Source organism: Bos javanicus, chromosome 1 (assembly GCF_032452875.1).
Source record: "Bos javanicus breed banteng chromosome 1, ARS-OSU_banteng_1.0, whole genome shotgun sequence".
NCBI classification, from domain to species: domain Eukaryota; kingdom Metazoa; phylum Chordata; class Mammalia; order Artiodactyla; family Bovidae; genus Bos; species Bos javanicus.
The window spans coordinates 95,560,055-96,136,770 of NC_083868.1; the positions used below are offsets into that span (position 1 = coordinate 95,560,055).

General features: G+C 40.6%; 3 protein-coding genes, 6 long non-coding RNA genes and 1 pseudogene across 28 annotated transcripts in view; 5 read left to right on the top strand and 5 right to left on the bottom strand.

Annotated features, from left to right (window-relative positions):
* Nucleotides 1-6,978: 6,978 nt before the first annotated feature.
* LOC133247255 (uncharacterized) lies at nucleotides 6,979-52,911 on the top strand. Its single transcript, XR_009736344.1, has 2 exons — nucleotides 6,979-7,423; nucleotides 52,029-52,911. It is a non-coding gene; the product is annotated as an uncharacterized LOC133247255 (long non-coding RNA).
* LOC133247242 (uncharacterized) lies at nucleotides 8,276-21,450 on the bottom strand. The gene is made up of 4 exons (XR_009736340.1): nucleotides 19,926-21,450; nucleotides 17,109-17,154; nucleotides 13,802-13,890; nucleotides 8,276-12,367 (listed from the first exon to the last, which is right to left on the bottom strand). It is a non-coding gene; the product is annotated as an uncharacterized LOC133247242 (long non-coding RNA).
* Nucleotides 29,987-52,071, bottom strand: LOC133247249 (uncharacterized). The gene is made up of 3 exons (XR_009736343.1): nucleotides 51,987-52,071; nucleotides 31,116-31,207; nucleotides 29,987-30,653 (listed from the first exon to the last, which is right to left on the bottom strand). It is a non-coding gene; the product is annotated as an uncharacterized LOC133247249 (long non-coding RNA).
* Nucleotides 52,912-84,557: 31,646 nt separating the features above from the next.
* On the bottom strand, nucleotides 84,558-104,081 carry TMEM212 (transmembrane protein 212). Of its 3 annotated transcripts, none has more exons than XM_061415812.1 (4): nucleotides 103,833-104,080; nucleotides 94,756-94,815; nucleotides 93,469-93,792; nucleotides 84,558-89,239 (listed from the first exon to the last, which is right to left on the bottom strand). In XM_061415812.1, the coding sequence occupies exons 1-4, from the start codon at nucleotides 103,989-103,991 to the stop codon at nucleotides 89,207-89,209; spliced, it is 576 nt and encodes a 191-aa protein (XP_061271796.1). In that variant the 5' UTR covers nucleotides 103,992-104,080; the 3' UTR covers nucleotides 84,558-89,206. The 3 variants fall into 3 exon arrangements, with proteins under 3 accessions (XP_061271796.1, XP_061271806.1, XP_061271786.1); XM_061415822.1 differs by having other exon boundaries at nucleotides 84,558-84,844; nucleotides 103,833-104,077; XM_061415802.1 differs by having other exon boundaries at nucleotides 84,558-93,792; nucleotides 103,833-104,081.
* Nucleotides 92,220-95,113, top strand: LOC133247269 (uncharacterized). 2 transcript variants are annotated; one of them, XR_009736348.1, is made up of 5 exons: nucleotides 92,220-92,305; nucleotides 92,691-92,770; nucleotides 93,493-93,660; nucleotides 94,235-94,310; nucleotides 94,759-95,113. It is a non-coding gene; the product is annotated as an uncharacterized LOC133247269 (long non-coding RNA). The 2 variants fall into 2 exon arrangements; XR_009736350.1 differs by lacking the exons at nucleotides 92,220-92,305; nucleotides 94,235-94,310.
* A 36,796-nt stretch (nucleotides 104,082-140,877) lies between the features above and the next one.
* On the top strand, nucleotides 140,878-413,800 carry PLD1 (phospholipase D1). Of its 9 annotated transcripts, none has more exons than XM_061415861.1 (28): nucleotides 140,878-140,962; nucleotides 195,202-195,306; nucleotides 232,913-233,103; nucleotides 233,344-233,471; nucleotides 238,067-238,212; nucleotides 238,429-238,537; nucleotides 239,611-239,676; nucleotides 243,953-244,011; nucleotides 245,106-245,198; nucleotides 253,886-254,038; nucleotides 257,824-257,973; nucleotides 258,681-258,764; nucleotides 267,627-267,708; nucleotides 276,641-276,751; nucleotides 278,822-279,022; nucleotides 280,033-280,243; nucleotides 280,835-280,948; nucleotides 287,189-287,317; nucleotides 288,075-288,193; nucleotides 290,044-290,157; nucleotides 301,153-301,263; nucleotides 306,886-306,974; nucleotides 322,484-322,597; nucleotides 325,736-325,785; nucleotides 336,415-336,549; nucleotides 346,091-346,244; nucleotides 356,269-356,386; nucleotides 358,727-364,392. In XM_061415861.1, exons 3-28 carry the CDS (start codon nucleotides 232,944-232,946, stop codon nucleotides 358,949-358,951), a joined length of 3,225 nt encoding a protein of 1,074 aa, XP_061271845.1. In that variant the 5' UTR covers nucleotides 140,878-140,962; nucleotides 195,202-195,306; nucleotides 232,913-232,943; the 3' UTR covers nucleotides 358,952-364,392. The 9 variants fall into 9 exon arrangements, 8 of the variants coding, with proteins under 8 accessions (XP_061271845.1, XP_061271889.1, XP_061271900.1 ...); XR_009736360.1 differs by lacking the exons at nucleotides 140,878-140,962; nucleotides 195,202-195,306; nucleotides 358,727-364,392 and adding exons at nucleotides 202,744-203,137; nucleotides 407,536-407,797; nucleotides 413,215-413,800; XM_061415905.1 differs by lacking the exon at nucleotides 195,202-195,306 and having other exon boundaries at nucleotides 140,883-140,962.
* LOC133247301 (small ribosomal subunit protein eS6-like) lies at nucleotides 268,858-276,634 on the top strand (annotated as a pseudogene).
* Nucleotides 360,964-402,763, bottom strand: LOC133247308 (uncharacterized). The gene is made up of 2 exons (XR_009736363.1): nucleotides 402,654-402,763; nucleotides 360,964-365,315 (listed from the first exon to the last, which is right to left on the bottom strand). It is a non-coding gene; the product is annotated as an uncharacterized LOC133247308 (long non-coding RNA).
* Nucleotides 413,801-449,977: 36,177 nt separating the features above from the next.
* LOC133247358 (uncharacterized) lies at nucleotides 449,978-471,057 on the bottom strand. The gene is made up of 3 exons (XR_009736368.1): nucleotides 470,231-471,057; nucleotides 464,313-464,427; nucleotides 449,978-451,708 (listed from the first exon to the last, which is right to left on the bottom strand). It is a non-coding gene; the product is annotated as an uncharacterized LOC133247358 (long non-coding RNA).
* TNIK (TRAF2 and NCK interacting kinase) overlaps nucleotides 471,058-576,716 on the top strand; it is a 410,943-nt gene continuing 305,284 nt past the window's right edge. For all 9 annotated transcript variants that reach the window (XM_061415948.1, XM_061415967.1, XM_061415997.1 and 6 more), the window contains exons 1-2: nucleotides 471,058-471,478; nucleotides 556,147-556,212. In XM_061415948.1, coding sequence (XP_061271932.1) covers nucleotides 471,422-471,478; nucleotides 556,147-556,212 — 123 coding nt within the window. In that variant the 5' untranslated portion in view covers nucleotides 471,058-471,421. The remainder of the gene's footprint in view (nucleotides 471,479-556,146; nucleotides 556,213-576,716) is intronic.

Here is a 576,716-nt window from a genome sequence, read left to right on the forward strand (position 1 = left end):
GCACAGTACATCATGAGAAACACTGGACTGGAAGAAACACAAGCTGGAATCAAGATTGCCAGGAGAAATATCAGTAACCTCAGATATGCAGATGACACCACCCTTATGGCAGAAAGTGAAGAGGAACTAAAAAGCCTCTTGATGAAAGTGAAAGAGGAGAGTGAAAAAGCTGGGTTAAAGCTCAACATTCAGAAAACGAAGATCATGGCATCTGGTCCCATCACTTCATGGGAAATAGACGGGGAAACAGTGGAAACAGTGTCAGACTATTTTGGGGGGCTCCAAAATCACTGCAGATGGTGACTGCAGCCATGAAATTAAAAGACGCTTACTCCTGGGAAGGAAAGTTGTGACCAACCTAGATAGCATATTCAAAAGCAGAGACATTACTTTGCCAACAAAGGTCCGTCTAGTCAAGGCTATGGTTTTTCCTGTGGTCATGTATGGATGTGAGAGTTGGACTGTGAAGAAGGCTGAGAGCCAAAGAATTGATGCTTTTGAACTGTGGTGTTGGAGAAGACTCTTGAGAGTCCCTTGGACTGCAAGGAGATCCAACCAGTCCATTCTGAAGGAGATCAGCCCTGGGATTTCTTTGGAAGGAATGATGCTAAAGCTGAAACTCCAGTCCTTTGGCCACCTCATGCGAAGAGTTGACTCATTGGAAAAGATTCTGATGCTGGGAGGGATTGGGGACAGGAGGAGAAGGGGACGACAGAGGATGAGATGGCTGGATGGCATCACTGACTTGATGGACGTGAGTCTGAGTGAACTCCGGGAGTTGGTGATTGACAGGGAGGCCTGGTGTGCTGCAATTCATGGGGTCGCAAAGAGTCAGACACAACCGAGCAACTGAACTGAACTGAAAGTTTACATCATACCCAGTATCTAAAACCATGCAAAATGTCATTTGTTTATCCCCAGTCATCTACCAATCCTATCATACAAATGAAGACATTTGTTGCCATTTGAAGCAACATGGATAGACCTAGAGATTATCGTATCACATATATGTGGAATCCAAAATGTGATACAAACATACTTATTTACTAAACAAAAACAGACTCACAGACATAGAAAACAAACTTATGTTTACCAAAGAAAAGAGGGTGGAAGAGGGATGAATTATGAGTTTGGGATTAGCAAATAAAAACTACTATATAGAAAACAGATAAACAATAAGGTCCTGCTGTATAGTGCAGGGAACTATATTCAGTATCCTATAATAAACCATAATGGAAAAGAATATATGTGTATATACATGTATATTTAAAACTCAATCACTTTGCTGTACTACAGAAATTAACACAACATTGTAAATCAACTATACTTCAATAAAAATGTAAACAAATGAAGACATGTATTGATTTCATCTTTGAGTTTGATCTTGAAGAAGACTAGTAACATGTCTTCACCAGTTGATATATGCCACTAAGATATTCTTTTCTCTCTAGTGATCTCCTCCTTCCCTTTGGAAAATAAGAGGATTTAAGATACCACTTCACTACTAGGAAAACCTTTGTCATCTTTTGCTCTGATACTTTTTCATCACACATAAGCCCTAATTATTATGTTATTGAATGTTTCCTGATGCACGGGCATAGGCTCTACCTCTTACTAGAGGGATGTAAGTGTATGTATGTGTGTGTATCTAATGTCTATAGATCCAGCTGTATTCTGCAGTTATCACAATAATAATTTAAGGTGTGTTTTACTATTACTAATTTATAGAAAAGGCAATGGAGGTATGGAGAAATTCAGAAATTTGCCTAAAATCACAGCTATAATAGTAAACTAAATCTTATAATAAAGGGCTTATTTAACTTATTTGATCATCAAAACCTTCCCTCCCCACATTAAAAAAAATTCTATAAATAATTCAGGAGTCTGTGTAACACAATCTCCCTTCCCCCAACTTTTGTTACCCCCTGTGAAGCCTTCCCAGAAGGAGTTAATCACCTTCTCCTCCTTCCTGCTTGGGTCATAGTGTGTCATAGCATTAAGGATGTTATGTTGTAAGTTTTTTGTTTACATGTCTAACTTTTTCCGAGGGCAAGGGCCATGTCTTATTTTTCTTCGTATCTTCAAAACTAAAAAGTGCCCAATCAATGTTTATTGTTCGAATAAATTTTATTGATACCTGTCACAGTCATATTTGACATGCATAAATTACTCAGAACCCCTGGTGAGGACAGCGACGCACAGTGCTCTGACACAGGGAAGAAGGAAAATAAGCTCAGCACATTTCTGTGCTTCTTGAGATGAAAACCCAACATCCATAAATATCTTTAGTTAAGGAGGCCCTATGGTTACTGTGGGCTCCGGATTGGCATGTATTCTCACCAGACGAATCTGCCAAGATGAAGATTCAACTTATTTGAGTGAGCATATGCCAGTATGACTTCAAAGAATAGGCTATTATGCCATTCTGGTCTGTCCATTTTAAAAAAAATTCTTTTCTTTCCAAAAATGCTTTGTTTTCTTCTCATGCTTTGATCCAGCAACAGAATTGCTGCTGAGTCATTTCAGTCCTGTCTGACTCAGTGTGACCTTATGGACTGCAGCCTGCCAGGCTGTCCATGGGATTCTCTAGGCAAGGGTACTGGAGTGTGTTGCCATGCCCTCCTCCAGGGGATCTTCCCAACCCAGGGATTGAACCCAGGTCTCCGACATTGCAGGCAGATTCTTTACCAGCTGAGCCACAAGGGAAGCCCAAGAATACTGGAGTGGGTAGCCTATCCCTTCTCCAACATATCTTCCCGACCCAGGAATCAAACCGGGGTCTCCTCATTGCAGGCGGATTCTTTACCAGCTGAGCTATGAGGAAGCCCTCATCGTCCACAGTCTTCTTCTGTACTCGGGTCCATGACCTGACTTCCTTCTTCCCCCAACCTCTGACTTTTCCTAAGTCCATTTCTATGTTTGCTCTCCAAACACATTCTAGGTCACCCTTCTGTTTTCATAATGCATATCACCTACACATGTTGCTATGGATTAATACAACATCCTCATGAAGAAGGACATTTCACACAAGTCAACTGATATACCTCAGGTCCCATAGGAAGGTGAAAACTAAACCCAGAATCCAGATTTTCTGACCTATATTTCCCACTAGTTTTCACTCTCACTGTATTTTTTATTGTTGTTATTGTTAAAACTTCATGTGTTAACACCCCACCCACCTCAACAAAACTTTATATGCGAAGAGAAAGACATGAAAAGTTCTCTTTCCACAGACGTTCATGGAATGGAAATTATGAAGAAAACTGTGAAAAGTCTCCAAGTTATACTCATTATTTGTCCAAAGGGCTAGGCTAGGTTAAGTACACAGGAAAGGGTAGGCTTCTTACCTCCTGAGGGTGGACCCAAGTCATCTGAAGAGGCCATTCTCTGGCCATCCCTGAAACTCACGCAGGTGGTGATCTCATCTTTCTCTAAGCAAATGTGGCCTTTACTAAAAGGGCAGACACCCCCCAGGGAGCAGGCAGGCGGGCCAGGATGTGGGGAGGGTGATTCAGCAGGTAACAGCAGTTCCTCTCAAGCCTCCCTGCAGAAACACCCAACAGGCTGACCCTCTCAGACAAGTTTCAGGGAGAGAGCCCAAACTCCTAGCTGCACGTACTATTTCCCTCAAGGTGAATTCTCTGTTTGCCCCTTTCAGAGATAAGTTTCATATCTTGAGTCAGACAAATGTGAAAATTCCTTATGAATTTGATCACTGTAATATGGTTCCTTTTCTTTTATTATGAAAAGGATTGGTAGTAAGCCCCTTCCAACTTTATTCTGGAGTGCGTCCCCAGTTGCTCAGTGGTAAAGAATCTGCCTGCAATGCAGGAGCTGCGGGAGACTCAGGGTCAATCACTGGGTTGGGAAGATACCCTGGAGGAGGGCATGGCAATCCACTCCAGTAATCTTGCCTGGAGAATCCCATGGACAGAGGAACCTAGCGGGCTACAGTCCATGGGGTCTCAAAGAGTCAGATACAACAGAAGCAACTGAGCATGTATGCACACGTAGGTTGGAGAACCCCAATATCCAGCATGGTATGGGGCCCCCATCAAGTGGTTGAGATACATTTGTTGAGGAAGGGAGGAAAGAAGTGGGAAATACTAAAAGGATCTCTTCTTGAATTTCCTTGCTCTATTCTGAGTTTAAGAAGCATATAAATATGATGCTTTACCAAAACTCTAAATGTAGCTATTGATATCCAAAAGCTTGTAATAAATAAAATTAATACGAAATGACTTGATGTTTTTTTCCTTACTGCAAGGCACTTGGATCACAAGAATTGAAATTTTGTTCCCTTGAAGCATATTTTAAAGTATGCTTTTTCCTTTCTCAGAGCATATTTTTAGACCAAGCATTAACATGCAAATTATATGGATAAACCCTCTCCCCCCACAGCCTTCATAATAGCCTGTGAAAAAATCAGACCACAAGGGCACAAAGACAGTCTCATTACTTTTAACCTTTGGGGAAAGCAGCTTCATCTGCTGCTCAGAGTTTGCTTGGGTATCAAACTAAAAACATACCTATGCCTCCAAAGGTGCCTCCAAAGGGCTTGGCTGGATCACACTCCCACACATACCAAGGTGCTCTTTGGACTCTGCTATGGAGACAGCCTGGAAATTAATGACACAGGCTGAGAAGGACAAAGAGAGGGGAAAGGGATTTCTGAAATGTCAGGGACCCCTCCTGCTGACACTTTCCCAATGTCTTGCCAGGGGCTTTTCTCTGTGGTACTGGAGCTGGGCTTTCCCATATGCAAACTGGACATTCAGTGTGCACCAGTGGCTCCTGCTTCTCTTGGAGGCCCTAGAGTGAGAGTGGAACCCAGTTGGAGGTTGGAGGTGGCACCAATGTCAGTGACTTTAGGAGGAAGGTCCTGTGCTGGTGTCAGGCACTGATGAGGGAGGTGAAGTTCAGTGCCTCCAAGGGTTTCTTGGTCCCAGCCTGAGAGAGGAACTGGTTCCTGTCATTTCCCTGCTTTAAAAGCCACTTTGGGCCTTTGCTACCCATAGGCAAAGTCTGAATTACTGCATATAGGATAATCTTAAAAAACTGGCTCTAATTGACCTGTCCTCTCTTCTTTCTTGACACTTGTGACTTGTCTTGCCCAAGGACCATACACTGTCAGCCACTGCAGATCTTTGCTGGTCTCCAGAACTCAGTGCCACTCACTGCACAGGCTCTCTTCCTTGGCCCACCAGCTCCACTGATTATAAACTCATCCTTGGGAACCATTCAGCTGTAGGCATATCGAACTCCCTCCTAGACCTGTCTTAAAATCTCCATTGTGATGCTTATTCTGTTAGGGTGGGATTAATTTCTTAAATTTCTGAATCTTCTACCATACTAGCAACTCCTTGGAGGCAGAGACTGTATCCATTTTTCTTTGAATTCTTATCTTCTACAAAGGTCCTGGTGAGGGCAGTTATTTTAATGCAAGATATACACTATTACCAGAGAAGGCAATGGCACCCCACTCCAGTACTCTTGCCTGGAAAATCCCATGGATAGAGGAGCCTGGAAGGCTGCAGTCCATGGAGTCGCTGAGGGTCGGACACAACTGAGCAACTTCACTTTCACTTTTCACTTTCCTGCATTGGAGAAGGAAATGGCAACCTACTCCAGTGTTCTTGCCTGGAGAATCCCAGGGACGGGGGAGCCTGATAGGCTGCTGTCTATGGGGTCACACTGAGTCGGACATGACTGAAGTGACTTAGCCTAGCCATACACTATTACACTCTGGTCATATTCAATCTGCTCCTGTTCTGAGGGCAAATAACTAGGAAGTAGCAAGACTCCCCACTCCAGTACTCTTGCCTAGAAAATCCAATGGATGGAGGAGCCTGGTGGGCTGCAGTCCATGGGGTCGCTAAGAGTCAGACATGACTGAAGCAACTTAGCAGCAGCAGCAGCATGATTCCTGGGGGAGTTCCAAGCAGGGCCTGACAACCTTCCTATAAACTCTGATTGGGACTTCAAAGGTAGGAGTTAAGGTTAAATATATTTTCCTTTTTGTAAACAATATCAATTCAAATTGGAATGCAACTCTGAAGCAGAGACTGCTGGAATGAGAGTTAATAAAATTGGATTCTAGCCTTAGCTCAAATACTAAATAATTATGCACCATTGGAGAGATTATTTGGCCTCTTTGACCATCAGTTTCTTCATCTATAAAATTCAGAATTTGATCTGGGTGATTTCTAATGAATATCCACAGTCTCCTATGGGGCAAAAATTCTCTGGAGGGGTTTGAAAAAAAGGTAAAGTGAAAAGGAACAGAGCAATCCAGATTTTTAGATGCAAGAGGGTTTGTGAAAGCGCCTAACACAAGCCTGTGCACAGAGAGTCCTCAAGAGATGAAGGGTCTATTTCTCCCTAATGACTTTATTTCTATACCTTGTGGTGCCAGAGAAACCAGACTTACCCTGTTTATCCCACTACCCTGATCTAGAGCTTCATCTCCCTTAAAAAGTTTCATTTACCCCCCTCTACTGTGGTGGGTGACCTTACAGGAGGTGAGCGCAGAGCAGTCAGTGGGAGGTGTTATGGACTGAACTGTGTCACTTAAAAAAGGTATGCTGCAGTCCCAACCCCTGGTACTTCTGAATCTGACTTTATTTGAAAATAGGGCCATTATAGAAGTAATCAAGTTAAAATGAAGTCAATATGACTGGTGTCCTTATAAAATGGGGAAAATTGAACATAAAGCCAGACATACACAGAGAACATGCTGTGAAGACACGCAGGGAGATGGGTGTGTGACGGAAGTGATGCATCTATGGGCCAAAGGACGCCAAGGACTGTTGGCAAACAGCAGATACTGGAGGCAAGAAAAGGTTCTCCCCTAGAGCTGTGAGACAGAGCCTGGCCTTGATTTTGGACTTCAAGTTTCCAGAACTGTAAGACAACAAATTTCTGTTGCTTTAAGCCACCCAATTTCTGATATTTTATAATAGCAGCCCTGTGAAACTAATATAAGATTCAAGTTGAGCTGTGTGGGCAGCTTAGAGAAAGAGTGGTGTGTGTGTGTGTGTGTATGTGTGTGTGTGGTGTAGGTGTTAGAAGGTAATTTACATCATGGGCAGGTAGCATACGAGTCCTAGAAAACTAAGCAGACACTAATTATCAAAAATGACATATCTTTTAGCAGATTCTATCTATCCTTTCTTCTTCCCTTTTCACTCTTCTTTTATTGCCTTGCTGAGGCTTCCTAACTCTCCCTTACTGCCTCTCTACAACCCTGCATTGGCTCCTTTAAAAGAGACATTTTACTCACATGTTTACTTAGAAATGTTAGTACCACACAATCCAGCATGGTTGAAGAGGCCTCAGAGGGAGAGAGACCAAGCCCTTCTGCTTGGAGGAGATTTCAGAAGGCTCAGACTCTGGTGGCACCAGCAAAAGGAAGCCAACTAAGGTAAACTTTTTTTTCCTAGTTCGTAAATCCTCCTTGTGAAACTAGTATAATAGATGCTGTATAAGAACTCTGCTGGATTCTCCCTTTTGGAATCTTTGGGGCGTCTGACATAACCCTCACCCTCCGCACAGTGGAGGACAGAGAGGCCTCCCTCTGTGTGCTCCATCACAACTTTCCACTGAATCTGGGTTTGGGCTGCCTGATTTGAATGGAGGATTGTTCAATGTAGCCAGTGACTGGCAGAGTTGCCAGTTCCAACACTTAGAAAATACAGTGCTGCTTTTAAAGTAGAGTAGAAGGGCGTTGAAGCAAGGATGCAGGGGTTCCTTGTCAAATACACTGCCCATCTGTCCTGGCTCTCCTTGGAGGCAGGGAGTGGGGAGTGGGGAGTGGGGGTGGGGGCGGTGGGGTTGAGGCTTCCCGAAGGCAGAGAAATGGTCTCCCAGCCTCCATGTCCAAACTAGCAAAAATGGGGAAGGAGGCCTACTTCACCTCTGTGCTCTGGAACAGACTATCTATTGGGCAAAGTGGTAGTTCCTGTCCCATTAGCTCACTCCCAAAGTTGGTATTTATAGATTAACAGCAGCCTAGATGGACCAGAAGTATTCGGTATGTACTCTAAGTGCTATGAAAGAGATATCATCTGTGAGATCAAAAAGAAAGTTCCATTCTCTAAGCAGCAGTGAAGAAATTATACACATAATTTCTCTCCTGAGATCTGATGTAATTATATGGTTAAATATTCATATTTTAATTATTGGAAAGAAATATATTAATGAATTATTACTGAAATATTTTCCATATAGAGTCAAGTAGGAAAACCTAAAGATTCAGTTTTTTTCTGTACTCGCGAAGAAACAAATTTCATTGTTTGCTGGGGCAGGAACATTTTTTATACAAGAAATGAAATTTTTCAGCTGCCTGAATGACCTGACTGTTACTGAATAAAACCTTGCTAGGAAGCCCAGTTGCTACTATTAGTCAGCTTCCAACTGCCACAGGAGTGTTGGATGAGGAGAAAAACAAATAGAGATTCCTTAAAAAGGACCACTGTTGTTTTGCTGGTGCTCAGTAGAAGGCAGAATGGGATGGGCTTTGAGTATCCTCTGGGGTTCAGACAATTCATTTAAGAAACAAACAAAACAAACCTAAGCCATTTCTCTTTCCACATCCTCATGAAGTGCTGGGGAAGGGATTCTCACGTACACAGTCTGCTGTTTCTAGCCACTGGTAACATCATTCCTTCATGAAATGGGTTGAATTAAAGTGTTAGAAATATCTATTCTACCAGTCTTTAGGGTGAAAGAAGCAATAATGAAATCATAACCATATTAACTTTCTAGCTGAACCCCAAAAAGGGTAGAAACAATATTATTTTGAGAGAACTCACCATGAATGGGTCTTGTAAAGGCCAACAAATATACCTCATTGAAAAAGAGGTATATTTTTCTATTGTTCTCACTATTTGGTACAGCAGGAAGATGGAGAATAATATTCAAGACATCTGCAAAGGAAACAAGCCCCAAAACTGCCTTATTTGGTGATTTAGTCAAAAAGGACACCTGCCTCATTCACCAAATAAACAGCTTTTTTTTCCAGCCTTTTTACAAGATCAAGCCCTGCTACTCTGAGGAATGAATCAGAGGTCTATTACATTTACCACAAAAATAACTAATTGGAGGAAGTGCTTTAGCTCTTTTTAATTTTATCACATTAGAAAGAGCAAAGATTACAAGATCTAATTCTTATTGCCTTATCGATCAAGTCTGAATGCTATGTTCTTGTTAAAGAAACAATGCTAAGTTCTCAAATTCTCAAAACGAGAAGGCCAGAGTTAATCAAATCTATAGTAGGAAGTGCAGAGCTGAACAATGCACTAGCTGGTGTGTTTTGACTTCACCGTCTCCATGGTAACACACATGAACAATTTTTTGAAACATATGAATGATCTGTCTTTAGGGTAGGAACCTGCCAAACATTAGTCTAATTAGTTTTTAAGTTAATGATATTTTAGATACTTAAAATGTTTTCCCAGGAATTCTCATGCAAAAAACTATTTACTGCCTTTTGTATAATTAAAAGTGCATATTTTTAGAGTAAACCACTTGTGGATTGAGAATTACTAACTTGCATAAATTAAAGTGGTTAGCATTTTAGCAAAGGTTGTATTGGTTAGAAGCCAAAACAACTGTTAAAAAGTGAAAATTTCAGTTTAGCTATTTGATATCATATGAATCGCATTTTTTAAATCTTAAAATACAGAGATATTTTTAAATTAAATATTTATCTGATTTTAGTCCATTCATACTAATCTATGTGGACTGTATACTTAGAGAATTAACTGAAGTGCCATGAGGGACAAAACCCCTGGAATCAAGGGGATGTTAAACGTGGCTCTAAGGACACTGAAGTCTAAGAACTCACTCAAGACATGTTCAATCTGGAATATCTGGAAACTGTCTTCTAGAAAAGGAGAAACTGTCCTATTGGCAAAGGACAACTGTTGTTGTTCACTTGCTGTCGTGTTTGACTCTTTGTGATTCCATGGACAGCAGATGCCAGGCTTCCCTGTCCTTCACTATCTCCTACAGTTTGCTCAAACTCATGTCCATTGAGTCGGTTATGCCATCCAACCATCTTATCCTCTGTCAGCTCCTGTTCCTCCTGCTCTCAATCTTCCCCAGCATCAGGGTATTTTTCAACGAATCGACTTTTCGAATCAGGTAGCCGAAGTGTTAGAGCTTCAGCTTCAGCATCAGTCCTTCCAATGAATATTCAGGACTGATTTCCTTTAGGATTGACTGGTTGGATCTCCTTGTAATCCAAGGGGCTCTCAAGAGTCTTCACCAGCACCGCAGTTCAAAAGCATCAATTCTTTGGCACTCAGCCTTCTGTATGGTCCAACTCTCATATCTATACATGACTACTAGAAAAACCATAGCTTTGACTATACGGACCTTTGTCAGCAAATAATGTCTCTGCTTTTTAATGTGTTGTCAAGGTTTGTTATAGCTTTTCTTCCAAGGAGCAAGTGTCTTTTAATTTCATGGCTGTAGTCACTGTCCTCAGTATGAAGACACAAGAAAAACTGCTTGAGAACCAACTGCAGTCTGGGGGCCAAAATACCAATCGGTGCCAGGAATTGCACAAAGTGTGCTGGAGGCATAGGGAACCTCCTTTTGCTCTGTAAGTTCAATACATGGTTTTCTAGGGTTACGGAAAAGATGTTGGTGAAGAGTCAAAAAAATAAAAGTGAAAAACCTAAGCTGAGTACATGGATGAGACCAGCAGAATCCTCTCTGCAACTGGTGTTAAATGACTAGAGACAAAGAAGCAATTGTCTTCGTGATCCTGAGAAAAGGATCAACAGACAAAGCAGGTCTGGCATGATGGGAAAGAAAAAAAACTGCCTGAGAGAGAATTCCCTTAGATTCTCAAGGGTCTTTCACAGTCAGTCAGTGAGGAAGGCTGGAGACCTCGATGAAGAAACATGCTGTATATTTTACTGTGAACACACTCACACAGACTCATGCATATATGCACTGTTTACTAAACACATTCCATAGTGTAGTGTCATCATTTCCAGTTAAGAAAACTTCCATAAGGTTCTTGGAAATTCTGAACTTTAAGAATATTTTCAAGGATACACAGCTGATCCAGGAATCTTTGAGTGACAGTTTTAGTCACAATTCTGCCTCTCAAAGTAGGCAAACTATTCATAGAGAACTTTTTACAGCACTGTGCCTGAAGCCACCCTATACTTGAGTGTACTGAATGAGTGTCGTGGGGATGGTGGCCAATCCAAAAAGAAGGCTGGCTTCTAGTCAGTTCACAAACCAGAAAACATTGATTCAACAGATTGACAAGACTGCAAAATGGATTTTCTTCTGGCATTGGGAACAAGGATAGAGTAATCCCTTCCCCTCATTTACAACAGTTTGAGTAGCACTTAGAAATGTAAACAAATAGTTCAAGAGAGAAGATTTAAAATTAAGATAATGAAGTTAGCTGCTGGTTCTCATTTGTGTATATTACCAGTGCATATATTAGCAGCGTTTTCTAGGCTTCAGGAAATGCTTCTAAAATTACTGTGCTAAACGTAAAAGTTCAGGTTATGATGCTTCCAGAAGAAAATATAGAATATCATTGTGATCTTGGAGTTGGTAAAAGTTACTTAGACACAATACAAAAAGCATTAACCATAAAAAATAATAAATAGGATTTAATAAAAATAAAAACTCTGCACATCAAAATACACTGTTCAGAAAATAAAAAGTCAAGCCACAGACTGGGAGAAAGTATTTAAATATGTGTGTCTGACAATATGTAAAGAATTCATACAATCCAACAATAAAAGTACTTAATTTTTAAAATGGGCAAAAGACATGAGCAAATATTTCACAAAGGAAGATATATGGATGATCAAAAAGGACATACAAAGATTCTCATTATCATCAATCATTAAGAAAACATACATAAAAACACAAGATACCATTTTGCACCCATTAGAACACCTAAATTTTAAAAAATTGGCTATACCAAGTGTTGGTGAGGATGTCGAACAACTGGAACTCATACATTGCTGGCAGGTATGTAAAATGGAGCAACCACTTTAAATACATTTGGATTTTTCTTTTTAACTAAGCATAAACCTACCTTGGAGAAGGCAATGGCACCCCACTCCAGTACTCTTGCCTGGGAAGTCCCATGGATGGAGGAGCCTGGTAGGCTGTGGTCCATGGGGTCGCTGAGAGTCGGACATGACTGAGTGACTTCACTTTCACTTTTCACCTTCATGCATTGGAGAAGGAAATGGCAACCCACTCCAGTGTTCTTGCCTGGAGAATCCCAGGGACGGGGGAGCCTGGTGGGCTGCCGGCTGTGGGGCTGCACAGAGTGGGACACGACTGAAGTGATTTAGCAGCAAACCTAGCGATTCCGTGCCTAGGTATTTATCCAAGAGAAATGAAAACAAAAAAACTGTATAAGAATTTATAGCAGCTTTGTTGGTAACATTCAAAAACTGAAAACAGCCCAAGTGTTCATGAACAGGAGAATGGCTAAACAACAGTGGTATATCCATTCAATGGAATACATTTAGGAAGAAAAAAAAAAAAGAGTAACAACTACTTATACAAGCAACATAAAAAACATGGCAAGTCAAAGAAGTCTTACATCAAAGAGTATATACTATGTGATTCCATTTATATAAAGTTCTAGAACAGGTAAAACTAATTTGTGATAAAAGTCCATAACGGGTTGCCTATATCTTAGTATGAATTTGGGTAACATTTGCCTGAATTCATGAAAAGTACACTTAAGATTTATACTTGTCATTGTATATAAATTCCGCGCCCCTCCCCCCACCAAAATCCAGAAACAAGTATTAACTCTAGTTAGTGATACACATGCGGAGAAGGCAATGGCACCCCACTCCAGTACTCTTGCCTAGAAAATCCCATGGACAGAGGAGCCTGGTAGGCTGCAGTCCATGGGGTCGATAAGAGTCGGACACAAGTGAGCAACTTCACTTTCACTTTTCACTTTCATGCATTAGAGAAGGAAATGGCAACCCACTCCAGTGTTCTTGCCTGGAGAATCCCAGGGACGGAGGAGCCTGGTGGGCTGCCGTCCCTGGGGTCGCAGAGTCGGACACAACTGAAGCGACTCGACAGCAGCAGCAGCAGTGATACACATGTTGAAGTGTTTAGCAGTAAAGTGTACTGACGTCTGCAACTGACTTTAAAAAGCATCCAAAAATATAATGAATTGATGGATTATGGGAAATAGGTACTTGATAAAACAAATTATCAAAATGTTACTGGCAAATTTAAGTGTCAGGTATTGTGAAATAGCTGTCTATTATATTTATACACTGGAGTGCTACTCAGCAATGAAAAAGAATGAACCACTGATAAATACAACAAGATAGCTAAATCCCCAAAACTGTATGTGGCACCAAAGAAGTCAGAGATAAAATTCAGAATAGGCCATCAGAACAGGTATTGCCTATGAATAGTAGAAATTGATCGAAAGGGGCATGATACAACTCTGTGGGGTGACGGAATGTTTTACACTGTGATTAAAGTGATGGTTACTTAGGTATATACGTAGATCAAAATTCATTGAACTATAGACTTAAGATCTGTGAATTTCTGTACGTAAACCTCACTGGGGGTGGTATAAGGGAAAGGCTGGGAACAAAGATAACAAACTTTAAGTATAATTGTCTTTGTGTGACTACAGATGGCAGTTTAGAGGCAAAAGAGAACCCTGAAGAGGAGGAGGCAAAGGTGAATGTGAAAGTGTTAGTCTCTCAGTCATGTCCTACTCTTTATGATCCCATGGACTGTAGCCTGCCAGGTTCCTCCTCTTTACCGTCTGAGCCACCAGGAAGAGGCAAAGGTAACATTTCATGTCAGAAATCCAACTCTGAATAGTGGGACAGGTGTCTTCTTTGAGATGCCCTAAGATAGAAAAAAAAGGCACTCCATATTTCAAGGTGTTATAAGATGGGAGACAATAGTAATATCTTAGTTTGTGGACAATAGAAATCTCAGCCCCAACTTCAGTTATACAGGATTATGGTCCCACTGGTACCTTTTCCCCTTGTTTTAGGAAATGAACAGATTAAGTTCTGGTAGGGAAACTAGATGTCAAATTGATGGATTGAAATAGTTGCCCTTTAATTCCCCCCAGGCCCTCTCTCTGACTTTATTTTATACAGAAGGCAAAGAAGGTGGGCTAGCTGCTTTGTTTTCTAGCCCTCAGCAGGTTAGAAGAAGCAAATTAGAAATGAGAAGGCAGTGAAATAGCCAGAGGCCGTCACTCAGAGAGCAAGTGACAGCTCACAGCAGGCAGAAAAGGATGAAACGAAGGGAGAAATATAAAAACTCAAACTAAATACTCAAGCACACAACAGTAAGCAGGGGACCCCACAGCTCAATTTATTCAAATAACTCCTCACCATACTGCAGTGCTTTACAGATCAGTCTACAGTCTTTCTTTAGAGAATTGCTGTAGCTTCCCTGAGTTATAATGCAATATGATTAGAATAATATTTAAACATCTTGATTAGAGCAATGAACTTTAGTTAATTTTAAAAAAATTGTTATCTGTAAAATACTTGTTCCCTGACAATAATGAATAGTACTCATTTTACTTCTTAAGATTTCTAGTGAAGGGTCATTCATCAAAATCATATAACATTAGATGATAACATCTTGAGAAAGAAAAATAATAGCATTTATCTCTGCTATCAAGCTGATGTCTTGAAATTCTTATTTTCCAAAAGCTCGTGAAATGTCACCTCTATTATTCTAAAAGGGCTTTATATATTTAGACATGTCTTGGAATTTCTTTCTTCTGAATGTCAATTGTCCTACTAGATCAGACCTGAAGCAATTTTCAAGCAGTTTTGTGAACAGGTGATCATTTTGTGCATTTTATACCAAGTAGTGTGAGGGCTGGAGCCAGATCCTTCAGAGTTTCGAAAGACAATTATGGTATCTTTTTCCCAACTCTGAGTTCAATGACTTCATGTAATTAACTTGAAAACGGCTATGGTGGGAGTTTATACCATGAAATTAGCAAATACTATAAATCAGGACTATTCTCTTTTCTTCTCAGAGAGGTGGTTGTTAAACATTTACCAGCACAACATTGGTTCAATCAGATTCTTTAAATACATTGGATGGCCTTAGATTCAATTGCCACCACCTGTGGCTCTTTCCTTACTAAGAAACGTAAATTATAACACCTGGTCCATCTAGTCAAGGCTATGGTTTTCCCAGGAGTCATGTATGGATATGAGAGTTGGACTATAAAGACAGCGGAGCACTGAATAATTGATGCTTTTGAACTACGGTGTTGGAGAAGACTCTTGAGAGTCCCTTGGACAGCAAGGAGATCAAATTAGTCCATTCTAAAGGAAATCATCCTGAATATTCATTGGAAGGACTGGTGCTGAAGCTGAAACTCCAATACTTTGGCCACCTGATGCAAATAGCTGACTCACTTGAAAAGACCCTGATGCTGGAAAAGATTGAAGGCGGGAGGAGAAGGGGATGACAGAGGATGAGATGGTTGGATGGCATCACCAACTCAATGGACATGAGTTTGAGTAAACTCCGGGAGTTGGTGATGGACAGGGAAGCCTAGTGTGCTGCAGTCCATCGGGTTGCAAAGAGTCAGACACGACCGAACTGACTGACTGAACTGAGTCTTCAACACAAATGGCAAACCAAAAGAACCTGTTTTGTTACTAACATTTTATTTGGAGCCTGATAATCCAGTTTAAATATTAAATTATTTGAGCATTGGTGACAAAATAGATGGGAAATATGCTGAGCAAAAAAAAAGGTTGATTGTACTGATATACAGTATGATCCTAATAATACTTGTTTAAGAAACGATATCCTTTCTTGGGTCCTTATAGGTCTTGGAAGAAATAGAAATATGGGGCTGCTGCCTTCATATTTAGGATAGTAGTGAATCACAAGCTTCCACAGAGACAGTTAGTTGTTTTTATAAGGGAAGTTATACCCTTTGATTTTCTACATAGTTGATGTTCTTGAGATTGGTAAGTTCATTTAAGCACTCACTCCACCAGTGAGTATTATTTGTGATTAAAGAGAATTCCTAAATATTATTGCTTATATAAACCCAACCTAATGACATATAACCTGTTTGGGATATGAGCTTTGGCATGTGCTGGCCTATAGGCACCTACATATTGTTGATCAGGTTTTATTTCTTTGTAACAGCCATGAAATATTGACTAGGGCCAGAGATGACATTATTAGGGGAAAAAAGTCCAAATTTTTTTTCTCTTTAAATCTAGGAGAGAACTAGTTATATGCTTTAAAAGAGATTGATTGGCTATTCATCCCAGGCTCATATTTAATCCTGAAAAACAGCAGAGAACTTTGGATGAAAAATATCTGTTTATCTAATAAATTCTTACTTAATGCAGTCAGTTCATCAAACTCTCTGGACAGTTCCATCCAAAAACTGGAATTCACAAATGTTTATTGAATGCCTTTTCTAAGCAAATCACTCAGCTGGTCATTAAGGAAACATAAAAGGATGGCTGAGATATGCTTCCTGCCTTCAAGGAATTTAATACATATTGAAGGATAGACACCATGGTGCAATCAATCACTAAACTTTTTTTTTTCTTATTATACCACACTTCTGCTCATTCAAACCCTCTCATTTTGGTTTCTTCTTTATATCTTTAGTTGTGGAAAAAATTTTCTGCTAGTTTTCAGGTCATTATCATCAATAGTTTCTCTATAAATAGTAATTTTGATGTGCCCATGAAAGGAAGTGGGCTCATAGTCTTCCTACTCTGAATCTGCTAAAACAATTTTTTAAAAAATACAATAAAATATTTACCCACAAAATACTAAATAAACTATTTCATGGTCAGAAAATATTTGAGAAAGTATAGAAACGTCAGCTTCTTGAAGGGCAAGACCTTCTGTAGCATGTTTTCAACTGTGCCCAGTGAGCGTTTATAAAGACCATTTGGTGAATGAATCTTGTTCCCTGTCATTTTAATAAACATCTATGACCACTGAGTCTAAAAGTAATGATTAAAGATCCCTGGAGAGTAAGATGTTAAATACATAGATTATCTTCTAAAAGCAGATACTATTAAGTTTTCTAAAGTATTGCTTACATTTTCTTCCAATTTAGTTCAACTTTCAACAGGACATGAATACAATCTGGAGGAAAAAAAGAATCACTAAGACTTGTCATAGTGTACAAAATAGCAATTCTACTTAAAATTTAAAGTGCTAATCCCATTACTTAAATGTCCTTCATTAAAATAACCAAGCTTCCAGGTATTAATAAATATTGAAATATATACAGAAAAAAAGGAAATCTGAATTTCATATGTGTTTTAATAATTTGCCAACTCCCTTAAATTGGAATTTTTTTTTTTTTTAATTAAAAACCTTGCGGTGACGCTTTGCGCCACCTTTTCCAAGGCCCTTCCCGCCCTTGCCACGTCCAGACATGGTAAAGCTGCCAAGAGAACTTCCAAAACAGCCTAAATTGGAATTTTTATCAGAAAAAAAAAATAGAGAAAACGGGAAAGAAACGTGAAGTCAAAAAGAAAGCGCACTGAAATCAGGAAAAAACTTGGGTGAATCCCAAAGGCGCAACTTGTGAATTTGCCAAAACATTTAAAAATCTTATGTTTTTAAAATGATTTTGTTCCCTCTTCAGTGTGATTTACTTAACTCTAGCCCAACAAATATCTCTGAGAACACAGGCACTAAATCTTTGAAGCCACAGTCACCCAGAGGCAAAGAAGCACTCCACTCCCAGGACCTCTTTGCTGCCCACTGTCCACCCCCAACACAAACTGCCAGCCTCTCACTCCCACCTCCCTCCCACTCTCACCTCCCATCCTTGGAAAAACAAAACAGATTGCTTGGAGGTAAACCATCTGGGCCAGGGCTTTTTGTTATTTAATTTGCAATATGAGTGTGTCAGTCACTTCACCTCTCTGGGCCTCAATTTCCTCATTTGTGAAATAGAGGTGAAGGTATATGACCTTTCCGACTCTCACAGCTTTTCTGAGGCTTTAAAGAACTTGATAAATGAGTAAAGAAACACTAATTCCCTAAACAAGTACAGTTACTGTTTATTTCAAGATTATCTATTCCTAAGTACATTAAAGAGATTTTGGCTTATAAAATCTCATTATTACAGAGGCTTTTCCCTTAACTATATTGAGTGAGTGAGTGAGTGAAGTAGCTCAGTCTTGTCCGACTCTTTGTGAACCCATGGACTGTAGCCTACCAGGCTCCTCTGTCCATGGAATTTTCCAGGCAAGAGTACTGGAGTGGGTTGCCATTTCCTTCTCCAGGGGATCTTCCCGACCCAGGGATTGAACCCAAGTCTCCCGCATTGCAGGCAGATGCTTTACCATCTGAGCCACCGGGGAAGTACCTTTTACTATATTGGGAAGTTCCAAATTTTCCCATGTCTCACCCATAAATTATGCTACTTCATTAAGGACAAGGTTGAGTGGGTTAGTGGTTAGGTTATGGGACTAAGCATAATACTTCCTGTATTCTTATCTGACTTGGTCATTGTTTTGTTATTGCTTCAGGGAAAATCTTAATGTCTTAATTTGCTGTAAAAACAAATACATATCAGGAATATGTACTTTAAAAAAGGGTCATGAGACTTTGGATGGAATCATATGCGAGGGCTTTTCTAAGTGAATTTTGTTCTTTGTAGCCAAATATTTCTAAGGCAATTGTTTATTGTGTATTCAAAATGTATATGTACAAAAAAAGAACTAATTTAAAATGAGCTTTTGTCTTGAGCAATATGCTTATATTCTCATTCAGTCTGCAAGCTCTACAGTATATAACACTATGGCTGTTTTTTACAAACAAGAAAGACTAGTCTCAGTAATATACTCAAAGATAACCAGCTACAGGAGACAGTGTTGGGATGAAGACTCACTTTTCTTGGATGCAAAATACCTATTCATTTTACTAGACCTATGCTCGTCACAGTGTGGTCTGGGAAAAAACAGCATGGAATCACCTGGATCTAGTTAGAAATGGAATCTCAGGCTCCACCCATCTGCCTATTGAATCACAGTATGTATTCTAGAAGGAATCCCACATTAAAGATTGAGAATCTTTCACTAGACCACCTGGCCTCTCAAACAGACTGCTGACATCATGGTTATCTTCACAGCTGACCTGGTTCCTGGATGAGCCCCCAACACCACATACCCTTATAGCAGCACGAGCTCCAGGCAAAACTGATTACTGCTTCTTTTTACATGTGGCACTGGTTTATGCCACCATTATGACCTTTTTCTGTGCCACACTGTGAGAGAAATGGCAGAAAGCGAAGAGGAACTAAAGAGCCTCTTGATGAAGGCGAAAGAGGAGAGCAAAAAAATTGACTTAAAATGCAACATTCAAAAAACTAAGTTCATGGCATCTCGTCCCATCTCACTTCATGGCAAACAGATAGGGAAAAAATGGAAACAGTGACAGATATAATTTTCTTGGCCTCCAAAATCACTGCAGACGGTGACTACATCCATGAAATTAAAAGATGCTTGCTCCTTGGAAGAAAAGCTATGATAAACCTAGACAGCCCATTAAAAAGCAGAGACATCACTTTGCCAACAAGGTCCATATAGTCAAAGCTATGGTTTTTCCAGTATTCCTGTATGGACATGAGAATTGGATCATAAAGAAGGCTGAGTGCCAAAGAATTGAGGCTTTCAAACTTTGGAGAAGACTCTTGAGAGTCCCTGGACAGCAAGGAGATCAAACCAGAAATCAACCCTGAATATTCATTGGAAGGACTAATGCTGAAGCTGAAACTCTAACACTTTGGCCACCTGATGTGAAGAGCTGATTTATTGGAATAGACCTTGATGCTGGGAAGGATTGAAGGCAGGAGGAGAAGGAGGCAACAGAGGATAAGATAGTTGGATGGCATCACTCACCCAATGGACTTGAGTTTGAGCAAATTCCAGGAGGTAGTGAAGGACAGGGAAGCCTGGCATGCTGCAGTCCATGGGGCTGCAAAGAGATGGACATGACTCAGTGACTGAACAACACTGTGAGGGTAGGATGGATCTTGTCAATTTTTGTATCCTGTGTGCCTGTGACTTAAATAATGGTTGGTTAAATGAACAGACTAAAGAGCACTTTGTTAGTATCTCAAAATTTTCCCTTTGTAATCTCTTCCCCCATAGTATTCACCAGGCCTGACATTCCTCACACTGAGAGACACAACTGCTATCATTTGGAAGAGCTGCTAGTAAGTCATATAGGCCAGAGGGTAATCCATTCCCAGAGAAACGCTACTACAGTGGAGGAAATCTCAGAGCCAGGAGGCCTCCCCTGTCTTTGTCATTAGTAAGCTGCATGACTTTTGGCAAGTCCCTTCAATTCCCTGATTTTCCATTTCCCATCAAAGACAGATGAATTTGAGTTCTAAAGTACAGGAATTTTTCACCCATCATGATCTGATATTTGCATTTCTATCACCTCTAAATGTTCAAACCCCAAACCTGTTCTTTATCCAAAGCCCTAAGCCTAAAGAGAGCAGGGAACAGGGAAGACGATGAGTATGTTCCATAACTGATCTTAATTCAAAAAAAGAAGAGATCCTTGAGGAAAATCATTCACACTGACGATGATCTTTCAGGAACTCTTAAAACCATGAGCATTCCCTGTTCTAACAGCTCTTAGGTCTTATTTCTTGGGTACTTGGATGTCACCTGCAAAAGACACTAAATTGGCCAGTTGTGTGAACAACTGTGCAGTTCTGGAAAAGTTAAGAGAAAGAGAGAGAGATCTGAATATACTCAGCTCTCTACAGCAATGCTCTACTACACTGTTTCAATGACACGGTTTAAGGTACGCCTCAAATGGTTGTTATTAATAAGAGCTATTATATATTAAACTTTGTAAATGATTTGCTCTTTTTTCTTAGAAAGTACTAGATTTTATTCAAGTTTATCCCCACAACCATCATTAGTTTCTATCTCCTTGTGCTTTTTTGAATGAGAGAAAGAGAGATGAAGCTATCAATAGCTCTCAAGGAATCTCCTCTAATCAAGGCCTTATCTCTGCCACAGTCCTGAAATCTAGCTATGGTCAAGGAGTTGTATGGTTCAGATACACGTGAACGTCATTTTTCTCTTGTGTCCTAGGGATAAAAGTGTTGAGATATGCTGCATTTGGGGATGTTGACATCATAGTTTTGCAAGCAGAGTTCTTTTGTGAGACATGGCCTGTTGAAGAAAGCAATGTATTGGGAAGACAATTCAAGGCTGAACAAAGGGGATGGTTGTTTTATATTTAAAATGCTTTATTTCCATTAATAAGAGAAGATTTAACGGCTCTGGTTTCCCCAACTGCCATTAGAGCCGTGACTTTTAAATTATTTTGACTATAACATACAATAAGAAATACATTGTCCAAAGTAACTATGGTGTATGGGTATATACATACATGTTACTGCTGCTGCTAAGTCGCTTCAGTCGTGTCTGACTCTGTGCGACCCCATAGATGGCAGCCCACCAGGCTCTCCCGTCCCTGGGACTCTCCAGGCAAGAACACTGGAGTGGGTTGCCATTTCCTTCTTCAATGCATGAAAATGAAGTCGCTCAGTTGTGTCTGACTCTTAGCAACCCCATGGACTGCAGCCCACCAGGCTCCTCTGTCCATGAGATTTTCCAGGCAAGAGTACTGGAGTGGGGTGCCATTTTGATAAATATATGGGCTTCCCAGGTGATGCTAGTGATAGAGAACCTGCCTGCCAATGCAGGAGATATGAGAGGTTGGTTTGATCCCTGAGTTGGGAAGATTCCCTGGAGGAGGACATGGCAATCCACTCTAGCATGGGGTCGCTAAGAGTCGGACACGACTGAGCGATTTCACTTTTCACTTTCATGCACTGGAGAAGGAAATGGCAACCCACTCCAGTGTTCTTGCCTAGAGAATTCCAGGGATGGGGGAGCCTGGTGGGCTGCTGTCCACGGGGTCACACAGAGTCGAACACAACTGAAGTGACTTCGCAGCAGCAGAAGTGACTTAGCATGCAATAGTTTATATATGATTGGGAAAATATATAAATAAAACTTTAAAATATCATAAAAACATGCTTACTTTTAGTTTTTTTAAGGTATTTTTTGGCTTCTCAGGTGGCTGAGTGGTAAAGAATTCATTTGCTAAGCAGGAGACACAGGTTCAGTCCCTGGTTCAGGAAGATCCCTTAGAGAAGGAATGGCAACCCACACCAATATTCTTCCTTGGAAAAACCCATGGACAAAAGAGTCTGGTGGGCTACAATCCATGGGTTTGCAGAGTCAGACATGACTTAGTGACTAATCAACAACGACATATTATTTTTTATTCTAATGCACTTTTTAAAAAATGTCAGATGCAATACACTAAATTGATTTCATGACCATTAGTGGATTGCAACTTAGAATTTAAAGATATTGCTTCATAAGTATCTACACTTTCCAGCTTTGACCAGTTGCTTACTGCCAATTAGCTGAAAATGACTGAGCTAGTGTCCTCTTTCACAGATAAAGGCTGCAGTTCTGGCCAACAGATGATAACAGCTGTCTTAGAAACACTAGATGACTGGTTTGGCCATGATAAACAAAATAAAAACACTTCTTTCCATTTAGTGGAACTCAATGAATTCTACACAACATTCAGCCAAGCAGCTGTTGTTAAGCCATTCATAAATAAATTGTCCTACATTATCACAAATTTATAAACCACTACACCATTGTGTTGATCAAGTCAGCTGAAAAGAAAGCATCGTCAAGGTGGAATTACACCATTATCTTCACATAAATTTTTATTAATAAGGAAGTAGTTGGAATTTTAGTGTTGTTTTCTTCTAGAAATATGCAAAAATCCAATATAAAAGGATCTGATTGATCCTCTTCAAAGTTTGTCTATTTTTGCCTCAATGGGATTCCAAATTATAAGCTAAAAGTTTCAGTTTTCACGTTTTAGAAGTTTCAAATTCTATACCATCAGAACAATTTTATATGTGTGAAATATTTTTAATTCTATTCTTAAAATGGTTCTGTGTTAAAGAAAACTGTCTGAGATTTTTGTCATTGCTGTTAATTAACTATTTGGCCTCTTTGTGATTTCTTTAAAAACAAACAAACAGCATTTTACCCAAAATGTGTTTATAAATATTTTCTTCCATTCTGAGGGTTGTCTTTTTGTCTTGTTTATGGCTTTATTTGCTATGCAAAAGCTTTTAAATTTAATTAGGTCCCATTTATTTACTTTTGTTTTTATTTTCATTACTTTAGGAGGTGGGTCAAAAAGGATCTTGCTGTGATTTATGTCAAAGAGTGTTCTGCTTATGTTTTCCTGTAAGAGTTTTAATGTGTCCAGCCTTACATTTAGGTCTTTAATCCATTTTGAGTAAAATATATGTGGAATCTAGAAAAATGGTACAGACGAACCTATTTGCAAACCAGTAGAAGGCAATGGCAACCCACTCCAGTACTCTTGCCTGGAAGATCCCATGGACAGAGGAGCCTGGTGGGCTGCAGTCCATGGGGTCTCGAAGAGTCAGACACGACTGAGCGACTTCACTTTCACTTTTCATTTTCATGGAGAAGGAAATGGCAACCCACTCCAGTGTTCTTGCCTGGAGAATCCCGGGGACGGGGGAGCCTGGTGGGCTTCCGTCTATGGGGTCACAGAGTCGGACACGACTGAAGCGACTTAGCAGCAGCAGCGGCAATAGGGACACAGACGTAGAGGACAAACATATGGACACCAGGGGCGGGGGTGGTGGGATGAATTGGGAGATTGGGATGGACATAAACACATACTGTGTATAAAATAACTAGTGAGAACTTCGGGGTGGGGGGCAGCAAAAAGGAAAGGTACAATCTGCTCATAGGATGTAAGTTAACCTTAAAAATGCACTCCAATATATATTGGAATACTGTTTCATTAGTTGTATGAGGTACCTAGAATAGTCAAAATCATAGAGTCAGAAAGTATATTGGTAGATGCCAGGGGCAGAGAGGTGAGGGGGGTGCAGAGGGGGAATGAGGACTTAAAGTTTGATGGGGAAGAAGTTTCAATTTAGGAAGATGGAAAATTCAAGAGATGGATGATGGTAAAAATTGCACAACAGTGTGAATATACTTAGTGCTACTGAACTGTACAGTTAAATATGGTTAAATAGTATGTTTTATACTATATGACTTTTACCACAATTTAAAAAAATTAAAATGTGTTTCTTTCCTGAAAGTACCTTTAAAATCCATTCTGAGATACAGAATCTATGGCCATATACCAGTTCTGACTAGTGAAATTTAAGAAGCAACCACTATAGAATGTTATAGAGAACTGGAGTGACTTCATGTAAGTGCAACAAGGCACTCAGAGAGAACAGTGGACTAACTGAGCTGCTGCTTTGGAGGTGGCATGTGGTTTCTGCATTATTGGGTGGAAACTAGATATTGTGATTGTTTTTACTCAAGCAATTTCTGCTCTTGTGAAAGAACTGAATGCAGGAGATAAACCTTGTACAGTGGTTGAGCGTATATGCGTACTAAGTCGCTTCAGTAGTGTCTGACTCTTTGCAATGCTCTGGACTGTAGCATACCAGTCTCCTCTGTCCATGGGATTCTCCAGGCAAGAATACTAGAGTGGGTTGCCATTTCCTTCTCCAGGGGATCTTCCTGATCCAGGGATCTAACCTGCATCGCTGGCATCTTCTGCATTGGCAGGCAGGTTCTTTACCCTTGGGAAGCCCCAAGCACTTGAGCAGGGTTTATTAAATATTCTGCTCTGGAGTGTAAATTGGATAAAGCTCTACCCTGCATATCTGAGATTTTTTTAAAAACCAATAGCTGAACGTGGACTCTTTTATGTCTGAAAAATAAATGTTTATTCATAAATTATTATTTTCTTATCTGGCAATGACTAGAGATATGCAAGCAAGATTTGACCATGCCAGGAAGGCTAAGCAGACCTAATCTCATGCTGAAGAAAATAAAAATGCGAAAAAGATTTAATATGGACTTGGAGAAATATCCTGGTAACTCTTGTGATTGAGTTACTGGGCCAAGGAGGCAGTCCATACCCAGGAATAGGATGCTGTTATTCTGAAGAGAGTTATCCAACCCACTGCAATGCTTCCTGGACTGAGGTCAGTCCTGAGACAGGATGACAGGCAAGACTTGCAGGGAAGCACCCTCCTCTCATGGGACCGAAGGGCAACTGAGCTCCGATTTCCACTGGTGGAGGTTTAGTTGTTCCAAACCACATGAGAATCTCTGGGAGCTACGGATGCTAAAGTAGGATATGGGTCCCTGAGTTTGAACACTAGCAGAGCTAGCAGTTGTTGTCAAAAACGTACTTATTATTTGTGTTGCATTTCTATGAGCCCCAAACCTTTCCTAGCTCCTCTCTGAGAGCCACGGCTAGTCTCATTTGTGCTGTCACACACTGAAGAGCCAGGATGAGAGCACCTCAGCAATATGAGAGGTACCAGGAAACAGAGACAGAGTGTGTTTGTGCTGTGCATGATACTGAGCAAGGGTTGGTGGTAAGAGGATCACTCTGTGTGGGGTTTCTTCCTCGGGTTGTTAGCCACAGAGGCAGCGGTGTGATGGCAAGATAGGAAGCCTAGACTGGAAGTACCAGTTAGACTTGATCAGGAAAATACATGGGGTAATTCTCTGGGAAACCCTTAGAAATAATGTAGAGACCTTCTCAGAAGGGCTAATTTATGGCTATTTTGAAATAAAAAGATGAAGGTACATAGAGATGAAACAAGCATGAATAAATTCCTTTTGTAATACTGCAAAAAATATTTTCGGAATCTATTAATCACATTGGAATAAGACTGATTCTCTGTCTTTCCTAGCAATAGATGAAAAAATTCATTAGTGAAACGTGAACTCACAAAGAAAGTGAGTTTGGTTTAGCAAAATTAGTTATTCTCTGCTTCCATGTTAGAGTGCTTACTTCTGGCGGTCTTCAGCACAATTATTCCATATCTTCTTAAAGATGGTGGAGAGTGGGATAAATGGACAGAATTTACGAGTGACCTGCTGAAGATTTTTTAAGGTGAAACAAAGGTTTCTACTGTCTGCGTCCTCCTCTGTAAAACTGATCCTAGGAAGTTTGGGAAATTCCGCGCCATTTTTGCCTCTTGAACCCACTGAGCTCTGGTTTAACGTTATCTTGTAGCTGGGCCAGTCGTGGAGACAAACAATAGCAACATGAAAAAGAACAACTGAGAGCTGCAACTTATTGTCAAACAGTTTGACCACAAACATTAAAATAAGCTCAGTGTATATTTAATTGTATATAGATGTGTATGCACAGACAGAAAGAGAGTATAGCAGCATGTTAAAGATTGGTAAATCTAGGTTTAAATTTGTTAGTTATTTTACACTTTCAGTGTTTCTATAGATTTGAAAATTTTCAAAATAAAAAGTGCTGCAAGGGTGGGAAGGAGCAATAGAGAATTCTTTAGTCTTGAAAGAAGTGATAATCAGAGTACAGATGTCAAATTTAATAAGGTCATTATATTTTATATTATGCAGTATTATGCAACTTTATGTTAGATAGTGACTAGCCTAGGGCTTAGAATTTAGAAGGGATTCACTTATTTTTTGAACAGCATAGATTAAATCACTTTTCAATCCACTGTAAAAAACATACCAAGGGAACCTCTGGAGGGAGCAGTCCATTCCCCTGTATTCTTGAGGCTGTATGATACCCGTGTCCACATATGTATTTCACCCATGAGTGGCAGCTTAGGGATAGGAAGATGTACTGTACTCTACGTCCTCTCAGCTCCATGGACCTGCAGTGTCTGCATCTCCTGAGAATTTGTTATTAGAGATGTGGAATATTTCTCTAGCCCCAGACCTCCTGAAGCAGAATCTGATTCCTAGGCACTTTAATTTCATTCCTGTTAGAATAAAAACTGGCTAAAGCCATTTGTTGTTGTGGTTCAGTTGCTAAATCATGTCTGACTCTTCGTGACCCCATGGACTGCAGCATGACAGGCTTCCATGTCCTTCACTATCTCCTGGAGTTTGCTCAAACTCATGTCCATTGAGTCGGTGATGCCATCCAAGCATTTCGTCCTATGTCGTCCCCTTCTCTTGCTGCCCTCAATCTTCCCCAGCACCAGGGTCTTTTCCAATGAGTCAGCTCTTCACATCAGGTGGCCAAAGTACTGGAGCTTCAGCTTCAGCATTGATCCTTCTAATGCATATTCAGGGTTGATTTCCTTTAGGATTGACTGCTTTGATCTCCTTGCTGTCCAAGGGACTCTCAAGCGTCTTCTCCGGCACCAGAGTTTGAAAGCATCAATTTTTTGGTGCTCAGCCTTCTTTAAAGCCATTTAGCTGCATTAAATGTCTCCATGATCGCTTATAAGTAAATGTTAAGACATATAACCAAAATGATTTCTTAGGACTTAGTGCATTCTTTGCCAACACTTAAAAGGAGAGCTGTTTTTCTAATCAAATATAAGTACCTTATTTCTTCAAAAACCTTTTAAAAAACGTGTGGGTGATAATGATTTTCCACATGTGAGTTAAGTATCTCCCACAATTATTCTGATCATGGTAAGAGAAAAATTTTAGATTATAAACTAAAAATAGAAAATGATACCAATTAGAATGCATTAATTAGTTTAAAAAATAAAGAAATATGCTACAGATTGTAAAAGTTTGCTGAAAGGTCTTCTTGACATTTATAATTTTCTTTTCAGTAACCCTCTAAGTAGAGATAATTTAAAATTAGTTTACTGATGGTTCAAGAGTTTAGAAGTGTCCCTCCCACCTTGATTATTCTGTGTTACCAGAGCTCAGGAGACTAAGAGGAAAAAGGGGCCTTCTCCTATCTTCCTCAGTCCCTAGACAGGGTTGAAACTCAAGACATCTGTGGTGACTGCCTTAAGAAAGAGATAAATGGCCTGGAGCCCAAGCAAGGGAGAGGTGGATGTATTTGTAACTTGGAAATTTCAGTGAAGTTGGGAAAACTGTGGGCCTTCTTCTGGATAAATATGTCCAGTGTAATTATTAAGCTTAAAAAATGCCAAAGGAAAAAGTGGGGGGGGGGGGAACCCTCACATTTATTTGGAGTCCTGCATCTGGAAGCTTTTTTCTCCCCTTAGGAAATATTTGTGGCTCTTTGTTCCTGTCAAAGAGGAAAATGTGCTTGTAAATTTCACCCAAGAGAAAGCATATCTTTGCATCCACTGCACCAGGAAGGAATAGACCTAACCCCACAAACATAGGCCAAAATTCCAGAAATTTGACCAAAGGCAACTAGGGGGATGGGGTGAGAGTAAGGGGTGGACTTATGCAAGAAAAGCAACCCAACCTGGCAGAAAATTTCAGTGAGGAAGTTCTCTGGGCCAAACTTGGCCTCAAAGAAAAATACTCCACCCTCTTAAAGCTGCTAAGATGGCAAGGGAGGCAGTGGCTTCACTGGCCGTGCAGACCTCCCTAGACAAATGGATCCCTCTGAGACCAGCCAAAGCAAACTTTCTGTTACACACTAGACATACATCTATATGCACAGAGGTCAGTTTTGAGTGTCAGGGAGTTGCTTGTGGTGTGAGAGGAGCCAGGGAAACCATCCCTAACTTTCTCAGACTGCCCGTCTGAGTGCCTAAGATTAAACCATTGTCGGTTCTTTCCTTTTGTCAGAATTGTAGCTCAGACTGTAAAGAATCTGCCTGCAACACAGGAGACCTGGGTTCGATCCCTGGGTCAGGGGAAGATCCTCTGGAGAAGGAAACAGCAACCCACTCCAGTATTCTTGCCTGGAGAATCCCATGGATAGAGGACTTTGGCAGGCTACAGTCTGTGGGGTCCCAAAGAATTGGACACGACTGAGTGACTCCAGTACTTTTGCCTAGAAAATCCCATGGATGGAGGAGCTTGGTAGGCTGCAGTCCATGGGGTTGCGAACAGTCGGACACGAATGAGCAACTTCACTTTCACTTTTCACTTTCATGCATTGGAGAAAGAAATGGCAACCCACTCCAGTGTTCTTGCCTGGAGAATCCCAGGGATGGGGGAGCCTGGTGGGCTGCCGTCTATGGGGTCGCTCAGAGTCAGACACGACTGAAGCGACTTAGCAGCAGCAGCAGCAGAGTGAGTAACACTACTACTACTATACAAAACAGGATGTTACAAAACACCCTGACTTTCCTTAGAATGTAAACTAACCTGGGAGCAGGGGTGGGAAGTTAGGTACTGTAGGGTTTCACTCAAGACTTTTTTTTTTGGTATTAAAACCTGAGGTTTTGCTCCACACACAGGGACCAAATGACAAAGGGTGATGTTGAAGCAGGAGCACTCTTCACTGCCGCTAACCACTCTTCCTTATTCCCACTTCTTAAGGCGGATGTGAAATATTTTTCCACAACAGAAAGTAAATTGTCCTCCAGGTGTGGCAGGAAAGGAAGGATGGAGATTATATAGTTCTTTCTCTGCCTTGCCTGTTTTCCAACTGTGAGAAGAAGCTCACCTGGAATTCCTTAGTTACACCATCCACAAAGGAATTCAAGACTGTCAAGATGGTGTCCCTCATTCTGGGGGCAAAACCAATTCTCATATGGGGGTTTCCAGATGTCAACTGCTGCCTTGCAGTCAGATGTACCTGGAGTCTGAGAGTGTGGCAATCCCTCTGCCCTCTTTGAAACCAATACAATTAACATACTTTATACTCTTAAAAGGGCTTTCCATGTGGCGCACTCTCTTTCTAGTTTCTTTAGTCCTGTTCAACTCTTTGCAACCCCATGAACTGTAGCCCACCAGGCTCTTCTGTCCGTGTAATTCTCCAGGCAAGAACACTGGAGCGGGTTGCCATTCCCTTCTCCAGAGGATATTCCTGACCCAGGGATTAAACCTGGGTTCCTGCCTTGCAGATTCTTTACCATCTGAGCCACCAAGGAATTCCAGGTGGCGCTAGTGGTGAAGAACCCGCCTGCCAATGCAGGAGACACAAGAGACATGGGTTCAATCCCTGGGTCGGGAAGATCTCCTGGAGGAGGGCACGGCAACCCACTTCAGTATTCTTCCCATGGATACAGGAGCCAGGCAGGCTTCAGTCCATGGGGTCTCAAAGACTCAGACAGGACTGAGTGACTAACACACACACACACACATACTCTTAAATCCTTTCCTGGGTGAGGCCTGGCGCTTCAACCAGAAACCTCAGCAGAAGCGTTTATTGTTTCATCTTAAAGAAACATTCCTATAATGAATGAAACCTGCTACCTTGAATATTTAGTTTCTACCTTACATAATTTTAAAAATTTGTTTTCATTACCAGACTTCATGACCATCTCCTCAGTCATGGGTATCCTGCCAGGTTCACACTGGCCCTTGCAAAAGGAAATTTTTGGTATTTCCCTGGCAGTACAAATAAGAGCTCAGCAATGAAAGGTGACTGCAGAGCCTCGTGTTGTCAGTTTTGTGCAGCTTGGACTTGCGGTTGAAGCCTGCACCTGTGAGACAAGCACACACATACCTACACACACACCCCATGCAATCTCAGGCCCAAAGTATGAGTGGCACTGACTTATGCTTCTGGTTCATATTTCGGCTTACAAGGCTCCTGGCCTCAGCTCTGCCCGGTGTATCAACAAGAACTGCTGCTCAGATCAAGCTGGAGATGCCCATGGACTGTTAATAAGAACATTAGGACTCTTCAGAAAATGTGTCTAGACAGACAGTCTCTTTGACCCCGTTCAACTCTTTCAGACTTCTCTGCCCAGACTTTTTCCTCTTTCCTGAGGTACCTTTCTAAGGCTTGCAACCCCCATAATCTTTAGAGACAACTCTCCTCATCACGTACAAGAGATACCCTTGCCTCCATCTAAACATTTGTTCTAGTTCTTCCTTTCAAGCAATATTGTAACAACTAATATTTTTGACACTTGCAGTTTACAAAACATAGATAACTATGTTGAACCCAAACAACCCTGTCAGGACTGTAAAATTATCCCCATTTTAGCATAAAAACAAATATAAGGCTCAGAGATTCAGTGACTTACTCAAGTTACAGGGTAATTGATGAACTTGTGGCCCTCCTGTTCTGCCTATTGGGGGGGGTCCCACCATCAACCCTGCAGGTTCTGTGACTACCTGGACCATGTTATCCTCTCTGCATCAGTCTACTTATGCTTCCCAAAGGCTCCAACAAGGCAAGAGAAAGCTTCTTTCTTGGAGTTCATTTCCTGAATGAGAAAGAGCAATTCTTCAGCAAGTTTGCAAGTGAGATTTTATGTATATGTATATTTATACATGCTTAGCGTAAACTGGGCTGCCCAGGTAGTGCAGAGGTAAGGAATCTGCCTGTCAATGCAGGAGATATGGGTTCGATTCCTGGGTTGGGAAGATTCCCCTCAAGAACGGAAAGGCTACCCAATCCAGTATTCTTACCTGGAAAAGTCCATGGACAGAGGAGCAGAGCAGGTTACAGGGTTGAATATGACTGAGAGACTGAGCATGCATATTTATACACACACACTGCTACTGCTGCTAAGTCACTTCAGTCGTGTCTGACTCTGTGTGACCCCATAGACAGCAGCCACCAGGCTCCCCTGTCCCTGGGATTCTCCAGGCAAGAACACTGGAGTGGGTTGCCATTTCCTTCTCCAATGCTTGAAAGTGAAAAGTGAAAGTGAAGTCGCTCAGTAATGTCCGACTCTTAGCGACCCCATGGACTGCAGCCCACCAGGCTCCTCCATCCTTGGGCTTTTCCAGGCAAGAGCACCAGAGTGGGGTGCCATTGCCTTCTCCGTACACACTACATACATGTATTTTATTTTCTCATCTCACGATGGCCTTACTCCTACTAGAGATAATTCAGTATCTTCTCAACAATTTCTATATGACCATGTTCATTACAGAAGGTAGCATTTAGCTTGAATAGTGTGAACCAGCCCAAGTGGGAACTTGGGCTAGGTTCCCAATTTGAGTAATGCCCCACTTTGGACTAGTCGGTGAGCATGAGAGCAAAAGTCTCCTCAGTGCAGGTTCCTTGGAGGGAGAGGGGGACAGGGAGAATAGGGGAGGAATCCTAGGATCTCTTTGCAGTCTAAGGTTCATGGAGAAAAGTATTGGGGACAGACGCTGAAAGCATTCTTTTCACAAATGACTTCCTGAAACTCATGCCGCAGCAATGCTCCTTCAGGGCCCAGCTGGAAAGGTGTAAGGGAGAGGTGTGGGAAATATCACTCCTAATTTTGATGGAAAAGAACAGACTTTTTGCAGAAGGAGGCTTAGAGGGAGTCCAGCTCACTTGTGCCTTGGAGGGAAACAGCAATAAGGGGCACGAAAGCAGCTTTCACCCAGGAGAGCAGAAGTAACGGCTCTGAATTCTAGAGGTCTGAGTGGGAAAGGACTTCAGCAAACTATGCAAGACACCCCATATAACTTGGGGCCCACCAGAATAACTTGGGGCCCCCTTTAGGTGAGGAAGAGACCAGATCTCACAGTTATACAGGAGGGAACTGGAGATGTGACTATCAATGGTAATAGGACCTCTATCACCACGATTAACCAGCCTTTGGGATGCTGGGGTACAAATACTGAAGAATCTCAACATAAATTTTGGCCAACCTTCCAGTTTGTCATAAACAATGTAATAATTGCACATGTCTAGTTTTTGAAGAAAAAAAAGGTTTTTAATTTGTCCACACAATAATAGCAGTTACAGGCAAACGTTCATTGAGAATGACTGCCGGTCAAGGGCTGACAGCTTTCTCAGTACTCTGGGCAATGAGGTAGGTGATAGGTGGGGTTAAGTTAGCCCCACCAGCCCTCTTTTAACTGCCTCAGACTTTATAACCTCTGACAGAGTCCCCTGTGGAACAAGGGCATTTAGGCAGGAGGCAAGGCTTGGCTCATCCCTTAGAGAACTGATATGAGAACAAAATGAAGACAGCTTTCTGTTTCTTTTTACCAGTGTATTTTCTCATTCTTTTTCTCAGTAAAGAGTATACATTCAGCCTGAAGATAGGGCTGTGTAAAAGAGAAGAAACACTGGAGCTCAGCCAACTGGGTTGAATTCCCAACCTGTGATGTGGAACAGTGGACAAACCTCTTAAACACCATTCTCATCAGTCGAGAAATGGCCCTAACTTCGGAGGGCAGGGCTACATCCCAATTAGAAACTCTGCACTCAGACCGCCAAGGTGTGACTCCTAGCTCTACTGCTCCCGTGTGACCTGGGGCCAACTATCGATATTGAACCTTTTTGAACCTCAGCTTTTTCATCTGTAAAATAAGGGAAGTATTACTACCTCATAAGTTTGGTATGAGGATGAACTGAGGGGAAAAAATACAAGATCCATAGCTCCTGGCACATTTCATGCACTCAAAGTATCACTTATTAACTATGCATGTTTTTGATGCATTTTTATTTATACCTGAGCTATTATTTTTTAATGGGAATTTATTTTTTGTTAGAGGTTGTTTTTCTTTTTGAGAAACCATTTTTACCTCTAACTGATTTAAGACACCCACTCCTAATTCATCTTTCACTTAAGGGTCTCTGCTTTGTGATTTTTGTGTGAGTACTTCTTTCACAGTACTTACCACAGTGTACTTCGATTTGTGTGTGTGTGTGGGGGGGGGGTTGGTTTGTTTGTATCTTTCACTAAATTAGATTAATTGAGGGCAGAGAATTTGTTCCCAGAGCATAGCACACTGTTCAGTTCAGTTCAGTCTCTCAGTCGTGTCCGACTCTTTACAAGCCCATGGACTGCAGCATGCCAGGCCCCCCTGTCCATCACCAACTCCTGGAACTTACTTAAACTGATATCCATTGAGTCGGTGATGCTATCCAACCATCTCATCTTCTGTCCTCCCCTTCCCCTCCTGCCTTCAATCTTTCCCAGCATCAGGGTCTTTTCCAATGAGTCAGTTCTTCGCATCAGGTGGCCAAAGTATTGGATCTTCAGCTTCAGCATCAGTCCCTCCAATGAATATTCAGGACTGATTTCCTTTAGGATTGACTGGTTTCATCTCCTTGCCATCCAGGGGACTCTCAAGAGTCTTCTCCAACACTACAGTTCAAAAGCATCAATTCTTCAGTGCTCAACTTTCTTTATGGTCCAATTCTTACATCCATACATGACTACTGGAAAAACCATAGCTTTGACTAGACATACCTTTGTTGGTAAAGTAATATCTCTGGTTTTTAATATGCTGTAGGCCTTCACCAAATATTTCTAGGAAAAGTGCAGAAGTGAATAGATATCTAAAAGGAATTTTGATTAACAAGGAGATAGATGCTTTTGATTGGAAGGAAATAGAAATCCTTACCTGCAATGTATATTAGAATATAAGTGGCCTGGGCTAAAGTTAACTGCAGGCCAAAACAAAGAGACCTGGTCCATGTTTTTTAGCTCCTGCAGTAATGGTAGACCCCTAAGGCTCTCCCAGACCACATGGCTGTAAGTTTGATCTGGAAGATGTGTCCCTAGCCTTAGCATAGCCTCCAAAGAATGTGGCTGCAGTCCTTGGGACTGTTTTCTAGAAAATGGAGAACTCAGCTGAGGAAGTATAGCTACCTGAGGAATTGAACTTGACTCCTCCCTCTGCTGTTGTTTTACCTCCTAATGGTCTCCCTGGACCAGATCTTTCCCTCTGCTCTGTTTCCATAACCCTGGTTTTAGTTCAGCTCCTCATGATTTCTTGCCTGAATTACTGCATCACCTGGCTTCCTGGTTCGTTCCATCCCATTCTCCACAGTGCTTCAGGTTGAACATTCTACAAGGAAGACCTTTCCCTACCACCTGCCATTGTTCAGGGTCTATCTGCTTCCTACCTCCCTCAGGACAAAGGCTGAATGGGGCTCACTAGTTCTTTAAGGGTAGATATCTGCATTCTGCCCATTTCTCCTTCTTCATCTTTTCCTCCCACTCTTCACTTCCTTTTATATTTAGACATCTAATCTACATGATGTTGCAGATCAGACCCCTCTCTCAAATCCATGTTTCCATGTGCTCTAGGAAGTAATCCCTGTCTCTTCCAAAGATGGTTTATCCCCTCATTTGTTAGATGCAAGCAGGTACCCAGATCTTTCCTTCACCATAGTAATCATCATATTGAATTGTTGTTGTTGTTCAGTCTCTCAGTTGTGTCCAACTCTTTGAGACCCCATAAAAGGCAGCACAACAGGCTTCCCTGTCCTTAACTATCTGCTTGAATTTGCTTAGACTCATGTCCATTAAGTCGATAATGCGATCTAAACGTCTCATCCTCTGTCACCCCTCTTCTCCTGCCCTCAATCTTTCCCAGGAGCAAGATATTTTCCAATGAGTTGGCTCTGTATCAGGTGGCTGAAGTATTAGAGCTCCAGATTCAGCAGCAGTCCTTCCAACGAATATTCAGAGTTGATTTCCTTTAGGATTGTCTGATTGATCTCCTTGCTGTCTAAGGGACTCTCAAGGAGTCTTCTCCAGCACCACAGTTCAAAAGTATTAATTCTTTGGAACTCAGCCTTCTTTATGGTACAACTCTCACATCCATACATGACTACTGGAAAAACCATAGCTTTGACTATACACACCTTTGTTGGCAAAGTGATCTCTGCTTTTTAATATGTTATCTAAGTTGGTCATAGCTTTTCTTCCAAGGAGCAAGCGTCTTTTAATTTCATGGTTGCAGTCACTGTCCACAGTGATTTTGCAGCCCAAGAAAATAAAGTCTGTCACTGTTTCCATTGTTTAGCCATCTATTTCCCATGAAGTTATGGACCTGGATGTCATGATCCTAGTTTTCTGAATGTTGAACTTTAAACCAGTTTTTTTCACTCTCCTCTTTCACCTTCATCAAGATGCTCTTTAGTTCTTCCCTTTCTGGCATAAGGGTGGTGTCATCTGCATGTCTGAGGTTATTTGATATTTCTCCTGGCACTCTTGATTCCAGCTTTTGCTTTATCCAGCCTGACATTTCGCATGATATACTCTGCATATAAGTTAAATAAGCAGGGTGACGGTACACACCCTGGACATACTTATTTCACAATTTGGAACCAGTCCATTGTTCCATGTCCGGTTCTAACTGTTGCTTCTTGACCTGCATACAGATTTCTCAGGAGGCAAGTAAGATGGTCTGGTATTCCCAACTCTTAAAGAATTTTCCACAGTTTGTTGTGATCCACACAGTCAAAGGTTTTAGCATAGTCAATGAAGCAAAAGTAGATGTTTTCCTGTAATTCACTTGCTTTTTCTATGATCCAACAGATGTTGGCAATTTGATCTCTGATTCCTCTGCCTTTTCTAAATCCAGCTTGTACATCTGGAAGTTCTTGGTTTACATACTATTGAAGCCTAGCTTGAAGTACTTGGAGCATTACCTTGCTAGAATGTAAAATGAGTACAACTGTGCAGTAGTTTGAGCATTCTTTGGCATTGCCCTTCTTTGGAATTGGAATGAAAACTGACCTCTTCCAGTCCTGTGGCCACTGCTGAGTTTTCCAAATTTGTTGGTATGTTTTGTGTGCAGCACTTTAATAGCATCATCTTTTAGGATTTGAAATAGCTCAGCTAGAATTCCATCACCTTCACTAGCTTTTCTGGTAGTATTGCTTCCTAAGGCCCACTTGACTTCACACTCCAGGACTGACATAAGCTAACTACTGAGTTCATTCATCTAGCTTCCATTCATTCATTCTCTTATCCAGTGCTGTGCCCTTACCAGACAGTCTTCTTGATGCTAGACAGACATGTACATATAACAAAGCCAAGAAATAATCCTACTCTCATAGAGCTTACATTCTAGTAGAAGAAGAAAAATAATAAATACGTGAACAATTTTTGAAGGGAATAAATAGGGTGAAATATTGATTATATAATGTTCTGGTATGTGAGCAGGTGAGTATCAGGGAAGACCCCTCTGAGGGAGGTAATATTTGAATGAAGTCCAGAAGCATGATGAGAGGAAAACTATGCACAGTACTGGGGATGCATGAAGTCCAAGGAAGTCCAAGGAAACACTGAGCCTGGAGTGCTGGAGGAAGGAAAGAAACCACTATTCCTGGATTACATCCTAAGTCCCCAGTTGACTATAACCTCTCTGAGACCCTGGGCAGTATCTCATACCTTACTATATTCACCAGGTCTAGACTTGTGCCCAGAAACTAACAGGTGTTAGTAAGTATTTGAATGAGTAAATATGATTTTAAAATTAGATGTTCTTTGGTATTTCACTTGAAAAACTGAAAAGGTCTTATCTTTTTATTATAAGAACTTTTATCCTAGGAACTATAATAAAATATTCTTCACCTACCCCCATCAACTTTATTGAGATATAACTGACATACAACACGGTATAAATTTAAAGTGGACAAAGTGATGATTTGATGCACTGTGAAATGATTACCACAATAAAATTAGTTCACTTATCCATCACTTTATGTAGTTACCTTGTGTGTGTGTGGTGAGAACATTTAAGATCCACCCTCTTAGCAACTTTCAAGCAAACAACACATTAGTGTTAACTGTAATCCCCATGCTGTACATTAGAACCTCGAACTTTTTCATCTTCTAATTGCATGTTTGTACACTTTGGCCAATATCTCCCCATTTCCCCCAGCTGCCATCCCCTAACAAACCATTCTTCGCTCTGTTTGCATTTGGCTTTTTTAGATTCCACACATATGAGATCATAGAGTATTTGTCTTTCTCTGTCTGACATTTTACTTAGCCTCAAATGCCCTCAAATTTCATTCAGTTGTTACAAATGGCAGGATTTCCTTCTTTTTTTAATGACTGAATAATATTTATTGTATATTTTCTTTAACACAATACTATTCGAAGCAAATAAATAGGGTGAAATATATACAATATTATTCTATACAGATACAATAATATTTATTGTATATATTCTTTTTCACACCACATTTTCTTTATCCATTCATCCATTGATGAACAAGGCTATTTCCATGCCTTAGCTATTTAAATAACGTGGCAATGAACACAGTGGGGAGGAGGTGCAGATACCTTTTTGAGATAATGATTTTGTATCTTTTGGATATGTACCCAGGAGTGGGATTGCTGCATCATTTGGAAGTTCTATTTTTAATTTTTTGAGAAATGTCCATACTGTTCTCCACTGTGGCTGGACTAACTTACATTCCCAGCAACCATGTGTCATATTTCCTTTTTCTCCATATCCTCACCAACATTTGTTATCTCTAATCTTTTTGATAATAGCCATTCTAATAGGTCTGAGGTGATATCTCATTGCAGCTACATAAAATATTCTTGTCACCATTCTTGGGAGTTGTTTGAGGTTTCCTTCCTGGAATCTATTCCCTTGTTGGTTGCCATTTTGGAGAAAATTGCTCCCTGGTGCCATATTGCAAGACTAGCACAGCAGGGGATGAAGTCATACTAGGGTTAACATGCATTTAGTAACCTGGCTAGTTAGGTAGTTCTTCTTATCAATATAAATAAATGCAGTACCAACGCAGAAAAACAAACAAAAACTCCCTGGAAAGGATGAGGGAAGCCCTTGGCTTCCAAACAGCTTAAACAAAGAAGGCACTGTGAAATATGTGTATTTTTAAAAATTACTAGGGATTTCCCTGGCAGACCAATGGTTAAGACTCTCTGTTCCAAAAGCGGGGGGAAACAGGTCTGGTCTCTGGTCGGGGAACTAAGATCCCATATGAAGCATGGCATGGTCAAAAAAAGTGTCTCTTCTCTCTTAACCACATCTTTTTCCAACTGTCTTCTAATTAGCCAAAATCCTGTGATCTTTCCATATTAACGTGTTAATATTGCTTCATCACTCACTACTATATACAGATGCACAGGATCTCCCTATTCCCATCCTTCAGCCTCACAAAATCTTGAATATTTGTGGCTTGCTTATTCCTTAAGTTCCTTGATAGTAAATGCTTTTATTTCCTGGTGGAATCCTCCTTCTGATGCAAAACTTTTCTAGAAGAAATCTACTTATCCTTTATTCTGTTATTTTTATTTAAAAAAATTTTCTCCCACTGAGCACATTTCTGGAACAGTTTTCAAACTTGTTCTTCAATAATAACTTTTTCTCCTTGTTTCTTAACAGGAATTTCTCCTGAATTACTCTAGTGTAAAACAGATCTATGATATCAACCACCTTAGCCTATTCCACTTAATCTCTTATGACTGATAATGACTGAATCAGTGTTTTAATAATGTGCTCTTTTAAAAAGACCAGTTCATAGCAAATTGATTAGAACAAACTTCAAGCAACACCATTTTTTTGTATAGAGTATTTGGCCTCTTCAGAGTATGAGTGCAGTGCAAGTCCCATCTTGAGTCTTCATGGACACGTCTGACCAACTTATGGAAAGAACCCACCAGAAACCTACTTGAATGTGGATTAAGAAACATCCTGTGGAGAGACCTAACCATAAGAGAAGAAGAAACTAGGCAAAGGAGGGGAGGGATGATTTTGAGTAGCAAAGCAGTTGTCACTTAGATTTAAGCCCTGCTGGGCTGAGTCCCATAGAGAAAAAGTAGGGCTATCAGAAATAAAAACCAAGAACAGCTTTACTTACAAACACAGTGCTGAGGCAAGAGCCAAGCTAGCTGGCTGCACAGTGGTAAGAGCGATGAAACTTTCTTGTCTGCTTCTCGACACAACGCTCTGAAGCTTTAAACCTTTGACTCAAAGATCTTTATTGCCTTCACTATTGCAAAATACAGTAGGACTTCAGATATGGTGGCTTGCAATGGTTGTCTAGCAGGCGGTGGCACAGTAGGAAATGCAACTAGCAGAGGCAGACCACACAGAACACACCCAGGGACGTTTGTAAGTGCTTGAGAAGTGCAGGAAGCTGACGTCCTGCAGAAATATCCCCTGGAAGGTAAGGTAGGAGCCCATGGAATTTAGATTTGATCTTTAATGTGACTCTATTACTGTCCTCAAGCTGTGGAAGCCTGGGGAAACATGAATTAAATAAAATCCTGAGATCTCTGCTGGGGCAGAAGTAAGGAATGCCTGAATTGGAATTAAAGAACAACATGACTATATAGTTTTCTTTCTATCAAAACTGGACATTTGGTTGGAAAATATATTTAGACTACAATCTGGCCACAAGTAATATATTCTTTTACATGTTCTGACTGAATAAAAAGCAAATCCAAGATGTCAACTGGTGACCTAGCATCTCCAAAAAACTTGTAAAGCAAATTAATTACAGAATTTATAGTTACAAGCACATTTTCCCAGGTTCTTCTGGTTTCATGTTTTTTGCTTTTAAATCTTGTTAACTTCTAATATACTTATGACGTGGATTTGTTCCTAATGCAGAACACATTTTAATATTCTTGTTTTTGGCAAGATTTTACACAAACATGTTACTTCCAGAAAGTGACTTAATAAGAAATGTTAATAGAAGCACCTTTATAGTGTTCATAGGCATTTAGTCTTTAATAATATGTGGAAATCAGATTTTTTAAATCCTATAATTGTTAAACTTAACACATTAAGAAACTTAACTTTAATTCTTTATAGTAAATAAGCATTATATAAGGGCATAGGCAATAAAAAAGTGGATATTTAAAGTTTTTTTAATTACATAAAAAGTGTTCTAATTATAAAATATTTAGAAGAGTTGAGACACTTTACTAAGAAAACAAACCACGAGCCCCATCACCTCAATCTGCTGAAGATGACCACTGTTACAATTTTTTGTATTTTCCTATACATGTTATATATAATATAGTAAAAAGGGGTTAATATGGCACGGTAGTTTTTATATCCTTTTATATTTTTCACCAACTATGTTTTCTTAGCTCATTTCTCTATCGTTTGGAAAGTTCAATTATATTTTTTTCCATTAGTGATTACCTTTTTGTTATTAAAATTTTAAATATTTTTATCTCTGTTTATCAAGGTTAAGAATATAGCTATTAATTACCATCTGTGTTAAATGAAAAACCTGTTAGGCTTTTACTTTCCTTATTCTCTCCCCACTTCACAATTTTGATTGATGTAATCTGGAATTTAGATCTAAATTATTGTTGCTATTTCACATTATCAACTTTGAAGACTTTTGAAATTTGTCTTGTACAATAAATATATTGATGACAGTTTTTAAGATGTTAATCTAGGTTTAAAGAGTTTGCTTTCTATCATCTTTTTTTATTGTGGCGCTTTCATTCTGTTTATCTTTCTCTATTCTTAGGTTGATTGGTTTGTATCTCTAAACTGTGAGTATAGTACCTTCAGAAAACTGGCTTGTAGGAGAGTATTAGTCTTTCCTACAAATGACCTCTTGACCAAGTACAACATTCTTTTCCTTCCAACCTTGGGAGCCAGTCTTCATTTACTGATGGTCTTTGGTTCTCCAGGGGAAAAGTCAATGATTTCCCTTCCCTTGGGGCAGTGGTTCTCAACCCTAGCTGCACATTCAAATCACTGGGTGAGATTTTTAAAATATCAATGCCAAAGCTCCTTCCAGAATAATTAAATCAGACTGCTTAAAGATGAAGCCCAAACACTGGTATTTTTTAAAGGCTCACCCATGACTTTAATACATAGCTGTTGTTGAGAACCACTGCTTAAGAAATAAGCTATTTTTTTCTTGCCTGGATGCTTGTACAGGTTCTCTCCTCCTTAAATCTTGTAACATTCAACATGATATATCAAGGTGACTATGCCTCTTCTTTACTGCCTCATAAACTTCAGTTCTACAAACTCAGCAATTTCCCCCTATTATTCCTTTGATTATTGCTTCCAACACATTCATTCTATTTTCTCCTTTTTGTATTCTTAGGACATGTTGACTAGATTTCCTGCATCTCTCCCTTATATTTTCCTTATTTTCTCTCATTTTATCGCTGGGTCCTTATGATGTCAGTACATATTTCATATTTCTCTTTGGTATTTGACTTGCCATCTATTGCCTTTAACAATATTTGTAATTCTGTGGTTTTATTTTTCTTTTTTTTTTGATTTTTTTTAAATTTTATTTTATTTTTAAACTTTACATAATTGTATTAGTTTTGCCAAATATCAAAATGAATCCACCACAGGTATACATGTGTTCCCCATCCTGAACCCTCCTCCCTCCTCCCTCCCCATACCATCCCTCTGGGTCGTCCCAGTGCACTAGCCCAAGCATCCAATATCGTGTATTGAACCTGGACTGGCAACTCGTTTCTTACATGATATTTTACATGTTTCAATGTCATTCTCCCAAATCTTCCCACCCTCTCCCTCTCCCACAGAGTCCATAAGACTGTTCTATACATCAGTGTCTCTTTTGCTGTCTCGTACACTGGGTTATTGTTACCATCTTTCTAAATTTCATACATATGCGTTAGTATACTGTATTTATGTTTTTCCTTCTGGCTTACTTCACTCTGTATAATAGGCTCCAGTTTCATCCACCTCATCAAACACATGAAAAGATGCTCAACATCACTCATTATCAGAGAAATGCAAATCAAAACCACTATGAGGCACCATTTCACACCAATCAGAATGGCTGCGATCCAAAAGTCTACAAATAATAAATGCTGGAGAGGGTGTGGAGAAAAGGGAACCCTCTTACACTGTTGGTGGGAATGCAAACTAGTACAGCCACTATGGAGAACAGTGTGGAGAGTCCTTAAAAAACTGGAAACAGAACTGCCTTATGATCCAGCTATCCCACTGCTGGGCATACACACTGAGGAAACCAGAAGGGAAAGAGACACGTGTACCCCAATGTTCATTGCAGCACTGTTTATAATAGCCAGGACATGGAAGCAACCTAGATGTCCATCAGCAGATGAATGGATAAGAAAGCTATGGTACATATACACAATGGAGTATTTTTCATTTCTATACAATCTGCCTGAACCACTGTTAGCAAAAACCTGGCTAAGTCAGTTTGGCAAGAACTCTCCCCGCCCCTTCCACATCTAATCCTGCTCCATATCTGACAGGGCTCCTCGTTCTCCATCACCTCCCTGGTGGTAACGGATGATCCTGACCGGTGCTCAGCGACTCCTGTTAGGTCCATGCAGCCAGAATACCCCTTTACCCCTGATGTTCCTTCTTAGTTGTTTTAGTCCATCCACTGACCTCCATCCTGCTCTTTTGACCATAAATCCCCACTTTTACTTATTGTATTCAGACTTCAACCCTATCTCTTTCCTCCACCTCAAAACCCCATTGAAGTAGTCTCCCTGAATAAAGTCTACAGTTGGTACTGGTTCTGGGTCTTTTGGGGAGTCACAGACTCTTTTAAGAACTTGTGCAAGTTGACTCCTAGTCCCAGAAAAATGGCCACATCATAAAATTTGCATGCTACTTCACAGACCAACTCTTCCAGTCTCTGTGATCCCTGCATGAAGGCTCATGAACACTATGATAGACTCCTGGTCTAAATGAAGTTCTATCTTGTTCAGTACTTTATAATTAAACAAAAGGTGAGAGAGATTGGCTCAGAAATTAGTGTGTATTCCTGTACACCTGTGGCATCCATATGAAAAGATGGTGCTTTCACTGTTCTGACTTGGTTTGATGAAACCTCTTTAAGTTAAACGGTTTTAGTGGTGTCAGTCCACTCTAAAGGAGATCAGTCCTGGGTGTTCTTTGGAAGGATTGATGCTAAAGCTGAAACTCCAATACTTTGGCCACCTCATGCGAAGAATTGACTCATTGGAAAAGACTCTGATGCTGGGAGGGATTGGGGGGCAGGAGGAGAAGGGGACAACAGAGGATGAGATGGCTGGATGGCATCACCAGCCCGATGGACGTGAGTCTGGGTGAATTCCGGGAGTTGGCGATGGACAAGGGAGGCCTGGCGTGCTGCGATTCATGTAAAGAGTCAGACACGACTGAGCGACTGAACTGAACTGAAGAGGGTCACTTATTATCCAGTCTTTCATTCTTGCCTTTTAGGTGTAATCAGCTGTATAATAGGTCGCAGAAAGCATGTGGATTTTCTAGCAAGTGCTCACATATCCCCATCTTCTAAGTTTTACTTAGAAATTTAAAATACAATGATTCTATCAAGAAAGGGAGTGTCATTCTTTTTAATACAAGTATAGAACCTCCACATCTCAATCCTGATAAATTACCAAGGTTATTTGTTCTTTCTGCCCTCTTACCCTTTTCACTCCAAAGATAATATTTAGCTTTCGAATATATATCAGAGAAATAATTATTTTCCTTCCTTTGTGGGAAAATATTTTTTCTGCCTGGATTTCACCTCTATTTTACTTTGAAATTCAGACTTTGATCAGGTTATGTCTAGATGTAGATTTCTATTCATTTTATTTATTTTCCTGGTACTTAAGAAATTATGCTGATCTGCAGGTTAAAATTTACCTTCAGCTTATAAACGTTTCCTTTGTTGTGGTCTTAAATGTTGTTCCTCTTCTATTTGTTCAGAAAAGCTCCGTGATCCACACAATGACTCTTCACTGTTCATGTATCACATCTCTTATCTCTCCAAATGCCCACCTTCCTTATCTGTTTTCCCTATCTTATTCACTAGGGGAAAATTCATCAAGTTTATCAACTGTATTAATGATTCATTTTCTACATTATCAGTTCTGCTCCCCACTGTTTCTAATCAAGTACAAAATCTCACAGTAGAGTAATTACCTTTAAAATGCTCTATCTGTCAACTAACTCCCTCCTCAACTCTGTTCAGTTTATATTTTATTTCCAAATATATGTATATTTTTTAAATTAGCATCATTGTACAGATGCATCTAAAAATTTCTATTCCTAAACTATAAATTTATATATATATATGTATATATATAAAACTATGTCTGCCTTTTCTCTACCTTTTGCATGCAGTGTTTTCTTTCCTTTATACTACAAATTCTTTGTGGGGTTACAGTACAATAGGCTAGTTGTTCCCCAATATCTATTTTCCCTTTGTCCCTAGTATGATAGTAGAACTCTTGTTTTTTGGCTGGTTTCCTGGCACCTGAAATAAAACCTACACATCCCAGACTCCTTTGTAGCTGGGTGTGCTCATAAAACTAAGTTCTGTGTGGGGGTTAGGTGGAAGTGCTCTGTGTAACTTCTGGGAAGTGTCTCTAAATGCAAGGGAGAGTGTCCTTCGTCATCTTTTCCTGTGGCTGGAATACAGATAAAATGACTACAGCTCTTGGACAGGAGGTAAAAACCATCAGCCAAGAACGGCAGAACAGCAAGATAAAAGGCACCCATTGAGTAGCACCAAATCAGGCCTGGACTGTCTACCTCTGGACTTTTTTTTGGGTAATAGTGAAACAAATTTTATCTTATTTAAGTTACTATTATTTTGTAACCATCACAGCCAAACTTAGTCCTACCTGATATGGGAGTTTTCTGATATTTAAACAATGAGTTTTCTTTAGTTATCTCCTCCAGAAATCAGGTGAGGAGGTTTTTTGTTTTTTTCTTAAGTCTTAACTCTTTCTTAAAAACACTTTTAGGAACCTCTTACATCTTAAAAGAAGGCATGTGACTAGTTCTTTAATCAAACAACTTCAGCGATTAGGGCCATGTGTAATCTTGGAAGGATTCCCTTCCTTGTTTAACAGAAATATAACTTACATATCATACACTTATGTAAATATATATGTAAAAATGTACATACTTACAGAACACTGTGCAGATCTAAAACTAGAGTACTTTCTACTAGCCATCAGGCTTCTTCCCGCCCTCTCTGAGTCACAACCCCCTGCTCTTCTGACTATACCTGCAGTCTAGATTTGATGACTTTGGACTCCACACAAGAGCGGCTGTCCCTCTGACAGCCATGGAGGTATGTTACTCAGATCTCCCGTCAAGAGAGCACCTGTCACAAGGAGTACAATTAGTTGACAGTCTCCAGATGTGAGTGCCTCAGCTTCTGAGTCAAGATCATGCTCTTTCTGGATAGTGAGAGTTGATGACTGAACATGGTGGTACAAGGGTATAACATTTCTGGCTGTGAGGCAACCTTCTATGGGTAATCTTTGTGTTGAAGCTCCTCTTTGAGCTGGCCAAGATTTCCCCAGAACTACACTACTGCCTCAGGCTCTTTCTACCCTTTCTTCCCTTCCTTCATTATATGTCAGGGGTGAAGGCTTTCTCCATCCACTCCTATTCCCAGCAAATCTGCACTTCTAATTCAATCTTGGCATCTGCTCCTCAATGAACCCAGCCATCATTCTACTCTTTTAAGTCTGTTTTCTTTTGCTTAACATTATGTTCAGACCAATCCATTTTTTTTGCATATTGCAGTAGTTTTTCTTTTCATTTTTTGCATGGATGTGAATATTCTAAAATATATACACTTTTGACTTCATAAATAAACTGCTTGCTGTGACCACCCTTGCACATGTATTTTGATAGATACAAGTACTTATTTATGTAAGGTATACATCTAAAATTGGAATTCTGGGCCATAGGGTATATATATGTTTTTAGTAGACATTGTTAAACATTTTTCTAAATTAATTTTTTTTAATCAGTTTATATTCCTACTAACAATTTATATTCCTACTAACAATTTATGAGAGTTCCAGTTGCTCTACATCTTTGCCAACACTTTATTGTTAGCTACTTGCTTTGTCCTCTAATTAATAATGTTTACACTTATTGTTTATTGATCTATCAACTTATCTAAAGTGATTGTTAAAGTATTTTATCCATTTTTAGTTTGTTTTTCAGTTTTACTCTTTTATTTGATCTTATTCTTTGTATAGTCTGAATATGAGTTTTTTGTCAGTTAACATCTATTGCACATATCTTCTACCAGTCTGAAGTTTGCCTTGTTTCTCTCTTAATGTCATCTTTTAATAAATATAAATTATTTGTTTTAATAAAGTTCAAATTTTCAATCTTTTATTTTCAGGTTAGAGTTTTGGTATCCTATTTAAGAAACTTCCTCAAACAAAAGTCATGAAGATGTCGTGTTTTCCTCGAGAAGCTTTATGGGTTCACTTTTCATGTTTAAGTCAATGCTCTGTCTCACATTAATCCTTATGTGTTGCGTGAAAAGAAAGTGAAAGTTGCTCAGTCGTGTCTGACTCTTTGCGACCCCATGGATTATACAGTTCATGGAATTCTCCAGGCCAGAATACTGAAGTGGGTAGCCTTTCCTTTCTCCAGGGGATCTTTCCAACCCAGGGATCAAACCCAGGTCTCCCACACTGCAGGCGGATTCTTTACCAACTGAGCCACAAGGGAATCCCAGGAATACTGGAGTGGGTAGCCTATCCCTTCTCCAGGGGATCTTCCCAACCCAGGAATCGAATTGGGGTCTCCTGAGTTGCAGGTGGATTCTTTACCAACTGAGCTATCAGGGAAGCCCTGATATGTGTTGTGTGAAGGTGAGGTCAAAATTTGGGGGGAAAAGCCATCTAAACTTCAATTTATAAAGCTTTTTTTTTTAATTTTGTGAAAGAGCTGTGCTATTTGACAGACTTGGTGGTGTAATTCGTATCTAGGGTTTCTGTGGACACCACCCCCTTCTCCAAGCTCACTGCTTGTGTGTGATACAGTTGTCCAGGCCAAGACCTCTAGCCAGGTACATCAGCAAAGAACACTACAGCTAGTGACAGACTGCTGCTTGAGGGAGCCACTTAGGCCTCTCCTTCACACCCAGTTCCACAGAGGCAGTGAAGATCTCCAGAGCTTGGGGAAACTATCCAACAATATAATTATTGCCACTGTGCATGGGCTCTCTGCTTGAAACATTTACCATTATTTGCTACCCTGCTACCTTCAAACTCATTCAATTTTTAAGAGCCAAAAGAATCACTGATGGGTCCTGCAGTCAGCCTCCAGGGCCTCATCTCCCCAGGTCAAGCTGCTCATTGGTGACTGGCAGATAGGCCCTGGATGGCCTTTAATCTAGTCCCAACTGCACAGGATTTAGAAGAAATTCTTTGAAGTTTCTGGCATTTGTCTGGTTTCCTTCCCTAGCTTCCAGTACTGATTTAGGGTTTTACATATTTTAAAAATTTCTAGGTCATTTTGGATGGGACTGGGAGGCAGGTGGTTCAAATATGTGCTCTCAGCCTCCCCTATTTCCTCTGAAATATAGTAATATGTCTTTCACTTTTAGCCTTGTGGGGATTGTGGAAAAAATTCTGTATGTCATGCCGCAGTCCATGGGGTCTCAAAGAATCAGAAACAACTGAGTGACTGAACTGAACTGAGGAGAAAATAACATGTATTATTAATAGTAAAGTATTTAATAGGGGCTTCCCAGGTGGCACTAGTGGTAAAGAACCTGTCTGCCAACGAGGAGATTAAGAGACATGGGTTCGATCCCTGGGTTGAGAATGTCCCCTAGAGGAGGGGATGGCAACTCACTCTAGTATTCTTGCCTGGAGAATCCCATGGACAGAGGAGCCTGGCCAACTATACTTCCATAGGGTCTCACAGAGTCGGACACAACTGAAGTGACTTACCCCACATTTATTAATATTGGCAATATGTATTCATTTATTCACATCTGTTTATTATATATTTCACTCCAGTCTTTTCTTTTTGCTGGGCATTTTCTGAAATATAATTGGGATCTTGTTGTATATCAAATTTTATATTATCTATAAGACTTTTTATTGTACTATGGGTATTTCTCCATGTTATTGATAATTTTTATTTTATATATGTGTTATAATCCAATATTTATTTGTTATATGTGTGTGCATATCTGTATTTGTTTACATAGACAAAGGAAAGAAGGCAATGGCACCCCACTCCAGTACTCTTGCCTGGAAAATCCCATGGATGGAGGAGCTTGGTAGGCTGCAGTCCATGGGGTCGCTAAGAGTCGGACACAACTAAGCGACTTCACTTTCACTTTTCACTTTCATGCATTGGAGAAGGAAATGGCAACCCACTCCAGTATTCTTGCCTGGAGAATTCCAGGGATGGGGGAGCCTGGTGGGCTGCCATCTATGGGGTCGCAGAGTCGGACACGACTGAAGCGACTTAGCAGCAGCAGCAGCAGACAAAGGAAAAACTGGAAAGACAAACACTAGACTAAATGGTTAAGGGTGTGGATCTTATGTAGAAGAGGAAGAATATAACTCTACTTCATAAACTTCAATATTGTTTAAATTGTTACCACAAAATACTTTTTAAAATAAAAGTTATTTTTTTCTCAAATTTCTTAATTCAATGAATATATCATATTTTATTACCCATTTTATTATGTTGCTATTTAGGTGGTTTCTATTCTTCTTATAATGTAAATGGCTTTGTTCCTAAAGCTTCATACATACATACATACATAACCCTTAGGATTTATTCCTAGAAGTAGAATTACTCCATAAGAACACTTTACAAGCCTAATACTTAATAATTTACCAAAATATTGTTTCACTTTCTACTTAACAAGTAGAACATAAAATTACTCTGTTTAGGTTATAATTAGGTTTGGCAGTTTAAAAAACTAACAATGGCGTTAAAAAAAAAAGTCACTGTAACAGTCACTTCAAAATATTAAAACTTAAAATATGCCCCCAAATTAAATTTGCCCTAATAGCAGCTGAAATACCTAAGGTTAACAAAATATTTCATATGTAAGACCCAGAAAACCCTTTATTTTGTTAAGCCCAGAGGTAGGAATATAGGATGATATGGTGAATCATGAAATCATTAGGCATTCAGTTGCTCTGTATGTTTCACTGGGGCTTCACATGGGGGTCATAATAATTGCTGGAGCTCTAGCCGCATGCATCCCCATTCCAGACAGCATGAAAGACAAAGGGAGACACTGAAAGAGGGATAATTACTATTTTCCAAAGGGACCCTATTTAGAAGTCCAGCAATGATTTCAATGGCTTTATCTTAGCCATACGATAGATAGACATTAAACAAATAATAGAGCTGTGCTCAGTTGTGTCTGACTCTTGCAACTCCATGGACTGTAGCCTACCAGGCTCTTCTGTCCATGGAATTTTCCAGGCAAGAATACTGGAGTGGGTTGCCATTTCCTACTCCAGGGGAATCTTTCTGACCCAGAGATCCACCCGTGTCTCTTATGGCTCCTGCATTGTCAGGCGGATACTTTACCGGGGCACCACCTGGGAAGCCCGTCTTAGCCATAAGGCCACAGTTAACTACAACCCAAAAATATATCCTTCTGTTAGAGCACATTACTGCCTCGAAATCAGGATTATGCTACTGAGTAAAAAGTGGAGATGGACAATGTATAGAAAATTGGCAGGCTCTACTGTACCACTATATCTTGTCCCTTCAGTCAAAAAGAGACATTTGCTCTGATCAACCTGAAACCTTGAATAGAGCATGTTATACCCCATAGCCCTGTTCAGTATTACTATGAGGAACTGAGTGTTGAGACAGTAAAGGAAAACATGGCCTTCCAGTCCACCCCCTCCTCTAAAGCCAGCAAGGCAGTGGCAGCATGCATGATTTAGTGTGGGCTGGGGGAGATAGTTGTCCAGGAGCTTGAGACAGTGCCAAGCACCAGAGAGCAGCGAGAGCACCACAGCATGGTTTGGAGGAGTACTGAAGAGCATGGTGAAGAGGCAGGCTGCAGTGTGCACTGACACTAATCTGATTTGAGGTTCAAACTCTGTGTCACCAAACGTACAACTGAAACTGTCCCTGAAGGAAAAGAAGACCTCATCCTGTTCTTACAAGAATGGAGGAGAGCCAATAGGCATATGTGTGGATCAAATCAGGAACTCCTCCCCCATCCCACTCCCCACCCCAAACACATATACAAACAAGCATTTTTAAGCCATCAGGGTACCAAATTATTGTTTTCCCTACAATCTGTGACTTTTGTTGGGTCTCTCTGTGCTCTTCCACTCTCCTTTCACCTTGTTCTCCCTGCTATTTTGCCCCTTACCCCCTTATTAGGCCAACTTGTGTACTCTCTTTATTACAGTATCATTTATTTTTACCCTAAGAAGAATGTAATTTTGATAGGAAAGAGAGTTCTCATTTGACAGTCAAATGATATAATTTTGTGACTATTTAAAGCAAGTCATTTAACCTCTCTGAACCTTAATTCCCACATCTGTGAAACTGATGACTACTTACATATTTCCCAGGCTTGCTGAGTAAAGCAATTATAAAGCACTCAGCAATGTAAAAAAAAAAAAAAAAAACATATATATATACACACACACACACACACACACACACAAAGCTTCATTCGTTAGTCTGTTTTCCACACTTCAGAACTTTGCTGTAAAGAAAACTACCGATTCTTGCTTTGAGCACTATGGGAACTGCAGACTGGGGGATCCTAGGAAAGATCCCAACACAGAACTAGCCCTGGAGAGGACACAGTTTTGGAGACTTTGCTGGTCTCACAAGAAGGGTGGAAGTCTACAAAAACTTGTTTCTTCTAAGAAAGGAAGACAAGAAAATGAGGGAATAAGAGCCGTGGCTTGGAGGATCGGACCACTGGGAGGACAGGGTGGCAGATGATCTATCTGGAAACATATTTGAGCTGGCCTCAGCGTAGGGAAGGAGAGCCTGTGATGTTGTGCTGAGACAAGAGCCTAAACAGGATCAAATGACTTGCAATAACCTTAGAACCCATTTCCTGTATGAGGAATAACCATGTAAGGCCAAACCCTTATAACCGGTTAAGCCACCTAACCTTACAAGGCTAAATGAAAAAAGTTGAAATCAAATCTGTACATCTATGATCACAGTTTCATGTACTGGGGATTTTTATCATTTTTATTATTTTTTTTCTATATTCCTAGTTTTCTATAATTAGTATATTTTTATATAATCAGAAAAAATGAATTAAAAACCATTTTATATTGGAAGCAATAATAACCTCAATATAGAATTGGTAATTATGGTAATTTAAGAATTATTTAAAAAGATAAAGTACATAAAAAACAATATAAAATTTGACAATGCTATACTAAACATAACAAAAAAAGCAAATGCAGTATAATTAAAACTAAAGCAAAATAGAAGGGACTATACAAAAACATGAAAATTTTTTGTCACCAGCAAAGACCATTAATAATTCCGAGGGAATCATAACAGAATCCGCATAATAAAATAAAGCCTAACCTTCTTGTCCTTTGTGATTAATCTAGTTTCGCTTGCTCAAAGGGTGTTCCATGCAGTGGCCTCAAACAGGCACTTCAGACCAGAGCTCCTCCTGAAAAATGGCTGCGCCTGACGCAGCTCGCGCAGTGTGCAGAGACGCTGCGAACGACAGCTTAATCCAAGATGGCGGCAGCTGGCCATGCGCAGAGAGGCTGCAACCCGCACTGCGATCTGAGCGAAATCCAGGAGCAGCAGAGCTGCGCCCCTCCCCAAGAACTCTCCCGAGAACATCCCTGCAAGAAGATCTCTGTAAAGCAGCCACACCCACTAGGGTGAGCGCTCCTATCTCTCTACGCTGTAATCAAAGTGAGAAACTTCTCTTTGCATCTGAGCCAAACTCAGTCCCATTCTATTGGCTCAAACAACACTGGAGAGAAGAGTCCTTGTTGGGGACCCATGTGGAAAGGTTTGGTAATATTTTCTGAAGGTCTTTTAAAAGTAAGAGCAATTTTAATTTTTTTTTTCTAAATTTAAGCATTCGTCAGGATTGTTTTATTACTTTAAAACTTAAGTATGGTACAAATGATACAACCTTTTTTTTTTTTTTTTGGTCAGGATTCCTGGGGACTGAGGGCAGCTAGCTATGAACAAAACTATAATAAACTATAACAAAACTATAAATCCAGAATAATATCACTCACCCAGCATGCTGTGACACTGGAGACGTGGGAGTTAGAAATAGCGTCTACCAAGAGGAAGGAGTTTGAGATCAAGGATGGAGGTGCAGGGGGTTCCCACTTTTTTTTTTTTTTAATTCATAAGGATGAGATGGGCTTGTGTGATCTAGGAATGTGGGCTGTGTCTTATGAGGTTGGGAGTTTCATGTTCTCCCATGTATTTTCTTTTTGTAATCCCCAAGACTTTAATAAAATCGAGTTCAAACAAACTAGCCTCTTTTCTGCTTAAGTAAAAAAGATCTCTGTGGCCATTCTTGGGGACAGCCATGATCCATGACTAGAGTATAACAGAAAGAGAAACTGCAAGATGACTCTCCTGGAAGTGGAGGCAGGCACTCTTGATTCAGCTTTTCCTGGGAGTATCCCCCTAAGTGAGGATCTGGAAGCTTCAGTGCTTTATTTTTGCTCTGGTTGCAGGCATTTGCCATCAGCTGTCAGGCAGCTTTGGAGAACACAAAGCCAAGAGCCTCTGAACAGCATACCTGTGACTGTGGTCTGAAGTTGCTAACTGCAGCCACTAATTGACTAGCATTGCTTAGTGGTCTCCAGTTCTGTTCACTCTCAAAATGACACCCAAGCTGTTCAACCTCCTTTTCAAACCCCACTCCTGCATGATAAGGTGGAAGATTCTGTATCTCAATGTCATTCTCAGAGATGATTTTTTTCAACCCCAGAACCAATTGTTCTCTAAATTGCCACCTCCTAATTAGCTCTTTCATTCACCCCAAACTCCATTCCTCATCCCATTGCCTGACTTGCTTCATGATCTTTTCCAGATTGGGCTTCCCAGGTGGCGCTAGTGGTAAAGAATCCACCTGCCAATGCAGGAGACACAGGAGACTCAGGTTTGATCCCTGGGTCAGGAAGATCCCTTGGAGGAGGAAATGGCAACACACTCCAGTATTCTTGCCTGGAGAATCCCATGGACAGAGGAGCTTGATGGGCTACAGCTCATGGGGTCTCAAAGAGTTGGACACGACTGAGCACAATGCTCTTTTGATGCTTTACCTAGATTGTTGCAATAGCCTGGGAATTGGTTCCTCTGCTTCTGTTCCTAACAACCCCATCCCAAAACTACCAAGGTATTGTTTTTAAACAGATTTAGACATGTTATTACTCCCGTTACTCCCACTATTTCTCCATTAAAAACTCCCGTTATTTAAAAGAGACTTCTGTGTTTCTTCATTGATTACCAGATACAATCTAAATGTCTTGGTCTGAGATTTAAGATCTACATTTCCCATCTCATCGTTTACCACTAGCCCTGTGTTCTAGCTACACAGTATTTCTTAAAGGTCCTTCTTTCCTTAGCTTTTTTTTTTTTTTTTCCTTTCCTTACTTTTCTCTCTCTCTCCTTTTTCTCTTATTTTTCTTAATTGAATTACAATTGATTCATAATGTTATTAGTTTCAGGTGTACAGCATAGTGATTCAGTATTTTATAGATTATATTCCACTAAAAGTTATTGCAAGATAATGGCTATAATTCTCTGTAGTATACAATATGTCCTTGTTGCTTATTTATTTTATGTGTGTGTTAGTTAGTCGTGTCTGACTCTTTGTGAACCCATGGACTGTAGCCCGCCAGGCTCCTCTGTCCATGGGGTTTTCCAGGCAAGAATACTGGAGTGGGTTGCCATTCCCTTCTCCAGGGGATCTTCCTGACCTAGGGATCTCCTACATTTCAGGCAGATTCTTTACCTTCTGAGCTACCAGGGAAGCCCTTTATTTTATACATACCCCTGATTTGCCCCTCTCCCCTTCAGTAACCACTGGTTTGTTTTCTATATTTGTGAGTTTGTTTCTGTTTTGGAAAAGCCACGCTGCCTGCCTTCCAGACGATTCGCTGCGGAGCATAAGCTCCCCAGCCAGGCCCCCTCACCCTTCCCCAAAATGCCGGTCTTCTGGCCACCTTGGGCCTGGGAAGGAAGACTGTGTTCCTGAATAGTCACAGCCCACACACACTTCAGGAAGTAAGAGCCCTGGGACTTCAGAAACTCAAGGGCAGGGCCCCCAGCCCAGCCTGCCCTGTTGTCACAGGGGTGTGAGAACCCAGAGCCTCCTGTCTCACTCATCTATACCTGTTTAGCATTCGCTCCAGAGAGGGTCCTCCTGCCCCCAACCTAGGTAAATGCAAGATCCACCTTTCCCACCAGGGCTGCCAAAACTGGTCTGCTTTCCCCACCAAAATGATGTTGTTATTGCGAACCAGGGAAACAGGGGAAAAGGTACAGTCTCTATCCTCATGGAGAAGGCGATGGCACCCCACTCCAGTACTCTTTCCTGGAAATCCCATGGATGGAGGAGCCTGGTAGGCTGCAGTCCATGGAGTCGCGAAGAGTCGGACACAACTGAGCGACTTCACTTTCTGTTTTGTATATGCATTCATTTATACTATTTCTCTTTTTTTATATTTATTTCTTAAAACAGCAAAAACAACAAACCTCAAAAACATAGGATATAAAAATGAAAGAAAAATTTGCAATTTCACAACACTAATACATAATTAGTCGTGTCATTTGATAGTATCTTATTATTTCTGTATGTGCATAATTTCAAGTTATAAATGTTTTTATTACCCCCCATTTGAAGATGAAAAAGCAAAGATTCAGAAAAATCATGACAAGCTTTCTCATTGTTTCTTCACAGATCTAATTTGCAATTTTAATCACAAGTTAGAAGCTATGAAATTTAGTCCTGAAATGCAGAAGATAACTTTCTTCACTTTTCTCTGACTTAATATATCAATTTTGGTTTCTAATCCCATTCTTTGAGTGCAATGGAAACATAACTTCAGTCAATTTACCACACCTCTTTCCTTTTCCCTAGGCGGGGGGGGGTGGTTGCTGCAAATCCTTAATGTCACCTAGCTACCTAGCATCTGCTTAGGTGATCATCACCTCGACTGTTCCTTGAGCACCCATTGAATGCCAGCCACTGAAGAGCCCTCCGTTGTAACAACACAGTGGGACTCATCTGATTCCAGGGCTCCCTCCTTACCATTTCTGAGCGTGGGGGGTTCATTGTTCAACCCTCACACCATGGCAGGGCTAGGGAACTCTGCAGGGCTCTCAACCATTTACCATGGCACCATTTCTTCCCTGGGGTCTTGCCTCCCCTCTGGAGCTCAGCCTGTAGAGCAAAGCCACTCCACAGCAGTGAATGCTTCTCCCCCAATTTCCTTTCCTAATTTTCTTCTTTTCTGCGCTCAAAAGGAACTAGACTCAGAAATCGGAAAAGATTCCTTTTCTCTGCCTGATGTTATCTCGACCTTTTCCTGAGATGAAGAAGGTCTAATCTGGTGTTAAATAGAGGGAAGGCAGAAAAGGAAATACTGGAGAAAACTGTTAATATTTTAAAAATACTTTTCTGACAAAATAGCATAGATAAAATTTTGTTTTCTCTTCTTTAAACTGACCACAAGCATACTGAATATTATCACATAGTTTTTAAAATTATAATTTTAATACTTGGATACTAATATATTGCTTAAATTCCATGAGGATGTGGCATCTGCTATGTTCTTTTGGTGATGAGGGACAGTTAAATTAGCTATAATGGGGCTGGCTTCACAGAAAGTGTGACAGGAGAGCGACTTTATATCAGAGATGATTTCAGGGTCCTTAGCAGATTCTTACTGTTGCTAGTACTAAGATATTAAAGATATGAACTTAAATTTCACACATTATATTTCGATTTCTATCCCTTTTTATATTGAACAAAGAGATTCTATAGTTGCAGGCTTCCCAAGAGCCTGATGCTTTGTAAAAGATTAACTTTGTACCCCATGTCCTAATGCAGTTTACAATTGTCTGACTCTTTGTGACCCCATGGACTATATCCTGACAGAATCCTCTGTCCATGGAATTCTCCAGGCAAGAATACTGGAGTGGGTAGCCATTCCCGTCTTCAGGGGATCTTTCCAACCCAGGGATGGAACCCCAGTCTCCAGAGTTGCAGACAGATTCTTTACTGTCTGAGCCACCAGGGAAGTCCCCCTTATGACTGCATACATAGCATCGAATAAAAGCCTTTTGGATACACAGAGAGCTAGAATAAATAAGTAAAAATCTCTGCTGTTTAAAACAATATAGTTTTCTGGCTGCGATGCAATATCTAGTACACTAGATTTCAAATCCAGTGGTTCACATTCAAATTTCCATGGCACTTTTATTTTGTTTGCTTTTTATAGGATACAGTGCAAAGCAACGTCATTTCTAGAATTCCTGTGTAGAATGACTTCAGATATAGCAACCTGGTTAAAAAGAGGGTGAAGGGATTAAGCAAATTATCCTAAAGCAGGGCCTACATAGCAAACACAAGATTTTTCTTTTTTTTTTTTAATCTGTGTATTTGGGCTGATGAAGATTGGATCTATGGGCCAGGACTAAAAATCCTACCCCCAGCCACTCAAGGGCACTGCCACTGATATTAGGTACAGCATGGGATATCTGACAGACCTTACTTGCTATATGATCTTGAGCAATATACTTAACTTCTCTAAGTGTTAATTTTCTCATTTAAAATATTGATAACCATTCCTAACTACTATGGTTGTTGTAAGGGCTTCCTTGGTGGCTCAGACAGTAAAGAATCTGCCTGCAATGCAGGATACCCAGGTTCAATCCCTGGGTTGGGAAGATCCCCTGGAGAAGGGCATGGCTACCCACTCCAGTATTCTTGCCTGGAGGACTCCATGGACAGAGGAACTTGGCAGGATATAGTCCAAGGGGTCACAAGACTCAGATGACTGAGTGACTAACGCTTTTATTTTCAAGAGTTACAGATAAAGTACCTGACACATAGTAGGCACCTCAGTAAAGGGTAGCTACTATTAGTATTATTATTTCCCATGAAAGGGTCTGTGAGCATAAACAGGATGACTATGGAGGAAAGATGAGGTTCAAGAAAATGAACACTAGTAACAAATCACTTAGCCTGTGATGTCTGACCTTTGGGGAAATTTAAAAGCTGATCATTGCTTGATTTCATGGTATTACCCTTCCCCAGGACCCCAAAGTATTATGTGACATGTTTATTTGTCTAAGTGATTTAGCTTCTTGAGACCTTAGATTTTGTAACACCCTCTGTGCTACTGAAGGTTGTATGGAGAGTTTCAAAATCAGGGTTTGAGATTTCCTTTAAAATATTAACAGAAAAGTAAACAAAGTGTCTTCTTCTTCCTCATATAACAGGATCTTCCCTTCCTAATATAAGATGTCATCTAATCGATGGCTGGCTTCATACCTAGGCTGACATTAGGATGTTATTTAACCGCCCTACCCCTGCCTTCCACCATGCTTCCTCCCCTCTCCACCACAAATAAGCACTGGAAGTTAAAAGCTGCAATTCCACTTCAAAGCAATGGTCCGGGTCCATAGATAGGACATTCCAAAGGGCTAAGCAGAGCCTGTGCTTGAAATAAGAAAAGAAGGAAAACTGAACGTGGGGGCTGGTAACCATAGCATTTGAGGAGTGGCTCTGGGAGAAGAGATCTTAGGGAAACTCTGAAGTGGGTATAGGAAGTGGTTGGACACAACCAAGGAGAAAAGGTACCTGAATATATTATTACCCAGCTCACCCTCTGGACACCCTTGGGGCAGCTGGCTTCACTTAGTATCCTCCTTCTCTCGGATGATCTCTCCAGAAACATTAACATCAACCCCTGTATAAATGTCAATGATAAGTCAAGAATATTCTGGCTACCCTAGGAAATCAGGATTTCTCAGGAAATCTGAGTGCTTGGGCCAGGTCGGCTGTTAGTGTTTTGGGAGAGCTCCAGGAAATGATCTGTCTTGACTTCACTACCTTCATTTGCATTCTTTTGTTTAACAAATTTTTGTGTAGCATCAACCAGCCAGGTATAGTGAAAAATCCCAGTGATAAAACAGAAATATGGTCTTTGATTTTATGATGTTTATTACATAGTGTATGTAGAGCAAAACCAAACAACTAAATGAAATAATATAAACGATGGTGGTCCATCAAAGTGGTAAGGAAGAAACATTCAGGTCAAAGCAGCATGATGAACAGAGCCCCTGAGGCTGGTGAGATAGGTGCCCATGAGTACTGGTGGCAGAGGGAGGTATGGGGAGAGCCAGAGAGATGAGGTTGAGGGGGGCGATGTTGCAGGGACACCTAGGAGTGGGAAGGCCAGAATAGGAGTTTCACTTGAAGAACAGTGAGAAGCCCCTGGAGGATTTCAAGTAGAGATGAGATGATCCATGTATAATTTATGAATATTTCTGCATTCCTTACTGCCTATCCCCTCCAAGTAGTTATGGCCCAAGGTGGCCCAGCAGTAAAGTATCCACCTGCAGCACAGGAGGCACAGGACATAGGGGTTCAAACCCTGGATTAGGAAGATCCTCTGAAGGAGAAAATTGCAACCCATTCCAGTATTCATGCCTGGAAAATTCCACAGGCAGCAGAGCCCGATGGGCTACAGTCCATAGGGTTGCAAAAAACTTGGACACGACTGAGTGAACACACACACACAATCTCTTTCATATGAGAAAATACTCCAACCTAAAGAATAGCCCTTAGATTAGAAAATCACTTTCTAGGAAACTGCTGTCCCACTTCTCTCCCGTCTGCCTGGAATTTTACCCTCCCCATTGTAACAGATCCCCTCATCTGAAATTTCTTGGCATCTTCTGCAAGTCCCATGTCAAGGAATATCACCTGTATCTTATTAACGTTGGATGAGCCACGTTCTAACTTGCTTTCAATTCCCTGTAAACCTAGAGTCACCTGACCAAAGCCTCTTGCCTTAGAATTCTAAACCATAATACTGCTTCTCTATGAAATCATTTACTTTCCCATACAATTTGCTTGAGAACTATTTGATAAGTTTGTTGTCAAGAAAAAGAGAAGGAACCCAACAAACATTTGTGTTGTGTCCTGCATCTCCCACAAAGATAAAGCTATTCTTTCCAAATTATGGTCTCCAAAGACATCCTAAATCCTCCAGGCTTAAGTGTTTTAGGATATCCAGTGAGAACTCAGCAAACACCACATGGCAAAGAACCATAACCACAACGTCTGCTTCTAAGCAATATAACTCATGGGATCTGAGCAGAGAACTGGTCTTTCAAGACTCCATTTCTCACAGAAGTACATGTAATTTCTTCCTCATGCCTTAATTTAGCTTGGCAATATTTTGCAGTTCTTGTGCAGCTTTTGTGTTTTCCAGCTTGACATGGGTAAAGGAGAAGAGACGGCTCTAATACCTTTGGATTTTGTACGGATTGTTGGTGCCCAAAGCCAAACTTTTCCAGCAGCTGGTAAACAGCTTTAAAATTCAGGATCTCTTCTTTTGGCTCTCATTTGCCTGAAGAGCCATAAATGTCAGTCTTGTAACTTCCTCACAAACAAAGCCCATTGGTAAGTCATTAAAAGCAGGCGGGATGTATGCTCATGACGAGCATGTTAAGACATTTCATTACCTTCTTTTCCTGATGGCTGTGCAAGATCAGAGCCGAGAAAAGAGCCTGCACAGCTTACTGATGAACTGAGTTTTTAAAGCTTAGTTGAAAGATATACTTAGCATTCAACTGAAACATGCAAGTCAAATGAAAGGGCTATTTTCATCAGGTTTCCCTATAGTTTGAACAATTTGGAATAATTAGATTGGACCATTAGGCCAGAAATGAGTGCAATTACAATACATAGGCTGTCTTCTAAGGATGGTTATATTTATTGAGTAGGGACTGAAAAGCAGAATGTCTTTTCTTGCCTTTTACATTTATTCTCATCTTTTCTAAAAACTCCCACTCTGCCTTTTCCTGTCAATTATGTCTAAGTTGAGGTTATTTTAAAATTTTAGTCTCTTCAGAATTATCTGTTTGTTTGTTTTTTTTTTTCCTCCTAGAATGTTAAGTCTTCCTGGCAAAGTCTTACAATCTCTTTTCCTTGAACCTATAAGAACCTTGTTAACTACATGATACGGAGTAAACCAAACATTTGTGCAGTGTCTGTCTGCCTAGGAGATAAAGCTGTTCATGCAATGAAGTTCTGGAAGACATCAATAACCCCCTTTAGCTCTAGGCATTTTAGGAGTGTTGTCTTAAGAAAAAAAAGACTGTTTTACAAACTCTGGGTGTGCAGTGAGCCTTAATCTCTTGCAGTAAGATAATGAGTGTACTCTTGGGTAAATAAGTAAAGAAAAGATTGACAAAGAAATGAACATGTTGACTACATTTATTCTTCAGCAGTAATGTAACAGTCAAAACTTTTCAAAATAAGTTATTTTTGACCAGATTTTTAAAATAAAATGTATTACTTGATCCTATTTGATCTAATGCAGCAAACTCCTGGTTTTTCTATTTTAGTTTCATGTGTTGAGTTTTTTTTAAAGAATAAAAACTAACTCATTCCAGTAAAATAATAGAAAGAAATGTTAATTTATAATAGTGTCCTTAGTTTTTGCCCAAAATTGTGTAAATGACCATACTTACTTGTAGATTTTAATAGGCCATTCTTCCAAATGTCACAGATCCAAATGACTAAAATTCTATTATAAAGGCTTCTATACATCATTGAGTTTTGTTCAGAACTTTTCTCAAGGGTTATGCCCATTAGTAAATTGTTCTCAAAACCAATGACTTACTCTGAGGATTGCAATGCTTTGCTTAAGGAGCAAAGGATATATTTTGTGAAAAAAAACTCTTCAAGAATACAATTTGATACCAGAATGATTATAAAAAGTGATATGTATTGTTTGGTGAATTCTAGTTTTCTGTTATTCTACAAATGAGTCACAATTTCTTCGTTTTCTAAATTACAAACTCCCATACATATAATGTGTGGCGGTGGTGGTGTGTTTGTGTGTGTGTATGTATGTGTTCGTGCAGGGAGATTGTTAGAATGTGATATGATCACTCAAGTTTAAGTAATTTGTTTTATGTGAAATGAAAAGAGCACATTACAGCTCATGAGAAAGTCAAGACTGGAAAAGCCAAACTAAGTCCTCCTCTTTTTTAAATGTCTAGAAAGTTGCTTTGGCTGTTAACAGGCATACCTCAGAGATATTAGGGATTCAGTTCCAGACCACGTCAATAAATCAGATGCTATAATAAAGTGAGTCACAGAATATTTTAGTTTCCCAGTGCATATAAAAGTTATGCTTATACTATACTGTAGTCTATTAACTGTGCAATAGAATTATGTCTAAAAAAGTACACAACTTAATTTAAAAATTCTTTATTGTTAAAAATGCTAACCATCATCTGAACCTTCAGCTTTGCTGGTAGCGTGTCTTGCCTCTATGCTGATTGAACAGGGTAAAAGTATTAATTGGCCTAATTTAGATATTGTTGCATCTCCAGGGTGTAGGGAAGGCTTTCCTGGTGGCTCAGATGGTAAAGAATCCGCCTGCAACGTGGAAGACCGAGGTTCAATCCCTGGGTCAGGAAGATTCCCTGGAGAGGGAAGTGGCAACCCACTCCAGTATTCCTACCTGGAAAATTTCTTGGACAGAGGGAGCCTGGTAGGCTATAGTCCATGGGGTCACAAAGACTCAGATATGACTGAGTGACTAACACTTTTTCAGGGTATAGGGAGGCCCAGGGAGAGGGAAAGAGACTGAACTTTGGTTGGTGGAGTACTCAGAACACACTCCCGCCTGCCCCAATACACTAAGATCCAGTGTTTATCCTGCTTGTCCTCAGAAACCTCCCCTGACTACGCCGGCCCAGGGAAGTTTGCCCTCTTGGTCTCTCACTTACTATTTGAACTAACCATTTGACCCGTATCAATGACAGGCTGGTGGTGCCATTTATCTCATCCCATGTTTATATCTTATCTGTCCAATTAAATTCAGGGTTCTTAAGAGTTACTACCTTACTATCTTTTTTTTTTTAATTGTATCATGTAAGAGCTCAGCATGGTGCTTTACACAGTGGAGTAGGTGGTCAACAAATTTGGTTGAATGATTAGACAGTAGAGAAAATAATGAATGTATTTTTCAAGACCACCTTGTTGACCTAAAGAAAAGAAAAAGTTTAACAATCCTCAGAAGTAAGAAAGTTTTATTTATGGAGAATCGAGCTTCAGGGTCCAAATTTGAATGACTTCAGGTTGAAGATAATTCCATTTCTGCTGTTGTAGCAAGCCCTCTCATTTAACAGACAAAACATCCACCCAGCTATAATATTCATTTCAATTTACAAATTTTAACAAAAGAGAAATTTTGAGGAGATCTGTGTTGAATTGGTTAGGAGAAAAGAAAGGAGTCAGTTGCTGAAGGAGCATTATTTGCACTTTCACATCCCCCTCTTAATATATTAAATTTTCTTTCTTCATATTTCTCTCCAGAAGCACCATTTTTCACAGTGGGCAAAGAGCTACTTAGGACTAGTTTTCCTTCCTGCTGTATTTTTGTCTGCATCAAACTGCTCAGCTTAGATTAGAAGTCAGGGGGTTATTTTGTTTTTTGTATCCTGGACAGGCCTGAAAATAGACTTTGTCACAACAAGCAGCAATTACAGAGCACTTAATATTTGTAAAGTGCTTTCCAATCTTTTACCAGTTTGCCTTTGAAATGCTATTGTTGATGTGAGCTACTTATCTTCCGAATTTCCAGATGGAGAAAGGGCAGAGAGGTTAAGTGGTTTGCCTGAAATTTAATAGTATGTTACTACTAGTGCTCCAGTATTAATGCTCCACAATTCCTGAGTGAAAAATGTTATCCACATTTCCTTTCTAATTTTGAAGGAAAATAGAATCCTAGAGCTATCTATTAGACACTTATTGGTAGAATGGTAGAAGTATTTGATTCCTGGTTTTTATTTGTGAAGAGATTAGAAGGAGCTTTAACAAAATAAGACCAATTAGAGAACTTTTAGAGGAGGAAATGGCAACCCACTTCAGTATTCTTGCCTGGAGAATACAATGGACAAAGGAGCCTGGAATCACAAAGAGTCGGACATGACTGAAGCAACTTAGCAGCAGCAGCAGCAGACAAATTTTAAGTAACTTAGTAAACGAAGAAAACAATTTTGTGGAATAGAGATACACAGGACTTTTACATAGGACAATAAAGCTACATAGGACTTCTTTTTTTTTTTTACTTCGGTATCCAAGTAGTCAAGAGCTCATGCTAAATGCTAACAGTAAAATTCTCCTTTGCTAAACACTTTTAAACATTCCATTTTGTTCGAGATAATTTTATGCTTTGAGAAAAGGGGAGATGGGATCACACTGCTGATATGGGGGTAGAGATTACTGGTGAGGGTGACCAGTTCTTCCATGAACTCAGTTTCCAGTGGGGAACACCAAGACCCCATCCTATGGACTTACCACTCCTGAATTCAGTAAGTGACCTGGAATGACCTGGCACCTTAGATTTTTTTCTTCTCTAGATCCATCTAGGTGACTTGTAGACGCTTCTTTCCACACAACCAAAGAAAGCCATTTGGGAATGCTATTTTTCTCTGAATAGGCCTCTTGTGTTGTGATTGGCTTTGCTCTTGGGAGATGGACTGTAAATGGAGAGTTGCAATTGTTAAAAATAAAGATTTTTACCCAAGTTCATTGCTACCTCTGTTCATATATGCTTGGTTTTCAATTTGTTACTCACTTGCAGGTAGAGCAGGGTTATATGCCTCTAACTTAAACATCATTGATTAAGCAATATAGCAATCTTCTGTCAGTATTTAAGTACAGAGCTAAGGAATCCACTCCTTTTTAGGCCCACTTGCCAGGAATCACCTTGACCAGGCTTCAGAGGAATGCCCTCTTTGGTGAGGCTCTGGAAAAGCTGGATGGAGAGTAACTCATATCCTCCTTCTACTTCTCTGTGAGTGAGAAATGCTTTAAAAGAAAGAGAGATTTACATACCTAGGAAGGTCACCATGGCTCAGATATTCTTGGCCTCATCTTTGAAATTGCTCATCAAATAGAGGTTAGGAACTCTGACATATTTGGAGAAAAAAAGAGATCAAATCAAGCAAACAAAGTTTTCAAAAGTTACTTCTAGAGAAAAGAAAAGTGTTCTTACCTGAAGTAGCCAATCTCCTTCATTCTCTGAGAAAAGATGCTTTGGCTACCTTAGTTCACAGTAATTCTTAGATTTATTTGGAATAAAAGAGTAAAATGAATTTTCGGCCACTCTGATAGCTACAATCATCTTATGAGTTCATAAAGCCAAGTCTTTAGAAGAAATATGGCCTTCAGTCCCTGTTAATATATCAAAGTCTAAAAGTCTGTATAGTGTTCTATTGACTTATTTTTGATGACTACATTCTTTTTTCCCCCCAACATATCATTAAGGGCAGGGCTTTCCTGCCCCAGGATATTCAGAGTTAAACGAAAAAGTTATTTTGGAGGTAACACTCCAAAGTAATGTCACTATGATAATCCAAGGAAAATGGAACCATAGAATAGATTTCTTTTTCATTTCACAGCTGGCATGTTTATTACCTATTTATTTCATTCTATCTTTCTCTGGAAAAAGGCTTAACATTAAAGATGATTTACCTTTTTTCAAAGTATGTCTTTGGATGATGAGGAGGAAACCTGGGAACCTATGGTAGACTATTTGGGTATAGGTATACTAATAAAAGTCAGCATTCTCACCTCCTTCTGTCAGTTTTCTAAAACTCCCTTTTATGGAGAGCCCCTAGGATAAGCCCTAGTTGAGCTTCTGAGTTAATGGCAGAAAATAATAACAGATGACATTTATTAGGTGCTGTGTGAGAGGCAATGAGATGATCAGTTTGCATATAGCACTCTACACAACAATCCTATGATAACACTGATATAAAGCCCATGTTAATACTAGGGTATTATTATCCTGAGTGAGCAGACAGTTGATACTGATCTTAAGATAGTTAAGGGACTTGCATGTGGTCACACTGTTCATGGGAAATAAAAATGGAAAGAATCTAGGCAGTCTTATTCAGAGCCGGGTTCTTGGCCCTTCCATGAGCTGCATCTAGTTGCTTTTTGTGGGTGAACACCTGGGGAGGTAGGGGAACATCATCCCATAGCTAATAGATCGTGGTCCACTGTTTGCTCTATGTTGAATCAAAACACATAAACTCAAGAAAAAAAAAATGTCCACAAAATACTGTGGAAGAAAATGAAACTTAATCTTTGCTAAAGAATATATATATATATATATATATATATATATAGACACATACACGCTGATGGGCTGAAAGAACCAAAAGAGGACAGAGGTACTTATTCTGGTGGATAAAAATGACTGCTATTTGTTTGAAGCCTAAAGTGCTGGTTAGGACGAAAGTATCAGCCTGCCAATCTCTAGAATTAGTGATAAGGAAGCACAGTGGTCTCTCCCCATCCCCTACTAGAGGACTTTTTAACAGAAACTTCCACTTTACAGTCAGTGGTTTAGAAACCTCAAGAATCATATAATAATTTTAGGGAAATTGAGACTGAAGAAATAATGAATGTGTTTAATGGATCAAATTACAGTGAGAATCAACATACATGTATTGAATATGTATGTGTGAAAAATGAATCTTGACCCCCTTTCCTCACACAATGCTAAAAAAGCAATCCCAGATAGCTTATAGAACTAAATGTGAAAGGGTAAATGGTAGAGATTCTAGGAAATGACATAGAAAATATCTTTGTGACTTTAGAGTAGAAAAATATTCCTTAAACAAGACACAAAAAGTTAAAAGATTGGTATATTGGACTTTGATAAAATTAAGAGCTTCTGTTATCAAAAGACATCTTAATTAAGAGAATAAAAAGGAAAGCCACAAAATAGAAGAATATATTTGTGATGCATAGAACTCACTAATGACTCATAGTCAAAATATTTAAAGAACTTCGATAAATCAGTAAGAGATAAAACAGACAATCTAGTAGAAAAATGTGCAAAAAACTGAAATAGAGATGTCACCAAAAAAGATACACACATGGCCAATAAATATTATTAGCCTTCAGAGAAATCCAAATGTAATTCCACTATACCTTTACCAGAATGGCTAAAATTAGGACTGAAAATGCTAACAGTTGGCAAAGACATAGAGTAACACACACTGCTGGTTGGAATGTAAGTTGGTACAATCACTCTAGACAACAGTGTGGCAGTATCTCCTAAAGCAGAAAGTATGTATATCTTATACCAAATTATTTCACTCCTAGGTATATACATGGGCTTCCCAGGTGGATCTAGTGGTAGAGAACCTGTCTGCCAATGCAGGAGACGTAAAAGAGGCAGCTTCGATTCCTGGGTCAAGAAGATCCCCTGGAGGAAAGCATGGGAACTCACTCCAGTATTCTTGCCTGGAGAATCCCATGGACAAAGGAGCCTGGTGGGCTACAGTCCATAGGGTTGCAAAGAGTCGGACACAACAGAAGTGACTTAGAGCAGCACAGCACAGGTATGTAGTTAATAGAAATGTATTCATATGTTTATGCAAGACATATTCATAGAAACATTAGTCATAATAGCCCCAAACTGAAAGCAATAACAACACAATGTACTGCCAACACAGGCAGCAAAATAGATAAAGCTTGTGAATGTAATGCTGAGTAAGAAAAGTTAGACGCAGAAAAATACTTATCATAAGATTTTATTTATAAGAAGCTCAAAGACAGGCAAGGCTTACTGATGGCAATGGTGCCAGAACTCAAGATAGTGGTTATGCTCCATAATCTCCTCTGCCCTGACTGATACACTATCAAAAACTGATATACGACCTTCACTCTGAAGCTTCATGTGATAGGTACTCTCCTGCAATTCAAGAGAACATTGCTTGTGTTTCTATTTAAATTTTATATCGTCTGCCTTGCTTAGTAATTAGCAATGTTCTTCTATTTTCTTTTAATGTCTGTTTTCTTCTTCTACCACTAACCCCCATCTCATTGTATACGAATATACTCACATACTACCTCATAAGGAAAATAAGGTTGCATTTCTTAAAGATACTCCTAATAAGTTATTTAAAATAGTGTTTTTACTGAAGTATAACATACATGTAAAAAAGTGAACAAATCATAATTGTATCAATTAATTTTCACAAAGTGAACAATGCCATGTAATAAACGCACAGATCAAGAAATAGCACTTTTTAGCACCCCAGTTATTACCTTCCCAAAGGTAACCAAACCCCCAAGTCACAAAACAGTACTCTCTTTCTCTGAAGGAGGGTGTATTCCTGCTCCCAAATTTTGTTCAGATGTCAAAATTAATAATGCCACGCATATACCAAGATGATATGAGAAGGTTTATTACACTCTGAGGCTTTCTGAGGAGAGTAGGGAAGGCCTCCCAAGTTGCTCTAAAATTGGCTTGAGTGATCAAGAAAAGGAGACTGGCCTCAGATGTTTATGGTAGTCAAAGGATGGGGCCAGAGTGAGTGTTCCTTCATGTGAGAAGGCGCCTGAATGTTTTGGACCTCCCACCGATGTTAAAGAAAAGAGCACCCAAGATTTTTTTTTTTTTAATCAGCTTATGCAGATGTGCAACAGAAGAGAAAGAGGAGTGGTAAGGTTTAAAAGATATCAGCAGTCCTACATCAAAAAATGGAGTCAGGCTTTTTATTACATGCAGACAACCTATATTTATTTCTTGCTTGTGCTGCATGTCCATCATGGTCTGAGTGGAGCCTCTGGTCCATGACATGTTTACACTTATGCTGTCAGGGCAACCATTATCTGGAACATCGCTAATCACTTTAATGGGGGGAAAAAGCCAATCTCGCACTAAATTGTAAAGCTTCTGCTGGAAAGTGACATGTGTCACTGTACTTAAATTTCATTGGCCAAATCAATTCATCTGGATGCAAAACGGTAAGAAGAGTACAGTCTACCATGTGTTTAACAGGAGGAGAACCAGAAACGATGATGAGATACACTGTTGTTACCACAGGTGGATCTTAAAGGATGACAAGGGTATTGACAGGTAAAGGAAGAACTGTGTTGACACTGAAGGAATAACATGAGCAGGGATGTGGAAGGGTAGATGGTGTGACCCAACCAGAGATTGCTTAAAATGAACATGTGGGAGATGAGATTAGAAAGAAAGGTTCAGTTTAGTAATAAAAAGCTTTGAAAATTAAGTATCTTGGGCTTTTAGCACTGGATAGAATGAAATATTTTGAGGCTATTGAACATGTATTTTCAGTAAGAATTTACACAAATAAGAAGTCAGGAAGTTATTGTAATAGAGAAGAGTAGATCAAGGTCTGAACTAGAATGGTGGCTGTGGGAATAGGAAAGTGGAGGCTGGGGTCTCTGGTGGTCCAATTGGACATGAGGTGAGAAAGAGTAGTGAAAATTGTGCCGTTTTCTTCTATCCTGGATGAATGGAAGAATCGTGGAGACATTTCTAGGGCACAGAGGACAACATGGGGTGAATTAATAAATTTGCTTCTGAAAATGCCGAGTTTAACATAATGCAAGGACATTGCTATAGAGTGCATGTTTGTGTCCTCCCCTCAAATTTATATGTTGAAATTCTAATGCCCACTATGATGGTCTCAAGAGATGGGACTTTTGAGAGATGATTAGGTCGGGAGGGTGGGGCCATTATGAATGGATTAGTACTTTCATAAAAGAAATTCCAGAGAGTTCCTTTACCCCTTATGCCACGTGAGGAAGCAGAGAGAAGATGACTGTTTATGAACCAGCACGTGGGTCTTCAGCAGACACAGAATCTGCCAGTGCCTCCATCTTGGACATTCCATCATCCAGAGCTGTTTTTCTAAGTCACTAAATCTATGGTATTCTCTTACAGTAGCCTGAATGGTCTAAAACTGACATCCAAGTGTAGAGAAACACTCAAAAATTTTTGTCTAGCACCTAAAAAAAGAAAGAGGACTAGACTTACAGATTCTAAAGTCAACATCAGATAAGATACATTGATGAGGTTGCCCAAAAAGACACTGTAAAGTTAGAAGAGAAGAAGACTGAACTTTAGAGAACATCTACATTCAGGGAGCAGGAAGAATATAAAGAATGCTAGAAAAGAAAGCCAAGCAGAATCTATCAAATAAAGAAGGAGCACACGCTTCAGGAATAGAGACAGCTGAAGAAAAGGGGAGTGAGTTACAGTGTGTAATGCTGTCGAAAGGACACACAGGAGGAACATCAGCACAGATATGCTGAAAGGTGATGAGTGACTTGGAAAGTAATTTTATTAATTTTATTTTTAAAGTCTTTATTGAATTTGTTACAATACTGCTTCTGTTTTATGTTTTGGTTTTTTGGCTGCGAGGCATGCAGGATTCCAGCTCCAGGAGTTAAACCCACACCCCCGGCACTGAAGGCAAAGTCTCAACCACTCTAGAGCCAAGGAAGTCCTGGAAGGCCATTTTGGTAGAGAGGTGGGTTTAGATGGCAGGAGGGTTAGGGCGAGAAGGGGGAATAAGCGAATATAGACTACCTTTTGGTAAGTTCAAAACTGAAAAGAAGGTGAGTTATGTGTGGGAAAGCTTAGGAGAAAGGCAGAATTTCTGGAAAGCTTAGCTGTATATCTTGGCATGCTGTTCTATATACTTTCTTTAGGGCAAAGGTTTTAGTTAAAAAAAAGATTATGCTATAAATCGAACCCTTAATTCTTGGTAAATTCTAAAGTACATCATCAGTACTTTATAGGTGTGGCCAAGGAGAATTCCACAAGGGTGGGCACATGACTCAGGAGCAACCAGACAGAGTCAGCCCCGGGACTGTGTCTGGAGTGATCCAGAAATTCTTCTGCTGGGTTTTGGAAGCTGGCCGAACGTAAGCTGAGTGTGGCCAGTGGCCGTCTTTTCCATTACATGGGTTGAGCCTGCCTGAGAAAGTGCCAATGCTGAGGAAACCAGAGTGAGACAGACAGAGAGACAGAGTTGGAGATAGAAACCTGGCCCCAGTGGGATCCCCTTTCAGCTGTGCCTGTTCTACATCTGTACTTTTCTGATATGTACGTTACTCAGCCCCATTTTTTGTTAAAACCAGTTTATGTTGGGTGCTCTGCCATTGCAACTGAGACAGTCCTAATATAGTACATCACCTAAAGCTAGGTACACACACTCTCCACAGGTACCTTCTATATGAGACTGGTATTTTTAAGAAATTAACATCTGTTAAAATCTGTGCATCTGTAATTACAAGAATGTCTGAAGAGAACTGGTATTTAACATTTATCTTTCCTTGGGTTGTTGATGAGTTTCACTACAGGAATAGGAAAAATGTAACGAGATAAATGTTAACTTCTGAGTCATCAGAGTACATAGTTTTCTTTGAGATATAGTTATGGAATGCATACACATCAGATTATTACACTGTTTTCCTCAAATGGAATCTTTTGAAAGAAAGCCATCACCACCAACAAAAAGGTGACATCTTTTATCTTTCTAAAGGAAAACCTTTCCATCTCTGTGATCTAATTGCAAGGTTCAAAACTCTAAGACTCTTCTACCACACTCATAGCATGACCTTTCTTATTTGTTTTTGGATTAGTTTCCAATTGACATCAGACATGGTAGTAAGAAACCCTTTCTCTTTTTTATGGTATCCAGCAGCATCAACTTGTGAATTGCAAATACTCAAACTCTCTCCTGAAGATTAGCCTTAACTAAATTGCTTGGGGACAAGAAATGAGGGATTCCTCCTCCATTTGCAGAATTAAAAAAAAAAAGAAAAAGAAACTAACTTTCAGAAGGAGCAGGAAGCAGCTTGTCCACAATAAATCACCAGCAAGCAAGTGTTCTGAGGACGAAAAGGTTGATATTAACAGAGGTGGCATTTTTCTTTCAGCAGAAAAGATCTTTCAGTGAATTTGGAACTGACAGCATTGAAAACCTAGTCAGCTGAGTTTGAATGCTATAAACTTAGGGAGAAATGTTATTGTGTTTTATATACTTGAACATGCTTCTTCCTCTAATTGGGAGGTAGTTGCATTCAAACGTCCAAATCATCTACAGCCCTTGTAAGCTCCACACACTTAAGACCACAGTTCACTTTTTGTTTATATGCCAAGGGGTTTTACTAATCCACTTAATTATCAGTGGGAATAAAGCATCAATGAGGATAATATTGTGGCACGATAAAGAGAAGTTCTTTGGACCCTGCTTATAATTATATAGAAATGTTCTTATTGCATTATTATATATGAGAAAGAAAAAGGCTATGGCCTGGGGGTCAGAAAACTGGTTCTTAGGGCCTGCGTTACTGTTACCAATTTAGAACCATGGATAAATCCGGTAATCTCTCTGGGTCTCAGTTTTCCCAGCTGTTAACAAAGGGAGGATTCTATTGAGACATGGGTTGATGTCTTAGTTACTATTGCTATGTAACAAATTATCCCAAACTGACTGACCTAAAACAGCAACCATTTTATTGTACAAACAGGCTGTTTGGGTCAGATATTCAGGCCGTGCTCAGCTGGGCAATTCTTTAGTTTTTTGAAGCAGTTACTGAGGTCACTCAAAGGTGCTCAGCTGGAAGATGAGATATTCTTGAAGGTTGAAGACAGCCTCACTCACATTGCTTGGCAGAGATGGGTTCAGTCTGTAGGCTGGAACAGCTGCACATTGCTTGTCCAGCATGATAGCTTCTCCAGCCAGGTGGTCTCATAGTGGTCAAGCTACTTACATGGTGGCTAGCTTCTTCCAGAGCGAGCTTAGTAAGAGAACCACATAGTTCCAGTCTAGCCTTAGAAATGATACAGCATCATCTTCACTGCATACTATTTGTCACAAGCCTACCTAGATTTAAAGGCAAAGGGTATAGATCCCACGTGAAGTAGGAAATGGCAACCCACTCCAGTATTCTTGCCTAGAAAATTCTAGGGACAGAGGAGCCTGGCGGGCTGCAATCCATGGGGTTACAAAGAGTCAGATACGACTGAGCAACTGATTTCACAGATCCCATCTTTTGACGGGAGCGACGTCAAAGAATTTGGCAGCAATATATACACATTGCTGCTGTGCTGGGTCTTTGTTGCTGCATGTGGTCTTTTCTCTAGGTGTGGTGACCAGGGGCTATTCTCTGGTTGGGGTGCATGGGATTCCCATGGTGATGGCTTCTCCTGTTGCAGAGTGTGGGCTCTAGGACACATAGACTTCAGTAGTTGTGGCTCATGGGTCTAGAGTGCTAGCTCAGAAGTTGTGACCCATGAGCTTAGTTGCCTCATAACATGTGGAATCTTCCCAGACCAGGGAGTGAACCCATGTCTCCTGCATTGGCAGGTAGATTCTTAATGACTAGACCACGAGACAAATCCAATGGCAGCTGTATTTTAAAACCACCACAACTACTTAGATGGTTCCAAATATTACTTTTCATTATTATTTTCCAGGATTGTCTACATTCCCATATTTCTTTAATTCATTCATCACATATTTTAGTCCCTACTCTGGATCAGACATATTGGGTAAAATTGAAAAGCAAAACAGAAAGATGATTTCTGCTCTTACGCTCCTTATAGTCCAATGAGGGGAACACACATTAATAGAGTTTGAGAAAGTATACAATTACAAACTCTGCTAAGTGCTACCAGAATCTCTGTGGTTTCACAACAGAGAGACTGGTTCAATCAAGATGCTGAGTCTCCCCAAGGAAAGAATTTGAAATAAAGAATGTGTTGGGGTTGGCTCCGTGAAAAGTATAAATACATCATCACACAAGGCTTCCTCTTGTTGCCATGTTGCCCCTAAATCTTAGTTTCCTAACTCAGAAGACTCTTTTTCTCTACTCTACTTGATTACTCCTTATTGTTGTTCAGTTGCTAAGCCACATCCAACTCTTTACAACTCCATGGACTGTAGCACACCAGGCTTCCTTGTCCTTCACTATCTCCTAGAATTTGCTCAAAGTTATGTCCACTGAGTTGGTTATGCCATCCAACCATCTCATCTGCTGCCTCACCCTTCTCCTCCTGCCCTCAATCTTTCTCAGCATCAGGGTGTTTTCCAATGAGTCTATCTCTTTAGCAGTAGTTTATTTTGGAATTTACATGTTTAAATGTACCCAACCTCTTAATGTTCTTGTCCCCAGAACTTCTACTGGCTCCCTACTATTTGCTGCTGCTGCTGCTGCTGCTGCTAAGTCGCTTCAGTCGTGTCCGACTCTGTGCAACCCCATAGACGCAGCCCACCAGGCTCCCCCCGTCCCTGGAATTCTCCAGGCAAGAACCCTGGAGTGGGCCGCCATTTCCATCTCCAATGCATGCTAGATAGAATTAACTGGATTAGTATGGCACTGGAGGCCCTACATTTGCTGGCTCCATCCTAACTTCCTGGCCTCGTCTCCTCCTGCCCTATTTGTATCTATGCTCCAGCCGTACCAACCTCCTTGCTATTTATTCCTAGGGCATGCATTAATTTTCACGCCTCTGTGTTTTTGTTCTCACTGATCTCTATCTGAGGTGAGCTTCCCCCTGCCCCATGTCTCACTAGTATACTATTCACCCACTAGTATTCTAGTATTCATCTTTCCATGTGTTGCTTTAGGGCCATCTACATTAAAATCTATCCTAATCTCTGGGTATGGTTACTCTATCCTCTAAGTGTTCTCTATAGCTCTTTCCTGATACTTCTTTTCCATTCTGCTTTGTTAGCTCTTTTCTGACCCCACTAAGTTTTAGGATCCTTAAAGATAGGAACCATTAAAAAAATCATGCCCTCCAAAGAGTCTGTTGTGGTACTTTCCCCATAGCAAGCATTCAATAATTGTTTGCAGAATGAAAAAATGAATGAATATGTATCATTTTGATCAGGTTAGAGGCATACAAAGTGCAAGGACCTTTCCTACCTTTATGTATATTCAGCATTTAGCATAGTGGGTGGTACCCAATATTGATATGTTGTTGTTGTTGTTAAGTCACTCAGTCTGACTCTTTGCGACTCCATGGACTGTAGCTCGCCAGGCTCCTCTGTCCATGGGATTCCCCAGGCAAGCACGCTGGAGTGGATTGCGCATGCATGCTAAGTCACTTCAGTCGTGTGTGACTCTCTGCAACCCTGTGGACTGTAGCCCGAAGGCTCCTCTTTTCATGGGATTCTCCAGGCAAGAATACTGCAGTGGGTTGTCACCCTCTCCTCCAGAGGATCTTCTTGACCCAGGGATTGAACTCACATCTCTTATGTCTCCTGCATTGGCAGGCAGGTGCTTTACCACTACCACCGCCTGGAAATCCCACCCAATATTTCACTGTAAATAAGTGTAGAGCTTTCACTCGTAAACCACTGAATCTATTAAAATGCCTTGCACACAAAGCTGGGTACATTTTTAAGCACTTAACACTAAATGATAAATTCTTTGAGACAGGAATTGTGTCTTCTATGTGTTTTATACTCTCAGATATTGTTTTATATATACAAATCACTGACAAATAAAAGTGCTTGTAAGTCATTTCTTGAGTTCAAAAGTTATTCAGATAGTGTTCGTGTTTATTATATACACATCTCTCTGCTAAACAATATGTGAATATATATTGTATATATACACAGACATTAGAACTCTGGTCAAACATATTTGCCATGGATTGGGATATGCTATGAAGGAAGTAATCTCTCCTAAAAAGTAATAACCACTTCTAGTAAGCCTTTGCTATAATAACTCAATACGCCTTAAGTAGGTCTCAATCTTGTCCTTTAGTTTTGCTATTACAAAAATGTTGCCACTGTACTTGTTCCCACATTGGTCTTTATTGTATTTGAAGAGGGTGAAAATGATGACTATCTGTGTAGAGTGGTGGAGCCAAAAAGCTGGAAGCAGAACTGATGATCATAAAGTGACAAATAATTAGAGTTAGAAGGGGCTAGAAGACTAGTGGGTCCAGGTCATTTATTCTAGTGGTGAAGCAACTGAGGTTCAAGTTCACACTCTTGCTTTTGTATCCCATGATACTCAATTTGAGGGATTCAGAAGTTAAAAGGGTGGACTTCACAGATTAAAGGAAGCACAAAGCTTATTGATGGTTTTTCCTCAAGGGTCTCTTCCAAACAGCACGGTTTCGGAACACACCTGTTGGATCCCAGTCAGAATTTAGTAAGCACACACTTATTTAGACCACAAATGACATTATCCATCTATCTTGGAAAGCATAGTGCTCACCCCACGACCTCTCAACGGTTGCTAAGATGTCCCCTGATTTCATCGACCTCTGTATGTCTTGGTGCCTTGACCTTTAAGGCTCTCTGGTGCCAGAATGTCTGCAGCTGTAGGATCAAAGACCCACAGGGGGAAAAATCCACTTTTAACTGAGATGGAGATTGGATGAGTTATTAGGAAAAACAGCTATATACCCGGGAAACCTTGTTCCTCTGGAAAATGCTTGAACTGTAACCCATATATAAATATCAAGCCCTAAGATCTAAATACAACACAAGCCAGAGACAGTCTCCTGCCTACCAGGCAGGAGTCACATTTAATCTGCCTTCCAAAATGACTTGAAGTGCCCAGCACATAGTAAGTGCTTAATAAATATCTGTGAAATAAATTGAATGAATGAGGTGGCATGAAATGAAAGAAATGAACAAAGCAAAATTATGAGCAAAAGATCAAGTGAGAAGTTAACATTTTTAAAAATAGTGAGTTAGATATTTAAGTGTAAGCCCCCAAATTAAATCTAAGTTCTTTTTGTAGTTTACTAGCAATCAAGGCAAAATGGCAATGCAGTGGGCTTTGCCTAGTTGTTAGTGTGGAAAAGAATATGTCATTCCAGGGCGTCACGTTTTCTCTTTTCTATCTCTTAGGGAAAGTTGAGTTGTGTGAGAAATCTTCTTACGACCCCAAAGTGACATTTACATCTTAAGGAAATGTGAAGATTCTTCTTTGGTTTGCAGCCAAAGTGACTTTCATCGACAGTTTGGTAATCCCCCTCCCAAGTGTCGTCCAGAGTCTTGCTTAAAGAGAGGAACTCCATTCTGGTTACCATTCCTTCCCTGGCTGCCTGTAACTGCCGATTCTCCAAAATCCTCAGCTAGGACCTACTGTTTGAAACTGAACCTCAGAGCATTCTTAAAATATTTTCTAAGCCCTCTCTCCGTACAGATGCCCTTCTTCCACTAGTCTTATGGACTGAGACGCTAGGATATTTTTGCAGTACTATACTTAGCGTGGCTTATAATCCTTGACCATGTTATCTCAGGCGCTCCCTAAGAATCCCTTAACAAATAAAGTAACCCGAGTAGAATAAAATCCTTGTTGATTGATTGATCTGAGGCTTGCAGTGCACTCAGCCCAGTCTTGCTTTACAGCTCTGTCCTCTGGCTCCCTCTCATTCTCTTTCCACTTAGATATATTCCCCTATTTACAACTAAGCTCCATATTTTTCTTCCTGTTTTTCTCTATCTCTGTAATAGTGTCCATCTCCTTATCTGAAGTAATAATTCAACTTTGAGCTTATCTTCTTCATGATATTTGCCAAACAAAGCAAATTGTGAGTATTTGCAACTTTAAACTCATTTATAACACTGGCATATATTTCTTTTAGCCCCAGAATTTGGGGACTAAAAGGACCTTACAATTAATTTTAACTCCTTTGTCTTTTGGATGAGAAAACTTAAGACCACAAAGGTAAAACAGTTTTCTTTTCAATCCCTAGCCTGGTAAATACTGAACCCATTAAAATTTCTTTGTGGTGTTTATTTTCTTTTTTTGTGGACTAGGAGATTTCATTTCCTAATTCTTTACACCTTGTCCTGTGGCTAGTACCCTACGTATTCTCAATCAACAATAAACTCATGAACTAAATCAAATGATATCATTAATTTATATTTTATTTCACCTGAAAAGAAGTAATGAATTAATAAATAAATTAGGGTTCCTTTAAAATAAAAGTAAAATACATAAAACCTCTCTGTCATTTGGTTATTTCAAGGCAAAGTTGATAACAGGTGAGTTTTTCCACAGTTCTACGTCAGTCTCATCATTATGGCATATTAATTACCAACACTTTTTTTCACCTATCAATCCTGACAACGCTTTATACTAAAAATATCTATTTTGATACTATGAATTTAAAAAGCCATCATGATTAGGTAAACAATCTATCCAGTGGATAAATTCCCCTTTTTAGGATGCCAAATGGGCAATGAGAGTCTTGTTTATGAGAAGTAGATTTATAGAAAAGAAAAACAAATCAGCCTGTGCAGAAGCTTCTACAAACAGGAGATGTGAGATGTGTTCAGAACAAAGAAGGGGTCATCCTTAAAAAACACAAGAAGCTTTGATCTGTTTCCCTGCCTAGAGCAAGGTGAAAGGGTAGAGTCTTAAACAACTCTCATCTGTGTATTTAAGTTAAATGACACTTTCAACATGTACGGGCAAGCAGAAGGGTTACTGAAATGGCAAAAATACCAGCTCTAGGCCTGGTGACTATACAAATAGGTCAAAAGTAAAATAAATTCCTTTTTATTCCTCATAGGTTTAACTATAGGAAATAATGTGTCCTCAAAAGGGAGTGATCAGATAGTATAAGAATGCAAATTTGGCAGAGTACTAAAACCCCAGTAATTTCGGACATTTTACATTCTTGCCCATAATTTAAAGTTCCATACTTCTTTCTAGGCTTGTTACGCTTCCTAGGCTTGTAACCACCCATACTTTTGACAGACCTTGGAAACAGTGACTCATTTACAAAGACCCGAGTATTTGAGAGAACACCCACAGGATAATGAAAGAAAGGTGTGACAACTATGCTTGTTTTGGCTCATCCTGGGGAAATGTACGAGCCCTTCGTGCATTTGTGCATGTTCAGTCGTGTCCGACTCTTTGAGACCCCCATGGACTGTAGCTGGCCAGGTTCCTCTGTCCATGGGATTTTCCAGGCAAGAATATTGGAGTGGGTTGCCATTTCTTCCTTCAGGGGATCTTACTGACCCAGGGATTGAACTCTTATCTCCTGTACTGGCAGGTGGATTCTTAACCACCCTTCCTATTGGGAAACCCCTTATAAGCCCTTCAGATATTTGCACATTTTTCCAGAGATAGCACATTTGTCACTACAAGGTCCATCCAGTTACTATGTAATGATTTATAGATGTGAATACTGTGTAAACTGTGTCTCAGAGCATCTCTGACGTCTATCCACTCAGCTGCAGTAGAGAGCTTAAATCTGTTTGGCAAACCTACATAATATCTAGAAACGTTGCTTCTATGTGTAACTTCATCCTAGTTCTAGGACTTTTCATTTCTGAAATCAGAGATGTTTGCTATTTTGGTAGTAGAAACTTGCCTGCTCACTCTCCTCCACTGACATGCAAGTGAATTAGTGTTATTAATAATTCTGTGCTAAAATGGACAAAAGAAGCATCATGAATCTGGGGTTTTTTTTCTGTCACATCTGTGGTCTTTGCTTGGCAGATTCCACCACCTCCCCAGAAGGATCCAAGAAGAGAGACAAAGAAAAGAAAAATGACAGAAGATGATAAGGCATGGTTATCATCAGTCAGGAGAATAGGCACTTGTTCACTTGTTTCCAGGCAGTACTCACCAGGTATTCAGCCCCCAGAACCCATGTCCGAGGCGGAAACTCAGTTATTGAACTAAATCACAAGGCCACATGTAGAGAAGCAAAGGTGAGTCGACGTGGAGTCTCAGGGTGGCCCGAGGTGGCCCGAGGTCTTCTTGCCTTGATCGTGTCTCTAAGCTGGTCTGTCTGCATGTGGAGCCCAGAGCAGGGTCTACCATGTGGGGAACAGTCAGGCCACTACAGTTGTGCAACTTGCACACGAGTGCACCTGGCCAGGCTGAACTCTAGCTTAGAGCTCCTATTCGCCAAGCACGGTGCCTCACACTGCGTGTGTTGACTTACTGGAAGCACCTGTTAAAAATCCCTAAAGGACTCCCTATGTACTTGGGTGACCCAGTTAGGAGGTGGATATGGTCCAGAGCTCATTATTAGGCAGGTCTTCCAATGCACACTTCTAGAGATCTTTGAAGATGTTATGGGTGTCTCTGTAACTGCAGGTATAACATCTTCAAGGCTATCTCTAGAAGTGTGAATTTGAAGATTGAAAGCAAAAGACTGGCTCATCACTCTCCTTCACACTGTGTCCCGTTCACTACCAGAACATCTATCGCTGGTTGTGAGATGTTTGTGTGAATCCGAAAAAGGGAGATCCAACCCCTCACCAGCCACCATGGTTTAATAGTCGGAGAGTGAGCCAGATTTGAGTTCTGCTCTGCCTCTGGCCAACCTGCACAGTCACCCTTGGTGGCTCTGCCTATATGCCAGTTTTAAAATAACTCTGTAAATCATTTTGCAAATGGCAAAATTATATTCTCTTTGCCTAAAGTATTAAATGCTGTCACAACTAAAAAATTCCACAAGTTTTGTAACTATGTTTTAGCACATCTGTATCTTAAATGTATCAGGACTGTCACTAAATAGAAGTGGCCAGGATCTCTCTCTCTCTCTCACTAACCTCTGGGAAGCCCTGGCCAAGGAACAGGAGGGAGGGTGGCAGGAGCTAGAGTGAGGCAAGGCTGACACCTTCCACTGCAAGCACTGTAGCTAAAAGGCTGCTTGTCAGCTCTAATCATTTTTCCTGCAGGAAATGTCATTGCTTCATTGCATTGCAAGAAAATGATGTCATGGTGTGGGGCCCTGATCCATTTCCTGACTTTTAACCTGAATCTTGTAACCTTTTTCAGCTGTACTGTACCCAGAAAAAAATGAAATGCATTGAATGTAAAGGCCAGTGTGTCTCATTAAGGCCTCTGAGGTTCCACGATGGGGGTGACTTCTGCATATACATTAATGATCGAAATACAGTTTTGTTTGGGTGTTACATTCTCGGTATGGCATGGGCCCAGGACACATCTTTAAGATGTATCTGTGATTTCTTGGCAGAAACCTTTGCTATACTGAGTGAAATTAGTGGGGACAATGTTAAATTTAATTAGGAAGACTTGCTTAGTTTTGGCTTTGTGGTGGTGGTCTTCGCTGTTAAATTCTGTGTGAACATGCATAATGGTCCCTGAACTGATATTTAAAATTTTACATACTGCATTTGTGTCTCCGTGTCTTAGGATTGGTTACAACCCCAGCCTAAATGACATTATTAAGCTATTTCCTGGAATGTCAAGGGTTGAAATTGCCCTGTCAAGAACGACTCTGTTCTTTCAGGGTTTCAGAGAGCAAGGGCTCAGATTGCATTCTTGCTCTGTTATTGTAAGTTTTTCCCTGGCAGGAAACCACTAGATCTCAGAAAATTTGCATATATCCAATGAGAGTGATCTCCTGTATGGAGGTTTTCAAGATTGCATGACAACACTGTGGAAGAATCTCATATGGGGAAAGGGGATTTTTTTTTGCTTTCCCCAAGCCCCATTTTAAATAGTTTCCTTCCCACAAGCTGATGTGTCCACATTCAGAGTTATAAGTAACCCAGCCTATTTTCCCGCCTTGGCGCCTGCCACTAGTCCAGTTATATCAACAGCCCCACAAAACTGAGAACAGGCTGTTTAAAGTAAAAGTGCCTTATTCTTTGCACTCTGTAAAGCAAATTTTTGGGAGTGGGCATGTGTAAGCTAGAGTGTGAGCTTCTCTGACATAATCTGTAAAATGATGCTAATCTGGATTAGAATGATGCCTGGGAAGATTAAAAGAAAGTAAATTTAGTAAGATGTACTTTAGATGTACTTTAAAGAAATTAGAGATATCTACACATATACTTTGGAGAAGGCAATGGCACCCCACTCCAGTACTCTTGGCTGGAAAATCCCATGAACGGAGGAGCCTGGTACGCTGCAGTCCATGGGGTTGCTAAGAGTCAGACACGACTGAGCGACTTCACTTTCACTTTTCACTTTCGTGCATTGGAGAGGGAAATGGCAACCCACTCCAGTGTTCTTGCCTGGAGAAACCCAGGGACAGGGGAGCCTGGTGGGCTGCCGTCTCTGGGGTCGCACAGAGTCGGACATGACTGAAGCGACTTAGCAGCAGCAGCATGTGATGATGAGCATTAATCGTTTAGTTTCCCCAGGCAAAGGCATAGCAAAAAACCCAGTACTCTGTACTTGCAAGAGCTATAAATAACCGGACATATTTCTTTATTTCTGATTAACAGTTTATACGTGGGATTCCAGTTAACCTAAAGCACTTGCTGTTGGCCTACTTCTCTTATGTATCCATTTGGGATCCTCAGAATTGTGCACATTTTGCTGAGAGTCACTTGCAAAAGTTCCAAGAAGTGACTATTGGATTTACCGACCCAACAGTTAGTGCTATAGGGGCTGGAACGCCAACTATTGATAAAATGCCCAGATTGTTGTTATTTAGTCGCTAAGTCTTGTCTGACTCTTTGTGACTCCATAGACTGTAGCCGTCAGGCTCCTCCGTCCATAGGATTTCCCAGGCAAGAATACTTAAGTGGGTTGCCATTTCCTCCTCCAGGGGATCTTCTTGACCCAGGGATCGAAACTGTGTCTCCTGCTTGGCAGGCAGATTCTTTACCACTGAGCCACCTGGGAAGTCCAGTCATACTCATACCAGTCTTAAAAATGCCTGAGTCACCTTAAATCCTTTTAGAACAGAATAGGATATAAATAGGAAAACAAAATGTAAGAAGACAAATAAGTAGCCGTGGTGCCCAATACTAGCTGGGAATGCTCAATTAATATTAAAATCAATTCAGATAATATACTGATAAAATTGAAGTCCCTACCTGTATAATCACCAGGCCTGGGGCTAGATACCTTATTACTGCATTAAGTGACAGATAAACATGTGTTGATTTGTGAGCTACCACTGGGAAGCACCTTAAAGGCTTCCATACACCAGCAATTGAGCTGTGTGTCTTTGAACATGTCACTTAGCCTCTCTGAATGTTAAGTTTTCATTTGTAGAATGAAGGTATTTAGCATTGTTATGTCTATGGTGTTAGGTCAAAAATTTTCTGTACTTCTCCATTCTCAAAAGAATGGACTTTTTAGAGACTTATATTCAAAGGTATGTAATAACTGTGTTGAATAAACCAATATCACTTGACACTAATTTTGAGTGCTTACCGTGTGTAAAATAGATAGCTAGTAGGAAATTGCTGTGCAGCACAGGGAACTCAGCTTGGTGCTCTGTGACAGCCTTAGAGGGGTGTGAGGTTGGATCAAAAGGGAGGAGATATATATATATACATATAGCTGATTCACTTTGTTGTACAGCAGAAACCAACACAATTTTCTAAAGCAATTGTCCTCCAATTTAAAAAAATAAACACATAATAACTTTAAAAAAAATTTGAGTGCTTAGGCTTTCTGCTTGACTCATATGCTTGACTCATATATGCTTGACTCATATAGTATCACTGAATTCTCTCTGCAGGTCTGGGGATTAGCCTTGAGCATTAGCTCCATTTGATTAGGGAGGAAACAGAGACTATTGCCTAAAATGACAGAGGGCCAGGAGCTGAATCCAGGTATTTTTCATTCCAAGGTTGCATCCATTCTCGGCTACACTACACCAGTGCATCTCAAACTTTAGTGTGCATCAGGATGACCTGGAGGAGGGCTTCCTAAAATAGAGTGTGGGACCCAACACTAGAGTCTCCAGTTATTACACATTCCCAGCTGATGTTGCAGATCTTAGAACCACATTTGAGAACCACTGAACTGTGCTCTCAAGGGCTACAGATGCAAGACCAAGACATAGAGACTGTGAAAAGCAGGTCTCCAGCCAAGACAAGAAAGACTTCTACATTTAGAGCCATTCAATAGCTGTCTAGTCAAGGCTATGGTTTTTCCAGTGTTCATGTATGGATGTGAGAGTTGGACTGTGAAGAAGACTGAGCACCGAAAAATTGATGCTTTTGAACTGTGGTGTTGGAGAAGACTCTTGAGAGTCCCTTGGACTGCAAGGAGATCCAACCAGTCCATTCTGAAGGAGATCAGCCCTGGGATTTCTTTGGAAGGAATGATGCTAAAGCTGAAACTCCAGTATTTGGCCACCTCATGCAAAAAGTTGACTCATTGGAAAAGACTGATGCTGGGAGGGATTGGGGGCAGGAGGAGAAGGGGACGACAGAGGATGAGATGGCTGGATGGCATCACTGACTCGATGGATGTGAGTCTGAGTGAACTCGGAAAGTTGGTGATGGACAGGGAGGCCTGGCATGCTGCAATTCATGGGGTCGCAAAGAGTCGGACACGACTGAGTGACTGAACTGAACTGAACTGAATAGCTGATGGAGGATGCCTTTTGGAAATGGCTGAGCTGTCAGGAGCATATGGATCTTGGATAGTTGATGAAAATTTGGTCTAAAGTCCTCTACCAAAGTGTTAGTTGCTAAGTCGTTTCCAACTCTTTGTGACCCCATAGACCGAAGAGCCTGGTAGCCTGCAGTCCATGGGGTCGCGAAGAGTCGGACACTACTGAGCGACTTCACTTTCACTTTTCACTTTCATGCATTGGAGAAGGAAATGGCAATCCACTCCAGTATTCTTGCCTGGAGAATCCCAGGGACGGAGGAGCCTGTTGGGCTGCCATCTATGGGGTCGCACAGAGTCGGACACAACTGCCGTGACTTAGCAGCAGCAGCAGCAGACTGTAGCCCATCAGGCTCTTCTGTCCATAGAATTCTCCAGCCAAGAATAGTGGAGTGGGTAGTCATTCCCTTCTCCAAGGAATCTTCCTGACCCAGCGATCAAACCCTGGTCTCCCATATTACAGGCAGATTCTTTACTGTCTGAGCCACCAGGGAAGCCCAACTAAAGTCCTTTCTAATTAATTAAACTGTTTGTCCTAAGTGCCAAAGACCAGCTATAGAGAGGTCAGGAGGGAGGGCCATAGACCCCCTGCAGGAGACCTTTCTCATTATGCCCACAATTCAATTGTGCTTTGAAGATTTAGAATCACTTCCGTAATGGCAATGAAGAAAGGCTGAAAAGCATTTCCTTAATTTGGATAATATGAAATTACAGTTTAATGGAACATCACACAAAGAACAAGAGGAACTTAAAACATTTATTCACTTCTATTTCTATTTCAAATTTTAAAATTCTATGACAACAATGACATAATTTCAATTTTTGTATCATAGCATATAAATCAGAAAAAGGTTAAGCATCAAAGGGCTAAAGTGTACAATTATTTCAATTTTTACTTTATAAGAACATAGAGGAAAAAAGTTTAAAGATCAAAATAATTTTAGAAATATCTCAAAATAATGGTCACAAATATGACAAATTTAAGAGGAACATTGCTTCAAATTTATTGTCCATTCTTTTGACCCTAGGAAGAAAAAAATACAATACTGTTTATTTCTACAATTTATCAAAGAAAATAGAGTGTCATTTCTGACATTTAATTTAGCCTTTTTTATGTCACAGGAACCCAGTGAAGAATGACTCAAGTAACAGCATCATGGTACCGCTTAAGGATTTAAAAGGAATCACTAGAGAGAACAAAATTGGTGATACTGGTGGAGGGGCATGGCAGAGAAATATAAAAAAAGAACTACGTGTGTCATAAAATATCTGGCATACGCATGAAACGGTCTGGAAGAACCACTACTTTTGCGGGCAGGGTTGTCTATGGAGTGGGGACTCTCTCTGTTCATTGTCTCTTTTGGTCATTTGTTGTTTATTTTGTCTGCTTTGGGTTTTTTTGATAATTACAGAAGGCTAAAGGGCACGTTCTGAAATCTTGACTGAGCCAAGAATTTAAATTTGATTAGAATCGAGGGGAAGAAAGCAAACGCGTGAGGACTTGTCAAATACTATGCTCAGTGTGAGGCTCTTAATAGTAATTATATCATTTCATTTTTCAACATGTGAGGTAGGTGTTGTCTCCATTTTACCAACAGGGAAACTTAGGCTCAAAGAGGTTTCAATATTGATTTGTTCAAGGCTACTCAAATAGTGGATGATAGAAGAAGCCATCACCCTTCAAGCTGTTTGACTTAAACAGTATATATCAGGTTCTTCGTGTAGCCTACTACTGAAAGCAACTCTTCAGTAAACCACCACTCCCTGGTTGTTATTGTTTTTCAGTGGCTCAGTCATGTCCGACTCTCTGTGACCCTATGGAGTGCAGCAGAGAATCCAAATCTACTTTTCTATGTATTCATTTCTGGAGATTCTACTTGGATTCCATGACCATAGTAAATTTCCCCATGACATGTAAATTGTCTTTACATTTAAAATTCTCCTGCTGTAGGTTTAAGTAAGATTTTAGCTATGGCTAGAGGAAAAGGAGTACGTCAAGGCTATATATTGTCACTCTGCTTATTTAACTCATATGCAGAGTACACCATGAGAAACGCTGGGCTGGAAGAAGCACAAGCTGGAATCAAGATTGCCAGGAGAAATATCAATAACTTCAGATATGCAGATGACACCACCCTTAGGGCAGAAAGTGAAGAGGAACTAAAAAGCCTCTTGATGAAAGTGAAAGAGGAGAGTGAAAAAGTTGGCTTAAACCTCAACATTCAGAAAATTAAGATCATGGCATCCAGTTCCATCACTTCATGGGAAATAGATGGGGAAACAGTGGAAACAGTGTCAGACTTTATTTTTCTGGGCTCCAAAATCACTGCAGATGGTGACTGCAGCCATGAAATTAAAAGACACTTACTCCTTGGAAGAAAAGTTATGACAAACCTAGATAGCATATTGAAAAGCAGAGACATTACTTTGCCAACAAAGGTGTGTCTAGTCAAGGCTATGGTTTTTCCAGTGGTCATGTATGGATGTGAGAGTTGGACTGTGAAGAAAGCCGAGTGCCAAAGAATTGATGCTTTTGAACTGTGGTTTTGGAGAAGACTCTTGAGAGTCCCTTGGACTGCAAGGAGATCCAACCAGTCCATCCTAAAGGAGATCAGTCCTGGGTGTTCATTGGAAGGACTGATGCTGAGGCTGAAACTCCAATACATTGGCCTCATGCGAAAAGTTGCCTTATTGGAAAAGACTCTGATGCTGGGAGTGACTGGGGGCAGGAGGAGAAAGGGACAACAGGATTAGATGGCTGGATGGCATCACCGACTCGACGGACATGAGTCTGGGTAAACTCTGGGGTTGGTGATGGACAGGGAGGCCTGGAGTGCTGCGATTCATGGGGTCGCAGAGAGTTGGACACGACTGAGCAATTGAACTAAACTGAACAGAGAGGATATAAAAATGACATTTAGTATTGCAACCTGCTTCTCTCTTCCTCTTTTGATTCTCACACTCCCAGTCTCACCTTTCTTGCTCACCGTAGTCCCTGAACTTGAGGAACTCACGTGCTCAGAGAGGAGCTTGAGTACACATGATGTCATGTGAAGGAGTGTGAAGGGGAAAGCAGGGGAATGATACAAACAGATCTGAACTTGAGAGTTCATTCTAGTGCCTGTGTGGAGGATACTTTTTAAGAAAGAGATTGTAAGTGAAGAAGTCTGAGTGAGAGAATATGGGACCCCAACCAGGGTCCCCACGGTTGGTATAGAGAAAAGAGGACAGAGTAGAGAAACACTTGAGAGGTATGGTACAGTTGTCAGGAGAGGAAGTGTCATAATGTCTGGACTGGTTCCTCACCTCCCAAAGCCTCCATTATGTTTCACCCTCATTACTTCCTCTCTTTCTCTCCCATCTTTCATTTGAAGAGGGGTCTCAGGCATCCAATAATAGCTGTCAAGTATTCCCTTCAATTAATAAAATTTAAAGTGTCCAGCCAACAATGTTGCAATCTTAAATGGCTTTGTATTCATAGATTAGCACCATTACAGTCATTTTGAAATATTCACTAGCAGAAATTGAGTTTTCTTTGTTGAAAACTGAATTTACATGATTATAGGGAATGGAGGCTTCTGATTTCTACTTAAGTTTCTGCTCTGTTATGAAATAAAAATTTCTTCTTTCTTTTAAATCTATTTCTAATTTTTAAAACTATGACATTTAAAATTTGTTAAAAATATATTCACAATAATATTTTACATTGAAAGTGAGGAACAAGGGGGAAAGCCTATTAGGATATTTTTTATTAAATGTTTCAATTGACTGCATGTTAAAAGGAAAATATGTTGAACTCAAAACAATATATAAAGTAAAATTCAACAGAAAGCAGTTCTCTGGTTGCTAACCCCTCCCCACCTATTGCTCCCTCTTTGACAAAATATCAAGCTTATTTTAATACATTACAATGGACACTTTAGTTCATTTCCTCTCTTAGTAAGTTGCTATCACCCTTGGCATGGTCCCACTGATTAAATAGAAAGAAAATATCCTGGGGAAAATACTTCCATTTCTAAAATATGAGTTAATTTTGGTCTGTGAGTAACATAAGAAAAATTGTCCATTAAAAGCATGATTATGCCAAGTCACTTGGAGTACATAAAACTGGAGATACACCACCTAAGAGGTGTGATCCAGTAACAAGGAACCTGGCCTCCAGGCCTGCAAGCCCTGGGAGAGAACCCTGATCTGACAAGAATACCTCGACCTCCTCATCTGTGAAATGAGTTCAATGAGCTTTGGAGTGTTGTGAGGAATACAGTGAGCAAAGCATCTGATGAACAGCAGCTGCCCAATAAATAGCACCTATAGTTATTCTTCTATTCCCCAGTTTTATGTAACTACTATTATTATTCCAAACAAACTTATGAGGTAAACGGAATAGTGATACCCCGCATTGTGATTCTTTTCCTAGATTCTGATTTTTCTACTGACCAATTTGAGAAGACCACACTATAGAATTTATGAGGAAGAAACACAGTGCATTCTTACAGTTGCATGATCCTGCTTGAGTTTTACTGGATCTACCCAAAGGGATTAGTTCCCAGAGGCACCAGAAAGACCTTGCTATATAGCCCACATGGAACCTCAGACCTTTAGAAGAAGAGTTATAGATGAACTTGTTTCAAAACACTTTTCTATTGCTAATGATGCAGAGTAGGTTTTCTGGAAGATTAAGAACCAGTACATTGCTGCTAATCTGCCTTTAGTTTGAAGAAATGGAAGCCGTCCACTTATAATCTGTCCCCATGTTTTAAATTGCATTTAAAGGGTTTACCTACACATTTTATGGCAAATATTTCTCAATTCATTAAAAAAAAATAAAACCATCATATCACATGATAAGGGGAAAATATTTTCTTTCCCCCTTTCATTAAAAAAAAAAAAACCCAAACATAACAATGAATAATGAAAGGAAAACAAATGAAGCCATTCCATTCCATGGAGGAGGGGCACAGTAGCTGCAGGGGACAGCTGCAGTCTTTCTGGCATCCCAATTCTTTCCTTTCTCATCACTTTATTACTTACCGAACCAAGAATGTAGACAATTTCAGCTATGGTTGTTTTGCATTTTAATTTTTCAACTTAAATTTTATGTGGTGCTCATTTGCCCCATGCACTGAGTGCTAAGCCCACAGGATCACTTCAGTGTGTTGTTGTATGGAGCCACACAAGCAGGGGACTCTCAGTCCTTTCCCAGCTCCACCCCTTCCCATGAGGCCCTACAAATTTGGAAGGACTCACTGTCTTGGTCAGCCTAGACTGCTATAACATACAACCAGGGAATGGATGGCTTAAGCCTCAGATATTTGTTACAGTTCTGGCGGCTGGACTTCCAAGATCAAGGTGTCAACAGATTCAGTGTCTGGTAGGAGCCCACTTCCTAGTTTGTAGATGGTCCCCTTCTTGCTGTATACTGTTTTGGGGAAGAGAGAAAAAGCACTGGTCTTTTCATTTTCTTATAAGGGCACTAACCCCATCTCTGGTCCCATCACTTCATGGGAAATAGATGGGGAAACAGTGGAAACACTGTCAGACTTTATTTTTCTGGGCTCCAAAATCACCGCAGATGGTGACTGCAGCCATGAAATTAAAAGACGCTTACTCCTTGGAAGAAAAGTTATGACCAACCTAGATAGCATATTGAAAAGCAGAGACATTACTTTGCCAACAAAGGTCCGTCTAATCAAGGCTATGGTTTTTCCAGTGGTCATGTATGGATGTGAGAGTTGGACTGTGAAGAAAGCTGAGCGCCGAAGAATTGATGCTTTTGAACTGTGGTGTTGGAGAAGACTCTTGAGAGTCCCTTGGACTGCAAGGAGATCAAACCAGTCCATCCTAAAGGAGATCAGTCCTGGGATTTCTTTGATAGGAATGATGCTAAAGCTGAAACTCCAGTACTTTGGCCACCTCATGCGAAGAGTTGACTCATTGGAAAAGACTCTGATGCTGGGAGTGACTGGGGGCAGGAGGAGAAGGGGACGACAGAGGATGAGATGGCTGGATGGCATCACTGACTCGATGGACCTGAGTCTGAGTGAACTCCGGGAGTTGGTGATGGACAGGGAAGCCTGGCGTGCTGTGATTCATGGAGTCACAAAGAGTCGGACACAACTGAGCGACTGAACTGAACTGAACTGAACCCCATCACAGAGTTTCTGATGACTGTCATGACCTCATCCAAATCTAATTACTGCCCAAAGACCCACATCTCTTAATACCATCACAGTAGGGGTTAGGGCTTAGAATTTGGGGGGTGATAACATTGGAGAAGGAAATGGCAGCCTACTCCAGTATTCTTGCCTGGAGAAGTCCTTGGACAGAGGAGCTTGGCAGGCTACAGTCACAGTCACAAAGAGTCAGAGATGACTGGAGCAACTTAGCATGCATGCACATGCACGAATATTTAGTCTGTAGCACTCACACCATGCTTTCGTGTTTGTCAAAATCATCACACCCTTCACACCTCTTTCAAACACTTCTTCTTCCGATTTTAGTTGGGTACCAATTGACTGCATGCTCATACACCAGCGCTGTGTGACCTTCAGTAAGATGTTATCAACTATTTGTGTCTCTCCCCTCCCCAATCCATATGTTGAAACCCTAATCCCCACACTGTGATGGTATTTTGCAGTAAGTCATTTGGGAGAAGTTTACATGAGGTCATGAGTGTGGAGCTCCTGTGAGATTAATGTCTGTAAGAAATAGGAGACAATAAGATTGCTCTTCTCTACAACTGGGCCCTGGAAAGGCTATGTGCTCACTCAGTGAGAAGGCAGTCATCCACACCCAGGAAGAAGGCCTCACCAAAACCAACCATGCTAGCACTTTGATCTTGACTTCCAGTCTCTGGAACTGTGAGAAATAAATATGTGTTGGTTAAGCCACCCAGTCTATGGCATTTTTTAACAGCAGCTGAGCTGACTGGGACATGAAATGACTTCAATTCTACTGAACTGAAAAGGCACAGGAAGGAAGAAATAAAGAGTGTGGTGATTCCTAAGGGGGTACTTGATTCATTTTTGAAAACATGTTTTTGAACTTACAGAAACAAATCCTTAGGAGGGAATATTTTTCCACATAATATTGACTGTTACATATGGATCTGAAAAAAAATTGATTTTGTTCTACAGTACAACCATAATTTCCCCCAAATCCTCCTTCAAACCACCACTTTCTTCTTTTTATTTTTTATGATTTTTCATAGCTTTTGAGTTTTCTGCTGCTGCTGCTACTGCTGCTAAGTCACTTCAGTCGTGTCCAACTCTGTGCGACCCCATAGACGGCAGTCTACCAGGCTTCTCCGTCCCTGGGATTCTCCAGGTAAGAACACTGGAGTGGGTTGCCATTTCCTTCTCCAGTGCGTGAAAGCGAAAAGTGAAAGTGAAGTCGCTCAGTCGTGTCCGACCCTCAGTGACCCCATGGACTGCAGCCCACCAGGCTCCTCTGTTTATGGGACTTTCCAAGCAAGAGTACCGGAGTGGGGTGCCATTGCCTTCTCCAGAGTTTCCTGCTATGTAGTATATTTACACAAAAGAATTTTAATTTTCAGGCAGACACTTGAAAGTGAAGCTTTTAAAAGCATTTTCACTGTTTTGTTTATATGAAAAAGTGTGAATCAGCAGCATATTTTGCAATGTTTATTAGTTTTAAATAAAAATTTTTAAATATTACTTATCCAGTTCAGCATGTAGGGAATCTAACAACACAACTACATGAAGATTCATTAAAAGTAGAGTCACTATGTAGAATTCTGTATCCCAACAAATGATCCACCTTTCCTTCTAAAAAAGTTGTCTGTTTTCTAGAGTTTTGATAAACGATCCATTTATTCTACTGCTGAAAATTGTACCTAATGTAGCTGAGATTTCTTCATGATAACAAAGGTTTGTTCAGGCTACACATATTTCTTTTGGGCTCGGGGCAACAGTGGTCTATTTATTAATATAGGACATCATATCCCATTATGTCAGCCACTCATCCTTGCTAATGAAATGTGATTTTCCACCCCTACAGATTAAATGGCATCAAGTCATCTAAGAACATTCATCAAAGACATGCTTATTAAATTTATCTAGAACCCTCAACCACACTAGTACTCCATTTTATGTAAGTTGTATAACTGAAATTCTGTTCAGTAGTGATATTAAGTAAAGCTTGTGCTAGGAAGAGAATTTTCATCAGAATCTCTTGGGACGTGTGTTAAAAATGTACATTCCCTGCCTCCAACCCCAGAATTTCTGATGTAGTGTGAAAGAACCTGGAAAGGATTCTGAAACCTAGTTTCACAAGAACACTGGGTGTTTCTGATGTCATTGAACCCCTTTGAGTAGCATGTTGCAGTTCTACTGGGTCCTGAACTCAGCACAGAAACCACACACCTAGAAACTGTTCTGAGCAAGATGGACAAAGGCAAAAATCTGTGAAGTCACAGAATCTTTCTCTGCTTTCAATTAATTTTCTCTCTCTCCAGGCACTTTAGGTGGTCTCACTGTTGGGTTTCCATGGGGCTGTCTTACCATGTTCTGCATATATTTTTTTCATTCTTTTTTCCCTATCCTCCACCCGAGGTTAAACCTCAATGTTGTGGGGGTTCTGCCTAAAATGATAGCCAGATGTCTGATTAGCCACCCATGTGAAGGGGTTATGACTGTCAACTCTTTAATGGGTGGTTCTCCTAGGCATATGTTCCTTTTAACAAATGACTCTAGAAAGTTAGGTCATTCGCCACAAGGGAGGGATCTCAAATACTAAACTGCTCTGGCAGTACAGTGTGGGTGGTGATTTTGGTATGCTTGCCTTGTTTCTCAGAGAGTTGCTTGTAAAATCAACTCTGTTCCTAAGAATGTACAGGATTTCCTTTGCAGATTTATGAAGACATTGAAGAGGACAAGACTGACCACAAAAGGCATCGAGAGTGCCAAATTCTTGTCTTCCAGCTTTACTGGTCGGTGTTGATAGGATAAAACTAGAAAAAAATTGGCTAACATAACCCAAATTTACTTGACCCTGATATAATTCTAACTTGAATCATAAGGCCAGTATAAGAGTCTGTAGTGGGAAATATCTCTTTTTAGGGATAGGCTGTTCAACCCACAAAAGAGGGACCCAGTATCAACCATAGGAATTTTGAACCAGAAGTCCCTTATGCTATTCTTCCAATAAACCCACTGTAACCCTCAAGGAAGCCAAAGCCTTACATCTTAATGGTCTGGCAGAGGAGCAGAGGATGCAAGGCGGGTGATGAGGGAGCCCAGGGTAAATCTGGCCTAATGAAGAGAAATAGCTCCGAAGTCTGAATCTGGTCTTACTATCCACTAAGCTGTGTGATAAGCTGGGCAAGTCGTGTGAACTCTTTAGCCTCCGTTTACTATCTGTGAAATGGACACATACTAAATATTCAGTTTATATTTCTATTATCACATCATTAATATTATTATCAGCCCTTTTGGAAAAAGAAAGCTGAATCTGATGTTGATGTAAATCAGTCTCTTGGCTGGGGTAGAAGTAGAAAGAGGGGGAAAATTTTGGTTATACAAGATACACAGGTAAATAAGAGAGACAGATCAAGTATTAATATACCAAACTTTCCATGTTAGCATTTTAAATGGAACAAGAAGTGTCTGCCCTGTTCTGGAAACTTACATTGACATGTCCATTCTGGATAAGTCTTGCAGAAAGTGTGATGAACGCTGTCAGGGAGACACAGAGCATGGCAGAGCTCAGGCACAGGTCGAAGGCTTGCAGTGTCAGGTGGTACTCTTCATAGTGCGGTGGGTCCACACAGACTGATGGGAATTTTGCATACGGAAAAGGAAAAGCAACTGCATAACCGAGGTAATTGATCCCTGCAATCCCTGAGAGTGAGTAGAAGCAATACGGGCCAAGGAGAGCAGAAACCAAGGCTACTGTAAAATGAAGTGGGCATCCCATCATGCTCAGAATCACAAAGGTGAAACTAGCTTCCCACTGAAAATAAAACATAAACAGATGATTACTTTGGGAGCTCGATGTTTTAGAAGCTTCTTAGCAACACGAGGGAAAAAGAGAGGCTGCCTATTAATCTTTCCTACTGGGAAATGAAGAAGAAATGGTTTACAGCTACCTCTTTAGGTCCTTTTGTTTTCCTCTTGACCCTTCAATATGAGAGAATAACATGTCAACCCACTGGGGCAGAAATGAAATCAACTCCATTCAAGAAACATTTATTTATCTCCTATCCCATGTTGAGAACCAGTCTAGGGTGGGAAAAACAGAAATGAGTGAACAGAATCCCTGCCTTACTCTAGGACTTGGTTATTCAGGGTGTGGTCCATGGTCCAGGAGAACTGACACCCTCTGGGAGCTTATTAGAAATGGAGAATCTCAGTCTCTTGCAGATCTTCTGAGTCAGAATCTGCATTTTAACCAGAACCCCAGGTAACTCACACATAAAGTTTCAGAAGCTCTGCTGTGGCCATGGGAAGAGGAGCTATAATCTGCTCAAGGTAGTCTTTCTGTACTTGACTCTATGCTGTTGAAATGCAAGACACAGACTTTTCATCCTTTTTATGGGAGAAGCAGTAGAGAGATTGGAAAGAGATCCCAAACAGCAATTGAGAACTTGAAGATGAATCATTAAAACAGACAAGACTACAGATCCATTTTTGCAAAATGTAATTCAGGAAGACTAACACTGGTTCTGTTCTTCCCAAACTATTAATCAAATACTTAAATACCATAGTCAGTAACTTGTAGAAAATGCTTAGAGCAGGTATCAGATAAAAATTAGTCATTTAAAACAGTGTTTTATTGAAATGCATTATAATAAGGCATAAATTAGACAAAAGTCAGTTTTAATCAGAAATCACATTCTTTGTGTTCTATCCTGAACTAGTAGAGATTTGACCTTCAAACTTACTCTACCACTTTACTTGACATCTATGTATTTACCAGGTATCTCTGCGTCCACTCTTTGTGAGCCAACAGTAGGAGGATACCAGTTGTGATGGCCTGTAAAAGGAACATGGTAAAACAACATCCATGAGAGAAGGTGCCTCTGGAAAGAGTTCAATCTGCTTCACAGTTTGACAACTTTATCACGAACTGGAAGGAATTGCAGATAGCTAAGTGGGTTTATGGCTTTGATCACCTCCTCATCAGTGATGCCAATGAGGAAAAGAAGCCATCAGTGTCACAAAGACACGATTCACACAGGCTCATTTTTTAAATTTTCCATCTTGCCATTGCCATCACCGTTATAACCTTTACTACTGTAAGATGTCACTGCAATAAAAGCTTGGCTTTATAACCCTTGCCATATGTTTTATTTTGATTAATAGTCTATTGTTCTTTTTTCTCACAAATTGCTAAAATTACAAACAGAAGGAACTGGAATGGAAATGTGTCACAAAACTTCCTCCCCACCCCACCCCCACCCCACCCCACCCCTTGACCCCCGACAAACCCTCCCAGTAGCATATCTTCTACTGTTTGCTTTCTTCAGAGATTTTGCAGGCTTGCCCTGCTGGTGGGATACAAATCCATGATCTCTATTTTTCAAGTAATAAAAATTATTATTAGAATAAATGCATGACGGGGCATTTATGGTTCTAGGGGCAGTGGTGTCCAACTTTCCAAAAGAGATTTTTTTAACAGTCTCCGTTGAAGAAAAAGGTCCCAAATGCAGAATGAAAATAGTTCAACAAAGGAGGGAATGGTGTCATCAGAATTAAGTAACAGACAGTGGGGAAAAATTCTGGACTCATCTTCGATTTGGCACTGGGTCTGATGGAGACCTTTGTGGCCACTGAATCCAGAAATTGCTTATTCCCAACCCATAAATAATTTGTCCCTGTGCAAGGAATGTTTTGAGGTTGAGAGAGAAAACCAGGAAGAGATGTGCCTAAAATAAGATATAGAATGAGGACAGGACTAAAAATAGTTATAATTTAGGATTTTAAAATTTTACAGTTTAAGACAGAGAAATAAACTTCACTGTATGGTACCAACAAATTTAAGGAGAAAAAAAATCAGAGTTCTTACCAAAATGGTTTTGTGGGATGTTACTTTTTGTAGCTCCAGGTCTAGTATATTTATTGTTTTGAGAAACAGATTTTCATCTTCCTGGCATATTCTATTTTGAATATTGGATTTAGAGAATTTGAGAGTGAGGGGGAAAAGCACACACACAAACACTCACACAACACTTCTCATGCAGCTAAGCCTGAAATTCCAGATTTGGCATCACCATCCCATTAAACTCCCATGGATAAAAACAGAACCATCTGTAGTCAAACGAGGTTGGGCTTGATTCTGCAAGAGGAAAGTTTCCAAGCGACCCTATGGAGGTTGAGCCAGCATAAATAGTACAACAAAACAAGAGAATTATTAAGAGCAACTGTAGCACTGATGCTAAGCCTGGGGCCAATCTCTGCGTTCAGAGGCAAAGCGCTCAACTGACACGTCACTCCTCCACGCATGAGAAACTCTAAAGCAAACGAAATAAAAAGCAAAGGAGACACCTCTCCTGATTGAAGTCCAAGTAGATAACTGACATTATCAGATGCTTACATTCTAGATTGCCTTAACTACATTGGCACAAACCATTTCTTTCCTTTTAAAAGTTGAAAAGTCCTGCAGAATTGCAGCTGCCTGTTATTTCTGTTGTAGCTGCCAGCTTGAATTTTGCTTTGTTTACACAAAACTTTGAAAAAGATCTTTCATGGGGGAGGTTGGTGTATGAATGCCATTCAGTAACTTGTTCAATCCACCCTGAAGATGGTGACTCAGGACCCAAGCACACCCATCTCTTTTGGTGCCTGGCTGTGGGTGGGACATGGAGTGAGGGTGTTCCCCCAAGAGTCACAGGCTTTCCCCTTGCCTCCTTTCATTACAAAAAAATATATATTTTTAGATAGGGAAAAGGAAAAGAATTTTAAAAAGAGAGATTTGAGAATAGGGAAGAGAAGTCAATTGGGAAAAGGAAATGATGACATTTTGAGAGGTGAAGAGTTGGGCAGAGAGGGGCGGTCCGGTTGTGAGGAAAGGCAGAGGGGAGGCTGTGGTTGGGGAGGGTGTGAGTGCAGAGAGTGACCCAGCCCTGCAGCCTCTGCCTTCTCGTCTGGCTGTGGACCTGTTCTCTGGGAGCAGCTTGAGGGACATTACTTGGGTCTGGCAAAAGTTGCTGCTCATATTCTGCATGCTAATTGTGAACCCTCCCACTAAATCTTTAAATGGCCCCAGTAAGGATGCAGTTCCCAGAAGCAGATGAATTGAAGGAAGCAGAGAGCTTCACAGCAGAAATAGAAACTTTTAGAGGAATCCTAATAATATGGGTTAATTTACGCACTTACAGACATCTATTTTGGGGGTACTGGTTCATGATAGGCACTATGCCAATGGAATAACGATAATAACATTGAGAGTTTATTGTGCACTAACTGGATACCAGGCGTTCTACCAAACACTTTACGAGTGTTAATTCATTTAATCCTCACAATGAATGACCCTAGGAGGAAATCATTTTCTAGTTTTTAACTGAGGCACAGAGAAGCTAAATAAGAAAAGCAAGCTCACCAAGCAATAATTATACAAACCATGGCTCCAACTCTAAACGGAATTTACAGTCCAGATGTGAAAGGAAGGACATAAGAATGTCCACAAAATTAGGCAGGAAGAGTGAGTACTTTCTGTGTGGGAAGAGGTTGGTGACAAGATACCACTTCCGGGGGACAATCGCTGATGGAGGCGATTGCTTGAAGGATGGTTGTGATTTCAGTGGGAGAGACAGAGGAAAGGGCAGTGCAGGCAGCTGGGACCTCATATACACAGGGGGGAACATGGCAGGCGTGCTTGGGGAATGAAAGGTGAGAGGAGCCAGGACCATCAGAGGGTCAGTCCCTGGCAGAGAGGAGTAGGAAACCAGGCTTCAAAGCCACAACAGGCCAAGTGGAGGAGGGCCTCAAAATCCAGGCTAACAAACCTGAACTTTGGATGATGAAGCGACACTGAAGATTTTCAAAGACAGGACTAGATGGACACAGCAGAGGTTTAGAAAGATAAGCCATTTGTTGCATGCTGGATAGGTATGGAGTAAGACCTAGAGATCTCTGTAAGACCCTGCTCTTCAAGCTTTTTCTTTAAACCTCTACCCATAGTAAGATACATATTTTGCGTCATGGCCAAGTTATAAATATTTTTACATGATAACACATAACTTTATTATGTGATATAACTCTTTTCTGTTTGATTCTATTCTATATGTTTAAATACTCACTACCCCACAGCTTGATTTTATAATCCACTAACACACAGATTCTCACAGTTTAGCTATCAAAGTTTCAAGGCGTAAAACCTGAGTGGGGTGGGAAGTGGTAAGGAGGTTGGCGGGGTTGCGCAGTGAGAACAAAAAAGGAAAAGAACACAGCGATTTTGCCTCGTGGGAAAAATACCAGTTACTTGGCCGTGGATTGGACGTGGTGGGGTGGAAGTGGGGCTGAAATGGGCTGGATTAGTGTGTTGCTGCCCTGAGTACAGTCTTAAGGACCAGTAGTATCTCATCTCTTGGGAACTTGTCAGACATGCAGAATCTCAACTGCCCTTTAGAGTCATAGAATCAGAGCTGACATTTTTAACAAAATCTTTAGTTGTATTGGTGTTTTTCTTTCTGGCTTACTTCACTCTGTATAGTAGGCTCCAGTTTCATCCACCTCATTAGAACTGATTCAAATGTATTAAATGTATTAATGGCTGAGTAATATACTCCATTGTGTATATGTACCACAGCTTTCTTATCCATTCATCTGCTAATGGGCATCTAGGTTGCTTCCATGTCCTGGCTATTATAAACAGTGCTGTGATGAACATTGGGGTACACGTGTCTCTTTCAATTCTGGTTTCCTTGGTGTATATGCCCAGTAGCGGGATTGCTGGGTCATAAGGCAGTTCTATTTCCAGTTTTTTAAGGAATCTCCACACATATATATGAAATTTAGAAAGATGGTAATGATAACCCTGTATGCGAGACAGCAAAAGAGACACAGATGTATAGAGCAGTCTTTTGGACTCTGTGGGAGAGGGAGAGGGTGGGATGATTTGGGAGAATGGCATTGAAACATGTATAATATCATATATGAAATGAATCACCAGTCCAGGTTCAATGCATGATACTGGATGCTTGGGGCTGGTGCACTGGAATGACCCAGAGGGATGATGGTATGGGGAGGGAGGAGGAAGGGGGGTTCAGGATGGGGAACATGTGTACACCTGTGGCGGATTCATGTTGATGTATGGCAAAACCAATACAATATTGTAAAGTAATTAACCTCCAATTAAAATAAATGAATTTATATTAAAAAATAAATAATTTTTTTAAAAAGAAAGAAAAAAAAAAAATCTCTAGTTGATTTGGCTTCCCAGGTGGCTCAGTGGTAAAGAAATTGCCCACCAATGCAGGAGACACAGGAGACACAAGTTCAATCCCTGGCTCAGGAAGATCCCCTGGAGAAGCGAATGGCAACCCATTCCAGTATTCTTGCATTGAGAATCCCATGGATGCAGGAGCCTGGCATTGCTCTGTCCATGGAGTTGTAGAGAGGTGGACCCAACTGAGCACGCATGTGCACACTGGCCACAAGTGTGCTAGTTGGTTCATATGCACGTTTCAGTTTGCGAAACACTAGAGGAAAGTGAAGGAAAATGAAAGTGAAGTCGCTCAGTCGTGTCCAACTCTTTGTGACCCCATGGTCGCAAAGACCTACACCAGGCTCCTCCATCTATGGGATTCTCCAGGCAAGAATACTGGAGTGGGATGCCATTTCCTTCTCCAGATCTTCCCAACCCAGGGATCGAACTCAGGTCTCCCACATTGCAGGCAGATGCTTTACCATCTGAGCCACCAGGAAAGCTAGAGGAAAGGATTAAGTCAAAATTCACTTGAGAGTTTGAAATTGAGTTCAAAGACTATCAAGTCAGAAGAAGAAATAAGTACTTTTGGCGGTAATATGATTACATTTTTGGACAAATTAAGCTTCAAAAAGCTTAGGTGATCTAAGTGGAAAACAGACCATTGGCTGGTTGGAAATCACAGGACTGCTGAAGCTATAAGAGTCTTAAGCATTTGGTGCCATCAAGCCCCTTCTCTAATGGTTGATGAAACTGGAGATTGCATGAATGAATCTAGCCGGCTTTTCTCCAAAGTTCCTATCTCCAAGCAGGACTGTGGGTGCAGCACCGCTGCTCACTGCTGGCCAAGCCACTGGACCCTGCAGGCTTTAGGTCTTGTTTTTAAATTCACTCCACTTCAGTCTCTTCATCAGAATTTGATCTACAGGCCAGGTTTTCCAGGATTAAAGTGGAGCTCAGTCCTTAAGGCACTATGATCTCCTTGCTGCGCACTTTCTAGCAGCTGATACCTTTAAATAACCTACATCAGAAATCCAAGGAAAACTGCCTATCGCGTTGCTGTCCAAATTGAGGTGAGAGTCTGAAAATGAATATTTGTGAAGACTAGAAAGCCTTGAATGAAAGTCACCAAACAAATACAAAGTATAGACGACTTCTAAAAATGTCTCTCTTCTAATCTCAAAAGAGATATGGAGTCATTTTCAAAAGAAAATATTATTGAAGTGTAAAAATCATCTTTCCACCAAAGGAAGATACATTCCACACACAAGTTGAGAAGTGATTGGCAGAGATGGCTGTAGGATGAGTCAGAGACCTTTTGAGATTGACCCTGATCAGACAGAGCTGTGGTTTACTAGGAAAACTCACTAGGAAAAAAAAATCAGACTGTTCCAAATTTAGATATTATTGAAAGAGTGAGTTTTCTTATTGCTTTCCTTCTCATGAGGGTTTTTTTTCCTGCTTCAGTATAAATATCAGCTGGACCTTTATTCTTTGCAGTCTAATCAGAGTTCAACTGTATAAGGAGTTTTGATCTATCAAAATGGAGAGCATGTGATTCACCACTCATTTAACACTGGCAATATCAGGCAAATACTGGCAAATATCAGGCAGTATTTACTGAATATATAGCATGATATTTACTCACTCTGTTTTAAGTGTTGGACATACAGCAGTGAACAAAATAGATTAAAAAAAATCCTGCCTTTGTACCATGCACATTTGGGGGGAAGTGTGACAATAAATAAGTCAATTACATGGTATATTAGATGGTATTAAGGGCCATGGGTGAAAAATAGAACAATGTATGAGAGACTGAGAATACCAACGTGGGGGAGGTTTATAATTTTAAATACAGCAATGAGGGAGGGCATCTGTGAGAAAGTGACATTTGACCCAAGAAGTGAAGGAAGTTAGGGAATAAGCTGTGTGAGAAAAGGCTTCAGACAGAGAACTGGCAGTGCAAAGGCCCTGAGGCAGACACACCTTGGAATGTGATGGGAAAGAAATGAGCTAAAAGTAGAGTGGTAGGAGGTGAGGTCCAGGAGGTAACATGATAGGGAACTCAGCATGTCATCAGGGAACAGAATGGGAGAGTGAGGCAGGTGCAAGGGATTAGGAACAAAGGGCTTGGACAGAGTGGGGCATAAATCAAAAGCATGGTATTAACTAGCATTTGTAGGGCTTTAAAATTGGCAAAACTCTTTATTATGAAGTCTTTGTTCAAATTGTGTTCCTTCTCTCTGAGCCTCTTAGGTTAGACAGTTTCACATGGGCGCTCTACCTGTGAAAGTCCATGTTCTAAAGGTAAAGGCAATGAAGAACCAGCTGAATGAGGGCCCTGCTCTTGACTACATACCAAGAATGTCAAAGTCAGGCCTTGAACAACGCCCACCTTCCCAAATCCTAACTCTCTGACTCTACTTCCCTATGCTGTCACTCTTAAAATCAAAAAGCCACTGACTAGTTCTGTGCTACCATATCATTTCTCTGGGCCTGATTAGCTAAATGAAGCATGATTAGTGAAACAGATGTTTGGTGTAGAAAGCTTATATTCAATAATTTGTGAACTAAATCAAATCACCAATATCTGTTGACTATATTATGATAGACCCAGCAGGGATAAGCAAAGATGTATAAGAAAGGGACACAGGGTTGAACTATAAACCATGGTTTTGTTAAACTCTGGGTCAATTGTAAAGTCAGAATTTTCTTTTTAATATTGAATAGAAAATATGAGAATTTGCTTCACACAGAAACTATTTTTTTGTGTGTGAATCTTTTGTTCTATAAATCTAGTTATATGTATGTTTCAATATCTATCTTTTTCCCTTGAAAGATTTATTTATGTACATTTCACGTCTTGATGTAAAATACTTTTCTTACTCTGGATCACCAACAAAGAAGTTGGTAGTCTTTTGTATAAGTGTAACTGTCATCTCTGCATTCTAGTAGATGTTTAATAAACATTTTCTTGAATGACTGTGTGGTTTGTGGTAGGGGTTGGGGGAAAGAGGAAAAGTTCAACACTTGGGTGGTGGTTGTAAAAAAAATGTGTTAAATAAAGAAAAGAAAAATGCCATCAAGTGGTTTCCACGTTCAGTTCCTTGCTCCTCCCATCCAGTGTTCCTCCATCTGCACACCATCATTAAAGCCCCCTAGACTGTGTGCCTTTAATAGCAAGACTTTATTTTACTTTCCATTGTAACTCAAGATTGTAGTAGGCTATCAATATATATTTATTTAATAAATAAATTAAAATGATATTTCCTAGGTATTTTCTTTTAAATGGTGTCTCCATTAAAGTTTGATTTTTTTTAAAAAGACTTAAGGGAATTCCCTGAAGGCTTCCCCTTCCAATGCAGAGGGGTGAGGGTTCAATTCCTGGTCAGGAAACTAAGATCCCACATGCCCCACAGCCAAAAAGACAAAAACAAAAAAAAACATAAAACAGAAGGAATATTGTAACGAATTCAGTAAAGACTTTTAAAACGGTCCACATGAAAAAAATCTTAGAAAAAGGACAAGATATTGCCCCTCTCAACAGTGGCTATATTGTAAGAGAAAACTCCATAAGATCAACAAGTTTCAAAATTGAATTATCTAGTTTCCAATAATGAGTATCAGGCATCCCGGGAAACAGTGAGAGAAGGATTTGTTGAATGTTCAGGCCTCTGTAACTCCTCTTCCATCATGCTACCACCTACTCCAAGGCTACGTGTGTTTGTTTCTTTGACCCAGAAGCTGAGGTACCAGTATGATGGTTCATCTGTGAGACCATTTAACAGGCAGACACTGAGCAGTTACTTGGTATCCACGTGTATTTGGCACATGCAGGTTTGGCAACACATGAAGCTAGTGAAGCCCATCACCCAACTTCTTCAGTTACTTTCAGTGCAAACAGTTTTGTTCAAAGAAAAGGATGGGAGAACTAAGGTTTGGGGCTTGCAAACTTTTTGGTCACATAAACACAACCTTAGTGTTTCTAATAAAAGTATTTGCCTGAAAATCATTTTACTTTGTTCTTCATTTAAAAATTATTTTTCATGGTTTGTATTTTTTTTCTACACTCAGATTTTGAAAGATAGATTCCAATTTCTCAGAATGTCAAGGTGATAAGAGTAAAATAAAGTAACTTTTGAGAGAATAGCATTTCATTATAGTATATCTGATACATTGTGTGTGTGTGCATGCTAAGTCACTTCAGCCATGTCCGACTCTTTGCAACCGCACAGACTGAAGCCCACCAGGCTCTTGTGTCCATGGGATTCTCCAGGTAAGAATACCAGAGAGGGCTGCCATGCCCTCCTTCAGGGAATCTTCCCAACCCAGAGACTGAACCAATGTCTCTTATGTCTCCTGCATTGGCAGGCAGGTTTGCCACTAATGCCACCTGATATACTGTATACATGATTAAATGACATTAAGAAATACTTATATTTTAAAAGATAACTAATAGAAATCAATGTTCTAAGGTACAATCTGATTTTCTGTAGAATTTTTATGTCTTCATGTTGTTGAAAAACTTTAAAAGATGTATCATTCTCATCCCACTTTCCCCTCCCTTTTTCCTTTATTCTCTCAACACATGTAATAAAAACATTAATATTAAAATATTTTCCTACCAAAACTCCATTCCAAATGGGACAGGCAATCCAGACACTCCATCCCGTGAACCAAAACTTGCAGGAAAAGACTGGGAAGAAAGCAATAACTCCAGAGAATACACTGAGAGCCCCCAGAGTAATGAGAACCCAGCCAGCAGACTGGTATAAATGCTGCATTTTCCTCTGTGATCTGGGTCCTGGGTCTCAAAGACGTCCCGTTACCAAAACATGAGAGTATGTCAGGCCTTGATAAACAGAAGTTTCTAAGAGACAGTAGCCATGACACATGTGGACTGTTGATCCACTTGGAAACAAGATTATATTTGTTTTTAGTGAAATAATAACAAAATGGAGTGAAATAATCCTCGACATAAATTTGACACAATAAATTCTAATACTTCAGACAGAGACAGAGAGATCATTCCTTGTTTTGGGCCACCGCCTTCATTCCCTTCATTCTGCCCTGTCGTGGGGAGTGACCACTTCCTGGCTTAATCAGATTCAAAGGCTTGCTGACTGAGCTAATTGTTTCTCAACTCAACCTGCCTGGTGGTTGCAGCAGAAAGCCAACATCCTTTGTGCACAATAGATCCACTTTCCCAGCACAATTTCCCACAAAACAAAGTAAAAATAAGCACTCTGATCATTTTTCAGTACATTTAATTTAAATGATTTAAAGCAAAAGCAAGACCTCTCCATCCCTTCAAAGTTCAGTTCTACTTATAATTTTTGAATTTTTGATATGAATTTATCCCCCAACCGGCACAAGCTTCATTAGGGACTTCTACATTGTTTTCACTAAACCAGCTTCACCTCAGTTAATTTATTGTTAATTCAATTATCAAGTAAAGGGCAAAGATGGAAATGTATGCAGTTATAAAATAAACTTTGAGGAGTAATTCATTATTTGGTTGAATTATTGATCTCCATGAATTGTAATTCAAAATTTAGATGATGGGCTCATCAACATTTAAGCAATCACAAAAGTTCATCTCTTAATTTTCATGTGTTGTGAGAAAGTGACTTGTATTTGCTTTTGACTCAAAGGACAGGTTTGACCATCTCCTTCAAGATAACATCTGGAAAACACAGACCACTTGCAGACGACTTGTGATTAAATAGCCTATGCAATGTTAGTACCTTTTCTCTTTTTCCTTAAATAAAATGAGGAAAATAATTTTGTTGATGAAAAGATTGTGGTGTAGAACAAGGCTTTTGGAGTCCAACAGCTAGGATCCTGTCCTAGTTCCAATCTCTACCAGGGATACGTCCTTAAGCAAGGGCAAGTCACTTAGATTTTCTAGGACTGTTTTTTCATTTGGGGAGTGGGAACAAAATTAGCGTTTATCTTACTAGGTGATGGTTGTGAGGATTAAATGAGCCAATACAGGTAAAATGTGTAGCACTGAGCATGCATGCTCAGTCACTCAGTTGTGTCCGACTCTTTGTGACCCCAAGGACTGTAGCCTGCCAGGCTCCTCTGACCCTGGGATTCTCCAGGCAAGAATACTGGAGTGGGTTGCCATGCCCTCCTCCATAGCTGTGGCTAAGTCGCTTCAGTCGTGTCTGTCTCTGTGCGACCCCAGAGACGGCAGCCCACCAGTCTCCCCCGTCCCTGGGATTCTCCAGGCAAGAACACTGGAGTGGGTTGCCATTTCCTTCTCCAATGCATGAAAGTGAAAAGTGAAAGTGAAGTCGCTCAGTCATGTCCAACTCTCAGCGACCCCATGGACTGCAACCCACCAGGCTCTGCCGTCCCTGGGATTCTCCAGGTAAGAATACTGGAGTGGGGTGCCATTTCCTTCTCCATAGCACTGACCTCCAAATAGCAAAGATGCCTGAGAAGATACCTGTTATTTTATCAGGATGTTCCATCTTTGGAGTTCTTTCAGAAGTAAGAGACAAAGGCACAGTTTTCATTGTTTCTCTTATCTGTCATCTTACAGACACTATGTTTGACCTTTGCTGATAGCTTGGAAAAGCTCCCAAAGGATGCTCGTGGGTACAGCTGAAGAGAGAAGCTTCTCTCTGATCCTCTCCCTTTTTCTGTCTTAATCACCATTCCACAGTGTCACCCAGATTTTGAAGAAGTTGCATCTCTAGATATATAGAATTCAGAAAACCAGCTCAGACTTTCCACTATAGCTGTTATTTTCCATCTCCTCTCAACACTGTGAGTGTAGTCTCTAATTCCCCTCTCCCCTTACCAGTGCCACTAGGTAAGTTCCACATGATCAGAGGCCTTGTACGTCTTATAAATCCCCTAGGTGTATAAGATATTGCCAACACCTAGAATCATGTCTAGCACAGAGTAGACACATAGGATACACTTGTTAAATTGATGAATCCATTCGACTTCCCAGCTATGCAATTGCGGTCCCACAGGTCTGCCTCCCTGTAGCTCTGTGCCTGTGCACCACGGCCAGTGTGTGCTAATGTCAGTGCGTTCCTTTGTTACACAGGCAAGGGGTCTGGAACTGAAGAAAAACTTGTTTGGTTTGAGCTGTTTTGACTTTTTCCTTTACTTTTTATCTCAAGGTTATAGCTACATGGTATGTCAGTGTACTGTGGGTCAGATCACTCTCTCCCGTTTGCATGTTTGGAAAATAAAGACTGTTGAAACATTCATGTTAAACAGTACAAAGATGGCAAACAAAAGGAATAGTTTTTGTTTCAGTCTGGGGGGTGCTTTTTCAGGGTAGTGACGCTGACAGGCTAACCCTGACTCTGCCATTGTGACCTGTAACCCTGAACTTACTAGTGATTAGAAAAGTCGTCACCACTTACTGTAACAAAGAGAAGGGGCAGAAGGAGAACTCAGGATTTCTCTGTGTGTTTTCCCTGACCGAGGAAATCTTTCCTCGTGATTTCTTTCCACACTGATTTCATGAAAGCAAGAAGATGTGTAGGGAGGGCAGCTATCGGGAAAGAAGAGAAGTGTAATTCTGCTCCCGGCCCAGGCTTCCTCTCAGACTGGCCATATCTCCTCTTCCCAGGGTCTGGCAGCCAGCGAGGCTCACAGGGTCGCTGCCCGTCCAGGGCCCCTCCCTTCCTTCTGGCAATAACTTACTGGAAGGCGGTTCTGCAATCCCTGGTGGAGATGGTGTTTGTCAAGGTCTTTGGAGGCTGCTTTGCTGAGCCTTCCTTCCCCTTCACTGTTGTGGCTCAGGGAAGAATGGTAGACATTCCACCAAACTCTTCAATCCAATTTTGCCACTAGAAAAATAAAAGCTCCTAAATGAATTGATGCTTTGATTTCAGCTCTCACCCATCCACTCCCTGCAAAAAAAAAAAAAAAGGAGAAAGAAAGGAAACGAAATATAACCTGGAACCCTAAAGAGATGAGATAATGTCAGTGATGCTGAGAGAGAGAGGATGATTTGGACATCCTCCACTTCTCTAAGTACATTCCTTCACATCTGAGAAGTAATAGCTTTGTGTGTGCTCAAGTCATGCGTTTTTTAAAAGTAGGTTTCAAAGCCGCAGAAGGGGTCCATTTTCCCAAGATGAAAGAAAATGGAGCTCTAAACAAGAGATGGAGAGAAAATGTTTTATTTCCCCAGCAGCTTCAGGTTCAGTTCAGTTCGGTTGCTCAGTAGTGTCTGACTCTTTGCAACCCCATGAACTGCAGCGTGCCAGGCCTCCCTGTCCATCAGCAACTCCCGGAGTTCACCCAAACTCATGTCCATTGAGTCAGTGATGCCATCCAACCATCTCATCCTCTGTCGTCCCCTTCTCCTCCTGCCCTCAATATTTCCCAGCATCAGGGTCTTCTCAAATGAGTCAGCTCTTTGCATCAGGTGGCCAAAGTACTGGAGTTTCAGCTTTAGCATCATTCCTTCCAAAGAAATCCCAGGGCTCATCTCCTTCAGAATGGACTGGTTGGATCTCCTTGCAGTCCAAGGGACTCTCCAGAGTCTTCTCCAACACCACAGTTCAAAAGCATCAATTCTTCGGCACTCAGTTTTCTTTATAGTCCAACTCTCACATCCATACATGACCACAGGAAAAACCATAACCTTGACTAGACAGACATTTGCAGCTTCAGGTGACCAGCTTCATTTTTTTACACAGATGAGACATTTAGCATCAGAAAGACCAGGTTTCCACCTTCTTTCGCTGTTGGTGGGAATGTAAATTAGTGCAGCTACTATGGAAAACAGTATGGAGGTTCCTCAAAACACTAAAAATAGAGTTGTCATATGATCCAGTAATCCCATTCCTAGGCTTATACTCAGAATAAACTACAATTTGAAAAGACACATGCACCACTATGTGCATAGCAGCACTTTTTACAGTAGCCGAGGCATGGAGACAAATAATGACAGATGAATGGGTAAAGATGTGGTATACATATACAATGGGATATTACTCAGCCATAGAGAAGAATGAAGTAATGCCATTTGCAGCAACATGCGTGGACCTAGAGGTTATCATACTAACTGAAGAAAATGGGAAAGAGAAAGACAAATACCATATGATGTCACTTATATGTGGAATCTCAAATACAAGTAAATATATCTATGAAACAGACACAAAGACGTAAAGAACAGACTTGTAGTTGCTAAGGAGGGGATGCAGGAGGGAAAGATTTGGGAGCTTGCAATTAGCAGATGTAAACTATTATATAAAGTATGTGTAAATAACAAGGCCCTACTGTATAGCTCAGGGAACTATATTCAATATCCTCTGATAAACTATAATGGAAAAAAATTTATATATATTACTGAATCACTTTCTATATAGCAGAAATTAACATAACATTGTAAATCAGCTATATTTCAATAAAATTTTAAAAAAAGACCTGGGTTCCATACTGAGGATTCCATCTGATATATACAGAAGAATGAAAAAATTAGAAAATTAATACTCTTCTAACCTCAGTGCAGCAACTGATTAAAGCACAGCAAATACCTTTACAATGGAAAATACCTTAACCAAGATAAAGGTTAAATCACCATCTTAACCAAGTGATCAAACTTTACATCACCAACACCAGGACAAACTGACCTCATGGCTTCCTGATAAGATTTAATGGAAGTATACATGATCACCTGTGTATCGTTTTTAGGAAAAATGTGTAGCTTGAATCTAATCACAAGGAAACAATCAAACTCAGATTACTGGGGCATTTTACAAAGCAGTACCCTTGGCACTTCAAAATTGTCTGTATCATGAAAGATTACTGGTACAATTGGGGAAATTTAAATATGGAATTTCTATTAGATAACACTAGTGCCTCAGTGTTAAGTGTCTTGGGAGTAGGAATGACATTATGGTTATGTAAGAGAAGGTTCTATTGGTGAATTGGGTATGTTAGTGTTTTTCATGCTTTCTTCTAGCTTTTCTGTAGGTTCGAAAATTTCAAATTAAAAGGTAGGAGAACAAAAAGGGGAAAACAAAGATTATAGCTTTAGTAACTTGCAAAAAATGAAAGGCCTAACTTTTGCCCAGACATACAGGAATGCTGTTCAATAATCTCTGAGAATATTGATAAATGTAGATCACAGGGTAAGGAGTGTAAGACAGAAACTGCTTTGACCTCTTCGGTACCAAGATGAACCTGTCTTCCTAGCATAGGAATGATGGACACATGTATTTGGTTATACCATGAAGACACAGCATTCATGTAGACACTTTAATGGGCATCTTTAATGTATTTTTTGGTCTTTCCAAATATTACAGGTCCTTAACTGGATTAAAAAACGTTCCAGTGCTCATTCATAATGCGCACTTCCCTCAGCTTTTTACTAGCTATTCAGCTTCAACTTTGAGTGAACCCTCCCTCCTCATAATGGCTTGGGGTTTAAGGAGAGCAAAGTTCAATTTTTATCATCCCTAACTGGGAATTGTCAAATTTAAAGACTTTCAATCTGCAAGATGTTTGGACCTAAAAAGAGATTTGTGCCTCAACTTGTACTTACCTAATTCCGATTTTATCTGCCTCTTGTATATCTGACCCTCGAATGTGTTTTGAAATCATCTGGAATTTATCAGAATTTTCCCCTGTTTTCACAAAGAAAAACAACTTAAGTGTGTCACCGGCAAACTTGTGCAGCTCACTGTTGGTTGGCTTTCCCCAGCCCTGCAGCTGGAAGGAAATGCTCTTATTGGCAGACTTGACGCGCCAGGCAGCCTCCCACAGGCTACTGTGGAGATGTCTGTCTTTTCAGAGCCGCTGCTCCTATCTTGTTTTATCCTGGACGTAGAGGAGTCACAGACAGAACTGATTATGACAGTGGCGGTGATTGATGGGTGCTTTGGCCACCAAGGAGAGGGGAAGAAACTAAGAAAACAGGAAGAGAGAAAGCGGTGGAGGTGTCTGGGGAAGAGAGGTGGAGAAAAGATGGAGAGGAGAGAAGGACAACAAGAGAGGAGTCAGAATATAGAGGAAAACATTCCTGAGGCCAAAAACAGCTTCTTGCGTCACTCACAGATCCAGAGCCTGGGTCTGCAGAGTTGATTCCAGGACAGAGGAGCGATGGGAGCCATGGGCTGTCCGTGTACATTTGACAAAAGTTGTTTGTAGGGACAAAAGGGAAATAAATTGAGGGAAAGGGCAAAAAAAAAAAAAAAAAAAAAGAGTGAGAAAGGAACTGCTCTAAGTATCCTGAAATGTTTTCAGATGATGTTTGTTTTTAAAGTTGCTATTAGGGACAAACCTTTAAGTCCTTTTAAATGGGAGATTTATATTCGTTCAGGTCCTTCTCTCGGAGAAGGCAATGGCACCCCACTCCAGTACTCTTGGCTGGAAAATCCCATGGACGGAGGAGCCTGGAAGGCTGCAGTCCATGGGGTCGCTGAGGGTCGGACACGACTGAGCGACTTCACTTTCACTTTTCACTTTCATGCATTGGAGAAGGCAATGGCACCCCACTCCAGTGTTCTTGCCTGGAGAATCCCAGGGGTGGGGGGTGCCTGGTGGGCTGCCATCTATGGGGTCGCACAGAGTCGGACACGACTGAAGTGACTTAGCAGCTTAGCAGGTCCTTCTCTTGGGATTTTTGAAAGAGGAAAGGACCAAATTTTTCAGTGAGAAACTCAACATACTTTTTGATCCAACTATACCTACGTATGTGAAAGGGGAAAGGGAGGGAAGAATAGGGAGGATGTGTTCACTAAAGCCCTCTAAGGGTATCTCATTATTCCCACTTTGCAGATGGCAAAACTGAGGTTCTAGTGTTAAATAATGAAGCTTACGCAACTAATTAATGTTGAATCCTGGTTTTGAACTTAGGAATACTTGACTCTGAAGTGTGTAATTTTCATTTTTCTCTAGTAGATCAGTATACAGGTGCACTCCAACTTTTAAAAGCACATATGTACATCTGAAAATTGAACTATGAGATACCCAAGTATATAGGGCTGGTCTGAAGCCAAGGACGTAATAAGAATGGAGATGATGCTGCATATGTACAGAGGAGACATTATTAGAACTTCTGATTCTACTCCCAGTTACAAAAAAAAAAAAAAAAAAGAACTGAACAAAGAGAGTCCTTGCTATTTCTTTTTTTTTTTTTTTAAACACTTAGAACAAAGAAGGAACTAAAATCAAATGTCCGTTTCTGTGTATTGATGTTAAAATCCCAGAATTCCTGTCTAGAGCATTGCTGTGGCTAGTTTTTCATCTTGCAGTGCTTCATGTGCGGATTCTGGCCCTTGATGTGGAGATGGACTGGGATGGTTGCCGTATGTAATGTTCCTGAACATCTGCTCGAGGAGGTGTGGGCTTAAACAAATGAATATGATGAGAAGCAGTCTGGCAGAACAGACAGAGACCAGGGCTGTGTGACCTTGAGTAATTCAAAACCTCATAATCTTGTTGTCCGTCTTGGTAACATGTGGTGGAGGTTAAGCTAGATAATTTCTAAGACTCCTTCCATAGCTAAGATTCCATAGCTTAAAATAAATCCCAAAGGAGCAAAAGTATGTATGTGACCAAAATCCCTGTCCCTGAGAAGTCTGTATCACTAAGAATGTTATCTCCTTGAGGACTGGGAACTTCCAGCTAGGTCCCCCTCTTACAAGCAGTGGGCATGTAATAAACACTGCATGCTGTGTATTGCCCAATTGGATTCTTGTTGGACAGATTTGACCTAGAGTTCTCCAAAGAGGCCCCACTTTGACCCTTGTGGCACACAAATAGCCAGTAACTGGGAGAAAACATCCACCAGCTGGACATTTAAAAACTCCAAGTAACAAACTGGTGATCTCAGCCCGGCTCTGGTGACTGTGTCATAAAATAATGAAAACTTGTCAACAAACACAGCAGAGACTAAGGAGGGCAAGGATTGAGGGAACATATAACCTAATCACTCTTCTTTCCCAGATTCTTGAAAGGGGATGAAAAGCTGGGAGGGAACTGGTAACAGACATTCCAGGTATGGGGTTCCAGGTGTAGATAAATGCAGAGATGAGAATCTATTAAGGATCTGGACGTGGCAGAGAACTTGAAAGCAAATCCCCATCCAAGAGTGACTAGATAGAATGAACCTCTTTAGGTTAGTTTCTTTTCTTTTTTGAAAGAGTATTACTTTGTAAAATCTTGGGTTGCGCTGGGTCTTCATTGCTGTTCCAGAGAGTGGGGGCTACTCTCTGGTTGCGGTGTCCGGGCTTCTCATTGCGGTGACTTCTCCTGTTGCAGAGCATGGGCTCTAGGTGCACGGGCTTCAGCAGTTGCAGCACACAGACTCCGCTGTTGCGGCTCCGGGCTCCCAGAGCACAGGCTCAGTAGTTGTGGCAGGCGGGTTTCCTTGCCCCACACGCAGTGTGTGGAATCTTCCCGAACAAGGGACAGAATTTGTATCACCTGCATTGGCACGCAGATTCTTATCCACTGTACCACCAGGAAAGTCCTCTAAGCCAATTTCTGATTGGTCAGTAAACAAAATCCCTACCCTGTTTTCCAAGCAGCAGGTAAAATATCAAGAGCCTCAATTTTCTACATATTTTAAAATATAGGAAAGTGATGTGAGCTAAGTATAGCAAAAACAACTGATTCACTTCTTTGCTTCATGGAGGTCTCCGCTCCAAGGGCCTCTCATCACAGAGTATCCCTCATCAATCTGTTTCTCCATCCCTTTTGTAAGTTTACTTACTACTGCCTGATTTTATTTTTCCTAGCTCTTGGGCTTACTTGTTTACTATGTGTCTCAACTAGAATGAAAGCTTCACAAAGGCCAGAACTTTGTTTTGTTCACTGCTACATCCCAGAGCCAAGAGCAATAATTAATGTTTAGGGTGAATGAATTTATGAAGTCACTGCTTATCACAGTCTAGATGACACAGACCATTTTTCTGTGAGGGTTAGCTCCTGAGACCTACACTTAAAAAGATTTAATTTCTTGGTACCTTAAATCTGTCCATGAAAATCTATACAGAAACACAAGGACAATCTTCTGGGTTAGCTCACCCAGCTGTGAAACTTCCACATTGTATGTAGATATATGCGAGAGGCACCCTGAAGTCACCCATCCCAGGATTCTTTTGGCCTGGCTGTACCAGCATGTGACATACTGCCACATGACTCTGTGTTAAATAGAGGAAGACACGAGGTCACAGACTAACTGCCTGAGTCCAGCAAGAACTTCTGCCTCTGAGAGAAAGCTCTCATACATACTTTTTTTTAAAAAAAGAAAAAGAACTTTTTTATTTTGTATTGGGGTACAGCCAATTAACAAACAATGTGGTGGTAGGTTCAGGTGAACAGAGAAAGAACTCAGCCATACGTATACATATATCCATTCTCTCCCACACACCCTCCCATTCAGGCTGCCACATAACATTGAGCAGAGGTCCATGTGCTTTGCAGCAGCTCCTTGTTGGTTATCCATTTTAAATATAGCTGTGTTTTGTACATACCTTTTTAATCCACTGGTGATGCCAACTTTTAAAGATCATCATGTTCATGGTGATCTATCTAATTTAATGTTTTCTATAGATCTCTGCATGTTCAAAGACTTTATTTCTTTATCTGACCGCTTTCCATAAATAACAAGTATTCCTCCCCTCCCCCCAATCTGTAGAAAAATGAAATAACAAAGACATATAAAACTTTCGCTTGGGAGAATTTGGCTATGTAAACTTATGATCCTATTGTATTTCCATACAGATGATATTGTGATCTTTTCAGAGCTAGGATAACTATTATAATAATAAACTAAGTGTATCTTTATGACATAAGGAATTGGGTAGCATAGTATAAATATTACCTACTATTAGCAGATGATGCTATCGTTTTTGTACACAAAGGCCCACATGTTCCTTTTTCAACAATGCAGATATCTTGCCTTAGTATTTATTTTTTTAAAGAGGAGAGAGGACATTTCTTGGAACTTCCCCACAGCATTGTCCCAGTACAAAAACACTTCTATTTCTTCCTCACAATCCACACAAAGCTAATTGACTTAAAAGGTAAAAAGCCAGGCCTAAGCAAGCCTCCTTTATCTAATGGATAAATTCACTAAGAAAAATGTGGGGCAGAGAATGAAAAGTACATAGTAATAACCCATCTGGAGGATCACAGAGAGAAAGAGTCTAAAAGAACCCTAGAGATGAGCAGGTCCATGCCTGTCATTTCATGGAATACTTTCATGGTTAAAGTACCAAGGAAAAGAGCCATCCAATTACAACATCAACCTTAAATTTAATGAGCCAGTTGTGACCAATGATGTTTCTGCTACACCTGCCTTTAGCACTAGCTGTTGCTCTACTGCTATTTATAAACCAGCTTTTCTTTGATCCACAGCAGGAGTTGAACCTCCAAATTTGAGTTCCATTCTGCAAATGCTAAGTCTAAGATTATACTCTGTTACTGTATGATATGTTAAGTTGAACGAACTTCATTTAAAGGGTGTAGCTATCGCCTACTGAATCTACTGAAACAGCCATTCTGGAAAAAAGTGATCAATACATGCCAGGGAAAGGCTTCTCCAAAGTTAAATGTTTCAAATTGTCCTAATTCAAATATTTACTTAAACTCTGTTTTTATATTATGTGCAATACAAGGGGAATGACATTGTTAGCTGTGTGTTTCCTGGAACTGATGGTCTGCTACAAGGCCACAGATAAAGTTTGTTTATAGAAAAACAAAATATGAAAAAAAAAAAGAGTTTAGGACTGTTCTATTTGGCGTTTAATACTCCCACACATACCAAGTGGGAGAAAGGACAACTTTCTAGAAGCTTTCTCTGTGACTACAGAGGTCAGAAATGCTTTAACCCCCTCTAGTGACAGATGAATCACTACTCAGATTAGCTGAGTTGTTCAAAGTTGAATGAATATACCATAGGGAGAGACAGATTATGCTTCAAGAAATTTATAAATTAGGAAGAGGGAAAATTTTTAACTCACCTGTAAGTTTTAAAGGGTATAAAACTCAGCTGTTAAATGTGACTCTTCAACATCATTACTCGGTTCTTTCAGCTCAGATCCATTTGGTATACACTCGATTCCCAGGTGGTGCTAGTGGTATAGAATCCTCCTGCCAATGCAGAAAATGCAGGAGATCTTGGGTTCGAGCCCTGGGTTGGGAAGATTCCCTGGAGGAGGAAATGGCACCCCACACCAGGATTCTTGCCTGGAAAATTCCATGGATAGAGGAGCCTGGCAGGCTACAGTCCACGGGATCACAGTAGGACATCTGAGCACAGGGATGTTTGGAATTACCAATAACTAACAATCAGAGGAACCAGAGATCAAATTGCCAACATCCACTGGATCATCAAAAAGGCAAGAGAGTTCCAGAAAAACATCTATTTCTGCATTATTGACTATGCCAAAGCCTTTGACTGTGTGGATCACAATAAACTGTGGGAAATTCTGAAAGAGATGGGAATACCATTTGACCTGCCTCTTGAGAAACCTATATGCAGGTCAGGAAGCAACAGTTAGAACTGGACACAGAACCAACAGACTGGCTCCAAATAGGAAGAGGAGTACGTCAAGGCTGTGTATTGTCACCCTGCTTATTTAACTTATATGCAGAGTACATCATGAGAAACGCTGGGCTGGAAGAAACACAAGCTGGATCAAGATTGCCGGGAGAAATATCAATAACCTCAGATATGCAGATGGCACCACCCTTATGGCAGAAAGTGAAGAGGAACTAGAAAGCCTCTTGATGAAAGTGAAAGAGAGTGAAAAAGTTGCTTAAAGCTCAACATTCAGAAAACTAAGATCATGGCATCTGGTCCCATCACTTCATGGGAAATAGATGGGGAAACAGTGGCTGACTTTATTTTTCTGGGCTCCAAAATCACTGTAGATGGTTATTGCAGCCATGAAATTAAAAGATGCTTACTCCTTGGAAGGAAAGTTATGACCAACTTAGATAGCATATTCAAAAGCAGAGACATTACTTTGCCAACAAAGGTCTGTCTAGTCAAGGCTATGGTTTTTCCAGTGGTCATGTATGGATGTGAGAGTTGGACTGTGAAGAAAGCTGAGCGCCGAAGAATTGATGCTTTTGAACTGTGGTGTTGGAGAAGACTCTTGAGAGTCCCTTGGACTGCAAGGAGATCCAACCAGTCCATCCTAAAGGAGATCAGTCCTGGGTGTTCATTGGAAGGACTGATGCTGAAGCTGAAACTCCAATACTTTGGCCACCTCATGCGAAGAGTTGACTCATTGGAAAAGACCCTGATGCTGGGAGGGATTTGGGGCATGAGGAGAAGGGGACGACAGAGGATGAGATGGCTGGATGGCATCAGCGACTTGATGGACATAGTTTGGGTGAACTCCGGGAGTTGGTGATGGACAGAGCGGCCTGGCGTGCTGCAATTCATGGGGTCGCAAAGAGTTGGACAGGACTGAGCGACTGAACTGAACTGAACTGAACTGAATAATCAGATAACGATGTTAATAATAGTCGTAAGTTTTTAGCACAAAGGAAAGTAGCAGCCTGAAGCCCAGAGTGAGAGAATCAATCACATCATAGAGCTTAGGGTAAAGGGAGAGAAACAGTTCATGCAGAGCTAGTGCTGGGATCCATAATACAAACCCTTTGATCTAGTCCTAGAGACAGGGTTCTTCTAAGTTTTACAGTTTGAGCCGCAAGCTGAAAAAACCAAGGCCTTGGCTGAAGTTTGACTTCCTTAAAAAATATACTTTACAGCTCTCTTCCTAGCACAAACATAGCCCTTCTTTCCTGACAGTTCTATTTCCTTTACATTCTTTGAGGATAAAATTATGCTTTGTATAAAACTGTGCTTTGTTTTTTATATGTTTCAATTAGGGTATTTAGAATCAAAGCAAACTCTACTTTTTCTCCCAATTCTCTTTTCACAGAGGCTCTCCTTTCCCCCATCCTTACAGCTTCAGTCATCATGTAAAACAGTTTCCACTACTATTTTTACACTTCTTTCATCAGCCTCCATGTTAAAGAGGGGCAATTTTTCAAATGATAGGTCAAACTCCTGATCCATGTTCTTATAAACTTGGGGTAAGAGATGTTTATGTGTTAAGATAATTGTCTATTTTCTCTGAAGGGGAGAGAGGGAAGAATTTCTGAAAGAATCTATTTTGGAAATCAATGTTTAGTGAAAGTTAGGAAGACCAGTGGCTCATTTGATAAAGAATCTTCTTGGAATGCAGGAGACCCTGGTCTGACCCTTTGGTCGGGAAGATCCCCTGGAGAAGGAAATGGCAACTCACTCCAGTATTCTTACCTGGGAAATCTCGTGGACAGAGGAGCCGGTGGGCTACAGTCCATGGGCCTGTCTGGACAAAGAGTCAGACACGATGGAGCAACTGACACACTTTTACACTACATAATTATAGATGCAGTATACTATATAATGGGCTTCCCAGGGGCCTCAGTGGTAAAAGGATCCACCTGCCAATGCAGGAGACACAAGAAACAAGCCAATCCCTGGATCAGAAATAGCCCGTGGAGAAGGAAATGACAACCTACTCCAGTATTCTTTCCTGGGAAATCCCGTGGACAGAGGAGCCTGGTGGGCTACAGTCCATGGGGTCACAAAAGTCAGACACGACCACCACCAGGAAGCCCAACGCTAGTAGATGCCAAGGAAGCTTCTGGCATCTCTAGTCAGACCCATGTCTATATGGACCATGTATAGATAAATCTGTGGGTATGTGTCTTGGGGGTAAGAACAGTAAGAGCTATGAAAATAGGCTTACTGTTTACACACACACAAATTACAAGATGCTTTCCCTTCATTTTTCTTAATGCTAAATTGACTAAAGCCTTTTTTAAAATTCTGCTATATGAACTCTTCTAATGTCACTTACTAATCTCTTCCATCCCTTTTAATCCTCCAAGTAGCTTTAATCTACATAATTCCAAAGAGGTGAATACAAGTCTTGCTCCCCCTTAAAAATTGTTTCCAGCCTAGTTTAACCACCTCTAATGTTTAAGTTCATTCCAAGATTGAGACAAAACCTCTCTATCTAAAGCAAAACAAAAGCTAAATTCCTACCCTTTTGCCTCATTTCATGTTTTATTATTCTATGTTTCCTAATAATACATTTTGAAAATATTGAAATGGGCAGAAGTTCTGTGTTCCAGAGGGAAGACTATGTAGAGTTAACACAAGTCCTGATTCCCAGAAGATGTCCATTTCAGGTCACATGCAATTTATATTTTCCCCTCCTTTCTTGACACAGGAAAAAGAAAAAAAAATCTAGAAAACATTATAGAATCTAACTATATGCATTTTTAGGCTAATGATAAACCATAGGCTTTCAATGCCCACAGCAGGGCCAGAGCTGGGCCTTACTGTAGCCTAGGGGTGTGTAAGTTGATGTACAGCTGTGATATTCACAAATCAGAAAATGTGGGAAGACCGCCTTATTACAAGGTGCTACTAAAAAGCTTATTAAATTCTAGCATCATTGAAGTCTAGAGATGTTTGCTTAATACCAGCTAAGCTCACATACACCGTGAAGAATTTGTTTTACATGTTTATAACAATAGAAATAAGAATTTCCCCCCACTCTGCTTACTTTTTTCATGTTAATTTGGTTAGAGAAGACAGTTATTATAAGAAAGACATTTCAAAGAGCACGTACACTTTTGTCAAGTAAAAGAAGTATTTACAACATAGATTTAATTATGTTCTTAAAAATGTAATTATTTCAGTTACACAAACCTTGTGCTCTATTCCTTAGAGAGGGGTTTGCAGCATCCTGGGGGAGTGTTTTAGTGAACAGAAGGCTTCTTTTTGAATACCCACATCAGAGTAACTTTGGAATAAGCCATTGGCATGTTCTCCCTGATGCAGTAAATGTGGTATTTGTAAACAGAGGACACTCCTATAGCACAGGTGAGTTACTTTGATGGGCATCTCCTCACAATGAATGACAAGGAAACATACTCTTTAAAGTGCACAAGTTCCCTCTTCAGATTTATTTCCAAAATACTTCTAAACATCAAATCCCTGGGCCACACTAATTTCCTGTGACTTTACTCCTGCCTGTAGAATTGTGGGACTCTGCTCCAGTTCTGCAGGATAATGTCTCCTGTCTCCCTCTGGGAGTGTGTTACTCTCGCAGCACATGTTCCTACATTCATTTCCTCCAGATGCCTCTAGGCAGCCCTGTGCCCTGTGCCTTCATTCAGCAGCTGAGGGGATGCTCCAGCTGCCCCACATCCTTGGCAGATGGTTGCAGTATGATCTAGCCCATTATCTTTGGACCTTGACTCTCCTTCCTTATGAGTCTGCTTCCCCAGGGGAGTCCTCAGTCTCATACAAATACAGCTGGCCCTGGAATGTCCTTAGACTTGTCTGAATTTGCAACAGTTTAGGCTGGCCTGGGGGCCCTCCATTGTATAAAGGTTAGGGGTATCGCTGTCAGTCATGACTGGTGCTTAGAACTGTTTGACACTACAGAAAGGAGGAAAGGGATGGAGGGAGGGGGGAAGGAAAAGAAGAAAGAAAGACATTTTTAAAGGCTGAAAGAAAAGGGCTGGAAATGAAAATTCTAAAAGATACATGTTTCCTGTCTATAAGAAGTTTATGATCTAGTGTTGATTATAATTAATTATCTCTAAAGACACTGAAATTTTATAACAAGATGACTAAATGAGAGCATATCTAGGTACCAGCTTAAAGACAATTGGCCAGCAGACAATCAACATCAATCAAGCCAGCCAGCAAGCTCCTCTTACAGGAGATGTCATTGCAAAACCCACCTTCTCTGTCTAGGACCAAATCCAAGTTTATGGTTTTAGTAATGAAAGGAGAACACTTCATCTATCCATCAATCTTAAATTCAGCTGTGTCCTGGACTTCAGAAATAAGCTAAGTGCTAGAAATTTTTGAAAGTTCTTATGCAATACTTTTTCACAAATACTCTCACAGAGGAGGAAATTTCACCTTAGGGAAATTGCATCAGACAATCTACTCTTTGGTCGATCTAAATATTGGGTCCAAAGAAGTGTGTGAACTTCAAAGAACACCAGCAGCCCTAGCTTTGTTCCACAGGCACTGAACAATGTCTCCCAAATTCTCTGGGAGGAGGAGCATCTCTTCTTCCTCCAACCGCTCCCCAACTCAGTGGAATTGGGCACAAATGCACAAGTAATAAAGGTTGTCATCTAACGACAGAATGAAGAAATATAGTCCACCTGTTCCATGTGTGACATTTTTATTAATGCTGCCTAACATCACGGTGTGCTTCCCAGATGGCGCTAAAGGTAACGAACCTGGCTGTCAATGCAGGAGACGTAGGTTGGATCCCTGGGTCAGGAAGATCTCCTGGAGGAGGACATGGCTACCCACTCAGGTGTTCTTGCCTGTAGAATCCCATGGAGAGAGGAGCCTGGTGGGCTATAGTCCATGCGATTGCAAAGAGTTAGACATGACTGAAGAGACTTAGCATGCACATACAATATCATGGTAGCTTTGAGGTACTCAGAGAGGGTTCTTAGTTCTTACTGAGCTTGCAGTCACTGAAGTTCTCAGGTGTGTTACTGTACTAGCTCTTCAGTCATCTCCCATGCCATATATACAGCCTTGATTTGTTGAATTGGACACTTATCTTTCTTTAACTCCTTGGTAGTGTTAACCCACTTACCTATTCTACTGAAATTGACATCAATCTTGATTCTGATATTTTCTCTCAGTTTCCATCTGCCAACTTAATGAAAACAAATTTGTTTATTGCCATTTACTTTATTTGATGAAGGTACCTGGAATCTCATGGCAATCTACTGAAGGCCTTGTTCCAAGGTGATAATCACATATTATTATAAACACTTTTCGGCAAATGATTATTCAATTAATTTTGGTTCCACATGATAAAATAACATGTATAGATATTCTCATAATTTATCAGTAGCTCTATCCAAATATTATATCAGACTTGTTTTTGATAACTAATTCCTAGGAAAACTCTTGCTGGCTCATCTGAGTTTCATCATCTGAGAAAAATAATATTAATAAATAGTTTTCTGTTTATACAAATGAAAGTAATGAGGCTCTTCATAAACAGGTTTTTTAATTAAATGAATAGAGAAGAAAACAAAGCCATACAAAATCTCACAACCTACCACTGTGAACACTTCGGTTAATTTCCTTTCAGCTTCCTCCCTCCCTCTCTACTCCTCTTTCCCCCTCCTCTCCTGTGCACACACCTTATTCAGTTGCCTCTGACATTCACTTTCTGCCTTCCTATCCTCCAGATCAAGTAACTGGATGATAGACATCTGGCACTTTGAGAGTATATGGGTACAACTAAATCAGTGCCCAGGTGTTTTTGCTGGTGCCCAGTGGAAGCCACCAATCAATGGTGGCCAGTCAATTGTCTTGCAAGTTATACCATTCTGTGGCCAAGATTTTTTCTGTTTTTTAATTTTCTTCCCCCACAATACTCGGCATGCAGGTTCTTAGGTCCCTGACCAGGAAACAAATCTGCATCCCCTTCAATGGGAATGTGGAATATTAGCCATTGGATCATCAGGAAAGTCTCAGCCAAGGCTTTTCCACACTCGCCATAGCCCTCTCTTCAATAGTTCAAATAGTAGCGGAGGAACAGCTAACTCAACTTTATCCGTTCAAAGTCCTATCTGTGTTGAATGAATTTGAGCCCCAGGTAAAACCATTGCCATCTGCCCTCCAACAAACCCCCCTCAACACGTATATATACATACGTACATTATATATATATATATATCTCTCTCACTAGGGTGGTGCAGTAGTAAAGCCTCTCCCTGCCAATGCAGAAGACACAGGAGACATGGATTCAAATCCTGGTTCAGAAAGATTCCCTGGAGTAGGAAATGGCAACCCACTCCAGTATTCTTGCCTGGAAAATCCCATGGACAGAGGATCCTGGTGGGCTACAGTCCATAGTGTTGCAAAGAGTTGGACATGACTGAGCACACAAACACACACACACATGCACACACACATATACGGCTGTACTATACACTAATAACTATATACCTCTGGGTATTTGTCAGCCTATGGCTCTGCCAGTGCAGCTGCCTGGTCTTTGCCAAGCTGAGGTCCTGCCATGACTCTTACAGCTAGAAACCTACTGAAACTCTTCTCATCCACACTTCCATGGCTCTGCCTCAAAGACCAACCTCCCCCACTGCTCTGAGGCCTGATGCCCTCTGCCTTTCCACTACTTGGCAGCTAAACATCTCTTAAAACAGTGTTAAGTTAGAGCACTAATCCACCCAAAGCTGTTCTATTCCATTCAGCCTTTTCTCCTCAGGTATACATACAAGTTTCAACAACTTACTATGCTTTACTTTTATATTTTACAACTCCCAATGAGGTTAAATGCTTTTTCATTTATTTATTTGTTGTCCTTAATTTTCTTTTGCAAACTGATTGTGTAGCTCATTTCCCTGTTTGTCTTCCTTTATGTACCCCCCAAATTATAAGCAAACCCCCTTCTTAACTACTGGGAAATCATCTCTTTAGAGGTAAGTTGATCTGAAGTCACTGAAGAGTCTTATTAATTTCTGCATGGAGTAAAAAAAAAAAAAATATATATATATATATATATATATATATATACAAGTCTAACTTACGTCTTCCCCTTCACTATCTACGAAATTCCCACTTTAGTAAACTCTTCATCAAAATTTTGAAAAAACCTAATAAATCTTAGTGTGCTGTGTGGCTCAGTTCACACAGTCATGGTTAAGGAATCACAGTCCAAGAACTACAAACAGTAATTTTAGAAACTTCTGATATTTATATATCACAGTTTCTGATATTTATATATGATTACTCACTTAGACCCAGACATCCTGGAGTGTGAAGTCAAATGGCCCTTTGGAAACATCATTATGAACAAAGCTAGTGGAGGTGATGGAATTCTAGACGAGCCATTTCAAATCCTAAAAGATGCTATTAAAGTGCTGCACTCAATATGCCAACAAAATTGGAAAACTCAGTAGTGGCCATAGGACTGGAAAAGGTCCATTTTCATTCCAGTCCCAAAGGAGGACAATGCCAAAGAATGTTCAAGCTACCACACAATTGCACTCATTTCCCATGCTTAGAATCCTCCAAGACTTCAACAGTATGTGAACTGAGAACTTCCAGATGTTCAAGCTGGATTTAGAAAAGGCAGAGGAACCAGAGATCAAATTGCCAACATCCATTGGATCATAGGAAAAGCAAGGGAATTACAGAAAAACATCTACTTCTGCTTCATTGACTACACTAAAGCCTTTGACTGTGTTGTTCACAACAAACTGGAAAATTCTTAAAGAGAGGGGAACACAAGACCACCTCACCTGCCTCCTAAGAAACCTGTATGCAGATCAAGACGCAACAGTTAGAACTGGACATGGAACAATGGACTGGTTCCAAATTGGGAAAGGAGCACATCAAGCTTGTATATTGTCACCCTGTTAAATATTGTCATATTTAACTTATATGCCGAGTACCTCATGTGAAATGCCAAGTTGGATGAAGCACAAGCTGGAATCAAGATTTCCCAGAGAAATATCAATAACCTTAGATATGCAGATGACACCACCCTTATGGCAGAAAGTGAAGAGGAACTAAAGAAGGTGAAAGAGGAAGAGTGAAAAAGCTGGCTTAAAACTCAACATTCAAAAAACTAAGATCGTGGCCTCTGGTCCCATCACTTCATAGCATATAGATGGGGAAACAAAGGATATAGGGAAAGATTTTCATTTTATTGGGCTCCAAAATCACTGTGGATGGTGACTGCAGCCATGAAATTAAAAGACACTTGCTCATGACAAACTTAAACACCCTATTAAAAAGCAGAGACGTTACTCTGCTGACAAAGATCTGTATAGTCAAATCTATGCTTTTTCCAGAAGTCATGTATGGATGTGAGAGTTGGACTATACAGAAGGCTGAGCACTGAAGAAGTGATGCTTTTGAATTGTGGTGTTGGAGAAGACTCTTGAGAGTCCCTTGGACTGCAAGGAGATCCAACCAGTCTATCCTAAAGGAAATCAATCCTGAATATTCATTGGAAGGACTGATGCTGAAGCTGAAGCTCCAATACTTTGGCCACCTGATGTGAAAGCTGACTCATTGGAAAAGATCCTGATGCTGGGAAAGATTGAAGGCAGGAAAAGAAGGGGACAACAGAGTAGAAGATGTTTGGATGGCATCTCTAACTCAATAGACATGAGTCTGAGCAAGCTCCAGGAGATGGTGAAGGACAGGGAAGCCTGGCATGCTGCAGTACATGGGGTCACAAAGAGTCAGACATAACTGATCGACTAAACAACAATTTATCACAAAGACTATAAAGGGGGCTCCAGTTCATACCCTCCAGCAACGTACAGTTCAAGCCCTTTCATGGCTCCACGAAAAGGAGAAGCCAGATTCTCTTGGCTTCATGCTCTAACACTTTCTCTCTACTCTTTCCCTCACACAAATTTTCGTCTTCTCTCTTCCCTATTGTCTCCTGGCTCTTAGCTTTATTTATTTATTTATTGGCCATGCTGTACAGCCTGTGGGATCTTAGTTCCCCAACCAGGGATCAAACCCGTGCCCCCTGCAGTGGAAGGTCAGCGTCTTAATCACTTGGCCTCCAGGGAAGTCCCCTCTCCTAGCTCTTTATCATTTATACAGCTTAGCCTCTCATCCTGAGTCCTTTCCTCTTTCATATCTACCTCTCCTGTCCAATTCCCACCTACTAATTCTCCTATTACAAGTCACAAAAAAACAACTGTAAGGACGTTAACTAGACAGTTCACACCTTTACCAATTTTGTTCTTGAAACACAACTGAAACATTTGATAAAGTCTGCCACAATGTGCTAGCACCCACAGGCCTCAAATACCACCAGGAACAACAGTTTGCACCTGCATGGAAATAACTACACCAGAGAGCTATTAACACTTCAAATCAGTTAATTCCCAACCAGTCTATCCTTCCTGTACCCCTGGCCAGTTCCCCAGCTACAGATGCTCCAGCCATTCATACTCTGATGAGCTATATTTTGTCCCTTTTGCCTCATTAGCTCCAACACCAACCTATCTCGGGAGCCTTCTTACTTTGCTCTGCTGTCCTCTAACACACTTCTCATCCTAAAATACTCACAGAGCAACAGCATGTGTCTTACACTCCTGTGTGTGTGTGTGTGTGTGTATGTTTGTGTTAGTCACTCAGTCGTGTCCAACTCTTTGCGACCTCATAGACTGTAGCCTGCCAGCCTCCTCTGTCCATCGAATTCTCCAGGCAAGAATAGAGGAGTGGGTAGTCATTCCCTTCTCCAAGGGATCTTCCTGACCCAAGAATTGAACTCAGGTCTCCTGCAGTGAGGGCAGATTCTTTACCATCTGAGCCACCAGCAAAGCCCATGCAGAGCAGCCTGCTGGAAGGAAGCCACTGTGGTGTTTGGGGAAGCATCTTCAGATCATCAAAGCTTATCCTTCTTTTTGCCAACAACGCTCTGTTATGATTTCATCCTTAGTTTAAAAATATTTGTGGCCCTCCTGTTTATGAGTATGGATTACATGCAAATGTTACAAGGTGGGGAAAAAAAGGCAGCCCATAATAAATATTTGTTAAATTAATAGAAATATTTTTTATGAGCCAGTTGCAGATATTCTAAAATGGTTAAGAGATGGAATCCAGATCTATAATATCAAGTAGAATCAATGTGCCAAGGCACACTTTCTTTCTTGAGTTGTATTCTCTTCCTTGCTGAAAACTTGGATATCAGTTTTTTTCCCTCCAGTCTTCTGGTGATCTTTATCTTCTCCATGACTCTGCAATTGCTACAAAGCACAGATTCCACAATTCCACCTACAGTATTTTTAGGGTCATGTTATGTCAAACATCTGTGTTTAGAAACCGAAACAGAGGAACTAAGAGTTCTCTTCCCATCTGATTCTTCACTTATCTTAGCCTTAACCCTTGTGATTGCTTTCAGTTTTTTAGCTTTATGTTACACCCTCTGATAAAGACAAAGCTAAAGTAGAAATTCAATACTTCTGCTTTCTTTTTGCATCTCTAATGATTTCATCTCTTTTTCCTCCTATTTCCCATTCCAACCATTGCTTTATAAAATAGTCTTTCAAAGTGGAACTTAGTATTTGTCATGAGTCTCCTCTTAATCAGAGCTTGAGCCTTTTAAATAAAATTCTTCTTTTGATTTTAGTTCCCTCTTTTTAACTTTTCTATCTATGCTTTAGAGGGTTAGAAAAGTCCAGGAACCTTCCTTGAAGAGTCTCTTGCTATTCAATCACGTGAAAATTTCTCTAAATGTTTTTTGAAAGCTGCTTTTTAATGTTTAGGGCTTTTGTCGAGTAGGCACAGAGCTCTCATTTTTGGCTACTGTAAATGCTAAGAAAAAACACAGATATTTTCTGATCTCAAATCAACAACCTAACTTAAGGAACTAGTAAATAACAAAATAAACCCAAAGCCAGCAGTAGGAAAAAAATAATAAAGGTTAGAGCAAAGGTAAGTGAAATAGTGAATAAAAGAACAATAGATAAAATCAATTAAACTAATTGCTGGTTCTTTAAAAAGATCAACAAAATTGACAAAACTAGCAGAATTAAGGATAAAAAGAGGAGGACCCAAATTACTAAATCAGAGATTACTATTGACTCTACAGAAATAAGAGTTCAAACAACAACTGTATGTCTAAACACATACAGTCCAAACCCATGTTGTTCCTGTCAACCATGTATGAAAAGCCATGTTTCATACATGAAACAACAAGCATCATACACAATGGTGAAAGCCTGAAAGCTTTTCCTCTAAGATCAGGAACAAGGCAAGGATGCCCACTTTCACCATTCTGTTTAACATAGTACCAGAAATTTTAGCCAAAACAGTTAAGTAAGAAAAAGATATAAAAGGCATACAAGTTGGAAAAGAAGAAGTAAAATTATCTCTGTTTGCATGTGATATGATCTCATATGTAGAAAACCCTGAATACTCCTCAAAAAAAGCTGTTAGAACCAATGAACATTTATTTAGCAAAGTTATAGGATACTAAGTCAACACACAAAAATAAGCTGTTTCTATACATGAACAATGTGAAAAGAAAATTAAAAAAACAATTTCACATATAGTAACATCAAAATAATAAAATACTAGGTAATTAGCTTAACCAGAGAGGTAAAAGCATACAGTGAAAACTACAAAACTTTGCTGGGAAAAATTAAAGAAGGTATAAATAAATGGAAAGACATGCCATATTCATAGATTGGAAGACTTAATATTATTAAAATGTCATAACTACCCAAAGTGATGTAATGCAATCCCTATCAAAATCCCAATAATGATTTTTTCTGGAAATACAACAAGGAATCCTAAAATTCACATGGAATCTCAAGGGGCCCTAAATAGCCAAAACAACCTTGAAAAAAACAAAACTGAAGAACTTACACTTTCTGGATTCAGAACTGACTGTAAAAAGCTACAATAAATAAATCGTGTGGTATTGGCACACAGACAGACATAGAGACCAACAGAATAGAACAGAGAGCCCAGAAATGAAGCCTCACATAAATGGTCAAATGAGTTTTGAAAAAGATGGCAAGACCATCTTTGGGGTTTTTTGGGGAAAGGATGATCTCTTCAACAAATCTAGCTGGGATAACTGGATATTGACATGCTAACAAACGAAATAGGACCCTTACCTAATAAAAAATGCAAAAATGAATTTAGCATCATAAAGACTTAAAACAATGAAACTCTTGGGAGAATAAATAGGATAAAACTTCATAACATTGTATTTGGTGATGATTTCTTGAATATGACACTGAAAGTGCAGATAACAAAAGCAAAAATGGGCAAACTGGACTTTCTAAAAATTAAAAAAGAGTTGTGCTTCAAAAGACACTATCCGCAGAGTAAAAAGGTAACCCTTGGAATGGGAGAAATTATTTGCAAATCATGAATTTTACGAGGGGTTAACATCCAGGCTATATAGAGGACGTTTAAAACTCAACAACAAAAAAAACAAACAACCCATTCAAATATGAATAAAGAACTTTATTAAACATTTCTGCAAAGAAGATATTCAAGCAGCCAATAAGTACATGAAAAGATGCTCAGCATCACTAACCATTCAGTTCAGTTGCTCAGTCGTGTCCGACTCTTTGCGACCCCATGAATCGCAGCACACCATGCCTCCCTGTCCATCACCAACACCTGGAGTTCACTCAGACTCACGTCAACTGAGTCAGTGATGCCATCCAGCCATCCCATCCTCCATCGTCCCCTTCTCCTCCTGCCCCCAATCCCTCCCAGCATCAGGGTCTTTTCCAATGAATCAACTCTTCACATGAGGTGGCCAAAGTACTGGAGTTTCAGCTTTAGCATCATTCCTTCCAAAGAAATCCCAGGGCTGATCTCCTTCAGAATGGACTGGTTGGATCTCCTTGCAGTCCAAGGGACTCTCAAGAGTCTTCACCAAAACCACAGTTCAAAAGCATCAATTCTTCGGTGCTCAGTCTTCTTCACAGTCCAACTCTCACATCCATACATGACCACTGGAAAAACCATAGCCTTGACTAGACGAACCTTTGTTGGCAAAGTAATGTCTCTGCTTTTGAATATGCTAATTAGGTTGGTCATAACTTTCTTCCAAGGAGTAAGCATCTTTTAATTTCATGGCTGCAGTCATCATCTGCAGTGGAGGTGTTATTACACCCTCTTAACTAAGTGGCCAAAAGAATCACTCCAAAGATAGGATTTGAACCAAGGTAAGTCAGATTCTTTCCACTTTATTATGCTGCCTCCTTCCCAGACCAGAAAGTACTTTATCCACCTTATTTCAGGTCCTCACAAAGATGTCTTTAGAGAACTGAATAAACAGCACATAGTAACCTGTCCCAGACATTCATGTAGCCAATTATACTATTCAGTCCATTTATATACGGTCTCTTGAGGTAATTTTTTCTTAACATTAACTGCTAGCAAACTAGAATTATTTTCTAGATACAGTTAGGGAAATGCAAATCAAAACTACAATGAGATACCAACCCATAGCCATTAGGATGGATTCTTTCAAAAAAACAGAAAATAACAAGTATTAGCAAGGATGTAGAGAAACTGGAACACTGTGTACTGTTGATGGGAATGTAAAGTAGTATAACCACTGTGGAAAACATTATAATTGCCTCAAAAAATTAAGAATAGAATTATCATATGATAAAGAGGGCTTACCTTGTGGCTCAGATGGTAAAGAATCTGCCTACAATGCAGGAGATCTGGATTTGATCCCTGGGTTGGGAAGAGCTCCTGGAGGAGGGCATGGCAACCCACTCCTGTATTCCTGCCTGGAGAATCCCTGTGGACAGAGGTGCCTGGAGGGCTGTAGTCCATGGGAACACATAGTCAGACATGACTGAGCAACTAAGAACAGCACAGCAAAGCATATGATCCAGAAATTCCATTTCTGGGTATGTACACAAGAGAATTGGAAAAAGGGTCTCAAAGAGATATTTGTATACCCATGTTCATAGCAGCATTATTCACAACAGCTAAAAGGTGGAGCAATCCAAGTGTAAATTGACTGGTGAATGGATAAGCAAAATGCGGTATATACATACAGTGGAATATCATTGCTGTTTAGTCAAATAAGTCACGTCTGACTCTTTGCAACCCCATGGACTTAAGCCCATCCTGCTCCTCTGTCCATAGGATTTCCCATCAAGAATACTGCAGTGGGTTGCCATTTCCTTCTTCAGGGGTTCTTCCCAACCCAGGGATTGAACCCATGTCTCCCATGTCTCCTGCATTGGCAGGCAAATTCTTTACCACTGAGCCAAGAGGGAAACCTACAGTGGAATATCATTCAGTCTGAAAAAAGAAGGAAATTCTTTTCTTATTGGAGGATATTGCTTTACAATGTTGTATTAGTTTCTGCTGTGCAGCAAGGTGAATCAGTCACATATTTTGATTTATCCCTTCTTCTTTGGATTTTCTTCCTCAATCTTCTGTCACCACAAAGCATTGAATAGATTTCCCTATGTTATACAATTGTTTCTCATTAGTTATTTATTAAATAGGAAGGTAATTCTGCAATATGTTACAATATGGATGAACTTAAAGAACACTATGCTATCTGAAATAAGCCAGACACTAAAAGACAAAATGCTGTTATTCCACTTATATCAAATACTTAGAGCAATCAAAAAATCACAAAATTGGAAAATGGAATGATGGTCGTCAGGGGCTGAGGAAAGGAAAGAAAGGAGAGCTATTGTTTAATAGGTCTAGATTTTCAGTTTTGCAAGATGAAAAGAGTTATTTGGATGTATGGTGGTGAGGTTGCACAATGACATGATTGTATTTAGTATCACTGAAGTGCACATTAAAATAGTTAAGATGATACATTTGATGTAATATGCATTTTATCATAATTTGAAAAACTGAAATTAATAGACACTAGACATCTTCTGCCAAGATTTTCCTCATTCTTAAATTGCCAGCCAGTTCTTTCTTGTGGGTCAAAATTAAATCCTGAGTAGCAGATTTTTTGTTTTTAATTGCAAAGAAATCGTGAGGAAGGCAAATCAAGCATTTGTTTTCTTGTCATAGATGACAGAACTGTGGTCCAGAAGTGACACAGAACGCTGATGTCCTTTTATCAGAAGGAGAACTGCAGTGATGTCGCCACTCTGTCTTGCTCATGGGCCACAGTTTCACCATCTGTGACAGGAAGACATTACACAGCCTCTGTCTAGCCAGGTAATTTACACTTTATTCCTAAAACAACTGTCACCTTAAAAGTCTACTCTCTTTTTAGTTAAATCCCCTCCTTTTTTGCTCATATATTTCCCACAAGTGTACAGTTTCTCCATTTACAGAATCCAAGATTCAGCCTTTCTTTTCCCCTCTTTCCTTGAATGGATTTTAACTCATTCATTCTGTCTTCAATATTTGTACACAAAATTTTAGTGACATACATGTAATTTGTGTAAAACTATAAAATTACATTGCTTGCTATTCATATGCTTGTAACTGGTATATAGTTAGATAAATTATATGAAAGCAAAACCCAAAGAGGGAAAAAAGAAAAAAAAAGTAATACATTTCTCATTTACAACTATCAAACTTCAACTGTGTTTCCATATTCATTATAAAAGTCAACCTTTCTAAAGTGCTAGCCTAATAGAATTTTTTTTAAGTTCTGAATTCATAAACAAAGTTATGAGAAAAGATTCCTTGGTTTGTATATGTTATATATTAATCAATCTATTTTCATAGTGTTCAAGTCTGTAGAAATTATTCTGTAGTGACCAACCAACAGAATAATGTAAGATACACTCTGATTAGGATTTCTTTCTGGTTAGTTCCTGCAAATCAGAATTTCTAAGCTCAAACATTAAATTGAACACCTCAGAGGAAATAACTGCTCCTACAATTCTCTAAAGAGTGGAGGAGAAATATTAAATTTTTTTTACTATTCTTATTTTTTAAAATAAGAAGGAAATTAAGTTTAATAAAATATTTTGGTTGACACAGATATCCTTCCTCAAGCTTTTCTTCCAGTAAAAATACTTAAAATAATCTGAAGGAAACAGTATGGCATCCACACACCAATAAATAATCATGAAAAATGCATGAATCACATTGTGCAAAAACTTAAAAACAACTGTTAGAACAAGTTTCTGAGCATGGGAGCTTTGCTATGCAGCTGGAGGAAAGAATGAATGTTTCTACAATGTCTGGGTGTATGCTGGCTTCTGTTTTAATTAAATACTAGAAATAGTTCTTGCGTTTCACTTAAGCACTGGCAATCAGCAGAGGTCATACTGTCCTATTGGAACATTTTGGAAATGGGGTGCATTTTGATCAACACAGTGACTGGGGGCTACTGAATGACATTTAGTGAGCAGAGGCCAGGGATGCTAGAGGTCTGCTATTTGCAGAACTGTCTCATACAATGAATGATTGTCCTCGATCCCACACAACCTCTGAAAGTCTTACTGGACATTCATGTAAGTGAAAAATCTGAGTCTAGGACCTAACTCTGTTTTACACATAAATTCAAAATACTCCTTGCATACTTTTCACATAGACTGCGTTTTTGGTGAATGTGACTAGTGTGCAAATTGAGAGGAAATTGTTAACTTGGAACTTAGGTAAAAGTTGTTCATAAACAACTCTTGTTCATTCAACAATCACAAATAGATAGTTCATAACTCACTTGATAACAAAATCTGTCCTGAATTGATTTGAAGCTGTTTGAAAAAATGAAGTCACTCATGGCAACACCTTTATCAGCTGACAATTTAACTGTTGTATTCAAATACCAATATAAAACAACGTGTTAACTCTACTAGGTGTCCAGCTTTAAGTAGGCCAGCAGCAAGAGAATCAGTCTTGCTAGAACTGTCCACTCCAGACATGTGAAATCAGAATCTACAGTTTAACACAAGCCACAGGTGACTTACATGCATGTTGAAATTTGAGAATACTTAGATCAAAATTTGTCTTTAAAAAACCTGTATTGATTATAGGGAATAAAATCATCTATCCCTCTTACGCCCTTCCAGTGTGGTTTGTTTGAGAATTTTACAGATGGAAAGCTATTCTTCTTTTTATCATGTATTTTCTCTTATTTCTCCTTTATTGTCAGTACATATTTGTATTTTGTAAAATTATGAATCAATTCCATTGCAAGATAATAAAAAGGATGTTACAATAAATCTGATTGTTAGATACATTGTAATAATATACAATATTGTTACAACAATAAAAAGGATGTGTTGCTTTGAGGAAGCTGAAAGCTACTGAATAAAGGAAAGATGTACTAAAGGACAAAATATATTCTAAGCATACATGAATTCCATTAAAAAAACAACGTCTTATGGAAAAATTGTGACAATGTAACCACTGATGGAAGAGTTGCTTTGACTTGAATAAAATTTGGATTCTGGGCTAAAAATGCAGAGATAGCTTTAAATTTATTCATTGCATCTTTCAGAGGCCAGAAGTTCATGCAGCAAAGAAAGTGAAGCTAAAAGTGTACAAATTGCTACAAGATGTTACTGATATAGATAATGGTATAAAAATCAGACCTTAAAACTATAGAAACTATTCATTGTTCTTGGTAGGGATGATGAGTAATGATGTAAACATTTTGTATCACAAAGAAGGTTGGTGTTTTATTGGTTTTATCATGGCTGAGAACATTTCAGAACTGTCAAGTTTAAAGGAATGACACATTTTGTTTTCTAAAAGCATTAGTGTTCCACCCTCTGTCTTTTCTATGATAACAAGTGTTTATCAATTCTGTGATAGTAGATCAGAATTTTAAATTAATACTGCTTCTTCAAGATAAAAGTGTCACTTTAATCTTGAAAAGTTTCTTTCAAGGCAACTTGGGCCATGGTGAAGGGCATGACAGCCGACCTTTGGAAGTACTTCCTTCTTAACTGATTGACTTTAGAAAATGTGGATCAACCATAAAAATTCTTACCTCTGCTCATCTTAAAAAGCTTGGAAATAGACATTTATAATTCAATTTAAAAAATCTTCCTTCAAATAACTTTCAAATGGGTCTTGAATCTACTTGATAAAAACAATTGTTAAAAATATAAAAATGCAACACAGCTGATTAGTTGGAAAAAATATATATTGTTCTTTAAGATATTGAATGATATGGGAAGGGGCAGGGAAAGAGTTCTAAAGTATTCTTCCTTGTCTCCAGGGTCTGCTCTGTTCTGTTTTAATCCAAGTCTTTGATGCCCTATACAAAATTCTAAAATCCAAAAAGTTCTCAAAACCAAGTTTTGTTCCTAACTCATGTGGTGGGAAAATCTGACCTGAATTGATTCAATGCTGTTTACAGTTTTTAACTTTTCGATGCAGTGTGCCTATTCATGCCTTTTGCTGTGGAAATATGAGGGTATTTAATTATGGGGTGCTGCCCCAAGCCTCTCTGGGGGTATTATATAATATGTGCTATATGAATTTTTGAAAATTCATAAAATTCTGAATATCCTAAATTCACCTGGTCCTAAGGGTTTCAGGGCTTGTGGACATGTGCAGTGTGAAAATAAGATGAGTAAAGAATAACAAAGTATTTTTGATGATATGCAGGGGTTTTATTTCATTGTATTTTAATGTTAAGGATGGATAATTCTGAAATTTGTTTCCTGATTTTTTGCTGTTGAAAGGATAGTGGAGAAAGTGCACATCTTTGGGCAGAGGGTCTATAATTCAAAGTGAGTATGTAAGTCAAATAGATTGTCCCACTAAAGAAATGATATATGCATATGTGTGTGTGTATAAAATACCTATTTTTTCTTTTGTTTCACTTTGTTCTTGCAGAGGGTTCTGCCTCCGTGAAACAGAGCTCAACTGAAGCTGAAAGTTTCTGAGAGATGCTTCTGCTATATCTGGGTGTGAGGGTGGGGAGTCTTGACTGGCTTACAGACTAGACTAAGGCATGAATTTCAAAATGCACCTTCAGTGTGATGAATTATACAAGTGTGAAAACCTACATCAGCAAGGATTTAGTGTGAGTGTCTATATGACTACATTTCTACTGAAACTGAAAAGTGATGCAGGCAAATAGTAATGCTTTCCAAACCCCTTAGCTGTTAGCAACTTCTTGCCAAGAAAACACTTTCATAATTTTCTGAATGTTCTACAAGATTAGAAGGCACACAAGCAGGAACCCAAATGGCTCCCTTCCTAGGGAGTTATGCCATTCTACTATCATTAAAGAAAACTTTCATAATATGTCCTTCTATTTCTATTCTTTTATTCTAAATAAAAACATTTGCCGGTATAACAAACATAGCTTTCTAAATGTAAACTGAACTAAGAAAGTGTAAAACCTAACAAACATTTGTAGAAACATTTTACTTGGAAAACGCAAAGAATACTAATGTGTAATAGAGTCTGAAGCTACATGCTTTTGAAACTATAGGTATAATATCTGATTTTAACCAGCACAGAAGTTATGATGTAAAAAGCTGAATTGGTTGTATTTTTGCATCTCTGACTTGATGGACATGAGTCTGGGTGAACTCCAGGAGTTGGTGATGGACAGGGAGGCTTGGCGTGCTGTGATTCATGGGGTCGCAAAGAGTCGGACACGATTGAGCGACTGAACTGAACTGAACTGAGTCAAACTTGATGGGGAAAAATTTGTTTTTAATTTTGAAATGAGAATATGTATGGTGTATGTATGATGTATGTATGTATGTATGATGTATGTATGCATGTATGTATGATGTTGGTCTAGAGATGGTAGAACTGAGTTCTACAGGGCAAAAGTATAATAATTCAAATTTATATTTCATAAACAAATAGAGAATTTGCTGAGGTGAAGATTAAAAAATCTTCAGGGAACTCTACTCAATATTCTGTAATAACTTATATGGACAAAGAATCTGAAAAAGAATGAATATATGAATGTATATATCTGAATCACTTTGCAGTACACCTGATATTAACATAATATTGTAAATCAACTATATTCTAATAAAATTTTTAAAAAATGAACATGAAAAAATGCAGCAGTAATGCTACTAATTGGGCTCCACTGATGCTGTCACTAATTCATTTCCCAAGAAAGTCTATATGGTCAAGAAATAACGAATGTCCTTGATGAAGAAGGCACCTCCTGAACAGTTGATTTTCCTGAATACTGGTTCCTTTCCTATCTATACTAAGGTGCAGAATCTGACCCCTTCCAACACCTCCATGACTCTCACTCCATTCTCTCTTTCCTTGGACTGTTGCTTGATCTTCATGCTTCTTCCCGCATCCCCATGCAGGCTAGTCTCCAGATAGCAGACAATGCAGTCCTTCTAAAACTGAAGTTCAATTAGGTCACTCTTCAGCCTTAAGCTTTCCATAATCAATTAAGTTTAAATCCAACACATACACCTTACTATGTATAAACTAGATAACCAACAAAGACCTACTGTATAGCACAGGAACTATACTCAATGTCTTGTAATAACCTATAAGGGAAAAGAATCTGAAAAAGAATCACTTTATTGTATACCTGAGACTAACACCACATTGTCAGTTAACTGTACTTCAGTAAATAAAAGGCAAAACAAAACATTAATTCAAACTGCTTCCTCTTAAGAACTTGCTCCCAGTCACCCCTCTGACTACATTTTCTATCACTTTTTTCCCCTGCTCACACCATTCAATTCACCTTTGTTTCCTCACTCTTCACTGAAAATACCAAATATGTTTCTACCTCATGGCCTTCATACAACCTAGACCCTCTGCCTGGATGCTCTTCTTCCATACACCTGTCTGGAAGCTTTGCTCTTTTTTTTCTGCTCTGATGTTACCCGATCAGAGAAGCCTTCTCTGTCAGCCTCCCTCAACCTCATCCTGGAAGTCTTTATCTTTTCCTTTATCTGGGTTTATATTTCTTCATAGTACCTTTCATCTCGTACATATTTCACTTTGTTCTCCTATAGGAAAAAGAGATTTCACTTGTTTATTCATATAGTACCCTCTTTTTAACTTAACATTATAAAAACCCTCTACTAAAACAGTACCTGCAACATAATGGGTTTTATAATGTATGATTAAATGAAAGCTTATACTTGATATTAAGTTTAAAAGTTAAAAATACATAGATGTTTGTATAAAACACATTAGCTTTGAAAATGTTAGTTTTTCTTTAATATGTATTCCTAGAGCAATACCTCCTTGACACAACTTTTTTTACTGTGCAATTTACAGATTTTGGGGGGAACTGATTATTGTTGTTTTTTATAGTTACTTTAATACAATTGTAGCAACCATTGACATACAATTGTGCTAAGCAAATATTCACTCTTTTAAATCATCATGCATGTTTTCTCATTTAAAAATCATGATACTATGTATAAATGTACAAATTCATGAAAATGAATACAATTAAAAAACACATAAACACTGAAGATGTAAAAATATTGTAAACAAGTTTTTAAACTTCCTTAATGACTGCTGGGGGAGTTGGATTTTTTTGGGCCTTTGGATATGAAAACACTTCAAAGGGACTGGCAAAGAGTAACTGAGAAGATTAGCTCTGTTTCAGCTGGGGTTGTAGGCATCAATGTGGCCCCTTTTTAGAGTCATGTGGTAGCCCACAAACTGACCGTTGTTGGAAGAAATTATGAAACGTATGAATGGTCCACAGGAAGCTAAAATGAAGCTCTAGAGACACAGCTTCTGTATACCGTGACAATGTCCACTCTGTCCCTCATTCTCTCTTGAGATTTTCTGGTACCAACCACTGTCGAGTGCTTTTTTTTTTTTTTTTTTTTAATTTTAAGCCTTGATAGTCACACTGTTCTCATCTTTCATTCTGTCACTGTTATGATGGCTAAAGTGATTTATGTAAGCAGGTGACTGAGGATAAAATATTCTGTTTCATACTGTTTCCAAAGTACCATGTGTATGTACTATGGTTAGTTAATTAGCATTCATAGCAAATAAGTGAAGTGCTAGTTAGGGGACCATTAGGTGGAGGGAATGATGTAGAAGTCACACAGGTTATGTTAGTGAGGATTATCTATAGAAAGGTAAGCAATGGATACAAACTTGTTTTCTCAAAGAAAAGGGCACCAGGGACTCAAAGACTCTAGCTAAGGGTGGGAGACAAGCCTGGAACCAACAGATACAGAGGAAGTGCCAGATGGTTAAAAACAAACAAATCAGGAAGTGGGAAGCTGTCTCTGACCCGGTCACCCTGGTTAGGGCGAAGCTGCTGCTGAGGCTGCTCCTGCTTGTGCCCAGTGAGCCCAGCTCCAGACACTCTCTACTCCCGAATTCCTTGGGATTCAGTCCACCTGGCCTGCAGGGTAAATGAAGTGTGGTAAGAAGGGAGAGGAAGGATCTGCCTTTTGCCTTGGAGATCACTGCCTCGTACTGCCCTCTTGCTGAAACTATACACTATAATCATAATAAAATGGAATCATCAGAAAAGATGATAGACACTGGGCATCCCCAAATGACCTAGATGACCTGGATTGCAGTGTACATATAAAATATACCACAAGAGAAAATCTAGGGAAGCACACTAGAATGTAAATTTTATTTATTCTATAAATTATATATACACATATAAAATGTTTCTATTAAGAGTATTAATGCAAATAGCAAGAACAGCAATAGTATCACATAGGAAAAAACAAAAGCCATCAATAGATGCATAGATAAGTAAATAATTAGAATATTCTTCACCACTAAATACTTTTTAAAAAAACTTAGGGATGGTAAAAAAGTACTCAATTTATAAATATTCAGTGAGAAAAATAAGATTCTAAATTGTACAGTATAGTGTTAATTTTGTAACAAATCTTTATGGAAAATAAACAAAAAGAAAATATAACAAATGTTGATAATGGGTGTGTGTGCAAAGGGGAGATGACAGGTAATTTTAATTTAAAAAATTCTGTAGTCTCCAAAACTTTATATTTTTGTAAAATATAAATGTAAAAATTATAAAATGGGCATATACTGCTTTTATACTGAGAAGAAAAGATAAACTTTGAAGAGTATTTAGAATACCACGTGTCTGATTAAAACATCAAATATGTATACAGATGGATATATATGAGGATTCCTTAGTCATTTTTTTCTTGACATCTCTGAAGATATGCAAAATTTGGAAAAATAGCAACCAACAATCACTAAATCTCTCAGGACAATAGAATAATCACATGCAGAATCATACTGTATATAAAACTTATCTTTGACAGTCCATAGCTTATCTCTAAACAACATATGGCCTTTTTCTATTTTATTCCTCTAGCTCAGGGAAGCAGAAATTCAATTACAGTGAGGGCACTTAATTTTATTTCTAATTATAGTTAATAGAAAAACCTATTGCCAAATGTTTTAATGATGACACTTGTAAATTTTATAGCCTGCCACTTCTCAATTAAAAGTGTTTGCAATAACTTCTAAGGACAAGCTTGTAAGAGTGCATTACTTGTGTGTATAATACTTATCAAATCATCTGTGACTAATAAAACTTGAGAAAAGGGGAGGAAAATGTATTCATTTGTTCAATAACATGCTTGTCTTACACTTGCCAAACTCCTCTTAGGCAATACTCTGTATGCTCAGAGGGCCATGTGTTTAACTGTAAAAATCTGTCAGTGTCACACGATTCAAAAGACATCAATCATTTCTGTCAACAAGGAAAGAATGAAGGCTGAGTGCCTCTTCTATCATTAGGAAAAGATGTGCTCAAGAGGCAAGAACGTAGTCCAGGGAGAGCTAAGCAACTATAGGTTACAGAAAAAACAGAGTTCCAGACAATAATTTCACTTCTCCTCCCCTACTTTGGACCGGAATATTACATTTTTCACTTCATGTGGTTCCATGTGTGCAGTAAGACATTATGTAACTCAGTCTCAGCCTTGCAATATCCACTACGTACTTTAAAGAGGCCATCGTTATTAACAGTCTGGGGTCCATGAAGTCGATAGTTTCCCTTGGCTTTGGCAGAAGGCAGCAATTGTGTAATGAGGATGCTGCCGCTGCTGCTGCTAAGTCGCTTCAGTCGTGTCCGACTCTGTGCGACCCCTGAGACGGCAGCCCACCAGGCTCCCCCGTCCCTGGGATTCTCCAGGCAAGAATACTGGAGTGGGTTGCCATTTCCTTCTCCAATGCATGAAAGTGAAAAGTGAAAGTGAAGTCGCTCAGTGGTGTCTGACTCTTAGCGACCCCATGGACTGCAGCCTACCAGGCTCTTCCATCCATAGGATTTTCCAGGCAAGAGCACTGGAGTGGGGTGCCATTGCCTTAGGGTGGCCTATACTCAAAGCTATATTCCCAAATGACTGCTAGTCAAGTCACATGACAACTGGTTCTTTTTTTTTTTTTTCCTTAAGACTTTATTCTAAGTGGATATCAAAACACAGTTTTGGACAGTTTCATGGGAGATGGTGAAGGACAGGGAAGCCTGGCATGCTGCAGTCCATGGGGTCGCAAAGGGTCAGACATGACTGAGCAACTGAACAAAAATGGGTGGAATGGAATTTTCCATGCTTTACTCTTGATTTATTATTCTATACAAAGATTTCTGAAGTTTGAACTCCAAAGACATCAAGATACAAATTCCCTCTTCTGCGTTCTTGATTGGGTGACCTTAAGACTCTGGTTACTTCAGAGTCTTATTTTCCTTGCTTGATAACACATGAAGCCAGGGAGTTGGAAGAAGGCTTATAAATGACGTCAACAAAGATCCCAGTTCTTGTGTCACCTCTGACAAGTTGTTTCACTTTTTGGTTCCTGTTCCCTAGTTGTAAAATAGACCATTTGTGGCTACCAACTGCAGTAGACGAGATTAAGATTATGTAGGCAAAGCTCCTACAACCGTGCCTGCACACTTGGCGGCTCAAGAGTGCCCGATATAAGAATAATAATAATAATAGTAGTAGTAGTAATGCTAGTGAACATGCCCTAGATTGATGCGGTTGCATTATGAAAATTTGGGAGAAAAGAGTCAGAAACACGGACCAGGAAAGAGGTTTAGAGGCCGGAGACCTCGTACCCAGCGGGGGCGTCCAGCCTGCGCGGAGACTTGCCTTGCCCGGCACCGCCTCGCCCCACCCCTGTTAGGCTAGCGCGAATCCCGGCGCGGAGTTCCGGGCGACGGCGCGGTCCCCACTCTGGCCCTGCCTCTTCCCTGCTCCCCTGCCTCCAGTGGTGCCAGCTGCGCCGGAGCCCCGAGAATCCGCCGCCACCGCGCAGGTTCCTGAGGCCGCCCTCACGCCACAGGTAGGAGCCGCACGGCCGCCGCCGGGGGCGCGCACAGCTCCAGCGGAGCGGGTTTCCGCCGCGCTCGCTTTCCGTCCCTCCTCCCGACGGCCCGCGGCAGCGGGCCGTTCCCCGCCCAACTTGGAGGCAGCCTTGGCAGCGGCGTCGGCGGCGGGCACCAGCTCCCTGAGGGCTCGCGGGACCGGCCTCCCTGGCAGCATTCGGGGGCCTCCAGTGCATGCCTTCGGCCCAGACTCCTGCAGAGTCGACGCAGTCAACTTGGGCGCGCACTTTTGCCGGGGCAGGTGGCTCTGGACTGCAGAGCCGCGCTGGCTCCAGGCCGAAGTTGAGGGCGTCTTCTGCAGGTGTATCCATCTAGCTCGCCGCGGAGGCCCCAGTACAAGTGTGTCTGGTGACTCTAGGTCATCTCGCGCCCCTGGGGTTCTCGTGTGCTGTGGGATGACCGAGATGGCGCTGGCGGTGGGACCAGTATCCCAAACCAACCAGGAAGTGCTGTGTTCCGAGGCTGAGCGCCCAGCCCGCCAGATGCACCGTCCTGGGCGTGTGGCCACAAAGCTACCAGCTGTGGCGCCCACGAAGTGATGACGCCGGGGCGGGGCAGGGATAAGGGCCCAAGGACCTGGGTGTGTATAAAGGGGCTCCAGCTTCAGGTATGTGGGACTTAGGTCTCAGATCCAAGAAAGTGGAGCTTCAAGCTTAGGATAGAATTGTGTGAGGCCCTTCAGAACTTGTAGAGTCAGTCCAGAACTATCACCACGCCTGTATTTTATCTTTACTGTCTTTGTAAAGTACTAAAGGCAAGTAGATTCTTAAGGACCACAAATGTTTCTGCGTTTCATTATCCCTAAGTTTTTCCCCGAAATGAGGAGTTCCCTTACTTTACTTGCCAGGCCTACCGGTTACAGTTTAGACCCCCCTTTGAGTGCTTTCTCAGGGCTTCGGGGAGGCCAGGTATCCCCAGACCTCTGAGCTCTGTTAAATGGCTAACTAAAGGTGGCGCAATGAAAGTGTAAAGAATGAAAATTAATCTATAGCTTGAACTATTAACAGACTCCACAATTACACACTGCCTCTTTGAATAAGATTTTCTTTCAGTATTAAATGTTTTATGATAACGTACATGTGAATAGGGCACAGTCTTTTAGCTTGAATTTGGACACAGCCTTTAAATGTTGTTTTAGGATCTTTTCACTAATTGTCTGAGCTCCCTGCTTGTCTTCTCAGGATCTAGTATAACTCACAATCCATATGAAAAGTGTGAGTAGTTAGGGCTTTGAGAAAGGTGTGTCTTTAACATGTTTGTACCTGATGTTAGAGTATTTGGGAACCACGGCTAGAAGTGCTGTATTTAGGCTTGTTGATTCCCTTACAACCAGGCAGTGGGGGACCCTGCTCCTTGGAAGCTGTCTGATTACTAAATGTGCATTTCTTAATTAAAAATGATTTGTTATAAAATTCATTTACCTTTAACTCTTATAGGGTTTTCCATGTTATTTTATTTTTATTGTGTTTGATACACATAACATAAAATTTTTCATTTAAACCATTTTTTAGTATGTAATTCAGTGGCATTAAGTACTTTCATATTATTGTGCTCCCATCACAACTATCCCTCCACAAAAGTCTTTTATTTTTTTAGAGTTTTAATAACATTTCAATGATAATGACTACAATACAAGCTTTAGTTTTCTCACTAAGCGAAGTTTGAGCTCCTTCTCATATTTTTAGAGAAATTCACTTTTAAAGAAGAAAGTTGAAAAGGTATAACCAGACTGTGTTTAGTAAATTTTATCCCCATCAGGAAAGGCCTAATACTTTACTCTGTGAGGATAAACTCCTGTGGTAAGTTGCTTCAGTCGTGTCCAACTCTTTGCAACCCTATGGGCTATAGCCCGTCAGGCTCCTCTGTCCATGGGATTCTCCAGGCAAGAATACTTGAGTGGGTTGCCCGGCCCTCCTCCAGGGGATCTTCCTGACCCAGGGATTGAACCTCATCTCTTAAGTCTCTTGCATTGGCAGGTGGGTTTTTTACCACCTGGGAAACCCAGAGGATAAGCTTGCTGCTGCTGCTGCTGCTGCTAAGTCGCTTCAGTCGTGTCCAACTCTGCAACCCCATAGACAGCAGCCCACCAGGCTCCCCGTCCCTGGGATTCTCCAGGCAAGAACACTGGAGTGGGTTGCCATTTCCTTCTCCAATGCATGACAGTGAAAAGTGAAAGTGAAGTCTCTCAGTCGTGTCCAACTCTTCGCGACCCCATGGACTACAGCCCACCAGGGAGTTTTTCTGTTTGTTTGTTTTTTGGTCTGTGCCGGTGGCTTGCGGAGTATTAGTTCCCAGAGAAGGGATTGAACCCATCTCCTGAGCAGTGAGAGTGCGGAGTCCTAACCATTGGATGGCCAGGGAATTCCCTAGAGTTGTTGGTAGTTTCCTCTCCTTAATCTCTAACAGAAAGATGAAATTCCTTTGTCTCCTTAGCAGCTCTGTAGCATGTTTCCAAATTATGCTTGAGCTCAGGTTGTGCACCCGTTTAACTAAAAGGAGTTTTGATTGAGCTAGCTCCTAGGTGTAGCAGTTTCCTTTCCACTCTAGATGTTTACTAAACATTGATGGACCCAGAGGACCCAGTACATAAGACATGACCCTTTAAACTCTTAGTTTGAGTCACTGTGTGCATAAGAGAGCTGTAGCTGTCAGGACCTGGTTTTATGTTTTAAATTCTTTAAGTCATAGCACCACAAAATAAAATGTATTCTCCCTCCAGGGTGTGGATAAATGTTTTTGCAGGGTTAAAATGAGAAACTCATACCCTAAATTTCTCATAAGCCTGTGACATTTCTGATTAGAAAAGGGATGGTACAAATCCTGTCTCATGCTGTAGTGGAAATGCCTTCCAATGTGTTTCCCTAAATTCACAGGCCAGTGTAAAATCTGTATCCCAGATGTTTTAATGCTGGGTTTTTTAATGAAAGTGTATAGTAGGTGTTTCATAGTGTCATAGCTGATTTTTTTTTCCTTTGTGTTGAGAAACTTGCTTAACTTTTTAATTTATTGAACAAACATTCTGTGACAGAATACAAAATGATTTGTGTATTCAATCAACACTTAAAGGTACTTTCTGTGCACCAGACACTATTCTAAGCATTTTACACACATGAGCACATTTTATTCTCAAAACAACCCCGTGAAGTAGGTATGTAATAGTCCTACCAGCCCCTTTTATAGATGAGTCATTGGAGGTACAGCAAGCTAGCCTATGGCAGAGCTGGGATTCCATTGCGGGCATCTTGAACCCAGGGTTTTGGCACTGCTGTCTCATCAGAAAAATATAGCCAGAAATTGCACCCTCCTGACAATTTTTTTTGTATTGTTATATTGCTGTTTTGTCCTTATCCTTAGGGATAAATAACTTGACATAATTGCAATCGAAGTGCAGCTCAGACAACCAATTCAACTCCTCTATTTTTCAGCTGGAGAAGGAAATGGCAACCCTCTCCAGTATTCTTGCCTGGGAAATCCCATGGACAGAGGAGCCTGGTGGGCTACAGTCCATGGGGTCGCAAAGAGTGGGACATGACTGAGCAACTTTCACACACGCGCTCGCACACACACACACACACACACACACACACACGCACACACTTTTCACTAGCGGAAATTAAAGTGGAGTGTGGTTTTGTCAGGCTCTGTGAGCACTGAGACAGGGTCCTAGAGACTCTCTGCTGGTCTCCTTGCCTCTTGGTTATGAGGAGTTTTGGACAGGGATCCTGAAAGGGTCTGTGGAGGCCAGGATATGTGTATGGGGAGGCAGTATTTGCCTATCAGAGAGGAAACACTTCTGTATTTTAATAATCGTTATGACCATCCCAGAGCTAATCTGCCAAATGAAGGCCTGGGTTTTATCCCAGGTGGACAGAACAGAAGTTTGTGGCTGACCATAAGCCATGGAAAGTCTTGCTGCTTAGGGCCCCAGAACCCCAATTCCTTCCCCAGCCTGTGACCTCAGGCTCCCCTCTGGATGAGAGGAATATTTTATTCTGTACTCAATCATTTTTTTGCACTTTTTGGATCTGGAGTTGGGAACCTTTTGAAAGCCTCTGACGCACAAAAGAAAATCAGCCAAGAGCAACAGGGAAATAAAAATAACTCTGTCTGGTCGGCTCTTTTGTTGAGAGAGGGAGAGACTTCTAAGGGCATAAATTGACAAACTTTACATTAAGGACAGGAAAATCAAAGTTCAGTACTCAACAGTGATTTTTTTTTTCCAAAGTAGGCTCTTGCAGACAGAAAGTGAATTTGGATGAAGGAGAATAAGGAATAAATATGGGAAAAGGAAGGTGGTGGAGTGGGAGGGAGAAGCCAGTGCAGAGAGGAACCAGCACAGGGGAAGACAGGGTGCTGAAAGTTTGGTCAGTTCTTTACACAAGCTTGAGGTTCCGTGTGATTCTGCATAACAATCCCTTTGAAATGTCAAGTGTAGATGAAAATGATCTTTTCTTTGGTTTATCTTAAAGTGATTATTTATTTATTATTTTTCTATTGAGTTAACATTGATTTATAACATTATGTAAGTTTCATGTGTACAGCATTCCATTTCTACTTCTGGATACACTGTGCTGTGCTCTGCTGTGCTAAATCCCTTCAGTCATGTCTGACTCTTTGTGACCCTATGGCCTATAGCCTGCCAGGTTCCTCTGTCCATGGGATTCTCCAGGCAATAGTACTGGAGTGGGTTGTCATGCACTCCTTCAGGGGATCTTCCCAACCCAGGGATCCAACCCACATTTTTTACGTCTCAGGTTCTTTACTGCTAGTGCCACCTGGGAAGCCCCTGTATACGCTACAGCCACCAAAATTTTTAGTTACATCTCCATATATTTGATCCCCTTCTTCCATTTCACCCTCCCACCATCCCTCCCGCCCCCCAGCCCTTTCACTCTAGCAACTCATACTTTGTTCTCTGTATCTATGTGTTTGGTTTGTTTAATTTTTTTTTTGCTTTTTAGTTTGTGTTTTATATTTCACAAATGAGTGAAATCATATAGTATTTGTTTTCACTTAACATAATTTCCTCGAGGTCCAGTTATACGTTCAAAAGGCAGGATTTCATCTTTTTCTTGGCTGAGCAATATTCCATTGTAATTATCACATCTTTTTTTTTTTTTGAACAGTCATTTATTTTACAAAGTTGTTTAAATCCACTCTTTAGCAACATTTAAAAGGCATATTTAAAAATGTGTTTTCCAACTTATTAGTGGTCACTAAAGTTAAAGTCACCAGACATTCTCATGGAGTTTCAGTTTTCCTGGGCCTCCACAAGACTTCTCCATTTGGATCAGTAACATTGTAGCATGAGAGGTTAAACTGTCCACCAGTTAATATTCATGTATAGGAATGCCATGCACCTTTACATTGTCTTCCCACACATGACCTCATTTGCAAGCCAAACAACATTATTGATACTCACATTTACAGATTAGAATGCTAGGCCTCATGTTCATGCATCTAATAATTAATTTCTAATTTGAGGATACTGCATCTTCTTTATCCATTCATTCATTCATGGGCACTTAGGTTGTCTCCATATCCATTATAAAGAATGCTGTAATGAACATAGAGGTGCATATATCTTTTTTAATTAGTATTTTTTATTATTTGGCTAACTATGCAGAAATAGGATAGCTGGATCATACAGTAGTTCTAGAATTAATTTTTTGAGGGATCTCCACACTGTTCCCCAAAATGGCTGCCGCAATTTACAGTCCCATCAACAGTGTATGAAGCTTCCCCTTTCTCCACTTCCTTGCCAGCTTGTTATTTCTTGCCTTTTTGATCATAGCCTTCTAACAGGCATGTGGTGACACCTCATTGTGGTTTTGATTTGGATTTCCATAATAATTAGTGATGTTGAACATTTCTTCGTGTGCCCATTAGCCATCTGTATGTCTTCTTGGAAAAATGTTTATTCATCTCCTCTGCCCATTTTTAAATTGGGTTGTTTGTTTTTTTGTTGTTGAGTTATATGAGTTCTTTTTATATTTTAGATGTCAACCCTTTATTGAATATATGGTTTGTAAATATCTTCTCCCATTTGGTAGGTTGTCTTTTCATTTTGTTGATAATTTCCTTGGCTGTTCAGAAACTTTTTAGTTTGATTTAGTCCCACTTGTTCATTTTTACTTTTGCTTCCCTTGCCTGAGGAGACAAATCCAGAAAGATATCGCTAAGACCACTGTCAAAGTGCATACTGCCTATGTTTTCTTCTAGGAGTTTTATGGTTTCACGTCTTACATTCAAGTCTTTATCTTGAAGTGATCTTATTGTTTCTTAAAACCATTACTAATCAACAAAGCATGTGGACAAAGAGATACCAGGTAACTCTTAACCCCAGCTTGGGGTCTTCATACTAACCTAGTCTATTTTTGTGTACACTCTTTTTTATGAATGGATATTACATATAGCATGATATTAGAATCACTGGGTTTTCAATTATTTTATCGCTTGTCTTCCCCATGAGAGGCCACTGACTGTGTTTTTTTCACTTTTGCATCTCCACTGCTCATTGTAGTGTACAATTAGATGTGAGCTGAATCGGTGTGATTCATTTTATTCAAAATATGTAAATATTTCCAGAAAAGATTATTATAATGAATGTTTTACTTATTTATTTGTTCTGCTGTGCCATTTAACTACTTTCAGAAATAAACTTGTAGAAGCACAGTGGACAGTCTGTGGCATTTTGAATTTGCAGCCAGTTTACTCATTTCATTGGTCTTTTCCTGCAGTATTTTCTACCTGAATTCTGATGAAAGAGTCCTTTGAAATAAGGAGATTGGGGAGGTAGCAGAGGATTGAGGTGTGGGTTCCAAAATCATATTATCTTAAGGAAAAAAAGAATCACCTGATAGAATTTTGTAGATGCTAAATATTTCGAAGCTAGGAACATGGAGCAAAGATTTTTTACCCTAACCCCAGTCCCAGCCCCAATCTGCCACTGTCTTGTCTGGAAATGTAGGGTGATGGGGCAGTGATGAATCAAAGCAGGTCTTGTAAAGCAAGTAAGGTAAATAACAGTAAGGCACAGTTGAGCCCCACAAGTTCCTCACCAGGAGTAATGGCCAGAGTCCTTGCCCTAGGAGCCTGAGAGCTAGGATTCAGATCTTGAGGATTCGAGCACCATGTGGCCTGAGACAAGTAACTGAAAAGTCCCCTATACCTCGGTTTCCCTATCTGTAGAATGGGGATAAAAAATAATACCTATCTCATAGGATTATTGTGGGGACTGGAGGAAAAAATGCCTGTAAAGCATTTAGCCTAGAGCCTGGGATTTCCTGGTGCCTCGGTGGTAAAGAATCTGCCTGCCAGTGCAGAGATGCAGGTTCAGTCCCTGGGTTGGGAAGATCCCCTGGAGAAGGAAATGGCAACTCACTCCAGTATTCTTACCTGGAGCATCCCAGGGACAGAAGAGCCTGGTGGTCTATAGTCCATGGGATTGTAAAAGGGTTGGACCCAGCTTAGCAACTAAATAACAACTGAAACATAGAAATGACACAATAAATGTTAGTTCCCCTCTTTCAAAAAGCTCTCCCCACTCCATCCCAGAGCTAGCAGGAGTGACACCCCTAAATAGCCAAGCAAATCACTGTGGGAGGAGACATGGAGGTGGGGCCTTATGGGAATATGGATGAGGGAGAAATTAATTTTTCCTGAGAGGAATTCTTGAATAAGTATGGCATTCCATGAGACCCCAGTGATGAGAAGCAATAGGAAAGCTTCAGGCAACAGAGCTACTTACAACTAGGGATAATGAGCTATATGCCTTTGATAATCATACTTTTTCGGTATATGTTTTGACATTAGGTAGAAATTTTGATTTTTTCTTAATTTACAAACATAGGATGGCATTTGGGCTTTGCCGGTGGTGAAGTGGCTTCCCTGGTGGCTCAGCAGGTAAAGAATCCGCCTGCAATGCAGGAGACCAATGGCACAGTGGTGAAGAATCTGCCTGCCAAAAGCAGGAGATGCAAGAGACATCTCTGAATCCCTGAGTGGGGAAGATCCCCTGGAGAAGGAAATAGCAACCCACTCCAGTATTCTTGCTGAAAAATCCCATGGATAGAGGAGCCTGCTGGGCTACAGTCCATGGGGTCACAAAGAATCAGACACCTGTCTGCACGCACACACAGGGTGGCATTTATTTATAGTAGGAGAAGCATGATTTGCCTCTCTTTTCCAACGAGTGTATGTATGGAGGTATATTTTTAAAGTATATTTAGAATTAACAGTAGGGTGCACTCTCAAGGGAAGAGTGAACTAGTCTGTGCTGTGCTGGAATAACATGCCTCCCATCACGTTCCTTGCCTTCACGTTAAATGGCAGGAGGGCGTCACAGGCTTCGCCAGCTTTCTAGGGGTGTGAGTAACACATATCTGCATGAATCATGGATATAAGTGTAGACTGTGTGTCAGTAACCTACACCAGCCGTTTTCACACTTGAAGGAAAAAACTGTTGTTACTGTCCCCCGCCCTGCCCCTAAGAACCGCTTTTCTGAATGAACTCTTCTGTGAAATCCCAGTATGTAGAACACCCTAAGCACAGCCATTCCTGAGGATTCCTAGATGGGCCCAGTGAACCAGCTGTGTCCCCCCGTCTCCCTCCCTGCCCACATCCTGGCAAAGGCAGCTGCCCCTTAGCAGCTGGAACCGTGGGGCTCCTCGGAGCAGATGTGAAAGCATTGCTGTACGTCTGCTGGAGGGAAGAGAAGACGAAGGCCTGAAGAGGGGAAGGGAAGGAAAGGCAATGGACTGGTTTTCGTTTTTTTTTTCAGAAGCTTTTGCCAGTGATGCGCTGGAACTGACATGCTGAGAGCTGGTTTTAAACTTTCAGGAATTTCATGAGCCAGTTGTTAAACATGCCATTATGAAACAACAGATTGCCTAAGTTTGGATTTTAAACTTACATTAAATGCATTATATTGAAAACAAAAGTAGTGTCTTGAGTTTGGAGATGTGGTTGGAGGTAAAGGAGTACCCCGAGTTATGCAATGTTCTTAACTATCTTGTCCTATTAGCTAGTATAATTGTGGTTTCATACTCTTTTTTTATCTCAGCTGCATCCACTTTATATTTTTTCTTCCCAACTTGTATAAGATTTCTTTCTTTCTTTTTTTTTTTTTTTTTGTTGTTTAATTGCATTAAATATGACATCTATCATGGTGTTGAATACAGTCGGGAAGGTCCCTGGAGGAGGGCATGGCAACCCACTCAAGTATTCTTGTCTTGAGAATCCCATGGACACAGGAGCCTGGCGGGCTACAGTCTATGGGGTTGCAAAGAGTTGAACTCAACTGAAATGACATAGCACGCATGCATGCCTGATCAGTAATAGCAGACAATCTTTTTTCCTATTCCTAGGAGAAAACTTTCAACTTCTCCTTAAATGATATTTGCTATACATTTTTAAGTTAATCTTTATTTGACTATAAAATTTTACTTCCCTTTTTCTTTTCTATGAATTTTATAAATTATGAGTGGACATATAGTTAAACCAAGTCCGTTTTCCCTTAACTGCATTCACTTTAATCCTTGATTCTATTTGTCTGTAGAAATAGGATTCTTCAGACTCAGTTTTCTCCTTCAGAGCAAGCTTGCCCTCTCCTCACTCCCAGTCAGTCATTCTAAGGTCTGGCTAAACAAAATCACCTGGGAGCTTGATTAAATTCAGAGGCCCAGGTTCTGTCATGTACCTACTAAATTGGGTTTCTTGCGGGCAGGGGCAACTCGGTGCAGTGTAGTGTGAGTTCCTTTGGGATTCTGATGATCCTCCCATGTATCTGCTTGGCCCCTGTGGGCACTTGCTGCCCAGCCCTGGGGCCTCCATGTGCCCGGCATAGTGTCAAGTCATTTGGGCTACTGGACCCAGGCCACATTGCCCGAGAGTCTCGACTTTTATGTTTGGCCTCAAATTCTCTTCCTGTGAGACAACTTTCAGAGTCTGCCTCTTGGCCCCATGAACCTATTTCTCAGATAAGGGCCTGACTCCCTGAGCTCAGATCTGTTGGGGCCTAGATTCTCACCTAAGGATACAGCTCTGCATGGTACTTGGAGACTAGCAGGGAAGTCAACTGTGCTAGGTTTGTTCCCACGTTAGCCTCAGTTTTCATCTTTCTGAACTACAGTTGCCCATCTCTGGGGATGGTCGGCAGGGGGAGTTCTGTTTCTGGAGCATACCAACCTGGTTCCACTTCAGGGCTTTGCATTGTGCCATTCCCTCTGCCAGAAACAGCCTTCTCCCGAGTCTTTGCGTGGCGTGCATCTTTTTGACATTTGGGTCAATGACGAAAGGTTCAAATATCACCTCTCTGAAAAGTCTTTCCCTGACCATCAAACCTGCCTCCCTGCCCAGTCTGCATTACCTTGCTCATAGCCTCATTGTCCTAGCTATTCCTGTGGGTGGTTTTCACCCTGGCACTGATCACTAAGAGTTTTTCTTCACGTCTTAAATACTGAGTTTTCTACATACGAACATAAGCTCCATGAGAGCTGGCATTTGCCTGGCATGTAGTAGATGCTCACTAATTGTAAAATGAATGCCTCTCTGAACTACTGTGTGAGTACGTGATGTTAGTGTGAACCCTGAGTTCCCGGGTGATTTATCGGTTCTTGTTATCACTCTTTCCTGATTCCACAGATGTTACCTTTAGGACAGTGATGCATTGCTGAGATATTACTGCCATTTGGAACAAGGGCCACTCCCAACCAATGGGAAATAAAATCTGTAGCCCTGTATATGAATGTTTCCTTTCATATGCAGAGAGCGTGTAAGGGTTGATTGAGCTGTAGCTGTTTGTCCTGTGGGTGATTAATCTGTGATAAAATGGATCAATTAAACATGAAAGTAGTGTAAAATAAACCTGATAGATTTGGGGAAATTCCTGTTTTCCTCCCTCTTTGAGTTCTATTGGGGTGGTGTTGGGTGGGGTGATGGGGTAAGAGGGCTATACATCACTCTGTAAGACTCAGGAGTCCAGAAGGGCATATTGGAGAGGTTTGTCCTATCTGACGTCACAGGGAACAGACTTGACTAATGAGGAAGTAAGTTTTACAGATCTGTGGCCAAGGAAGGCCAGTAGGCCTGGTGGTGAAAGCCATCACCTTGTGTTTGCTGCTCACACTGGTGCTGTAAGTTCGTCAGTGGTCTTTTGATGCCAACAGAGTGCTCCACATGTGCTTGTGCAGCGAAGATGTGGTTCCGCCCGCACAGAGCTTGTGGTCTAATACAGTCAGTTAAAGGCTGGACTGAGTCGTGCAGCACAGTGCTGCTAGGCTGCCTAAGTGGGCTGGTATTTTGTTACGATAACACATCCCAGTTTTTCATGATAGTGATTTCAGTCTGCTCTAGGATTGGAGCAGCAGCTAGGGTAAAAGATGAAGAGAGCAAAGCTCTGAACTTCTCTACACTTCACTTTCCATAAAAGTATCTCATTTGAAAAAAGCATGATTTTGTATACTTATTTTTTAAAAAGCGAACTTTGTGTTTCAGAGTCATAGAAAAGTTTCGAGGATGGTGAAGTGAAAAAGTGAAAGTGTTGGTTGCTCAGTGTTTGACTCTTTGTGAGCCTATGACTGTATCTCACCAGGCTCTTCTGTCCATGGAATTCTCCAGGCAAGAATACTGGAGTGGGTTTCCATTCCCTTCTTCAGGAGATCTTTCTGACCCAAGGATTGAACCCAGGTCTCCTATTTTGCAGGAAGATTCTTAACCATCTGAGCCAGATGGTTAATTAGGGAAGCCCAAGAATACTGGAGTGGCTAGCCATTTTGAGGATGGTATACATGGGTAAACTATGGTTTCCTTTCTTATTAAATCTTATATTGGGGTGGCACTTTTGCAATAATTAATGAATCAATACTAATGTATTGTTATTAAAGTCCATACTTTATTCAGATTTCCCCAGTTTTCTCTAATGTCCTTTTTCTATTCCGGGATCCCATCCAGGATACCATGTTACATTTAGTTGTCATGTCTCCTTAGGTTCTTCTGGGCTATGATATTTACTCAGATTTTCCATGTTTTGATAACCTTGATGTTTAAAGGGTTACTGGTTAGGTATCCCATTCGTGTCTTGCAGTGGTTGTTTAGTCGCTAACTCGTGTGTAACGCTTTTGTGACCCCATGGATTGTAGCCTCCTCTGTAGCCTGCCAGGCTCCTCTGTCCATGGGATCTCCCCAGCAAGAATACTGGAGTGGGTCACCGTTTCATTTTCCAGGGGATCTTCCCAACGTAGGGGTTGAATCTGGGTCTCCTGCCTTGCAGGCAGATTCTTCGCTGCTGAGCCTCCAGGGAAGTCCAAAGGTTTCTTGTCAACTGTCCCTCAATTAGAATGTTTATGATGTTTTTCTCATGATCACATTGGAGAGGAAGACCACAAAAGTGGTCTCATTACATTGCATCAAGAATACACACCGTCATCATGACTTACTGCTACTGGTGTTCACTTTAATCACCTTGCAAGGCAGTGTTTGCAAGGTTTCTTCACTATGGAGTTGCTCCCCCATTCCTACCCAATACTGTACTCTTTGGAAGGAAGTCACTCTGCACAGCCCATACTATTGAGATAGGGAGTTATGTTCCACCTCTTAGGGGAGGGACAAGTAGCTGCATAAATGATTTTAAATTCTTCTGTATGGAAGATGTGTCTTTTCATCCCCACCTATTTATTTATTCAATTATTTATTTATCTCAGTGTGGACTCATGGTATTTGTTTAAAACTGTGGATTATAACCCCATACCATGTTATTTACTTATATTTGGCTTTTTAAAGATTTTATTCAAACAAAAACATTCTACTGTTTTAAAAGGTTAGAAAACTATTGTTCATATATATAGTTTTATATATATAATGTTATTATATATAACATTATATATATATATATTTATCTTTCCTCTTTTTCCTTTAAATACCCTATTTATGCATTTATTATTTGGAGCAATAAAAGGCAAATTACCAGTTAGGATTTTATCATGTTTTTTTTTTTTTCCATTATTTTTTGCAGGAGTGAAATTAAGATATAAATATTTATGTGTTTGGGGGGATGGTAGAGGTCAAAGGCATTTCTTTCCCCCATTGTATACTGAGTTTGCATTCACTACTTTCAATTATTGCTGAAATAAATGTCCATCATTTATATGGACATTTATAGTCAGCTCTCTTCCTAAAACTCCTTAGGAAGTATAGGAATTTAGGGACAATTTTTGTCTTTTTTTATTTTCTTCAGAGTTTTCTTAATTAAATGCTGCTCCTGCTACTGCTGCTAAGTCGATTCAGTCGTGTCCGACTCTGTGTGACCCCAGAGACGGCAGCCCACCAGGCTCCCCTGTCCCTGGGATTCTCCAGGCAAGAACACTGGAGTGGGTTGCCATTTCCTTCTTCAACGCATGAAAGTGAAAAGTGAAAGTGAAGTCGCTCAGTCGTGTCTGACTCCTAGCGACGCCATGGACTGCAGCCTACCAGGCTCCTCCGTCCATGGGATTTTCCAGGCAAGAGTACTGGAGTGGGGTGCCATTGCCTTCTCCAATTAAATGCTAGTCAATGCATTGTTCTCATTCAACGGTGAATTTGTTACAGAAATCCCCATGGCAGTCCTCCCTGCTTTCTGTTTCCCACAACCAGTCTCCTATGTGTAGATTTTTTCTCTACTAAACCACATGATTAAACTCTTGTTTTTGTTTTTCAGTAGCTCAGTCAAGTCTGACTTTTTGCAACCACATGGATTGAAGCACACCAGCTTTCCTGTACTTTACTATCTCCTGGAATTTGCCAAAAGTCGCATCCTTTGAATCGGTGATGCCATCCAGCCATCTCATCCTCTGTTGTCCCTTTCTCCTCCAGCCTTCAATCTTTTTTGGCATCAGGGTCTTTTCCAGTGTGTTGGCTCTTTGCATAAGGTGGCCAAAGTATTGGAGCTTCAGCTTCAGCATCAATCCTTTCAATGAATATTCAGGGTCCATTTCCTAATTTAGAATTGCCTGATTTGATCTCCTTGCAGTCCACTGGACTCTCAAAGAGTCTTCTCCAACACCATAGTTCAAAAGCATCAATTCTTCAGCATTTAACCTGCTTTATAGTCCAACTCTCACATCCAAACATGACTACTGGAAAAAACATAGCTTTGACTATACAGACCTTTGTTGGCAAAGTAATGTCTCTACTTTTTAATATGCTGTCTAGGCTTGTCATAGCTTTTCTTCCAAGGAACAAGCATCTTTTAATTTCATGACTGCGGTCATCATCTGTAGTGATTTTGTAGTGCAAGAAAATAAAGTGTGTCGCTGTTTCCATTGTTTCCCCATCTGTTGGCCATGAAGTGATGGGACTGGATGCCATGATCTTAGTATGTAAATATAAATATCATTTATATATAAATTTCACCTCTTTTTAAAGCACCTAAAAGTCTAACATATAGCAGATCCCAACATGTTTATTGGACTGGCTTGAAATAGAGGGAATAATCCTAAAACTATTTCATTCCCTTTACTTCTCAATATTTTTGATTTTCTCTTGTACTTCATTAATAACTTTTGTTCTACAATCCAGTGCTTTTTGGTGTTCTTATTTCTGTGCCAGTTCACACACACAGATATACTTTAGGGAGTGGTTTTAGTCACAGGCCAATTCTATTTTTTTTTTTTCTTTTTAATTGAAGTTGTGGGTTGTTGTTGTTTAGTTGTTCAGTCCTGTCTGACTCTCTTTGCGACCCCATGTACTACAGCACGCCAGGCTTCCCTGTCATTCACCATCTCCCTGAGTCTGCTTAAACTTACGTCCTTTGACTCAGTGATGCCATCCAGCCATCTCAACCTCTGTTGTCCCCTTCTCCTCCTGCCTTCAATCTTTCCCAGCATCAGGGTCTTTTCCAATGAGTTGGCTCTTTGCATCAGGTGGCCAAAGTATTGGAATTTCAACTTCAGCATCAATCCTCCCAGTGAATATTCAGGATTGATTTCCTTTAAGATGGACTGGTTAGATCTCCTTGCAGTCCAGGGGATTCTCAGGAGTCTCCTTTAACACCTCAGTTCAAAAGCATCAATTCTTCGGTGCTCAGTCTTCTTTATTGTCCAACTTTCACATCCATACAAGACTACTGGGAAAACCATAGCTTTGACTATATGGACCTTTGTCGGCAAGGTAATGTCTCTACTTTTTAATATGCTGTCTAAGTTGGTCTTAGCTTTTCTTCCAAGGAGCAAGCGTCTTTTAATTTTCTGGCTGCAGTCACCATCTGCAGTGATTTTGGAGCCCAAGAAAATAAAGTATGTCACTGTTCCCCATTGTTTCCCCAACTATTTGCCATAAAGTGATGGGACCTGATGCTATGATCTTCATTTTTTGAATGTTGTGTTTTAAGTCAACTTTTTCTCTCTGCTTTCACATTCATCAAGAGGCCTTTGATTCCTCTTCACTTTCTGCCGTAAGGGTGGTGTCATCTGCGTATCCGAGGTTATTGATACTTCTCCCAGCAATCTTGATTCCAGCTTGTACTTCATCTACCCTGGCATTTTGCATGATGTTAAATAAGTTAAATAAGCATATAAGTTAAATAAGTTAAATAAGCAGGGTGACATATAAGTTAAATAAGCAGGGTGACAATATATATAGCTTTGATGTACTCCTTTCCCAATTTTGAACCAGTTTGTTGTTCATGTCCATTTCTAACTGTTGTTTCTTGACCTGCATACAGGTTTCTCAGGAGACAAAGAAGTTGTGGGCAGACAATTTTTAAATGAAATTGTGCGTAGACAGTTACACTCAGAGACCAGATGACCTGACCATTTGGTCCAGAAAGATGCTTCTAAGTCAAGTGTTGGTGGCTCAGTGGGCAGTCAGTTCCACATGCAGCCCTAGTGTTCTGATACCCCACTGAGGACTCAGTACTCCTTTAAGAAGTGTGAGACCCATCCCAGTGAAACTGCAGAAATGTGTCTCAGTTAATGGGGGCTCCCAGGTGCTCTGATTCTTCATGTCTCAGCACAGAAAGAATTCAGCAAGAGGCAAAGTGAGAGACAAGAAGTGATTTATTAGAATAGGGTACTTGTGAGACTTATAAGTGGGTGGACAAGAAAGTGTCATGCCTAGATCTTAGTGGGCTATGATTTTATAATCAAAGGAAAGTGGAGAGGAGGAGAAGACCACCTTCTTCCTCATTCTTGAGCAGATATCAAGCTTCCATCATTAACTTCTCCTCCACATAGGCAGGGGATTTTTCTTGTCCCTACATGGTCAAGCCAAGACTGTCATGATGCAGTGAAAATGAGCGAAAAGGCAATAACATATACTAGAGTATAGTAAATCATTTCAGGTTTTAGTATCATATCACCTTTTCCTTATATTTTTGTTTTTAGTGTGTGCAGAGGAATGTGTCCTAGGAATTGTTAGCTTACTGACCTCACTGGGCAGGATATAAGTCTTTTTCCACCATTGTTTTATTGTTCTGGGGCATGTCTCATGCTTCTGTTGCATTGTTTTATTGCTAAGTAAGCCTGACTGGTTCTGTGGTTAAGCAAACCAGCTTTCTTGAGTGATCATTAACTCACTGGGGTCTCTCGTACTTTTTTCTCTACTTGCAATCTCCTAGTGTTCTTGCCTGGAGAATCCCAGGGACGGGTGAGCCTGGTGGGCTTCCGTCTATGGGGTCGCACAGAGTCGGACACAACTGAAGCACTTAGCAGCAGCAGCAGCAGCAGTGGGATTAGCTATTTAATCACCTATTCTGTCCCTTTACTCTGTCTCTATCACCAGCTTTACTGACTCTGTAAATGGCAAAATAAATGCAGGCCTGTGGGTCAGGAAGATTAGATAATATACCTAGAGTTGGGTCTTTAGAGCTGGCTAGACAGGTATGGAGAATTTCCTACTACAATCAAGTAAAGGCTGCAGTATCAATTTAGAACATGCTGAGAAGTCATTATTATATTACATGGTAATTAAGCACAAGTTAAGCATAAAGTATAAGTACCTCGCTTAATGGACTGTGATTAGAATTATTTTAACACAACCCAGGCAAGCATTTTATTCTCATTCTTTCTCGTGAAACCAGTGCTTGTGTTGACACCGTCTCCTAATTCCATCCAGGATTTTTTTCTCAATTTATTTGTTTACTTACTGAGTCATAGACCCTTAATCTGATGATTTCTATACAGTAAAATTTTTTACACCCTGATTTCCTAGTGCCAGTGGCTCAGGAAGGCTATGAAATCTTCCATAACTTAAAAGGACCATATGTTCATTGAGAAGGAATTACTAGAAATGATGAACGTAATTTTTCTTCTTTGTCATGACTCAAAAACCAAGTTGGGTCTGGGGCAGGGAGGTGAGGCCTGGCTTCAGATAAGGCCTGTGTTTATTTGGCCTTGGAGTCTTCCTCACCAGCTCCCCCAGAGCTGGTGCAGAGCAAGAGAGAGTGCACAGCTCTGGGGCACAGGAGAGTGACTGCCTCAGCTGGCAGTGTAATAGGTCCTGAATGGGTCTCTGGGCTAACCAGCCACCCTCAAACCTCTTCTCAGAGGACAGGCCTGGAGAACTCTGTTGCCCGAAGTAGAGGCTTGATTTTCTTTGAAGTGTAGATCATTGCTTAATGCTGCAAAAATGGGCCTAGAATTATATTCATAAAGGATGTTTAAGTGACCATGATTAATTGAAAATACCCTCATCATTTAGTTCTGCATTGTACCCCTCAGCATTGTAATCAGTCCACTTTGATCTTATCCAACTTACTTTACTACTGTTGCTGATTGTCAATTGAAAAAAAAAATGCAGGAAAAAGATAGCTCTGAGGGGCTGCTGTGAAGAAGTAAGGGAGGAGCCAGGATACGTTGGACTTCTTGCAACAAAAACCAGGTAGTCGGAACATCCAGAAGTTGCTGTTAATTAAAGAAAACCAGACATCTCAAGTTAATGAATTTAGTGCTTTTCTGTGTATGGGAAATGCAAAAGTCTGGGATCATTAAAATTGTTCCCTTGACACCTGACCTGCCTCTTGAGAAACCTATATGCAGGTCAGGAAGCAACAGTGAGAACTGGACATGGAACAACAGACTGGTTCCAAATAGGAAAAGGAGTATGTCAGGGCTGTATATTGTCACCCTGCTTATTTAACTTATATGCAGAGTACATCATGAGAAATGCTGGGCTGGAAGAAGCACAAGCTGGAATCAAGATTGCCAGGAGAAATATCAATAACCACAGATATGCAGATGACACCACCCTATGGCAGAAAGTGAAGAGGAACTAAAAAGCCTCTTGATGAACGTGAAAGACAAGAGTGAAAAAGGTGGCTTAAAGCTCAACATTCAGAAAACTAAGATCATGGCATCTGGTCCCATCACTTCATGGCAAATAGATGGGGAAACAGTGGAAACAGTGTCAGACTTTATTTTTCTGGGCTCCAAAAGCACTGCAGATGGTGACTGCAGCCATGAAATTAAAAGACGCTTACTCCTTGGAAGAAAAGTTATGACCAACCTAGATAGCATATTCAAAAGCAGAGATGTTACTTTGCTGACAAAGGTCCATCTAGTCAAGGCTATGGTTTTTCCAGTGGTCATGTATGGATGTGAAAGTTGGACTATAAAGAAAGCTGAGCACTGAAGAATTGATGCTTTTGAACTGTGGTTTTGGAGAAGACTCTTGAGAGTCCCTTGGACTGCAAGGAGATCAAACCAGTCCATCCTAAAGGAGATCAGCCCTGGGTGTTCATTGGAAGGACTGATGCTGAAGCTGAAACTCCAATACTTTGGCCACTTCATGCAAAGAGTTGACTCATTGTAAAAGACCCTGATGCTGGGAGGGATTGGGGGCAGGAGGAGAAGGGGATGACAGAGGATGAGATGGCTGGATGGCATCATTGACTCGATGCACATGACTTTGGGTGAACTCCGGGAGTTGGTGATGGACAGGGAGGCCTGGCGTGCTGCGATTCATGGGGTCACAAAAAGTTGGACACGACTGAGTGACTGAACTGAACTGAACTTAGCTATCTAGGGCCAGTATCCTACTTTTCTCCATCCTGAATCCCCTCAGGGTGCACATTTGGAAGTGGCTGCCGTGGTTGTTGGCTTGATGGTCACAACATATTTTGCTTACTGATATGGCAGGCAGTATTTCTCATTCATGTGACTATACCCGGGTCCTCTGCACTGCAGACAGATTCTTTACCCTCTGAGCCACCAGGGAAGCCCTATACAACAGTAGGACAATCCTACTACACAAGTGTGGGTGTTACCTGGATTCAGTGGCCTGAGTGTTTCCCCTCCCCTTTAAAGTTTCTTTTGGTTTCACATTTTAAGGGTCTATCATTTTACAAATAAGTCATGATAAAATAGAAAACAGATTTTACTACTCTCACATGACAGCCATCACAAAACTCATAAGGAAGAACAGGACTTAAAAAGTAACAAGTCTCTAAAAATTCCAAAGATTGAGAGAAAAGGAGTGAAATATCAAGAATTTAGCCAACTTTAAATAGGAGGCCCCAAATACATGAGAAATTTTAAAATGTATTCATGTCGGTCGATGTGAGTTTTGTTTTTTTTCATATTTGCATATGTTTTGGTCAAAATCTGTTTATTTAAAAAGTAATCTTGAATAATTCAATAATCTTTTAATAATTCAAAAAGTAGAAGATAACCACAATACAGTATAATATGGTTTTAAAAAGACTGAGTTTGCCTCTAAAAACCATTCTGTGAGCATAATTTACTTGTTAATAGAGACCCCAGTGCAAAGTTTGAACAACGTTTCTTCAGCGACTGCTTATCCTTCTGTTCCTATAGAGTTTCACCTTTCATGTAAACAGGGCATCTCTAAGTAAACCTTCTTGGCCAGCTCAACTAATTCATCATTTTGAAAATGACAGATTGAAAATGGCCTGATGTGTTTATTTTACAATCTGTCATAATTAGGTAATGCATTTCCTCCTCACTGTAGACCTCTATGCATGGATTCAAATGGTCTAAATTCCCTATCAGAAACTGTGGATGTGCTGCAAAGAACTCTGGTCTGTTATGCAGGATAACCAAAGTTCTGGTTTTGTCTCAGCAACTAGCTCAATATGAGCCTGGGCAATTTATTTCCCAAAATTCCGCCAGTCCTCTTATCTGTTTCAGACCGGGCCTCTGGAGCTAGGATGAATTTGTCTTGATCCTCACCACTGCCCTCGGGGGATTTATGGTCTAGGGCAGCTGTTCTCACACTCCACTGTGCCTAGGATTCCCCTGGAGGGCTCTTAGGGCTCAGAGTGCCGGGCTTCACCCTAGAGTTTCTGAGCCAGTAGGTTGGCTGAGCTGAGAATTTTTGCGTTTCTAACAAGTTCCCAGATGCTGCTGATGCTGCTGGTTTAGAGACTGTGATTTGAGAACCACTGGTCTAATGGTTTAGCTGACACATCAGGAACCACAATTCAAAGATTAAATGCTGTGAAATAAGTACAAGTAACGTGCAGTAGGAAACAGAGTGTGGAGAAGTGGGTCAAAAGATTAACAACCAGCTGGAGATCTGAGAAGCCCTCATGGAAGAAAGAGGTTAAGCAGGTTCTTATCAAGTGGATAAAGCCTAGACAGGTAGGACGTCTGGGGGGCTGATGCTACCCAAGTCTCCTGATGGGAGGGAGAGTGCAGAGTGTGTGGGGGAGCAGTGATATTGGCTAGCCTAGGTGGGCTGGAGGGTTGATATGGGGAAAGGAACAACCAGAAACAGATGGAATTGAGAATGAGAGAGCTGGAAATTTAAACTAAACATGTTTTTGTATTTTGTATTTTGGCAGCCAGGAAACGGCACGATCAGAGTCACACTTAATAAGGGCAACTCCAGCATTGTGATGGATGGCTTGGGAAGAGAAAGAGTGATTTCAGGGGAGCTGGTTAGGAATGACTGGGGATTAGGCTGGTTAGGAATTCTAAGCAAGAAAAGCATGAAGTGGGGAGGATTTGTGCAGAAACCACAGATTTGGTCATTGATTGGTTCCTAAGGATCAAAGAGACGGAAAGGTCGAGAGAGATAGAGGATTCAAGTCTGAGTTGTTGGGGAGGAATGAGGGTGGCTAGATCTCTCAGGGGAAGTAGTTTGGATTAAAAAAAAGATGAACCTAGTGGGACCTTAGTTTCTTGAGGAGGGGACTGAATCAGGTACCCTTAGAGGGCTCTTTTTGTACGATTCTAATCAATGTTTTGAGGGTTGTTGGTTGTCTTAAATATTACAGAATGTATTTGTACAGAAAGTAAATGGCTTATATGTAACAGGTACTGATATATTTGGGCTTCCCCAGTGGTTTAGGAGTAAAGAATCCATCTGCAATGCAGGAGACTTGGGTTCAATCCCTGGGTCAGGAAGATTTTCTGGAGGAGGACATGGAAACCCACTCCAGTATTCTTGCCAGGAGAATCCCGTGGACAGAGGAGCCTGGCGGGCTACAGTCCATGGGGTTGAAAAGAGTTGAACTGAAGTTACTGAGCACGCACACGTGCACACACTCATATATTTGTGGATTGGTTGATCAGGGTTAATTATTAGCTCTCAGATATTTGCATTTGTAAATAGGCTTCTTTTTTGAACTTTTCTTCATTTTGCTTATAGTTTTCTTAGTATGTCGACTTGCTCTTCCTCCATTTTATGTACTATGCATGTGAACACATTTTTGGTATATGTTATACGTGTATATATATATATATATATATATATTTTTTTTTTTGAATGAGTATAGCAAATATTCTAAACCCTCTGGCCTCATTCTTCCATTATAATCATCACACTCTGTATTGGTATATTTGTGCACATCCCTAACTTTCCCACTGGTTACAAACTTGTTTTGAGTAAAGAGCATGTCTTATTCAGTTTTGTTTTCCTTCCTACACTCCTCATAAATGCTTGTATAAAGTAGCTAGAAATGTTTGAGGGATTGGGTTGAATCATTGAGTAAAAGTATATTACTCCCCGCTTCTTTAGAGAGAGACAAAATGGTTCAGGCAATAAAACATAATAGTTTACAGAGAAATGGAAATCCATGTATCTTGGGAGGCTGAAAAAGGAAACATTTAACTCAGGAGACCTTCAGGACTAGAGTAGAGATATTCATGGGCATTTTAGGAACCAGAAGGAGAAGCCCATAAAAACAAGGAGCGTTTTCAGCTCTGTCTTAAATTAGCTCTTGAAAACCTTATGCCAGACCTCTGTTTTTTTAATTTGTAAGTTTATAGTTGTAGTACCTCCCTGCACATCCTTTGGGGAGAAGTCTAGGCAGAGGGAACGGCATGAACAGAGCATTAAGATGGAAGAAAGTATGTGCATTCTTTGTGACCAGTGTGATATGCTAGGGAATGAAGCAGGAGAGGGAGGTAGAGGTCCAGGTGCAGAGGGCCATTGCTGTTGAGATAAGGAGCTTGGACCCTATCCAACGGGAGAGTCTTGGGCTGGGTAGTTTACTTGGGAATGCCATCTGGGGAGCAGGAGTGCAGGACCAGAGTTACACAGGGAAGGAAGCAAAACCAGTACAATGAGGAGTTTATTGAGTTGGCTATTGTTCTAAACAGCTAGTTGTTTGTTCACAAGGGGTCTTCTTAGGGGAAGGCTTATGAAATGTGTCTCAGCATAGTTCAGCTGGAGAAAAAGAAGGGACAAGATTTTATTCAATTTTCTCGGCTCCCATTGATTAAAGGCAGCCTGACTTTTTCAGACTGGGCATGTCTGACTGCCACACAGGTTCCCCTGGGCACCTCATGAAACAACATCAGAGGAGCTTGGGATGGAGAGGCCCTGGCAGGTTTCACATGTGGAGAGCTGGCTGGATTCTTCATGGAACTGGCTGCCATTGCAATGGCAGGGACACAAGGTGAGTTTGAGAGGATCTGAAGTCGTGCATAAAAGGTGGCTGACACAGGGAGCTACTGAGGGAATTTTAACAAAGGAACCAGCTGATCAGATTTATACAATGGTGTCCTTGTTTTTTGTTTTCTTTCTTTTTTTTTTTCGGTCATGCCGTGCAGCAGAGGATCTTATTTCCTCAACCAGGGATCAAACCCCTGCCCCCTGCTCTGGGAGTGTTGGTATCTTAACCACTGGATTACCAGGGAAGTCCTACAGTGGAGTGCTTGTAAATGTTTAACAAATGTTTAATCAGCTGTCCAGAAAAATAAGTGTATCAGTAATAACTTTTACTGATATAAAAGGATGTATAGTACACAATTTACAAATAATGATAAAATAGACAATATTCTTTATTGTAAAGTCCACAGAGCTAATTGATTCTGACAGGTTGGCAGTTTTCACTGAACTCTTGTATGCACGGCCAATCTGTGGTTATAGCTGAGGAGAGAAGATAACTGGTGCTTTCCTATGACAGCATGCAGTAAGATGCAAGTGAAACAATGAAGGCAGAGCCCAGAACTCCCCTTGCTCATTAAACATCTCCTTTATGAGTTGAATAGTATAGAAGAATATTTCCTCAACTTTTTGTTTCATTCACAATATAACTACAACGGGCACCACACATGAACATTTTCCCTCTCACTTTCTTAAGCTTAGACAATCAACTGAACAACAACAACAAAAAAAACAAGCTTTGATTTGTCAATTTCCATATGAAAACATACCCATCATGACCAATTTCAAGTTTCAGGGAATTAGGAAAGGATATACAGTAGACAACATTATATAGCATTTCCACAGATAGTAAAACAAACCTAAGTAACCCAAGAGCATAGATATTGCTCCCATGTACTAAAGCAATAGAGAAGAGATGAATTTCAAGTGTTTATTACCTTTAGGGATAATATAATTTATTTCATTGTAAGTTTATATAATTTAAGTGTTAATCATTGTTAATGTTTAACAACTGATGCATAAAATTTCTGAAAATTTACCACTCAGTTCTCAGGATCTAGGATCAACCAGCTCAGAACACTCCTGGAGTTATAGTTTTAGAAAATCTGGTAGCAATCTGTAGGAACATTTTGAAGGAAAGTAGTCCAGAGTTAGGGGGGAATGTACCTGAGCTATGTTAGGAGTCCACATCTAAGGTCAGGAGTGGCAGCTGCACTTTGCTAGAGCGGCCATGAGGAGATACCCCACGTCTGAGGGCAAAGGAGAAGCCCCAGCAAGATGATAGGAGGGGCAAATTCGCATTTAGAGTCAAACCCCATTCCCGCCAGAGACACTCAGAGGGCTCAAACAAACCTTGTGTGCACCAGGACCCAGAGACTCTACAGAGTCTGAGACAGAACTGTGTTTGAGTCTCTCCTTTGGAGGTACAGATCAGCAGTGGACTGCCACAGGGACAGGGGCTCTGGCTGCAGGAGACTTGGGTATGGCATAAGCCCTCTTGGAAGAGGTCACCATTAACCCCACCATAGAGCTGCCAGAACATACACAGGACTGGGAAATAGACTCTTGGAGGGCACAGACAGAACCCTGTGTGCACCAGGACCCAGGAGAAAGGAGCAGTCCCCACAAGAGACTTAACCCAGATTTGCCCAGGAGTGTCCAAGAGTCTCCAGCGGAGGTGTGGGTTGGTGGTGGCCTGCTGCAGGGTTGGGGGCACTGAGTGTAGCAGTGAATGCATGGGATCTTTTGAAGGAGGTAACCATTATCTTCATTACCTCCACCATAGTTTGGCCCCAGGTAAATAGCAGGGAGGGAACACAGCTCTACCCATCAACAGAAAATTGTATTAAAGATTTACTGAGCATGGGCCCGCCCATCAGAAAAAGACCCAGTTTCCCCCTCAGTCAGTCTCTCCCATCAGGAAGCTTCCATAAGCCTCTTATCCTTCTCCATCAAAGGGCAGACTGAAAACCACAATCACAGAAAACTAACCAATCTGATTACATGGACCACAGCCTTGTCTAACTCAATGAAACTATGAGCCATGCTATGTAGGGCCACCCAAGATGACCCAAGGGTCATGGTGGAGAGTTCTGACAAAATGTAGTCCACTGGAGAAGGGAATGGCAAACCACTTCAGTATTCTTGCCTTGAGAACCCCATGAACAGTATGAAAAGGCAAAAAAATAGGACACTGAAAGATGAACTCCCCAGGTCAGTAGGTGCCCAATATGCTACTGGAGATCATCAGAGAAATAACTCCAGGAAGAATGAAGAGATGGAGCCAAAGCAAAAACAACACCCAGCTGTGGAAGTGATTGGTGATAGAAGCAAAGTCCAATGCTGTAATAGCAAATTGCATAGGAACCTGGAATGTTAGGTCCATGAATCAAGGCAAATTGGAAGTGGTCAAATGGAGGATGGCAAGAGTGACTGTTGACATTTTAGGAATCAGTGAACTAAAACGGACTGGAATGAGTGAATTTAATTCAGATGACCATTATATCTACTACTGTGGGTAAGAATCCCTTTGAAGAAATGGAGAAGCCATCTTAGTCAACAAAAGAGTCTGAAATGCAGTACTTGGATGCAGTCTCAAAAACGACAGAATGATCTCTGTTCATTTCCAAGGCAAACCATTCAGTATCACAGTAATCCAAGTCTATGCCCCAAGTCTATGTCTATGCTATGTTGAAGAAGCTGAAGTTGAACGGTTCTATGAAGACCTACAAGACCTTCTAGAACTAACACCCCCAAAAGATGTCCTTTTCATCATAAGGGACTGGAATGCAAAAGTAGGAAGTCAAGAAACACCTGGAGTAACAGGCAAATTTGGCCTTGGAGTACAGAATGAAGCAGGGCAAAGGCTAACAGAGTTTTGCCAAAAGAACGCACTGGTCATAGCAAACACCCTTTTCCAACAACACAAGAGGACACTCTACACATGGACATTACCAGATGGTCAACACTGAAATCAGAGTGATGATATTCTTTGCAGCCAAAGATGGAGAAGCTCTTTACAGTCAGCAAAACAAGACCGGGAGTTGACTGTGGCTCAGATAATGAACTCCTTATTGCCAAATTCAGACTTAAATTGAAGAAAGTAGGGAAACCACTAGGTCATTCAGGTATGACCTAAATCAAATCCCTTATTGTTATACAGTGGAAGTGAGAAATAGATTCAAGTGATTAGATCTGATAGAGAGAGTGCCTGAAGAACTATAGATGGAGGTTCGTGACATTGTACAGGAGACAGGGATCAAGACCATCCCCAAGAAAAAGAAATGCAAAAAAGCAAAATGGCTCTCTGAGGAGGCCTTACAAAGCTGTGAAAAGAAGAGAAGTGAAAAGCAAAGGAGAAAAGGAAAGATACACCCATTTGAATGAAGAGTTCCAAAGAATAGCAAGGAGAGATAAGAAAGCCTTCCTCAGTGATCAATGCAAAGATATAGAGGAAAACAACAGAATGGGAAAGACTAGAGATCTCTTCAAGAAAATTAGAGATACCAAGGGAACATTTCATGCAAAGATGGGCTCAATAAAGGACAGAAATAGTATGGACCTAACAGAAGCAGAAGATAGTAAGAAGAGGTGGCAAGAATACACAGAAGAACTGTACAAGAAAGATCTTCATGACCCAGATAATCACGATGGTGTGATCACCCACCTAGAGCCAGACATCCTGGAATGCAGAGTCAAGTGGGCCTTAGGAAGCATCACTATGAACAAAACTAGTGGAGGTGATGGAATTCCAGTGCAGCTATTTCAAATCCTAAAGATGATGCTGTGAAAGTGCTGCACTCAATATGCCAGCAAATTTGGAAAGCTCAGCAGTGGCCACAGGACTGGGGGGGGAAATGTCAGTTTTCATTCCAATCCCAAAGAAAGGCAATTCCAAAGAATCCTCAAACTACTGCACAATTACACTCATCTCACACTAGCAAAGTAATGCTCAAAATTCTCCAAGCCAGGCTTCAACAGTACGTGAACCATGAATTTCCTGATTTTCAAGCTGCTTTTAGAAAAGGCAGAGGAACCAGAGATCAAATTGCCAACATCTGCTGGATCATCAAAAAAGCAAGAGAGTTCCAGAAAAACATCTATTTCTGCTTTATTGACTATGCCAAAGCCTTTGACTGTGTGGATCACAATAAACTGTGGAAAATTCTGAAAGAGATGGAAGTACCTGATCACCTGACCTGCCTCTTGAGAAATCTGTATGCAGGTCAGGAAGCAATAGTTAGAACTGGAAATGGAATAACAGACTGGTTCCAAATAGGGGAAGGAGTACGTCAAGACTGTATATCGTCACCCTGCTCATTTAACTTATATGCAGAGTATATCATGAGAAATGCTGGGCTGGATGAAACACAAGCTGGAATCAAGACTCCAGAGAGAAATATCAATAACTTCAGGTATGCAGATGACACCACCCTTATGGCAGAAAGTGAGGAAGAACTAAAGAACCTCTTGATGAAAGTGAAAGAGGAGAGTGAAAAAGTTGGCTTAAAGGTCAGCATTCAGAAAATTAAGATCATGGCATCCAGTCCCATCACTTCATGGGAAATAGATGGGGAAACAGTGGAAACAGTGGCTGACTTTATTTTTCTGGCCTCCAAAAGCACTGCAGATGGTGACTGCAGCCATGAAATTAAAAGATGCTTACTCCTTGGAAGAAAAGTAATAACCAACCTAGACAGCATATTAAAAAGCAGAGACATTACTTTGCCAACAAAGGTCCATCTAGTCAAGGCTATGGTTTTTCCAGTAGTCATATATGGATGTGAGAGTTGGACTCTAAAGAAAGCTGAGCACTAAAGAATTCATGCTTTTGAACTGTGGTGTTGGAGAAGATTCTTGAAAGTCCTTGGACTACAGGGAGATCCAACCAGTCCATCCTAAAGGAAATCAGTCCTGAATATTCATTGGAAGGACTGATGCTGAAGCTAAAACTCCAATACTTTGACCACCTGATGTGAAAAACTGACTATTTGTAAAGACCCTGATGCCTGGAAGATTGCAGGCAGGAGGAGAAGGGGATGACAGAGGATGAGATGGTTGGATGGTATCACTGACTCAATGGACATGAGTTTGAGTAAACTCCAGGAGGTGCTGATGGATAGGGAGGCTTGGTGTGCTGCAGCCCATGGGCTTGCAAAGAGTCAGACATGACTGAGCGACTGAACAGAACTGAACTATGTTAGACGTGAAAAGTAGGACACAAACTTAGGAAATGTCTTTGGGTCCCACACACATGTGGCTTCAAAGGAAGTTCAGTTACTATAGACAATGCAAATTTCACTGGTTTTTGTCCAAACATGGATATGTAGGACTTTTAGTAAGTCTCCTCCAGGTATTCTTGGAGCCTCTGATATATCTTCCTTGTCCTTGCTCTTTGGCCTTCCTGTTGATGACCATGGGTCAAATGGATTTGAAGGTGAGGCCCCACCCCTGCCAGAGCTGAGAATGGGATCCGGGCCAAAGAAGCCACCTGCTAGACTGCTTTCCTAAGTTTGCAGATCTGGGAGAGGGGGCTTTCAAAGGATGTTGGAACCTGGCATGTGCCCCACAGAAATTTATCTCCAGGAACATGAAGTCTCTGGGTTTGTTTTTCTTTGACTCACAGAGGCAGGAGGAAGACAGCCTGCTCCATTTCTTCTTGTAACCGCTCACTGTTGCAGCCTCGGCCAGGCTGGAGATGGCAAGAAAATGCCCCCTTCCCTCTCCTGATGTGGCCCCTGGAAGTCATGGAAGTGTCTCTGTCTAAGGCACCCTTCTCCCCTTGCAGAGCAGCTGGTGCAGTTGAGTTCCTGACCACCAGGAGCCCTTCTGACCCATCTGATCTCCCAGAGCATATGGATTTCATATGGGGGTTGTATAGCCTCCTCTGCTCTTAGTACAAAAGTGAGGTGGAGTAGATAAGGGCCTCCCCGGTGGCGCCAGTGGTGAAGAACTCACCTGCCAGTGCAGGAGACATAAAGGATTCAAGTTCAATCCCTGGGTCAGGAAGATCCCCTGGAGGAGGGCATGGCTACCCACTCCAGTATTCTCGCCTGGAGGGTCCCCTGGACAGAGGAGCCTGGCAGGCTACAGTCCATAGGGTCGCAAAGAGTCAGACATGACTGAAGCAACTTAGCACACATGTATGGAGTACATTAAAGGGTGGAAGTGAGCCCTGGACATGTGGTGGGGCCAGTAACTGAGCCATGGAGTATGGTTCAGTTCAGTTCTGTCACTCAGTCGTGTCCGAATCTTTGCAATCCCATGAACCGGGATCATACACACCAGGCCTCCCTGTCCATCACCAACTCCCGGAGTCCACCCAAACCCATGTCCATCAAGTCGGTGATGCCATCCAACCATCTCATCCTCTGTCATCCCCTTCTCCTCCTGCCCTCAATCTTTCCCAGCATCAGGGTCTTTTCAAATGAGTCAGCTCTTCGCATCAGGTGGCCAAAAGTATTGGAGTTTCAGTTTCAACATCAGTCCTTCCAATGAACACCCAGGACTGATCTCCTTTAGGACGGACTGGTTGGATCTCCTTGCAGTCCAAGGGACTCTCAAGAATCTTCTCCAACACCACAGTTCAAAAGCATCAATTCTTCAGAGCTCAGCTTTCTTCATAGTCCAAGTCTCATAGCCATACATGACCACTGGAAAAACCATAGCCTTGACTAGATAGACATTTGTTTGCAAAGTAATGTCTCTGCTTTTTAATATGCTAAGTTGGTCATAACTTTTCTTCCAAGGAGTAAGCATCTTTTAATTTCATGGCTGCAGTCACCATCTGCAGTGCTTTTGGAGCCCAGAAAAATAAAGTCAGCCACTGTTTCCACTGTTTCTCCATCTATTTGCCATGGAGTGATGGGACCGGATGCCATGATCTTAGTTTTCTAAATGCTGACCTTTAAGCCAACTTTTTCACTCTCCTCTTTTACTGTCATCAAGAGTCTCTTTAGTTCTTCTACACTTTCTGCATAAGGGTGGTGTCATCTGCATATCTGAGTTTATTGATATTTCTCCCAGCAATCTTGATTCCAGCTTGTGCTTCTTCCAGCCAGCATTTCTCATGAGGTACTCTGCATATAAGTTAAATAAGCAGGGTGACAATATACAGCCTTGACATACTCCTTTTCCTATTTGGAACCAGTTTGTTGTTCCATGTCCAGTTCTAACTGTTGTTTCCTGACCTGCATATAGGTTTCTCAGCAGGCAGGTCAGGTGGTCTGGTATTCCCATCTCTTTCAGTATTTTCCACAGTTTATTGTAATCCACACAGTCAAAGGCTTTGGCATAGTCAATAAAGCAGAAATAGATGTTTTTCTGGAACTCTCTTGCTTTTTCGATGATCCATATTCCATGTGTGGCTGGGCTGTGGGAAGGGGAGGAGAATGGAATGAGGTTTGAGGCAGAGAAGTTTAATCATGCTCAGTTCTGAATTTCATAAAAATAAATGCTTGAGGGACAGCTTAGTGGGTACTGGGCATTCAGAAGAAAGAGTGAAGCAATGGTGGCCTTGGGAGGAATAAAACTAGTGAAGCCATGGATGACTGAGACACCCCGCCCGCCCCAAGAGGATGCAGAGTGAAAAGTTGACAGGTGGCCTAGTGAGGGCTCGGAACCTCAAGAACAATGGTGTTGAAGGGATGGTGTGGGGATTAGGAGCCCAAGAACCACTCAGAGAGGAATATCCAGGGAATTCTGAAGGGAAGGAAATGGCATGAACAGAGGAGCTGACGCAGGACTGTGGCTTCTGCTGGGAATAATTTGGCCTATTGTGTTTTAGGCTTACAGTTTCCTGTGAGTTTCTGTCTTCGGAGTTATGATGATGTTAATCTCGCCTCCTTTCCTCCCTCTAATAAAAAAAGGAGTCAACACTGCGGTATCATTAATGATCCAGGGGTGGGAAAACATCTGACACTTTTCTACCATGTTACTACTTTGATCCAGCCTTTGATAGTCAGGGTGAGAAGAAAACAAATTTACTTTAAGCTAAAGGTTTTGAAGCTAAAGGAAATGTCAACTTTTCCCTGTTTGATGTTTCTTGCTGTGTTTTCCATATTAATCATTTCATTTTCCCCTTGGTCACGGGCTTGATTTTTTTTTTTTTTTCCTTACAGTTGTCAGCTGCCTGGTCTGTCAGACAGTTTTTCCTCATGATGTAGGGACACATTAAGAGCCCAGGCTGGCAAAGCCACCGCCCAGAGTGTCTGCCACTCTGGGTGGTTATGCTCATGAACATCCAGAAAGCTCAGTGCTACTGAAGTGAATTATAGGCTTTGAAATGACTGTGTGGTTTGTATTCAGCAAAAAAATATACCCTAGATGTATTCAAAGGTTATTGGTTTGGAAGAAATTAGATGACTCTGACATGAAAAGACAGAGCCTATCTAAAGAGATACTGCCCAAATCTGTCAAATAAGTGGATTTGGATATGACCACAGGTCTGCCATATGAAATTCTATTCCATGGGAATTCAAGTTAGTGGCTTTGTGAAGGCATTTATCGCAGACTGTAAACTTTTCTTGTTTTCTTTTAACAAAGCATAGAAGCATAGAGAAAGGTGGGCTTTTTCTGTGATGGCTTATCTACTTTAATCTTCTTAAATACTTAATGTGTCCCCATGCACATAGCAGTGAAAGTAAATATACCTATTCCTTAAAACATGGTAACTTAGATGTATTGGTTGACTGCTAAAGGAGTCGGAAGAATAGAACAAACAACCCTTATATCTGCTAGTTGGTGTCTTTAGCTACAAGTATTGGAGACTCCCAGACGGTGGCTTTATTTCCCATGTAAAAGCAGCCTGCGAGTAGGCAGTTGAGAGCTGGCATTATAGCAGGAATTATTAGGTTCTCTTTAGCTCTCCAATCTGCCATCTCCAGGATGTGGCCCATGTCCAGGAGGGCTGCTGGAGCTCCAACCATCGCAGGCGGCCCTCTGTTATCGTCTGGTTTTGCATACAACCTGGATTGAAAATATTTCGGGAAAAGAAAAACATTTTCCAAAATGTGGATTTCCAAAAGCAAAACGTGAACTTATTACGCACTGGCAACTATTTGCATAGCATTTACATCAAATTAGGTTATTATAAGTAATCTAGGGATGATTTAAATAAACTAGAGGATGTGCATAGCTTATATCCAAATACTATGCCATTTTATTTTAATTTTTGGTTGCTCTGGGTCTTCATTACTGCACATGGCTTTCTCTAGCTGTGCTGAGTGGGGCTTGCTATTTGTAGTGGTGCATGGGCTTCTCGTTGCGGTGGGTACTCTTGTTGTAGAGCACAGGCTGTAGGCTCAGGGGCTTCAGGAGTTGCGGCGTGGGGTTGCAGTAGTTGTGGAGTTGAGCTTAGTTGGTCCGTGGCATGTGGGATCTTCCTGGACCAGGGATCAAAACTGTGTCCCCACAGTTGGCAGGTGGATTCTTACCACTGTACCACCAGGGAAGTCCACCGTGCCATTTTATATAAGGCAATTTAGCTTTGGCAGATACTCACGGATAGGGAGTGGTTCTGGACTCAATCCCCAAAGATACTAGGGATGACTCTATTTACATTATAGGCAGACAATGAAGAGGGAAGAAGGACTCCCTTCTTCCCTTTCAAAAGAGCCATCTCCCTTTCAAAAGAGCTGTCTCAGATTCCCAATATTCCTGCTCACCTCTCATTGGCCAGAGCTTAGGAGCATAGCCCTAAAAATAGCTGCCAGCATTGTGTTTAATTCACTCCATACCTCTAAATAATTATAAATCTCACTTTTTGAAGAATTAATTAACCCACAATCTTATGTTCTCCTGGTCATTATTGCAAGAGATTGAGAGGAAGCTTGTGCAGGATTCTTTAGTTCTTTCTGGATGACTCCCACCGAGAGGTCTTCTCTGTGTCTTCTCAACGGTAATAACTACATCACCAGGAATCAGCCAGCATTCACCCTAAAGGCAGAACTGGTAGGTTATATGGATTAGAGGTTAATCTATTTTGAATTGGTTTACTCAGTTGTGGGGCTAAGAATGCTTGAAATTCATAGGGCAAGCAGTCAAGAAGAGAGTTACTATTGGTGGGCTGGAGCAGGAGCTCAGAAACTCTGAATTCAGGGAGGGCCTAACTCCTCTTTTGAAGGGCTTTGAACTGATTCCATCAGTTCACCTAGTATACTTTTGACTGATTAAAATCAGCTGATTAGATACGTTAATTACATCTGCACCATCCCTCCACGGTGGTCTAGATTCGTCTTTGATTGATTACCTGGGAAAGGTGTACGTACACGGCAGCATAGCTGCTGCCTACCTTTTCCCCAGCTCTCAGGAGTCATTATCCCTCATAGCTAACCCAACTGGAGACATGTAAGAAAGGGAATTCAGGGGAATGTAGTGCCACTAAGCCAAGCTGACACATCACCAAGCCATCATATGCTATTCCTCAGTTGTCACCTAGAGAGAGAGAGAGGGTAAAAACAAATCAGAGTTTATTTCTTGTATTCTGGCAGAAGGTAGACTGATGCACTGATGCTTTGGCAGCTAAAATGAGAACTTGGCATTTTAATTATTTTTCTGCTTTGTTTTCCTTCTCTTTTTCTCATAGATAGTTAAAACTTTATTTTTGATGTTTTATTAGGCAAGTAAAGAGTCTTTAGGCTCATTGGAGTCATTATGAACTCATCAAAGTTAAGAGAACTTAAGATTTGCTTTTGAAACTAATGGTGAGCTGTTCAGGTTTTTCTTTTCAATTTTGTTGACATATAACTAACATAACAGTACTAAATAAGTTTAAGGTATACAGCATAACGATTTGACTCATGTATATCATGAAATGATTGCCACAATAAGTTTAGTGAACATTCATCATCTCATACAAGTAAACAATTACAGAAATAGGGAAAAAATTTGTGATGGAAACTCTTAGAATTAATCTATTAACCACTTTTATGTATTACATACAGCAGTGTTAATTGTATGTATCATGGTTGTATATTACCCTAAGATGTCCAGTTTTTTAATCTTTTGTTGAAATAATCTGCTATTCTCTTATTTAAGTAATAGCTTTATCGAGATACAATTCACAGACCATGAAGTCCACCCTTTTACATAGTACAATTCAGTGAATCTTAGTATATTCACCAAGTTGGGCATTGATCATCACTAATTTAAGAACTCTGTATTCTTTTGTATTAAATAGTAAATATAGATGTGAATATTTTAAGACAAATGAAGAATTTGAAAAACTCAGTTCTGTTGTCTGATTTAAATTCATATGAAAGCAGAAATTGGTGACATTTGATCAAGGCAGAGATGGCAAACATTTGGTCTTAATTTTGTGAGGAGAATACACATGAGGTCTTCATTATGGGATTTTCTACCAATTTATGTATGTAATTCCCTCAGAGGTAGCACAGAATTGGGGCTTTCATTCATTTACTTAGCCAGTATTTATGGAACCTTTACTTTGTGCCAAGCTCAGTGCTGGGCACTGGCAGTCCCAGGTAAAAGGAGGCTTTCTTGGACACCTTGATGCCGGGAGGGTGGAGAGGTTGATGAGGTCATTCTCTGGCCTTTGTGGTGCCATCTTGACTGTGAGCTCAGAAGGCATGAAGCCATCTGTGCTAACATACACGTGTGTGGGCATCCATGTTATGGGAGGGAGGGAAGTGACCATATCTGTAAAGAAGGCTTTGAGAACATATTTTGAACATTCCACGGGAGAGCAGATTTTCTTAGGGGCTGGTTTCACAGTAGCCAGAGGTCAAGTTGCTAAACTCTTCTAAGAAGTGGGCGTGTATTCTGAGAAGCGCAGTGAATGTTGCTGCAGTTAGTGAGAACCAGAGGTTTTCCTCTACAGTGGGGTTTGCATCCTCACTTCCTCTAGGGCTGTATCTGCATAGCACCTATCAGAGAGGCCCCCCCTGACTGTCACTCTCAAATAGGGCCCTCTCCTGCTCCACCACTTTGCTCTGTTTTCTATCTCTTCTGATCACCATGACGCTGAACTGCCTAACCCAGTGACCTCGCTACAGTGTTCAGTTGGTCCATTGTGGGTTCCTGTTCAGCCTGCTGACCTACACCCTTGTCCTCTTGAAGTTGGTGCCATGACACTCCACTTTCCCTCCACCCTCTATTTTGCCTTTGCAGACCTCTGGAAATGGTGTTGCCCACACCTCCTTGTTTAAGTAAGAATTGTGGTCGTCTTTAACTTCCTGCATCCCTGCCTCCCAGCTCAGTTCATTACTAACTTCTTCCTTGATGCCTCCTTTCCATTCTCACTGTGGGCACTGCCTAGGTAGGCCCTTAGTGCATAAAATACTGGAATATGATAATTCTCTGCCTCCAGCTTCACAGAATGCTCTTCCTAAGACACTGGTTGGCCTAAGGCCTTCTATGCTCCCCATCTCCAAAGACTGGATCTAAAATTCCTTAGTACAGCATTCAAGATCTGTCTCAGTCCTTCATGCTGTTGTAACAAGAGACCACTGACTGGGTAGCCTATAAACAACAGACATTTATTGCTTACCATCTGGAAGCTAGAGTCCAAGATCAAGGTACCAGTATTGTAGGAAGGGGGGCCCCCTCCAGGGCCCCAAGAATGGGCTCTTGTCTAACACTCAGAAAAGAATTGTCCGAGGAGACATATGCTGACAAAGCAAGAGACTTTATTGGAAGAAGGCACCTGGGTGGAGAGCAGCAGGGTAAGGAAACCCAAGAGAACTGCTCTGCCACGTGCCACGTGGCTCGCAGTCTCGGGTTTTATGGTAATGGGATTAGTTTCCGGATTGTTTTTGGCCAATCATTCTGACTCAGAGTCCTTCCTGGTGGCACATGCATTGCTCAGCCAAGATGGATGCTAGTGAGAGGGATTCTGGGAGGTGGATGGACACGCGGTGTCTCCTTTTGACCTTTCCTGAATTCTTCTGGTTGGTAGTGGCTTATTAGTTCCGTATTCCTTACCAGGACCTCCTGTTGTAAAGCAACTCATGCGCATGGTTACTAGAGAGCCTGGCCAGGGTGGGCAGCTTCAGTCACCAGCATGGTCGCTTTCTGGTGAGAGCCCTCTTCCTGGTTCCTAACCCAGCCTTCTCACTGTGTCCTTCCATGGTTGAAGGGGGCTAGGGGTCTCTGAATCTCCTTTATAAATTATTCATTCCATTCATTAAGATTCCACCCACATATTTGGAGCACCACCCTAGGACCTCACATCCTAATACCATCACCTTTTGGGAGTTTGGATTTTAGCATGTGAATTGGAGGGGGACACAAGCCTTCAGACTCACAGCAAGACTCTTCTCAGTGTGACTGTCACGCGGTTTCTCGGTTTTGTTTACAGCTTCCCCAATATATATACACACAGCCTCTCTGCCTCTCTGCCTTCTCCCCTTCCTCCTTCCCACCCTGTCGGTCTCTGTCTCTGTCACTGTCTCCCTGCCTCTCTCTGCAGGGCTTCTCGTGTTAGATCACGCCATGTGCTCTCCAGTTTTTGTAGTTGTTCAGTTGCTAAGTTTCACTTGTTGCTGTATTATTTTTGTCTGTGGCTTTGGTTTTTATTTGGGAAGCTAATGAGAGGCAGGCTGTTAGAAAACCCTGAGGCAAGCTGTTTGGCTTATTGACATACTAGATGAATGAATTCCATTATATGGGTGATCAAGGAATCCATACATTAAGGAAAAACTGATCATCACCACCTCGCTGGTGTTGGTAGCCTGTGAACTTGGCCCGGTTTCCTCAGCAGGTGGTAAACTGATCGTGCCATTTCTCTCCGTCTATCACCTGTCTCATCAGTTTACAGGTCAACATATCCTCTGTTCAGTTCTTACAAAGAGAAAATGCAGATGCACTCACAGACACAAAGGTTCATTTTGTCCTGTAGGCAGATGATAATCATACTTTTTTTTAATAAAAAAAGAACACTTTTCTTCTTTTTCAAAAAACCAAGTTAGCTCTCCTATTACCTGAATTTTATTAGATTATTAAAAAAAAAGAGAGAGAGATTTCTTTTTCCCAAATGAGAACGCAGGTACTGTGGACTTACTGCTTCAAAGGAGGCATCAGCCCTTAACTTGTATCAGCCTGCCTTGTTTACCTCCTCCTCCACCCCCAATACACAGCACACCATGAGAATTAAATACCATGCTGCTGCTGCTAAGTCGCTTCAGTCGTGTCCGACTCTGTGCGATCCCATAGACGGCAGCCCATCAGGCTCCCCCGTCCCTGGGATTCTCCAGGCAAGAACACTGGAGTGGGTTGCCATTTCCTTCTCCAATGCTTGAAAGTGAAAAGTGAAAGTGAAGTCGCTCAGTCGTGCCTGACTCTTAGCGACCCCATGGACTGCAGCCCACCAGGTTCCTCCATCCATGGGATAAACACAAACAATTCACCAGGAATGTTAAAAAGGAGAAAAATGTCCTCAATTTTATTTTCTCAGCCCGTTGATATCTAAGTGAGTTGTTACACATGCAAATATACTTTAGATTCTTTTCCTGGTGAGTAAATCCATAAGATTTTTTCTTGGATTAGTATTATGGTTGTAAAGTTTTTCTTGGGCACTGTATTTTGTATAGCCAGCTCTTGCAGTATAAGAGAAGCTTCAGCCACTTGGGGGCACCCAGGTATTTACTTAGTGAAGAAACTGAAGGAATTGCCAAGGGAAAGTAATTTGATCATAAGAAAGAAGGGAAAAAATACACAGTAGAGATTAATCCAGAAAGTAGGTTTGTGTTTAACACTGATGACCATATGCTAAGGAAGGAAATTCACTAGACAGCCTAATTTATTGTACAGAGGCAGTAAAACCCCAGAGAGGTTCCTGTTTATTAATGGGACTTCTGCAGAGGCACGCAGCCTTGGGGATCTCAGATCTCAGGTAGTAGACAAATAGAATGGACAGTGATTGGAAAGAGAATTCAACTGTAAGGTTACCCAGGGCCAAAAGAGTGTTTTCTTATTCTCTGTTGTGTGCCTGGTGCCCAGCACTCTGTGGAGATGTGTATCCAATAAATGCTTGTTTTCTGCATAACTTCATGAGTGAACTGAGTAAGTATAGGAACAGCGTAACAAAAAAATGGGTAGACAGAGGCTGGAAGATTTGAAGCAATGATAACGTGTTAATGAAGGGAGCTAATTAATTAGCATGAGATATAACTACAAGGCAATGCGGGTATTATTAGAAATATTTGCTTGGCTCAAACATTTGCATGAAAGATGAGAACTGGTAAGGAAAATCCCACATCACCTATTCTAGTTGAAACTTTGTCAGGTTGAGCTATTGTGTTATATACGTTTTTATATAATACGTATAATTGAATTTTTCTTTTGCATTTTGAGTATGTAATCAAGTAACACAGAAGCTCAAACAACATGGATGCTCAAATTACAATTTTTATGGTAACATCCAGTGCAAATTTATGATTATAATGTTGCTGTTTGAGGCATAGGAGATTCTGAAATGCCTTTTGAATTCTCAAATAATATTCAATTTATGTTAAAATGTATTTTTAGTGTTCCTAATTTTTTTTTATCCTGTTCTAGTTCCTTGAGAATTGGAGACCCAAGCAACTGCTTAGGTAACCTGATTTGGTCATCAACCCTGATTCAGTAGACAGGAGTTTGGGATGGAGGATCCATCTGACCAGCTATTTTCAGATGGATTTAGGAGTGACTGCTGCTTGGTTTTAGCTTCCTGAGTATTTTCTTCAGTTTTGTAGCTTTGAAAATTCACTTTCATAAAGTCAGCTAGGAGTGAATAAACCCTGCAACATGTGCTAGAAATCAAATTCACTGGGGACTGATGAAGACAGAATACTATTATATTTATCCTGAAAAATTATTACTTTCAATCTAGTTTGGGATATATTAATTATTGGTGGGTAAAATATTCTACCAGGAATTTCTTCCATGGAATCACAATAAGTTCACGAGAACAGAATAAAGTTTCTCTTCCAGTATCACGCTGGGCATTTAAATTGGGGTAAGTTTTTTGAAAGACAATTTGGCAATATCTCGTAAGGATAAAGTCTAGATGTCTATGCTAGTTACCTTAGTATTAGACACAGAATGCTGAGCTTCAACTAGGCGTTCCTACCATTGTGTTTAACTTTCCCTTAGGAGCATCTCTAAAATATATCTTTGAACTGGCAGTAGCTGTTTATGTGTGCTCAGTCATGTCCGACTCTGTGGCCCCATGGACTGTGTAGCCTGCCAGGCTTCTCTGTCCATGGGCTTCTCCAGACAAGAATACTGGAGTGGGTTGCCATGCCCTCCTCCGGGGGATCTTCCCGACCCAGGGATCAAACCATGTCTGTTATGTCCCCAGCATTGGCTGGTGGGTTCTTTTACCACTGAGCCTCCAGGGAAGCTAGAATTTTCCAGACAAGAATACTGGAGTGGGTTGCCATTTCGTACTCCAGGGGAGCTTCCTAACACAGGGATTGAACTGGCATCTCTTGCATCTTTTGCATTGGCAGGTAGATTCTTTACCACTAGTGCCACCTGGAAAGCTGTTTACTGATTAGCTTTTATGCCAGGCACTATGTGAGGCATTCTGAGTCCAAGTCCAAGGCAAATCATGGGGACGTCCAGATGAGAATGATCCTCTCTAAGGGGGCAGATTCTATAGTTCTCAAATAGCTAAGATACCAGATACAACATCTTAAGAGCTGTAGATGCAGAACTGTGGCAGTTCCAGAGGAATGTGGTCTGTGTTTGACTTAGAGTCTGTGCTTCGGCTGGAGCCTGAAGGATAACAGGTGTGTGTGCCCAGAGACAGGGCAGGTGGAAGGGATGGCCTGGTTTAGGGAGCAGCAAGGGCAAAGGCTCGTGGGTGAGGCAGGAGGGGTCTTGCAGAAGGAACAGGAGTTCACTTGCCTGGGACATGATGTGTGTACAGGGGAGAAGGAAGGGATTGGGAGCCCAGGCTGGGGAAGCTGGACTTTTTCCTGTAGTACTTAAATGCCAGTGAGAGTGTGGTACCTTAAAATGGTTTTCTTTCTTTCTATTTTTGATAGGTAACAATGCTTAAATGTTTTAAAAAGAAATTATCTTGAAATAATTATTAATACTATGAGTCTAATTTTCTTCAGATCCTGCAAATGTGGTATGTGCTTTTTTTAAAAAAAAGTCTTATTTATTTATTTACCTGTATTTTTGACAGTGCTGGGTCTTCACTGCTGCATGGGCTTTTTCCTAGTTGTGGTGAGTGGGGGCTACTCTGTAGTTGAGGTTTACAGGCCTGTCATTGTGGTGGCTTCTCTTGTGGAGCACAGGTTCTAGGGTGCATGGCCTTCAGTAGTTGCAGCTCCTGGGCTCTAGAACACAGGCTCAATAATTGCGGTACCCAGGCTTACTTGTTCAGCTGCATGTGGGGTCTTCCTGGATCAGAGATCTAACCCATGTCTCCTGCATTAGCAGGCAGATTCTTTACCACTGAGCCACCAGGGAAGCCCTGTGGTGTTGCAGGAAGAGGGAACCCTTCCAGGGCCCGAGAGTGGGCTCTTGTCTGACACTGAGAAATGAATTGTCCAAGGAGACACACGAGCTGACAAAGCAACAGGCTTTATTAGGAAGGGGCACCTGGGCAGACAATAATAGGGTAAGGGAACCCAGGAGAACTGTTCTGCTGCATGGCCCACAGCCTCAGGTTTTATGGAGATAGGATTAGTTTCTGGGTTTTCTTTGTTTAATTATTCTGACTCAGGGTCCTTCCTGGTGGCACATGGCATTGCTCTGCCAAGATGGAGGACAAGGAGAAGGATTCTGGGAGATGGAAGGACATGTGGCATCTCCCTTTGACCTTTCCTGAACTCTTCGAGTGGGTGGCGGCTTATTAGTTCTGTATTCCTTACCAGGACCTCCTGTTGTAAAACAACTCATGCAGGTGGTCACGATGGTGCCTGGCCAGGGTGGATGGTTTCTGTCAGTGTGCTTCCCCTAACAACTCCCCCCCCCCCCCGAAAGACTTCATACTCAAGATACTTCCTGTGAATTGGGGCAGAGGACTCTTCCTTCTGTAACTACTTCCTGCTGGGTGTGGGTGTAGTCCTGCCTAGCAGAGCAGAAGTCTTTGATCTAAGTCACGGTCTTCCGTACCTTTAACTGGCTTCCACCCTTGTAGTAACCTCAATTTAGCCTGAAACTGCTGGACCCTGTCAGAGATGAAGCAGACAGGGGTCAAACAGGAGGCCAAACACGATGGTCATCACTGGGCCCAGAAAAGGAAGGCAAAATTTGGGGTGAGGGCTGCAGGATGTATGACTTTCTTCTGATTGGTTGGTGGTGAGGCAACCAGGGTGGTACTCCAGGAATCTTGCAGTCAGCCCAAAGTAATCATCCTCTACCTGGGTGGGGCCCCAGTTCTGCAGAAGAGGATCCTGCCCCAAGGCTATACCACCACTTGGTTGCTCCTCCCCTGTTTCTGTATCCCCTCCCTTCTCTGATCAGCAGCTGTTTGAAGCCGCCCTTTGGAACTCATGGAAGATCAAGGAGGCTGAATGAAGCCTATATCCTACAAACAAGAAACGTGGGACACAGAAAGACCCCAAAGCCTCACAGAGTCCTGCTCAGTTTTAGTGACTTTTAGCCAGGTAGCCAGTTGCCTAGTTTTATAAAAAGTAAGGTTGCAGTGACTAGTTGCCAACAGACATTGTTTTGATAATGTTCAGTGGCATCCAAGTCTGACTTGACTCAGGAAACTCAAGTTCTTAGCAATACAAAGACTAGTCTGAAATCACACCCATAGTGTCATCTTGTTATTTCCTTGGATGTCTGAACCGTAGCTACTCTATTTTGACTTTCAATTGTAATATTTTCCTTAATAGCCAAAACAGATATCACCATTAATAATGTTAGTGTTTCTCTAGGTATGAGAAGATGCAAGAATTGGTACTCATAAAATCTTCTCCTGAAAATCATCTAACTCTCTGAAGACCTGTTCTGCAAATTTTTCCCAGAACACAGAGTACCTCATTCCTGATCTCCATCCTGAACTCCTTTCAGGGATGTTGAAAGTCAGCAGCTGCAGTGGCCATGATTTAATCCTTGTAGAGGTAGATGGCAAACATCAGTTTCCAGTTGGCAGAGCCCTTTCATGGTTATAAATTTAACCATGATTTGTGTGTTGGGGGGAGGTGCATTTCATGACCATGTTGTCCCACTGTACTGAGAAGGCTCATTCCCACTTCTGGCAGACTTCACCATAGGCCACTCAATGTACTGTTAATGGACTAGGCCATAAACCAGAATCAAATTCTCTGTCTTATTAGCCTCTTGGTCCAGGAAAATATTCCCTCCTGTTGCTTCTTCCCATATCTTATTGTTGTTGTTCAGTCACCTAGTGGTGTCCGACTCTTTGTGACCCATGGACTACAGCATGCCAGGCCTCCCTTCCCACATCTAGAGTTACATTATTACAATCATTGATCTCATATTTATCTATATATTATTTTATCAGAGGCTCAGTTACACATTTGGAAATGTAGGAAACAGCAATTTTGTAAAACAGGTGAAATACAAATTACACAGCTAGCAGTATTTAGTAAAGTCATAAGTAAGACTTAAGCTAGAAGCTTTAATGGCTCAGAGGGTAAAGTGTCTGCCTGCAAGGTGGAAAACCTGGGTTCGATCCCTGAAACCTGGGTTTGATCCCTGGGTCAGGAAGATCCCCCGGAGAAGGAAATGGCAACCCACTCCAGTACTCTTGCCTGGAAAATCCCATGGATGGAGAAGCCTGGTGCAGGCTATAGTCCATAGGGTTGCAAAGTGACTGAGCGACTTCACTTTCACTTTCATTAGATGCAGCCCAGTATATTCCAGGTCATCTGACTTAGTCTATTTTATATCAATCTTTATCTTTCAGGGAAATTATATATTGGCATTGTCCATAAGGCACACAGCCCAGTTTTGTGGTATTACTAGACTGATTAGTTTAAGTATGATTTAATTGTTGCCAATGTAGAGGAGATTTGAAACTTAAATTACTGTAGCATGGTGGTGTCTACATAAATCCATCCCATAATTGTGGGAGATATTATTCCTTGGCTGAAACTTTGCTTATTTCTCTGATTGAGCTTATTTTGAGCTTCTGTTACTCTATTACTATTGAGTAATAGGAGAAAACTCGTATTTATGGCCAGGGTCAGAGCAGGCATTATTAGTTGACCAGATGAGGGGATTCCACCCAGTAATAACAATTGTGACCTGAACATGACTATAATTTTTCCTTTAAAGTAAATTTCTTCAGGGAAAACCAATTAGAGCCTTGGAGTCAGAAATTCACCAAGGTGACCCAGAAGTACTAGACACAGCCGTAAACCCAATGATTGGACTGATTTCTAAAACTAGCATAGGATCATTTCTATGACAGAAAAGCATTTGATTCACATGCAAAGGTCAAGAAGTTAAGAAAACATTATAAATGATCATACAAGTCACATCAAGAATCTTGGGCTAGCTGTCTATCTCTGATATCTTCTTTTTCTTGTCTTGGTGTGAGTGTAGTTCCTCCTCTCAGAGTCATTTTAAGCTAATTTTGAGGTCAGTCACCCTCTCTATAGCCCAGTCCAGTGCAGGGGCCCTACAAGGGTCCCTGTATACAGATTGGAGACAGCGCTTCAAAGAATCATGACTGATAACATTTTACTAGGATATATCAGATTTTTAGCAACTCCATATAATCTCTAGAATATCTATATTAGTAATATTTACCATCCAATATAGCCAGCACTGGTGGGTGTATCACTTAGCTTGCTCATACATCACAGTGAGCGTATATTGAGGCTCAAGGTCTAGTGAAATTGACTCTGCCATCTTGGACCTAGTTGGTTCTATGGCTATGGCATTCCTAACAAAATCCATTTACCCAACTAAATGCAACCCAATCTTAGAAAATCCTGGTCATCCATAACTCATTCTTTTCAGTACTTTTTCATTTCTCACACCTTGTACTGAAAACATTTCCCTTAAAAGTTTTTTTTTCCCCACATTGACTTACTTTTCTTATTGATAAATTTGTAACAGAATACCAGGTATTACTTTAATACAGAATTTTTCCCAGTTCATATGAACCTGAAATTCATTTAAGTTAATTTTTTCTTGTATTTAGAATTGTTTGATTTGTAAGTGCTTACTTTTCTTTAAGCCAATTAAATAGAGCTCATTTACAAATTAACCACAGTAATATTATCCATAGATATATTCTGAGACATATATATATACAGACAGACATGAGAGATCTAGTTTCATTTTCTAAACTTAGTCATGAATCAGATATCACAATAGAAAATTCACTAATTTATAAATAGCATTTGAATAAATAAAAATTTTAAACCCTTCTTCCTTTTTTCCTTCAGTCTCAGGAATTAGAGATGATCTAGATAAGTGTTCCTGAGAGCCTGGTCTCAAGGCACAGGGAGAGAAAATCAAACTACTAGAACTTGTTCCATCTCAGGGTCAAAATTCTGAAAATTCAACTGTGCAAAAAGAACTAGCTTTGGAACTAATTTTTAACACTTTTACCTAAACCAACTTTCTCTGAGGTCTAAATAACATGGCAGCAAATCTAGACAAAATGGTGGACACACAAAGCAAAATGGCCATCACAAATCATAACACAGAACACTGTACACAAGCCCAGGCATCCTAATCAAACACTCCCTTAAACACAAGATTGCAATCTCTCAGAAAACCTCCTCCAGAGACAGAACTTCAGATCCAAGTACTAACAGAGTAAATGGAAATATCTCAGGTCTTCAAAGATTTCAAAGGGAGGAAAGGAGGCTAGGTTGAAAGAAGAGGGGGAAGGAGGCGGGGGAGGAGGGGCTAAAGGGGTGGCCTTACAGATGTCTCCTGCCACCTGCAGACATCCAGATATTACAGGACTTTACCCTGGGCTTCCAGGGAAGGGAGGACTGGAACTCAACCCTACTGGAAATCAGACCAGAACCAGAATTTGAGTTCTCTGCCAACTGGAGGCAATCAGAATCCGACCCTCAGCTCAGGCCGAGTCCCTTCTACCAGGCTTCTGCATCCAGGACCAAGGGACAAGAAAAAATGGTAAAGAAGGCCAGGATGAAACAAGAGGGGAAAGGTGGCAGAGGAAGGAGGCCAAAGAGGTAGGCTTATAGACGTCTCCTACCACCTGCAGACACCCGGGAGTTACAGGGCTTTCCCCTGGGCTCCCAGGGAAGGGAGGACTGGTACTCAGCCCTACCAGAAACCAGAGCAGACCAGACAGAACCAGAATCCAAACCAGAAACCATACCAGAACAGAACTGGAATTCGAGTTCTCTGCCCACTGGAGTCCATCAGGCTTTGACCCTCAGCCTAGGCTGAGGCCCTTTGACCAGACTCCTGCATCCAGGACTAGGGGGCTAGAAAAAAGGGTAGGGTAGGAAGGGTTAAGAAGAGAAAAGACAGGGAAGGGGACAGGGGTCAATAAAGTCTCTTGATCCTTACCCTATCGGGGCACTCTGGCCATTTGTCCATGTCAGGAGGAGACCAGGGACAAAAGAGCCTCAGTTGCGGCCACTGGGTCTTGTCCACTGGCAGGTGAGTGGTCCCTGAGTACCCCAAGTGGTCAGGATGTCAGCTGTAGCAAAGAAAGTCCCCACCAGAGTTGCTATTTGTTGGAAGGGGGAACTGTTCCAGGTTCCAAGAGTGGGCTCTTGTCTAACACTGGGAAATGAATTGTCCAAGGAGACACACAAGCTGACAAAGCAAGTGACTTTATTGGGAAGGGATGCCCATGGGAAGAGCAATAGGGTAGGGGAACCCAGGAGAACTGCTCTGCCCCATGGCTTCCAGTCTCAGGTTTTATGTGATGGGATTAGTTTCAGGGTCCTTCCTGGTGGCACATGCATTGCTCATCCAAGATGGATGTCAAGGAGAAGGATTCTGGGAGGTGGAAGGACAGATGGCATTTCCTTTTGACCTTTCCTCAACTCTTCTGGTTGTTGGTGGCTTATTAGTTTCATTTTCCTTACCAGGACCTCCTGTCATAAAATAACTCATGCGTGTGGTTACTGTGGTACCTGGCCAGGGTGGGTGGTTTCAATCATTGTGCTTCTCCTAACAGTGGTATGTGTTTTGTTCCAAGTAGCAAAATGGTTGTTTTAGTAGTGGGAAATAATAAGGCATAAAGGGATGTGCTGAGAGACAAGAGAATAATTTTTTTCTCTTGTAGCCAGTTTGTTGAAATGAAGTGCGTTAGTCTCTCAGTCATGTCTGACTCTTTGCTATCCCATGGACTGTAGCCCACCAAGCTCCTCTGTCCATGGAATACTGTCCTCTGTCCAGGCAAGAATACTGGAGTGGGTAGCCATTCCCTTCTTCAGGGGATCTTCCTGACCCAGGGATCAAGCCCTTGTCTTCTGCATTGCAGGCAGATTCTTTACTGTCTGAGCCACCAGGGATGAAAAATCACACCAACTCTTTGTCTTGTATTTCCCAATTTCATGAAAATAAAAACATTTTCTTTAAAAATTACTTTTGAGGACATGAGGGCACATAGTGCCATTGAGTCTTGGAAAGATCAAATTGGTACACAGATTGTCCAAAGGCAGAGATTTATAGAGGACAAGAGTGCTGAAAATGCTAGGCAAGGAGGGGTGGGGAGTTACAGTTAGGAGCGTGGACTTAGGAATCAGACATCTGAGTTTAAACCCAAGCTCCACCATCTACCAACTTCTCTGCCCACTTCTGATATCCCAGATGAACAATTTCACTCATGATCCTCTGACTCTGCCACTCTTGCTCTCCATCAATGACCTGTATATTCCCCCTCTACTCATGTCACATCCCATGGTTTACTGTTGTGTCGCCTTTCTCCTTCCTCTTTCTCACTCTCCTGAAAAACCCAACCCTGGTTAAAATCAGGGTTGTCCAGGCATAACCTTGTACCCCACCTAGACACACACACACACAGCTCTGATGATACTGAATTAATTAACTTACCTCCTGCACGGACACAGCACTCTCTGGCAATTCTACCATGTTCCCTAGTACATTCATTCTCTCACTTTACTAGGTGATTATTCCACACCTTTGTCTCTCTGCTCAAACCTCCTGCATCCCCTCCTGTCTCTCAGCCAGTGATCTTCCTGCTGATTTCAATAGAAAACTAGAAGTAGTCAGAAGAAAAGCCTCTTACTTCCCGCCAAATCCTACTGCTGCTGCTGCTGCTAAGTCACTTCAGTTGTGCCTGACTCTTAGCGGCTCCATGGACTGCGGCCTACCAGACTCCTCTGTCCATGGGATTTTCCAGGCAAGAGTACTGGAGTGAGTTGCCATTGTCTTATAATTCTATTCTCCAAACCCCCACTCTTTGCTACAGAGGTGTTGTGTGTGTTCCTGGCTGAAGTCTATCTCATTCCCCACCCACCAGATCCTTTGCTCTTGCCTGTTTGGCACTTTCTTCTACAGTATCCTCCCACTAACTTCATCAAAGATCCTCTTTACTGGATCATTCTTATTCAAACATTTTTTAATATCTCCCTTCTTTAAAAATACCCTCCTTAATCCTTTGTCTCCAGGAAGCTTTGCCCCACCTCTCTGTTCCTCTTTAAAGCAAAACCCTTTGAATAAGTTGTCTGTTTTCTCTGCCTCCAATAACTTACCTCAGACTTTCCACCCCCACTCCATCTGTTATTATGAATATTTTCAAACATATAAAAAAGCTGAAAGAATTTTAAGTGAACTCCCATATAACCACCACCTAGACTACAATTGATGTTTTGCTTTATTTGCTTTAATACATATCTTGTCATCTTTTCATTCCGTGACTATTTCATCAATCAAACTTAGGTTTAGGATGCACTTTAAACAAGTTGCAGGCATCAGTACATGCTCTATTAAACACTTCAGTGTGCATATTATTAGTTAGAGTTCAGTATTTATTCATAGTTCTCTCTTTGGAGATTAAGTGACTCACCCAGGGTTCTGACATATGAGTACACCACCTTTGCAATCCAAATCTTTATTAAGATATAGAGCATGACTATCACCACAGAAAGTTCCCTCATGCTCCTTCTCAATCAATCCCCAGCCCATCCTCCCATCTTCTGCCAGAGCCAACCTCTGTTTTGATTTTCCCCCATCGTATATATGTCTGGATGTGAGAGTTGGTCTATAAAGAAGGCTGAGTGCCGAAGAATTGGTGCTTTTGAAATGTGGTGCTGGCAGAAGACTCTTGAGAGTCCCTTGGACTGCAAGGAGATCAAGCCAGTCAATCCTAAAGGAAATCAGTGCTGACTATTTCATTGGAAGGATGATGCTGCAGCTGAAGCTCCGATACTTGGGTCACTTGGTACAAAGAGCCAACTCATTGGAAAAGACCCTGATGCTGGGAAAGATAGAAGACAGGAGGAGAAGGGGATGACAGAAGATGAGGTGGTTGGATGGCATCACTGACTCAATGGACATGAGTTCGTGCAAGTTCCAGGAAATGGTGAAGGACAGGGAAGCTTGGTGTGCTGCAATCCAAGTGGGTCAGACACGACTGAGCCACTGAAGAACAACAACATCGCATACAATAGCTTGAATTGCACATGTACTCTTTTGTGTATGTTCTTTCACTCAGCATGACATATTTGAGATTTAGCTGTAAAATATGTGTTATTCATACCTTTCTATTGCTCAGTATTATTCTATTGTTTCTACAACAGTTTGTTTATTCATTTTCCTATTAATGGATCCCTAGGCTGTTTTGGGGCTTCCTAGCTGGTGCTAATGGTAGAGCCCACCTGCCAATGAAGGAGACTTGAGATGTGGATTTGATCCCTGGGTCAGGAAGATCTCAGTGGTGACATGGCAACCCACTCCAGTGTTCTTGCCTGGAGAATCCCATGGACAGAGGAACCTGATGGGCTACAGTTCATAGGGCTGCAGAGTCAGACACGACTGAAGCGACATAGCACACAGCACACACAGGCTGTTTTTAGCTTGGGGCTGTTATGAATAAACTTGCCGCAAACAAACACAAAGTTCTTTTTTGTGGATGTAGGGTTTCTTTTTGGCTAAATACTTAGGAGTGAAATTATTGGGTCATAGGGTAGGTGTATTTAGTTTTATAAGAAAAAATGGTAGTATTGTTTTACACTCTGACCAACAGTATTCTGTTGATTGTTCTGTTTCCTGGTCAGTATTTGGTTTTGTCAGTTTTTTTCGTGTATATCCATTCTGGTGAGTATGTAGTGACATCTCATTGTACTTTTTATTATATAAATGTGTCTGATGAATATTAACATTCAGTACTTTTCATGTCCTTATTGATCATTAGTTTATCTTCTTCTGCGAAGTTATCAAATCTTTTGTTCTCTTTTTATTGAATTATAAGCGTTCATGACATATCCTAGATATGATTCTTTGTCAGATATATGATTTACATATGTTTTCTCCCAGACTTTGATTTACCTATTCATTTTCTTTCTTTTTTTTCTCTCTTTGGCTGTACTGTGTGGCACATGGGATCTTAGTCCCTGGGCCTGGGATCAAACTTGTGCTGCATGCAATGAAGGCACAGAATCTTAGCCACTAGACTGCCAGGGAAGTTCCCTGCCCCAATCTTGCACATATTCATTTTCTTAATGGTGTCTTTTCATGAGCAGAAAATTTTAATTTTGATTGTCTATTTTTTTAAGTTAATTGCTTTAATATCTAAAAGTTTTATAGTTTTAGCTTTTATATTTAGGTCTATGATACATTTTAAATTAATTTTTATATGTGGTGTGAGGTTGGGGTCAAGATTTGTTTATTTTGCCATATAGATATGTAGTTGTCTTAACATCATTTGTTATAAAGCCTTGTCTTTTGCTGTTGGATTTTTCTGTCAACTTGTGAAAATTCAAATGATCATATAAGTGTGAGTCTGTTTCTAAGTTCTCTGTTCTGTCTCACTGATTTTTCTTATTGATCCCATGCCAGTGTCAGACTGATTACTGTAGATTTACTAGTCAAAGTCTTAAAGTCAGGTAGTGTAAGTCCTCCAACTTTGGTCTCATTTTTTATAATCGATTTGGCTATTCAAGGTCATTTGCATTTCTGTACACATTTTAGAATTAGCTTGTCAATTTCTACAAAAAGCCCAGTGAAATGAACATGATTGTGTTTATTGAACTTATAGATCAGTTTGTGGAGAACTTGGATCTTAATATTTAGTCTTTTAATCCATGAACATGGTATGTCCATTTATTAGATCTTTAATTTCTCTCAGCAATGTCTTGTAGTCACAGTTTCATTTGAACCTACTCCTTCTAAGTTTTGTGCCCAAATTCCCCTGAAGCCACTCTTGTCTAGGTCACCAGTGGCCTCCGTGCTGCTGTATCCGATGGTCAGTTCAGTCTTCCCCATCCTTCGTCTTTCAACTGCCTTTGACATAATTGATCACTCTATCCTTGAAGCATTTTGTTCACCTGGCTTTGTTTCCCCATGTTCTCCTGGTCTTCCTCCCATCTCATTGGCAGCTATTTTTTGGTCTCCTTTGCTGGATCTTTTTCTTCCTGACATTTAGATGTTAGAGGTCCCTGAGCCTCAGTCTTCAGAGTTCTGTCCTTTATCCATTATCAGTCAATCTCATGGTGTGAATATGTTATATAAAACTATCACAATGTCTAAAGCCATAAGACTCCCAATTTCATATCTCAATCCTTTATCCAGGACTTAAATATACAAACCCCAGACTTATATATTCAACTTCCTACCCATCTTCATTTGAATATCTAAAAGGTATCTCAAACTTAACCATTCCAAATGGAACTCATGATTTGCCTTTGAAATGTCTTGCACCTTCTGACTCCCTACCATCCACCATGTTCCCCAAGTCAGTAACTGACTTTATCCTTGTTGCTCATATATCAGCCTTACAGTCTTCCTTGGCACCTCTCTTTCTCCTACACTGTGCATCACCTGTAACCAGGAAAGGTTAATTTTGAATTCGCACTGGATCTGCTCTGTGACTTTAACCCTTATCTTGCTGCTTTTGTTATTATGCGTGTGCCTGTGCTAAGTGGCTTCAGTCATGTCTGACTCTTTGCAACCCTGTGTACTGTAGCCCACCAGGCTCCTCTGCTCATGGGATTCTGCAGGCAAGAATACTGGAGTGGGTTGCCATACCATCCAGGGTATCTTCCTGACCCAGGGTTCAAACCTGCGTCTTTTATGTCTCCTGCATTGGCAGGTGGATTCTTTACCACTGGACCACTTGGGTATCTCAAGGCTTCCCACCTGGGCTTCCCAGGTGGCACTAGTATTCATGGGGCTACAGTCCATGGGGTTGCAGAGTCAGACATGCCTGAACACAGCACATTTCACATTGGGAAATAGATGGGGAAACAGTGGAAACAGTGTCAGACTTTATTTTTCTGGGCTCCAAAATCACTACAGATGGTGACTGCAGCCATGAAATTAAAAGACGCTTACTCCTTGGAAGGAAAGTTATGACCAACCTAGATAGCATATTCAAAGGCAGAGACATTACTTTGCCAACAAAGGTTCGTCTAGTCAAGGCTATGGTTTTTCCTGTGGTCATGTATGGATGTGAGAGTTGGACTGTGATGAAGGCTGAGCACTGAAGAATTGATGCTTTTGAACTGTGGTGTTGGAGAAGAGAGTCCCTTGGACTGCAAGGAGATCCAACCAGTCCATTCTGAAGGAGATCAGCCCTGGGATTTCTTTGGAAGGAATGATGCTAAAGCTGAAACTTTGGCCACCTCATGCGAAGAGTTGACTCATTGGAAAAGACTCTGATGCTGGGAGGGATTGGGGGCAAGAGGAGAAGGGGACGACAGAGGATGAGATGGCTGGATGGCATCACTGACTCGATGGACGTGAGTCTGAGTGAACTCCGGGAGTTGGTGATGGACAGGGAGGCCCGGTGTGTTGCGATTCATGGGGTCGCAGAGAGTCGGACACAACTGAGTGACTGATCTGATCTGATCTGATTATAGGTATACCTAATGGCCTGCCTCAGGAAGATACCCTGCCCCTGCCCACCTGTGAAGGACTATGACGTTCTTAAATTCTTTGTCTGGCAAATGGCTCAGCATCTGGCACCCCTTGACTCCTGCTTACCAGGGTGGCCTAGAAATTCACATTTGAGTAGGCCAGAATTGCAGATAGGAGATGTTCCATTTTACACCACCCAAGAAATGACTGTAAGGAAATGAAACTAATATATCTCCCTGCCTGAAGCTTGCTATTCTAGGAGACATTTGCAAGGATTGAATAGTCTTTTTACTTTGTTTCCTCACCTCCCCCATCTCTGATCCATTAAAGAACCTGGCATCCAGGCCCCAGTGAGATGGCTATTTTGAGGCAGTAGCCTGTCACCTTCTCAGTCAGCCACCTCCTGAATAAAGTCCATTCCTTGTCCCAACACCTCCTCTCAGATTTATTGGCCTGTAGTGTGGGGAGCAGAGTGAGCTTGGACTCGGTAACAACCCTACATTAGAAAACCCTCTTGGCTCTATCATAGAGCTCTATTTACTTCTTAGCCATCACTCTATTCCAAGCCACCATCATCTCCACCTGGTTTACTCCAGTATTCTTCTAAGTAATCTGCTTTGTCTCACTCTATTCTTTATATAACTTGCTGCTGCTGCTGCTGCTAAGTCGCTTCAGTCGTGTCCGACTCTTAGCGACCCCATGGACTGCAGCCTACCAGGCTCCTCTGTCCATGCGATTTTCCAGGCAAGAGTACTGGAGTGGGGTGCCATTGCCTTCTCCGTTGCATAACTTGAGTCACCTTTAAAAATGTTTAATCAGAGGAGCATTTCACTCCCATGATTAAAACCTTCTAGAACCTTTCTCTTATATTTAGGGGGAAGAAAACTTCTGCAATGGTTTAAAAAGCCTTAGATGATCAGACTTCTCTGTTCACGCTCTGACTTCATTCTGTTGCTCTTTCTTTCACAATACTCTTGACTTCATTGGCTTTTTTGTTGTTCTTGCACATTCTAAGCTTTTGGCCTCAGGGCCTTTGTGATTTCTGTTTCTCCTGCCTGTAACCTTTTCCCTAGATAATTATAAATCTTGTTACTTTATTTCATTCTGGTCTCTGCTTAAGTGTCATCTCCCCAGAGAGGCCTTTTTTGGCCACCATATGTAAGGAGAGTGTCCCCTCACCCCATGCTCTCCACTTGTTTACTCTGCTTTGGTTTTCTTCTTAGCACTTAGCATTATCTGCTTTGATATGTGTTTTATTTGTTAATTGTCTATTTCCTAGTAGAATACATAAAAACTCCCTGAGGTCAAGGACTTTCTGCTTTGAAGGGTTAATACTGTTAACAATGCTTGTCACATAGTAAGTGCTCTATAAATTTATGTTGAAAGAATGACTGTGGGCAAGTTAACCTTGCTGGCCTCATTTTCTTCATCTGAGAAATGGGGAAAATAATGGTATTTACCTCATACAGCAAATGTGAATGCCAAATAAGATATTGAGTGTAATAAGACATTGTGGCAATAGTGTTGGCTGATGAGATTATGATTGCTATTCAATAATGTAAATGATCTAGGACTTTCCTGGTGGTGCAGTGGATAGTAATCCACTTGCCAATGCAGGGGACACGGGTTGACCCCTGGTCCAGGAAGATTCCACATGCTGTGGAGTGACATGTCCCACAACTACTGAGCCTGCGAGCCGAAACTACTGAGCCCATGAGCTGAAACTACTGAAAACTGAGCCCCTGGAGCCTGTGCTCTGCAACTAGAGAAGCTGCTGCAATGGGAAGCCTACATACCGCACCTGGAGACAGCCCTCGCAAAGCAACAAAGACCCAGTGCAGCCAAAAATAAGCAAAATATATACATGATTGAAATCTCTTATGATTAATCAACAGATACTTATGCTAAGTAAGGTGGACTTTGCCTGCTGTATACTTTTTACAGTGGTTGATTTCAGAAATATAACTTACAATCCAGTTATTGGTAACTTAGTTGGAGGGAATAGATATAAGTACATGAAAAGTCAAATGCCAAGTGAAAGTCGCTCAGTCATGTCCAATTCTTTGTGACCCCGTGGACTTCACAGTCCATGGAATTCTCCAGGCCAGAATATTGGAGTGGGTAGCTTTTCCCTTCTCCAGGGGATCTTCCCAACCCAAGGATAGAACTCAGGTCTCCCACATTACAGGCAGATTCTTTACCAGCTGAGCCACCAGGGAAGCCCAAGAATACTGGAGTGGGTAGCCTATCACTTCTCAGTGGATCTTCCCGACCCAGGCAGATTCTTTACCAACTGAGCTATGAGGAAAGCCCTAAATGCCATCGAATATTTAAATAACCAATCAAGACAACAGAACAGATGTTATCATGCTTAATTAGTTGTCTAATACATTTGCTGATGATGTTCTAGGTCTAAGAAATAAAAGCTTTTTTTTTTTTTTTTTTAACTAGAGTCGTCTGAGGAGGCTTCGTGGAGCATGTGGATTTGGGCTGCCTCTTGAAATGCTGGGGAGGATTTTAATCCTTTATTGGCCATGAGGTGCATGGGCATCAAAGGTGGGGCAGTGACATAAACCCTAAGGACTAGGGGAGGTAAAGAATGTAATAAATCGGTTTGGCAGGAGGGAGAGGTCTTGTGGGGAAGCAGTTTGAGAGCAGCACAAAGAAAACAAGGTAGGAATGAAAGCAAATGATTCAGGCGACAGGAACTGCCCGTCCTTACTTGGGTTGGACAAGCAAGGAAGGAAGCACTTCTGCATGGTTAGGAAAGAAGGTAACGCATCACAGGCTTGCCTTCGCCAGGTTCACTCCCTTCTCCCCCACAGTACAAGTGCCCTAGGTGGTTACTCTCTGATGCCCAGACAGTGGGTTGGCTTGCGAAGTCCATGTGTCCATGTATCCAAGGAGAGGAGCCACAGGAGGACACTGCCCTTCTGTAACCAGAGCCTGTAAGATAACTTTAAACTCTCTCTCTTTTTTTTTTTTTATCCACAAGAATTCTCACTCAAGTGGCTAGGACTCAAAGGCAAGGGACAGTTTTCACTATGATTTCTTATTTAAAAGAGTAGAAAAACTACATACAAAAACTTAGCATTGGATTTGGGTTCCCTGCATCATTGGGAAAGGGTGGGAGGTGGGAGGGAGGTTCCAGGGGGAGGGAACATTTGTGTATCTATGGCTGATTCATGTTTATGTATGGCAGAAACCCACACAATATTGTAACTATCATCCAATTTAAAATAAAATTTTTTAAAAGACTAGAGAAACTTAGAAATTAAAGGCCAACCAATAAACATAATAATTTACATTTTAATATGCATATTAAGAAATACTCATTTTTTTCACTCCTCAGTAGTGGATGAAAGTGGGAAAAGAGCATGTTAAGCACTTCCTTCTCTTTTAGAAGAGTATAAAGAGGTAGACTAAGGAACAAATAAAAATATTCATATATTTGTTCAAAAAAAAAAGAAATACTCAGGGTTTTTTCTGAACAACATGAAAGAGAAGTATATGTCACCCTAAAATATGCTACTTAGGCATATTGATTATTTTGAATTAAAGTTATTTAAGAAACAGCTGATACAAGAATACTCTGATCCTCCTTTGTCTCCCTGAGACCAGGAACTAAATCTCCCAGGTGGAAGGGATCTTCCCTGTACCAGGAGGTTTGAAGGCATCCTCATTGCCAGAGACAGGGAATTCAGGGCCAAGAGGGTTGTATAAACAAACTTTGTTACTACACTGATTTGCTGGGCCAAGCCCAAACCCCTGTATTTTGTCATTTCTTCACAAATTTATTGTTTCTTTTGTCTAAAAGGTATAAAAGCTACCTTCTTTGGTTACTTCTTTGCATCCCACATTTTTATCAGCTCTCATATATACAAAATTAATTTTTCTCTTGTTAATCTGTCTGTATCAATTTAATTATTAGACCAGCCAAAGAACTTAGAAGGGAAAAATTTTCCTCCCCTACAAGCATATTTGGTCAGTCATGTATAGCCACCTTCTCATTATCATGTGAAAGGAAACACCTTATATGAGAAGAGGCCAGAGTGACCTGTGAACTGATCAGATTGTTTTTTAAAAAGGATAGGTTATCTAACCAACTATGAGATAAAATTTGCTTTAATAATATAATTTTATATAGATTTGCATCTAAAAGAATGTGTGTCCATTAAGTTTTTTTGTTATCAGCAAGTTAATAAATGTAACCTTTTGGAGCATTAGAACAGATTTCAGAGCAATCTGTAGTAATTAAGAAAATGATCCTGTAAAAATAAGAGAATCAAAATAAAACAAAAAAAGATGCAAAACAGATATGAGCCATGACAGATGTGGCAGAATAGGGAATGGACATGAAGACAATAAGACACATTGTTGTTAACACAGCCCTGACAACACGTGTCCCAGATTAAATAATGAATGCCGTTGGTGGGCACAGCCAGGAGAGAACAGAGAGCACGTTGTTTCAGCCTGTCTATCTATTTTCAGACTAATTGCTTAAGTATAGGCTTCTGTTCTGGTTACAGCCAGAGGAAAATCAAACAGTTGAAATACTGTAAGTCCTGTAATTCACCCCCATCACAAATCAAAATTAAATAAGAGTTAAGAGCAAAGCATCCAAGTAAATTGTTAGGCCTGCCTGCAAATGAAAGCCTGAAGAGAAGCAGGATATACTCGTGCACTCTTTCATCCTCTCCTGATCAGGTTCTAGCTAATGTGATATGAGGGCTTGCCATCGCCTCTTCTGCGCTCAGGACTACAGCTTCAGCTCTGTAGGGTGGGGGGGCAGATCCCAGTTTCCATGCCTGGGACTGGCCCAAGGAGTGGTGTCTTCTTGGGCAGCGGCTTCTCTGAGGTTTCAGGCAGGTTGGTATCACCTGCCTTTTCCTACTTCCTACTGGGTCTTTGTGATGAGCTAGTGAGCTGTATGGAGAAGGCGATGGCACCCCACTCCAGTACTCTTGCCTGGAAAATCCCATGGGCGGAGGAGCCTGGTAGGCTTCAGTCCATGGGGTCGCTAAGAGTCGGACACGACTGAGCAACTTCACTTTCACTTTTTACTTTCATGCATTGGAGAAGAAAATGGCAACCCACTCCAGTGTTCTTGCCTGGAGATTCCCAGGGACGGGGGAGCCTGGTGGGCTGCCGTCAATGGGGTCACACAGAGTTGGACACGACTCAAGTGACTTAGCAGCAGCAGCAGCAGTGAGCTGTAACCTATGAAAGTACTTTGTTGACACAAATGAAGGGATTCTGTTTTTATTATTTTAGAGTGTAGAGTTGGTGGAGGAAAGAACACAAATCAATATCCTGGATTTGAATCCTGGTCATCTCATACTCTGTCTCCCCTTTTCTGAATTCCTTAAGTGTCTTCTTGTGTTACCCGCCCCCCATCCTTTGCATCAGATGTTCTTTGCTTTTTTGAGAGTTTGCAAGGACCCCTTTGGCATTCTAGTGAAGCTAATGAATCCCTTTACAAAATAATGTTTAATGCATTAAATTAAATGCATACTTTTAAGTGAATAAAATTAGAGGTTCTAGGCCTTTCTGCAGTAAACATCTTTGCCATAAAGCAGTTTTACTGCACAATTAATTGGCCGTAAGGCAGTTTTGCCATAAAACAGAAAGTGGTTGACAATTGGTTTCAACTGTGTTATAGCAACTTGATAGAAAATACAGTGATAAGAAAACTTACTGAAGTGTGAAATAAGAGAGTGTAAAGCCAGGCTGAATACTGTGCTAGAAAACAATCAGATCAGATCAGTCGCGCAGTCGTGTCCGACTCTTTGAGACCCCATGAATCGCAGCACACCAGGCCTTCCTGTCCATCACCAACTCCCGGAGTTCACTCAGACTCACGTCCATTGAGTCAGTGATGCCATCCAGCCATGTCATCCTCTGTTGTCCCCTTCTCCTCTTGCCCCCAATCCCTCCCAGCATCAGGGTCTTTTCCAATGAATCAACTCTTCACTTGAGGTGGCCAAAGTACTGGAGTTTCAGCTTTAGCATCATTCCTTCCAAAGAAATCCCAGGGCTCATCTCCTTCAGAATGGATGGTTGGATCTCCTTGCAGTCCAAGGGACTCTCAAGAGTCTTCTCCAACACCACAGTTCAAAAGCATCAATTCTTTGGCGCTCAGAAAATGATAACAGTTTGCTAATCCTTTCATGGGCACAGCCATCTCTCTCTTGTCAGAACCAAAAGTTTACCAACCGATGGCAAATATAAAAGTGGAGGCTAGTAATACATGACACTGTTTGAGAATATTACATATTGATTCTTTAGCTCATTTAGATACATCTCATCTTGTAATGTCACCTTTACCAGATTTATCACTCAGTATTAGAAGTTGAAGGCAAAGGGAGACTCAAACTCCTCCAATATCCCCAGAATAAATGGTTACATGATTCTTGGTAAGTTTTATGAAAATGGTGACATTTTTTGTTATTTGATAGTACAGAACATGATGTAGACAGAATTTTGGTATTTGGCACAGAATCTGGCTTAGGTGATTTGGTGAAATGAGGACTGTCATGTAATATTTAATGTAGTCCAGATATGCACTGCTTTATATATATGTTTGTATATGTTATATATATATATATAGAGAGAGAGAGAGAGAGAGAGCAGCATCTCTTGTCTGTTCATTCTACTTACAGGGAAATCTGAAGAGTCTTACAGCAGATTTTTTTTTTTTTTTAATACCATGGAGCTGTATGTCCAACATTAGACCCTGAATCATTAATGATTGACTTTGAGAAAGGAAGTATCATTGCTTTCACAATGTTTGAAGTAGTTTTAAGTTTTTGTTATTAGTTTTTCATGTTTCATTATATCCTTTTTAATGTCCCTATTTTAATTTATTTTCATTATTTTGTCTTTTATAGTAAAGCTGTCCTGCAGCCAATTAGTTGCAAGGCAAAAGTTCTTGCAGCAAAGATTCTTAAGAGAAAATACCAGACTGCATAGGGTTACGAAAGAAACCAATTAGACTGATATACAGTTATCAGTATACCAAAAAAGTAAGAACATAATATCCACCCTTTATTGATAGCCTCCAAAAACCACCTCCTTGTCTTGTCCATCCCACCCCTCCTTCTTCTGCCAGCCTACTCTTCCTTCTGTGTGCCCAGTTCTGTTGGTGGCATTAACAACCTCCCCAGGGCTCAGGCCCCGAACCCAGCTTGAGCAAGTAAGTGAGCACTGCTGCTGCCCGGATTACTGCCCCAGTCTCCTTGATGATATCTGTGGAAGTGTAGACTTGTACATTTTAAAGCACTGATGTGTCATTTCCTTTACCTGGAATGTCTTCTAAATTTCCACTTACCTTGCAGGGTCTAGTTCCTCCTTACTTCTCTTTCCAACACACTCCTCTGGTCACATTATGGTTTACAATCTCTTGGTGATGCCTCTTTATCTCCATGATGTGACATCAGAGGACTCCTACCTCTCTCACAGAGTTTTCTTCTGTTGGTCTCCCAGCCTCACCAGGCTGCCTGTGGTCCCTTTGGTGGCCTGCTTCCCACTTCCCCCTTTGTCTTGGCAGGCTGAGTGAGTGCCCTCTGCTTGGGGATCCCTCAGCTGCCTTATGGCCTCCAGGTCTCAGTTCTGTGGCTGCTTGGCTGGGATGCCTTTCCCAGCCAGCACTATCACAAGGACTGCCCACACAAAGTCCTTGTCCAACCGTCTCCTGCTCCCTTTCATTTGACCAGAGCCTGGCAGTTTCACAGTGGTACGCACGGAGGAGGACAGCATTATCATCTTACGTGATTAGCAGCACTGACTTTAGAGCCAGATGACCTGAGCTCTAATCCCAGTTCCACCACTCGCTGTTTGATCTTGGCAAGGTACTTACTCTTTAGAGGCCTCAGCTTTCTCATCTGTGAAACTGGCAAAATAATAGATTGGGGTGATTTAAATGAATTAATCTCTTGAAGCACTTTAGAACCATGCCTAGCGTATTGTGAGAGCTTAAATATTAGCTATTAGTTTTAGTTTCAGTAAGTTTTGTAATATTAGTCTTAGTTCCAGTAGCATGGCCTGGGCTTATTTAAAAGTCACATCCTATTATACTTTTATTTTTGCTGGAGTTTTATTAAAGACTGTCATGTAATTCAAAACCCAGTGTTTAACTGTTCTTCATCTCCGCTGAGGATATCAGAACATCGATTTTAACAGAAATAATTTATATTAGACAAAAGGAAATACTGTTTGAAAGAAAGAAAGGAAGAATCCTGGGGATATAGCATCTTAACAGAATGATGGAGACACAGTCCCACCAGCAGTTAGCTCGCTGAGTTGGGATGTATCCAGGGTTTTTACATTTCAGAGATTATGCTGGTCTCACAGGAATTTTTCTTGCAGCCCTTTGGGTAAAGGAGAGATCAATGTTATTTATGAGAATATTTCTCTGGGAATGCAAATCATTATATATGCTTGCAAACCAGATCCACAGGTTTTGAATGTAATTATACTTTTGCATGAATATTTTCATACCCTCTATAAATATTCTGGTCTGTGGGAAAGAAACTTTTCGTGATTCCTATCACATATTGTATGTGACGTTAATGTGCTCTTATAACTCATCCTTTTCTTCCCCTTCTTTTTCTTCCAACGGCAAGTTATTTCCCCTGAGGTTTAATTATTTCAGCCTTTTCTTGGTTTTGCCACCAGGTGGGGCACTGGCTCCTTTATAACGCAGGGGCCAAAGTCTTGAGGCTGGTTTTCTCATTGAAGTGGCTGCCTTGCTCCCCCTCGTTCTGAACTGACTCCTGGAGAAACTGTTGAGCTCTGACCCTGGGAGTGGATGGGGGAGGGCGGAGGGCGAGTATTAGATCCGAGGCAGTTACAGGGCTTTTCATGCCTGATTTTGCTGAGCTAATATGCTAATGACTTACGTTTCACGGGTTTTGAGTAACTTGGATTTTACCGTAAATACATGTAAATCTACTTGGCAACAAAAGAATCAAGTGTTATTAAAGTACGTGGTTAGTATTGCAAATTTTCCTTGGACTATTTGGTCCCATCTTTATGGCTCAGAATAAACACTGAATTTGGTAATCTTGACCATTATGTTAAACAGGTCTGCTAAAAATAAGGTAGAAATCATGGAAACAAGAATTAAAACTGCTCTTGGTGTTGAAAACTTGGGAAAAATTGTGTATACCACAAGCACTTTATGTTAAAAAGCAGAGCATGGATTTTTAATTCTTTCTTAAGAAGCAGTATGTGGGAACATTATTTTTTAAAATAAATGGCTTAAGGAAACTATCAATTATCTTTTTTAGAATGAAAAATAAATTTCTTATTTTAAAACCATAGAGAGTCATATTAAGCTCTAGTTTAAACAATTACAAAACTACCAAAAAAACTTTTTAGTTTTATAAAATAACCTAACTGTAGGTGGTAGAATTGAATTACAAGTAATTTTCAGATTTATAGACACCATGTCAGACTCAGAAGTTAGATAGTTCTTTGATAAGCTTTCCCCCTGAACTTTAACTTTTAGACTTCAGTGATTAATGAGGTTTTTTGCTTATTTAATGTATTTTAAGAGACTTCCCTGGTGGCAGTAGTAAAGAATCTGCCTGCCAATGCAGGAGGTGCAGTTTCAGTCCCTGGGTCAGGAAGATCCTCTGGAGTATGAAATCACAACCCACTTCAGTACTCTTGCCTGGAGAATCCCATGGACAGAGGAGCCTGGCGGGCTACAATCCATGGGGTTGCAAAAAAGAGTCGGACTTGACTTGGTGACTGAACAACAACAACAATATATTTCAAAAATGTAGGAATAGTAATAGTATGTAACTTTGATTCTCAGAAACAATAACTTAATATGGTGCCTCTTAGGCAACATGAAGTTATAATGCTATATGTTCCATCACCACCACCACCAACTTGGGCAACAATATAAAACTCATTTCATGGCCCTAGTGGAGGGCAGACTGTATTCCTCTTGTTTAAAATGAATGAGTCACTTTAAGACAGCATCTGTAGGGAGAGAAAGGAGTGAGAATGCTCTTTGTTTAAGTTGGTGTGTTACAGTTTTCTTGGGCAGCAAGTACAAAAATGAAGCCCGAAGTCTTAGCTCATTCTGTACATGGATTTTATTTCTCACAGCAGCCCAGTGTCTATTTAACATATGGGAGTGGTTTCAAGTTCATTACTAAAGCTTATAGGCTAAAGTGCTTTGTGGGCTTGGCTATGACTTAAGTTGCCTTTGGGGAGTCAGCCAAAAACGGGGCTTGCTTTCCTGTGTTTGTGGACTCTCCGGGTGGTCAGTTTCTTTTCCCCTCTCAGCTGTCAGCTGCTCTGGAGATTGGTTTCATAGTAAGGATTCTTTCTTTAAAGCAATATGAAGCGACTACTTTCACGGGGGCACCAGGTTAGTAAATAACATTTTGAACTTTCTGCTTTATGTGTCAGACTTTCTTTCTGTTCTCACGGGGCAATGACATGACAGTCGGCATGGCATTTGTGCTGTTGCTGCGTTTTTTTAGAAAATAATATTCATTGATCCTACGGAGGTCTGAGGTTTATAGTCTTCCTTATACTATCTGCATTGTTGAACAATATTAAATGCAGGAGGAAGCCACGCAGTAATGACTGGTTTGTGTTAGATGTGCAGTCTAGAAATCTGTGCTTGTTTGTATGCATTTACAGTTCCTTTTTCAGAATTCCTTTCATTGTATCTTCTCATTATGTCTTCTAGGAATAGCTATGATATTATACATGGTTTATTTTACTTTTTGGAGCACAAGGCAACAGTGTGCTGTGTCCCAGCCAGCATGCAAGCTTGTCTGATGTATTTTTCTCTAGGGCCTACTACTTATAGTTAAAGGAACCAGAATATCATTTTAATTTTCTTTTTGAAAAGCCTGGCATTTTTCTAGAATGCCTCAGAAAACACCTGTGTAATAGTTGACATGGACAGAGTGCACAGGTGGATCAAGCTGAACTGAATCCCTTTCTTAGTCATAACTGTTTTTCTTCTTAAGTGATTCCTCAGGATTGAAGATTACTCTAGGAGTAAATATGACAGTCAAAACGGAGTGTGCCTTGGAAGGCATGAAATTATCGCTAATAGTATTAAAGTGAAATTAAGTCAATAAAGTGAAGTATCAAGAGAATATCTTCCTTAATTTCATTAACTTAGACATCTCAAGAGCAATTTTACCTTTGTTCACTTGTCACCAAACCAATCTGGTATTAAACAGTTTCACAAGAATAGTTCGATTTGATGATATTTTCAGTTTTGTATATGAAGTATTAGTATTCTTATGAAGTATACTGGCTTTTATGTTACTTTAGGTATGGTTTAGTTCAAGGTAAGCTCTAGTGTTTTAAAATATGTCAATATACTTCTATTATTACCATACAGTGTTTCAGAAAGGGTCTGTTCGCTCATGTTCTCTTCTGTCTAAAAATATAAAACTGAGGGAGAAGGAAGACAGAAGTAGATATTACACTTAGAAAAATCTCTCAGGTGATTTGCTAAACTTTAAAGTTCCCAGTCCTATCTCCGCTGAGGCTGAAGTTATAAAGTTATGTCTGCATGCTATCTCAGGATTGCAAAATGGACTGGACTTTATCCCCTCTGAGACACAGTTGTATGACATGAGTCTGAGTGAACTCCGGGAGTTGGTGATGGACAGGGAGGCCTGGCGTGCTGCAATTCATGGGGTCGCAAAGAGTCGGACATGACTGAGCGACTGATCTGATCTGATTATTGCCCTTGTGTCTGCAGATGTTTTCTTCAACAGTAAATCCAAAAAAAAAAAGCAGAGATTGGTATAATTTGCTTAATATTAATGTGTTAGTACTGCATAATGCTATTATTGTTAAATACTATTAACTTAACATTTTAAAGAAGACTTTTGTCAATCTGATTATACCTGCTCCCTGATTTTAAAGGACAGTGTTAAGACATTCTACTTGTTGTTACTCGTTTGTGCTTAATTGGCATGGATAAATCCTAAAAAGCTCACATCAGACACATTTATGTCTCAATTTCTATATTCCCAAGTGCTTCACAGCTTTTTATTCTACAGATAATAACAACAACAAAAAAAAATACTACTGATTAGAAACAGAAAAAAACCAACGTGACAAAGGATAGAATAAGAGAAGAAACTCTGTAAAAACCATATTTTAGGGTTTTCCTAAAGAGGATCCATTACAGTAAGCTTCCTCCAAACATGACGGGAAAAAAAGACTGTACAAGGGAGTGCTCAAAACCTGTAAGTTGGGATCAAAGCAAATCTTATTCCTGATTCCAGGCTTAGCACACACATTGGAATTCTCGTTCTCATCTTGCAAGACTGGTTTAGTTTAGTTACATCTCTGCCTTTTGACTAAAATCAAGTAGAGACGGGCATTTTTCCCATTCCATATCAGGTTAAACTCTGAGCTGATTAAATTTTATCCAACATGCTTTCTTGTTAACAGTCAGAAGTACTCCAGATGCCTCATAAATCTCAGATGGTTATGAACATAGTTTATGTCCCAGAAGCATGTGATCCTTATTTCCTTTTAAAACAAAGCTTAGATTCAGAGTTGGAGAAAAATCCTAGGACAGATTATTTCAACACAAATTGGCCCATACCCCAAATATTGGGAACGGTGGATGTCACTAGAACATAAGAACTCAGAGGAAAGAAATGAATAATCAGGAGGAATGGTGATATTAGGAGTTGGTTTTCTGACTTCTGAACCTTGATAAATGTTCACCTATCAGCCGGGTCTGTTCATGTCCCAGATGAACAGTCTCTATTCCTGCCCATAAGCTTGATCTTCAGTGTGCACGTTTGGGGAGCTGTCAGCTGTTGACTTAGTTTCTGGTCTTGTCAAATTCGTATATGGCCACCTTTGCCTTTTTCATGCCTAACTCACTGAATTCTTGTTTCCAGCCCTGCTACATTGAAGGTGCCCACGTGAATGGGTCTTGTGCTTACATTATCAGCAACTCAGAGAGAAGGCAAGAGATGCTGTGACAGCACCCACCTCAGAAATTCACTCTTTTAGTAATGACAGTATGTACTAACTTCCCAGAGGGATTGCAAAGGCTGAGGACAGATTCTATTCCCAGGGCTGATCTGACCATAGACATCCCCTATTCCCTCTTTCCTTCTAAAGAACCCAAATTAAGTTTGACCTTCTGGCATTTCTGGAGGTGATGATATTAGTAATCATGGCAGGAGTAGTAGAGGGAAGGTAATAGTAACAGCTAACACTCAAAAAGCATTTCCTAAGGGCCATCCCTTGTGTCAGCCTCTTATTTAATCTTCACAACAACCCTAAGACGTCAATTGTCTTTATTATCCCCACTTTACAGTTGATGAAACTGTCCCAGGGAAGTTACATAATTTGTCCCAAGTCTTAACAACTAGTTGGCAGTAATATTGTTGTGCCTCAGAGAGACAATGTGGTGGGGAAGAAATGGAGTGAGAAGTTGATGTCTTTGGGAAATATAATCCAATCCTTATTATTACTAAGAAGCAGCCATGAAATACTATTATCTGTGCTGCCCTTCCTACTCAAAGATGCTCCTGTTGACCCACCATCAACCAGTAAGGCATGTCCTTTGTGTTCTTTTTCCATTGGGTGGGGGTTGAGCTTGTGCTCTGCTTTCTCACATGTTCTGCTGGTGATGAGTGGAGAGAACCAGTGGCAAAGCAGAATGCAGAGCTTGGTCAGTGGTCAGTAAACGAGAGCAATGGTGACCAGTCCCTGTGGAGAATAAGCCCACAGTTTTAAAAACTGTCTTTTAACTGCATAAGCTAATCTTGGAACTTTTGAGACTTTTTAAGGCTAAAATAATAAAACCACTAAGACTCAAACATTGGCCTTTTACTTGTTTAGCTTTTATTTGGCCTGAATGAGTGGTGTCCTCTTCGTTCCTGACCAGTATGATTTCCTGCTGACAATCAAAGTTCTGGTTGTTTTGTCATTCCTGAAGGCTTTCTGAAGCTAAGTGGAAAGCCAAGAATATGAAACATGTATTTCCTTAAAAAACATAAATGTGCATTTTAAAATGTTGTGCAAATAGCTCACTCTAGATTTGGCCAAAACTTAAACATGTGACAAATAAATTTGGAATCTTTAAAAATACAGTCCATAGGTTAAGGAGTTAAATTTAAAAAAAGAAATCAAACAATAATTCTAACCATTGGATTGGGAAGTACTTTCTCTTCTTAACATCAACAGTTGTTGTTTAGTCACTAAGTTGTGTCTGACTCTTTTTTGTAACCCCATGGACTGTAGTCAGCCAGGCTCCTCTGTCCATGGGATTCCCCAGGCAAGAACACTGGAGTGGTTTGCCATTTCCTTCTCCAGAGGATCTTCCCAACCCAGGGATCGAACCTGCATCTCCTGCGATGGCAGATGGGTTCTTTACAACTGAGCCACTTGGGAAGCCAAAACCCAATAGAGGAAATCACAAAAGGATTAGGGCAATAATTAGAATTTTCCAGATAGGAGTGCAAAAGCTTTAACTGCAAAAATATTCATTGAGGTGTTATTTATTATCATGAAAAGTTGGTAACAATTGAAATGCACACTAGAAGAAAATTGTATAATGGATCATTAGGTTGCTATTACTATTTAGGAAAAATTATCAGGGGAGGAAATGGTGGTGACAGATATTTAAGTTAAAACACTGGATCTCAAACTATTTGTGTCTCTCATACTTGGCCATGTTTAAAATATATCTCTCTGTATGTGTTATTCTTAGGGAGAGATCAGAAGGGATGGTCACCTCAAGTTAATAGAGATTTAGGGATTATTTTAAAGGTAGGAATTTCTGGCAGTTTTAATTTTCTTCTTATATTCTTCTGCATGTTAATATTTATGTTTCCTTTCAGTTCAGTTCAGTCCCTTTATATTTGAAAAATATATAAATTATTCATGGAAAGAAAAATGAAGACAAGATATACAAAAATTTAATAGTAACTTAACATCACCCATAATCTATTTAAGATGGTAGCTCTAAGAATGATTTTAATTTCCTCAAATAGTTTGTAAATTTAAGGTTTCCTTTAAGAGGAATTTATGTTTTATAATAAAAATTAAAATAGATGAGGAATTAGGTTAGAGTTGAGGCCAGATAAATTTCTATAAAGGAGAGGATATTTTTATTCTGAGGAGCAATTATTTTTCTGCATTTATACAGCTGCCTTTATTTTGAGGAGGGCATGGCAACCCACTCCAGTATTCTTGCCTGGAGAATCCTAAGGACAGAGGACTCTGGAAGGCTACAATCCATAGAGTCACAGAGTTGGACATGACTGAAGCTACTTAGCATGCATGCATTCATTATTTTAGGAAACTGCCTTTTGATTTTTATGTACCAGGTTTAAAATCTTAGATGTTATAGCTAATACAATTATAAGATAGTTTATTAAATAAGGGCTGTGGGAAGAAGTGCACTTAAATACTTGAGACATCAGTCCAAGAAAGACACTCATGATTTCCAGTGTGTCCAGATGTCTTGATAACAATTCCTTTGTTTAAGGGCTATTGCTGGTGTTTAGAATGGGACATGGGGCTTCCTAGGTGGCTCAGTGGTAAAGAATCCACCTGCAGTGCAATAAACACAGGAGACACAGGGTCAGTCCCTGGGTCGGGAAGATCCCCTGGAGAAGGAAATGGCAACCCACTCCAGTATTTTTGTTTGGAAAATCCCATGGACGGAGGAGCCTGGCGGGCTATAGTCCATGGTGTTGCAAAAGAGTTGTAAATGACGGGGGACACACATGCATGCCCAATGGGACAATTAACACACTGAGACAGTCCTTAGAAGATATGATTTGACTGGAATGTTGAAGGTGGAAAAGAACCTTGGAGTAGTTGACTTCATTCTTCCTCCTCGTCCTATTCCAGATGAGGTCCCAGAAGCCCAGAATGATTGAGATCCCAAGGTTCTAGTCAACTGGATTGGAATCTTTTGGGGCTTTTAGAGGTCATTTGATTCCCCTGTTGCTGCTATTTTTAATATTTCTGTCTTACAAACATTTTAGTAATAAGGAATGAAACTATGTTTCCATTTTCCCTGGGTTGGTAAAAATCAAAAGCTAATACCATTCAGCACTAACCTCCTAACACTGGAGAAAGAAGCTGAAGGCTCAGTGTGGCTTCCAAGGAAAAATGACCAGCTTCACAGGTGTGGTCTTTATTCTCATCGTTGTTGTTCGAACATTTTGTTCTCAGATAAAGGCTTACTTAATGCACATCTGGTTCCCATGTTTATTCTGGAAGACAGCAGCCACAGGGAGTGACTGAAGATCACTGGACACTGAACCCTGGGGATTATGTTTTAGCAGCTTTATTGAAACTGTGTATTGTGTGATTTACACATCACAGGGTTAACCCCTTCAAATCATACAATTCTCTTTCCTTTAGTGTATTTACAGAGCTGTATAACCATGTGTGCTGTGCTTAGTTGCTCAGTCATGTCCGACTGCTTGTGACACCATGGACTGTAGCCCACCAGGCTCCTCTGTCCATGGGGATTCTCCAGGCAAGAATACTGGAGTGGGTTGCCATGCCCTCCTCCAGGGGATCTTCTCAACCCAGGAATTGAACCTGGGTCTCCTGCTTTGCAAGCAGATTCTTTACCAGCTGAACTACCAGGGAAGCCCTGAATAACCATCATTATAACCTAATTTTAGGACATTTTTGGCACCCCCAAAAGAAACCTTGAACCCATTATCTCTCCCCCGCTCTCTTCCTCCCCCAGCACTAGGCAACCACTATTCTGCTTTCTGCCTTTCTAGATTTTTCCATTCTGAACATTTCATTTGAATAGAATCATACAGGTGAGAAAGCTGGAAATTTTAATATGATGATCAAAGACCACTTCAGTGAACATGACCTGGTTGCTCTATGGCCCCTGTCTTCTCAGCAGTGTCCTGAAATGTAAGATCGGTGAAACCAAACGAACTCACTGTTGTCACCTATTTACTAGATTAAATGGCTTATTCTTGTTTTCTGGAGTCCCTATATTTAATATTTAAATAAAAATATTTAGTATTCAAAATTTTTTAATATGTGGGAGTACATATCTATTAATATGTGATCGTTGTAGGCTGTGTTACAAAATTGTCAGTTTCGACCACTGCTTGTTGGTTGGAATCTTGAGTGAAAACTGGACTTCTGTAAGACTCAATTTCCTTATCTATAAAGTGAGGATTATAATACTAGTACTTACCTTTCAGAGTTCTTCTGAGTACTAAATGAAATAATTTATATATAAGGCCTCCCAGAATGCCTGATGCACAATGAGTGTTAAGTGAATGTTACCTATTGTTGTTATAGTGTCATTTATAATAAACTATAGAAGTTATTTTATTTCACTCTTTCTGACATCATCTATTCCTACTAAGGATTTGAGTTGGCTTGCAAGAATATTTGCATACCATTAAACACATACACCCACTCTCACAGGAATAAAAGCCAGGGATAAGATTACTAGAAGGACTATATTGAGGAAATAATAACCATAGTAACAAGAGCTAACATTTATAGATAGCAGGTTATGAATGGACATTTCTTTAGTGTTTTTCCTGATGAGCTGAGGGAATATTGCCAGATCAGAAATGGGCAGAGACATTCAAATAAGAGTCCCAGGCTAGGACCTGGGAGGGAGCTTGATGGTCTCTAGTCTACCTAGACTGACACCCCAAGTGTTAGACATAGCCAGATATGATAGCTTGGTTTTGTGTGGATACTCACAGTGTGAAGATGAGTTCTCCATCTCACATTATGGATAGCCACTGGTTATTAAGTACTTACCATGAGCTAAGCTACAATTAGAACCCAAAGTGACTCCAAAACTAGATAATTATGAAGTAAACTTGTCTACTCCAGACAGCCAGTTTCTTTGTTAATAGTCCTTCTTTAAAGAATATTCTTGTATATATTAAACTGAAATGTACAATCTCTTAGGCACCCTGCTTTCCAATTCTTATAATACCTTCTACACGGAGAAGCAAACACCTAATCAGATTGTGCCCCAGATATCTGAAAACAATTGTCATGGCCCTCACCCTGCCTCACTCTGCTGCTCACACACGCAAGGATAATGTTATTGTTCTTTAGGTTAGGTAGTCCAACATACTATCACTGTTCATTTTTCTTGGAATGTTTTCTCTTCTATGCTCAGTGAGGGCTTCCCTGGCGGCTCAGTGGTAAAGAATCCACCTTGGTGCAGAAGATCTGGGTTCGATCCCTGGGTCAGGAAGATCCCCTGGAGGGAGGGCATGGCAATCCACCCCGGTATTCTTGCCTGAAGAATCCCATGGACAGAGGAGCACGGCAGACTACAGTCCATAAGGTCGCAAAGAGTTGGACACAACTAAAATGACGGAGCATGCATACACGCATGCTCAGTGAACTCCTACCCAGCCTTCGAGATTCCTTGCCAGTGTGCCTTTCCAGCAGTAACCTTCCCCATACCTCAGGCTGAGCAACTCCCCCTCTGAGCTCCTAGTGCACTTCTCACACTCTGAGAATTAGCTCTTAAAAGCCTGTCTCCTCCCCTGGACTGTGAGCTTCTGATGAGAGCTGTTAACCTTTGTGCTCCTAAACTCCATTCTACCACCTGACTCATGGTAGTTGCTCAACACTGTGGAAGAGAGAATTTTGATCTTATGTGAATTCCTAACTATACCTGGTTTTACAGAGTTTTCAATTATAAGAAATGTTTTTGACAAAAGAAGTTTAGATAAACCTTGACTAACAGAGGACTGAGCCATAGCCTATGGCTTCTCTTGGACCCAAAGTAGCATCATCTGGGGAGTAAGACTGAGGCCCTTCAGCAGGTCGATTACTTCACCTGGTAGAAGTATCCACTGATCACCTGATGTAAACAAGGCACTTGTTTGCTGCAAAAGGTTAACACCCACCACCTTTCATCAGAGACATTTAGATGAAATGATTGCAACATTGACGATGTAGTTGAATCACAAAGTTCACAATAAGCTTAAACCAGGGTTCATAAATGTTGATAAGTTACAGTCCAAAGTTACGCATCTGTTTTACTCTGGGATCTTAGCAGGTTTTCGTAGACTATGGATAAAAATTATTCCCTAAAGCATGGATAGAGGCTTAACTTAAGGTATGTAACTGGGGCAAGAAGGCCTACATCTGAAGGAAAGAATGTGGATCTCACCAAGGCTTTGCTATCATTTGTAAAACTGTCCTGCACCTTAAATGGACTCATTAGGTTTGAACCAGAACATTTAGCAGGTCAGGCCCTGGCACAGCCTCTTGCCGCCCGAGCTCAAGTCTGTCAGTTTTCATCTAAACTGCATCTTTATTTCCCATGTGAGTTGCTACAATGCTGGAACCCGAGTGACTCCATCTTCTTCTCCCTTTGCTTTTTGCCAGCTCCATGGTTTTGTGCTAGCTTTTTCCTAAACAGTGGAGCCCAAGCTGGTGGAGCCTGAGGGGGCCACTTCCGCTCAGGGTGGTCCCCAGAAGTCTGGCCTGGGTTTGCAGCCTCTGAGACCAAGAAGGAGGCTTTTCTGGAGCAAGCTGACATGGTGCCATCCAGGCACTGATGGAGCACTTCCTATTTTAGGAAGCTCTCCGTTCACCAGGACTCTTTCACTCCTAGAGAGCTCAAAGTGTTAGAAAGTTCTCCTTTATGTGGATGTGACAGGAGCTTCTCTAGAATATCCACCCTTGTGTTCTAGTTCTGTCCGCTGAAACCACAGAGGAAATGTATGCTGATACCCGCATTCTCATTTCTGTTCAGTTTAAAAACTCCAGCTTGTTTCAACCCTTCCTTATAATGTCGTGTTTTCAGATTTCTTCAACCTGGTCCCTATTCTCTGAGTATCCGTGGTTTGCCTTTGTTGTTCTGTGGCCTCAGTCAGGTCCAAGTGTAGACCGATCAGCAAGCTGGAATTGTTGGCTGCTTCTCTGGGTACTGAGCTTCCCAGGCAGCACTAGTGGTAATGAACCCACCTGCCAATGCAGGAGACGTAAGAGATGTGGTTTCAGTCCCTGGGTTGGGAAGATCCCCTGGAGGAGGGCATGGCAACCCACTCCAGTATTCTTACCTGGAGAATCCCATGGACAGAGAAGCCTGGCAGGCTACCGTCTGCTGCTGCTGCTGCTACCAAGTCGCTTCAGTCATGTCTGACTCTGTACGACCCCATAGACGGCAGCCCACTAGGCTTCCCTGTCCCTGGGATTCTCTAGGCAAGAACACTAGAGTGGGTTGCCATTTCCTTCTCCAATGCATGAAAGTGAAAAGTGAAAGTGAAGTCGCTCAGTTGTGTCCGACTCTTAGTGACACCGTGGACTGCAGCCTACCAGGCTCCTCTGTCCATGGGATTTTCCAGGCAAGAGTACTGGAGTGGGGTGCGATGGCCTTCTCCGAGGCTACAGTCTGTGGGGTCACAAAGAGTCGGACATGACTGAGCCACTAACGCTTTCCCTTTCACTGCTGTCTGTAGAAGGGAGAACCGATTCAGACCAACTCTGCTGACTGTGGCATGTGTTCCCACCATTCTTGTTACTTCCTCCTCAGGAGCCCTGAAGTGAAGTTGGTTCATCCCAGATCCCCAGGGCTTTTGCACAAAATGGCTGCTAACCTGGGCAACCACTGTCTGTACCTGTGAGTGTTTAAACGTAAACGCAGATGTCTGCGTTTGTCCTTAGCAGTGAACCACTTTCTGTATGTCCCTTTCTCTGTATTTTTAACATGTGGTTACCAGATCAAAGACCATAAATACTTTGTGACTCTACAAACATAGTACTAAATTATGCTCCAAAGTGGGTGGATTTATGAACAGTGCCACTGGCAATGAGGTTGGGTTAGCACAGTTGTAGCTGGTTTTCAGTATGGTCCATTGCTGGCCTCATTGAGACTGGGAATTTGGGTCTCTTGTAGGAAACTCTTGTATATTTGATTCTCTCATGGGACCCCTCAGGCCTCTAAACACCCCATCGTTGACTGACTCAGGCCTGTGGGTTACACCTTCAATGCTTCTTGGTGTTAGTACATGTCTTCCTGTTTCTATAGTCTCTGGACTCAACTCTGAATCAGAATCCTTAGGACTGACTGCACTGCTCTAAACTTTGCTCTGCTTCCAGCTTGCCCTCTGACTTTGAGCATGCCCAAATCCTCTCTTTGTCTTTATTGTAAAACCCTGACTTATTTGATGGAGTTGGTATAGAATCTCTGAATTCAGAGGACAATTCTTTACAGTAACAGAATTAAGAGTTGAGTATTAAAAGCAGTTCTTTTTTCAGATACACTGGTGAAAGGAAGCCTTCCAGGAGATATCTGGATGGTTACTTAGCAAGAAATCCATTCTGATAGTTCTAGTTCTCCCTAGATGAAGACAGGAGGAAGTAGAAATTGTCAAGAATATATAGTTGAAAGTTTGAAAGAGAAGAAACTGCCTAGTAGATTTCAAATGACTGAGAGCATAGAACTGAAGAAGAGAATGGATTTCCACCTGTGTGGGGCACATTTAGTGCTGGGAAGCATAGAATTGCGGCTAGGAAAGGACTGTAGTTTTTTTCTTTTAAAAGTGGGAATAAAGACAAAAGTGACCTGTATATCTCACTTCCTACTAAGATAACTTTTAGTCATGTGCGTGACTTTTAGTTATGTGGAGCTACTGGGGTTTTATAACTCTGTTTAAGTGAGTAAGAAATAGTGAGTAAAAATTAGCTCCTTCAGATGCTTCTTTAGATTCTGAGTCAGCACAACACAACTCATCTCTCTCATGAGAGAAGAGGTGCTGTCTTATACTTCTTGGCCAAAAATATAGGCCACTTTCTGTCTAGAAATGTAGGTGTGTGTTTTGAAAAGAAAGCCAGAAGCCATATTGAAATAGCTCAAATTTAAATCAAGATTTTTAAGCTCAAATTTAAGTTGATGTTAGTGTTGTGCTTAAAAAATGTGTTAATATTCAAAAGGATAAAGTTACCTTGTTAAGAACTGACTCTTGGATTGTGATCGAGTGGTAATATCTATCATCCAGGTCTTGAGTTTTATCAGTCCATAGCACAGCTCTGCCCTTAGCCTGATGAGAGATTCAGTATTTGCCAAAGTCTTTGTGTATTTTTATTTGCCACATGATATGTTCTTCTAAAAGCACAGGCTTGGCGATTTTAAGAGGGTGGGAGACTATAGGTATACTCCCTATAGATTCAGCTGTTGTCTCATCAATTCTCTAGGCATTTTGCTGCTGCTGCTGCTAAGTCAATTTTGCTAGGTCCTTTATAAATATCTGTGTGCCATTATCTAAGTGAATAAAGGTCCTGACACAGCTGTAGCAAGCTGGTTTTGTTCTCACTGACTATAACATTTCTATTGTATTTTCCTTCTCAGGCCTACTTTCCTCCTGTCATAACATGCCTTAATATCATTTTGGAGCTAGTCTAAATCAGTGCCTGTCAAACTGAGGTCCCTCTGAATCATTGAGTGTCTTGTTAAAACATGGATTCTGTTTCTGGGATATGGCTAAGATTCTGCATTTCCAGCAAGTTTCAGGGTGATGGTTACATTTAGCGGACCATTCAGGGTTTTGAGTTAACGAGGATCCCAAGGTTAATGCTCCTAGGAAGACAGGTGGTGGCAAAAAGCAAGCCATAAAACAAACATTAAATCGGAGGAGCCTCATATGTTCGTTAATGACTATGATTACTTTGGCCAATGCCCAGCCGAGTTCAGAGAGGCAGTAGTGCATAAATGCACGTTAACAGCTTTGGCCCTGCAGTCCACTTTCTGACACTCAGCAGCTGAGTCACATGGGCACATTACTAACCTCTCTAAACTTCAATTTCTGAATTTGTGATATGCAAGTAATATGAAAGTCTACTTTACAGGATTATTGTAATGATTAAATGATATCATGCATATGAAGTCCTTAGTGCTTGCTCAATGTTAGCTCTCTATAGTGATAATTCAGAAGACATTTATTGAGCATCTACTATATGCCTGGTATGCAGCTGTGTAAAAATTCAAAAGCAACTCTTTCCTTTCCACAGATATTGAATTCAGTTTTTGGAGAGTTCCCAGAGTTGAGATTGTATCTAAAACTTTGACTCTGAGGCCAGTGCTCTTCCTGCCTAATTCTGTGCCTGATTCATTGGCCGTCTCTTGTGTTCCATATTAAAGCTAGTCTGGTTTCAGGCACCTTTAAGTGACACCTGTGTGCTGAGTCACAGTGGATTCAACATGTTTTAACTTAAAACCCAAAGTGAGTTATGTTTGGTTCCTTGGGTTTGAGCAAGTTATCTCTGAGGATAAAAATTGAAGGGTAGGTTTTTGTTTTGTTTTATATCATCTGGACTGTTCTGCTTGATCAGCTGAAACTGAGTGAGATCAGAGGATAGGCCTAGTTAATTTCTATTCCAGTGGATCATATTCTGAGCATACACCTACCTTCCACTTTGGTATCTGCCTTTTATTGTATTTTATTAATTTTTAAACTTTTTACTTTGTATTGGAGCATCGCTGATTAACAATGCTGTGACAGTTCAGGTGTACAGCAAAGAGACTCAGCCATGCGTGGTACCTACCTTCTGTCTTTGCATGAACGAACTTGTCTTTCTGAGAGAGACTAAAAACATTACACCCTGCCTCTTTCCCAAAAAGCACCCAGCAAGTGTGCGTACAAGGAGCTGAGTGTTGCCACTTTTCATTTATCTTTCGTGCCTTTCTTTCAAACCCCGTCTTGAAAAGCAAATGATCACTGACTGAGAATTTGTCTTGTCTTTATTGAATTGTTTCCCTAGTCATTGAAACTTGCATGCCTTTTCTGAGCTTGTAATAGTTCTCTTTGTGATGCATATTATAATTTCATGGATACTAGTTTGGCAGAAACTTCTGGATGTGATTATTGTGTTTGTGAAAACATAATAATCTCACTGAGCAGAGTCTTCTGGTAGTGAAAACAGTGAAATTAAAGCAATATTCAAAGTAGGAATTGACAGATTGCTTTCTTTAAGTGTTTTGACAATATCTTTTCACCCTTTTTTTTTTTTTTTTTTTTTGGTTATAAGTAGTAGTTTGCCTATTTTTGTTACAAGAAATATAAAAATGACTTTTGTTGCTGGTTATTCTGTAGGATCAAGGAAAATTACTTGTTCTTTCTTTGAGTATTGCTATGTGTTGATTGATTTTTACAACTCTACTTATTATTCCTGTCTTGGCAGATTTTATTAAAAACAGCTTCTTAGGGATATAATTTACAAGCCATAATTTTCACTTATTTAAAGTGTACAATTCAGAAGTTTTCAGTGTTGTTTTTGTAAATTTTTACTAGTACATTTTTCTTTTCTCTTTCTGCTGGGTGTGTCCACCCTGCTTCCATATTACCATACCTTTAACAAATTTGGTTAATGCTTATAGTTTGGGGCAGATATAGGTGGCATAACAAGGAACTCTTGGAAACTACTAACTTAAGGCACTTCCTGATTACTCTATGGCTTTTTATTAACTTTATATTAGTGCTATTTTAATGATGAATTGATCATGTGTCAGCTGTGCCTGTGAGTCATTAGATCCAGCCTGTTTCTCATCTCTACTATCCTTCTTTCCCCTAACCCTCACCCTCATACGCATCCAGTTTAACTTGTTTACCTTAAATATTGCGTCGTTTCTCAAAGGTGGCAGAACTGAGCTCTGATGGTTCCGCAAAGGCACTACTTTACGTCCCTGAGACTTATGTGGAAATCGCTATTGTCTACAGTAACTTTATAAAGAGAGCAGCGCCAGTATTCTGTTTAGCCCAGTATCTTTTTTATTTGGGAAACCACATTGGTTAGTTGGGGAGTAAAAAAGATAACCAATTGAAAATAATGTTACTTATCCTACAAAATCCCATTTTGAACAGCTCAAAATTATTGTCATTGAATACTTTTTAGCTCCAGGACTCCAGCATCGAGAGTGGGAAGTGAGAGGTGGTGGATGGAGACTTTGAGATAAAATCTAAATGCCTTAGCATCACCTGCACTTAACCCTATGCCCAACTACACTGTACTTTTTTTCATTTCCTGAAACCTGTCATGATTATGGAGACAAAATATAGTGGTTAGACTGAAGATATATTTAGAATTTAACAGGACTTATTGTTTGGATAGAGAGTGTTAGGGCAAGAGTATGGCTGCAGATGAATTCCAGGATGTGGTTTATGCAGCTGCATAGATGATGTTCCCAGTTCATTCAGGAAGGAAGCCCAGAACGAGGAAATGTTTTGGGATTTGGAAGATGACGATTCTATTTGGAGAATATCAAGTTCACCCAAGTGGGACATTCACAGGTGGTTGGGTATATATATCTGAAGCTTAGGAAAAAGAATAAGGCTGGAAGGATTTACCACAAGCCCAGTAGACACCAGTGTCTGGGAATACAGAGATGGCTTCTTGTTCAGGGAGCTCCCAGTCTTCCAGAAGAGACAGAGGGCAAGTGGAAGGAATGTGTTCAACGGTGGTATCACCTGGGAGCCATAAAAACACCAAAGAAAGGAAACAGGAGTATGTATTGTCACCAAGTATTGCCATGAATGAAACCACCCCTGAGAGGTGAGGAGACTCTGAAAGGAAGATCGTGGGACCCTGAATACTACCAACATGTAAGAGTTGAGCAGATGAAGAACAGCCTCCAAGAAGATTTCATCTCAGTGGCTGAAGACAGAAAGAAAACTAGAAGAGTGTGGGAATGTGAAAGCCAAGAGAAGAGACTCTTCAGGAGGGTGTCAAGCAACAGAAAGGTGAAGTGAGATAAGAATAGAGACAAAGGCAAAGTGGAAAATGTTCTCAGTGGACTCATCTAGATGTGGTAGGAGCACTGAGGAGAGTCATCTGAACCAGCCTGCAAGGACAGGGAGGTTTCCTGAGGGAGGTGGCTCCTGGGACAAAGAATGAGTGACAAGAGTTAATTAGACGAAGAAGGAAATTGGAGTAAGGCAGACTCCAGAGGGAGCAGCCTGTTGGAAGGCTGAGAGGTCAGAGAGCATGAAACATGTGTGGTTTAGCCTAGCTGAGAGGGGTAACAGAAATCCTTCAAAAACTTGACTCAAGTCACAGCAAGAGAAATTGAGTGGAACATATATGTAATTGAGGTGCTTGTGAATATTTTAAACAGCAATAGGATAAAACAGTAAGCAAGAGAGGTTGATAAGGGACTTGATTAATCGAGTGATGAGAGGAGGGTTGGAAAGAAGCACAGATGGGAGATAGCAGATACGGAAGGAAGGGCATTATTCGGGGGTTTAACAGTGAAGGAGGTAAATACACAGGTGAGGTGGAGAGTAATGAGAGTGTGCTTTTCACAGTGAAGTCAATTATGGGAGGTCATTTTGTTTCCCCAGCACACATCATGGTGCTCAGCATATTGTGGTTGCTCCATAAATACATGTTGAGTGAATTATATCATCCTGAGTCGCTTGAGAAACCCACAAAGAGGCACGCCTGGAAAGCAAGATGGCTTGCCAGTCTGGCTGACACATACTGACTCTCTCCAATTCGCTGAGGTTTGGCAGCCTATCTTTGTCTGCCATTTCTTGTTAGCATTAATGCAATCCACGTGCTTCTCAGTGGTGTCGCAGAATTAGGTGTCATTAGAATAGCTCTGTTCCTTAGTGACATTCATAAGAGCAGCTATTTCTTGAGCAAAGACCAAACTAGTTCTTTCCCTGTGAAGCGGGCAGTCAGTCCACATGTACTGAACAGAGTCTGCCTGCAGCTGAGACAATAGCAACTTATCCTGCCTGTCTGGTCATACTCCTTACACATTTGGACATGGTTCACAGATGCATTATATGGAATGAATCTGGCCCAGAAACAGACTTGTGTTAGCATGTGGGGCATGAAAGAGGCCTCAGTTCTAGTCTTTCTTCTGCCTTCTCTGTGGGATCTTGAGCTTCTGTCTTCTTCTCAGTGCATCAAAGGATGTGAAGCCAAATGATTACCATTACTAGAATGGTAATTACTAGAACTACTAGATTCTCATGTGTGCTAGAAGTCACTGACCAGGGTTTGTATCCACTGGTTTCATCAGTCCAAAGATTGTATCCTCAGTTCTTGACTTCATTATTCACCTTGTTTTATGTAAAAAAAAAAGTAAGAAGGCCAGTTTTTAATAACAGCAGCTTGCATGTATCTAGCACAAATTTGGCCCAGATATTATTTTTAGTATTTTATGAAAAAAGTGAAAGTGAAAGTCACTCAGTCGTGTCTGACTCTTTGCAACCCCATGGACTATATATACAGTCCATGGAATTCTCCAGGTCAGCATACTGGAGTGGGTAGCTGTTCCCTTTTTGGGGGGATCTTCCCGACCCAGGGAAGATCAAACCTAGGTCTCCCGCATTGCAGGCAGATTCTTTACCAGCTGAGCAACATGTTGACTGACTTAATCCTCACAACAATCCAATGCGGTAGGCATTACTACTCTCCCCACTTTATAGATGGGAAATTAAAGCACAAAGAAGATAAGTTACTCACATAGGTTCACACAGCTTATAAGTGGTGGCATGGACATTCAAATTTAGGTGTTCATTTGACTCTACCAAGCTGCCTCTCAGCTAGAATCCAGGTGGTAACTGGGCCAGGGACTCAGGTGTTTCCCTAGTAGGAAGGCTCCTCTGTATCTCTTTTCAGTCTGAAATAGCTGTTCTCTGTCATTTCACTGAGACTCATATTTAAGCCCTGGCCCATGCACACTGTAACTGAGAGACCAGGCAGAGTCTCAGCTCACTCACCTCGGTTGTGGAGATGACAGTAATGCCTCCTGTCTAGGCTTCTGGAGTTCAAATGAGATCAGGTCTAGAAGAATGTGTTAAAAGAAGGAGAAGGCTGTTGGTCATAATTTTAATAATTATTATTACCTGTGCTTGTATATTTTTGAAGAATTTGTGAAACGAGTTTCACTGTATTTTAAAGCTTGGATTCCTAAAATAAAGGAAGGAACTTCCTAATTTAGGTACCCAGTGCTAAGGAGGGGAAATTTTCAAATGAGTTTATCAAAGCTTTCTTGTTTTAAAAGTTTAATCAAAGCAATTTTAATAGCTCCTCCAGAAAGAAAAACTCAAACAGAACTTCAGTTTTGATGACTTTTTCCCTTACCCAAACATCATTACCATTAATAGTGGACACCCCAACTTTATAGACAAGAGCCATGGAGCATCAAGGCCCTGTTTTGACCGTTAGTTTAGTTGTCTCAAAAGAGGTCAAGTTTACTTTCAGTTCCATATGGGCCTATTTAACTTCATATTTTTACTGTTTTTTTTAATTAATCCCCAAGCATGACCAAGAACCGTAGATGATAACTGTTGCCTCTAAGGGAAATCAGGTTGAAGTCTACAAATATGCTTTCCAGAGGGTGAAGCAGTTTAAAGTATCTTGCATATTGCCCTGTTAGTGGGTCACACCTATTGGCTGAATTTATAAAGAAGAGTGAATTTTTTTTTTGTAAGGAATGCAAAAGTCATTAACTATAATTGAATTAAGGATATTAGTAAAGTGTCACATTTGGCAGTTGTTTTTTTCCAATTGTTTGCTTTAAATGAAGTATTTAAAAATAGGAATGTTTAGGGGGAAAACCCTATATACCTATAACATCCAGATTGAAAGAAAATGTCACTGATATATTAAGTCCTCTTTATACCTCTGATTATTCGCATAGAGGATACCCACCCTTTCTCCATAAAGGCAACCATGCTTCTAAAGTTCTCATATAGTTATTTACTTGATTGCTTTTTACATCATACTTCTACATACATTTATGTTAATAGACAACATACAGGATTGTTTTGTTTTTTAATTCTAAATACAAACTGTAAGCTGACTTTTTTTTCACCAAACTTTGTGCTGATACATTTATTTCCTTTGCTGTATAGTATTGATATCTTATTTAAAATATAACCCAACTATCCATTCTGTCTTTTCCAAAATTTGATAAATTTTTTTAGTCATTATTTCAAACCTTTGTGTATGTGTCTCATTTTCTCTCTGGCCTGACCTCCTGGGACTCAAATTACATAATTGTTAGGTCTTGTGGTATCATCATGTAGGTCACTGAGGCTCTGTTCATTTTTTAGAAATCTTTCTACCACTTTGTCTGTTCTTCACTTTGAATAATTTTGATGACTCAGTCTTCAAGTTCACTGATTCTGTCATTGCCATTTTGATGTTAAGCCCATCCACTGGGCTTTCTTTTTTGCTGAAATTTTCTACTTGTTCATTCATCAAAAACACATTTTCCTTGACATCCTAGTGCATGTTATGATATTTGCCTTAAAATCATTGTCAGTTAATTTCTACATCTCAGGATGGGCCTCCATTGATATACTTTTCTCCTCAGAATGGATCACATTTTCCTGTTTCTTCTTTGTCAAATAAGTTTAGATGATATTGTAATTGATTATATTATAGACTCTGGATTTAGTTATGTTCTTTGCAAAGAGTTTGTTTGTTTTAGGAGGCAGTTAACTTGGTTGGAGTCATACTTCACGCTCCATATTTCCTGTGGTGAGGAGTAGCAGAAATCTCTACTGAAGTCATTTTAGTACTATCTGAGTTCTTTGGAGTGTACTCTTGAATACATGGGTCAAGGGTTGGCCTAAGCAGAACTGGGTGCTCCCTTTGTGTGGCTCTCTCCTTTCCACAGTTTCCCAATTTACTTTTAAACTGTTGTAATTGCCATTAAAACTGTTTCCTGGTTCTTAAGCCAGTACAATTATGGATCAAGTCTGAGTTTTAGTCATCCCACTTGGCGTGAATTAGGTGTGTCCTGGGACAAAAATAGTGCCTTCGGTTTCTTCCCTGTGTTGATCCCTTTCCAGTTTCTGCTTGCTTTCAGTCGTTTTTTAGTCACTTACGTTTTACGTTTTGTCCAGAATTTAGAGTCATCTTCTGTGGGATGGCTGACCTAATAGAGCTACACCTGTATTACTAGCAGCTAGAAGTTGTGATCCTGAATGACTTTTATATGAAATTTCTTATTTTGTAGTTTCCACAGTTTCATGCGGTTCCTTTTCAGAACTGCTGGGTATGCTTCTTCTAGTCTCATTTAAACAGATTGTGCAGCTCTTTGAGGCTCTGCATTTTTGTAGGAGTCTCACTTCTAGGTCCCTGCCTCCCATAGTCCTAGGATCATGTCTCCTTACAGTCACATGGAGACAGAAAAGTTATCTCAGACCCTTTATCTATGATCAAAACCCTTTGGGCCTTTTCAGCCTCAGTTCCAGGATACCCATCTGACTTTATTTCTTCACCTTTGGAAACTGGAAGCTTTTTCTCATTATTGTTTTTGGTGCTGCTGCCTCTGTTTTTATCCTTGACTAAGTATTTTTAAAAATTGATCTTCAATTTATTCAGCAGTTCCATGTTTGTAGTGGGAAATGGGCACCTGCATTAGCTTAATCCATTTTGTTTTCAGACAATTGTAGTACTTTCTATGTTGTTCTTAGTGGCAAACAAATAGACCATTCCCAGAATACAACTCTAGCTGCTAATTCCTTTACTAATGAGGGAACTGAGTTCAAGAATTGATATATGGAGTTTGGACAGAAGACTTGTAGCTCTTAGAATACCTAAGGGCATAGAAGGAACTAACATTGTTTCAGCATTTACTATGGCCTGAGCTCTGAGCTACTCACATCATTTAATTCTTGTAATTCCTTACTTTAGTAGTATTATCTCCACTTTACACACTAGGCAATGGAAACTTCAAAGAGACATAAATACCTTGTTTTTCAGCCTAAGGAGAATTAGAATTCAAGCTATTTGACTCAAAAATCACATACTTTCCATGGTACTCTGCTGTCTCAACAAATATTTTTTTAAGTATATAGAAGATTAAAAAATTGAGATTTTGCTGTGTTTACCACTGGTCAAGACAAAAGTTTGAGAGCTCGTTAGCGCTGTAGAATGTCTAGAGGAGTTTATACATGTGTGTTCGCCAACTTCATTCTTTTCATGGGTGAAATTCATGGGTTATCAGTGAAAATGCTTTCCGTGCTGACTCACACTAATGGAGGTTGTTTGCCAATTCTTTGGAGGGAAGTGAAAAAAAGGAATCGTAGCCTTTTAGACAGCTGGACAGAATTTTAATGATCAAGTCTATATGTGAGAACATAGTTTCTTCAGTTAAACAGCACTGCCATCATAAGATACACAGAACAGTTTTAAGAAAAAGAAGCAACAAAAATAGAATGAATGATTATATGAAAACTCTTGAGTTAATATCTATAGTTTTTTGGTCAGTATGTATCATCAAAAACAACATTGTGCTCATTAAAAAAAAAAATGTTTACTGTTCTGAGCCAGTGAAAGAAATTTTGTCTTAAAGTGATTTTAATAGAGATTAACTCTACCGTGGAAAAATGTTTATCTTGTTCATCTGTTGCTCACTCACCGAATCATTGGTGTTCTTAATCTCCCTTTGTAAGAAAAATGTTTATGTTAATATCATTTAACATAATTTATCAGCCAGAATGAAGTATGTTTCTATAAATTTATGTGCAGTTAGCTTCCTCTCCTGAAGACCCATCACAATGCTTGCATATTCTATTCTTGACCATAAAAACTTGAGTATTCATTTAACGTTGAAGGATATTATTTTTAGAAGTCTGACCACAGTTTATAGCAATGTTAGTTACCTTTCTTTTTATAAACAAGAATGTTTCCTTTGGGATCCTTACTGGATTTAAGTCAGTTTATTGGCTGTACCAAGTCTCTCACTCATCATATCTAGTAAGCTTATTAACAATCTTTGGAGTCAGGAGGGCCCCTCTTACGTTTTCTCTTCAATACAAACGTTGATATGTACATTGTGACTTATAGAGGCAGGAACAAATCTTATTTAGATATTGGCTCAGAATCATCACCTAAATACCCTTTGCATTTGGGCTAGGTTTTAATTTCCTGGTTGGGGTTCCTTAGAATGTGTTCTTTTCTTTGACATTTAGTGGTGCTGAAAGAGGAGTTTTCCTTATAATAATGTACTTGCTGTAAAGTCCTAGATATAGAGAGTTGCTTGTTAATTTCAGTTTTTACATGAGGAAACTGAGTACTAAAGTCCAGGTTAGTAAGGCAAAGTCAGAGCAAACCAGGCAGCTGACTCCCATCAGATTGCTGTGTGACCCTGAGCAAGTCACTTAAGCTGTCTGTGTCCTCAGTTTCCTTGTCTGTATAAAAGGATATTAGAATAGAACCGTCTCCATAGGGCTGTTGTGAGGGTAGATTGAATTAGTGCATGCAAAATGCCTGTATCACTGCCTGGCACATGGTAAGCACCATTCGAGTTTACTTTTTATTGTTACTGTTAACTTCAGCGTAAAATGAATTTCTGCAAGAGAGGAGATGGTTCAGTGGTTCATACTGGTTCTAACACTATCTGAAGCCAAGTTTCCTGGATAATAGAACCTGAGAGCAGCAAGAGAGAGAGGGAAAGAGAAGAGAGGCAGCCAAGTGTCGAAGGTGGTACATTCCTTGGCTGGCCACAGCTTCACGAAAGTTGGCCAGTGGTTTGGTCGCATAGGAGAGTTTCCACGTTGGCTGTTCAGTAGCAGTGTGCTCAGCACAGTCAGGCGAGGAGAGGGGAGTGGAGTACATCTTCCATTCTCACAGATTCTGTGGCTTGGTCCCCCATTGCCCCTTTGCCCCCTCTCCCTGCCTCCCCCAGTACACATGCACAAATTCCGAGGAAGCCGGGTTCCAGCCCCTGGTACTGTGCCTCCTCAGAAGCCTCAGAATGAAGCAGGCCTTCTGTCAGTCTAGCCAGTGGTGGGTGGAGCCAGAATGCTGGAGCTGTGATAAGTCCTGCGGGGTTGCACCATGGAGGCTGTGTGGAAGCCCTGCCCTTAGCCAGGAGGAAGTCAAGATGACTGGTGGCATTAGGAGAAGAGGTAAGAGTGGTGGTGATGGGCATCTCTAGTGAGCTAGAGGCAGGGCCAGGGGCCACCCCCACCACTCACATCGTGCACCCTCAGTAAGCTGTTATAGCTCCATGTCTTTGATTCTAAATGAGATTTTTTGAGGATAAGTGATTCATGTAATGTGCCTTTAGTATGTGGCTTAGAGTTGTTGTTATTTAGGCACTAAGTCGTATCCCACTCTTTTGTGACCCCATGGACTGTAGCCCACCAGAATCTTCTGTGCATGGGATTTCCCAGGCAAAATTACTAGTGTGGGTTGTCTTTTCCTTCCCCAGGGGATCTTCCCAACCTAGGGCTGAAACCTGTGTCTTTGGCATTCACAGATTGGTTCTTTACCACTGAGCCACCAGGGAAGCCCTTGGCTCAGAATAGGTGCTCAATACATGACTGATAATATTTTCCTATTCACTCATATTTGAAATAGACATTGGTTTCTCTTAACACTTGTATTTGGCTCTGGAAATGAAATATCTATTTAAACTCAAAGATATGACAGAAATGAACTAGAAAAAAGCTGATATCACTGCAAAGAGGGTAATATTTAATCCTAGAACGTGTCAAAAGAAATGACTGAGAAAGCCTGAGGCAGAGAACAGAGGCTATCAAAGAGGTCAAAGGATTTAGGGAAAAATTATGGGAACTGAGAAATTATTTTCCTGCTAAAACTTGCTTTTGTAATTGTAGATTCATTTTTGTTTTTAGCTAGGGAAAAAGAAAAGAGAACGTGGTTTCCAATTTCTGTTCTGTGGACACAGGGAGTGAGATGTTTTGGCATCATTGTCTCCAATCTTGATACCTCAAGGGAGAAAAGCAGTCAGTGTTAGGCCAGATATTTATCCAAGGCTTACTATGATGTCACTGGAGTTTGAGTTTAGTACTTGAAAACACATTTATGATTTTTGCATTGCAGGGAGCATCAAATCATTTTGTACAAATCCTTGCTGTGTAAAATGTTTGGCGGGGGGGATTATGTAGTATGGATCTGCCAATTAATTTCATCAAAATGAAAACTCTTGGTATGAAACCAAGAAAGAAGGATGAATAAATGGGAAACTTCTGGGCTCTGGAGGCTTCAAGACCAGAGTAGATATGAAGCTCAAAAGGAGGATAGCGTTTGGGAAATAAACTTCCATCTCTGGGGACCATGTAAGTAATAGCAAGTCTGTCCTGTTTGCATTTTACAGAGGAGAACCCATGGAGGCTGTTAGTTGCCCAGATTACACTGATAATAAGGGAAGAATGAATTTAGGTCATCTGACCTATTCCCTACACCACTGACATTTAATTATCTGTTCAAGGTTCAAAAAACCCTCCAGTGATATTTGTGTAACCGATGTTCTCAAAAAAATTCAAAGATCTAAGTAAACATTGAGTTGGGGTTTTTTTCCGATGTTATTTTCTCAAAGTATATAAATTGGAATGTAAAATATGATAATACCATTTAGTTTATTCAAAGTCAGCTAAACTCAAAAAAATTTTATCCAAGGCTTACTGTGTCACCAGAGATTGAGTTTAGTACTTGAAAACACATTTATGATTTTTGCATTTCAGGGAGCATCAAATCATTTTGTACAAATCTTTGCTGTATAATATGTTTGGGGAGGTTATGCTGCTGCTAAGTCACTTCAGTCATGTCCAACTCTGTGCGACCCCATAGACGGCAGCCCACCAGGCTCCCTCGTCCCTGGGATTCTCCAGGCAAGAACACTGGAGTGGGTTGCCATTTCCTTCTCCAGATTATGGACCTTCCCAATCAATGGGGACCTATCAATTAATTTTATCAAAATAAAAAATGGGAAAACAAGAAATTCCCATGACTCCATTTGGTTTTAAATGATCTAATTATAATTCACTTCATATTCATCTTTGTGATTTTTGATTTAGAAATCCACTGCATTTATTTTCCTTGGTAAGCAAACATCACATATTGAAAAAAAAATGGGGACAACTTTCTAAATTAGAAAGAGAAGCAGGAAGTAAATCACCATCATCTTCACAAAACAGAAGTTGAGATTTATTTTTATTATTACTATGCCTTTTTTCATTGTTTTATTCTAAGAGTGTGCAAAGTAAGGAGTACAAGTGTCCATCCATCCTGCCATTCCCCAGTTCCACTTCTGGCTGGTTAAGGAGCTAGACTTTGGAGTCAGACCAAGCAAGTTCAAGTCCAACTCTATCACTTCCAGCCAGGTGCCCCTGGACAAGCTGCCCATTTCTCATCTTAAAAATGGGAGTGACAATGGGACTCGGTTCCTAAGGTTGTTGTGAGGAGTCACCGAGGGCATACAATTCATCTTTTTGTATAGTGCCTGGCATGTAGTACATATTCAGCCAATATTAGCTAATGTTAATATTTATTTTAACATTAATAGTTGTAGTTAATATTATTATTCTTGTAGTTTAGCTAAGGCAATATTTATGCACGAATCTGGTAAGGAAAATATCTGTTCTCTTTGATGTTCTGCTTCCTGATCATGTTGAAAATTAAAGATCAGAAAACTCTAAATTTCTCTGATTTCACCATTAGATAAGTGTAGGTAATTATAATTAAATGTTCCCTGCAAAGATGTTTAATTCTAGTATTTAAAACCAGAAAAAAAAAAAAAAAAGCAAAACCATTTACTTCCCGGATACAGACACAAATAGAAATAAAACACAGCTGCTGTTATCACTCTAAGGGCTCCATCTCTACTTGGTACCAAAAGAGATAATGATCTTGCAGTATGTTTATAAGGAGGTAACAAAATAAATTACATTATCTCAAGTGTACACATTGAAGGCTTTATCCTGTTGCTGGTTAAAATAGGCTATAACTATAACAACTGCTCACCCACCATTATAGATTATTTCAGATGAAAGAAAATATGGGATAATAAATTATGATTTGACAGCATAGGAGTGTCAGTGGCCTTGCAGCTTGATATTAAAGAATAAAACCAGCAGTACAATTGTTGGACAAAAACTCAACACAAAGCAGCCATGCACTCAAGTGAAGGCAGTGATGGACAGATAGTTTGGTTCTTTTTCCAGTATTAAATGGTGAGATCTTCAAAAAAGCCTGAACAAACCTACAAAGCCTTTGGGTCAGCTGCATTTCCATGGAACCTTGTAAAATATTACAAACCATAAAAATAAAGACTAAGATGAAGTCGAGGAGAGTATCAGGTTATGTTGTTTCCAAAATTGTAAGGACAGTGGAGCTAATGGGATCCCTTAGAGGGGTGGTGATTCAAGCAGAAAGTATCTATTGTTACAGAAGTTCAGCTTATATAAGTGACTAATTTATAGACATTCAAGCCCATAAAATAAAATTAATAATTACAAACTTCTATAACTAAGTCCATAAGATTTCAGAGCCAGAAAAAATCTGTTTTATAAATTCAACACTGACACGACTGAAATAAGGTTAGATAGATTATTTAACTAAATAATCAAAATTTTGAATGCAAATTATTCAGGCTAATCATAAGTACCAGGTAGGATCATTGTGGGTACTAAATAACATAACTGTGCTAAAATGGTGCTGCGGGCATAGTAAATACTTGAGGATAAAAGGTAAGAGGACTCCTTTCTGTTTCTTTTCTCACTCTTAAGCTTTTCACAGATTTATATCCGTTTTTCTTCCTTACCTGAAACATGATATGTTTTGTTAGACTGATCCAGTAACTCTGTACTATTTATCCCAATTAGCTTGCAATGTGTAAATTATTCTCTGTGTATCTTAAATTCAACATGCATTTTTAACAGCATTAACACATTAACATTTTAACATTAACATTTATTCTTTTAATATTAACACTGTCCAAAAGGAAAGTCATTTGAAGCAACCCTTATTTTCCTTTGCTGTGCTGAGAAAGTTAACTAAGTTACCCATTAGACTGTTTAATCAATGGAAAATACCTAAAGTCTTGACAGATTCACAAGTAGCAATGATATGATGTAATTTCTTACTTGTTTTTCCTTGTTTCATTTCCTCTTAAGTTTTTCATTACCTTGTATTTTAAATAAAGCAAACCCTGGCTCATTGTTGGCATTTAATAGGTGCCTGTTGAATTGAGAGGGAAGGAATTAAATGTTTTAATTATGACCAGAGGCACTGACTTCTCATATTCATATGAAAAACTACTTCAGTTAATTTCTTGGGATGGGAGAAGGGTTAAATGGATTACATTATAAGGGAGACTGAACAATTTATAGCATCTTTTATTTACACTTAAGGTTTTATTGTTAAAGGAATCCTGGAGATGAAATGGCTCAACGTCTTTAATTTATAGAGAAGGAAACCAAGGTCCTGAATTTAAATGGCTGAAGGATGCAAGAGGAATTCATTTATTTTTCTTTACATTTGAGTCAGCTTCTAAAGGGACTTGCTCAAGGGCACTGATTTTACTAAAACTTCCATCTATTTTAGGGGCACTTACGCATCTACAAAAAAATATGCAAAAGATAAAGACTATGGTTAAGAACATCAGCTTTTGGGTCAGAGAGACCTGGTTTCAAATTCCTTCTCCATCTCTTACTGGTTATATGACCTTGGACAGATTGTCCTAAGTAATCATCAAATTATGCAATCTCTCCATGCTTCTCCATATTTCCTTGTCAATAAAGAAAGAATGACAAACCCTTGTCCTCTTCAAAGTGGACATAACAAACCTTCATAGATTTATTATTGATGATAAATATGATAAGGTATATAAAAGATTATCACCAAGCCAGGTGATGGTAAGTAATCAGTATACATCAACTATTATTATAACATGAATTAGAAGTGGGAAAGTTGAAGGGAAGTGATAGAGGCAAAGATAGTCCTGAATTTTGCTAGCAGTGAGCCACTAGTGGGCTCCAGGCTTCTTACAGCCAACATGGAGGAGCAGACTTAGACATATTGAGTCTGTTTATCTGGTCAAATCAGAACCTCCCTCCTCTACTCCTTTCTTTGTATTTTTATACAATTTCTCTTTCTACCAAACATATCAGTATAGGCTTTAGAGACTTGCTGAGTAACAGTAAGGGCTCCCCTAGTCTGCCCAAGACTCTATCTTAGCATTTTTCACAAAGCCTTCCTCTGCTCCCCACCCCACACTTCTTGATAGCTCCTGAAGGAGAGAATCCACCTAAGTGTCTTCCACTTAGCATATGCCATTCTCAGGAAGGCCAAGACTGTGGGGGAGGCCAGGGATGGATTTGAGGCCATGTAACTTATTTCTCTCATCTGCTTTAGAAACTCCTTCCTCCCAGGAACCAGCCTTGTTCATCTTTACATATTCACTCACTCCATCTCACAGTGAGTAGGTGGTGACCAGTCTTATTCATCTTTACATATTCACTCCATGTCACGATGAGTAAGTGGTGGATACTCAGTAAATGTTTGTGATTTGCAGTAATAAATGCACATATGTGGAGGAGTTACTGGTATGGAAGCCCTCCTATTTTTGAGTCTGGTCTGGAGAGATTTATTACAACCAATATGGATTTTTCACCCAACTCCAACAACAGCACTCACAGCTGAAATCTCAGTATTTTAAATGAAAAATAAAATCTCTATGAACTCTTCTTCCCTAGGTACTGATGTGCAATGACCTGTGTTATTAAATGTCAGAATGAAATAGAACCAGTTTTCTTAAAAAGAGAGAAGTGTAATTCTTGCATTTCTGGTATCTTTCAGAAAAGGTACACTAATTGGTTACCTTCCAGGACACGTATATCACTGTAACTCACGTAACTGCTGCTGCTGCTGCTAAGTCGCTTCAGTTGTGTCCAACTCTGTGCGACCCCAGAGACGGCGGCCCACCAGGCTCCCCGTCCCTGGGATTCTCCAGGCAAGAACACTGGAGTGGGTTGCCATTTCCTTCTCCAATGCATGAAAGTGAAAAGTGAAAGTGAAGTTGCTCAGTCGTGTCCGACTCCTAGCAACTCCATGGACTGCAGCCTACGAGGCTCCTCCGTCCATGGGATTTTCCAGGCAAGAGTACTGGAGTGGGGTGCCATTGCCTTCTCCAACTCATGTAAAGTCAGGGCCAAACCTCATATCTCAAAAAAATAGAAGACACTCTGCTTGGGATGACTCTTTGTGACTCCATGGACTGTAGACCTCGAGGCTCCTCTGTCCATGAAATTCTCCAGGCAAGAATAGTGGAGTGGATTGCCATTCTTTTCTCCAGGGGGTCTTCCTGACCCAGGGATCAAACCTGGGTCTCCTGCATTGCAGGCAAATTCTTTACTGTCTGAGCCACACTAGAAGCCCTCTATCACCTATAGGGGAAATGTATCGATAGAAAGGTTATACTACATAAAAATACTTTTAAAATCTGTATATTGAAATTATTGTAAAATACCCTAAATTTTCTGTAGAAAATATTTAAAGTTAGTTATTTTGATGATATTCTTTCATGTTTTTGTTAGAGTCAAGAATCAATTCCTTTTCACTGAGAAAACGATTTCCAAATCCATCTATCTTGAGTCTCTCCTTACTAACCACATTTAATAAAATTGGATGAAAGATAATACTGGCACTTATTCAATGTGGTGTTTCTTTTTCTTGCTTGCTTACTTACTTGGTATACAATTAAGTATCTCACTCCAATTTAAATTACAAGCTAGGAATACTTTAAATGTTAAACTGGAAAATAAATTTAAAGGTTGTTTGAGGTAATTGGGGCTTACATAGAGCTAGTGGACTTGTTTCCATATGCTATATGTAAGCCTGGATTCAAAAACTAGAATAGGGCTTAGGGTTTTTTTGTTTGTTTGTTTTAAATAAATTTCTATTGGAGTATAGTTGATTTACAATGATGTGTTAGTTTTTGCTGTATAGCAAAGTGAATCAGTTATACATATACATATATCCACTCTTATTTTCAGATTCAGTCCCCATATAGGTCATTACAGAGTATTGAGTAGAGTTCTCTGTGCTATACCGTAGGTCGTCATTAATTATCTATTTTATGTATCGTAGTGTGTATATGTCAATCCCAATCTCCCAATTTATCCCTCCCTGTCCCCTTTCTCCCTTGGTAACAATAAGTTTTTCTGTATCTGTGGCTGTATTTCTGTTTTGTAAATATGTTCATTTGTGCCATTTTTTTTAGATTCCACATATAAGGAATATCATATGATATTTGCCTTTTTCTGTCTGACTTCACTCAGTATGACAATCTCTAGGTCCATCCATGTCGCTGCAAACAGCATTATTTCATTCTCTTTTAAAATTTGACCACAATAGTAAGTCTGGTAACTCTTTTCTTCTTTCCTAGCCCCTTCGCTTTTACCCTGTCTCAAGCCAACATGTCACTGAAAAATGAGCCAAGAGTAAATACTTCTGCACTGCAGAAAATCGCTGCTGACATGAGTAATTTGATAGAAAATCTGGATACGCGAGAGCTCCACTTTGAGGGAGAGGAGGTGGACTGCGATGTGTCTCCCAGCGATCCCAGGACACAGGAAGGTAAAGACTGATGATCTGAGTGAGTAGAAAGTTTATCATGGTTTCTTGGCAGAACACAGATTTGAAATAACGAGCAAGTGATTGATCATCCTTGCTGATGTCACAACACTGAGCTGAGTTTCACTAGCTGTTTTCTTGTTGTAGCACATTATGATTCTTAAAAAAGATGCCTGTAACAGGCAAGTGATGCTAGTATCATTGTATTCTTATGACAATTTTATTTACTTTTTTATTTTTTAGTGTATATCCCTTTCTCTGCTGTTTATAAGACTCAAGGATTTAAGGAGCCTAATATACAGACATATCTCTCCGGCTGCCCAATAAAAGTTCAAGTTCTGGAAGTGGAGCGCTTTACATCTACAAAACAGGTCAGAGCGTATATGGACTCAACTTGTATTCATCAATATTTATGACTTAACACACTGACTTTCATTTTCCTTCCTTCTGGCTATGACTATGTCTTTAACTTTCAGTTTGTGTTTATGTTTATGACTTCTGAGTCCTCTTCACCTCAGATTTTTGCATCCTTCTCATTTAGCCTTTATTCTTGTATGCCTCTTCCCCCATTCTGGAAAAAAAATTTTTTTAAGGTAATTAAGACAGTTTACAACTATAATACACTGCAAAGTGCCTTTCCTACTCTTCCTCTCTGCCCAGTTTTCTGTTCAGTGTGGACTCGGGGGGCATTGCTATTCCACCTAGAATGCCAGTTATAAACCAAGGAAAAGTTTAGCTTTCTTAATACTTGTTCAGTAAGAAAATAATAATGCTACCTGACTCTCAAAAGGAAAACATCTGGGAGGCTGCACGGTCAGTGCCTTTGCCCAGAAGTGGTGCTGAGAGATTTCTTTGCACGTACTCTGCCACTCTGGCTTGTTCCTTACACCACCCCTTAAGCTTCAATCATGTGCTTTCTCTTTAAGCTCTGGAAAGGCATTGGGAGTAGAATGTTTTCAACAAGGAAACCTGAACCTCTTGAAGAGCACTGGGCTAGGAGATGCTGTTAGGGTAGTTGTGTTTACTGTATTCCTGACTGGGTTGCACACTTGTTAGGTCTGAGTGTAGAGAACATTGCTGCAGGCTGGTGGCCTTTGTCCCTTCCGGCTAAGCTCTGACTGACAGAATAAGGCTGTCATTGACTTCTGCCTCTGGGGAAGTGGGGAATAACCTTTCTGCCTGGGGCAGACTCTGGAGGGTGGACTGTGCTGCCTGCGTTTTGGTGGTTTTGCCTGTTGCTCTGACCTGAGCTTTTCCTGGTAGCTCAGACGGTAAAGAGTCTCCTTGCAATGCGGGAGACGCAGGTTCAAGCCCTGGGTCGGGAAGATCCTTTGGAGAAGGAAATGGCAACTCACTCCAGTATTCTTGCGTGGACAATCCCATGGATAGAAGCGCCTGGCAGGCAACAGTCCGTGGGGTCACAAAGAGTCAGATACAACTGAGTGACTTCACTTTCACTTTCTGTCCTGACCTACCTGTGCGTATCCTAACCTCTAGTTTACAGCCACCTCGGTGTCCAGCTTTCCTTCAGCATCTTCCTATGAGCTGGGTCCTTATCTTTGATACACCACTGAACACAGCCTACCAAGAAATGTCTCTAAGATGATTTGCCTTATATCACCTACCAGCATTTAGATTGAGAGGTGATAACATGTGGAGGTTAAATGCACAGATTACAGAGCCAAACCATGTGGTTTAATTCCTGTCTTTGTATTGTGACCCCCAGCCAGTTACTTAACATCTCTGTGTTTGAGTTTCCTCCTCTGAATAATGGGTATAATAGTACATATTTTATAGGTTTGTTATGAGGATTTAATAATAATAATAATAAATGGTATTGTATAATGTGGACTTGCCTGGTGACTCAGATGGTAAAGAATTGGCCTGCAATGCAGGAAATGTGTTCAATCCCTGGGTTGGGAAGATGCCTTGGAGAAAGGAGTGGCTATTTAATAATAATAATAATAATAAAAATAATAATATATGGTATTGTATAATACCAGAATATAATATATTGTATTATACAAGTATATACTATATAATACTGTGTATTATTATTACTACATATCTCCTAACATTATTCATGAAGATAAATATTCAAGCCGCCAAACCAGGACTTCTCTTTGCTCATACTTTTCTGTCAGTAAAATAAGTTTAGTTCTATTCTTTTTTTATATATATTAAATTTTTTATTTTGGATCCTAATTTTTTAAGTATAATTGATTTCCAATATTATATTAATTTCACACTTCAGTTCAGTTCAGTCACTCAGTCGTGTCCAACTCTTTGTGACCCCATAGACTGCAGCATGCCAGGCTTCCCTGTCCTTCACCAGCTCCCGGAAATTGCTCAAATTCATGTCCATCGCATTGGTGATGCCATCTACCCATTTTATCTGCTGTCATCCCCTCTCCTCCTGCCTTCAATCTTTCCCCCATCAGGGTCTTTTCCAGTGAGTCAGTTCTTCACATCAGGTGGCCAAAGTTTTGGAGTTTCAGCTTCAGCACCAGTCCTTCCAATGAATATGCAGAACTGACTTCCTTTGGGATTGACTGGTTCGATCTCCTTGAAGTCCAAGAGACTCTCAAGAGTTAATTGATTTCACATTTTGTTTTAAATCTTGGTCTGTGTAGGAAAAGCTAAGAATCCTCCTTGTCCTACTTAGTGTTTAGTTTACTAGGAAATATGAACTGACTCCGTGTAGTTTGAATGTCATTCCAGGTAAATAAAAATAACACCTTTCTATGACTGAATCTGTTCTGTGTGCCAGCTCATGGTAGGCGCTTCTCTGTTCACTCTCATGACAGCCCCCTAAGGACAGACGCTACTACCCACCCTCCCCAGCAGGTCTCCCACGTGTCCCTCCTGTTCCTCCTCCTTCCCTTTGCTCCGCCTCTTGAGACTCCCCTGCCCTTGTCCTCTGGCAGGGCTCCGGCTATGGATAGCCCAGACCCAGTTCACTCTGGGTTGGATGCATCCCTTGACCAAGGCACCTCCCCCCTACCCAAGGTAGCCTCTTTAAGTGGCCCTCTCCTTCCTGCTCCAGCACCTGGTCCTGCCCTTTGTCCCTTCAGAATGAAGTGTGCCCTCCTGAGTCCTAGGTTACTGTCCAGATTTCCCTCCTCTTATCACACCTTCATGGGCAGTCCCTTTATTACAACTTCTCACACTGTTCCAATTCCAAAGCATTCCAGTAATTCTGCTGAGATATTATCTGACTGAAGTGATGCTTGGTTAAGGCTTCATAGCTAGTACGGCTGCACCAGGCAATTTCAGACCTTTAGATGCTTCAAAAAGGATGGGACAGGCTGTTGCCATTGCCCCACACTGTCTTAGAATTGCTAAGAATTGTCCAGAATTCTCGCTTTATGTGTGAGGGATAGAACTTGACATTTGTAATGTTTTTAAGTATTCAGTTTTGTTAGATTGGGAAATATAATCCTAGAATATGTGGCAGCTTGCATAAATTGTATAATTGTTCTCATTTATTTGACTCGTCTTAAATTGAGCATTTTTCACTCAAATGCAGAGTTTCTGGTCACTCTGAGTTCTCCTGCATCCTTCTTTGTGAAACACGATGCGGCATGATGCCTATAATGTTGGTCAAGGTGAAAGGCAGCATATAATATTAGACCCCAGAACTAGGTCCTTTTAACTTCTGGCTATAGTCATCGTCATGGAGCCCAACTGGAGGCAAAGCAGGAAATAGATTTGAATGTTTGCCAGTGATCTGTTTGGATTCTAGACCTAAAAGCACAAGTTACATTGATTCTGGGCTCATTTTTTTTTAATTAATTTATTTTTTGGCCACACAGTAGGGCAGTGGGATCTTAGTTCCCTAGCCAGGAGTCAAATTTGCTCCCCATGCATTAGAAGCACAAAGTCTTAACCACTGGAGCACCAGGGAAGTCCCCTCAGGCTCATTTTTTAATACTACAGTTATACAGAGTGGTCATGCTTTAGAAGTTTGCAGAATATACCAAACATCGGTGATGAATGGCACCAGGCCTGGTCACCCATCGGGTTACTGATACCAAAGCCTGGATAAACTAGCAAAGGAGGGGACATTTACTTTTTTTTGCCCCAGCACCTGTCACCATGTATGGGGCCTGGATCTCCCAGGAGGGGCCAGTGTCCTCTAGGTGGTCCAGTGTCCATCACCCTCCCCTACTCCCCACACACCATGGGAACTGTCAAGATCTCCTGTGCTTTACAAATCTCTCTCCATCTGCTGACACTTTTTGCTTTATCAAAACTTTTATCCCTCAGGTCTGTTAGTGCTTCTGATTGAATCACTAGTCAAGATATATTTGCATTTTAAGAAGAAATATTTTTAAAATGTTAAGTGGAAATTCATCCTAGTTAAGTAGTTGGGGAAATATTTTGTGTGTAGGAAGATCATTTGTCCTTTTCCTTCTAATCATCCTGTACCTTCCTAGTCACTGGTGTAGCTAAAGGACAGAGAGCTATTGTAGACCAGGATGGACCTCTCAAGGCATTTCAGAAGGAGAGGGCATTGGTGTCATTTGTGAAGAGCAAAACTGCACTAAGATTGTGCTCCACAATGGAACTCATTTCCTTCAGCTTCACTCTCACCCCCTGCATTGTCTGTTCACTGCTTGGACAATCTCGTGATGGCTAATTAGGGTTTTCATTCATTGTCTCTTTTACCTGGCTTCTTGTTTCAGAAGTATGTCTGTGTGTCTTTGTATTTAGAACAATAAGATTTGTGGAGGTTTGCCTTTGATATAAGTCAGAGTTTGTCTTGCATATATCATAAGATGAATAGTTAAGAGAATATTACTTCTGTAATCAGTCATTTTTAAAAAACACTTTGCTTCCTTACTTACACAAAATAAGTAAGCTGGATTTAAAGATACTTCCACGTTACTTTTTAATTAGCTATTGTACACAGAGAGATGTTGTTGTTATCTAAAATATCAACCATTTTTATTTACCGCTATAGGTACCAAGCATCAATCTTTACACTATTGAATTAACACATGGGGAATTTAAATGGCAAGTGAAGAGGAAGTTCAAGCACTTTCAAGAATTTCACAGAGAACTGCTCAAGTACAAAGCCTTTATCCGAATCCCCATTCCCACCAGAAGGTAACCCAGAATTGACTATAACGTTATCCCAGTATATGGGTTGGATAGAAAGAATATTTCGGTTCATATTATTGGTTAACTAGTCCATTGTTGCTAGATATTTCTTTTTATTAAATAGACTCTTCTAAAAATAAACCATCTCATGAAAAATACTATGAGAGTCATGGTTCAAAGAATAATAAATATTTACATTGCGTGTGTGTGTGTGCATTTTAGACACACGTTTAGAAGACAAAATGTCAAAGAAGAGCCTCGAGAGATGCCAGCTTTGCCCCGCACATCTGAAAACATGATCCAACAAGAAGAACAGTTCTTCAGTAGAAGGGTAAGTCCCTTCGCTCTTCTGTTGTTCTGAGCAAACTGCCGCACTGTAGAAAGATGGCATTGACTGACGGTTGAGGTGGGCCTTGATGCAACTTCTCTTACCATCACCTAGGCTGGTTTACCTCTCGGGAACTAATTAGGGAAGGCTTCTTCCCCAAGCCACTCTGGCCCTGGGGAGCTTGCATTCCCCCAAGGAGGAAGAGGGTTCTGAGGGAGCTGCACTCCCTACAGGAAACTTTTGGGTTTCATTGTGAGTCAAGATTGAGCTCATAGTTGAGGGCTTTGAGATCTACTCTTTTAAAATCATCTATTTCCATATATTTGCTTCAGAATCTATAGTGGCTTATCCTAAATATATGTAAAATCTCATTCCAAGACCATAGATGGAGCAGTGAGGGTCTGGGAAGAGTAGGACAGAGTACAGACACCTCGGGACAGGGGACACTTTTGCCCACTCGGCTTCAGTGATATGGTGCTGCCTAGGGCAGAAGAGTAATTTGTTTCTAAATTTAATTAACAATTAAGTGTCAGTGTTGGGGGCTTCCCTGGTGGCTCGGTCATAAGGAATATTCCTGCTAACGCAGGAAACATGGGTTCAATCCCTGATCTGGGAGGATCTCACATGCCTCAGAGCAACTAAGCCTGTGTGCCACAACTACTGAGCCTGTGCTCTAGAGCTTGGGGCCTGCAACTGCTGAAGCCCATGTGCCCTAGAGTCTGTGCTCTGCAACAAGAGAAGCCACTGTGATGAGAAGCCTGTGAACCGAACCAGAAAACAGCCCTCGCTTGCCACAGCTAGAGAAAACCCCAGGCAGCAACAAAGACCCAGCACAGCCAAAAATAAAATAAATAAAAAATATTTTTTTTAATTATTTTTTTAAATGTCAGTTTTTTTTGGTAATCTGGAACTTTTATGCTTTGAAAGAGATGTGTTCAATGTTCCTTGTCCAGTGATAACATTAAGGAATAATTGAATGACTTACTGAAGATGGGAGGATCATGCCATTGTCATTAACTGCTTACATTTTCCTTTAAGTATGATGGTATCTTTAATCTGAAATATATGTATTACAGAAACAGCTGGAAGATTACTTGACAAAGTTACTAAAAATGCCCATGTATAGAAACTATCATGCAACAGTAAGTACTTTTCAGTGATTTAAATTCTGAAGTAATTTTATAAAATTGTAAAGTGTCGGCTACATTTTAGATCATTTTATTAACGCAAGTGCTTGTATCCACTTCTGCATTATTCTTTAAGTTAAACTAAACTAAATAAAATGAATACAAAATTGATTTTATTGTATAGCATGGGGACCTATAGTCAGTCTCCTGTGATAAAGCATAATGGAAAAGAATATTTTGGCAAAACTAATACAATTATGTAAAGTTTAAAAATAAAATAAAATTAGAAAAAAAGAAAAGAAAAAGGCTCTGAAAAAAAAAATAAAATTAAAAAAAAAAAAAAAAGAATGTCTATATGTATACTACTGAATCACTTTGCTGTACAGCAGAGATTGGCATGACATTGTAAATCAACTATACTTCAACAAAAAAGTAAAATTTAAAAAATAGGAAAACAAAATTGATTTGACAGCCAGGATCCAGTTTAGGGTGATGCTATTTTTAAAATATCAACTATGATAGTTAATATAACAATAAATTTAAATGAACTTGAAATACTACTAAAGATTATCTAGAAATGCTACTAGATTATCTAGAAATCAACCTTCTTCACTCCTCAGGCTTTCAGAGGAGAAAATGTCAAAATGCATTTCTAACACTGAAGAAAAAAAACATTGAGTAGTAAGTCAGAGAAGGCAATGGCACCCCACTCCAGTACTCTTGCCTGGAAAATCCATGGACAGAGGAGCCTGGTAGGCTGCAGTCCCTGGGGTCGCTAAGAGTCGGGAACGACTGAATGACTTCACTTTCACTTTTCACTTTCATGCATTGGAGAAGGAAATGGCAACCCAGTATTCTTGCCTGGAGAATCCCAGGGACGGTGAAGCCTGATGGGCTGCCGTCTCTGGGGTCGCACAGAGTCAGACATGACTGAAGTGACTTAGCAGCAGCAGCAGCAGTAAGTGATGAAGACAGTTGAACAGAGTTGAATACCCAAAGATTGTACTGTAATTACCATCTGACTGGCCTGTGATGCCTGTAACAGGCCTGTCTTTTCATGTGAAAGTGAGAAGCATGGGAAACGCTAAGGAGAGGAAAAACTCGAGAATTCTGAGAAAAGAGAGGAGAGGTGGTGGGGCTTAGAAACAACTGCAGAGGTTATGTTTGGGAGGCACTTAACTGGCAAGCAGGAGGAAGTGGGCTTTACAGAAGGCATCAGAAAACAATGAGCTCTGCCTTCAGAGGCCCTTGAAGGTGGGGTTAGGTATTTAAAGGGTTAGCTTCAGTTATCCAAAGGTTCAGATCATTGAGAGGGCACTGGATTGTTAGAGTTTGCACCTGTGTATGTAAAACTGTACTACTGTGGAGCGTGACCATGTGTATATGGTATATATGCAGAATTTCAGAGTAGGTGCAGGTATGATCCAGCCTCTGGTTTAGAGAATGGCATGAACAGGTGAACAGAAAGAGCGAAGCCCTCTGTATTTAGGAAAGGAAGCAAGAGTGCCTTGACTCTCCGGAGTTTTCTTGCTGCCCTATAGATGCCTGCCTCTGTTATTTGGAGACGGGCAGGGCATGCACCCAGCTGGTCCCCTTTACACACAAATGACCTGGGACTGGGAAACCTTCTGCAGCAGCGTGCACTGTGACATTTGATGGTCTTAAAGGAGCTTCTGTGGTTTCACAATCCTGAAGAAGAGTTTTCCCAGGGAAGCCAGCAATTTGGGTTCAACCAGAGACTCTCAAGAGAAGGCTGATGGGAAATATTTCTTCCCTTCTAGAATTCAGGAATGTGCTTCTTTGAAAAAACATAATGAATAAGAATGTTACTTCTATTATTACTAAAAATGGGAGTCTAATGTTGATTTTTAAATGTTTGCTGCTACTGCTGCTAAGTCGCTTCAGTTGTGTCCAACTCTGTGCGACCCCATAGACGGCAGCCCACCAGGCTCCCCCATCCCTGGGATTCTCCAGGCAATTTAAATGTTTACTTGTATTCAAATGTTCATATTAACTTCCTTTCCAATCATAAAAATCTTTTAAAATCTGAGCCATGTTGTATTTAGATAGTCCAGAGTGTCTTCTAAACATTTCCTTTGGAAAGGGAAACCTAGTTACAACTGATAAAAAAAAATGAGAAGTAACATATATTTATTCAATTTTGTTTTTTGGCCATGCCTCATGGCTTGCAGGACCTTAGTTCCCCTACGAGGAATTGAATCCAGGGCCCCAACAGTGAAAGCACCAAGTCCTAAACACTGGACTGCCAGGGAACTCCCTCATTTTTAAGGGCTACTTAGATTATTCTCCCCAGTAGCGGTATTCTCCAAAAGGCTTCAAGCATAGGATCTGTCTGAACATTATTTTCCTCTCACACTAATGATAATCTGACTTGGAGACTAGCTTGCAGGGCTCTGCCTGATACTTGTGAAATTAGATTGGCATCCGTGTGTCTCTTTTGATAATTGTGAGACATATTCAAATTTCTGTCTGCAAAAAGCATATAGAAGTATTAAAATCATTTTAATATAATCATATATAATTAATTTATATTTTTACAAGCCCCAGAAATTTTGAGATATTATTATCTCCTGGGTTTGTTGCTTGTCCTTTGGCATGGGAACCCTTTGGTCCCCTATTTTCCTAGAATTTAAATTTAACAAGTTCCTTTGGAAAGACAAAGGATATTGATTAGTACATTATTTAGAGATCAATAGCCCAATGGAATATTGTCAGACTAAATTAATCATTAAATTCTTATTCCTGAGATTTGCTTGCTCAAGTTGAGAATGGAATTTTTATCACTGAAGAGGCATTGAGACATCTGGACAATACAATGTTTGTTAAATTTCAAATTGTATTATTTAGGTTTGTTTCTAAATTGACCTGGTCACATTTGTTTTCAATCCCATAAATCTATATTAGGATATTTATTGCCAAGGATTTTTTCCCTATATAATAGCACTAGTTCTTTATTCAAATTTCTCTTTAGTAAAACCTTAGGATAAATTTGAATTTTTTTCTTAATACACAGCTTTAAATTTTCCACATTGCTAATGTGTGTTTTTTTATTTAGATGAAATTCTCTACATTTAGCAACTTTTGTATGATATTCTGAAGTTACTGTTTCTGAATTATTTCAAATAATATTCCTGTTGTCAATAATTTGATAACAGCTATATGTGCATAAGAAAATATCCAAGTATTAGATGAATGGTTTCCCTGATTTTTGCTTTTCATTTCCTATTCTTCTGTTCAGCTAGTCTCTGACTTTGAATAAATTAGTTACACCTCTGGAGAAGTTTCTTCCAGTATAAACTAGGATTAGTATTTTTCTCTCTGCTCCCTAGAGATAAAATGAGAAATTCTGGCTTAGGATTTCAAGACATTTCGAATTCTATGGCTTAAAGTCTGTAATATCATTTCTAATAACCTATGTATTTCTATATTTTCCAATTAGAATACATTTCCACAAATCAGAATTTTAAAATGTATGGTATCGAATCACCATGTTTGATATAAGAAATAAAATATAAAGACCTTGACTTTCAAAATCCTTATAAAAAGTGCTATGTGAGAATATGTTTGATCTGAAGTTTTTAAAGATATTTAAATCCTTTTGAATTTTAAAAACTTCTTCCAATCACCCTAAGAAAGAAAATCAATTGGACCTCACAGTACTGACAGCTTTGAGAGATGTGTAATTTTTTCTTACAAGGTTAATATTAGGCAGTCACAATCACATAAACAAAACTTCAAAGGAAAATTGTTATAGTTCATTTTATTAATCCCATTTATAAGCCCAGATCAAACACCATTTCCTCTGTGATGTCCCATTAGTTAGGAAGCAGTCATCCTCTCCCTGTATCTCTATTAATAAATACTTTCACATGTAACTGTTACGGTTCTTCCCACAGAACTTGATTGATGTGGAGTGTGTTCTGTGTCTGGTCTCTCCTCTGCCTCCTAATGCCAGGAATGTATCTTTTTGTCTTTGATTTTCTATTAAGCCTGTTATTGACATGGTCTGCTATTGTTGGCAGGTCTCACCATGACCTTCTTGAGCATTTTGTCTCTACATCTTAGAACACACGTCACTATCTTGATTGTGTTTTAATTGTGTATATCCTTCTAAAAAATACTTTTTCAGGGCAATGCCATTGTGATCTGTATAATCTGTAGAGTACCCCAGATGTGCTTATACATGGAGGTACATAATATTTTTTGAATGCTTGAATTTTTCCTCTTCTTTTTTTGCTATCTAACATATGGATTTTGGGCCTCTTTTCAGACAGAATTTCTTGATATAAGCCAGCTGTCTTTCATCCATGATTTGGGACCAAAGGGCATGTAAGTTTCAGTATTGATCTCTAAGGAGAAGTATGAAAAGTTGATGAGCATTGTAGCTTTTGATTTATTGGTGTACCAGGGTGATGGAGCTCCCCTGGCTTCACTGTTTTCTTCCCAGCAGAGTCAAAGCAACTGAGGGACCTATTTATACAAAACAGAATATCTTGCTACATTAAACAAAGGTGCCAACTGCTCCACACTCCTTCTCCTCTTACCCCACAGTAGTGGGTGTTTACAGAGATAACAAATATGATGTGTGCGAGAATGCATTAAAAATCAAATGTACAAGATCCCTTCTTTATCACATATAAAAGTTAGCTATTTACCATTTATTTTATTGACTAAAAGTAATGCTGTGTAAAATGTATATTATGTAACAAGATTGAAATTTACTTAATGATTATCTTCTGATGGGCTACAGTCCATGGGGTAGCAAAGAGTTGGCCACAACTGAGCAACTGAGTACATCCTTCATGATATGAGAGCTTACAAAGAGTTTAACTTTTCTAGTCAAGAACATTGTTGGTAGTTCTTTTAATATTTTTTTTGTTTGGTTGGTTGGCCATTATTATTGTTTTTTCTTTTCACATCTTTCAGAGTTAGGATATTTCTCCTTCTGAAGTAATAGCTTTGCTTTACTTCTTTGACATGAGTTGGTCCTAGAACTGTAGGTGAAGGGATGCAGAAATACCCTGGAATCTGTGGATGAGCATTCTCAATGATCTCCATAGCAGATGAACCTCCCCCGTGCCGGCATTTGGCAACATGTGGGGTCTTTTTCAGGCTGTCATGGTGGCTGGGAGAATGCTCAGCATTTAGAGCCAGAAGCCGGGATGCTTAGGTCCTGCTGTGTGTGCAGTATGCTGTCCCCTGCGCCAACAGGCCTACATCCACCAGGTGCTTTTAAAGACTGGCTTTGGAGTTCTGAGCCTAGTAAACATAGCAGTGATCTATTTGACAGTGCAAGCAGAAAACATAGAGCGGTAGGGCATGGAAGAACAGAACAGTTTATTTAGTTCCCAGTTATGAGGCTATATCAGCTAAGTGTGAGCTGGAAGTTTAAAGATGATGGGTTAACTCAATGTCTCTTTCAGAGAAGGTATGATAATGAAAAGATCCGGAGGACACAGAATACCAGGCCTGAATTGCTGTGGCCAGGGAAGAGCCTGCTATCGGTGGGCAAAAAGGTGAGACTTGAGAGTTTGTGTGTTTGTCTTAATAAACTGAGTATTGGGGGAGTTTTTATATTCTAGTTTTCAATTATAAATCTTTGAAAGTCATGGCAGAGCAAATGTTAAATTATTTTTAAGTTCCAGGTTTCAGCTCTATTTAAATACTCTACTCAAAATTGCATTTGTAGGCAGAGTATGCCAATTACATAGATAAAAACCCAATGGGCCATAGGATTCAAAAATTGGTCAGCCAGGGAACATAGACAGTGGCCAATTAGCACAAGTCATTATGCTTAACATCACTAGTCATTAGGGGAAGATAAATCAAAACCACAGTAATCTACAACTCCATAGCCACCAGGATGGCTGTGATAAGCAAACTGGACAATAGCAAGTGTTGTCAAGGCTGTAGAAAAATTAGAACCTTCATATTGCTGGTGCATCATGTAAAATGATACAGCCAGTTTGGAAAACAGGGTGGCAGTTCCTCAAAATGTTAAACATACAGTTACCACATACCCCAGATATTTCCAAACAGAACTGAACAAATATATCTCCATTAAAACTTATTCATGAATGTTCATAGCAGCATTATTCAGAGTAGCCAAAAAGTGTAAAAAGCCCAAATGTTCATCCCCTGATGAGTGGTTAACCAAAATATGCTACAGCCCTAAGATGGAATATTATTTGGCCACAAATAGGAATGAAGAATACTAAAGGGTGTGGGATTTCTCTTCTGGAAAATATCTGGAATTAGATGACCATGATGGTTGCAAAATTTGTGAATATATTAAAACCACTAAATTGTACATTTTCAAGGGGTGAATTATATGGGTTTTAAATTATATTTGAATATTTTTTAATTTTAATGAAAAAAAGAAATGAAAGACTGATAAATGTTGTAATACGAATTAACCTTGGAAACATTACACTAAGTGAAAAAGAAACAGCTACAGAAGGTTACATATTATATGATTCCATTTGCATGAAAGGTTTAGAATAAGTAAATCTGTAGAAACAAAGTACATTCATGGTTTCCAAGGGCTGTGGCACAAGGGGAATGGGGAGTTACTACTACTGGGTGTAGAATTCTTTTTTTTTTAATTAATTAATTTATTTTAATCAGAGGCTAATTACTTTACAATATTGTAGTGGTTCTTGCCATACATTAATGTGAATCAGCCACGGGTGTACACGTGTCCCCCATCCTGAACCCCCTCCCACTTCCCTCCCTCCCCCTCCCACCCCTCCGGGTTGTCCCAGTGCACTGGCTTTGAGCGCCCTGTTTCATGCATCAAACTTGGACTGGTGATCTATTTCATATATGGTAAAATATACATGTTTCAATGCTATTCTCTCAAATCATCCCACCCTCACCTTCTCCTACAGAGTCCAAAAGTCTGTTCTTTATGTCTGTGTCTCTTTTGCTGTCTTACATATAGGGTCATTGTTACCATCTTTCTAAATTCCATATATATGCGTTAGTATACTGTATTGGTGTTTTTCTTTCTGACTTACTTTGCTCTGTACAATAGGCTCCAGTTTCATCCACCTCATTAGAACTGATTCAAATGTATTCTTTTTAATGGCTGAGTAATACTCCATTGTGTGTATGTACCCCAGCTTTCTTATCCATTCATCTGCTGATGGACATCTAGGTTGCTTCCATGTCCTGGCTATTGTAAACAGTGCTTCGATGAACATTGGGGTACACGTGTCTCTTTCAATTCTGGTTTCCTCAGTATGTATGCCCAGCAATGGGATTGCTGGGTCGTATGTCAGTTTTATTTCCAGTTTTTTAAGGAATCTCCACACTGTTCTCCATAGTGGCTGTACTAGTTTGCATTTGGATGTGGAATTCTTTTGGAGTGATGAAAATATTCTGGAATTATATATTAATGATGATAGCATACAAATTTACAAATATAGTAAACTAAAATACACTAAGACCCACTAAACCATACATAAAAAAATAAACAAAAAAAATGGTAGTGTTCAGGGGTAATTTTAGAGTTATATTTGTGAGGATGTATATTATGGTAAGTGTGATATAGACAGAAAACTTTAATTCTTGTCCTATGTCCTGTCCAACTAAAGACTCCTTATAGAGGAGTATTCTTATCTCATTCTTATTTGTTCCTCAAAGCATCTATGACAACATTTTTAACATAATAGACAACAGCTATTTGTTCCAATAATAATTTACTGGAATTTTTAAAACCATTAAGAGATGTTTGTAATTTTTCTAACCTTGAAAAAAATATGAACTCATGTGTAAAGAGGAAATTAAGTTATGTGTGAGTTGAAGATATATAAGCTTAAAACTAGGATCTTTAAACATGTATTTCAGATACATTGCCAACCAAAAATACCATTAGATTGGTTTATTATTTTCTGGGTTTTTAAAGAATAGAAGAAATTACAAGGAAAAGATCAAGAGATTAAGCTAGAGGAAGTTGAGAATTTCTATATTACAAAAAAACAAAAGATTTTTTTAACTACAATAAACGGGACTAGTAGACTAGATAATATTTGTTTTCAAATAAACTTCTGTAATTTATTTAAATGTCCCCAGAAACTTGGGGTATAAGTAACATCACAGGAAATGCAGAGATTCCCACTTGAAGTAGCTTCCCATCCTCTCCTACCTGCAGTGGTACAGAACCCTGGGGAACACTGAGTGCCAAGCCAGAAGAGGACCAGAGCCTAAGCCAGCCTTATGCTCCTGCCCTTATGAACTTCCCTGGGAAAGAATCTGCCTGCAGTGCAGGAAACCTGAGTTCTATCCCTGGGTCAGGAAGACCCCCTGGAAAAGGAAATGGCAGCCCACTCCAATATTCTTGCCTGGAGAATTCCACAGACAGAGGAGCCTGGCAGGCTCCAGCCCATGGGGTCACAGAGAGTCGGACACGACTAAGCGACCAACACTTTCACTTCCTACTCTTGCTTCCTGCGCCATACCATGCCTCTCGGGGAGGCAGGACCTCCAAACCACTGGGGCCCTGGCACTAATTCCTCTTGCCTACTCCCCGGTCGTCAGCTTTGCCTAAGGTTGCTACTAAGTATTAGGTATGGATTTTGGGCTGCAAGCACTGGTAAGTCTTTGACTGAAGACTTGCTCTGGATTGCCTGAGCAGAGTAGGCTGGAGGCATTCGCAGGCCCTAGGAACAACCTTCAGCCAAGAGCTGGCGGGAGTCCAGCTCCCTCACCCCTCAGGTAGGGTGATTCACCAGCAAACTCTGCACTGTCTCCCGAGGTTCCCTGGAAGATTTGCAGCACAGCTGCCCACAATCCAGTGCATGAAAACACATCCTCGATGGCTCCCTTCCTGCTCTTGCTTCCTGTCCTTGCCTTCCTCTGCTTCCTACTAAGCTCCCTAATAAGTAACTTTACAAACCGCTTTCACGTCTATCCGTGTCTCAGAGTTGACTTCTAGAGCAACCCAACCTAAGACATCTACTCAAGAAATGGAAGCCTGGATCTGGTCCATTTTATCATTTATTGAGCACCTAATGTTTGCCAGGCTGTGTTCTAGCCACTGTGAGAACAGTGGTGAACAAGGCCATGCCCCTGCCCTCACAGAGCACTATTGGAGGAGATCACAGACAGAGGAGAAGCTGACAAGCAGGGTGAATGACTTTAGCACAAGTGTTTATCAGAGCTGTGAAAGAAAAAGGTGATGGGACAGTCAGGGACATGAGGACTTCAGACAGAGGCTTTAGCTACAGAAGTCAAGGAACTGACCTTGAGTTGTAACCTCTGTGAGAAAGAGCAGCCCAAAAAGGTAGAAGGGGGAGGCTTTGTTATATAAAGGAAATATACCTCCCCCACTTTTTAAAGTCTGATAATATCAGATTTCAGTCTTCCTGGTGGCTCAGTGGGTAAAGAATCTGCCTACAATGCAGAAGACACACGAGATGTGAGTTCAATCCCTGGGTCAGGAAGGTCCCCTGGAGGAGGGCATGACAACCCACTCCAGTATTTTTGCCTGGAGAATCACATGGACAGAGGAGCCTGGTGGGCTACAGTCCATGGTGTTGCAAAGAGTGGGACACAACTGAAGTGACTGAGCATACATATCAGACTTCAACCAGGACAATCTAAAAAGATATGATCTTCCCTAGAATAAAATGTCTCTTCATTTTAATTTGTATAAATCTTTCCATGAAAATTGAAGCCTTGGTTCCATATTAATAAGTATTTTCTGAGTTATATTCATGGGGTATAAAATGTCAGTACCAAACAAAAATGATAAGATGTAGCTGACAAATTTTGTTTGGAAAATTTCCCACACTAGAAGACTGCTGCTGCTGCTAAGTCGGTTCAGTCGTGTCTGACTCTGTGCGACCCCACAGACGGCAGCCCACCAGGCTCTGCCATCCCTGGGATTCTCCAGACTAGAACACTGGAGTGGGTTGCCATTTCCTTCTCCAATGCATGAAAGTGAAAAGTGAAAGTGAAGTCACTCAGTCGTGTCTGACTCTTAGCGACCCCATGGACTGCAGCCTACCAGGCTCCTCCGTCCATGGGATTTTCCAGGCAAGAGTACTGGAGTGGGGTGCCATTGCCTTCTCCACACTAGAAGACTATTGGTGTCTAAATGAGAGTTACTTTTAAGGGCAACACTTGATCATATCTCTTTTTTAAATTTTTGTATCCATTTTTAAAAAAAGATTCTGATCATTTTGTATATTCTGTATTGACAAACTGACATAAGGCAAACAAGGCCATCAAACTTTCAACCAAGTCTCAGGCACAAGTATGAAGAAAAGGAAAAAAAAAAAACATTTCTTCTGTTCTGCTGGCAAACACAGCAAGCATTTCTTCCCTCAATTTAAAACATCTGCTTAAACAGCACATCATATTGATGGGCTCAATGATAAGTTTCTTATCTCAAATAATATCTTAAGAGATAATTTATAAGAAATAAATTTAGCATTTACTAAACTATGAACTATACCAAGAATTACAATTTTTAGACAGTGACCATGTCTAAATGATTTTATTTATGCTCCAGGATCTATTTGTGCAGCTGTTATTCAGGCAAGAGTGTTGCTTTGCCTGAAGAACTTGTCTGGGCCCTGGGGAGATACCAGTGGACATGATACACATTCCCTGTTCTCAAGGATCTCACTTTCTAGTAAAGGAAAGACAAGAAACAAGCAGACGAATAAACAGTTCCAGACAGTGATAAGTGCTAGGAAGAAGCGAAACAGGATGCAGAGGCGAGTGGGCTGGGAGCCCAGGAAAACCTTCCAGTGGAGAAATATTTAAGCGAAAGATTGATTGACAGGCAGGGACTGCTCATGGGAGGATCTGGAAGAAATAATTTCTAAGTGAGGAAGAGCAAATGTAGAAGCCCAGAGAACAAGGTAGCAAGTCTCAGGACCAGTGAGACCAACGTGGTGGGAAGGAAGAGTATGAGATGAGGCTGAGAAGGTGATGTGTGACTTAGGTGGCTCTATCTGCATTTTAATGACACAGTTTGTAGTAGAACAGGTCACATCTTGTTAGAACAGACCATAATCTCGCCTGGTATAGAACAAGAGAATTCATAAAAGCTCACATTTATTGGCTCCAGGCATTGTGCTAAGCAACATCCTTAAGTCATCTCAGTGAATCCTCAAAAATACTTATGAGCTGGACATTACTCCTATCCTCGTTTTATGGATTTAGACCTCAGGCTCAATTACCCCAGTTCACAGAAAAGGGCAAGTGACAGAACCAAAACTGGAGCCAGGGAGGCTGACTTCAAGCAGACACTTAATCCCTGAGCAGCAGGTGCTGTCGAGAAGGCAATGGCACCCCACTCCAGTACTCTTGCCTGGAAAATCCCACAGACGGAGGAGCCTGATAGGCTGCAGTCCATGGGGTCGCTAAGAGTCAGACACGACTGAGCGACTTCCCTTTCACTTTTCACTTCATGCACTGGAGAAGGAAATGGCAACCCACTCCAGTGTTCTTGCCTGGAGAATCCCAGGGATGGCAGAGCCTGGTGGGCTGCCGTCTATGGGGTCGCACAGAGTCGGACACGACTGAAGTGACTTAGCAGCAGCAGCAGGTGCTGACTCCCAGGAGGCTGCTTGGCGAATTCCTTTCTTGATGCATATCCTCCTGTTAGAGAAAAAAATCTTTTGACAAAAGAGACAAAGAGGAGAAACAAGAAAAGGTTAATGAATGGTATAGTTAAGAAAAGCTTTAAACTAAGGCCTGGCATCAATTCACCTTATATCTAATAACTGTTACAGAGAACAACTCATCATCGTCAAAACAGAAACCATTCTCTTTTGCCTTCAGATTTCAAAATCCAGCAGTCACTATTAAACACTTCTGTATTTCTTCATCCCTCACTGTTGTGTCTGGTGTGGAGCTCTGGCTAGAGCTGGCTCTGATGCCATTCAGAGGACCTTGACTTCTAGGCAAGTCCCCAAGTCCAGTACGTTTGACTTTTCTTTGTCAGTTTGACAAACCCACCAGCTGTGGTTTTCAAAGCCTGTGGCTCCTTCCTGGTCAGCAACACTGCTGCTCTGGGCCTGTGCCCTGCCGTCTGCTCTCTAGCTTACATAGAAAGTCAGGCTGGGACAAGGGATCATAGCTAAAGAAGGACCTTTAACAGATATATGATCTTTAAGCCTTGACCGACTTTTCATCAACAAGTAGTTATACGTAACTCATAACTCAGCCCCATCAGAATGACTGAGTTTCTATTTGATATCATGGCCTTGGCAGTGACATTCAGCAGTGTTAAGAGAATTCTTATAAAACATGAATTTCTGCATTTTCTGAAAACTATTGAGAGTGTTATCCATTAATATTGTTCAGTTGCTTTATGTTAGGTTCCAAGTGAGAAACTTTCTTTGGAATTTATCTTTTTGTTGGGTGACTTCTTTATTTCCTTAATTTATTCATTTGATAAGAAAAACCAGGAAGCTCAAACCCACATTGGTGTGCCATCACCATAATTATATTAGTGTTGTGGTTAGATATTTGCTTTCTCTGACCTTGATGTTTTCCCTTTTGTTAATTGTAACACATGTATGACCTTTACTGTGTTACCCTAAATCCATCCCACCCCCCTTTAATTGGAAAGGAGACAGCCTGTATATTAAAAAAACAAGTGAAATGAAACCATGTGGAAATCAATGTAGATTGTCTACATTAAATCCCAAACTAGAGAGCCACTAAAATGTAATGTGGTTAGCAATTTCAGTAATAATTTGTTATAGGTTTCCTTTAACTTCTGACGTCACATATTACATTTACAATATTTGTTCATTTATGTTCAGGTATTCTGGCCTTACCTATTTCATAACGTGCTTTATGTTGCCTGTTAAGTGATATAATATTCCCATTGTTCGTTTCTTTAATTATTGACCAATTCATTTCACCACTACACAATTGCAGGTGACGATGACATTACCTACATGGCCTTCAGACTCTCCTCAATGTGGCCTTTGCCAGGCTCCTACCCCACTCCCCACACCTCATCTGCTACACTTCCGGAAACCCTGGCCTCCCCAGGCTGTCCCCCAATACAGGCAGCATTCCCAGCCTTGGTGCCTTTGCTAACTCTTCCCTCCATGTGGATGTATATATACCTGGACTACCTCTTCGGGCTCTGCTTGTTGGGCTCCTTCCTGGTTTTGCTCAGACAACACTTTTTTGAGAAATGCCACTAGCCCTTTCTCTTAGAACTGAGGACCCCTTCCTTACACACATCTCTTTTTGCTTTCCTCCTTTAACACCTATCCCATTCAGCCTAGCATTGTTATTGTGCCCCACCAGCCTAATAAGTTCCTTTGAAAACATGTCTGATTTATCTTCGTGCCATTTCTACCTCTGCTCTAACTCCCAGTTTATCACTGTACTTTTCCATCATGAAGCTCTTAAATATATATTTGAATTGATTGCAGATATACTTTTGAGAGATTATGTTCCACTGAGCATCATTTATTAATGGTCCTTGCTGCTGCTGCTGCTGCTAAATCGATTCAGTCGTGTCCGACTCTTTGCGACCCCATAGATGGCAGCCCAGCAGGCTCCCCAGTCCCTGGGATTCTCCAGGCAAGAACACTGGAGTAGGTTGCCATTTCCTCCTCCAATGCATGAAAGTGAAAAGTGAAAGTGAAGTCACTCAGTCGTGTCTGACTCTTAGCGACCCCATGGACTGCAGCCTACCAGGCTCCTCCGTCCATGGGATTTTCCGGGCAAGAGTACTGGAGTGGGGTGCCATTGCCTTCTCCGATTAATGGTCCTTAAGCTACCAATAATTTGAAATGAATAATATGCAGAGTATTGGATGTTTATTAAATTTTTTTAAGGGGAATTTTTACTTACTCAGAGACTCAGTTGCCTCTTCTGTGATGGTTTATTTTGGCAAACATTAACCCACCCCATTTTCCAACAGCTTTGGTTCCTGCTGTCCATCCTGTGAGCACTGCCCACCCACATCAGGGACATTATTGAATTGTCTTGAATTGCTTGGTGCCAGTACTTCTCAGGGAAACATAATAGGAAGATTTTTGTTTGTTTTTCTGTTTCATAGTGTTTTCATGTTTTAAAAAATAGACCCCTGTGTAAAAGACAAAATTATGTTTACTGTCTGCTAGAATGCTTACTTCAAACTTGTCGTAATAACTTGTTCCCTTTGTTTCAATAATTCAGTACAACTTCAAAAATATGTGTTTTCTTCTTCTTACAGGTGGTTGATAGTAAAAGATTCCTTTTTACTGTATATGAAACCAGACAGTGGTGCTATTGCCTTCGTCCTGCTGGTGGATAAAGAATTCAGAGTTAAGGTGGGGAGGAAGGAGACAGAGACGAAGTATGGACTCCGAATTGATAATCTTTCAAGGTAGAATTTGGAAAGATTTTTTAAAGATTTCTCTAAAAACAGTTTTTCTCCCAACCTTAAGTGAAGAAGAAGGTAAAATAATTTAGGTGTTAGAAAATTATTATTTAGAACTCATCCTCAATTAAAAGTAATTAAACTACTTTTTTATATCTTTAGGATGCAGAGTATCCTATATGCAAGAGTCAGAATAAATGGTACCATGTATTGCTGTGTGCCTGTTTTAACAAAATATATGCCTGCTTTAACAAAATTGACTACCCATTAATACCAATTTACCAAACAGATAAGGAGTAATAGTTCTTGTTTTTAAAAAGTAGAATTTTACTTTATAAATGGATACCCTTTAATTAATAAAACATGTACACAGTGATCTGATTATAAAAATTCTGTTTACATACAGATTTTTAAAAAGATACCTTGAAGGATACTCAACTGTACATTTATTATAGATTTTATTAGTGAGTTTGTGAAAGGCTTTTCTTTTGAAAGGCTGTAGTTATACAATATATGTGTGTCTTTTTCTTTCTGATATATATATTTGTCTCTATAAAGTTCAGGGTCATGTATATGAATACATTTTTGTTGTTTAGTTGCTATGTTGTATCCAACTCTTTTGTGACACCATGGACTATAGCCCTTCAGGCTCCTCTGTCTATGGAATTCTCCAGGCAAGAATACTGGAGTGGGTTGCCATTTCCTGCTCTAGGGGATCTTCCTGACCCAGGGATTGAACCCACATCTCCTCCTTGGCAGGCAGATTCTTTACCACTGAGCCACCTGGGAAGCCCATATGAATACATACACATATACAAAGGTCCATATAGTCAAAGCTATGGTTTTTCCAGTAGTCATGTATGGATGTGAGAATTGACCATCAAGAAGGCTGAGCACCAAAGAACTGATGTTTTTGAACTGTGGTGTTGGAGAAGACTCTTGAGACTCCCGTGGACTGCAAGGAGATCAAACCAGTCAGTCCTAAAGGAAACCAACCCTGAGCATTCATTGAAAGGACTGAGCTGAAACTGAAGCTCTAATACTTTGGCTACCTGATACGAAGAGCTGACTCTTTGGAAAAGACCCTGATGCTGGGAAAGATTGAAGGCAGGAGGAGAAGGAGACAACAGAGGACGAGATGGTTGGATGGCATCACCAATTCAATGGACATGAGTTTGAGCAAGCTCTGGGAGATCGTGAAGGACAGGGAAGCCTGGCATGCTACAGTCCATGGGGTCTCAGAGAATCAGACTTGACTGAGTGAGCTGAACAATGACAACAACATTTCTCTCTATACACACTGACTGACATCAAATATATATATGTATTTAATATAAATACGCTACTCGTACTAATATGTTTGCGTGTGTGTTTGTGTGTGTGTGTGTGAAAAATGCTGAACTTACCAATCTCAGACAATAGGAGGTTCAGGATGTTATTGGAAATATAATGATGCTGCCATTATATCTTCCTCCTGGAAATTCTCTGGAAGTTCAGTGGTTAGGACTCTGTGCTTTCACTGCCAAGGGCCTGAGTCCAATCCCTGATCAGGGAACTAGAGTCCCACAAGCTACACAGAGCAGCCAAAAAAAAGGCCACCTCCCTCCTGGTACTACTTTCCTGTTTTCTGGAGGACCATAGAAATCAGACCACAGTTTTCACTGGTCGCTGTGACAGCTGCTTTTCTGGCCATCTTATCTCCATTTCCTGTCATCACTCACTTGTGCACCCTTGCCAAATGAATTCATACAGACCCAGGTTTCATCTGCTCCCTCCCTGGTGTAAGTGGTCCCCCTCCTTGTATCAAAGAAGCCCAAATTCCTCCGTTTACAATCTGAGGCCTTTTATCTCTCTGCCTTCATTGGCAATCCCTCCCTAAAGCAGTCTTTCTGTTCTTTAGGGACAGTTCTCTTCACACCTCTCCTCACACATTTTTTAATTTCACCTTTCCTCTTTCTACCTCCATGTTTGGAATGGTTCTTTTTTTTCCCCCTTACCTCTGATTCACATCCTGTGATAAGACTTCTGTTTGTCCTTTATCTCTTCTTTTTCTCATAACTGGTTTTCAGAGGCATTTCAGCTGAGTTGGAGCAGTGCTTGCATGCTGGGTCAAGCCCAGGCATTTTCTGTGCCCTGGTGACCTCTCTGCAGAACCCCGTGTCTGCCTGCCGCGGCCAATGGAGAATGCCTCACTCCTCCCAGCACCACCACGTCTCACCTCGCCCCTCCCTACACCCCAGACAAAAGCCAAGCATCAGTCTCTGACATATCGAGGGGACCAGTTTGGACATCCCTAATCTTTATAAATAGTTATTTTAGGATCTGTGCATATAGGATCATTGCATTTCTCCCCAAAGCAAACTCTCCTGCTCACTCACAGCACTGGTCCTTTATTGGGGCAAGTTTCTGCCTAAATGCCAGGGAGACTGCTGACTTCAATACCTTGTTTTCTCTGGGTTTTTGTTGTTGTTATTGTTGTTGTTGTTTTCCTTTTGGCAGTGGCTAGAGAAAATCCCATGGATGGAGGAGTCTGGTAGGCTGCAGTCCACGGGGTCGCTAGAGTCGGACACGACTGAGCGACTTCACTTTCACTTTTCACTTTCATGCTTTGGAGAAGGAAATGGCAACCCATTCCAGTGTTCTTGCCTGAAAAATCCCAGGGACGAGGAAGCCTGGTGGGCTGTCGTCTGTGGGGTTGCACAGAGTCGGACACGACTGAAGCGACTTAGCAGTAGCAGCAGCAGCAGAGACATACAGATTCCTATTTCACTGACCTGGGATAGAACCTGGAGTTCTGGCAGTGAGAGCATGGAGTCCTACCCACTGGATTGCCAGGGAGTTCCCACACCTTGTTTTCTCTGAACTTCAAATTTGGATAACTCACTTCCACCTCTTAGTGGTAGTCACCTCTTTTGGCATTTGTTATGTAATAACTTTTTGTAATCTCCCACTCTGAATTTTTTTTTCAGCACTGACAAATCTGTAACCATTTAGGATCATTTAGTCATTTGCAATAGAAAAATCCAGTGCAGTCTGGGTTACATCAGAAGTAATTAATCAAATATGTTAACCATGGCTGATTCCAGGGCTCCAGCTATGTCACTGAGGTGCATTTTCCTGGAGTTTCTCAATTCTGTCGCCTGGGATCTACTCCATCCTCAGGCTAGTCTCCTGGTGGTAGCAAGATGGCTGCCTCTTACACTCAAACCAAGTTTGGTGGAAGGGGAAGAGTCTCCTGCTGCATTTCTGAGCAAGTCCTTGATTATATTCTCACTTTTTGGGTGGAGTTGGCTTATGAATATCATCCTTGAACCAGTCTTTGGAATCAGGAGCTGGAGTATGCCATTTTGTTGGCTTTGGTAGACCCAGAGTGGGCACAGGATGATCAGGCTATTTCCAGAGGCTGAGGGAATGGACACCAGGTAGGCCAAAGGGAAATGTCCTTTACAGGAACCAACAATTTTCTAAGACTTGGATGTAGGACCTCACTTGATGCCTCTTCCATCTCTTCCTCACAGCTTGGTCCAGTTAGCTCTAGGCCTTTACACATGTTTGCATAAGTGAATGAGGAAATAAGTAACCTGAAAGTTTATTTTGCTACACTGAATATATTTTTAAATACTGACAAGACCATTTAAAAGTCTGTTTTTTTCATATCAGTAGGATGCTCTTTGTCTAAAATTTTCTTTGCTGCACTACCAAAACAAATGGGACATGTTTAATTCTTAAATTGTTTAAAGAGATAGAGCATAAAGTGACCATTCTTTTCCACATTTTGCTTTTCTTTGAAGGACTCTGATTTTAAAATGCAACAGCTATAGACATGCTCGGTGGTGGGGAGGGGCTATAGAAGAATTCATCCAGAAGTATGGCCCTGACTTTCTCAGAGATCATCGATTTGGATCATATGCTGCTATCCAAGGGAACACTTTAGCCAAATGGTAAGGAAGATCTTTTTGCTCTAAGACTATGAAGATAGCCATAGCATTTAATATTACAGTGGTCTAGGTTCACCTGGAATCAATTTTTGAAGCTGTGAAAAAATATTATGTATTATACTTCACAAGAGCCTTTGTAGGACTACCTGAGCATAGAATATTTTTCCATTTTTTGTTTTTATGATTTTTTTAAAAATGAACTTTAGATAGCTAGCTTTAGATTGTGAAGTCTGATTTTAAAAGTTAACTTCATTTTCTTAATGATGCAAATGAAAAGCTTATTTAAGTCATTAGCCATAATTTAAGAAAGAGAAATTTTCTTGGTAGGTATTTCTTTTAAATAAAATTTTGCTTAGCATGTTATTCTACCCATGGGTTAGAAACTGGTCTGCTTTCAGTCTCAGAAGAACAATAGTGTGTGCGTTCAGTAGGGTGGGAGAGTGCATCTGACCTCATACAATGATGAGAGCATTCAATTTGTTATTCTCTCAGCAGAAAAGAATCAGATTGCCTGCTTCTGTCTACTTACTGTACTTCCTGCATAGCAAACAGAACATGGTATTTTCAGTTTTTGTTTCCAGTTATACAAAGTAAGCTGGTGGTTTTGTAGAGATTCTAGGCAGTGGCTTCCGTCTTCTGTTTTGCCATATGATAGACTTCTTTTTTTATCTTTTTTGTTAAAAAAATGAAACTGAAAACTTGTCTTTCAGGTATGTTAATGCCAAAGGATATTTTGAAGATGTGGCAAATGCAATGGAAGAGGCAAAAGAAGAAATATTTATCACAGACTGGTGGTTAGTATATGTCCCTGGGGAGTTTGGAGATCTCTGTGTTTAGGAATATACAACAGTGTTGTACTGTTCTAGAATCATACATTAAGAAATACAGCAGTAGTCACAGATGTTTTGGTCAAAGTCCCAACTAATTAATTGTAGTAGCCTCCACTGAAAGGTCTTTTCAAAAAAAACCTCACATCCATATAGATTGTTAAAATATTTAGTTTGAGCAATTTTGTTTTTGGTTTTCCCTTTGGAAGCAAATAACCAATATTTATTGTAGTAAAGATTATTTTGCAATGCAAATATAGGTGTAGAGATAATGGAAAATAGTCTTCCTTCGATATTTTCCATGATGTTGGTATGTCTGTCTTAGTACACTTCCTCTGAATTGTCCCTTTGAAACTGGACTATTTCCATTTACCTATTAGTATTAAAATATCCTTTGTAATGACTAAGCCTGGTTAGCTTTTCTAGAGATGCATCAGATTTCAACTTTCTAATCCCCTTTAAAATCATCCATGAGAGTTAAAATGCTAATTAAAGCCATTGCAAGTCTCTTGTATCTAAAATTCACTTAGCTCTTGGGAAATTTTACTCCTGGAGTACGTGTAGGCCTTCTAGTATGACTTTAGTTCCAATAACCCATCTGCCTGGATGGTTAAAACCCACTGCTGATGCTAACATTTCCTACAATGAAAATGAAAATGTGTAAAATATGTTTTCCTTCTAAGAACTTAGTTGCTTGAAATGCTCCTCCCACCCCCATTTTTCCCTATCCTATTTCTTTCCAAATGCTATCTTTATTGAACTATGAAAATAGCATCATAATTCATTTCCTCCTAATTCTAGGTTTGGAGGGGAAAGAAGAGTAATTAGGAATGTGAACTCATCTTTTTCTACTGTTTTGCCTCAGTGATGAGGAAATGTTTAAGTCTAGGGCATGCTTTCCCAACCTTGGCACTACTGACATGTGGAGCCAGATAATTCTTTATTGCGGGGGCTTGTTCTTTGTGTTGTGGGGTGTTTAGAACCATCAGCATCTCTGGCTTTTGTCCACTTGATGCCAGTAGCAAGGTCCCAGTTGAGATAGCCAAAATATCTTCAGGCATCAAATGTCCCCTGCGGGGCACACTCCCTCTTGGTTGAGAACCATTGATCTAAAGTCAGCAGATAAGGCTTGTGATAATCAGCATGTCTGTGCTTCTGTTTATTCTCACGTTTATGGAGGAGCTTAATCTTGGTCCTTTTATTCTTGCCAAATTTTATCTCTTCAAGTCGGCTACCAGAAATAAAAGAAAGGTTCTTCCTTGTGAACTATTTCTTTGATTGAATACTTTCTACACACTTATGAGATTAAGTTCAAGCTTAATGTAGTAGGTATGTTCCTTTAAAAAGTATTTCTGAAAGTTTGACTAGGACATGAAAGAGACTGTAAATAGCGTTTCCACTGAGCCTGTATTATCATGTTTTACACAAACAAAGAATATATGTTTTGAAGGTTCTGAACACTGAAATATAGGCTCTCATTTAAACATCTAAAGAGATGGAATGTTGAATGTTTCTTCTGTCAGCAAAAAAAATAAATCAGCAGGTTATTTCTTTTTCGTGACTGTGCTAGGATAACATCTTATTACAACTCTCTCTTTGAAACAAAACCTTTGCAGAAACTTTCCTCAAAACAAGTGAAGAAAATTCTTGTTATACAATTATATTGCAAAAGTGAGCATTCAGAAACTTTATCACACCCTGATATATCTGGATCTGAGAGAATGAAAAGCATAGTGAGAAGATGCACATGCCCTTTAGAAGCTTCTAATCTAAATCAAGAGACATCATATACATGAGTGAAAACTGTGTTACTCTCTTTTTGAAACAATTAATATGCAAGCAAAGGCAGATTTGAGCAATCCCCGGGAGTTGGTGATGGAGAGGGAAGCCTGACATGCTGCAGTCCATGGGGTCACAAAGAGTTAGACACGACTGAGCCACTGAACTGAACTAAAAAGCAGATTTAATAAAATGAGAAACAACCTGGGACCTAGAAGTGCTTAGCTCTTTTGTTCATTAATTCATTTAACCACCCGTTCTTTCATTTATTAATTTATTCACTCATTCATTTCCGAGATACTTAATGAGCAGCCACTATGTGACAGGCACAGGTCCAGAATGATGAATGAAAAGCACCCCCTACCCTGGACAATACACAGTTAGGAAATTATGTGCAGGACAACAGATCGGGGCCAGCTCAGTGGTGAAGTCACTCAGTCGTGTCCGACTCTTTGCGACCCCATAGACTGTAGCCTACCACGCTCCTCCATCTATGGGATTTTCCAGGCAAGAGTACTGGAGTGGGTTGCCATTTCCTTCTCCAGGGGATCTTCCTCACCTAGGAATTGAACCCAGGTTTCCAGCGTTGTAGGTAAAGCATCTGCCTACAAGGCGGGAGACCCAGGTTTGATCCCTGGGTGGGGGAAATTCCCTGGAGAAGGAAATGGCAACCCACTCCAGTACTCTTGCCTGGAAAATCCCATGGGAGGAGCCTGGTAGGCCCCAGTCCATGGGGTCACAAAGAGTCGGACACGACTGAACGACTTTACTTCTTCACTTCAGTGGTGAAGATCAGCATAGCAGAAGGCACAGGGTGAGGGTGGGGTGGGGGGAAGCACAGGGGAAGGGGCAGTGACTGAGCCTGCAGGAGCTGTGGAAGCTTCACAGGAGAGGAGTCTGGCCTGAGTCCTGGCTGATGGAGCTGTCCAGATAAAGATAGGTGAATATTTTAGGCAGAGAAGTGGTAAGTTATATTAGAATTTTATTTAAATAATGCAATAAGAAAAGGTAGGAAAGAAGAGAAAGGAGAGTTGCAGCTTAAGTGGAAAAATAAAAGTGAAAGTCGCTCAGTCGTGTCCGACTCTTTGTGAACCCGTGGACTACACAGTCCATGGAACCCTCCAGGCCAGAATACTGGAGTGGGTAGCCTTTCCCTTCTCCAAGCAATCTTCCCAACCCAGGGATCGAACCCAGGTCTCCCACAATCCAGGTGGATTCTTTACCTTCTGAGCCACAAGGGAAGCCCTAAGTGGAAGTTAGGGTTATTATTTTGTGCAACTTTTATTTCAGTAGTCAAAAGAAGACTGACTGATAGGTAGGTAGGTAGATAGACGGATGGACGAAAATACCAGAATGAATACATAATGTACTCATGTAGATTATGACCCCAAAAGTTCAAAAGCTTCTGACTTTCAACAGGGTTGGCAAACATTTTCTGTAAAGAGCCAGAAAGTAAATATTTCAGTTGTTTCAGGTCACATATAGTCTCTGATGCATATTCTTGTTTGTGCAAGTGTGTGTGTGTTTAATAAACCTTTAAAAATGTAACAGCTCATGGACCATACTAAAAGAGGCAATGGACCAAATTTGATTCATGGTGCATAATTTGATAACCCTTATCTTAAAAAGTAAATTCTAGTTATTGTATTATATCAATACAGAGCGACTTTCTCTAAGAAACTGTCAATCTGCTTTCTGAAGTGCATGTACTAACAATGTTTGAGAATTTCATCCCTGCTCATCATTGCAAGCACTTGCTGTTGTTAGTCTGTTTGTTGTTGTTGTTCAGTCACTAAGTCGTGTCTGACTTTTTGCAGCACCATGGACTGCAGCACACCAGGCTTCCCCGTCCTTCACTGTCTCTCAGAGTTTGCTCAAACTCGAGTCCACTGAGTTGATGATGCCATCCAACCATCTCATCTTCTGTTGCCCCCTTCTCCTCCTGCCCTCAATTTTTCCCACCATCATTCTTTTTTAATGTTAGCCATTCCAAAGGGTATTCAGTAGTCTCTCATGATTTTAATTTGTATTAGCATGTCTTTTCATGGTAAGCATATTTTCCTGTGACTTTTGGACATTTGTTTAGCTTTTTTTGGAGGCACGTTCAAATCTTATTTTTCTTCTTTTTTTAATTCGATTGTCTTCCTATTACTGAATTACAGAAGATCTTTATACATTCTAGTTATAATTTACTCCAGTTCATTCTGGCCTCAGTATTTTCTGATGAAAAATTCATGCTCATTTTGATTTATTGTTCCCCTCTTAAATAATGCATTGTTTTTCTTCTGAGTGCTTTTAATATTTTCTTCCTGTCATTAGGTTTCAGCAATTTGATTATGGTGTTTGAATTTATCCTGTTTAGAGTTCACTGAGTTTCTTGAATCTGTAGGTTTATGTCACTCATCAAATTTGAGAAATTTTCAGCCATCATTTCTTCAAATTTTTTCATGCATTTCCCTATTTCTCCTCTTTTTCTGAGTCTCTGATGACACAAATCAATATCTTTTTGTATTGTCCTATGGGTCTTTCAGGCTTTGTTAATTTTTTGAAAAATCTTTTGATACTCAAATTGGATAATTTCTCTTTATTTCTCTTTAAATTCATGGATTCTTTCCTTTGTCACCTCTGTTCTAGTGACCCTATTCACTGACAGTTTGATTATTGTAGTATTTTTCAGCTTGAAAATTTCTCTTTGGCTTTTATTTATATCTTTATTTCTTTGCTGAGACTTTTTGACTATCTATTCATTTTAAGAGTGTTCACGCTTGTTGAAATATTTTTTTTTAATATCTAGCAAAGAATTATATTAAATAATATCAGCATATCATTTTGGAATTGGCATTTGTTGAATGGTTTTCCTGCAAGTTGAGATTTTTCTGATTTTTTTTTTTTTTTGGTATGCCAAGTACTTTTTAATGTATTCTGGAAGCTTTGAATATTATGACTCTGGGTCTTGTTTAAATCTTACAGAAAATACTGGTATTTCTGTTTTAGCAGGAAAGTGGTCCATTAGGTCCATGCAGAACGTTCCAACTAGTCTTCTATCTGTGTGTCTTTAGTGACATCTTTCTTTTTAAAGTCTTTGCAGTGCTGTCCAGATCTGTCCCCCATGTTTTCCACCTAATGGCAAATTTGGGCAGTGATTTGTTTCTTATTTCAGTTCTCAAATTCTTCTATATAATATTTAGGATCAAATTTATGTGTGGGCAGCTTGGGAGTGAGCTAGAAGTTCATAAACAACTTTATATAGCATTGCTTTTCTGAGCTCCTCTCTCTCCCTGTGATCTGCCCACTACTTGTGGGTTGCCTTTTGCTTCCCTTTTCAGTCCTCTGGCTATTGATAGAAATGTGCCCTGCTCTGTTACAGTTTCTGCAATGACACTTTGTATCCAGAGCCAAGCAATGAATATTTGTATCCTCCTCTTGGAACCACATTTATTCCATTGGAAGGGAAAATTCCACTTCCTCAGAGTTTTTGATGCCTGTGGGCCCTTCCCTGCCACTGCTAGCACTGCCAGAAGATCCCACTCTTCCTTTCCTCAAGCCTGAACCAGAGGACTTCTGAGGCTCTCTCTGCCTGTGCCAATGCCCATTTCCAGTTCTCTTCCCAACTGAGAAATCAGAGGGAAAAGAACAGTGAAACCAGTACTCACTAGAAGATATGTCAAGAACAAATATGTCCTTCTTTCTCAATATTGAGTCTTCCAATTCATGAATACTGTATATCTCTCCTTTTTTTTTTTTAAGATCTTAAATTTTTTCATCAAGTTTTGTACTTTTCACATACTTGTATTTATCACCAAGTAATTCATGTTTTCTATGTTTTTGTAAATGGTATTTTTAAAAGTTCATGTTCCATTTATTTGCTGCCAGCATATGGAAAGACGGTTGATTTTTTAATACTGATCTTACCTACTGCTTGGTTCACTTACTAGTGTGAGTAACTGTTTTGTAGAGATGCCTTAGGATTTTTTCCCCATAGAAGGACATGTGATGTGTGAATAATGAAAGTTTTCCTTTTTCCTTTATAATCTGTATGCCTTGTACTTCTTTTTCTCTTCCTTTCTTTTTTTTTCCTTATTGCCTTGGCTAGCATCATCAGCAAAATGTTGAATAGAAGTAGTGAGAATGGACATCTTTCTTGTTCTCAGTGTTAGATGAAAAGCTTTCAGTCTATTATTATATGCTTTAGGTATATTTTTAAATAGGTGCCTTTTCTTTGAGGAAATTCCTTTCTACTTAAAATGTACTGAGAGTTTTTATTCTAAATGGGTATTGAATTTTGTCAAGACTTTTTTCTGCATATATTGATATAATCTTTCTGTTTTCTGTTAATGTGCTGAATTATATTGATTGATTTTAAACCAACCTTGCATTCTTAGGAATAAGAATGATCCTTTTTATAAGTTGTGAAGTTTTGGTAGAGATTTTTACCTCTGTGATCGTTAGGGATATTGTACTTAATATTTTCTTTTCTTAGACTTTCTTTGATTGGTTTTCATATTAGGATAATGCTAGCCTCATTATATGAGTAAGTACATGTTTTCCCTGCCTTTGTTTCCTGAGTGAATCTTGGTAGGATTGGTACTGTTTCTTCCCACAAAAATAATCAACTCCCCTTTTCTTTTTTAATCTAGCCAGTTTGTCGGTTTTATTAATCTTTCAAAGAATTAGATTTTCGTTTTATTGAGTTTATTGTTTTTCTGTTTTATGTTGCGTTAAGGTCTATTCTTATCTATTATTCCCATTCTTCTTACTTTTTCTTTAATTTATTCTTTTTTCTATTTTCTTAAGATGAAAGTTCTGATGATTTATTTTAAACATTTTCTTTCTCATATGAGCATTTAAAACTATAAAATCTTCTAAGAAGAACCTTTGCTTAGAAGTACTTTTTAACATCTCTGAATTTGGAATGCATCTCACACTCATTACCATCTTACAGCTGTCATCATTTTTTCTTTCTTACTGGTACACACAGTAATATGCATCTTACATTCACTGTTGTCTGAAACCCAATAAAATGTAGTATTACACAGTTCTTTTGAATTTTGCTTAGCTAATAATTACTTAGTTAAGATCCTGACATAATGATGCTTGTGAGTCCTAGCTGTCCTGTACTTGCCATCGTTTATGCTTTGTTTATAGCATGACTATCATTTTTCATAGCACGACTGCTTTTATCTTTTCATACATTATGCTCAAAATCGAGGTTTCCTTGAGAGCCTGCCTAAGATCTGCCAAAGTATCTAGTAGAATCCTCTGCATACAGGGTACACAGTGATTGGAGATTTTAAAAAAAGATGATAAAGACTTAATTGCAGAGTATAGACCTGAAAATGGCCCCCACACTGAAGCCCTCTGAGCCCATAATTAATGTGTACACTGAAAATTGCAAGCACATATATGTTGTCGGGTATGTCCTACTTTCAGTGAACTAGCAGTGCCCAATGACACACTTTTCTATTTAAAACAGATTTGTTTTTAATTCATCTTAGATCTTTTCCTGTCATTTGCTGTATTTTTGGTTCAAGTTGTTTCCTATTTTAAACTAAATATGTAAATATTTATACTGTATACACCCCTCTATTTTCTGTTTTCTTATTTATCTTATCCAGTACAAGTTTCTTTTAGATACTTTTTCTCTGGATTTTTATTTTCTTTAACTGGATTTAGTAGAGTGTAAAATTATTTCTTTTAATCTCCTTAGCTCCTTAAAGCCCTGTGGTTTTCCCATGCTTCGAAGAGCCCCTGGCAAGGCGCTATTTCACCCTAGTGTTCTGTAAGACTTTGATCCTTACACAGTTTTCCCTGCTCCTCCAGGTCTAGCATTTCAGCAGATGAAAGTTTATTGCTTTTTTGTTTGTTTTTCCCATTACAGAGGAGTTACACTACTTACCAGTTTAAGTCAGGCAATGACTTTGAACCTAACCCCGAGGGAAAAAGTGACTCTCCTGTACTGTGCTGCCCATGGCACTACTATGAAGAACCCAGGGGTCCATTCTCACAGTGGGAAGAGCTTACCTATCAGCAAGCCTGCCTTCTTCCCTGCTCAGAAAGCCCAGCTTCCCATGGACACTGCTCCTTGGTATAGGAAGTCAGTGTTTGTGTTTATCAATTAGAACACTTTTGGCCTGGATTGCTAGAATACTCAACTGAAAGTAACTTAAACAGTTAGGATTTATTTCTCTCATTGAATGAGAATTCTAAAGTTAGACAGTACTAGGGACTTCCCTGGTGGTCCAGTGGTTAGGACTTTGCCTTCCAAAATGCAGGGGGTGTGGGTTCTATGTCTGGTCAGGAAGCTGAGATCCCACATGCCTCATGGCCAAAATCCAAAACATAAAACAGAAGCAATATGGTAACAAATTCAATAAAGACTTTAATAATGGTCCACATCAAAAAAAAAAAAATCATTAAAGTTAGGCAGTACTAGAGTTGGTGGAGTTCTCCAGTGATGTTAGGGTTGTGGCTTTGCCCTTAGAATTTCAGCATGGCTGCAACTATCTAAGCATCACGCCCCCATACAGCATCCATCCCAGAGCCACTTCCCCTGGGGTTTTGTGTGTGTGCCCCTGTATCTCACCTCTCATCAGAGGAAGAACTTTTCTATTTACCTCCTCATACATCTCATTGTCTGAGCACTTCCTCATATATCTCACTGTGCAGGATTGTGTTATTTTATAAAATGGAGCTGAACACAAGCCTGAGGTAGCAATTATTCAGAATATTCACATTCAGTCAAGGGAGGTAGGCCCTGATACCAAGGAAGGAAAGGGTGGACAATGGTTGTTGGGCAGACAGTCAATAGTATCTGCAAGTGTGTGTATGTATCATATGTGAGTAACAGAGAAATCGAGACTGCCTGTTTTTTTGGATAAAGGTTGTTGTTCCAGTATGAAGTTGTACGTGGACTCATAGAGAACTTTGGGTGACTTGCCATGGTGGAGGATGATAATGGCATTTGGGCTAAAATTGCCGTTGCTTCCTATGACACAATTAGAACTTAATATTTTGTTGTAGTTTCTTGAAATCTTGGTTTTGTGGTTTCAGGTTGAGTCCAGAAATCTTCCTGAAACGTCCGGTGGTTGAAGGAAATCGTTGGAGGTTGGACTGCATTCTTAAGCGAAAAGCAGTATGTACTTTACTAACATGCTGATATATTTTTTTTTAATGTTTATTGCCTCTGAAATGCCTTTTTTTAAAGCCCTTCATATACACTTATAACATTTTTCTTTAGAATTTGACAAAAAATAGAATACTTACTATTTTCAAGTTTATTTTGTTATTTTGTTTTTCCCATTACTGTTGAAACATAGCTATTTTCACCTAATTCACAGCATGAATTATACTAGCAGCTCTATTCTTTTTGTTTCATAATCAGTTATGGGCAGTTAATTTTATAAGCAAAAATTGTAATGACATTTCATCGTTGAATAATAAATGATAAAATGAAGCATAGCATTTTATTTTTTTCATTATTTGTCATTTGAGGAAAAGACAAAGTCATCTGAGAATAATTTCAGTCAGATGGGGTCAAGCTGATGTTGAAGAATATCAAAGGAATGTCATAAAAACCCACTGGTTCCAGTTTGGAAACAGTTTATGGTAAATTGACGCTATAAATTCTGGGAGAGCATTGAATGTGCTCTTTTTGTTTTAAAAAGTAAATAACTGAAGCAGTGTAGGCTCACCAATGACTACTTTGCATTCATATTTCTAATGAATTTTTGGGCTTCCCCAGTGGCTCAGCAATAAAGAATCTGCCTACAATGCATGAGACTTAGGTTCAATCTCTGGGTTGGAAAGATCCCCTGGAGAAGGAAATGGCAGCCTGCTCCCGTATTTTTTGCCTGGGAAATTCTATGGACAGAGGAACCTTGTAGGCTACAGTCCGTGGGGTCATGAAAGACTTGGACACGAGTTAGTGACTAAAACAACAGAAAACAATAGCAATTAATCTCTTTATGTGGTTGACCCTCAAGTTAAATTAAGTTGAATTAGGATAGATCTAAATTTGTTATTAATCATGTCCAAATTAGGGAGTGCTAGCCTTTTTGGAGAAGGCAATGGCACCTCACTCCAGTACTCTTGCCTGGAAAATCCCATGGACAGAGGAGCCTGGTAGGCTCTAGTCCATGGCATCGCTAAGAGTCGGGCAAGACTGAGCGACTTCACTTTCACTTTTCACTTTCATGCATTGGAGGAGGAAATGGCAACCCACTCCAGCGTTCTTGCCTGGAGAATCCCAGGGACAGAGGAGCCTAGTGGGCTGCCGTCTATGGGGTCTCACAGAGTCAGATATGACTGAAGCGACTTAGCAGCAGCAGCAGCCTTTTTATTGGGCTTCCCTGATGGCTCAGTGGTTAAAGAATTCGCCTACCTATATAGGAGACATGGGTTCAATCCCTGGGTCAGGAAGATCCCCTGGAGAAGGAAATGGCAACCTACTCCAGTATTCTTGCCTGGATAATCTCTTGGACAGAGGAGCCTGGCGGGCTACAGTCCATGGGGTCACAAAGAGTCAGACTTGACCAGCAGCAAAGCCTTTTTACTATTATTTCAAACTGTCTTAATTTTTTAAATTCTATAATTAAACATTCAAGCAGAATTTGCAGATCCTAAGTAATTGAAGTCACCACTTTCTATTTCTCACAGCCACCACTCATTTCTTTTTTCCCATCCTCTACATTCCCGTACCCCTTTCCCCACTCACCTTTCCCTCTTCTTTCAATGTCTTTTCCCCATGCATTTAGTTTAGGATATCCAGGGGTAGGTATAAGCACTCCTCACTGCTGATGTTAAAGGCAAAAGAAGTTGATTTTCTTTATTTCCGACACATGTTCTGCCAAAGCATCATTTTCTAGGCTAGTCTGTCTGTTATCTCAATAGACTTCCATTCACAAAATTGGAAATTCTAGTCTCACATGTATTCTTTGCATATTCATTAAATAATCCAGCATACAGATACTGAGTGTATCCTCTGCATCTGGTCCTATGCTAATAACTAAGGATGTCATGTGTGTGACTAGGACCCCATCCCTGCCCCTGGGAGGGCTTGCTGAAGGACTCGCATCTTGGGCTCAGTCCTAGCCTTACCAAACATCTTTCTACATATTGAATGGGCTATAATTTTCTCCATGGTTCTCTCTGTGAAACAGCACCTTTCCCATTTCTCCTCCAGAAATAAACTCCAGAAATTCCAGTCTAATACATTTTCCCAGCTTTGCCCTTCCAGTCATCAATCATACCAGTAATTCTTCTCTTCACGTGCTTATCAAATGCTTTACTCTTTTAGGTTTCAACTGACATGTTTCTGTTGAATGCCTCCTACGTTAGGGCACTGGCTAATCATATGGGCATGTACAAAAATGAAAGACACGATTCTTGACCTGAAGGAGCTTAAAGATCTATATAGAAGTCAGCTGGGTACAGAGACAGTGCCAAGATTCAAAGCAGGAGGGAGAGCACTGGGTAGGTCTGGTGTGGAAGCCCCTCACAGCATGAGGGGTTTAGAGCATTTAAGATGGGCCGAACATTTTAACAGAAGAGATTTCTAGGTATAGGAACGGTGATGAGGAAACATTCTGGAGGCAGGAATTCTAAGTCCTTGTCAATCACAGTGAGGTGACAAGGTCGATGACATACGAGTGTTAGCGTATGTAGGATGGGGCATCAAGCTGAAAAAGCAGCTTGGATGGGGAGGCTTTGGAACCAAGCCAGTGGTTTGAACTTCATGGAAAAACAGTGGGGAACTATTGTTGGGGGGTGTGATGGACAAAGGGTGATCTGATCAAAATGGTGTGTTGGTAGGGTGGATGTGGTAGAGGAAGGAAGTGAGAAGAACCCAGTGTCAGAGAGCTACATTTTAGATCATGTGACTATGAGGCACCTGCAGGACACCTAAGTATACTCCAGAAAGCTAGTAATTTTTTCCAGAGTGAGGTTCAGGAGGAAGATCCTGCAAGTCTGGTCCTCCACTCCATGTTGGCTGGCGAGTGTTTGTTTACTCTGCTCAGCGTACCTGTCCAGGTCCCTTCTCTACCACTGTCATGATTTCTCTTTGCTTTTATGGCCCATGAACCCTATGAGGTATCAGGTGAATACCATAGCCAAATAAATATTACTGACTGATAATGGTGCTTTGTTTCAATTTCATCTGCTTTTTTGAAACTTGTAATTTTTAAATTACATGTAATGATTTTTTAAATCTCCTAAGGAAAGAGTAATACTATTAAATATTAATTTCTCAGTGGTACATTTAATAGAATTTCTCTTCCCTAATCCAGCTACACCATATTATTAAATTTTTAACACTCAGATCATTCCAAATTGACATTTCATATGCTCATAAACACTGCTTTACATACATAATTTCGTTTCTGAAAGCCACTTGCTTCACAGAGTACTGGGTTGAAATGGCATTTATTCTTGCATTAATGGATCCCAGAGGTCCATAAGGTTGAATGAAATGAATTCTTTTTTTTCTTCTATCTGATTGTGCAGCTCTTTGGGGAGTAATTTAGCATCTCTACCTTATAGCCAACAATAGGCAAACATCTCTTTTAATGGTTATTTCTGAGGGGAAAAATACAGTATTTTGTTTCTCTGGTAGTAACCAAGTTGATATTTTCCTGTTTCTTTGGTCTTCTGTTATGCCCTGTCATCATTTAAAATAATTTAAACCGATGTTGAGAGACAGACTGTTTACAACTCAAAGCAGCATCCCAGGGTTTGTACAGTTCTGAATTTATTGTACTAAGAGGTAAGATAAATTGCATCATGCTTATGGTAACTGCATCCCTGTATCCAGTTTGTATATTTTAACCATAGAAATACGTGATATTTCTGATGAGAACTGCACCAGAAGATTCTTCAAGTGCAGCAATCTGGAGAACTATAGAACCTTAGTTCTCAGGGGGGATTTTGTCATTAAGTTAGTTTCTTTCTGTCCTGGACCACAGAGCACATTCTAAAGTTGAAATCAGGGACCAAACGCAGGGAAGGATGTCCAGGTTCATCAAATGAGATGAATAATCACATCACTGAACAGAAAAATCAAAGAGAATCTTATCAAAATAGTGGGCTAGAAGGGTGAAATAGGGAAGGAGGGAAGGGATCTTTAACCTTAAGGACTGTGCTTTAAACAAAATTGTCTTGGAAAGAAAAAAAAAAGGCTTATGAGCACTTGTGCTGTTACCTACCAGTGCTGCTTGCATTTCAATGGTGAGGATATGATTCCTTTTTATCCTTTACTTTTCATTTTCTTAAAATATTACAAACCGTCCATCCCTGCCATGCTGCTCCCCAGGGAAGTCCTTGACAGGTGATAAAATTAGTGATTATTCTGGGGGATGTGTTAGCTAAGCTGTCTTTAGGCAGTGAACCAACTTTACTATATTTAGAAAATATTTTGACCACTGTGCTTTGAACAATCAGAGAAAAAGCTGGCTCAGAAACAAAGTCTCTTGATTTCAACTATAAACATTTTTTATTTTTCATTTTCTTCATATGCATTTGTATGTGTAAAGCACCTAAAAGTTCATACTGTTTATAGTATGTTATCTGTTCTACTTGATTAAAAATGAATTAGAAAAGAGGATAGAATTTTATCTTTCTCAAGTCAGGTGTCATAAAGTTTACTGTGTGGAATCCTTGGGTTAGCTGACTTCAGCAAAGATGAGAAACATAATATAGAAATGTAAGAAACACAGTCAAGTCCAGGGCCATCTGTTTTCCCACTTACCCTATTAACACTTTTCTTCTGAGCAAAGGGTAATTTCCCCTAGAGTCACTAAAAGGCTTTGGTAAAACATCAGATTCTTCAAAAGTGTTTTTTTTTAATTACAGAATTAACATCAGTCCTTTTGTTTCTGATTTGGCTTCCACTGTGTGCAAATATTCCCATATTTTGTATTAGTCTGCACTATTGCTGCTGCTGCTGCTTAGTCGCTTCAGTCGTGTCCAACTCTGTGCGACCCCATAGACGGCAGCCCACCAAGCTTCCCCGTCCCTGGGATTCTCCAGGCAAGAACACTGGAGTGGCTTGCCACCTCCCTCTCCAACGCATGAAAGTAAAAAGTGAAAGTAAAGTCGCTCAGTCCTGTCTGACTCTTAGCAACCCCATGGACTGCAGCCTACCAGGCTCCTCCTTGGGGATTTTCCAGGGCAAGAGTACTGGAGTGGGCTGCCATTGCCTTCTCCAGTCTGCACTATTAGGACCCAACAAATGCCTTCATTCCCAGGGGATATATTTTGCTTTGCCCTTTATAGTTGAGAGTTTATGATAATTTGTAATGCCTTGACCAAAAGAAGAGGAATTTATTTCCTTATTATCACAAGAATATTGTCACTAATCAACTGTTTATTGTAGGTGTGGTGTAAGTAAACAACTGTAAACCAAACTACGTAAAAATGAACTTTTTATATTTAATTACTTCCTTATTAGTCATTTCTATTTAAGCTAAGATGACTTAAAAGCCTGTACCCTCTTTTTCGTGGCGCTTTGGAGGCTGTCGGCCGCTTCAGAATGAAGCTGAACATCTCTTTCCCGGCCACTGGCTGCCAGAAGCTCATTGAAGTGGACGATGAACGAAAACTTCATAACCTTCTACGAGAAGCGTATGGCCACAGAAGTTGCTGCTGACGCTCTGGGTGAAGAATGGAAGGGTCATGTGGTCCAAATCAGTGGCGGGAACGATAAGCAGGGTTTCCCCATGAAGCAGGGTGTCTTGACCCATGGCCGAGTTCGCCTGCTACTGAGTAAGGGGCATTCCTGTTACAGACCAAGGAGGAATGGAGAGAGCGCAAATCTGTACGGGGTTGCATTGTGGATGCCAATCTGAGTGTTCTCAATTTGGTCATCGTGCAAAAAGGGGAGAAGGATATTCCTGGACTCACTGATACTACAGTGCCTCGTCGCCTGGGTCCCGAAAGAGCTAGCAGAATCCGCAAACTTTTCAATCTCTCTAAAGAGGATGATGTCTGCCAATATGTTGTGCGAAAGCCCCTAAACAAAGACGGTAAGAAACCTAGGACTAAAGCACCCAAGATTCAGCGTCTCGTGACTCCACGAGTTCTGCAACACAAACGCCGGCGTATTGCTCTGAAGAAACAGCGTACTAAGAAAAATAAAGACGAGGCTGCAGAGTATGCTAAACTTTTGGCCAAGAGAATGAAGGAGGCCAAAGAAAAATGGCAGGAACAGATTGCCAAGAGACGGAGGCTGTCCTGAGAGCTTCTACTTCTGAGTCCAGTCAAAAATGAGATGTTCTAAGAGTAACAAATAAATAAGATCAGACATCAAAAAACAAACAAAAAAGTCTGTATCCTATTTCCTATAGGTTAATTTATTTCAATGAGAAAAGACACAATAAAGAAGAAAATGTCAGGTATTAGTAGATGGAAGATAATATCAATACTATAATCCATTAGTGCCAGCATCTCTATTATTTAAAAAATCCATTCGTTATGCAGATAAATGGAAAATTATAAGATTCACTCCAGTTCCTAATTTGCAACTACTGTCCTTCATGAGTAATAATCTCATAAGCCTAAGAAGTAAAATTTCATCCATTTTAAAACAAATGAACCGTGATGAGAGATGTCAGCTGTAATGTTCTTTAATTTAGGTTGAAATTGGGGGTTTTAAACTTTATATTTCATCGGTCAATGAGAGGCTATTTTTTAAACTGTTATTCATTGCTGAATCCTAAAATATTTAAATAGAAAAGTAAATCTGAAGAGTAGAAGAGAAAAATAAAATAATGTTCTAGTTTTCATTTAGAGCATTCACTGACCAGATCATTGGAAATTAATCTGTTCATTTCCTGCCTTGAATGAATTAATCCTTTCACTTCCTTATTTCTTTACTCAAGTCTGTACTTTCATACTTGATTACAATAATAGTTTCATAATGTAATAAATGATAAGCAAGTTCCAAAAGCCAGTTGTTAACCAGAGAAATAAAATGACATATGTATTTTAATCCTGTTTTTTTCAGAGCAAGAATGGGTCTTCTGCTAGTACTCAGATTTCCTTAATGCAGTCCAAAATGTAAATCAGGTGTATCCCTTCAGAAATATGACACTTTTCAGATATTACTAACACCAAGTAAGACAAAGTTAGTATCTTGAAGTGATGTGTTATTCTAAAGGATTTTAGGGGCTAAAATATGCTCCTTAGTATTGGCAGAGCAACACTAGGGAATTGTAAACATGTTTTGTTTACTCCAAGGTTTTATATCTTGCAGACTAAAAATGTTAACTCTTATGTTTTTTTCACATTTTTGTAACATTGCAAAAATGTCCAGTTGTTACAAATTTGATGTGTTCAATCCAGTAAGTCTTCTTAAATTTGTGACTCGAATGTCCATTATTAACAATGCCTAATTACCATGGATTAAGAATTGATGTCTTTTGAACTGTGGTGCTGGAGAAGACTCTTGCTAGTCCCTTGGACTACAAGGAGATCCAACCAGTCCATCCTAAAGGAGACCAGTGCTGGGTGTTCATTGAAAGGACTGATGCTGAGACTGAAACTCCAGTACTTTGGCCACCTCATGCGAAGAGTTGACTCATTGGAAAAGACCCTGATGCTGGGAGGGACTGGGGGCAGGAGGAGAAGGGGACGACAGAGGATCAGATGGCTGGATGGCATCACCGACTAGATGCACATGAGTTTAGATGAACTCCGGGAGTTGGTGATGGACAGGGAGGCCTGGCATGCTGCGGTTCATGGGGTCGCAAAGAGTCAGACACGACTGAGCGACTGAAATGAACTGAACTGAACTGATATTTAAACTATAACAAAATTATTACTTATCACTATAGTTTATTAGATACACCGGCATCTCTAATACTCTAGAAAAGATTATGGAAAACTTCTTGCCTTTAAATCTGTAGGATATTAAATGTCTATGTGTAGCTACAGTATCCTGTATATGGTTTCAGAAATCCAGAATGGTTTCAGAGCTGCTGGGTATATAAAATGCAAATTCTGTGTTGCAAACTACACAGCAATACTGAGGATGCAAACCTAAAAAGTAAAAAAATGATCTAAGAAATGAGGATAAACAATATAGAGTTTCCTGGAGGAGCTGTATGTTAATGGGGGAATCATATAAGAGGACAAGGAGAGGGGAGAACATTCACGTGTCAAGCAAAATTAACCATAAGCTAAGACCTTGTCACTACCCAGAACTAAGAGAGAAAAACAATGGTACTTTTCTATACTACCAGCTGTTGGACATTCTTTCTGATGGTTAATATTAATGATAACTATTATTTGTATAGCATATTAAAGTTTGTGAGTAACTTTTGATTCAGTATGACCTTCACAATGGCTTTGTCTATTTTCCTTTAGGTCCAAGGTCTAGGGACAGATCAATGTTAATTTGTGGGCTGCTGCTAAAACTCAGGGGTTTTTGATTGTTAGAGAAGCTGACTTCTGAAGAAGTCATTTCAGTCGTGAAATAGGCCTTAATGATTTAATTATGGGTGAAGAGTGTGAACCAACACATTCATTTGTGAAGACTGAGAAATGTTTTTCCACTGAAATCATTTTTAGTAAAGAAAAAAATCTATGAAAATATCCCCCAAAACATTTAAGGCATGTTTAGCAGATTTTATCATCAGAGTTTTAAAACACACTGTTATTTCAACTCATTGTGGTATGATAAAAACAAAAAGAAGACCCTAATTCTGTAACAATGAATCAGATCAAAACTTTCCTGTAATGTCAAATGTTTGGAGGTGTTCAAAGGTGTAACACTATCAGACATTTTTAGTATTTAAAGTTGCAGTTTCAACATTCTGGTTGTAATTAGTCAAATATTGACTCAGTATGCATAGAATGGAAAGGAGGTAGCTTTTTATTTTTTATATTTGTGTCTTAATCTACACATACATTTCAGCTCCTTCTGTGGCAGTTTTCATTAAATATTGTATTATACTTGTTTATAGAAGAAATTTTTAGAAAATACAATGCCCAGAAAGGAAGAAGAAAAAGAAAATCATATCATACTTCCAGAAATTCTTATTTTTCCCTGTGTTTTTTTCTTGTGACAGCAACAGGGGGTAAGAATCTTCATTATGCTCTACAAAGAGGTGGAACTTGCCCTTGGAATCAATAGTGAATACAGCAAGAGGACTCTGATGCGTCTACACCCCAACATAAAGGTATTTGGGTCATCTTGTGTAAAAAATGTTTCTTCCTTATTATTCTACAGTTTTCAGATATGTTTTGCTTTGAGCAGTGGCAATCTTTGGGATTCCCTCATGTATTTTGAGTAAATAGTACTATGAACTTTATGGGCTTCCCAGGTGGCGTTAGTGGTAAAGAATCCACCTGCCAATGCAGGAGATGCAAGAGACATGGGTTCAATCCCTGGGTCAGGAAGATCTCCTAGAGTAGGAAATGTCAACCCACTCCATTATTCTTGCCTGGAAAATTCCATGGACAGAGGAGCCTGGTGGGCTATAGTCCGTGGGGCTGCAAAGAGTCAGACATGACTGAGCACACATACTTTCTTATATTTCTGATTTTGATGGGATCATCAGAGTTCTCATTTCTGCTTCTTTTACCCTGATCATTTAGCCAAGAACATTATTCCTAGAGTTGTTTTAATATTCAAGAGCCTTATCAAGTATCCATACTCTTCATTAAGGTTATCCTGAAACCTTTTAGATGTGAGCTCCCTGGGGTGTCCCTTGAATACTGATAGACACAAAAAGAGCTCCTTTAGGATTTAAAGTGCTCTCCTTAAAAGCTCTTAGTAGAAAGTACTACTAATGTGAATAAACATGATAAACAATTTGAAAAAAGCCATTTGATATTTTGCCAAGGACCTGAAGCCTATCAGTAAATATTGCCCAATTATTGAGATATTTCAAGACAGTAATAAATCTCCAGTAGGCTTAAAGTATATAATGATTGTACATTTTTCTTGATTAAAAGAAGATAGTCCATGTAAATAATAACCAAAAAAAGGCAGAAATGACTATACTCATATGGGTCAAAATAGACTTTAAATCAAAAAATTTTACAGTAGAGAAAGAAGGATATTATATATTAATAAAAGTTTCAGTGCAGCAACAAAATATAAGCATTTACATTTTATAAATATAAGCATTACCTAATAATGACTATCAAAATATATTATGCAAACATGGACAAAATCAAAGGATGAAATAAACAGTTCTATAATAGTTGGACACTTTACTATCACACTCTCACTAATGAATTAGCATATACATGTAATAGAATATTATTCAGTCTTAAAAAGTGAGGAAATTCTGACATATCTTAAATCATGTGGATGAACCTTGAAGACATTATTCTAAGTGAAATAAGCCAGTCATAAAAAAATAGATTCCTTTTACATGAGGTACCTAGAGTAGTCAAATTCACAGAGACAGAAAGTAGATGGTAGTTGCCAGAGTTTTAGGGGAAGAGGGAATGAGGCTTTATCATCTAATGAGTATAGAGTTTCAGTTTTGCAGAATGAAAAGTTCTGGAGATGGTTGTATAATATGAATATGCTTAATACCACTGCACTGTACACATAAAAAATATTAAAACCGTAAATTTCATATTATGTGTATTTCACCACAATAAAAAAATGTTGTTAAACAGTAAAATTGTCTTCAAAGTTTTTGGTATGTTTCTACTTAAAGACATACAAAAATAGGTCAGTCTGGGATCATTTAGAGAGAATTCTACTTGAAAGCAGGAGGTTAATAACTTCTCAAAGTACCTTTAAAATCAAGAGCTGCCAAAACATCTATATCCCTATATCATATACTTACTACTTCAACTCAATGACTGCTAAAATATCAATACACTTAGTAAAAGTTTTGTCAGAGATAGATGCTGGTTCAAAAGTTTTAGTGTTTTTTAAGTAATACCACATACAATGTAATCCTTTGGTGGGGGGGAGGGAATCTGCTATCCCACTGAGCTGACTTATATTGAAATATGTGGCCAAATTTCAAGCTGAATGGTAGCTCCCCACAAGTGTGGGGGGTCCAGAATGGGCAGGGGAGTCTCAAAAAGTAACCAGGGATCTTCCTTTGCTAAATACTGAGGATAAAATTAGAAGTTTGGGGATTCTCTTCGATGTATAGATAGCACATTTTAGTATTTGGATTGTAGGAAATGCTCTTCGAGGGTGTAAACAGACCTGTTTTATTATAGTATGAAAGGCATTTTAGAAAGCATACTACATGTGTGGGTTTTTTCCTCTCAAGGTGATGAGGCACCCGGATCACGTGTCGTCCAGCGTATACCTGTGGGCTCATCATGAGAAACTCGTCATCATCGACCAGTCGGTGGCCTTTGTGGGTGGGATTGACCTGGCTTATGGGAGGTGGGATGACAACGAACACAGACTCACGGATGTGGGCAGCGTGAAGCGCGTCGTCGGGGGACCATCCCTGGGTTCCCTCACAGTTAGTAGATTTCATCTTTATGGAACTGCATAAAAGGGACACAGTTTGTATAAGTGTGTATTAAAAGCATGATTGGTTGGCTGATGGGTTGAATGAAAGGAGGCATGTTCCTGCATAGTTAAGTTGAGTCCAACATAGACCTGGTTTCAGATACCACCTACGGAGTCTGTTAGTCTCAGTTTCTGCTCTTGTAAGAAAACTAAATAGATTCGATAAAACATTTGCTATCTCATAGTCAGTTCCTTGGGTTTCCATTTAAATTAAAGATTTAATTCCTATTCGGGGAAAAAAGTTCATAAAAATGTGCAGCACAATTGGACTTCAAATAAGCAGCCTTATTACAAGTCGCTGCCAAGATTTTTGAAATTTTTCCTTCTTACAGACATATGAAAATAGGATAAGTCAGTCTGGAGACATTTAGAAAATTCTGTTTGAAAGCAGAACGTTAATAACTCCTCAACGTACCTTTCAAATCAAGAACTGCCAAAATCTCTGTACACCTATATTCGTGTACTTATTATTTCAACTCAGATGGTTGCCAAAATATCAATACACTTATTAAAAATTTGATGGCCTCCATCTTATTTTTCTGCTGTATATGTTGGTGACTTTTCTGGGAAAATAGAGATTTAGTGGAAAGGTAATGGGGAAAATAATTGACAGAAAAATCATCGCTTACTTAATGTTTATTGGAGGAAGTTCAGTAGCTCAACAGTGAATATAACTCATGTAATTATATCTGATACTGAAAGGTTAATTGGCATAAAATTGCAAGAATTTGATGCAGTGAAAGAGGAACTGTAATGGACTTCCTGGTGTCCCTTTGAAAGTCTTTAAACAGCTCACAAGAATCCCCCCACTGCCCTGCAGGTGACCTCACGCACATCATTGTGTGTCTTTTAGGGAGCCAGCAACACATGTAAACTTTAAACTGGAATTAAAAGACCACATTGCAGCATATATTATGCAGTTTCTTTTCATTTCTCTTTTTTTTTAAATAATTTTCTCAGGCTGAAACAACAGAGTCTATGGAATCCTTATGCCTCAGAGATAAAAATGAATCTGATAAAGATCTGCCCATCCTGAACCCTCCTGATGATGCAAATTCAAAACCGAAAGGAAGAAAGCCCAGCAAGTTCTCCAAATTCAGTCTCTACAGGCAGCTGCACAGACACCATCTGCACGACACAGACAGCATCAGCAGCATTGACAGCGCCTCCAGTAAGTCATTGTCTGCCCTGGAGTTTATCCCGATGACTCTATTCCTTCATAGCCAGACACGGGACACCTGTTAGCAGAACCATTATACCTATAATGGAGTAAAGCAAGCAATGCTTAAAAGTCATTATATCATCCTCTTCAGTCTCATACCATTTTGGGGCTCTGTTTGACTCATTGTAGAGGAGATTTATTGTTTTATTCACATCAGTACTCATAACATGCACAATTCATGCTTCTAAGGGTCACAGAATGGCTAAGCATTTCTAAACTAATGCCAAATTATGAAGGAAAAGTCTTGGGTGTACTTTATAATTTTGTCATAGCAGAGATTGCATATCTCTTCTTGTCCAGAAATACATCAAGCTTTTGTCCTCAAACATCAGATTTTCTACATCTTGTACATTTACTATTCTTTTCAGATTTGTCTTTAAAACTCTAGTTTCTGTAGCACACAATTTGTGACTGATTTTACAGCCTTGCCTACTTTTAAAAATGATTGAACCTGCTTTCCAGTTTAGAAAACTTCATATATGTGTGTATATATTTATATATATATATCTTTGTAAAAAAAGAACTCTCAACTTTCTCCAGGTTATTGTAATCACTGTAGGAGTCGTCAGAATTTAATTCATGGTTTAAAGCCCCACTTGAAACTCTTTCGCTTTTCCAGTGAGTCTGAGCAGGGGCTTACTAGACCTAACATTGGTAAGTGATGTGTGAAGTGCCAGATCTCCATAGGCTTCAGCTTTTGCTGCATGAGCAGAGTGACTGTATTTCTGGATTGCCTCTCTGTTCTCACAGTTTTTACCCTGCACGTATTATTAGAAATGATGATCTGATAAGCTTTTGTAAGAACGAGGTACTTGAATAAATTAATCAGGGCCTAAAATGTGGTGGGAATGAAGAGGGATTTGGCAACAGATCAGATATAGGACAAATAATGGGCATCCCAGGTGGCTCTAGTGGTAAAGAACCCGCCTGCCAATGCAGAAGACATAGGAGATTCGGGTTTGATCCTTGGGTTGGGAAGATCCCCTAGAGGAGAGTCTGGGAACCCACTCAAGTATTCTTGCCTGGAGAATCCCATGGACAGAGAGGTCTGGCAGGCTACAGTCCATGGGGTCACAAAGAACTGGACACCACTGAAGCAACTTAGTATGCATACACACAATCATCATAGTAAATAGCAACCACAGTAAAATGTAAGCTAGCTTTTATCATGTGCAGACTCTGCCCCTCACTGCCTGGAACACTTGTGGAGCTTGGTTATAATAGAGTTATCTTCTTTTTACAAATGAAGGTTTAGAGATGATAAATGACATGCCCAGTGAAATTCCATTTTCTCAGCCTCCTAGAAGTCATGAATCAGATTTGTGATTTAGCAGAAATGCAGATGACCGAAGCAGGACCTTTTGGCTAAATCCTCAAGGCCACAGTTCTATGTACTGTTTAGGAGATGACTGAGATGGAGCCCAGAAAGCAGGGCTGGATGTGAGTCTCTTGTGGCTATTAGGAGCTGCTGCTGCTGCTGCTGCTGCTAAGTCGCTTCAGTCGTACAGTCCAACTCTGTACAACCCCAAAGACGGCAGCCCACCAGGCTCCCCCATCCCTGGGATTCTCCAGGCAAGAACACTGAAGTGGGTTGCCATTTCCTTCTCCAGTGCATGAAAATGAAAAGTGAAAGTGAAGTTGCTCAGTTGTATCCAACTCTTAGCGACCCCATGTACTACAGCCCACCAGGCTCCTCCGTCCATGGGATTTTCCAGGCAAGAGTACTGGAGTGGGGTGCCATTGCCTTCTCCGGTTAGGGGCTAATGACCCTGAACACTAAGCTGGACCTTGGGCAGTGGTTCCAGCATTCTTTAGCCTGGGGACCCAGCAATTTTTAAAGTGATTGACTATTTATAGTGAACTAAAGCACCAATATAACTGTTAAATTCATTTGCATTCATGATACCATTAAAATATGGAGATACCATTAAAATATGGAGAAGGGTATATATGGGGAGACATTTTGTCTATTTAGCATACAGCTAGCCCTCGATGCTTTTGTGGATTCAGGGAGAGCTCACAGTAACTCCTGTGCTCTGTGGAGTGGCAGAGCCCTGAGACAGGGCACTGGGAAGTCCAGAGAGCCAGGTCAGGGGTGAATGCAGGGGCAGACTTTAAAGATAAGGGTTACAAATAGGTCCAGATATTGCTTTGTAATTCCAGCATATGGCTTTGCTGTGTTAGGACTGAAGTTAAGATGGGGCAATGAGGGGACTGAATGTTAGTATTGCTGACAACAGGATTGGAGGCAAGTGGAAAGGAAGATGCAAGCTGAGTGCAGAATATATTAAGTAATTCAGGCTGGTGATAGACTGAGGGGGTGATTCCCATAGTCATGAGCTGGGGACAGCAATATGGTTGTTTTTAGGTGTTTTTAGGTGGAAATCCTCTCTTAAATAAACTAGATACACATCCAGTGCAGTGTTTTTTGTTTGTTTGTTTTTTTGAGAGGGGGGGGGGGAGTAAACACCGTAAATATCCAAGAGAAGATGGAGGATGGTTCTAGAACATAATGAGCAATCCATTCCCTTGATGGAATTGCACAATCATTAAAAATTGTAAGTGGAGTACAAAACTAAATGTGTATGACTCATTTGTTCATTAAATAAGTACTTACTGAACTCCTGTAGTAAGTCAATCATTGTTCTGGGTACTAGGGATGGGATGAACAACACAAATGAAACTCAGTTATCTAGTTGGAAAGTGAGGATGGGAATTGTAAATAGAAATAGACCATCAAACACTGTATCAGATGGTATGAATTATCACGCAGAATAATAGAGCAGGGGAAGAGAGAAAGGGCAGAGGGAAGGAGTGACTATTTTATATGAGGAGGGAGTCAGAGAATGCTTTTCCACTGAAATGAGTTTTCGACAAAGATCCAAAAGGAGAGAAGAAGTAGGATTGGGGAGGGAGACCAGCCAGTGTAGACCGTGAGAAAGGATGGGATAGGTGACTTCCAGGCATGGCTGAAGTTGGGAGGGCTGGGGATAATGATAGGAGCAAAGTTGGACAGGGTTGAGTAGTAGGTTATAGAATTTTGCCTTATACTTTGAGTAGAAAAAGGAAGTCATCAGCTGGTCCTGAGCAAAAGCCAGACAAGATCCGACGAACATTTTTTACAAGCTTATTCCTCAGAGCAGACAGGGGTGGCAGATCGTGACCAGGCAGGTACTGAATCCAGCCTGAAGTAGAGGTGACGGCATGGGCTGATGCACTGGGATGTGGGGGACCGAGAGGACTCTTGCCATTAACTATGTTAAGTTACCAATTTAGCTTTTTAATATGAAAAAAAGTTCACTTACTTAAAAACCAAAGCCAAAGGATAGTTGAATTCTGGAGCAGTGCTTTACCGAGTCTGTTCCTTAAATCCTGGTGTTTCTTAGGGAGCTTTGAGGATACTACTGAAGACCCAGGCCCCTTCTACCTTTATTGCTACCTGCTTCAACCAGAAAAATCCCACTTACATTGTTTTATATATTGGACTGCCACGTGAATTTGTTTTTGGGGAAAAAAAGTAAGGTTCAACTATTAATGGAGAAGGAAGTTTAAAGAGCACAGCTCTACATTTAAATCATGTAATGACTTAAACTTTCTTGTCTTAATTCTGGGACTAGAAACCCAAATTAAGCATAGAGTGACTCTTCATCATATCATAAGTTTGAAACTGAATGTTTGCTTGAATTTATAGCTTCCTTTCCTGAAAGTATGAACTGGGTTAGCTTCTCTGCAATGTTTCACTTGAATGCAAATGGCTGCACTGAATGGGGTTCCGAGTGAACCTTACTGGTGATGTGTAGAAATCAGTAGAGTGTGCATACAAGATCATTGGATGTTTCTAAGTAGGAAAAAGTGGAGTAAAATCAGCTCATCTTAAATGTGATTAATAACTATGATAGATTTCTATAGTATATACTTTAATCCAATCAGTCGGCCATCCTCAAGACTTTTTTTCCCTCTCAAAATTATGTTGCAAGAGGGAGAATGTCAAACACATTGTTTCCTTGATACAGTCATTTTAAAAGGGTTGAATTTTATTCTTTTTATATTCAGTAATTGTTTGCTGATGATCTCCTGTTAAGCATGATTTAATAGATGGCTAATGGGGAAGATAATGCTTGTCATTTAGCTGATGCAAGTGTTTCACTCAGATATTTAATCATAAGGGAGAATGAATAGGAAGTTAAGTCATTTCTCATCTCCATTCTCAGGGATGCAATGGAGTGGGTAACATTGTGTAACACTTATTTTTTTCTCTTAAAGAGTTTATTGTCTATTAAATAGTAGAGAAGTGTTGGGATTAAATATTTTACTAACTCAGTGCCTTAGTGATTCAGCAGGGGGAAATATCCTACTGGCAAGATCTGGTTCTGCTTAACCTTAATATTTCATTGGTTCTGAGGAGGACCCTGATTAATTTGCACTGGTGTAGGCCATGACCAAAACCAAATTTGAATTATGAGCAGACTGAATTCAGTTAGCACCAAGATCATTTTCTGAGATTATGAATTTACTTTGTTTTTCTTGTCAAAACAGATTATTAGATGAAAGTTAATTTTTAAACAAGTATATGTGTATATATATAAACATTTAGCCCAAAGTTTCTTAACTGATGAAAACAAATTTTATATATACTTTTTAATTTTACTTTGGAATTGACCTTCCATTTATCTTCTCTTTATTCCCTTTTTTAAGTGTTTTTTTTTTAATAAAGTGCCATGCTTGCTATAAAGAGCCTACAGGTGAGCAAATAGCCCTATCAGTACCTTGGCCTTTCAGTTTCAGAGAAAAGGAAAATAAATCACTGGGAGAAATAAATAGAATTCTAATTTTTAATATTATATAGTTTTGTTCATTGTTAGCACTTCAAGACATTTTTCTTTGGAGATTAATTATTCAGTTTGAGATAAAATACTAACAGAGTATTCCTTCCCTGGTGGCTCAGAGGTTAAAGCGTCTGCCTGCAATGCAGGAGACCCGGTTTGATCCCTGGGTCAGGAAGATCCCCTGGAGAAGGAAATGGCAGCCCACTCCAGTATTCTTGCCCAGGAAATCCCATGGACGGAGGAGCCTGGTGGGCTACAGTCCACCGGGTCGCAAAGAGTCGGACACAACTGAGCAACTTCACTCAAAATTTTCACTCTGCAATTATTATTGATTGCCTACTGAATGCCAGGAGCTACACCAGGCACTGAGGGGATGCACTCCTCACCCCTGAGTTTATAGCTGAGTGAGTGGCGGACAGGGAGGGGCAGATGAGTCACAGAGTCAGGGGCCCTGGGTTGTGCAACTATGAATGGTTCCACAGCCTCTCCCTGCTGGGATATGGGGAGTGTCTCTAGGACAGGTGACAGCTAATGTGGCTCTTGAAGGATGATGAGGAGGTCAGACCAAGAGGGTGGGAAGAACATTCCAGGCTGAAGGAATCATGTGCTAGCTGCATGACAGACAAGGCCTGTCACAATCAGTGAGAATGGTGGTGTGCCTGGGGCCTGGGTTGTGTGGGGAAAATGAGGACAAGAAAGAGAGATTGGCAGCAGTTTAAGAACTGTCTCTGCACACTAAACCCTGAGGATTTGACCCTCTGTAGGCAGGTCATCCTAGAAGGCTTTTAAATAAGAATCTGCATTTTTGGAAGGACACATCTGGGACAGTATGGTGGTAGGGGGACCAGTCTGCTATTTACTATGGCTTCTGTATGTGGTACCATTTATTCATTCAACAAATGTTTTGCATCCAGTGTCTGATGGTTAAGCGTCTCTTTTGTGCCAAGCGCTGCATTTTGTGATTTGTAGTTCTGCTAGTTCCCTGCTTGTCTGTCTTTGTGATTGGCATATCCCATAAATGTACAAACTATTTAAGTCAACGTATTTACTGAACTGAAAATGTTCCTGACAAAGCTTTTGTGAAGTACTGCAGTAGATGCTGCTTTTGCGCCTATGTGATCATAAGCTTCTATTGTTATATTTTATGGATTCCATTTATAATTGTAGAAATATAGGATATTAGAGCCCAAAAGATCTTAGATGATAGCTGGGCCAAATTCTTCCTTTTGTACATAAAGGATCTCTGACCCCAAAGGATAAAGCTCAGTATCACTTAGCTAGTCAGTTCCAGGGCTAGAACACCACTTTTGCATTTTGAAATGCAAAAGACAAGAATTACACATTAGATGTGCACCATATTGGTTGAGCAAAAAGAAGAACATGACTTCTTTATGGCCTTGGCATTTCATGTTCCTCCAGCAGACCTGGCTTTACCCCTCTCACCCAGCAAGTTAAACCTGTGATCCATTCTGCCAGTGATCTGCTAGATGACGAGAATAAAAATATTAAATTTCTTTTTAAAATATAAATTTATTTATTTTAATTGGAGGCTAATTACTTTACAATATTGTATTGGTTTTGCCATACATCAACATGAATCCACCATGGGTGTACACGTGTTCCCCATCCTGAACGCCCCTCCCACCTCCCTCTCTGTACCATCCCTCTGGGTCATCCCAGTGCACCAGCCCTGAGCATCCTGTATCATGCATTGAACCTGGACTGGAGATTACCCTGTATGAGAGGCAGCAAAAGAGACACAGATATATAGAACAGTCTTTTGGACTCTGTGGGAGAGGGAGTGGCGGGGAATGATTTGGGAGAATGGCATTGAAACATGTATAAAAATATTAAATTTCATTGTCAAATGATGAACCTGGTTATAGCCCCAATTACCCAGCCCACAGCCAGCCCACAGCCTCAGATGAAACGAACCCATGCTGCCCTTGTTATGAGGCTTAAGAAGAAAAGTTAGGAAGTGTTTAGGTGTTAATAAATGAGAGGTGAGCCTCCCTCCCTGGGGCCCGCCTGAACCACAGCCTTTGAGTGAGTCTTGCTGCATTTACAGACACAGCCTCCCTCCGAAGTGTACAGACACGTGTGGGAGAGCTACATGGGGAAACCCGATTCTGGCATGGAAAGGACTACTGCAATTTCGTCTTCAAAGACTGGGTTCAACTCGATAAACCTTTTGCTGGTGAGTACCATGGTAGTGGGTAGCTATGCATATTTTGTCTTTTCCTTGTTGGTATCTCAACAAGTATGCATGTGCATGATTTAATATCTTGTTTTGTTTTGTTTTGAACATTTGGTGAAATATTGGAGACCACGATTTAGTCACATACTTAAGGGTTTTTCCTTGTGAGTATAGTAAGAAAAGAAAATGAAATATAGCTTACTTGTTTGAAATCTCCAGGTTGCATATAGGCATATTTTAGGCATCGTAATCTGTAATTCTCCAGGAGATGTTTCCCTTCCTTTGATGATCTCCCTTTTTCTGCTTATCATCTTCATCTTCCAACATTAAAATAACACATTTCAGATCATCTAAGTGCTTGCACACTGAACAGGAACTAGAAATGGCAGTCCATACATAGCTTGACATTATTTCAACAGAATAGAAGAGAAAATGTAATATCACGTTTATATCTTTAGATAATTTGTACCAGCTCACAGCTGCCTTTCTCAGTGATTATCTAGTAGTGGAATGGAAACTTCATATTGGGAAAGGTGCATAGGGACTATGTTCCTCAATGTGAGATCTATGCTTCCCTTGGTTATAAAGGTATTATTCTGTCCAAGTCAAGAAATATACATATGGTGGACATCACCACGTGGTTTTTTTTTTTTTTTTTTTTATGTATCATAGTTGGGGTCAGAGCTGGGGTCAGATGGCTTGTGTGCCTTGTGGGCGCAGAATTTAGTGTGGATCCTTGCCTGGTGCACCTGGGCAGATTTCATTGACAGGCACTCCACCCCCCGGATGCCATGGCATGACATAGCCTCTGCAGTCCACGGGAAGGCAGCTCGCGATGCGGCCCGTCACTTCATCCAGCGCTGGAACTTCACGAAGGTACGTGGGTGGTTTTAGCATGATTCAGTCCACGTGTAGAGGGACAGGCCAGGAAGAGGAGGCGAGAAGGGGCTGATGCGGCCACAGCTGTGCCACTCTACCCACTGTTGAGTGGCCGGTTGTCAGAGCACCTGGGACTCTGGGTAAAAGAGAAAAAAAAAACAGTTCCTGAACTTTTCCTCCACAAAGAATTCAGAGGGCAGAGGAATGGTGCTAGCATCACAGACTATGGTTTAGCCATTAACCTGGGACTCCCAGTTTAAGCATCTTGCCTGGGTTGATAGTCACGTGGAGGGCTGCTGAGCTACTGTAGCGGGGATGGGACCCTTGTTCAGGTGAGAGCTGCAGCTTTCAAGTCCTTGCAGTCCTGGCACTGCCCTGGATCCATGTTGGCACAGGCTTCTGAGAGGCAGTTCTGAGCAAAGTGAGCAATGTGAGAAGATGGACCTACTTCTTTCCTCCAGATTTTGTCTTCTTTCATAAGATGACTTCATTACTTATAAGAATTTGACCTAATACTTGTAAGTTAAGTGCCTGTTGTCTTGGTGTTATTAAGATTCCCTTTTATTTATTTTAAATGGTGATGAGGCATTTCTTCCCTATAGTTTGGATATAAGTTGGGAAAAAATTTAGTTTTGTTAACTTAGAGTGCCACCTTATTTTTCACTTAATTTACATTATAAACAGTTAGTGGGAGATCTTAGAAATAGTGGAAATATTTTTAACAAGAATTTAGAGGTGAATGGAGGAATAAATAAAGAGATTATTTTTAACCTATTGGACTGGCAAAGTTAAATACACTGCAGAAACCCACAATTGGATTCAGGATCTTTGATGCTCTTATACCCTACTCCTGGGAGGATAAACTGGTATAATTGCAAAAAATTTTTTAAAGTATGTAACTTTTGACTCAGAAAATCAATTTCAGGTGTTTAAGCTAAAGAAGTTATTCAGTAAGTAATGTATTTTGACATTGTATTTAGTAATTCATATAAAATGAGAAATAACTGAACTCTTCATTAATAGAAATTTATTAAATTATGATTGTTCCATGACATTTTACTATGAAGTTATTTTAAAAATGACCTATATGATTTATTGCTGTTATGAGATAGCGACAGCATAGTAAAAAATCAGTTTATAAAATAATCCCATTTTTGCAATTGTCTACTTCTACAGCTCTCAGTTCAGTTCAGTTCAGTCACTTAGTCATGTCCGACCCTTTGCGACCCCATGAACCGCAGCATGCCAGGCCTCCCTGTCCATCACCAACTCCCGGAGTTCACCCAAACACATGTCCACTGAGTCGGTGATGCGATCCAACCATCTCATCCTCTGTCGTCCCCTTCTCCTCCTGCCCTCAATCTTTCTCAGCATCAGGGTCTTTTCAAATGAGTCTACAACTCTAGATTATATTTAACTTTCCTTTAAAAATGTGAAGCAATAGCTCAATTGGTAAAGAATCTGCCTGCAATGCAGGAGACCCTGGTTTGATTCCTGGATCAGGAAGATCCCCTGGAGAAGGGAACAGCTACCCACTCCAGTATTCTAGCATGGAGAATTCCATGGACTGTACAGTCCATGGGGTCGCACTGAGGCTGATAGGACTAAGCAACTTTCACTTTCAATGCTCACTCCAAAAGGTAAAAGAAGGAACAAAGGAGTTTTCTGCCTCTGGGAAATAGAAAACATAAATAAATAATCTGGTATCTCTTCAGCTAGAAACACCCACTGTTAATATTTACTTTTCTTTTTCAAATGAACCCGTATATCTTTTAGAATCACAAAATAGGGAAGACAGGAATTATTTTTTCATTTGAATCTTTTTTACCTGTTTCTCTTTATTTTAGATTATGAAACCAAAATATCGGTGCCTTTCTTATCCTTTTCTGCTTCCAAAATCTCAAACAACAGCCCACGAGTTGAAATACCAAGTGCCTGGGTCTGTCCATGCTAACGTACAGGTAAGCTTGGTTTTTGTTTTTCATGAAATACTACTGGGTACAATCATTCATATGGACTAAATGCCTATTGGCTTCAAGTTTTTTAAAGCAAACAACTCCAAAACAAATCTGAATAGACCTTTTAAAATTTAGTATTATATTTTCAATTTTAAATGTATTCAATTTATCCTCTTTTTAAAACTCTTATATAAATGTAATAAATACATGTCTTTAGAAAAACCCAGTCAAGGAGTGGCTTGTCTTGTAAGTCCTTCTGAATTGACTCTATCTAAACACTGATACTAGTGAAGTACCAGGAATTTGGTTAAACTTAGCATCTTGGAAGCTATAGTTCAATCTAATTTTAGTTCCTTAATTAACCAAATACCTTTTAGAGGCACTTTTAAAAGGATGAGAAGTTTGCTTATTAGAAGCACAAAATTTGACCACATGCAGTCCAATGTTCTCAAATTACAAATAAGAAAATTAAGACCCAGTGAAACTTTGAGACTTGCTCAGGGTCATTGAAGGTTATCAGTAGAGCTGGAGCTTGAAATCCTAGTCCTGTCCATTGTTTCCCAGTCTGCTCCCTGGACCAACTCCAGCTCAAGTATCTTGAGATCATGCAGGGACAGATCTAGGGTTGGCCACCTTGGCACTGCCTTTTGTTCAAAGTCATCACTATTTGCATCAAAAGTGTTGTTTAAGTACAGAAAAGATTGGTGTTTGCCAGAGGCAAAGGGTGGGGTGGGAGGGGTTGAGACGTGGGTGACAGTGGTCAAAAGTACAGACTTCCAGTTTTACTCTTAATTTAAAGTCCTCGGGATGTACTGTACAATATAGTGACTATAGTTAACAGCACTGTATTGTTTGAAAGTTGCTAAGGGAGTACAGGGCTTCCCTAGTGGCTCAGATGATAAAGAATCCACCTGCAATGCAGGAGCTGCTGCTGCTGCTTAATCAGTTCAGTTGTGTCTGACTCTTTGCAACCCCATGGACTGTAGCCTGCCAGGCCCTCTGTCCATGGGATCCTCTAGGCAGGAACACTGGAGTGGGTTGCCATGCCCTCCTCCAAGGGATCTTCACAACTCAGGGATCAAACCTGGGTCTTCTGCATTGCAGGCAGATTCTTTACTGCTGAGCCACCAGGGAAGACCACAATGCAGGACCAGGTTCGATTCCTGGGTTGAGAAGATCCCCTGGAGAAGGGAATGGCAGCCCACTCCAATATTCTTCCCTGAAGAATTCCATGGACAGAGGAGCCTGGTGGGCTACAGTCCATGGAGTTACAATGAGTCAGACACAACTGAGGGACTAACACTTTGACTTTTCACTTTCCAGGAAATACAGCTTAAAAGTTCTTATCGCAAGAAAACAATTTTGTAAATATGTGAAGTTATGGATGTTAACTAACTTGTGCTAATCATTTCACAATAAATACACATACCAAATTTTTAAAAACTATTATTTAAGTAAAGATCCAGTAGTCTGCTGCTAACATTACTATTATGGATTTTTATAATTTGGACATGGATTCTAACACCTAAACGAAATAAATGAAATGCCTGAATTAGTTACTTTGTACTGTGTGCAAGTAGAGGTATGTGTATATAAGAAATAAAGAGACATTTCAAACCATAGATCAAATAATAGATCAAAAAGATAAATCACTTAAGAGAATTATCTATAGCAAATAGTCATCCCAGGCTAAAGGAGAAAACTAATTTGAACTTAGAAGCACAGATAGATATGCACTCATATGTAAATTAATGAATATTTTATGAACGTGTTTAATTTTATTCTACTTAGAGGGAAAAAAGTTACCTATAAGATAAAATAGGAGCCTTGATATTAAAAAAACAAGAGAGTTTAATTTAATATTTGAGATGGCATTAAAATTGACTCACTGATCAACTTACCAAAGTTAGCAGATACTAATTAAGTAGCTGTTGAAAAGATATTGCTGGGCATTGTGTATTTTTATGATTAGCAGAAGATGTTTTATCCTAGTGTTTGCATATACATATGTCTTCTGATGCCTTTGGTTCAGTTTAGTGCAGTTCAGTCGCTCAGTCATGTCCGACTCTTTGAGACCTCATGAATCGCAGCACGCCAGGCCTCCCTGTCCATCACCAACTCCCAGAGTTCACTCAGACTCACGTCCATCGAGTCTGTGATGCCATCCAGCCATCTCATCCTCTGTCGTCCCCTTCTCCTCCTGCCCCCAATCCCTCCCAGCATCAGAGTCTTTTCCAATGAGTCAACTCTTCGCATGAGATGGCCAAAGTACTGGAGTTTCAGCTTTAGCATCATTCCTTCCAAAGAAATCCCAGGGCTCATCTCCTTCAGAATGGACTGGTTGGATCTCCTTGCAGTCCAAGGGACTCTCAAGAGTCTTCTCCAACACCACAGTTCAAAAGCATCAATTCTTTGGTGCTCAGCCTCCTTCACACTCCAACTCTCACATCCATACATGACCACTGGAAAAACCATAGCCTTGACTAGACAGACCTTTGTTGACAAAGTAATGTCTCTGCTTTTGAATATGCTATCTAGGTTGGTCATAACTTTTCTTCCAAGGTTTGGTACAGCCCTGTTTTACATATTCTCATCCTGCTGCCCTGATGAGACAGATAGATGCTCTGCATGTCCATCCTATGAAGCACCTGCCCTGGTTCACCTTCTCTGTATCATGGGATGTTGTGGTAGAAATGGAGCTAGATCAGTGACCTCTTCTTATATACTCACATGTTCATCCCTGAATGCCCAGGCTGCCTGGAGTTTACCAAAACTCACTGACTCATTAATTCGTTTACTCAATCAGTCTATGCCTTTCAAGTGACATCTTTTTGCACAGCCAGATCGTCAGTGCACACCTGGATACCGAGGAAGCAGACAAAAGGAGTTCTCCGCCTCCTTTTGGAAAAGAGTTAGCTGGGAGAGAGAAAGCTCTAATGTTAAAGAACTGAGTTAACAAGGCGAGTTGTGGTTTAGTACAAATGCAAGTCTTGAGAGTGCAGATCAGTGTGCCATGAGCGGTTGGTGAATGAGAGGGACAGAGCTGGGTACCCCCTCTAAGGAATAAGAAGGTAGAACCACTACAGCAAACCATTTTCTCTTGAAGAGGTAGTAGATAAGGTTCAGACAGCATATGGCCAGATTAGGGGTGCCCTGAAGTGCTGGTCTTGTTCATTTCAACCTGATCCTGGAGGTATTAGTGAACTGTGGACTTTTTTTTGGTCATCTGAGAGGAAACATGATATACGAATGTTTTATGAAGGCAGAGGATGGATGGTTGGATGGCATCACCGACTCTATGGACATGAATTTGAGTAACCTCCAGGAGTTGGTGACGGACAGGGAAGTCTGGCGTGCTGCAGTCCATGGGGTTGCAAAGAGTCAGACACAACTGAGTGACTGAACTGAACTGAACCTAGATCAGAGTTTCCCAAATTGGGTTTTGCCTGTGAAATGCTAGTAGCTATTCCACAAAAAAAAAGGTTTCATGGACAGAAAAGTTTTTGCAGATTTTTAAAATATAGGACTTCTCAATGCCTTTGTGATGTTGGTGTGTACATCATGGAATCACTAAGACTAAATATGCTATGTGCATTTCAAGCTTAACTGATGTAGGATCTCTCATTCTGTGACATGTCTATTTCAATTTTTCCAAACAAACACACTTTGAGACCTAAAATTTATACATGTGAAAACAATACTAGAAAGAGAATGAGAACAAGGAGACAAGTAAAGAGATTGCTATAATAAATCCTAGAATACACTAATTTTGTATTTATAAATTGATATTCTCTTTCTTAAAGAAGATTCCTCCATTGTTTAAAAGCGTTAGACCTCACAAAACATCTACTGGTTGCCAGTAGATGTTTTCAGAACTGCCAAAATAACTCCAGTTGTGAAAACAGTGGGTATGGCCAGACAAGTGTGTCTTTTTGAAGACAGGAAAATCTGAGAGGACCAGACGCTGAGGAAAAGAAAGGAAATTATACTGCTCCATTTCTCCTTTTCTGTAAAGTTCTGACCACAGCGCTGTTTCACTTCACATTACTTACTGGCTGTAAACATTATTCATCTTGTTCTAGACATTGTTGTCAAGTTATGAACGTCTAGTGCTTAGAGGTTGAAAACAATAGCCTAGTCCAATCCTTGGTTTTCCAGAGAATCCAGAAGATAGCAGGGAGTTAGGACCTGGCTGTGTAGGAGGCTACTTAATTTTTAAAGAATTTGTTGTCATATTTTCAAACCTTTCTCTCAGCTACCAAGTGGCAATAGACAAATGACTATTTGAGAAATTTAATAAAATTCTTCCTTAAGTTTATTCTTTTTAACATTGATTTTAACACAGTTGTTGGTTGTTGTTTTTTTTTAACATAGTTTGTTGTTCATAATGTAATTTAGAGACCACAAGCTTACTTAACTGAAAAGGAGTGATGTAATATAGCAAGGGGAAGGGGCAGATTCTAGAGTCAGACTGTATTCAAGTTTCTGTTTCACTACATACGAGCTGTATAACCTTGGGACAATTATTTCACCTCTCTTAATGCATTTCCTTCATCTTTAAAACAGAAATCAGAATAGTACCTGTCTCATAAGGTTGTGGTGATAGTTAAAGAAATTAATCCATGCAAATCACCTAGAAGAATACACGTGTCTGAATTATGTCAATATTAGCTACAACCTTCAGGCATTCCCTAGTGTTTTCAAAAGTTTGCAGTGAAGAAGTTGACGTTTCTCTGGATGGGTCACAGGTTAGTTCTGGATACAAAAATCTTTATACTGTTTGTACCATATATGTTGAAATGGAGAAAAAGAACATTGGAGACAATAAGGTAAAGAAATTCATGCTGCTCTTTCATCTGCAGAAGAGAACCCAGTTATTTGATTTTTTAACACAAAAATGTTGAGCCCAATCACCCTGAGGCACATACTACTGGTAATTCCAGCTATATGCACAGCTGTTGCAGACGACTGACACAGCCAACCAAGGAGACTAGAGCTCCCGCAGGCAGAATGGAGACCTGCCCCCACCAGCATGAATTTCTGCTTCTAAAAAAAGCCACCCAGTCCTGAGATCTGACTTCAGCCACTTCCACTGACACTTAAATAATCTCAGTTGTTTCCTCTCAGTGTTGTGTGTTCCCAAAGCTTGCCAAGAGCACTTGGACCAGACATAGCAGGAAAAAGGCATGGGGCGGCGGGTGGGAGGAAAGATGATTCTGAAACTGCCTATGCACAGAGTTTATAAAAGAACTTGTTTTCTCCCTAAAAAGAACAAACTAGGTTCCTGAATGCTATCATTTCCATTTACGATAAATGATCGAGACAGAAGATATCTGACCTGTCTATTAAGATAAAAGAAAGCGCTTGATGCCAAATTAGCATCAACGTGGAATCGATACATGAAATAATACCTTTTATTAAATTGGGCAGCTTACAGTAGAAGAGTCATTTCTTAGTCATTGCCAAGAAGTCCTATGAAAGTGAGGGAAATAATCCACTGGAGCCTTGTCTTCAATCTCTCTGTCTATTAAAAGAAAAGAAAAAATATATATAGGCAAATGTAATTGGCATTCCAATTATATGATTGGAAGAATTTGCTCTTCCACTTGGGAAAAATGTCCAAATGACACTCCAAAGGATGTCAGTGTAGGAATCAAAGTTTCAAAGAACAGCAAAATGTTTTGTACACTGATAGAACAAAGTAGATGCTAGTAAAGAGGGAAAAATAGCCACTTGGCATTTCTAAGGAGGTTTCTTAACCTGGAAGCTGTTTTCCATTTACAGACCAGGTCCTCATATGTAAGACTTCTGCGCACGTCTCTGTGGGTCTTGGCTGGCTGAAGCCGCATGAGCTGGGGGTGTTCACCCTGTGCCCAGCATTGCACTGATTTGTGGATTATCTCATTTTGTACTTACCAGTCTTTAAGTGGTGTTCTCTTTGACCCCTTATTTTTACATATGAGGAAACTTAAGGCTTTGAGAGGTTAAAATAACACAATGAGTAATGGAGGGGATGAAACTGGATTTTTAGCAGTCTGACTCCAGAGCCTGAGGCCATAGCTGCTCAGCAGAGAGACTGTCTCCAGTAAGCCCCAGGATGGTTGCAACCACCAAGGGCCCCAGCAAGGCAAAGCTGCATGGCATGCTTGCCTTTTGAGATCATCCTTTGTGGCTACAGACCCAAATCCAGCCCCAGTTCTCCTTTTGCTTCATTCTGGCTTCCAAGAACTCTCAACTATATGTTTTTTCCTAGGACTTCTCTCCCTTAAGTCTTGTTCTTCAAAAAGTATATTCTCTTCCATCCCTTCACCCTCAAGTTTAACTTTTCACTATTGCTCAGGCCAAAGGATCATCCTCTTGGAATAATGACATACTGTGATGTGTGTGTTGATGACATTTGACTATAGGTGAATGGTTCTTAGAAGGAGGAGGTTGAAATTCCCTGTGATCCAGTGGCTAGGACTCCATACTTTCACTGCAGAGGGCCCAGTTTTGATTCCTGGTCAGAGAACTAAGATCCCACAAGCTGTGCAGCATGGCCAAAAAAAAAAGGAAGAATTTGGTAGTCTGAGGCAGATTCTTGAACAAAGTCCATTTCTGCAGTTTCTTGCCTGCAATGCTTCTCAACACAGACTGGAAGAATGAGGCTCAATAATCTGACCACTTCTTTTCTCTCCCTGACCCATGCCACTTCTGAGCTGCAACATGGAGGCCAACTTCTGTATGAAAGAAAAAAAAAAAAAGTACTTTTGTTCTGTGATTGACTTGGGAGTTCAGAGAAATAAAAAGGAATTAAGATATATACTGGATTGATAGGGAATAAAAGCATTACAGTAAGAGAACAGGAACTAGGGACAAATACAAAGAACGTTTTGAAAGTTTTCCTTCAAGAAGAGATTTCTGCATTTTAGTCCACATATTCAGCTTGAGCCCACTACATGTAAGGGGATTAGAGCTGATGGATAAAGAGAAGTCTATCCTTTAAGTCAAAAAATAGGACACAGTACGAAGGAAAATGACTGGTTCTAGTTACAGTCTGAGGCTAAAGCACAGAATTAGAAATATGTCCTTCAAAAAGGGCATACATGTACCTTAAAATTGTGTATTCAAACTTGAGATTTGAAAAGCATGGGTTAGATATGAATCTCAATATACTTGGGGCAGTAAGATCAGCCACATTTCTGTGTATAAGAGGGGGAGTTTGAGGTTTGTCTCAGTTACATTGGTTTGAAACAGACATGTTAAGACAAGTTGGTCAGGTCAGTTAAGAAAAGAAGTGAGTAAATCTTAAATTTAAAACAAAAGTAAGTCAATCAAAATGTCTTTGGCTTTCTTGCTAGTTTTTTTACAAATTTTCTAGCTTATCAATCATTTAAAGCAGTTGAGTTGATTTGTACATAACCTTAGGGCCCCTGGTTTAGTGGTAAAAGAGAAATTCATATTTTTAATTATCTTGTGGTGATAAATAGATTTTAGCTAATCAAAATCATAATAAATGAGTAATAGTCTCAAGTAATTTTTTCCTGTATTATTTGAAGGATATGTTCAAGTTTAACCAAAAATGATAACTTTTTTAAGTTAAATGAGTTTTCATTTTGAGAAAATGATACAGATTTGGATTCAGACAATAAGATACATAATGTTAAACCTCCTCAGGGTGTAGATAACCATCTACCTTGTATGGTTTTATAGGCATCAGGGGTGGGGCTTCCCTTTATTTATGCTCTCCCACAGGCTAATGACAAAATGGTCTTCTTTTGGCTTACAAATGTACTTATTATAAACGTTTAACTGCTTCTAGAAAGGAAAACATTTACCATTATCCTTCACAGGAAAGATGGCAGATACATGACCTTCATGCTTTCCCTCCTGGCCGCCATTCGCCATTAACCCAGATTTCTTCCCCCATGTGTCTAGTTCCAAGAATCCACTTTTCAACATAGCTGTCCAGGAAACCACTTGGAATCAGTTAGACTTGACCTTTGAGTTGACTCTTGCTCGACACTCCTGATTTATATCTAATGTGAATAAGTTTATTAAATCTTTGAAGGAGCAAATTTGGAAACTGAGAAAGTAAAGAAAGTGTAAGGTGTTTGGATATGAGGGCAAGACTGGACATTACCACCAAGGGTAGTATATAAACTTTGCTCATAACATTTCAGGGTGGTGTGTGTGTGTGTGTGTGTGTGTGTGTGTTAGTCACTCAGTCGTGTCTGAGTCTTTGCGAGCCCATGGACTGTAGCCTGCCAGGTTCTTCTCTCCATGGGATTTCCCAGGCAAGAATACTGCAATGGATTGCCATTCCTTTCTCCAGGGGATCTTCCCAACCCAGGGATTGAACCCGGTCTCCCATATTGCAGGCAGATTCTTTACCACCTAAGCCACCAAGGAAGCCTTTAGAAAGGTAGATCTACCATATATCAAATATCTACTGTGTGCTGTATAACAATGCTTTGTGTTTGTCATGCCGTTTTTTTTTCTTTACAGCAGCTCTGTGTGGGAATGTGTGGGTAGACAAGTGTGTGTGTATGAGAGAGAGAAAAACAGGGACAGACAGAGCAATCTCAAGTGTTCAAAGGAGGAAATCAAGCCTCCATGATATTAAAATGACTTGTTCAAGGCAAAGAGCTAGTAAGTGCAGAGTGATAGTGCAGGCCTCAAGTGTTCCTACCTTTCCAGTACACTCTGCAGTTTTACACATTGTTGACAAAGTAATATAGAATTGTATCAGGATGTGTGGCCAAAGAATCTGCTCAAGATGACCTGCATTTTCAGAGCCATGCACCTTAGCAGCAAAACTCAACATAAATTTGAGTGAAGAAAGAATTGAAACCTCTATTTTTTTAACCTTTGTTATTTATGCTGATGAACAGTAATGGTGAAGATTATGTGAATCAAGATACTTTCCAGTGTGCATTATATTTATCTAAGTTTACCTTGTAAGTTTCCTTCTGAGATATTTGACTATTCTTGCTAATAGTTAAATTTTCTAATTTCATTATACATACTCATCAGATAGCATTAAATAAATGCTTTTTGGGGAGCTATATTATAATAAGTACTTCATAATGAATAAAGAAATACATTCTGAGCATGGCACAATCAGTTTTAGTATTAGGTTTGGATTTCAGTAGTCTTATATCAGTATGTGCAATTTTTAAAGTTATTGATTAAAGCAAGAATTTTACCAGACCTTTTATTTGTAACAGACATAAAACTGATTTTGTATTGGATCATTTTATAAATTTCTAGTAAGTATGGGCTATTCTTTTATTTTCAATTTCAGTTGACCTCAAGAGGAACAGTTTCAGTACTCATTTCAAATCAGGATTAGTGAATATATTTTTTATAGTGATTCTTCTATGATAACATTCTATTGCTTAAGGAAAGTCAAGTAATAAGTATTTATTGAGCACCTACTATATGCCCAACAGTATACTGAAACAGTGGTTAGAGTGCTGAAAAAAATTACAACCAATGGATTCTTAGTGTTGAAAAAGCCTTCCATGTGGCCAGACTATAGCATAGCTATAGTCAGAAGCATCTATGGAATGATCTGCTACAGCTCAAATGCATCCCCTAAGGTTCTCATTAATAACAACAAACACTTATGTACCACTTACTAGGTGCTCAGCCTCTTTCTGCAAACTGCACAGTAATTCTTGGAATCCTCTTATAACCTTGCAAAGTGGATACTCAGTTTTATAGAACAAATCTGAGGCACAAAGAGGTTAAGGAACTTGACCGAGATGAAAGCCACTAGGTGGTTGAGCTGAGCTTTGAACGCGGGCAGTCTCACTGTGCATTCATGTATTTACCATATACTAGGTGTCTGAGCTGGAAGCTCTTATTGTAATCCAAGTGGGAGCAGGTGAGTGTCTGAAGAGAGGGAGGCGGTATGAATGAGAAACTTGATAGTTGAAGTGACACATCAAGGATCAGTTAATTAAAATCAGAATCAAGGTTAAGTGTCTAAATGAATCTATTTGTATTTTAGAATGTATTATTCTGAAATTTGCCAACAAAGATCTGTATAGTCAAAGCTATGGTTTTTCCAGTACTCATGTACAAATGTGAGAGTTGAACCATAAAGAAGGCTGAGTGCCTAAGAATTGATGTTGAACTATGGTGCTGGAGAATACTCTTGAGACTCCCTTGAACAGCAAGGAGATCAAACCAGTCAATACTAAAAGAAATCAACCCCTTAGGAATATTCCTTGGAAGGACTGACTGATGCTGAAGCTGAAGCTAAAATACTTTGGCCACCTGATGTGAAGAGCTGGCTTATTGGAAAAGATTGGAAAACAACCTCATGCTGGGAAAGACTGAGGACAGGAGGAGAAAGGGGTGACAGAGAATGAGATAGTTGGATGGCATCACCGACTTGATGGACATGAGTCTGAGCAAAGTCCAGAAGACAGTGAAGGACAGGGAAGCCTGGTGTGCTGCAGTCCATGGTGTCACAAAGAGTCAGACACGACTTAGCAAATGAACAACAGCGGTTCTGAACAATATGTATTTGAGGGAAAAGAGTAATTACATTATCAAGTCAGAGCTAGGGTGACCATATCATATGATTCAAACCAGGACACTTTTGAGAGTAAAAGTGTTATTAATACACCAGAATTCTGGTATAATTGTGGGGCCATCATGGAATGAAGAGTACAAACGGCCACCCTACTCACAGCCACCGAAAGAGATGCTTCTGAAATGCTCTTTTTAGAAACCACAACCTCCTGATTTCCAGTCATGAGTGAAAATAATCCTGGGTGGAAGAGCATATATTGAGGACTGGATTTCCAGCTGGGCTTCTTTATTGTGGATTATATCTAAGGACCAGTTCCCTATCCACCTTCTCTCCCTCAGTGCACACATGTCACACAAGCCACTGTGATCAATTAGCTGTTTGGAAGAAAAAAGGTGGACTTCATTGTATTAATTCCTCTGGTATCATCTCCATTGTCTTACATTTGCTCATTTCTGATTGCTGCCTTATAGTTACTCCGCTCTGCTGCTGATTGGTCTGCTGGTATCAAGTACCATGAAGAATCCATCCATGCTGCTTACGTCTATGTGATAGAGAACAGCAAGCACTATATCTATATAGAAGTAAGTCTTTTTGAAACGTTTATTTCTTTATTGGCTGAATTGGGTCTTAGTTGTGGCATGTGGGACCTTGGTTGTATGATGTGGTGTCTTTTTGTTGTGGCACATGGACTCTCTAGTTGTGACACGCAAGCTCTGTAGTTGTGGCACACAGGCTCCAGAATGTCTGGGCTCATAAATTGCAGCCCACAGGCTCACTTGCTCCATGGTATGTGGGACCTTAGTTGCCCGACCGGGGATGGGACTTGCATCCCCTGCATTGCAAGGTGGACTCCTAGCTTCTGGACCACCAGGGAAATCTCTAGAAGTAAGTCTTGTTCCTTAAATTGGTATGACAATCTGCCTTCCTGTAATATCACACAAAGAGTGCAGAGTCCCCACTCAGGACTTGTTCCATTAATGAGCGCACGTTAAGATGTGAAGAGGTCACCTGAAATTTGACTTCCCTGGCATACCTGACATTCACTCTGCATTTTCATTAACTTGGGACTCTAATAGAAATTCCCCAAGTCCTTATTATCAGAATGTATCAATTTATAATGTTATTAGCCAGAAATATCCCACCATGGAGATGTAAGTTTTGATCTGGCTTGAGTTGGAGGGTGTAAAGATGAGGCGCGTGCTGCCTCAGGAGAGCACATGCAGGGGTAAGCTGTTAACCGGTTAACATAGAGACCACTGGATGCCATGGTTCAGGGATGTTGGAGCGGGGAGAGGCAGGAAAAGGAACATGGAAAAGGGAGAAGTAAGAATATTGAGGGCAGGTACCACCTTCTTCAATTCCGTGTCAACTACTATTCGTTATAAAGCTTTTTCAGATCCCAGAGTTTGTGTGTAGAGACTAGGAGAAAATCTGCAGGTACTAGTTTGGGAACCTTAATCGTACTTCAAAGTAGATCTGAAGCCAGCTGTGAACACTTGGAATAGCCTTTAAAAATAAAAAGTCGTGACCATGGAAAAATAGCTCAGAGCACATCTATCCTCTTTATTTTAGTCTTTTCTTTCCCACTGAATTTTAAAACATGTGTGGTGAGGGACTTCCCTGGCAGTCTAGTGGTTAAGACTGTGCTTTGCAATGCAGGAGTTGTGGGTTCCATCCCTGGTTGGGGAGTTAAGATCTCACATGCCCGCATGGCCAGAGAACCAAAACATAAATCAGAAGCAATATTGTAACAAATTCAATAAATAGATGGGGTTGCTGGGGAAAAACATTCTAGCCCCACTTTCCTTCTCCTTGAATCCTAGCCCTTCCCTTCCATGAGGTAATAGTTCATTAAAGGCAAGTGAGAAAGAATTGGAGCTTAATTTATTTCATAGGCCTAGAGAAAGAGAAGGCTGATTAAAAATATTAGCAGGCTACATTTAGTGTGGTATCCTGGATGGGATCATACAACAGAAAATGGACATTAGTGGGAAAATTAGTAAAATCTGAATAAAGTCTAGAGTTTAATAAAACTGTTAGTATTACAATTTTAACAATTGTTCAATACGAATGCAAGATGTTAATGGCTGGTTCATCCATTGCCCTGCATGCTTTTTTTGCTTTGTCTCTTTTTCATAGATTAAATCCGCTTTTCTTTGTAATGTTACCATGGCAGTAAACAAGGTCAGTAATGCCATGTGCCATGCACATGGCTATGGACTTAAACTTGGTTGAAATGCCTGTAGCCAGAGTAGGCGGTTGGCATGCACCCTCCTGTATCCAAAAAAGGAGAAGTTGAAGGACGTGAGTGTGTGTTACAGCTGCTGAGGAATGCTAAGCTTCTCTGTGATAGGAATTCAAAGAACAAACATGGTTTGGTAGCCCCTGAGATTTTGATTATTTGCTGCCCTAAAGTGGAAACATATTCTCAAATGAGTTTTTGAGCAAAGACTTCTTCTAAGTTTGTCTTTTGGAAGCTGTTAACAGATTTATGCACTGAAATTTAAAAGCTTGTGCAATAGTAAAAATTATAATGTGGCCAAAGGATGATAATCCTATTTTGAGTTATTGCCTATTTATTACTTTATCTTAAGATGATTAGCAGAGGTTACTCTGTGATGACTATACTTATAAATTACAGGTGTGTTAAAACAATCTGTATAGTAAATCGAATATGTAATATTCATAATATTTGTACCTAATTTTCAACAATCCTTTATGCAGCAGCTAAATCTTTCATACCGTTATAATAATAATCTTGTACCTGGTTTTTTTTTAGTAACAGTTTTAAATAATGATGCATGAATTTATAAGCAGAAGTACTTAAAGCAAAAAAAAAAATATTTCTCTTTCCATCTTATTGATTGATTTATATAGTACAACATACTTGCAAGAGAGATTTATAACTACTTAAAATAGAAGTTCAGGAATAGTAAGAGAACTAAACAAATGTGATAAGGCCAAAGAAGATAATAGGAAATAGTGGAGAAAATTAAACCAGGGTTCTGCCATCTACCCTGTTCAGAAAGTAAACTTAGCATGAGATAGAATGTTTGCCAATATAGGATTTTTGATCATAAGCATCTACACAGTATGTCTGGAAAACCTGATTTCCCTACTAAGTTCAGAATGTTCCTACCATTCTAAAAACTTAATCTACAAGGAATTTGCATAATTACACAATTGTTTAGCTTTCTACTTGACTAAGATGATATGTTGCTGTTGTTCAGTCACTAAGTTGTGTTCAACTCTTTGTGACCCCATGGACTGCAGCGCACCAGGCTTCCCTGTCCTTCACTATCACCTGGAGTTTGCTCAAACTCATGTCCATTGTGTCAGCGATGCCATCCAACCATCTCATCCTCTGTCATCCCCTTCTCCTCCTGCCATCAATCTTTCCCAGAATTAGGGTCTTTTCCAATAAGTCAGCTCTTTGCATCAGGTAGCCAAAGCATTGGAGCTTCACCTTCAGCATCAGACCTCCCAATGAATATTCAGGGTTGATTTCCTTTAGGATTGACTAGTTTGATCACCTTGCAGTTCAAGGGACTCTCAAGAGTCTTGTCCAGCACCCAGTTAGAAATCATCAATTCTTCGGCGCTCAGCCTTCTTTATGGTCCAACTCTCACATTTGTATGTGACTACTGGAAAAACCATAGCTTTGACTAGACAGACCTTTTTTGGCAAGGTGATATCTCTGCTTTTTAATATTCTCTCTAAGTTTCTCACAGCTTTTCTTCCAAGGAACAAATGTCTTTTAATTTCATGGCTTCAGTCACCATCTGCAGTGATTTTGGAGTCCAAGAAAATAAAATCTGTCAGTGTTTCCACTTTTTCCCCATCTATTTGCCATGAAGTGATGGGACTGAATGTCATGATCTTAGTTTTCTAAATGTTGAGTTTCAAGCCAGCTTTTTCACTCTTCTCTTGGGCTCTTAGTTCTTCTTTGCTTTCTGACATTAGAGTGGTATCATCTAGAGAATGGTGCAACAGAGGACAAGATGGTTGGATGGCATCAATGATTCAGTGGAAATGAGTTTGAGCAAACACCAGGAGATGGTGAAGGAAAGGGAAACTTGACATGCTGCAGTCCCCATGTGGTTGCAAAGAGTTGGACAAGACTTAGTGACTGAAAGACAAAAACAGCAACAAATTTGCATATCTGAGGTTGTTGATGTTTCTCCCAAGATCTTGATTCCAGCTTGTGAATCTTCCAGCCTGGCATTTTGAATGATGTATACTGCATACAAGTTAAATAAGCAGGGTGACAATATACAGCCTTGACCTACTCCTTTCCCAATTTTGAACCAGTCCATTGTTCCATGTCCAGTTCTAACTGTTGCTTTTTGACCTGCATACAGGTTTCTCAGGAGATAGATAAGGTGGTCTGGTATACCCATCTCTTTCAGAACTTTTCACTTTGTTGTGATCCACATAGTCAAAGGCTTTAGCATAGTCAATGAAGCCAAAGTAGGTATTTTTCTGGAATTCCCTTGCCTTATCTATAATCCAATGGATATTGGCAATTTGGTCTGTGGTTTCTCTGCCTTTTAGAAATCCAGTGTGTACATCTGGGAGTTCTTGGCTCATGTACTATTGAAGCCTAGCTTGAGGGAGTTGAGCATTACCTTGCTAGCATGTAAGCCCAATTTTATGGTAGTTTGAACATTCTTTGGCATTGCCTTTCTTTGGGATTGGAATGAGAACTGACCTTTCCCAGTCCTGTGGCCACTGCTGAGTTTTCCAAATTTGCTGGCTTCTTGAACACTTTCACAGCATCATCTTTTAGGATTTGAAATAGCTCAGCTAGAATTCCATCACCTCTACCAGTTTTGTTCATAGTAATGTTTCCTAATGCCCACTTGACTTCGTACTCCAGGATGTCTGGCTGTAGGTGTGACCACACCATCATGGTTATCTGGGTCATTAAGACCTTTTTTATTAGTTCTTCTGTGTATTCTTCCCACCTCTTTATAATCTTCTCTGCTTCTGTTAGGTCCTTGCTGTTTCTGTCATTTATTGTGCCCATCTTTGCCTGAAATGTTCCCTTGTTATCTCCAATTTTCTTGAAGAGATCTCTAGTTTTTCCATTCTGTTATTTTCCTGTATTTCTTTGCATTGTCCCCTTAAGAAGGCTTTCTTATCTCTCCTTGCTGTTCTCTGGAACTCTGCATTCAGTTGGATATATCTTTCCCTTTTTCCTTTGCCTTTCACTTCTCTTTTTTCTCAGCTATTTGTAAGGCCTCCTCAGACAACCATTTTTGCCTTTTTGCATTTCTTTCTCTTGAGGATGGCTTTGGTCACCACCTCCTGCATAGTGTTGTGAACCTTCATCTATAGTTCTTCAGGTACTCTGTCTACCAGATCTAATCCCTTGAATCTATTCACCACCTCCACTGTCTAATCATAAGGGATTTGGGATTTGATTTAGATCATACCTGAATGGTCTAGTGATTTTCCTACTCTCTTCAATTTAAGCCTGAATTTTGCAATAAGAAGCTCATGCTCTGAGCCACAGTCAGCTCCAGGTCTTGTTTTTGCTTACTGTATAGAGCTTCTTCATCTTTGGCTACAAAGAATATAATCAATCTGATTTCAGTATTGACCATCTGGCGATGTCCATGTGTAGAGTCTTCTGTTGTGTTGTTGGAAGAGGGTGTTTGCTATGACCAGTGCGTTCTCTTGGCAAAACTCTGTTGGCCTTTGCCCTGCTTTATTTTGTACTCCAAGGCCAAACTTAACTGTTACTCCAGATATCTCTTGACTTCCTACTTTTGCATTCCAACCCCCTATGATGAAAAGTACATCTTTTTTTGGTGTTAGTTCTAGAAGGTCTTGTAGGTCTTCATAGAACTATTCGACTTCAGCTTCTTGAGCATCACTGCTGGGGGCATAGACTTGGATTACTGTGATGTGGAATGGTTTGCCTTATGATTGGATTCAAACTATCTGGGACCCAGAGAAGCCCAATATTTTAGAAGAATTGGAAGTGGTAACAAAAAGTTGTGTGGAAGATGATATAAGTGATATTGTTTAGAACTGCATGAGACCCATAGTGAGATCAGGATCAGAACATATCTGCTCAGGGAAATATATATTTTTTTAATATCAGTGTAATTTTTTTATTATATACCACATTTTCCTTACATGCATACTTCTAAGATAGAAATTTATTATATAATTATCTCATTTATTTTGCACAGAACCAGTTTTTCATAAGCTGCTCTGATGACAGAGTTGTGTTCAACAAGATTGGCGATGCCATTGCTCAGAGGATACTTAAAGCTCACAGGTAAGCTTTTTAGCATTTTGGTAGAAGTTGTTACTGCAGATGTTCTTGCATTTACTGCTAAAATGACTTTCGAAAGCCCATTTTAAAAATACTGTCTTTTCCTAGCAGACATGACTTTTGTTCAGCTAGCAGTAGGTTATTGAGTCCTTAAATCTGCGTCAGTCGCTGAGAATTTTTGAGTCCATTTTTGAGGGACTCTGAATGCTCCCAGAGCAGCCATTTTTTCCTGGCCAGTCTCTTTCCCACGCATTAGACTTGTGATTTGATTTATTTAAAGGCAGACAGTGAGTTGTGTTCACTTAAAAATCAAAGCAAAAGAGTCAAAACATTTTCCCATGGGTTATATTAAAATTCTTGTTACCCTCTGTCTTTTTCAGCTCACGTGATTGTTGTCTTTAATAACACTTTTATTAAGATATAATTCACATACCATACAATGCACCCAAAGTGGACGATTCAGTCATTTTTAGTATACTCACAGGGTTGTGTGCAACCACCTCTGAATCAATTTTACAGTATTTTCATCACTCCAGAATGAAACTCCATACCTATTAGCAGTTACTGCCTATTCTTCCTTTTCTTAGCCCCTGGCAACCACTGATCTACTTTCTTTCTCTGTAGATTTGCCTGGTCTTTGTGGCATCTAGAAATGCCACATGTAAAGGGAATTATACAATATGTGGCCTTTTGTGACTTGCTTCTTTCACTTAGCTAAATGTTCTCAAGGCTTATCTGTGTTATAAAATGTATCAGTATTTCATTTATTTTTATTGTCAGGTAATATCCCATTATCTGTATATGTGTCATATAAAAGGACTTATCCATTCATCAGTTGGTAGATACTTGGTTTGTCTCTACTTCTTGGCTATTATAAATAAAACCACCATAAATATTCTGTACTGGTTTTTATGTGCAGACATGTTTTCTTTACTTTAGGGGTAAAATTACTGGATCATATGGTAACTCTATGTTTAACATTTTAAGGAACTGTCAGAATGTTTTCAAAAGTGGCAACACTATTTTACATTCCCCTAGTATATGAGGTTTCCAATTTTTCTGTATCATTACTAATAGTTACAATTATCTCTCTTTTTGACTATAGTCATCCTAGTAGATGTAAAATGGTATCTCATGTAGTTTTGATTTGAGTTTTCCTGGTGACTGATAATACTATTTTCTTATTTATTGGCCATTCATGTATTATCATTGTCCACTTTTAAATTAGGTTGTCTTTTTATTATTCAGTTTTAAGAGTTCTTTATATATTCTGCATACAAAGCAGATTTATGATTTGCAAATATTTTCTTCCATTCAGTGTGTTTTCTTTTTTACTTTCTTGATACTGTCCTTTGAAACACAAAAGTTTTAAATTCTGATGAAGTTCATTATCTTCATTTCCCTTTATTGCTTGTACTTCGGCTTCATAGCTGGAGAACCATTGTCTGGTCCAAAATCATGAAGATTTATCCTGTTCCCTTCTAAGAATGTTATAGTTTCAGCTCTTATAGTTAGGACTTGATTAATTTTGAGTTACTTTTTGTGTATGCTGTGAGATAGAGGTCTAACTTTGTTCTTTTGTATGTGGAATACTCAGTTGTTCAAGCAGCATTTTTGACAAGTCTATTCTTTCCCTGCTGAATTGTCTTGACATGTGCGACTAGCTCGTTTTATGACTGATTTCAGCTCTGTATAGGAACAGCAAAATACAGAAAATCACTGGTTGTGGTTTCATCACTCAGTTGTGTCCGACTGTTTGCAACCCCATGCACGGCAGCCCACCAGGTTCCTCTGTCCATGGGATCTCCCAGGCAGGAAACCTGGAGTGGATTGCTATTCCCTTTTCCAGGGAATCTTCCTGACCCAGGGATGGAACCCCGGTCTTCTGCATTGCAGGCAGATTCTTTACCAAGTAAGCCACCAGAGAAGCCCAAGAAAATCACTACATTTTATTGTTTCAATTCATTGAATGTATACAGTGGAGAATGTTAAGTACACATACATTTGGAGCTTAAACCATTTTTTGACTTCCAATGCCATGCAGTACTTTAATATCTTTTTTCACATAAAAATATGTGGGGCTTTTTAGACCTAAGAATAATTACAATGGCAACTACCAGCATTTTTAAAATATTCATTTATTTATTTACGGCTGTGCTGGGTCTTTGTTGCTGTATGGACTTTTCTCTAGTTGCGGCGAGTGGGGGCTGCTCTAGTTGCAGTGCATGGGCTTCTCATTGTGATGGCTTGTCTTGTTGTAGCACAAAGTCTCATTAGCTGTGGGTCCCAGGCTCTACAGCACAGGCTTAATAGTACCGGTGCACGGGCTTCATTGCTCCAGGGTATATGGGATCCTTCTGGATCAGGGATTGAGTCTGTGTCTCCTACATTGGCAGGCAGATTCTTTACCACTGAGCCACCAGGGAAGCTCACAGCACTTTATATAATTCACAATTTCTATCTACAGACTCATTGAATTTTCACAACTACTCTTGAAAGTAGATCATATAGTTTTGTTGTTATTATTGTTGCTGTACATTTTTATTTTTTTCTGTTTGATGCCTTTATTAGCATTTAATACTTTTTCATTTTTTTAGTGATTGGTCTGGGGATTGCAATATGTATCTTTTTCTTTGCCCCATTTTTAAAGTTAAAACAGATGGAAAAAAAAAAAAACAGATGAAAGAGGTGATGTGCTTTGTCTGGGACACTAACAGCAGAAGACAAAAACAGCTTTGAGGCCAAGTGTTTGGACTTCAGACCAAGGTCATCCCATAGCAGCTTGGCAACTTGGCTCCGTGCCCACTCATGTCCAACTCTACAATTCCATGGACTCTAGCCCACTAGGCTCCTCTGTCCATGGGATTTACCAGGCAAGAATACTGGAGTGGGTTGCCATTTCCTACTCCAGGGGATCTTCCCAATCCAGGAATCCAAAAGGCATCTCTTGCTTCTCCAGCACTGACAGGCAGATTATTTACCACTGCGCCACCTGTATCTCCCATTCATTGACAGGATTCCAGGCCACTTCAGGGTTGCTCCACATTGAGGCAAGCAGTTTGGGCCTTTATAACCTTGTCCTCCTGTTGACCGGTCATTGGATGTAGGCCGACTCCGGGAAATGGGTATGACCTTGAGTGAGGCAGGCTCCTTTGGCCTCTGGCGGTCAGTTCCTGAGAAGGACCACCCTGCATGAGTGGTGGGGGGAAGCAGCCAGCAGTCTCAGCAGCTGAGGTAATGGCTGTCTTGAGCCCACAGCGAGGGCCTCTGAGCAGTGCGGCGCAAGACTCACCCATGCTGCAGGATCCGTTCTACGCATCATAATCACCATTTCACAAAAACACAGAGGGCTTGGCTCCACTCCAGCCTTACTGGATCAGAATTTCCTGAAGGGGAACCCAGGCACTTTTATTTTATAAATGTTTACAAGTAATTCCAGGGCACAGCCAAGATGATGTAGTATTCATCTAGAACAGCATGCATGCATGCGTGCTAAGTTGGTTCAGTCGTGTTCAACTCTTTGCAACCCTATGTAGCCTTCCAGGCTCCTCTGTCCATGGGATTCTCCAGGCAAGAATACTGGGGTGAGTTGCCATGCCCTCCTCCAGGGGATCTTCACGTCTCAAGGATCGGACCTGTGTCTCTAAAGTCTCCTGCATTGTCAAGCAGGCTCTTTACCACCAGTGCCACCTGGGAAGCCCCTAGAACAGGATATATGGCTATAAATATTAATGACGGTCTGTGTTTTTACAGATGATCTTTATTCTTTGCCTTCTCAAATGCTTTTATTAAGAAAGTCACCATAAGACTGTTTCTGAGATAACTTAAAAACAGTCTGTTTACAGTTAAACATACAGAGAGATTCCTTGCATCCTTTTCAGTCTCCCAGTTTTAGGGAACAATTTTATGTTTACAAAACTGCATTATATTTCTGTCAACTCTTGCATTTTATTGATGCAGGAGTGTCCTCTTGGTCTCTAAAACACATTGAACAAAAAAGAAAAATAATTTTTTCATGAAATTGAAATAAGTCACAAAAATATATTTAGTTGACAAATGTGCTCATTGGGCTGAGCAGTGAATCATGAATTTTGGAGCTGTGATCAGCTAATCAGAGTAGGATGAATCTCAGCTTCGTTCATCCCAGTTAATAGTTCCCTATAGTATACGGTTTAATAAGTATCTGTAAGATTTGTTTTTAACTGTTCGGAACCTGAAAGGATATTTTTCCTTAGCATATTAATTTGTCTTCTGAAATTTGCACTTCTTCTAAAATTATAGCACTTTTTAGAGCTGGAAAGAACTTTAAGATATATTCTGATGGAACATTTCCCAGTGACCCTCGGATCCATGGTTAGAGAGCCTGGCAAGGTAGCATCTGTTGCAGATTTTATCTCATGCCTGGGAGTTCACAGAGGACATTAAAAATGGGCCATTTCAAGCTCATTCTGTAGAAACTGGGAAACGAAATCATCAGATTTCAGATTCGCTGTGTGTCATTTCACATTGATCTCACAATAGTCCCACTTGCTTCGACAGTCACTGCAAAGTGGCGTGTGTATCACTCACTCAGACTTCCAATGGGCACACACACGTATCCCGGAATCATATTTCACATTTCCCCCCTTCTCTGTGTCTCCACATTATTGTTCATTTCCTGTGTTAATTCCAAATTATAAAATATTTATTTATGGAATAATTTCAAACCTGTGAGCTTGTATTCTTAGGAAACAGGTGAAAAGAGGCTGTAGACAGCTTCCTTCTCACTGAGAGCCATCATGGGCCATCCCCAAGCTTACCCCTCTCTCTTCCTTCCACTCTTCTCAGTCTCAGAACTGCCCTGCCAGGGTCACATGCCTAGCAACAAGTATAATTTTGGCTGTTGGGAAAAGAATAGAATTCATCACAAAGCAGATGGAGGGAAACAGCAATCAGTATTCGGCCAGCCTGACCAAGGAACACAGGCTCTCTTCCAGAGCCCTCCCACCTTAGAGAGATCGGAGTCTTTAAATTGCTAACTATTCTACCAGCACTGGCAGCCCCACACCAGTTCCTATAATGAGTTCTCTGACCTCCTTACTTTTTCCTGGTTCCTTCTCAGCATCCATAATTCTTTACAGAACCAGGCCAAGCCTCCATGTTCTGATTCATAACCTAGAGCCTCAGAATATTGTTCACCAGTGCTGAACCAAAAATAGCTGTGGGAATCTCTGCAGAAAACAAAAGGTCTGCTCTAAAAACCAAAACTGTCCTGGAGGTGCGACCAGCTCTCAACCAGCTAGAATTCTGTCTTTGACAGCTCAAATAGGACTAGAGATCAGGGAGAAGAAATCATAATCCACAGCCTAACATTGGCACTTTGTACTATGTCTGAATAAGCCAAAAGACAGAGTATAACCGATTGATCCAACTAGAAAATGTAAAACCACGTATGCCACACATGGATGGTTTCTGAGGATGAAACCATTTTTGCTTATGGAACTTTCACATGCATGATTTTGCTGCCTTGGTAAAAAATTTGTAAGTGAAACAGTGCATTTTGCACCATTATCGCTACGAAGTTGACACATGCAGTGAAATAGGAAGTTGATTTAAATGCGTCTGTATTTTGATATTAAACTGCATTGGAAAATGCAGTTTTGAAAATTTCTCAAACTCTTCATGCTTCCTACAACTGTAGAATAGTGCCAGATGATGCTTACAGTTTGGCCATGAGTGATGGTGTGAGGAACCTCCTCTGGAGAATCTGAAAGTAATTGGGAACCGGATGTCTGGAGATCTGGGTTCTTCCCAGCTCTGTTGTCTACAGGCATATGACCTTTCGAATCTATCACTTCTGCCTTTCTGGGCACTCCATTTTTTTCACCAACAAGGAGAATAATAATATCTGCTTTACCTAACCCATATGAATAGATGTGAAAACAATTTGAAAACTGTCAAGGACCAGCTCATGTAAGAAATTACTATGTTATTTCCATGATATTCATCATCTGGAAATGTGCTAGCTCACACTAAAGTCGAGCAGGGATAAAGAATCACAATTCTCAAATCAACTGTTTATTGTTGTCGTTGTTCAGTCGCTAAAGTTGTGTCCAGCTCTTTGCAGTCCCAGCACACCAGGCTTCCCTGTCCTTCACTATCTCCCAGAGTTTGCTCAAACTCATGTCCATTGAGTCGGTGATGCCATCCAGTCATCTCGTCCTCTGTTGTCCCTTATCCTCCTTCAATCTTTCCCAGCCTTGGGGTCTTTTCCAATGAGTCAGCTCTCTACTTTAGGGGGCCAAAGTACTGGAGCTTCAACTTCAGCATCCTTCCAGTGAATACTCAGGGTTGATTTCCTTTAGGGTGACTGGTTCAACTATTTAGAAATTAATACTATTAATTTCTATCAATTATTTAGAAATTAATATTCATGTTAGAAACAAGCTTTTTCTTAAAGGGATGTTGAATGAGACCCATTTTAAATTACTAGATGACTATTGCTGAAGGACAACTTACTTTGGTTCCCTATGACTGGTGCTTCTTCATTTTGTGACAAGTAGAGGCACATGATTGAAATTCTGTCTAGAGGTGGCCTGCCAGAAATCTATAGCTGATTCCTCATAGGAATCAATTTTTGGATTCCTTATTATTGACTGGATTACACCTTCCTCCCAAATATAAAATAAAATGTATTCCAAAACATAATGTGAGTTCAGTTTTGCTTTAACTTTAGGCATTTGAAGGTGTACAAGCTTTCTAATTGAAATCACTGGTTGTTGATTGATTAATAATGTTATCAAATCACTTTTGAGTCATTCCAATCCAACATGCTTTTTATGCATTCCTTTATTTAATTCTTTCATCAGTTCTCACATGAAATGGCTGCAAATGATTTCCATTCTGTAGATGAGGCAGCTGAGGCCAAGAGTGATTATGGTAACTTGCCTACATCATACAGCTGTTGATGAGTGTAACCGGGGCTCAGATCATGTCTTTAGGACTTCAACTTGTGCTCTTTACCTTGTACCATTGTAGCTTGACTACAAAACTTTGCTCATTCCAGGGGAAGAGGAGGTGTTCTCATTTCTCCCAGAAATCTAGGAGAGATACTTTACCTTAATTTTTTTTTTAATCAGATGAACATTTTCTTTCGTTTTTTCAAAGTAATTGCTTGATAGATAAATATTTCTTAGGTTTAAAGAAAAATCTACATCCTATAATTACCATATCCTATAATTTGCGTACCAAGCTGAAAGAACACGTTGGGTATGTTTCAGAATCACTGTCTTAAAGAAATTTAAGCTGCAGTTACAATAAAAAAAAAGAATAAAAATATGAAATTTAAGTATGCCCATGGCTGGTTTCACATTTTACCTTGTGGGATAACCTCCAAATTGTTTAAAATTCCTGGAGAAGGGGTTACATTAAGGCAGAGATGACAGAATGTGGCAGGAGAAGTTTGGATTTAGATCATTTAGTTGCTCTTATTTGATTCCAAAAATTAGATAAATGGTTTCTCAGCAGAAAGATTAATACCAGGCAGAGGCCAGCAATCATTTTGAGTCTGAGCACATGCCTTGGCAGAGAGAGGAAAGAAAGGAAAGATTCTTTTTTTGAAATGAGAATGAAAATGACTGGGCTGTAGTGTAGTTTCATAAGAGATTTTTCCGAGTCTTATTTGAGACATCTTGTTTGCACTGAGGGACATGCCTGCCGAAGGTTATCAAGCCTAGACTGAAGTCTAAGTTACACATGCTGGACTAACCCTGAACATTCTTACATTTAAAAGTTTGCCATTTTGGGGGCTTCCTTGGTGGCTCGATTGTTGAAAAAAAAAAAAAAAAACCTGTCTGCCAATGCAGGGGACACAGTTTCGATCCCTGGTCTGGGAAAACCCCACATATTGTGGAGCAACTAAGTGCATGCACCACAGCTACTGAGCCCACGTACCTAGAGCCTGTGCTCCACGACAGAAGCCCACACATAGCAACTACAGAGTAACCCCTGCTCTCTGCAATTAGAGAAAGCCCACCCACAAGCAGCAATGAAGACCCAGCACAGCCATAAATAATACATAAAAATAAATTATTTTTTAAAAGCTTGCCATTTTCAAAAAACAACCAATGAAAAAAATTATGTGTGTTGCACACACAGTATGCAGTGTCCTATCTATAAAGTCTCACATATAATATGCAAAGTCGTGCTAAATAGAACCAGCATTTCTAGTGGACTAGCAATAATTTTCACCAACTCCTTCATTTGCAGATGAAAGAACTTGAAGTCCAGAAAGGTTTACTGCATTTGAAAAGATTTGCCAAACACAAAATAAAATGGGCCATGTCCCAAACCACAGAGAAGCTACAGAGACCAACTCTCCCATAACTGATACCACTGTAGAGTACAATTCTCCCCATAAAGAAACACGAAGCCCCAACCACAGTTATTATTTCTGGCAACATTCACTGCTGCAAAATCTACAACGAGAGGATTTATACCAGCTCTTGATGTTTATGGCAATGAAATATGATCTATAAATCTCAAATTCTCAAAAAGTAAAGTGTCTCGTCACAGGAGAAGCACAATGAGCTCCTCTGAGGCCGTCTTATAGATCCTGAGACCCTACTCTGAGCAGAAGACCCCTCTTCTGACTGCACCTTGCTGAGGGGGAGGGGAAGGAGGAGGGGATTCTACCTGAGAGAAGAGCAAGGAGGGAAGCCTGAGGAAAGCCACTGCTTGATTTAGGGCTCTGTTTTTAAAGGGACAGAGAGCATTCAGCAATCACAAAAATTGAAAATATTAGAGATCCCACATTCTCACCACCTGGACAATTTGCTTTTTATTTTCCTATTTTCTTTTTGGTCCATATTCATATATAGACATACTTTCTGAATTGTAATTTATTTCCTTTTCCCAAAACTCACTTGGAGTTCTGTCTCAAGTTTTACTTCTATACAATAGAAGGAAAATTAGTTTAGTTACTTCCTGATAAATGTGACCAAATTCAATGATTTGTGGTTATCTCTGCTTCATATTCAGTCCATCAGGATGCTCCCTGGTCTTTCCTCCTCTCCCACATTCTTGGTATAGACTCTCAGGGCCCTGGGTCGTTTGGAAAGGGCTCCTAGCGCTTAGTATGGATCTGGCTCAAACCTGTTCTGGCATCTGTTTATGTAGCCTGGGGGCCTCAGCCTTCTCCTTTCAAACCTGCCTTTCTGTCCTTTCTCTTCTATTGCTTCCACATCCTGTAGGCTGATAATCACTTCTGAGTGTTCCCTGGAAGCAAGGCTCAGATCCTCAAGGCTCCATATCCTGTTTGAGAGTGAATAGGGCCTGTCCTCTTCTCCCTGGAATTCTACTTGAGGACAAAGGACAGAGTCCCTGCCCTGAGTCTCACTCATTTCTTTATTTTACTTTCATTTTTTTGGAGTATAGTTGCTTTACAATGCTGTGTTAGTTTCTACTGTACAACACAGTGAACCAGCTCTACATATACATATATCCCCCTTTTAGGGATTTCCTTCCCGTTTAGGTCACCACATAGCATTGAGTAGAGTTCCCCGTGCTATACAGTAAGTTCTAGTTATCTATTTTCTACATCGTACCAGCACCAGTGGTAAAGAACCCGCCTGTCAATGCAGGAGATATGAGACATGTGGGTTTGATCCCTGGGTCGGGGAGATCCCCTGGAGGAGGGTGTGGCAACCCACTCCAATATTCTTGCCTGGAGAATCCCATGGACAGAGGAGCCTGGAGGGCTACAGTCCATGGGGTCACAAAGAGTCAGGCATGCCTGAAGGGACTCAGCCTGCCTGCATAGTATCAATACTGTGTATATGTCAGTCTCAATCTCCCAATTCATCCTGTTGCCTTTACCCCTTGGTGTCCATGCATTTGTTCTCTAGGTCTGTGCCTCTATTTTCTGCTTTGTAAAAATGACTACACCATTTTTTTCAGATTCCACATATATGCATTAATATACAGTATTTGTTTTTCTCTTTCTGACTTACTTCACTCTATATGACAGTCTGTAGGTCCGTCCACCATCCATGTCTCTACAAAGGACCCAATTTCGTTCCTTTTAGTGGCTGAGTAATATTCTATTGTATATATGTACCACATTTTCTTTATCACTCTTATTTCTTTAAACTCCTGCTTCAGCTCAAAGGATCTCTACCCAGCTCCTTAAATCTAAGAAGCTGATATCTTTGTGCCCTTACTCCTCTGTAAGAGCATCATCCTAGAGCAAGGCCTCCTTCATATCTCCAGTTGCTGAGGAGGGAAGTAAACACATTTAAGTAGAAAAATTTAATAGTTAATAGTATCAGTCTGCCACATCTGTGATTGTCTTGTGATTGCAGCTTTGCATTAGGGCCGTTTTAGCACTGTAGCCTACCAGAAGTACTTTGCTAGGAAGCCATCACAGTGGTTGTTTTGTGGCTGTAAGAAGTTATATCCATGAGTGGCTATAACATAATTTAGTTAATCATCTCCCCATTATTGGACATTTGTTTCCAATTTCTAGCTATCGTACGTAACACTGCTGTGAGAGTTAGTGAATTCTGAAAGAAAAATGTATTTTAACAAAAAGCCTGAGAATGCAATTTTATAAAATTGTTCTGAACTAAAGTGGATAAAGCGATCACCTGCATGATGACCTGGTGCCCACTAGCTCTTCTTTTGCTTTTAAAATCATAAATAATTCTGCACAGTAGGGGCTCAGGTTCTTGCCCTACACCAACTGCTGTCATTTCACCACCTCAACGTTGTAAGGATGTTTCAGAAGAGGTTAGAATTCTTAGCAGCCAGGAACCATTGTTTTCTAGGGACTGGATCAAGAAGGGAGACTGGACATGCTAGCACATAAAATTTTCTCTTCATTGACTTAAACTTAGCAACAGTTGTATAGTTTAAAATTCCAGAGCCCTTTGTTTTTTATGGCAGTGAAAATCTAAGTCATTTCTGCTAATTTCCTGAACACAACTTAAAAATTTCATTGTTAAGGAAATTAAAAAACTGCTACATTGAAAAAAGAAAAAGAGCAAAGAACTAACAGAGTCCCAAGAACAAGAAAATGTGAGTAGTCTGATTTCTACAAACTGACTCTTCAAGAATATTTTGTCCAAAGATAGAAGGTTTTTATAGGACATTTCCAAATGTCTACATTTTGAAGTCATCTTTGCTTTTAAAAAAAACACAAAGATACAAGGGAACTATCTTTTACACACAGAATAACAAATACTTGGTATTCAAGACCAAAAATATTACTTCTGAGATTTTTCTAACCAATGTGAAAAGCAACTTATGTGTGTCAGCACACATAGCAAAATAGGTATTTGGAATTTTGGAGTAGCAAAAAATTTGAAATGATTCGTGAACATGAAGTCGCTCAGTCGCATCTGACTCTTTGCAACCCCATGGACTGTAGCCTACCAGGCTCCTCTGTCCATGGGATTTTCCAGGCAATAGTACTGGAGTGGATTGCCATTTCCTTCTCCAAGGGATCTTCCCAACCCAGGGATCGAACCCGGGTTTCCCGCATTGTAGACAGACGCTGTACCGTCTGAGCCACCAGGGAAGTCCGTAATGATTCAGTGCCCACCAAAAGAGAACTGGTTTAAATATCATGGCATGGATTTGGAATACTGTCATTTTGTTTTTAAAAATGGGCATCTCTCTAAGTGCAAATATCGAAGAATTTCCAGGATATATTGATAAATTAGTTTTTTAAAAATTCAGAAACGTGTTTACAGTGATTCTAACATTTGTGTAGAAGGAAGGAATGCATATATATGTTTATAAGTTCATAGACTATTTCTGAAAGAACATAAAAAGTAATATGAATTGCCCTTAGGGAGGGGAAATGAAGGCTAGAGACAAAGGAGTGAAAAAGAAGTTTTTTCATTGTATAATCTTCCACTTCTGAAGACTTGTTCTGTGAGCATATGTTATCCATTCAAAAATGTAATTTATTTGGTGATTCCTCAAAAAGCTAAACATAGAATAACTATGTGACTCAGTAACACCATTCCTGGGTATATAAAATAAATGAAAACAGGGACTCAAATATTATATGCCCACATTCCCTGCTGAGCACTGAAGAATTGATGCTTTCAAATTGCAATGCTGGAGAAGACTCTCAAGAGCCCCTTGGACAGCAAGGAGATCAAACTAGTTAATCCTAAAGAAAATCAATCCTGAATGTTCCCTGGAAGGACTGATGCTTAAGTTGAAGCTTCAATACTTTGGCCACTTGATGTGAAAAGCTGACTCATTGATAAAGACCCAGATGCTGAGAAAGACGGAGGGCAGGAGAAGCGGGTGACAGAGGATGAGGTGGTTGTATGGCAACATCGACACAATGGACAGGAGTTAGAGCAAACTCTGGGAGATAGTGAAGGACAGGGAAGCCTGACATGCTGCAGTTCACAAGGTTGCAAAGAGTCCGACACAACTTAGCGACTGAACAACAATAACAAATCCACTGCAGCATTATTCAGGATAGCCAAAAGCTGGAAATATCACAAGTGCCCACCTACAGATGACAAGATAAACCAAATGTGGTTTTACATATAACAGAATATTACTCAGCCATAAGAAGGAAGGAAATTCTGACTCATGCTACATCATGGATGAATCTTGACAGATATGCTAAGTGAAATAAAATCAGCCACAGAAGGTCAAATACTGTTTGATTCCACTTAGCTGAAATATCTAGACCAGGCAAATTTCTAGAGACAGAAAGTAGATTAGACATTGCCAGAGGTTGCAGGGAGGGGAAATGGGAAGTTATTGCAAAATTATCAGAGTTTCTATTTGGGCTCATGAAAAACTTTTGCAAGTAGAGATCATGATGGTTGCACAAGATGTGAAAGTAACTGATAACACTGAATGGTATGCTTCAAATTGGTTAACATGGTAAATTTTATGTTACATATATTTTACCACTGGCTTCCGTGGTGGCTCAGACAGTAAAGAATCCGCCTGCAGTGCAGGAGACGTGGGTTCAATCCCTGGGTTGGGAAGATCCCCTGGAGAAGGAAATGACAACCCACTCCAGTATTCTGACCTGGAAAATTCCATGGACAGAGGAGTCTGGTGGGCTAGAGTCCATGGGGTCCCAAAGAGTCAGACACGACTGATTGACTAATACTTATGTTTTACCACAATAAAAAAATTCAACTAAGATGTAATCTAGTTTAAAGAAAAATATCCTGTTGAACCTCTTGTCTATCAGAGGTATTCCAGAAGCAAACATTCTTCCAACCAGACCCCATCCTCTCAAAGCAAATAGTACCAGGTGCATGCTTGTGCAAAGGTTCTCTGTTGGGCACTGCCCAAAATAGAAAGCGAAGTGGACATATGTCCTGTGTTTCAAAGGGGCTTATCACATATCCTAGCCAGCAGACGTACCTGTCACTGTTGTGTAAAGCAAAGAAGGTGCTGAGTAGGCATGCCCGCCACGTGCAGCAGGAATGTGGAGGCAGAAGCAAGTCAGTTCTGACTGGCATATCCAGGATGGCCTGGCGCGAAGAGCCAGTCCTCAGTCCTGCAAGAGGAAGAGGGTTCCTGTGAGGAGAAGGACGTCCAGGCTTGGGGACAGACAAGTTAGGTTGGCTAACCTGCTTTAGTGCGGGTGTACCTCTGAACAGAGGGCAGTGATGTCCCGTCACTGGAGTGTGGGTCTGGGAGAATCAGACTAAAGGTGATTCTGTAAAAACAGTTGAGACCATGTGCATGTGTGCTCAGTCCCACCAGGTTTCTCTGTCCATGAAATTTCCCAGGCAAGAATACTAGAGTGGGTTGCCCTTTCCTTCTCCAAAGACGTCTGTAACTGGCTGTGATTAATGATAAATACCATTGCACTCAGACCAGCTTGTTGAGGCCAGATGGTGTCAATTTTCAAGTGTAAAATTCATTTGGACTTTTAAATACCGTGGCTCAGACTGTAAAGCATCTGCCTATAGTGCAGGAGACCCTGGTTCAATCCCTGGGTCGGGAAGATCCTCTGGAGAAGGAAATGGCAACCCACTCCAGTACTCTTGCCTGGAAAATCCCATGGATGGAGGAGCGTGGTGGGCTACAGTCCATGGGGTCGCAGAGTCGGACACAACTGAGCGACTTCACTTGGTGGGACAGTAGCTTAGGTATTCTTTCTGTTCTTCCCATTTTCTAGCTTAATATCTAGGAATGTGAGCTTCTTACCCTTATCTGACAGAGAACTTTTAACACTTCATATTTTTAAAAAAAAATTTTCCAACTCAAACTGTGTTTGCCATCTAGTGATTAATTCATGCCATTACAGTACCCTAGTTCAGATTTCCTCATTTTTGGCTCTGCAGTTAAGCTCAAAGGCCTCTAGACTCTGTCCTGTTGGCTGTGGCTTCTGTCTCAAGCCACACTTTCCCTAGTCTTCATTTGGTAAGCTGACCTCAGTAATGAAGTCTGACCCCTCTGAGAGTAGTAATAATATTCACCCAAAAGAAATATGTAGCACTTTTAAAAAAAAAAAAAGAAAAATGTAGCGGTTTAAAAGAAAATGCACTTTAGGAATTATGTATTATGAAAAGTTTCGGTAGATTCCAATTTGAAAATTAACCCGCAGCAGCATCTTTGTGAGAATGTAGACCTCTCAGATAAATGGGTGAGATTCTGACCATAGTAGATACCATGGCCACCTCCAGACTTGCCCTTCTTCCTGTGTGTCTTCCAGAGATAAGGACATTAACAGTCTCGCCTCCAAAGAGGCAGTATCTATTTGAACATAATTCTCCAAATTTCCGACTTTCTGAACGCAGATCAAAGTAAGGACCCACACTTTCTTCTTCTAAACATTTGTTACATCCTTGAGTTAGCAAAAGCAGCTCAAAGGCTTTTCTTTCAAAGGCTGTTGTTAATCAGTTGGGAGAGTGAGCTAAGAAATATTTTGTATATGCAGGAGATTTAAAACTCAACGTCAGTTACTTAAAATTCTTGACGGACCCACGGTAATATTTTGCATTTGAAGCAGAGTTTTCAGGGGTGAATCAGAGCTTCTGAACGATGATTTCTGCACTAGAAAATATCCTGGGGTCCAATACCTTGTCTTTCCCCTGAGATTTAGGCTGTGGGAACTCATTTACTCAGTGATTGCTAACTGAATGCCTACTGTCCACAGGAAATGGTTAGGATAATATCTTTTCAAATATCTTTGTTGTCACCTCTCTAACTTCCATGGGGTCCACGCAAGGCCTTCTTACAAGGAATTTTGTCCTAGGAAGGATTGTGCTGTAGAGAGATAGTGGATACAGTTCCCACTTTACTGCCAAGTGCAGCTTATTTTTCAGGTTGTTACGAATGGTTAGCCTGACCGCCACTTCTGGCTTCCAGTCTAGCAACATGCCCTTCTCCGCCAAAGCCTGGAACGTGATAGAGGGTATTGTGGGAAGCCATTCGCTCAGTCTCCAAAACCGTGAACTGCTTGGCTGTCAATTTTAACTGTTACTGTGTCTTTTTTCCCTTGTGATGAAACTCTCTATGTCTGATTTTTGCAGGGGAAGCCAGAGATACCGGGTGTATGTTGTGATACCACTTCTGCCAGGTTTTGAAGGAGACATTTCAACCGGCGGAGGAAATGCTCTACAGGCAATAATGCACTTCAACTACAGGTGCCAAAGTTCTGAAATCCTCTGCTTTCAGCTTTCAGTCAGTCATGCATGTAAACTGGCCGGAGGCATGGAAATGTTTTTCCACATCTATTCAGTGGAGCGTTGAACAGATGGACACATTTCTTTGTTTTGCATTTGAATCTTGGTCTGTTCACTAGTTGATAAAACTCAAATAGAGCCTAAAATCTTACATGGTAGGCCTAGGACACTTGGTAAGTATAAAAGAACTTAAATATTAGTCTCTCTCTTATACTAATTGCCTATCACATATGTGTGTGTGTGTATATATATATAGAGAGAGAAAGAGAGTAGAGAGTGCTTATCTCCATTTATGAGATATATACACACAATATATATACAAATATAAAATTACTAATATTTTAGTTATTTGTTGTTGCTATTTGTTGTTTTAGTCGCTAAGTTGTATTTGACTCTTTTGCAACCCCATGAACTGTAGCCTGCCAGGCTCCTCTGTCCATGGGATTTCCCAGGCAAGAATACTGGAGTAGGTTGCCATTTCCTGCTCCGGATGATCTTCCCGACCCAGGGATCAAACCCATATGTCCTGCACTGGCAGGTGGATTCTTTACCACTGAGCCACCAGGGATTTAGTACATATTAATATATATTATAAATGGAGATAAGAACTTTGTATAAAGTTCTTTATACATAATTAATTTTAAAGATAATTTTAAAATTATCCTCAAGCCATAAATAGTTATTGAGCTTTCCATATTCCTTGTAGTAAGTAGATAAAAAATAAATAAATAAATGCTTACAGTGACATGATTTGCACATGATGGTTTATGAGTATTCTAGGCAGCAATCCTTCAACAAGGTTGGTAATAAGAGTCTCTGCCTGTAAGTGAAGCATGAAGGTTCTTTCCCGTCTCCTGGAATTTTAATTCTGTTTTCCCTACCATCTCATTGTTAGAATTTTAGGGGGAATGCTAAGTCCTGTTCTCAATATTCTGAAAAGCAGAGTGTCCATATTCACTCAAAAAGGCCCACGAGGCTTCAGGTTTGGCCAGGAGATGATGATGAAAGGACTGAGAGGTCCTAGCTGGTGGGCACTATAGAGAGGTGGTGCAGAAAGGGATGGAAACCACCCCCCCAACCCCCACCCCCACTCCTGCCTGGCATTCTTTCTGGGTCACTTAGCTGAGAAGAGTGACCTAGTAACAAGTAAATGCAACAGCCCTGGCATAAATCCAGCTCCCAGTTACAAACCCTGTGACATGAGACACAAAAGTGCCCTGATCAGGATCGTATGTCAGAGCAAGGACTAGCACTTGGATATTTTCTTTTAATATCCCGTTTTTCAGAACCATTTGTAGTTTCCCACCTTTCTAATCAAATTCTTTTGTGGGGAAGGGACAAATAAGGTCTTGTCCCAAACCCCCAGTGTGTGAAGCAGATGAGGATTCAGGGCCCTGGCCAGATTGGAGGTGGGGGCTTAGATGTGCTCTGGCTTGTGTCCTCCTCCCTAGAGGCACCCCTTTCATGATCTAAGGCCTTCCAGTGGTTTGAGTGTACCATTATGGTGGAAATCTTTGTTTTAATCCTCTTGTTTCTTTCTGACTTTTCAAGCATGTGTCTTTCTGTCTGCCAGGGTTTCAAGTAAAGATGTTTTGTTTCTTCTGGGATAATTTTGCCCGGTGACAGTATGAGAAAACTTTCCCTGTGCTTTGGTCTATACACTTGAAGATTTGCCCACTTCTCATATTATCTGATTTATAACATGACAAACAAAGCTTTTGAAGTATTTAAGGCACTGACATAATGTTTAATTTGGTTTTATCCACTTCATTTGCCATGCTAATATTATTTTTGGAATTGTAATTACTTTCTATGACTGTTTTCTTGGGTTTGAACCAGCTGAATGAAATAACATGTTTGGCTTTTGTTCAGCAACTGAAACTATATCCTTTTATTATGCAAAAACATCTCTATTTGCTGGCATCATCTTTAATAATATCAGCATTTCCTAGGCGTAAGTGTAGTTTTAATTACTTTCATAGAGCAAGCAGATGGAGCATAGAATTTTTTGTTTTGTCAGTGTAATTCATCGTCTATTATCAGAGTCTTGAGAAACAAAACCATTAGTAGAGCCAGCTATTTGAGACTATACTTTTCACTTTTAAGGGGTTTTCTAGCTTTACGGAGAGGGCTCAGGTACAGTAGTTTCTTTAATTCCAAAGCAACTAATGCTACCTTTTCAAAGAGGGAAAACTCATTCATAATCCATCTTTTTAAAATAACATCTCTTTCTGGGCTTCCTTGGTGGCTCAGATGTAAAGAATCTGCCTGCCAATGCAGGAGACTCAGGTTCGATTCCTGGGGTGGGAAGACCCCCCTGGGGAAGGGAATGTCTACCCACTCCAGTATTGTTGCCTGGAAAATTCCAGAGGAGCCTGGTGGGCTACAGTCCATGGTGTCGCAAAGAGTCGAACACCACTGAGTGACTAACACTTTCACTTTCTGAAATCTAATATCAATTTTGTAACTTTTCCATTTATCCACCTCAAAACAACTTGTCCCATCAGTAACAGAAGTGACACTCATATTTTTTTCTTTACTTTTAAAAAGCCTATATAGCATCTTCTCATAAAAGCACTTGCTCTGTTTTTACTTGGATTCAGTTCAGTTCAGTTCAGTCGCTCATACCCTTGACTAGATGGACCTTTGTTGGCAAAGTAATATCTCTGCTTTTGAATATGCTATCTAGGTTGGTCATAACTTTCCTTCCAAGGAGTAAATGTCTTTTAATTTCATGGCTGCAATCACCATCTGCAGTGATTTTGGAGCCCCCAAAAATAAAGTCTGCCACTGTTTCCACTGTTTCCCCATCTATTTCCCATGAAGTGATGGGACCAGATGCCATGATCTTAGTTTTCTGAATGTTGAACTTTAAGCCAACTTTTTCACTCTCCTCTTTCACTTTCATCAAGAGGCTTTTTAGTTCCTCTTCACTTTCTGCCATAAGGGTGGTGTCATCTGCATATCTGAGGTTATTGATATTTCTCCCGGCAATCTTGATTCCAGCTTGTGCTTCTTCCAGCCTAGCGTTTCTCATTGCAATTGGGATTGATTCCTTTGAAATCTCTTTAATTGTTTCTTTCCTTTATGTGTTTTCAGAACCATGTGCAGAGGAGAAAATTCCATCCTTGGACAATTAAAAGCAGAGAGTGAGTAACTGCTTTTCTTTTCCTGCATGGTTGTTTCTTGGGACATATTAGTAATTATTGGTGTTTTTATAGTGTGGTTATAGAACTCTTCACAAAAGATAGCCCACAAAATGCTTAGCAGAAATAAATTACTTATTTTCACTAAATTGTCTAAACAGTTGTTCAAACTAAGCCATCACAGCATGAGATGCATAGGTGGTAAAAATGATAGTATTTTTATAAATTTTTAAAAACTTTTTACACTTTTTATTTTTGGGGCCATTCCCTGCAGCCTTTGGGTTCTTAGCTCCCTAACCAGGGGTAGAATGCAAACCCCCTGTGGTGGAAAGCTGAGTCTTAACCACTGGATGGCCAAGGAAGTCCCTATTTTTACAGTTTTTATAATTTATTTGTATTTACTTATAGTAATTGTTTTTATAAGAAGTGGGATTTGTAAGGCACCTCAAAAGACCCCACATGTATACCTATGGCTGATTCACACTGATGCATAGCAAAAACCAAGACAATATTGTAATTATACTACAATTAAAAATTAAATATAAATTTTAAAAAATGACTTCATATGTATCTTCTCCTGTGATCCCTCACCACAGTCCTAGAAAGTAAACAGGAAGGGGTCATCCCTACTTTAAGGATGAGGACTTGATCAACAAGTATGTATGTGGCCTCCTGCGTGCGTGCGTGCGTGCGTGCTAAGTCGCTTCTTTGCAACCCTATGGACTGTAGCCCACCAGGCTCCTCTGTTCATGGGATTCTCCAGACAAGAATTCTGGAATGGGTACCTATTTCCTTCTCCAGGGAGTCTTCCTGACCCAGGGATTGAACCCAGGTAGCCTGTATTGCAGGCAGATTCTTTACATCTGAGCCACCAGGGAAGCCCCGTAGCATAGTAGCTGCTGCTGTTGCTGCTGCTAAGTCGCTTCAGTCGTGTCCGACTCTGTGCAACACCATAGACGGCAGCCCACCAGGCTCCCCGTCCCTGGGATTCTCCAGGCAAGAACACTGGAGTGGGTTGCCATTTCCTTCTCCAATGCATGAAAGTGAAAAGTGAAAGACACCCCCAAATCCACTCCTAAATAAAAGCAACAAAAATGCTCGCAAAAATTGTCAAAAATCAACTTCTACAGAACTTGGGAAATTAACCAAGGGCATGTAACAATTTGTTTATTCAAGAAGGACAGCAGAATCTTGGTAAAAGCAGCAAGCTTTTTAATTTGCCGTGTGCCCATCCCCTTCTCCTCAGTTCCATGGCAGCCTTGAGAACCAACTCCCCATCACTGTGAAAGGAAACCCATAGCCTGGCAACTACTGGGAGGAGCCGAATAGGTTGAAAGCTCCCATCTTCCCACAATTCTCAGAAGATAGTCATAATTTGACCTGACAGACAGTTTGAAAGACTTTAAAATAGCTAGTTTAACTATGTGCAAAAAACTGAAGGAAATAAATCTAAGGAACTAAAGAGAAGTAAAAAACAATCACTCTCCAAATAGAGACCATAAAAACTAAATTTTTTTTTAATAATAATCAAGTATAAGTTGAAATAAAATGTACATTAGAGAATTCAGTAGCATACTGGAGTAGGCAGATAAATCAACAAATTTAAAGATAAGTCAAGTGAGATTACCCAGTCTGAGGAGCAGAATAAAAAAAGTGCAGAAAAATGAATGTGGCATTTAGAATAGCCCAGACAACCTCTGTTATTGTTCAGTCAAAGTCGTGCTGACTGTTTGTGACCCCATGGATTGTAGCACACCAGGCTTCCCTGTCTTTCACCATCTCCTGGAGCTTGCTCAAACTTGTGTCCATCAAGTCAGTAATACCATCCAACCATGTCATCCTCTGTCACCCCCTTCTTCTCCTGCCCCCAATCTTTCCCAGCATCAGAGTCTTATCCAATGAATCAGCTTTTCTTGAAAAAGAACAAATTGGAGGATTCACACTCTCAATTTTAGAACTTACTATAAAACTACAGTAATAAAACCAGTGTGATACTGATGTAAAGATAGACATATAGGTCATAGAAATAGAACTGAGAATATAGAAATAAACTCTTATGACTATGGTCACTTGAATTTCAAAAAGGGTTTCAGGACAATTGCATGTCCTGAAATGGTGTTTGAACAACTGGATATTCACATACAAAGGGATGAAGTTGGGCCTTACACCATATACAAAAAAAAATAAGTCAAAATGGATCAGGACCTAAAATGTAAAAACTCTTAGAAAAAAACATAGACAAAAATCATTCTGACATTGTATTAACATAGGTTTCTTGGCTTTACAATAAAAATAGATTAAGTTGGATTTCATCAGACATAAAAGCTTTTATGTTCCAATGGACACTATCAAGGAACTGGGATAAAAAAGACTTAAAAAATGTTTGCAAATCATATATCTGATAAGGGATTCATATCCTGAATACACAAAGAACATTTACAAGTCAACAATAAAGAGCTAATCCAATTAAAACTGGGCCAAGAATCTAAATAGACATTTCTTCAAAGAAGATATACAAATGGCCAATAAACATATGAAAAGATACTCAACATCATTAATCATTAGAGAAATTCAAGTAAAAATCATAAGATACAACTTTATATCCACTAAGATGGCTATGATTTAAGACATAAAAAAGATAATGATGAGAATATGAAGATTTTAGAATCCTCATACATTGCTGTTGGGAATTCAAAATGGTGTGGACTCCTTGGAAAGCAGTTTGGTAGTTCCCTAAAAGTTAAACATAGAGCTAACATGCGCTCAGGTGCTCAGTCGCTCAGCCGCTCTTTGCGACCCCATAGACTGTAGGCTGCCAGGCTACTGAAATTTTCCAGGCAAGAATACTGGAGTGGATTGCCATTTCCTTCTGCAAGAGTTACCATATAACTTAGCAATTCTGCTCCATAGAATATACCCAAGAGAATTGAAAACATGTTCACACAAAAACAAAGGAAGGAAAATAAAACAACTAAAAGAAAACTACCACTCCTTTGTTGGAACAGATTCCCAATGCCAGAAATGCCAGAAAATCCTGAATCTTGTGGCCAAATACTGGCAAATATAATGTATGGCTTTTATTTTCAGAGTAATTAAAATGCCTTAAAATTGGATAGTGGTGATAATGGTACAGCTTTGTGAATATACGTTTTTTTAAAAAGACACTGAATTGCATACTTTAAAGAGGCAAATTTTATGGCCGGTGGATTTTTAAATGATCTGGAAGCCGTAAAAATAATGAATTAAGCCTTTAGGACTACATAATTTTAAACTTATCTATTTCTGTTTAGTATTCAGTGACTTTTCACAAATGGTCTCCTCAATCTAAAAATCTTGAGAAAGAACTTTGGACATAAGACATGTACATCACCAATAATAAATACTTTCAAAAGTTGTATCTAATTTTATCCAGGACATAAATTTACCAGGGGCTTCCCTGGTGGCTCAGTGGTAAAGAATCTGCCTGCAATGCAGAAGACGGAGGAGATGTGGATTTGATCCCTGGGTCAGGGAGGTCCCTTGGAGAAGGGCATGGCAACCCACTGCAGCACTGTGAAAACCCAATGGACAGAGAGAGGAGCCTGGAGGGCTACAGTTCATAGGGTCACAAAGTCATACACGACTGAAGCAACTGAGCACTCACGCACACAGATTTACCAGAGTATTACCCTATCTCTAGGGTAATGGTTTAAAATGAAGTTGATAGTGAATGAGTACGGTTCTAAAAGATCTATTGATAAAAACAAAATCAGGGGACTTCTCCGGTGGTTAAGACTCTGTGCTTCCACTACAGGGGTGAGGGTTGATCCCTGATCAGGGAACGAAGATCCCACATGCCATATGGTGTGGCAAAAAAAAAAAAAAGCATGAAATTTGAGAGTAGATAAAAATGGATACATCTTTTAAAAAGAAATAAAATCAGGACAGTCATTTAGTAATGACAGTGGCTAGTAAAAATGCAAAGGTGAGGTTATAGGAGAATAAAAAGTCAGAACAAGACTATTATTTAGTTTCTCAATCATAAAAATATCCTGAGCTTATTATGAAGCATTTCCTTGGATTCTGGACCCTTTTTCTTCCTTTGCCTATTCAGGGGAAAAATTGGATTTTAGCATAGGAAGTAATTTTAATGTTAAGCCCTCTAACAAAATGAGTTCCAAGTACCCTGGGAACAAGTCAAAATCAGGCATCTCTGTGGGGGAAATGCTCATACACTAAACATGGAAGAATAGATTAATTACATAATGCCCCTTTTTGAGGCACAGTGTTGTACTGTTGGCTTTGTTTTCGTAAAAGTATAGTGGGTTTTAAATACATGAACTAGCTAATCTCTAATTGGATAGAGAACTGTAGTTTTCTCCTGTTTCAGTTCTTTAGAAATAACAAAACTGCTGCTATGAATATGTTAGAATTCCTGAAAAGAAAACCAGCTGTGATTAGTGTATAATTTTCTGATATGCTAATCTTCAGGGATTTAGTGTTTAACTTAAAGCATTTCTTTATCATTTTTATAATTGTTGTGAATTATGGCATTTTAGCAGCCCATTTAGTATAATTTAACACAAGGTCTAGAGGTATTCAATTAGGATTAGAAATGTACATGTAAGAAGTACTTGTTTAAGCAGCAAATGCCTGTAACAACTCCAAGTCCTTTCACAAAATGTCCTGATAAACTTAAGAGTCTATTGTATCAGATTTCTCATCTTTCAAGCTATATCTGCACCAACATTCACAACAGATATGTCTTGGAGGCCTATATAAAACTCCAGATTCTCAAATACTCCATGACATGTACTTTGGAAGCCCCCGTGATTATTTTCTGCCTATTGCTCTTTATTAATACCTGTCATGCTCCTGGCTTTCTCATGTTTTATTAAGAAGACACTGTTTCAGTATATTCTCACACCACAAGTTAACATCACCAAGTTTGTTACTCTGTTGAGTCAGTTTCCTTCACAGAATAACGTACACTCAACTGTACTTTGCAGGTTCCCCAGCCCACATTCAACCAACCGCAGATTGAAAATATTTGAGGGAAAAAAACCTAGAAAGTTCCAAAAGGCAAAACTTGAATTTGCCACAGGCAGGCAACTATTCGCATAACACTTACACTGTAATAAGTATTGTAAATAATCTAGAAATGATTTAAGGTGTACAAGAGGATGTGTGTACATCACGTGAAAATGGTATACGACTTTATATTAACATAAAGGACTAGAGTAGGGCAGATTTTTTCATCCTTGGGGATCCTGGAACCAGTACCCTGTGGATACTGAGGAATGACTGTACTGGCCAAAGTAATTTCTCAGTTTGCTTTTTCTTCTCACAAGAGTGGGTGGTGGATCTGTTCACCTCTTTTGACAGGACACAACATATCTACTTTCTAGCTTGGAACCCTTATCTTCATTTTGGTCCCTGTGACTGGTACTCACCCTGAGCTTTCTTTTTAAAGACATTTTTCATAAAGAAATAAAGATTTCTGCCACTCTATAGGAATTATTTCATAGCAAGGGTGAATAGGGAGTAGGTATGGAGTGTGGCCTGTGAGGCTTTTGATGTATGCCCATCAGCCTTTTTTCATTGGCACAAGGGTTTCAGACCCATCTTATACATTCCCGTAACTAGCCCGGCAATCAACTGTTTCTTCAAGGAACTTACATAGGTTTGCTCCCCGGTTGCTCAGCTGGTAAAGAACCCACCTGCCAAAGCAGGAGATGCAACAGACAAGGGTTCAATCCCTAAGTCAGAAAGATCTCCTGGAGAAGGAAATGGCAATCTGCTGTAGTATTATTGTTGCCTGGAAATTTCCATGGACAGAGGAGCCTGGCAAGCTACAGTCCATGAGGTTGTAAAGAGTAGGACACAACTGAGTACCCATGCATGCACAGTGGAAAGTGGTATCAGAAACCAAATTCTGGGTAGGAGGTATGATCATTGCTTCTAGGATATTACTGCTGTAGGCTTTTTGCATGCACATTATCTATCTGTCCATCTATCTATCATCTAATCTCCATACTGATACTTATCATTTCAGTCCCATGCCACAGGATTCCTTCTTGCCATCTCTCTATTTTCATAACTTCTTTATCTCACAGTAAGAAACCTACTTCTATTGTCTATAATATATATATATATTTCCTCAATCTTAGAATACACAGAAATTGCTAGCCCAACTACTATGAAAAATATATCTCACTAGAATACAATATTTGTTTATAGTTCTTTTTGTCTTTAGCCTAAGAGTATATATCATCAAAAGCTAGTGTTCCAAGTATCTTTGGATTATGGTTTTAATTTGAAAAGCAGTTAGGTTCACTTGCTTTAGTTTGTATTTCATTTGGGTTCTTTTTTCCTATATCTTTCCTGATTTTTTTTTTCTTTTTTGAGTGTATGCAACAGATTTCCAATAGTCAGAACTATACAAAAGACAGACATGCTTAGACAGGCGCCACTCCGCTGTACCTCCTTTTGGCTTCTTCCCACCATCTTTCTCACCCTAATCTACTTATCCTCTATTGGTAACAAATTATTTCAGTTTCTAAGTTATTTGGGCTGTGTTTCTTTTTGTACAAATGAGCAGAAACATGTATATTTTCTCATTTCTCCAAATCTGTTTCATAAGAATAACATACCACATATTCTCTTGTGTATTTGCTCTTTTAAAATTTATGCTCCATCCTGGAAATCACTCTGAATCAGTTCATAGAGTTTCATTCCTTTCTGCCTCTGCATAGTCCCCCGTGTACAAATTTGCCATAGTTAATCCAGTCATTCTCTGTGTGAGCATTTAGGTTATATTCAGTACTTTTCAATTGCAATAATATAATTAGTAGCTTTGTGTACATACATTCTTATTTGTTGGAACTGTATATTTACGGTAAGTTTCTAGAATGGAAATGCTGGGCTATAGATAATTTGTTAGATATTGACAAATTCCCCTCCAAGTTTATACCAATTTGCACTCTCAGCGTCAATGTAAGAGAGAGCTTACTTCAACCCAGTCTCAACAACAGAATAGGTTATCTTTCTTTCTTTTTTTTTGGTCAGTCTCATAGGTTAAAAAATGCTTTCTCAATATAGTTTTAATTTGCATTTCTGTTAATTATGAGTGAAGATGACTGTCTTTTCAAATGTATCTTTTTGTATGTTTGAATTGTCCATGTCTTTTACCTATTTTTCTAGGAAGACTTTGGTCTTTTCCTCCCTTCAGTTATTTTTTAAATTATTTATTTATTGCGGCTGTGCTAGGTCCTCAGTGCCTTGCAAGTCCTTTCTTTAGCTGCAGCGAGTGGGGACTTCTCTTGTCGCAGCACAGGCTCTAGGGCTTCAGTGTTGCAGCGTGCAGTCTCAGCAGGCGCAGCTCTAGAGCGCAGGCTCGGTAGTCGTGGCACCCTGGTTTCCTTGTTCTGCAGCGTGTGGAATCTTCCTGGTACAGGGACTGAACCCGTGTCCCCTGAATTGGAAGGTAGATGCTTAACCACGCGATCACCAGGGAAGTCCTTTGCCTTTTTTTTTTTTCTTTTTTTTTCTTATTATGTTTTGTGTCATGCAAATGAGTTTGTTTTGTTTTGGGTTTTTTAGCCAACATTATTGATCTTTTCTTCTATTGCCTCTAGATAGTTATAATGGAGAAGGCAATGGCACCCCACTCCAGTACTCTTGCCTGGAAAATCCCATGGACGGAGGAACCTGGTAGGCTGCAGTCCATGGGGTCACTAGGAGTCGGACACGACTGAGCGGCTTCACTTTCACTTTTCACTTTTATGCATTGGAGAAGGGAATGGCAACCCACTCCAGTGTTCTTGACTGGAGAATCCCAGGGACGGGGGAGCCCGGTGGGCTGCTGTCTATGGGGTCGCACAGAGTCGGACACGACTGAAGCGACTTAGCAGCAGATAGTTATAAGCCTCCCCTACACTCAGGTTACCAGGAATTCACTCGGTTTTCTTCTAACACCTGTATGGTTTCATATGCTTACATTTTCATCTCTGATTTATTTAGAGTTTTTATGATTGTTGGGAGGAATGTATATAATTTTTATCTCTTTGGAATAGCGATGCAATTATACTAGCACCTTTTCTTAAAAAGCCCTTTTCCTAGAGCTACAACCTTTATCATATGCAAAATTTCCATACTTACTTGGGTCTATTTCTGGACTTTCAATTTCAGACACTGGTTTGGTTGTCTATGTACCAGTTCTCCACTGTTTTAATTATACAGACTTTATAGTATGTGTTAATATCAGATATGGGAAGGGTTATCTATAAATGGAGGAACCTCTATATATTACCTGTGAAAAAATTTCTTTCCAAGATACCTAAATGTAATAGGTTCACTGAGTAACATAAACAGCAAAATAGAAAACATCAGTAATACCTGGAAACTTCAGTAAATGAAACATGAACTACCATTGATTCTATCAGCATGCTTCAGATTCTCTTATAAAAATTTATATTCTCCTTCTATAAGAATCTGTGATGCTTTGGTTCCACTCCATTTATTCTTAGTATCACACTTAGCTTATCTAGGACAACTGCTGTGTGAGACGGGACCATAAAATCTCGTGACTAACACTCACGCCAGAGTAATGATTATGGGTTGGTTTGATATGGAATACAGTTCTTATCACATAAATGACCTTCACACGATGAGAGGGCTACATTTTAAAGTACAAACCTGGTACTTCTTGCTCTGAAATAAATTCTCCAAGGTCAAACGTACTTAGGATTTTTTTTGTTTCCCTAATTTTCAATGATTTAGAAGGAGGGATATTATTTAACTGCCAACATTTTTACTTAGCCAAAGTCTGTAAAATTTTAACTGCTGCTTTGCCCTGATTTTGCTACTAAGTATGTATAAACACCAGATAGTTTGAGCTTACGTCTTGCATCTGATTTAAACAGCAGCAAGGTGTTGGGACTTCCCTCGTGGTCCAGTGGTTAAGAATCTGCCATCTAAACCCTCTTACACTGTTGATGGGAATGCAAACTAGTACAGCCACTATAGAGAACAGTGTGGAGACTCCTTAAAAAACTGGAAATAGAACTGACATACAACCCAGCAATCCCACTGCTGGGCATACACATCAAGGAAATCAGAATTGAAAGAGACACGTGTACCCCAGTGTTCATCGAAGCACTGTTTATGATAGCCAGGACATGGAAGCAACCTAGATGTCCATTGGCAGATGAATGGATAAGAAAGCTGTGGTACATATACACAATGGAGTATTACTCAGCTATTAAAAAGAATGCATTTGAATCAGTTCTAATGAATTGGATGAAACTGGAGCCTATTATACAGAGTGAAGTAAGCCAGAAAGAAAAACACCAATACAGTATATTAATGCATATATACAGAATTTAGAAAGATGGTAACCATGACCCTATATCAGATCAGATCAGATCAGTCGTTCAGTCATGTCCGACTCTTTGTGACCCCATGAATCGCAGCACACCAGGCCTCCCTGTCCATCACCAACTCCCGGAGTTCACTCAGACTCATGTCCATCAAGTCAGTGATGCCATCCAGCCATCTCATCCTCTGTCGTCCCCTTCTCCTCTTGCCCCCAATCCCTCCCAGCATCAGAGTCTTTTCCAGTGAGTCAACTCTTCGAATGAGGTGGCCAATCAAGACAGCAAAAGAGACACAGATGTAAAGAACAGACTTTTGGACTCTGTGGGAGAAGGCGAGGGTGGGACGATTTGAGAGAATAGCATTGAAACATGTATATTATCATATGTGAAATAGATCGCCAGTCCAGGTTAATGAGACAGGGTGCTCTGGGCTGGTGCACTGGGATGATCCTGAGGGATGGAATGGGGAGGGAGGTGGGAGGGGAGTTCAGGATGGGGAACACATGTACACCCATGGCTGATTCATGTGAATGTATGGCAAAACCCACCACAATATTGTAAAGTAATTAGCCTCCAATTAAAATTTTTTTTAATGGCAAAAAGAATAAATAAAATAAAATTGTATTAAAAAAAAAAAAGAATCTGTCATCCAATGCAGGAGATGCGGGTTTGATCCCTGGTTGGGAAACTAAGATCCCACATGCTGCAGATCGACTAAGCCCATGTGCTGCAACTAATAAGCTCATGAGCCACAAATAGAGAGAAGCCCACACACCACAATGAAAAAAATCCCACAAGATGCAATGAAGATCCCAAGTATTGCAACTAAGACCTGATGCAGGCAAATAAGTAAATTTTTAAAAATAACAGAATAAACAGCAGCAGGTGTCAATCCAGACAGATGCAAATCTTAGGTTGTCCCACTGTGGCTATACTTGAGTTATCACTCTTCAGTAGTTACTCAATAAATCCTTAAAATAAAATGTTCATATTTGAATTTATTTGGGGACCTAGCATTGGGGATTCATAGAAATCACTTCAGTAAGATATTTTGAAATTATATCTCCATTTATATTAGCAGTATAAAACTCTTCAGAAAGTAAAAATAGATCCTACATGCATTCTAAAATTATATACACACACATACATATATATGTTATACAATCTATTCTTAACCTGTTGAAGTGGTATATTTGTTTTGAAAGACAGTAAAATCTAAGATGCCTTTATTGAGCTTGGTCGTATTAATTTTAGTGATTTCTTGTTTAATTTACAGTTGGCAATCAGTGGATAAATTATATATCCTTCTGTGGTCTTAGAACACATGCAGAGCTTGAAGGAAACCTAGTCACTGAGCTTATCTATGTCCACAGCAAGTTGCTAATTGCTGATGACAACACTGTTATTATTGGTAAGTACTTGGTCTCTAATTGTGTTCCTTGTCAGTTGACTTACCTGATGCAAAAATCATTCTTTTTATTCCTTTGAAGCTTCCTTTGCAGTTGAGAGTATCAGTATCTAAAACATTTCTGAAGCAATCTTTTTCGCTTATGTCTTTTCTAATCCCTGTTTTTATCTGTGAAGTAACAGAGGCACAGAACAATTAAATGGCCATTGTGCAAATTACAGTGTCCAGAGACAGCAGTCTAACCCAGCAGTGCAGTAATCAGTCTGTGCTCATTAATTCTTTATTATTCCCCTTTTAAGAATTTTGAACAAAAGTGCCTAGATTTCATGGCTAGAAGGGAGAGGTTTGGGAAGGGAAGTGTGTCATAAATGAGTATCTGGTAGCCTGGTAGTACTTTGTATGTGCTCCCACCACATCCACCTAACCAATACCTCAGATCCAAGGTTTTTGCAAGAGTCAGAATCGGAAGGATGTTAAACTATCACTACATCTATGCTTGGAGCTTCCCTGGTGGCTCAATGGTAAAGAACTGGCCTGCCAATGCAGGAGATGTGGGTTTGATCCCTGGATTGGGAAGATCCCTTGGAGAAGGAAATGGCAACCCACTCCAGTATTCTTGCCTGGGAAATCCCATGGACAGAGGAGCCTGCCAGGCCACAGTCCATGGGGTCACAAAAGAGTTAGATGCAACTGAGCAACTATCCAACAGCAACAACAATGTCTATGCTTACCGTTTTTCCCCTGGAGTCAGTATTTTGGATGTTACTAATCTGGTGTGCTGCGATTCATGGGGTTGCAAAGAGTCGGACACGACTAAGTGACTGAACTGAACTGAACTGAATCAGGGTACAGGGTAGACCAGCTTGTGTAGTAATAATACAATGTAGCCCTAGACTGAGGTCTGCAGTCTTCTCCCGCAGCTCTCACCCCATGGACAGATTCAGGGGTGTTACTGGTTGTACTTCTACCCAGATTAGAACAGCCTGCTGAGAAGGGTGGGTTTGCAGCTCCATTCTTTTGTACACCTGGAAAGCTTCATTTTCCCATCGTGGGGTTGGTTTGCCTTCTAATATCATGTTACATGAACATTGAAAGGTCAAGATGAGAAAATGAGTATTAATAATCAGCCAGATAAATGAATTGACAAGGGTGAGGGGATGTTCCTTAAGAGATATGCTGTGTCCCACGGTTGGGCATTCCACTCATCTGTTTTCAATGACATGTAGTCTCTCAGCTATAAGATATCTATTCTTTAAGAAACTAAGTGTCATGGAGTGTTCTGGAAAAAATTTGACAGTAAATATGCCTTTTCCATTTCTATCCTCCACTGAGAAAAGAAAGAAAAATCTCATACCTAGGAGTAATGAGACTGTCTTCTCTGTAACATGATTTGAAAAGAAAGAAAAGCAGTTCTGAAGCCAGAAAATATGTAGATCACAGTGTGGTGATACACACACACACACTCTCTCTCTCTCTCTCTCTCTCTCTCTCTCTCTTTGGGCCTTTAAGAGAAATATCCATGTCTTTATAATCTCTTGCCCAATAGGGATCGGAGCCCTTTAAGGATTCATTTCTTCCCCTATCTCCCCTAATAAACAGGTTTTCTCTTATTTCCCCAAGCTATTCTTGTCTTTGCCTCTTTAGAAGCTAATCTCAGAATATTTTTATCTTCAAATTGACAGTGACAATAAGGAAAGGGAAAATACTGATGCTTGTTGAAATGGAAAAACAAACAAACAAAGCCAGATGAAAGTCAGTTGATCTCTTTAGGGAGATTTCAGAATTCTTGAAGTAAAAATTGACAGATGTAAATATTTTCCTTTTAAAAGTCTTTTCGACTTTCAACCTGCTTTACTTTTACATCAAGTATAAATGCAAAGTAGTTTTTAGTATCTGAGTTAAATAAATCTGTAGAGTTTTTGACTTACTTTATAGAAAGGTCTTTAAACTCTCAAAGGCTACAATTTATTTAGACTAGCAATAATTGATTCTTTTTGCATACAGTTATTATCTACTTTCTTGAAACTGAAGATGTGACCTTGAGAGTATGAGAAGTCTCACTTGCTAGTCTTTAAGGGCTGGATTTCTTTTTCTTCTTCCCCAGGGCAGGACAGATTTTCCCCAGGAAAATCCATGGAAAAATCCACGTATACTTTTGTTCTTTTCACCTCTGTGGGAACTCTGGAAGAAACAGGCTTGTTGTTGCTGCTCTCAGACATTTGGCCTGTTTAAGTTCATAACACAGAGAACAATGTTTAAAATTCTCAAAGAGGACTTGAGAAATTAGGTTGAGGATATTTTACAGGTGTTAAGTCATTAAGAGCTTAAAAGAAGTTAAAGTAACCTGTGATTAAATTTTCTAACATGGCAGACTTAATCCAGAATTACTGAATAATCTATCGTAAGAAAAATGACTAAATGGTTTATCCTTCTTTTTTCTTCACAAGGAAATACTTGGTTTCTCACACTGAGATCTCTTTCTTGTATAGCTTTAATTATGTCTTACCCCGGGTGGCCCTGTTGGTTCTAAAATCTGTGACCAAGTCCAGTTTTCTAATTCATCTTATTGGCATGTAACCGAACTAACAGTTATTTTCTTTCCTAAATAAAACAAGGCTATCTTTAAGTAGAAGTTAAGTCTATCCTGTTAACTAAATGAATTGATTTTTTTTCTTTCTTTTGGTTTCACTAATTCACTGCATGGGCTTCCCAGGGAGCACGAGTGGTAAAGAACCTGCCTGCCAATGCAGGAGACATAAGAGATGTTGGTTTGATCCCTGGGTCGAAAGATCCCCTGGAGGAGGGCATGGCAACCCACTCCAGTATTATTACCTGGAGAATCCCACGGACAGAGGAGCCTGGTGGGCTACTATGCACTGGGTCACAAAGAGTTGGACATGACTGAAGTGGCTTAGCATGCACACGTGCATTCCACTGCACATCACAGTAGGGAAACACAACACGTGCTCATACAGCCCCACTGCCCCGCCCACCTCATGGACTACAGGGGAGCAGGTATTCTTTTCACCAAACCCCGGAACCACTGGGATGGATACTGATGAACCGGTGCTGAGAGGCAGTCAGCAAGGGTGATATGTGGGAAACCCCATGGAGGGAATGGATCTCAGTGCTTAAAGGCAGGCTTGGGTAAGTGTCTGTAGTTGAAAGGCTACCCCAGTAAAGAGCGAGTCCCATGAGTCACAACCCTGACTGCCTTAGGATTGCCTAGTGGCTTTTTTGTTGTTGTTTTTCATGGACTATTCTTTTTTAATTAATGTATTATATATAGTAAATGGCACAAAACTTCAGTGTACAGCTTAATGAATATTCACATATGTTTACATTTATGTAATCACCACCCAGAACAAGGTACAGAATATTTCCATCACTCTGATAGGAGTCTTCCTATCTCCACTCAGTTAATCAGATGTTTTCACTGTCACCACAGAACAATTTTGAACACAGATGGGTTTGAGTTCAGATAAATGGAACTCTCATTTAGGGGAAAGTTGATTCATGTCTGCAGTTTACTTTCAAATAGATCCTCTCCCCCTCAAAAAGAAAGTTGGGTTAATTGATAAAAGAATGGAGTGATATTAGGAGAAAATACTAATAATGCCTGGTTCCTACTTCCAGAAACTGTGATTAATTGGTCTGGTTTAGGGCCCAGGTATCAAGGCTTTTTTGCTTTCTGTTTTTGTTTTGGCACCATTATCTTTTGAAAGCTTCCTAGATGATGCTTCTGTGCAGCCAAGCTGAGAACTCCTGAACTGGAGGCACAGGGAACAAAGCAGTTAGAAAGTACTGAGTCGCCCACTAAGGACTTCCCTGGAGGTCTAGTGGTTAAGACCCTGCACTTCCAACGCAGGGAGTATGGGTTTGATCCCTAGTGGGAGAGCTAGGATCCCATATGCCGCATGGTGCAGCCAAAAATAAATAAGTGAGTTAATTAAAACACATAGGCCTAAGTAGGGTAGAGTTGGTGTATTAGTTGTCTATTACTGCTGTAGAAAATGACCACAAACTTAGTGACTTGAAACAGCACAAAATTATTATCTAAAAGTTATGTAGGTTAGAAGTCCAACATAGATCTCTCTGGGTTAAAATCAAGATGTCAGCAGGGCTGTGTTCCTTCTAGAAGCCTCCCAGATAGAGCTAGTATAAAGAACCTGCCTGCCAATGCAAAAGATGTAAGAGATGCAGGTTCGATCCCTGGGTCGCAACCCACTCCACTATTCTTGCCTGGAGAATCTCATGGACAGAGAAGCCTGGTGGGCTACAGTCCGTGGGGTCACAAAGAGTAGGACAACACTGAAGCAATTTAGCACAAAGGAGAATCCATTTCCTTGCCTTTTCCAGCTTTGAGTGGCCACCCTCATTCCGTAGTTCATGGTCCCTTTCTTCTGTCTTTGAAGGCAGCAATGTTACATCTCTCTGAAAGTCCTCAAAGTGTCAACCCATTCTTCTGTAACCACATCTCTCTCTGAATTCCCTTTACTTTTAAAGACTCTTGTGATTATACTGAACACCTAGATAATCTAGGATAATGTCCTTATTTTTATGGTCAGCTGATTAGCACCATCTATTAATTCCATCTGCAGCCTTAATTCCCCTTTACCATGTAATATAACATACCAACTTTGGGTATTATGACATAGTCATCTCTAGGGGTCATTATTCTGTCTATCACAGGAGAATTAACAATTTTTTAAACAAGACATTTAAAAAAAGCAAAATCACAAAGGAAATGATAGATAAATCTAACTGCATTAAAATTCAGAACTTTATTCATCAAAATATGCTATATAAGTAAAATAAAATGATAAACCACGAACTGAAAAAAGAGTATTTGCAACACACTTAATACTCTTTGCGACTCCATGGACTGTAGCCCACCAGGCTCCTCTGTCCCTGGGGATTCTCCAGGCAAGAATACTGGAGTGGGTTGCCTTGCCCTCCTTCAGGAGATATTCCCAACCCAGGGATTGAACCCAGGTCTCCTGCATTGCAGACAGATTCTTTACCTTCTGAGCCACCAGGGAAGCCCATTCAAAACATATAAAGAACTCAATCAACAAGGAAAGACAATATCCAAAGAAAGATGGGCAGAGGAATTGTATAGGAACACCCCCAAAAGGACATACCTGAGTCTCATAATATATGAAAGATGTTCATCCTCATTAATATGGTAATGAGGAAAAGAGCAAGTTTTCAAAATACCAATTGGCAAAAATCAAAAACTGGACAGTCCAAGTGCTGGCAATACTAAGCAACACCAGGGACCCACTCTTGTGTACAGAGCCCCGTGAAACTCCCACATGTGCACATCAGGAAACATATACACATCGATGTAGAACTTAACTGTGTATCACAGCAAAACTCTGGAAACTCCCAAACACCTGTCAACAGTAGAAAGAGTAAGTAGATGTGTGGGTGCTCATTTAAGGAAAATAATGCATTACGGTATGTATAAGATAAATCCCAAAGATATGATGTTGAATGAAAGAAGCCAGCCTCCAAAGATTATCTACTATATAGTTCTATTTATACAAATTAAAAATAAGCCTAAAGTAAACTTGTTTGTTTAGGAAAACATCATCCTAACATAATGAACACAAAATTCTATATAAAGTTTCTCTCCTGGGATGGGAAGGACTTCCATGGGAAGGTAGCTGAGGACTTCTGGAATGTGGTAATGTTCTGTTTTTCAGCTTGGATAATAAATTCAATGGTTTTCTAAAGTCATTACCTAAATTGTACTTATAAGTTTTCATATACTCTTTTCTATTTTGCTATATTTCACAGTATTTAAAAAAGTTCCTAATAACAGGCTTAGAAAAGGTCATTTTCCAAAATTTAAGTGGTTTTAAATTATCGAGACAGTGTCCTAATAAACCAAGGGATTGCAGTCACCATAAAAATACAGAGTACATTTGTTGAAAACAATTCAAATTCTAAGGACTCATATAGAGTAAAAGGTCAAAATTCCCGTAGTGTCTCCTTCCCTTTGCCAGAAAGCACTCACCATCCTTAACCCTTCAGTGTGTATCTTCCTAGAATCCTTGCCCACTCTTCTTCCTCATATTTTCTGTAGAAATGGGTTAATACTATAGCATGCTGTTCTGAATTTGATTTTCAGAATATGGGAATGTTTAACAACAAAAAGGGAGATATATTTACATCCATCAATACCTCATTTTTAGTATCTCATTTATTAAATTCATCTGAAGTTTTCTCTTCCCCTTCTCCACATTCCTAATAAGTAGTAGCCAACTCACTTATCCTGGCTTCTCTGATGGCTCAGTGGGTAAAGAATCTGCCTACAGTGCAGGAAACATAGGAGACGCAGGTTCAATCCCTCAGTCTGGAAGATCCCCTGGAGGATTCCAGTATTCCTGCCTAGGAAATTCCATGGTCAGAGGAGCCTGGTGGGCTACAGCCCAAAGGGTCGCAAAGAGTCAAACATGACTGAGCATGAGCACAGGACAAGCACACTCACTTATCCAGTGTGGGTGAGAGTGAGTGCCCTGGGAGACTCCTGATGGACCCTGGAAGTACAAGAAAACACACCCTCTAAGAATTCTAGTTCAGAATGCCAGGAATGCATTCCTCTGCTGGCGAGTGTGGGGCCCACAGTGCTGGGAGGGAGTCTAGGGGGACCGGTGTGAAAATGTGTGTGTGTGTGTATATGCCTATGTGTGTAGGAGGGCTCATATACTCAGGCTGCCAGACAGTGAAGAGCATTGTCTTCCCGATTCAGCAGCCCCGGCCCAACAGCGGCCTCTGCTGGGAACATGTGATAGTGACGTCCCAGCACTACTCTATTTGGTGTCTGCGTCTTTGAGACCTCGTGGACTGTATAGCTGGAGAAGGCAGTGGCACCCCACTCCAGTACTCTTGCCTGGAAAATCCCATGGACCGAGGAGCCTGGTAGGCTGCAGTCCCCAGGGTTGCTAAGAGTCGGACACGACTGAGCGACTTCACTTTCACTTTTCACTTTCATGCATTGGAGAAGGAAATGGCAACCCACTCCAGTGTTCTTGCCTGGAGAATCCCAGGGACGGCGGAGCCTGGTGGGCTGCCGTCCATGGGGTCGCACAGAATCGGACATGACTGAAGCGACTTAGCAGCAGCAGCAGCAGGACTGTATAGCCCGCCAGACTCTTCTTCCATGGAATTTTCCAGACAAAAATAGTGGAGTGTGTTGCCATTTCCTACTCCAGGGGATCTTCACAACCCAGGGATCTAACCAGTGTCTCCTGCTTGGCAGGAGGATACTTTACCACTGAGCCACCTTGTAAGCCCCAAAGCAGCACTTGGGGGACCTTACTCCTCACCCCTGACCGTTTACACACCTGGGTAAGGGGCAGTTCACGCAGAGCGGAGGCTTCTTTGCTACAAATGCTATGTGCTAGCAAATCTCCCCCTCCTGAGGCAGGTTCTCTAGTGCAGATATTATCCGGGTAACAGTATCTGATAATAATGCCAATAATACTTAGAATTTGTGGAGCAGTTTATAGATCAGTAAGTGCTTTCACGTGGGTCTTATTTAATGCTCACAACAACCCGACAAGGTCTATATTATGATCTTGACTTATAAAAGATTAAATTAAAGCTGAGAAAGATTAAATAACTTTGTCCAAATTAATGCTGGGCCAAATGTCAAGCCCAAAGACAAATTTTATAGTGTTATTTGTCTGCAATAGAGGAGGCAAATTTTATAGTGTGATTAAAATGTAAGTGTATGTGTAAAAGTTGATTTGTCACTAACAAAACAACATTTTTTGAAGGTGGGGCTCACCTTACAGCACCCTAGTAGTGCTCCCAAATTTCTGTGAGGTGTTCCATCCTTTCTCTGTCACCCAGAGTCCCTGTAGGGCACTATTCATATCCGCAGTTATCATAGATTTGTATGTTAATTATGTGACAATATTGTGGCAAGGGCTTCCCAGGTGCAACAGTGGTAAAGAACCCTTCTGCCAGTTCTGCTGCTGCTGCTAAGTCACTGCAGTCATGTCCGACTCTGTTCGACCCCATGGATGGCAGCCCACCAGGCTTCCCCGTTCCTGGGATTCTCCAGGCAAGAACACTGGAGTGGGTTGCCAGTTCCTCCTCCAGTGCATGAAAGTGAAAAGTGAAAGTGAAGTTGCTCAGTCGTGTCCAACTATTCATGACCCCATGGACTGCTGCCTACTAGGCTCCTCCATCCATGGGAGTTTCCAGGCAAGAGTACTGGAGTGGGTCTTGAGGAGCCTGGCGAGCAACAGTCCATGGGGTCACAAAGTCACAACTGAAGTGGCTTAGCATGCATGTATGCATGCAATATTGTGGCAAACAGCAGTGAAGTCTCTTTAGGAGGAGCCGGCTTCCTCTCATGTCTAGCATCCTGCCATTTGGGCTTGGGGCAGGGCTGCTAACACCTTCCACCCTGATGGCCCCCATCACAGAGGGTAACCTCGAGCTCCTGTTCAACCTGACCCTTCTGCTCTGAGTCTGCAGAAGCAGTGGAGTGTGGGGCTAGAGCAAGAGGGGCAAGAAGGAAAAAGAGAATCAGGCAGGCCCTTCTGTAGTTTGTAGAATACCTCAAGGATTCAAAATGGATCCTTGATGATTAATGCAGAAAAAGTAACAATACATGACAGGAACGCAGAAGATACACATTGAACTAATATTCAAATACATGTGAAAGTTGACATTCTCAGCTCATTTGGATTTAAAAATAGAATGGAGAGAAGTTGATACAGAAGCCATTGGTGTCCCTCTCAAGTGAGGCAAGAGAATGGAAACCCATAGCCACTAATGATAGTCTGTATTTGAGAGTGGATTATATTGCTGTGAAGGTCTTCTTGGGTTTTGACATCTATAATTATATGACCATGAGTTAAAGTCTGCAGAATTTAATTATTAAGCATAAAAGCTAACTGAACTGAACTGATAAGCATTCTTGTTTCTTTGTGTGCTTAATGATTGTATCAGTCAGAATCCCTTGAGCCACAAGATAGAAAATTCAGCTAGAGGTATGTGAAACAATAGGAAAGATAAGGTAAGAAGGTAAGAAGTTCTAGAGTTGGCTAATTCAGTGACTTAAAGACCCAGAGTCTTTCTTCTTTCTGCTCTGCTGTCTTTAATTTATCTGTTTGTCCTCTTGGTTACAAAAGAGCTGCTACAGCTCCTAGAATCCTGTTTCCATACAACCCTTCAAGCCAGAGTATCCAAAGACTGGAAGAGACATCCTGTTCTTGTGTCTGTTAATAAGAAGTAGAAAACTTTCTCAGAAGCCCCTGGCAGATTTGCCTTCATGTTTCAATGGCTAGAATCATGACAAGTGCCCATTTCTAAGCAGTCACTGGCAGAAATAATGTCATGACCATGGCTGACTTAGACTGATCGAGATTCACCCCTGGGTTAGGGAGGTCACTGCTTCACACCTCTTGATAACCAAACAAAATGAGGGCTTATTTAGCAAGGAAGAATCAATTCTGGAGGATAAGTGAGTGTCACCCTCGACAAGAAAATGGTTCAGTTGCACTGTTTCTCCTTATAGGCTCTGCCAACATAAATGACCGAAGCATGCTGGGAAAGCGAGACAGTGAAATGGCTGTCATTGTGCAGGACACGGAGACAGTCCCTTCGGTAATGGATGGAAAAGAGTACCAAGCTGGTCGATTTGCCCAAGGACTTCGGCTTCAATGCTTTCGGTGGGTCTCTGAAGCTGGGTGTCCCTCTGCGGTAGGCACTTCGACCCAGCCCAGCCTCTTAACTCTCAGCACACCTGCCATCTCCAGGTTCTTCTTTTTTCAAAACAGTGTCCCCAGAACGCAGGATGTGGTGCAAAATGGCTTTGTGTGGGGCACAAACATTTCCTATTTTAATAGCTTTTATTATTTTTGTGTGTAAAAAAAAACCCAAAAAACTAGCATTTTAAATCTATTAATAGATTTAGGACCAAGTCAAGCCACCTAGTGTCTAATTTAAGTTTTTTATAGTAAGTCCACTTTTAGAAATTGAAATGGTTCTGGTGATACAAGGCTATGATTTTTAAAATCACTAAAGGAGGATGCTAGAGATTACTGCTGTTAAATTTAAATGCAGAAACTTCAGTTCTCAGATTTGAGATGACTCCAGACATAGAAGATTCCTGATCTTCTACAGGAAGATGTGAGTTTTAAACAAATCTGTGGTCCAGCGGAGAGAGCATTGGGCTGAGAACCAAGGATTGTGTGGCCCTAAATGAGTCCTTCATTCAATTAAATGTCACTCAGAACTTTCCTAGGCATGGCTCTAACCGGACCCATCCCAGCCCCTGTATTCCAGTGTCGATGGACAGAGTGATCCTTCGAGAACCTAACTCAGATCCTGTCACTTCCCTGTTCCCTCCACAATGGCTTCTTTATTTTTTTCCGAATGGCTTCTTATCTCCTCTCCCTCCTCCCCCGTCACTACAGACACACTGAGCTCCCACTGTCTATGGAACACCCCAGCCACCCTCCCCCCGTAAGCTTTTTCAGGAAGTCCACAATTGTATGATTCTAGAATCTGCCTGCAATGCAGAAGACCCCGGTTTCATCCCTGGGTCAGGAAGATCCCCTGGAGAAGGAAATGGCAACCCACTCCAGTATTCTTGCCCTGGAGAATCCCATGGACAGAAGAGTCTGGTGGGCTACAGTCCACAGGGTCACACAGAGTTGGACAGGACTGAGTGACGGAAGCACACACAGAGAACTATATTGGCCAGGCTGGGATTTCAGTGTGGTCTCTGCAGTGAGATCGAGACAAGTGCCCCCAGTTAAAGGTGGTACTTTAAGCTTCCTGGTGAAAGGCGGCACACACACGGTTGCAGGGCTGTTGCTGTCACCTTTCCCATGTTAACAGTCGCTTCTGGAAAATGACTCACTGGCAGACAAGCACACCACCAGCCCTTACCTCCTGCAAACGCTGGAGGCCCTTCCCTCCTACCCACTCCAGACTCCGGCTTTTGAGAACCAAGCTTCAGTTCACTCTGCTCCCTCTGCCTCAGGAACTCAGCAAATTCATCCCTCAGAATATGTCAGACCTCTCTTTTTATTCACATTTGTTACTAATTGTTTTGCCAGTAAGATTTTTTTTCTGATTATTGATATTTCAACTAGCTTCTTATGTTAATTTGTTTTGTTTAGAGGGGAGAGTTTAAAATCAGCACCCTGTTAATCAACCCATTGATTGCCTACTGCAGGTTATATAGGGAAACAAATATTTCCTCCTGTAAACTAGAGATAAATGTCATACCTTTTCAGTTCCATGAGAACTTAAGTATTCTCTTTAAAGGTGTGGGCTTCTTTATAAATTTCTAAATGTATAATAATTATAGAGGCAGAGAGCTCTGATTTCAACATATTTTCATTAGAGAAAATTTGGCAAACACAGAAAAGCAATAAGAAAATTAAGTTTTATCTGTAATCCCACCATCCAGGGCTAATAATTTTAACATGGTGTGTATATCATTCCACTTTTTTCTATACATAAATATCACTGTGTTGTATTTCTTTTTTAAAACATAATTGGGTTCTTGTAGTTCCACAAAGCTCTTTATTATTTAAACAATGTTGCACACACTTTTCCATGTCATTGTGTTCTATAACATTTAATAGCTACATTGTGTTACATTTAATGTCCACATTGTATCACATCATATGAGTACGCCATAATTTCTTTAAGGAGAACCTCAGTAACACACAGATTTATCACTGATTTACACAAGTGGGTGTGGTTGTACATAGCATCTTGCTCACCTTCTTAATTGTTTCCTTAACTAAATCCTAACCTTGGAATTTCTAGCCAAAGGAAGTGTGTAGTTTCCTTTGCCCTCTGACATCATATTGTATCTCTAACAATGTTTTAGAGGGCTTTTTCCTCCCATCTTTTCTGAATTGTTATTTTATTTAATCTTTGCCGATTTGTTGGGTTTCAAAATGAATTCCCGTTTTTTTTTTAATGTGCAATTTGAGAGTTTAGAAATGTATCCATTACCCATTTGTACTTGTTCTTTTGTAAACTGTCTAGACTATTCATGTCCTTTGTCCATTTTGTTGGGATGTTTCACTTTCTTTTAATGACAAAAGTAACTTAAGTATACAAGAGGCTAATTTCTTTCTCCCATTTGTTGCAAATCTGACTTGCCAATTGCTTTTCAATCATGTTTATAGCATTTGGGGGAAACGTCAATTCTTATTAATCAAATCTATCAGTTTTTTCTTTTTTCTCCCCGTTTTAATTAATATGCTTAGAATAGCTTCCCCAACCCAAGACAAAATATTTCCTATTTCCTTATATTTTATCTTCTAGTGCTTGTTTAATATTAGTTTTTATTTTTTGATATTTATTTACTTATTTTTAATATTTATTTACTTATTTATTATTCTTTGGCTGCACTGGGTCTCAGTTGCACACGGGTCTTCAGCTGTGGCCTGTGAACTCTTACTTATGGCATGTGGGATTCAGTTCCCTCGCCAGGGATTGAACCTAGGTCCCCTGCCCTGGGAGTGTGGAGTCTTAGCCACTGGACCACCATAGAAGTCCCTGATATTATATTTTACATTCAGCATCTGCAAATTATTTTAATGTTAGAAAGGAAGTAGGGACTCTAACTCTTTTTGCTGGAGAAACCAGCTGATCCAGAAGTGCATGACTGCAGTACTGTCTGCCTCTCTAGCCTGCAGTACCTGTTTGCTAAGTCACTTCAGTCGTGTCCGACTCTGTGCGACCCCAGAGACGGCAGCCCACCAGGCTCCCCTGTCCCTGGGATTCTCCAGGCAAGAACACTGGAGTGGGTTGCCATTGCCTTCTCCGCCCCTCATGGCCTGCTGCTGCTGCCAAGTCACCTCAGTCGTGTCCAACTCTGTGCGACCCCATAGACAGCAGCCCACCAGTGCCTGTTTATGCTGTAAACATAACTGCCATACATCCTAACCTATTTGTACTCTCTACTGCTTCCTATTAAAGTTCTGCTGACTTGCATGCTAGTGTGGTATCATTTTAATTATCATAGCTGTGCACTTTAATACTACTTCCTTCCTACCATACCACTTCCCCAAATTAGTATATTTTTTCCAAAATAACCTTGGCTACTCTTATTCATTCTTCCACATGAACTTTAACACTGTTTATTCAAGTTCCCTCATTCGTTTTTTGATCATGACTACAGTATGTTTATTGTTGCTGTTGTTTAGTGTCTTAGTTGTGTCTGACTCTTTTGCAACCCCATGGACTGTAGGTCACCAAGCTCCTCTGTCCATGGGATTTTCTAGGCAAGAATACTGGAGTATAGATTAATATAAAAAGAGCTGATGTCTTTATAATATTGAGCCATCCTAGTGAAGAACAAGGTATGTACTTCAGTTTCTTCAGAATTTTTATTCTTCAGTAATGCTTTAGGATTTTCATTATTGGAAGCAGGAGTACTTTTGCTTTATTGACTATGCCAAAGCCTTTGACTGTGTGGATCACAACAAACTGTGGAAAATTCTGAAAGTGATGGGAATACCAGACCACCTGACCTGCCTCTTGAGAAACCTGTATGCAGGTCAGGAAGCAACAGTTAGAACTGGACATGGAACAACAGACTGGTTCCAAATAGGAAAAAGAGTACGTCAAGGCTGTATATTGTCACCCTGCTTATTTAACTTATATGCAGAGTACATCATGAGAAATGCTAGACTGGATGAAGCACAAGCTAGAATCAAGATTGCCAGGAGAAATATCAATAACCTCAGATATGCAGATGATACCACCCTTATGGCAGAAAGCAAAGAAGAACTAAAGAGCCTCTTGATGAAAGTGAAAGAGGAGAGTGAAAAAGTTGGCTTAAAACTCAACATTCAGAAAACTAAGATCATGGCATCTGGTCCCATCACTTCCTGGGAAATAGATGGGAAAACAGAGGAAACAATGACAGACTTTATTTTGGGGGGCTCCAAAGTCACTGTGAGTCCCTTGGACTGCAAAGAGATCCAACCAGTCCATTCTGAAGGAGATCAGCCCTGGGATTTCTTTGGAAGGAATGGTGCTAAAGCTGAAACTCCAGTACTTTGGCCACCTCATGCAAAGAGTTGACTCATTGGAAAAGACTCTGATGCTGGGAGGGATTGGGGGCAGGAGGAGAAGGGGACAGCAGAGGATGAGATGGCTGGATGGCATCACTGACTCGATGGACATGAGTCTGGGTGAACTCCAGGAGTTGGTGATGGACAGGGAGGCCTAGCGTGCTGCGACTCATGGGGTTGCAAAGAGTCGGACATGACTGAGCGACTGAACTGAACTGAAAGTCACTGCAGATGGTGACTGCAGCCATGAAATTAAATGACGCTTGCTCCTTGGAAGGAAAGTTATGACCAACCTAGACAGCATATTCAAAAGTAGAGACATTACTTTGTCAACAAAGGTCCATCTGGTCAAGGCTATGGTTTTCCAGTAGTCATGTATGGATGTGAGAATTGGACTATAAAGCAAGCTGAGCACCGAAGAACTGATGCTTTTGAACTGTGGTGTTGGAGAAGACTTTTGAGAGTCCCTTGGACAGCAAGGAGACCCAACCAGTCCATCCTAAAGGAAATCAGTCCTGAGTGTTTATTGGAAGGACTGATGTTGAAGCTGAAACTCTAGTGCTTTGGCCACTTGATGCAAAGAACTGACTCATTTGAAAAGACCCTGATGCTGGGAAACATTGAAGGCAGGAAGAGATGGGGACAACGGAGGATGAGATGGTTGGATGGCATCACCGACTCAATGGACATGAGTTTGAGTAAACTCTGGGAGATGGTGATGGACAGGGAGGCCTGGCGTGCTGCAGTCCATGGGGTCACAAAGAGTTGGACACAACTGAGCTACTGAACTGAACTGAAAGATTTTTGTTGTTGTCCTTTTGGCTTTTTGCTGACTCTATACATTTCGTGATAAGTTTGTCCCTAGGTGCTTTATTTTTCTTGGCAACTTTTAAACTGTCTTAAAGCAGCAGTTGTTCTTGAACAAGCATTTTCACTCTTCCACAATAGCAGACACAAATAATCCATTAAAAAGCACCATGAAAACCTTATGTTGATTTTAGCTCTTTTCACTGGGAAATATTCTCAAAGATAAACGTTGTGACCTAGAGTCGAGCCATTTTCCCCCTTAAAAAAATGCAACTTCAATCCATTTCCCATCTGGTTTATTTTTGAATGGAAATAGACACATTTCGATGTGGCATCAGTTCTAAATAGAATCAACCATCACAGTACTGCACTGAATATTACAACTACATGCCAAACAGTTCATTAAGTCCTAGAAAATTATCCAGACTTTACAGATGTAGCCATCACTCAACAGAAACCAGTAGCCACACAGGTAGAGGTCAGAATCAATGACAGTGGTAGACATGAGCAGTGGAAAGAACAGACAATTTTCTGTGCCTTTCCTACTGTCCCACTGATAATGTAAACAATAAACATTCAATAATTGCCATTTTTCACATCAGCACAAAATCAAATTCATTTTCTCTGAAACCTTAATCCCCAAATACCCAGGGTACTTCATATTATATTTACTGTACTTTTTAATATAAATGTTTAATAATTAAACTGACAGGCAAAATAATTTATTACTGAATATTATCTGTTATAGGCTTATATAAATACTTTTTCTACTCACAAGTTCTAAACTGATAACTTGACAGACACATTCCCTCCTCTTGTTCTCATTTAAAAGCGAAGTCACAGAAGTATTCTTTTTTGCTGTTTTCAGCTGGTTAGACCCGACCCAAATCAAAGACATTATTATAATTGGCTTATTGTTGTAACTTGCACTGTCCTTCAAATTTGACACAGTTAAATTTTGCTTTGGGTCTTAAGAAGCAGCAGCATCTGTGCAAACATCATCCTTTAGGATCTTTTTTGAAAGTTATCCCTGTATAGTCTGCATGTGTGTGTTCGTGCTCAGTTATGTCCAACTCTCTGCAACCCCATGGACTGTAGCCCACAAGGCTCCTCTGTCCATGGAATTTTCCAGGCAAGAATACTGGCGTGGGTTGCCATTTCCTCTTCCAGATGATCTCCCGACCCAGAGCCGGAACCCGTGTCTCCTGCCTCTCTTGCATTGGCAGGTGGATTCTTTACCACTGCACCACCTGGAAGACATAATTTGAAGTAGAAGTAGAATTTTGAGGTCATAAAACTCTAAGAATCATAGTGAGCCCAGGTGCCAGATTCATTTGTTTTAGATAACTTTTAAATTTTATTTATTTATTTTTTTGGCTGCACCACTTGGCTTCTGGTATCTTGGTTCCCTGACCTGGTATTGAACCCAGACCCTCGTAGTGAAAGCACCAAGTCTTAACCACTGGACCACCAGGGAATTCCCTTTTAGAGAATTTTTATACGACAGAAAAAGGGCAGACTAAAACTAAAGTGAGATGCCCTTTTATCCCCATAATCTGACTGAGCTTTTTTAGGTATTGGTAATATTGGAGTTGACTGGGGAGAACACGCATGGTAAATATTATATGTGTTGGAACAGTCTTTCCTGAGATAAATTTTGCATAATGTTTGACCCAGGAATTTTAATTTTTAAATTTCTCTGAGTGAAATAATCATAGAAATTCACAAAGTAATTATATGTGATGAATAAATTATGTTCATTATAGCTTTGTTTATAATAATGGAAAACTGGAAATAACCCAAAAGGTCATAATAAAAGAGCTAGTTAATAAATTTTCACATAACTGGAAATTCTGCAGTCATTAAAAATGATGATGTAAATCTACATATTTAAATAGTAAGAGGGTAACAGCATTGTGATCTCCACCCTGTTAAATCCAATGGTTGGTTCTCATCAGAATTTAACACTGTTTTGATCCAGGCTACTCACCCTCTGGCTTTTCTGCAGCCTCACTGACTACTCCTTCTCTCCCCTACTGTTGAGGTCCTCTTCTCTGTCTCTACTCAATCACATGGCTTTATGAGTATACATATGTGGACAATTCTCAAAATTATATCTCCAGCCAAACCTTCTGTCCCAAACTCCAGATTCATTTATCCAACTGCCTACTTAGTATCACCACTTGAATATTTAATAGATGTCCCAACAGGTTCAAAGTTGAATTCCTGGTCTTCCCTCACTAACTGACTCTACCCACAGAATTCCCCATCTCAGCTAATGGCAACTACCTTCATCTAGTTGCTCAAGCCAAGGCCCTTTTAGTCATCCTGATGCCTGTTTTTGTCACACTCTATGTCCACTGCATCAGCGAAACCTGATCTCCCCACCTTCCTCTCCACTGCTCAAGCCACCATCATCTCCCACCGAGATCACTGCAGTGACTCCCAACTGGTCTCCGTGTTTCAGCCCTCACCCTGCACGGTCTATTCTCAACACAGCAGCTGTTTTTTTAATATGTCAGTCAGATTCTGCCACTCCTTGCTCCAGTGCCTGCGGTGCGTCCCAATTTCATGCAGTGTAAAAGCCAAAACCCTTCTGAGACCTGTTTCTCCACTTCTGTTTCCAGCATAGCACAAGCCTTTGTATTTATTCCGTGAACCTGCCAGGCATGTGAGCAAAGGGCTTTGGACTCAGCTTAGATTCTAGCTCTGCTAATAAGATGTCTCCAACCTTTTGTTTCCCATTTGCAAAATGGGAATCATGCACTATCAACCTCACAGGAGTGAAATAGACGTACTTTTTAACTCTCAGGCTTTATGTAAGTACAAGAGCTCTTACCATTTTCAAATATGACCTCTGAAATTTGTCTTGCTTTGCTTGAGAATTTCTTATTATTTCTAGTCCTCTGTTTATATTTGATCAACTCAGACAATCTACTGCATGTCTTCTTTTATGCCAGGTACTCTGGGGATATGAGACTAACTAAATCATGTTCTCTCAAATAATTTATGCACCAGAACTGAGAGATGGGCCTGTTAAAAGCAAAAAGTGCATGAATATTGCAGGTGTTCTGACAAAAACAAAGCATGTGTGAAGACAGTGTGGGGGACATAGGAAGAAAGATCGACCAAGAGAAAAAGGAAATGGGAGAAGGAGGAGCCATAAGAAGTTGTTTAGAGGCAACCTTGTACTGAATCCTGAAAGATGGTGGGTGGGGAAGGAAAAGACTCCCTGACTACTCCCGTCTCATGCTCTTAAAGCACACCTGATATTTACCACATTTTAACCAATTCCTTCTGAGGGTGATTCTTTATTCGGTGTTGATCTTACCACCAAATTTAACTCCACCCAGAGAGGCTCCATGTCTTTTGTGTTCATTTCTATACCCCAGAGTTCAGCGTAGTTCTTGGCCCAAGGGAGGGAAGAGGGAAGATTAGAAGGAAAAAAGGAGGGTAAGAAGGTTGGGTCTTGGTTAAGAGCACAGGTTTAGGAGTTAGGTGATCCAGGTTGGAGTCCCAGATTGACAGCTTATTAAGCTGTATGACCTTGAAAGAGTTACTTAAACTTTCTGTGCCTAGTTCCCTTTTCTGTAAAAGGAAAATAATAATAGTTGTTCCCTTTTCATTATTTTTTAATTTTTTTTAATAGTTACTTCCTCATAGGCTGTTGAGGATTTACTGAGATCATTTTTGGAAAGGGCTCAGCATATTGGCTGGCACATTCTTTGACTACCACTCCTATCTTCCAAGGTCCTCACCCTCCTAGTCCAAATTACAAGGACTCTCTTAGAATGAAATGAAGGTCTTTCTTGTCTAACAGTTAAAAGTTTCAAACATTGTAACAACTTGGGGTTTTTTGTTTGGTTTTGAAACTCAGGATTTTTTTTTTTCATAAAGATACAGTCTTTTTTTTGTATATTTATTTTTAATTGGAATATAATTGCTTTACAATATTGTGTTGGTTTCTGCCATATATCAACATGAATCAGCCATAGGTATACATATGTAGTCTCCTTCTTGAACCTCCCTCCCACCTCTCACCCCTTCCCACACCTCTAAATTGTCACAGAACACTGGTTTGTGTTCCTTGAGTCATACAGCAAATTCCCACTGGCTATCTATTTTACATACGGTAATGTGTATGTTTCCTCAATTCGTCCCACCCTACTCTCTCAACTCATCCCACGCTCTCCCTCCCCTACTGTGTCCACAATCTGTTCTCTGTGTCTTCATCTCCATAGTGAAAAGGGAAAGTGAAGTCACTCAGTCGTGTCCGACTCTTAGCGACCCCATGGACTGCAGCCTACCAGGCTCCTCCGTCCATGGGATTTTCCAGGCAAGAGTACTGGAGTGGGTTGTCATCTCCATTACTGCCCTGCAAATAAGATCATTAGTACCATCTTTTAGATTCCATATATATGTGTCAGTATACAGTATTTGTTTCTCTCTTTCTGACTTACTCCAATCTATATAATAAGCTCTAGGTTCATCTACCACATTAGAACTGACTCAAACGCATTCCTTTTTATGGCTGAATAATATTCCATTGTATATATGTACCGTTGCTTCTTTATCCCTTCATCTGTTGATGGACATCTAGGTTGCTTCCATGTCCTAGCTATTGTACATAGTGCTGCAGTGAACATTGGGGTACATGCTGTCTTTTTCCCTCGTAGACACACACTTAGTCTTAATGGCTTCTTTTGATTTCCTTTTTTTTTAAAAAAAAATAGGCTTGTATGGTTGAGTGCCTGAATTACTGTACCATTTGAAACAGTGCCTGCAAACAAACTGCTTTTGTCTCAGTTACTCATTCAGGAGGACATTTATATTTCAGGGTTGTTCTCGGCTATCTTTCTGACCCGAGTGAAGACATTCAGGATCCAGTGAGTGATAAATTCTTCAAGGAGGTGTGGGTTTCAACAGCAGCTCGAAATGCTACAATTTATGATAAGGTGAGATTTTCATATCCTTCTCCTTTTTAAATTGAATCACATCACAAAAGTATATCATTATTTCTGCATATTATTGGTACAGAGTATTCTTAACGAGTGTAAAAACACAACATACCTCCAAATTATAATCAAATGATTCTTTGTAGACATTAAGAAAACAGAGTCAAAAAGAGCCATGGATCATGGTTTAGAAGAGACTTGAGTGGCATTCTGGTCTCAGATTCCAGAATCCCATCATGAGCATCCTTAGCAAGTGGTTACCCAGACTTTGTACATGTCTAGAGATAAAAAGAAAAAGCTGCTGCTGCTAAGTCACTTCAGTCATGTCCAACTCTGTGTGACCCCATAGATGTCAGCCCACCAGGCTCTCCTGCCCCTGGGATTCTCCAGGCAAGAACACTGGAGTGGGTTGCCATTTCCTTCTCCAGTGCATGAAAGTGAAAAAGTGAAAGTGAAGTCACTCAGTCGTGTCTGACTCTTAGCAACCCCAAGGACTGCAGCCCACTAGGCTCCTCCATCCACGGGATTTTCCAGACAAGAGTACTGGAGTGGGGTGCCATTGCCTTCTCCAAAAGAAAAAGCAGATGGGATCAAAAAATGAGTCAGACCTGGGTTCAGCCCAGCTCACACAGTTGCTGGTCGTATGAGTATGTGTATAGTAATTTCATGTTCTGAGCCTTCCTTTCTTTCCTCTCTTATAAATTGGAGGGAATATTCATGAGGTGGTCATGAGGATAAAAAATAATCTGTTAAATGTATTTAGTACAAGTAGATTATATCCATTCTAATGATGAAGCTTATTAATAATGAGAAACTTCCTCATTTGGACAGTTAAATGTATTTAGCACATAGTAGATTATATCCATTCTAATGATGAAGCTTATTAATAATGAGAAATTTCCTCATTTGGACAGTTGTAATTTTGGAAAGGTGTTTTAAAACCAACTTCATCTGTTAGGGAAGCCAAATGGCTCTTCTAGTACGTTCCATCCATTAGTGATGACACAGGGTGTGCAAGAGTTAAGAGTCCCCCACCCCTGGACCAGGTTATGTCATGAAATAGCTAGCTTTCTATCACAGAAAATGTTCAAGCTGAGATCCATTGACTCTATCATATGAGTGTCCATCATAAACAGGGTAAGAGGGCATTCTTCTTCTGACTTCCAGACTCCCTTCAGCATGGAAAATTCATCTATAAACACAAAAATTCATGTTTCTAATGAAACAACAACTATCTACATAGACCTATTTCATACTGAGGACTCAAGGCCATGATTAAATAGGTCGTGTGTGTGGAGTATTTTTAAAATGCAGGGCACGGCCTAGTTTGGATCCTGGATTGGGAGAAATAACAGCTCTAGAAGACATTTGGGGAATAATCAGATCTGAATATGGACCATGTATTAAATGACATGAAATTGATTTCCTGAGGCGTGAGAATGGTATTGTGGATATGTAGGCACATGTCCTCATTCTTAAGAAATGCATGCTGAGGTATTCAGGTGTGAAGTGTTAGGTGAAACTTATTTTCAATTAGCAAAATACATGTATAACTGATAACTTTAAGTACAGGTACTGACATGAACATTTTTCAAAATAAAAAGTCAGAGAAAATATACAATTTTTCTTTTAGATGTGAACCTCCAGTGAAATTCAGGGATGATTATTATCCAAAAAAATTAACCTTAAAGTGGGCTATCACTCATGAATCTCCTTACCACTAGCTTGACATTATCCTGTGGTCAGTCACAGGATAATGCAGATTAGATATGCATGCGTGTGTGCTCAGTCACTCAGTCATGTCTGACTCTTGTGACCCCATGGACTGTAGCCCACCAGGATTCTCTGTTCATAGCATTCTCCAGGCAAGAATACTGAGAGTGGGTTGCCATGCCGTCCTCCAGGGGATCTTCTCCACCCAGGGATTGAACCCAGGTCTCCACCATTGGCAGACCAATTCTTTACCACTGAGCCACCTGGGAAGCACCCCTCCCCCATAGATCAGATATAGGATCTATCTTTTTTTTTTTTTCATACTGCATGGTATATAGAACTTCTTCAGCTAGGAATTGAACCCATGCCCCCTGCATGGAAACACGGAGTCTCAACCACTGAACCACCAGGGAAGTCCTCTATGATTTTTTTTTTTAATGGAAGCAAATCTAGCACTCTCTGTAGCAAATAAAAGAAACAACCCTTCAATCAGGTCTGTGATGTAACATAAAACTAATATATGTTTCATAAAACATAGGTTTTGTCTGTCAGAATGAGTATTTTCCATAAAGGGGATATGCTCTCTTTTAAACTTATCACTCAGTTTCCTATTTGCATTTTAATCAGGTGTTCCGGTGCCTTCCCAATGATGAAGTACACAATTTAATTCAGCTGAGAGACTTTATAAGCAAGCCCATATTAGCAAAGGAGGATCCCATTAGAGCTGAGGAAGAACTGAAAAAGATCCGTGGGTTCTTGGTGCAATTCCCCTTTTATTTCTTGTCTGAAGAAAACCTACTGCCTTCTGTTGGAACCAAGGAAGCCATGGTGCCCATGGAGGTTTGGACTTAAGCATTATACTTGTTTGCAGCTCAGAGACTTCCACTCTGAAGAGTACACGTCACATTCTGACTTTCTGGAGACCTAACAGACAAAGCCAGACCCACAGCACACATCCACCCCTTGGACTGCAACACTTCGGGTTGACTTGGAAGGGCTACAGTCACACTGATGTAAGAGCGATGAACATCGGCATGGCCTTATAATTCCTCGTGCCTCTCCTTGTGAAAAGGGGACTGCGTTCTTAGGTAGCATATACCCAACAGCGTCAACACATATTTCAATTCCATGGTGTATATCAAAGTGCATTTTCTTTGCTAACAAGAATTTATCTGTAACTGATCTACATTGCCAAAAGTTGTCTGAACCTCCTTAGTCTCCTCTGACCCTCACACATGCAGCTGTTGTTTGCTGGACCTGCCTTCATCTTGTAATCCATACAGGCTCTGTTTTACAGAGTTTTTATTGCTAGAAGATGTTGTGATGCTGCTCTGAGATTCTTGAAGGTTCCATGGGATGCTCTGCCCATCTGGTCCTGGAGTCGTGGTGTGCACCCAACCAAGGATGTGGTCCTTCTTCCTTTCCAGTGACTGAAAGGGAGGACAGACCTTAATCTATACAGCAGCCCATGTTAGGTACTTTTGATAATATTGACAGTATGTATCTTGACATGACAGAGCAACAGGAAGGAATTAAATTTGGTTATTACAGCAGAGATTTCACTTTACCTCCAAAGCCACTGACAAGATGTATTCTTATGATAGGGCTCACCGGATCAGATTTGAAAACATGTGTAGGATATTGGATTACACAGCAACCCATAAAACTCGAAGACAGAGCATACAGCCTTCAGAAATCACCAACATGTTGGTGGGAATTAGATTCAGATAAGGAAAGAACATTTCTTACAGTCCTGTAAAATTTCCTGCCATCCTTAGCTGCTGGATTGATTGAAATTGGAGTTTCTACATTTCAAAATAAAACCAGCAAATACAACTTGTCTTTCAAGAGAATCAGGGGCTTCATAACTCATGCCAAGTGAATGAGTATGAGCCCAGCCTTATTTGACATTCAGCTCTCTAGCTATGCTACCTTCTAGAAGAAAAATTGATTGTAAAATACATGTACCATCTCTTGTATTACTAAATAAGCATTAACATTCCACTAGAGTTCCAAAGAGGTTAGGATTATTTATTAATTCACACTATCCTCATTTGTGAATTGTTCAGGAAATCCATTTCTCTTTTTTGGATGTTAACATACCCTTTGATACCCATAGCTCTAGTTTTATTAAGCAGAACCACTCTTACAACTTGAAGAACTAATGTGGGTTCCCAACAGGCCATAAAGTATGGTATAGATGGTGCTTCCCTGGTGACTCAGACAGTAAAGAATCTGCCTGCAATGCGTGAGAGCTGGGTTCCATGCCTGGGTCAGGAAGATCCACTAGAGAAGGGGATGGCAGCCCACTCCAGTGTTCTTGCCTGGAGAATCCCATGGACAGAGGAGCCTGGCAGACTATGGTCCACAGGGTCGCAAAGAGTAGGACACGACGGAGCGACTAACACTTTCACTTTCACACTTACACTGGGTGCAATAATTACACCTTTATGGGTTACCCGGACAGAATCTTGTCCAAAGAAGTGAGGACCCATGCCTGTTTCATAGAGCTGATGGTCCAGTGGAAAAGATTAAATAGGAACATAAAGCCAGTGAAACAGCATAGTCAGTTAGCAGGAAAGAGACAGTGTTACATACCCACAAGAGAGTTTTACAAATGAGGTGAGACTGTGTAACCAACAATGGAAATTAATATGCTTTTATGGTGGCCGGAGATGAAAAAATGGCTTCATTCTATAGCCATCACAAGTAAGACATTTGCTATTTATGAAGTTTAGATTGGCATTTAAAGTGTTGAGTGTATGTGGAATACCTAAGGATTTCTTATATTTTCTTTTTAAACGTTCTTTTAATTGTAGAAGAGTCAAAAGACTGGCTCTTGAAAGGGCCCTTTCTCTTAAAAAAAAAAAAAAAAAAAAAGCACATAACACAACCTCTCCCCATTTTATAGCCGAGGAAACTGTTAGCTGATGGACCCTTGTTAGTTATGGACTAACAACCCTTGTTATTTGATGGACTCACTGAAGTTCACCCATTAGGACTAATGACATTGTTGCAGTCCACTGCTGGCCTCTCCTTTCACTCATCACTGCCCCACAATGAGGAGATGCAATAAATAGATTTCAGAGAGGATGTCTCTAAGCTATTTTGAACCCTGTGATCTTATGGACTTATGCGCTTGTCCATCTCCCTCAACTAGAATGGAAGCTCCATGGGGCAGGGACTTTCCTGTGTTTTATTCATATTGTTATCTCCAGAGCTTGAAACAGAGCCTGGTTCATAGGAGGTGCTCAGTACACGTTTGTTGGATGAATAAAGGAGATGGAGGAGAGAGCTAATGAAACGAAAACCTTATGGAGTCTCAGACAAGAAATCTTCCTGCTATTGCTAAAGAAACTGTTAGCAAGGTTCTTTTCTACTCAATCTTCTCAAAGGCAAGATGTTTATCTGCAAAGAGAAGGGCTACAAGATTTATTTGGGTAGATTTTATGGGAAATTCAGGGCCACAGTTCCTTGCTTTGCAGTGGCAGTTTACATAGCGCACCTTTCTGTAAAAATTGCATGGGCTGTGGACACAAGATGCATGACCTAATTACCCATCATTCTCTGACACCATTACTACCTACTAGAAGTTCAAATACTTTAACATTGCAGTGTCTGATATAAACTTTAAAATGCAAGGGATTTAGCATCTTGAAAAACTATTATGAATCTGTACAACATTTTAAATTGACTATAATCTTTTGAAATTACAAAAGGTAATTACAGCCTTTAAGTACTGTACCTGAGATCCTGATAATCTGTGTGATAATTTTTGCTTTCAAGAAGGGAAAAAAAATCTGTGATTATAAGAAGTGAAAGGTAGAAAGTGGTCATGGCCTATTAAAGCTATTCATGCTGGCCAAGCTTAGTCATTGGAGGACACTCAGCACAGCAGGTCCGGCGCAGGCGTGTGCTCTGGAGCAAGTGTCCACTCGGTGACTCACCCTCCAATGGGACTGTCTTCTTTTTCAGCTGTAAAGCATCACAGAAGGGCTTGGAGAGCTGGTCATTAGATAATTGAGTGACATATTGTAAAACAAAACAATGATTTTATTTTAATAGCATCTTTGGAAAAAAAACTTTATCTCTAGGTAATCAAAAATGTAAGCAGTTAATCTCTTATGTATTAATGGGAAAATGTAATATATTGTGAATTAACAGTCTTCCAGATGAAAACAGCAAGCCAGGAAATCTTTTTTAGCAGATGTAAGATAACAGGCAGAACAGGTTATGAAGACCCTGCACTTCTTTCTGCCTCTCCTCATTCCTTATTCCTTATTCCACTGGTCCCATCCAGAGCCCTTCCTTATTATGGAAACCATTTTAGAGGACAAGAAAGAGCTTTCTGGGGAAAAAAGAAAAAAACCATGAGGCCTCTATAATAAATTTTCAGTTTAACTCACACTTTCAAGTGACTGACAAAATATTACTATTTTTTAACAGAGGTAATGGTTCTTTTTAACATTTCTGATCTGATGTGGCACGTGAGCATTCCCAGATGCCTGTCACCCTCTGGAGAGGGGCTAAAGAGGACTCTTCATGTCTTCTCATCCCTCTGTATTCTCTCTTTATGAAATGAGCAAATGTTATGGGATTTTCAGTGTGCTTAGGAATACAATTTTATTCCCTTAGAAGATCCTCTGAGGTCAATTAATACTGACAATTTGGAGGTTTAAGATGAGTTTTACCAGGCATCAGTTCAGTTCAGTCGCTGAGTTGTGTCCGACTCTTTGTGACCCCATGGACTGCAGCATGCCAGGCCTCCCTGTCCATCACCAACTCCCTGAGTTTACCCAAATTCATGTCCATTGAGTCGGTGATGCTATCCAACCATCTCATCCTCTGTTGTTCCCTTCTCCTGCCTTCAGCCTTTTCCCAGCATCAGGGTCTTTTCAAATGAGTCAGTTCTTCGCATCAGGTGGCCAAATTACCAGGCATAGGCCTTAAGAAATTCTTGAATCTAGAAATTCACTGGAAAAGGAATTCACCATCTATCAAAAAGTTGCAAGTGAAGAATCAATGGATTTGCCTTATGTTTAGGGGAGGCAGATACCATCATAAATGCCTAATGGCATTTAATTCACATGTGACATATTACTAGGTTTGACTTCAGATTAGAAGGATTCATTAAAGGAACCAAAAATGCTGTGACTGAATTTATTATAGGTTATCTTAGTTTTTCCTTTATATCAGTTTTAAATTTTAACTTAAAAACAAAGTTAATCTAAAAAAATGAAAATTTGTCACACTAATCATTTTAAACTTTTACGTTTTAAAGTCAGAGACTGGGATGGCCGTCCAACCAAAATGTAGGCTTAAATATTCTTTTTTATCTCCAGCAACTCAATTGTTAACTTCATTCTAGATACATGCACTTAAGTGAATGTTGTCCTACTTCTGCTCAACACTGGGAAATATAACGTCATGTTCTCCTAAGGTATATTCCACTTGGCTTCATCACATAAAATGGTCTGGGTCAAAACTACTGATACTCTTCATCAGTCATTCTAAAAATTCATACTAGAGTATTGTAGTTGGAGCACATGTCTCTGACACAAAAACCAAATACGTATTGATGAACATTCACCCATTCAGAACATTCAGGTATTCTGGACAGAACTCAGGCACCTAGCTTCACCCTTATGACAGGCTTTGGCAAACTAAGACTGGGCCTCCTGTTTTTGTAAATAAAGTTTTACTTGATTGCAGCCATGTCCATGCCATGCAGCCATGTTTACATGCCGCATGACCAAATGATCTGCAAATCCAAACTACTTGCTATCCTTAAGAAATGTTTACTGATCCTTCCTCCAGAGAGCAGAGAATGTCCAGTTAGAATACCTCAACCAAACAGATTTGAGTGAGTTTTATTCTCTTCCATGAACAAGGTCTTCAACTCTTCCCTATCCCAGAGCCAGCATTCTATAATAGAATAATGGTAACAAGGTCAAGTTCTTTCAGGAATGAAAAGTCATATGAGTTTTGGTTCTGAAAGAGTTATTGTCAACTCATGCAATCTCCTCCCAGCTGAGCACTCAATATGAAGCACTGTTGATAATGTTTTTTAACTAAAGTGTTCAATGAGGATGGATAGACCTAACGGTTTGTATTCAGAATGAGAATTGTGAACTCAAGAAACTCAGTCTCCCTGGATTTTCCTTCTGTGAAGCCCTGGAAATGACACATGTATCCATTCTCTGCCTCACAGTCAGTGCTTTCGATGCCGATTCCCTTAACTGACTTTTAAAATGTAAATATTCATTAATTAAGCAATTAAAAGTGTGAAATCAGCCGTGTTCCTCTCTTTGAAAAGAAGATTCCTTCTTCTGCACATGAGGTTTTTAGAGCCAGTACGATGTAGGTCTGAGCTGGAGACAGAAGTGTGCACCCTGGAGCAGGTGTCAGAGCCCCAGCGTCCCCTGCCATTCCCAGTCCTTCTCACAAGCTTCATGCACGAGTCTCAGCAGCACCCAGAAAGAGAAAGAAACAGAAGCCCCCCTTTTGCCCCCTCCTCTTTCAATTACTACCTATTCCCTGAAAGGCGACCACTTTCCCCAGGTTTTAAACAGAGATTAGTTTTGCCTATTTTTGTACCCCGCTGGCCTTTTCAACAAGGACACCCTCAGCCTTATCTCTACTAGGCGTCTTGCAAGCTCTCTTTGGCTTCCAGGGGATTGCTCACATTTGTAGACTCATCCTGGGCCCCTCTCTCTCCGTTTCACTTCTTCAGGGTCTGGCTTGTTCTTCCCATTCCACTCAGTGCTCAGGTGATCCAATGGCTTCCCTGCCATCTCTCTGCTCACCTGCAGGCCTGCTCTCCCTTCTAAGCTCCAGACACATTAGATGTCTGAGCAATAGCTATCTCTACTTCTCCACATGGGTCCGAGAGAGCGAGTAGAGAGGCAGAGAGAAACCCATCAGAGGCAAAGCTGCAGCGTGGAGACCTGCCCTCTGCAGCACAGGTGACCTCAGAGGTCGGGGGACAGCCTGTGTGGTGAGGCATCAACAGTGCCCCCTAGAATGGGCCTGTGGATTTGTTTTCATAATATAGTAATTCTTATTCTAGAAGCTTGTAATTTCTTTGAAGACAAGGGTCTTCTTTCTTCATACTTCATATAGGGCTTGTCACAATGAGTAGCACATTGCTCAGGTTATGTGGAAAGTGATTTGAAAGCTTTCTTTGCTCGTGGTATGTGAGATTCATCAGGCCAATCTGTAAAGAGGATGAGAACATAAAGAATTGAGTTGTTTTATGTTAGAATGGAGGGGTAAGAAGTAGATTTCTAAATTCCTCTTTATATTTACAAAGTCTCAATAACTTTTTAAAATACAGTTTGAGCTGTCATAATGGAAACTTTAAACATCATCAAAATCACATTTGAAAGATTAAAGAAAATTCAATAGTTTTTCCAATGATATTTGGCTATTCACTTTCTAGACAGTAAGTAGGTCAAAAGGTGGGTTTAGAATTGCACCAGATAACTCAGTGGGTAAACATTTGCTGATTTACGAGAAACAAAAACAGGAACAGTACTTTTAAAAAGTCTTTTAACATAAAGACATTTTCTGAGCCTCTTTTTCATTACAAATCTTCATTCATAAGAACTTTTGCACTACAGTGCATTCCCTAGATAAAGAGAAGGGGACACTCAGGTGAAAGACAAAATCAGAGATTTTCCCCCCACATTTCACTTATCCCACTAAGACTTTCTCTTTAAGTTTTTATGGAAGTACAGCTGCTTTACAGCATTGTGTTAGTTTCAGTTCTACAACAAAGTGAATCAGCTCTATGTACACATATATGTCCTCTTTTTTGGATTTCCTTCCCATCATACTAAGATTTTTAAAATTTATGTTTTTATTGAATGAAATTCAATAAAATAAATTCTATAGTGCTTTACAAGTTTCAAAATTTCCATATACATGATTTCATATAATCCCATAATAAGCCCCCTTTTTTTAAATCCCCCATCCCTATTGCCCCTTCGTCCCCTCCCCACTGGTAACCCTTAGTTTGTTCTCTGTATCTATGAGTCTACTTCTTTTTTGCTTTATTCACTAGTTTGTTGTATATTTTAGATTCCACATTAAGTGATAATACAGTATTTGTCTTTGTTGTCTGGTTTATTTCACTTACCATAATACCTTCCAAGTCCATTCATGTGACTGCAAATGGAAAAATTTAAAGTCAGAAAGTTCCTGATTGGCTGGTTAAATTATCTTTCCCTCACCCTGCTAATTACCTGCTGTTATGCCCAGAACAGCCCAGCCCTGGATCATAGATGCCTTTTTGTTTGAAATTGGTGTGAGATGTCATTGTGTGCTACTCCTCTCTACACACTTTCATATGCTCTTTCTCTTGAAACTCTGGATTTTTTTTCCAGTTTTTTTTTCCTTTAATTTTAAATCTCAACTTCTAGTACAGAAGATTGAGTAAATCGCATTCCTCAGTCCAGGGCCCATTAAGACTCCCTCTCTTGTTTAACTCATTTGTTACTTATTTTAATCTACACATTCCATTCATTTTCTCCTCCTTGCAGTGATCAGTATTAATCATTTTAATGTATTTTTGTGTATCTTTTTACTTGAATGTATTCTTGTAAAATGTGTATTCTTGTTTGAGGAATTTTTATTTACATAAATAATATTATTTCTGGGGAAGCACTAATTTTAATACCTAGGCGTGAAAAGCAGAGACATTACTTTGCCAACAAAGGTCTGTCTAGCTAAGGCTATGGTTTTTCCAGTGGTCATATATGGATGTGAGAGTTGGACTGTGAAGAAAGCTGAGTGTTGAAGAATTGATGCTTTTGAACTGTGGTGTTGGAGAAGACTCTTGAGAGTCCCTTGGACTGCAAGGAGATCCAACCAGTCCATTCTAAAGGAGATCAGCCCTGGGTGTTCTTTGGAAGGAATGATGCTAAAGCTGAAACTCCAGTACTTTGGCCACCTCATGCGAAGAGTTGACTCATTGGAAAAGACTCTGATGCTGCGAGGGCTTGGGGGCAGGAGGAGAAGGGGACGACAGAGGATGAGATGGCTGGATGGCATCACCGACTTGATGGACGTGAGTTTGAGTGAACTCCAGGAGTTGGTAATAGACAGGGAGGCCTGGCGTGCTTCGATTCATAGTGTCACAAAGAGTCGGACACGACTGAGCGACTGAACTGAACTGACTGATGTTGATGTATGCAGGTCTGACCTCTTGCATTTAATCATGGAGCTTACTGTTATGCAATCATCACATTTCATCCATCACTTTCCCACAAACTGACCCCAGGTTACCTCCAGCTACCCACCACCACATATATGCTGCAGTGAAAATCCTCATACCATAGGGCTGCTTGAGTAGCCTCACAATGTGGCAGCTAGCTTCCCTCAGAACGAGTGATCCAAGAGAAAACCAAGCAGAAAACACATGCCTTTTATGACCTAGTCTTGGAAGTCACAAACCACCATTACAACACTATCCTATTGATTACACCAGTTGGTGCTATTCAGAGTAGAAGACTAAAGATCTTCCTTGACTTATGATGTGGTTATGCCCCAATAAACCCGCTTTTAAATTGAAAATATTGTTAAATCGAAAATGTATTTAGTATACCTAACCTCCAAACACATTAGCCTAGCCTACCTTAAATGTACTCAGAACACTTACATTAGTCTATAGTTGGGCAAAATCAACTAACATAAAGCCTATTTCAAAATAAACTGTTGAATACCTCATGTAACTTATTGACTATTATACCAAAAGTGGAAAACTTCTGTATGGTTGTACAGGTACACAATGGGTGTAATAGTGTCTGTTGTTTACCTTTGTGATTACACGGCTAACTGAAGCTATGGCCTTGCCACCACTATCCATTACCATAGAGTATTGCACTGCATGTTCTGAGCCTGAGAAAAGATAAAATTTTACATTTGAAGTATAGTTTCCATTGCATACTTATCCCTTCAAAAGTTTTAAGTCAAACCATTATTAAGTCAGGGACCATATATATATACAGCATGAGTACTGGGAGGTGGAGTCATTGGGGTTATATTGGAGGCTCGACACCACAAACATCAACTATTATACTTCTTTTTTATTTATTTATTTTTAATTGAAGGATAATTGCATTACAGAATTTTGTTGTTTTCTGTCAAACATCAGCATGAATCAGCCATAGGTACACCCATGTCCCCTCCCTCCCGAACTTTCCTCCTCATCCCACCCTTCCAGATTGTCACAGAGGCCCTGTTTGAGTTCCCTGAGTCATACAGCAAATTCCCACTGGCTATCTATTTTACATATGGTAATGCAACTTTCCATGTTACTCTCTCCATACATCTCACCCTCTCCCTCTTCCCCTCCTCCCATGACCATGGGTCTGTTCTCTGTCTGTTTCTCCCTTGCTGCCCTGAAAATAAATTTCATCTGTACCATCTTTCTAGATTCCATATATATGCGTCAGTATATGATATTTATATTTTTCTTTCTCACTTACTTCACTCTGTATAATAGGCTCTAGGATTGTCCACCTCATTAGACCTGACTCAAATGTGTTCCTTTTTATGGCTGGGTATATGTACCACAACTTCTTTATCCATTCATCTGTTGAAGGGCATCTAGGTTGCTTCCATATTCTAGCTATTGTAAATAGTGCTGCAGTGAACATTGGGGTACATGTGTCTTTTTCAATTTTTATTTCCTCAGGGTATATACCTAGAAGTGGGATTGCTGGGTCATATAGTGGTTTTATTCCTAGTTTCTTAAGTAATCTCCATACCATCTTCCATAGTGGCTGTATCAATTTACGTTCCCACCAGCAATGCAAGAGGGTTCCCTTTTCTCCACACCCTTTCCAGCATTTGTTTGTAGACTGTAGACTTTTTGATGATGGCCATTCTGACTGGTATGAGGTGGTCTCTCGTAGTTTTGATTTGCATTTCTCTAATAATGAGCGATGTTGAGCATCCTTTCATGTGTCTGTTAGCCATCTGTATGTCTTCTTTGGAGAAATGACTGTTTAAGTCTTTTCCCCACTTTTTGATTGGGTAGTTTATTTTTCTGGTATTGAGTTGTATGAGCTGCTTGTTTATTTTGGAAAGTAATTCTTTGTCAGTTGTTTCCTTTGCTATTATTTTCTCCCATTCTGAGAGTCGTCTGTAGTTTCCTTTGCTGTACAAAAGCTTTTAAGTTTAATTAGGTCCCACTTGTTTATTTCTGTTTTTATTTCCATTACTCTAGGAGGTGGGTCAAAGAGGCTCTTGCTTTGATTTATGTCATCGAGTGTTCTGCCTATGTTTTCCTCTAAAAGTTTTATAGTTTCTGGTTTTACATTTAGGTCTTTAATCCATTTTGAGTTTATGGAACAAGATAGAGAGCCCAGAGATAACCCCACGCACCAATGAGTACCTTATTTTTGACAAAGGAGGTAAGAATATACAATGGGGCAAAGACAGCCTCTTCCATAAGTGGTGCTAGGAAAACTGGACAGATACATGTGAACAAATGAGATTAGAACACTTCCTAATGCCATGTATTTCTATTTTTCCCCAGACTTCTTGTTTCCCAGATAGATATTTGGTTTTTCTCTGTTCTTTTCCTGAGTTGATTATCTGTGTGATAATTCTGCCACCTAGAAGATGTACATTACCTTCCCACACATGCAAGAATCCCGAAGCTTCTTGTATATATATCCACACTGAGTTCTATTATAAGAATTGTCAAATGGTTGTCAAATGCCACTCATAAAAAGGAAAATGACACTAGGTTTACCCCTGAAAAAGGAGCCCCTTGCATTCAGGATCCCGAATTTCAAATCAGCCGTGGTATTTTTGTTGTTGTTAACTTAAGCCAACCTCGACTCTTCTTTCTATTGTTGTAAGTAGTGAGCCCTGTCTTACCTGATTTCATTTTTTAAAATGTATTTGCAAAATAACGTGTGTATTAGTAAGATACCTGGCCGTTTTTAGAAGTCAAAGAGGTATAGATGGCAGAAGCATTCTCTTTGATGCTTTCATAGGTCAGAGAAAGCTACAACAAATGCAGTGGTCTCTGAAAGGATGTTTTATTGCAAATAGAAAATGATCATTATTAACAACTCTGACATTATACTGCATGAAACATTTACATGTTAAGTATTCTTTCTGCTTCTGCTAGTCTGTGACCCTTGAATTTTTCACACATGAAGACATGGATGCATATCAAATAAAAGATTAAAGATCATGGATAATAGTAATACAATGGGGAACCAAATGTTCATGTTTCATTAGGAAAAATAAAAAGAAAGAGAGAAACTTACCACTGCCATTTTTTATTTATTGACGCAAAAATGCTGTTCAGTACAAATGTAGCCATTACCATCCAAAGTGAGATACAGATGAGTATTGAGAGTCTGAGGGGAAAGCAAAGGCCTTGAGAGTTTCTCCCATCACATAGACCAGTGAAATAAATTATTGAACCATACCTGAGCCCAAAAGCAAACTACTTCGATTTAATTCTCCGCCCTTCATTCTTATGCTAAGATAAGCATATGATGGACCATTAACAGCCTCCTATGGGAAACCTGCCTCTGGTGGAGATTATTTGTGATAACTCTGCTACCTAGAAGATGTACATTACCTTCCTGCAATTGCAGAAATCCTGAGTGGGTGCTCAGGATCCCTGTGTCTGACCTAAGAGATGCAAGTCAAGGCACCACCAATTTATCCCCTTCCCTGATGTCACCAAAACCAGTATACTTCAAGCAAGACTAATAGACTTGTGTGTGTGCCTTGCTTGATCTCTCTGGAGATTTATAGTTAAGAATAGAAATTAGGAGGAATCAAAGATAGATAGTAACTAATTGAACATCCATCATAAGCAAAGCTTCTGATTTCACTGTTGAAGGTAAGACTTGTAGTAAAGAATACACAAGTCAATCAATGAAAGTGCCTAAAAATTGTAAAAGGCCATAAATAATATAAAGCATGTACCTAGGGCCAGAAATAGATTTGGGGTTACTGCTTTGGACCTGGCATTTCCAGACAGCATGTACTATACCCGAGTACCCTGAATTTTCTATGGTAAATGTGTCTCTTCTACTGTATAGCAAGGAGTCTGGGCAAGGAAAAAGTTTGGTCCTGAGATGATATGGGGTGAATATGTGCATATCTTCTCCATTGACTATGCTGCTATTTCATTCACCACTTCAGGGCCTTCCTTCATCAGATCATACCAGGGACACATAACAGATATTGACCAGGTAAACCTACAGAAGGACCATATAAGACCAAAAAAGGTCCTCCCTTCTCCAAAGAACTTCAAATATTTCCAGGTATGCTCTCAGAATAGGTGCTCATCAGATCAGAGCAGCTGTCATTTGTTTGCATTTCCTGGAGCAGAGAACTGAGAGATTAAATGACATGGGTAAAGACGCTTACTCCTTGGAAGAAAAGTTATGACCAACCTAGAGAGCATATTCAAAAGCAGAGACATTACTTTGCCAACAAAGGTCCATCTAGTCAAGGCTATGGTTTTTCCAGTGGTCATGTATGGATGTGAGAGTTGGACTGTGAAGAAAGCTGAGTGTTGAAGAATTGATGCTTTTGAACTGTGGTGTTGGAGAAGACTTTTGAGAGTCCCTTGGACTGCAAGGAGATCCAACCAGTCCATTCTGAAGGAGATCAGCCCTGAGATTTCTTTGGAAGGAATGATGCTAAAGCTGAAACTCCAGTACTTTGGCCACCTCATGCCAAGAGTTGACTCATTGGAAAAGACTCTGATGCTGGGAGGGCTTAGGGGCAGGAGGAGAAGGGGACGACAGAGGATGAGATGGGTGGATGGCATCACTGACTCGATGGACATGAGTCTGAGTGAACTCCGGGAGTTGGTGATGGACAGGGTGGCCTGGCGTGCTGCGATTCATGGTGTCACAAAGAGTCGGACACGACTGAGCGACTGAACTGAACTGAAACTGAACTGAAGGTCTAAACAGGGCTTCTCTGTGACTCAGATGGTAAGTGCTCCGCCTGCAATTCAGGAGACATGGGTTTGATCCCTGGGTCAGGGAAGATCCCCTGGAGAAGGAAATGGCAAACACACCAGTATTCTTGCCTGGAAAATCCCATGGAAAGAGGAGCCTGGTGGGATACAGTCCATGGTGTCACAAGAGTTGGACATAACTTAGTGACTAAACCCTCACCACCAGTATTCCCTTAGGTGGAAATAACAAATTTTGTTCAGCCATTCTGTTCAGCCATTCATCGACTGACATACATTTGGGTTGTTGACATCTGTTATTTTTATGAATAAGGCTGCTATAAACACTTGCCCACAAGTTTCGGTGTGGACATATGTTTTCATTTCTCTTAGATCCATATGTGGAAGTGAAATTGCTGGATCATAAAGTAACTCTTTTACTTTGGGGGGAACTACCAGGCTGTTTTTCATTTCTGTCACCATGTATGATGGTTCAATATCCTCACCAACACTTGTTTCTATCTGATATTTTTATTATAGTCATCCTGGTTGGTGTGGAGTAGCATCTCCTTGGGGTTTTCATTTGCCTTGTCCTGATGGCTAATGATGTAAGGAGTATTTTCACGTGCTCTTTGGCCATTTGCTTATCTTCTTTGGAGAAATGTCTACTCAGATCCTTTGCCCCTTTTTTATTGGTTTGTCTTTTTGATATTAAGTTTAAGAACTCTTTACGTAATCTATACAGAAGTTCCTTGTTAGATATACGACTTTCAGACATTTTCTCCTATTATGCGCTCTGTCTTTTCACTTTGTTCCTAGTATCTTTTATAGCCCAGAACTTTTCATTTTGAAGAAGTCCAGTTTATCTTTTTGTTTTTGTTGCTTACGCTTTTGGTGATGTATCTGAGAATCTGTTGCTAAATCCAAGGTCACAAAAACTAACCCTGATGTTTTCTTCCAAGAGTTTTATGATTTGGACTTTTATATTTAGGTCTTTGATCAATTTAGGGTTAATTTTTTAATATAGTGTGAAGTAAGAGTTCACCTTCATTCTTTTATATGTGACTATCCTGTTGTTTCAGCAGCATTTATTGAAAACACTATTCTTTCCCATTTGAACGGTTTTCACATCTATGCTAAAAATTAATTGCCATAGATACATGTGTTTATTTAGACTTTCAGTTTTATTTTGTAAACATACATGCCTATACTTAGTGCCAGAATCTGACTGCCAATGCAGAAGATGTGAGTTGATCCATAAGTTGGGAAGTTCCCCTCGAGAAGGAAATGGCAACCCACTCACTCAAATATTCTTGCCTGGGAAATTCCATGGACAGAGGAGACTGGTGGGCTACAGTCCTCGGTGTCACAAAAGTATCACAGTATCACAGTCTTGATTACTCTTGCTTTGTAGTAGGTTTTGAAATTACCAAGTGTATGTCCTCCAATTTGTTGTGCTTTTCCAAGATCATATTGGCTATTCGGGATGCCTTGTGCTTCCATACAGATTTTAGTATCAGCTTGTCAACTTCTTGTGAAGAACCAGCTGGTATTATGATATAGATTGAATTGATCAATTTGAGAGTATTGCCATATTAACAATATTATGTCTTCTGAACCATGAACAAGGGATGTCTAAATCCCATTTATTTAGATGACCTTTAATTTCTTTCAGCAGTGTTTTATAGTCTTTAGTGCCTCTGTTAGGTACCTCTTTTGTTAAATTTTATAATGAATACTTTTTTAAAATATATATTTCTCATGCATACTTGTTCTCAAGTATGGATATACTTACACTAAAAAATTATACCTTTGTTTATCTGAAATTCAAATTTAATTGATCATTCTGTGTTTTACTTGGCAATCCTACTTTAAAAGTGACCAAACATAGAATGAAGCATATGCGCTGTGAAGGGCATCTGAGTATTCAGAGACTGGAAGAGAAAGTTAATTAGGTCTATATAAAAGCAAATATTTAGCTCCTAGGAGGATATAACAATTAATTAGCATAATCTATTTTATCTCGAGATGTTATTCTACTTTAAACTTCACTCTGAAATATGTGCTTTGAAGAAGAAAGTAAACATTTTGAAAATAATTTCCATTAATCTGAACTTAAAAAAATATTTCAGTATCAGGCTTCAAGGCAGTAAACCCTGAACCATGTCTATTAATCTCAGCAAAGTCACCTGTATTTTCCCATAGACAGAAACTTTTCATGCCCATGAAGACTATGTGATACAGATGTGATGTGGTGATATAGTTACACCCTTGAGCTCTTACTAGAATTGTTTCATGTTGGAGAAATTATTTTTTCATCCTGATATTTAATAAGAAATAACTCTTTCTGTCAGAGTTCTGATCTAAACTTTAATCCCCTCCCCTTGTGTGTGGAGTGGACCTGGGACTTGCTTCTAGTGAGTAGACTATGGCAAAGGTGACCACATGGACCGCAGGCTTGTCTAACTCAATGAAGCTATGAGCCATGCCGTGTAGGGCCACCAAGACAGACGGGTCATGGTGGAGAGTTCTTACAAAACGTGGTCCACTGGAGAAGGAAATCACAAACCACTTCAGTAGTCTTGCCTTGAGAACCTCATGAACAGTATGAAAAGGCAAAAAGTTACAACACTGAAAATGAACTCCCCAGGTCAGTAGGTGCCCAATATGCTACTGGAGATCAGTGGAGAAATAACTCCAAAAAGAATGAAGGGATGGAGCCAAAGCAAAAACAACACCCAGCTGTGGAGGTGACTGGTGATAGAAGCAAAGTCTGATGTTGTAAAGAGCAGTATTGCATAGGAACCTGGAATGTTAGGTCCATGAATCAAGGCAAATTGGAAGTGGTCAAAAAGGAGATGGCAAGAGTGAATGTCGATATTTTAGGAATCAGCAAACTAAAATGGACTGGGATGGGTGAATTTAACTCAGATGACCATTATATCTACTAGTGTGGGCAGGAATCCCTTAGAAGAAATGGAGTAGCCATCATAGTCAACAAGAGTCCGAAATGCAATACTTGGATGCAATCTCAAAAATGACAGAATGATCTCTATTCGTTTCCAAGGCAAACCATTCAATATCACGGTAATCCAAGTCTATGCCCTGACCAGTAATGCTGCAGAAACTAAAGTTGAATGGTTCTATGAAGACCTACAAGATCTTCTAGAACTAACACCCAAAAAAGATGTGCTTTTCATTATAAGGGACTGTAATGCAAAAGTAGGAAGTCAAGAAATACCTGGAGTTACAGGCAAATTTGGCCTTGAAGTACAAAATGAAGCAGGGCAAAGTCTAATAGAGTTTTGCCAAGAAAACACACTGGTCATAGCAAACACCCTCTTCCAACAACACAAGAGAAGACTCTGCACAAGGACATCACCAGATTGTCAATAGTGAAATCAGACTGATTATATTCTTTGCAGCCAAAGATGGAGAAGCTCTATACAGTCAGCAAAAACAAGATCGGGAGCTGACTGTGGCTCAGATCATGAACTCCTTATTGCCAAATTCAGACTTAAATTGAAGAAAGTAGGGAAAACCACTAGACCATTCAGGTACGACCTGAATCAAATCCCTTATAATTATACAGTGAAAGTGAGAAATAGATTACAGGGATTAGATCTGATAGACAGAGTGCCTGAAGAACTATGGGTGGAGGTTCATGACATTGTACAGGAGGCAGGAATCAAGACCATCCCCACCCCCCCATCCCAGAAAAAATGCAAAAAGGCAAATGGTTGTCTGAGGAGGCCTTAAAAATAGTTGTGAAAAGAAGAGAAGTGAAAGGCAAAGGAGAAAAGGAAAGATATACCCATTTGAATGCAGAGTTCCAAAGAATAGCAAGGAGAGATAAGAAAGCCTTCCTAGGTGATCAGTACAAAGAAATAGAGGAAAACAATAGAATGGGAAAGACTAGAGATCACTTCAAGAAAATTAGAGATACCAAGGGAACATTTCATGAAAGATGGGCACAATAAAGGACAGAAATGGTATGGACCTAACAGAAGCAGAAGATATTAAGAGGTGGCAAGAATACACAGAAGAATGTACAAAAAAGATCTTCATGACCCAAATAATCACGATCGTGTGATCCCTCACCTAGAGCCAGACATCCTGGAATGCGAAGTCAAGTGGGCTTTAGGAAGCATCACTACAAAGCTAGTGAAGGTGATGGGATTCCAGTTGAGCTATTTCAGATCTTAAAAGATGATGCTGTGGAAGTGCTGCACTTAATATGTCCGCAAATTTGCAAAGCTCAGCAGTGGCCACGGGAATGGAAAAGTTCAGTTTTCATTCCAATCCCAAAGGAAGGCAATGGCAAAGAATGCTCAAACTACCGCACAATTGCACTCATCTCACACGCTAGTAAAGTAATGCTCAAAATTCTCCAAGCCAGGCTTCAACAGTATGTGAACCGTGAACTTCCAGATGTTCAAGCTGGATTTAGAAAAGGCAGAGGAAACAGATACCAAATTGCCAACATCTGTTGGATCATCAAAAAAGCAAGAGAGTTCCAGAAACATCTACTTCTGCTTTATTGACTATGCCAAAGCCTTTGACTGTGTGGATCACAACAAACTGTGGAAAATTCTGAAAGTGATGGGAATACCAGACCACCTGACCTGCCTCTTGAGAAACCTGTATGCAGGTCAGGAAGCAACAGTTAGAACTGGACATGGAACAACAGACTGGTTCCAAATCAGGAAAGCAGTACATCAAGGCTGTATATTGTCACCCTGCTTATTTAACTTCTTGTAGAGTACATCATGAGAAATGCTGGATTGGATGAAGCACAAGCTAGAATCAAGGTTGCTGGGAAAAATATAGATAACCTCAGATATGCAAATGACACCACCCTTATGGCAGAAAGCAAAGAACTAAAGAGCCTCTTGATGAAAGTGAAAGGAGTGAAAAAGTTGGCTTAAAGCTCAACATTCAAAAAACGAAGATCATGGCATCTGGCCCCATCATTTCCTGGCAAGTAGACGGGGAAACAGTGGAAACAGTGACAGACTATTTTGGGGGGCTCCAAAATCACTGCAGATGGTGATGGCAGCCATGAGATTAAAAGACGCTTGCTCCTTGGAATAAAAGTTATGACCAACCTAGACAGCATATTAAAAAGCAGAGACATTACTTTGCCAACAAAGGTCCGTCTAGTCAAGGCTATGGTTTTTCCAGTGGTCATGCATGAATGTGAGAGTTGGACTGTGAAGAAAGCTGAGCGCTGAAGAATTGATGCTTTTGAACTGTGGTGTTGGAGAAGACTCTTGAGAGTCCCTTGGACTGCAAGGAGATCCAACCTAAAGGAAAGTCCATCCTAAAGGAAATCAGTCCTGAGTGTTCATTGGAAGGACTGATGCTGAAGCTGAAACTCTAATACTTTGGTGACCTGATGCAAAGAACTGACTCATTTGAAAAGACCCCGATGCTGGGAAAGATTGAAGGTGGGAGGAGAAGGGGACAGCAGAGGATGAGATGGTTGGATGGCATCACCGACTCAATGGACATGAGTTTGGGTGGACTCCGGGAGTTGGTGATGGGCAGGGAAGCCGGGCATGCTGCCGTCCATGGGTTGCAAAGAGTCAGACACAACTGAGCGACTGAACTGAACTGAACTGATCCTGGGTAACACTGACTTAATCAAGTGAAAGTCCTTAAGAGAGAGACTGAGCCCTCCTTGAGGCCAGAGACTCTTCTCTGTTCATTTTAAAGAAGCAAGTCATCATGAGTCCTGTAGATGCAAGGCAATGAATTCTGCTATCAACCTGAATGAATTCTGAAGCAGATTTTTCTCAGTTCAAACCTCCATTTGAAAATACAGCGCTGGGACTTCCTTGACAGTCCAATGGCTGACTTTGCCTTTCAATGCTGGGGAGATTTGGTTTTGATCCCTGGTTGAGAAGCTAAGATCCTACATATCTTGAGCCCCGAAAAACAAAACATTAAAAAAAGAAAAGAAGCAAAAGCAATAGTGTAGCAATTCAATAAAGACTTTTTAAAAATAAATGAAAATACAGCCCAGATGACACCTTGATTACAGCCTTGTATGACCTGAGCAGAGGACCAGCTGAGCTATAGTGAGACTACTAACACACAGAAATTGTGAGATAATAAATGCGTGTTGTTTTAAGCCATTAAATTTGAGATAATTTGTTATGTAGCAATAGAAAATTAATACTTTGTTACCCAGCAATATAGCAACAATACAGCCTCATTACTAGGTATTCAGTTCCTTTGCATCCATAGGCTGAGCCTTTGAAAGTTCTACCACCTTCTAATGCATAAATCCAATGACTGCCTCATATTAGTACTGGAAGTCCTGGGTCCCAGGCAATCCCTCAGTCCAAAGCAAGCCAGGGTGGTCAGACACCCTAACACACGGTGGGTCACCATCACATGAGCTGTGCACCCATGTCTTTCTTCTCAAGAGAAGATACAGCTCTTTCACTGAGGATCATGGCCCACCTCCTTTTAACTTCTATCTTCAACTCCATGAGCTTAATTCCGTTTATTGAGCCAGAAAGCTGTTATTCCCTCCAACCCCCCCCAGGAACATAAAGTGGTGGGGGTATGCAGAGATGGGAAGTAGACAGAGCTATATGCAAAGAGTTCAGGCATTTTGAAATATAAAAATTCCTGGTTGGGAGTGGAAGAAAGACCTTTTTCTAGCAAGTTAAAAGCAGCCAAACAAGCTGCAACATACTGGGTAATTCTTTTTGTCTTTTCGTTCTTCATAACTCATCCTGTTCAAGTAGAATAAGAATTCGGGTAAGCGGGCCAGTATGAACGGCACGAGGCTCTCGCTGCTACTCATGATTGGCAGGCTGAGACCAAACATCTTCCCCGTTCTGATTCTTACTGAGCCTGGCTTCAAACTAGTTTGAAGCCCTAGCTGAGCAAAGCCAGTAGGACTTACCAGAACCACTCCAGCCATGCAGAGGTACCCAGAGTATCTCTCCAGGCCCTGGTCCTCCCTGCTTTCCATTCCTGCCTCGTCCTGACTATATTGCCTCTTTTTAAGAATATCTTTATTTATTTGGCTGTGCTCGGTCTTAGTTGAGGCATGCAAACTCTTACTTGCAGCATGTGGGCTCTAGTTTCCTGACCAAGAATTGAACCTGGGCCCCCTGAACTGGGAGTGAGGAATCTTAGCCAGTGAACCACCAAGGAAGTCCCCTGACGGTATTGCTTGTTAATGGTTTTAGTGTCTTACTTTCCAGTCCTTTCCCACTGGTGCTTAGGATTGGTCCTTGCTAATTCCTGTGCTGTCCAACAGCCAATCCCAATCTCATACCCAACCCTGGCTGCTAGAACTCCAGCCTGGACTCTGAGCCCTAAACCCAGCATTTATCTAAGATGGAATTAAGATACATCAGACAGCATAATGCTGACCTCACAGGCAATTAGGAATGCTTAAAGTTCCAACCTAGATCTGGCCCCATGCTTTATCTCAGTTCCAGTGTCTGTTCAGCTAAACTAGGGGTTCCGTGGGCTGCCCATGTGGCTCCGACACCCTCTCCCATCTCACATTAAACCAAAGGCTCTGACAGCTCTTAGGGGTACCCAGGGTTATTCTATAAGGCTGATAAATAAGAATTTATGCTGCACAAAACCCAATTAGATTTGTAAAGAGATGACTTCAAATGGAAAAACAGAAAACTGACAAAGGTCTGAGGAGGGAGGGTATAAAAAGATGAGAAGCTTCTTCAGACTAGATGACATTAAGTAAAATTACTTATCTAAATAAAAATCTGAGTGCACTTCTTCCCTAATCCCCATCCCATATAAATCTACACAGAAATTGTTTTGTTCACTCTCAAATACAGAGCCATCAATTTTAGATATAAGACATGCTCAGGTTTCTGCAGAAAATGTAACTTTTTGTTATCCTTACAAAAGTTGTTTCAAAGATGAAAATCTGATGGTCTGTAGATGAATGTTCTCTCAGCCTCCCTTTAAACTAACCCTGTAAAACAGTCATCTGCATCAGTAGCCCATCATCACAATAATGCTGCTTGATGGCTTCAAAATCCAGGAGCTTTAAACAGCTATAACTTACTCTGGCTGGTGCATCTGTGAGTTGGCTGGGTGTGGGCTGATCTAGGTTGAGCATGTTTCCACATCTGCTCCATGGATCTGTCCTCCTCCTCCTCCACTGAGCTAGCCATTTTCCTCTCAGGACAATGAGAAGGCAGAAGCACAAGAGGAAGGCATCACGAAACGCAAATGACTACTAAGGCCCAAGCTGGAACTGGCACATGGTCACTCTGCCCACATTCCATTGGCCACAGCAAGCTACATGCTCAAAAACAAAACCCATGCTTCTAGTGGGAGGACCTGCAGAGTCACAAGGCAAGGCTTCACAAATCTGAGCAAATTAGTCAGTGTACCAGAACATCTAATAGGGTGCTAGTTCCTATCTTTACGGTATCTCTAACCAAGCCAACTTGATCTGGTTTTCCCTTCAGTGCCCCAATAGCACTCTGAACTAATCTGAATTTCTTTCTTTGACTGACAAAGCTCATTTTTCCAGCGATGGTGATGAACCATCCATTGACTTTCCTCCTCAGATGATGGCTTTCCTCCACAGTAAGCTTTCTGGAACTCACAGTCACTTCCACCTCTTAAATGTATCAGCTGGGTGAATGTGAAGGTGGGTACCACTCATGGAAGACTCATCTGGCTGGCCCTGAATAAAATAAAAGCCTTCAACTTTTCTTGGGGGAAATTTCCCTGATTTAAATACTTTTGAATATGTTGTTCTGTCATTTTAAAGAATAAGGTTCTGTTGAGTGTTGGATGTATTTTTCCTGCAACAGGATACATATTTCTTTCCTTTGTTTTTCCAGAGACTTAATATGGTTCTGGCCATGTTTTCCTGACTACAAATCAGGTGCACAGGCCGACAAGGAGAGGAACAACAGGAAGGTCTATTTAAAGCTGGCAATTACTGCTTTTGACATATTGCCTATTACTGAGAATTTGTATTCTTCATATTTCCCCTCACAGGGTATTAAATTTTGATTAAACCCAAGGACCTCTGACTGTCTTCCATAAATAGGGAAAACTCTATAGAGTCCTAGGCAACGTTTTTATATGCAAAATGAGTTGCTAACTTATCATGCTAATTGTTCCGGTGTTTATCCCCTGAAGTCCTAACTGCTCCCTTTAGATTTGCAGTAAATCTTCCTACCAGCCCATGGCATTCTGGGTGATAAGCAGTATATTTTTTTATAAGGTTCCATTTCCACAAACTATATCACTTCAAAAGGAAATTTATACCTCTATTTGCCAGGATCTCTGGCCAGAAACATCCAATGAAAAAATGAAAGAGGGTCTCAAAAATAAACAGAGGTCAATGTCACTGTTTCTGGGTGTCTAGGGTACAATCCAATCCTATAAAAATAACATCAGAACTCCCTGTGTACCAGGCCCTATGCTAAGTGCTGTGCACACACCATATTAGTCTTTCCAATAACCCAGTAAGGTGGGTGCCATTGCCTCTCAGGGTACTGATGAGAAGACTGACCAGCCAAATCCTTACATAGTTGACAGAGCCTGGATTTGAACTCAGATTCATCTGACCCCATGTGAAAGAAAGAAAGTGAAGTCACTCAGTTGTGTCCGACTCTTTGTGACCCCATGGAATGTAGCCCACCAGGCTCCTCCATCCATGGAATTTTCTAGGCAAGAGTACTGTAGCGGGTTGCGTTTCCTTCTCCAGGGGATCTTCCCAACCCAGGGATCGAACCTGGGTCTCCCACATTGCAGGCAGACGCTTTACCGTCTGAGCCACCAGCTTTTAAAAGGTCTCCTTGACTACTATCTTCACATGAGGAGGGATTATAATGGGAATCCCAACTTCAGATGTGTTACCAAGTCTGTGTCTGCTACATATTGTATTGACCCAACAAGAAGAAATTCTTTTTTACAAAGTATTTATTTATTTGGCTGCATTGGGTCTTGGTTACAGCATGTGGGGTCTTCTTTGTGTCATTGTGGCACATGGACTCTCCAGTTGCTCTGTGGGCTTAGTTGCTCCTTGGCATGTGGGATCTTAGTTCCTGGATCAGGGATCAAACCTGCACCCCCAGTTTCGCAAAGCGGATTCTTAACCACTGGACTACCAGGGAATTCCCAAGAAGAAATTATGTAAGAACTATCTTGGAATCCTTCTAATCCATCGAAGCAAATCTTGAATTATTCCCCTGTATTTCTTCTATGTTTCTGCAAGAACGTGCTTCCAAGAACTCCCTTGGTTCTTGGACAGACATACTGAACCCACAACCCAGGTACCTTCCCCTTAGGCATCTCCAGATTGTTCAACTTAATTTTTCCCCAATACACAATATGTATATAATTCTTCTTCTACACATTTTATTTACTTCCCTCTTTAGTAATGAAAGTTTCTCGCTTAAAAAATGACTTTCACGTGAGTATTCATAGTCAATTTAGTTCAGTCGCTCAGTCATGTCCAACTCTTTGCGACCCCATGAACCGCAGCATGCCAGGCCTCCCTGTCCACCACCAACTCCCAGAGTCCATCCAAACCCATGTCCATTGAGTCAGTGATGCCATCCAACCATCTCATCCTCTGTCGTCCCCTTCTCCCCCTGCCCTCAATCTTTCCCAGCATCAGGGTCTTTTCCAGTGAGTCAGCTCTTCGCATCAGGTGGCCAAAGTATTGGAGTTTCAGCTTCAACATCAGTCCTTCCAATGAACACCCAGGACTGATCTCAATAGCAAAAAATTGGAAACAACCCTAGTGTTCATCAGCTGGTGAACAGACAAATAAAATGTGGTATATCAATACAATAGGACACTGCCCAGCAATAAGAAGAAATACTGATAAATGCTACACTATGGATAAACCTCATAAACATTATACTAACTGAAAGAAGTCAGCCACAAAAGAGCACATGTTGTATGATTCCATTCACGTAGAATGCCCAGAAAAGGCGAATCTATGTAGACAGGAAGCAAACTAATGACTGTTTGAGGCTGAGGGGTTGAGGGGAGGAGGATTAAGTGTAAAAGAGGTAGACGTGATTACACAGTGATAAAAATAGTCTGAAATTGAGTTATGGTAATGGCTGCAAAACTTAGTAAATTCACTAAATATTAACGAATCATATATTTAAATCAGTTAATTTCACAGTACGTAAATTATACCCGAATAAAGTTGTTTACAAAATAATCAATTCATGGAGAACATTTTCAGTTACATAAAAATTGGTCAAACTCTTTGCACCATAAGCTCCTGGGAGACGAATTTCTTTATCCACACAGTGAAGATAGAAATTTCTAACTCAAATATAGTTACCTGAACATCAAATGAGATATTAAAATGAAAACGTTTTGAAAACTGAAAAATGGCTGATAAAGATTCCTTTGACTTAGCAGTGGATAGAAATTATTTCATTCTCCCCTCTAGGTGGTGCTAGAACCTAAAAATGAGCATGCCACTGCTAAGTCCAGCTGTTTTCTACAAAATGACCTTTTCCTACAAGGCTACATCCCTAAAGGGAGTTTTTAGTCCACTGTCCTTCAGTCCAGAGCCTTCTCCTGAACTAATCTTAGGATAATAGACATCCAAGTTCAGTGTCAGCCTCCTAATATCTCACAAATTGTCAATTGCACTTTCCATGTTGCATGGTCCCCTCTTCGTCCTGGGGAATTAGCCCTCTGATTAAACCACATTCATCTTCCATTTCTCTCCATCTTCGTGGAAACTTTAGTTTCCAACATAATTGTATACTTCTGCTGCATTTTCAATACTCTCAAGTGCTTTTAGAGTTTCATTTAATTGGGAATGAGGGTCAGTTCACCAAACCATTTGTAAAATATCTCAAAAATAATCACAGGCCTAGCAAACATAGCCACATCAAGGAAGAAATGCCACAGAAGGGCCCTATCTGCTGGCCCCATGTGTTGGTAGAAGGAACAGCTAATGTGCTCTTACTTTGCTGTGGGCCATGTAGCTTTATGGGATTGCTGGGAGGCTCAGTGATAAGGATTCTGCCTGCAATGCAGGAGGTGCAAGTTCAATCCCTGGGTCAGGAAGATCCCCTGGTAAAGGGAACGGCCACCCACTCTAGTATTCTTGCCTGGGAAATCCCATGGACAGAGGAGCCTGGCGGGCTACAGTCCATGGGGTCTCTAAGTCAGACATGACTTAGCGACTAAACAACAGTAAATATAGCTTTATACATAAGAAAATTCATGCTTCAAAAGCTGTAAGGTGAGAACCTATCTCATGTTCAAGACTTCAGTCTGAGTCCAGCTCCTTGTCTCCTCTTCTCTCTTTTAAAAGAAAAAGAAAGGTTTTAAAATTACCTTTTTTGCTCTTCATCTGATGGTGTTTGGGAGTTGGTGATGGACAGGGAAGCCTGGCATGCTGCAGTACATGGGGTTGCGAAGAGTCGGACACAACTGAGTGACTGAACTGAACTGATGGTGTTTGGAAACATTTGGTTCGAATAGGAGATCCAAGAGCCTGGAGTGCAAGGCATGTGGGCACTGCTGTGCAGCAAGAACACTCAGGGCCATTATATGAGCCCTGAACTCCTGCAGCTCTTGCTTAACTCAGTTCCAAGGGCGCCAGGGCTGGTCTTTCAAGGGAGCATGAAAGCCGAGGCTTGGGCCCCATGATGTGTCTTGCGAAGGAAAGAATACAGAAGCAGCACAAGAACACGTGCGCAGGAGTTGTGCAAACAGACAGCTCATTATTGAGAATTCTTCACTGGTGAAAATGCTTTCCCACAGGGGGAAGGGTTTGAAAAACAGCTCTTGCTTATTGGAGCCTACTCTTGGGTGGAAACAAATCAGTTTTTAAAACACAATACCATAAAAGCTTTAAAAAGTGGTATTTAAGGAGCAGGGAAATAGCCTATGAGAAGTTAATGCAAAATCAATTCAGGCACACAATTTACATCTGCTGCGTTACCCAGAATGGCTCTCTTTCATAACTGGAAATCTATGGACCTAAATCTGAGGTGACTGGAAGGAGTTTTATGTCTTCTGGGATGTAGAAGATTTCTGCATAATCTATCACCAGGAGGGAAAATCTGTAAACCCTTTAAGGCCAGCAGAAGCTGGGGCCCTATCATTAGAAAATGCACATTTAAAATCACTCAACAGAGTAAGTGCTGTTTGCAGTTCTAGGCCTTTAAGCCTGGCCCTCTGTCCAAACCTGTAGTCTTTCCACACCCAGCAGGCTTTGTTTTCCCTAAACATAGTTCCTAGCAAACAATGAGCTGCTCCTGCTTTGAATGTTGATGGTGAGTGCCCGGGAAAGACACAGCCAAGCTCATTGCTGGGCTGGAGCTGGAGCCTGGCTTCTCCTGCAATCGGTGAGCAAACTCAGGGTCTGCTGTGGACCTTCCTTGTGAAGTTTGCCCACTCCCACCCCTTGGCATGATGCTGAGTGTTTAGTTCACCCAAACCATTGTGAGGGGCTTCTCTAGTGGTCAAGTGGTTAAGATTCTGCATTTCCAGGCAGGGGATCTGATCAGGGAACTAAGCTATTAATGATACACAGCATGGTGTGGCAACCCCCAAATTTTTTTAACTAAAAACAAAAAAAAAAAAACAACAACCCAGTGTGAGTTCAGTTCAGTTCAGTCGCTCAGTCATGTCTAACTCTTTGCGACCCCATGAATCGCAGCACGCCAGGCCTCCCTGTCCATCACCAACTCCCAGAGTTCACTCAGACTCACGTCCATCGAGTCAGTGATGCCATCCAGCCATCTCATCCTCTGTTGTCCCCTTTTCCTCTTGCCCCCAATCCCTCCCAGCATCAGAGAAAGTGTGAGTTAGTTATGCACAAAGCATCTTTAAAGTTCCAAGTTTTGAAATTACCTATAATGAGATCAAGAAGGAACATCAGAGGAGTGGAACAGGAAAACATGGTTTTGGGGGAGTCACTAGAATTGCAAGAAAAGGGAGTTTCAAGGAAGAGAAAGTTGGTAAGAGTGTCAAATGCCACAGAGAAGATGGGCAAGGTAAGGACCCTCTGTGCCCATGGGACCTGACCTTTAGGACAGCACTGTTCACCTGGGACTTCTCAGGTGGTACTAGTGATAAAGAACCTGGCTGCCAATGCAGGAGACATAAGAGACATGGGTCTGATCCCTGGGTCAGGAAGATCCCCTGAAGGAGGGCATGGTAACCCACTCCAGTATTCTTCCCTGGAGAATCCCATGGACAGAGGAGCCTGGCAGGCTAGAGTCCATAGGGTTGCAAAGAGTCGGACATAACTGAAGCAACTTAGCATGCACACACGTCACCTGGGGAAATAATTCATGGGCACGGGAGGGAAGCCAAAGATTGAGTAAACGAAGCTGAACAGACAGCATGTGTTGGGCCTGTCTCCTCTTGTGAAGGGAAAAGGGAGGAGTTTGAGGTGGAAGCATTTAATGGAAAAGAGATATTTTCCCATTGTAAAGACTTTCTTGAGACGTGGCATGCCTCTATCCAGTGCTGAAATCACAGCCCAGGAACTGTGATCTGGCCATCCTTCTCTGAACAGCTCATGGTAGGGTTTCAATAAACATCTGTGGAAGTAAGCAAGCCTGCACTCTTAGAATGGCCTATATGCAAGCTGTTGAAAGCAAAATTAAAAAAAAAATCATATTGAAATATTTCCACTCTGTTTTTTAAGGTTTTGCCCTTCTTAATTGTGTGACCTCGGACAAGTAGCTTCTCTGGACCTCAATTTCCTCATGTATAAAAATGTGAAAGTGAATGGCTCGTTAAACAGTGCACTCTTATACAACGAGCTTACTCTTACTCAGAGTAAGCTTAATATGCTTACTATACTTACTATACAGAGTATAATATGCTTAATATACTCTTACTCAGAGTATAATATGCTTACTCTTAGCTCAGAGTAAGCATATTATACTTTCTTGTTGTTATTCTTATTCTCTTCATAGCTATTTATCATCCTGGGAGCAACAGGAGACCTGTGACATCTGTACTGCTCATCCAAAGCAGTCCCAGAATATTTTTGCATGAGGGGAAAGGTTTGAAAAACAGCTCTTGCCTCCTGAAGCCCCCCCTTGGGGGAAACAAAATTGCTTTTAAAATGCAATACCTTAAAATGCAATCTCTTTAAAAAAATACTAACACAATTCCAAAAAAGCTCTTTAAAAAAAAAGTCAATGCCAAGAATAAATCCTAAGATGTAGGTTCATCAATTATAATAAGTATACCTCTCTGGTGGGATGTTAGTAATGTGTGGGGGCAGGGAATCTGCAGAAAATCTTTGTACTCTCTGCTCAGGTTTGCTGTGAACCTAAAACTTCTCTAAAAATACAGTCTTTTTTAAAAACTGAAGTATAGTTGATATACAATGTTGTATTTTAGTTTAAGTATATAACAAAGTGCTTCAGTTACATACTTTTTCAGATTCTTTTCCATCATAGGTTATTATAAGATATTGAACATAGTTTCCCACACTCTACAGTAGATCCTTTTTTATCTATTTTATATATAGTAGTATGTATCACCAGATACAGATTGATTATATTCTTTGCAGATAAAGATGGAGAAGCTGTATACAGTCAGTAAAAACAAGACTGTGGCTGAGATCATGAACTCCTTATTGTCAAATTCAGACTTAAATTAAATAAGTTGGGAAAACGACTAGACCATTCAGGTATGACCTAAATCAAATCACTTACGATTATACAGTGGAAGTGAGAAATAGATTTAAGGGACTATATCTGATAGATAGAGTGCCTGATGAACTATGGACGGAGGTTCATGACATTGGACAAGAGACAGGGATCAAGACCATCCCCATGGAAAAGAAATGCAAAAAGGCAAAATGGCTGTCTGAGGAGGCCTTACAAATAGTTGTGAAAAGAAGGGAAGCCAAAAGCAAAGGAGAAAAGGAAAGATATACCCATTTGAATGCAGAGTTCCAAAGAATAGCAAGGAGAGATAAGAAAGCCTTCCTCAGTGATCAATGCAAAGAAATAGAGGGAAACAATAGAATGGGAAAGATTAGAGATCTCTTCAAGAAAATTAGAGATACCAAGGGAACATTTCATGCAAAGATGGGCTCAATAAAGGACAGAAATGGTATGGACCTAACAGAAGCAGAAGATATTAAGAAGAGGCCAAGAATACACAGAAGAAATGTACAAAAAAGATCTTCATGAGCCAGATAATCATGATGGTGTGATCACTCACCTAGAGCCAGACATGCTGGAATGTGAAGTTAAGTGGGCCTTAGGAAGCATCACCACAAACAAAGCTAGTGGAGGTGATGGGATTCCAGTTGAGCTATTTCAGATCTTAAAAGATGATGCTGTGAAAGTGCTGCACTCACTATGCCAGCAAATTTGGAAAGCTCAGCAGTGGCCACAGGAATAGAAAAGGTCAGTTTTCATTCCAATCTTTCTTTCATTCCAAAGAAAGGCAATGCCAAAGAATGCTCAAACTACTGCACAATTGCACTCATCTCACACGCTAGTAAAGTAATGCTCAAAATTCTCCAAGCCAGGCTTCAACAGTATGTGAACCATGAACTTCCAGATGTTGAAGCTGGATTTAGAAAAGGCAGAGGAACTAGAGATCAAATTGCCCAACATCCGCTGGATCATCAAAAAAGCAAGAGAGTTAAAAAAAAAAAACACACACACATCTATTTCTGCTTTATTGACTATGCCAAAGCCTTTGACTGTGTGGATCACAACAAACTGTGGAAAATTTTTCAAGAGATGGGAATACCAGACCACCTCTTGAGAAATCTATATGCAGGTCAGGAAGCAACAGTTAGAACTGGACATGGAACAACAGACTGGTTCCAAATCAGGAAAGGTGTACATCAAGGCTGTATATTGTCACCCTGCTTATTTAACTTTTATGCAGAGTACAACATGAGAAATGCTAGACTGGATGAAGCACAAGCTAGAATCAAGATTGCCAGGAAAGATATCAATAACCTCAGATATGCAGATGACACCACCCTTATGGCAGAAGGCAAAGAAGAACTAAAGAGCCTCTTGATGAAAGTGAAAAGGAGAGTGAAAAAGTTATCTTAAAGCTCAGCATTTAGAAAACGAAGATCGTGGCATCTGGTCCCATCACTTCCTGGGAAATAGATGGGGAAACAGTGGAAACAGTGACAGACTTTATTTTTGGGGGCTCCAAAATTACTGCAGATGGTGACTGCAGCCATGAAATTAAAAGACGCTTACTACTTGGAAGGAAAGTTATGACCAACCTAGACAGCATATTAAAAAGCAGAGATGTTACTTTGCCAACAAAGGTTCATCTGGTCAAGGCTATGGTTTTTCCAGTGGTCATGCATGGATGTGAGAGTTGGACTGTGAAGAAAGCTGAGGGCCAAAGAATTGATGCTTTTGAACTGTGGTGTTGGAGAAGACTCTTGAGAGTCCCTTGGACTGCAAGGAGATCCAACCAGTCCATCCTAAAGGAGATCAGTCCTGGGTGTTCATTGGAAGGACTGATGCTGAAGCTGAAACTCAAGTACTTTGGCCACGTTATGCGAAGAGTTCATTTGAAAAGACCCTAATGCTGAGAAAGATCAAAGGCGAGAGAAGAAGGGGATGACAGAGGATCAGATGGTTGGATGGCATCACTGACTGGATGGACATGAGTTTGACTAATCTTCGGGAGTTGGTGATGGACAGGGAGGCCTGACATGCTGCAGTCCATGGGGTCGAAAGAGGCGGACACGACTGAGCGACTGAACTGAACTGAACTGAGTGTGTATCTATTAATCCCAAACTCCTAATTTATCCCTCACTCCCACTTTTCCTCTCTGGTAAACATGGTTTATTTTCTGTCTCTGAGTCTATCTCTGTTTTGTAGATAAGTTCGTTTGTATCCTTTTTTTAAGATCCCACATGTAAGTGATATCATATCATATTTGTCTCTCTCTATCTAAGTATGATAATCTGTAGGCCATCCACGCTTCTGCAAATGGCATTATTTCATTCTTTTTTATGTCTAAAAAAATAATCTTTAAAAAAGTCTGACAGCAATGCTCTATCTAATCACATTTGTAGAAGAGAGCAGCCCCTGTGTCATTGCCAGGAAGATGGTAGACCAGCTGTGCCAGGGCAGCTGTGGCTCTGGATTACTGAAGTGGGGGAGACAGCCTCTGTGTTCTGTGAAAGGCAGCCAGAGGAATGGACTAGGATGGGTGCAAGCCTGAGACTGGAGTCTGACAGCACCTAGTGTACTATATTCTGTTGATCTTTCTGTATATTTAGGATGGAAGTGAACTCCTGGGAGAAGCCTCCAGGTTGGACTCAGGCTACATGGAGTGCCCCATACTCTTGCTCATGACCATGATGTGGTGTACTGTGGAGTTTCTTAGAAAACACCCTAAAGCGGGACAGCATAGCAATCTTATAGAAGTAGGCTGTCGATAGCAGAGGCCAGGGAAGGTATGCTAAGAGGTGACTGCCTTGCCTTGCTAATTGTACAGGCCTATTTTGAATTTTGGCCTCATCACATGGCTGACTGACCTTAGGCAAGTTACCTAACTTCTGACACTCAGCTCCTCGTATGTTGAATGAGGGTAATAATAAGATCTGACTCAAGGGTTAAAGGGAGGTTCTGGAGAGATAGTGTGTATATAAGGCCCTTTATGAAGGCTTCCCTGGTGGCTCAGTGGTAAAGAATTTACCTGCAATGCAGGAGACTGGGACGGGAAGAAATGGCAGCAAACTCCAGTATTTTTGCCTGGAGAATCCCATGGAGAGAGGAGCCTGCTGGGCTGGTCCATGGGGTCGAAAAAGAGTCAGATACAACTTAGTGACTTAACAACAACAACAGGCACTACAGTGCTCAGTGAACAGTGGCTGATTTTTTTTTTTTTTAATCAGTGAATCTAACTCATACTACCCTCTGCTTTGTCCTTCATGGAAAAACAAACACATTTCTACCTGTTACTTCCAATTCCTGGTGTTTCATTAGCCTTGTGAGAAGATTTCCTAATGGAAATTTCCTTCCTTATTCTCACAAAGATCCAGGATTGAATGGGGGGAGAGTTAGTGATAAAATTGTTTTTCTTCTTTCTAAAGGTCAGAAGCTAAGTCCATGTTTCTCTTGTTCGTTTCTCTCTGACTCATCCTCATGCCGGAAGCAAATTGTGTATTTCCTGTCTCATTTTCAAAGTCAGAAAAATGGGCTTTATTGAACCATTTTTCTCTGCCTGCATTTCAGCACAACCTTCTGTTTGGGGACATTCTATAAACTGCAGCGGCATGTTTTGCTTCCAATTTCCTCTTTCAGACGTTTTAGATTCCTTTCCAGCAGTCAGAAATGGGGGACGTATTTCTCCAGGGGTGTGTCATGGAGAACAATACCAGAGAGCAGTGATTCTCACCTCAGGGTGACTTCGCCCCCAGAAGACATTTGTCATTGTCTGGAGACATTTTTGTTTGTCACAACTGGGGGCTCTGGTGGCTCCTGGATTTCATGAGTAGAGGCCAGGGGTGCTCTAAACCTCACACAATGCATAAGACAGGTCCCCACAACAAAGAATCATCTGGCCCACATGCCAATAGTCCTGAAGCTGAGAAACCCTGCCGTAAAGATATGTTAACTTTTCTCATGTACTTTTTCTTTTTACATTTTTGTCCTTGGTCTCAGTTTTCTTTATCCCACCTAATCCAACCTCCTTCCCTCTCTCCTGTAGATCCTACTCTCCTTCCCCTTCCTACCACTAAGTCTTTTTTCATTCTGTCTTCTCTATCTTCTCATTGTTTGCTGATCCTCCGAAGTTCATGAAAAATACTCATGAATTTGCTTTTCCAGCTTAGTCACTAATTCACCATGTGCCTTGGGCTGGCCATTCTAAGTCTCTGGGCTTCAGCTTCCTCCCTGTACAAGGGCATAGGACTGAATGACCTTTAAGGCTCAAATCTGTGACTGACAATTGTCATGACAATTCAAATGCCTAACACTCTTACAAGAAAGTCTTAGTGTGAGAGAGGACCCCTATTAAAGTACACTGGGTTTATCTCTAAATTGTGAGAAAAATAAAGAAATATGTTTACCTGAGTGTGGGAGTATAGCGAAATTCAATCTTGCAAAGGCAATTAGGGAAAAGATAAAATCTATGGGAAAATTAAATGAGCTAAAAAGATAGGTTGCAGCATTATTTGTAATAATAAAAAGTTGTAAACGATATAAATAGCCAACAATTGTGGACTGAGACCAAAAAAAAGTATGGTATAATTATATGATGAAATACCATTCAGCTGTTAATAATAATTAGAAACTTTTTAACAATGTGGAAAATACTTAGATGAAGATAACAAAATCATATGTAGTTTATACTCATATTTAGTGAAAGCATTTTCTAGAATGAACATTTTTGAATTAAATTATTTTGTCCTTTCTTACTTCAAAGGTAATACATACTTATTTGTAAATGATTTCAAAAACTCAGATAAAACAAAAGAAAAAATTACCTATAATTTGACCACCAGAGTTAACCCTGAGCTATCTTTGCAGTCTTTTTGCATTCTATTTTTAAAATAATAATAGTGTTATATGTTTTTGTGACCTGCCTTTCCTTTGCTTGGGCTTCCCTGGTAGGTCGGATGGTAAAGAATCTGCTTACAATGCAGGAGACCTGGGTTTGATCCCTGAGTTGGGAAGATCCCTGAAGAAGGAAATGGCAACCCCTGCTAGTATTCTTGCCTGGAGAATTCCATGGACAGAGGAACCAGGCGGGCTATAGTCCATGGGGTTTCACAGAGTCAGACATGACTGCAAGACTTTCACTTACACTTTTTTTTCTTTCATCTTTTGCTTTCCTTGTCATCATAGTCTTCTGTGAAGGCATTTATTTTAATTGCATAACATTCCTTTGTATCTGCACTGGATCAAGTTAGGGGAAAGTACATAAACTTTTAAACAATGAGGAGTGCCAAGTCACAGTTAGGAGCTTAGTGGACCTGAATGTTCTTCTCTTCGTGACTAATCAATGGAATCTCCCTCAGGGGGCAGCTTCAGTTCTGTTGGGCTTGGCAGCTCCTATCACAGAATCATCAAATGGCAAGTTGAGTGGGGATCTTGGAAGTCATGTAGTGCAACCCATTTCTCTCTCTCTGGACATCCCCACTCAATGGATGAGTGCGGCTCTAACCTTCCAACTAACCTATGACCTGGTGTACTTGGGTTGATCCACCCAGAGCAGGAGAACCATGTGACCCTCTACTCCCCTTCAGCTCCCTCTCCCCTCTGTCCCCAATGTATCTGGCTGACATGATGGGCCTGCCTGTTTTCCAAACCCTTTCTCCCCGGATAGGGGTGGGGGACCTCAGGGCCTTCTTGTCACTGGGTTCCCATGACACAGGCTCAGTCTCAGACACTCTTCCCTCTGTGATTCACTGCCAAGTCTGCATTCTGCTTTCCTGTCTGGGGATGTTATGACATCAGATTTATCTGGTAAAAGAGGGAGAAAAATGCTTACCAGCTCATTTTTCTACTGTGGGCACTCTGAAAAATCTTCTAAAGTTCTCACAGCCTCACCACTGGGATCAAAGCCTCAAAAGGCCCTCTAAGACACTCCTCTGGTCAAGGCCACCTGGCCTGAGTGAAATTCCAAAGAAGACAAAACGGCTTTGTTTCAGAAACCCCTCCCTCTGTGTCCATCTCCCATTTCAGACTCCATTTCCCAGTGCTCTCCTAGCAGAGGAATTTTCCCATCTGCTGGCAGTTGTAAAGATATCTATGTGCGCACGTGTGCTAAGTCGCTTCAGTCATGCCTCTCTCTTTGCAACCCCATGGACTATGGCCTGCCAAGCTCCTTTGTCCATGGGATTCTCTAGGTAAGAATACTGGAGCGGGTTGCCATTTCCTTCTCCAGGAATTCTTCCCAGCACAGGGATTGAACCCATGTCTCTTATGTCTCCTGCATTGGCAGTAGGGCTCTTCACCACTAGCACCAATCCAAGACATGTCAGGATAACTATGGGACCCTAGGTATCTCCTAGGGGCTGTTTGACTGAGGCACTTATAGGGCTTTCACCACAGGCTTTACCCCCTTCACTCACCCCTGAAGGGTTGAGGTAGAGGGGAAGCCAGAATTCAGGAAGCCTCGAGTGTGCCAAGCATGGTGCCCAGTGCTTTCTGTAGGTTTCTGCATTTATTCCTCACAGCACAGTGCACTGCACATTGTTAATCCAATTTTAATACAGAAGAACTGGGACTTTAAGAGATTAAGTCATTGACAGAGGAGCAGAGTCAGGATTTGAACTCAAGGCTGCTGATTCTAACATTACATCACAATGTTGCCTTCCCATAAGATCAGTGCCTGTGCATTTGGTTACCCAGTGCAGTATTCTTAGGGATTCCCTGGTGGCTCAGACAGAAAAGAGTCTGCTTGCAACGCAGGAGACCTGAGTTCGATCTCTGAGTTGGGAAGATCTCCTGGAGAAGGAAATGGCAACCCACTCCAGTATTCTTGCCTGGAAAAATCCCATGGCCAGAGGAGCCTGGTGGGCTACAGTCCATGGGGTTGTGAAGAGTCAGACACGACTGAATGACTAAGCACACATGCTTTTTCAAAGAAAAACAGAATGCCTGAGCCCTAAATCAGTGCGCTTCTGTGCTCCAGCTCATAGGTTAATACAAATGTCTTTGCACACATTAAACATTTCTAATTTTTTGCTCCAGACATCAGGAAGGCTGTAAGTTAAAAGGACAAGCAAAGTCTCCTCCAATTCACTAGTAATGACTCTAACTACTCCCTCTCCTGCCTCCCTTGTCCTTTTGCAGTTGCTTCCCCAGAGTCACAAAAGTGAGCCTGGAGGACCTGGAGCATTAGTTCTCAAAGTGTGTTCCACGGACCAACAACAGCAGCATCTCCTGGGAATTTGCTAGGAATGCAGTTTCTGGGACTCTGTTCCAGATTTGAATCAGAAACTCCAAGGGTGGGGCCCACAATCTGTATTTTAACAAGCCCTCTGGGTGGTTCTGATGTGCTAAAGCTGAAGAAGTACTGACCTAGAGAATGACTGGCACAGACCCTTGGCTCTAAGCCCTCATCCAAACAGCTGCTGAGCTCTGTGGATGCTGCCTCTGCCTCCAGGCTTGTGTGCTTTGTCCTGACTCAGGTCCAGTGAACTCTTGTCTGCCCTGCGGTAGTGCCTCCCAGTAACTCACCTCTCATCCCTCACTGTCGCCCTCTGGTATTGCCCTGTCTCTCCACTCTGATGATGTCGTGTGGCTATTGGAATAAAATCCAAATTCCTTAGCCTGATACTCAAGATCCTCCAAAATATGCACCAGACCTTTATTTTTAGTCTTATGTCCTACTTATCCTCCCCTTTATGTATCCTGTACCCAAATGGTGCAAGAATGACTCCTTGTTTGTTACAGATTTATACTTTCTCACTTCTGTGCCTTTGCTTATGCTCTTGTTCCCTCTGCCTGGAATTGCCTCCATTTATCCCCATGTAGCTGTTAAGTTTCAGCCCACATGTCATCTCCTCCATAAAGTCTTTCTTCTCCTTCTAAATACTTCCTATTCTTAAAAAAAAAAAAGGTTGAAGTACTTTATTTAATTCCCTATAGAATTAAGTTAAAATTTTGTCCTTTTGCACTTTTAAGTTATTTCATTGAAATACAATTGACCTACAGCATATGTTAGTTCCAGATGCGTAGTATAGTAATTCGATATTTCTATACATTATATGATCTCCCTTCCTTCCTTTTGAATTCATAGAATTTATATTTACTTCTCTTATGGTGCTGATTAAATTATAATTTATGCCTCCTTGTGAAGGAGGCATATTTTATATGTTTTATATCTGTCATACCTTATACTTTATATTTCCCTTCCAGGGGGTAAGATGTCAGAGTTGTGCTTTTTTCCATCTTTGCATTTCCTACACCCACAGTGACAGAGCTTAATACGTGGTTGTTGAATGAATGAATGAGTGAATGAATGAATGTTGGATCCACATAAATAAAACTGAAAGATTTTTCATCCCCTATTCTAAATAAGCCTATCAGAAATAAATGATATTGCTGTGTTTCTAACAAAATAGTGTCCATTTTATCTCCTCTAAAACTGGGCCAGTTAGAAAGATTAGATTGTAGCCCAAAGTTTTCAGGGTGACGGTGTGGGTAGAAACGGATTGTTCCCATAATATCTGTGGCTTAAGTAACAATACAGGAGAATGAAATGACAATTTTGTTACAAACCTTCGCCTTGAACAGCATAATGGACACCCAAGCCCCAATAGGTTCTCTGAGTAAGCAAAGGGAGAGTAAAGCAGCAATGATTTTCAAGGAAACAATTGCTGGAACCTTGGAAGTCCCCAGTCGAAGCTGCTGGCCTGGCTTCAGTCCAAAGTTAGGAAAGAGATTTCTGCTCAGACAAAGTTAATTATGTAGACCATGTAATATTCCGCTCCATCTTGACATGGCCTTGACTCATTGAAGACCTTCCTCCATATGGGCTGGAAAATGTGACTAAGCACAATTTTTTGGGCCCTCAGCCATGGAGCACCAGCAACAATGTTCTAAGCTCTGAACGAAACCAGGGCAGAAACGATAACTCTGGGTCCCTGGCCTTACTGTTCAGTAGGAGGGGCTGTAACTGTGGAGAAGCAGAACTGTCTGATGTTCATCTAGGAGAGTCTGAAAACCCAATTGTTAGACAAGCAATCTCCCCTTTTGCCAGCTCTGGGATTCTAGTTCTGTGTGGTTGCTTGACTTGCTTCCTCACGCTGACTCAACACTTGTTTGTTCTTGGAAAAGACTTCATCATCTTTCTAAACCTCACTTCAAGAGGGCAGAGGGCAGAGGGCCTGTTCTCTCCAGCCTCCACTTGGGCAGAAGGAAGAATTTGGAAAGGACACCAGGTCACAGAGTCAAGCCTGGCTGGCATGGCTCCACTTGAAGGAAAGTGAGTGGACGCTTCTGCTTCCACCTCACTGAGCAGGATGTCTCCCCAGCCATGAGCAGCTCTTTCTGGCTGACATCTCAGCCCTGGCACTTTTCTGTCGCACGTGGTAGCTTCAAGTGCTAAGTCTCTGTGTGACCCTCCACTGTTCCTGCTTTGTTTTCTGCGGCATGAAGTTTCTTATAATAAGGCCCTAGATTCCTTTTGTGTATATTGCTGAGAGTCCTTCCTGTGAATGTTTTGAGTTCCTAGACACTTGTTTTTAGCAGGATGCTTAACAGTCCCTCCTGTATCTCAAGATGATTTCCTAGGCAGGTTGACCACATTGGAGTTGGTGTCTCTAACTGTGAGGCAATCTTCAGCAGTGTCAGAAAGTGTTCTTGTAAGGATCTTCCTGGTTGTTCAGTGGTTCAGACTCTGCACTTCCAATGCAGAGGATACAGGTTCGATCACTGGATGGAACCAAGACCCTGCATGCTGCATGGTGGGTTGCTGTTGTTCAGTTGCTAAGTCATGTCTGACTCTGTGACCCCATGGCCTGCAGCACACCAGGCTTCCCTGTCCATCACCATCTCCCGGAGTTCACTCAAACTCATGTCCATTGAGTCGGTGATGCCATCCAGCCATCTCATCCTCTATCATCCCCTTCTCCTCCTGCCCCCAATCCCTCCCAGCATCAGAGTCTTTTCCAATGAGTCAACTCTTCGCATGAGGTGGCCAAAGTATTGGAGTTTCAGCCTCAGCATCAGTCCTTCCAATGAACACCCAAGACTGATCTCCTTTAGGATGGACTGGTTGGATGTCCTTGCAGCCCAAGGGACTCTCAAGAGTCTTCTCCAACACCACAGTTCAAAAGCATCAATTCTTCGGCGCTCAGCTTTCTTCACAGTCCAACTCTCACATCCATACATGACCATTGGAAAAAAACCATAGCCTTGACTAGACGGACCTTTGTTGGCAAAGTAATATCTCTGCTTTTCAATATACTATAACGTGTACTCACACACAAATACGTGTTAAAAGGATAGATATTAAGTATTAACGGTAGCTATCTCTAGTAAGTGGGTGGGGTTTTGTGTTTTGATTTTTCTCTCCTGGTACATATTTTTATTTTCCAAAACTCTTACCATGAAGAGATTTTGTTTTGGTGATAAGCAAAGAGTAGTGCATATTTTCAATTTTCTAAATAAATAGGTCCTTGGGGAAAAATAGTTTGCAGGAGGATCCCTAGATTGGTACCTACAGGGGTTCAGATACACAGCAGGATCCTCTGGTCTTAGCAATATGGTGCGAGTGAGCAGGGGCTGCTGGGGCTTTGCAAAAGCCCAACATGTGAGGCAGGTGGGACCTTGGCTTCATCCCTCTCCGGCCATGGTTGACACCAAAGGAGTGAGTCAGGTGGCAGGAAATCCTCAAGGCTCTGGCAGGCAGGCTTTCTGCCTCAGATTTGCAACTGAAGCCACAGGGCAGGAGGCACAGTGGCCCCCACTCTGAGGAATGAGGGGCCATCAGAGGGCTGACAAGTGGTCCCCTACCTTCTCTCAGCCCACTCTTTACTGTGCAGAGTGAGTTCTGCACCAATTTCAGCAAAGCTCTTAGGTATTAATGTTCTCTAAGTGCTAGGTCCATTTTGTAAACACCTAGTTTCAGACAAATCGCTTGTTTTCCACGGCCTGACTAGATTAAGTGCTAGAATTTTGAAAGATGCCATTTACCTGGGATGTTTGGGAAAGTTTACATAATTGTGCTCCTGGCTCCTTTCATTTCCATTCCTGCCTCTTGTTTCCACCCTAACCTGTTAAAAGGGTCAAGCACGCTCATTTTTGTAACTACTCTATGGAAAGGCAACCATCAGTGTGGCTCCAATGCACATTTTAGCCAGAGGCAAAGAGCCCTGAACACACTGCATCCTTGAGAACTGCCTTGTGTGGCAGCATTAGGGGTCTCCATGCCCTGAATCTGGGATGGGAAAGGCTGGAGCAGAGCAAGACCCATTACTCCTGGTACTGCTCCCGTTACTCCTCGGTCTTGCAGAATTCCTCAACTTCTCTTCATCTTGCTGTCTCTTCATCGCGCAGATGGATATAACAAGGGAAATGTGTGTATGGGGTACTCACTCTCTTGCTGAAGCTCATGTTTTCTAGATGGTGCTACACAGTCTGTTTCAAGCTTGAGCCTGAACACATGGTCATTTAGCATAAACTTTTCATTTTATTTTTAACACCAAAGCACTTAATAACTCCTCTTTCCCTAATGTGTGCTCCCCCCAATAAAGACCACTTGTTTATAGTCCCAGGGCAAAATTCTTGGTTTGTGGGAATACATTGGCACTGCTCCCAAGTCTGCTTTAGAAATCTAGTGGTTCCAGGACTTCCCTGGTGGTCCAGTGGCTAAGATTCCTCGCTCCCAAAGCAGGGGGAGAATTTTCAGTCCCTAGTCAGGGAACTAGATCCCACATGCCTCAGTTAAAGATCCTGCATGCCACGACTGAGATTTGGCACAGCTAAAATTAATTAATTAGAACTAAATTAATTTAATTAAAGAAATAAAATCTAGTGTTCTAAGTCAAATCTCAGAGGTTTGTTAGGAAATAATAATAGAAATAAAAAGTAGAGTATTTTTATTAATGGTGAATCTGAACAGACAGCTAGAAGTCATATCTAACATGTGAGTGGCTAAGAATTTGAAAATCTGGTTCCACAGCTTAAGTCCAATAAAACTATAACCCAAGGCATTTTTTAGGAAGTATTGAATCTCTTTCCTTAATGGCTAAACTCTGTGGTCCCGACCAAATGTTCCCATCTCTGCTAAACCACTGAAAATCATATTACAAAAAGATTAAATGACATAAGCCTTCTATCCTCCCTATGAGAGATTTCATAATATCTTGAAAAGGAAATGTGATTTTAAGAGATGAGACTAGCATCATCTCAACTGCATTTAAAAAGATATTCCTAAAAGCTTCGGCACATCAAAGAAAACCATCAACAAAATGAAAAGGAAAATAGGAAGAAATATCTGCAAATCATATATCTGATAAGGAGTTAATATTCAAAATATATAGAGAGCTCATAAATTGCAAAAACAAAAAAACCAACTGGTTTTTAAATGGGCAAAGGTTCTGAACAGACATTTTTCCTAAGAAGACATATAGATGGTCAACAGGTACATGAAAAGATGCTGAACATCACTAATCACTAGAAAAATGCAAGTCAAAACCACAATGAGATATCACCTCAACCTGTCAGAATGGCTATTATCAAAAGACAAGAGATACCAAGTTTTGGTGAGGATGCGGAGAAAAAGGGAACCCTGTGCACTCTTGGTGGGAATGTAGATTGGTGCAGCCACTATGGAGAACCATGTGGAGCTACTAAAAAATTAAAAATAGATCTACTATATGACCCAGCAATTCCACTTCTCAGTATTTATCCAAAGAAAATATAAACACTAATTTGAAAAGAGGTATGCGCTCTATGTGCATTGCAGCATATTTTCAATAGTCAAGATATGGATGCTTCTTGATGATGAATGGATAAAAAGAGGTGAATACAAGGAATACTATTAAGCAAGAAAGACAGAATTAAACCTTGCCATTTGCAATGACATGGATGATCCTTGAAGGAATTTAACATAATGTAAAAAAGTCAGAGAAAGACAAATACTGTTATGATCTCACTTATATATAGAATCTAAAAGCAAAATTAAAACAAAAGCCTACTGACAATGAAAAACCAAGTTCATAGATAGAGAAAACAGATTGGTGGTTGCCAGAGATGGGGAGCGGGCAAAATGGGCAAAGAAAGTCAAAAGGTACAAACTTCCAATTATAGAATAATTAAGTCACAGGGCTGTAACCTAGCCTGGTAACCACAGTTAATAATTCTATGTGTGTTAGTCACTCAGTCGTGTCCGACTCTTTATTATCCCATGGATAATATTACCCGCTAGGCTCCTCTGTCCATGGGATTCTCAAAGCAAGAATACTGGAGTGGGTTGCCATTTCCTACTCCAGGGGATCTTCCTGACCCAGGGATCGAACCTGAGTCTTCTGTATTACAGGCAGATTCCTTATCATCTGAGTCACTAGGGAAGCTCTAGTAATAATACTATATTGCATATTTAAAAGTTGCTAAGAGAGTGGATCTTAAAAGTCTTCATCATAAGAAAAAATTTTTTATAACTAAATAGGGTGACCCATATTAACTAGACTTATTATGGTGATCATTTTACAATATGTACAAATATTGAATCATCATTCTATACACCTGAAATACAATGTTAAATGTCAATTATGCCTCAATTCTTAAAAAAGATATTAGCATGCACAGGAAAATTCTCCAGAAAATGTGCTAAAATGAAACCTTTAGGTAGTGACGTTATGGGTGATTATTTGCTCCCTTTGTTCTCCACAGTGAGTAGACTTTACTTTCATGATCAGGAAGAAGATTAACCATTTCAGAAAGGAACGTTGAAGGCTAAGCCACATTCCTATGGGACTCATGGAATCAGCTCGGTTTTAATCTGCAGTTGGGTCCTTTTTAACAATTGCCTCAGTTATCTGTTTGGCCAACAGATCTTTGAGGACACGCAACTGCCTGGGTCGTGTTTAAGAGAAATATGTTTTTTCAGCTACAAAAGAAAATTCCAAGTTGTCAGGGGGGGCCAAGCTTATAAAAAAGAAAGCTTTTGAGAAAGAAGCCATTTTCCCCACCCTTCATGCATTCCACCCCATGACCAGTACTGCGTTAATGACAGAACTCCTGTGTGCAAACGTGTGTGGGGAAGTTTCTACAATACAGGGTTGCATTGTACAAAGAGCCTGTGTTCCGGAGGCCCACGGCAGCTGTGTGCCCTCGGGTCAGCATGAACAGATTCCTCTGCAGAAAGAGAGCACCCCAGAGAGCTCAATGAAAGCTACTCAACTAGGAAAGCATGCAGTAAGAGCTGGAAGTTTAGAGATCTACAGAAGGTAGCTCTAGAAACCGTTTAGAGTATTCAAAGCCTACCTTTAAGACCCCTCTCTAACTTAAATCTGGGTGGAGGGTTTTGGGGGCGCAGAAATTCTCCCACTGCATTTACCTACCTTTTCTTTCCCATCTCTCTTTCCTCTATCATTGATTCACAACTTCCTGTTGACAAGAGCTCCTTTGCCCTGTGGGTGATTTTTCCTTTGTTCTTGTTTTAATTGCTAAGTCCCGTCCAACTCTTATGCAACCCTATGGACTATAGCTGCCAGCCTCCTCTGTCCAGGGGGATTCTCCAGGCAAGAATACTAGAGGGGGTTGCCATTTCCTTCTCCAGGGGATCTTCCTGACCCAGGGGTTGAACCCACATCTCCTGCATTGCAGGCAGATTCTCTACCACTGAGCCACTTGGAAAGCCTGATTTCCTCTTGCTGACCTCTAAGAGTCGAGGAATGGGTGGCCCAGTGGGTAAGACTCCATGCTTCCAATGCAGGGAACTTGGGTTCGATCCCTAGTTGGGGAACTAAGATCCCATATATTGCATGGTCAAAAAAAGAGAAGAGTCAAGGAGACAGAATTAGAAAGTAAATCAGGGACCTAAGCTATGTGCGATCATTTGCTGTGTACAAAGAGATAGAAGAGGCTAATTCTGTGACTGACATGGACAGTGTGACTGTCAGGAATCTACAGGAAGAGGGCTAGGAGGTTATACCACCAGCTCACCAATGGAAGAGTCTGGAAAACACTCCAAGGTTCAGAGTTCTGAATTCTTCTCCTGTCTGACTGTTGAGTCTTATCAACCTCCAACGATCCAGATTCTCTGGTGATCCGGGCTGGAAGCAGAATAAGAGATCATGTTACCTAGGGATTGCCACCTCAAATGCCTACAGAGGTCTGGAAAGTGACAAAAATGAGTGAGGAACACTGGGTAGAAGGTCACAAGCAATGGTGGGGGCTGGGGCAAACCGGAAATATAGGCATTTACAAAAACACTGTGTGCGCCAAAGAAAACAGGGCTGCTAGCCAACGTCGTCATGCAGGCTGCTCATGTGTGACATATGGCTCCAAACTAATCCAAACTAATTTCCTGTATGAAGAAATAAAGGCTCAGAGAGGTGAAGTGACTCACTCCGGGTCACACAGCCTCGCAGCGGTGGAGCCGGTCCTGACAGCCCAGTCTGAACTTTGTGCCGGGGCTCTCCCCACCCCACCATACAACCCCTTAACCTGCCCTTGGCTGAAGCTGGATCACCCAACGGTGTACCTCTCTCCTCCAGTGAAAGCTGATAGCAGGCATTTTAGTGCGACTCAGGGACCTTTTTCCTATAACTCCACATTCCCGTTTTACCTAAGACTCAAACCAGTTGCAAATGCCACCATCAGTTGTAGCTTTCCCACACCCTGATTTCTTCCTTGCACAGCATGCAAAGTATTTTCTTCTGTTGGGTTTCCCTCTGGGTACAATTTGAGAACTGGTTGCTACTCATTCCAAGGCTTCAGGCAACAAAACTACAGTTTAGGTCTAAACTTCGGAATAAGATATTCTGAGCATTGGTGCAAGTTTTGTTGGAAGTTGACTTTAAATTTGTCCTTAAAATGTTGGGGAAATTAATTACTAATTGTAAAGCACTCTGAAAATTAGGGATGAAAGGATCCATGGATCTATAAAATATTATTATAATTAATGAATGCCTATCAATCAACTGTGATTAAGAATAATGGGCGTTCTTCACAGGTTATCAAGCTGAGGGATCTTTCACACGGGTACTTGCAGTACCATCTGTTTTGCCAGAAATATTCTCTTTGTAATTTGCTTATGAGAGTGTTTGTTCAGTGTAAAAAGGTACATTTTGTGCTTTGAAGAGAATATTACTGATATTTTTATACACCATGAGTTAGCAACGATGGATACTACCCTTAATTTCCATTTATAATTACTGTTGGAAAACTTTTTCAAATATTCAAATATTTGAGAATATTTTTCAAATATTCTCAAACTTTGTTTCAAGGAGAATCTTGTCAGATATTATATATGTTTAGGTTTCCTCCCCCGACTGCTCCTCCATCTAAGAACGCAATGTCTTTTTGGCTTTTCAAATCGGAGAGACTCTTTTTGGGTTTAATTTATTCATTTTTAATTGAAGGATAATTGTTTTATAATATTGTATTGGTTTCTGCCATACATCAACATGAATCAGCTATAGGGTATAAATAGCAAACACCAGAGCTCAGGGTCTACACATAGCAAATGCTCAAAAAATATTTGATGAGTGAGTGAGTGAGTGACAGGCAGGCCACAGTTGCCTGAGTCCTTTTTGGGAGTTCGGATGATGTTAGCACTCGGAGTTGTGAGGCTATCTTAGTTCTTTGGGTAAATGGACAGACTGTCTCCTGGCTGGAATCCTTCATTTCTGAAGCTTGGTTTGGATTTCCAGTCCATCGATCAAGCCCATTTAGTGACTGGTAGTGGTATCCCTGCTCAGTGGTGATAAAGACTGGCTTCATTACTTCATTTGTTTGTAGATCATTTATAAAAATTCCAAAGTTATGGGGCTTGGAACAGAGCAAAGCAATTGTGGTGATTCCCCTGCGTCTCACAAACCACACAGGTGCTGCTTTGAAACAGACATACTTAGGTTCAAACTCTAGACAATAATAATGGCAAATATTTAAGCAGTGATTACATTATGCTTAGTACTATGCTAAGCACTTTTTGCATGGATTATCTCATTTATTTCTCATGATTACCCTAATGAAGACAGTACTATAATTATTCCCATATTAAGTTTAGAAATAAGAGGCAGAGAAGTAAAGTAATTTATCCTAAACAACACTGGTAAGTAGCAGAGCTAGGATCTGGGCTCAGATCTATCTGATTCTAGGGTCTGACCTCTTAATTCCTATAATTGCCTCTCATAAATCACAGCTTTGCCACTTACTACCTCTGTAACCTTAAAGGAGTCCTTTGATTTCTCTAAGACTTGGCTATCTCATTTTTTAAATGAATATTGTCACAGCCATTTTTCAAAGTGTGTACCTGAGCATCAGCCTCTTCTTTATTCCTCTCTCTCAATCTAATAATAAGGTTCAAAGAAAGCTGTTCTTTTCTCATAGTGCTTACTTGTGACCGCACTGATAGGCAAAAAGGTGAGCCCATGACCCCAAAAGGCTCAGTCTGGGTGGTCTATCTCTTTGGCCATAGTTGTTTTGTCAGGGGGTAGACACTGGACTCTAATCAGGTCAGTTGAGCCTCTCTCTGGGGTATTTTTTACCTGGCATCACAGAAGGTGAGCTTCAGCCCCTTGGTAGTGATAAAACAGAGAGATGGGAGCCTGACTGTGCTTCAGGTCCCCATCTGCAATGCTGTAATAGGAGAAAGAGTATCAGACAGAATGAAGCCAATGTAAAGACTGAAGCAGAAGGGATTAGATGGAGAAAAAAAGCCCAGGTTTAAACACACCCAAGTCCTAGCAGCTCCCCTGTCATTTCTCCAGCATAGTTATAGAAACAACAAATCCTCATTTATGCCTAAGCTAATCTGAGTTAATTTGAGTTATGTTTTCAGTTACACTAAAATAAAGAGAACCCTGTCAAGTACACCACTGCACTGGATATATATAAGCCTAAATGAGCACATGTAGGGAAACCCATTTATGAAGAGTCTAGATTTTAGACATACCATTAGTGGCCTTACAAGGAAGCTTGGCTAAGTTGTATCAGTACTGGGAATGGTGTCTCCTGGAGTTCACAGTACATAACATTTGCAATCAGGTGCCATAGATATCGGAGAAGGCAATGGCAACACACTCCAGTACTCTTGCCTGGCAAATCCCATGGACAGAGGAGCCTGGTAGGCTGCAGTCCATGGGGTCGCTAGGAGTTGGACACGACTGAGTGACTTCACTTTCACTTTTCACTTTCATGCATTGGAGAAGGAAATGGCAACCCACTCCAGTATTCTTGCCTGGAAGATCCCAGGGATGGGGGAGTCTGGTGGGCTGCCGTCTATGGGGTCGCACAGAGTTGGACATGACTGAAGTGACTTAGCAGCCATAGATACGATCATGACATCACCCAAAACTTGATACCTGGCTCATCTCCTTCCAGTGCAAACTTATTGGTAATTACAAGCCTTTGGAATCTTGGCTTTTACCAGTAGTTCTATTTTGCTAAAGAGCTAGCACCAAGTATCAGAGAGAAAATTAAACATAAGCAAAATTCTCAAAAGCAGAAATGACAGAAAGGATGGAATTAGAAGAAAAAGACAATAAAGGAGTTGTTGGAAATATGCTCCATGTGCTCAAGAATGTAAAGAAAAATATGAATACAATGATAACAGGAGTAAAAGAAATTTAAAAAGACCAAGTTGGAGCATCTAGAGATGAAAAATGTAATATTTTAAATAAAAATACACTGGGTAGAATTAGATGCAGTTTAGGTATTATAAAATAAAATATTGGTGAACATGAAGAACTAAGGACAAATTATCCAAAATAAACCACAGAGAAAAAGATTTTTTGGAAAAAAAACAGAGATTTTGAAAAAATGTCAAGCAGCCTAGCATATGGTAACTCGAGTTCTACGAGGAAAGGAGAGCATGAAAACATATTCAAGGAAATCATGCTTGAAAATCTCTAATATTTAATAAAAATGGTGATTTTATAGATGTGAGAATCTAAACAAACTTCAAATAAAATAAACAGAAAGAAAATAACATAATGAAAAAGAGCAGCCAAGTAAAAACAGCAGGATATAAGAACACATTTCTTGTCAGAAACTATGAGCCAAAAGACAATGGAGGGACACCTTTAAAACACAGAAAGAAAACACAATAGTCAACCTAGAATTTAATATTCACTGAAAATGTCTTTCAAAAACAATGGCAAATGCAAGATTTTTCAGAGAAACAAAAGCCAGCAGACCTCCACTACAAGAAATGTTAATGGAAGTTCTTCAAGGAGAGTGGTAGGAAGGTGGAAATTTGGCATAACAAAGGAATAGAGCACATTGGAAATGGGAACTAAGTGGGTCATATAAACAACATTTCAAGTTTTCATTTTTTAATTGTAAAGTTTCTACAATATGTAAAGTTAAAATGAATGACATCAAAAAGCGGATGAAAAATTTTATACTATACATAAAGTTGAAGATAGATTATAGTAAACTAAAGATGTGTAATATAAATCCTAGTTCAGTTCAGTTCCTCAGTCATGTCCGACTCTTTGCGACCCCATGGACTGCAGCACGCCAGGCCTCCCTGTCCATCACCAGCTTCCGGAGTCCACCCAAACCCATGTCCATTGAGTCAGTGATGCCATCCAACCATCTCATCCTCTGTCATTTCCTTATCCTCCTGCCCTCAATCTTTCCCAGCATCAGGGTCTTTTCCAAATAAATCCTAAGCAATTGATAAAAATAAACAAAGAATAAAAATTACAATAAAAAACTAAAGAAGTACTGATAATAAACCAATTGTGAAGCTAAAATGGGAACATAAAACAAGTAAACTAAACAAGTAGAAGAAGAAAGGAAACAAAGAACATATGGGAAAAATAGAAAATAAAGTGCAATATGGTGATTTTAAATTTAACTATATCAATTACAGGTGGTATGAACACACAGAAGAACTGTACAAAAAAGATCTTCATGACCCAGATGATAGTGATGGTGTGATCACTCACCTAGAGCCAGACATCCTGGAATGTGAAGTCAAGTGCGCCTTAGGAAGCATCACTATGAACAAAGCTAGTGGAGGTGATGAATTCCAGTTGAACTATTTCAAATCCTGAAAGATGATGCTGTGAAAGTGCTGCACTCAATATGCCAGCAAATTTGGAAAGCTCAGTAGTGGCCACAGGAATGGAAAGGTCAGTTTTCATTCCAATCCCAAAGAAAGGCAATGCCAAAGAATGCTCAAACTACCACACAGTTGCACTCATCTCACACGCTAGTAAAGTAATTCTCAAAATTCTCCAAGCCAGGCTTTAACAGTACGCGAACTGTGAACTTCCAGATGTTCAAGCTAGATTTAGAAAAGCCAGAGGAACCAGAGATCAAATTGTCAACATCCACTGGATCATTGAAAAAGCAAGAGAGTTCCTGAAAAACATCTATTTCTGCTTTATTGACTATGCCAAAGCCTTTGACTGTGTGGATCACAACCAACTGTGGAAATTTTTTCAAGAGATGGGAATACCAGACCACTTGACCTGCCTCTTGAGAAATCTGTATGCAGGTCAAGAAGCAACAGTCAGAACTGGACATGGAACAACAGACTGGTTCCAAGTGGGCAAAGGAGTATGTCAAGGCTGTATATTGTCACCCTGATTATTTAACTTATATTCAGAGTACATCGAGAGAAATGCTGGGCTGGAAGAAGCACAAGCTGGAATTAAGATTTCCGGGAGAAATATCAATAACCTGAGATATGCAGATGACACCACCTTTATGGCAGAAAGCAAAGAAGAACTAAAGAGCTTCTTGATGAAAGTGAAAGAGGAGAGTGAAAAAGTTGGCTTAAAGGTCAACATTCAGAAAATTAAGATCATGGCATCCGCTCCCATCACTTCCGAGCAAATAGTTGGAGAAACAGTGGAAACAGTAGCTGACTTTATTTTGGGGGGCTCCAAAACCACTGCAGATGGTGACTGCAGCCATGAAATTAAAAGGCGCTTGCTCCTTGGAAGGAAAGTTATGACCAACCTAATCAGGATATTAAAAAGCAGAGACATTACTTTGTCAACAAATGTCTGTCTAGTCAAGGCTATGGTATTTCCAGTAGTCATGTATGGATGTAAGAGTTGGACTATAAAGAAACCTGAGTGCTGAAGAATTGATGCTTTTGAACTATGGTGTTGGAGAAGGCTTTTGAGAGTCTCTTGGACTGCAAGGAGATCAAACCAATCTATCCTAAAGAAGATCAGTCCTGAGTGTTCATTGCAAAGACTGATGTTGAAGCTGAAACTACGATGCTTTGGCCACCTGATGCGAAGAGCTGAGGGATTGGAAAAGACCCTGATGCTGGGGAAGATTGAAGGCAGGAGGAGAAGGGGACAACAGAGGATGAGATGGTTGGATGGCATCACCGACTCAATGGACATGAGTTTGAGTAAACTCCGGGAGTTGGTGATGGACAGGGAGGCTGGCGTGCTGCAGTCCATGGGGTCACAAAGAACTGGATAACACTTAGAGATGGAACAACAATGACAACAACAATATCATTATATCAGATATAGTCTAAGCATTCCAATTAAAAGACAGAGATTGCCAGCTTGGAAAGGAAAATAAGAACGACTCTATATTATCTATAAGAAGCATCCTTTAACTAAAACAACACAGCTAGACTGAAGGAAGAGGGTAACAAAACATAGCTTTGCGAACAAAAATAAACGGAAAACTAGAGTGATAATATTAATATCAAACAAAGTAGACTTCAGAACAGGATATCTTACTGAAGATGAAAAGGAACATTATATAGTTAGAAAGAGATTAATTCATTAAGATATCATGACAACCCTTAACTTGTACACACCTAATAAAAGAACTCCAAAATACCTGAAACAAAAACTGAAAGGACTGAAAAAAGAAACAAATGCTCAATTATATTTGGAAACTTCAATATGCCTCCTTTGGGAACTAATAGAACCAGTTGGCAAAAATCAGTAAGTACAGAGAAGAGTTGAACAGCACAATTCCCTTGACATAATTGAGTTGGTTTTCAGAATCAGTCTCTAATGATAGAATTCTGAAGTTGGTTCACTCACTAGCCAGATGACAATGACCTCATCACTAGTGGTGGGTATTGATAGTTCCGGAAATGCCATAACAAAGCAAATGCTGAAGCTTTCACCTTTAGAAAGTAGGGATGACATAAATGGGGAAGGGTACACACTAGCTTGGAAAATGTCTCTGACATTTCAAGGGTAGGAGGGGAAATGACTCTAAAGACTGTGAAACGGGGTGGTCAATTTAAAGCAAAGCATGAGACCTGGACAGCATATAAAGAGACCCTTATTTCTTTCTCCAGAGGTATGGCAGGAGCTGAATGCCAGGCATAATAATTAATTGTAAGAGAGGTAGAAATTTAGGGAAGCTGAATTCTCAGGCAGGCAAGTCTATGTCAAAGTTAGAACCACTCTGTTTGCAAACTGAATCAGCATCTTATACAAAATCCTTCCCAAATTCAATTGCTTTCAAGAATTGGCCTATAACACAAATCCTGAGATGGGCCCGGCCAAGGCCATAGTGGACAATTGACCATGACTACACCAAGTCCAAGAAATCTACAGTTTTCCCCTGAGAACCTGGCTCTATTACCTCCCTCAGTCAAGCAGCCAAGGGTTTGCCCTGTGGTCAGGGAGGAACAAACGCTTAGAGCAACTCCTCTCAGTTGACCTCACATCCCTAATGTGTCATTTGAGAGGATAGGTGATCTTCTGAATGCAGTTCATTTCTTTCTAGGAGCATGCTTCTAGACATAGCAGGGTAGCTGCAGGCAATTTCTGTTGCACACTCAGGGTTGAACTTCAGAGAGGGGAGAAGCAAAATTATTTCCCTAGAGGAAAATTCAAACTTACTGGAGAAAAAGTCATGGGAGTTTCCAAATGTATGGGTCTGGAAACATCTTGCTAGTATTGGTCAGCTCAACAGAAATTCCTTTTGCTTGTGATTGGAGAGGGTTAGTGCAATAAGGAGATTCTAGTACCTAAAGCTGTTCAGAAGGTCATTTAATGTATTTCAGAGTTCCCATTTTATTGCAGCCGTTCCAAACCATACTCCAGTTACTTAAGTCTCCTATATTTTCTTTCAAATCACCAATAAACAGTTGGGCTGGTCTCATCTCTTCTAAGAAAAGAAGAAGAAAAAACTAGCAAGAAGACAGACATATAGACATAAAGAAAGACAGCCAACATCTACAAGAGCTACAAATCCTCTCTAAACACACAAAGTGGTTTGCCAGGTGGCTCTGGAGCCAGCTACACTTGCGCACATTTTGCTGGATTGCATCACCTGTTTCAGATGCTCTGGCCTTGTGCGATCCTCTCCCATAGGGAGGCGTTGTGTGATGAGAATAACACGAGCAGTAGGAGCTAAGCAAGGTGACTCAGTTTTTGGATTGCTGCATGTTGAACAGTCAAGCCCTGTCACTGGAGGCGAGTGGCTGAGCCCTCAGAACAGACAGAACCAGCCCCTGTGGCAGGGCTGGTACACGGGTTGAGCCACCCTGGCTTCAGACAGGTCTTCCAGCCACAAACCTGCTTCTTGAGGTGGCTCTCCTAGCTGTGAAACTACGGTTTTTATTTTTGTATTTGGCCATTTGTATGATTTTTATTTACTCTGCCTTAGCTTCTGTTAGTCCCCGATTAACCCCCTCTCCCTGCCCTGCCCTTGCCTCTTTGCCCTCCAATTCTCCCCGCACAATGATGTGTTTCCCAAACCCATGCCCCTCAAGCCTATTAGGACTGCTCGCTAGATTTGTAAGGATGTCTCGTTTTCTTGCATGGCATTCAAGGCCTTTTCCAAGCACAACCGATTAAGTTCCCACTCTCCTCTCCCACCTAATCTCACCCCTCTTATACATTTGGCAAGGCTGCAATAGACATTAGAAGCCCAAGTCAGAACATTTTCTTAACCAAGTAAAAGAAAAATTGTGAGTCTATTGGCAGAGAAAAATTTCAATCTGTATGATATTGGAACAATCTAGATTTTATGGTATAATTTCTCCTTCCCATCTCCTGCCTGCCTCTGTGTCACTGTTCTTTCTGCCTATAAGCACTTTTGACTTCCTCAATTTCCCAACTCTGATTTCCCAGCTTGTTGATAGTCTATGTATCTGTCCAGCCCTAGGTTAAATTCACCCCCTCCATTTCACAGTTTAAATTAATTTCTATCCTTTCTGTGCTGTCTGCTGCTGCAGCTGCTAAGTCGCTTCAGTCGTGTCTGGCTCTTTGTGACCCCGTGGACTGCAGCCCACCAGGCTCCCCCGTCCCTGGGATTCTCCAGGCAAGAGCACTGGCGTGGGTGCCATCGCCTTCACCTCTGTGCCATCTAGCCATTTAAAAAGCCTTTCCATATTTTCTCTTTATTAAAGAAGAATGTGTGTTTTATTCACATTTATGTTCCCCTTTAGCATCTAGCTAAAAAAAAAATCTTCCTTGAGCTTCTGGTTATGTAACCAGCTCTCTCATTACCTCATCTGGATCTCACAACAAACTTCTCATACATTATTACCATTTTTCCACTGAGGAAATTGCATCTCAGTGGTTAAGCAATGCATCCAGATTCTCATAGTTCATAAGCCATGGGTCTGGGTTTCAAACCAAGTTATCTGTGGCATCGGAGCTCTGCACACACAGGAAGTGTTCAAAACACAGTCTTTTCAAAAACTGAATTGACTCAGGTACAGCAAGAGATAAGGAAACCACTCTTCAAAAGAAGCTAACACTGTAGAGATTAGCGACCCTCAATATTTTTTCTTCATAACAAGAGAGATACCAAATAATTGATTAGATTTCAAAGATCACTATGGATGAAGTATGAAGGAAATAAATGCAAGCAGAATAAAAAAAATCAAGACAAAAGGACCACAAAAACACTTTTTTCAAAATATATTTCCTCTCTCCTTTATCAAAGATGAACGTGTTCCTTTTTGCTGCTGGCTGAGTAGTTGCTTGGACATCCTGATACATAAAACGCCAAGATAGCAACGCTTGCTCTTTCAAGAGATGTCATCAGAGTGCGGGCCATGCGGGCCTGCAGAGGGCACTGGGCTCACCCCTCCGGCTGCTCACTCACCCTCCATGCCACTGACCCACCCCCAGTGAAAGGTATCACCTTGACACAAAGTGAAGGTCAAAAGATGAATTCACCAGGGATGGCCAGACAACAAAACTGACACCACTCCATTGGAAGTACGCTGGAAAGAAGGCTGATTGTGAAAACACAGAGCTTGTGTTCTTGGGAAATGTTCTTGGTCTCCTCTTGGTGCAGGAAAGGGCCCAGCCTGGTTTCATAGGCAGGGACCGGCATGGGGAGTGGTATCATAATTATTACTGCCATTAATATTAATGTATGGATCCCACTTCTATCAATCTATCTTGATGACTTTATAATGGGTTCCTTGCAGGTCTGACTTGTCTCAGGCTTCCAGAATAAAACTGCTTCATCAAATTTGGACTTTCTTGATGAGATGCCTCTGGCTTTATCACGTGATCAGTTTTCATAGAGTTGAAAGCCGGCTGCTATTCCATTTTAATTTCTTTTTCCTTTCTCCTCTTGCCCTCAGGGATTTTGGATAAAAGAGTTTATTAGCTGAGTTCACTGGCTTGTCTCCGAAAAGCCTGAAACTATACTTCAAACTCAGCCAAGGCCCTTCCTTTGAGAGTGTGCCAGCTACGGAAGCCAGACAAGCAGGTGCAAACTGTTTGTTCCAGTCAGGCCTTCCTGCTCGAGAACATCCCGCCAGGCCTGCAAGAGACACTCACGGCAGCAGAAAGTACTAGCAAGTGCCCATCCTTGTAGTCCATACACAAATCCACAGTCCAGTTTCCACAAACCCAAAATCCAAAAGGCTCTGAAAAACAAGTTTTGCTTTGTTTACCAACCTTTAGCAATCTCATTTGGTAAAATCTGACTGACATGAATGGGAATAAAGTTACTTATAATCTTTGTTTCATTTAATATGAATATTGACACATTGTGCTGTAAAAATTAATACATTTAATTATAAGATATTCCCTGCATGTCTGTCTGTGTGTGTTTGAAATAACTCTAAATGTCAAAGCATGTACAACCCCAGAGATTGTAGACAAGGAATTGTATACCCATAGTATAAAAACACAATAAAATCCCTGTTTAATAACGAAGGAAAACTTTGACTCCATCTTGACATTCATGAATTTTTAGGTGTCTCTCTTACTGAGTTGGAAGTTCCTTGTTGGCCTAACAAAAGTTACTTTATTGTCACAGAAACAGTCTTAGACTGTGATCTGGGAGGCCTAAGAGAAATTATTTACCTTCTCTGAACCTCAGTTTCCTCATCTGTGAAATGAGGATGAAAATTCCAGTCCTAATTTCTTTGAGGGAAGGTTTGAGACTCAAAAAAAAAAAAAACATACTCCATTGTTCATCTAGGTCCAACCTTACCACCATCAATTTGTGAGTCTTGGCCCTCTCACTCTTCAATCACATTGGATAAGTACGGAAGACCAAACCTAGGCAAATTTATAATTATATATGTGTGCGAGTTCAAAAGCATGTGTACACACCTGCTTAGATTGCATTAAGGTTAAAATATTGCCAAACAAGACCTTCTGGTACTTTGATTAATACATACCTTTGGGACTTCCCTGGTGGTACAGTGGGTAAGAATCTGCCTGCCAATGCAGGGGACAGAGGTTCCATCCCCGGTCTGAGAAGGTTCACAGGCTGCAGGCAACTAAGCCTGTGTACCACAAGTACTGAGCCTGAGGATGCTAGAGTCCACGCTCCATAACGAGAAGCCACTGTAATGAGAAGCCATAGCAATGCAACAGAGAGTAACCTCCACTTGCCTAGAGAAAGCCCTCACTCAGCAATGAAGAAATTAAAATAAATTTTTTAATTAAAAAAATAAATATCTTTGGTAACACCAATGTGTTTTTTAAAAAAATATTTTTTCCACTTTGAAAAGAGAGCAAGACTGAGTGAAAGAGTTTATGCAACACAGCTGTGTATGCGATTAATCTTAAGTGACTTGTATTGGTGGATCAAAGAAATACCCACAAGTAGGCAGATAAGATCCTGTTCGCAGGCTGGAACTGGAGGAAGCAGAAACCAGCCCAACAAAACCAGATATAAAAAACAGAGAAGATATAGAGCAAAGAGCAGGGAGTCTAGAACTCCTTAGGGCTTTTAGCTGATGTGCATTTGCTTTTCATGCGGCAAATTACTCTCCGTTCTCAGAGCTTAAAAAATGTACACCTGTGGAACATAGGTATGAGTTAGGTATCTTGAATAAGGACCTCAGAGAGGCCTAGAATTAAACAAAAGGATGAAAATAAGAATTTGCAATTTACTGACTGCCACTCATAATCCTCACACCATTTCTATGCAATAAGTATTGTTATCACTATTTATTGCTGTTTAACAAACCACCCCACAAGTCAGTGGCTTAAAATAATAATTCCTTATTATCCTTCACATTTCTGTGGGATAACAGAGCTCAGCTGAGCAACTGTCTTTCAAGATTTTATGCAGTCACTGTAGGAAGTGACTGGAGCTGGAGACACCTGATGAGTCCATTGTGGTGGGCATCCTGATGGCTTCTTCCCTGGTGTCTGCCTCCTTAGCTGGAATAGCTGGAACATCTGGGGTCTGGCTAGGCCTCTCTTCTCTCTCTGGGTCTTCTCCACAGGCCAGTTTGGGCTTCCTCCAAGCATGGCAACTTCCAAGTAGTTGGATACCCTGTATGGCAACATTCTTCCCGTCCAGGGGAAGTTCCAAGGGAACGAAGTGGAAGCTGCAAAGTTTCTCATGGTCTAGCCTCAGAAGTCATGCTGTGTCTCTTCCATGAATTCTATTGGTCAAAAGTGAGTTACAGGATCAATCCAGATTCAAAGAGAGGGGTTTATACAAAGGTGTCAATAGTAAGCCATGTGACTCAATGAGGGACCATCTTAGGAGACTAGCAAATAGAAAACAAATACAAATATAAATATCTATAACAAATCATGTTATAAATGAGAAAATTAAGGTTTGCAAGGTTAAGTTACTTGTTCAAGATCCAATACCTTGTAGGTAGTCAAGGTGGAGTTTAAATCTAGCTCTCTATATCATTCCACTTTGCTACACTCTGGCTTCTCAGGTGGTGCTAGTGGGAAAGAATCTGCTGCCAACGCAGGAGACACAAGAGACCTGGATTCGATCCCTGGGTCAGGAAGATCCCCTGGAGGAGGAAATGGCAACTCACTCCAGTATCCTAACCATGGACAGAGGGGCCGAGGGGTATAGTCCCATGGGACCACAAAGAGTCAGATATGACTGAGCGCACACAGTCACACACAAGAGAATGCTACGTTGTATCTATTACGGAAAACTATCTCTGAAAAACAACTTAATTCACTAAAACAGTAAGTATTAAGGCACTGCACAAAAACAAGATCTCCATCCTCTAAAAACTATACCTAGAAGGCTGTGGTCTAATGTGGAAACAATACTGGACTTGAAATAGGAAATTCAAAGTTTGAAACCTGACTCTGTTGTAACTACAGGCATCTCATTTAAAATCTTTGAAACTCACTTTTTCAAGGTAAAGTGGAGATAATAATGCCCTTCCTATACCATTGGTGTAAAAATCAAACAAAGCAAGAGACATGAGCATAATTTCGTCAGTGATAGAGTATTATACAAATGGTAGGCTTTAACGGAGAAGAAAGACATGGACCCACAAAAGGTTATATAACAATGTAAAAGAGGAGAATGCCTCCTTCCAAGAGGCATGCAAGTTGAAGTTTGGTAGATGTCACTTCTAGGAAGTGACCCATGCAACTGCTGAGACACTGTACTAGGCGCTCTATGAAGCTCCTTCCACCTCTGCACTCTCTGACACCATACGTTTGCCTGGAAAACTCCAACAATCTGGACTGCAGGAGGCACTTTACTCCTTAACAAGACGGCAAAATACCATTTCGTTAAGGAATAAAGAAGACACCGGGGTCCCAAAGAGCAGAGATTGAAAGAAAATTCACTCCTTACTTGTATTTCACCTTATTTCACCTTACCCTCAAATCGCTTGATGTGGGCAGATCACTTGAGAAGGAAATAGTGTAGAAGTTCAGAGAGAGCTGCAGCTAAACCATAGTTTGAACTTGAGTGTGACTGTGTCTGATGAGCTGGGCTCAGACAGTCCTGTAGGAGTAAATGGGTATGGATGGAGGAGAAGAGCTGGGTCCCCTCTCCAGTCGGAGCCCTGGGGACAGCGCACAGCAGCCGCAGGCAGCCACAGGCACTCATACGCCCAAGATTTTCTGTGACGCTCTGGAGACAAGCAGTGTGTCTTTCAGGCAAAGGGGAGACAGAAAGAGACACGGGGGATTGGACCACTTTCTCCTGCCTTCCTGAAGCTCTATGTGATTTGGCACAGAAAGGGTACAAAGGGTGTTACATGGGAAGGGGGAGTGAACCTCTGAACTGTAAGGAGTAGTGTGAGTGTCACCTTGTTTGTTTGGATATAAATGAATTCAGGATACAGGACAGCTGACTCCTAAGAAGAGATTCACCTATTCTATAGCAGTATTTCCCAACATCTCTCCAAGGATTTATGTTTATTCCTTTCCTCTCATATGTTCTGAATAGTGCATGCGTGCATGCTAAGTCAGGCTTCCCAGGTGGCGCCAGTGGTAAAGAACACACCCACCAATGCAGGAGACATAAGAGATGCAGGTTCGATCCCTGGGTCAGGAAGATCCCCTGAAGGAGGGCACAGCAACCCACTCCAGTAGGACACAACTGAAAACAACTTAGCTTGAACGCACGTATGTATAGAAGTTGATTTGTGGCTTACAAAACAAAGTTTTTCATAGTGGTGTCTGACTGTGCAACCCTATGGACTGAGCCTGCTAGGCGCCTCTGTCCTTGGGATTCTCCAGGCAAGAATACTGGAGTGGATTGCCATTTCCTCCTCCAGGGAATCTTCCCAACCCAGGGGTTGAACCCACATCTCTTATGTCTCCTGCATTGGCAGGCAAGTTCTTTACCACTAGCACTACCTGGGAGGCTTGTTCTAAATACTACCCATGAAACAAAAGTAACTTTTTTTTTTTGCTGCACTGTGCAGCACATAGGATCTTAGTTCCCTGACCAGGATGGAACCTCCTGCATTGCAAAAGCAGAGTTTTAACCAATGGACTACCAGAGAAATCCCCTCAATATAAATTTTCAAGTTTTTTTTTTCTATTTTTTTTTAAATATCCAATTCAGTAGTTTTTTTAGTGTATCCACAAAGTTACAGTCATCACCATCTAATGCCATAACATGTTTATCATACCAAAGTGAAACCCATTAGCAGTCATTCCCCATTCTTCTCTCCCCACAGTCTCTGGCAACCACTCACTTACTTTCTGTTGCTATAGATTTGCCTATTCTGGACACTGCATATCAATGGATTCACACACTCTATGGTCTTTCTGTCTGGCTTCTTTGACTTAACATAACGTTTTCAAGGTTCATTTATGCTGCAGCCTCTTATTAGAACTTTGTTTTTATTGCCAAGTAATATGCCATCTCATGGGTATACCAGTTTCTGTTTATCCATTCATCAGTTGATGGACATTTGGGTTGTCTCCACCTTGGAGTTATTATAAGCATTCATATGCAAGTTTCTCTATGACTGTATATTTTACAATTCTCTTGGTTATATACATCCCAGGAGTACAGTTTCTTGGTCACATGGTAACTTTCTATTTAACTTTTTATGAAACTGCCAAACTGTTTCAAATAAAATATTTTGATCAGTAAATTTTTTTTTTCTCAATGAAACCATAGACATTAATCATTGTTTCTGATCAGCATGAGATTATGCTTATTACTGTATTAACATCTTACCTTTTAGGCACAAGCAGAGAAATTTGCAGTCTAGCCTATACAGACTCACTGTGGGCAAATGGTAGTTTTGACTTTTTGAAACTTTTGCCAGTAGCTCAAGGTATCATCCCTAGAGCACCTTTAAAAGTCCACAGGGTCCTGAACTCCAGATTGGGAATGGGGCAAAGAGTAAGAACAGCTTTTGGAAATGTTTTATGATAGTTTAGGACATCTGTGCTCTCCTTCTCTTTCTCCTCTTCCCTCAACCAGAGACCTTTATTTTTTCACTCTTAACTAACATAGATCAATGGTTCCCATACTTTAGGATTTTAGGAACTGATAAAACAATTTTTCAAATAGTGAAGTTACATAGGATTTCCAACTTTCTATGTTGTCAAACAAGAACAATTAAAAAATTTTTTCTATAACAATGGTGTAATTGAAGAAAAACCAACTCCAGATATTAGACTAAAAGATGGTTGTAAAAATTCATTTAAAAAATTGTTTCTATATGCTTACTAATTTACTTTTCTTATTTTGTTATGGCCCACTGAAAACAACCTCTTAGATCAGAAAGACAAATCTGGTCATACCAAGTGTGGACAGAATAATTAAGTCTGCAGAGCTGTGTTAAAGTGTAAGTGATCCTAGCCTCACCTACCTTGCTCCCATTATGGACAAATTACCTGGAATGTTAGGTCCATGAATCAAGGCAAATTGGAAGTGGTCAAACAGGAGATGGCAAGAGTGAACTTCGATATTTCAGGAATCAGTGACCTGAAATGGGCTGGAATGGGTGAATTTAACTCAGATGATCATTATCTACTACTGTGGGCAGGAGTCCCTTAGAAGAAATGGAGTAGCCATCATAGTCAACAAAAGAGTCCGAAATGCAGTACTTGGATGCAGTCTCAAAAAATGACAAAATGATCTCTGTTCATTTCCAAGGCAAACCATTCAATATCATGGTAATCCATGTCTATGCCCTGACCAGTAATGCTGAAGAAGCTGAAGTTGAACGGTTCTATGAAGACCTACAAGACCTTTTAGAACTAACATCCAAAAAAGATGTTCTTTTCATTATAGGGGACTGGAATGCAAAGTAGAAAGTCAAGAAACACCTGGAGTAACAGGCAAATTTGGCCTTGGAGTACAGAATGAAGCAGGACAAAGGCTAATAGAGTTTTGCCAAGAGAACACACTGGTCATAGCAAACACCCTTTTCCAACAACACAAGAGAAGACTCTACACATGGGCATCACCAGATGGCCAACATCAAAATCAGATTGATTATATTCTTTGCAGCCAAAGATGGAGAAGCTCTATACAGTCAGCAAAAACAAGACTGGGAGCTGACTGTGGCTCAGATCATGAACTCCTTATTGCCAAATTCAGACTTAAATTGAAGAAAGTGGGGAAAACCACTAGACCATTCAGGTATGACCTAAATCAAATCACTTATGATTATACAGTGGAAGTGAGAAATAGATTTAAGGGACTATATCTGACAGAGTGCCTGATGAACTATGGAATGAGGTTCGTGACATTGTACAAGAGACAGGGATCAAGACCATCCCCATGGAAAAGAAATGCAAAAAAGCAAAATGGCTGTCTGAGGAGGCCTTAAAAATAGCTGTGAAAAGAAGAGAAGCCAAAAGCAAAGGTGAAAAGGAAAAATATAACCATCTGAATGCAGAGTTCCAAAGAATAGCAAGGAGAGATAAGAAAGCCTTCTTCAGCAATCAATGCAAAGAAATAGAGGAAAACAGTAGAATGGGAAAGACTAGAGATCTCTTCAAGAAAATTAGAGATACCAAGAGAACATTTCATGCAAAGATAGGCTCGATAAAGGACAGAAATGGTATGGACCTAACAGAAGCAGAAGATATTAAGAAGAGATGGCAAGAATATACAGAAGAACTGTACAAAAAAGATCTTCATGACCCAGATAATCATGATGGTGTGATCACTGACCTAGAGCCAGACATCCTGGAATGTGAAGTCAAGTGGGCCTTAGAAAGCATCACTACAAACAAAGCTAGTGGAGCTGATGGAATTCCAGTTGAGCTATTTCAAATACTACAAGATGATGCTGTAAAAGTTCAGCACTCAATATGCCAGCAAATTTGGAAAACTCAGCAGTGGCCACAGGACTGGAAAAGGTCAGTTTTCATTCCAATCCCAAAGAAAGGCAATGCCAAAGAATGCTCAAACTACCACACAGTTGCACTCATCTCACATGCTAGTAAAGTAATTCTCAAAATTCTCCAAGCCAGGCTTCAGCAATATGTGAACCGTGAACTTCCAGATGTTCAAGCTGGATTTAGAAAAGGCAGAGGAACCAGAGATCAAATTGCCAACATCCATTGGATCATTGAAAATGCAAGAGAGTTCCTGAAAAGCATCTATTTCTGCTTTATTGACTATGCCAAAGCCTTTGACTGTGTGGATCACAACCAACTGTGGAAAATTTTTCAAGAGATGGGACTACCAGACCACCTGACCTGCCTCTTGAGAAACCTGTATGCAGGTCAGGAAGCAACAGTTAGAACTGGACATGGAACAACAGACTGGTTCCAAGTAGGGAAAGGAGTATGTCAAGGCTGTATATTGTCACCCTGCTTATTTAACTTATATTCAGAGTACATCATGAGAAATGCTGGGCTGGTAGAAGCACAAGCTGGAATCAAGATTGCCGGGAGAAATATCAATAACCTCAGATATGCAGATGACACCACCCTTATGGCAGAAAGTGAAGAGGAACTCAAAAGCCTCTTGATGAAAGTGAAAAGGAGAGTGAAAAAGTTGGCTTAAAGTTCAGCATTCAGAAAACTAAGATCACAGCATCCCGTCCCATCACATCATGGCAAATAGATGAGGAAACAGTGGCAGACTTAGTTTTGGGCAGGGTTGGGGGGGCTCCAAAATCACTGCAGATGGTGACTGCAGCCATGAAATTAAAAGACGCTTACTCTTTGGCAAGAAAGTTATGACCAACCTAATCAGCATATTAAAAAGCAGAGACATTACTTTGTCAACAAAGTCTGTTTATTCAAAGTTATGATTTTTCCAGTAGTCATGTATGGATGTGAGAGTTGAACTATACAGAAAGCTGAGCCCTGAAAAATTGATGCTTTTGAACTGTGGTGTTGGAGAAGACTCTTGTGAGTCCCTTGGACTGCAAGGAGATCCAACCAGTCCATCTTAAAGGAGATCAGTCCTGGGTGTTCATTGGAAGGACTGATGTTGAAGCTGAAACTCTAATACTTTGGTCACCGGATGGGAAGAGCTAACTCATTTGAAAAGACCCTGATGCTGGGAAAGGTTGAGGGCAGGAGAAGAAGGGGACGACGGGGCGGGGGTGAGATAGTTGGATGGCGTTACCGACTCAATGGACATGAGTTTGGGTGGACTCCGGGAGTTGGTGATGGACAGGGAGGCCTAGTGTGCTGCAGTTCATGGGGTCAAAAAGAGTTGGACACGACTGAGTGACTGAACTGATCATTTCCAAGTGGGATGTATTTGTCTCTACCTCCTCCTTATTAAGAAAGGTTTCTGTGCCGCACATGTTCCTAGAGTTTGATTTTAAAACCGGGGGAGAAAGGCCAATAAGGGAAGACTAAAAGAGGTTAAGTTTGTCTAAAGAGCTGGGGATTGGGCTGGGCGGTGAAGAAAATTGAGAAAGAGGGAGCAGCATCTTCTTAGGCTGAGGGTAGTTTCCTTGGGTGGGTGTGGTCCTGGGGATGGCAGATTCCAGGAAGGGCGTATAATGTAAAGGATTTAGGGAGGGGTGACAAGAATAAACAGGAAATGTTGCTGAGATAAAGTAGGTCCTCTTTACTGCTTTTCAGAAATATTTTACAAGAGACTGGAATTCCTTAAAAAAAAATTTTTTTTTGATGTGGACTATTTTTAAAGTCTTTATTGAATTTATTACAATATTGCTTCTGTTTATTTTATTTTATTTTTTTTTGATCGCAAGGCATGTGGTATCTTAGTTCCCTGACCAAAGATTGAACCCATTCCTCCTGCATTGGAAGGTGGATTCTTAACCACTGGACCACCAAGGAGGTCCCTGGAATTTCTTTTTTAAAAAATACAGAAACTGGACTTCATGATTCGAGATTCACAAAGGTTATACAAAATGGAACAGTAGTTGATGTCCAGCTTCAAGACCATCAATCTCCCATTACAACTGGTATTTCTTCTCTTCTCCAAGACACTTTGACTCTCTTCCTCTATCTCCTACACAAAACTTTTGCTTAGGAATTAAAGAAACTGTATTTGTACAGGACACTATGCATATAACATATAAATATAAATAATTATCCTTTGCAGTTGGAATAAGTAACTTTAATGACTGTCTTTATTCATTCCTTGGTTCATTTATTTGTTCATTCATTCAAAAAACATTTACTGAGTATCTCCTAAGGGGGAAAAATTTTGCCTGAGGGCTAGCTAGATAAATTAACAAAATTAATGCCTAGTTCTTGAGTGAACAAATATTTGACTCGAGATATGTAAACAAAGGAAATTACAATGGTGCACAATAGTAATATTGCAAGCACAGAGCTGTGGAGTGATCGATTCGGTCTTTGGAGGGGTGGGGCAGGGGGAAAGTTCAATAAAGACTTTCTGGAAGAGATGACAACTGAATCTAAGCAGGTGGTGGTGGTGGTAGCGTAGTCACTAAGTTGTCTCCGACTCTCGGGAATCCATGGTGTCTGACTCTTGTGACCCCATGGACTGTGGCCCGCCAGGCTCCTCTATCCATGGGATTTCCCAGGCAAGAATACTGGAGTGGGCAGCCATTTCCTTCTCCAGGGGATCTTCCCAACCTAAGAATCGAACCCATTCTCCTGCATTGCAAGCAGATTCTTTACTGACTGAGCCACCAGGGAAGCCCTGCCTAAGAAGACAAGTAGCATCATATCAGGCAGACTAGGGTGGAGAGAATATTCCTGGAAGAGAGAACAGAAAAAAGTGAACCATTCACAGTTCCACTGTAAAAAGTGTGGGAAGGTGAACGATTAGGCTGGAGGGCAGCAGTCAGAGGAAGGAGATGGACTTGGGACTTTGGCATGGGCCAACAAAGATATTTACTCAAAGAGGCAAAATATGATTTGCATTCAGAAAGCTCATACTGTAAGGCCATGGAGGATAGAGTAGGCTAGACAAAGAGAGACCAACTAGGCAGCTCTTGCAGCAGCCCAGGTGAGAGAGAATACAAAGCCAGGCTATGATAGAGATGAAGCCCATCAAGGTTGGAAGGGGGAGAGATTTCTTCTGCCTGGGAAGGAAGATCTGGGAAGATCTCTGGGAAATGGGATTTGACTGTCCTGAATGAACTGAACTTCAAAGGCACAAACAGAAGAAAATGGGGGACATCCCTGGTGGTGCAGTGGTGAAGACTCCCTGCTCCCAGCGCAGGGGGCCCAGGTTCGATGGATCACTGGGTAGGGAACTAGATCCTGTATGCCACAGCAAAGATGCCACACATTGCAACTAAGACCCTGCATGGCCAAAAAAAAAAAAAAAAATGAACTGCTTGGAGATAGTCTGTGTTGACTCTAAACCCACAATGCCCAGCACAGATCAAGTCACATGGCAACCTTTTAGTGTCTGCTTGTTGGATGAATGAAAAATGAGTTCCAGGATGTGTTAGTTATCTCTTAACACACTCCCAAATTCAGTGGCTGAAAAGAACCACCATTCATTTTTGTTTGCCTGTCTACAGAGTAGACAAACAGCTCTGCTGGTCTGGGCCCAGCTTGGTTGACTTCAGTGTCAGCAGCCATCACTCACTCAAGCATCTGCAGTCCTCTGGTAGGTTCGTTAGTGGTTGGAAGGCTGTCAGGTTGAGAGACAGGGTGACTGAGAGCCACATGTGTCTTAGTATCTAAGTAGACTAGCCTGGGCTTATTCCCATGGTGGCGCTGGGGTTCCAATAGAGTGAACAAAGGCATGCATGGCCTCTTAAGGCTTAGGCTCAGATCCTACAAAAATTGCATCACTTCTGTTGCCTCTTGCAGCCCAAGTAAGTCACAAGGCCAGCCCAGATTCCAGAGGAAGAGAAAAACACCACTTCTTGATAAAAGAAAATAGAACGTCACATTCCAAAGGGAGGTGGGTACTGTGGGGAAAAGAATTGCGGCCATGTTTATAATCTATCACACAGGCAGAAGGAAGAGGCAGAGCAGGGTTGGAAGTTGGACTGTACTAAGGATCTTTGGGCTTTCTCAGTGGCTCAGTGGTAAAGAATCCACCTGCAATGCAGGAAACGCAGGAGATGCAGGTTTGATCCCTGGATTGGGAAGATCCCCTGGAGAAGGAAATGGCATCATCAGGACAGCATGGAATGACAGCCTGTCATCACTCACAGGCAGGCTAGGGGGAACGGTGGGTGGGGAGCTAGGAACACATAGACAAAGACTGAGCTGGATAAGAATGTAGAAGCCAGACCACAAAGGGCTTTGAAGGTCAGGCTGAGGATGTTTGGACTGTATTTTCCACTGCCTGGGCAGCTCTCAAAAGTTTTTGTGATAGGAAATGACACCATCAGAAGAAACCTCAACCAATGTGAGAGGTTAGGGGAGGTTAGGGGGAGCTCATTTTAGCCCTTGATGCTTGTCATTTGGGAGTGGGCTGTGTATTACAGCTATGAGAAAAGCACATAGAGCAGTAAGGGCTCTCTTTGGGTCTCTCCATTATTTCTGCCTGCTCAGTGCTCCCCAGGTGGCAACTGGACTCAATCCAAAAGGCAAATAAGGAGCCAGTCCAAGTTTACTGAGACCACCACATGAGTAAAGATTACAACATTCTCAACAACTTACAACATGTTTGCCAGCCCAGGCTAATTTTTAGCTACTACTTCCTCTTCTTTGGAAGTATTTTGGTTGTAAAGTGAATGCAATTAACAATCTCTTATATTTGTGGGGAATAAATACCAAACCTGGTGGTAGAGCAATTGGGTTATTTTCAAAGCCCAACCACTCTCTCTTTTAAACTTTAAGTAAACTCAACATACCCCCTTGCACAACCCTTGAACTAACTCGGGGGTTTGCTCTCTCTGCTGTGCTGTGCTGGGAATTCAACCAAAGAAAGGCTAGCCATGGAGAAGTAGAAGCCGGATCCCTGGCATGTGAATAGGCTGAAATTCTAAGCCATCTTAAATGACAAGTCTTTACCCTCTATGGATAAACTCCTTGCTTTGATCTTTAAGGTGTACCAATATGACAAAATGCCCATTACCTGGTGGCTCAGATAGTAAAGAATCTGCCTGCAATGAGGAAGATCTGGGTTTGATCTCTGGGTCGGGAAGATCCCCTGTAAGAGGGAATGACAACCCACTCCAGTATTCTTGCCTAGAGAATTCCATAGACAGAGGACCCTGGTGGGCTACAGTTCATGGGGTCACAAAGATTTGGACACGACTGAGCAACTCTCACTTTCACTTTTTTTCAACATGACAAAACAGGTCCCATCTCTCAGGCTAAAAATGGCAGCATTTCCGAGAGTTTAGCTCTCTTAAGAGGAAATGTGGGATGGTCTTCTCCCCACTTTTCTGTCATTAATTCCTATGTATCCTCCAGAGTTCTGCCTTGACAACATGAACCCAGGACTGTGGCCATCTGCCTCCCTGCTTTATCACTAGGGTCTAACACTTAAGTAGTGCTTACTGATTATTCAGTTCAGTTCAGTCGCTCAGTCGTGTCTGACTCTTTGTGACCCCATGAATCGCAGCATGCCAGGCCTCCCTGTCCATCACCAACTCCCGGAGTTCACCCAGACACACGTCCATCGAGTCAGTGATGCCACCCAGCCATCTCATCCTCTGTCGTCCCCTTCTCCTCCTGCCCCCAATCTCTCCCAGCATCAGAGTCTTTTCCAATGAGTCAACTCTTTGCATGAGGTGGCCAAAGTACTGGAGTTTCAGCTTCAGCATCATTCCCTCCAAAGAAATCCCAGGGCTGATCTCCTTCAGAATGGACTGGTTGGATCTCCTTGCAGTCCAAGGGACTCTCAAGAGTCTTTTCCAACACCACAGTTCAAAAGCATCAATTCTTCAGCGCTCAGCTTTCTTCACAGTCCAAGTCTCGCATCCATACATGACCACAGAAAAAATCATAGCCTTGACTAGACGGACCTTTGTTGGCAAAGTAATGTCTCTGCTTTTGAATATGCTATCTAGGTTGGTCATAACTTTCCTTCCAAGGAGTAAGCGTCTTTTAATTTCATGGCTGCAGTCACCATCTGCAGTGATTTGGGAGCCCAAAAAAATAAAGTCTGACACTGTTTCCACTGTTTCCCCATCTATTTCCCATGAAGTGGTGGGACCGGATGCCATGATCTTCATTTTCTGAATGTTGAGCTTTAAGCCACCTTTTTCACTCTCCACTTTCACTTTCATCAAGAGACTTTTGAGTTCCTCTTCACTTTCTGCCATAAGGGTGGTGTCATCTGCATATGTCAGGTTATTGATATTTCTCTCAGCAATCTTGATTCCAGCTTGTGCTTCTTCCAGTCCAGCGTTTCTCATGATGTACTCTGCATAGAAGTTAAATAAGCAGGGTGACAATATACAGCCTTGACATATTCCTTTTCGTATTTGGAACCAATCTGTTGTTCTATGTCCAGTTCTAATTGTTGCTTCCTGACCTGCATATAGATTTCTCAAAAGGCAGATTAGGTGGTCTGGTATTCCCATCTCTTTCAGAATTTTCCACAGTTTATTGTGATCCACACAGTCAAAGGCTTTGGCATAGTCAATAAAGCAGAAATAGATGCTTTTCTGGAACTCTCTTGCTTTTTCCATGATCCAGCGGATGTTGGCAATTTGATCTCTGGTTCCTCTGCCTTTTCTAAAACCAGCTTGAACATCAGGAAGTTCATGGTTCACATATTGCTGAAGCCTGGCTTGGAGAATTTTGAGCATTACTTTACTAGCGTGTGAGATGAGTGCAATTGTGTGGTAGTTTGAGCATTCTTTGGCATTGCCTTTCTTTGGGATTGGAATGAAAACTGACCTTTTCCAGTCCTGTGGCCACTGCTGAGTTTTCCAAATTTGCTGGCATATTGAGTGCAACACTTTTACAGCATCATCTTTCAGGATTTGAAAGAGCTCAACTGGAATTCCATCACCTCCACTAGCTTTGTTCATAGTGATGCTTTCTAAGGCCCACTTGACTTCACATTCCAGGATGTCTGGCTCTAGGTGAGTGATCACACCATCGTGATTATCTTGGTCATGAAGATCTTTTTTGTACAGTTCTTCTGTGTATTCTTGCCATCTCTTCTTAATATCTTCTGCTTCTGTTAGGTCCATACCATTTCTGTCCTTTATCGAGCCCATCTTTGCATGAAATGTTCCCTTGGTATCTCTAATTTTCTTGAAGAGATCTCTAGTCTATCCCATTCTGTTGTTTTCCTCTATTTCTTTGCATTGATCGCTGAAGAAGGCTTTCATATCTCTTCTTGCTATTCTTTGGAACTCTGCATTCGGATGTTTATATCTTTCCTTTTTTCCTTTGCTTTTTGCTTCTTTTCTTTTCACAGCTATTTGTAAGGCCTCCCAGACAGCCATTTTGCTTTTTTGCATTTCTTTTCCATGGGGATGGTCTTGATCCCTGTCTCCTGTACAATGTCACGAACCTCATTCCATAGTTCATCAGGCACTCTATCTATCAGATCTAGGCCCTTAAATCTATTTCTCACTTCCACTGTATAATAATAAGGGACTTGATTTAGGTCACATCTGTATGGTCTAGTGGTTTCCCTACTTTCTTCAATTTAAGTCTGAATTTGGCAATAAGGAGTTCATGATCTGAGCCACAGTCAGCTCCTGGTCTTGTTTTTGTTGACTGTATAGAGCTTCTCCATCTTTGGCTGCAAAGAATATAATCAATCTGATTTTGGTGTTGACCATCTGGTGATGTCCATGTGTAGAGTCTTCTCTTGTGTTGTTGGAAGAGGGTGTTTGTTAGTTGAATGAATATATGAATGAATATTAGAGCCAAACACGGTACTCACCTGTGCCAGTTGTGTTTTTGTGGGCAGGTTACTTGCTTAGCTTTCCTAAGCCTCAGATGTATCACACGTCAAGCGGTGATAAGAGGCTCTACCTCAAAGTTTTCAGGGAAGAAATTACCCATACAGGTTCAGCTCCATGGTGGATGCTCAGTAAACAAAAGGTGGGAAAAAGAAAAAGCCCCACATTCTGGCAAGGTGGAGTGCTCTCTAAAATGTGCAGAAGAGACATATGGAGCAAACCAATTCGATGTATCTGCAGCTGGCAGGGAAGTGTCATGAGACTATTCTTGCTTTTTGGGTTCCTGCCATCTCACCAAAGCCATTCCCTTCCTCATCTGGAGGTAGGCTTTTGAAGTGCAGTCCATATGTCAGATGGCAGCATGACATGAACTAAACATGAACTCCCATTACTAAATACAGCAAATAGCTACTGCAGGGGGTATTCTTATGTGCCTCTCAAAAGATCTGTCCAAGTCTTAAGTGCCAGTACATGACCTTAACTGAAAATGGGGTCTTTTGCAGACATAATCAAGTTAAGACAAGGTCATAGTGGATTAGAATGAGCCCTAAATCCAGTGACTGATGTCTTTATAAGGGAGAGGAGAGGGATATTTAGACTCTGAGACACACAGAGAGAAGGCCAAGTGACAACAGAGAGAAAAATGGGACTGATGTCCCTGGAAGCTAGGTTTCCCAGGTGGCTCTGTAGTAAAGAATCTGCCTGCTAACGCAGGAGATACAGTAGACATGGGTTTGATCCCTGGTCGGGAAGATCCCCTGGAGAAGGACACGGTAACCCACTCCAGTATTCTCACCTGGAAAATTCCATGGACAGAGGGGTAAATCCCATGGACAGTCCACGGGGTCTCAAAAGAGTTGGACACCACTTAGCAACCAAACACCAGCAGTAACAACAATACCTGAAAGCCAAAGAAGGCCAGGGATTGCTGGCAACCACCAGAAGCTGGAAGAGATAAGGGAAGTTTCTCCCCTAGAGCCTTCAAAGGGAATAAGGCCCTACCAAAACCTTGATTTCAGACTTCTAGCCTCCAGAACTGTGGGAGACTACATTTCTGTTGCTTTAAGTCACCCAAATTGTGGCAATTTGTTCTGGTGGCCCTAGCAAACGAATACACATACAAACAGCGTTCTTTTTTTTTAAGTCCTTAGGATTCGTTCCCAGCCTTTCCTGGAAAAAGTTTCATACCCAGAACAAAACACTTTCCGGTCACAGGACATTTTCAGACATGTGAAATCAATAGTCAGAGGAGTAAAGAAGGGTAACCAAGGGGTCATCAAGAGGAGGTGGTAAAGGAGATCAAGGCAAATGTGGGCATCCACAGGGCCACAGCGGGCAGTGTTAGCCAGAGCCGGCTTTCAGCCGAGAAGGGCCAGGTGGGGCCGGCTTTGCCAGTTGTTACAGAAGACAGGTGCCGTGAAGTCAGCCTGCCCAGGACAATTGCAAAAGTCATGCAAGGTCAGGCCAGAAGCCAGGCTTGGAAATGCCCATGTCGGGCATTCGAGCATTCCTTCCATCCTACATCATGGGGGCTCTGGGTTTGCTTATGCTTGCAAAGGGCTACTTTGGCACGCAGGCTGACTTAAATCATTCCTGGAAAGCTGTGTTTCCTATGAGTTAATGGTCTCAGTCTGTAATGGACCTTTCATCAGCTGCTGGGGTATCCCCTTATGTGTGTATCACCTACGGGGACTTGGGTCATCCCCTCCTCCCCACCTTCTATATCCTGAGATGGGAACCCAAACCCCCACGAGTAGGCTGAGCTCACCAGGGCTCAGGGCCAGATAAAGGGAGCAGCATTGTGGGAACCCACTGGCCACTCACTGAGACACACAGAGGACTGGTGCCTGGGCTGTTGAAACAAATAACTGTGGTTCCCTCCTCATGACCTCTGATAAGGGGGAGAAGACTGTGGCCGGTGTGTAATTTAACTAAAATTTCAAAGCACACACCTATTTTGGAAAGACCCCCCAAGGCAATGGTTGATTGTAAATGTTATTTAAAAATTATTCTTGAGGGTCCTCTCTGTGTAAGACTTTAAGTCTATGGGTTTCAGGACTCAGAGATCATGACCATTGAAGGCTCATAATTCTGTGTGGAAGATAGAGCCACGTGAGCCTTTGGAGATGAAGCCGGATGAAGGGCCACGTAAAGGCCAGTGAGAAGGCAGGTAGAGTAGGGATCACACACCTGGTTTTGAGCACCTACTCTGTGCCAGGGGCTGGAGACACTGGAAATAAGTGAGAGTCTTGCCTTGGGGAAGATTAAAGCAAAATAGCTACAACATAAGCAGCCAATTTCTGGCCACTTCTCTCTTCCCACCCCCCTCCCCCCACTTCCCTGTCCTTGTCATTCTGGCCTACTTTTTTCACAGTATTCTCACTTTCTGAAACAATTTTGCCATTTTCTTTGTTACTCCATCACTGTCTTTCTCCCTCCCTGGAATGTGTGCCCAGTGAGAACTTCTATGCTCTCCCCAAAGTCTAGTGTGGTATCTAGCACTTCATAGTTGCTCAACAAATATTTGTTGACTAAATGGAATACAGCCCAGCAGGAATAAAAGAAGCCAATAAAGAAAAGGCATTAAGATTATTGGCTTTGAATCTGGATTCCCTAGGTTTGAACCTGAGCTCTTCTGCCTACTCACTCTTGGACCTTGATCTCTTTACTTAACCTTTGTATGCCTCAGTTTCCTCAACTGTAAAATGGGGACACCAACATAATCTGCCTCACAGGATTGTTAGGAGGATTAAGTGAGTTCATACATACAAGAAACACTTCAAGCAAGGATTAGCAAACACTTTCTTAAAGAGCCGTACAGTAAACAATATCAGCTTTGCAGGTCCTATGGTCTCTTTGCACTCCACTCTGCACTTTCAGCACAAAAGCAGTCACAGACAATACACAAAAGGATTGAACATGGTTTCTCCCCAAGTGGCATGGTGGTAAAGAATTTTCTTGCCATTGCAGGAGATTCAGAAGACAGGAGTTTGACTCCTGGGTTGGGAGTAGGAAATGGCAACCCACTCAACTATTTTTTTTTTTGCCTGGAATATTCCATGGACAGAGAAGCATGGCAGGCTACAGTCCATGGGGTTGCAAAGAGTCAGGCATGACCGAGCACACATGCATTCATCTATCCACATTTTGATTAAAACATTAAGAATTATAGCACAACATAAAACATATAAGAATTATAACCCCAAATAGTAACCTATTGACTGGGAACTCAAAGTCTTTCTTTCACAACAAATTCACTGTGTGACTTGAAAACTCCCTAAGTTATAGTTTTGTTGCTGTTGTTTAGTTGCTAAGTTGATGAATGGAATGGGAGGGAGTTGCTTAGTTGCTAAGTTGATGATGGATGAGAGGGAGGTTAAGAGGGAGGGCACACATGTACACCTATGGCTGATTCATGTTGGTTTGACAGAAAACAACAACATTTTGTAAACCAATTATCCTTCAATTAAAAAATTAATTAATTAAAAAAAAAGAGAACTCCCAGGTGGCTCAGTGGTAAAGAATCCACCTGCCGATGCAGGAGATGCGGGTTCGACCCCTGGGTCTGGAAAATCTTCTGGAGAAGGAAATAGCAACTCTCTCCAGTACTCTCGCCTGGGAAATCCCTTGGATGAGGAGGCTCACAGGCTACAGTCCTTGGGGTTGCAAAAGAGTTTGACATGACTTAGCAACTAAACAACTTCCATTCATATGAAATCTCTAGCAAAACTATATAGCAGTAGAAAATAGATTGAGGAGCTGGGGTCAGGGGGAGAAGGGATGGCCTATAAGGGAACATGAGGAAACTTTCGAGGGATTTGAGAGTATTCTAAATTTTGATTGTGGTGATGGTTATGTGACTGCATAAATTTGCTAAAACTTATACAAATATACAGTTCAAGTGTATAAACTACACTTCAATAAAGTCATGAAACATAAGTGTTGTGTATATTTTTTAAGTCCAGCGAGATTATTCTTTCTCAAAATTGCATATTTGTTTTAGAAAATGTTCATGGTATAAAAATGGAAAACAAAACCTTAAGCCTACCCACCAGAGATAACTACTATTAACATTTTTGAAGAGTCAAGATTAAAAAAAATAATGTACCCTGAGAGTCTTCACTTAATGTTAAATCTTGAGCATTTTACAAAATTCTTCAAAAACAGTTTTTGGCCGTTCGAAAAGTCTGTTTTGTGTGCTATAGTAGTAGACTTACTGACCATTCCCTGTTGTTAGACTATGAGATGTTTCCATATTTTACTCTTGTACAGTTAGACTCTGAAAGTATAATTTAGCTCCAAAGTGAATGCGAAAGTCGCTCAGTTGTGTCCGACTCTTTGCGACCCCATGGACTACACAGTCCATGGAATTCTCCAGGCCAGAATATTGGAGTGGATAGCCTTTCCCTTCTCCAGGGGATCTTCCCAACCTAGGGATCGAATCCAGGCTTCCCGCATGGCAGGCGGATTCTTTACCCGATGAGCCGCAAGGTGCCAAAGGTTATAGATAGTTTCCAAGGCTCTCGATAGATATTTTAAACTATCTGAGATTCTTTCAGAAACAGCGTGTAATCAGCATGAGAGAGACCATGTTACTGCCTCTCTGTCAGCACTGTTTCCTTCTTTTTCTGTTTCTTCAAAGATTTCAGATTGCTTTGATTTCTGGTGAGGCTGATTTGTTCTTAAGTGCTGTGGCTTTCCCTGTGGCTGCTTATACACATCCCAGTCCTTCTCCCACTGAGAACAGGATAGATTTTCATTTTTCCCCCTTTGAAAATAGGCTTGTTTTACCCATGTGACTTGCTTTGGTCAGTGAAATGTGAGTGAAGTAACATGTCACTTCTGGCAAGGAGTTTCAAGAGCTAGTGCAAAATTTGCCACATATTCCCTATTCCCTGCCTGTATGACCATGAAAGCATCAGTTACAGTGGAGCATCTGTCGGTCTGGGTCCTTGAGAGACCCCATGACCAGGGGTCCCCAACTGACTCACACTGGGAGGTAGCAAGAGTGAGAAGTAAACCTTAGTAAATCACTGAAATTCAGAGTTAGTTGTTACTATGGCACAATTGAGATTGCCTTGTCTCATGTATTTTTGAATGATAACAAGGTGAAAAATTGACCAAAGTCTTTCCACTTTAGGAAAAATGCATAAATTGGTACTAAGATTGTGTAATTATGAAACAAAGTAAATCATATGTCTTCACACAGCCAATGACGTTTCAATTTGAAAATAATTTCCTAATGCACTTCTATAAATAGAGTGAAGAAAGGAAGTTATTTGGTTCACAGGAATAAAGTAAACCATGGGCTTTTATGAAAATGGCTCCAAAAATTCAGTAAGGAAGGGAAAAGATCAATTCTGGGACTTTAAATTGATCCATGTCTAATTTGTTTTGTGTCCTACTGTTGTAACCCAGACAACACTGTGATTTCATAGAAGCGCCCCATGCTGCTTTGATGAGAAGTGTTTAGAGGGGTACACAGGACATGTTATAACAATCAAGCCGCTGCCCAGGGATGGAGCGTTTAGTGTCTGGATCTCAAACAGGAAGTCATTTTTCTTGTCAAAGGAAAGACAATAAATGATCTTTCCCAAGGCCACACAAGCAGAAACACACACAGGATGTGGAAGGTCAGGTAGAGCTCCAGTGGTGGGGAAACAGAGACTCACATGGTCAGCAAGGAGATGATATTTTGCAAATTGTATCGGCAGACAGATCAGAAATGTTTTGCCTAGGTATTAAGGGCTCCTAAGAAGTAGCCTGTCAGTACAAGTAAGCCTGATATTTAGGGCCAGAATCTACACAGGATCCACAGAGATCATAAAATGCAAGAAGAAAAGAAATGAAAAATGCCACGGGCTAAGTATTTTCACCTACAAAATGGTAACAAAACTCTCCTACATACATAGTATTTTTCGCTGTTGTACACAACATGTCATATGTGTATGTATACATATATACATACATATGTATTCATAGTCTGAGTATAATCATTCTCAAAAATCATTTTACTATCTTTAAAATGCCCGAAGTTTCAGAATGCTTTGGGCATTGCTATAAAGAGATATCTGGGCTGGTGGATTCTTTACATGATTATTAGAGTCAAGATTCTAGTGCCCAGAATGGGAAAAACAATATATAAACAGCACCTATTCATCCCCATGTCTCTATTAAACAATGCATTGCTTTGAGGGTTTTTGTTTGTTAGTTTGATTGTTTGCTTGCTTGTTGAGAAGAGATATTGGTAAAGTATGAGGGATTTTCTTAATTTACTATTGGAATATTTATAGTAACCTTGATGTAACTGATACAGAGGAAAAAAGTATCAAATAGAAAGAAATAATAGGAGAATTATAGCTAGAAACAAAGATTTCTAATGAACATAGGTTACAACCACAAAATCAACAAACAATTCTTATATTGGGAAGGATCATTAATGTTCATATTTTTTATTTTGACTTTAAAGTGAGAATATAGAAGAATTTTACTTTTCCAAAATCAGACTGTTAGACTATATCTTTGCTGGATTTAAGTAATCACAAAACATCTATTAAGCAGCACAACTGAGCACAAAGGGGAAAAAAAAACCCTACAGATCTACTTCTACTGGAGAAGTAGAAAACAGGTTGATTTTCTTCCCTTGTACATTTATAAGTAAAATGAGCATAATCCTTATGGTCACAGGGATTGGTTTTGAAGGTTATTATGTCATAATAATAATAACTAATATTTATTGAGTATCTACCACACTGCAGACAGTTTAATCTTCACAAAAACACAGTCAAGTCAGCTGTGGTAGACTCTTACACCATAGTCCCCAGTTAGCCACATCTCTCAGTATTCACAGTCTTATGTATTCCTTTTTGTACTGATTCTGAGCTTGGCCATGTGACTTGCTTTGGCTAATGAGACATTGGCAAGCATGGTATAAGCAGAGGCTGGATAAGAGCTTAAACATTGGATTGCCCTCTTGAGATCTAGTTGCCATGTAAAAAGCTCAGGCTAAATTACTCAGTGATGACAGGCCATCTGAAATGAGGCTCTGGAGGATGAGAGGTCATCTTAGATTCTTCCAGCCCCAGCCAAGCTCCCTGCTGAATGCAGCTGTATATGTTATTCAAGCAAAACCAGAGGAAGAACAACTCAGCTGAGCCCCACCCTGTAGAATGATAAAAAAGTAATAATTGTTATATTAAGCCACTATATTTCGGGGTGATTTGTTACAAAACAATAAGTAACGGAAATGTGGGTAATGTAATCTATAATTGAAAAATATAGAAACTGAGGCTCAGAGAGTTTAAATATAGTTGTCAAAGTCTTAGAATACCAATGTCAATTCCAAATACATCACATAAAATCTCAAGTCCTTTTCACTATGCTCTCCTCTAAATTCAAAATAGGATATCTAAACGTCTCCTTAGCTGAATAATAAACATCTCAAATCCAAAGTGACTACTGAGGTCCTCCGCCTCCTCTCTCTGGGTTCCCTACCTCTGTACATGGCACCAGTACCCATCCAGTTGCTCAGGCCAAAAAACTGGAGTTATTGGGAATTCCCCAGTGGTCTCATTGCCAGGGCCTGGATTCAATCCCTGGTCAGGGAACTAATATCCCACAAGCTGCTCGGTACAGTGGAAAAAAAAAAAATGTGGAGTTATCATTGACCTCTTTCTTTGATTCATACCCCTCAACCAATCTGGTATCAAGTCCTGTCTACTCTAACTTCAAAGTGTTCTCTCAAACTGACCCTACTGGTCATCACATCTTCCTTAACCATTCCTGTGCTGGCTACCATCATGCCTTGAACTGCTACCATAGCATCTGGGCAGGAGAGGGTTAGTGGGGAAACAGCAATAGAGAGAGCCAAGGGAAAAGGAAAAAGAAATGACAGAGCAATACCTTCAGAGTCAACAGCTCTTGCTGTCAATGCCCCGCCATCCCCATCTCTAGCACTGTTGGTTATCTTCAGGGAAATGAGGCTGAAACCTAGCAGCAAGAGAGGTCTGCCTTCTCTCTTTCCCCTTTTCTCTTTTTCCTTTTCCAGAAACCCATTTCCCCTTTCCCCCCTCTCTAAAACCTATAAAAATGGGTTTTAGCCCATTTCTGGAAAAGCACAGTAACTGAATACTTGTACAACACCCCTCCACACCCCACCATTGATTTGACAATAAGATTCTACATCTGACTTCAGGGAGATTACAAGGATAGGAGATTATGGTCTCGAGCAGGTTTTATCCCTTCCTCTGCACATTCAAATGTTGCTTTGGATTTTGAAGGTTTATATCTCAAGAGAGGAGATCTGGACCAGGTGGGGTGGGTGTGAGTGTGGTTAATTGACTAAGCAAGGCCAGGACTTCCCAAAGAAAATGTTATTTTTAAAAGAGGAAAAAAAAAAAAGCATCAGGATGTGTTAGCCCAATAAATAATTCATTGGACTGCCTATTCACAGACTAATAGAAAAATATTGCAGAATGGCCTACATGTCAATCAGTGTGCAGTTAGTGAAATAAGCACTATGCAGATGTCACTTGTAAAACCCAGATTTATACATTAATTGTATGTTTTACCCAGGCAAAAGCGTAATATCTACTAACTTCACTTCAGATTCTATTAAAATCTCCCATGGCCTTGAAAAGGTTACCTGACATCTTGTAGGCCAGATCCAAGGCTGAATAGACATGTCCCCTGCCACTGAGTGTACAATAGCCAAACATTCAACAACACTTGCTGCCCATCCAGAGAAACACTGAGGGCTGTGATCTTTCTGGCCCACTGGAATCCTCCTGACTTCAGGGTGCACAGCTGCAGCAGCAAATGCAAAGGCGGAATGTGTGTCTGCAAATACCCCAAACCCAGCTCCATCAGCAATTCCCACTTCTACCTAAACAATTTCCTAATGGTTTGATATGCTTTTAAAAGAAAAAGGATGAAGATGTACTGTGACTACTATATTGCTGTTACTACTACTAAAAGTCCTACTATGTCTTAGGAATCGTGTTAAGTGCTTTATAGGCCATTCCCCACCTCCCCCAGTTATTTCTCATCACAACCCTGTGAAGCAGATCCTATTTTTATTCCATTTCTTTTTTCAGATAAAATGTCTAGAAAGTGAAAAAACAGAGTAATCAAAGTTAGCTCACAGACAATGACACAACAAATTGACATCATGTAGCTCCTGGTGAGACACACTCAGAAGGAACTAAAATCGCCTCTATGGTATTCTTGCTCAAAGTGCATAGCTGGAAGTCAGTCAAGATCAAACCCAAACTGAGGGACAGTCTTAAAAATACTGGGTGGTACTCTTCAAATGCATCAAGATCATGGAAGACAAAGACATTGCAAAGCTGTTCCATATTAAGGGAAACAGAATAAGACAACTAGCAGCAGCCCGTGGACGTGCACTGGGTTCTGAACCAGAAAAGGAACATTAGTGGGACAACTGATGAACTTAAGGACAATTGATGAACTTAAGGACTGTGGATCAGTAGTTTGCTAATATTAACTTTCTGATTTTCATCCTTTCTCTGTGTCAAAAAAATGACAAAATTTGGATAAACCAGGTGATGGGTACTCAGAAATTCTTGATGCTATTTTTCTCTCTCTCTTTTTTTTTTTTTTGCAAGTCAAAAGTTATTTCAAAATTAAAAGTTGAAAAATGTAAAAAAGAAAAAAAATGTTTTTTTAAAACAGTATAGCACTCCATCAGGGAATCTCAGGAGACATGGCAGGTGGTACCAAATAAGGAATGGAAAATGAGACTGTTTCTCTTCCCACACCTCATGATACCATATGAGGTTTGTCCTTGGAGTGGTTCATCCAGAAGATAAATTTCTCTTGTGTAGAATTTTTGTGAGTGACAGTCTGTTGGATTTGGAAGATAACTTAGAAGGCTTCCCTGGTGGCTCAGACAGTAAAGACTCTGTCTGCAATGCAGGAGACCTGGGTTCAATTCCTGGGTTGGGAAGATCCCCTGGAGGAGGGCATGGCAATCCACTCTAATATTCTTGCCTGGAGAATCCCCATGGACAGAGGAGCCTGGCAGGCTACAGTCCATGGGGTTGCAAAGAGTTGGACACAACTGAATGACTAAGCACACACACATTCTTAGGGGGTCTTGTTTTTCAAAAAAGACACCTGAAGCTCAGAAGGGCATGAGGCTGATGGACCTGAGGTCACACAACAGGAGAGCCAAGATTAGCACACAGATAGTTGTTCTGGGTCACGGGATACTATTTCTGTTCCACCACTTTCAAATTCTGAAAGAGGACAACGTTGTGCCAGAATCCATGATGTGGGGCCTCATCCAGTAGCTGTGTGTTTCTTTCTAATTACTCGCCAGAGATTTGCTTCTGTGGGTAAGATATTCATTCATTCATTCATTTAGCACAATTTTATTGAATCCCTCAAGTGCCCAGCACTGCTTGAAGGGCTATAGATACAGCAATGATCAAAAACAAAGTCCTCCAATCCTAGCAGACTGGCCTGGGTTCTGATCCATTTTCTGCCACTAATGACCTATATGACCTTGGGCACATTCCTTTAGTTTGCTCTTCTGTAATCCAGAAAGAAAGAATTACTGAAAAGTTGTTCTGAGTATGAAATCTAAGCTCTTAGTAGAATTGTCTAGCATATAAGCACTCAATAAATGTTAAATAATACTGTTATTTTTTTCTCTCCAACATGAGAGCTTGTCAGTTATGTTTGCTGGTGGAGGTATCTGGGAGTTCTCAGAAATTCTATAGAATATTTCTAAATGCATTGGAAACTCACATTTACAAAGGTGAGCTTTTCCAACAGAGTAATTTTCCATTTCCCACTCCATTTCTTTGTTATTTTCAAAGGTAGATAAACAATAAAAAGAAAGGGCAAGAAAGGCCAGCTGAGAAAATTGGTGCTGAGCGCGGAATCCAAATAGGAGTTGAAATATGCAGAATATCTGATAAGTTTTATCTAGATTCAAATGAGACCGTTCTTGAAGGCTGGTTGCATTGAGCCTCTTCATGGGCATAATACGACTGCCACTTTAGCCAACTCTTGATTATTTCCACAAATGAAAAGAATAATAGACACTGTACATAACACAAGGCAAGCAGAACTCACTAATGCTGCTTGGGGAAAGCTTCCAGGGCCTCCTATTGCTATGTTCTGAGAACATGACCCTTGATCCTCTGCCACATTCCTTGTCACCTGCCTCCTTAGGATCAGGTCCATCTAGGTACCCACCTTCTCCCGTAGCACCCAGCAGAGGGCCTCAAACACAGGATGTGTTCAACAAATGAATATGAAATAAATAAATCTATCTGGGGGAGTGAAACCTAGTCCAGCAATAAGAAAATAAAGTCTAATGTTGCGTAAGTTCCTTCAATTCATTCAAAATTCTGTCCACACAAAGGTGGTTGGAATGCAAGTGAATAGAATGTATTTCAGTTTCTCATGCTCCCTATAGAACAATTTTCAATGAGAGGTGGGATATTTAAGGGTATGGTATCATATTCTCCAATCACAAACTCTTTAGAGAAATGACAGTAAATAAATCCAATCAATAGATCTATTTGGCTATACATCCCAAAAGTCTGTGAGCAGACATCATTGATATTATAGTAAGTGTATCTTCACCTTCCTTGATAAGCAGAGATGAAATCAGTATTTCTTAGAGATGCTCCCAGTGAGTCTATGAAACAATCAGCATTGAGACTCAATGTGTAGATACATTACGTGTTTGAGTACCTAGCCCAGTGGTTCATGGCATTTGTCAAATCCCAATTTCAAATTTCTAGAGGAAAGAATCTGTGTAACTCAGCTGGGATCAGGTAGCTACCTCAACTCCACTCAAGGTGACCAGGCAGGCAAGAACACATTGTTCAAATTGATTTTCTGGATACCAATTCCTATGATATCACCATTCCTGTGATAGTCCATGAAATTCTTCAAGAAAATGAAGGGTGTTATTGTAAGTTGGGCAGATACCTAAAATTGTGGTGCAACAAATATACAGAGTTGTTTCTACTTGTTTCAGAATAAATTAAAGTAGCTTCCAAAGACCAAAGCAATGCAAACACTTTTTTAAAACATCATTTGCATGAAGAGATCTAGTGGATTCGAAAAGAAGTCATAAGAGGAGCCAGATGAAAAAGAGGTAGAATTAGTGCTCCAAGCTATGACATGAAGTCCAGCTCACTCAACTAGAAATGAATCTCAAATTTGGCTGTAAGTTTCCTTGTAGCAAATACAAAGAAAGTAAACCAGCTACATGCTTCATAAGATAAAGCATACCAGTCACTAGTAATAGGGCAGCTCTTCCTGAACAGAGAACCAAGAATTTCTCTTGTGTGGTTTAGTGAGCCCTCTTCTCAATGACCTTCCTGTAGGAAATAAGAAAATGAATTATTATGACATCATTCTCTATAGGTCTATAGCCAAAGGTCAAGGGTAGAGGGCAGGGCAAGTACAAAGAGCAGAGGGTAGCAAGTGGTCTGTGCAGAGCGCTTGAGGATGGGTCTCAACTGGTGGATCAGAGAACAACTTGTTTTGAAGCAGGGCTTCATTTTCATTTTGAAGAGAAACCTCCTACTTCAAATTTCTCTCAGGCCTGCTCTGCTCCCTTCAGCCTCAACCCCCGCCCTGAACCACAAACTCTCTGCTATCAAAGTTGGGTTGTTTACTTAACAAGAGCCTAGCAGAGAGCTAGACAAAACCACATTCGGTTGGTCCCCTGTAAAAGAGTTCTGAGGAAGTCCTATGAGGTTCTCTATGCCACCAACATTAGTTGGCTTACAGAGGACAGATGAGCACTTGTGAAATGAGACATGAAACAAAAAGGAAATGAGAAAAGGAAATGAAGTTCAGCAGGCAGGGCACTGCCATTTTGGGTTCACTTTTCAGAAAATCTGCCTTATCATTTACCTTCTACATAAACCTGTCTCTGAAACAGACTTCATTCTGAGTTCCATCTTTTCTTATTCAAGCAGGAGAATTTCTGTCTCCATAAGTTGAGTAGGGTCAACACATTAAAAAGGAAAACAAAATGAAATGACTATGGCAAAGAATGCCTGTTGTGTGGGAAAAAAATCATGAGGATGGAGAAAGTCACCCATGGGCCATTTGGAGATCATTTAGATAGTTGTCCATGCCTGCATGCACCCAGAAGCAGATTCCTAATCTGTGTTTTTTTTTTTTTTTTTTAACAGATGTCTGCTAGGTACACTGAGAAAGCCTGGGCCACCCCTGCTACGGTGCAGAGGAGGGAATGGCCTTGGAAAGGGGCAAGGGCCTTAAAGTCAGGTAGGCCTAGATTCTAGTCCTGCTCTCTGCAGTAACTCAACCTGTCTCAGCATGTTTTACCACCTCTACAATGGAATTATGGGAATCTCAGGTGGCATAGTGGTAAAGAATCCACTTGCCAATGCAGAAGATGCAAGAGAGGTGGGTTTGATTCCTGTGTAGGGAAGATCCCCTGGGGAAGGAAATGGAAACCTGCCCCTGTATTCTTGCCTGGAGAATTGGACAGAGGGGCCTGGCGGGCTACAGTTAAGGGGGTCACAAAGAGTCGGACATGACTGAGCATACAGACAGACAGACAAAATGGAATAGTAATTCTTTCCTGTTGAGATTAGAGATAATGTTACAAAGTCAAAATTCAGAAATTATAGAGCACATAAATCAGGATCTGGCAAGAAAATAGGAGATGCTCTGTAAATGAAGGTGGTCCATCCAACTATCCATTTATTTATTTTTAATTCCCTTTTCCTGCTTTTTGCCAGGTTTGAGTAACAGCTACAGTGTCAAGCTACAAACAAGAAATGGAGTAGCCATGAGAGATTTCACTGTAAAGAATCAGCGTCTTTCAGAAAACATCAGTTCCAGAGGAATATTCCATGCCTCCAGGGAAGTGAACACACAGGTGCATAATTTAATATTTCCTAACCAGGCAAAGCCAAAGAATGCTCAAGCTACCGCACAATTGCACTCATCTCACATGCTAGTAAAGTAATGCTCAAAATTCTCCAAGCCAGGCTTCAGCAATATGTGAACCATGAACTTCCAGATGTTCAAGCTGGTTTCAGAAAAGGCAGAGGAACCAGAGATCAAATTGCCAAGATCCGCTGGATCATGGAAAAAGCAGGAGAGTTCCAGAAAAACATCTATTTCTGCTTTATTGACTATGCCAAAGCCTTTGACTGTGTGGATCACAATAAACTGTGGAAAATTCTGAAAGAGATGGGAATACCAGACCACTTGACCTGCCTCTTGAGAAACCTATATGCAGGTCAGGAAGCAACAATTAGAACTGGACATGGAACAACAGACTGGTTCCAAATACAAAAAGGAGTTCGTCAAGGCTGTATATTGCCACCCTGCTTATTTAACTTCCATGCAGAGTACATCATGAGAAATGCTGGAGTGGAAGAAACACAAGCTGGAATCAAGATTGCCAAGAGAAATATCAATAACCTCAGATATACAGATGACACCACCCTTATGGCAGAAAGTGAAGAGGAACTCAAAAGCCTCTTGATGAAAGTGAAAGTGGAGAGTGAAAAAGGTGGCTTAAAGCTCAACATTCAGAAAACGAAGATCATGGCATCCGGTCCCACCACTTCATGGGAAATAGATGCGGAAACAGTGGAGACAGTGTCAGACTTTATTTTTTTGGGCTCCCAAATCACTGCAGATGGTGACTGCAGCCATGAAATTAAAAGACGCTTACTCCTTGGAAGGAAAGTTATGACCAACCTAGATAGCATATTCAAAAGCAGAGACATTGCTTTGCCAACAAAGGTCCGTCTAGTCAAGGCTATGGTTTTTCCAGTGGTCATGTATGGATGTGAGAGTTGGACTGTGAAGAAAGCTGAGTGCCGAAGAACTGATGTTTTTGGACTGTGGTGTTGGAGAAGACTCTTGAGAGTCCCTTGGACTGCAAGGAGATCCAACCAGTTCATTCTAAAGGAGATCAGCCCTCGGTGTTCTTTGGAAGGAATGATGCTAAAGCTGAAACTCCAGTACTTTGGCCACCTCATGGGAAGAGTTGCCTCACTGGAAAAGACTCTGATGCTGGGAGGGATTGGGGGCAGGAGGAGAAGGGGACGACAGAGGATGAGATGGCTGGATGGCGTCACTGACTTGATGGACGTGAGTTTGAGTGAACTCTGGGAGATGGTGATGGACAGGGAGGCCTGGCATGCTGTGATTCATGAGGTCGCAAAGAGTTGGACTCGACTGAGCGACTGAAGTGAACTGAACTGAACCCTTTAGCTGTTAGTAGCAATGGGAAGTATAAAGGGAGCTGACTTTCTCCAGTAAAAGGAGGCTCCCACTCCTTCATTCACCCTAAATATTTGCTTTGTGGACCATGCACTGGCTCTGAAGTATCCATTTAGCCATCTGCTCTTGCTGTCCTGTAGCACAGATCTGGTCAATTATCTACTTCTATGCTGTGTTTAATCATTCAGTTATGTCCGACTCTTTTCAACCCCATGAACTGTAGCCCTCCAGGCTCCTCTATTCATAGGGATTTCCCAGGCAAGAATATTGGAGTGGGTTGCCATTTCCTTCTCCAGGGGATCTTCCCATCCCAGGGACAGAACCCAGGTCTCCGACATTGTAGGTGGATTCTTTACTGTCTGAGCCACCATGGAAGCCTTTCAACTTCTATAGATATGGTCATATCTGCTTCTATAGATACAGTTCTCTTATTCCCTCCCCTTTAGAAAAATGAGTTTTAATATTGTCTCTATACTCTTTTTATTTTTATTTTATTAAAATAACATCTCTTTACTTATTTGGCCACACTTTGCAACCTTTGGGGATCTTAGTTCCCTGGCCAGGAATCAAACCAGTGCCCCCTGCACTGGGAGCATGGAGTCTTAACCACTGGGCCACCAGAGAATTTCCTGTCTCTATATTCTTGAAATGTACCTGTCTGACCTTTCTTGGATGATTTTAAACCTTTGTTTATAACATTAATTCCTTTCTGATTACCAAAGTAATATTTTATTATTATAAAAATCTGAAAAATAAAACCAAAAAAAAAAAAAAACAACCCTCAAAGAGGAAAGGAGCAAATTCTGCTAACTGCCCCACCTAGATGTGTCAGGCCTGCTAGCATCTCCCCAGCCTTTTTGTATCCAGCACACAGGCATTCTCTTTTTCTCCCCGCAAATGAATCCCATGATGCATATTATGGTATATGCTTTCTTTACTGTTGTTTAGTCACTAAGCCCACACACATACACACATATAGTATACATATAATCACCATTGTTTGGTGATTGACACACATCACACTTATTTCACATAAATATTTGATGGAGTTCAGCAGAAGATTTGGAAACTAAAGACCTGCTGGGTGTGTCATCCTGTGTAAATTATTAAATGTCTCATTTGTAAAATAGGACAGAAAATACTGCCATGAGCACTACACGAGAAGGTGAAAGCAAAAGCAAATCTAAACTCTAAAGTGATACACAAATGTGAAAAAAGCAAAGTTCCCTGTAGCCATAATAGGAAGATGTAAAAGATGCCAATTGTCCAAATGATTTTACTTTCCATAACAGAAGTTCCCAAGAATGAAGCGCCTGCATTCTTCTCTGGGTTTACACTGCTGACTGAGTCAGCCCCAGGGCCTCTTCCCCCAGGCAGAGCCATTTCTGAGGCTGTTCCTGGACCTCAGGTATGGGCCAGTGGGCAGAACAGTCAGTTCACGAGCCTGACCATCTGACCCCAGCTTTACCAGCTGCCTTTGCTCAATGAGAGTATATATTTAACTTCTTAGTGAGTCATTCTCTAAGACTCCAAACTGGGACAGTCAGCTTTGTCATCTACTTCACTTGATGGCCAAAAGGAAGTTTTGATGATGACGGAGAGGAGGGATTTTATGACCCTGGGAAACACTTCCTCTGAACTGGTATGGCAGGGAGGGGCAGGGTGGTGCAGCGGTGAGTGTGCAGGAGTCAGGCCTGGGACACTTTGCCTGGTACCATCTCTGCCTGGTGGACTTCAGTTTTGTTACCTGGAAAATGACAAAATTTTTGTCTCTAAATGAGTTGCTTTTTTCAGCTTTAATTGAGGCATAATTGACAAACATAAATGAGTTAAATATAATAGTTCTGCCTATTATATAGTGATTTAAATTTATATACATAACGTTGCTCCAAAATCATTGCAGACAGTGAATACAGCCACGAAATTAAAAGACACTTGCTCCTTGGAAGAATAGTCATGACACACGTAGACAGTGTATTTAAAAGCAGAGACATCACTTTGCTGACAAAGGTCTGTCTAGTCAAAGCTATGATTTTTCCAGTAGTCATGTACAGATGTGAGATTTGGACCGTAAAGAAGGCTGAGTGCCAAACAAGTGATGCTTTCAAATTGTGATGCTGGAGAAGACTCTTGAGACTCCCTTGGACTGCAAGCAGATCAAACCAGTCAAATCTAAAGGAAATCAACCCTGAATATTCATTGGAAGGACTGATGCTGAAGCTGAAGCTCTAATACTTTGGCCACCTGATGTGAAGAGCTGACTCATTGGAAAAAACTTTGATGCTGGAAAAGATTGAGGGCGAAAAAGAAGAGGGCAGCAGAGAATATAATATGATAGATAGTATCACCAACTTAATGGACATGAATTTGAACAAACTCTGGGAGATGGTGAAGGACAGGGAAGCCTGGCATGCTGCGGTTCATGGGGTCTCAAAGAATCGGACACGATTTAGCAACTGAACAACAATGCCAACTAAGGCATCCCACCCCATCTCTTTTAACTTCTAGGCAGTGCCTCACACTGTCCCACCTGCCTGGACCACCCTCCGGTCCTGTCTCAAACTCCAACTCTGGCCTCGTTCCCACACTGCTTTCTGAGATCAAGGAATATACTTCAATTTTATATTCCTAGGACCTAGTTAGTATCTGGAACACAGCTGGTATCTAATAAAGGTTTGTTGAATGGAGAAATAAATGATTAAATGAATGAATCTAATTAGTCATTGTGTGGCACAATTAAAACTTATATGAGTATCAGCTGACTCCAAGCCAGATAGGATTATGTATATACCAAAAGTGTCCAGCATGATGCCTGGGTCATATTAAGTGATATAGAAACGTCTGTTCTTCTCTTCTTTGCTTCCTCTCTTAAAACATTTTGCACAAAAACTCAAATACCAAATAAAGACCAAGCCAGGAGCCCTCTCCCAGAAGTTGAGGGGGGTGGTGGCAGTGAGGAGGGAGGTGTTGGTTGAACCCACTTCTTGGAAGCCTATTGGTGTGTGTACTCATATGTGCATAAGGAAGAAAAAAAAAGTGGGGGCTTCCCAGGTGGCTCCGTGATAAAGAGTCTGCCTGTCAATGCAGGAGATGCAGGTTTCCTGGATCAGATCCCTGGTCCAGGAAACTCCACACATGGCAGAGCAACTAAGCCCCTGTGCCACAGCTACTGAAGTCTGAGCAACCTAGAGCCCGTGCTCTGCAACAAGAGAAGTCACTGCAGTAAGCCCGTGCACTGCAGTGACAGAGAGGCTGCCGCTCCCTGCAACTAGAGGAAAGCCTGTACAGCAACGAAGACCCAGATCAGCCAAGAAAAGAAAACAATACATCTCTTACCTGGCTGTTGGTGTCTAATGCCAGCACTACCTTGGAACTGGTGAGTGTGGTTTTTTTTTTTTTTAAATATCAGCAATATCAATCTATTTTGACTCACTGAAGAAAGGTAAAGAATGATTTCCAGCCATCTACCTAAAAGTTATGGTTTCCAAGGGCATCACCACACTCAAAACAAGGCTCTGCCATCATCAAAAACAATTTATTGCTGGCTACTTAGAAAAGATTGATTTTCCTTTTATCTTATATTTTAATTTTCATTTCAAACTGCTTTAAATAAAAGTTTAAAATATTGTGACATTTGAAAGACTAGTACTAGCACCATGCAGAGAAGGCAATGGCACCCCACTCCAGTACTCTTGCCTGGAAAATCCATGGACGGAGGACGGAAGACGACTGAGCGACTTCACTTTCACTTTTCTCTTCCATGCATTGGAGAAGGAAATGGCAACCCACTCCAGTATTCTTGCCTGGAGAATCCCAGGGACGGCGGAGCCTGATGGCCTGCTGTGTATGGGGTTGCACAGAGTTGGACACGACTGAAGCAACTTAGCAGCAGCAGCACCACGATCATCCATATATCTACTACCCAGAAAAGGGTTTCGAAGCCTCAGGACTAGGACATTTGCATCCAGATAATTGTCTGTTGTCAGGGACTGTCCTGTGCACTGTAGATGTTTAGCAGAATTCTTGGCTTCTACTTACTACATGCCATAGCAACACCACCCCTAACTTTGACAGCCAGAAATGTCTCCAAACACTGCCAGATATTTCCTAGGAAGCAAAATCATTTCCCCCTGCCTCCCTCCCCATTTAGAATCACTTAGATCAAACAGTTACCATTTTGCTGTATTTGCTTTATTATGCAATTTTTTAAAAAACATTGAAAATAAGTTGCATGCTGGCAGTTTACCTCCATATACTTTAGCAGGCATTTCCTAAATTTAAGAATCTTGACCTGCATAATTTACCATTACACATTCAAGAATATTTAGAAATCTCCAATATTATCTAATACCCAGTCCACAGGCTACTTGTACAAAGCAGTACTGGTCTTTGAGTCTGGGAAAGGAAGATATACTTACTGATTAATTTTGGTCCTATATCTGAGAAATCAATGATTATATAGTTGTTTTTGTTTAGGTTTGGACAAGATATTTGATTTCAAATGGCTTCTCTTACCTTCAGGGTTCTGGTCAAGGTTTCATGATCAAATTACGGCATGGTTGAATCAGACTCTTGGTGATTTTAAAAAAATAATAAAAATGAAAACAAAGTCCCTTTAAAAAACAAACCATGGAGCACATGGATTGGTTGGCTGTACACGTTAGTACTTTCAATCTCTAGATACTTTCATTTTCTCTCTCCATCATTTCCTCCCTCACTTTTTAAAATATATAGCTTTGACAACGGGTACATCATTCTACGTTTAATTCTTTTCTTTTATTTATTAGGCTGCACTGGATCTTAGTTGCAGCATGCAAATTCTTAGTTGTGGCATGTGGGATCTAGTTCCCTGACTAGGGATCGAACCTGGGCCTCTGGCCTTGGGAGCTTGGAGTCCCAAGTCACTGAACAACCAAGGGAAGTCCCTCTATGGTTAATTTTTATTTGACTCTTCATTTTCTTTGCCCCACGCCGTGTCTTTTATTCACAATTCTTTGCAAATCTATAGCTTTGGAAGATTTAAGCTGTTACCCTCCTCTCACTTGCACCAAAGATCCTGTGATTTGCTGCAGAAAAATCATCCAGATTGATGTTTCGCTAAGTCCGGGTCCCTGTATTTACCTGGGCCTCACACAAGCTCCTATTTGCTTTCTATCTCCATGAGTGACACTAGCCCGTTTTGATTGCCCAAGGCTAAAATCAGGAGACATCCTAGATAGTCCTCAATCTCACTCTGGGTCTCCAACTGATACCAAGCTCTACAAGAGCTCTACTTTCTAGATGTGTCTCAGTCCCACATACTTAATACTCACTGCCCACATGCCCGTGTGACTGCAACAGCCTCCTAACCAACCTTTCTGCCTCCAGTCTTATATTTCTCTAGTCCATTTGACAGGAGGCAATCACCCTAATCCTTCCACTATGCAAATCTAACCCATCAATGGTTTGTTGTTATCCTTAGAATAAAGTCCAAACTCTAACTTGGACAGCTGTCCCTTTATTACCTGCCAACCTCTCCAGACTCATCACAGCCCTTTGCTCTCAGCACCACCCACCCACAGACTTAATGCTCCAAACACAATGTCCTTACTTAAATGCTTCAAATGAGCTACCTGGTCACTTTTCAAACTTTGGATATACAGTTTTCTCTGTCTGCAGATTAACGTCAAACACTGTCTTAAAATTGTTAGAAATTATTGTATATTCTACACTATGATAGGCCAAAGCCTCTTTTATTAATCATAGAAGTTCCTTATGGTTTATACTGATGTACTACTTCATACCTTTTTTATAAAAATAAAGTTTGGTGTGAAAGTGAAAGTCGGTCAGTCGAGTCCGACTCTTTGTGACCCCATGGACTGGCCATGGAATTCTCCAGGCCAGAATACTCGAGTGGGTAGCCATTCCCTTCTCCAGGGAATATTCCCAAACCAGGGATTGAACCCAGGTCTCCCTCATTGCAGGCTGATTCTTTACCAGCTGAACTACCAGGGAAGCCTGGTAGTTCGGTGTAGGAGTAATATATATTCATCCCAGAAAACTGAGAAAAGTATATATGAATGTTGTGTTTATATATGTAGATAGACATAGATATATAGATATATATAGACATATAGATATAGACATATAGACATAGATAAAGATAGATTTAAATAAGAGGGCCATCCTGTACATATATATTTTTAAACCAAACACTTTTATTTGTGTTTAAAGTTTTAGTTAATAATTTAATAAACATCCAATTATATGCTCCTCATAATCATAATAGTAGCAAACTGTAAGAAACCACCATGGCTTCACAGGAGAATTGTTTTTGCATTTTGAAGAACTTCCTGCAACATTCTAGCTACTTTATTATTTTTTTTTATTGTGGTAAAATATTCATGACACAAAATTTACCATTTTAATCACTTCAAAGTACACAGTTCAGTGGCATTAAGTACATTCACTATGCCGTGTAGCCGTCACGACTGTCCATTTCCAGAACTTTTCACCATCTCAAACAGAAACCCTGTACCCATTAAACAGTGACTCCCCATTCCTCCCTTCCCAGCCCCTGGTAACTTGAACACATTGTAATTGTTTTCACTTAATTTTCCCACACCTTTAACTATTGTACAACTTAATTTTTAATTATTGCATATATCTGGTTGATTACATCATAATTTATTTAACTGGGCTCCTGTGTTAAGATTTTTAGATTATGTCCAATTCTAATTTTTCACTCTCAACACAATACACTGAATGTTCTTGCCTTATTGTTTGTTAAGCAGTTTTTATTTTCTCTAAGCCTAAGAGGATTCAGAATCAATCATGTTACTGCCACATTTAGGATGAGGAAATACTAGAGCAGTGAAACTACTCTGCATGATATCATAATGAAGGATGTTATTATATACTTGTCCAAATACATAGAATGGACAACACCAGGAATGAACTATAATGTTAACTATGGACTTTGAGTGATTATGATGTGTGATGTGTCAATGGACATTTATCAATTGTAATAAATTCCCTTCTCCAGGGGATCTTTCCAACCCAGAGAACAAACCCAGTCTCTTGCATTGCAGGCAGATTCTTTACCATCTGAGCCACCAGGGAAGCCCACTCTGATGGGGGATATTGCTAATGGGAGAAGTTATATGTAGGGGTAGATGGTATCCAGGAAATCTCTATACTTTCTCCTCAATTTTCATATGAGCCTAAAATCACTCTAAAATTACCTTAATAAAAACAAGGAAATAATGTTCACATGGAGATTCTGTGTTGTCCAGTGTCTCAGGGTTAGGAAGGGGAGAGCTGGACCTGGTGTCCAGGGCCTCTAAGTCCACGCGACTGTTCTATCCTGTCTCTGACAGCCTCGCCATTTCTCAGCTTAGCAGAGATGGCAGTTTGGATAGAATGGAGTATCAAGGGACAACAAGCACGTGCGGAGATATGGCGGAACAGAGCTGCCAAGTCTGGATTAAGGGGGAAGAGTGCAGACTTAAGATAACATAGGCAACGGAGTTGTGAAATGCTCATAGCCAGCAAGTCAAACTGGAATACCCCAGGTCAAAGCAAGGGCAGGCAGTGACTAGGCTGTAACAAGCTCTGAAGGAAGCTATGACATAAGGACTGGCACTGCCCCACTTCCCAGCCCCCAAAAGTCCTCCACGTGAACAACGTGCCGGCTCACCCATGTACTATGTGCAACTGGATCATGAATAATAATCCTATTATTATCATGAAGTAATGATCCTATTTTGGGGACTGTTTTGAACAAATCTGATACCACAGACATTTAGACACAGTAAGATTAGGCAGGTTAGTTAAAATTCCAGTCATCTTTGCTTTTCGGCCGCACTGATGTTATCTTGGTGGGAAAACCCTGATAGTTAAAGCAGATTGTCTTTCGTGGATGGACCTAGGAGACAATCATACAGAGTGAAGTAAGTCAGAAAGAGAAAAACAAATCCTGTATATTGACACAATATATGTGGAATCTGAAAAAAATTGGTATGGATGATCTTATTTACAAAACAGAAATAAAGACACAGATGTAGAGAACGAACATATGGATACCAATGGGGTATGGCGGTGGGGCTGGAATGAATTGGAAGATTAGGCTTGACATATATATACTATTGATAGTATGTATAAAATAGATAACTAATGAGAACCCACTGCATAGCACAGGGAACTCTGCTTAATGCTATATGGGAAGGATGTCCAAAAAAGAGAGGATATGTATGTATGCATAGCTTATTCACTTTGCTGTGGAAACTAACACAATATTGTAAAGCAACTACAATCCAATAACATTTTTTAAAAATAAAGCAGACTATCTTTTGAACTTCAAACAATAACTTATAAGTATAATTTTTGTGTGTGAAAAAAAAAAAATTAAGTCCAGAGTGGAAAAACACAAGGGATTTTTCAAAGCAAAGAGTTTCTGACTTTCTAACTTTGCAGCCAGTTAATGCTGACTTTTTGACATTTTCATTTACATAATTTTGCTTAATTTGAGTTTCTATGAAACCAGAGACTGGGATGAGGACTTGTGAGCAGGAAGCTTATTTGCAAAGTGATCCCAGGAAGCAGAAGTGTGGGAGTTGGGAAAGAAGAAACGCCAATTAAGTGCTTATTATAAGTGGGTTTCTGCTGTGAGCAACTGTGGCTCACTACTGCCGGGTGTTTCTAAGGATGGAGTAGAATGCCCTGGAATTGCACAGGGCACAGGAGGCTGGAGACTGTCCGTCAACTTCCAGCTCTATGACTGAAAGTTCCGCCTTCTTACTCTCTCCTTCCCTGGCAACTTGGCTCTAGGATCTGACTCAGCAACCTTCTGTGGCCGTGGAAAAAGCCCCAAGGCTCAACACAGACCCTGCAAAGCTTGTGTACTCAAGGCACACACAGGAAATACATACATGGACTGGCCAATGCAGTTTCCCTGAAGTCAAGTGGGCTGATAGCATGTGGTTCAGAGAGCACTGGTGTCTATACCTATTACTTTTGTAACCAAATCTCTTCATTTAAAAACAAACCCAGCCAAACACACACACACACACACACACACACACACACACACACTGAAGCGCTAAGTTGCTTCAGTCGTGTCTGACTCTTCATGACCCCAGGGACTGTAGCCCGCCAGACTCCTCTGTCTGTGAGATTCTCCAGGCAAGATACTATAGTGGGTTGCCATTCCCTTCTCCAGGGGATCTTCCCGACCCAGGGATTGAGCCCCCATCTCCTGCAATGCAGGCAAATTCTTTACCTCTGAGCCATCTGGGAAGCCCCAGCTAGTGCAGAAAAGCAAATTAATATTTTAAATGTTATATTAAATTTGGAATGTATAACATGGTTATAATGAAAAAGATGGACAATAACAAGTGTTGACAAGAATGTGAGGAAGTAGGAACCCTCATATATTATGCAAAATAATATAGCACTTTAGAAAAGAGGTTGGTGGTTTCATAAACTTATACTTACAGATGGTCACCCAGCAATTCCACTTCTAAGAGGACTGAAAACATAGCTTCACATGAAAGCTTTTTATATGAATGTTCACAGTAGAATTACTCTTAATAGGCAAAATGGAAACAACTCAAATGTCCATCATCTGATAATTGGATAAACAAATGATAGTATATCTATGGGCTTCGCTGGTGGCTCAGACAGTAAAGAATCCTCCTGCAATGTGGGAGACCCAGGTTTGATCCTTGGATTGAGAAGATGCCCTGCAGAAGGGAAGATGCCACTCCAGAATTCTTGCCTGCAAAATTCAGCCATATAAGAAATATGAAGTACTGGTATATGCTACAATAAGGCTAGACCTTAAAAATATGATACTAAGTGAAAAAGGTCAGTAACAAAAGGTAACAGATTGTATGATTTTCTTAATATGAAATGTCCAGAATAGGCAAATCCACAGTATCATGCACAAAGATTCTACAGATGGAGACAACAAGTAGGCCAGTGGTTGCTGGGGGCAAGGGGTAGGAATAGGTTTTAGAAAAGGCATCCCTGGCTTCAATTTTACAAATTTTGAAATCTTGGGTGGTGTATTTAAAAACTCAGTTTCCTCAGCTGAGGGAATAATAACGTCAACCTATTGTGGAGATTCAGTTGGGCAATGTAATAAGGTATCTGACATGAAACACATTTAGTAAATAGTAATTATTATTATTATTATTATTATGGATAAAGAATACAGGATTAATAGAGCACAGGATAAGAGATACAAAAGCTCAGTTGAGAGTGGAGACAGAATCTTTGAGCTAGACTGTCTATGTTAATAAGTTGATCATTTAAAGCATCAAGGATTGCTTTAACTTGAATTTCAATTATCAATACCATAAAATGTGTTCACAGAAGTATGGAGAAAAAGTAGAATTAGTCTGGAGAACTAAGGCGAGCATAAAGATACTTTCTAAACAGTTTGCAGAGGGATTCTGTGGACTTTACAGGTGGAACTTCGGCATTACCCTTAAGACTTATATCAACAAGGAATTTCCATTGAGCATGCTCCTGGTTCAGTGCTCAGATAGACATTATCTCATTTAGTTCACATGACAAAGCAGAGGAAAGTGTTATTTTTATCTCATTTCTCTAATCAAAAATGAATACTAATGAATACTTAGGTAAGTCAGAAAAAGAAAGACAAATACCATATGATATCACTTATATGTGGAATCACCCTTATGGCAGAAAGCAAAGAGGAACTAAAGAATCTCTTGATGAAAGTGAAAGAGGAGAGTGAAAAAGCTGGCTTAAAACTCAACATTCAAAAATCTAAGATCATGGCATCTGGTCCCATCACTTAATGGTAAATAGATGGGGAACAATGGAAACAGTGACAGACTTTATTTTTGGGGGCTCCAAAATGATTGCAGATGGTGACTGCAGCCATGAAATGAAAAGACGCTTGCTCCTTGGAAGAAAAGCTATGACTAACCTAGACAGCATATTAAAAAGCAGAGACATTACTTTGCTGACAAAGGTTCATCTAGTCAAAGAGATGGTTTTTCCAGTAGTCATGTATGGATGTGAGAGTTGGACCATAAAGAAGGCTGAGTGCTGAAGAATTGATATTTTGAACTATGGTGTTAGAGAAGACTCTTGGACTGCAAGATCAAACCAGTTTATCCTGAAGGAAATCAGTCCTGAATATTCATTGGAAGGACTGATGCTGAAGCTGAAGCTCCAATACTTTGGCCACCTGATGCGAAGAACTGACTCACTGGAAAAAAATGATGCTGGGAAAGATTGAAAGCAGGAGGAGAAGGGGATGACAGAGGATGAGATGGTTGGATAGCATCACTGACTCGATGGACCTGAGTTTGAGCAAGCTCAGAGAGTTAGTGATGGACAGGGAAGCCTGGCGTGCTGCAGTCCATGAAGCTGCAAAGAGTCAGACATGACTGAGCGACTGTACTGAACGGAAATTATGACACAAACAAACCTATATCTATGAAATAGAAACTGATTCACAGACATAGAGAACAGACTTGTGATTGCTAAGAGGGAGGGGCACAGGGGAGGGATGGGTTGGGAGTTTGGGATTAGCAGACACAAACTATTAGATAGAGAATAGACAAACAGCAAGGTCCTACTGTAGAGCACAGAGAACTCTATTCAATATCCTGTGATAAACCATAATGGAAGAGTATGAAAAAGATATGTAAAACTGATTACTTTGCTGTACAGCAGTAATTAACACATTATTTCAATAAGATAAATTAGAAAAAACAACAACAATGAATACTTAAAAGACTAAGTAACTTTCCAAGCGTTGTACAGTTAGGAAGTGGCAGTGTCACCTGCCAAACCTAGGTCTTCCTAAGTCCATTGTGGGTGCTTTACAAGGAAAAGAGGGTGCTGCCAAGGAGGAGCCAGAAATGAAGACAAAGATGAAACTTGGGGATTTGAGTTCAGTTATGGACTTTCCCTTTGTAAGGCTGTATCTAGGACAGTGACTTTCCATACCTCCGGCATTTATACACAATGTGTCCACTGGGCATGACTCCAGGGGACCCCGTTTACACAGAACACATTGTAAATGGCAGAAGTCGGTGACCTGCCTCCATAGATAGCAAGGTGAGTGTGTGGGGGAGGCTGGAAGGCAGGAAAACACTGGGACCAGAAGCTGGTGAATGTGATAAGAAGCAAACTAGAAATAAAGGAAAGGGCTGACTGCGGCAGCCGGCTGAGGTTGGGAGCAGTAAAAGATGGGGGTTGGGATTGTCAGAAAAGGAAGGAAAAGTGGATACTTTGAGGAAAAGTAGGCTTGGGGAGTAAAATATCCTACAGGTCCACAGGCTCAGAAGGGCTGGGATAAGATAAGCTGGGAGCTCCAGGAGTTGGGAGATCAGGAGAGGAGGGAGAAGAAAGCCACAGGAGAACCTCACCCACTTTGCAGTTTCACTAAAGACTATTTCTGAGTTGTCAATTTTGCTATAGATGTAGATGGCAGGGTGCAAAAGAAAACAAATCAGCAACCGGTCTTTTTATTTAAAAAAGCAAGACTCAGGAAGTTTCCATGACTCAGTAATGAAAGTGATATTGTTTTTGAAGTGTAAAACAAACAAGGGGAATTTTCTTTTTGTAGTAGTTTTTTTTTTTTCACCATTTGGTTTTTTTAAAAAAATTAGAAATGGAACATATATAGTTCAATTATGGATGTTATTTCTACCCACAATTTAGCTCAGCACATGGTGGATTTCTCCATTGATTTTGAATTCTTAGGTTTTAAATGTTTCAACAGACCCCTGGAGGCCATTCTGCTGTTACAGCCATCACAGTGGAGTCCGACATGGTTTCACCAAGTCACCAAGTGAATGACTAGAGATAGGGCTGCTCATGAAATCCCAGATATTAAGGTTCAGTCCCCAATGAAAGTTATAATAATATTTTAAAAGTGTGAAAAACCTAAAATCATATCTGAAAATGTTCAGAAATTCTAAATAAGCTTTTTAAAAAAAGATTTTATGGAGGTAGAGGTAGATCAATTCAAAGACATTTGAGAAGATGTATTTGTGGTAGATTAAAACCTAATTATGCATTTGAATGGATCAATAATGAAACATTTAAAAATCTATAGAGACACTATTATATATAAAATAGAAAACTAATGAGAACTGACTGTATAGCACAGGGAACTCTACTCAATGCTCTGTGGTGACCTAAATGGGAAGGAAATCCAAAAAAGAGGGGATATATGTATACAGGTGACTGATTCACTTTGCTGTACAGCAGAAACTGACGTAGCAGTGTAAAGCAACTACACTCCAATAAAATAAACAAAATTTAGAAGAGATATACACTTAAATATTTAGGGATAAAAGTTTTGATATGTGCAACTTGCTCTCAAATGGTTTAGCAAAAATAGATAAAGCAAACGTGGCAAAATGTTAAATTGATTTATCTAAGCAAAGGGTCGGAGAAGGCAATGGCAACCCACTCCAGTGTTTTTGCCTGGAGAATCCCAGGCACGGGGGAGCCTGGTGGGCTGCTGTCTCTGGGGTTGCACAGAGTCGGACACGACTGAAGTGACTTAGCAGCAAGCAAAGGGTATTATAGCGTTCATTGTTTGTTCTTGCAATTTTTCTATAGTTTAATTTTTTAATTAAAATGAATATATATTTGAAAAAACCCTCCATCATTTCTTATGATTGCTTTTTTGTGTATCTGTGGCATGAATATTTAAGATTTACTCTATTAACAACTTTCAAGTATCTAACACAATATTATTATGGTCACCATTTTGTACATTAGATCCCCAGAACTTATTCATTTTATGACTGGAAGTTTATACCATTTGGCCAGCATCTCTCCATGTCCTCATCCTGCAACCCTTGGCAACCATCATTCTACTCTGTTTCTGAAAATTCGGCTTTTTGAATTAAAAAAAATATTTTTGGCTGCACCATGTGGGATCTTAGTTCCTTAACTAGGAATTGAATCTGTATCCTCTGCAGTGAAAGTGCAGAGTCTTAACCACTGGACTGTCAGCAAAGCCCCAAGTTTGGCTTTTTTAGGTTCTACTAATACATGAGATCTGCTTGCCTGTCTTTCTCTCTCTATCTGACATATTCACGTAGCATGATGCCCCCAAGGCCCACTCATGTTGTCACAAAGGATGGGCTTTCCTTCTTTCTCATGGCTGAATGATACTCCATTTTTTTTTCTTTTTTTTTTTTAATCCATTCATCTGAAGATGGACACTTATGTTGTTCCCATATCTGGGTTATTGTAAATAATGCTTCAATGAACACAAATGTGCAGAAATTTCATTTCCTTTAATCACATTTTTTTCTTTTTGGCTATTGAGTTGCATGAGTTTCTTATATATTTAGGATGTTCAACTTTTCAGACAGATAGTTTGCAAATATTTTCTCCCACTCTATGGGTTGCCTTTTATTTGCTGATCATTTCTTTTGCTATGCAGAAGCTTTTTAGTCTGATGTAGTTCTATTTTATTTTTGCTCTTGTTGCTTGTGCTTATGATGTTATATCTAAAACATCATTACCAAGATCAATGTCAAGGAGTGTTTTCTCTATATTTTTTTCTAGAAGTTTTGTGATTTTAGGCCTATGTTTAAGTCTTTAATCCAGTTTGAGTTACTTTTTGTGAGTAGTATAGTATAAAGTCCAATTTTGTATTTTGCATGTTATACACAGTTTTTCCAGCACCAATTTATAGAAAAAAACTATCCTTTTCCCATTCTTGATTCTGTTTCATAAGTCTCTGTGCCTGTTTTTATGATAGTCCTTAAAGGTTTGGTAGAATTTGCCAGTAAAACCATTGGGTCCTGGACTTTTCTTTGTTGGGAGGTTTTTGATTACGGACTCAATCTTCTTATTCATATTGGTCTGTTCAGATTTTCTTCTTTATGATTTAAACTTGTATGTTTCTAAAAATTTATCCATTTCTTCTAGGTTATTCAGTTTGTTATACTTGTCCCTTTTTAATAATAAACTTAAAAATTTAGAATAGTTTTAGGTTTCCCAAAGTTGTAAAGATAGTACATAGTCCTTATATATCCCATACCAAGTTTCCCCTATTGTGAATATCTTATATTATTCTGATAACTTTGTTACAACTAAAGAACTAATATCAGCACATTACTATTAATTAAACAACACATTTTATTAAAATTTTACTAATGCCTTTCTCATTATATCTTGTCAGGGGTGCCTTCTATCAATATGACTTATCACTGATCATGTTAACCTTGATTACTTGACCAAAACAGTGTTTGCTGTTTGCTAAATTTCTCTACTGTAAAGGTACTTTTGCCTCTTTTAAACTTTATGCTTCAGAAGCACATTACTAAGCACACGCCACATTCAAATCCTTCCATTTTTTTGTGAGATGCATAATTGAAATATTTAGAGGTGAAATGAAATGATGTCAAAGATTTGTTTTTAAATATTTCAGCAAATAAAAACAGGGGAAGTCCCTGGTGGTCCATTGGTTAAGACTCTGCGGTTCCAACGCAGGGAGCATGGCTTTCACCCCTGGTCAGAGAATCAGGGAACTAAAGATCCTACATGCTCCTTGATGTGGCAAAAAAAAAAAAAAAAAAACAACAAACAACCAACAAACAAAGCAAAACAAAATAGAAGAAAAAGCATGGTGAAAGTCACTCAGTCGTGTCCAATTCTTTGCGACCCCATGGACTGGACCATGGAATTCTCCAGGCCAGAATACTGGAGTAGGTAGCCTTTCCCTTCTCCAGGGGATCTTCCCAACCCAGGGATCAAACCCAGGTCACCCTAATTGCAAGGAGATTGTTTATCAGCTGAGCCACAATTGAAGCCCAAAAAGCATAGTGGATGGGGAGAAATATAAAAATAACTATGGTGATATGCTGTTGATTGTAGAAGCTGGTGACGTATATACCAGAAGACAAAGAATTTTAAGCAGATTTCTGGGTCTTTTTCACTGAGAGATCATCAACAACATCAATAAATGTCTAGACTTTCTGTCCAACCAGTTACAGGATACTAATTTTTTTTTTCTTCATAAATTAAACTCTGTCCTGAATTCCTTCCACTCTTTTCAGCTTTCCTGACAGCAGTGCAGTTAACCGAAGTTTCATTATGCTCATTTATGACACTGGATTTTGTCTCATATTTACATAGACTGAATATTGTACATAGACTGAATATTGTGTCCCCTGTCCAACCTCCCCAAATTTCCATGTTGAAATCCTAATCTCCAGAGTAATGGGGTCTTTAGAAAGTGATAGGTCATAAGGGCAGCTCTCTCATGATTGAACTTAGTGCCTTTTACAGAAGAGACCCCAGAGAGCTAGCTTGCCATTTGTGCAGTTTGAGGACACAAACGAGAAGATGGCTGTCCATGAGGAAGCAGATCCTGAATCTGCCAGCATACGGATTTTGGACTTCCCAGCCCCTGAAACTGTAAGAAATAAATTTCTGTTGTTTATAAGCCATCTAATCTCTGATTTTTTTTTTTTTTTATAGCAGCCCAAACAGACTAAGATACTTACTAAAAGCTATAATCAATGTTCATTATTCCTTTGGTCCGACTAACTAAAAGCCTTGCCCACCAAAGATGTTAGATAAATATTTGGGAATGGGAAAAAATGATCTTGGAGGGTGCTTGTTTAAAAGTAAAGATTCTTGCGTCCTGCTCCTTCATATTCTCGGAATCTATATATTAACTAAGCCCTATTTCTTTTTTTGACACCAGTACCCATAAACAATGCTTTTATTTATTCTTTCAGCCCCGTAACATGTGGAATTCTAGTTCCCTGACCAGGGAGTGAACCAGCACCCCGTGTACTGGCAGTGTGGAGTCTCAACCACTGGGTCACCAGGGAAGTCCACCCATAGACAGCACATTCAGAAACAATGCCTAAATGATAAAAGCAGAGACCATTTTGATGATCCTTGTATCCAATACATGTTTTTAGTGAATACATATATTAATATGTGTGTGTGTGCATGCTACACTGCTTCAGTTGTGTCTCTTTGCGACCCTATGGACTGTAGCCCACCAGGCTCCTCTGTCCATGGGGATTCTCCAAGCAAGAATACTGGAGTGGGTTGCCATGCCCAACTTCAGGGGATCTTCCTAACTCAGGGATCCAACCCGCATCTCTTATGTTTCCTGCATTGGCAAGCAGGATCTTTACCACTAGCACCTCCTGGGAAGCTGATAATAAGTAAATGAATTTACACTCTTAGTGAATGCATGAGAAACGAAGATCTACAACTGATTCTTATTATTAGCTTTTGACACAGTCATAGCCATGGGACTCTTGGTTTGCTCTCAGAATCAATCAATCATGCAAAATCTATTAAATATAAAAATGTTGACACCTAAAGGATTGAAAAGACTTGTCCAGATTTTTCTGTCTTCAAAGTGACCAGTTCTGTCCACTTTTATTAGCTACTTCTTTACACTGATTTATTGATTAATCTTATAAGCATCACTTCATTGCAGGCATTATGCCAGGTACGAGAGAAATAGAGCTGAACAAGAAAAGCTGCTTGTGCTCAACAGCTGAATTGTGGATAAGAAAAGCAATGAAACACAATATAGCATCTTAAGTGTTATAAGAGAGAGAACACATATTTTTCAGTGTAGACCTCACAAGTCATCTATGTAATTGCACAAAGAAAGTATGTTAAATCTCTTGAGGGGTTTGGCCTCTGCCTTCTTTGGCCAATTGACCAAAACAACTCCCTATTCCTTGTTTTGTCTCAGTTCTCTGGACTAAAGAAAACCTCTGAGACCAACTGCTGGGCTCTGTTTTTGGTACTTCTTCCCCAACTAGAGGCAATACCAAACACGGCACACCCACTCATTTAGCTTGGAGATTTCAGGTGGCTCACACATGAAGGGAAATGGGATCAACTGTGTACCTTACAGTCTCTTTTAGATATGCATATTGCACTCTAGATACCACCCACAACACAATGTTGCAATAGAAGCAGTAGTACTTCTTGCAGTAGTAGTACTGCTAGAGTATGGTAGAAGGGAAACAGAGGACTGGGAATCTCAGGGAAAACAATAACAGCAAAAACAGCCTTGTTTTTTTTCTTTTTTAAAAAACAAAACAAGAAGCCTTTTCCTGCAGTAACTCTGTGACATTGAGCAAGTCACATAGTGTCTCTGGACCTTGGTTTCCTTATCTGTAAAGTGAGAGGGCTGGACTCCTTATCTCAAAGGTTCCTTCCAGCTTTAAAGTCTGATAAAAACGTTTATGCACCTTATGACTTCATGTAAAGATCAGTTGGGCAACTCCTCCCTTCTCCCAGCTCTAGGCTAACCTGTAAGGCTATGTCATTCAAATATATGGACACAAACTAAAAAGTTGAAAATTATTTTGTGTATGCTAGGGTAAGGCAGGCTTAGAATCTGAAATTAAACAGGAGAAAAGCTCTATAGAAAAAGTGAAAACTAATTGAGATAACCAGCAGGAAATAACATACCACCGGCTTTTGACATGGCCCAGCCAAGCCCTGGTGGTCAGAAGAGATGTCTCTTTATCATTTCTATTAAAGTACATTTGGTCACTGACCAGACATGTATAGAATGCTGTTGAAAGACAGTAGGGTAGGTCTTAAAAACACTGAAGAAAAAACAGGCTGGAAACTCCATTGTTTGACTAGAACATAATTAAATTTAAAACTGCTTTGGGATTTAAGAAGATCAAGCAACTTTCAAAAAATTATAAACAAATTTTATAGTAAATAGTGAAAGCTTACAGCTGCATATTAAAATTTTCTATACATGTTTGTTGTTAGAAATTTCTCAGAGAATGAAAACAGAAAATGCTGTTTTGAAAGGGCTTGCCAAATTTTTAGTAAAAATAGTTTTCCATATTTGGGGAAAGTGTAATACTGGTATTTTAGATACAGTGTTGTGTTTGTCTTTTGGATTAAAAAGTGCTAGTTAATTAGGAAAATTGCTCTGAACCCATTTAATACAAAAGAAATGTAGTCACTTGGCAGTATTATGCCAAGGTAATTAGGTTAAAAAAGTCTATCTGTACCAATATATCTATCTGAAATGAGAAATGAGATTTTTAAAACAACTGTATTGTTTTTCTTTTTCTATTTTGAGATTTGATCTCAGGCAGTCCAACTCCAGGGACCATGCTCTTCACTTCAGATCATACTGTATGGAATTCAAAATATTGAATTTCAGGCTCAGTCCATAGTGTGACAAAGAGTTGGACGTGCCTGAAGGGACTTAGCATACACACATACACACACACACCAGGAAGCTAGAAGGATCGGGTGTGTAAGTAGACAGTGGAAAACTGGAATTTTACAGGCAGAGCTGCTTAAGATGATGATACATTTCTGACTGGGTCCCTAGGAATAAGTTTAATTGCAGAGAAAGACAAAAGTGATTCTAGTGAAGACAAATCTAAGAACTGTGAATCTGTTTAGAAAAATTTGTAACATGAACATTAGAATCTCTTAGTAATGTGGTCTAAGACTGGTATCCATGCTGCTACTGCTAAGTCGCTTCAGTTGTGTCCGACTCTGTGCGACCCCAGAGATGGCAGCCCATCAGGCTCCCCGTCCCTGGGATTCTCCAGGCAAGAATACTGGAGTGGGTTGCCATTTCCTTCTCCAATCCATAACTCCTGCTTTTTGGAAATGATCAAACCTTGCACCTTGTACTCTGGACAGATTTTATCAATTTCCTGTGGCAGAACTGTGTATTCTTAGTTTATTTGGGTTGTTTTGCTTTGCTTTTTATACCCTTTGATTCTAATATGGGAATTTAAATTACTTATTCTTATTGTGATGTGTTTGTGCTTATGTCTGAGACATTATTCTTTGGTTGAAAGCAATAGCAGAAGCCAACTATGAGCAAAAGGCAAAGATATTGAGGTCAAAGAACTGATAATATGGTTGGAAAGATGTGCTAGGTTTTAGTTTCCAAAACTACTGCAAAAATTTCTTCTGTCCTCTGGGCTCTTCTACAGTGTGACTTAGACACTCCTCCCATCAAAAGGTGGGATATATGTGTCTTCCTCTTGAAGTTGGGAAGATTTGTAACAGTGGTGGAATGGACATCACATGACTGCTGATACTAAGTCATAAATGGTGATACAGCTTCTGTCTGCTGCTCATGGGATGCTTGCTCTTGAAACTCACCCACCATGCCATAAAGAAGCCCTAACAGCCCATAGAGAGACAAGCCTGGAGAGGAGCCCTCAGCACATAGTCCGGGACCAAATCTGCTAAGTACATGAGTGAGCCATTTTGGAAATGGGTCCTTCAGTTTTACCTGATAGTCTGTGGAGCACATGAACCTTTCCCAGCAAACCTTGCTCAAATGATGGATTTGTGAGCAAAAAAAATAACTGTTGTTTTACTCATTGAGCTTTGAAGTGGTTGGTTACTTAGCAATAGATAACTAGCATAGGGATCATGCTTGGAAGCAGACAGGAAAAAGGCAACTTCTGAGACACAACACAGAGGAAAGGACTGTAGTAATGGCATCGCAATTGGAAGTGATGGTCACTAACCATTTTCAGTCTGTTGCTGTTCTTCTTAACTTCCAGGTTTCTCTGTTCTGATTTCAGACACCTATCACCCTTTGGATACTGACGGGCAGAAAACCCAAGTTACAGCTCCAACAATCTGTAACCAGAGGGAAAGAGAGAATCATTCCAAAGGAAATATAGATACAGGAAGTTTAGTTTTGTGTGTGTGTGTGTGTTTGTTTAAATCACTGCTGTGACAAATTCTCACAAGCTTAGTGACTTTAAACGACACAAATTTATTATTTTACAGTCTGGAAGTCTGTTTTACTGGCTAGAATTAAGGTGTTTGCAGGGTGGCTTTCCTTTCTGGAGGCTCTAGAGTAGAATCCATGTCTCTGCCCTTCCAGCTTCTAGAGGTTGCCCATGTTCCTTGGCTTATGGCACCTTCCTTCATTTTCAAAGCCAGCAATGTTGCACATATCTGTGCCTTTCTTCCATTTCATCTCTTCCTCTAGCTTTGATTCCTCTTCTGCTTTCCTCTCTCACCTTTAGAGACCTTTGGGGACTTCCCTGGCAGTCCAGTGATTAAGAATCTACCTGCCAGTGCAGGAGCATGGGTTTGATCCCTGGTCTGGGAAGATCTCACATGCTTTGGAGCAAATAAGCCCAAGCACCACAACTACTGAGCTTGTGCTCCCTAGAACCTGTACACTGCAATTAGAGTAGCCTCTGCTTTCTGTAACTAGAGAAAGCCCATACAAAGCAATGAAGACCTAGTGCAGCCAATAAGTTAAAAAAAAAACAAACCTTTGGAACTACATTGGGGCCCACTTTGCTTAATCCAGGTATCTCCCTATCTCAAATTCCTTATTTCAATCACATATGCAAAGACCTACTTGTCATGTAAGGTAACATACTCACAAGTGCTGGGGACTGGAACATGAACATCTTTGGCAGGGGTTGAGGCATTAGTGTACCTACTGCAGTATACAGAAGCAGAATAGAGGCTGAGAGGGCCTCATCACTCCTTAAACATGTCTTTTACAAGACATAGTCTGATTTATATATTTTTTCTTTTATTTATTTTATTGAATTCATCAAATTATCCCTGTTTCATTCTTTTGATTCAGGTAGTTTATGACTTACACATCTAATTTATAATTGCCTACATGGTGACCTCTATATTTATTTTGTATAATTGACTTACATTTTTCCTGTGTTTAGAGTAAGTATCTATATGCTGCTGTTGCTGCTAAGTCGCTTCAGTCGTGTCCGACTCTGTGCAACCCCACAGACGGCAGCCCACCAGGCTCCGCTGTCCCTGGGATTCTCCAGGCAAGAACACTGGAGTGGGTTGCCATTTCCTTCTCCAATGCATGAAAGTGAAAAGTGAAAGTGAAGTCGCTCAGTCGTGTCCAACCCTCAGCGACCCCATGGACTGCAGCCTACCAGGCTCCTCCGTCCATGGGATTTTCCAGGCAAGAGTACTGGAGTGGGGTGCCATTGCCTTCTCCGAAGTATCTATATACATTTCCAAATAAGACCAAAATCTTAACATGCTTTTTTCTCTCTCCTTTACTTTTATCCTCATGATAAATTATTCTAGTTTTAGATTATCATTATTTCCTATTACTTTATGAATCAGCAATAATAAAGAATTAAAAGTTTTAATTCTTATTTTCTGTTAATAGGAAGTGTTTGACTGCAAATAACAGAAAATGTAACTAAAGGCAGATTAAACAAAGAGAAAAACTTCATGTCTCATGGGAAGAAGTTCAGAGATAGGTTGTTCCTGGATTAATTTAGTGACTCAACAATGTGATTAAGGATCGAAGTGTTTTTCATCTTTTGGTTTTTTTTCTCAAGTTCGGGAAGGAAGATGGCTGCTATAGCTCCAGCTAATATAGCCACACAGAACTCCGTCTGAGACAGTGTATTGGTTATCTACTGCTGCATAACAAATCAAGTGGCTTACAACAACAATAACATTTCTTATTTAACAGGGTTTCTGTGGGTCAGGTATCGGGAGCTTGGTTTGATGGATCTAACTCAGGATCTCTCATGAAGCTGCAGTTAGGGCAAGCAGGGATTGTAATCATCTAAAAGCTTGACTAGCGTGGAGGTTCCACTTCAAGGCAGCTGACACGGCTGGCAGGTTGCATGAACGTCCACAGGTCATGGTGGCTGACTTGCCCTAGAGCAGTAGTTCTCAACTGGGGGTGATTTTTGCTTTCTATGGGACATTTGGTAATGTCTGGAGACATTTTTAGCTTTCCCAGATGGGAAAGTGTTTCTGGCATCTGGTGGGTAGGGAGTGAGGATGCTTCTAAGCATCCAACACTGCATAGGACAGCCCTCCACAGCATGAGTTCTCAGAACCACAATGTCAATAGTGCTGAGGCTGAGAAACCCTGCTTTAGAGCAAGTGACCCCAAAACAAGGTAAAAGCTAAAATGCCTTTTGTTACCCAGTTTTGGAAGTCCTCTGTATTCTATGTATTTTCTCTGTAATCCGGGAGAAGAGGACCCAGTCTTCCAGCTTACTAAATCGTCCTTCAGTTCAGCCTGAGTCAGTATATAGCATGGTGATTAAGAGCCTGAGTTCAAATTCTGTTTTAGCCATTTATGACTGTGCTCCCCGGAGTAAATTAATTAATCTTTCTATTTTTCAGCTTCAGATCAGATCAGATCAGATCAGTCGCTCAGCCGTGTCCGACTCTTTCCGACCCCATGAATCGCAGCATGCCAGGCCTCCCTGTCCATCACCAACTCCTGGAGTTCACTTAGACTCACGTCCATCATCTGTAAAAAAATATGCTAATAATGTTGCCTATTTTGTAAGGTTATAAAGATTAAATATGTTAATATATGACTATTATAAGAGTATCCACAGCATAGTATCACTGATTACTGTTCAACTCACTTAAACAATTTCAATAAATATGTTCTTAATAAGTCCTCTAACCGATTTGTTTTCACAATAACTTGGCTGTTTTCAATGTATGTGAGGTCCTGCATTATCCTTCTGAGAGTGAAAACAATCTGTATGTTACAAAACTTGTTTTTGCTCCTATACAAATATCTTGGAGTTTTCAATTTGCTTATTGATTGAAATAGTGCTTCTCTTTCATACTAATAGATTTTCACAAATAATTGGTGATTGGTCTGCTCTTCTTGGGGCTTCCCAGGTGGCTCAGTGGTAAAGAATCCGCCTGCCAATGTAGGAGCCGAAGGAGATGTGGTTTCGATCCCTGAGTCAGGAAGATCCCCTGGAGGAGGAAATGGCAACCCACTCCAGTATTTTCGCTGGGACATGGACAGAGGAGCCTGGCAGGGTGCACTCCATGGGGTCATAAAGAGTCATACACAACTGAGTGACTGAGCAGGCATGCAGGCTGCTCATCTTAGTGTTTGGAAATCTCACTTGCCTATCTGCGTTGCTAATTCTGAGTGCTTTGCTTACTGTGGTGGGAAGGGGGACAGGGCAGGACATGGTGCAGGGCAGGGGTTGTAGGTAGTTTACTTTCAGACTGTGTGTGTGTGTGGTCTTATTTCTCCTGGAAATTGGTGGGCAGCCCCTTGGGGTGATCGTGTTTCCTTGGCCCAAGCGCCCATTAGTGACAACACAGACTTAAGTCCAAACAATCTGTGCTTAAGATCTTTGAAAAATTTAAATTAGGTACCATTGTTGGAGCCTCCACTGTGCTTTCCCATTTCATCTCTCTTCTTCCCTTCTCACGCTCCAAAGTTCATACCTCTATATCCTTCCTGCCTGTGTTCATGCTTTTTATGGTTATCTACATATTTGCTATGCTGTGCTAAGTTGTTTCAGTCGAGTCCGCCTCTTGGCGACACCATGGACTGTGGTCCACCAGGCTCCTCTGTCCCTGGAATTCTCCAGGCAAGAAAACTGGAAAGGGTCGCCATTTCCATCTCCAGGGGATTTTCCCAACCCAGGGATCTCACCAGAGTCTCTTATGTCTCCTGTATTGGCGGGTGGGTTCTTTACCACTCTCGCCACCTGGGAAGTCCCAAAGTATGAAGTAAATGGATTTGAATCCATTCTCTTCTCTTTTCTTCCTCCTCTTCTTCTTTGTTTAATATTTACTTATTTGGCGGCGCTAGGCCTTAGCGTTACTGGGGATCTCCATTTACATATTTAGACAGACATAAACAGCATATCATAATGTTGTACAGGCTTTCAAACTGCACTTTAATAATAACAATTCTTTCAACCCTTCACATTACACCAAGAGGAAAATCTCACTTTGGTCAAATTTTGAATGTCTTTTCTGGCATTTTGCTAACTTTTCTTTTAATAAATTAAAGCCTCAGGATAGATAGTTAGGTAGAATTTAAGAATACTGTTTTATTTTCCACTGTATTCATTTTAATGATTTCCTTCTTTTTGTTAAGCAGGTGCTGCTAGTTTTCCATCCACAGTAGTGACATATATTTCCTTTTAAGTTAAATATAAGAAAAAATGAAAAGCGTTGATTTAAAGAAAATGTTAAATAACTGTGCAGGAGGCATACATATATGACAAAAAAATTAGATGTTTGTACTGAAATTGATGAAATATGATATACACTTGACATAAAAAAAATTAAGTCAAGTTCCTTTTTGGGGTATGCAAGGCTCTACCTGATCTGACCTCTACTTTCCTTCTCAGCCCAGTTACCAGAATTACTTTACCTTCAGCTTGGAGTTTCCTCGTTCCCTTAGCAGCTGGAAGGGCCCTGGCTGTTGTAACCTCTCCTTTTATGGTACTTCCTGCGGCCAGCATCCCTGCCTCCACCTGACTTTCATCAGCTTCTCAGGCTCCTAGGAAGCCCTCCTCCTCTTGGTACACATCACTGTACTGTATATATGGTTTTCTAAACTGATTCTAAAACCAATGGTAGAATTTAATACCTGTATCATGACACCATTATGGCCTGAACAGCTGATTAACGCTAAAAGAAATGAACGATTTGTGATGTTTCAAATAAAATTGGGGGTATAAAATGAAGGTTCTTGAAAAAAAATGTTTTTCTCATTTTTCATGTGCTTGGAGTTTTAAAAATAGCTCAGTTCATAGATCTCAATACCTGATCTTAATGATTTTCTTTCAACACTGAGAAAATACATTAACTTGTCATCTAGATTTAGGGTAAAAAAGGCACAGAGAAGGGAAAAAACAGGACGATGAGAAACGATAGTTTTTTTTTTTTTTTTAATGTCATTTCGACATTACTTAGTGGCTTACTGTAGGTTACTACCTTGAGCTGGACGATTTTACTAGAAAATGAGAGATCAAATCATATGTTTGGAATTATGACGCATTTACACATCTGACGTTTTAATGGCAAAAGTTCCTAAACTGTTGTGGTGACTGAAATGTTGGAACAGTTTTCAAGTTTCTTGATGCACAATGCATATAAATAAAGACAATATTATTAATAAAAACAGCAGAGTGCATATGGAATGCTACTCCAAAGTCCTGAGGAACTAACTGCATTGGCTTCTATTCATTCATTCAAAAGCATCATTCTGAAGCTGATATCCATACTGCACAATTAAAAATTCCTCAGGACACTTGGCAAGGAGAAAATTCTGATCTTAACAGAGATGGAGATAATGCCTTCAAATTTACAACTGTATTTGGGGGAAAAGCTCAATTTTAGCCTTTTTTCCTAGGTATTTCGCGTGGCCAAGGCCGGAGACGCGGCTGGGGGAAGTGACTCGATACACCGGATTACAGAATATCAGGTTTACACTGTAAACGTTCAGCCTTTCAATTAGAAAGCCGGTGCACTGAAATCGCTCTCACGCCGTACATCTTCTGGGTTACATCTTATCCGCCAGCCAAACTTTCTCTATTAATCTGGGTAGACGAGCAGCAGAAACGCAGCCGCAAAGGAAAATGCCGGGACCGGCGGCTGCGTGAGCTGCCTTAACCCACGTTGCCTTCCGAGTTACCTGAAGCATTCAAACCACTGCACCCGGAGAACAATTCTCGTTTCAATTCGGTCGTTTCCGTGGGGGAATTGCGGCATGGACAGGTCCGGGGTGTGGCGAGGCCAAGAAGGAGCTCAGATCGCCCGACTTTCCCGCTTCTGGCAAACCTTCCCAACCTCGAGGCGGGAAGTGACCCGTCCAGAACTGCCATCTGGGATTCCCGGGGCTGCTGGCGGACCCGACCCCGCGGCAGTTGTAGATTGCCGAGGCCCAGGGGATGGGGGGGCGCTGGGCGCCCACAGGAGTGCGCTTCTCCCTCATTCGTTCCGCGGCTGGAGGCGGATCCCCTTCTTTGCACACAAGTCCTTATATGCACCGGTTGCACCAGCCCGCGCTACTCCAGCCCCACAAATAATTAATGGGGGAGGGAGGGCGTCGCTCTTTTTTTCCTCCCTTCTGGATTTTTTTTTTTTTTTCTTTCACCGCTGGAGCATTTGAACCCTGCCGAGAATCCCTCAAAATGAGACTGAAGGGCCATTTTGCTGCAGCGCACGAATTGGACACACAATAAAGCCCCCTTGTCCCTACGAGAAGCACGGCAGGGTTCAGGAAAGGTCTTCAGATGCAGCGCGGTTACCCCGCAAAAGCCTAGGCTAAAAGGGTGTGCGCCCCTCCCCCATCCACGTTGGTGCAGAGGGACCCGGTCAGGAAGCGCGGCCTCTCCCCAGTCGGAGACCACGCCTCCTCTGCCTTTCCTCCCCGCCCCCCCCCACCTCGCTTTACTCCTCCCAGGAAGCGGTGATAGACAGTTCTGTGTGGTTCTCCACCCCCACCCCCCAGCTGAGTGGAGGAGTTGATGTGTCTCATTATAACAGCCAATGCAGCCGCCATCCACGCACAAGCAAAGAAGCATGTCCCATTTAAATACACCCACGCAGCCCCAGCGCCCTTAGCCGATCAGGGCGCGCAGCCCACACGCACCGCGGCTCCAGGGCTTGGAGATCCGCTCAGGTTGGGCTCCCGGACCCGGAGGACCGACGCTCGGAGGATCTCGATCTGGCGCTGTGGGAGCCGGGGTGGGCGGAGGAGGCTGGGCCCCGGGCCTCTGGCGCGACAGCCGCATGAGGACGCGAGTGAAATAGACCAAGGTGGAATTTCCAAGGGAATAGCTTCGGGGTGGTTTTGGTCCATCTCTCCCGCGAAGAAGTCGACATGGCGAGCGACTCCCCGGCTCGCAGCTTGGATGAAATAGATCTCTCTGCTTTGAGGGTGAGCGGAACATGCTTTCTGATTTCTTTCCAGTGTTTTGGGTCAGAGTGAGTGGGCTCGGTGCGTGGACTGGGGCTGGGGCTGGTGGGCAGAGACAGGCGAATGCCACGCGAGGGAACCTGGATTCTCGTGTTGATTCAAGGGCTGCCGAGGTGTTCTAGGCTTAGCCCCCACCGCAGAGGTTGTGCGGTACGTGTCCTCCTTTGGTGGGAGCCAGACCTCCCCCCGAAAACCCTTAGAGCTTATGCCAGTTTCATCTTAGACCGGTGTAAGAGCATTAAATGAAAGGCTCGAGTATGTGAGTGTGTGTGTGTGCATAAGCCGCGGTGCCAAGGCTCTAGACCCCACTGTCCTTTTCTGTAAAAAGAATAACAACAGCGTGAATAAAGGCACTGGCGCCTCACGTTTTCCATCAGCCTGCAAGAGGACATTGTGAGCCTGGCTGGCTCCACGAAGCCGAACCTGCCGCTCTACGGGGGCAGCTCTTGCTGTGCCAGTCTTGTAGATGGCAACTGCCTCCCCTGCCCCCTTTTCAGCTATTCGCGCCCGGACTCCCTCTCAGCGCTCTCTGAAATGCCGGTCTGCCACTCACCTTTATTTATGGTTTTAACTCAGCCCTGCCTGTGCTTTCTGACTTTGTGGCTGTGACATTTCAGTTTTATGGATGAACTTAAGCAGATGAAAGGGATGTGTTTGTGCTCTGCTTTTCCCCAATCAGACCGGAACTCCTGGGGGAGTGTGTGTGTGTGTGTGTGTGTGTGTGTGTGTGTGTTTGTGTCTGTGGTCAGTCCTTTGTAAAGCACCGCCCCTCCCCTCCCCCCTCCGCCCCGAGCCCCCCTGGTTTAATTTACCCTCACGTGAATTGCCTCAGACGCCGTTTCATTGTATTGACTAAGACATCACTGATAGAGAATCCATTTTGCTGTTGTTTTGGGATCGGAATACCAGGAATCCCAGTGCCGCCTCGATGCCTCCCCACCCCCATCCCCCAATCCCAGCACACTCCTTCGGGGAAGGGGGCTGAGCTTTCTTGCCATATTAATTAGATGCTGCCTGCCGGGAAGGGGGTGAGGGGTGGGGGTGGCAGCGGCACCGGGGGTCTGAGAAGGATTGTCTACCCATCTTAAAAGGGCTTTTTCCTCTCTTGACCCCCCCCCCCGCCCCCCACCAAAAAAAGCGATTGTATATACTTGAGGCAAGGAGGGTCGGTGAGACGGAACTGATGGTGGCTCTGAACACAGACACAGAAGGGGTGAAGCTTGGAAGTTCACACGCCCTCCTGAGGAGTACATTGTTAGATGGATGCTAAATCTTGGGATTATGTACTTGAATCTTCCGTACTTTCCTTGACATTGCCTCCTTCTCCACGGTTATTTTTAAGAACTACCTTTATGGTCAAAGTGGTACTTTTTATTTAGTCTCGTTAATTCTCCGTCTCTGCTTACCCCCCTCTTTTTAACTCCCTCTCCTCTTCTCCTTAATCCTTCCATCTCAGAGGTGAGGTTTCTTCGAGGCAGTCAAGGGGCTGAGAAGAAACAGAGATGCCATTGGAAATGGCTTTTTTTTTTGATAGTTGGGTAGCAAAAGCTCATTCATGCGTTATTACAGTAAGCTGTCTATTTCCCTGGCACTGAAATGCCACAGTGAGAACCCGTGGCCCCCTGGGCAGCTGGGGTAGGGGTGGGGGTTGGGTAACAGGGTGGGTGCTTTGGCCAAGTGTGTGGCTTCCTGCTTTATAGACTGTGTGTTCATTTGCCCTACTTTCTGCGCTGGGAGTTGCTGCCAGCGGGTTAATCAGGTGGATGGATGGCCCAGACTTCTGGGCAGAGGAGAGTGGCAAAGCAGGGGAGGGGATGGGGAGGGGGAGTATGAACAATGGGCAAGACTTGAGATTTCCCTGAGCCGGAATCTCAGCATCGGCTTCTCTAACGGATAGCGCTGTGATGTGATTTTAAGTTGGACTTGATCTAGAGGTGTTTCTTGTGGGCTTTTTCCTGGGGAAGGTTTTCTCAGATGCCAGGCACAGAGCTCGCAGGCTTAGAAGCAACCACAAGGGCTCACCTTGCTCACGGCCGACATGGAGTGTGATTCACACATGGGAGACCTGTGCTCCTTAGATCACTATTAAGAAAAGATATTTTGCACAATTCACTGAAATTTCTCTTCCTGGCTTGGGCTTCAGTGCTTTGACACTGTGTTTCTGCCTGCAGGAGGTGTGGAAAGAGAGAGGGCTCCAGCTTCCAGCTCGTTCAGAAGATGGGGAACTGCTGGCTGGAGGATTTAAATGTAGATGTGGGGACAATTGCATTCTGGAGGTCTGGTGGTAGGTGAGCTGGGCAGATCCAGAGTTGAGTCCAGAGGCTACAGAGGTAATCTCAAATCAGAGGCCAGACCATCTTTTTCTGTCTTCCTAGATAAGGAGAGATGGGCTCATGTATAGATGAGAGGTCTCATTTGTTCCTAAATCCTCAGGAAGGCCTGCCTGCTGAGAACTTCCTGGGGAATGCCTGACCCCTGAAATGCAGCCAAGGTCAGTGGCATCTAGGAGAATTTGCTGCAGCCTCACCAGTCTCTTGCTGTTTTGGTGGCTCTTTAATGTACACAATCAGTGCCCTTTTTGTAAACTCTGCGCTCAATGCATTAAAAGCAGATCCTGTCTGGAGAAGCCTTTATTGTTCTCAGTCAGTGATCCCAGATTGGACCCAGTCTAAATTTTCCCCAAATAGCAACAATGCAAATTTAGACCAGAGCACCAAGCGACAGCCTTGATGACTTAAATTATGCAAGATTTGGATGGTTTAAGAAGTCAGAAAAGAGAGGATGGTTAGAAAACAGGTGATCTGAATCCAGTTTTATTAGTCCTGATTTTTAGAGCTGTAAAGATAAGCTAAGTCTTGAGGGAAGGGAATGGCTTCACAGATTTAGAGCTGGAAGAGAACTGTGGAACACCTAACCACGCCTTTCATTTAATGCTCTGGAAGCTGAAGCCTTGAGAGGTGAAGTCCATTGCCCAAGGTCATACAGCCCCCTTCCTGTTTGGAGGTGTAGTGAGTGGGGGTGGAGAAGGATGGTTTGGGGAGGATTTAGGTTCCCTGACTTCTCATTCAATGCTCTTTTCTATAGGTCACACTGTTTGTGGCTACACTTTCTGCTGAGAGGCAGAGAGAGATTATTTCACCAGGGTCATGGGATTTTATTTATCAAAATTAGAGAAACTGCTTCATGCAGATAAGTTTATAAAACATTAAACCATGGAGCCCTAAGGTATCTTTGGAATTCATCTTGCCCAACCTCCCTTCAGTTTCTCCTCAGCAGGCAAATGACTGAATCATCTAGGACAGATGGTTGTCTCCGTAACCCTTTTCCATCTAAACGTATCTCTTGGGGTCAGTCTAGAAATACACATTATTCAAATGTCTCTGTGTGCAAGGTTTATAGGGTTTTATGTATGTTTTGTATAATGTATGTGGATACTTATATTCTGTATAGTATTACAGATATAAATGATCCATGTGGGTGTATGAAATGTGTGTATACATACGTAGGCAACAAAAAACAATCATTCAAATGCAAGGCTTGAGTCATTCTTCCTTCAAGATATGACAGTATTAAAAGAAATGAAATGTGAACCAGTATGCTTTATTACATAGGAGGTGAGGTCAGCCCAGAAAGCTTTTTGGAGATTAGCATATATCTGAATCTGAGCACGTTGGCCGTCCTTAGCTTGGCCCACAGAGTAAGGCAGTCAAGGCCAAGATTGGTCTTTGCTGACTTCATACTCTTAAGTTTCTGCCAGGACTCGCACTCACTTTTCTCTTTGAACAGAATTGGATGACCTCTGCTTGTCTTTCTCCCTTTACCCCTCATTCCCTTCTAGGCCTAGCTATTTCTTTCTCCATCGAAACCTAGATTTAAGAATTGTCCTCATCTGGAAGACTTGCATGCATTCTTCCTGCTATACTTTTTGCACTTGTGTTATAAACCATATAGGGTTTTCTTTCTACCTGGTCACTAAACTGTACACTCTGTGGGGCCAGAGGCTAGGTTTTGTTTGTTTCAAAATCCATAGTCCCAATTAGTTGAATAAATGCATGAATGAGTGAGTGAGTGAAGTGGACTGAGCGCTGGGTTCTATGCCCATGTCTTACTGAATTCTGTGATGTTAGATGAGTCCTTTATCCATAATTAACTAAAAATGAGAATGATCACAACTGCTTGCCTTCCTCATACACCGGTTTCATCAATAAAGTATTTATGGCAGTGCTTTGAAAACTGTAAAGCATTACGCAAATATGCTATTCCATGATTACATAGAATTTTATGGGAAACTTGATTCCACCAGCATTTGATCCCAATGATTGTATGTAATAGGGATCCTGAGAAAAAGATATGGGAATTTTGAGAGTTCTTTTTCCTTTTAATGTACTAGTATGGCCTTATATTGACCTCTCATGGCCTATATCCGATCCCCTGATGGCCTGGGTTGACCTTTGCTCCAGGTGACTTCAGCCCAGAAGCTTTTGGAGATTGGTATATTTCTAAACCAGTAGCAAGTATCAGCATCTTTCATTAAAAGCTTTTCTTTAAAAAAATTTTTTTCTCCTCTTTATGGATTAAACATTTTTCAAATAAAAACATATTTATTGTGCTTGTGCCTTTTCAAAGTTTGTGTGTGGGTGGGGTAGGGGAGGGAGACTGTGCCTGAAATGATACAGCACTAGTCCAGTATCTAAATCCTTTTGGTCAGAGAAATCTTGACCATTGGTAATTCATTATCCCAGAGTATTTATTTACATTTGGTCTTAAATGAGAATTTAGTAAAGTTGCATGAATTGGTAAGGTAACAGTATCTTAAAATGATAGTAGCATAACAGTTTTTAAATTAGATACATGTACTGTGGTATTAAACAGGTGTTTTCTTTGCCATGACATTGCCTCATAATAAAGTAGGGTGTATTGGTAGTTATCAGAACATCAGAGAAATATGTATAACCATTTTCAGTGTCCATTATTAGCTAGAGTAATCTTTGTACAAAACCTAATGTAAGTCATGGCTTGCTGTTTGCCTAATTAGCGGGTTAGGAGGTTATGAAACATTTTGTTGTTGAAAGAATACCCAACACTCTTACTTCATGGGTAGATCATATTTCCCCCCTTATCTGTAGGGCTCTTTGATACCTCATAATTTTGAGTCTTGCCCATTGGCCCTTTCTTCTTTCTGGCCTGCAGTTAATTTTCTTTGCCCTTCTTGTTCTACACCATTCCTTCTTTCAGTGATAATGTTTCTAAGACTCACCCAGTTTTGAGCTACTGTGATCGAATAATGGCGTCTATGTCCAGCTTGACAGAATCATGCTGAGTCTCTGTGTCTCATAGAATATGGGATGTCCTGTGTCTGAAAGATGCTTTCACGTCAGATAGGTTTTTCCATTTCTGTGGGGAAAGTAGCTCTGTGCGAACAGGGCCTGAACTAACAGTGTGCTGAGAATTCCAAGAAAATCTGGGTGATATTTTTGAATGAGATGTTATTCTGCACATATAAATATAAGGTTCCTAGTGGAGAGAGAGGGAAGACTTAAATAGAAAATGTTGGATGAATTCCGCTTATAATTTCTTCCCTTCTGGTTGGAAGCTTATTTCCCTATAGAGAAAGATGATTCTCTAACCACTTTTTTTTTTTTTTTTGCATACCCAGGCTGTCTCCACTTGTCTCAAGGGGGTGCCTGGAAATTCTCAAAACATGTTTTATTTTACCCCAACCTTAAAAATCTTTCCTTAATATCTATTGCATGGGTCCTCTTGTCTCCAGTACTCCTGCTGCAGTTCCTCTCTCCTAGGCAGCACTCTTGTCTTTACCAGCAGCCCTCTCCTGGCTAGTCTCCTTTGTACAGTGTAGCCATGTTAGTCTTCCTAAAAGCACAGTTTCAGACTGAGTATTTTTTATTCGTGGCCTTCCCTGACTCCTCACAGTCTACAGACCAAAGACTAAACTCTTTACATCAAGACCAGTTAAAATTCAACTGGGCACTTTACCATGCCCCTCAGTTTAACAACCATTCCTTTTCACCTGCTACAGGGCATAGCTTCCTTCTCCCCATGGATGCTCTTTAGGGGCTTGTTGTTTGTTGTTTTGTCACTAAGTCATGTTTGACTCTTTGCAACCCTATGGGATGCAGCACATTAGGCTTCCTTGTCCCTTCACTATCTCCAGGAGCATGGTCAAACTCATATCCCTTGAGTTGATGATGCTATCCAACCATCTCATCCTCTGTTGCCCCCTTTTCTTCCTGCCCTCAATCTTTCCTAGCATTGGCGTCTTTTCCAGTAAGTTGGCTCTTTGCATCAGGTGACCAAAGTATGAAACTTCAGCTTCAGCATCAGTTCTTTCAGTGAATATTCAGGGTTGATTTCCTTTAGGATTGACTGGTCTGATCTTGCTGTCCAGGGAACTCTCAAAAGTCTTCTCCAGCACTACAATTCAAAAGCATCAATTCTTTGGCACTCAGCCATCTTTATGGTTCAACTCTCACATCTGTACATGACTACTGGAAAAACCATAACTGTGACTCTACAGACCTTTGTCAGCAAAGTGATGTCTCTGCTTATTAATACTCTGTCTAGGTCATAGCTTTCCTTCCAAGAAGCAAGCATCTTTTAATTTCATGGCTGCAGTCACTGTCTGCAGTGATTTTCAGTTCAGTTGCTCAGTCGTGTCTGAGTCTTTGTGACCCCATGGACTGCAGTACGCCAGGCTTCCCTGTCCATCATTAACTCCTGGAGCTTGCTCAAACTCATGTCCATCAGGTCAGTGATGCCATCCAACCATCTCATCCTCTGTCATCACCTTCTGCTTTCAGTCTTTCCCAGAATCAGGGTCTTTTCCAATGAGTCAGTTCTTCGCATCAGGTGGCCAAAGTATTAGAGCTTCAGCTTCAGCATCAGTCCTTCCAATGAATATTCAGGACTGATTTCCTTTAGGATGGACTGGTTTGATCTCCTTGCTGTCCCAGGGACTCTCAAGAGTGTTCACCAACACAACAGTTCAAAAGCATCAATTCTTTAGTGCTCAGCATTCTTTATAGTCCAACTCTCACAACCATACATGACTACGGGAAAAATCATATCTTTGACTAGATGGACCTTTGTTGGCAAAGTAATGTCTCTGCTTTTTAATATGCTGTCTAGGTTGGTCATAGCTTTTCATCCAAAGAGCAAGTATCTTTTAATTTCATGGCTGTAGTCACCATCTGCAGTGATTTTGGAGCCCAAGAAAATAGTCTCTCACTGTCCCCGCTTTCCCCCCGTCTATTTGCCATGAAGTGATGGGACCGGATGCCATGATCTTAGTTTTTTGAATGCTGGATTTTAAGTCAGCTTTTTGATTCTCCTCTTTCACCCTCATCAAGAGGCTCTCTAGTTCCTCTTTACTTTCTGCCATTAGGGTGGTGTAATCTGCATATCTGAGGTTATTGCTATTTCTCTAAGCAATTGCCTACTTTATTCTCTTTTTCTGTACCTGCTACCCCAACATCCAACATTCCAATGCCACCTTTTCCACAAAATTTTCCCTGATTTTTTCAGATAGAAATTATCCCTCTGACTTGTAAATCCTCTTTGAACTGAGCTTATACCTGTTTTTTTTTTTTTTTTTAGATCACTGCTTTCTATCTTGGATTTTATTTACTATTAGACAGCAAGCTTCATGAAAGCAGTGTGTACTTTTGGTTTTCTTAGGAATCCCACTTGGATGACCTCTGGTTCTCCAACCTCTGGATAATGTAGGCTGTTAATGGAGCAAAGACTGCTAAATTGTTAAAAGTTTGTTTAATTAAAAAAGCGTTTCTTAAAAAAAGGGGCTTCCTTGGAGATCCAGTGGTTAAGACTCCATGCTGCCACTCAGGGGGCCAGGGTTCGATCCCTGGTCTGGGAACTAAGATCCTGCATGCCTTGTGGCTTGGCCAAAAGATTTACATAAATATTAAAAGAAAAGGTTTTCACTGTTCTCATTTTAAAAGCATGTGATCATTGCAGAAAACTTGGAAAATGGAAAAAAAGCAAAAATCATTCATGATTCCCAGTGGTAACCACATGTATGCTTTAGTACATAGCTTAGTTTTTCCCTGTGTGTGCTCAGTTATGTTTGACTCTTTACAACTCCATGGACCGTAGCCCACCAGGCTCTGTGCATGGGATTTTCCAGGCAAGAATACTGGAGTGGGTTGCCATTTCCTCCTCCAGGGAATCTTCCCAACCCAGGGATCGAACCTGTGTTTCCTGTATTGGCAGGTGAATTCTTTACCACTTAGCGCCACCCAGAAAGCCCCAGTTTTTCCCTATGCATAGCTAAATAGGTAGTTTTTAAAAATTAAGATCATATTGTATATATTACCTGCAACTTTTAAAAAATAATCAGCCTTTTTGCACACTATTAATTTTTTCCTATACCATAGTTTAAAAAATTATGTTGAATTTAAAACTTATGTAAAAGTTTATGTAAAAACTTATGTATGGAATGCTCATACATTGCTTGTGGGAATGTAAAATGGTGCAACTCCTTTGGAAAACGGATTGGCAGTTCCTCAAAATGTTAAATAGAGTGTTAGCATGTGGCCCTGCAATTCTACTCCTAGGTATATACCAAAGAGAAATGAAAACATATAAACACACAAAAACTTGTTTTTAGTAGTGTTATTCATAATAGTCAAAGAATTAAAACAATCTAAACATCCATTAATTGATGAATATATATATGAAATGCATTATATCCATAAGATGGCATTATTTGGTAATGAAAGGAAGTGTTGATTCAGGCTGTAACATAGATGAACATTAGACTAAGCAAAAGAAACCAGACACAAAAGGCTACATGGTATATGATTCCATTTATATGAGATGTTCAGTACAGACAAATCCATAGATACAGAAAGTAGATTAGTGGTTGCTGAAGCTGGAGGAGAGGGAGAGTGGAAAGTGACTGTTAATGTCCTAATATTAAATATTAGATAGTGGTGATGGTTGCTCAACTCTGCACATACAGTAAAAACCACTTGTATACTTCAAAAGGGTGAATTTATGGAGTCTGAATTAAGTCTAAGTAAGATTGTTATTTAAAAATTAGGCAGATAGTACAATGAGCCCCCACTTATGGTCATCCACATATATCCAATCTTATTTAATCTTCATCCTATCCACTTCCTCCCCCATCTTAGTTTGAAGCATCATACCCTTTCATTTGTAAATATTTCAGTATGCATTTCCAAAAGATAAATACTCTTAAAATGCATAACTGCAATACTGTTATCATGCCTAAAAATTTAGAATGTAATTTTTAATTTCTTCAAATATTCAGTGAGTGTTCAAACTTCTAATCATGTGTTTTAAGGACTACTTAGCATTTTACTGTGAGGATACATCATAAAATATTTAATCAATTCCTATTGATGAAACTTACGGTTATTTTAAACTTTTCAGCTTTTGTAAGTAGTACTTGGATAATCAAACATCCAAATATATGTCCTTGTACACATTATTTTAATACATTATGCATTAGAGTTATTTGTCCTTATATTGGAGAAGGCAATGGCACCCCACTCCAGTACTCTTGCCTGGAGAATCTCAGGGACGGCGGAGCCTGGTGGGCTGCCGTCTATGGGGTCGCACAGAGTCGAACACGACTGAAGCGACTTAGCAGCAGCAGCAGCAGTCCTTATATTAATATATAAGTATTTCTAGACATCTCTGTTTCCTTAGAATAACTTCTTAGAAGTGAAACTTACGGTGAAAGTTATAAATGATCTTTAAGGCTCCTGATGTTGTCAAATTATCCCCCAATTTCCTGTGAGGTAAGTGTACAAATGAACAGATGAGGCTTGGAAAAAATCAATTAGTTTTTCAAAGGTCATAAAGCCTGTAAATGGCCAAGCTTACGACTGATCTTCCCCAAAGCCAGAGCCCATATTAACTCACTTGGCCAGAATTTGACTCGTGGACCTTGTCATGACATCAGATTTATCTGATGTATTATCTCCCTGGGTTCACAGATTATCTAGAAGCCTTTCATTTTAGGCACACGGTCTCTTTGATGAGCATAGTTGGTTTTGTAGTGCTATTTCCAAAATATTTCTTCCTTGTGATTGTCTGTTTTTTAAGTAACCAAGGTTAGCTTAGAATAAATGTGCCTTTTCTTGTCTAAAAAGCATAAAGTACAAGCCCCTTGGGGGTTAGCAGTGATTTTCTTTTACATTGTGTGTAAGCTATGTTTCCATTTAATTTGCCATTTTCTTTGGAGAAGTATCTGCCACTTGTCTGGAAGGCATACGGAATCAGACTCAAAGGTCTCCATTTTTGAAAGCAGGGAAGACCACAGAGTTTGCAATTATTACAGAAGATGGCAAGCTAGGAAGACATGTTAGAACAGGAACCATTCTCAAGCTTTTATCTGCCAGATAATTATTAAAATCAAAATCTGGACTTAAACTTTTTTTTACATGGATAAAGATATTTTAAGATTACAGTGGAGAAAATGGAAGATGGAACTGGCAGCCAAAAGTGTAGAGTCCTGTGTCTCACCCACTGTGTACTCTCCACCTGGTCTATAAGAAACAGATATAACCTTGTGGTTCTCAGTCTTATGGAGGCCAACTGTCTCTCTTTACTAGATTTTATAACCTAATCCTCCATTTAAAATGCCTGTAAATTATTTGTACCTAAGATAAAAACCTGAGCTTCACATGCACATGGTTTCATCATTTCTACTTCTAGGTTTTTTTTTTTTTTTTTAAGCAGCCTGTAATCAAATTATAGCAGTGTGGTGGGTGGAATAGGTTGTAAGCAGTAATTGCTAACTGTATTTAAATAATAATATTTAGCATTTATAGAGCACTTTATATCTTCAAAGTACTTGCAAACATTATCTAATTAAATACCCTCTCTGATTATAATCTGGATATAAATGTACTTAAATCCAGAACAGGGTCATGAGAAAAGTATGCATTTAAAGTTAATGCTTGCTAGGCTTTAAAAACCTATATGATAATTGGTGAGTTAGATTGGGGTTCCGTTGGATTGCTTTTGTGCATCTGTTTGTTCAACCTCATAGCAAAGTCAGATTATATCAGTACTTTATCAATGCTTCTGCTTGATATCTGACCATTAAGGACTGTGTTGATCATTGCTCTGGTCCTTACAGACCCTAAAATATTCATGATATAAATAAGCTTTAAAATGGGCTCCTTCACTACATTTCATGCCCTGGTCTCAGATGAAATTCTCATTAGTAAGTGCAATGAAGTGGGGTAGTGTGAGGGAGAATGGCTATGCATTGTGGTTTAGTAATTTCCATCTGAAAAAAAAAATACATTAAACTGCACGGTAGGATACATCATAAAGAAACGCACTGGAGAAATGAAACATCTTGAATCTCACCGCAGTAATGACTTCTTGCTGTTTTGGGCACATGTCTGTGTATTGTCCCCTTGCATGTGTGTCCTGTGTTGGCAATTTTGAGTGTTTGGAGCAAGGACCAGTGTGGCTTATCCAGTAGATGCTAGAGGATTCTGCAGCTGGTAGATTCTCAGTAAATGCTGCCCTGTGCATTGTGATTTTCTAAGAGCTGGTTGATAGGTTAATTGCCTTAACAGTGGTTCTCAAAGTGAAATCCTCGTTTCAGCAGCTTCAGGATCATCTCAGGTCCTGCCTCTCTGACCTACTCTGGAGGTGGGAATTGGAAGCTCTGGGGCAGGGGTGGGGGTGGCGGGTGGGTAAGAAGCCTTTCAGGTAATTCTGATGCAGTTACCACTGGCCTAAATGTTTTGAAGACAGTTTCCTTCTTTTTTCATGTTGGCTCATTCATTCATTTAATATTGATATTTATTGAGCATCCACTGTTTACTGTGTGGAGGATATAGTGATGAAGACACACGAGAATGCTGTCCTCATTAATCTTATCCCCTAATGAATGGGAGTATACGTTAAATCATAAAAATGACTTACTAAAAGCAAGTCGCTTTGGAAGAACACAGAATATATCCACAGAAATTTGAGTTTGCCTGAAAATGTTGCAGAGTAGGAAATAATGATTTACGTAAGGTAACTGCAACTTTTTTTAAGGCTTATAACTTCGAATTGTGGAAAGCACATACTTCTAGGAATATGAACTTTAAAACTTAACACTAATTGAATAAAAAAACCCTTCACACTAATACTGTATTATATTTGTATGAACTGTTTGTTAGAAAAGGGATACTTAAAATGGTATAAAGTATCAACTGATGCCATTTCAACTGATAATCTTGGAGTGTTTTTTGAATTGTCACTTGTTGTTGTTGTTAGCAAGTATGTTCATGGGGCAGAAAAAGTCCGTTCTACCACCCACGGTCAACAGGATGCATCCTTTTGGTGTTCATGCCCTGTTTTTCCCTATAGATCTGTATGATTCAGTTTATAGCCCCAGAAGGTTTTGACATTTGCCTAGAAGCTGAAAAAAAAAAAAAAAGATTTGTATTCACAGTTTCTTTCAGCCTTTCTTTTGTTTGCAGTCTGAAATGTTTGGGTTGTTTATATTTTGAGACTTGGAAAGTGGAATGGATGTTTGGAATCTAGACAGGTTAGAGAGTTTCCTTATTGAGAAATCCCATAGACATTCCTTGTAACACTCTTATCTAGCCACAAAGATGCCCTATGGTGTTATTTAATCTACAGTTCTTAGATAATACAGTTTATATTACATGTCTTTTTATTTGGGAGAAGGTTGATGACGATTATGGTAGTTAAGGCAGCTTTGTACACAACTCGATAGTGAGCATGTATCAAAATTTTATTTCATACTCACTGCTGGGGAAGATGCTTTTGAAAAATTGACTTCAAAGACCCCTCTTGGAAGACTTATTTTAAAGGAAAAAGAGATGATTAGATAATAATTGGTAGACTGGATATTAAAAATATCTGGATGAAGGTGACTGAGTTTTTTGCAATATTGACAGTTAAGGGGGCCTACTCAACTGTCTCAGAAGGGGTTTGAATATTATTAAAATATCGGGGAATTGTGTAGCATTTAGATCAGAAATGTTAATTGCTCTTTGGATGGGGGAGTGAATTAATTGCATTATTCAAGAGGTTCTGTTTGGGATCAAGTTTGGGACAGCGCTGTTTTTAGTACTGGTGGTATCTCAGGCTCTGAAGTAACTGTGAATTTGAAATGGCTTCTTTGCAGCCATTTGCATGATTGAAAGAGCCCTTTGAGTTTGGGAGTACGGTGGTTTTCTATTGGAACTCCTAAGACTCTCTTTGAGGCCAGAGACTGGGTAGTCTTCAGTTTCCTAAGGTCAAAGTCAAGTGTTTGCTGTTCCAAAAAGGCCACTCCCTCTTCTTTCTTCTTTCAACTGGTAGCTCTAGCACCAGTGAGAGAGAATACAATTTTCTTTCCATGCGAACAAATAAATAAAAGCACTGCTGAGCCCTTCTGCGGTTTTATATCCAGATGCTGTTCTGGGAAGAGACACTGCATGCACTCTTTGGTTTGAACAATATGTATGTATGTTCTCTCTGTGAGTATTTTAAAGATGTAACTCGTGCTGGTATTGTAGTCATCATTTCTTGAATATAAACAGCTTTTATTTTTGGAGAAGAACAGATGTAAAAGTGTGAAATACAGAAGTCTACACATTTTGGCAGGGGTAAAGGGAGAAGGGATAGGGTTGCTTTAAAATCATGGTAACCCAGTCTTAGTTACTCCTTTGTTTTCCTTAAGTGACTGAAAAGTAGCAGGGGAAATCTCCTGGAACCTGCCCAGCTGGGTACCTAAACCTCCACTTAGCTGATTGCACCAGAAAGGGTGCTAGTCGGTAATTAGCATGGGTCCTACTAGGTTTTCATCTCTAGGAACAAAAAGGGTAAAGAACCCGCCTCCCAATGCAGGAAACATAAGAGACGTGGGTTTGATCCCTGGGTCGGAAAGATCCCTGGAGGAGGGCTTGGCAATCCACTCCCGTATTCTTGCCTGGAGAATCCCATGGACAGAGGAGTCTGGAGGGCTACAGTCCATAGGCTCACAGAGAGTCATGACTGAAGTGAATTAGCACGGACGCCAAAGGAGGAAAACTGTAGGTGCAGAGAGGTGATTGTAGACATTCAGTGAAATTTATATGACAGTAAAATACTAGAGAGACACAGATCCACGCCCCAGACAGGGGAGTTATCTTCTAGATTGGAAATGTGTTTGTGGAAAGGGTCTGGGAGCTTGTGTCCCTCTGTGGTCTCTGAACCAGAGCTTTTGCCAGTCCTCTGGGTGCCCACCCCGTCTTTGAATTTGTGAGTCTGTTTGTAAAAGGTACCTGGTGTTTTCAAAGCAGCAGGCCCTTTCCTGTGACTATTCTGTGTCCCCTTGAGGCCAGGTCTGTTTCTTTCCTTTTCTGGAAGCAGGGTCTCCTCTTTGCAGCTCATCACCTGATATAGGACATTGCATCAGATTTAAAGAAATAGTTCCCTGACCTTCTTTTGTGTTCCTGGCTGTGGTTGCTGCCTTCTGCAAGTTTCTGCTGGCTTGTTGGGTTCACAGTTGGGATTTTGTCCTCCCAGAACACATTCTTATTTGTCATGGTTCTTTGATAACTCTCCTTTGACAAATATTTTGGTCAAATGTTCTGTGATTAGGGTTTTTTGGTATTTTGATACTAAATGATTTCAGGCATGTTTCAAATGAACATCTTTGATCATTTCTTTTCTAAATTCTCATGAATTTTGGAATGCAATGAATTATAAGGCTACAGGAACTCCCCAGTTCACAGAAATGCTAGTTCCAACCTTATTCAGGCCATGTTTCATGCCATAATAAATGTGAGTCTGGATTTTAGACTATACTTAAGAATGTAGAAAAACTGGAATACTTGTACGTTGCTGGTGGGAATGTAAAATGTTAAGCCATGTGGAAAACAGTTTGGCTGTTTGTGAAAAAGTTAAACATAAATTTATTATATGACCTAGCAGTTGCACTTCTGAATAGCCACCCAAGAGAAAGGAAAACATCTGTCCAGGCAAAAACTTGTACATAGCAGCATTATTCATAATAGCCCAAAGTAGGAATAACCCAAATGTCTAGCAGCTGATGAATAGGTTAGACAAAACATGGTGGAAGATGATGGAATACTTTGGGGTAGTAAGAAGGAATGAAGTACTGCTTCATGCCACGACATGGATGTGAAAGAAGCCAGACACAAAGGCCTGCATACTGTATAGTTCCATTTATATGAAATGCCCAGAAAAGGTGAATCTGGAGAGACAGAAAGTAGATTACTGGTTGGTTAGCGCTGGAGAAGAAAGCAGAGAGTAACTGCAGATGGGTGTGCTGGATCTTTTTGAAGAGATACATTCTAAAATTGGATGGTGGTAACATGAGTGAATTATACCACAATAAAGCTGTTAAAGTGTAATATGCCCGAGATATTACTTCAGAGTTGGACCAGCTCCATACACCATGAGGGCAAATTCCCCAGTAAGGGTTCTCTGGCATTTCTAGGAATGCCTTCTCTTCAACACCTTGAGGGGTGGGTCTGGTCTTATCTTCTATTTTCTACTTATCTTCAGGTCATTCCTTATTCTGAAGGGCTTCTGGACCTTTATAATTGTTATAGTAATTTCCTTCAAGATAAGTCTCTCCTTTCAAAGAAAGGAAGACTTTGGAGCCAGGACTAAGGTAACTACTGTAATTCCCCTTATCCACTGGGGGATGCATTCCAAGACCCCCCGTTAATACTTGAAACAATCGTAGTACTACCCTTTTTCCTATACATACCTACCTATGACAAAGTTTAATTTATAAATTAGGCAAATAAGATTTAACTACAATAAATCATAAAAGAAAAATGATAACAATATACTATAATAAAGGTTATGTGAATGTGGTCTCTCTCTCAAAACATCTTATTGTACAAATGTATTGCCTTTTCCATCATAATGCAGGATTCATCGCGCACTGTGGCCGTAACTTTTGCAGTCTGAGGTGCAACAGCAAAACCAGCCTGAGTTTCTTTTTCCTTCTTCACAATTTCAGAGATAGAAGATTTGTTCTTACTATAGATTGTAGTAACCTCTGCATACAGTTTTTTTTTCCTTATTAAGTTGAGGACTTGCACTTTCTCACTTAAAGGAAGCACTTTATGGCTTCTCTTTAGCACATGTGCATGACCAGCATGACTAGTCTTGCCTTGTGGGGCCTTCTTAAAGAGAAGGGTTACTTGAACACAAAACAGCGATAATGTGACAGTTGATTTGATAAAGAGGTGGCGACTAAGTGACTAAGGGGCAGGATAACAGTGGGCAGGGAATGATTCAGGTCTCGGCAAGATGAAGCAGGATGGCGAGATTTCATCATGCTACTCAGAAGGGTGCTGGATTTAAAACTTATGAACTGTTTATTTCTGGAATGTTCCATGTAATATTTTCAGACTATGGGTAACTGAAATCACAGAAATGGAAACTGTGGAGAAGGGGGGACGACTACATTCCTTGTCTGAAACCATTCGTTACTGAACTTCTTTCAAAATATTTTAGGCTGGGGCTCACCCTGTGCTGTCCCCTCTGCCTACCTTCTCCAGTCCCTACTGTTGACAGATAATTTGTCTCCCTACTCCTCCCCCAAAGGAGACTTTAATCTCTACAACAACAGGACCTAGGTTTTGTTTTTCTTCATATCTAATTGTTAATGAGATAGATGAATTCTGATGATTTACAACACAAAACCAAGCTTTTAATTTAGCAAGGGCTTCTATGATTTATTTAAACATTTTCCACTTTTTACAATATCAGCAGTCACCACCCAACTCCCTCTCTAGACACTCACCCAGTGTTTTTCACATTGTAATGCATGGTGGAGTTAAATGGGTTGCAGTCAGCTTTGGGGGAAAAATGTATTAGAATGTTGTAGAAAAATATTACTGTGTACGTACTGTATTGTGTATGAGTGTGTGCGTAGAATGTATTTCTTTAAAGGTACTAGCACTAGAAGTGTGAACTTTGCTGCTCCAGCTCAGTCCATAGGACTGCATAAGATTGATTAGAGGGATTTTCATTTGTGGGTTCTAGTTCACTAGTTAAACCAGGGTCCCACTGATCTGTACTCCTATGCCCTCCCGTAATGCAGATGCATGTGTTCTGCACGCTGAGAAACTATAACAAACCGCGGTTGCTAGTTGGTAGCCGATTTAGGCCTCTTGTTCATCTATGAAACACCTGCTAGGTGATAGGAGCAATGCTATGGCCCTGGACACAGTGGTGAACACAAGAGCTACTCTCTAGCCAAAAGACTGCATAGTGCAGGCTGTGGGTTCTTCTGCTTGGGAATCCCAACCCCCATCTTTGCTCCACCAACTCTGTGATTGACAGCTATTCATCTTTCACATTTAACTCAGATGAGTTGAACATGTGCTCTGCTACTCTTTGTAGAGTTCAATGACATAGGTGTCTGTGTAGAGATTTGAGGAAGATGAGATGCTGAAAGGAGCTCTGCTGATCAGTTGAGGAAAGGGATCCTGAGAGCAGAGGAGCTGAGCTCTAGGGGTGACAGTGGGGGACTGAAAGGGTCAACTGTCACTGAGGAATGAGTTGCTGAAAATGACAGGAGCCACCACAGCTATGAGAGCAGCCTCTGGGAAATGTGGGGAAAGGACGAGGCTCGAGAACTTCCCAGAAATAGCAGAACTGGGTGGGCGCTCAGAGCCGATTCTCACTGGTCATGCCTCAGGCTGGCACAGCCTTGATATCAAACAGAGACAGAGGAGGAGCCATGGACACATCATATTATGCACAGGAAAGCTGTAGGAGGCAGCCTGCAGGCCTCTACAGTCTGATGTGCGCCAGTGCGGTTGGGGAGAGTATGACTTGTGAGCAGCTGGAATACACGGTGGATATTCATGACACCAGTGGCAACTGAGCGAAGGTTTAGCTTTTGGCAGCCGCTTGTGCCCGGTGCTGAGCGAGGGGCTAGCAGGCAAGTGGCGCAGGCTGGTGACTCATGCTTTGGTCAGGGCAGAGATTTGGTCCTCAGCTTTGCAGCACCCGGAGGTGATGTAGTCAGGGTACCAAGTTCCAAGTCACACAAATACATGGATGCACCTGACAGCAATCTGCAACATAATTCATGTAATAATAATAACATCAGTTTTAATATCTACTCCCCTTTGAGACCACTTGCCACATGTGAGACACTGGGCTGATTATTATGAAAGTCTAGTCTTATTAATGTGGTTGCTTTTTGTGTTATATACTATATAATTATTCTAATTTTACAGATGTGGAAACTGAGACATAGATTACAAAACTGGTTGAAAATGATGGAGCCTTATTTCAAACTCAGGTTGGTCTGATTTTGAAGACAGTTGATTAGTTGGCTTACATTCTGGATGCCTTATAACGCCTATCACATAATTCAGTGATGGGTATGTTCTTAGAGTTAACCTGTATGGATCCCGCGGCTTCACTGTGCACTGAACGGACAGGGGTTTTGTTTTATATTTAGTGTTTTTTAGTCTGTTAGAGGAAAGATTGTGATACCGGCAAGTGAAACCTTAATAAAGTGCAGTGACTCCAAAGAAGTTGAAAAACCCATGTCTCAGGAACCTGTGGGACTAATGTTGGCCTTATTTGAACCCACATAAGATCTTATGACCAACCTAGATAGCACATTGAAAAGCAGAGACATTACTTTGCCAACAAAGGTCCGTCTAGTCAAGGCTATGGTTTTTCCAGTGGTCATGTATGGATGTGAGAGTTGGACTGTGAAGAAAGCTGAGTGCCGAAGAATTGACGCTTTTGAACTGTGGTGTTGGAGAAGACTCTTGAGAGTCCCTTGGACTGCAGGGAGATCCAACCAGTCCATCCTAAAGGAGATCAGTCATGGGTGTTCTTTGGAGGGACTGATGCTAAAGCTGAAACTCTAGTACTTTGGCCACCTTATGCGAAGAGTTGACTCATTGGAAAAGATTCTGATGCTGGGAGGGATTGGGGGCAGGAGGAGAAAGGCGGACGACAGAGGATGAGATGGCTGGATGGCATCACCAACTCGATGGACGTGAGTCTGAGTGAACTCCAGGAGTTGGTGATGGACAGGGAGGCCTGGTGTGCTGCGATTCATGGGGTCACAAAGAGTCGGACACGACTAAGCTACTGAACTGAACTGAACTGAAGATCTTAGAAGGGCTTCCCTGGTAACTCAGACAGTGAAGAATCTGCCTACTATAAAGGAGACCTGGGTTCGATTCCTGGGTTGGGAAGATAACCCTGGAGAATGGAGCCTGAAGAATCCCATGGACAGAAGAACCTGGCGGGCTACAGTCCAGGGGCTCACAGAGTCCAACGAAACTGAAGCAACTAACGCTTTCACTTTCAGGGTCTTGGAAGGGCTTCCCAGGTGGCGCTAGTGGTAAAAAACTTGCCTGCCAATGAAAGAGACATAAGAGACGCGAGTTTGATTCCTGGGCCAGGAAGATCCCTTGGAGGAGGGCACAGAAACTCACTCCAGTATTCTTGCCTGGAGAATCCCACAGACAGGAGCCTGGCAGGCTATAGTCCATGGCATTGCCAAGAGTTGGACACTGAAGCGACTTCGCACAGGGTCTTAGAAAGTTCAGTGGAAAGAAGCAGAAAAGAAGTTCTGAGATAGTGAAATGGCCTTTAATTATTGCTTTTCTCTCTCCCCTCAGACTTTAAAGTGGTTCATTAACACAACAGACTATGAACCTCTTTATAAGCACAGGCCAGATAAATGACACACGAGTGAATTTTTATTGGTGACAAGTCACAGTGAAGGTACAGCAGTTATATTCACGGGTTTGTTCCATGGATTTAAAAGGCACTGCCTGTGGGGCAGCTTCACCAGAGACTAGCAGGAAGGCGGGGTGGAGGACGTTGTGTTACATCATGGTACCGGAAAGCTCGCTCCTGATCAGCATTATCCATCGCCTGGATTTCCTCAGCACCTGTCTTCTGTGGCACATTGTGGGCACTCGGGTATCTGCAGAATGAGGTCATCTGAAAACCTTCTAAGTTTACTTTGCAGAAGTGTATGAAAGAGAAAGATTCTCCCTCTAATCCAGGGGCATCAGGTGAAGTGCCAGGGTTGCCTCTTGGTGTAGTCAGCAGATGATACGGGGGTTTCCGTGACATAAGAAGAGCTGGGAATGATGGGAATTGCATCAGTCTTGGCAGTAGACTCACTTTGGCCTTTCTGACTGCTGTGGGAGAGAGTTCTGCCCAGGGCTGATCTGCTCTGGGACACAGGAAGGACTGAGCTATTCTTTATTAGCCAGGTAGCCTGAGTATCTCGTGTGGCTGTTAAATCCCAGAGCATCCCAGAAACTGAGAGGTATTAGCCTAGAACTAGGTCTTGGGGGCACAGGAAAAAAGCTCTTTTGCTTCGTCTATGCTGACATCTGTCTATTTGTTGTTGTTTTTTTTTTTAATTTTCAGTTTCTAAATATTGATTAGCTTTAGTGAGTGTTTTCTGGCTCTTGTGGTCCCTTTCTTACAGATGTTGTGAGATAAGGCCCATGGCAGTTGAATGGCATTCAGGGAACAGAGCAAGCTAGAAGAGAAGCTTTATTCATCAGGTCTGCAAATTACAGTTAAGTGACAAAAACTATTCCCACGTCTCCAGGTTCTCTATTGGGTATGGCCTGTTAAGCTTGGATAGTTTTTTCTTCAGACTGTTGCACTTCACAGTAATTAGCCAATATGACTGTAATAGACTCTGGCTTCATTGTATAAAATCTTTGAAATCAAGTGTATGAAATTGACTCTTCCTTTCTCAGGTAATAATGAGTAGGAATTCCTGCTATAAACTAGCATTAATAGATTCTAGACTTTTAAAGGCTTTGGGGCTGTAATAAAAGGAAAGGGGAACTGGCATGGACACAGCCACGCTCAGTTTCATTCTTTTTGAGGTGTGTTGAGATTCTTTTGGAGAAGGAAATGGCAACCCACTCCAGTGTTCTTGCCTGGAGAATCCCAGGGACCAGGTAGCCTGGTTGGCTGCCGTCTATGGGGTCGCACAGAGTCGGACACGACTGAAGCGACTTAGCAGCAGCAGCAGCAGAGATTCTTGAGAACCTGGCCAAGTGATCCCCAACGGGTGGGTGCAGGGAGGGCTCTGTGAGAGGACTGAGATCTGGAAGGGATGGCCAAGCCGGGTAGGCAGTGTGTACTGCCTATTTCGATGCAGATTTGTGCTAGAATATTTAAATATCCAACTTGTTCTCAGTCCTTCTAAAATCAGGGAATGTCAATGAATAATGATGGCCTCTGGCATCTGGTTAGGATTCTCCAGATGACACCTTGGCAGTGAATTCAGCCAGAACATTTTTGGCAATTCCACGGAGAGTAACCTATGTGTGAGGTGACCATGACATAATTTGGGCTTATCTCATTTGGTTTGAGTCACAGGAAGCAGAATGGCTTAGAGGTTGCATCAGGAATCAGACTCCGGATTTGAGTCCCGGCCCTACAGCTTAAAAGCTTTGCAACTTAGGGCAAGTTATGTAAATTCTCTAGGCTTTTCTCACACCTGTTAAATGCAGATAATAATAGTACACCTCGGGATATTGTAAGAATTTTAAAAATGTATTATAGTACAGCAGAAGTTAACACTGTAAAGCAACTATACTTGAATAAAATAAATTAACAAAATAAAAATACATTTCATATAAAGTACTTTGCACAGTGCTTGCCATGTTACAAATGCATGCATAAAATGTTTAACACATTCAATACCAGCATCATTTTTTGAAACAACTGGAAAGCCCATTATGGATCTGGGGCAACTCAGTGTATGTAGGCAGGTTTACAAGGTATAGGATCTGCCCTCGGGAAGCCCAGAGTAAGCACTAGAAACAGAAAAGCAGCCGACTAACAAACAATGTTGTGATAGTTTCAAGTGAACAGTGAAGGGACTCAGACATACATATACATGTATCCATGGGAGATTCTCCCCTAGACTCCCCTCCCATTCAGGCTGTCACATAACTTTGAGCAGAGTTCTGTATGCTGTACAGTAGATCCCTGTTGGTTATCCATTTTAAATATAGCAATGTTTACATGTCAGTCCCAAACTTCCTAACTATCCTTTCCCCCGTCCTTTCCCCTGGCAACTATAAGTAGATATGTTTGGTAGGGGCACTGGGGTAGATGACTAGTTGCATAGGGGTGAGAAAGGTGGGGAAGTGGACCAAGATGTGTACCATGTATATACATGTCAATCCCAAACTCCCTAACGATCCCTTCCTCCCATCCTTTCCCTTGGCAACTGTAAATTTGTTCTTTAAGTAAGAGAACAGTAATAATTCAATGTGGTTGGTTACAAAATAGGTATACCCAAATCACTATATATACAATTGTGAGTCTGTTTCTGTTTTATAAGTTCATTTGCATCATTTCTTTTTAGATTCCACACGTAAACCACACCTAAAGAATATCATACAATATTTCTCCTTCTCAGTCTGACTTTCTTCGGTCAGTATGACTGTCTCTGGTCCATCCATGTTGCTACAGATGGCATTATTTCATGCTTTTTGATGGCCTGGTGGTATTCCAGTGCATATATGTACCACATCTTCTTTATCCAGTCCTCTGTCAATGGACATTTAGGTTGCTTCCATGTCTTGGGTATTGTAAAGAGTACTTCAATGAAAAATGGGTTTTTAAAAAAATAAGACTTTGCCTATCCTGGACTTGGAAATCATTTGTAGAACTGTGATGCTTAGATTTGCTGCAGCCATTTGGCAACCATGAGGGGAGAGTTTGGAGAGTCACAGAAAAATGGACTTGGGTCCCTGCATTGTTGGGCAGCTGAATTAATCAACCCTGGAACTGGCCTGACTCCAGACTTCAGATAATACTAGCCAACAGTTTCCTTATTGTTTAAGTCACTTGTAGTTGTGTGTTCTTTTATTTGCAGTTGCGAACTCTATATGTATGCAAACACTACATATATATAATTGATATATATTTCTTTTAAAGTCAGGGATGATAGAAGGATGTTAGGGTTAAGATAAGAACCGATAATGATAGATATTGTTTTAGAAATTTTAGCCAGCAAGACAGAGGAGAAACATGAGTTATAAATATTAGTTGATAGGGACAATATTCTCATTTCATACAAAGTGTTAGTTGCTCATTCGTGTCTGACTCTTTGTGACCCCATGGACTGTAGCCTGCCAGACTCCTTTGTCCGTGAAATTCTCCAGGTGAGAATACTGGAGTGAGTTGCCATTTCTTTCTCCAGGGGATCTTCCTTCCCTAAGGATCAAACACGGGTCTCCTGAGTCGCAGGTGGATTCTTTACCATTTGAGCCAACAGGGGATGGGGCCTTAAAACTTAGAATCAACTGAAAAACATTATTAGAGCAATAGTAATTCAATGTAGTTGGTTACAAAATAGGTATACCCAAACCAGACAAAATAAACAATTATAAAACACATTAAAAAAATAATACCTTTAAATAATGACAAAAAAATGGAAAAATGGGGATAAATTTACCAAGAACTCTGTAGGATTTGTATGAAGGACAATGTAAATCATATCAAGAAGCATACTGAATACTTGAGTAAATGTGGAGTACCCCATTTTCCCAGATAGCAGACTTAATTAGGATGAAAAGATACTGAATTTGTTTTAGGACTTGACAAAATAATTCTAAATGTCATCTGAAAGAATTATCAGATAAGAATAGCTTCTGAGTCTCCTGATAAACTTGTTTCTGTCATTTGTGTGTGTTAGAAATGTCCATATGGTGTTATTTGTTGTATAAAAGTTTTAACAGTTATAACTTCGTATTAGATTATGACTATTATTAATATAAAAACACTCTCAGGTAATGACTTTATTAAGGAATTATTTTTAGTTTCTTGCCTTCTTCTTTATGTTTTTGCTTGATGTATTTGATCTTGCTTTTTATTTCTAGACATTTTCTTGATTCATTTCACTGTATGTCCTAAAAGCAACATATAGTAAAATTTTGTTTTTGAACCTAATCTAAGAGTTTTTTCTTTTAATTTTTTGTTGTTATTTTGTTTTCAAAAGAGTTAAACCATTTGGTTTTATTGATTGATATGTTTGATCTGTTGTTATGTTTTTAATTCCACCTTCCTTTGTGTCTGCTTTGTTTTTCTATGTAGACTGTTTTTGAATGTACAATTTAAATGATAGAGTGACATCGTATTTCCCTACCCTGATCCCATGTTTCTATACTTCCTAATGTTTAATTCAGTCTGATATTATAGATTGAGATCTTCTTTGAACCCAGTTTAATATTATATCCCTCTATTTTTAAATAAGGATATAATATTAAATTTAAATTTGAGTACCATATATTAAAACAATGTATTGTTTTTCAAGGATGCTTTTTGTGATTTGCATTAGATTGGTTATATTAAATTGGTTGTTTTTCTGTTATATTCTTGTGTTCCCTTTTATGATTTATCTTTAATTAGCTGGAATATACACTTTTTTAAGGAACATTATAAGTAAGTGTTAGTCGCTCAGTTGTGGCCGACTCTTTGTGACCCCATGGATTGCAGCCCACCAGGGTCCTCTGTCCATGAGATTTTCCAGGCAAGGATACTGGAATGGGTTGCCATTTCCTTCTCCAGGGGATCTTCCCAACCCAGGGATTGAACCCCCGTCTCCTGCACTGCAGGCAGATTCTTTACCGACTGAGCTACAAGGGAAGCCCTAAGGAACATTGTGTATGTATGATATTTTATGAGTTCATGCATAGCTTACAGTTTTTTCTTTTCCCTTTTTTTCACAAAACAATAATTTGGGAATACAATTATTTTATTACAACCCTTTCTTCACTAAACTTTGGAAATAGTTCATTGTGTGTTTAATATTGTGAAATAGAGGTTTGAGGCTGGTGATAGCTTTGTAGTTAACCTGACCTTCTGCCTGATTAGTTGTATGAGTTTTGAAAAACTTTAATAAAATCACTTTTTTGGGCACAGGTGTAGTCTGTTTTTAGTTATTTTGCTTGGAAATCAGTGCACTTTTGTTTCTGGCAGCTGGTTTTGGCCCATGTATAAATATTTACCTTTATCATTTTTATTATTCACTATTGAATTTCTTCCTGTGGAATAAGTATCTATTTGCTTTGTTTAGATCTTTGTCTCCTATGATCTCTTTACGTCTCCTTTCCTATCTTCATCTTTGCATCTGCCTTATAAAACTGCATGTGTAGTATTTCATGTTTGTCTCTCACAGGGTGGCTGTTACTTTGCACAATGTCAGTTCTGTCTGTACTGCCCCCACGTCTCCATTTGCATTTTAGACTTCTTTGTGTTCTTATTTCATTTCTGTCCTCATCTTTGTTTTTTCTTCCCTTTGACTGTTTGCTCTAGTCTTAAGGAGGCCATCTCCTCTTGCATTTCTACATTTTGAGGACACCGTGAAGGTACATTCTAAAATTTTTACGTGTTAAATGTTTTCTATATTTTCTTTTGAGTCATTAGAACATAATGCAGACAAAGAAAAGGAGCTAATGACCCAGAGTTACAGACCCATTAGACTAATGTCTCGGTGTCACAGATCTATTATTGCTATTGTATTTCTGTTCATACTTTCCCTAAAAGAGTTGATGAACCTGCCTTGGGATTTGCCAAAAGGCATGGTGGAAATTGCCAGCCTGGGTAAGGCTCACTTGAAGGATGGAGAGACCATCTGAAAGGAGAGACTGTTTTTTTTTTTTGGTTGGACATTTGTAATACCACTACTAGTAATAGTAATAATAATTGGAATAAAATTGGATAGGTCGGTAGAGACTGGATTTTTTAAAGTCTTTAATATTGAGTTAAAAGGTCGTATTATACTTTGGAATACATCAGAATTTCTAGGGGGCAGGAGGAATATCTAGTAGGAAGCTTTTTTTAAAGAAAAGGAATAACCAAATAACCCATAATCAGGCCTAGATCATATACTCTTGTCCTCTCCCTCCTCACTCTCCTGCTTTTTCTTTTCTTTCTCTCTCCCTCTCAACTTCTGAAGCAATATGGAGCCCATATATAGTGTTCATCTGATGAGCCACATGATGGAATCAGGGTTTAAGAAAATTAAGCTGCTGACATTGTAAAATGAATGAAGAGGGGGAGAAGGGAGGCTCTTGTAGAAATCCTAGCCTTAGGATTGTCAGATGCTCAGAATGAACAAGGGAGTTAGGAAAAGGTGGAGTGTTTGGTTTGGGCCTGGGGAATCTGACAGGGCAGTGTGACTTCTTACAGGAGTGTGCCAGTTCCTGGCTATGGATACAGAGCTGGAGCTTGGGTAACAGGCGAAAACGAAGTGTTGGGATAAGACAGTTGATGGATGGATTGTCTGATTTGCTTGTTTAATCACCAGTGTCCCAGGCTCAGAATTGGGAATGAAGGGAACTGTCCGAATGGCTGTAGGTAAAAGATCCTGGTAGTGTAGCTTCAGAGGGACAGAGAAAAGCCAGAGGCTGTGATATCTGAAAGAAGTATTGCGTCGGCCGAAAAGTTCATTTGGGTTTTCCCAAAACATCTTATGGAAAAACCTGAATGAACTTTTTGGTCAACCCAATACTAGGAGGAGACAAAGAGAAAGGAGAATGTGGAAAGAAGATCGCAGCCACCACAGTAAATTAGGTCTTCGAACTGAGGGAGCATCTGAGGGAGGAAGGGGTTAGACACTGCCAGATGCTGCAGCTGCAGGAGAATTCCAGCTGCTGGATCAGATGACTGGAATGTCCGGGTGACCCTGCAGGAGTGTTGTGAGGAAGGGCAGAGGAGGTGCCTTTTGTAGTGGGGGAGAGTCCTTAAGGGAAGGCAGTAGTTATAGTGCAATTGTGTAGGAAGTGTAGGGTCAAGCATTCCAACAGATAGGACAGCAGACAGCTAACTGTGCTTGCTCGTCTTAAAATGAGAAAGACCTCTGGGTGGTTGATGGGGGCCAGGAAGCACCCGTGCAGGAGAGATAAAAGCATGACCCTGCTGTCCTGCCCATTTCAGTAAATGGCTACTCTGTCCTTTCCCTTGGGAGTCATCATTGGCTCTTCCCTTTTTCTGCACCACACATTGAATCCGTCAGAAAATCCTTCTGATACTACATTCCCTTCAAAAATCTCAGAATCTCAAAAATATCCAGAATCTCAACCTGTCGACCCCTAGCCATTATTGCTTTTCTCCTGAATTATTGAGATAGTCTCCTAACCCATTTCCCAGCTCCTTTCTTGACTTTGAGTCTGTCTTCAACAGTGTCTGCACGCATGCTGTAGTGATCCTAAGAGCAGTTACGTTGGATCATGAAGCTATGCACATTTCACCAGGGGTTTCTTCTCTTTTACTCGATCAGAGTAAATGCTGACTTCTTTACAATGGCTTACAGGGCCCTGGCAGTTGATCTGTACCCCTCTCCCCATCTCCATCATTCTTCTGCCTTCATCTGCTGCCTCCCCCTCACTCACTGGTATCAGATAGGCTGGCCTCTTAGCTATACCTCAACCCTTCCCGGAATGCTCTTCGCCAGGTGTCTGGTTGGCATCTTGCCTCTGTGAGGTCTTTGCTTGTGCACATACCATCTTTTAAGTGAGGGCTCCCAGGACCTGCTTTCATAAAGTACAACTCTTTGGAGCTTACCATCTTCCATACGTGTGTGTGTGCTTAGTCGCTCAGTCATATCCGACTCTTTGCCACCCCATGGACTGTAACCTGCCAGGCTCCTCTGACCGTAGAGTTTTCCAGTCAAGAATACTGGAGTGGGTTGCGTTTCCTACTCCAGGGGATCTTCCCGACCCAAGGATCGAACCTGCACCCCCTGTGTTTCTTGCATTGGCAGGCGGATTCTTTACCACTGCACTATCTGGGAAGCCTTTAGCATCTTCTAACTCTATATAATTTATTTCTTTGTTTTTTTAATTGTCTGTCTCTTTCTGCCTACTTGACTGAAAACTCCATGGAGGCAATGATTTGTCCCTAGGTTTGGTACATTACTATATTTCTGGTGGCTAGAACACCTCTGAAAGTTGGCTCTAAGTGAATTTTTAATTAATATATGAGAGAAAGTGTGCATGGTAATTGAGGGAGACAGGCCTTAGGGTAATGATAACAGCTACAAAAACACTCAGTTAATGTGTTACTGCATTTAGATCTTACAAATGCTTACACAGTGGGCATTATATTTCTGTTTTATAGCTGTGAAAGCTGAGTATTGGAGAGATTAACAAGCTTTCACAGGGTTAATAAACTTGTACAAGTTCTTAGATTGTGGAGGCACTCTACTCTAATATACCTGACTAAGAAAAGGGGATCAAAGGCAGAGAATTTAGTCTTAGAAGTCAGGAAGAACTTTTCTCAAATTAGGAAGAAAGGAAGAGAAGATAGGTGAAGAAATGTAAGAGCTGAGATCGAAAGGAAGGTGCATGAGCAATCTATTTTCTGTGACCTTGATTTTTTTGTAGTAAAGACGGAAGCCAGCTTATGTATTTGGATCCAGAGGAGATGTCTGGGGATTTTAGGAGGGCAGGGAAAGTATGAAAATAGATCTATCTGGGCAGTCTGCTGCAGGTCTACTGAAGATCAAACAGTAGGATGCTTGAGATATCTTAATGGCCCAGTTAAGAGTAACCAGTCAGTCAACAAAAGGATGTTAGCAATGAATGGCATCTTTGAGATCATTTAATGTAACTCCTGAATTTTATATCAACACTTTAATCACTCTGTATCCCTTTGTCTGCTATCTACCGAGACTATTGGTCACTCCCATTCATCTTTAAAGATCTTGAATTAATCAGTTTTCCATTTGTTTTTTGGTTTGTGTATTATCTTCATCATTCTTTATCTTTGAGTTATAGTTGACATAGCATTATATTAGTTTCAGGTGTACAACATGATGATTCAGTATTTGTGTATAGTGCAAAATGATCACCACAGTAAGTCTGGTTAACATATGTCACCATGTATTATTACAGTTTTTTTTTCTTGTGATGGGAACTTTTAAGATTTACTCTCATAGCTTTCAATTATGCAATAGAATATCATTACCAGTAGCTGCCATGCTGTACTTTACATCCTTATGACTTATTTATTTTATAATTTGAAGTTTGTATCTTTTGACCACCTTTATCCATCCCTTCACCCCTTGCTTCTGGTAATCCCCAATCTATTCTGTGCATCTGTGGACTTGTTTTTTTTTTTTTTTTAAGATAATACATACAAGGGAGATCATATAGCATTTATCTTTCTCTGACTTATTTCACTTAGCATAATGCCCTCAAGGTCCATTCATTTCATCACAAATGGCAAGATTTCTTTTTTTATGGTTGAGTAATATCCCATTGTATATGTATACCGTCACTTCCTTATCTGTTCATCCATTGATGGACACTTAGATTGTTTCCATGTCTTGGTTACTGCAAATGATGCCATGATGACCAAGGGGGTGCAGATATCTTTTCAAATTCATGCCCTTGTTTTCTTTGAATATTATACTCAGAAATGGAATTGCTGGATCACATGGGAGTTCTATCTTTAATTTTTTGAGGAACCTCCATACTGTTTTCCATTGTGGCCACCTCTGTCCTCATCATTCTTAAATAATTATTTGTCCAGGTCAACTACTATTCAACACATGGATCTTGCTCTTCATTGTCCTACCCAACTCCATTTACCTTTCCCCTCCTCAGTCACTGGTATCTGTGCTGAACATGGAGAGTCTATGGACTTAGAAGGAAATCAGTGAAGGGTTGGTAGTACTTGGGTGTGGTGAGAGGAGGTTAACAGATAGATACCAAGGAGGGGAGGATGATCTGGAGGGTCTAGAGGGGATGGAGCACCAGTCAAAGTTGGGAAAGATTTGAGGCCACATAGAACTGAATAAACTCATTCCTGTTTAAAATAGGTTTGTATCTATTCCAAGATAATTTTGATGTTTAAAAAATAGGCATTTTTACATTCATGTGCTGTCCTTTCTTCCTGTTTTGATAAGCAGAACCTATATTGTTCGCATTAAAACTTTTTAAAAAAAATATGGAAAAAGTTACCAATGAGATGTTTTCCTGCATAGAATTAAGGGTAAATACTATATAGATATGGGTAATAAACATATCATGAGTGTTAAATATAATTCCTTAGAATTAGAATTTGTAGATAGTCAAGTTATGCATACTTATCTATACTTAGCCAAAGAGGTGCTAAAAAGTTGGTATTTATATTTCTGTGAGTTAATGTTACTATTTATAACATTACAAACATCTATCTGAGAAAAATTGTTTGTATAACCATGTTTTGATATTTGGCAGGTTACTTAAATTGTGGCTTTCATGGACAATAGTACATGCATATTAAAAACAAACATTAATTTCATTGCCTTGTAAAGCACAAATTAACCAAACGTAATCGAAAGAGAGGGCACATAAATGCAATATGCTGTGATCATTTGTGTGCAAGTTTTGGGTGGATATATGTTTTCCTTTGTCTTGGTTATACACTTAAGGGTGGAATTGCTGGGTCATATGGTTTGGGCCATGTTTTAACCTCTAAGGTTTTGTATAGGCCATTTTGGAAATTGCCAAAGTACCCAAATACATTGAGGTAACAGAATACAGAAGAGCTACCCAAAGATTTATGCAGTATTTTTGAGGTTTGACCATCATTTTCCCTTTTCTGTCCCACATAGGAACACTCAGTGGAATCATGGAATCTTAGAATTGGAAAGCAAGGAGAGGTGGCCTAGTCTCCTAACTGCTTTATTATAAAGATGAGAAGGCTAAAGCTCGTAGACTCACTTCTCAAGATTGTGTAGCTGACTGGACCTAGACCAAATACATGGTCTCTTTTTCCTCCCAGGGCTTGATTTCCACTGGGTTAGCTTCTCAAAGAGGGGAGGTTCTTGGAAATGAGGTTCAGTTGCTGAAGGAAAGTTGCTTCATATATTGCTTGCCACTGGCTGAAATCTATCTGGAATGACATTATAGAACTAGGTCATTGTAATTCTTTGGGATATGTGGTGTGGCCTTGAAGAAAACTTGTCTTACAAAGCATTTTGATTATAGGAAAGGGGTGTAAGAGGCCCCAGCAAAGGTGGTGGGGCAAACTTTGGAGGTTGGCCTTGGAGGCTGACACAGAAGAACGTTATGAAGTATAAAATAAATTCAAATAATTGTTGAAGTTCAGTGAGCAGTCTGATTTCGGTAAAGTAGAATGTGAATGTTTCAGAGTCTGATGATCCAGGACATTTACAAATGTCAAGAATCACAAATGGAAATTAAAAAAGTAAGGTGTGAGATGAAAAGCAGAAAGTTAAATGATTTTTGGATGTTATAACACTTTTCATAATACCGAAATCAATTCAATAAGCACTAAAGAAATAAGCAACTGGAAAATTTCTCATTGAAGAGGGTGAGTGAAGATGCAGTCGATGTGAATGGAGAAGGTGTATAAATCATGATGTGAGGATGATTTGGTGAAACAAGCCTTGTTAGCGAGTATTCAGAAGATGGCACTAAATATTCCTAATGTCATCTCAATTTGAAATAAGGTGTGATACTGACTTACTGAGCCACTTATTGAATTTTTTATACATGGAAAGAATGTCCTGATTTTCCAATTTCTTCATAAAACATTTTTTGAGATGTGAAGAGTAGTTTATTGTTAAACATTTCACGAAATGTGTAAGAGGCTTGGCAATTGAATGAAAGTTGCAAAATATGAAAGATGTATTAGTTCCTCCGTACCTTTTGTAGCACAGAGAGATTCGGGGTCATTTAAAAATTCAAGCAAATAAACAGTCATTACAGTCTAAACTAAAGAATATTAGTTAAAAAAATTCAACAACTGCTCGTTAGCTATATACTCAATGTGAGGCCTTCTGTTAGCCTCAAGGAATGCCAAGATTAACCAGGGATCATTTCTACTCCAGGAATTTACGATTTAATGATTGAAGTACTATTTAACAAAAAGTATGCTAAATGTCAATGATCAGAGAGACAGAGAGAGAATACACAAAAAGAATAATAGAAGTACGAAAGGCAGGCAGGCTTTGAAAACACGTGTTCCATAATCATCTTGTAAATAAGGATTTGTAAGCTCTGTCTCCTCTGATTAGCATTAAAGATGGCCTATGGAGTCTAAGCTCTGTTGAACTCAGGATATAGATCTTATTGTCACCAACTCTGTGTAACTGGAGAAGGACATGATATATGTGGAAAATATCTGCATAGTAATTACTTGTAGGGGTGACAAATGATAAATTGGATCTTGGCTTTAAATAAATAGTTGTAGCTGATAAAGCTTTTGTAATCTATGCAGTCCATATTCAGCTTTCTAGTTTCTCAGTTTTATAGCTGAATTTTCCCAAACCAGGATCCCCAACCTAGTTTTTTTTTTTTTTTCTTTTTTAAATGTGGGAGAGTCTTTCTGTCTCTTTTGATCTTCTTGACATTAATTTTGGGTGTCCTGACCAGTTGTCTTGTGGGATGTCCTGCATTCTGGACATGTGATGATTGTCTCATAGTTGTTTTCAGGTTAAATATTTTTAGCAAGAATACTTCATGGCCAGTGTTGAGTTGTTCTTATTGTATCAGATTGGAGCATGTGATGTCACATTATTCTGCTCTCACTTGATGAATGCCAATTTACTGTCAAATATGCAAAAATTTAAAAAATGACTTGGACCTCTTTCCAAAAGGATGGCCTGAGGCATGTGATGGAAGTGCCTTAGGCAATGAGGGATTAGTTGGTTGGGATGGTAGAGGTGTGTTGGTCATTAATCTTTTCTTATCAACTGAATGGCTTTGGCTCCAGTGAGTAACCTGTTTGTAGCAGTTGAAATCGTGGTCGTGCTGATCCCAGGGATTCTGCATCATTGTCCTGTGTCCCATGCTTTGCACTTGTTTTTCTTTATATTTATCTTAGTTGTGAGGTTAAATCTTGTTCTCTTAGTTTCATGTGTAAGAATCGTTTCAAATTTGAAGAAGTAGAGGTTTTAAACAGGGAAGTTTATAGGTTGCGTTCCCTAATTCAACACGTTTTTATTGTGAGCTTCTGATTGTCAGGCACTATTGTAAGTGCTGCTGCTGCTACTGCTGCTAAGTCACTTCAGTCGTGTCCGACTCTGCGTGACCCCATAGACGGCAGCCCACCAGGCTCCCACCTGTCCCTGGGATTCTCCAGGCAAGAACACTGGAGTGGGTTGCCATTTCCTTCTCCAATGCATGAAAGTAAAAAGTGAAAGTGAAGTCGCTCAGTTGTGTCTTAGCGACCCCATGGACTGCAGCCCACCAGGCTCCTCGATCCATAGGATTTTCCAGGCAAGAGTACTGGAGTGGGGTGCCATTGCCATCTCCAAGTGCTGCTGAGCTATATACAAAGATCTGCCCTCATGGGAGTTTATGTTCTAGGGTGGGAGACCATTGATAAACACAGAGAAAAAAATTTATCAAATATCAGTTAGTGTTAAGTACCATGATAAAGGGCTTCCCAGGTGGCTCAGATGGTAAAGAATCTGCCTGCAATGCAGGAGACCCAGGTTTGATCCCCAGGTTGGGAAGATCCCCTAGAGAAGGGAATGGCAACCCACTCCAGTATTCTTGCCTGGAGAATTCCATGGACAAAGGAGCCTGGTGGACTACAGTCGATGAGGTTGCAAAGAGCTGGACACAACTGAGCGACTAACGCACACACACCATGATGAAACATTATGGAAAGTGTTAACAGAGTGTGTTTGGGGACATTGATGAGATGACATGGGCTGAAGGCCTCACTCAGGTGATGTTTATGCAGAGGTGTGATTGAGGTTAGGCAGCAGGCCATACAGTGGGTGTGGTCCCTGAACAGGATTCACGTGAAGCATCCTCTGTTTGAGGAGAGCCAGGAAACTGGTTGGGCAGGTGGTGGGCAGTGAGTGAGGGGAGCCTGGTAGAAACCTGGGTCTAGAAAGAGTATTTAAATACAGTCCCTGCTAGGTGTGGTAACAGGAAATTCCTGCAGGCTGGAGCTGTCTGAACCTACTTTAGGGCAGGAAAAACAAGTATGGAAGACCCTGAAAATGGCCAGTGTTAACCGAGTTCTCCCACTTTGTTCCATGTGTAGAACTGCATTAAATACAGTTTGACTATTTTGCTTTTCATTCCTATTTCCAAGGTGATGGTACAAGTACTTTAGTCAAGATACAAATTAGCAGTGGGTTCTGCTCTTTCCAGCTGGACATCTCTTTGTAAAGATGTGCAAATAGTTTTAAATCCTGTGGTGCCATGAAAGGAGCATTGAGCTAAGAATTGGAAGATTTGAACCAACAAACTGGTATGAGGGAAACATCTTAAACTTTCCCCAGTATCCTAGCATTCCTATTTATCACGCTGAGATAAGTCCACTGAGTGTCTGGTGGGGCTGCTTAAAAGAGGGAAGGGGGTGATGGATTGGATGTGCTTTATAAACTGTGGTGCAGTCTGCAAGTCTAAGGTATTATTACCATTTAGACCTTTATTATAGTTTCGATAAACAGAGGCAGTCTATTATCTACCTCTCCTTTGAAAGGGGAGTGACAAATAGTTACTTCAAGGTAAAATGCTTCTTAAAGAGCTGAGTCTGATCAGTGCACCTTAAAGGACTTAATGAATTATTCAACTGTTCTTCAAACCAGCATATTTGAAGTAAGGAAATAATCACTTTTCACTCCTATTTCCGTCTTCTGGAAATCAGCATGCTCTGTCCGAGATACTACCTGGAGAATCTTGTTGAGTTTCAAGGCTGGATTAATACACAAGAAACAGCTTCGTGTGTCTTAGAGAAATTGAAATTTAAGGATTGGTGCATCTAAATGAAGCCATTGGCCAACATTCATTGAGGGTCTAACATGGATGCAGATGGATAGATGCAAAGATGGATGGATGGATGGATAGGTAGGCAGGTAGAGAAGTAGACTAGATGGTTGGTGCTTTGTGGGATAGAAAAATGTGTGAGAAATGGATATTGATAATTATAGCTGACATTATTAAGCACTTATATGTACCTGCATGAATCCTCCCCCAAACCATAGAAGGTAACCAGTATTATCATCCCACTTTACAGGGGAGGCAAATACTATTTAGAGGAGTTAAGTAGCTTTCTCAAGGTCATAGAGCTAGAAAATTGCAGAGCTGGGATTTGACTTTGGATGTGCCAGTTGCATATGGTATCAACTGGGGAGAGAAGAATTTTCTGTAAGGGAAGTTACACAACAAATACTGAACCACATGTATGTGCAGTGGAGAGGGGAAGGCTGTCCACGGAGGAACATAGAGTAGGAAGAGAATGGATTACTGGGAGCTGAACTGATTGTAGGAGGTGTCTTAGTTTGTTTAGGCCGCTGTAATAAAATACCATATGGTGGGTAGCTTATAAACAACAGAAGTTCATTGCTCTGAGATCCAGCATGACTAAGTGGTTGTCCTCTTCAGAGTCACAGACTTCTAGCATTTTCACATGGCAAAAGGGACGAGGAGGCTTTCTGGGCTTTCTTTTTATGAGAGCCACTAATCCCATTCATTAGGATGATTCTCTTGACTTAGTTACTGCACAAAGGCCCACTTCCTAACACCATCACCTTGGGGGTGAGAATATCAACATATGAATTTTAGGAAGGCACACACATTCAGACCATATCAGGAGGATTGTTGGAAGAGGAGGCCCATGGACTGCAGCACTCCAGGCCTCCCTGTCCTTAATCAACTCCTAGAGCTTGCTCAAACTCATGTCTATTGAGTTGGTGATGCCATCCAACCATCTCATCCTCTGTCGTCCCCTTCTCCTCCTGCCATCAATCTTTCCCAGCATCAGAGTCTTTACTAATGAGTCAGCTCTTCACATCAGGTGGCCAAAGTATTGAAGCTTCAGCTTCAGCATCAGTCCTTCCAGTGAGTATTCAGGATTGATTTCCTTTAGGATGGACTGGCTTGATCTCCTTGCAATCCAAGGGACTCTTAAGAGTCTTCTCCAACACCACAGTTAAAAAGCATCAATTATTTGGCACTCAGCCTTCTTTACGGTCCAACTCTCAAATCCATACATGACTACTGGAAAAAACATAGCTTTGACTATACAGACCTTTGTCAGTAAAGTAATGTCTCTGCTTTTTAATATGCTGTCTGGGTTTGTCATAGCTTTTCTTCCAAGGAGCAAGCATCTTTTAATTTCATGACTGCAGTCACCATCTGCAGTGACTTTTGGAGCCCAAGAAAATAAAGTGTGTCACTGTTTCCGTTGTTTCCCCAAAGGATGAAAGTATATATAGCCAGGGACAAGTGGGCTGAGGGGTCCTGTCCTTCCTAAAAGAAGAGTTCCAGATGAAGCATAAGGACAGAGAAGATTAGAATAGAAGCCTGCATCCACTGAGATATTGATGGCCAGACTCTAGGACTTGGATTTCACTCCCCTAACACTAAGGACCTCACATGGCCCCAAAGCCAGCTAGTGATTTAATGAGAGCTGTGTCTGAAGAGGACTTCTTTTAAAATCAGATATAAGGATTACTAGAGTTGAAAAGATCAGATATAAACAAAACATATTTTTGTATGATGTTATTATATATTTATGTATCTCTAGGGAAAGGGAAAAGGAAAACATACTCTGATTCCATGAGTTATGAACACAGGCTGTGCAGTCTCTCTCAGAGTTATGGTCAGTCCATGTTTAAAACAGGATCAAGGCTGCATGTAGAGAGGGAGCCCTGTCTAAAGTACAGTTTCCCTGCTGGGCTTGACCAGGGGTGTTCCGGTTCCTGATGTTTCTAGGATTCCTTCTCATTCTTGTGATTCTTTTGCATGAGTCTGACCATTTTCCCTCTGGCCTGCATAATAAAAATAGCTATCATTTGCTTTTCGAAAGTGTGTGTTCTGAGCATTCATAGCAAGTGAAGGAATTAAATGTTCTTTCTGTTCTTTCTGTTTTGCTGATGAGAAACTGAAGCTCATAGAGGTTAAAAACTAAAGTCATATAACTAGCCCAGTAATCAGTGACATTGAGTTTGATTATTTAGTCAGGACACTCCTGGTTTTGCTTCCATCCTTGTGGTGGTTAAGAGTATGAAATTGATTGTTGACCATCCCCACTCGCTTGCTTGCTAAGTGCTCTTGGGCAGGTTATGAAATATATTTGTGCCTGATTTTCCTAATCTATAAAATGAGGATAGTCATACAATCTACCTGGCATGTTATAAGAGCTCAATTAATAGCTCTTCTGTGATTAATTTTTAAGTATTATTTTCTATCACCAAATTCTTCTGTTGGCTGTGACTCTCTGGTGCTCAGAAAAAGATTCCAATTCTGGCACACAGGAAAAAGGAACATCTTTGAATATTCATTCCAGTTTGTGCATATTAATTGGAAAACTAATTAGCTGTCTATTTTTTTTTTTCCCTGGGATTTTCTTAACCCAGTTTCCACATTGATGCTGCACACTCTTTCCTCTGTACCCATCTCAGGGCTCATCAGCTGCTGTTCCATGTTGGACTCTGGCTACTTTAATTTGGTGAGGCAAGAAGGAACTTGATGTCTCTCTGCCAGTCTTGCGGTCTCCTCCACAGGGTAGAACTGCAGTCCTTTTAGGACTGTAAAAACAGTTATTTGGGCTGTCTTGCCTTACTTGAACCTGCGGGGCAAGGGCAAACTCAAGAGTCCTCAAGGTGGTATAAGATTTCGGAAGAAGTCACTCAGCAAATTTGCAGTAGACTACTATGTAACCACACAAGCCAAGCAAAGAAAGCTGCCGACTTGGTTGCAGTTATCGGGAGGGGGGAAGACAAAGGATTCAGAGAAGCAGTTCCCACAGGGCTTACTAGTCATCGAAAACTAAAAACTCTCACCATGTCCTCTGTGTGTTCTTCTAGGGCTTAGAATGCCAGAGATATTCATTAACGAGTCACTGGTGGGGATAAACTTTGGTGTAATTGCTCAGTTGGCCTTTCTAGGAGTTACTTCTTTCTTGCTTGACTTTAATGAGCAGTTTTATATACAGATGTATTCTCTAGTACCGGTAGTATCGATTTCTGGGTCTAATTTAAAATAACCCCAAGTATTCCCACTCACTTCAGTGACTATTCACAACAGGAATTCAAACCCAAGTTTGCATTGCTAATGTTCTGAAAATCTGTTTGTCCAGTACTAATTATGCTTTCATTTCCACTTGAAAGACCAGCAGAAGAAGAGCAGTGAACTCTTACAACAATCAAAATTTGAAATTAAACCTATTGCACCTCCATGAAAAATACTAATAGTATTTTTTTATCCAGAATACATGAAAACACTTGCAATAAATATGTAAATGTGATGAGTGTCAGTGATTAGAGCCAACTCTTTTACTTCTCTTTCTAACAGCTTGCCCAGCTTTGGAGATTGGCAATGAAATGAAAACACTGTAAATAGCTAATTTACATAGTTGCCCAATGCCTCTTTTTATTTCCCAATGCTGATGTTATAGATGACCCAAGGGTGAAAGCATTTACGTGTGCAGAAGTCTGACCCACTGGACCTCACGCTGCTGTCAGCCCTTTGTGATGGAGACTACGCAAGACTATCTGAGGGTAGTATGTTAATGCTAGTTTCAGTTCTGTTGAGAAGTGGGGTCTGTACCTCCTTCCCTTTGAATTTGAGTGGGTTTAATGAGTGCTTTGTCATGTACAATATGGCAGAAGTGATTCTGTGTCAGTTTTCTGGGCAAAGGCTTCCAGAGGTTGCAGCCACTACTTCCTGTGTGTTGGAACACTCACTGCATGTAAGACCTGAGGCCGCCATGTTGGAAGGAAACTCAGGATACTTGTTTGGAGAGGTGGTGTGGAAAAGAGATGCCAATCAACCATCTCGGCAAGGTGCCAGACATGTGAGTGAAGAGTCTTCAGATGATTCCAGCTTTGGCTAGGAAGTAAAAGCTCCTAGAACCATAAAAAGATGTTCTTTTAAGCCAGTAAGTTTTGAGGGGTTAGTTATCCAGCATTAGATAACCTGAACAGGGACACATTTTATTTTTTACTGTCAGAGAAGAAAAGATGCTTTTGATGGTCTAGAATTAAGTATTTCTGTTTCTGTATTCAGATGTGGGAACCACTTTAGATTGATGTTATCAGGGTTCTTTTGAATTTCCTAGAGGACCAAAGAACCCTGTATAAATTGCTGCTCCTTATCTGGATTCTGTTTTCTTTTTACTTAACTTCACCTTACTTGTTTGTGCAAAGTTGTGGTGAATATAAATTTCCACTCTTCTGTCAAAATATTCATGCAAAGCTAGAGTTGCACTGGCCAGAAGAAACATTGAAATAGCTAGGAAGAACCTAGAAATTGGCAGAAAGGAGAGAGTAAAAATTATTAAAAATGCTGCTTGTACTGAAAAATGGAGAGAGGGAGATAGAAAACTCCAGAAGTTTTGGTTTTGATTTATTTTAACATTTGGCATGAATGAAAAGACAATTCAAAGTGACTCGGTTCCTCTGAAACCCCATGGGGTGTGTATGGTATCGAGGGGACCAGAAGATAAGGTCCTGTCCTAAGCTTTGGTCTGTCCATCCAGTTCATCATCTTCTCAACTGTATGGGTAATGAGAGTTGTGGAGACTTTTGTTTGCTCTCTTTATATTTTCAACAGCTTGAAGACCATATATCTAAAGTTTACATGTGGCCTTTCTATGAATGAGTCAGTCAGTGAAAATACGTATAAGTAAAAATCCACCTGCAGTGTGGGAGACCTGAGTTGGGAAGATCCCGTGGAGAAGGGAAAGGCTACCCACTCCAGTATTCTGGCCTGGAGAATTCCATGGGCTGTATAATCCACATGGGGTCCGACTCTTTAGTCGGACACAACTGAGTGACTTTCACTTTCACAATAATGTTAGTGCCTTTCAGATTTCACGTTTCACTTTTTTTTTTTCACTCATAGGTGACAGTAGATTGAAGTCTTGTTTTTCTGCAGATAAAGTGCAGAGCACTTCGCTAGGTGTTGAGGATTCTAAGGCAAGTTTCACTCCAGGGGAATTGCTTTTGTTTTTGACTCTTGTTTTGTTTGTTTGTTTTTAATTTCCAAATACCCGACTTCTTTTTGATGTTGGTGCAGGGATAAGTGAGTATCAAGTTGCTTACTGCTAATATTTGTTTTAGTATTTCAAATTCAGGTTTTCTCCAGTTTTACTCCAGAGTATGAGCACAGAAATAAAAGCATTAATTAAAAGCACAAAATGCAAATAGAGATAGCTACAGAGAACAGTTCAGTCCCTCTTGGGGGACACTAATCTAAAAGTATATCAACATGTAGCAGTAAACAGTGAGGTAGAGAAAAACGGCCCAGAAGATGCTCCTTACTCTTGTTCTGTGAAATTCAATTGTGTGGGAGATGTATTGATTGGTGCTAATAACAGTATTTCCTAATATCTGTGTATTGATTTAAAGCTTTCACATACGTTAGCCTGTGTCAGTTTGCAGTTGAGGAAAGTGAAATTTAGAGATGTTTTGCTGGGTGGTCTGGGACTCAGCCAGAGGGGAGGGAAGAGGGGTGGAAGAGGCCTGATAAGTGTTCTGTGTCTGGTGGATACTTGAATCCTTAACATGTCACTTCATTGAATTGCACAACAACCCGCTGAGGTAGGTAGTGTTACTGCTGTTCTCATCTGACCATCGAAGGAATCAGGGATCAGGAATATGAACACAACTGAGGCAGCTTTTGATGCCAGAGCCCGGGTTTGATCCAGATCTGCCTGCTTTCTGGTGTCTTCCATCCCAAGAGCAGAAAATCTCTCTCGGGACACTTCGAGAGATAATGAGTCTGACACCCCTTTCCCCAATCCCCACTACTATAGAGGCTTTCCTGGATCCCTAGCCTTGGCAAAGCCTCACTTCTTGGCTAAATGAGCCCCTGTGGTCCTCTTCCTTCCTTGAATCTAAAGCTTTCCTTATTAAATAAGGTGGGAAAATCAGGGCTTCCTTAAATACATGATAGAATTTTGCAGAATTTCTCAAATTGAGTTGGGGAAAAACCCCTAATGTAGCCTTTTAGTTATCTACATAGACTTTTCTCTCTCTCTCGTATTTAATGAAGAAATAGAATTTATATCAGGGACAGAACATAAACATAATGTGAAAGATGTTGTGTTTACTTTGTCCTTTTTTTACTTTTTTAAGAAGAAGCTGCCACCAAAATGACTTTAATGGAAACTGTATCTTACTGTGATTCTGATCATACTGTTAGGATTTTCCTCCTCATCTTTAACCTTTTCTGAACATTGTTTTATGGGAATGAGGACTTAAGAGTAAGTGTGTCTCTCACTGCGGGTTGTGAAAGCTGACTTGGAATGGAGGTTACTGAAGGGCTTGGAGACAGGAAGCAGCCATGAGGCACCTGAGCTGCTCCTTTCTGGACGGTTAGGTGATCCTGCTTATGCTCACATGGGCCTGATGAGATAGGTGGGTGCGGCTCACAGCTCTGAGATGCTCCTGTGCATTGCATACTGGGAGGGAGAGGCTGGAGTTTCAGTGTGCACACTTAAGGAAGCTGGGGCCACAGCAGGAACCACACAGTGCTTGTTAAATTAAAGTTATAAACATGAAACCTTTCAATGTTTCTGTTTCCTTGGAAAATGGAAATAAAATCTCTGCTCTTCTGCTAAACGGCATTTAATGAGTGCTGATTCGCAGAGGGCAGCTGCTGCTCCCTGCCTGCCTTCTCCCTCCTGACAACTGAGAACAGGGGCTGGGGGAATCTCTATCTCCCAGATGGTTGAAGATGCTATGAACCCAGTAAAAATTACTGTTTTATATGATTGGTGGCCAATTGTCCCCCTAACTGCACTCCATTAAAAACTAGAGAAAATGCACCAAAGCAACAAGGCAATTTCCATTTTACAACTAAAAGAGTTTCTAAATTTGGAATAGATAACTGTGGAAAGTTAATAGAGCCTTGGCGGTGCTCAGGGTCATCTGAGGGATGCTTGCTTTCTTTTTATGACATTCCTGCCAAGGTTACCATCACCCCCTGTGCACCTTACCCCCTTTCCTCCACTGTCCACTGTAGAGAGCACCCTAGTTCTCTTTGACTTCTTTCTCCCACTTTCTTCAGCTCATCAGCTACTTTTCCTTACCCTCTTTCACCCACTGAACACCAGAGGAGACCCCTTCCCCTAGTTCCCAGGTCTCACGCCTCCTGACCTTTCCCCTGTCCCCTCCTGGAGGGACCCATCCTTGTCCTCTTTTACTTCCTCCCACTTCTGTCCCCTCTACTGTGAGTGACTGAGAGACTGCCTTCACTCCCATTCTGCCCCTCTGCCCAGCTTTGCTCTGGATAAAGTCTCATGGGATCTGTTATGATCCTTGTCAGCAGTCACTGTGCTATCCAACATGTTCATTATAGACTCAGTGAACTGAGGAATATCGCACTTCTGGATGCCTCTGTTTTCTGTCTGTAAAGTGGGGGTGTAGTCACTTACTCTGAGCAGTTAATTGGTGGGAATTAAAAAAAAATGTATTTATTTCTTTGGCTGAGATGGGTCTTAGCTGCGTCATGTGGGGTCTTTGTTGTGGTGCATGGACTCTAGTCTAGGCACATGGGCGTAGTTGCTCTATGGCATGTGAGATCTTAGTTCCCTGACCAGGAATCGAATCCAGGTCCCCTGCATTACAAGGCAGATTCATAACCACTGGACCACCAGGGAAGTCCTGGTGGGATGTTTTCTAGAGAGTCTTTGGAGTATGATGCTCTGTTTGGAATGTCTGCTGTATGTTTCAGAGCTTTGGGTTCTTCTCACCCCCTGACTCTCTGAGATCTGGTTTCAGATCCCTGCCAGGCATTCGCCCTGGCTTCTGACTTCTGTCATCTAGGGAGGCAGTATAATGGAATAGCTTTAAGGTTCTGCCCTTAAGGGCTGTGTGCTAGCAATGGGGACCACTACTGAACTACAAGCAAAGGGATGCTTTTTTTTTGCTTCTAGCTGGTCTTTGGTCATCCATCATTGAATACCTAATTATTAACTCAGTTGTGTGCTTGAGGTCCTGGCATTATAGACCCCAATATACTTGTCAATCTATATTGTAGCATCAAACATAACTTATCATAAAGTTTAGGCCACACATAGTTTTACTAATGGCTATATTTTCTCTAGCCCTTTCCATTCTTAGCTTTGTAGAACTGTGGTTCATCTGAAGAGTTAGACACGTGATTTCTTTGGCTATGGCTCAGGGTTTTCCTTAAATTCTTATTTACCCTCAACCTGGCCTGTTTTTAAAGCATGAGCATGACTCTTATGGTGTTCTACTAAACTAGTTCTATTTGACTGTGAATTTTTATTTTAAGTAGTGTTTCCTAGTAGGATATCATACTCTTACTTCTGGAGATTAAATTTGGTTTTAAAAAATAATAGTTTGGGGATGCTCTGTATAAACTGTGGAGGAGAAATCTATCAGCCTTCTGCATTGTTTATAAGTCATGGCCAACATTATCTGCTACATGGAGTAGGACAGAGCCTGCTTCTCTATTTCTATTTTGAAGTTGTTTGAATTAAATGAATCTGTTTTCTCTAGACTGCTCTTATACTCAGTGATGACTCTAAATTAGTGTTATCATCTTTTACCAAATTGGTATTTGGGAGAACGTTATAGATTTACTTACTTAGTCTTTTCAGGATATACACTGGTAAACTAAGAGTAGAAAAATTCTAAGACTTTAATGCCATCTAAACAAAATGGTCAAGGGTCTTATTTGATTATTTTAGGGTTACTTTGTTTCCACAAAAACAAGGGGTAGAAAATTGATAACTTAGTAAATACCTCTTACTTGAGTGCTTAAAAAAACTGGTTAATTTGACAAAGGACTGGGTTATGAGATTGTGTACTGCGAGATCACTTTTAGAAATCAGCAGAAAAGTTCTATGAAGGATGCTAATTTACATGTTATTTACAAAGCTAAAGAGAACATCTCTTTGTCTAAAGCATTCCACCCACCCATTTTCCATATGATTTATCTCTTTTTTCACAATTTATTTTTTAATTTGATTGATTTTAAGTTTTTCCTGCAGAGTTATACTGCCTGCATTCAAATCCCACACTTACCAATGTGTAACCTTTAAGACATTGCTTACCCCCTTCTGTCTCTCTTTCCTCGTTTGTAAAATGGAATAATGACTCTGCCTACCTCTACCAACCTGTGTGGGTTTATAAAATCAGCTTTATTGATTAATTAAATTGTACCATTCTGGGACCATTATGGGCTTCCCTGGTGGCTCAGGTGTAAAGAATCTGCCCACTGATGCAGGAGACTCAAGGTTTGATCCCAAGGACCATTATATATGACTTAACGATTTAAAAAGGAGATGCTGGGTTTCAAATTTCTAATTGTGTTAAAGATTTGAATTGAGCTAATATGTTATAGGCTCGGCATAGAAGAAATACTTCTAGAGTAACAATAATGATTGTAGTTGAGAGGAGAAACTGCCAGCCTGGCAACCAAAATGTCCTGGTTTCTCCCCAAATTCTGTCAGTCGTGTGCTTGGAAAAATCACTTAACTGCTCCGAGTCTTGGACTCCTTATCTGTGAAAATGGAAAAACTAGTATTTTCCTTGCGAAACTTAGGGGACTTGAGAATTTGTATATAATCAATGAGAGAATATATGTGAACTCTGTTTTAAAAAAGAAATAAATAAATAAACTGTGCACCCTGAGGTTGTGAAGTAGGTTTGACTGAAGACTGGCAGGAATTCGAGATTCCTCAGATTTTCTTTTGCTCATTAAAAAAAAAAAAAAGAAAAAAACTGAAGACACAAACTATCTTTAGTAACAGCCAAACGTGTGAGATCAGATTGCTCATGATTTCTTAACGAATGTGTTATGAAGATTCATTAAATTAATGAACTGATGAAAATTAGTTGCAGTGATAGGAAGCAAAGTTGGCACGTTTTAATTTTTGTTCTTTTTGTTTACTCCTTACAGTGGTTTTCAGAGGCTTTTGGAACTGTGGCCTTGAGGGGAGAAGGGATGTTTTGGTTGTCAAAATGAATGGGGTATCAAAATGGCATTTGGTGGGCAATGGCCAGGAATGCTAACCTCCATGCAACGAGCAGGGCTGTCCAGCTTAACAAAGAATTGCCCTGCTCGAGATTCTAATAGTGTCTCCATCAAAAACAACTTGTTACCTGATTTCTGTTTCTTGACATAGGTCCTCCAAGTGACCTTTTAAGGTGGTACCCAGCCAGTGCCACTTTACAGAAAACAAGTGGCTGTACTTCGTGTTTTAATTAATTGGAAATGCTTCTCCCACCTCTCTCATCTACGTGGATTTCATTTTCACAGATGTAGCCGTGTCCTGGCATCTCTTACCTGAGTCTGTAGATGAGTGAGGTGTGGATGTCAGGTATTGGTCCACATTGTTGCTGTGAAAAACAAGACTGAGTAAAGCTGTTGTTCTAGCAACATCTTTTTTTTTTTTTTTAATTTTTAGAATATACTTTCTTTTATTTTTCAATAGGTAATACATTGCCATGGTTCAAAAATTAAAACCACATTAAAAGGTGTTATTAAAACCACTTAAAAGGTCTTATTCCTATTCTAGTCCTAATCCATTGCCTTCATGCACCTCCTATAAGTGGCTATTTTTATTAGTTTCTTACTGTGCTTCCTTGTTTCTTTTTCTTTCTTTCTTTCTTTTATGAACCATTTTTAAAGTCTTGGTTGAATTTGTTACAAAATTGCTTCTGTTTTATGTGTTGCTTTTCTGGCCTTAAGGCATTCCGGATCTTAGCTCACTACCAGGGATAGACTCCTCACCCCCTTTACTGGAAGGCGAAGTCTTAACCTCTGGAGCCAGGAAGTCCCTCCATTGTTTCTTTATTTGAGCAAATGTGAATAGATAATTTACCTCTCTTTCTGATGCAAAACTCTTGTCTACCCATGGCTGATTCATGTCAACGCATGGCAAAAACCACTACAATATTGTAAAGTAATTAGCCTCCAATTAAAATAAATAAATTGATTAAAAAAAAAAAAACTCTTGTCTATTTGTTTTCTTAGTTTCTTCTGTGCTCATCCCTAGTGTTCTCTACATTCTTGCTCTTAGAAGAACTGCCCTTTCGCGGTGTATTTACCTACAGCAGGCTTTCAGCTCCTTCATCTGCTTGGAGTCGTTTCTTTTGGAGCCTTGAATCACCTCCAGCCTGGACGGCCTGTTTCCCTGCCATCCTGGACTTTCCTTTTATCTTCCTCCTTTGCTCCTCTCTCTTTGATCTCCTTTCCTAGATTCCATGTCTGCTCTTTCTTAGTTTACTTCCTTATTTTCAAGGAGTACATCTTTCAGGAGCTTTCAGAAGAAGGATGGAAAATTTTAGACGTTGTGAATTTCAGTATTTCTTTGTTAGCGCTGTTATGATTTCTGGATAGTTCTGCATGGTAAAGAGGTCTAGGTTGGAGGCTGTGCTTTGTTTGTAGATGTGTGATTATTTGTGTGCTTCAGTCACGTCTGACTCTGCGACCCTATGGACTGTAGCCCGCCAGGCTCCTCAGTCCATGGGATTCTCTAGGCAAGAATACTGGAGTGCGTAGCCATGCTGTCCTCCAGGAGATTTTCCAGACCCAGGGATCGAACCCTACAGTGCAGTGGGATTCCTCACCTGCTGAGTCATCGAAGGAAGCTCACTGAGCACATCCTTTGATTCTAGTACTTTGTCTCTCCTACTAGGAATTGATTGTTTTTTGAGCCTGAAAGGATACTTTTAATCAGGTGGTTAAGTATTGCTGTAAGGATAGTATTGTAGACATTGTTCATTGTGTTAATGTCAGTTTATGGAGGAAAAAATTGTGTGTGCTTCAGTAACAGTAATACTAGTGTTTCCTCTTAGTTTTGGAAGCCATTAATTATTTTGCTGATCCTGTTCCACTCTTGGCATTCACTGCCAGGTGATTCACAACCAAATTTGAAACTCAGTGCTGGGATCAAGAAAAGGTACTTGTTTGCATGTCCATTCACTTCCATTGGGCACCAAATAAATTTTCCCCTTCCCTTTAGTTCTCTTTTGACTGATTGCCTCTCTAAATTTTGGTCTGTTATGTCTTTGCCAACCTCCATAAGTTCTTTTCAAATGAGGTGGGGTCAGTAATAATGGAACACATAGTCTCAGAATGTCTTACCTTAAGACGGCCTTACATGGGCTTTCTAAAGAGAGAGTTATTTTCTGTTCTTTTCTTTAAAAGGTCTTTTTACTGCCATATTTATAGTAAAAATGGTATCAGTTATTTTTAGTCATTACCCCAATAATGCTCAACCACCAACTATTCAAAAGTATGAATGGAAACCTATAGAGATATATGGTCATTAACATCTCTTGTCTGGGGGCTTTGGCACCCGACAAAGCTTGTGAATTTTCCTTTTAACTGAGCAGTAATTGCTGATTTAGATTTCACTAGTCCCAAAGAAACAGACATCACTTGTTTGGGCTCCAGAAGTAAATAACAGCAACAGTAGCCACAATGACAGTATACCAGCTAATTTGTTGAGCTTTTATTGATATTTTGTATAAGGCACTGGACTGCATTTAAGTGCATTACTTGATTCTTCCAACTGCTCAATGGAGTTGATGTTAAATTGTTTCTTTGCTCTTTTATGCTCTTTTATTTCTCTGGAAGCTCCCACATTTATATTCATCTGACCATGTGCTTCTTACTGGTCTCTGCACTGCTGAGAACTTAAAATACTCAGCCTGCCCTCTCTAAAGGTGGTGGTTTAACAGGTCTTGTGGGGTCCAGGTGTCCCGGGGTTGTAATATCTTCTCAGGAGATTCTGATGAGCTTCCTGGATAAGAATCACTGGACTGAGCTCCCCACGATGGAATGCCTGTTTTGGCTGACAGAGATCCTTATCCAGGCTTTGGTTCTTAACCCCCCCTTTTGTTCTTCTAGGTCTAGACCTGCCCTACTATCATTCCTTTCTGTCCTGAATTTTATGTTCTTCACTATAACTTTAAACAGAGATTGGATTCTTCACTTGGCCCTTTAATGATTCTCCTGTCAGTCCCAGTTAAGCCCTTAAAGAATAGTTTACCATTTTTACCCTATGTGGTTCTGACTTTGGTCCTACAAAATCACTCTGGCAAAGAACATCAGTGCTCACTAGAAGCCAGATCCAGGGGGCACTTTGGGGATCTGTCCCATCATGGCTTCTTTGAGGCCTGTGATGCTCAGAAGACTCTCTTGCTTTTCCTTTTGTGACACCATCCACTCCTGGCTCTCCTAATTCTCTTGATCAATCTCCTTCATTTTTAGTGTTTATAAAAAATAAATTTTTTCAGAAAGGTTAAGAATAAAATGGCAGTTTATTTATAGAACAGAATGCTGCTGCCAAGTTGCTTCAGTCATGTCTGACTCTGTGCGACCCCATAGACGGCAGCCCACCAGGCTCCCCCGTCGCTGGGATTCTCCAGGCAAGAACACTGGAGCGGGTTGTCATTTCCTTCTCCAGTGATGAAAGTGAAAAGTGAAAGCGAAGCCGCTCAGTCGTGTCCAACTCGCAGCGACCCCAGGGACTGCAGCACCAGGCTCCCCGGTCCCTGGGACTCTCCAGGCAAGAACACTGGCGTGGGTCGCCATTTCCTTCTCCAATGCATGAAAGTGAAAAGTGAAAGTGAAGTCGCTCAGTCGTGTCCGACTCTTGGCGACCCCATGGACTGCAGCCTACCAGGCTCCTCTGTCCATGGGATTTTCCAGGCAAGAGTACTGGAGTGGGGTGCCATTGCCTTCTCCGTAGATCAGAATAAATAGTTGCAAAGAATCGGACACAACTTAGTGACTGAACAACAACAACAAAAACAGTATAGAGCAAGATAGTGGAAGAGTGTTGTTGGGCAGGGACGGTCTTTTTGGCAGGGGTCTGAATCTAGCATTTCTTAGGAAAATGAATATGTCAGGGAATGAATCTGCATGATTTCTGAAAACCCCTATAAATCAAACTCAGAAAACTTAAAGTTTTAGGTTTTTGGTTTAATCATAGGATGACAAGAGAATTGTGGGTCCAGAGTGTGATTTCCACAATTCAAGAAAACCAGTCAGCCCCTAGATCATTTCTGATTCTGATAAGCTTACTGGAAGCTAAGTCAGATCTAGGGGACCCTGTGTGCATGTTCCTGGGAGAGCTTTATCACCTATGTGTTCTGGGACCCTGACAGTGAACCTGCTTCCTAGAAACCTCCTGGGTAGTTATCTGCAGCCCAGAGTAGGACACCCTACCAGTTCTCACTCTTTGCTTCCTTATGCTTTGATTTTGTTGTTGCTGTTCCTTCCTTCTCCCCTCCACACAAAAGTAAAGTTTGCTTTGTGTAGAAAACTTAGAAAACATTCAACAAAAGGATGGAGAGTAAAATAAATTTTATTATCACCCATGATTCCATCACTTAGATATAGATACCACTAAACATTTTGGTGTATTTCCTTCCATTATTCTTATTTATGCTAATACTCAAGTACACGTTTTTTTCAATTAAGTTTAGATCAAACTATATATAATGTTGTTTATTCTGTGTTTTTTTTTTGGTAATGATCTTTATTATGTTATGAAAAATTCTTATCAACATGATTTTTTTAATGGCTGCCTAGTATTCTAGCATTGAGATGTTCATGATTTATTTAATCAGTACCCTGTTGTTGAACATTTAGGCTGTTTCCAATTTGTGCTCTTATAAATAATGCTGCATTTAATAACCTTGAATATAATTGCTGGTACATTGCTGATTATTTCTTTAGGACGTATTTCTGGATGCTGGATGTTGCTCAGCTTTGGGGTTTGAGACCAGCAGTCGTGATTGATTGGCCTTTAACTAAACCAGCTTCTAAGAGGGAGGGAGGCTCAGGGGCCTGGGGAATTTACCTGCTGCTTGACTTTGTTTACATCTGCTCAAGATATCCTAAACTGCATGTTGGATTTCTGGAAAAAAAATTTCTTCAGAAATGCATAAATGGGGATTTCTATAGGAGTCTGTGAATGGGAAGCTTTGTCACAGGTGAAACCGAATACATATTCTTCAGGGTAAATCCCTATTTGCTAGAGACTGGGTCTGAATTTTCTCTATTCTTTGCATGCTCTGGGTGAGTTCTCAGTTACTTTGAAGATCAGTGGAGCACCTACTGTTTGTCAGGGAATGTGCAGGGATACAAAAGTAAGTAAGCCCTCAAGGGGCTGATTGGCATTTCAAGGACAGACAAGAAGAGGCTTATTGTGGGTAAGAATCACTGTGAGAACACAAAAAGATCTCCAATTTGTAGGCTAAAGGTGGTGCTAGTGGTAAAGAACCCACCTGCAATGCAGGAGACATGAGTTTGAGTCCTAGGTTGAGAAGATCCCCTGGAGGAGGGCATGGCAACCCATTCCATTATTCTTGCCTACAAAATCCCATGACAGAGGAGCCTAGTGGGCTAAAGTCCATAGGGTCACAAAGAGTGGAACATGACTGAAGCAACTTAACAGGTATGCATGGGCCAGAAAACCGGGAAGGGCCTGGAGTGCAAAAGGGATGTCTGAACTGAATCTTGAAGAATGAGGAACATTTATTTTTGCAGTGAGGGAAAGCTGTTCCAAGGGGAGGGAGGGGCATGTTCCAAACCGTGGAATTGTGATGGGGACTTGATAAGTCAGGGGAACCATGAGCATCTCAGCAGAACTTCCCAAACTTCTGTGCCACACGTGGCAACAGGTCTGCACAGACAGTGACCCTGTCAGTCCCAGGGCCAAGCCCGTAGGTCCTGAGCAGTTTTCACCCATTTACCGCAATGCATCATGGGAAAAAGCTTAAGCAACGTGACTTGGACACATAGAAAGAAGGATGGTGGGGGATGGACCAGGACGTTGGGCTGGGGACAGATAGTGAAGGGCTGTGTGGGCCCTACAAGGAGAAGTTCGGATTCCTTTGTCTCTATTTCAGGATGTTCCTCTGTTACAGGCCACTGTGGAGATAGAAGATATGGGTCCTCAAGTCGGCTAGCAGTTGGCATACTCTTTTGCTATCTTAGCAATTCTGCAATATGCTTTCTTTCCCCCAATAACAACTTGATGCTGTTAGCTCTGCTCACTGACCTGTTTCACACCTCTTTGGCGAAAATAATGCCATGTTGGAACTACACAGTGGAAACTTGCAGTTGTGAAGTCTGTTTTGAGCTGGCAAAAGGTGACAGTCTAAGGAGAAATGATTTGAAAGCGCTAATAGTAAAACATCCGTTATTTTGGTATCTCCAAAAGTTCTGTGCTGTTTCCTGTGACTGGTGTGAAAAGAATCAGTACATGGGAAAACTCTGTTTTGACCAACATAAATTAAACCTCAGCATCTCACCACTGTATTTTCTTTTTCCAGCGTTTCCTATTTATTACATCTCACTTCATATCCGAGGTCTAAGAATTCCTCAACAGTGAGGCTAAGAAAAAAAAGATGTTAAGATTCCTAAAGGGATATTAGATAGCTCTTTGCTTTACTGTATTTTTGTTCTGTAGATATTGTGAATATAGGCCATCAAACAAAGCAGAAAAGGAAAATATTGTGCTTATGTTGTGTCAAAGAAATAGTTTCAGTTGATAAACTCCACATACTAGTGTCTAGTGTGTATGGATCATCAATAAATTTGGATTTTAGGAAATTATACAAGTCTTTGTATATGTATTTTCTATAAGTATAAATGTATTATAGTGATATCCCTGTTTACAAATGTAAATATAATTTTTCATAAGTTGTCATTTTGCAACTTCAATTGTTACCATGTGGAGGAATTTCATTTTATTTCTCCTGTTCTTAACTAATTGCACTTGAAGGTTAGAGGAGTATAGAGTTCACATGAGTAGCTGAGCAGTCAGCGTATTTTCCTGCCAGTCGTCGTAGGGTATTTAGAAACCTTGGCGTGTGCGGCCGATCCCACATTGTTCTGAGCAGTGATACAACATGAGTCGGAGACACTCAGAAATATCACATTAAAATTCAGAGGCATTTCTGTATTGGTCAGCTTTTTAACCCCCTCAACAGAGGCAATGTAGGGGTAAGGAATGTACTCTCTGGTCTGTCACCTCTCTGTGTCCATCAATCTGGCCATGACTCACAGAAGCGGTGTGCGGCGGACCATGCAAAACAAGGCAGGCATTCAGTATGAAAATCCAAGACAGATGCCCTTAGCACTCTTGTATTGAAGCCTTTAGAGACTGGCACATCAGATCCATACTGATTGTTGAGGGTGTGAATAGATTTTCCAGATGCCATGTTTCAGGGGCCCTGAGATGAAGCTTCTGCACTTTAATCTCTCTCCTGCCATCCCCTTGCCCACTTTGTGATCATCATATACATATCAGATATACTTTCTGATATTGTACAATGTCAGCACATTCCTGGCAATATAGACTCCTGGAGGGATGTAGATTTATCTTAATTTTTATAAACATACTTGCTGGAAAGTAAGTCTGTAAAAACAGACTATACCTAATGGGTTGATATTTCTATAGGTCTTTAATATTGGTCCGTTTTTATATTCCACATTTAATGGTCATATTGTTAAAATGATAAAAACTGTGGACTGGTCTAAAAGAAGAATGCTTTTAAAATGATGTTTTGAGAGTCCAAAAAGTGATCCAAGAATGACTAGAAAGTGGGGATGTCTTGATTCTATTAAATTCAGTTGTCTTCTTGATACTGTCTATCTTTAACAGTTAGAAAACTTTAATTTTTAGAAGATGCCATCTACACGTATATGAATAATTGATATGTTATTATGTATAAGGTTGATGAAGGCTTGCCACTGGCATTGAGTATCTACCTTTGGCTGAATAGGTTGATTTAACACCATAAGTCATTATACTTTATATATTATACTTTTATAAAGTCATGGGCTGTATAAAGTCAATGTACTTTTATCTTTCTGTCTTGTGGGAATCAGTAGAAAAGGTAGTGAACCCACCCAGTTCCCCAAAAGGCTAAATGGAGTTACCCTGTGACTAAGCAATTCCACTCCTGGGTATAGTACCAAGAGAAAAGAAAACACATGTCCACACAAATCACTGTGACATTATCCTTAATAGCCAATAGGTGGAAACAACTCAGATGTTCATGAGCTGACAAATGGATAAACAAGATTTGGCATCTTCATAAAATGGAATGTTATTTGGCCATAAAAGGAGTGAAATACTGATGCAGGCTACTCCGTGGATGGACCTTGGAAACATTATGCTAAGTGAAAGAAACCAGTCACAAGAGGTTGCATATTAGATGCTTTTTTTCATGTAAGACATCTAGGACAGGAATGTCTACAGAGACAGAAAGCAGATGAGTGCTTGCTTAGGGCTGAGGGTAGAAAGGTGAAGGGAGAGGGGGGACAGCCAGAGGTCATGGGGTTTCTCTAGTGATGGCTGCACACATCTGTGGCATTACTCAAAACCGCTTCCCTGATAGCTCACCTGGTAAAGAATCCACCTGCAATGCAGGGGACTCCAGTTTGATTCCTGGGTCAGGAAGCTCCCCTGGAGAAGGGATAGGCTACCCACTCCAGTATTCTTGGGCTTCCCTGGTGGCTCAGTAGGTAAAGAATCTGCCTGCAATGTGGGAGACCTGGGTGCGTTCCCTGGTTTGGGAAGATTCCCTGGAGGAAGGCATGGCAACCCACTCTAGAATTCTTGCCTGGAGAATGCGCATGGACAGAGGAGCCTGGTGGGCTACAGTTCATGGCGTCGCACAGAGTCAGACATGACTGCGCGACGAAGCACACTGAATTATACACTTGAATGGGTGATTGTATGGTTTGTGAATTACATTTGAAGAAAACTATTTTTTTTAAAAAGGCAAGAAATGATAAGAAAGATAAAATTCAAGGCAGTAGTGACTGTGGGAAGTGGGAGGAGGGTACCTTAAGGAGGAGCATCCAGGTGATTTCAGAGAGTAGTGGTGTTCTGTTTCCTTAGTTTGATAGTGGTTATGTGGATGTTAATTGTGTTCAGTTTATTATAATCTGTATCTAAACTATACTCAGATGTTGTATGCACTCCTGGCATCTATATTTCCTAAATTAAAAAAAAAATCTGTGATGCAGAAAAGTTGGTAGACCATATAAAAGATCTCTTTTCAATGTATAAGTTAAAAAAAAAAGGAAATATCATTCCATGTTTACTTATTTGTTCATCCAACTGCCATCATCATCATCATTGTCATCATCACCACCACCTTTTTCTAATTTCTTGAGTGGCTTTGTGCATCTCCAGTGTCCTGTGCAATGTAATAGAGCATGTAATGGGATCTCTGTGATTGCAGAAGGAGATATTAGTAATGCTAGTTGTAATGATTGAGATCATTTATTAGAGATCTGTTAAATGCCAGGAACTGTTAGAGGAGCTTTATATGCAATCTTTAATTTAATTCCTAAAATGACCCTATGAGATATGTACGCTGATCCCTATTTTACTGATGTCAAAACTAGTCTGGGGGGGCGGATTAAGTAAAGTGTTAAGAATCACAGAACTGGTTAGTATTAGTAGGAGGTGAATTTGAAATTTCGAGAGTCTGTGCTCTTAACAACTATGCTCTGTTAACTTTCACTAGACCAGTGTTCCTTGAGCTTCTAAAACCCCTGCTCCACTTTCTGGAATTATCATGCTCTTTCTACAGTTGAGAATCACTATCTTTTTTCTTTTTCCATCTGCCAAGATTGCTTTGTCAAATCTTATATTCTTTAGTTGTATTGAAAAAGGAGAATATTTGTTTTCTAGATATAAAATTATGCTGAATATTTTATTCTCAAATGACACATTTCTCCTGGACTTTTAGATATGCCCTCTGTCCCCAACAGTCTTGAAAGTTTTGAGCACAAGGCTCTTTTTTGCCAGTCTCAGAATCCATTTTCCAAAGGGTATTTCATACTGGAAAGTAGGGCCAGATATTAGAATAGCAGGCAGCTTTCACTGGAGAGTAAATAGCAGAGTTATAGATTGGAAAATAACTTAGAGATCATCAGTCTAGAATTTTTACTTTTCGAATGAGAGGGACCTGGGACTTTAAGAGTAACCAAGAAGCTGTGAAATCCTATCTGATTCCTGATGACCTAGAAAGTCATGAACTTTGTGAACTTGTGAGTCACCTTGTGAACTGAAAGAGAAAGAATGTCATGAGGTTTGTTCATCTATCCTTTCACTAGTTTTGTTTTGATCTCAACTCCATACTGGGCAGCATTTCAAGGGCTTTGTATCAGAAGCATGCACGGTGCAGCCTTTGCCTTCACAGAAATCACGGTCTTGGAAGATATAGAGAAAGAACTAAACACTAAGTATGGTGTGATGAGGCTATAATAAAGCAAGGAGATTGTGGGACATGGGAAGATGGACATTTATTTCATCTCTGGGGATGGGGAGGTTTCAGGAGGAGAGATTTTAGGTAGTTAATACTTGAGCTGATTGCTGAAAGTTATGTGGAATTGAGACACATTTGGTGCATTGAGGAGAATGTTCATAATTTGGCAGGAGGCAAGAGGAGATGGACTTCCCAGGTGGTGCTAGGGGCAAAGAATCTGCCTGCCAATTTAGGAAACTTGGCTTCCATCCCTGAGTTGGGAAGATCCCTTGGTGTAGGAAATGGCAACCCACTCCAGTATGGCCTGGAAAATCCCATGGACAGAGGAGCCTGGTGGGCTGTAATCCATGGGGCCACAAAGAGTCTGACATGACTGAGCAACTGAGCACGCACACGAGAGGAGATGATGCTGAGAAAGTAGCTCTGGGCATGTCATGGGGGCCTCTTACTCATTCCTTATCCATAGGTAAAGGGGATCACTGACTCATTTAAGTCAGGGGAAGGGTCACACGAGCAGAGTGATGGTTCTGATGGCAGTGTCCAGGGATGCCTTGAAGAGGGAAGAACAAATTCAAGGTGAAAGATGGTTTTATTCAGTTGAAAAGTATTAAACAGTTGCTGTGTGGTTTGTATAATTGATTGTCAGATACTGTTTTATGTACTAAAAGAAGTAAACCAGTATCTTGATTTCCAGCTGTATTTCAATTCCAGAGATGATAAAATGTGAAAAAAGTATATTTTAGAATTAATGAAAGACAGTTTTAAATACTTAATATATATTTGTCAAAGAATGAATGAATGATTTTCTTCTGTCAGTGTCCTGTGTAGACTTGGAATAAAATAAAATACCTGAGAAATGAACATTACATTTGACACATTAGTTGACACATTAAAATTATGAAAGGAATGACTGATTATTTTCCTTGAACACTTGTCCTTTTGTGAGTGTAGCGATCACTCTTGACAGAATATCTTAGAAAAAAGATTTCGGAATTGGCTGAATGAGGAAATGCTCTGTGAAGGTGACATTATTCCATTTAGATTTCAGATCAAATAATGGAAGCTGTGTTTGTGGACCTACAGTTGTCCCCCTAGGGTAACATCATATGGTTAAACAGGTGGGGTTTAAAAATCAGGGATAAGGTCCTGGCATGATTGATAAGAAATCCCCAGGGATAATTTACAGGGCCCTCGGCGGGGCACTCCTGGAAGGAAATTGCTGTTTGGATGCTTAGCTTATGTTTTTTGGTGATTGTTCTCTCTGGCTGCAGCTGGGTCTTTCCTGATCCTCAGTCCGTCGTCTTGTCAGCTCTTCCCCCACATTTGCTCAGTGGGATTCCAGCCAGGAATGTCTTAAGAGACAAGGGCAGCTGCGTCCGCACTGACCTCGAGGTTGCATTTTGCTTCTGTGGCTGTTTTGCTTCAGTTCGCACCATTTGGGGGTACTTCTCCAGGCAGAATGCGGCCAGGCTGCCAAACTTGGATGCATTCTTCACATTCTCCATGTGTTTGTACTTGTGCAACCCGAGAACAGGCAGTGAGCTGGGAGAGGGGTGAGGGAGGTGGTGGAAAGCGCTGTCTGCCGTTAGATATACTGATAAGGTGGCCCTTTTACAATGGTTCCTGGAACTTTGGCTTATATAGGCACGCCACACTGTGTAGAAGGTGGGCGGACACTGTTTTTATTGGACAAGAAAATTGGCAAGAAGGCAAGAAGGAACCTCTTTCTTTGTGACAGACTAGGATGGCTATTCTTGTGCCCAGTAAAATGATTGAAAGTTTCCTCTCTTAGGGGACTAAAGAAGGCATTTAAAAGATCCTTGTGTATAATAACTATTTTAACAAGGAGTTAGAATCACTGTTGACTGTCTTTGGGCAGATCAAGAGTATATTGTTTTCATATACTGAAAATGCTGCATGTGAATATGTCAGTATGCCTTTCCCTTAGGTGGGACCCCGTGAACCTTTTGTGGGCATTTCTGTCACTACCTTTCCTCCGGTCTGCTTATTCCAGCCCTGTCCTCCCTTTGCTCACAGCCGTCAGTTCTGATATTGTGACTAGAACTTGCATTAAATGCCCAGCTCTCCACCAGGTCCCTTCTGGTGTCCTTCATCCACTCCTCCCTTAAACCTTGCTGCCCAATTTTTAGTCTTGCTGGAGGACTCCTGCCGTTTGCATTTGTCCAGATGCTGCTTTTCAAATTCAGGATCTGGGCTCAAATTCAGGCCCCTAAACAAAAATATTGCTTGTTTCTTGCCTACTGGAGGAATTTCTCCTTCCTCTGAACTTCCATGGGTTCGTGGGTACTTTTTTCTGCTCCTTAATTATTTTCTGCCTTATGTGATGGATATTAGCATTAATATTTCCTGAAAACCAGACATTCTGTTGAAAAACTACCTGGGACACATTTCCCTTTCTTAAAAAAAATGAGGAAGAACAATAATATGCTACATGTTAACTCCAGAGCCCCAACCAGTTTCCTCGAGTGTAGCTAAAACACAATAGAAATACCTATAAGTAAGCTTCTTTGCGGAGAAGGCAGTGGCACCCCACTCCAGTACTCTTGCCTGGAGAATCCCATGGACGGAGGAGCCTGGTGGGTTGCAGTCCATGGGGTCGCTGGGAGTCGGCACGGCTGAGCGACTTCACCTTCACTTTTCACTTTCATGCATTGGAGAGGGAAATGGCAACCCACTCCAGTGTTCTTGCCTGGAGAATCTGAGGGACGGGGGAGCCTGGTGGGCTGCTGTCTATGGGGTCGCACAGAGTCGGACACGATTGAAGTGACTTAGCAGTAGCAGTAGCAGCAAGCTTCTTTGCTATGTATAATTGTGGCTGATTTGTGTTGTTGTATGGCGGAAACCAGCACAACATTGTAAAGCAATTTTCCTCCAATTAAAAGATAAATTTAAATAAATAAACAAATAAAATGCTAAAAACTCAGCTTTCCAATCACTAAGAATTGTTTTGTGCATAGATACGCAGCCAGCAGCAATCCTTTTATTGACTGAGTTTGGTGTTTTCCAAAATCTTCTATACATCATTCTGATGTTTCACCAGTTGAGTTTGAAGTGTAACTTAATATTTGTCTCACATCATATTTTGTTTAAAATATTGTTTTGAGTTTAGCAATAAAAATTTTTTGTATGGCCAAGATACTGTTTATTGAGAAGTGGATACAGTTTCTGTATGTATGTGAGTACACACACACACACACACACACACACACACACACACACACTGGAGTATTACTTAGCCATTAAAAAAGAAAGAAAGAATGCCATTTAGAGTACCATGACTGAATCTGGAGATTATACTAAGAGAAGTGGGTCAGAGAGAGAAAGACAAATATCATGTGATCTCACTTATCTGTGGAATGTAAAAAATTACAAAACAGAAACAGACTCACAGACTTAGAAAAGAAATTATGGTTACCAAAGGGGACAGGTGTGGGGGAGGGATAATTTAGAAGTTTGGGATTAACATATACAAACTAGTATATAGTAAGCTCCTACCAACAAGGACCTACTGTATAGCACAGGGAGCTCTATATTCTGTAAAAACCTACATGGGGAAGGAATCTGAAAAAGAATAATATACATGTATGTGTATATGTTTGTGTAACTAAATCCCTTTTCTGTATACCTGAAACTAACACAACATTGTAAATCGACTATACTGCAATATAAAATTAAAAGGAAAAAAAACTTTAATAAAGAGGCATCTGGAAGCTGCTATGGAGGGAGGTAGTCTGCAGGTGCATCTGCTCTTGAGTCTCTATTTCCTCTCCCACCATAGTCTGTACTGGGGGCAGGAGGCAAACCTAATTGATCTTTTGTTTTTTTTGGTAAGACCAAACACAACTACCCTGGTTAGTTGTTTACCATTTTTTGTAATGAATTAGTTGATTTTGTGAAGACTTGAAGGAATATTTTGAACTCTTACTTTGTTAGAATTTTAGTCAGTTAATCTTTAGCGAATTATAAAGTGTTCAGAACTTCCAGACCTTGAAGTTCTTTTCTGTCAGTCATCTAGCAGATTTTTCTTGGTATCTGCTAAATGGTATCATTGGTATCATCCCTCCACATCTTATGGCTTTATATACAGACATTAAAAAATTGTCCTACAAGTGTCTTATGACAGAAAACAGAAGTAGATATTTATGAAATGGAGGGTGCTTTCCTTAAATTGGCTAATCATGGTTACTGTTACATACAAACACCCCACCCCTAATACACACAGACGTACAGATACTTACATAGATAATACGCGACAGATAAGGATTATTTGTTTCTGTCCTTAGGACTTGGAGTCTAGATGAGAGTGAGTCATCCCAGCCAAGGTGATCTGAGTGAGATGAGTCTTAGAGATGGTGGCTACATCCTGTAGAAAGCTGTGGAAAAGGAGCAGGGTGGGAGGTGGATGGGAAGGGTGGGGGGGGGTCATGACCTATTCTTAGGTGACTCAGGCTAGTAATAGCTCAGAGTTTGTTCTTCTCATATGACATAGAGGTGAGTGTACCACCAGCCCAGCTCATGTAGAAGGGTCAACTGAGATCCTGGATATTAAAGCCCTTGCAAATGATCAAATATTTTTATTTTCTTCCTTAAAAACTGCATGTGCATAAAACATGGAATCTAATATCTGGAGGTTCACAGGCTTTAATGGGCACAGATTAAGAATTGTTTAATAGAATATAATCTGTGTGTGTGTGTGTGTGTGTGTTAGTTGCTCAGTTGTGTCTGACTCTTTGTAAACCTATGGACTGTAGCCCGCCAGGCTCCTCTGTCTGTTAGATTTCCCAGGCAAGAGTACTGGAGTGGGTAGCCATTTCCTTCTCCAGGGGATCTTCCTGACCCGCAGATTGAACCCAGCTCTCCCACATTGCAGGCAGATTCTTTACCATCTGAGCCACCAAGGAAGAATATAGTGTTTCCTCTACCCATCTTAGGTCTGTTGGTGGAGGCCCTACAAATTAGATTGGCAAAAGACAGATTAACAAGACAAAAATGGAGTTTATTATTTTTAACATGTACTAATCCATACACAAGGAAGAACTCAGGGATGAGTAACTCAAAGGAGTGGTTAGAACTTGGGTTTATACAGCTTATTAACAAGAAAGCAATGCATCTGTAAAGAAGAGAAAAGACAAAGAAAACAGGTATTAGGCTTCCAAGAGCTGTAAACTGTGGGAAGGTAATTATACTGGGCAAACAAGTAGAAGACAAAGGACCTGTTAGATTTGTTATGTAGATTCTTATGGTGCCAGCTCTGGGTCATAAAAATCTAGAATTGTCTCTGGAGGTTAGTAAGAATCACTCTGCCCTTTCTGGGAGAACAGAGAGGGTAGCGTGTGTGTGTGTGTGTGTGTGTGTGCATACACCTATGTGCTCATGCGTACTTCTTCAGTTGGCTTCATGCTCAAAAGAATCCTTATATCAAAGTGGTATATTTTGGGGTAGCATATTCTGAACCCCCTCAGAAGCCACAAGCTAGCATATTCATCTCATGAAGGGTGGGTATTAGATGAACATGTATCTTCCTTATGACTTCCCTGGTGGCTCAGACGGTAAAGCGTCTGTCTACAATGCAGGAGATATGGGTTCCATCCCTGGGTTGGGAAGATCCGCTGGAGAAGGAAATGGCAACCCACTCCAGTACTATTGCCTAGAGAATCCCATGGACAGAGGAGCCTGGCAGCCTACAGTCCATGGGATTGCAAGAGTCGGATACGACTTAGCTCCTAAACCACCACCACTCAGCTAGTCAGGGAAGCAGGTTGATAGTTTTGGACGTTCACCTGAAAGAGATGGGGTCACCAGCATCAGCCAGTATCAAGTGTCTCCTTGGAAGCAAAGGCCAAGTGCAGTGTGGCCGTGTGCTGGCAGCTTCTGTAAACCTGACTAAGACCTTTCATTCTATTAATTGAGTGACTCTTTGAGAGACCCTGTGAAATAAGGGCTCTTCGGGGCGGTGTGTAAACCATAACTGCTTAGTCCACAAGGAAATGATGATGAGAACTGAAGGCCTAGCAGGGACATCAGACGTGGTTACTGTGACAAAAAGCATATGATGAGGCTGCACTCTTGCGCCATTATTATTATCCACTTTCAATCTTACTTGTATTGCTTTCAGAGATGCTGTGGCAATTATTAACATAGAGTTAACAGCAAGTAGGGATCCGACAAGAGTATATTCAGTTGGGTGGCATTTTAATTAAAGTGCCAACACTAGTTACTTAGGGCATTTTTTAGGTAAAAATATTTATTTATTTGTCTGTGCCAGGTCTTAGTTGCAGCAGCACCTGGGCTCTTCAACCTTCATTGGGGGTATTTGGGATCTTTAGTTGTGGCATGTGGGATCTAGTTCTTTAACCAGGGATTGACACTGGGCCCCCCTGCATTGGGAGAGAGGAGTCTTAGCCACTGGACCACCAGGGAAGTTCCAGGGCCTCTTATACATGGCTGATTGTGTGCACTCTGAGGCAGGAAGAGGCATCTGATCATCAGACTTTGCTTGGTCATTCAATGGCAGAAAGGGACAGTGAACTTCTCGAATGTTACCTGAAAGTTGGATTTGCATTTTCAGTGGCTTGGCCACTGAAGGTGTGTGGAAAGCTTAATTCCCTTGGTAATGAGGACCTCTTCTGTTGCCCACCGTTCATGATGTATTCCTGTCTTGTTGAGGTATGCTTTGGGGGTGCCCTTCATGTAGGATGCTAAGCAAATGGTACCTTTTGGGGTTGTGAGCAGAGGCATACCAGGTTGCCAGTCTCAAGATGGACATAATGAGTTGGCGCAAATGAAGGGCTCCTCCAGGGAGGGGCTGTCGGGACATGTGTGATAGAGTCTCAGTGATGGATACTTTGATGTCTTGATACTCACTGCTTTGCTGAGTGGCAGTCATATTGCCATTTCACTAGAAACCCTGAGCATCTCTCTGAGGACTCATTTCAGGATCCTGGGAGGTAGGAGTCCACATGTGGGCTGCTCTTCAATTGTAGCGTGAACATTATCCTCTGAAAAGAATCTTCTGTGGCCATATACGTGGCACAGAGCAGGCTGCTTAGTGTTCCATTAAATGGTTCATAGATCTCCTAATAGCAGACTTAATGGGTGTTCTACATCTGCTGATTAAGAATATGTGCTCGGAGGCACTCAGACATTCCCATCACTGGTGCTCCACGAATGCTGGCACCTCCCGGTGTCCGCTCCTGGAAGACTGGGACTGTGGCTTTTCATCTGTGGCTCCCCAGTGTACAATACAGCGCTGGTGTAGAGCAGGCACTTGGAAAATATTGGGGAATGATTAATGTGCGATTGAAAAACATGTTCATGAGTCCTGATGCAGAATTTGTTGAAAGGTGCTTTTTGTTTCACATTTCCCAAGTTAAGTGTTGACCAACATAAGTGAACTTAGATTCTGATACTTACTTCCAGGACAGCAGTCACACTCATACTGTTGTTTAAGCAGAAGAAAGGAAAATGCCACTTTTTGAGGCCCTAAAGAGTTAGGTGTCTGCTAGATTTCTTGTGGGCAGGTTGTAGGTCAGTCCAGACCTGACTTTAATTGCTTGTTTTTTCTGTTATGGTCTCAGTGTTCTCACCTATAAAATTGAAATACTCACGTCTACCTTGTAGAGTTCTTGCCAGGGTTACAGATAAAACATGTAAGTGCCTTTAGCACATAGTTAAGTGGTTAATAAATGAACACATTCATTCATTCATTCACTCATTCAACACTTACTGAGGAGCTGCTTGTGAGTTTGACACTGTTGAAAATTAGAGATACTAGTATGACTCAGAACTATTTCAAGTTGCTCACTCACAGTTTAGAAGGGGGAGTCAGACCCTTGAGTACATAATTACAGTACATGGCAGGTGCTGCAGTCATTTTCTAGAACAAATACTGTGAGAACAGAGAGGAGGAGCAACTAAGCTCTGCTGGGGAAAGGATGTGGGTTTAGGGAGGACTTGGCGGACATGATGCTTAAGCTGATTTGAGGGTGGAAACCAGCTGGTGAGGAAGATACTTGTGAACAGACTAATTGAAGGTGGTTAGAGCAAGGGGGGTGGTGTGTGTGTGTGTGTGTGTGTGTGTGTGCAGAAGTGTGCAGAAGCGGTAGGGGAAGAAGTGGTAGACACACTTTCTTCCCTAGAAATTTAGGAAACTCAACAAAATAGCTTGCTGAAATTCACATGGCTAGCAAGTAGCTGGGCCTGAAATTGAAACTGAAACACTTTCTACAACGGAAGTACTCTTTCTACCTTCTTATACCTAATTCTAAATGTATGTAAATTACATTCTTGAGTGTGCTTCATATTATGTCTTAGAGCCCCAACCTTTTCAAGAGGATAGTGTCTCTAGTTAGTCATGTGTGTCAGTGGCAAGTCCCGCGTTATAAAGATGAGGCTCTAAACAGGCTTTTCAGCAGGGGTTGTGTGGTAAACTGAGGTCTGCTGGCTTTCGCCAGCAAGCCAAGCGGTAACTGTACAAGGAGAAAATGAAAACCTGTCCTTGTGGTCAGGAGGGACAAGATGGTACTAAGAGATGAAAGCTTGCCATCTCAGGCTTGCCAGCTCCACCCCGGCTCGTATTTCCACTGAGTACTTTGGGGGATATGGAAATCACCAGAATGCTTGTAGGCTGTATATTTATGTTGTTTTATTCCTGGAGAGGGTTCTAGTAAGTAAACATACTGAATACCCATGTAGTTCACGGATAGGAACCCTTTCTCTACTTTGGAAAGGTCTGTCCCATCCCCTACTCTTCTGCCATGACTCCTGATGAATAATGATATTACAGCCATTGCTTTTCTTCTCCTGGAGTTCAAGTTCTGAACTATTAAGCCACTTTAATTGTTCATTTCTCCCGCTGTGAACTTAACATTATTTCACTTACACCTAGAAGATGCAACTAGTGTAAGAACTAGTGTCTTCTTGCCAGGTCTAGAGTGAACTTCACATGCCTTAGTCTTAGTGGCTAGCATCTTTTAGTACTGCAGTGGCTTTGCATGTGTGTTAAGTTGCTTCAGTTGTGTCCACCTCTTTGCGACCCTGTGGGCTGTAGCCTGCCAGGCTCCTCTGTCCATAGGATTCTCCAGGCAGGAGTGCTGAAGTGGGTTGCCATTTCCTTCTCCAGGGGATCTTCCCAACCCAGGGATTGAACCCATGTCTCTTATGTCTCCTGCACTGGCAGATGAGTTCTTTACCACTAGCACCACCTGCGGAGAAGGCAATGGCACCCCACTCCAGTACTCTTGCCTGGACAATCCCATGGATGGAGGAGCCTGGTGGGCTGCAGTCCATGGGGTTGCTAGGAGTTGGACACGACTGAGCGACTTCTTTCACTTTTCACTTTCATGCATTGGAGAAGGAAGCCCTGAGAAGGCTGAGTGGCTTTGGTATGAGATGAATGAAATGGTTCTACTCAAGACGGAAAGTTTAATGATGTGTAGATTTTTCGGGTGTTATTTTAAATTCATTGCCTGACATAGTAATCAACTGCGCCAAATTCTATTTCTTTCTAGAAACATCTCCAGCCACGTATTTCCCCAAGATTCTTGTCTCAAAAAGCATTTGAATACAGTGGCTGAGAAGGGTGCATGTCAGGGAGGCTTGAAAGAACTATCCCTGGAGAGATTTGGAACAAGTGTGGGAGATGTGAGAGCTGATATCAGGTCATGAGGATGTGACCATAGGCTCATTTTAGATAAGGGCAAACAGTATGTTAATGAAGTAGGTACTTTATCTGTAAATATTAAATACTTAGCATTGTGCTGTATGCTATGGTTAACTACTGAGTGGAATTCAGTAGTTGGGGTGAGAATTTCTGCATTGTAACAAGAGATGCTTACCTACTGGGTTTTAGTTAGCCCTAGTTTACTGATCTCTGAAGCACTGTTAGGACAGAGAACTGATAATTTAATTGTTGATGGTTGCTTGTATCTATTTCCTCATTCTTCGGAACTGAATCTGCCTTCTTAATTAAATTATGTAAGCCTTTTAATTGTGAAACATACTGAAAAGTGTATAGAACAAAAATGTTTAGCCCATTTAATAAGCACCAGCGTGACCATCTCTTTATTTGAGAATTAAAATCATTCTATTTGCCTTGCAGGAAACCTCACTGATCCAAAGAACAGGGGGAGAAGCAGGGGGCATTTTTATATTGGTGGAAAGTAAGACAATAATCTGTAGAGTCTTAATCCCTTTTAAGTTTAGATGACACCTGAGAAGTACTCGAATGGCAGTCTTAACACAGGTCATGGATTGCCAGCTGTGGTGGAGATGTCTGGTTGTAATTAGTCCGTGATCAGATGTGAATGGCACTTGACTGCAATGTCTTTTTTAAAACTAAGTATTCCTTTTATTATTTTAAAGATATATTACTTTCTTCAAACCTATTCTGTATGAGCAATAGAAAATTAAACTACTGTTCTGCTCTAACTTAAGTAATTGCAGGTTCTGAATGAATAGAGGTGAAATAAAAGGCATTTTCTCTATTAGAAATTTAGGGGTATGGGTGGTATAGGTGAATGATATACCTCTGACTATTTTTACCAAAACATCTCTCTAGGTGAAAAAGAGTAAATTTGAGTCCCTAGAGATACTGGTAGGGTACTGGTAGATACTGATGGGACTACCTTTTCAGGAAACCTGGAATTTACTAGAAGCTTTACTTTTAACATAGACATGAACTTATCCATGCTTAATTTAATACATTAAATTCTTAGGTCCTCAAGGAAAAGTGGCTTTCCAGAAAGATACAGGGTATATAAGCGTGGATTCACAAATTCTCTGGTACCCAGCTGTGTACTCTTGAGGAATATATATCCTTATCTTAAGATATATAAAGCTTGCCTTATTTACTCTTGATTCCATCAATGAAAAAGTAAATTTTTTGCTCTTCAGTCGCCAATTTGTGCCCAACTCTTTGCAGTCCCATAGATTGCAGCATACCAGGCTCCTCTGTCCTCCGTTATCTTCCAGAGTTTGCTCAAATTCATGTCTGTTGAGTCGGTGATGCTATCTAACCATCTCATCCTTTCCATCCCCTCCTTCTTCTGCCCTTGATCTTCCCTAGCATGACGGTCTTTTCCACCTGTTTGCATCAGGTGACCGCAGTACTGGAGCTTCAGCTTCAGCATCAGTCCTTCCAATGAGTGTTCAGGGTTGATTTCCTTTAGGAGTGACTGGTTTGATCTCCTCGCTGTCCAAGGGACTCTCAAAAGTCTTCACCACCACAATTCAAAAGCCTCAATTCTTCTGCGCGAAGCCTTCTTTATGGTCCAACTCTCACATCCATACATGACTACTGGAAAATCCATAGCTTTGACTATACAGACCTTTGTCAACAAAGTGATGTCTCTGCTGTTTAATATACTGTCTAGGTTTGTCATGCTGCTGCTGCTAAGTCACTTCAGTCGTGTCCAACTCTGTGTGACCCCACAGATGGCAACCCACCAGGGTCCCCCGTCCCTGGGATTCTCCAGGCAAGAACACTGGAGTGGGTTGCCATTTCCTTCTCCGATGCATGAAAGTGAAAAGTGAAAGTGAAGTCGCTCAGTTGTGTCCGACCCTCAGCGACCCCATGGACTGCAGCCCACCAGGCTCCTCCGTCCATGGGATTTTCCAGGCAGGAGTACTGGAGTGGGGTGCCATTGCCTTCTCCAGGTTTGTCATAGATTTCTTTTAATTTCATGGCTGCAGTCACCATCCGCAGTGATTTTGGAGTCTAAGAAAATAAAATCTGTCACTGTTTCCATTTTTTCCTGCTCTATTTGCCATGAAGTGAATGGACTGGATGCCATGATCTTAGTTTTTTTAATGCTGAGTTTTTAAAAAAGTGAAAGTTGCTCAGTCGTGTCTGACTCTTTGTGACCCCGTGAACTATACAATCTACAGAATTCTCCAGGCCAGAATACTGGAGTGGGTAGCCTTTCCTTTCTCTAGGGGATCTTCCCAACCAGAGATCAAACCCAAGTCTCCTGCATCTTCCCAACCCAGAGATCAAACCCAGGTCTCCCGCATTGTAGGTGGATTCTTTACCAGCTGAGCCATCAGGGAAGCCCAAGAATACTGAAGTGGGTAGCCTATCACTTCTCCAGTGGATCTTCCTAACCCAAGAATCAAACTGGGGTCTCCTGCATTGCAGGCGGATTCTTTACCAACTGAGCTATCGGGGAAGCCCTTTTAAGAAAAAGTAAATAACAGCTTTTATGTGCTATCTTATTGTCATATTGGTAAAATTTTTTACTTACCTAACCAATTTAAGTGCCCTCTGTGACATGGATACTGTGTAAGCTGCCCAGAATGTTAATATGAAGAGAGCCCAGCCCCTGTGTTTTTGGGAAGAGGGAGCCTGGATGATTGGGAGAGATGAATGTAAATAAATTACTACAGCAGTGTAATTTATATTTTTGTTCCTTTGTTGCCTGGGATAAATAAGCCTTCAGACATGACGTTTTGTTAAAAAAGTAATGATTTTATATTTGTTATCCCATGTGTGTCTGCCACTTTGCCCTGGCCACGTGGGCTCAGTGCCTGAAATCTGTTTGCTTCATGAAATGCTGATGGACCTAAGATTTCTAGAAATAATCTAAAGCTTGCTGAATGAAGGTGCAGCCCTATTAGTGATGTTTTCAGGATTGGGTTATTTCTCACAGAAGTGATACATGCGATTAACATATATTCTTTTAAAATGATAGCATTGGGAAAGAAATTTCTCACCTCTGCCAGTCTCCTCCTGTTTATGCAAATCCTGTGTGTATTGCCAAGTCCAGCCCGATGCTCACCTCTTCTTTTCAGCTTTCCTTGACTGTGTCTGTGTCCATCTCCCACCCACCGATTAGAACATGGTTGCTCCTCTCCATCTCATCTCGTTTTGTGAGTCAGGTTCTTGAGAAATGGATTCCGAGAAACGCTGCCTCCCTGTTCCTCAGACCCCACGGGCCCTCCAGTTTTAGGTCCCCCGCCTGGCAAACCAGAATCCCCAGGATTCCTGTAACTTCTTTCCTAGCATCTGAAGCTGAGATGGTCTGCTGTGAGCTCCTTCTCCTGGGGCTTACGATGGCACTCCGTAACCATGCCTTCCTCGGCATTTCCAAGCTGTGGGCACCCTCAGCCCTTACTTTACTATGCTCACTGCCTGACCAGGGAAAACCAACCCCACCCCCAAACCATTTACCTCTTTCCTCACTCCTTCCATTAAAACTCCACCCTCAAATCCTGTAAAATGGAACAGGCTGAACATTATTTTGCAGTGGCCCTAATGTGCCATTTTGTCCTTCAGGGGTGGCTACCCTTGAGCGTGGATTCAGGAGAAGAAAATTTGTAATGGACATGTTTTATTTTAGTACTAATTGATAACAACCCAGCTTCGCTCTGGCAAATTCTTCAATGCTTTTGTTTCATTTCAACTTTAGTACAACCCTGAGAGGCAGGCAGTAAAAGGATATTCTTATTTCAACTTTATAGGAGAACAAACCAAGTGTGAAGAGAATTTCAGTGGATTTGCTCAGTGTCAGAGAAAACTGTAAATGATGAATCAGATTGAAAACTATGATCTTCTAAATCACAGTCCTTTCATTTGTCTTCATTTTCTGTTTTTACTAATTAGACTTGCTCCTTGAAGGAAGCTTATGCCATCATATATGGAGTCTCCATAGCACCACACAACTCAATTTTCATTCCATTTTATATTAGGGAATTTTCGTACATTAGTAAATTATTAAGCATTGGTATACTCTTATCATTAGTAATAGTTTCCTCATTTAGTGAGGATCTGTTATCATGTTCCTTACTGGGTATTTTCCATAAACTTTCCCTCATTCTCACCATAATTCTGCAAGGTGGATTTTATCAGTACTTTTGCAATATCAATCTTCACTTATACCTGGGATCTCACTAAAATGTTAGGTCTGATTCAGTAGTTCTAAGCAGAGCCCAAGATTGTGCATTTTTAACCCTACTAGGTGCTGTGGATCCTGCTGGTCTTGGACCACACTTTGAGTAGCATCTGGTTGATAGGTGAAGAAACTGTGGCTCAAAGAAGTTAAGTAATTTTTCGAAGATGATGCAAGTGGATGTGGCAAAGCCCCACTAAAACCCTGATCTGTTGGTACACAAACTGATACTCATCCTCCCATGTCACACTGCTGATGTGTCAGGCATCACTGTTAAACATCTTGGGAGATTCAGAGATAATGAAGACACAGACCTCGTTCCTGAAGAGCTGACTTATAGTGCAGTAAGACAGATACAATCAAGGCAGCTTTAATGTGGAAGTTATTCCAGTGCCATATAATGGAAGGACCTTAGGTGTGATACATAATTTAAGTTGGACCTCAAAGGATTGATAAGACTTAGACAGAGATGGGAACAAAGGGCTTTCCTGACAGCAAGAAAAAAGACACAGGATTTAAGAGCATCTTCTGGGCCTGGTGAGCAGTTGGCTGTAGCTGATGCATGGAGAGGGGTTGACAGATATAACTTGGGGTTGGATGATGGAGTAGAATAGGCAGGAGAGCCACTGGGACATGGAGGAGGGGTTTATGGTAGCACATTGTAGGTGCCCAGGAGATGGGACCTGATCAATTTAATGTGATCTAGTTGTTAGTAACCCATTGCCCATGCTATGCACTGACATTTCCATAGAATTGTGTGACCACTTACTCCACAATGTTGTTTGTATAGAGCCTGTGTTAATAAAATCTCTTTTCTGCTGGCAATAAAAGATATATTACTTTTCCCCCTCTTTCTGAATTTTTCCAGACTATGAAAATGCTGTTTTTCCACAGACCATAAACATTCTTCTTAAAAGAAGCGTTGTTCCTTTGGTAGCAAGTTATAATGGGAAAAAGTGGAATAGAGGCAAAATTCAATCCTGGTTTGAATGGAGACCAGTTTTTCTTTGTGTGAATAACCAGCATTCCAGTCAGGTTGCCACGGTGATGCCAGGATTATAACTGCTCATGCCAGCAGTCAGAGAATGTTGCCCAATTAGTTATTCTCAGCTGCTAGGTGGCCTTAACAGTGGCTCAGAAAGCAGGTTTTGAGTGTAAAGGCATTTGAATGAGCAGTCAGAGGCCCTGCAGTTCTGCTGTCCTCAGCGTGGTACCAGGACTGTAAGCCGCAGCATGCCATGGTTTGGTCCATACAGGATGTGGTCAGCCACATGAGAGAGCAAACGCCATTTTTTAAAATTTGGTTCCCCCACCTCCTCCTTGGTAACAAAGGGTGCCTGGAGTTCCTGTGTTGCCAGTCAACTTTGTAAGGTTTTTAGTGTTCCGAGGGCTGCCTGCAGATGTTCCGGGGTTGGAGACAGTGGGGTGGGTTGGAGACAGTACAAAACAATGCATGTTTTGGCACTGGACACTAATTGTATATAGGTTACACTTTTAGCCTTAATTTTCTTTCTTATGAACAATCTACTTTACAGGATCAATGCAGAAACCAAATAAAATAATTTTTGCAAAATGCCCCGCACAATGTCTGAGGCATGGGAGATACCTAGTAAAAAGTGACTCTTCTCGGATATTGTTTCGGAAATCATAAAGCATTATACAGTGAGATTATCATCATCATCATCTTTGGGTCATTTCTATCAGTCAGGACAAGCTAAGATGTGCTGTGATAACTAATAATCTTAGAGACTTCATACAGCTCAAGTTTATTTCTTACCATGCCCCGTGTCCAGAACCCATCAGGAGAGGGCTCTGTGCATCAGCTACCCAAGGATACAGACTAATGGAGGCTTCATGTCCACATAGGATTCCATAGTCACCATATATTTTGACACTAACGATCAAATATTCCATCTGAAAGTGGCACATCACTTCCACTCACATTGCATTGGCCGGAGCAAATCATGTGGCCACACTCAACATAAAGAGGGGTGAACAAGTGCTGTCTTATAACATACCAGCAGAAGGAGAACAGGACTATCTGTTGAACAACTGTAATGCCTGTGACCTCTACCAAAGCAAAGGCTGATGGAAAAGAGGACTTTAAAGAAGGACTGTTAGTTAAACATAAATAAAAATACCTGAACAGTAAACTTCAAAGTAAATGAATTAGAATTCAGCTGTATTGAACAGAAAACCCTAAATATTAGAGGGTTAAGGAAGATAGAAGTTTATTTCTCACTCAATTTAAAGATGTCCAGATGTAGACAGTCCAGTGGTATACGGTGGCCATCAGAGGCTTAGAATCATGTTATTGTTCTGCCAACCTAGCCTGAGGCTTTCATTCTGAAATTCACCTGGGGTCAGAAATGGTTTCAAGGTTCCAGCAATCACATCTACATTCCAGGGAGCCAGATTGAGGAGAGTGGAGGACAATAGAGTGTTTCTGTTAAATAGGTCAACTCCATTTGAGCAACCCTTCTGAAAGTCCCACACAATAATTCTGCTTGCACATCATTGACCAGAACTTAGTTCCATATTCACCCCTAGCTTCAAAGAATCTAGGACATGTAGTTTTTGATCTGGGTACATTGTCTTCCAGATAAAATTGGGATTTTTTGTTGTTGTTGTTACTAAAGACCAATGGGAGAACAGATATTGCATGGCTTTGAACAGTCTCTGCTGTAGTAACTTAAGATGCAAACTTTGGTTAAGCATGGATGAGAAGGGAAAGATTGCTCTGTATGCTATCACTTTCTAACCTGTGCTCCACCGAACACCAGTGCTTAGAGAGACAACAGTGTCCCTTAAAAGGTGTTCTACAGCCAGACAGGTTTGCCAGTGTGGAAAGCTTCACCCTCTCTTGGAGATTCTCAGTACATAGTAATACATTAAAGGCTCTGAGAGGCCCTGCAATAAAGAAGAGCTCAGTTGCTAATCTTTTAAACTCAGTATGCCTAAACTTCTTTGACAATGGAAATTCAGCACTTTTGGAAGCCTGGCGGGACACGAAGAAGTTTAGCTTGAGCTTCTTAGATTTGTTAAAAAACAAAAACAAAGACTCTTTAGATCCTTGAAAAGATGGTCTAAAGTCCCCATTCCAAAAAGTATCTGCCATGTAAAACAAACAAACGAAGTAGTATATCCTGAGTGCTAGCCTGGCCATAGGGACACAAACCTTGAAGTAAAAAAATAGATCCCTTGTCAGAAACAGTGTGTGTAAGCATTGGCATTAATCAGCCATCGGTGCCATTCGTGGTGATGGATCAAGTGATGAACGGGGAGGGGCTCTGCCTGCTGCCAGATGACAGACTGCTGCCCAGGTTGATACTCAGGGGCTCTTGACAGTTTCTCCATGGCTTTTGGCTGTGCTGCTGCCCTCTGCAAGTGAGAGTCGTAGGGGATCGAGCCAGCTAACATTAACCTCCTCATCCCACAGAGAGAGCCTGTTGTCCACTGCAGGATTGCTGTAGGTGTGGGGAGAAAGCCTGGAAATGCTTGCAAGCACATGTGTGTCCTTGGTCTATTGTAAGCAGGTGGTTAACCTTTGGGGGACAGGGTTAAGGCTCTTTTTTTTTTTTTTTTCCAAAATGGAACCTTAGATGGTTTCCTAATCTTTCTTACTTAATTCTTTAGGCAATCAGTTCTTGTCTTTAAAGTCCATCAGCTGCAATTGCTATCCTTTTTCTTTATCTGAGCATCTTTGAAAAGGCAAAATGCCAAAATCTTTGCTAGTCTGGTTCCCATCATTTCGACCTCGTGTTGCTGGAAATACTGGAAAGTTACCTTGTCCTGACAGGCCTAGAGACATCCCACGTTTGTGTATCTCTGAACTGATACATTTCCCCGAACTGCTGTGTAATCTCTGCAACAACCTGACATCAGGAAGGAAGGGGGACGGGTGGGAGGGCTTTATGTGCGTATTGATCTTTAGAATGACTTGACATGTTTGAGCTGGAGTGACTGTGGGAGATTTGAGGGAAGTTTTGGAAGGTGGACATCGATCGCTTCTTGTCCAAAACCTGTGTCATGACCTAGTATTCTGGAGAATTCTCTCAGTCTACTTCGTGGAGTTAGTGTGCCTTTCCCTGACTGCAGTTGTATTGGAAATTGTCCCTGAAGAGAGTGGTCGGTTCTGTTTAGTCCACACGTGCACAGGCAGGTTTGTGGCCACGGCTTGGGGACTCCAGCTCAGAAAGGTTGAGACGGGCTGGCTGGTGAATTCTAACAGTTGACAAAGGATTTAAATACCTGTGTCCTCAGATCAAACTAAATAGCCAAGTTAATGTTGTAAGTCCTTCTCAGGTTGCTCATTTTAAAATTTTAATTTTCTAATCATCTAGGCCCATTTTCCCAATGTAAGCCAGAAAACAGCAATTAACAATTATGCAGAAATCTTTTTTTTTCTCCTGTAAGGAAACACACTTGACCCTTGGACAACACGGGTTTTAACTGCAGAGGTCTGCTTATAAACACGTTTTTTTCCAATAAATACCTACTACAGTTCTACACCATCCATGAATCCACTGATGCTGAACTGTGGAAACAGAGGGCCAAATGTAAAGTCATACACAGATTTTCAGCCCCCCAACCCCTGTGTTGTTCAAGGGTCAGCTGTAATTTGGAACTAAGCTAAATGTGAGTGTGAATATAGTCTGTGAACTGAGAAAAAAATATTTTGAAAAATGCCTTTCAAATCCCTTTCAATCTATGTTAATATATACTTGTGAACTACTGACTTGATTGTCTCAGTGATATCAACTTGGCAACGTGTGATAAATCTTGCTGCATTGTTTCTGGGTATGAAATAAATTCACTTCTCAACTCAAGTACCTGAAATGTACAACTGAAAGCTAGTGGCTACATCCTCCTTACCTTCCTCAAAGTTCCTGCTCGCTTGCCTTCCAGGCCCACTTTTTGAAAGACAGTGAGTGATTACTTTGGTTTATCAAAGGATTTTATTGTGCAGAGAATGACTAGAAGTCAAAGGACTTGGACTCTTGACCTAAATCTGCTACTAACTAGCTGAGACCTTGGACATGCCACTTCAGTTCTTTCTGTTGGAAAAACCTATGATTTTATGAGTATATAGGAGCTGCCTTGGAATCACTTTGTTCTGGAAAAAATGAGGAGAGGGATTTTATTGGTACAGTCTCAGAAACCCCTACTCCAAATGTCAGAGATCTTATCATACTATGGCTTTTGGTGGTAGAATTGGTGATGTGGGGACCTAATTCATCCAGCAACTGTTAATATATTGTCTATAATGTCCCAGTCACTTACCTAGGTGGTAGGGACACTGCAGTGAACAAAACCAGTATGATTCTTTCCTTCTTAGATTTTGCATTCTAGGAAAATGATTATTAAAAACACTTCTGAGTGCTTGGAATATGCCAGTCACTGCTTGAAATGTTTTCTGTATATTTTGTAATAATCCTACTGCTGTCATCACTATTGTACAGTTGAGGAATCTGAGGCACAGAGAAATTAAATGATATGTTTAAGGTCACAGAGCTAGGAAAAGGTGAAGGTGGGATCAGAATCAGGCTTTCTGGTTACAGTTTATGGTCTTAACTACTATGGTTTATTGCCTCTCACTGTCAATTACTTTGTTCACTTCAAGTAGTCAGTATTCTTTGTAGCTCAATCATCCCCTGCCTCTGCTGCTGACAATGCTGTCATCTTGGGCAGCTTTTAATGGTACCAGTGCCAACGGCAATGATAGTAGTAGCTTCTTTTTATTAAGAACTGCCATGTGTTGTGGGCATTGGTACCGTGTGTCCCAGATGGCACTACTGGTAAAGAACCCGTCTGCTGATGTAGGAGACATAAGAGATGTGGGTTCGATCCCTGGGTCAGGAAGATCCCCTGGAGGAGGACATGGCAACCCACTCCAGTACTCTTGCCTGAAGAATCCCATGGATGGAGGAGCCTGGCGGGCTACAGTCCACGGGTCACAAAGAGTCAGACATGACTGACGCAACTTACCGTGCATGCATGCACTGTGCATTGTGCTAAATGCTTTTCTCATCCTCAGAACAGTCCTCATGGGGGCTATTTTTTATCCTCCCTTTACAGTCTGGTCTTGGCTGCTGTCTCTACCACAAACTATTTAACCTTGAGCAACTTACCTAATTCTTAAAGCCTTTGTTTCATCACTGGAAAACTGGGGTTAGTAATATCTACTTGCTACAGTCGCTATGAAGATTAAATAGGAAAATGTATATAAAGCATTTAGGCCATTGTCTATCCCAGGGACAGCGATAATGGCTGTTATAGCTTAGGTCTCACTCCTATTAATCTGAGGAGCTGGGGTTCAGATTTCATTCTCAAGGCTGCTTTCTTGGGGACAGGCTGGAGCTGCTGAGTCCTGCTTGGAGCGGGGCAGCAGTGGCAGGCATGGGGGAAGCCGGTAAACTGCCTCTGGCTGCTGAGCAGCAGGTGGACCTGGGACCGGAACAGGAAGTGGAGAGGCTCTGGTCCGCCTTCCCAAGGGCTAGCAGCTACCACCATCGAGGACAGTGTCCCTTGAGGTCTGCCTGGGGCCATGTCCAAACACCAATACCATCTAGCCAAGCGCACCTGTAGGGCAGCTGGCATCATCGACTCGGCCTGCCCCAGCACCACCCTTCCCACAGGACAACCAGGGACACGTGCGGCTCAGGAGGTGCCCAGCTTGAATGGGACACAGCCTTGCAAAGACCACAGGCCAAGTGGGATTATCCCATTTTACAGATGGGTAAACCAGAATATGAGCGGTCACATAACTCTAGCGGAGCAGAATCTTGACTTGAAACCTAACTTTTTTACACCAACCCTCTGGTAGCTCTGCATAGTTTATATAGATGATCAAGTGAGAAAATTCAGCAACCAGTGTTTTATGTTATTTTATATATATATATATGTATATATATAATTTTTTAACCTGAATTATCTATTGCATTTGAGAGGCATGTCTTGGGCAGGATGTTAGTGAAGAGATCTGAGCTATATTGTAGGTCTTCCAGGAATATACTCTAGGAGCTCCTTGTCTTTTTCCTGCATGTCACTTGTCATCTTAATTTAATGATTGTGTGTGTGTAGTTAATGTGCTCATGCCTACTCCTTCATCAGACCGGAAGCATCAAGAGGCAGGGCCAGCGTACCACCTGCTTCCACTTCTGACATTAGGTGGGTGTGGAGGGTGCGGCTTCCCCGGTGCCCCTAGTGGTAAAGAACTGGTCTGTCAATGCAAGAGACGCCAGAGATGTGGGTTAGTTCGCTGGGTTTGGGAAGATCCTCTGGAGTAGGAAATGGCAACCCATTCCAGTATTCTTGCCTGGAAAATTCCATGGACAGAGGATCCTGGTGGGCTATACCCCACGGGGGTCACAAAGAGTTGGACACAACTAAGCATGCTCGTATTGCACTGGAGGCTTGTACCCAGGAACTGAATGGACCTCATCGTGGAAGGCAAGACCTTTGGCTTCTCAGACCCTCACATTAGAAGAGACAGTCAGTGAAAAATGATGGGAGGGACCTTGTCCGGCTGCCTGCGCATCACAGACTAGGATTGGGGGTGCTGGGTGCATCAGCACAGTGATTCCCAGTGCTCTGCTTACTTTGGAATAATGATGGTGTTGAGAAGCCTGAAAGCTCAAGATAAATATGGAGAGTTCTCCTACTGTTCCTGTTTTCTTTGTTCTGTTTTGCTTTTGTAAGCATATGCTTGTCAGTTAGGGCTGGAACCGAACAAAACAGCTGCTAAATATGGTTCTAAGAGAAATAACATTTTGGTCTTTTAGTTTAGAGTAAGCACAGTCTTTTGACAGATGTCAGTAGGGAATCTGGGGGTAGACAGTTATTCTAGGAGCCCTATCAGTCGTCCGTATTCTGTGGGGGTTTATTTCACCCTGCCACAGAACTGGTGACCTCAAGTGAGAGACCAGTCACAGAATGGCTGTGAGAGAAGTTTGGGAGAAGGGTTATCTAGAATCTATTGCATGCTCCCAATTTCTCTGTTGATTTCATTTTCAGAGGAGGGGGAAAGACTGGGAAGAATATGCATGATCTTTTATGATGCTAAGGAAGTAGCCATTCCTAGTTATATATTTAGGTTTGCCTTTTCCAGTCTTTGGGATTTAGTCCATATATGTTATTTAGTGTTCCAATAAATCCAATGTCATTCAGGGGACCTGGGAGAATTAATGTATAACTCAGTGACTGGGAGTATTAACTCCTAGATCTTAAATCACTCCACCCTGCTGAGAAGTCAGACTCGAGCCTGTCAATGCCACCTGAATTTCATCAGCTGATAGCTGAGAGAATTTTATTCCAGCATCCCAGGAAACCTCAAAATTGAATATGTCTTCCCAAGTGTCTCGCTAATTTCTAAAGAGACCCTTTTTTGTCCATAAATATCTGACCTGGTTTGTTATGCACCTGGTAGTCTGGTTAACAAACAATTGGTTTTCTTTTACTGGCTTAATAGTTGAAAATATTTGATACATAGACTGAATTTTCCTGTGGCATATTCCTTGTATATTAAATGAACTCTTTTTAAAGAGGAAAAGAAAGGAAGGAAAAGAGGTTAATATTTATTAACATCTTATTTAGGCCCTAAATTAGTCTGGACACCTTCACAGTCTTCATAGTACAACCCTGTCTGGGAGATACTATTGTTTCCATTTTACAGATGGAGAAACTGAGACAGAGGGCAGTTTTGAAACTTGCCGTCTAGCAAGTTTTAAATCAAGGGCTGGGAACTCAGATTCCATGAAGTAGCTGGGGTACTGACTGGTGAAGAGCCCAGGGAGTCTGACCAGTCACCCATCAATGGTACAACCTTGACTTAATGCTTTCTCTTTCCATGCCTCAGTTTCCTCCTTTGAAACCAAAGACAGCAACAGCACTCGCTTGATAGAGTTGTGATAATGAAATAACCTATTCATGGAAAATGCTTAGAATAGTACCTGGCACATAAGTGCTCATAAAATGTTAGTGATTATTGTGATTTTTATTATTATGACTAACCAAATTTGCCTTCATTAGTACTTGCTGAAAAGTTACATTTTCTTTCATGGAACAGCTTGTCTTTTGATATGTTGTTCTATTTCATTATGAAATAATGCAAACTACTCTACCTTAGAATTAAATTTTCTTTTCAGCCTTGCAGCAAAGGTTACAATATGAATAAAGGCATGTGTAGCCAACAGAGATTCCTAGATTCCTGACTTCGGTAAATGTCAACATGTGCTCTTTTCTCCTTGGTATACGTAACCTTCTTTCATGCTGCCCATCCCGGCTTTACGAGCTGCTAAGCAAATACGAGAGAAGAATTAAGCTGATTCTTGCCTCTTACCTTTCCTGTCTTTGTAACATGATCATTAGGCACAGTCTTCTGCTTGTTGCATTGTATATGGTCACTTCCTGACAAGCTGTTTTCTCCACTCACCTGAGGCACAGCTTACACCATTGGGCCTTATAATTTTCCTTAGAGCTGGGAATACCATAGGAGCTTATGCGTGTGATGTGTGCATGCTCAGTCTCTCAGTTGTATCTGACTCTGTGATCCCATGGACTTCTCTGTCCATGGGATTTTCCAGGCAAGAATACTGGAGTGGGTCGCCATTTCCTTCTCCAGGGGATCTTCCTAATCCAGGGATCGAACCTGCATGTCTTGTGTCTCTTGCATTGGCAGGCGGATTTTTTACCACTGTGCCATCTGGGAAGCCATACATGTGACAGTTTTGTGCAATTGGGAACTGGGTCAGGGTGTTGCGGAAGGGACAGTGTCTGGGACAGCTTTGTCTAGATGGAAAAAGAAACAAGGTAAATTTGTTAGACCTTTGGCTCTGCATTCTGATCCCCCCCCCCTTTTTTTTTAGCTTTTTATTTTGTATTGGAGTATAGCTGATTACCAATGCACAGCAGAGCAACTCAGCGATACATATACACGATCCCATTTTTTGCAACTTCCTTTCCTCATGTTGTGGAGCATGGGGAGTGGGACATCAGTCTTATTGGGAAAAGAGTTTTGTCTACCAGCTGTGTGTTGGACGCCATGCTAAGTGCTGGGAAACACTGAGATAAATACGCTCCAGAGCCTGCTCTCAGGCCATTTGTAATGCATCAAGGGGGAGAAATAGAAGAGGAGACCACACTGTATGAGAGGGGTTATCATGGAGTCGTGCACAGCGTGCTGTGGGTGCAGAGAGGTGGGGCACTAATTAGAGACAGGTTCACAGAGGAGGTGTGATGCTGGACCTTCAAGGATGGGCTTGCCTCAAAGAGAATGGTAGAAGGAATAACCTTGGCAGGCAGAAGGATGGAACACGAGGCTGCGACTGAAGGCTGGGCCTCAGAATGACAGATTCTTTACTTCCAATTTGAATTACGTTGTATAGGACTTTAAACTGTGGTATGTTGTGTTTAGAAATGTCTATTTTAGGAAGATGGGTGTGAAATATTGAAAGGAAGAGAGAATTGATTGAAAGTAAATAATCCCAGCAAAAGAGGGTGAGCCCCGTTGTATGAATGGATTGGAATAGGTGGATATAGTGGACTTTGGGACATGAAATCATGAGCACTTACTGCAAAACATGAGTATGGAACCCTGGGGTTGGCCCACCTTTAAGGGATAGGCAAAAGAAATAAAAATCTCTTTGAGAGACTGAGTAGTGTGATGGAAGAGGATGGAGAGCATGGATTCCAACAAGAGTGGTGACGCTCAGCAGTGTCAGTGCCTCATAGGGAACAACCAGGACAGGCTGAGAAGAGACCGTTGCAAACAAGAGATCCAGGTTGCTGTTGAGCCATGGGAGAAATGACTTTAGAGTCCTGCAAGAATGGAGAACACAGCTGAACACTTACAGTGCTCAAGCTATACCATGATTGCCAGGCAAAGTCTCTAACATTTATATGCATTTGTGTAAGGGAATATGCACAGACATCCAGCTACCCAGGCTCTTGGATTCAGGGAGAAGGGTGGGGGAATCTTAGTGTCAGCTCTCAGTTCAGGTGTTCCTGAACAGTAGCTCTGCCTGTGCTCTCTAGGGTCTCAGAGAGCCGATTTCTTTCCAAACACCATCATGACTCTGTGCTATTCTGTCTTATTACTGTGAGCATACTGGAGTAGGTAGATGCCTGGAGACTTTGCTTTCAATTGCAAGTGAAAGTGAAAGCGTTAGTCGCTTACGTGTCCGACTCTTTGTGACCTTATGGACTGTAACCCCCCAGGCTCCTCTGTCCATGGAATTCTCCAGGCAAGAATACTGAAGTGGGTTGCCATTTCCTTCTCCAGGGGATTTTCCCGACCCAGAGGTTGAACCCAGCCAGGTCTCCTGCATTGTAGGCAGATTCTTTACCGTGTGAGGCACAGGGAAAGCCTCATTTCTAGCCACAATGCTTACAGTGCTCTCTCCACTACTGAGGCACTCACTGTCCACCTGCTGGGAGTGTAGGCGGCTAGCGATACTGGGAATTGTTCTCGGCTGAAAGAATATCCCTTCACCCAAGATCATCACCTCTGGGACTGGGCTGGGGTCAGCCTGTATGTAATGACTGGTCATTGGAGGTGAGGCAGAGATCCCCTTGCCTCAAGGTAGGGTGATCCTGAAGAGTCATCCGGCTTCAGACCACCTGTGGGAGCAGATGGACTCTGTATTTCCTCCCCGTTGCTCTAGTTCCTTCATCTGCTCAGTGCAGACCCTCTTCACTCGCTCCCCACTGGTGTTGATTCTGAGGCACACCCTGACTAACTCCCTCTGTGTAAATCTCAGCCATTCTCAGAGTCTGTTTCCTGGGGAACCACCCTAACTTGATGATTGTTTCCAGTTTAGTTGCCTACCCAAGATGAGTTGCCATCAAACTCTGTAGTCCCTCTGACCTTTGCTTCTAAGCCCCCTGAGTGTGTCCAGCCTCTCTCTGAGCTGCTGGAATGAGAGTCCTGGCATTGAGTCTTCTTGAATCTGATTGGCAGGGCCACATGCCTGTGAGTGAACTATTTGAGGAGGGGAAGGAACCTAGAAGTCGGCTGCTTCACTCCTCCTGAGATCTCCCCTTTAAACCCCAGTCCCAATGAGAGGTTTGTGAGGTAGGGTGACCCCTTGGTGTAGAAGGGTGTCCCTACTCTGCACCCTGTTTTTGCTTCTGCCTCCCCTTCCACAACCCTCCCCTGCTTCCCAGGCTCCTTAAGGCAGTTAGTAGTCCCATGGACGGAGGAGCCTGGAAGGCTGCAGTCCATGGGGTCGCTGAGGGTCGGACACAACTGAACGACTTCACTTTCACTTTTCACTTTCATGCATTGGAGAAGGAAATGGCAACCCACTCCAGTGTTCTTGCCTGGAGAATCCCAGGGATGGGGGAGCCTGGTGGGCTGCCGTCTATGGGGTCGCACAGAGTCAGACACGACTGAAGCGACTTAGCAGCAGCCTCAGCAGCAGTCGCCGTCCTACATCTTGGGGCTTCCCTTGATATCTCAGTTGGTAAAGAATCCACCTGCAATGCAGGAGACCTTGGTTCAATTCCTGGGTCAAGAAGATCATGTCTACCTTGTAGAATTCTTGCCAGGGTTACAGATAATACATGTAAGTGTGTTTAGCACATAGTAGGGGCTCAATAAATGAATGCATTCATTCATTCACTCACTCATTCAACACTTACTGAGGATAGGCTACCCACTCCAGTATTCTTGGGCTTCCCTTGTGGCTCAGCTGGTAAAGAATCCACCTGCAATGCGGGAGACCTGGGTTCAATCCCTGGGTTGGGAAGATCTCCTGGAGAAGGGAAAGGCTACCCACTCCAGTATTCTGGCCTGGGAATTTCATGCACTGTATGGGGTTGCAAAGAGTCAGACACGACTGAGTGGCTTTCACTTTCCCTTTCATCCTACATCTCCTTTCTTTCGTTCATTTTTTTTTTTTTTCTACGTCAAGAAAAATGAACGTTGAAAACACAGTCGAGGTATTTCAAGCAAATGTAGAACCTCTCTTGAAATTTGTTGCAGAAACACCACTGAGCAAACAAACTACTAGGAAGCGCAGCTTAGAAACAAACAGCAGCTGCCACCGTTTGTGGGCTTCTCTCCCCCCCCACCTCCCCCACCCCAATTTTCCTCACTTCTTTCTAACTCCGTTTGTAATAAAACCTACTGCTCTAATGGTCTAGTAGTTTAACAAGCACAATTTTTCTTTCCCATCTTGAGGCGCCTCCCGGGTGGCCTTGACAGTGACTTTTAGCTCTGGGATCACCATGCTCAGAGCTCTAGGCCCTTTCACCACTTTGTCCTGTCTTATGGTTCTGTCTGGGACTTTGTCCACACCTCCCTGACCAAGTGAGGCAGAGATGGAATTTCTGGACTTCTCCATCAGTCTGGAGTGGGGTTTCTTGCCTTCCTGGCTTTATAACAATGGATAATGCTAATTCCAGTTTTGTGAGTGACTAAGTGCTTCAACTGTTCTTTGTCTTACTATTTTTCTCAACTTGTTTTCTATGTGGGATTTTTTTTAATGCATGCTTTAAAAGAATATTTCTATTTATATATCTGACCGGGTCTTAGTTGTGGCACATGGGATCTTCAATCTTCGCTGTGGCATGTAGGGTCTTTAGTTGAGGCTCTTGAGATCTTTTATTTACTTATTTTTTTTTTAATTATTTATTTGGCTGTGCTGGGTCTTAGTTGTGACATGGGAGATCTTTTAGTCGGGGCAGGTGAGCTCTTAGTTGCAGCACATGGGACCCAGTTCCTTGACCAAGGATCGAACCCGGGGCCACTGCATTGGGAGCGTAGAGTCTTAGCCACTGAACCACGAGTAAAGTCCCTCTATGAGGGATCTTTGAAGGCACATCGTAAAGCGCTTTTCTTGGGCCTGACTTAATAAAAGCTGTCACTTTAATGAGCTCTAATTTGTCACATTCAACTCATTTATCTTCTTCTCCATGAATATGAGCACTTCTCCCTTTAAATGTTATAGAGGTGTGGGATTCCTCAGCTTAAAAACGATTCCTATTAGATTGGTGACTCCGGGCAGGTGGGTGCTAAGCCCTCACCTGCTCTTTCCCAGGACTCTCCTGGGTAGATGTCATCCCCGTTTTATCTGCACAGAGACTGAATCATTCTTCCAGAGGGTCCTGGATTCAGGCAGCCACACCAGACAGAGCTGGTGTTCAGCTCAGGTCTGTCTGAACCTAAAATCCAAAAAGGTCTGTCTAAAAACCTAAAGGTCTGTCTGATTTCCCCTCTGCCACTCAGTCACTGCCTTGCCATTTGGCAGTGTTCTGAAAACCTGTTGACTGGAGATGGGAAATGCTTTCTAGGTCAGAGGCTGAAGGCTTTTTCATTTGTCCCTCAGTGTTTGTCATTGTTGTTTTGTTTAATGTGTGTGTTTTTTAGGTGAGTTCATGCCTAACATTTAAAAATGAGGAGATCTCACGTTATGCAAAATGTTCAATTTCATTTCATTTTAAACCTGGTAAGACTGTGCTCATAGGTTGAAGCAACAGCTATTGGTTCCACTTAGACACCCCCCTCCACCTGCAAAGGAGATGTGACTTCCTCCGTTTGCCAAAGGCCTCCGTGGCCCACCACACTCTTCTCTGTTACTTGCTTGCCCTCTGTGGACATGTGCGTTTGTGATTCCTGATCTAGGCCTTTAAAGAAATCATTTCCCTCCAAGTAGGAATCAGAAGAGATCCAAGTCACTTTTTGCCTGTGAATTGAGTTTTATAAGCTTTGATTTTTCTTTTTGACTTCTGGGGTTGGTAGTTCAGGAATAATAGACACAATTATTGGATATTTACTGAGCACGGGAACATTTAGGTGACTCTCAGGATTAGCAGACACCTGTTCATGGATAAGAATGTGCGTCATTCTCCAGTTTCCTTTGCATTCTGGGTCCTGCCAGGACCCTCCCAGTCCTGCAAGAACTGGAGCCTGTCTGCAAAAGTGTGTTTTGCAGAGGCAGCATTGTCGGGAAGGGAGATGAATTCAGAGGAATACCTTCTGAGAGGAAGTTAGGTGGATTCCATTTTCTCTTGAAAACCGTTGACCAGCGCCGGAAGATTGCCCCATGGTATAGTAGTGCTCCTCTCTCAACTGCCAGCGTTCTCTGCAGCCAGCAGATCAGAAATGTCAAACAGAAAGATCTTAAAAATTAGAAACCCCTTAAATTGATGTGTCTTTCATTTTATGCCAATGTACCTACAAGTGTGTTTCCATTTGACAGTACGAAATGGGTTAATTCTTTTTTTTTTTTATTGTTTCCATGAAAGTCTTGTCTCCTTTTGTCTGATTTAAACACATCTCATAGAAGTGTAAAATAGAAACAAATGGATTTTGTCTCATTTCATAGCTGCAGCTGAATTAAATTTTAATACTCTTTAATATTAACATAAGAGAGCCTCCCCAAAGCTGTTATTTATTTGCTAATTTTAAATGTGCATTTGCTTTTGATTAAGACAACAGCTAGAGTATTGTTTTGAATTTTTATTGCTTATTTCTTTTCTTTCAGGACCCCGCAGGAATCTTTGAATTGGTGGAACTTGTTGGCAACGGAACATATGGACAAGTATATAAGGTAAGTTCATTGAGCTTGAACATGGCTCGTGTGTGGTTTCGGTTCATGAATGCTGAATAGCAGTACTGTCTTTTCTCATACATGTCTCATAACAGATTTAAAATGAAATAATATACTTGTTAATTGACTCTCCATCTTTTTAAATGAATCTGTAGTCCCATTGCCTAAACTGGATTCCTAAACTTTGGGCATTTCCATTCATTATATGTTACGGAGCTTATATCTGACGTGTGAATTCTAACGGTACATATTTGAACCTCTCTGAAGTGTTTAGTTTCGTTAATCGCTGCCAGAACTGGTTTTTAAAGGCGCAAATGATGCTATTTACTTTAGAAATTTAAACTGTTAAAGTATAGCAGCTGGAAAAGGAGATTTGCTACTGGCCTAGGGCATGAGTTAAATGAGTTTAGTGAACAGTGTTTGGAGAACACTGGCTGCCTCACAAAGGCAGGACTAATGGCAGCAGTGACTCTTACAAAATAGGAAATAATTAAAAGCTAAACTTGAGGTTGAGTTGAGGAATAAAATGTTCTTGTTCTTATACTGATTTTGCTTTCAGATTCACCTTAAACATGCTTTTAAAAGATATTTTCTCCCAGTAAATGACCTAAAAAAGTGATTGTTTAGAAAAGTGGCTTGATTCTCCTGATTATCAAAAGAAAATCGAAATTACCTTTTTGGACTAAAGCTCGGGGGGTTTTAGTGAATGAGCTATTGAAATAAATGCCTTCAAAACAGACCAACTGTTTCCTCATGATTATTTCAAGAGGAGTATCTATCACTTTTCCTAAGTGGTAGTGATATGAGATGACATTTCAACTGTAAATTCTCTGTCTTGTTCTGTTAAAAATTTCCTTCTTTGAATCTTAAACGTCTCTTAGTTGATTAAATTATTGAAGTCCACTAGATTGTAATATTTTCAGTACTGTAGAATGTCAAAAGAATATGTGTGTTTATATTTAAGTGTATGTAAATTATAAACATTTTAACTTTTTTTTTTTACCAAGTGGTACCCTTTGAAAATTTCTCTCAGGAAAATTTCTCTCTTGCAAAATTTGATTATTTCCTAAAAGGTCAACCCCCTGCAATTAGAAAGAATGTAGTCTACCACAACTGTTCACTTGATGTTGATCCTGTCTGACACAAGAAAGAAAGGTGTCTCAGCAAATGCTTTTAAATACTTTCAGTGAAGATAATTAGGTTGGAAGATTGTGTTATTGCATTTTGAGAAATTGGATTGAACTTGTGAATTAATGTGAGCTAATGAATTAAGCCCTGATTTAGGCAGAAAATTACTTCTGATTTGCTGTCAATATGGAGAAACAACTCTGTATAATGCTGTTGCTTTTACAGTGCCATTCCCTTGTGCTGTGCTTCCCACCTGTGGAATGCACGTTTGGAAGGTGACTCACAGCTTCGTCCACTAATAAGAGGTGGACTGTACACTCCTGCAAGAGAGGATGATAACGAGATAAGGATTCTCAGTTAAGGATGAGAATGTTTGGAAAATCCAAAATTAGCCCTAATTTTTTGGGTACCTGAGGAAAAAAAACAAGTGGCAAGAGGTCTCAGCTCTTTAGAGAGGAAAGAAATACACTAACTAAGTTGCAAACACTGTTGTTCCAAAGGGTGCCCTTCTCTTAGTGGTTGATTCAGAAGTGTGGCCCCTCTCACGGTGAGGGGAGACTGCAAAGCTGGCCATGGCGACCACATTGGATTTGCAGACAGGAGACTTGGTTTCTTGTTCCAGCCCTTTGTGTTTTGTGGCACCGAAGCTTTTCTGTGCAATAGTCAAGTGAGAGTGTTGCTATAAATGCTTTGGGGACTTGGAATGATTTATCTGAAGAATTAAACCTCCATACCCGGTTAAGGATTGGGTTTCTAGGCAACCCAGATGACATTAGGTGGCACCCCCTCCAGGACAGAGACACCTGGGTTTCCTGAGTCACTAATCCAATCCTGCCGTTACTCTGAGCTCTGAAGGATTAAAGCTTAATAAAACTGCCAAACCGGATTTCAACTATACGTGAACCTTAAGAGAAATAAGTTAGGAAGTGATTGTTCACATTATAGGTTATATTTAACCTTTATGGAATAGGTATATTTTTAAAATACTGTACACATGAATATAAATTTTATAGCCCTAGGAACAGATTTCTATATCAAAAATTCTATGATAAATACTTTCTTTACATTAAATATTAAATCTTTTAATTTTTGTAACTCTAGCTTTTGTTGTTCCTAGATTTCATAAAATGAGGTATAATTTTATGAACAATGATGTGGATGTAGCCTTTCTTTTCTGGAAAGATTCTTAAAAGTTTCTTTTAATAAGTTGTCCTAAAAGAGTCATAACATAATTTTACTTACAAATAGTTTTTTTTTAAGATGTAGAATCTTTTTTAAAAATTAATTATTTAGTTTTTGGCTGTGTTGGATCTTCATTGCTCCTTGGGCTTTTCTCTAGCTGCAACAAGGGGGGCCATTCTCTAGTTGCGGTGTTCAGGCTTCTCATTGCAGTGGCTTCTCTTGCTGCAGAAGACGGGCTCTCAAGTGCTTGGGCTTCAGTCGTTGTGGCCTCTGGGCTCAGTAGTCGTGGCTCCCGGGCTCTGGAGCACAGGCTTAATGGTTGTGGTGCATAGGCTTAGCTGCTCCACGGCGTGTGGGATCTTCCTGGACCAGGGATCATGTCTCCTGCACTGGCAGGCTTATTCTGTACCACTGAGCCACCAGGGAAGCCCTACAAGTAGTTTTTTAAGAAGCATATTTAATTGAATACACAAAAGTATATGTAGATATTAAGAGAATGTTGCTTGGAGTATATCTTCATTTAAGCCACATACATCCAGATGTGGAAATATATTTTATATAAAGGTCATTTAGTTACATTTAGCTTTTTGAAGTAGCTTCTAGTTGTACTCCCAAGTCTAACGTGGTCTCTCTGTCCTTGGAAAGTTAGATTTGTCTTTTGCATTTTGGTCCTGTGTGGTCAGGTGGCAGTTCAGTATCTGGTTTTTGCTTTACTTACTAGACAGAATACATAAATAATGAAGAATAGAGAGTCTCTGTCAGGGTTTGTTTTTTTTTAATGAGGAAATCATCTTCTTGGGCCTATAATACTGAAAAAATGAAGTTGCTCAGTCGTGTCCAACTCTTTGCGACCCCATGGACTGTAGACTACCAGGGTCCTCTGACCATGGGGATTTTCCAGGCAAGAATACTGAAGTGGGTTGCCATTTCCTTCTTGGGCCTATGGCTCCCATTAAAAAATAAACCAAGAAAACGCCACATACCTGCTTGCTAGAGACTTTGGCTGTTAATTAGCATGCCGTTTATTGGGACCTGATGAAATCCAATTTCATCACATTTTTGTTAAAATAGAGTAATTGTTTTAATAGATGCAAATAATTGTTTAATGTTCATTGCTAAAACACCACTAAATCTTAGCCACAATTTTCAGAAATGAATGTTCATCTATCCTGTTTCTTAATTCGTCCTTTGGAAATATATATTGATGATTGCAGAGGTGAAGACCTTATTACTGAGTGACAGTGTAAATCAGGAATATGGTAGATTCCTCTGTATCTCTGAGGTTTCTCTTAAAACTTCCTCTAGGTTGTAAAGTATGAGATCAAGAGGCAATGTTCGTTATAGTGGTTATAGTGCTTGTGGAGAGAGAACACTGAAACTGTGTGTTTGTGTGTATGTGTTTTCAAAGGGTTGCAAACTTTATAGATATGTGACCTACCTTATAGGTTATCTCAGAGAAGGCAATGGCACCCACTCCAGTACTCTTGCCTGGAGAATCCCATGGACGGAGGAGCCTGGTGGGCTGCAGTCCATGAGGTCACTAAGAGTTGGACATGACTGAGCGACTTCACTTTCACTTTTCACTTTCATGCATTGGAGAAGGAAATGGCAACCCACTCCAGTATTCTTGCCTGGAGAATCCCAGGGACGGGGGAGCCTGGTGGGCTGCCGTCTATGGGGTCGCACAGAGTCGGACATGACTGAAGTGACTTAGCAGCAGCAGCATAGGTTATCTAGCCCAGTCATTCCTCTGCTAGCAGTCTGTTCATCCTTGATCACCTCCACGCATGTAGAACTCATTGCCTTCCAGTCATCCTATTTACTTGCAGTTTTCTTTGAATGTTCATTGTCATATTGAGCCAAGATTCTGCCTTCCTGAAATGTTTACCAGTGCAAGCTCATTCCATGTAACTGTTTAAAAAAAAAAAAAATTAAATCCTCTTCCATAAGAACGTAGTCCTTCAAAAAACTTCTCTCTTCTTCCCCCAAACACATATTTGTGTCTCCTGGTCTCCAGGCATTAGAGCCTCAATTGCTTAATTCTTCCTATGACTTAGACTTGAGGTCTTTCATTATCTTGACTTTTGTCCTGAAACAATTCTAACATATTAGTGAAAATAATATTTGATACTATAAAATAGTATTTTCTATGTCATAAAGCATCTTGTATATATAATCTGATTTCTGATTTAATTTCGATAATAATTTCATGAAAACCTTGCTCTTACTTCAGGGTCTTTATCGAAACAGTTCTCTCTATCTAGAACACTCTCTCCTCAGCTTCCTCATGACCCGGTGTTTGTCTTTCAGAACCCAGCGCACATGTTACCTCCTCAAGGAATCTACTTTTCAGGCAGCCACTGCTACTGCCCTCCTCCCGCACTGACTTTCTCTATCACATCAACTTATTTCTTTGCCTTTGTGGCATTGACATTCTCTGAAATTATCTTACGTCTTTGTTTATGTATATATTAAACAGTTGAAATGCACCATAAAGGAAAAATAAGGATAGGGGCCTAGTCTGTCTAGGAATTGTATCCAGCATCTGGTATATACCAAATGGTGACCTGTGTGGGGCCCAGAGTTGAGCTCTGTTAATTAATAATAGAATTAATAATAATTCTATCTGTATTTGTTCCTAGTATTTTTTCAGCATTTTCCATAAAATATCTGCTTACTTCAGATATGCATATATGGACAAAAATAATCAACAGAATTCTCTACTTGTTTCTTATGGTAGGATCTGGGTGTGGATTTTATGTTAAATTAATTTTTGATAGTCTGTGGAAGCAAGCCCCATTCTGGAACTTTACAAATGAAGCAAATCAGTTTTCTGAGGTTCAGTCCCTGGTAGAGGTTCCTAAACTTTACTATGTGAAACAAGTGTTTGAGAAGTGATTAAAAATGTAGATTTCCAGGCCTAACCTCTTAAGTCTTGTTCAGTAGGTCTGGCTGGGATCCAGGAATCTGCACTTCTAATAAGTTTATAGATTCTTGCTGATGTTCAGAGCCCTGGGGCCACACCTCCAGAAACTCTGCAAAAATGATTGTCAGTTACCCTGTAGTAGGGCTGCCAGGTGGCACTAATGGTAAAGAACTCGCCTGCCAGTGCAGGAGACATAAGAGAGTTGGGCTCAATCCCTGGGTCAGAAAGATCCCCAGGAGAAGGAAATGGCAACCCACTCCAGTATCCTTGCCTGGAGAATCCCATGGACAGAAGAGCCTGGCAGGCTACAGTCCATAGGGTAGGAGAGTTGAACATGACTGAGTGACTTTGCATGCATGCAGGGCTACTTGAGTGAATGTTAATCCCAATGTTTTTTGTAATCATTTAAGAGTTTTTATGCTGACTCTAACATGCATAAACTGAGAAAAGTTAAAAAAACACAAAGATTTTGATTTGGGATTTGATGCTAGCCAGGTTTGACATACTCATTCTGAGATTTGACTTTTGCTGTTTTTATTTGACATGCTTATGATTACAGGTAAGGTTGTTTCTGAATAATTCAACTCAAAACCTGAGAATTGAAAGGGTCAAAACTGACCTGGTATAGTAGAAGAATCTGAGCCCACTGCATGAGAATTCCTTACATTTGTATATTGGGATCTCTTAATAAACCATCTGTTGAAATAAGACAAAGCATTTTAATAGTAAGCTTATTAACAATCTTAATATGGAGGTGATTCTGTGACATACTTAGGATTCAGCATAGTTTATCATAGTCTCTTCTAATGAATCATGAATCATGCTGTTCACTTCTTGTTTGGTAAGGAGTGATTATAGGAGAATGTCAAATTTTTTAGATAATAATGGCATTTGCTTTTTTAAACAAGAATTCCAATATAAAGAATACATTATTTCATATTTGTTGAGTGCCAGTGCAAAGGCCCTGTGCTTTGTATGGGGAGAATGCAGAGTCAGTCAAGGGGGTTCCTAGTCTCAGAAGTGTGCGATCAGGTTAACTAATTATTGTGTGCTAACGTTTTCGAACGTTGTGTCTTAGTTACTTTTCATGATTTTATAGGGGAGGAAACCAAAGCACACTTATTAAACCACATTATCCCTTAAAGGCAGGGTTTCTCAACCTTGGCACTGTTGACATTTGGACCAAATAACTCTTTGTTGTCGGGGTGTTGTCCTGTGCATCATAGGGTGTTTAGCCGCATCCTTGGCCTCTACCTATGAGATGCCAGGAGCACCCCCAAAGTCTTGACAATCAGAAATGTTTCCAGACATTGCCAGGAGTCTCCTGGGGGGTAAAATTGTCTCCCTCCCTGCCCCACTCAAGGACAACTTCTATAAGGATAAGACAATATAGCAAAAACTCTTAAAACTGGACAGAGACAGTGGGAGTATAAAATGTGGAGCATCGTGAATCAGACTGGGGACCTGAATGGACTATGGGAAGGCATTTGGAAGAAGCTTGGAGGCCTTGGCATCTGTACATCGTGGGATGTAATTTAGCATTTTCATAAGTGGAAAGAAGTGTAATGAAAAGGAGTTTAGAGCAGATCTGTCTTTCCTGTTCTCTTATAAACCAGGCTCTTAGGCGAGATCTAATATGTTGATTGCCTTTAAAAATAATTTTTGTACTGTTTATAGTGACAGATTATCTATTAAAATAAATTAATGATATAGCCCAAGGGTACTAGTTGGTTTCTTTAAATTTTCTTAAAAAAAGGTAGCTACCAAAAATACCCCAGCACTATTTTTCTAGGAGTGTAGAAACTGATTTTTAACATCAAATAGATATTTTAAAAGATGTCTCCAAGATGCTGTAGCACATATGAAGCATTGTTCCTAGTCATAGGTTCATTTGACCATGGCTAAGCCTTTGGGATTATTTAGTTATTATTGCTTCATCTCAGAGGGTACTTTCATTGTAGTTGGGCAGAATTACAGCTAACAGTTTTACTCCTACCCTATAAGTAGAATTATTTACCCTTGAAATGGGTTGGCTTGTTGAGCTTTTCATAGATCCCTGTGTTCATTGCATCTAATTTGGCTCAAGCCTGTGCCACTTCATGCTATGATCCATTGGGTGTAATGAATTAGATGGTTGCCATGGTAGCATTTGGGTAGACCTTTGTGAGCCCATGTGCCATATGCATAAGGAAGGTTGCTTTTCTGCTGGGTGGCCAGACCTCCAGAGTTGCTCCCAAAACCTGCCACAGGGGACTTGGTTGGATTTCTTGTAGCTACCGGTGTTGCCCAGCCCTCATTGTTTATGGAAATCATCTGGATAGTTTTGAAACACTAAACATATCTGGACCTTTCTCTGGAGATTTGGTTTTAGTGGGTCTGGTGTAGGACTAGATAAAGCTGGCTTCCAGAACTTCCCAGATGCTTCTATTGCAAAACCAGAATTGAGATCCACTGGATTAAGGTATTGTCTGTCAGGGGACTTAAAGGCTCTTTTAGGTGTCTCTGCCTTTGAGGAGACATCTCTTCTACAATTATCTGTATCCTGGGGTTTTGTTTACCTTATTTATTCAGTGTCATCCTTTATAATAAATATCATTAGCAATTTGGCACATGTATACCTACCTTTCCTTTGAAGTGTTTAGATTGCTTTAGTTTAAAATACTTGCCGTCCATCTCATATCAGTGACTTGCCAAATAACTTGATGCACAGCACCCTGGCGACTTATAGTTTTTAGATCTCCTAACACCCTTAATGACTTGGTGAGTATAAGGCAGTCTCAAGTAATTAAACAATCAATAGTTACTAAGTAATTACCATCACTGGGGGATGATTTGTGACCTGTGGAATGAAACTCCATCAGGATTATAGGCACAGAATTTAGGGCCATGTACAGTTTTAACTGTTTAGACATGGAAAACATTTGAAACTCTTAAAAAGAGTGATTAATTGGGGCCCTAGTTTGAATTTCTTATCTCTGTGGTTTAACCTCAAATATAATTGTATTAAGTCCACTTGGATGCTTTTGCACGTGCAAAAATAAATAGCTGCTGTCTGGCAAGCAAATATGTGCTCTCCACTAAGTAGGAGCCCTGATCCGTGGTGCGATTCTGGAGTAGAGGGATGAGGCACTGCCCCGACCTCCACGCCGGGCGGAGCACAGCCTCCTCTGCCGAATGCTGTGGCCTTGGGCAGGGATTCTGGTTTTGGTCCTGTTCCTTGCTTTCCAGTGCACAGACGTGCTGTCTGTTTTGTTCCCATCTGCAACAAAAGAAGAGAAAACAGCAGCTGGCTTACTAGACTCTTAACAAATACAAAATAGCTACCATAATGATGATAATAATGAAGTCATCTTTGTAGACTGAAGAGTTACGAACTAAAGTATGTGAAGAGTTCAGTCTCCTTTAGGGAGAAGACGGTCTATTGTGTTAGAAAACTGGCCCATGATTACATAATATAGCCTGTTGGGACTACTGTCTTTGGCAGACCACTAGCATGTTCCAGATGACGTCTTTCTGTAGAGTATTTCTTGAGAAATTCAGTTTTGTTCTGTGTGTCCCATTGAAGAAGGTAGTAGGAGTTTCTCAGCTGAATTTACTAGAAATCTTACTACTTTTAAATTTTGTCTGTTTGTCTCTCTTTGCCTCTTTCCTTCCCCCATCCTCTTATCGTGGTAAAATACCAATGCTATAAAATATTGTTTGGTAGCATGAAGTACATTCACATGTTGTGTAACCATCCCCACAGTCCAAATCCAGAACTTTCTTCTCATCATCCCAAACTGAAACTCTGTACTCAGTAAACAGTAACTCCCTCCTCCCCACTCCCTCTCCCCCGCACCAGCCCTGCCTTGCCTTTCTTTTCTAAAATATTCCCAGTAAACTTGATTGTAGAAGGGATGGTTTCCTGTGAGCTTCTTGTAACACCAACTCTCTATCAAGCCCCAAAGGGTCCTGCAAACCTGTTTCTCATGATGACTCACCGGCCTGCTTTGTCCTCCAGGTGACTGACCACCCAGTACCTGCAGAGCAGCATCTTGTTCTAAGAAGCTGAAACTGGCTGACATGCTTGACGTTTCTACTCTGTTTATGTCTAAATAAAATGATCCTTCTCAGGTGGAGGTAGAAGTAGAGGAAGAGGTCAGTTCCATCGCAGCATTTTATACGAATCTTTTCAGAGTATTGTTCAGGTTTTCTCTATTCAGTTGTTTTGGGCTGTGATTTTTTGTCTCACAGTTTTACAGTGATATTTCCCTTTACCTTTACTGCATCAACTGTTTTCTTTTTTTAGTAGGAAAATGTTTGTTTTCCATAGGAAATCCAGTAGTTCATATAACGACGGAATGTTCTAGAAGGAGGATAGTTGGGGTGTCGTCCATGTACTATCCCTTCTCAGCTACTCCTCCTGCATCCATCCATAAGCAGCCCCACGCTGAGGTCCGCAGGCCTGGATTCCTTGTCACGTGACCTCTGCGTCCCCCTCCAGCCTCATCTTTGGCAGATCCTGGCTCCTGTGAGTTCAGTCCCGTCACAGTACCTGCAGGCTGTTTGCTCCGCTCCCTGCCCGGCATGCTTAACCCTTCTCTGCTCCCTGGGACCCTTGCTGACCTCTCTTTCTCACCCTGCCCTTGCTGTTGTGTTAGATTCTGTCTGGCTGTTTCCACTCTATAAACTCTGAGCTCCTTGAGTTCTGGAACATTATTACCTAACTATTTCTCTAGTGCCAATACAGAGTAGATGGCTAAAAATACTGATTAAAAAGAAAGTATACTACTTCCATGTTTTGCTGATTTTGGAATGCCCTATCTCAGTGGAGATGATTGGCTGGCATCACCGATTCAACGGACATGAACTTGTGTGAACTCCGGCAGACGGTAAGGGACAGGGGGCTGGGCTTGCTGCAGTCCATGGGCTCGCAAAGAGGCAGACACGACTTAGTGACTGAACAACAGCCACAACAATCTCAGTAGAATGTGTGTCATTTTTGCTTAATCTCAGCTGTGTAAGCCTGTAAAACAAGGAGACTGATGCTCAGTACAACATTTCATAATAGCCAACACCCAGTAAATACTGATACATTAAATAAAAACAGTGTCCACCTACTAGTATAATAGAAAAAAAAATAGGATAATGAAAAAAGAGTTTCCCCTTCTTTCTGAAGGTGGTTTCACGGACAAGCGTCTAAAACTGACCCTGTTCCTAAACCCAAGACGCTACAGGCCAGTTAAACTTGCAAAGGCCCTGGTGCACACTCTGGAGACAGAGATGGGTCTTCTTTTGCCACCTTGTCTCTTGGACTGTGGGCTTAAACATCAATATCCATGGTTATAACAGTTTTCATAAAACCTTATCTTGATTATATTTCATTTGATTTTCATAGTCTCCCCACAAGTGAGACAGAACGGGGTATGATTATTCCTGTTTTAAAGTTTGAAGAAGTTGAGGTCTCAATATAAATGACTTTTCTGAGGTCACCAAGCAGGCAGGTAATAGAGCTTGACTTGGGGTCTCATACCCTAATTTTCCTCTTAGCTCCACAAGCAAGTTTCCTAAGAGGAAATCTGGGGTGAGGATGAGATGTGGAAATCCCCCTAAACGTTTGTCAGGGATTGGTTTTACCCTGCTCTCGCATTGCATGTTTAAAATTCGTTTAGGATAGATCCCCGATCAATTTGAATGTGTACTATAAAGTAATGATGCCTTAACTTGTTTCAGTATATACTTCATCTAATCTCTATATCGAAAATACTGAAGGGTGATTGGTGGTTGAGTAATACATTTTTTATACAAGGAACCAAATTGTTATTTCCCAAGAAAGATAAGAAGTTAATTCTTTTCCATCTACAAAAAGAAACTGGCATGGCTTCAGTTTGTTACATTTTACAGTGTAAAATGTTGCTGTACTGATCATATGAAGTTGGTTGCTTCTTTTCTCATCCCTTGTTTTTGATGGGAGGAGGCAGGAATTGCATATTTCTAGACTTCTTCAAAAATCATCTCCAATAGCCAGGTGCATGATTTTTTTTTTTTTCCCCAAAAGACTCTGCAGTCAGACTGGAGCTTGATAAATGTTTGTTGAATTGGTTTATTCTCTCAGCTGCAGTTGTGTACTTTTGTGAGGAAATGGATGAATCTTACTGCACTGGAGACCATACAGATATTTGCCAGGTGCATATCTGTACTTTTTTCTCTTCTGAGCAAAGGGAAGACCGGTTAGCTGTAACCTGATGTGGCATGGTGGTAAATTGCTTACTCTTTGCTTTTATGTTTTCCCCTCTTAGGGGAGCCTAGGTTTGTGTATTTGGGGTTGAGAACGGGAGAGACAAACAGGAAAAAAGGAAAGAATTCCTGGGTAATTTAGTTGAGAATGATCTGGCAACAGTGTCAAGATACAAACTATTTGTTGAATCATGAGTGCAGGTTGAGAATCCCTGTGTAGGCTTTCCATTTCTGTTTCCACTAAGGACCACACTATTTACTTTTTTCCTGTACAGATTATAAGTATGTAGCACCCATGACCCAAGTACACCACCACTGCCTCTAAAGCATCAGGTGCTTCAATGAGAAGTCTGACCTGCATTCTTCTCCTTCTTTCTCCTTTTGTGTCAAAAGAGTGAAAGTTAGTGAAAACAAAGGACAATGGGCTTTTTCTTTTTTTGGATGGAGGCAGAGTTGATTGTCTCTTAAAAGGATTTTCAAATTAAACAGACTCTGATTTCCCCCAGCTAATTCACCTAGTGATTTCAGCAGAAGAGGAATGTTTTGTTACCCCAGTGTTCAGTACATTTTGTTCTACTGTTTTGTATCCACTTATCCATGTTGAGAGATCCTTCAGAACTTTCAAAACCTTCCCTAAAGAAACTGATCACGGAAGCTAGGCACCAAAAGCACTCCTGTCCCCATATGGATATGCCCGCCTCTGAGTGCTGAAAGGAGTTGGTGCTTGGCACCCAGCCCTGATGGTCTACAGCAGGATGGGCATGGGGTGAGAGGTAAGGATGACTAACAAGGAGCCAAGGCTGCCCTCTTCCTCCCGTCTCCAGCTTATCCATTGCTCAGGACAAGACGTGCTTGAACAAGACTAATGGCTATAGTTAATCATCTGAGTAAATATGTAAGGCGTGGCCGAGAAACCAGTGTTGGAGTGTTGGTAGGGGATAGGGAAAAACACAAAATTGGGGGGTGGTGGGCAATCAGCCTGCCAACAAAGCCCAAAACAAAATAACAGTGTCCAAACAAAAAACTCTTTGTTTGAACATTGTTTTCCAGTCTAGAAGCGAAAGAGATTTATGAATACCTGATTCAGCTGACGAGTAACACCATGATCAATTGTAGTTTTTGAAGTCTGGCGTTAATACTATACATCATGGTGTTAGTTCTCCTTCAGATCCACGTATTTATGAATACATAAAAGTAAGCGTGCATGGAAAGTCGCTTCGTTCATGTCCAACTCTTGGCAACCCTATGGATTGTAGCCCACCAGGCTCCTCTGTCCATGGGATTCACCAGGCAAGAATACTGGAGTGGGTTGCCTTGCCCTCCTCTAGGGAATCTTCCTGACCCAGGGATTGAATCCACATCTTTTATGTCTCCTGCATTGGCAGGTGGGTTGTTTACCACTAGCACCGCCTGGGAATCCCACATAAAAACAAAACAGGTACTGATTGTATTTCCTGTCCCACTCTACTCCCTACTTCCATCCCCACTAGCATTCTGCCATCTACATTATCAGTGTCGAAGGGATTCCTCATTCTGTACGTTTGTTTCCAGGGAACATCTCTGCATTTCCAAGTCTGTGGTCCTCATGTTGTTATTCTAACACTTGAATCCAGAGATTATGTGGGGTTATGAAAGATTTGCTGACTGAGACCATGAACATCTAGAGGTTTCAAACGTCTTACTCAGGATCTTACCTCTCCAGAAGGGTGTGGTGCACAGAACTTGCAGGCCTACAGAGCTCTGCTAATGAACCATCCTCTCTGCGGTCTTGGGTAAAGCCCAGAGGTTTTCTTTTCACGTTTCCCCGAGGAGCACAGCACAGGGAGCTGACCAGCTAAGGTTTGTGAGCAGGTGAGATTTAACTGACTCCTCTGTGTCTAGTGTCTATTCCACAGTAAATATGGGGGCGAAAACTCTTCCAAGTTTGTGTTTTGTATTAAAACAGAAGCGATTAAGTACCTAGTGTTGAATGTTAGTTTGAAAAACTGAGTAGATGTACAAGGGTTTGTATATTTATCTGGTGTTTATGTTGACAGAGTTCTATATTCTATTTGAATTGGATTTCTCCCTGAGAAGAGGTAGCAGTTGAGGTCAGTTCTCTTTCTGGTGGTACAGTGTCACCCTACAATATAAATGTGGTCAGGAAAGCTGATTATATTAGAATGAAAGTGAAAGCGTAGTTGCTCAGTTGTGTCCGACCCTTTGCAATCCCCTGGACTGTAGCCCGCCAGGCTCTTCTGCCCATGGAATTCTCCAGGCAAGAATACTGGAGTTGGTTACCATTTTCTTCTCCAGGGGATCCTCCCGATCCAGGGATGAAACCTGGGTCTCCTGCATTAGAGGCAGATTCTTTACCATCTGAGCCACGAAAATAATGGCACTTTATAGATGGCTCTATTGGTTAAGAACCTGCCTACCGATGCAGGAGACATAAGAGATGTGGGATTGATTCTGGGTCGGGAAGATCCCTTGGAGGAGGACATGGCAACCCACTCCAGTAGTCTTGTCTGAGAAGTCCCATGCACAGAGGAACCTGGCAAGCTACCGTCCATAGGGTTGAAAAGAGTCGGATACGACTGAAGCGACTTAGCATGCACACACGCATGGTAACATATACTTTGGAGGGTGGGGGATATTTACAAAAGTTCTCTGGAATAAAAGTTGTAAGAAATAACAGATACCAGCTTTGGTCAGATGAAGGACTGGTGCACCTGATGAAATGCTCAAAGCCTGAGAACTGGCTTACCAGCAAACACACCCCAGTAACCTGTGTGCCGTCAAAGGTCACGTTGAGGAAGAACGTTTCTACCTTTCTGGACTTAAATCTTAGAAGTTAAGATGCATTCCGAACTCCAAGAACAATCTCCTTATATTTTTTTACTCTGAGTCCTCTCTTATGTTAAGAGTTTCTCAGATTTAATATGCACTTTAGGTGGCAGTTTTTTTAATTGAAATATAGTTGATGTACAATGTTACTTTTAGTTTCAGGTACCCTGTATATAATGGTTTGACATTTGCATATATTATGAAATGATCACCATCATAAATCTAATAACCAGTTGTCTTATTCAGAGTTATTACAGTATTACTGACGGTATTCCTAATGCTGTATCCCTGTGACTTATTACATATAACTGTAGGTTTGAATCTCTTCATCCCCTTCACCTGTCCTCCCCCTCCCTCTTCCTGGCAGTCACCCATTTATTCTCTGTATCTATGAGTCTGTCTTTGTTTTGTTTTGAAGATTAAACATATAAGCGAGAGCCTGTGGCATTTGTCTTTCTCTGACTTTTTTCACGTAATATAATATCCTCTAAGTCCATGCATGTTGTTGAAAATGGCAATATTTCATTCTTTTTTATTGCTGAGTGATACTGACTTATATATGTGTGTGTGGGTGTGTATACCATATCTTTATCCATTTTTCTATCAATGGACATTTAGATTGCTTCCATATCTTGGCTATTGTAAATAATGCCTCAGTGAACATTGGAATGCATACATCTTTTTGAATTACGATTTTGTTTTCTTAGGGTAAATACCCAGAAGTGAAATTACTAAATCATATGGCACTTCTATTTTTAATTTCTTGAGGAGCCTCTATTCTGTTTTCCATAGTGGCTTCAACAACGTATAATCCCACCAACAGTGCATGACCTCACCAACACTTGTTATTTGTTGTCTTTTTGATGATAGCCATTCTGACAGGTGTGAGGTGGTATCTCATTGCGGTTTTAAGTGAAAGTTCTTGACTTTTTTGTGGTTCATGTGTCTCTTTAAAGTTCAAGGACTGACTTTGTTCTGCTAACAATAGAAGCAGTACTTGTATACAAACATGGATGTATAGGGTATACGTAGAGTACCCATTATAGGAAAGGCTCTTTCACAAGCTCATGAAATGTAGATACTTATTACTTATGATCCCTGCTGTTCAGATGAAGAGTCTGACCTTATAAAACTTGACTTGCTCTAAAAGCTGAAACCACCCACAACCTTTAGATGCCAAAGACTTAAGCAAATATAATTAATTAGAAGAATGAAAACATGGTGGGCTGAACTCAGGCATTCAGTGATGTAACCTTTAACTTAAAAGTTTCTGGTTTAACTAAGATCTACTGTCCCTAGTTTTTAGGGTCCCTTTTAAAGTAGAGGGGTAACATTAGCAAGCCATTTTTCCTTCAGAATTGTTTACATAATTTATTTCTCCTCTTTGATCATTTAAAAAATGTTAATTACCTTGCTGCTTATAAGTGACCTAGTAATTCTGCTAATATGTTGAAATAAATGTTCTTTAAATAGCCCATTTAAGAGGACAGGTAACTTCATGGTAAAAACCCAGCCAAAATATGTTGCTGTTCTAGAAAGTTCTTTGGCCTGGGTCTGTCAAGTAACCTTGACACCACTTCTGCATTTCTGAGTACATTAAAACCTTATTAATTTTCAGAGAGGTGATGTGGGCTGTACTTGACCTTTTAAAGTATCTCAGAAGGAAGAATTTTCCAACTAGTTTCAGAGCATAAACGAAGTTTAAGAAGTTTGTCGAAAAACTTCTGTCCTTAAATGCCCTTAGGTATCTTAAAACTGCTGTTTATTTATTCCTATTGATATGCTAATCACAAGTTGTTCTTCAGTATTAAAGCATTTCCTCCAGAGAATTTGTACTGCATGTACTTGTTTCATTTAACTATACAGTAAAATAGTTCCCTATTTACATAGTGGTACCAAGTCTCACGGGGTTCCCTGATAGCTCAGTTGGTAAAGAATCCACCTGTAGTGCAGGAGACCTCAGTTCGATTGCTGGGTCAGGAATATCCACTGGAGAAGGGATAGGCTGCCCACTCCAGTATTCTTGGGCTTCCCTGAGGCTCAGCTGGTAAAGAATCCACCGGCAACGCGGGAGACCTAGGTTCAATCCCTGGGTTGGGAAGATCCCCTGGAGAAGGGAATAACTACCCGCTCCAGTATTCTGGCCTAGAGAATTCCATGGACTATACCCATGGGGTCGCAAAGAGTCGGACACAACTCAGTGACTTTCACTCAACAACTCTCACATCCAAAGTACCCTGAGTTAGAGACGCTTACTGAGTACTAAGGGCTTCCCTGGCGGCTCAGATGGTAAAGAATCTGCCTGCAGTACAGGAGACCGGGGTTCGATCCCTGAGTCGTGAAGATGCCCTGGAGAAGGAAATGGCAACCCACTCCAGTATTCTTGCCTGGAAAATCCCATGGACAGACGTACCTGGCGGGCTACAGTCCATGGGGCGGACACGACTTAGTGACTAAACCACCACCTCCACTGAGTACTAAACACGTTTAGGTCAAGGCTTCGCCATTTTGGAGAATTTGACATTATTAGTTGCTTCCTCTGGATCATTGGGCACTGGAGTACAGATGGCTCAGTGACAGAAGAGATGACCTTAATCTCACATGTGGAATAATGATCTCCCTCTCTACCTCAGGCCCCTCTGTCCGTGGAATTTCCCAGGCAAGAATACTGGAGTGGGTTGCCATTTCCTCCTCCAGGGGATCCTCCCAACCTAGGGATCTAACCTGTGTCTCCTGCATTGGCAGGTGGATTCTTTACCACTGAGTGACCAGGGACACACAAGAGGAAAAGAAGTCCTAGAATGCTACTTTTCAAAGGTCTTTACATGCTACTGGCTGCTTCAGATTCAACAATGATCCTGAAATCTGGTGAACTAAAGCATGCAAGAATGAATGGATTTCAAGTACGGTGGGGAAAATATCCTTCCCTGCCTCCAAAACAAGATTGAAATGGAATGGATTATTGGAATGTTAGATATATCAGGCCAGAAAATCGTTCTAGCTTTCCATCATCCTGCTTTGACAGGGCCACAGACAGGCATTTTTGGGAAAATGTGTCAAATTTGTATTGAGCCAGGGTAAACAATCTGATTGTGTGATGCTGCCTCTTGGGAATTAGGAGCTGGCGTCCTCCAGACCCGGAGTGATTAGTTTATGCTCCAAGACTGTCTGACCCTTGTAAAATGATCCCAGCTGGATGGACTGGACTGGCTGATCTCATTTTTACATGAATGTCTTATTCTTGTGGGGAATCTTTATCAATTATCTGCCTCTTTGTGTACAATGCAAAACTTAAGTAGGATCATTTCATGAGCCAGTGAAAGGAGGTACTTTGTTCCAGCCAACAAATATCTCTTGCTCTCAACACTGTGACCTACTAATTCTGAAAAACAATTATGATGTATGATTGAAAATGGAATTATGCAATCAGGCCAGTGTCCAAATGTCTAATTTTCCAAAAAGGAAACTTCATTGCTGCCATAAATGGAAAACCCATTATTTTCAATTACACTTTAATATATAATACATACTTTTCAAATTACAAATGTTAGCCATTGTCCCACCATATCATAGTGTTATGTGACCACCACACTTTAAGAAATACCATTGTCCATTGTGTTCTGAGGATTACCAGCATGACAGAACCAACTACCCAGTTTCACAGTGTGATTTCCACGGGCCTTTGGCACTTACTTTGTGTTATAAAGACAAATGTATTAACATTATATATTAAAACATTTAGTTTGCTCTAAGAGTTCATTGTTTTCTTCTGATTTTAAAATTCGTAGGACATACTTGCATACCCTGATCTCACCACACACATGAAATGGATTTCGAATTTTGTGTTTTATCTCGAAAATTCCGGTGCATTTTGCTTTATATACACTAGAATGGTCATTGTTGCTTCAACTTAAAATTGTTTGAACATAATTCTTATGGAAAGGTAGATTTTAAAAGGGGTTTGTAGCTTCCCACACTTACTGGTCACACCAACAGAGTGTTAACCAAACCAGATTCGCTTGACATCTGTGCAGCAAACCAAATGCTGAGATGCTGAGGTTTGCAGCAAAGAAAGGGTTTATTCTCAAGGCAGCCAAGTGAGGAGATAAGTCTCAGGTCCACCTCCCAGAAGGTGGGGACCCTGTTTATTTATGGGAAAAAGCTGAGGTATGGGGAGTGTGAGGAAAGGTGATTGGAGATGAGAAAAAAGTGAGGTAAGTGTTGTTCTGCGAAGGCATAACTCAGCTACACACTTCTTCTTGGGACGTGTATACAGAATATGGCGGCCTTAGCAAAATCTGAAGGTGGAGTTTTTGGCCCTCTGACTTCAAAAAATCACCTAGTGGACACTGGCACATGCCCAGTTGGAGGATTAATGGTCCTAACCAGTCTTAACCATCCAGCGCAAGTTCAAACTGGACACAGTTGACTCCAAATTTCTGAAAAACAACTTGGGCAAATGTTTTATTAAAGCTATGTAACGCCTGAAGAACATGCACATTTTTGTAAAAGCAATTAAAGCAAGCTTGATCAGTGAAGGCAGATTACAGTTTATTTATTAATGACTGACTGATGACTACACTCAGTTTCCATAGGATGACATGTGCCCCAGGGGTACATGTTGTCTGGTTTGGAATCCCAGCCATAAGACATTTAAGGCTTTAAAAGGCTTAAAAAAAAAAAAGAAAGAATTGGGTTTATGATGGATATATGTCAAAAACAAACTTACAGGTATTATCCTAACCTGTTGTGACCATAAACAGGTAATCTTAAGGTGAATAAAGTCCATTAAATTCTTGGATGAGCATAAAAAAAACTATAAAGCACTGTTTGGCTTCAAGCTCATTTATAAGCACCTCCTTTTTTATGGCCTCGTGAGTGACTTAGCCTCTCGTAGCTATTTTTGGCGAAGAGGAAGAACAGTCACTCTTGATGACATTAAAATTTTTCTTTTCACCTGCTCTTTTTTAAGAAGTCACTTCCCTAGGTATTTAGAGGAGGATGGCTTTTCTCTTTGTCCTCTCATTACTGTCTTCCCCAGGACAGGCCATTATAAAAGCTTTTTGTTTGTGAAATCGGTTCTCTGATTTGGAACTTCCTCTCTCAAACCTAAATGCCACATTTGAAGTTCTCCCAAATTGCTGCTGCTGCTGCTCAGATGTCTTCTCTGTATTGTGTGCTAAATGCAAGGGTCTTTATTTAGGTGCTTTGCTCTCTGGAAAGAAAATCCTAATGAGTCACCCAGTTTGCTAATTTCTCTGTAGGTGTGACTGGCTAAGTGCCACCATAATGGAGTTGAAACAGAAATCATCTGGATCAGGAGCTCATTTGTCCGGAGCCTAATGTAGCCTATAGGCTTCTCTTCAGATTATTTTGTGATGGTTCCTTCTCAGCCAGAGGCCAGCTTTGAGGCCACTGAAGAACTTGAGTATCAGAGATTGAGATACTGCTTAGAACCAGCCTGACTGCCAAGATGTTCTGTGCTCTGTGTGTTTGGTGCCTGAGCTAGGATATCTTGTAATTATTTTTTTTCTCCAGCAAATGAACAAATGAATGAAGAACATCATTATAACTCCAAAAACCAAGTAGGCGTCACCCATAACACCTTAATCTTCTGAATCTGATTCCATTAACAAGCTCAGCTCACTCTACTTCTCTCTTCTACTCTCTTCCCTCTGTTTTCTGTCTCCACCACTACTGTCCTCATCCAAGCAATGACCATCTCTCATTCGAGTATCTGCAGTGGACTGTCCCCTGAAGTTACCCCTGCAGCCCTGCATTCCTGCCGTGCAGACAGTGAGTCATAGGAAAATGTTTACTTGACTGTCTTTCTCCGCCTGAAACCCTTCAGATGGTTTCCCGTTTGATCAAGACACAATTCAGATGTGACTACAGCCTTAACTCAGTTTTCTTGCTGTTCTCCCTCACTCTCTGGGATTCAGACACATTGCTTTCTTTTAATACAGCAAACCCAGTTTGTTCCCACCCATCTCAGGGCTTTCGCACATGCTGTTCCAGCTTCCTGGAATGCTTCTCCTTTTATTAACTCCTTCATATCACTTCCTTACAAAAACCTTTTCTCAGCCTCCAGAAGATCCCAGTCCCTGTTTTGAGCTCTCCTAGCCCATGCTCCACCTACATACCTTCAGGGCGCTACTCTCAGATTAAGGTATATCTAGTTGAATAATGCCTTTCTCCTTTATCTGACTATAAGCTTTGTAAGGGC

Bases quoted from the DNA above. Each gene is read 5' to 3' on its own strand.
- TMEM212 (XM_061415802.1), bottom strand. From the start codon at position 103,991: ATGCAGCATTTATACCAGTCTGCTGGCTGGGTTCTCATTACTCTGGGG. The intron at 94,816-103,832 runs GTAGGAAAATAT...TTCCTTTTACAG, and splicing joins CCATTTGGAATGGAGTTTTG to GCCATCACAACTGGTATCCT. The intron at 93,793-94,755 runs GTAAATACATAG...TTTTATTTTCAG, and splicing joins AGTGGACGCAGAGATACCTG to TGGGAAGCTAGTTTCACCTT.
- PLD1 (XM_061415861.1), top strand. From the start codon at position 232,944: ATGTCACTGAAAAATGAGCCAAGAGTAAATACTTCTGCACTGCAGAAA. The intron at 257,974-258,680 runs GTAAGGAAGATC...CTTGTCTTTCAG, and splicing joins GGGAACACTTTAGCCAAATG to GTATGTTAATGCCAAAGGAT. The intron at 287,318-288,074 runs GTGAGTACCATG...GCACCTGGGCAG, and splicing joins ACTCGATAAACCTTTTGCTG to ATTTCATTGACAGGCACTCC.